The sequence below is a fragment of the Tursiops truncatus genome, chromosome 11 (assembly GCF_011762595.2).
Source record: "Tursiops truncatus isolate mTurTru1 chromosome 11, mTurTru1.mat.Y, whole genome shotgun sequence".
Lineage (NCBI taxonomy): Eukaryota > Metazoa > Chordata > Mammalia > Artiodactyla > Delphinidae > Tursiops > Tursiops truncatus.
Window position 1 is genome coordinate 58,204,414 of NC_047044.1, and position 523,610 is coordinate 58,728,023.

Below are 523,610 nucleotides of genomic sequence, written 5' to 3' on the forward strand. Positions count from 1 at the left end.
AGTTACTCCTCAGAGGAGGCAGATGGAGAGAAGTGGAGGAGATGAGGCATTCCAAGAGTTGGTAGAAGCAGCTGGGCATGGTGGACGAAATGGAGGTATCAGCCCCAGATCAGGATGCCAAAAAGTTTTGGAGTAGTTAACCCGAGGGTGTAGCCTACTTATCTCAGAAATGCTTGCCCCAGGGACTTGGGTGGGGCAGTAGCTCTGAGAAAAGTGAACACTGGGGTTTGAACTATTCTATAAATCCACATCAACCTATCTACATCCACTGGCTGGGTTTTGCGTGCATTCTGGCATGATGGATCTGTTTGGAGGCCCTGGGCCACTGAGCTCCCAACCTAAGCAAATGGTGGGTGAGCCTAGAATCTAGAAAAATTAAGTAGCTTAACTGTTCTGCCTGACACACCCGCAATGTGGCCTCCAAGCAGGTGGTACTTAAGCCCAGAAGAGCTCCCTAACGCCAAAACAGGAAACCTGATGCCTGGAGCAAATGCAGAGGTAGGGGTGGGGGACATAGGAGGAAAAGGATTTGACCCTCAGTTTTAATTTAGAGCAGCCCAAAACACTCTTCAAATGGCATCCTTCTGCTTTTATCACTAGTTCTATAGTCTTCTTTATTTTCCATTTTTGTGTGTGTCTTTTCATTTTTCTCTCATCTGTCCTTTCATCTTCAGCAAATCTAACCCTTTACATGTCCCAGAAATTGATTCCTTCCATTCAAATTTTAATTATTCACAAGATATTATTTGTTTGATCCCTATTTTCTTTTGTTGTTGGGAAAATACACTCATCTCAACAGAAGCCAGAGGAGACCCTGACCTGACGATGAATACTTGTGTTGACCTCTTCCTTTTAGGAGCCTCCTGCGTATTGCGCAAGCTTTAAACCTATACCTATAGTAAGACAGACACCCCAGTCCCGCAAAAGACCACTCTTCTACATAGCTGAGCTCTCCATTTCCTCACAAATAAAGCCTAACTTTTCTAACTAACCTTGTTAAGACTTTGGAATAATCCACTTGACTAGGTGCAGGGGGAAGAATGTTTGTAAATTCACCTCTAATCGGACTTAGATCCCAATTATCTTAAGTCAGCAGGAAATCCATTGTGCTGTGATTTGGGGCTCAATATAAGGGATCGACTCAGATAAAAGAATACTTGTACTCGCTTCCCTTTTCCTTACTTCATCACCAACTCCCCCGCCCGCTCGGGGTCACATGGACCAGCCCCGCTCTCCCCGCCCAGCTCCCCACGTAGGCGGGGTGTGGTCCAGCCCAGCCGGGTGGCGGGAAATGCAGCGGGGGCTGCTGTCTCCGCGGGGACCCTGAGGACCGGCGGGGAGCGGGTGAGTGTCTGGGCGAGAGGGCTCTAAGCGGACTGCGTCCCTTCGAAGCCGCGGGGGCTCTTCTGGGAGGCGCGGAGTTCCCTTTCCCGTCACCCGGTTTAAAGGCAGGGGGCGGGGCGCGCGCTTTAGGTGCGCACGCGTCCCCACCCCGCGTCCTGTGTGGGAGCCGCAGGGTTTCCAGCTCTCCTGGGACGTCCCCTCGTTTTCCCGACGCCATTCTGCACAGATAGGTCCTCACGCAGCGGTGCGGCTGTGATGGGAAGGGGCTTGAAACCCTTACAATAAGACAGAAGCTTCCCGGGCATTTCCACTTCGGAATTTTCCATCCAGTTCAGACCCGAAAAAAATAGGTGTCCAGCTTGGTGGTCAGCAGGAGCTGGGATTCACTGGTCGCTTGACTTAAATCTTGAGTTTTTATAAAATGGATTTCTCATTCCCTTCCCTCCTTTCCCTCGGGTAGAAGGCTTAAGGAGGATACAGCCTCTGCTTGGGTTTGTTAGCCGGACCATCAGTCGTTAATTAAGCTCCTTCCCTTGAGTCTCTCAATTCTTGGCCCTTCGTGCTGCCACTACATAATTACCGTTTTAAAAAGTCAATCTGGTCATTTCAGATTAAATTTAAAACTCCTCTTTGGCCTCCCACGGTCAAGTTTATATCCTTAGGTGGGTGTCCATGGCCTTTGGCAGTCTGACTCTGATCCTCTCAGCTGATTTTCTAAAGCTCCCTATCATTTTTTTCTATCTCATGCACTTGACTCCCAAACCTATAGAAAGGGTGTGTCTGCATTGTGCTCTTTCATGCTTTGGTACCTGTGCTCCTGCTGTTCCCTCGACTTGAAGTTCTTGCCACTTCTCTGCCAGGTGAACTTCTCTTTCAGGAGCTCAGTTGTCCCGCTGAAAACCTCTATTTCCAGCCCTCCTGGGCCAAAGTAGTCACTTGTTCCTCTGTGTCCCTGAAGTATTTTACCTCCCTCTATTATCAGTGGCACTTACACAACTGAGTAAAAGGTTACTGAGCTCCTAACATGTACTGTGCCGTGTGCTCAGTACCAGGTGGACAAGATGAATAGAACAGAGTTCCTGCCCTTAAGGAACTGGAAGGAAGAACACATGTAAATGAGTCCTCTGCAGTTACAGGGTGACAAAGAAGTCTGCCCTGGCTTCCTTACTCCTCTCACTCAGAACTCTCTTGAGTAAGTTTATCTACTTTCACAACTTGACACACCACCTTACATCCTGATGCCTCCAAATCTCCAGCCCCATCCTCTGCTCCCTCAACTTCGAAACTTGTCTACTTCAGCTTAGAAAGCATGTGTTGAACACTTATGATACCTGCCGTGGCCTGGGTTCAAGCCCTGGTTGGGGAACTGACATCCCCCAAGCTGTGTGGCAGGGCTACCAAAAGAAGAAAAAGATGCAAGCCTGAGGAGCAACATCTCTTAAGGAGGAGTACAGGAGCAGCCAATGTGAGGTCAAGGAAAAGTGTTTGTTTTGTTTTGGGGGTTTTTCCCACCCCCTAAGATGGTGGAGCTTTGAGCAACTCATAACATATGGGAATGGAGCCAGTATAAAGAGAAAATTGGAAACAAATGAAGAATGAGGAAGAAGCAACTGAGGGTCGAGAAGTAATTGATCATTCACAAATGGAGGGCTTAGATTCATTTGAAATATGTATGTTTTTAGGCTTGGGTGGGGAGAATTGAGACAGTTCGTTTCTGATGATCTCAGTTGTTCTGAGAGGAAGGGACCTGAGACACCAGCTGAGAAGTGTGGGAAGCAGTGGAATAAAGGGGCTTGAGGGTAACGGTGAAAGTTAGAAACAGCTGTTCCTTGGGAAGAAGAGGGAGAGGACCAGGAACACGAAGGATTTGCTGGGCCAGGCTGAGGACCTGTTCAGATTGGAGACCACATTTGTTGTGTATCATTTTGCAGGGTTGTTTGGTTTCCTCTAGCAAATCTGAGTCTAGATTTGAATCCAGGAGTCTAGAAAGCAAATGGTTGCATTGATCTGCGGTTGGGATCTTTTGCAGAGTGAATGCAGTAAAAGGAAAAAAGATTGAGACCTTACAGAGAGTGATACGTTTAGTGATACACCAGTAGGATATGTGCTCCTGCTTGTGCGACCCCAGTTTGATCGTTTTGTTTTTCAGCTCAGAAATCTTCAGTTAGTCCCAGGCTTATGTTCTAAATCCTTGAATTGATAGACAAAGACCAAGTTTTCCCATAAAGCCAGTTCCAACCCTCTTTTCCATTTTTTTCCTAAGACTCCTCTACTCATAGTGGCTCCCTCTCTGGTTTTACTCTGGCAAATTCTCTGCTGAAGTTCCCCTCCTCCTCTCAGCTGCCTCAATTCTATGCAGCCTTCACAGGCCCAGTTCTAATCACACTTTCTCTGACAAAACCTCCTTGGCCACTTTAACCTGAAAAGAGCCCTAGTTTTTCAGAATTTTTTTTTAAATATCACTTAGAGCTAGTACTGACTTTCTTTTACATTGTTTCTTCTATATTAGGTGGGTTTTATTTCTGCAACTAAATTCCTTAAATTTCTTTAGCACTGCAGCCACACTGCACCTGCACAGCACTATCTTTTGCCTAGGAGGATTTTCGTAAGCACTTAGTGACTGACTATAGAGTCCAGTAGATGGAGAGGAAATTAATATTTTGAGAATTCTTTGTGTTCAACACTCAGTATAAGTGTTTGATATCAGAGCTTCTCAAACTTTTGTGGTGAACGACCAGTGTTTCCTCCCCCCCCCCAGGGTGTTGCAGGCCACTACTTTTCTTTCTTTCTTTTTTTTTCTAGCTTTATTGTGATATATCACTTGAAATATAAAGTACTTTTCTAAAATAGTAGAACTAGAATCGTATTATTAGAAAAATTAAATTACTAGAGAAATAACGTGAAAAAAAGACATACAGAATATAGGCATTTTTACTATTAGATTCAACAAACATCAACTGCATCAAATTGCTATAAGATGTTCTAAATGCTTATGTTTTGTTTTTGTCCATATCTTGATGCAGACTGCTAACAGTTTGTGGACCAGCAATGGTCCGTTGGTCCACAAATGACACTGATTTCCATGATCTCATTTGAACCACCCCCTACGTATTTTTCTCTGTGTACCGATAAGGAAACTGAGGTTTAGGTTAAGCCACATGCTCAAGATCACCAACTTAGTACTGGACAGAACTGGAATTCAAATGCCAAGCGTCATTCTGTTCATACTAGTGAATCTCAGAGCTGGTTCTTAGAGCAGGGTTGGTTTGGGACAGAGTTTTTTGCTTGGTTTTATTTTGTTTTCAAGAAATGTGTTAATTTTCTATTTTGAATTGCAAGCGTATTTAATATTTTATCCTTTATTTTCCTTTGGTTCTTGCATTTTGAGGCCTGCATTTGAGATGATTATTGCTTCATCTCAACTGCTTAGTACTTAGTTGAGTGAGAAAAGTAACTAACATCCCTTTTAAATGTCCAGATCTGCTTTGTCTAAGGTATTTGACAGAGTTCTCATCTGTCTATGATAAAATGTGAAAATGCAACATAATGAGTTTTTTCATAAAATTAAATGTATTAAAGGACTGTACTTTATTCTGGGATTTTTGTCCTTCTTAGGTTTTTGTGGGGTTTTTTTGGTGTTTACTGAAAACAATGTATAGTAATTGTGTGGGTGTTTTTTATAACAGCTGTATTGAGATATAATTCACATACCATAAAATTCACCCTTTTAAAATGTACAATTCACAGAGACATGCAACTGTTACTGCCAGCTAATGTTAGAACATTTTTATCACCCCCAAAAGAAACCACATAGGTCCCTACTAGCAGTCACTCCCCATTGCCTCCTCTCCCCAGTGCCTGGCAGCCACTAATCTACTTTCTGTCTCTATGGATTTGCCTATTCTGGGCATTTCATATAAGTGGAATCTTACAACATGTGACCTTTTGTGTCTGGCTTCTTTTATGGAACGTAATGTTTTCAAATTTCATCTATATTGTAGCGTGTATCAGTACTTCATTACTTTTTATTGTCAAATAATATTCCATTGTGTAGATATACCACTTTTTGTTTATCCATTCATCAATTGATGGACATTGGGGTTTTCCACATTTTGGCTATTATAAATGCTGCTGTGAACATTGGTGTGCAGGTTTTTGTGTGGATGTACATTTCATTTCTCTCAGATATGTACCCAGGAGTGGAATTGCTAGGTCCTATGGTACCTCTGTTTTAACGTTTTGAGGAACTACCAAACCAACTTCCACGGCAGCTGCACCATTTTACAGTCCTACCAGCAATATACGAGGTTTGTGCGTCTGTATTTTTTTTTAATTGTCCTTAAGTTACAAAATTTAGAGTCTGCCACCTTAGGTTAGTCTCCCTAAATTGAAAAAAAAATTAAAGACCCATCCATGAAATCCAGAAGTTTGGAAACAACTATATTACCCCAGTCAGTATTTCAAAACAAAGCAAACAGAACAAAACAAAAAACTCAAAAAAACCCTATCTAGAAGGTCATCAATTAAAAAAATGATGAGAACTAACTGCTGATTGTTGAATAAAGTTGTAGACCACCTTTGCATCTTTTTTTTTCCCCCCACCTTTGCATCTTGATTTTCCTTCAGCATAATAGTCTTGTATATGTTAAAGCAGTTCCCAATTATAGGATCATTTGGCGAGCGTTTCCTAAATACTGTGCCTGTGCCCCTTCTCGCCAGCCCCTGGAGTTTCTGAATATTTGGACAGGGCCTAAGCAGGTATCCTAAGGTGGTTTTAAAGTACAGCCTGGCTTGAGAATGACTGTTTAGGTAGTTGGGACATTGAGGGTATAATGTTAATGCTTTTACTTGCATGTTTTGTTAATTCTAAGATAAACATTTTTTCAGGAAAAAAAAAAAGAATTTCTTTTTTCTCTTGGTTCTTTGGCAAGCCAGAATGGCTGGTTTTCCTGTTTTGCCTTTGTTCTGGGTCAAAGAAGTGGCATGGGGAGAATTATTTTCAAAGTAGAAAACTCAGGAAGGAGAGTAAAGTACTCCGATTAGAACAAAGAGAAATTAAAAGCTTGTATATATCTGTTCTGTCCCGTTGTCCTGAATAGCACTTGTGGTTTCTCCTTTTCCCTCTTTGTAAGAGGAAAGAATTTGGTGGTGGTAACTATCGTGAGCCCATGCTCACTATGACTGTAGTGAGCTCTGTGCTTAGTCATTAGCTGGGGGTCTGCCCAGGAAGAGTAGGGCTGAGGTGGGTCCTGGAGGTGCTGTCAGCTAACTGCATTCTTTGCAGCTGAATGGAAAGTTCTTTCTTGAGAAATCTGAGCAGGCACTTCCATGGCTGCCACAGTATCCTTTACCTTATTTCTCAGATAAGGAAGCTAAGACTGACTTGATGAGGAATAAATGGGCCGGTAGGCAGTGAAGCCAGGACTCTGACCCCACCTTCTGAATGTTGTACTGTTCTTTCTATTACACCAAGTTGCATTTAACAGTTTCTACTGAATGTCTATCTTATGAAAGAAATTCAGTGCATTCAGAAATGCATAAAACATTTAGTAGAGGAGAAAAGATGTACTCCAGGTTATTGTAACGTAAAGGAGTAGTTCAGGGCTTCCGTGGTGGCGCAGTGGTCGAGAGTCCGCCTGCCGATGCAGGGGACGCGAGTTCGTGCCCCGGTCCGGGAGGATCCCACATGCCGCGGAGCGGCTGGGCCCGTGGGCCATGGCCGCTGGGGCTGCGCGTCCGGAGCCTGTGCTCCGCAACGGGAGAGACCACAGCAGTGAGAGGCCTGCGTACCGCAAAAAATATATAATAATAATAAAAAATTTAAAAAAACGAAGTAGTACAGTGCCAGAGGAGGAAGTCCATTTAGAGTGATATGTGCAGTCAGATCCTGTCCTGCTGTAGGCTATCAGGGAGAGCTTCGTGGAGGAGTGGCATTTGAGCTGGATCTTGAAGGTCAGGTAGGCTTAGAACTTTTGGAATTAAGGGAGGTGGACCTTCCAGAAGGAGGAAGCAAGGTTTAGAGAGCGTGAGGGGGCTCTGTGTCTTGGAATGTGTATGTTTATGTTCCTGGGTTGGGGGACTAGATAGCCAGAGGAGGCACCTAAGGCATGGATCTAAGAAGCGGTGGGTTGGATGGGTAAGTGTGAAGTAGATATAAGACAGATAATCAGATTATAAGTGGTTTAGGAGAGGAAGATGAGGCCACACAGACTAGGTGAGTAGCTTCTAGATAACTGCATGAAAAGAGAGTGAACTGTAAGTTTTCTGTCCCTGGCTCTTTTTTTAATAGTATGTTTCCACCAGTGAGGGCTGGAACTCCTGTTTAGAGCTCTTTTATTCCAGTTCTAATGAATAGGCCCAAGACTGCCAGCTTGCCTCATGTAAACCCAGCTTGCCTGGGAGCTTTATAATAGTCATCTTACCCATTTCTTCCTCTACTTTGCTTGTTGCTCTCTGGTTCTGTCAGAACTGCAGGGGATTAGAACCTGAAGTCTTAGGTCTCTTACATAACCTCTTCCCTTCTCACATCTGCAAGGATGCTCCTTCCCTATCTTCTTTCCCCTCCAGCTTTTATTTAGGTAGCCAGGTAACAGCAGTTACCACCTCTGTTATTTTTGCCTTTCAGGTAAACCAATGTGTTGAAAGCAGAGGTTTGAGTACTCTGCCGGGGCCAGTTTTACAAATATTGAATATTAGAATTGGTCTGCTCTGTGTGTGTATGTGTGTATACACCAGTGGTCTGTCTGGAAAAGCTAGATGTATCTTTTTTTTTTTTTTAAGCTAGATCTATCTTGGAGGAGAGTCACAGATCTCACACACTGCACCTGCCTCACTGGAGCCCAGGTCTTAGGGTCTGCAAGTCCCATGAGAAAGGGCAGTGAAGGCAGGTATCCCTTCAGTTTTCCTGGTCATTCTGTGGTTTACTGGCTCACTGTTGCTGGGCTGAGCGGTCAGAAAGGAGATTAGCACTGGGTAGGGGAAGGGAAAGCAGCAGCCTAGAGAAGTAGCCCAGTTACATAAATGCATGGAGATAACATCAGGCATTAAACCTTGGTCCTTTGGACATGGCCCATTTCTTATTTCCTGTGGGGGAACAGGGGTGCAGTTGGAGGTACGTATGGAACAGGGAAAGGTGTTTTTAGAGGAAGCTGCTGCATGCTGAGAGTGTGGCTGAATGTGACAAGGGGACGCATAGTGAATGTAGAGTGTGTGTGTGTGTGTGTGTGTGTGTGTGTATGACTAGTGTCAGGTTCTGAAACATCCAGGATCTGTGCCTACTTGATTATCTGATGAGGGTTTAGGGATCTTAATAAAAGGGGGTGTGCTTCAGAAAAGGAAGATGGTTCTTCTGTGGAGAGGGACAAGGAATTTAACTAGTTCCTATTCTTTTTCTCACCCATTCTGTTAGGTACTGGCTTCTACTAAGATCACCAAAATTTAAGAGTAACTTTGGGGAGGAGAGTGAAGGAACTTTCTTTACACATCCCCAGAGCCTCAGAAGCCTCAGGGCTCCTGGGATATATCAGATCCTCAGTGGGATCACTGTACAGTCAGAGCTGGGTTTTCTCAGTTCTTGTGGTACAGAAGAGCTCTAACTGTGTGGGTGGAAGGTGGAGGGGGACCGGGTCCAGCAATTTTTTTATTTTTGGCCATGCTGCGCAGCTTGTGGAATTAGTTCCCCAACCAGGGATTGAACCTGGACCCTTAGCAGTGAAAGTGCTAAGTCCCAACCACTGGACCGCCAGGGAATTCCCCCAGCAATTTTAAGGCAGAGGGAAGCTCATTCTCCCACCTTCTCACAAGGCTGCAGAGCTTTCTCAGGGTGAAATTCTCAGAGTTGATGCCCTTTGCTAACCAGCCTTTCTTTCTACTAGGTTATCTAGACTCAGACATACTGTTTCTACAGTTTCAGACCCGATTTAGAGGATGGGATGGCTTAATTCTTAGTCTCGGAGCCTCCTGGGTAGAAGTCTTAACTTAAAGCTTTCCCCGGGACTGGGAACAGCACTTCCGGTGCTGACAGAAGTGAAACATTTGAGGACCTTGATCAGAATACTCAAAGCATCAGGGTCCTGCCTGCTCCCCCCTCCCTTTTATGGAGAGGACCCTACATTTGTTTTGTTTTGGGTTTTTTTTTTAGATTTATTTATTTGTTTATTTTTATTTTTGGTTGCATTGGGTCTTTGTTGCTGCACGTGGGCTTTCTCTAGTTGCGGCGAGTGGGGGCTACTCTTTGTCGTGGTGCACGGGCTTCTCATTGCGGTGGCTTCTCTTGTTGAGGAGCATGGGCTCTAGAGCACAGGCTCAGTAGTTGTGGTGCACAGGCTTAGTTGCTCTGCAGCATGTGGAATCTTTCCAGAACAGGGCACGAACCCATGTGCCCTGAATTGGCAGGCGGATTCTTAACCGCTGCGCCACCAGAGAAGTCCCCCACATTTGTTACCTTTCCTTGTCTCTATAGGCCTCATCATTTCTAGCTCCCTTGGCTCCACCTGCCTTTCTTCTCTAACGGCTGGTCCACTGATGTGTGGACTTGTACATGATGAATTGTGAACTTCTAGCCACATGCAGTGCTCTTGGGTACTTGGAGGGAGACACTTACCACAAGGAGCCAGATTGCTTAGGTGAGTCGCTTTTTGAGGTAACAGGTTAAAAAAAAAACAACACTTGCTTGAGTCTAGGTCTTTTGAATTTCTCAAGCCATGGGTATGAAAAGCACATGGGCCTGGGTAGAGCTTCTGCCAGGGTTCCATGTAAGTGTTTATTCTGTCCCTGAAGAGAGTGTGAAGGATTTGATCCGCTACTTGAGGCATGAGGATGAGATGCGAGATGTACGGCAGCAGCTGGGGGCAGCGCAAATCCTGCAGAGCGACCTCCTACCCATCCTTACCCAACACCGCCAGGACAAGCCCCTCTTTCATGCTGTTATCAGGTTGATTCCCCAGCTTTTTTTTTTTTAATTGAAGTATAGTTGATTTACAATGCTATGTTAATTTCTGCTATACAGCAAAGTGATTCAGTTATACATATATATATACATTCTTTTTTATATTTTTTCCATTATGATTTATCACAGGATATTGAATATAGTTCCCTGTGCTATACAGCAGGACCTTGTTGTTGATCCCCCAGCTTTTTAACATATACTGTGTGCCAGCCTTTGGTATTTGTGCCTGGTGAGGAAACTGAACAGCTGCTCCCTCCTTCATGGTCTCCCCAGGCTGATGGTGAACTTGACACAACCAGCCTTGCTCTGTTTTGGCAGCGTGCCCAAGGAGCCCAGCTTCCGGCACCACTTTCTGCAGGTGCTAGCGTACTTGCAGGCCTACAAAGAGGTGAGGTTTTCCTCCAGAATCCCGAGGCAGAGTTTGGGGGCCGTTGGAAAGGAGAGGGCGGGGACTACTTAAGGTCCATCCCCCTGTTTCGTAGGCCTTTGCCAGTGAGAAGGCTTTTGGAGTCCTCAGTGAAACTTTGTATGAGCTGCTGCAGCTGGTGAGTCTCCGCCTCACAAGATCCCAGGGGACAGTTAGCGCCCTGCTCCTCCCCCGGGCAGAACCCCAGGTGGGGCGTCACAACACGCGGGGTTTGGAGATACGGTCCCAGTCCTCGGGGGTACAAGTCCAATCTGCTGTCTCTGCTGCCTCGGGACTACTCGAACTCTTCCTTCTTTCTTTTTAATCCTGATTCTTCTCTGTGCCTCTCTCGCCCCATCAGGGTAGATGCCTCCCGCCTTCCACAGGGGGTCTTGTCCTCTAACTCTCCTTCTTCTGACCAGGGCTGGGAGGAACGGCAGGAGGAAGACAGCTTGCTGATTGAGCGGATCCTGCTGCTGGTCAGAAATGTTCTCCATGTCCCAGCCGACCTTGATCAGGAGAAGGTGATCTTGGCTGGTCCGAGTTCTTGTGCTTGATTAGGTTGGGCTGCCCCTTTTTCGCTGTTCTGTCCTCTGACGAAACTCGGGAGGGACCTTCGTCAAGGAATGAATTAGAAAACCTCAAGGCAGGGCAGTAGAACTGACTGATCTCCCCTTTCTCCCTCACCACTCACTGCTCAGAGGATCGATGATGACGCCAGTGTCCACGACCGGCTTCTCTGGGCGATTCACCTCAGTGGCCTGGACGACCTGCTCCTCTTCCTGGCCAGCTCAACTGCGGAGCATCAGTGGAGCCTCCACGTGCTGGAGATCATCTCCCTTATGTTTCGTGACCAGGTGAGACACTCACCTGTTGCCTCAATCCCTTCCCTCATGTCCGTTTCTGCTGTGCAGCCGGAATTGCTCTTGTATCATGACTGAAATACCTGGGGAAGGCAGGTGCCAGGTGGAATAGCCATTTCTTAAGTACAGGGTCCCATCAACAGTCCTATTTTGTTCACTCTTTCTGTCCCCACTAGGAGTGAACTCAGAATAGGAAATGACTGTACTTCTGACTCTTCCCTCCTTGTTCTAAATCTAGAACCCTGAGCAGCTGGCAGGAGTGGGGCAGGGACGCTTAGCTCAGGAGCAGAGGACAGCTGTGGCAGAACTGGAGGTGTTGCGCCAGCGAGAGATGGCAGAGAAGAAGACTCGAGCCCTGCAGCGAGGCAACAGGTGAGTGGTGCAGAGCCACTCTACCCATGTTCCCATTCCTGCACTACGGAATGCTAGGGCTTGGGCCAAATGCTAAGGCAGTGGTGACGAGAGCACTTTGCAGTTACAACATGCTCTGATGTGCTGCTGGAAGAGAACGGGGATGGAACCTCCAGAGAATTGAGGAATCACCCTGGACTTTTTTTTCTCTGCAGGCATTCTCGATTTGGGGGCTCCTACATTGTCCAGGGCTTGAAATCCATTGGGGAGAGGGACCTCATCTTTCACAAAGGTCTCCACAATGTGAGTCTGCTCCCGTCAGGGGTGGGAACATTGTGGAGTGGGGGACCTTTACCTCTCTGGAGGTAAAGCTTCTCTGTTCTTGGGCTTAGAAAGTTGGAGACCTAGGAGAAATAGAGCTTTTGGCATTGTCTTTACCTGCATCTTCACTTAGTACCAGAGGGAGAGCACGTTCTACCTTCTACAGGTTTCTTCTGAGAAAACTGTAGTACCAAGGATGTGTAAAGAGCTGCCGGGGAGGGAGGTGGTTAGGAGTAATTCTAATTCCCTCAACCTACATCCCCAGCTCCAAAACTACACTTCCGATTTGGGAAAGCAGCCCCGACGGGTACCTAAACGTCGCCAGGCTGCCCGGGAGCTGTCCGTGCAGCGCCGCTCTGCCCTCAACGTGAGACTCTTTCTCAGAGACTTCTGCTCTGAGTTCCTGGAGAACTGTTACAACCGGCTCATGGGCTCGGTGAAGGTGAGAGCCTAGGAAAGATGGAGTAGAGAGGTGATTGGGGTAGCGGTGGGTAAGAAGGGCAAGCTGGGGAGGAACCCATGGAAAGCTGACCATGGAGAGTGGACTAGTAGGTGAGACGGATGTAGGGTGCCCCTGAGACATGGTGACGAAGTCAGGAGGGAGTGGGTTATCGATATGACCAAAAAAGCTCTAGAGATTGCCGCAGAGGAAGGGGAAGGGAACGTGGGGAGAATGAGAAAGGGATGGAGATTTGGGTCCTATAGTATTGTTACAGTGGTGTCCAGGGTCCACCTGGTCATCATAGGACAGGAGGAAGTTGGAAGCCCTGAGGTCATGAAGTGGTCTGTTTTTCCTTGACATCAGGACCACCTGCTTCGGGAGAAGGCTCAGCAGCACGATGAGACCTACTACATGTGGGCTTTGGCTTTCTTCATGGCCTTCAACCGAGCTGCCTCCTTCCGGCCAGGCCTGGTTTCTGAGACCCTCACTGTGCGCACCTTCCACTTCATTGAGCAGAACCTCACCAACTACTATGAGATGATGCTGACCGACCGCAAGGAAGCCACCTCCTGGGCACGCCGGTGAGCGGGAGGAGAAGTGGGGTCAGAGTGGGCATCTTGGCCAGGCTGGGAATCTGAATGCCTGAATTCTGGATGGTACTTTCTGTCCCGTCTCAGGCTTCAGGTGGTCAGCTGGGGAGCAAGGACTGGCTGGGTCACTGAGTTTTTGATGGAATTGTTTTGGCAGGTGAGGGTGCAAAGGGTGATACTGTTTCCACGAACCAAGGTCCTAAGCTGTCCTCCGTTTTACCTCTTTCCCTCTCACAGGATGCACCTGGCTCTGAAGGCCTATCAGGAGCTGCTGGCCACAGTGAATGAGATGAATGCGTCCCCAGACGAGGCTGTGAGGGAGAGCAGCCGCATCATCCAGAGTGAGGCCTCGCTTGGTCTCTGATCCCCCCTTCCCTGCCTCTTGATCCGAATCTCACTCTTCCCGGACCCAGCTTCACCCGTCTCTCCTTTCCCCAAGCTTTCCAGGTCAGTCCTTCCATTCCTTTCTCTTCCCTGTTTCTAGACAACATTTTCTATGTGATGGAGTACCGAGAGCTCTTCCTGGCACTCTTTCGAAAGTTCAATGAGAGATGCCAGCCCCGCTCTTTCCTTCGTGACCTGGTGGAAACCACCCACCTCTTCCTCAAGATGTTGGAGCGGTTCTGCCGGAGCCGTGGGAACCTGATGGTGCAGGTACTGGGTAGCCCAGGGTGTGGAAAGAGCTGGGGAGAAAGGGTGGGGGACAGAAAGGACAGGGGGCTCTTTTTCCTCACATTTTCTGTAGCTTAAGCTGGTCTGTTAGAACTACTCTGAACGAAGGGCAAGAGTTTCTTTGGTGTTGCCAATGTAGTTCTGCCTTGTGAGTCTCCTCTCATTAGGTTGATCCCTGATCTACCATAAGTATCTTAATTCATTCAGGAAACATTTATTAAACACCTGCTCTGTGCTAAGCACATGAACTCTGGGGGTTCATAATTTTATTTTATTTATTTATTTATTTTTTGATGTGGACCATTTTTAAAGTCTCTTTGAATTTGTTACAATATTGCTTCTGTTTTGTGTCTGTTGTGTTTTTTTTGGCCACGTGGCATGTGGGATCTTAGCTCCCCGACTCGGGATCGAACCCACACCCCCTGCATTGGAAGGCGAAGTCTCAACCACTGGACTGCCAAGGAAGTCCCAGGGGGTTGATAATTTTAGAGTTTAGTAATTATGCTGTGCTATTTCCTGGTTATACTTCAGAAGCACTGTAATGAGATAGAAAGGACCTTACATTAAAAGTCAGAGGTCTGGGGACTTCCCTGGCAGTCCAGTGGTTAAGCCTCTGAACTTTCACTGCAGGGGTCCGGGTTCGATCCCTAGTCAGGGAACTAAGATCTCACATGCCGCATGGTGCAGCCAAAAAAAAAAAAAACTCGGAGGTCTGGGATCTCATCCTGTATTAGTTACTGTTAGAATAACTTAAGCTGCTTGTGTGAGTCCTGATCTTTAAAAGTTGGTTGTAACATCTACCCATGAGCCTGAAATGAAATAATAAATGAAAAGTCTGGGACAAGAAGAAAACCTCAAGGAATTTCTATCCTGGAGACACAAGGACTCTGCTTTGTAAAAATTTTCCTATAATTCTATTTGCTATAGGTTAAAACTCAGTCAGAACTGGGCTTGAAAGGGGCTGTAGTACCGATGAGCCTTTTCTGAAAGGTCTATTTACACTCGGAGCTGTGTTGTATTAGCAGTACTAATAGGTTCTACCATTTATCGAGCGTTTACTATGTCTCAGACGTTGTGCTAAGGTTTCCCTATAATCCTCACAATAGCACTAGGGCACATGCGCAGAGTGGTTAAGCACCTTGTCCAAGGTCTTGCTGGTATATGGCTAGCATCAATACTTAAATCCTGGTCTGCTGGAATCCAGACTCATGCTCCTGACCTTTAGTGTGTTTATAAGTTCCTTGAATAAAGGACGAACCTCATTAAGGGCCTCACAGGCCCTCCTGTTTGCCCACAGCGAAGACTGGTTCACAGCCATGACTTGGGGGAGTGGGGTCGGGGTATTGATTCTCATTCTCCTGCTTTTCAGGAGAAAAAATTGTAGTTTACATTTGCAGAGTGCTTTGCATTTAATAAAGCCTTTTCATATAGAATTTTTTATCCTCAGAGCAAATTTGCTCATTCTCTAGGCTTCTGTTTAAGGTATCACTTCCACAAGAAATGAGTCACGTGCTGTTCCTGGGTTTTGCTATGGCGTTTTATGCTCAGCCATGTTCTAGGTCTTATCCAGGCTGTAGTGTCATTTACCTGTCTACTTACCTGTCTCCCCCACTAGGCCACAAGTGCCTCAAGGGCAAGGAAATGTGCTCTTCACTGCTGCTTCCCCATTGTCATGGAGTAGCACATAGTGGTCACTCGGTGAATGTCTAATTAATTCAGACATCTAATTAATTAGTTAATAGAGGACATTGATGGGGAAAAGGCCTCCCTAGCTCTTGTGCCATCCTAACACAGTTCCTTCTCTGTAGAACAAACGAAAGAAGAGAAAGAAGAAAAAGAATGTCCTAGATCAGTCCGTAGCTTCTGGTAATGTCCCCTACAGCCCAGAGGAACTGGAGTCTGTGTGGCCCTCCCTGGCCGAGCAGCTACAGTGCTGTGCCCAGATAAGTAGTTGCAGAAACTCTCTCTTTCTTTCTTTCTTTTTTTTTTTTTTAATATTTATTTTTGACTGCGTTAGGTCTCCATGGCTGCACGCAGGCTTTCTCTAGTTGCAGCAAGTGGGGGCTACTCTTCATTGCGGTGCGTGGGCTTCTCATTGTGGTGGCTTCTCTTATTGCAGAGCACGGGCTCTAGGTACATGGGCTTCAGTAGTTGTGCCGCATGGGCTCTAGAGCGCAGGCTCAGTAGTTGTGGTGCACGGGGTTAGTTGCTCCGTGGCATGTGGGATCTTCCTGGACCAGGGCTCGAAGCCGTGTCCCCTGCATTGGCAGGTGGATTCTTAACCACTGTGCCACCAGGGAAGTCCTACTCTCTGTTTCCTGAGGGTAGTGCTCTGGGCAGGCTCTCTGGGTCTCTCCCCCCACTGCCCCACCAACTGTTACCAAAGCTTTAATAATCCCTCTCTAGGATCCTGAGCTCAGTTTGGACTCCATGGTTCCCTTTGATGCGGCCTCAGAGGTGCCCGTGGAAGAACAGCGGGCAGAAGCCATGGTGCGGATCCAAGACTGTCTCCTGGCTGGCCAGGCCCCACAGGCCCTGACCCTTCTTAGGTCTTCCCGGTAAGAGCCCCGCCTACCCGTCCTCCCACATCCAGCCCCTGGGCTTTTGGGGGCAGGGAGTGGCTTTCACTGTGGCACAGGGTTCTCAGTCTTCAAGAGAGAAGTTCCCTCAGAAGCGCTGGGGCTCTGTACAGGGTACTGAGTCCTGGGGAGTTTGGGTTGGTTTATTGGGAGGTTTATTATTTGTTTTTGTTTCATTTTTGAGAAATATCAGCACAGTTAGTTGGGGAAAAAAAATAAAGTTAATTCTATGAGCCAAAGATAGCCATCATTAACATTTTGATGAGTTATCTTCCAGAGTTTTTCCCTCTGTGTTATATATAGACATATCACATACACCTTCTTTTACAAGATTGAAATATTGCAATACTGATTTATAGTATTTTTTTTCACTTCTCAATATATTGTGAGCATCATTTCTTTTTTTTTTCAAATATTTATTTATTTATTCTGGCTGCACCAGGTCTTAGGTGAGGCACGTAGGATCTTTGCTGCGGCATGCAGGATCTTTTAGTTGCAGCGTGCAGACTTCTTAGTTGCAGCATGCAGACTCTTAGTTGTGGCATGTGAACTCTTAGTTGCAGCAGGCATGCGGGATCTGGTTCCCCAGCTAAGTTTTGAACCCAGGCCCCCTGCATTGGGAGCGCGGAGCCTTAGCCACTGGACAACCAGGGAAGTCCCGTGAGCATCACTTCTCGTCAGATATATTTCTGCAATTATTCATGGCTTTAAAACACCATTGTGAAAACAGCGGCAAATAAATAGATAAATAAATTTATAAAAACAAAAAACACCATTGTGTGAATATGTACATTTGTTCAACATTTGTTCAAATGTCACGCGTTTAGATTATTTGCCTTTTCTTCCTGTATGATTTTCTTTGCAGTGTGGCTTATGAGGGAAAATTTCCCTAGAGTCTTTGTTTCATCTTTGAAATAACAGTCTGTATTCTCTTTCCAGCTGGAAAATAAAATAAGTCTAAATTCCTTCTCCCACTTCAAATTATAACTGAGATATTATTAAAAAAAAAAAGATATTATAAAAAAAAGCCTTTTTTCTCTCTGTGCTCCAGGGAGGTGTGGCCAGAAGGAGATGTGTTTGGCTCTCAGGACATTTCCCCAGAGGAGGAGATTCAGCTGCTGAAGCAAATCGTCTGGGCCCCGCTTCCCCGTGAGTCTCCCATTTCCTTCTCATCTCTCTCCTTCCAGCTCTTCTCTAGCGCCAGCGTCACAGACACCCAGTAATCCTCAGTCTTTCTATAGGGCAGCAGGGACCAGAGGAACAAGGGGCGGAGGAAGAAGATGAAGAAGAGGTGGAGGAGGAAGAGTTGCACATGGTCGAGGTGTTGGAGAAAGAATTTAACTTTCTGGACTACCTGAAACGGTGCGGGCCGGGAGGATGGAATTGGTGTCAGGGTGGAGACCGTGGGGCTGTGAGGACGACCACACGTCCTCACACTGACATCCTCTCGCTCCCTGTCTCGGTGCAGCTTTGCAAACTCAACTGTCATCCAAGCCTATGTGCTGCTGCTGCGGAGCTACAAGCAAAATAGCGCCCACACCAACCACTGTGTCGTCAAGATGCTGCACCGTCTGGCCTATGATCTCAAAATGGAAGCCCTGCTTTTCCAGCTTTCCCTCTTCTGCCTCTTCAATCGTCTGCTTAGCGACCCTGCGGCTGGGGCCTACAAAGTAAGGAGATACCAAAGAATGGGGTTCTAGAGGTGTAGGGGAGTCCTGGGGTAAAAGGTTAGGGGATAAAGTGCCCTGAGCCGTGTCAAGGCTGAACGATGAGAGAACGGTGAGGAAGTAGACAGGCAGGTTGAGGGAGCTGCAAGGGGAAGGATAGAAGAGGCTGAGCGAGGAGGGGGCAGCTGGGAACAGGCGTAGGAAAAAATACCTAAAGGCCCATGTTTATGTACATTTAGGCCACAGGCCTCACAGCAGTCTCCCTCTCCCTCAGGAGCTAGTGACTTTTTCCAGATACATCCTGGGCAAGTTCTTTGCACTGGCCGCAGTCAACCAGAAAGCCTTTGTGGAGCTGCTGTTCTGGAAGAACACAGCTGTGGTTCGAGAGATGACTGAGGGCTATGGCTCCCTGGATGGCAGGTGAGCTTGAGGATGGGGAAGGCTTGGCGATGGGGAAGGGGGTGACACAGTCACAGAGTGTCAGAGCTGGAAGAGCTTGCAGATCAGTTGGTGTAACCTTTCTTTCCCTTTCGTAGGTGAGAAAACAAGCCCCGAAGGTGAAATGCTTTACCTGAGGTCACCTGAGAGAGGAACTGGGATTGACCCTAGGTCTCCTGTCTACTCTAGTTTCCTTCTTCACCAGCGTTCAGGGGGGCAGTCAGAGTGGGGTGGCCCCCCCAGAGAGAGTCTATATGTGCCTTATCCCAGGATGTGCTGGGAAGCCATAAGGATGCATAGAAATATTTGTCCTCTTTCCCTGAGTATCTCAGCTCCTCTCCTTTCACTCTTCTCTCCCTTTCCCATAATACTCTCAGCCCCTGCAGTGTCAGGTTCCATGGGCCCAACCTGGAAAATCTTAGTTTGACTTTTGGGTTCTTAAGTGGAAGGAGAGTAAGAGGAAGGAAGCACACCTTAGGCCTCTGCTAGCTGGCTCCTCTGTGGTACCTGCGTTGCCCTTATTCCTTTTAGAAGAGAAGACCTTTGGTCTCCTCTTTTTGAGCCAACAATCTACATGCTCCCCTTCTCCTTTCCCCATTTAGATCTTCTAGTCACAGACCCCCTGTGTGGAGCCCAGAGGAGGAGGCCCAGCTTCAGGAACTGTACCTTGCCCATAAGGATGTGGAAGGTATGAGGCCTTGAGGTCTGAAGAGCATGAGGAGGGCAGCCTGAGCTCCGGGACCCCTCTTCACTCCCTCACTCCTCCTCCACCTCAGGTCAGGATGTGGTGGACACCATCTTGGCACACCTGAAAACTGCTCCTCGGACACGCAAGCAGGTCATCCACCGTCTGGTACAGCTGGGACTGGCTGACAGCGTCAAGGACTTCCAGAGGTAGAGGCACATGCTTTGGAGGGAACTGAGATGGGGAATCCACTCTTCACTCCCTGAGCTCCCCCTTCCACTGACACCGCCCTGAACAGGAAAGGAACCCAGATTGTACTGTGGACGGAAGAGCAGGAGCTGGAGCTGCAGCGGCTTTTTGAGGAGTTCCAGGGCTCTGATGGTAAGTGAGGTGGAAGCTCAGGGAACCTCTGAAATGAGAGCCAAGCTCTCAGTTTCTTTTCCTGCTGCTTCCTGTTCCCAAGGAAGGCTTATCCTCTCCTTCCTGTCCACTTGCTCTGTTTGTGGTGTCATTTTTGTTTGTTTTTATATATATATATATTTTTATTATGTAAGTTATAGGTATACAATATAGTGATTCACTATAGTCACTAATTTTTAAAGGTTATACTCCATTTATCGTTGTTATAAAATATTGGCTGCATTCCCCATATTGTACAATGTATCCTTGTAGCTTATTTTATACCTAATAGTTTGTACCTCTTAATCCCCTACCCTTATCTTGCCCCTCCCCCTTCCCTCTCCCCACTGGTAACCACTAGTTTGTTCTCTATATCTGTGAGTCTGCTTCTTTTTTGTTATATTCATTCATTTGTCTTATTTTTTAGATTCCACATATAAGTGATATATAGTATTTCTCTTTCTCTGTCTTACTTATTTCACTTAGCATAATGCCCTCCAGCTCCATCCATATTGCTGCAAATGCCAAAAATTCATTCTTTGTATGGCTCAGTAGTATTCGTGTGTGTGTGTGTGTGTGTGTGTGTGTGTGTGTGTGTGTGTGTGTGTGTGTGTACCACATCTTCTTTATCCATTCATCTGTTGATGGACACTTAGGTTGCTTTTATACCTTGGCGATTGTAAATAATGCTGCCATGAACATTGGGGTGCATGTATCTTTTCAAGTTAGTGTTTTTGTTTATTTTTTTGGATATATCCCCAGGAGTGGAATTGCTGGGTCATATAGTAATTCTATCTTTAGTTTTTTGAGAGACCTCCATACTGTTTTTTGTGGTGTCATTTTGGAGTGAATTGAGCTATAGCCTCTTTCCAAAGACCTCTGTTTCCTTTACTAATCCCTTTCCCCTGTTGCTCTTGGGCATTCACACTTTCTTTCTCTTTAGATATCCTGGGTAATATCATGAAGAACATCACAGCCAAACGCTCACGGGCCCGAATAGTAGATAAACTGCTGGCTCTGGGGCTGGTGGCTGAGCGGCGGGAGCTGTACAAGAAACGCCAGAAGAAGTTGGCGCCCTCAAGCTTGGTAACAGTCTTACCCTGGCTCTGCCAGCTGGGCCTGCCCCCGCTGAAGTGCTCCTTAGAAGTAGCCCACCCAGATTCTTCCTGTCTCAGGCTCTTCTGAGTAGATCCCCCCAGCGCGGTGGTCAGGAACCAGAGGACTCCACTCAGTTCTTCGTCTTGTCTCCTTTTGTTCATTACCCACCCCAATTAATTTTAGCCTAATGAAGAGGAGTCCTTGAACGATTTTTGCCAGGAAGATCTAGAAGAAGAGGAAAACCTGCCAGAGGAAGAGAGTGAAGAGGATGAAGAGAAAGAGGAGGGCTCAGAAGCAGAACAAGCCCACGGTGGCTCCGTCCTTTCAACTCAAAACCTTGGGCAAAACCTGCATCAGGAAGGTGAGGGCCCAGTTGGGAGAGATGTCTCAGGTGGTGGGGTTGGTTGTATGGGCCAGTTATAAGTTTTCCACCTTCCCTTAGGCTTTTCTGCTCCCCTCCTGTGGCTCCAGAACTGCCTCATTCGAGCAGCAGATGATCGGGAAGAGTTTGGTGAGTGGATAAATGACGGTTTCAGGAGGACTGGGGTCTGGAGGCTGCTGGAGACCTGGTTGTGGGATGGAGGGCCAGTTCTTTCTTCACATCTTCACCATGTGACCATTGACCCTGTCCTAGGCTGCTCTCAGGCAGTTCCACTGGTGCCACTGACAGAAGAAAATGAGGAAGCAATGGAAAATGAACAGTTTCAGCAGCTGTTGCAAAAGCTAAGGGTTCGGCCTCCTGCCTCTGGGCAGGTAAATACACCAGTTACAGCATCAACCAAGCATGTTGGTGCTACTTTAAGATACATCTGCTCCTTCTCATTTCCTGTCACCTCTGACCGTGACTCCTGCAGCAGCTGTCTTGCTAATCTCTCCCATCTTCCCTTCTCCTAAACCCATCTTCCGCACTGCCCCCGAGTTATCTTTCTAAATTACAGTTTTGATTTTATCACTCCCCTGATCAGAGCACTTGATGGTTCCCCACTGTTAGCAGGACAAAGTCCACAGCCTCCGGGGCGGTGTCTCTGGCCTTGGCCAGCCATTGCAGCCTCACAGCCACGTCACCACACACCTGCCTGACACTACAGTCATCCGGAGCTACTTTCCATCCTCCAAACAGTAGGCTTTTTCATACCTCCAAACAGTTGATCATGCCAGTCCCCCTACTGGAAGGCTCCAGCCTCATACACAAGGTGGCAGATCACCCATCTTTCCTGATGAACACTCTACCCAACCTTGAAGAGTTAGTTCAGTTGTCACTTCCTCAGAGAAGCAGTCTCTATCCCTCCTTCAACCCCCCCACCCCGACACCAAAATTCACAGATATTCAAGTCTCGTATAAAATGGCATAGTATTTGCGTATAACCTATGCACATCGTCTCTAGATTAATTGTAATACCTAATACAATGTAAATGCTATGTAAATAGTTGCCAATGTGCAGCAAATCCAAGTTTTGCTTTTTGGAATTTTTCATTTTTTTCCCCAATGTTTTTGATCTGCAGTTGGTTGAATCCATGGATGTGAAACCCTCGGACACAGAGGGGCAACTGTAATCATTTTGGTGGCTGTGATTTGTTCATTCCCTTAATATAGCCCCAGTCCTGTGGTGTTACAGTACATTGGTTCTTTCTCCCCTTAGATTGTGAGCTCCCTGAGAGCAAGGATCATATCTGACTCACCTTTAGATCCCCAGAATCCATTCATTTACTTATGTAATTAACAACTGTATTTACTGGGAACCTCCTGGTGTATCAGGCACAGTGTTAGACATTGGGCACATACTGGATAAATAAGCAATAAGTAGAGTTCACAACCCTTAAGGAGCTTCACCAATGTAGGCTCATATTTATTCAATGAATAATATCAAAATCTGATGGACTAGAGGCTGCTCCTTTCCCACTACTCTCATTTTCAACTTCTTTGCCCCTGTAGGAAACCTTCTGGCGAATTCCAGCCAAGCTGAGTCCCACCCAGCTCCGGAGGATGGCAGCTTCTTTGAGCCAACCAGAGGAGGAGGAAAAGCTTCAGCCAGGATTAGAACCTAAGGTCCCTGGAGAGCAAGGCCCTGAGGAGGAGCACCGAGCACATGCCCCGAGGGCCCTCCTGTCAGCCCGGAAAGAGAGAGCAGGCCTGCTGTCCCCAGAGGGTAATACCAGGACCACTTATCTATTGAGTACTATTGAATACTTACCCAGCCCTGTGATCAAGAGGGCTGATAGGGTATTTGAGACTATGAGGACCTAGTTCCCTAATTTTATGCCTCTCGTGGTAGTTCCAGAGGAAGGGACTGATGGTGGGAAAGAGCAGCTGAAAGTGGCACCCAAGAAGCGACAGCTGTTGGACAGCGATGAGGAAAAGGAGGAAGATGAGGGCGGGAGCAAAGGTAGGAGGGTCTGGTCGGGATCTGCCTTTTCTTCTAACCTCTAGCACTCTTCCCTCCAGTCCTGAAGGTAAATGCTACCATCCTCCTTCCCCCTTAACAAATTTAGATATCCTGTCTTCTCACCCCTGTCACTCCCATAGCACCAGAGTTGGGAGCTCCAGGAATCCGGAAGAAGAAGCGGTTTCAGATAGAGGATGACGATGAGAGCGACTGAAGAGCCAGATGCCTAGGGGCAGAAACAGACCCATTTTTAAGTGGTGAATTTAAATCTGAGTTTGGAGGGGCATACAGGACCTGGAAACTCCTCTTACTGGACAGAAGCTGTGGAGCCCTGGGCTTCCCCATGGATCTAGGGTCCAGGAAATCCAGGCAACAGTGTTGGCCTCCTGTTCAGTCACTTCTTGCTCCTCCCACTTTTATCAGTGTGCCTCAGTAGCTCTCTGGAGACTTATTCCTCTTCTTCTTTGGTTAATAGCACACCCTGGCAAAGGAGAGGAGTGAGTGAATATAGAAGGCACCTTGGACCCCTCTTACTGGTCTGTTCCTTTTGGCTTTCTGCTGGAGGTGGGTCACAGCACTAGATGGGGGGTTTTGTGACATGATGAGTGGGGATGTTGCACCATTTTTAAAAGGCACTAGACGAGCCCATCCTCATTTTCTTTCCTGTGATCACCCGTTGAACACCAGATTGAGCCCAGTTCCTAATGTTGAAATAGGGTTGGGATGCAGTACTCTTCAGATGATGAACGTTTTTGGTTGGTGTTTGGCATTGAATTAAACATGTAAAATTAAAAGTTGCCAATGTTGATCTGACTTGCCAATCTGTCTAAATACCTCAACCCTCCACCTGCTATGTTCGTTTAAGAACTTTTAACTATTAGGGTTAAAAGAGACTATCAGCCTTCCCTTTTCTCTTGCTTTCCCTACATGAGACACAGAAAAACATACTCACCTCAAGATCCTTTGTCTAGGATAAATCTTTAGGGTAAAAAGAGTATGCATCAGAACAGGTACATGAAAAGATGCTCAATGTCGTTAATCAGAGAAGTGCAAATCAAAACCACAATGAGATATCACAGAGATATCTGACAGATACCTGTCAGAGTGGCTATCATCCAAAAGAACACAAATAACAAATGTTAGTGAGGATATGGACAAAAGGGAACCCTTGTACACTGTTGGTAGGAACATAAATTGGTGTAGCCGCTGTGGAAAACATATATATGTCAATCCCAATGTCCCAGTTCATCCCACATCCCCTTCCCCCCTTGGTATTCATGTTTGTTCTCTACGTCTGTGTCTCTATTTCTGCTTTGCAAATAAGTTCATCAGTATAATTTTTCTAGATTCCACATGTAAGCAATATTATACAATATTTGTTTTTCTCTTTCTGACTTCACTTTGTATGACAATCTCTAGGTCTATCCATGTCTCTGCAAATGGCACAATTTCGCTCCTTTTTATAGCTGATTATATACCTCAGTTATTTGTTTGTTTGGCTGTGCAGGGTCTTAGTTGTGGCACACAGGATCTTAGTTGCCACGTGCAGGATCTTTAGCTGCGGCACGCGGGATCTAGTTCCCTAACCAGGGATCGAACCTGGAGCCCCTGCCCTGGAGCCCCTGCATTGGGAGCGTGGAGTCTTAACCACTGGCACACCAGGGAAGTCCCATACCTCAATTGTTTAAAAAAGTATGCCTCAGGAAGGAGACACAAAGGGAGGAAAAGCCAGTTTGTCAGCCTGGGGCATAGGGGAAGTCTGGGCAAGAAAGAGATGGGTAAACATTGCAAATGTCATGTCCTTCCCAATTCTTGTAAACCATTAGCTTCCTGGCCCTCTTATGTTTCCAGCTGTGGTAGAGTGAAGGTGAGATTCAGAAAATAGTCATTCAGATTAGGGAGAGCCCTAGGTCAGGGATGCATTTGGACTGTCTTGTTTCTCTAATTTGTCTTTTTTGCCTCCCATAGCCTCTGAAGGTAGAGGTGAAGCTATGTCCAGGGTAATTGGAGTTTTCAAGGGCTAAGACACATTTTACCAGTTTGAGTAAAGTATAGAAACTTTGCGTTCCCTTAGGTCTCTTTACATTCCCCACTTATACTGTAATTATCTTAAATATTTCTTCTCTCTATGCTGAGAACCACATAAGGCAATGTTATAATTTTTACTTAAATCACTTAACATGATTTAGAAAACTCATGAGAATAAGATGGTATATTATTATACATATCTTTCACTCTGTTGCTCTTTTTTCATGACATTTCAAGCTTTTTTTTTTTTAATAATTTTCTTTCTGTTTAAAGAAATTCCCTTAGCCATTCTTTTAGAATAGGTCTGCTGGTGACTAATTCTCTTAGTTTTCCTTAATCTGAGAACATCTTGATTGTACCTTAATTTCTGAAGGATGTTTTTGCTGTGTTTTCTCATAGAGGGAACTTTTCACACCACCAAGCTGTTGATTCTGCCAGTCTCCTAGCCCATCCTCCAAGAATCGGCTCGAATGTGCTTTCTTTCGTGAAGCAGTCTGTGTCACTTTTTTTTTTTTTTTTTTTTATCGTGGTGTGTGGGCCTCTCACTGTCGCGGTCTCTCCCATTGGGGAGCACAGGCTCCAGACACGGACGCTCAGTAGTTGTGGCTCACGGGCATAGCCGCTCCGCGGCATGTGGGATCTTCCCAGACCGGGGCACGAACCCGTGTCCCCCGCATTGGCAGGAGGATTCTTAACCACTGCGCCACCAGGGAAGCCCTTTGTCACTCTTTGAACCCCAAACCAAAAGCAATCACTTTTACAGCTGGGATTTGTTCATTCCCCTGATAAAGCACCAGTCTTACAGGGTTTCATCTTGTTCTTTTTCCCACTAGACTGTGAACTTGAAAGCCAGGATCAGGTGTATTCACCTTTGGATCCCACAGGTACATTCATTAATATATCCAACTAACACAACAGTGTATTGATGCCTCCTACGTAGGAGTCACTGTGTTGGGCACTGGGTGTCAATTGGATGTGATTACCCAAAGACTAGGTATACAGAGGTGAATAAAGCGATGATAATAAGGGTCCCAGCGCTTACTGATCTTCACCAGTGCAGCATTAAGCACAGAGTAGCTGTTAATACTAACAATCTGGTAAATCTAGAGGCTAGTCCTTTTACTCTGCTGCCACTTTCTACTTCTTTGACCCCGTGGGAAAACTTCCTGTGGAGTCCAGACATGCTGAACCCCGAGAAAGTTAGATGCTTCTTTGTGTCATTCAGAGGAGGAGGAAAGCTTCAGCCAGTGCTGGAACCTGAAGTCTTTGGAGGGTAAGGCCTGAGGAGGAGTACTGAGCACAAGCCCTGAGGGCCCTCCTGTTAGCCAGCAAAAGGAGAGCAGGTCTGGTGTCCCAAGGGGCTAATAGGAATGCTATTGATTACTTATGTACCAGCCTTGCTGGTCTAGGGGGCTGATGAAGTTACTTCGATGCCTCCTAGCTCAGTGGGAAACCAGGCTGATGGGGACTGACAACTAAAAACAACACCCAAGATTTTTAGGGCAGTGAAAGTATTCTGTATGATACTGTAAATGTAGATATATGACGTTATACATTTGGTAAAACCCATAGAACTGTGCAATGCAAAGAGATGAACCCTAATGTAAACTGTACACCTAGGTAATAATAATACGTAACATTTAAATAATATAACAATCAAGTGTAACTAAGGTACCATACCAGTGGAAGATGTTAAAAATAGGGGAAACTGAGGGGTTGGGGGAGAGGGAATATTTGGGAACTCTGTACTTTCTGCTCAATTTTTCTATAAACCTAAAACTACTCTAAAAAATAAACTTTTTTTTTTTGGACTCTGCTTCTTGAGCCATTTTATTTTATTTATATATTTGTTTTGGCTGTGCTGCATGGCTTGTGGGATCTTGGTTCCCCAACCAGGGATCAAACCCGTGCCCCGTGCAGTGGAAGCATGGAGTCCTAACCACTGGACTGCCAGAGAATTCCCAAAAATGAACTATTAATTAAAACAAAAAACCCATCATCCAAGAAGTGACAGCTAATGGGAATTGATGAACAGATAGAAGATGAGGACAGGAGCAAAGGTAGGAAGTCTGACTGGGGGGACCTGGCTTTGTCTTCATCCCTCTGTCATTCCTCAGTCCTGGAGACAAGCTCACCACCACTTTCCATCCCCCTACATATTTGCACAATCTCTCTTCCCTGTCATTCCCAAGGCACCAGAGTTGGAAATTCAAGGAATTTCAAGGAAAAGTAATTTTCATATTGAGGATGAGGATGACGCTGATTGTAGAACTGGAGGTCCAGTTATGGATGGTGAACTCAAGTCAGAAATGGGAGACTCTGGCAGGACCCAAAAACTTCTCTAAGCTGTCCGGAAGCAGTAGAGTCTTGAGGTTTCCTGTGGACTTAGGGTCCAAGAATTTCAGGCAATAGTGTTGGATACCTCTACATCTAGTTCTCCCAGTTTTAGGAATGTGTCCCTGTAGCTTTCTGAAGACTTAACTTCTCTTATTCTAGGGACTGATGTCTTCTTGCTTATTAGGGAGCCATCCTGGGACTGAGAGGAGTGAATAAGATAGGAGGAGGGACCCAAGACCCCTTCATTGACCCGTTCCCTTTGGTTGTGTTCCAAGGTGGGTTATGGCACCAGAGAGAAACCTTTATGCCACAATGATGTGTGGACTTTTGTACCAGTTTTAGGAGGCACCATATGCCATTGTTCCTTACTGTTCAGACTACAGTTTCTCACCTAGACCCCTGTATGAGAAATGAAGCCCTATTCCTATAGTTTTGATGTAGGCTTAGAAAGGGGTACTATCAAGGTAATGGATGCATTTAATTAGGGAATTGCACTGGAATTAATGTAAACACTGAAAAGTTGCTCTTATCTGGTCTGACTTCTGGTGGATTCTATTGTCCTATTCCTCTACCTATTAAATCCATTGAGTAAGAACTATTTTGGGCAACTTCCCTGGTGGTCCAGTGGTTAAGGCTCTGTGCTCCCAATGCGGGGGACCTGGGTTTGATCCCTGGTCAGGTAACTAGATCCCTCGTGCATGCGCAACTAAAAGATCCTGCATGCCACAACTAAAGACTCCATGTGCCACAACGAAGACCTGGCGTAGCCAAATAAATAAATAAAATATTTTGGGCAGAGTTACAGTTACCAAAGGGGAAACCGGGTGGGGGGAGGGATAAATTAGGAGTTTGGGATTAACAGATACACACTGCTATAGGTAAACTAGATGAACAACAAGGACCTATATATAGCACAGGGAACTATATTCAATATCTTGTAATAACCTATAATGAAAAAGAATCTGGAAAAGAATATATATATATATATATATGAATCACTTTGCTGTACACCTGAAACTAACACAACATTGTAAATTGTAAATCAACTGTACTTCAATTAAAAAATAATAAAAATTTTTATGGGCTTCCCTGGTGGCGCAGTGGTTGAGAGTCCGCCTGCCGATGCAGGGGACACGGGTTCTTCTTCCGGTCCAGGAAGATCCCACATGCCGCTGAGCGGCTGGGCCCGTGAGCCATGGCCGCTGAGCCTGCGCGTCCGGAGCCTGTGCTCCGCAATGGGAGAGGCCACGGCAGTGAGAGGCCTGCGTACCGCAAAAAAAATAATAATAATAATAGTAATAATAAAAATTTTTAAAGAACTATTTTGGGGTCTCCTACCCAGAAATCACTGGTATCCCTGCCTTTCACCTCTCACTTCCCCAGAAGACCCAGCGGAGTTTTTTCTCATCGAAGTTTAGGTCTAGAGAAATCCTTAGGATGAGAGGGATACGGGGCAGGAAAAGGGAGAAACCTGATTTCAGCATGGGGGCAAAGGTTAGGGCAAAGCCTGAACTAAGAAGAGGCAGATAAATATTTGTGAATGTTATGTCCTTCACTGTTTTCAGAGGGGTCAACTGTTTTGTCTCGGGTAAAGAGAAGGTCAGATCTAGAAAGCAGTCATTCAGATCAGAGAAGCACAGAGGCAAAGGACATGTTCAGACCATCTCATTCCTCTGGCTTCTTTTTTTACCAGGAGCAGGTGAGTATCTCCCACAGCCTATAAGGTTTGATGTCCAGCGTGATTGAAACTTCCAGGAGCTAAGACACTTCCAAGCTCTGACCAGTCCTGGTGTCTCTTCATCCCAAACCTTTCCCCACTTCCCAATCTGAGCATTGCTTCTTTCCAGCAGGGCTGTTCTGCTGACCCAATGATCCAGGCTGTGCTGCTCCTTTGCTGTGTCTTGCTGTCCCAAGGGGCTGCCTTTCCAAGAAGGAAGGGGCCCTGAACTTCCAGCCATCTTTCACAGAAACTGGGCATCCTCTGAACGTGCTCTCCAACCAGATCCCTCTCCCAGATCCCCATACTTGCCGGGATCTCTTGCACACAGTCCCCTCCTTAGCCCCTCTCTCTGAGTACCTATCCAACTTAGCTCTGGAGGCGGCCCTGGAGGAGGTTGGTTGCACAACCAAGGCCCACATTCTGCAGCTTCAGCTTGTTAAGATGGGAGGAAAGGATACCACTGAAACCCTCATCCATGAGAGCAAAAAGCACAACAATAAGGAAGAAGAGATTGGTAATGCTAAGGTCATTCTGAAGGATCTGGGAGGATCCTCAGGGGAGCTTAGGCGGGTACAGCGCTGTTACCCTTCCTGAGGCATGTAGGCAGGAACATAAGTGGGTGCTCTACGAGACAGCGCAACTGATAGTTGAATTTGCTGAGAAGCTCCCTTCCACTGAGCTGGTAACAGAGTTAAAGATTTCTGTCATTAGTGTCACCCAGAAGTGCACGGATAAATCTTGGGAGCATTTGGAAGGAGTAGGCAAACGGCTGATGGAAAGCCCTGAGATTAAAGACTTCACAATGCCTATGGAAGATCAGATATACTTTGTCAAACATTCCACAACTATTCTGATGTGCCTTATACTGGGACTAATACAAAAACATTTCCAGACATTTTTTGGATAAGGAAGGCCTCCGAGGAATCCCATCTCCTGTCTCAAATGTCTCTGATAGGACTGTGTACAAGGACTGTGCACAACAGGTAGTTAGAAATGTTGAGACAGCTTAGGGCAGAAGTGTGCTATTCATTTGATCCCAGTGCTGAAAGACATGTGACCAGAGTCAGCTTTGCCCCCTCTCTTAATAGGTCCTAGCCCCTATTTTTTTCTCCCAATTTCTCTTTATTTCAGTTAAAAGATACTGTGGTTATATTATGTACTAGACACGAAGGATATTGTAATCTTTCCCCGTTCATCTACCTTTTACTTTCTAATTCCCCAACTGGATGCTATAGCTTGCTTGTGTTAATTTTTAAACTGAAAAGAGAAATTAAATGTTGCTTCTATATCAGAATCACTGTTACTTGATCTCTCTTAACGGCGGGTCTCCGTGGCATTTTTTGGGGGGTGGGGCACTGTGCAAAATGGGATCTTAGTTCCCTGACCAAGGATCAAACCCAGGCCCACAGCATTGAAAGTACCGAGTCTTAACCACTGGACCACCAGGAACTTCCCTCCACGGCTTCTTTTGTGAGCTGGAGATGAAATGTGGCAGGAACATGTAGGAAGTGCCAATGTATTTTCAGGCTGAGTGTGTAACAAGGGGACAAGGTTTGAGCAGTCAATACAAATGGGCAAATAATTATAGAGGTCATATCCCTTGCTGATCATTGGGGAAAGCAACCATCTTTCCTCCTTATGGGACAGAGAACTGGGCAGAGTGGGTCTAGATCTACCAGAGCAGTTTCACTTCTCACTGACTGGATTGTGTGGTAATTTGGGGCCCCATACCTGCATGGAATGGGGCCCATGTAAAGCAGAGGAAGTCCCTGGTGATCTGGATAGGGAGACCAAGAAGAGCAATTGAGTCCCATTCCCTGGCCGCAAACTTAAAAGGAAGAGAGGCTGGGAGTTGATGGGTGAGATGTCCTCTAACTGAGCTCTGGATTCCTTCAGACCACAGCCCAAAGGAAACAGCTTGTGTGTTGTCTTCCACTCTAGTATAGTCAGATCCAGCTAGACATCACCAAGACCCACCATGACCTGCTCCTTTAGTGCTTCCTGCTGTACCCCGTGGTTGTCACTTCATGTGGTGCCCAGAAAAAGACCCTGGTGCCTTTTTCCTCATCTCTGGGGATCCAGCCACCCACAGCAGGCTCTTGGTTCTGCCAGACTCTGCTCCCAAAGTCCCTGGCTGGCCTCACCCGCTTTGTACTCCACCAAGGGTGTCCCTGGAGCAGACTGATCATGAGACTGATTCCTAGACCCTGCAGCTTTGTCTTTATAGCCTGGAGGATGTGAAAGCCATGCAGGTTTTCTTCAATCAAATACATGCTGCCATGCTGCCACATGGACAGCAGCACAGGGAGGGGCCTCCCAGGGAGTGCCCTGGTCTCTGTTCCACAGCTCTTAGGCAGGGTTTAGCCTGATCCAGGGAGATAAAGATGTGCCTTCTCTACTCTACAATGTTAGTATGAGCAAAAGCAGCATATGTACAACGTGGTCCAGCTGTTGCCAGGACTGGGAATCTACTACGAAGTCAGGCATAGCTTTGTACTCTGCTGCTCAGAACTACAATAGACCCAAGGAGTGAGGCTGAGATGAGGCCACAGACCTAGGCTGCAGCCTTCGGATGATCATGCCCAGGTTATCAGGGGACCCAGTGGCTACTGGTGAGCTCTGTGCTTAAATCTGCAGCGAAATCTGGGGTTCAGCAGCTGAACCATTATTACCATGAAAAAGAGGCAAATACCCCTCTGTCAGAGACTAGGGAGGAGGGCTTGGAAGGCACCACAGATGTAAATCACCCAGGGGGACAAACAACAACCATGGCCTCGGAAGACAAGACTCCTGAAGTAAAGTCAGCTCCTACTCATTTCGGGCCTTATTCAAGGGCCATGACTTAGATACTTTTTGTAGGAATCTTCTGCTTTATATAAATAAAGAGATTATTCACAGAAGGAATTAAACTGAATTTAAAATTATCACCAACTCCCTTATCCTAAACTTCAGATATGGAGTAGAATATTCAACTATGATTATGTCAGTCTGTCATTATTCATGGTAGTGAAGAGAATCCTCTTCCCTCAAAAACAAAACAAAACAGGCTTTTTCCCTTCATCATAAAATCATACGACTCCTTAAATCATATACATGCTTGCTTTATTCTGTTAGGCTCTGGGTACTGCAATAAATTGAGATTTCCCAAAGATCAGATGGCCCCAGGAGCAAGAATGCTGCCCAGGCCAGCAGGTCTTTCACAGATGTGCTAATCCACGTACTGAAAATCAGAGGTGACAAGTCTTACCAGTCCTTGTTGAAATTCCAGGTGTTTGGAACGGGGATGATCCCTCTGATTAAGATAGGGAAGAGGGACCTGGGGGTGTATTAAAATAGAGTCAATTACAATCTTAGGGGTTTTATGACTTCTCCCACAATTTCCAGACTACTGCAATCCAACAGAAATTTGAGAGATGATGGAAATGTTCTATATCTGTGCTGTCCAATATGGTGGACACGAGCCCTATGTGTCTACTGGGTGCTTGAAATGTGGGTGGTACAACTGAGAAACTGACTTTTCTTTCCAAGTTTTAAATTATTATTCATAGTTTTTATTGTTGGTATTACATGATAATGTCTCTAGGTGTTATGGACTGAATTGTGTCCCCCCTCAGAATTCATTAGTTGAAGCCCTAACCCACAACGTGACTATATGTGGGGAGAGGGCCTTTAAGGAGGTAGTTAAGGTTAAATGATATCATAAGAGTAAGGTTCTAGGGACTTCCCTGGTGGCACAGTGGTTAAGAATCCACCTGCCAATGCAGGGGACAAGGGTTCAAGTCCTGGTCCAGGAAGATCCCACATGCCGCGGAGCAACTAAGCCCGTGCACCACAACTACTGAGCCCGCGTGCCTGGGGCCCACACTCTGCAACAAAAGAAGTCACTGCAATGAGAAGCCCGTGCACCAAAACGAAGAGTAGCCCTCCCTGCACCGCAGCTAGAGGAAGCCCGCACACAGCAACGAAGACCCAACGCAGCCAAAAATAAATAAATAAATAATAAAATTTAAACAACAACAAGAAAAAAAGAGTGGGATTCTAATCCAAGGGGACTGGTGTCATAAGAAGTGGAAAAGACACCAGAAATGCATAAACACAGAGGAAAGGCTATGTGTGGGAACAGCAAGACGGCAGCCATCTGCAAGCCAAGGAGAGATGTCTCAGGACTAACCGAACCTGCCAACACCTTGACCTTGGACTTGTAGCCTCCAGACCATGAGAAATAAATTCATTTTGTTAAAATCACCCAGTCTATGGTATTTTGTTATGGCGGCCCTGGCACACTAATACATTAAGTATGGGGTTTTTTTCACCTATTTTCTGGTATCCTGTGAGTCTACTCAATCTGAAAATTTTTTCTTCTTCATTCTTTTCTTAGTTTTTTTTTCTTTTTTGGCTGCTCTGCGCAGCTTGTGAGATCTTAGTTTCCCGACCAGGAGTCAAACCCGGGCCCACGGCAGTGAAAGCACTGAGTCCTAACCACTGGACCGCCAGGGAAGTCCCAGTTTAGCTTTTTTAAAATTGTGGTAAAAAACACATAGCATAAAATATACCTTCTTAACCATTTCTAAGTGTACAGTTCAATAGTGTTAACTACCTTCACATTGTTGTGCAACCCATCTCCAGAACTTTCTCACCTTGAAAAACTGAAAATCTACCCATTAAACGACTCCCCATTTCCCCCTCCCCTCAGCCCCCAGCAACCATCCTTCTACTTTCTGTTTCTATAACTTTGACTACTCTAGATCTCTTCCTACTCATTGCAATTTGTCATCTCCGACTGAGATTCCTGCAGCAGCCATCCTGCTAGTCCTCCTCACTCTAATCTCCCCTCCTCCTAAGTCCACCTTCCACATTGCCTCTTGAGTTATCTTTCTAAAACATAGGTTTGATTCTATCACTCCCCTGTCCAGACAACCTGATGGTTCCCCACTACTTTCAAGACAGAGTCCAGAGCCTCTGTGTCTGGTCTTTGTCCAACCTTGGCAGCCTTAGGTCCATGCCACCCACATACCTACTTTACATTGAAGTCATCTTCATCTTGGACTACTTTCCATACTCCAAAAGCAGGCTTTTTCTCTCAATGGTTGGTCATGCCCGTCCCTCTACTAGAAGGCTCCAACCACACACACACATACCTCACCTGTCCTCCGGATAAACCTCTGCCTTCAAGACTCAGCTCAATTGTCACTCCTTTTGAAAAGTTGTCCCTGTTACCCTTTGAATCTATGGAGAAACTTTGGCAGTTGAGCTCTCTTCTTTCCACTGCTATAGCACAAATCCTCTGGTGTCACAGCACATTTCCTACTTCTCCCCCTAAATTGTGAGCTCCTAGAGTGTAAGGATCCTGCCTTACTCACTTTTAGATCTTTAGGATCCATTCAGTAATTTACACAATTAACAAATATATTTGGGGCAGCTGGAGAAGTGGCTAGAAGCACTTCCCGCCCTACCCTTACCCCACACTGCCACCTGTGCTTCCTAACCTTTAATGGTACAATGGTACAATAGCTGTGGTCAAATTTGAGCATACATCAGAATCACCTGTAGAGCTTGTTAAACCAGATTTCTGGAGAATTCCCTGGTGGTCCAGTGGTTAGGACTCCGTGCTTTCACTGCCAAGGGCCTGGGTTCGATCCCTGGTCAGGGAACTAAGATCCCAAAAGCCTGCGTGGAGTGGAAAAAACAAAACAAAACAAAACAAAAAAACCCACACAGATTTCTGAGCTTATTCTGAGTACCTGATTTAGCAGGTCTGGGATGGGGCCTAAGAATTTACATTTCTAAGTTCCCAGGTGACGCTGAGGCTGGTGACGGTCTTGGGACCACACTTTGAGATCCACTACCCTATAGCCATCAGGGGGTATTGGTCTCATGTTTCTCCCCTCCTCATAATGATTTCATCTCTCCTGCCCGACTCCATGGCCTCTCTGCAGCCTCATTCTCACTCCCCAGCCTTTTGTTCAGTGGGAGTGATGGTTTAACCCAAAATCTTTTTTTTCTTTTTAAAATATTTATTTATTTATTTATTTATTTATTTGACAGTGCCATGAGGCCTGCAGGATCTTAGTTCCCCAAGCAGGGATTGAACCCGCGCCCTCGGCAGTGAAAGCCCAGAGTCCTAACCACTGGACCACCAGGGAATTCCCTAACCCACAATCTGACAGTCTGATTTCTTCCTTTTTAATCTTGTATGAGTAACGTATTTTTTTACTTTTGTTTGCAATGAACATAATGTAAAAAAGTAAAGAAAAATTACCTATAGACCCACCTCATAGGGCTAGTTTATTAATATTTGGGTGTCCAACTATCCTTATAGAATTTTTCTATAACTGTAATATGCACATACATTTAAAAAAATATTTATTTATTTATATTTTTGGCTGTGTCGGGTCTTCGTTGTGGCACGCAGGATCTGTTTTGTTGTGGCGCTCGGGCTTCTCTCTAGTTGGGCGTGCGGGCTTCCTCTCTCTAGTTGAGGCTTGCAGGCTCAGTAGCTGTGGTTCCAGGGTCTAGTTGCCCCACGGCACGTGGGATCTTAGTTCCCTGACCAGGGATCGAACCCGCATCCCTTGACTTGGAAGGCGGATTCTTTACCACTGAACCACCAGGGAAGTCCCTGCACATATATTTTTAAGCAAAAATTGGACTTTACTCTTCATACTAACTTGAAGCCTGTGACATTTGTTTTGTGACTGGAAGTTTGTACCTCTTAATCCCCTTAACCTAATTTACCCATCCCCCCATCCTGGATTCATTCTTATTTTCCGGAAATAATTTCCCAGAAGTGGAATTTGTGGGTCAAAGGATATACACATTTTTGCTGTTGGTTGATCCATTAATATCTTCTCCTTTTTTTAATATCTTCTTTAAAATGAAAGAATTGGTTTTATTTTCTGGTAGTAAATGTAATATATCCATATTGCAAAAAAGTCTGGACAATTTAAAAGAAAAAGCCCCCCAAATTTGATCACTCAGAGATCACTTCTGTTAATAATTTTTTGGCTGAGGTATAATTAACCTATAATAAAACAGGCAGATTTTAAACAGCAGTTCAATGTGCTTTGACACACAAAAAAACAGGAACTCACAGAGATAGATAGATACATAAATAGATACATAGATACATCACCAGGCCAAACAAGGTACAGAACATGTCCTACACTTTAGAAAGTTCCCAGTCAATCTCACTCCCCTGCCCTCCTCGTCTCCTATGACTCCCTCCCCATCTCCTATGACTCCCTCCACACATGCAAACATTGGTCTGATTTCTATCTGTGTAGTTGTGTTGCCTCTCTGTAACTTCACACACATGAAATCATAGAATATGTCTTTTGAGTTTGGCTTCTTCTGCTCAGCGTGTCTACGCTTTATCAATGTTCTCATGGGTATCAGTAGTTTATAGCTTTTTAATGCTAAGTAATATATCAGTTTGTGAATATACGACAGCTTTCTTAAAATTCGTGCACCTGTTAGTGGACATTTGGGTAGTTTCCAATTTGGGGCTATTATGGATAAATATGCTATGAACATTCTTGTCTTTTATGGGACATGTGTTATCATTTCTCTTTGGTAAATATTTAGAAGAAAAATTGCTAGGCAATAGGATGGGTATATATTTAACCGTATATACATATATATGTGTATGTGTGTATATATATATATATACACATATAACTGCCAGTTTTCCAAAGTGATTGTACCAATGTATGAAAGTTCTACTTGATTCTCATCAACACTTGATATTATCTGTCTTTCTAATTTTAGCTATCCTAGTGGGTATCTCCTGGTGGTATTAATTTACATTCCTTTGATGACATGATATTGTACATCTCTTGATATGTTTATTGGCCACTGTTTTTTGTGAAGTGAGTATCTGTTCAAGTCTTTTGTCCATTTATAAAATGGAATTGTTTGCTTATTTAATATTGTGTGTCTATATGCATATTGCATGTATCATACCACTGATGTAAATTATAGTGCCATACAGTCCTCCCTCGGTATCTGAGGGGGATTGCCTCCAGAACCCTCCCCCCATACCAAATCTGTGGATGCTCAGGTCCCTTATATAAAATGTCATAGTACAGTCGACCTTCCATACAGGTTCTGCATCCATGGATACTGAGGCCAACTGTTTATCACTGACATAAATTTCACACATGTATCATATGTGATAGATATTCTTTGTCAGATATATATTTGCAAGTATTTTCCCCAGACCATGGCTTGTCTCTTCATTTTCTTAACAGCAGAAGTTTTCATTTTGAAGTCCAATTTATTGATCTTTAATTTTATGATTAATGCTTTTTTATTGTGGTAAAACATACATAACATAAAATCTACCATTTTAACCAATTCTAAGTGACATTAAGTACATTCACACTGTTGTTAATATCCATTCACTTTGTTAACATATCAATCTCCAGAACTTTTTCATCATCTTCTCAAACTGAAATTCTGTACTCATTAACACTAACTCCCCATTCCTCCCTGTCCTCAGCCCCTAATAACCATTATTCTACTTTCTGTCTCTGAATTTGACTATTCTAAGTACTTCATGTAAGTGGAATCATATAATATTTGTCCTTCTGTGTCTGGTTGATTTCATTTACTATAATGTCCTTAACGTTCATTCATGTTATAGCATGTGTTCAAATTTCCTTCCTTTTTAAGGCTGAATAATGTTCCATTGTATGTGTATACCACATTTTGTTCACCTATTTGTGAGGGACATTTAGGTTGTGTGAAATGGCCTTTCATTGTGATTTTGATTAGCATTTCCCTAATGATTAATAATATTGGGCATCTTTTCATGTGCTAACTGGCCATTTGTACGTCTTCTTTGGAAAAACGTCTATTCAAGTCCCTTGCCCTTTTTTGGGGGGCAGGGGAGTGGGCTGTGCCGCGAGGCTTGTGGGATCTTAGTTCCCCGACCAGGGGTCCAACCCAGGGCCCACTGTGGTTAGCAATCACGGTGAGATTGGTGAGGGTCAAAAAGGGAAAAGGCCTATTTGTCAGTATAGGACAAAGGTGAGGAGGACAAAGTCTGGGCTGGAGAGAGATGAATAAATATTTGCAAATGCTATGTCCTTCATTGTTTTGGATACTATCAGCATTCTGGCATCCTCGTGATTCTGGCTGGGGCAAAGGAGAAAGTGGGATACAACAAAAAAAATCAGAACAGTCATTCCAGCCATGAAGATACCAAAGCAAAGGAGATTTTTGCACTTTCTTGTTCCTCTGGTTTGTTTCTTCCTCAAAACAGTGAGGATCTCCCATAGCCTTTAATAGTGGGCCTGAGGTATGCCCAGGTAACCAAAGTTTCTAAGGGCCAAGACACTTCCTAGTTCTGACCAGTCTTAGTATCTCTTCATCCCAAGCCTTTCCCCACTTCCCAATCTGAGCACTGCTTCTTTCCAGCAGGGCTGTTCTGCTGACGCACCATGATCCAGGCTGTACTGCTCCTTTGCTGCATCTTACCGTCTCCATTGGCTGTCTTTCCAAGAAATACCCAGGAAGGGGTTCTGACTTTCCAGCTGTTTTTCATAGAAACTGGGCATCCTCTGAACACGCTCTCCAACCAGATCCCTCTCCCAGATTCCAAGACCTGCCAGGTTCTCTTATGTACGGCCCCATCCTTAGCCCCTCTATTTGAGTACCTATCCAACTTAGTTCTGGAGGTGGCCCAGGAGGAGGATGTCGGCCCAGCTGAGGCCCACATTCTGTAGCTTCAGCTTGTTAAGATGGGAGGAAAGGACACCACTTAAACCCTCATCCATGAGAGAGAGCAAAAAGCACAATGAGGAAGAAGGCATTGGCAATGCTAAAGTCATTCTGAGGGATCTTGGGGGACCCACAGGGAGGCTTGGATAAATCCAAAACTCAGCTACTCACCCTGAGGAATGTATTAACGATGGCAAATATGCCCACTGGGGTGGCTGGTCTGCCAGTTAGCTTGGATGGTGATTGAGTTTGCTGAGAAGCCATCCCCCATGATGCTGGTGACACAATTCAGAGCTTTTGCTATCAACATCCCCTAGAACTGCAGGTATGAGTCTTGGGAACATGTTGGAGAATTAGGTAAAATCTGAAGACACCCCCAAGTTAAGAGCCTCTCAGTGTCTATGGATGATGACAATATAATTTATCAAATGTTCCACAGTTATTCTGAAGTGCTTTATGGGGAAATTTATTCAGGAACTTGTCCAGATTCTTTACTTCAGATATTCAGTGCCACCTAGGTGACAAGTCTGCTTTCCCAGGACTACTTTCAAGGATGGGACACAGTAAGCAGGCAGAAATGTTGGACACCACTTAGGATAGGTATATGCTCTTTATTTCATCCCAGTGCTAAAAGACACAGGTGACTGGTGTTAGCCTTGCTTTTCTCCACTTAGTAGCTCTCAGTCCTTATTTCACATTCCATTTTCCATTTTTTCTTTCAGTTATCATATACTGTACCTGTAATATGTCTAAGCATGAGAAGCATTTTAACTTTCTTTTTCTGTTTTTATAATTTTTATTGACGTATAGTTGATTTACAATGTTGTTAGTTTCAGGTGTACAGCAAACTGATTCAGTTATACTTATACTTATAGCTGTTTTTAGATTCTTTTCATTGTAGGTTATTAAAATTTCTAATCATCTTATTTCTACTCTGTGCCCACTAAGCTAATAGTCTCTTACAAGCTCTTATCAAACTCCACTCCACCCTTTCCTACTACCCTCTCTTTATAAGTTCTCATTCTTCAAAGTCATTACAAAAAAGCATCAAAGTTATGAAAAGTAAACACAGGACTCAATGGTTCCTAGCACTTTTTTTCCTGAACTTTGTCGATGCGTTGTAGAGCACAAAGTGTTACAAAGATCAAATGACTTAGAAATTATTCTTTTGAAATCTTGAATTGCTTCTAGGAGGTATATGATTTCAATCCTCCAAATGAATTCCCAGGCACCATTGAAGCTGACTTGCCCTAATGAAGTGTTAAAAACTAAATAGATAGGTTGCTTACACTTCTCTATGCCCATTTTGTTTCTTTGTTCATTTGTTTTTCTATTCTCCTCTTTTAAAAAATGATAATTTTATCTTTGGAATGCACGCAAAGAAACTTCATCATATTCTTTCTATTCTCCAGTCCCTCATATTTCCCTCCACATGTTGAAAAGTGTGCTATTGAAAACATTAGCTAGATAGAAAGACAGAGAAATAGATACATAGACAGATTGATTTTTTTATTGATAATTACATTTATAATTCAAGGAAACTTCAAATGTTCAGAACATTTACAATCTGATGAAAGCTTAAAGACACTTATTGTTAACTAATAAAAATGGCTAAGCAATGATATCACAAATCTGTGATCCATTATTATATCCATTAGAATGACTGGATTAGTAAAAGAAACAAGTGGAAGTTGGGTGGATTATACTGGAGCTCAATCTCTCTCAGCATAGAGAACAGCTGATGGATAAACAATTGTTATCCACAATGGATGAGTCCAGCAGATTCTTATGGGCTGCATAACGTTATTTCTATCTTTGGAAAGGGAAGTTAAAAATAAGGCAAAACTACAGAATAGAAACACGTAGAAGCATTTTAACTTTTTTCTCATTCATCTACCTTGTACTAAATCTCCAATGAGACACTGAATCTTGCTAGTTTAATTTTTTTTTTGCTAATTTAATTTTTAAACTGAAAAGAGAATCATAGATACCTAACCTCTTCTGATTCTGGGTTTCCCAGCTTCTATCATGAGCTGGAGTGTGAAAGTGACAGGGACCGGCAGGAAATGCCAAAGAACAGAGTTTTTAGGTATTGAGGTCCAGTGTGTGACAAGGGGACAAGGTTTGAGAAGCCAGTACAAATGGACAAATATTTGCAGAGATTACATCTCTTACTGATAATAGGGGAAAGCCAATATCTACTTTCTTCACCCGACAGAGGAGTAGGCAGAACAGGATCGAGGAGCTACCAAATCTATCAAAGCCGTATTACTTCTTAATCACCAGACTTTGTGGTAATTTGGGGCTCCCTATTAAATGGGTGGAAATCAGGCAGAGGAAGACCTGAAGATGGAGAAGGTCAAGAGGGAACAATTGGGTTGCATTTCCTGTTTCTCAGTCCTTTAGCTAAAAAGAACAGAAGTTTGGAGGTGATAGATGAGGTTCTTCTCCCTGAGTCCTGGGCTCCTTTTGGACCACAGTCCTTACGGAAACGGTTTGTATGTTTCTGGTTTCTCCCGTCTCCAGTGCACTCTGCTCCGGACATGCGTGGTCTCAGACTCATCATGGTACCAGCTGAGCTACTTCTTTGCTGCTTCCTGCTGCACGCTGTGGATGCCATTCCATATGGAAACCAGACAAACGTCTTGGTGCATCTTCACTCATCCTTGGGATCCTGGCTACCTTCCTCAGCCCCATTGTCTTGCCGGGCCCTGCTCCCCAAATCCCTGCCTGGCTTCACCCACATGGCCCTTCTCCCCAAGTTCCTGGTAGGCCTGCCCCTGATGATTGCCTTGGAGAAAGCTGGCTGTCAAGCTGATGTACGGGTCCTGCAGCTTCAGCTCTACCGCCAGGGGAGTGTAAAGGCGACACAGATCCTCATCAGACATCTTCAAGAGCTCGAGAAAAGCAGAAGCACAGGGACGGGAGTGTCAGTGGATGCCCTGGCCTCTGCTCTGCAGCTGTTGGCCAGGGAGCACCCAGACCCAGAGAGGGCCCGACGATCCCTCTCCATCAAGGACTGTGAGCAGGAGCAGGAGCAGAGTGTGCACAATGTAGTCCAGCTGTTGCCAGGAGTGGGAACCTTCTACAACCTGGGCACAGCATTGTATTATGCTGTTCAGAACTGCTCGGACAAGGCCAAGGAACGAGGCCGAGACGGGGTCATAGATCTGGGTTATGAACTTCTGATGGCCATGGCTGGATTGTCAGGGGGGCCCACGGGAGTAATGATCAGTACTTCACTTAAACCTATAGTGAAGGCTGGGGTTCAGCGGGTGATCCAGTATTATAATGAGAGAGAGGTGAACAGCCCTCCACCAGAGACCAGCAAGGAGGTCTTGGGGGGCACCTCAAATTGAGTCACCTGGAAGAAACAACTACCATGGCCCCTTTGGTATCAGTAGTAAGTTCAGTTCCTTACTGGCAGTGGACCTTACTCTATGACTATGGCTTAGATCCTAGGGATGGGAATACTACTGAGATATAAAAGAAGGTGGTATGGAATTCCTTGGCTGTCCGGTGGTTAGGACTCCACTCTTTCACTGCCCAAGGGGCCAGGTTCAATCCCTGGTCGGGGAACTAAGATCCCCGTAAGCTGCGCAGCAATCAATCAATTATAAAAGAAGTGGTGGGACTTCCCTGGCGGCCCAGTGGTTAAGAATCCACACTTCCACTGCAGGGGGTGCGGGTTTGATCCCTGGTGGGGAAACTAAGATCCTGCATGCCAGCGCAGTGCAGCCAAAAAAAAAAAAAAAAAAAGGTGGTAAACATGATGACTGGATCTAATATTCTGACAAGTTGTACGTGTGTGTTCAAAATCCAAATCTCTGATTTTTTTTATCAAGGAGGAAGGCAGTACTGTAAAATGTAGAAATTTTAAAGTTTGTGGTTTGGAATCAGAGGATTTGGCTTTGAATCCAGGCTCCACTTGTTAGAGCTTCAGCGACCATTGACTAGTACCTTCTTTCTCCAAACTCAGTTTTTTAAATTTCTAAAGAATAGTGATATGCAATGGGTTTCGTGGAAATTAAAAACGGTACGGTGTCCTAATGCTTAGCACGGTACCAACAATAAATAGGCTTTTGTGGGTTTTGTTGTTATTACTTAAGCCCTCCCCTTCCTGTCCCAATATGTCGAAATTCCGTCTCGCTTGTTAGCTCAGCGCCTCCAAGGTCCTGAGCCAGTCTCGGTTCCGCTGCGTATGTGCGGGTTCTCGGAAATCAGCTGTTTCAGTCCTGAGCTCTTCTGTTCATTGGATTCCTCCCTCCGCAGATACGGGGCAGGGCTTACTTGAGCTTTCCTACCAATCGCTGCAGTTAGAGGTGTGGTTTCAGCTCCGCTTGTCCCGCCTCGCGGAGAAGGAGGAGTTGTGGTGGCGCCAATGAACTCACAGCCTGGAGAAGAGGTTGGCTGAATGGCAGCCAGTGTCGGGGCGCCTCTATGGGAATGGCGAGTTCCGGGGTTCAGCCGCTCACTCAAGCCTGTGGCAAGGGGGTGGGTTCGAGAGGCGGGCCGAAGCCGAGGGCGGCGCGGGAGGCCCTGGTGCCAGAGCTCTCTCTGGGAACCGGAAGCCTGGACCACAGCTACTGGAGGGAGCGGGGGCTGAGACTCTAACCAGGTACCGGCCCTGAGAAGGTGCGTGGGGGTGTGGGTGGAGGCGGGGGTTTCTCTCTGAGAGGGCAGGCAGGCCCTGGGGGGTACGCCCCGCAGGGTTCAGACTCTGTCCCCAGGTTGAAACAGGAGCTGTCGCCTCCTTCATCCTCCTGTCCAACCTAGGTCCCCAACCGTAACGCACCCCGCCCTCCAGAAACGCCCCTGCAACTTCCAAGACCCGAAACCTGGCATTGTTGCATTGGTTCAGTGTCTTGGCCAACGCTTTTACCTTCCGGTCTGTTATTTTTGATTCTTACCAAAAAAAAGAAAGAAAAAACTAGAGTTCTTTTCAGAAAAGCTTATTGAGCACAAAATACGCGCCTAAAAGAGTGTTGGACAACTGGAGAAAAAAGGAGTTTACAGCCCTTAACCTCCGTGCTTGCAATCTATTTAAGAAGGCCAGGTTTTTTGGTTTTGTTTTTCGTATTTAAACCTCAGGGTTTACTTGCCGCCTTGCTTTATTAATACCAGCCAATTAGTTCCTTAGGAGCTGGGGCCTCATCGTTTGTTTTTTAGTGTAAAAAGTCAAGCACTACTAAAGGGTTAAAGTGAAAAGTAGGAGCCCCTGCCCAATTCTTTACTTCCCTTGTTCCTACTTCCCAGAGGTAGAAAGGCAGCTTATGATTATTTGTACTGGTGGAAAAGAATCTTTCCCACCCCAAGCATTTGATTTGTAATAAAATCATGTGACCTTTTTTTAGACCACAGACGTGGGTGTTAATTCTTTTTTGTTAGGTTCAGGCTGAAAGATGTTTTGATTTCCTAAACAGACAGATGGCAGTGGGCGGGGAAAGGTAGGGAGAAGGGCTCCTCCCAGCCTGCTTGGTGGCAGGCAAGAACAAGTTTTGAGTGAATTTTCTCATGAACTTAATAATCCACATGAAGAATCAGAGATTGACAGAAGTCATAAAAGTGTCACAATCTCAGGGATTCAGTGACCCCTTACACAGTATTTAAATATCTTAAACATCTTCTAGAGAATGGAGCTCCTCCTTCCAACATGGAGAGCAGTTTATCTCCAAGGAGGTTCAGCCTCTGATAAAGCTTTGGGGCCAGCCGGGATAATGCTGAAATAAATACTTAAGACTGAGACTTCCCTGGTGGTCTAGTGGTTAAGACTCCACGCTTCCACTGCAGTGGGTTCAATCCCTGGTGGGGGAACTAAAATCCTGCATGCCGTGCGGTGTGGCCAAAAATAAATAAATAATTTAAAAAACCCTTTTTTTAAATACTTAAGACTGACCTTTAAATGCTCCAGCATAAGTGAATACAAACACGAACAAATAAATTTAAAATAAATTCATTGGGGGAGATAGATGACATGAGATTGCAGAAGTGTCATACATGTTTGTTGAAGCTGGATGATGGGTACATGGATGATCCTTGTACTATTCACTCTACTTTGTTGTGTGTTTGAAAATTACCATTGAAACAAAAAGGCCTACATATTGGAGCTCTTAAATAGTACTCCCTGGAAGAATATACGCCAAACTGATAATATTGGTTACTTCTGGAGAGGAGGAAAAGGGACCAAGATTGGGAGTGGAGTCAATCTAGACTTTACTTTTTTTCTGTATTTTTTCTTACCTGTATAATTAAACATTTCTTAAAATTTGTAATAATAAACAATCACGAGACTGTGGATGGTTTAGTCCAGCAAAATTTCCAATTGGGAACATGCATCCTTTAGGCTCAGACCCCAAATGGCGCAGTGGGAGATGCTGCAGAATCTTGACAGCCCATTTCAGGATCAGCTGCACCAGCTCTATTCAAATAGCCTCCTGCCGGTGGACATTCGACAGAACTTGTCTGTCTGGATTGAAGATCAGAACTGGTGAGGCCTTCAGGAAGTTGGGGGGATGAGGAAAATGATTTCTTTCTTCTGAGCCCCCAGGATCCTGGAGACACCAAGGGCAGGAAGGGGTTGGAAGGCCTCAAGATGGTAGCAACCCTGCAGAGATACTAATCCTTGTCCTTCCTGGTCCCTAGGCAGGAAGCTGCACTGGGCAATGATGAGGCCAAGGCTAATATGCTGTTCTTCCACTTCTTGGACCAACTGAACTATGAGTGTAGCCGCTGCAGCCAGGACCCTGAGTGTTTGTTGCTACAGCACAACTTGCGAAAATTCTATCGGGACATTCAGGTACTTGGAGGAGCCAGGAATAACAAAGTAGGAATGGCAGCTGAGTGTAGAGGAGTACATTTTAGGGTATGGAACATAGAACAGGACCTGGAGGTTCAAAGGACAGGGGAAGATCTGGGGAAAATGGGACAGAGTCTGGACTCGGGAGATCACTGGCAGAGAGAAGGACATAGTCTAGATGACCTGTTTGGAAAGAGGCTAGGGTTTGGGGGACCAGTGGTGAAAAGGGGTAGGGCCTGGGACCCTGAAGAAGGGGAGAATACTGAGGTCACTGGTGGGGAGGGCCTGAGGTGGTAGTTCATTGATGGTAGTTAAGTTAAATCAGTCCTTTCTCTTTTCCTACTGCAGGCCTTTCCCCAGGGTGCTACCCAATTGGCTGAGATGATCTTTAATCTCCTTCTGGAAGAAAAAAGAATTCTGACCCAGGCTCAGAGGGCTCAATTGGTGAGAACAATTTGGTGGTGATGTTGAAAGCTCCTGGAGTAGAGAGGGATCCTGCAAAGGACTCAGCAAATTTGCCTCAGAACAAGATCCCTCCACATCCTGTGGTTTCATTTCAGGCCTGGATTTCAGGGATGAAAGGTCAGAGTTGAAATGTGCTCAGAGCCTCTTATTTCAGGAGCAAGGAGAAGAACCAGCCCTTGCAGCACCTGGGGAGAGCCAGCAGCATGAGATTGAATCCCGGATCCTGGAATTAAAGGCTATGATGGAGGTTGGTAGATGTGGCAAGAGCCAGGGTGGGCAGGACTCAGCCTGCCTCCTCTCACAGAAGCAGCCTCATCAGGGTCTCATCTCCTCTGCAGAAGCTGGTGAAATCCATCAGCCAACTGAAAGACCAGCAGGATGTCTTCTACTTCCGATATAAGATCCAGACCTCAGGTAGAAAGCACATTGAGGGGTGGGAGAAAGATGCCTACTGGGAGGCCAAGGGTAGAATAGAGCAGAAGGGGAAAGCCCCAGTAAGCAGTAATCACCTTCGGCTGCATCTTGCTGGTTACAGTCCTGCTGCCATTGCAAAGCTGGAGGTGCCAGGGTATGTTGTAGAGGTCAGGCTGGAGGTGTAGCTGAGGGACAGCTAGTGAATGTTGGAGGGGATGCTTGGGAAACTGCCTTAGCAGATTGAGTGGACTTCTGGTTCTAGCAAGACCATTCAGAATTTGCATGAGGGCCCAGAGGTGCCTGTGCTTTGGTTGGTTCCCCTTCTTCTCCCTTCAGAACTCCCCACTCCTGACTCTGGCTGAGGTCTGGGCTGGGAAGGAGAAGGGGAGGAGCCCTAGGTATATTTGTCTCACTCCTGCTCCTGCTGTCCAGCAAGGACACCCTCTTTGGACCCCCATCAGACCAGACAGCAGGACATTCTGCAGGAAACGCTCAATGAACTGGACAGAAGGAGAAAGGTGGGTGGCAGAGGACAGAGGGAGTGGGCAGCAGGGAACTGGGGAAAATGAGGCATCGGGAGCCCGGGCCTCCTAGCCTTGGCTTCTTTGTCTCTTCATCCCTGGTTGAATGGTGGAGGGTGATGGTGAGAGGCTCTCAGCACTCACTTTATGTCTTTCATAGGAGGTGCTAGATGCCTCCAAAGCACTGCTAGGCCGATTAACTACCCTAATTGAGCTACTGCTGCCCAAGTTGGAGGAGTGGAAAGTTCAGCAGCAGAAAGCCTGCATTGGAGGTCCCCCGGATGGAGGGTTGGAGCAGTTGGAGAAGTGGTGAGAGGCACCTCCCCACCCTCGTGCTCACCTGGCCCTAGTCCTACCTACCCCCTGTGCTTTGTAGGTTATAATGCCCTGTATATGACAAGAGATATTGCCCTCCTTAATCTCTGCTCCCCAGAATGATCCCAGCTCCCTTGTCTGACTGCAGCTATGCTCTGCTCTTCATTCTCACCACTCAGGGAGCCCAGAGCCCAGTCTTTGCTTTGGGGAAAGTAATGAATTGATCCACAATCCGATTTCTCCTTCCTGCTTAATCACCCGAGAAATATCGTTTTACCTTTTTTTCAGTGCAGTGAATATAATGCCAAAAAAAAAAATTACCAGTTACCTTAATATCCAGATGTAGCTACTATAATATTATTAAACAAAAATTGAATCATACTGTTCATACTATTTTGAGATCTGTGGGTTTGTTTGTTTTTTTTAACTTAGCAGTATGTCATATTTACCCATGCCCATGATACTTTTATTTTTTGCATCTTTTGGCCATGCCACACAGCATATGGGATGTGGGATCGTTCCCCAACTAGGGATCAAACCCGCACCCCCTACAGTGGAAGGGTGGAGTCTTAACCCCTGGACCATCATGGAAGTCCCTACGCATGATACTTTTTTTTTTCTTTTCTTTTTTTGGCTGTATTGGGTCTTCGTTGCTGTGCGTGGGCTTTCTCTAGTTGTGGTGAGCGGAGGCTACTCTTCATTGCGGTGCACAGGCTTCTCATTGCGGTGGCTTCTCTTGTTGCGGAGCACGGGCTCTAGGCGCGCGGGCTTCAGTAGTTGTGGCACGTGGGCTCAGTAGTTGTGGCTCTTGGGCTCTAGAACGCAGGCTCAGTAGTTGTGGCGCACAGGCTTGGTTGCTCTGTGGCATGTGGGATCTTCCCGGACCAGGGCTTGAACCTGTGTTCCCTGCATTGGCAGGCGGATTCTTAACCACTGCACCACCAGGGAAGCCCTAAACAAATTTCTTTCTTTGTTTTCCAGTAAACTCCTTATTTTATATTAATTTTATTGTGATGTAGAAAAAATAACTAATGTGTCCTTCAACATATTTGAAAAATACCTATTATTTAGATATTTTGTCATGAGAAAATTTATTATAATTTAAACTATTAAAAATATACCATGGGGGGGCACCCGTGGAATGAACTGGGAGACTGGGATTGACATATATACACTATTGGTACTATGTATAAAATAGATAACTAATGAGAACCTACTGTATAGAACAGGGAACTCTACTCAGTGCTCTGTGGTGACCTAAATGGAAAGGAAATCCAAAAAAGAGGGAATATATGTATACATGTAGCTGATTCACTTTGCTGTACAGCAGAAAGTAACACAACATTGTAAAGCAACTATTCTCCAATAAAATTTAATATAAAAAAAAATATATACCACTGTTCAGATAAATTGAAAACAGTTATATAGGGCTTAGGGTACAGGATAAGTATTTACATTACAGTTGCACCTGTATTCATCATTTTGTACAGGGGTTGGCAAATTATGGCCTGTGAGTGATTTCTTGCTATTTTAAACAGTGCTACAGTAAATAACCTCATAGCTCCATCTTTATTTACATCTCCAGTTATTTCTGTAATGTAAGTTATCAGAAGTGATATTCCTGGGTTAAAGTATATATTGGATTGGCCAAAAAGTTCGCTCGGTTAGTGAATGTATTGTTCGATAAAATTCTTGGTGAAAATGAAAAATGTGTTTTTTGTTTTTACTTAAAACTGAATGAACTTTTTGGCCAACCCAATACCTTTTCTTGGTGGTGGTGCTGTTACTGTGTTGTTCTTTTGTTTCATTGTTTTTAATACAAAGAGCTGTATTTCTTTTTCTGATTGTAAATATAAAATATACTAATTGGAAAAATTTCAGAAAACTTATAAGAGAAAAAAAGTAAAAATTACCCATGTGCATAATCTGATCATTCAGAGGTAACCACTGTTAATGCTTTTCAAAAAAAATTTTTTGATATGGACCATTTTTAAAGTCTTTATTGAATTTGTTACAATATTGCTTCTGTTTTATGTTTTGGTTTTTTGGCCGTGAGGCATGTGGGATCTTAGCTCCCCGACCAGGGATCGAACCCACACCCCCTGCATTGGAAGGTGAAGTCTTAACCATTGGACCACCAGGGAAGTCCCCTGTTAATGCTTTTGAATACATTTTTCCAGATTTTCCTGGTGCATATTCACAAATATACATCTATTTTAAACAGAACTCAGATTATATCATATATATACTGTCTTGTAATTTTTATAATTTAATGTTTTTGAAAATTTTTTCTTGTCAAAAATTTGTGTCTATATCATTATTTTTAATGGTTGCATAGTATTCCATGATGTCAATATGCCATAATTTATATACCCAATACCAATTTTTTCTAATTTTTCTATTACAGAAAACAAAGCTATGAACTATGAACATCTGTCTTTGTCCATTTGTTTGTCTGATTATTTCCTTAGGGTATATCTTAGAAATGGAATACTGCAAAATGTATATACTTTTTTTGAAGCTTTTTATTTTTTATATATTTTTTGGCCACACCACGCAGCATGTGGGATCTTAGTTCCCCGACTAGGGATTGAACCCGCGCCCCTTGCATTGGAAGTGTGGAGTCTTAACCACTGGACCACCAGGGAAGTACCCTGAAGCTTTTTAAAAAAATAGTTCCAAACTGCTATCCCAATCTGTTTGCTCTTATGTAGTGGATAATTGTTTTCCTGTTACCATATTGCCTATTATTATTATTCCTTATTATATAGACAGTAAAACACATACAACTTCATCCCTTACTAGTTTTATGACCTTGAGCAAGTCACTTTAATCTTTCTGTGCCTCAGCTTTACCATCTGTAAAATAGGGATAATAATAGTACCTACCTCATAGGGTTGTTGTAAGAATTAACCCTATGCATGAAGATGTGTGAAGCACTTAGAATAAAAAGTACATATCAGGGCTTCCCCGGTGGCGCAGTGGTTGAGCGTCCGCCTGCCGCCTGCCGATGAGGGGACACGGGTTCGTGCCCCGGTCTGGGAGGATCCCACATGCCACGGAGCGGCTGGGCCTGTGAGCCATGGCCGCTGACCCTGCGCGTCCGGAGCCTGTGCTCCGCAACGGGAGAGGCCACAACAGTGAGAGGCCCGGGTATCGCCAAAAAAAAAAAAAAAAAAAGTACATATCAAGCATCATGTGAAAGTTAGCTTTATTATGTTACTAAATCTTTTATCAATTTTATATGTGAAAGCGGCTTTGATATTCATTCCTTAGGTTATGAACAAAGTTGAAAAATCTTTCACATGTTTCCTGGATTCTTTTTTGTCCCAATCAGTTTCTGACTTTCCACATAGTTAAAGGGGAGCTCTTGGAGCCTGTTTGGGGATTCCAGGAAACTGATGGATTCTTTCTCCCTTGGATTCTGTCACCCAGGTTCACAGCTGGAGCAAAGCTGTTGTTTCATCTGCGGCAGCTGCTGAAGGAGCTGAAGGGATTGAGTCACATGGTCACCTATCAGGGGGACCCTCTGATCGAAGGGGTGGATCTGCGGAAGGCCCAGGTCACAGAGCTGCTACTTCGCCTGCTCCACAGGTCTAGAGGCCAGGGAGGGACCTCGAGGGAGGCCAGAGGGAAGGGACAAGGCGAGCCATTCTTACAGATACTGACCTCTATATATTCTCTCCACATCTCCCCAGAGCCTTTGTAGTAGAAACCCAGCCCTGCATGCCCCAAACTCCCCATCGACCCCTCATCCTCAAGACTGGGAGCAAGTTCACCGTCCGAACAAGGTTGGTTGGCATTTCAGAACTCATTCCTACTTCCTTTTACCAGCCCTGGCACTGATGCTTTCTGGTTTTACAAATCTTCCCACTCTTGGCTGTTTCTTCTCTCTTTTCCCCTCAATCTCCTTACCTCTTCTAATCTCTTCCCTTGTTTTTTTCAAACATCTGGTCTATCCAGGAGATTGAAGTTGACCACTTTCCCCCATCTCCTTCCCTCCCTTGCAGGCTGCTGGTGAGACTCCAGGAAGGCAATGAGTCACTGACTGCAGAAGTCTCCATTGACAGGTAAGTTGGGGCAGGTGAAGGGTGGGACCAAGGGGTGGCCAGGAAGTGGGGTGGTGGGGTGGAGGAGGCACCTACTCTTCACAACAGGGCCCTGGGGCTGTGTTCTTTTCCCTTCCATCCCTACCTCATAGAAATAGCTCATCTCTTTTGTTGAGTGCTTACTACGTGACATGTAGCTTGTCAAGTACCCAATTTAAAGTTGTCACAGGGGGCTTCCCTGGTGGCGCAGTGGTCGAGAGTCCGCCTGCCAATGCAGGGGACACGGGTTCGTGCCCCGGTCCGGGAAGATGCCACATGCCACGGAGCGGCTGGGACCGTGAGCCGTGGCCGCTGAGCCTGCGCGTCCGGAGCCTGTGCTCCGCAACGGGAGAGGCCACAACAGTGAGAGGCCCGCGTACTGCAAAAAAATAATAATAATAATAAAAATAAATAAATAAAAGAAAATTGTCACAGGAACCCCATGAGTTAGGTATTATCAAGGCACTATTCAAATGAGGAGACAAGTTCAGATAATTTATGTCTCTAGCCACATAGCTGGTGAGCTGCAGATTTGGGTTTGAACCCGGGTCTGTCTGATTCCACAGACCAAATTCCTAACTTCTACACTATTTTGCTTCCCAGTGATTTTTTTTTTTCTTTACAGAAATCCTCCTGAATCACAAGGGTAGGTGCCTGACAAGGACACTGCAAACTTTTGTGCACTGCCTGACCTGTACCATCACATGTGGCAGCCCTGATGGGGACACAAACAAGGAGGAGGTTGATTTGGGTGGTGTATGGACAGAGGGAGAAGGGGAGGTCTGAAATGAAGTGGAACTTTTGTTATTTTCCTGCTGAGTTTTTAGAATAACTCTGCTCCTGACCTGCATATATCTTCTCCCTCCTTGGAATAGCTTCCGGAAGTTCAACATTCTGACCTCAAACCAGAAAACTTTGACTCCTGAGAAAGGGCAGAGTCAGGGCTTAATTTGGGACTTCGGCTACCTGGTAAGAAGGGATGGTATCTTAAGGTTGTAGTCCAATCGAACAAGCTGGAGGAAGTTCCCAGGCCTTGGGAAGTCCTGAGGGCAAAGCAGGGGTTCCAGGGACGCTGGGGTCCTTGCTCTGGCCTTCTCTCTCCCTCCCCTCAATTCACAGACACTGATGGAGCAGCGTTCAGGTAGTTCAGGAAAGGGCAGCAATAAGGTGAGGCCTGGACAGGGGGTTGGGGGGCAGGAGGAACTTACCAAAAGGCACGCTGATCACTGTGTCTTCTGCTGTCCCAGGGGCTGCTAGCCGTGACAGAGGAACTGCACATTATCAGCTTCACAGTCAGATACACCTACCAGGGTCTGAAGCAGGAACTGAAAGTGAGTGAAAATGGAGTGCGTTTGGGGGAAGACCTAAGGAGGGGTTAAGCAGAAGCCTCTCAGGGTGGAATATTGTCTGCCCTTGACAGATGTCTACAGCTGGAAACATCACATCCCTCTTCTGTGATTTCTGTCTCCTCCCCAGACAGACACCCTTCCTGTGGTGATTATTTCTAACATGAACCAACTCTCAGTCGCCTGGGCCTCGGTTCTCTGGTTCAATCTGCTCAGCTCAGACCCCCAGGTAGGCGGTGGGGGCCAACAGGTGAAGGGTGGCAAGGAGGGGCGTGGAAGCTTGGTGTGAGGGCACTACTTCTGAGCCGCCCGGTCCCTTCCTACCTCTGCAGAATCAGCAGTTCTTCTCCAGCCCCGCCAAGGCCCCCTGGGACTTGCTGGGCCCTGCTCTCAGTTGGCAGTTCTCCTCCTACGTTGGCCGAGGCCTCAACTCAGACCAGCTTGGCATGCTGCGGGACAAGCTGTTTGGTACAGACCTTCTATTCTCTCAGCGTTTCCCCAGCCTTTGTCTGCCCGCACCCTCCATCCTTTCTGTCCCAGGACCCTTGGCCCTGCCTTCTGTCATCTCAACTGTCTGTCTGCCCACAGGGCAGAACTCCAAGACTGAGGGTGACTTGTTGTCCTGGGTCAATTTCATTAAGGTAACTCTCTGCATCCTGTGCAGCTAGACCTTGGCCCCCATCCAATTACTAGTCCTTCCCCACACCCAGGGCAGTTCCACATCTCTTCCTGCCTTTCCATTCCTCCTTCAGCGAGAGAGCCCCCCTGGCAAGCTACCATTCTGGACATGGCTCGACAAAATTCTGGACCTGGTACATGACCACCTGAAGGATCTCTGGAACGATGGGTAAGGCCTTGGTCAGCCTCCCTCTCTTCCCTGCCGCCTTTCTCTGCTTGAGAGTGGACTCTGTGCGCCCTCATGTGGCAAATAGGGGGAGAGAGCAGAACCTGGTGCCAGGTCATAACCCCCTCACGTTTGCAGTAATAGTCTCCTAGCCCGTATTTGTCTAGCATCCACTGTGTTCCAGAGCCTGCGGGGTGCTTTTTATGAATTCTCTCACGTAATCCTTATAACCTTGCTGGGTGATGGGTGTTGCCACCCTCAAGGGAGGAAATGAAAGCTCAGAGAGGTTAAAGGACTTACACCAGGGGCAGAGCTGAGATTCAAACCGAGGCCTGTCTGACCTCACGCCTATGCTCTTTCCACCACACTGCCTGCCCATTTGTGTAGCACTTTGCCTTTTACAAGGTGCTTTTCATCTGTGTGACCTCACCGCAGCTTCACACCTCTTCCAACCCTGGGAGGTGGATATTGTCAGTAAAGTGAAATGACTTGGCCAACATGGAACAGTTTGTAACAAGGTGGCAGAGCCAGGGCCCAGACCTGGCAGTCTGTCCCTCTACAAGGGGAGCAGGAGGCAGGAGGCCCTCACAGCTGCTCTCTGTGCTGCAGACACATCATGGGCTTTGTAAGCCGGAGCCAGGAGCGCCGGCTGCTGAAGAAGACCATCTCTGGCACCTTTCTGCTGCGCTTCAGTGAAACATTGGAAGGGGGCATTACCTGCTCCTGGGTGGAACACCAAGATGATGGTCAGCTGCCCTGCCCTCCTGTTTCCACAGCCTCTCTTGCTGCCCCTCTGCCTGCCCTTGGCTTCCCTGGCTCTGTCCTGAATCCCTCAGCAGATTTGTTGTTGGGCAGCCAGGGTGGGGAGCTCCCAGGCCCAGCCTCTTCCCTCAAGCCTGCCTGTTCCTGTATCCACTCTCCAGATAAGGTGCTCATCTACTCTGTGCAGCCCTTCACCAAGGAGGTGCTGCAGTCACTCCCGCTGGCCAAAATCATCAGCCAGTACCAGCTGCTCACTGAGGAGAACATACCTGAGAACCCACTGTGCTTCCTTTACCCACGAATCCCCCGGGATGAGGCTTTTGGGCGCTACTCCCAGGAGAAAGGTGAGAAGCATTGATATACTTCACTGGTAGAGTGCAAGGATCCACAGGCATCCACACATCCAACTCTTTCCTTTCAGCGTGGGAAAACTGATATCCAAAGAAGTTAAGGGCTTTGTCTGTGGGACACTGCTAGTTAGTAGGGAGACATGACTGTCAGGACCACCTGCACTAGGGGACCCTGGGGCTATGTGTCCAATCTCCTGACCTCCCCTGCCTCCTGTGTCTGTCCCCCATAGTTAATCTCCAGGAACGGAAGAAATACCTGAAACATAAGCTCATTGTGGTCTCTAACAGGTGAGATGTGAACTCTTTGCCCATCTTCCCTAACTCTTTTTGGCTGATATAGTGACCCAAACCTGCCCAATTCCGGTCTCTCCAGCCTTCTTTCCTACTGACCCACACTCCCCAGCCTTCTGGGTTTGTTTCCTGCTCTTTTAGTCTCTCTCCTCTCTGTTTTCCTGCTGCCATCCTTAGGTTGTCTCCACAGGGGTTCCCTGATAATAATAGTCATAATCATTGATGTTAATGGACATCTACTTAATGCCAAGCATGGTACTAGATTTTTTTAGAACATTTTCAAAATTTAATCCTTATGAGAACCCATTTGAGCCAGTAATGAATGATAACAGCCACATTTAATGAAAGTTTATTATGTTCCAGGCACTGGGCTAAATGCTTTGTGTTCATTTTCTCATTTATTGAATCTTCATAATTGTCCTATGAGGCAGAAGATACTGTTATTACTGTTTTCAGCTGAGGAACCTGAGGTTTAGCGTGGTGAAGTGGCATACCTAAGATACATGGCTAATCAATGATCCAGGTCTGTCAAATTCCAAAGCCCTGCTTTTAACATCTTACTGCCTCTCAGGTATTATGAGGTATTGTTGTTCCCTTTTTACAGATGATAAATCTGAGGTCAGAGAGGTTAGGTCACTTTGCCTAAGGTCACCCAACTCGTAAATGATAGGATTTAAACCTCTGGTTAACCTTAAGCCCTCTGCTCTATTGCCTTTTAGACTAGAGAGATAGCCTCTGCTTTCTCTACCATTCCCCACTTTACCTAAACGACTGAGCCCTGCTCCTTTGTCTGTATTGGGGTATCCAGACAGGTGGATGAGCTGCAACAACTGCCGGAGCTTAAGCTGGAGCCAGAACTGGAGTCATTCGAGCTGGATCTGGGGCTGGCACCAGGGCCAGAGCCAGGGCCGGGCCTGGACTTAGAGCCACTGCTGGAGGCAGGGCTGGATTTGGGGCCAGCACTGGAGTCCACTCTGGAGCCCACTCTGGAGCCCATGATGGCGTCTACTCTGGAGCCCGTGCTGGAGTCCACTCTGGAGCCCGTGCTGGAGCCCACACTAGGCGAGGTGTCACAGAGAGTCCCAGTGCCAGACCTGGGACCAGGACTGAAGCTGGAGCCTATTCCAGAGCCTATTTCACAGCCACTGCCAGAGCCGGATTTGCCCCATGATCTGAGGCACTTGAACACTGAGGACATGGAAAGTAAGTGATGAGATGGGGCTAGGGAAGAGGGGACACATTCCCGTTCCCAACTCCCCTCCCTCACCCACTACAGAAGAAGACAGTTCTGAGCTCCTCATTGGAGAAAGGCTTATATCCCTGTGATTCCTTTTATTAGGAAATACACACACGCCTCCCCCGCCCCACCTAAGTGACCCCCTCAGGCCCTGTCTAGGCCTCTGCTGCCATCCTCTCTCACTTTCCCTGCTGCTTTGGGAACTCCTTGCCTAAGATCAGGGCCTGACTTCTTTCTCTGGACTATCTAGTCTTCAGAAACAGCATGAAGATGGAAGAAATCATGCCAAATGGTGACCCACTGTTGGCTGGCCAGAACACCGTGGATGAAGCTTACGTCTTCCCTCGCAGCCATTTCTACACAGATGGGCCCTTGATTCCTTCTGACTACTAGAAACTACATTTTCTCTGTTCTTTCCATATATTTTGCCCCTCCTACCTCTCACATCATGATGTTGCTCTCCAAGGATGGGAAATCAGGCATGTGCTCCTTCTAAACTGGGTTAACCGTGGGATTTGGAGTGAGAGGTAGAAGCATAATACGGGTAAGGAACAGTCACCAATGAATCAGAACAGATGTTACCCATAGCTCCAGCTAGGAGCCTGGAGGCTGCCTGCTGTGCTGGGAGGTATAGGAATTTGAGAGCAGGCCAGAACAGTTAGGAGGTACTTGGAGGGCTCAGGGCAGTGGCTTCTTTCCAATATGGAAGGCTTTCAACATTTTAGTAGCTGATAAGACTAACCTAGTGCCTACTTCATCTTCCTGGAGTGCCCTTTCTGCTCAAAACAGCTCTGACTTCTGATCCTGCAGTGATTCAGAACTCCTGTCTTTGGCCAAATACACTCTTGGCCAGGAAAGCAGGGAAGGAAGCCCTGGGTCAGGGAGCAAGAGAGGGCCACACTTAGGACCCCCACTTCCTAATCACAGTCCCTTGTAATCTCATTCAGCTTGCTTAGCCATGTAGGGATTAAGGCCAAAAAGATCACGGTTACTCTATATACCAAGGGGTCATGAGGAAAGATCCCTCTCCACCATAGCCCTGCAGAGTAGAAGGATGCATTTTGTAGTCCTTTGGCTCTGTTTTTCCGTTCTGTTTCTTTTTACTAACAAGCCTAGAAATTAGACTTAGATATCCACATAAATAAGTCTTTATTGAAAAAAGTGCATAATTCAGTATAAATATAATAAATAATCCTCCTCCCCAAACTGCTGCCACGACGATAAATAATCCCAAAATTTCCCTTCCCATGTAATAAATATTCAACCTGTTCTAGGTCAGCATCATAAGTCAGTTTTGGTAATTTTTCAACAGAGCAAGTCCTGTTAAAATTAGTGGACTGATTAACTTGTTGGCTCACAGGTGTCTAGGCTGATAAATTCATCTTAGCATTGCTGAGCCGTGGAGGTCTGGGTGCCATCCTTAAGCTGCTGGCTTAGGGGCTCAGAGTTGCTGCTCCATGGGCAAAGACCCTGGCAGCTACAGCCACAAAGGCCTGGAGGCTGCGAAGGATCTTGAGGCGGAGAAGGAGGCGCTGCCACGGCTGGCTGGGACTGGGGCTTGGAGTCTGCTCAATCTCCCAGTGGTGACCCTCGGGCTGAAAGGACACAGGACACAATCAGAGAGGACTCTAGATCCTTCACTCCCCCGCCAGGCCCTGTCTCTGACACCTGCAAGCCCCACTTCTCCAGGCCCCTAGTTCATACCTGCAAGAGTTCCCTGAGGCCCAGTAGGGAGGCATGAAGCTGGCCCACAGGGCCATCGGGGAGTAGAGAAGGCTCCCCTGTGAAAATATCTGAGCCCAGCAGCTTCTCGTAAAAAACCAAGCCTTGGTGGATCCTTTGCAAGCAGGACTGGGGAGAAAAGAAAGCAGTGAAAGAAAACAGATACAGGGACTTCCCTGGTGGTCCAGTGGTTAAGACTCCGTGCTTCCACCGTAGGGGGCATGGGTTTGATCCCGGGTTGGGGAACTAAGATCCCGCATGTCACTCAGCGCAGCCAAAAAGAACACCAAAAACAAAAAAGAGAGGGAGAGGAAGAAAGAAAAAGAAAAAAGGAAGGAAGGAAAGAAAGAGAAAAAAAGGAGGGGAAAGCAAAGAGTGAGAAGAAGGAAGGAAGGAAAGAAAAGAGAAAGGAAAAGAAAAAAGATACTTTCTAATTACTTCACCAAAGACCCATCTGATATTTGCCATTCTTAGAAACGGCTGTGATATGAATGTTTGTGTCCCCAGAAAATTCATATTTTGATATCCTGATCCCCGTGTAACTGTATTAGGAAGTGGGACCCTTGGGGGGTTATTAGGTCATGAGGATGGAGCCCTCAAGAATGGGATTATTGCTCTTATAAAGGAGACCCACAGAACTCCCTAATCACTTCCACAATGTGAGGAGACAAGAAGTCTGCAACCTGAAGAGGGCCCTCACTCAACCATGCTGGCACCTTAATCTCGGACTTGCAGCCTCCAGAACTGTGAGAAATAAATGTCTGTGGTGGGCTTCCTTGGTGGCACAGTGGTTAAGAATCCGCCTGCCAATAGCAGGGGACACGGGTTCAAGCCCTGGTCCAGGAAGATGCCACGTGCCACGGAGCAGCTAAGCCCATGTGCCACGACTACTGAAGCCCACGCACCTAGAGCCCATACTCCGCAGCAAGAGAAGCCACTGCAATAGAGCCCACACACTGCAACGAAGAGTAGCCCCCGCTCACCGCAACTAGAGAAAGCCCACACGCAGCCACAAAGACCCAACGCAGCCAAAAATAAATAAAAAATTTAAAAATAAATTTATTTTTTAAAATAAAAAATAAATGTCTGTTGTTTATAAACCACTGAGTCTATGGTTTGTTGTTATAGCAGGCTGAATGGACAAGGACAGATACAACTTTTACTAATTCACCATGGTGTCCAGCTCTGTCCCCAGTCCCCTCTTCCTTGCAGCCCAGCCTCATCTTAGTACCTGACTGTTGTCCCTGAGTCCTTGTGGATCACAGCCATCCTCACACTGGATATGGGGGACATGATTTGTAGTCTCATCATCTTCTCTTGGTAGATCCTGGAATGGAGGAGGGGTGGGAAGAGTAAAGAAAGAAGTACTTTCAAACCCCACCTGGATCCTCAGGCTGTGACTCTCCCTGGAACCCCACTCCCCTGTCCTCTCTTACCCTCTGATGGCTTTCAACCCTCCAGTTTCCACCCTAGGCCACAGAGTCTTCCACTGCAGCCTTGGAGGGCTTGGATAGGCTCCTGTTTGGTCCCAGAGGCTGCCACTCACCACATGTCCCATTGGTTGATGTGCACTCCAGGCCAGCATGCAGAGCTGCTGTGAGAGCTGCTGGCCCCGAACCCAAGCAGGGCTGCTGCCCTCAGGCGCAGCCCGGCCCCGAGCAATCCAGGGCAGCAGCAGCAGCAGCACAGCTCTGCTCCCCAGCATCTCGTTGCCTGCTTCTCAGATCTGGCTGGCTCTGTGCCTTGCAGTCCCTGTGGAATCTCTGTCCACTTCCCCTTGCTCTGAGCCTGATTCTCTTTGTTCTGTGCGTCTCTGGTTTGGTTCCCTCTGTCGTCCACCAAGTTTCTGAGCTGCTTTCTGTAGATTTTCTCCCCTTGTCTCTGAGTCTCTTTTTAAGTTCCCTGCATTGTAAGACCCGCCCTTTATACTAGCAGGTGACTCACAGCAGGTGGGATTCCCCTCCCTGCATCATCTCCCTCCGTGGGGAGCCCAGGTAAGTAGCCTCAGTTCCAGGGGAAATGAGTCGTGTGGTTGCCGTGACTGGAGGCCTGTGATGGGACTTAACGTGTAATGCTCTCCAGGAATCAAAGAGGCTGTAGAAGTGGGTGGGGTGGGAGTAACGAATATTTAAATGAATCTAGTCTCAAGTTCCTTCCTGCTTAACCTTTCCCTCATCTTTTTGCCTCTCTAAGCTATATCTTCCCTCCCTTCAAACCTAATTTCCTCACCCCTGCCTGCCTGAGTAAAAATCAAAACAGAAGCATTCATTTATCTCCCAATAGGATGGCAAGCTCAGTTTGGAATGAAGTTTGGTTCCCACCTGATGTCCTCAATCTAAGAATAAGGGGGCTTCTTAGTCTCTGTTGAGAACGGTGTTATTTTCACTGGGAGACAATGGACATGAAGGCACTTTGTGAACTGGGAAACCACATAAGTTCGGTATAAGGTATTATTGCTCCCTCACTTCAGGCCTCACTCTGGAGGCTAGGAGGGCTGTTGGAAGGAAAGAGCTGTTGCTAAGAACCATCTGATTCCTCAACCTTAGTGGCCTAAGTTTCTTGGGCTCTGTGGGATTCAGGTGATTTGGGGGTGGGGGACACCAGTGTAAGCAAGGGCTAGACATCCAACTGAGATATTCCAGCACCCAGCCCTTCACCGTGGCTAGAAAGTCCAGGGTTCTGGGTAGTTGAAGGTGCACAGTGTCAATGACCCTGGCTGGTCCTTCAGCCTGTTGCATCCATGGGTAAAATCCGCTGACACTGATTTCATCACCATCCCTGATGCAACATTCAGTGAAACAGCTGAGACTGTGAAGTTGGGCGTGGGAGTGGAAGGTGGTCCAAATCTGGGACTGCCCCAACCCCACTGGAGGGTCCCAGGACAATCTGGACGTCAGAATGAGGCCATGGATGACCACACAGACGGCTCCCAAAGGCTTTCCAAGAGGTTGACCCTTTTTCTCTGAGAAACACCCTCGATAGAGGTCTCCCTTCTCATAGGACTATTCAAAACTGCCCAATGAAACCTCTGATTCGAATATGACTCTGCAGTAAATCCACCCTTTGGATAAAACATTTGCAGCATCAGAGAGGTTACCTCAGTTTGAGTGAGAAATGGTTTGCCTCTCGTTACACTGGTGAATACAAATGAAATAAGGAAATTGGGGGTGGGGGTGGGGGTAGGGGAGCTCACCTCACTTTTGTATAATGTCTCCCATGCTTTTCCTGCCTCTGGTTCCCATTCTGGGAGCCCTTTAGGATGGGAGATGGAAGGTGAAAAGCAGGAGGAGGAAGTGGAACGCTGGGGGATGGGATGAGAGGGACAAGGGTGAGTTGGAGGCATGGGGCTTTGTTTCACTTCCTGGTGCTTCGGGAGTTGGGTAGGAAGCAAGGTTGGTGGGGCGATTGTGGGACTGTTGTGTGACAGGAACTACTTCCAGGACTAGGTCTGACCTGGAGCTGCAAGGAGACCTTGACGTCAGCAGGACCTCAACCGTTAATGCAAATTATACTGACAAACAGGCCTTTCCAGTTGGATGCCCAGACGCCAAATCCAGTTGAAGTTTCCCGAGGTGGTTAGTAATGATGGCTTATATCCAACTCTCACTTTACGCCAAGTACTTAGTTTACGCACTTTTCATATATTAACCCATTTAATTCTCACAACAACACAATCAGATAGGTACTATCGTTATCACCATATTACAGATGAGGAAACTGAGGTGCAGAGATAAGTAATTTGCCTAAGATCACTATTAAGTGGCCAGAATTACAGTGCAGACTCCAGATCCTGCATTCTCAGTCATTCCATTATATTGGACACTGAGGCAACACTAAGCATATAAATAAAGTAGCTCATTTAGCCCAGGTATATCTGGCATCTCAGGCCCTTTAATTCTCACTGTTGAGCCTTTCTTAGAGACCTCAATATAGAAATTTCTCAAGGGTAGGTACTGTCCCTGTCTCTCAGCACCCATCTTTTTACAAGATTTTAAATCTAGGGACCTCTGAAGTCAGATCAGTTTGAGAGACCCTCTGAGTTAAGGTGTTTTTCTCTCCATCAATGACCTCTGACAAGTCTAGAACCCGTCTGAGTCCTGGAAAACTAAATTCTTGGGTTCTTTTATGAAGGTCTATTTACCAGTCTTTATTGAGAGAGAGAAATGCTTTAAAACTGTATCCTCTATGAGGAATTCCTTCCACCAGAGGCCCTCTATGTGGCCTTTAGAAACTGAGCTAAAATACCCCACAGACATCAAACAACCTGGATCTATTCCAAAGCAGTTCAAGCTCAGAGTTGGACCCCAAGAATCCCTAAGTGCTGACGCTAAATCTGTAAGAGTTTGGGGAAGGCAAATGTCTCAATTTGCTATGCCCTGTCCCTCTGAGGAATAATGTCCACGAGCTAGGGGAATTTGATAGCTGAGGAGTCCTGTTCCCTGGAAATATTACCGGCGCCTCTGGGGAGGGAACAATCACAGATGGGAGTTTCAGACGGTTGCCTTTAGAATCATAGAAGATACAGCTACTTGGGCCGTGTTAGGAGGCTGCCTCCCGCTTCCTTTTTTCTCTCCCATGCCTGGAAATGATAGGAAATGCCAGCGAGTTTCGGGGGTTACAGGGTCGGAGGTGGCGGAGTGCTCACAAGAGCACCACAGGAAGAGGGGGTGGACTGGGCCATACTGGGAATACCCAGCAATCGATTCCCAATGCTTTGCCTTGGGCGCCCCTTATTCTAGTTTCTAAAGCTATAGGGAGCATGAAAGTTCGATCTGCAAGCCTGGGGCTCTCTAATTTTGTTTAAAGAAGGCTTAAAAGAGAAGAGGTTACTTTCTAACGCAACAAACAGGGACAAGGTCTGACTACATTTGTCCCTACCCGCGCCCCGTAGCTCTTGCTTTTGCCCAGCTCCCGTGTCACACGTCTTCTCGCGGGGCCGGCTGTACCTGGCTCCTTCCGATTGGCTGAGGTGAGCCCCTAGCCCTTCCTGATTGGAAGCGACGACTAGGAGTGCGCCGTCTTTTCTGTCGTGGAGTTTGGTTGAACCAGAGGCGCGGGGGAGAATTGGGGAAACTGGAATTTCCCGCGGAGCTGACGGCGCTTGTTCTCCCCCGTACTCGTTTTAATTCCACGCGCTCCAAAATATCCGCCATGGAGAAATCTTGGTAATGATCCAATCCCCGTAAGCATCCCGGGAACACATCTGACCCCTTCCCTAATCCCTCCCCTCCCCGCCGCCGGGGGAGAATTATGGGTAATTGATTTTTCTGGTTCCCCCAGAGAATTCTGGGTAACTAGCTATTTCCATCACGTACCCCTACCCCCGCCCCAACTGTGGGTAACTGGCCATTCTTATTTTCCCCTAGAGAATCCTGGGTAACATTGCAGAGGATTCTGGGAAATTGACTTCTCTTGGTCTCCCCTCTCAACCACCTACCCCCACCCCTAATTCTGGGAAACAAGCACGTTAGCTCCCTCTACCTAACCCCTACCCCCGCAGTTGCTGCTCTTACTACTGATGGTTCAGAGATGAACCAGGCAAGTGAGCAGGCCTGAAGAGAGGTGAAAGGGAAGTCAGGGATTAAGTTAGTGGGGTGGTGGGGAGTACAGAGTGCCTAGAGGAGAAGAGGAAGGGACAGCACTTCTCCCACCTCTATCCCAATGCCCATTCCCTTCCTGCTTGTTCGTCCCGTGCCTAGCATTCTCACATTTTCTGCCTGCATCATCTCCTCCCTGCCGGTAAAACTTGGAACACCCTAAATACAAGTACCTGGGCCTACTCCTGACTCAGCTATCTCTTTCCCTTTGCAGGTCAGGATGTCCATTCTAGGTCCACTGGTGTCATCCTGCTGAAGGCTGGGTCAGGCATCCAAAGGGGCTGTGGCAAGGGAGGGTGTGACACGGGTCTAATCTGCTGCCATCATCATCATCATCATCATCATCATCATGAACTTCGAGGTTCTGGACCCTGGACTAGCAGAGTATGCTCCAGCCATGCATTCTACCCTGGATCCTGTCCTGGATGCCCACCTGAACCCCAGTCTGCTACAGAATGTGGAGCTGGACCCGGAGGGAGTGGCCTTAGAGGCTCTTCCTGTCCAGGAGTCAGTGCACATAATGGAAGGTGTCTACTCTGAGTTGCACAGTGTGGTGGCTGAAGTGGGTGTGCCTGTCTCCGTCTCCCACTTTGACTTGCACGAGGAGATGCTGTGGGTGGGAAGCCATGGGGTAAGAACTGTACTCCTTTGTAATGGCTGGACGGAGATGTTGGAGGTCTTTTATCTGGTTTTAACCCAAGAACAGATGCTTTGCAGGGAGCCAGAACTGAGTTGAGGTGATGAAAGTTAGCTGGGTCTCCAAGTCAAGCCAAGAGGAGGGGAGTGGAGGGAGAAAGAGGGAGTCATAGGATCCAGAGATGCTTTACATAGGTGTTCTTTTTCAGAAGGCATCCCAGTTCTACCACAATTTGCCTATTCCATGCTTTGATTAATCTTAATAACTGTACACATCAGTTAGCCTATAGCCATCTAAATATAGTCTCTAATGCTCCTCCTCTGTTTTCCATTTTTATAATTATAGAATATTTTCTTTTCTGGCCGTGCCGCGTGGCTTGTGGGATCTTAGTACCCCCAACCAGGGATCAAACCCGGGCCCTGGCAGTGAAAGCGCCAAGTCCTACCCACTGGACCACCAGGGAATTCCCTAATTGTAGAATGTTTAGTGCATGTTTCTGCATGTGTTACATGGAATCATTTTGTCTTTGGCTGATTATAATCTCTCTGAGAGCAGTTATCATTGTTAATTTCTTAAACTGTATCAATATTGCCAATATGCTAGGGAGCCCAAAGATTTTGTAAGAAATAACATGGTATCCTTGGTTTACTAATTTACCTTCCATAGGGCGGGAATTGTTTTTCCATTGGAATGAGTGGTTTTTTGGGTAATATACTCAATTCAGTAGGCAGTGTCTACTGACAGGCTAGGCCCAGGGAATAAAGCTGAATAAAATATAATCCTTGCCCTCAAGGAGTTCACAGGACAAGGAAAACAAAAAAACATATGAACAGATAATTTTATGGCACTTTAAAAGAAACTAAAATGTTTCACTTAATAATTATGAATTTAGGATATAAACTAATAAATGCCAGTGTGAAAATACGTACTGAGTGTTGGTGAGCATAGAAGAGGATTAGAGGATCTCCAGAAGGAAGTGACACCTGCGTTGAGTCTTGAAGGATGAGTAGGAGTCAGGTGAAGAAGAGGAGGAAATGCTATCTTGGCAAAAGCAACAGGGTAAACAGTGATTCCCAAGATATTATATAGCATGATGATTGCGGAGCACAGGAACTGTAAGCAAGTAGGGTTTACTGGACTAGACGATGAAGCTGAAGAGTTAGACATTTCTTCAGCCAGTGTGTTTTGAGCACCTTTAAGGTGCCAGACCTTGCTCTGGGGTCTAAGTTTGGAATAAGCATTTTAAAAGGCAACACAAATATATTTATGACATATCAGGTGTTGCTTAGAATCCTTAAGAAAAATACAGTGGAATAAGGGAGTTGAGGTATTGAAGGGTGGGAGGTGTTGCTATTTTACATAGTTGGTCAAGGGAAGGGCTCTCTGATAAAGTCACATTTGAGTAGAGACCTGGATGCAGGCCAGGATGTCCATTCTAATCTCCCTAGAAGGGAGGGAGGGAGCCATGCAGATATCGGGGGGAGAACATTCTAAAAAACCTCATATGCTATGCTAAAAGAGTTGAACTGATTCTTCAGTCCACTGAAGGTTTTTATCCAGAAAGACAAGGTCCGGTTTGCATCTTAGGTGGAGTGCTGAGGTAGCAGAATAGAGTTTGATTTAAGGGGAATGGGGCAGGACTCAGTGTGCAGTATGTTGTAGTAGTTCACATAAAATACATTGAAGGCCTGAATGAAGCCCTGTAGAGATTTATCCATGAGAACAGATTTGAGAAATATTTAGGAAGTAAAATAAATAAGATTTAAGTCAACTACCAGTGACTTACTCCACTGAGTAGATCATGGTACCATAGGGAATACAGTTAAGAGGAATTGAAATGGAGTAAAGATGGTGAATTTTTTTTTTAATTTATTTTTGGCTGCGTTGGGTCTCCGTTGCTGCGTGCGGGCTTTCTCTAGTTGTTGCCAGCGGGGGCTACTCTTCGTTGTGGTGTGCGGGCTTCTCACTGCTGTGGCTTCTCTTGTTGCGGAGCACGGGCTCTAGGCTCACAGGCTTCAGTAGTTGCAACACTCGTGGGCTCTAGACCGCAGGCTCAGTAGTTGTGTCACACGGGCTTAGTTGCCCTGCGGCATGTGCGATCTTCCCGGACCAGGGCTCGAACCGATGTCCCCTGCATTGGCAGGTGGATTCTTAACCACTGCCCCACCAGGGAAGCCCAAGATGGTGAATTTGATTTAGGATGTAACAAGTTTGAGGTTCTCATGGGATATCTAAAGAGAGACATATAGTAGGTATTTGGATGTATGAGTCTGAAGCTTGAGGCAGTGGTCTGGGCTAGAGGAGAAAAGTAGGATTCATCAACTTTAAGATGAATGGTTAAAACCTTAAGAGTAGGTGAGATTATCTAGGAAGAAAAGTAGAGTGAGAAGATAGGGGGCTGGGAATAGCCATGTTTCAAGAGTGGTCATAAGGGTTGCACGTAAGGAGAAGATAGTGAACTAAGAGTCAGGAGAGAAACCAGGAGTGGATGATGTCATAGGAGCCAAGGATGGCATGAGTTTCACATTCTCTCTATTCCAGCCTGTGACCCACAGTACACATTTCCCAGTTGGCTGGTAGAGATTATGACTTGACTGTGGGGACTTCCCTGGTGGCGCAGTGGTTAAGAATCCGCCTGCCAATGCAGGGGACACGGGTTCGAGCCCTAGTCCGGGAGGATCCCACATGCTGCGGAGCAACTAAGCCCGTGCGCCACAACTACTGAGCCTGTGCTCTAGAGCCCACGAGCCACAACTACTGAGCCTGCATGCTGCAACTACTGAAGTTCGTGAGCCTCGATCCCATGCTCCGCAACAAGAGAAGCCACCACAGTGAGAAGCCCATGCTCCACAATGAAGAGTAGCCCCCGTTCACCACAACTAGAGAAAGCCCGCGCACATCAACGAAGACCCAAAGCAGGCAAAAATTAAATAAATAAATTTATTAAACAAAAAAAAAAGACTGTGGAACATAAGAAAGCCAGCTGGCCATTGGAGGATTGGACCCACATCCCTGACCTTCTGAGCACTGTTCTAACCAACTGAGCCATTACCTATTCAGCAAGGACATTGTGAGGATAAAATGAGGTAGAGTTTATAGAACTACTTTGTAAAGCATTAAACAAACATAAGATAGTATTATCAGTGATTTTATCACTAAGATTGGTGCTCAGCCTTATTCCTTAGTCACTGCTAGCCAGAAAGGCCAGGCAAGAGTGGAGAAAAACTGAGCAATGTCCAGTCTCTGATTTGTATCTGGGATGGCCTTGCCCCTCCACTCAGGATGTCTCTCATCTTTTTGTCCACTACAGGGCCATGCCACGTCATTTTTCGGCCCAGCTTTGGAACGCTACTCATCATTTCAGGTCAATGGCAGTGATGACATTCGGCAGATCCAAAGCCTGGAGAATGGCATCCTTTTTCTTACCAAGAACAACCTGAAGTATATGGCCCGTGGAGGCCTTATTATATTTGATTACCTGTAAGTAGTTTCTCACCTCTGGACTGGGAAAGAGGGTCCCTCACAGAGTGGGAAGTCTAGAGAATGGGAAACTTTTGAGACCCCGGCACCTTAGCTTTTCCTCTCTCACAGGCTGGATGAGAGTGAAGATATGCACAGTCTGCTGCTGACTGACAGCAGCACTCTGCTCGTTGGTGGGCTGCAGAACCACATATTGGAGATTGACCTTAACACTGTCCAGGAGACTCAGAAGGTACAAGCAGGGCCTGAGGTTATTGGGGGAAGTATAAGCTGGAAATGCCTGTGATGTGTGCGACCTTTCTGTTTCTTTGGTCTGTGGGAAGAATCATGCTCACTGGTTTCTCCCGCTTCCCTCCACAGTATGCAGTTGAGACACCTGGAGTCACTATCATGAGACAGACGAATCGCTTCTTCTTCTGTGGCCACACATCTGGCAGGGTGACTGACTACGTTCCACTTTTCCTCCCACCATGGGGCCTGTTTCACCAGATATGTGATTGGGCTCTGCCTTTTCCTCATTTCTGGGACTGTAGTTGGAGGGTGGGAGGAGTGGATTGAGTTCCTACTTAGCCATGTTATACTATGAGATTATCTTTCAGCCTGATGTTTTCTATTGTAAATGGGTATCTCAGAGGCAAAGGGGTAAACAAGAGCTCTCTTTGGGGTCCCATCTGGCTCTTGGCGTCTGTTTTTGCTTTTTTTAATGCTTTAATTGCCTGTATCCTAGAGCCGTAGTTTTTTTTGTTTTGGTTTGGTTTTGTATTTTTTGTTGTTTTTTTTTGCGGTACGCGGGCCTCTCCCTGCTGTGACCTCTCCTGTTGCGGAGCACAGGCTCCGGATGCACAGGCTCAGCGGCCATGGCCCACGGGCCCAGCCGCTCCGCAGCATGTGGGATCTTCCCGGACCGGGGCACGAACCTGCGTCCCCTGCATCGGCGGGCGGACTCTCGACCACTGCGCCACCAGGGAAGCCCAGAGCCGTAGTTCTTTGGGTAGGGGCCTCACAAGGTTGGGTAGGTGGCAGGTCCTCTTCCTGATAGCAGCGTTGACAGATAACCAAGTTCTCTCTTCTTCAGGTTTCCCTGCGAGACCTCCGTACTTTTAAGGTGGAGCATGAGTTTGATGCCTTCTCAGGGAGTCTGTCGGATTTTGATGTGCACGGCAACTTGCTAGCCACTTGTGGTTTCTCCAGCCGCCTCACCGGCCTGGCCTGTGACCGTTTCCTTAAGGTGTATGATCTACGCATGATGCGTGCCATCACACCACTTCAAGTTCATGTGGATCCTGCCTTCTTACGCTTCATCCCTACATATACTTCTCGTCTTGCTATCATCTCCCAGTCAGGTATGAAGGGGATGTAGGATGGGGTAGGAGGAGTTAATGAGTGAAGGGGAACTAGGCACGAGAAGAAGTGTGCTCCCTGGAATTTCTTTGTTGGGGAAAAAGTAACCTTTCTGAGGGATCTCAGGGTCTCACTTAGGTTTGGTAAGAGATTAGAGGTTTTATTTTCTCCGAGTGTGAAGAACACATATACAAAAAATATAGGTAGAGCAGGCAAAACAACTTTAGAACTGTCCTTTGCTGGGTAGCAAACCTCCCTGTGGTTTATGGGAAGGCATCAGATGGTACTTTCTCTTATCTCTAGGAACGGATTTGGGGCCCATCGTTGCTTGATACCAGGGGAAGAGGGTAGGAAGGGCATAAAAGGATGGCTCCCTTTCATCTTCCAGGGCTCAGTGGGCTTCCTTCTCCCTCCTAGGGCAGTGCCAGTTTTGTGAGCCCACAGGGCTGGCCAATCCAGCAGACATCTTTCACGTGAATCCTGTGGGGCCTCTGCTAATGACGTTTGACGTGTCAGCCAGCAAGCAGGCCCTCGCCTTTGGGGATTCTGAGGGCTGTGTGCATCTCTGGACTGATTCCCCTGAGCCTTCCTTCAACCCCTACTCCCGTGAGACCGAGTTTGCTTTGCCTTGTCTCGTGGACTCACTGCCTCCTCTGGACTGGAGCCAGGACCTGCTGCCTCTTTCCCTCATCCCTGTCCCGCTCACCACTGACACGCTTCTCTCTGATTGGCCTGCTGCCAACTCCGCTCCAGCTCCCAGGTTGTACCTCACCTCTGGGCCAAAAGGAGGGAGGGGGAAAGGGCCAAGATACCAGGATTCTCTGCAAGCCATGTTATTATTCTACTACTTTCCTGATTTTTGTCTACTCTCAGTATTTTCTTTTTTTTCTGGTCCCTTGGGGATTGGGGCTGAATGGGCAGACACCACAACCTTCAAGCCCTAGAACTATGCTGCATTATAGGCGAGCACCCCCTGTGGATGCAGAGATTCTGCGCACCATGAAGAAGGTGGGCTTCATTGGCTATGCACCCAACCCCCGCACCAGGCTGCGCAATCAGGTATGTTCAGAGAGGAGAGGGTCAGCCCCCACCCCAGGCCATTGGTGTTTCTCCTGTCTTTTTCCTTTGGTAGTTCTCATTAATTTTTTTAAAATAAATTTTCTTTCTTTCTTTATTTTTGGCTGCGTTGGGTCTTCGTTGCTGTGTGCAGGCTTCCTCTAGTTGCAGCGAGCAGGGGCTACTCTTTGTTGCGGTGCGTGGGCGTCTCATTGCGGTGGCTTCTTGTTGCGGAGTGCAGGCTTCAGTAGTTGTGGCACGTGGGCTCAATAGTTGTGGCTCACGGGCTCTAGAGCGCAGGCTCAGTAGTTGTGGCACACGGGCTTAGTTGCTCCGCGGCATGTGGGATCTTTCCGGACCAGGGCTCGAACCCGTGTCCCCTGCATTGGCAGGCGGATTCTTAACCACTGTGCCACCAGTGAAGTCCCTTCTCATTACTATTTGCTTTTAGTCAGTCAGTAAAGGTTTTTTGAAGCCTGCTGAATTGAAGGTACTATACTAGGTGTTAGGGTTCAGAGACATAAAAGATAGGGTCCCTTGCTCTTAAGAAGTTTAGTGTTCGGTTGGTGAAGGTAAGACCTGTGCATAGCAGAAATTATTTATGTTCTATCATTAAATGCTAAAGGAATGTTAGAAGCATTCAGTGTGAGAGCTGTTTAGAGGGAAAACTGTACTCTGGGCTAGAGTGGTCAGGGAGGGCAGTACTAAAAGAGGTGGATGTTGAGCTGGAAAGGTGAAAGACGGGCAAGTAGATGGTAACAGGGGAGGCTTTCAAGATGAGAAAACAGTGTTTCTGAAGTCTCAGAAGGCCTGACAGGGATTATGCTGGAGTGGCTGTTAGTATTGGGAAACAGTGAGAGATGAAGTTTGGAAAGGGGCCAGTTGTGAAGCCTTGCATACCAGTGTATAGCAGAAGTGATGCACCGAAAGGGCCATTCTGGGTGGGGTAGTCTGGTGGCGGCATGCTGGACAGAGTGCACGTGGGGGAGCCCAGTGTGGAAGCCATCGGCATTGTCCAGCTGTGATGAGGTAGGGTGGTGGCAGTGGGAATGAAAAGGAAGCAGTGGATGCTGAAAATCCCATGAAATTAGAAGGTTCAGGACTTGGTGATGATAGCTTCAGTGTTGGAATAAAGGTAGGGGGAAACCAAAGACGATTATACACATCCAACGAGGCTACCTCTTTTTAAAAACCCTAGATTCCTTACCGACTCAAGGAGTCTGACAGTGAATTTGACAGCTTCAGCCAGGTCACTGAGTCACCAATAGGGCGGGAAGAGGAGCCACATCGCCACATGGTCTCTAAGAAATACCGCAAGGTGCTGGGGGATACCAAGGAATGGGCCTTCTGGGATGTGGGGAAAGGTTCCCGGGGAAGGGGGTCACATGAGAAAGAATTGAAGGGCTCATTCAGGAAGCCTTCACCTATCACTCTGGACTCAGGAGGGAGGTTTGGGGGAAGGTTATGGCTACTGCAAAGATTTAGGGGATTCTGAGGGTGTCTTCCTCTTGCTCAGACTGTTTCTGCTTCAGGTGACCATCAAATACTCCAAGCTAGGGCTGGAGGACTTTGACTTCAAACACTACAATAAGACGCTGTTTGCTGGATTAGAGCCCCACATCCCCAATGCCTACTGTAACTGCATGATCCAGGTAAGGCTGGGTGTTCCTGCGATTTGAACATGGCTACTGCTTTTGTTTTTCTCTGTGGGCCCCCCAACCCCTCGTCTTTTTCCAGGTCTCCCCAGCCAAGTCCACTTAGACCTCCTCTACCATTCTTTCCTGGCCCTCAGCCTTCAGGTCTCCTCTGTGAGCTCTGCTTCTTCAGTGGACTCCAGCTCTGTATTCTCCACCATCTCTTAACCTTCCGATTTCTCTTCCTCCCTGTACCAGTTGTCTGCATCATATCTCCTGCTCTTCCCTCCAGGTGCTCTATTTCCTGGAGCCTGTTCGCTGTCTAATCCAGAACCACCTTTGCCAGAAGGAGTTCTGCCTAGCGTGTGAGCTGGGCTTCCTCTTCCACATGTTGGACCTCTCCCGAGGTGACCCTTGTCAGGTCAGTGCCTGGAGACCTGGGACAATAAAAGGGGAAGGGAGGTGGACAGTAGGCAGGGTCATCACTCTGCAGATGGCCACAAAAATGAAAATAACCCTTTTCCACCAACACACTTCCTGGATTCCAGGGCAGTAATTTTCTTCGGGCGTTCCGCACCATTCCTGAGGCCTCGGCCCTTGGTCTGATTTTGGCTGACTCGGATGAGGCTTCAGGCAAGGGCAATCTGGCCAGGCTCATTCAGAGGTGGAATCGCTTCATTCTCACTCAACTGCATCAAGATTTGCAGGAGCTGGAAGTACCCCAGGCTTATCGAGGTGCTGGAGGCAGGTATGGAATTGGGACAGGAATAGTTAAAGCCCCCATGATAAGCCCCACTGTGACTTAAAGGGTCTCCTAACTCCCTCAGTGTGCATATATTGCCCTCCCCATTCTTAGCAGCTTTTGCTCGTCGGGAGACTCTGTCATTGGGCAGCTGTTCAGCTGTGAGATGGAAAACTGCAGCCTCTGCCGCTGTGGCAGTGAGACCGTGCGAGCCTCATCCACCCTGCTCTTCACGCTCTCCTACCCTGAGGGTAGCAACACTGGTATACCCTGCAGCTGGGTTGGGGAGGCTCCCCCAGATGTCCTGTAACATCAAGGAGAGGGTGTTGGGGGGCTAACAGTGGGTACAGGGAGGACCTGGAATGAAGCATCCAGTTTCCCCTCAGATAAAACCGGGAAGAACTGTGACTTTGCTCAGGTGCTGAAGCGAAGCATCTGCCTGGAGCAGAATACACAGGCCTGGTGTGACAACTGTGAAAAGTACCAGCCCACGGTGAGTGGGCTGTTGCACTGGACTAGAGTCCTGCCATGTTGGGGACTCGGCCATGGTCTCATCTGGGACTGGCTGGGTCAGCACCACCATCCAGCGATCTATAGGGAGTGGGAAGAACTCCAACTGGAGGATGCAGATCCAGGCTTAACTGTTCATGTCCAGGTTTCTCTCTCTGTAGGCCGCCTGCCATTCCTTGTTTGTTTTATCCTCTCAGATTCAGACCCGCAACATCTGCCATCTCCCAGATATTCTTGTCATCAATTGTGAGGTGAACAGCTTGAAAGAAGCTGATTTCTGGAGAATGCAGGCTGAGGTAAGGACTGAGTCTGGAAACAGGACTTTAGGAGTACTTTTTAGTTCTTCCCTCTTTTGACTTCCATATATGATTAATGTTCCTGAGGAATTGGATATTTTCTCCTTTGTGTTCAGGTTGCCTTCAAGATAGCAATAAAGAAGCATGGTGGGGAAATCTCCAAGAATAAGGAGTTTGCTTTGGCTGATTGGTAGGTATTGTCTATAGAGTGGTCAAAGGATTGAACTACTCAGGGGCTTCTCTTGTCACTGGTCAGATCTCCTCAGAACAAATTTCCAATTCTCCTGTCCTGATAGGAAGGAACTAGGGAGTCCAGAGGGCATGCTGATGTGTCCCTCCATTGAGGAGTTGAAGAATGTCTGGCTTCCTTTCTCCATTCGAATGAAGATGACCAAGAACAAAGGGCTGGATGTTTGCAATTGGACTGATGGGGATGAGATGCAGGTTGTTGAAAAACTGGGAAGAGGAGGGGGAATAAGGGAGAGAAGGTCCGGGAATTCCCTGGCGGTCCAGTCGTTAGGACTCGGCGCTTTCACTGCTGGGGCCCCGAGTTCGATCCCTGGTCCGGAACTAGAATCCCATAAGCCGCGTGGCGCGGCCCAAAAAAAAAAAAAAAGAGAGAGAAGGTCGGGGCAGAAGCAAGGCAAGGGGAAGGTGGAATTTAGCATAGGGGAAAAAAGGGAATAAGGCCTAGTATTCACCAGTTGTGGGCTTTTCCAGAGTGACTCAGTTCAGTGTTGGGAGTCATAGATGGGCTAGGATGGAAAGAACCCACCCTCGTCCCCCATCCGTATACCCCAGACTCCCTGTCCTCTATCCCCATTCCCCTTCCTTCCTCATCCTTAAACTTAGCTTAGCAGCCTGGGTACCCCCCTCACAGTGGGGCCCAGCCAGGGCAGAGGAGGAGCATGGTGTCTATGTGTATGACCTGATGGCTACTGTGGTACACATCCTGGACTCACGCACAGGGGGCAGCCTGGTGGCTCACATCAAAGTTGGAGAGACCTACCACCAGCGCAAGGAGGTGAGTGAGGTAATACAGGGCAGGGACACTCCTGGTGGTGGCCACAGTGGAGTCCCAGGTCTGTCCTTATCTGAAGTCTGAGCCAGAATGCTCCAGCCATCACTTTGGCATCACTGTGTCTCTGTATCTCCACAGGGTGTTACCCACCAGCAGTGGTATCTCTTCAACGACTTTCTCATTGAACCTATTGATAAGGTTAGTTGTAATACATTCCGTTCCCCCTTTCATCTCCCTTTTTTTAGCATCCTCATCCTCAGTGCCTGAGAGAGTGCCAGGCAGATTCAGAGGGAGGGATGGGGCCTCAATAATAAAAAGCAGAGCTTAAAATAGCACCTGAGTCCTGTCTTCTCTCTGACTTGGGATAAAGGGAAAAGGGGCATATATGTAGGCCATTAAGTGCTTTTTCTTTTATAGCATGAAGCTGTGCAGTTTGACATGAATTGGAAAGTGCCTGCTATCCTTTATTACATCAAAAGGAATCTTAATTCCAAATACAACCTGAACAGTAAGTGATACAGTGTAGATCCAAGGGTGTGGGCAATTAGATTGGTCTCAGGAAGAGATCTGGGAAATAGCTTGTTAAGATTAGGACTGGCGACCAGTGTTAATATTTCCAGGGACAGTAGAGCAATTCCTGCTCATCAGGCCTTAAATTTAGAATCTGGAGATACTGAGGGTGTCGAGGGAAGAGGTGATGGGGGGGAAGTGTGATCAAAATGGCTAAGGTTATGATTTTGAGACTAACCATTCTTATCCCCAAGTGAAGATCTCTTTTTTTGGTGATGAACTCCTTATTAAGTCCCTTTTTGATGCCTTTAAACCATAGTTTCTCTGTAACTTTATTTTTCTGGATTTACTAAGGTAAAGTCTAAAGTGAGAATCTTACTCCTTCCTGTCTGTTAACTTTTTTGGCTTTTTTTAGCATATTTCCCGATAATTTTCTGATTTGACCTGTTCTGTCTACCTCCTCTGTCCATCAGACATGATCTTTTTACTCACATGCTTTGATTATTGGGATAACAGTGTAGACCTGGTCTCTGGTAGCCACTCCAGCTTCCCTCCCCTGGTTACTTCCCTCTCCCGAGCCATCTTGTCTTCTGGATTCTCCCTTCCAGTTAAGAACCCCATCGAGGCAAGTGTTCTGCTGGCTGAAGCCTCATTAGCACGGAAGCAGCGGAAGACACATACGACCTTTATTCCCCTGATGCTGAATGAGATGCCACAGGTTGGGGACTTGGTGGGCCTGGACGCTGAGTTTGTCACCCTTAATGAGGTAACCAAGACCAAAAAGGGTGGGGTGTTAGAACAGAACTCTGGGGATATTAGGAGTCATAAGCATTTCTCTGATTTCCTTATGAACTCTTCTCATATAGGAAGAAGCAGAGCTGCGCAGCGATGGCACCAAGTCTACCATCAAGCCAAGCCAGATGTCAGTAGCGAGGATTACCTGCGTTAGGGGCCAGGGACCCAATGAGGGTATCCCCTTCATTGATGACTACATCTCTACCCAGGAGCAGGTAATAGGATGTGGAGATGCAAGTGAGAGAGACCCTGTGCTTATATAGAGTGCCCTAGAACCCAGGGAAGAGTGGCAGGGGGAACTGTGCACCTCGTTTCCTGGGTCGCTTGACCTTTTCTCTATCCCTAGGTGGTGGATTACTTGACTCAGTACTCAGGGATAAAGCCAGGAGACCTTGATGCCAAGATTTCCTCTAAGCACCTTACAACTCTAAAGTCTACCTACTTAAAGCTTCGTTTTCTCATAGACATTGGAGTCAAGTTTGTGGGTCACGGTCTGCAGAAGGACTTCCGGGTCATCAACCTCATGGTTCGGGCAGGGCTCTTTTAAGAGTCTTTCTTTGTGTGTGGGCCCCCCAGGGTATACATTGTGCTTTTGGAAAATGGGAAATTATGGATCCCCTACCTTCAGTCTCCCACTCTTTTATCCCTGGCAGGTGCCCAAGGACCAAGTCCTTGACACTGTTTATCTATTTCACATGCCCCGAAAACGAATGATTTCCCTGCGATTCCTTGCTTGGTACTTTCTGGGTGAGTTGCTCTGCCTTGTAGCTCTTGCTGTGGTCAGCAAGAGCATGAAAATGTGTGAGAGGCCAAGGGGAGTAGCTACGACCCTGGGTTAGTGGTGAGAGTTACTGATGGATTTAATTAGCTTCAGTATCCCTTCTGTGCACTAGGGTTGATGTTTGGCTCTTTCCCTTAAGGGTAGTCAGGGTTTTTTTGTTGTTGTTTATTGGGAGTTGGGAGTGTGAGTAGAGGACATGTCCTTACCTCCCTTTGCTAGGCCCCAAACTATTCCACCTCTACTTTCCCCAGACTTGAAGATTCAAGGGGAGACCCATGACAGTATTGAGGATGCCCGCACAGCCCTTCAGCTTTACCGAAAGTATCTGGAACTAAGCAAAAATGGCACTGAGCCTGAGTCCTTCCACAAAGTGCTCAAGGGCCTTTACGAGAAAGGCCGAAAGATGGACTGGAAGGTGCCTGAGCCCGAGGGCCAGACAAGTCCCAAGAGTAAGGCCTGGGATGGGACAGGGGAAGCTGGACTGGGTGGGTTTTGGTTGTATATGTGAAGATTATACCCACCGTAATAAGAATGATGATGATGTTAACAACAGTACCGCCCCAACAGGTTGTAGTATAAAGCACTTAACAGTTTACAAAGCACTTAATCCTCAAAACATTCAGTGAAATTGATTTTATTATTGAAACTCTCTATTGGTCCTAACCTCTTCTTGCCAAGTTCTAAAATGTTTGGGGCAGGTCCACGCCCTCTTTCCTCTTGCATTTTTCCTTCATAAGAAGTGCCCCAGGTGCTTTTTCTCCACTCATCTTAGGAGTCAATGCTCTTTGTTTTGTCTCTGACAGATGCAGCTGTCTTCTCTTCAGTGCTGGCGCTCTGACCTCACCCTCTCCCAACGAACAATTCCCTCTCCCTTCAGTTTTCTGTGGCCCTAGAAGTGGGAGATGGCTTCCCAAGTTGGCTATACCCTGTCTACTTCCAGAATTGGACTTGCTCAGGGTCTACAGATGGTGCTATTAATAGAACTGGAATGCAGCAGAACTGTTGCAAAGGGTCTAGGAGCCAGATTCCTTTTTCATCCTTTGCAAAATAGTGGGCCAGAAACAGAGTCTAGAATTGACCCAGATGGAAAGTAATTCATATTCTTAATAGATATCCTGGGTAATTAATGCCCAGGCAAAGAAGCTCCTGGAACCAAAACTCTCAGTTTCTAGTTGGCTAAGTACTGAAGTCCAGGACAATGACAGGATACAACAATAGCTCAAGACCTAGCTTAAGTCTGACTGCTTGAGGGTTGCCTGGAGGGGCCAGCATTTAGAGTCTGGTGGTCCCAAGCAAACCAGTGTTGCCAACATTATTATTGCCGAAAGGGCCTTTGGGTCCTAGACAAAGCTTCACTGCTGGCTTCACTCCTGTTGACAGCTGAGAAGCATCTGTCTTCCATCCACTCTCCTGTTCCAGGTTTTGTTTTCTTGTTATTTTTTAAAAATTTTTGTCTTAAACTGCATGTTTTATAAAATAAAAACAAAAATATTATTGAGTGTCATCTATCTCATTAGAAATGTGTGCGTGTGGGGTTCTCTTGACTTCAGCTCTCCTCTCTGTGTTTCTGTTACAACTGGAAAAAACTAAGGCTTTCAAATTTACACCCAGAAATGAAGGTAAAACTCTGGAGTCCAAAATTTAGGATATTGGAGGAGAATGCCTTTCCTGGGCAGTGTTAGGTCTTTGCTGTGGCTGCCTAGAACCCTAAGGTCGGGTTCTTTTAAGACGTACAGTATGGTTTCCCTGTTACGTGTAAAAGGGGAGCTGGAGAAACTGACAAACTACAGGTCCCAGGACATCTTAAAATCTGTAGCTACTAATAAAGAATCTGTGTGGTGCCGCAGTGCTTCCTGGGGGATGTAGTTTTCTGGGTATTGAAACCAGGGCTTCTCACTGGCTAGCGGCACACCTTTCTTTTTGAAGGTCCGAGCCCACCTAGATTGGCACGCGCGAGCCTGACTGCCTCCGTGCACCACGTCAGGTTCTGACTCTGCTTCAAGCCACTCCTATTCTTCGGCTGACCGCCCCCGGTGGTCACGTGGAGCTGCTCGCCACGCAAGTCTGGGTCCTGCGATCCACCGGGGTCCTTGCCGCCTGGGAGCCGCTCCTACGCTGCCTGTTCGCGCGAGAGTTTGGAGGGGCGGGTTTGGGGTCGGTCTCTAGTGTGGGACTCGTACCGTAGCGCATCTGAGACCTGCTTAGGCGTCCACTTAGGGCTCGAGGTGCTGGCTCAGGCAGTCGCCGGGGCACCCCGTGTCTGGAAAGCGCAGGAGCGCTCTGGAGAAGCCTGGACAGCCCCGCTTTCCCGCAGCCAGGTGCTAGGGTCGGGAGCTAAAGTGAGAGTCCGGCTGTCTTCCAGCGCCTGGGCCACGGCGGCGGCCCTGGGAGCAGAGGTGGGACGGATGCGAGTGGCACTGAGGCTCGGGGTTGCACTGGATAGAAGGCAGTGGTGGGGTTATTAGAAAGGGGGCTGGCCCGCACGGGGAATAGCTTATAGGCTGGAGGTGGGGATGCAGCAGTCTCGGTGCTGGGTCCAAATAGGCCCTAGTTATCGGGTGCTCCTCTCGTCAGCCAGCCACCTCGCCACCTCCTGGCCAGAATCAGCTACTCTCCTTGCCAGCAGCTCCTCTGTGCCTGTCGTCCTTGCTTAATCCTAGCCACCAACCCATGGCTGCCACATAGCCCTGTGAATCCTAGGCAGCGGACGCTTAAGTACCAACATCCAAGGCCTCACCTGTCGACGTAGTGTCTGGGGCTAAGCCCCACGTTCCGAGCTCAGCGCTCTCACCCACCGCCCCGGAGCGTCCGGAGCCTCGAGCGCCGGAACAGAGGAGCCCCTTTGTGTCCGGGCCATTTCCTGGAAAGTAGAGCCAGATCACACTGAGGCCTTTGTAGGCCTTGGGATGAAGGATTGGGCGGGGGTGGGGGTGGGGGGCGAGGTACAGGGGAGAATGGAGCTGGCTCCTCACACCTATGCTTTATTCCAATCCAAACCCAGGTGGAGCAACCCCATTGCGCTAAAGATGAAGGGCTGGGGTTTGCTGGCCCTGCTTCTGGGGGCCCTGCTGGGAGCTGTCTGGGCCCGGAGGAGCCAGGATCTACACTGTGGAGGTAAAGGCACAAAAGAAACGGGAGGAAGAGTGGGTGGGGAAGATAGAGCCTTGGAGGGCATGGGATCCAAGGCCTGGGAGAAGGATGAGTGGAAGTCCCTGGGTTGATTCCTTTCTCTCCCCACCCCCTGCCCCCCCTTGCACCAGCTTGCAGGGCTCTGGTGGATGAACTAGAGTGGGAAATTGCCCAGGTGGATCCCAAGAAGACCATTCAGATGGGCTCTTTCCGAATCAATCCAGATGGCAGCCAGTCAGTGGTGGAGGTAACTGACTGTTCCCCCAAATAAAATAGCTCACTCTAACTAATTAAGAAGGACCTTAGTTTAATAGGAATGTAGAAAACATTGACCCACATAGGTATCTAAAAGATTGGGCTGTCTTATTTGGAAGAGGCTGGAGGCTTATACCCTATGCATTTGCTTCCTTGGCTCCAAACCCTAATACTTTCTGTTGTAGAACTCGTTAGCAGACAGGGAACCTTGATCAGCCCCCTTCTCCACATCCTTAATCCACGTGACTTGTGTTTTCACTATGGCAGTATGGTATACAAACAAACATTCATTCGAAAAAAATAGGTCTTATCCGTACATTTAGGAAATTTATTTCAGGTGGAAACATAACACAGACAGAAAGCTGTACCCTGTGGGCATTTGGGAGATGTTAAGGTTATGATGCTTGTGAAATGCTTTAATAGTTGTTATCTTCAAAGCCCATACTGCCTCTCTAATGCTCTCCTCCTATTAAGGGCAGGTATTAGCCTCATTTTAATACAAAAAAGAAAATCATTACCTTACAGCCATAAGAATTAAAAGAATTCAAAGGAAGAGAACACATAGTTGACTAAGGTTAATCAAAGAGGTTGTTTATTTATAATTTGGAGCTAATGACACCTATTTTATTTTTTAGGTTTGTATAATGAGGTAAATAAGATCACATATTTGAAAGGACTTTGGAACTACACAAATCATACTGTTTTTAAATTAGGGAAGGCTTTTTAGAATAGGTTGGTTGAGCTAGATTTGGAAGGAAAAGTAAGGATATAAATTACTAATGTACAGAGGTAGAAAAATGTGACCCAAGGCTGAGGACATTTCTAGGTGCCTTATGCTCGCTCAGAGGCCCACCTCACAGAGCTGCTAGAGGAGGTATGCGACCGGATGAAGGAGTATGGGGAACAGATTGACCCTTCCACCCACCGCAAGAACTATGTACGTGTAGTGGGCCGGAATGGAGAATCCAATGAACTGGACCAACAGGGGATCCGAATTGATTCAGACATCAGTGGCACCCTCAAGTTCGCGGTGAGCTATGGGAGTGGGTAGCCAGTTCTTGGAAACTAGGGGAATTATTGGAGAGCCCAAGTGGAAAGTTGGATGAATGTCCTTGTCCTCCTCTCTGGAGGTGGAGACCAGAGGCTTCCCTTGCTGTCTTCTCTCACTCCTTTCTCCCTTGGGTTGACAGTGTGAGAGCATTGTGGAGGAATACGAGGATGAACTCATTGAATTCTTTTCCCGAGAGGCTGACAATGTTAAAGACAAACTCTGTAGTAAGCGAACAGGTAAGCTATTCCCACTTTACCTCCTGTCCTCACATCCCTGTGGAACCCACATTCTCTAGTGTGTGTCCCACCCCTGCTCCTCCAACACCCCCCTAGTACCCCCTCCTCCAACCTCTGATGTTAGCTCAAGAGTTGGCTTCCATTACTTAGGCTTAGGGACTTGGGTTGTTCCTCTCCATTCTTTTCCCGTTGGCTTTCAGAATTTGTGGCTCCCTCACCTGAGTGAGACACTGGTGAGAGGACGGTGGGAATGTTTTGTCATTTAAAAGCATATGCTCTGGGGACTTCCCTGGCGGTCCAGTGGTTAAGACTTCATCTTCCAGTGCAGGGGGTGCGGGTTCGATCCCTGGTCAGGGAGCGAAGATTCCCACATGCCTCAGGGCCAAAGAACCAAAACATGAAACAGAAACAATATTGTAACAAATTCAATAAAGACTTTAAAAAAATGGTCCACATCAAAAAATCTTGGAAAGAAAAAGCATATGCTCTGAAAAGTGGTGGTCAGTGTGTGTGTCAGTTTGTTTTGGGATATTTTCTTGATAGTGGCATATATCAGTATGAGAGTGGCATTTTCTTTGAAACTGTCATGTGCTATTTGCAGATCTATGTGACCATGCCCTGCACATATCGCATGATGAGCTATGAACCACTGGAGCGGCCCAGACTGACAAGCTTGATGGATCACCCCCAGGAGGGGAGAGGGTGGCAATGCCTTTTATATTATGTTTTTACTGAAATGAACTGAAAAAATATGAAACCAAAAGTATGAACCGTGTTGTCTTTTCATGCCCAGAATTGGCCCTTAAATTAGGCTTGAAAATAGGAGATTCCAGACAGGAAAGAAAAGGGAAGGGAAGGAAGAGCTTTGGGAATGGTACAGCGCTAAAGTAGGAGGAGCCTGAAGCTTTCATTCTTTTGTTATCTGAGATTCCTGCTGGACTCACAAACTAGATAAGCATTTATTCCGTGGTTATTCAATATGATGTGTTTAGAGTCTAATTATAGTGAGAAGAGGAACCTCTATGAATAAGCTAGGGAACATGAATAAGTGTATGGTAATATAGGATTCTAGAAATTACTTGTATTCATACTGATGAAACATAAAGTAAGATAGAGCTCAGTCCTGAAGGAAATGGATTTTTCTACCCTCCCTACCCTTCCAGATGGAGGGATCGGCAAGAGCATACAGGAAAGGGCAAATGGATGTGATCAGCTCAGCTGAAAAGTAAGGGCTTTATCAGATAGGGAGAAGTGAGGTAAGGAATGTTATTAAAGGAAAGGCCTTGCTTGCTGGTCTAAGCTTTCAGATTTGATGCCAAAGCAACAGTAAAGTATACCTTTATCATCTCTATCACTAGCCATTGTCAATGTGGACCATAAGTGTGTCCCCATTTTCTGTGTGTAGAGATTCTGTACTGGGGCATAGGGGTAAAAATATAAAGGATACCTTCTTTGAGGAGATTCTTAAACACCCTAATCCTGAGGTGTGGCTGTCTTAGGGTTTGGAATGGAACATTTGTCCCAGGAATGCCTCAGGGAGAGAACACCCGTTATTCAGGTTTATTACATTTCAAAGACTTTCAGCACTTTAGAATCTAAAGGCCCTTGGAAGTCATCTAGTTCACCTTTGTAGATGAAGTAACTGATTTTACAGATAAAGAAACCAAGGCCCAGAGAAACCACAGGTTCTCAAGTTCTGTATGTAGTGGCAAAACTGGATCTATAAGCTAATGTTCCCAAGTGTCAATCTGATCTAATATAGCTGTGAAGTAGCTTCTGTTTTACGTCTTCTTTTTCTCTTAATACCTTACACTAAGCCTGGCACATGGAATGAATGTGTTCAACAAAGCTTTCTTGTACCACAAATCCCTATGAAATCTAACAATTAACTAGCTCAGAGCAAGCACCCTGATATTAGTTGACAACTAAATTCAGGGTCTAGTGCTAATTCCTTCTTCTCTTGTCAGTCATAAGAAATGCTGTATCCTGTCAAATCAGTTTTCCAGACCAGCTGTTACTAAGCTTTATTTCTTCTGTGATGCACGTGAATGATGTTCACTTGCTTCATTCCCCTATGAGTATACCCAGGATTCTGTCTATTGCTGCTTGGTGTCTGTAAGTTCTTACTCTTCCACCAGAAAGCTTATCAGAAATGTAAGTGAGAGTACTCTTATAGGGAACTTGAAGCTGTTGTAATTTACAAAAAAGCAAGTTATTTGCAAGTTTTAATAAATAAAACAAATTTAATGTTAATCAGTAACAAGTTACTTGTGATGTTCCTCACTAGTTTGTCATCGGCTGGAGAACAGCCGTTAATTCTCCAGCCCAAGAGTCTTTGCCATTGGGACACAGGCATGTGTCTTACATAGGGAAGAGTGGACATTATCATCCTTGACTTGATCCTCAGGAGGATATACTTTGCATATCTCTTAATTCATGTCATAGGTTAGCACAAGGAATCCATGAATTTATCTGAACCTTTCTGGAGGCTACTAAAATTATTCTAGCCTAGTATTCGGTAGAGCATATACTCAACCCTGCATATCTGTTTACACCTTAAATTTTAGATACCTCGTAAATGAGTTTATCAGAAAAATGTTAGCTTTTAAAGAAATATTCCCGAAGACAGTGTGACAGTGTTTTTTTTTGTTTGTTTGTTTGTTTGCCACACCACAAGGCTTATGGGATCTTAGTTCCCCAACCAACGCCGGGCCCTTGGCAGTGAAAGTGCAGAGTCCTAACCACTGGACCGCCAGGGAATTCCCAAAGACAGTGTTAAATGAGATCCAGGTGTGACTAGGAAAATGTATTATGTGAAAATCTAGTCCTTAAAGATAAGTTTTAGAGGATGTGTTTTTGCTGTGGAAAGGACTCCGAGCAAGAACAAGATTCCTTTAAATATAAGACAGAGATGAATAGCAAGGGAAAAAGAACTAGTATATGTTAAATACTCATATAACAAGCGCATACACACACTTATTTAATCTTTACAGCTCTAACAAATACTAGATGTTACTCCCATTTGCAGAGGAAGAAACCAAGCTCAAAGAGGGGTGGGAGAGCCAAAGCTTCAGCCCTAGCAATCATCTTATCCCTAGGCCGATGGAGTCTCCATGTGGTCCCCAGTGGCTCTGTAAAGTACTACTTCTTTTATTTGTTTGAAAACTACCTTCAAGTTTGAACACATGCCCTCTGAGTCTAATAATCTACAGTGAAAAAGCACTATATCCTCTTTTCAGCCATTTTCCCAGCCTGATTATTCCTTGTAAGAAGCCCATTCTATCCCCCTGGTCTTTTTAGGTGCTAAATGTTTGTCTCTCCTTACCTGTATTCTGGGAAGGTCGTCATTTATCATGTATTTCAGGTATCTTTTTTTTTTTTTTTGGCTGCACCCCACGGCTTGCAGGATCTTAGTTCCCAGATCAAGGATTGAACACATGCCCCCTGCATTGGAAGCGAGGAGTCCTAACCACTGGACCACCAGGGAATTCCCTATAGTTCCTTATCTTTGAAAATATCTTTAAATATAGCAACACACTGAGCTAATGTGCCCAAGAGACTGTTAACAATGACTCAAAGTCTCCTTCCTGAGTTGCAGCTGATAATTTACAGTCAGCACCACATAAACAATACAGCTTAGTAGTTAAAATACAGCTTCTGGAGTGAGGCCAACCTAGGTCTGAATTCTAGCAACGCCAATTACAAGCTATGGTCCTGAGTAGGATACTTTATCTAAACCTTGGTTTCCTCCTCTGTAAAGCTACTACCATTACCTACATCCCTTAGAGTTGTGAGGATTAATTAAGGTAATGCATGTACCACATTTAGATAGTTTCTGGAAATAGGAAGTACTTAATAAATTTTAGCTGCTACCCATTAAAAAAAGGAGTTTGGTTTACTGATAAAAGTTTAAGTTCCATCTGCATTCTCCCACTTATCCTTGGCCACCAGGGGGCACCATTGCCTCTGTCCATTTTAAAGAGGTCATTCCAAACGTCAAGATGACCTCGATGCTCACCCTTCTCTCCCTTGTCCCCTCCAGTTCTCAGGCACTTAGTTGTATTTGGACCTAGAGTTCGCTTGGCTCCTTTATTCATGCTAATCCTTCTCCCTTAACTTTCTTCCCATCTCCCCAGGTCCCAACCATGTTCAGAGAAAGGCTCTAAGCCAGCTCCTGGGAGATACCATTTAGTCCCTTTGAGTCCTGGGCTTTCCCATTGGCCTTATAGCAGTGGATGTCAGGACTGAACAACTTCAAAATAAGTCCATAAAGTCCTCAGGACACTAGGCTCCAGGACACTGTGAGCATTATTGTTCCCCACCCTTCCTCCAATCACTAGAGCTCCAAAATAGGTTACCCTTATGGCCACTCCGTAATTATCCCTTTGGTAGCCTCACCCTGAGAATGCCTCCTGCCACTTGGGGCACTGGAGCTCAGTCCTCTGGCCTGCGGGCTAGTCTCTGTGGATAATTAACCAGAGAGAAGAAACCAGGTCAGACTATTCTAGGGTTAGGAGGAAATCCTCTGTGAGATGCTAAATTGGGAGCAAATATTGATCAGTGGAGCTTTGAAGTCACCGAGGAGATAGCTGAGGTCAGTGCTCCCCTGGGGCACTGCTTGGCTTCTCTTTATGAAGTTTCTAAGATCTACCCATCTGATCCCCAAGCCAGAGAAGCATTGGTTGGTAGGTGTAAAGCTGAGTATAAGGAAACCCCGGAAGAGAAAACGGCATGTTTCTTTCTCTTTTTCCAAGTCCAAGCTATAAACTAGGTTCTTTATAAACAGGATCTGTCTAAACCCGGCTTAGATGGTACTGAGACCTCTGAACTTTGTTACTTCTATGTGAGGAGATAAAAGGGCTGTCCACTTGGGCCTTGGGTCATTCCTCTCTGCCCTTGGGTCAATGACAATGATATCTTAGCAAGGTAGAAAGGTCCTAAGTTCTTGTCTACCCAAAAGAATGAGTCAAGAATGATGTAGATCACTTCAGTGCCATGGTTCATTTAATGGTCTCTGGGGAGCAGAGGATAAGAGTGTATTGAATATAGCCAAGCAGGTATAAAGGTCCAGAGGCCCTATGGGAGTGACGGGAGTGATGTGACAAAAAGGGAGGTGATTTTGGATGAGGGGTTGGTCTGCAGCTCCTGATATTTTGGCTAGATGTGGGGTGGACCGTTTGTGTGGGGCTATGTGACTGGAGTGGCAGTGAGACTAATACCCAGGACCCAGAGGCTCTGGACTGCACTGGAAAGCTTCATATTAAGGGGGCGTTTGTGAGACGGGTTTCCTGGCATTAGTCACAGAACTGACAGCTGGCAAAGACCACTGGATATTCAGGCTCCTGCCTTTGCTTTCCTTCTCCACATTCTGGGTCTGTTGGTATCTATAATACCATGGCTTACCTCAAATGATTTCCACCAAGTAGCTAACTCGGGCATCATAGCCTGTGTCCACATGATGTCACCTCTATGGCCATTAAGTCATTGACCAAAGACGTTCAAGAAAGCACACCAAGGGATTAGGATCAGTTGTCGTGATAGTGTATTAAGGGGTTGGCTTCCGAGGACCTTCAAAGGTCGAAGTCCTTGGGGCTTTTTCTCTGATAGCCACCTCACAATTAACCTCAAAGGTGTTAAGGATAAGGGGAAAAGCCGAAGTAAGTTAACTGAGTTCTCAGGCACATACTTAACCACCTACACGCTTCCCCCGCCCATCCACCGTTAATTAGCTTACCCCGGACGGTCCAATCCTCCCAGCCACAACTGCTGTCAACGTCTTAGGGCCCGCCCCCCCATGCACACTGGACCAATGGCTGAGCCCGGGGCGAATCCCTTGAGAGGGGGCGGGAGCGGGTTCCGGGCGGTAGGCGGAGCCTCACTGAGGACCCCGGGCTGGGCGCCGCCGCCGGCTCGTTTACCCTTTCCCTCAGCCGCCTCCTTTCAACCTTGTTCCCCTCGTCGGCGCGGCCTCTGGTGCGGCGGCGGCGGCGGCTCCCGTTCCTACCGCAGTTCTCTTCCCTCCTTCCCTCCCCGTCAGATCCCCGAGTTCGCCCACCATGGCTTTACTCACTGCGGCCGCCCGGCTCTTCGGAGCTAAGGTGAGCAACTAGGAGAGAGCGCGCCGTCCCAGGGTGGGGCTGAGGCGACTGCAGGCCCACTAGCGCCGGGGTCTCCCTCCCCTACCCAGGCGCACCCCAGCGCATCTTAAAGGGGCCTTGCGCTTGGCTGGCCGCCAGCCCTGCGTGGCGCTCACAGGGTCACGTGCTTCACTGCCTACCGGCCCCTGGGGGTGTTGAGCTCTGCACGCCCCGGCCTGCGTTCTTGGGCCGGTGGGAAGGCCGGACCCAGCTGTCACCCTGCCTGTCTGGGGTGGAAGAGGCGGGGATGCTTGGCCTTGGAAAAAGGAGTGGAGAACACAGGTGTGTTCCGTTGGAGTTAGGGAAAGAGCCTGTTTGGAGGAAGGGGCGGGGTAAGAGAAGTGGCAGGGGTGAGCAGGTGTGCTCACTCTACCCCTGGGCCAGAGCTGGAGCCTTGGCTAATTTCGGCTTCTGCTTTGTAGAGGGCCTTGTCAGTTTTTTAACTTCCTGCTTCCATTTCCATTTCTCCAACCCAGTTATTTAAGCCTTTAGTGACCAAGCATAGCAGTTCCTGCTAGAGGAATGCTACTCGGGTCCTCTTTGTCCTTGGGACTGTTGCACTTACTCTTTATATAGGAGGAGCTTGGGTTGGGTGGAGCGCTTGTGTGAAAGCTTCTGCATGATTATCACATATGATTGGAGAAAAAAACAGAAAGGTTTTTCCCCCAAACTGCAGGCTGGCAAGTGAAGATATTAGGCAGGAAATAGTAATTCCAAGGTTACATGACCGGTCCTACTACTTGCTCACTCAGGTTTTGCTGTTGCTCTTAAGTCTGCTCTACCCAGGAAAGATTCCTCTTATTCTTTGGGGCCCCTTACTTGACTTTTGTTGCCGTTGGAATCAGGAATATTGTTGCAGGTAATGGTGCTTTCAATTTCATATTGCCAAAATTACTTTTGTCTCTGGGCAACTTGGCTCTTTAAACAGAGAAACTGGTGTGCTGAGGGAGTCCCAGCCTTCTAATCCAAGCAGGGACAGTCCCACAAGTGACCTTGACTCCTGCAAAGAACTTATACTTTCTCTTCTGCAGACAGATTAAAGTTGCCAGCACCTGAGGGGAGGAAGGGAAACCTTAGAATTGTTTTGGCTTACTGTGTTATCTTGCATGGTTGGTGATAAGGTGAAGCATGTAGGATTTACAGGTTCTTCCAGGTACTCAGCAGCAAGGTGGAGGCTGATCATTTGGGAGATACTTGTCTTACCTGACGGTAGTTTCTTCCGCTGCCAGAGACCAGGGTAAGGAAGCCTCTTGGGAAATGAAGCAAGTTCTAGATAGTGTTTTGGCAGAATAGGGGACACTATAATTAGCTCATTCCAGAGCTGCTAACCCAGACCAGATAATCTAACCCTACAGTTTGAAAAAGCCTTTAGAATTTACGTTCGAATTTATTTTGCCTCTTAAACCTCTGAGGAAACTCAGAAAGCTTTTGGGTTGGGCTTCCCTGGTGGCGCAGTGGTTGAGAGTCCGCCTGCCGATGTAGGGGACACGGGTTCGTGCCCCGGTCTGGGAAGATCCCACATGCTGCGGAGCGGCTGCGCCCGTGAGCCATGGCCACAGAGCCTGCAGGCCCCGCAACGGGAGAGGCCACAACAGTGAGAGGCCCGCGTACCGCAAAAAAAAAAAAGAAAAGAAAAGAAAGCTTTTGGGTTGACAGGGCTACCTAACTGTAGTGATCATTACTGTTTTGTTTACTTTCCTGTTAGAGACGGACCTGAGGATCCCAAAAACCTGTATATTGGAAGCCATTAGAAGGCTTTCGACCCTTAAAACTAATAAAGCCTATCAGATTGAGGAGTAGAAACTTTCTGAGATCTAAGCAGTTAACAGCTAGGATACCAAGAAGCCTTTCAGTTTGTCAGCATTGCTAGCACCTGCCTGAGCTTTCCAGATTAGTCTGCAGTACTCAATTTTACTTTTGCTAGTAAGGTAGGCTTTAGAAGGCAAAAATAGTCTTCTAGCCTGCTACTGTGATTCTCAAGGTCAGGTGTAGTTCGCTTTTCTGAGAAATTTTTTTGACCTTGCCAAGAGACACAAATACTAGTCATTGTTCTGTTGTTCCACTGTTGTTCCTTCCCACTGTCAGGTAATTTTTTAATGATTTTTTTTTTTAATGTTGAGCCTTCTTTTTAATTTATTTATTTTTATTTTTGGCTGTGTTGGCTTTCTCTGGTTGTGGCAAGCGGGGGCCGCTCTTCATCACGGTGCGCGGGCCTCTCACTGTCGTGGCCTCTCTTGTTGCGGAGCACAGGCTCCAGACGCACAGGCTCAGTAGTTGTGGCTCACAGGCCTAGTCGCTCCGCGGCATGTGGGATCTTCCCAGACCAGGGCTCGAACCCGTGTCCCCTGCATTAGCAGGCAGATTCTCAACCTCTGCGCCACCAGGGAAGCCCCACTGTCAGGTAATTTAATGAACACCTGAGTTGGAGAGACCACCTGTTTCAGAGCCTTGAGATTATTTTGACTTCTTGTTTACCTGAATGAATTTCTACTAAGCAATGGTATTAGCTGTGGGTGCCTTAGCTTTGTGCTGTAAATACTGTCTTTTCATAGGTGATCTGGGTTGGGAATTAGAGTAGGGCCACCAGTTAACTTTTGGATTCATGCCAAAGTGACTTAACCAACCCTAGTTGCTTCTTGTGTCATTGAGAATTGCTCCTCCAAGCTAGGATGTTTGATAACTTTGCGTAAATCAATCCAGAAATGTTTCTAGATTATTCCTAGACTTTCTCAAGACTCTTAATACCCGTGATTCCTCTACAGCAGACGTACACCACTGCACATCTCTTGTATAAATCCTAGTCTGAAATTGGGTTCTACAAAACTGAGTCAGTTTTGTCCTGTGAAATGTTAGTTAGGCTTAAAGCCCCAAACTTCTAAGGGCAAGCACTCAAATCTCTTTGCCTTCATTTTGATTATCAGCCTACCCAAAGTAATGGCAATTCCTTGACGCTTACTAGATGGACCAAAGATGAAAAATGGAGAATAAATCCTCATCATGTGCTAATGGTGGTATGATTGCATTTGTTCTTCCTAGTGGTCTTTAGATTGGTAGCAGGTGAATGCATGGGTGTGGGGAGGCATTGAGGTGAGCCGTGGTGAAGTGGATAATCAGAGAAGGGAAGGCTGGCATTCCTAGTTCTTAGAGTGCAAGTGGGCAGAAGGCAGGAAACCAGACTTGGTGGATCTCCCTAAAGCCACAGAGTAATTCCTTCTGCCCTCTTTTCAGTGCCCTATGTGATAGAGTTGAATAGGATTTGAGTGAAATTAGAAACAGTAGTGAGGCAGCTTTAGCAATGGCTCTTAGGATCTGACTGTCTTTCAGTTCTCGCTCAACTTGCCTAAGTTCCTATATTTCTTTTAACATGTTATCATTTTTTTAAATTAATTTTATTTATTTATTTTTGGCTGCATTGCATCTTCGTTGCTGCACGTGGGCTTTCTCTAGTTGCAGCAGGAGGGGGCTACTCTTTGTTGTGGTGTGTGGGCTTCTCTTGTTGCAGAGCATGGCCTCTAGGTATGCGGGCTTCAGTAGTTGCAGCACATGGGCTCAGTAGTTGTGGCACACGGGCTGAGTTGCTCTACAACATGTGGGATCTTCCTGGACCAGGGCTCGAACCTGTGTCTCCTGCATTGGCAGGCAGATTCTTAACCACTGCGCCCCAGGGAAGTCCTTAACATGTTATCATTTAAAAAGCTACGGGCTTCCCTGGTGGCACAGTGGTTGAGAGTCTGCCTGCCGATGCAGGGGACACAGGTTCGTGCCCTGGTCCGGGAAGAGCCCACATGCCGCGGAGCGTCTGGGCCCGTGACATGGCCACTGAGGCTGTGCGTCCGGAGCCTGTGCTCCGCAACAGGAGAGGCCGCAGCAGTGAGAGGCCCACGTACCGCAAAAAAAAAAAAAAAAGCTCCGTAAGTAAGTTCACAGTGGGCGGTCATCACCTGAGGTGCTTCTTCACATTGCACATTCATGAATCCTACCTTCAGATTCGGATTCAGCAAAGGTGGGATGGATCTGGAAACTTGTATTTTTTCAAGTGTCTCATTTGACTGCTTGGTGATCCCCTCCAGTTGGGCCAACTGTGTTTAATGTATATATGAAGCTTTGAGTGTTTTGACTTTTTTTTTTTTTTTAGTGATTATTTTAAATGACTTCAGAAATAACTATTCTAAGAAATAGTCTGATTTAGACTATTTCTCTGGGTTTGTCTTCCTAGGCCTTTTTTTCAAATGCCTGAGGAAAAGTTTCTTGTAAATCCCTGAAACAAAGCATTGTAAGAACTAGTAGAAGTGAGGGAACAGTTTCTAGTTCCTGAAAAAGTAGTACAGTGACAGATCCTATATACTTTATTCAGTAGTGTATGCTTAGTGTGCACATAATAAGTAGATGTTCAGCAACTATTTGTTAAAGAACAGTAAGAATTTCTCTGAAAGGAAAATTAGGACTCGATTCTTTTCTGAGTCTGAATTGGTGTCCTTTCCCGTCTTCTTCACTGAATAATCAGCGAACCTTTAGCAAAGGGTCTGTTAGACAATGAGAGTTCGGCAGAATTATTAAGGAAACTCTTGTGAGTATGAAGGGCATCACAGTATGAAATCTGAAGATTGCTCAGGCTATTAAGTGGCCTGACCAAGTAGTGCAGGCAGACTTCCAATATCACCATTGTGAAACACAGATGTTAAATGGCTTTAGTTCTCTGACCTGGTTCTGGGGAGAGAGGAGCCTTTGTCCTATGTGTGTTCTTTTTCACTTAATGCAAGTTGTTTCTTCTGCATTGGAAGCCTTTGTAGCACAAGATTTTTCCTACAGTTATTAGTGAATTATATTTGCTTCATCAACTAAGCCAGTTCTGGCTTGGCAAGCTCTGATCTTTTATTGATGAAGGACAAGGCTCTAATAAAATCAGGAGCATCTCTCACACGTTTTTTTGGTTTTTTTTTGGTTTTTTTTGTTTTGGCAGTACGCGGGCCTCTCACTGTTGTGGCCTCTCCCGTTGCGGAGCACAGGCTCCGGACGCCCGGGCTCAGCAGCCATGGCTCACGGGCCCAGCCGCTCCGCGGCATGTGGGATCTTCCCGGACCGGGGCACAAACCCGCGTCCCCTGCATTGGCAGGCGGACTCTCAACCACTGCGCCACCAGGGAAGCCCTCACAAGTTTTTTTTTTTAATTTTTAAATTGAGGTATAGTTGATTTACAATATTATATTAGTTTCAGGTATACAACGTAGTGATTCAACATTTTTTAGATTATACTCCATTTATAGCTATTATAATGTATTGGCTATATTCCCTGTGCTGTACAATATATCCTTGTAGCCTATTAATTTTATACACAGTAGTTTGTAATCTCACAAGTTTGTTGGAGCTCCTGGATATGTGGCAGGATATGTTCTGAATGTGCCTAGGATAGGGAATCAAAGGAAATTTGGCTTTTCCCATGTAGAGTAAGGGTCCTAGATGTGGATCGATGATGATAATAGGCTAGGAGGAATAAGAGAAATAACCACATTATTGAGTAAGTGCTTATCCAAATGGTATTCTACTGTTCCCAGAATTTGGGGGAGAAGGGAGTAGTTTGTTTTTGTTTTTTTGGGCTGCGCTGGGTCTTCCTTGCAGCGCTTGGGCTTCTCTATGGGCTCCACAGTGCGTAGGCTCAGTAGTTGCGGTGCGTGGGCTTCTCTCTAGTTTGGCTCTCTAGTTGGGGTGCGCAGGCTCCAGAGCACACGGGCTCAGTAGTTGCAGCACAAGGGTTTAGTTGCCCTGTGGCATGTGGGATCTTAGTTCCCCGACCAGGGATTGAACCCGCGTCCCCTGCTTTGGAAGGCAGATTCTTAACTACTGGACCACCAGGGAAGTCCCGAGAAGGGAGTAGTTTTAATTGATTTTTGTTAAGTGATTTCGCCAATACCCTATTCCAGAAATACCCTAAGTATTATAAGCAAGTCTTTGGCAGAATTTCCTGCATGTATTATTTGTCCTTTTCCTCCCTTGGCCCTTTAAGATAGAGGTTCCTTTAATTATATTTTTCCATCCTAGCATAGCACATTTGAGAGCTACAGCCCATTTCTATCAATAATAGCCAGCTCACTAAAAGAGTTATTGCAAGGGGTGGCAGCATATGAGGTTTGAAAATCCTTTTAGTGATTGCGATACCCCCATCCTGTAGAGAATCCTGGCTGTCAGACATTGTGAGCCAGGCCCTTATCTTCGGAAGTAGCGCTCTCCATTTCTCCCCATGAAGGAGCTGACCTATTGAGTGAGGTGACTCCCTGATTCACCTGACAGGTGCTGTTCCAGTAGAATGACTTTACACGTGGCATGCAACCAGAAGCCAAAAGCCCCGCTGCCACACCTCCAGAACTGGGGGAGGAGCTGGGAGGTGAAAGTTCAGGGATGACTCAGAGATTTGTAATCTGCCTGTTGCATCTGTGAGTATAGCTTGGATGTACTATACAAAGCCATTTAGCAGCTTTCCTTGGCAGCCAGGAGTAGATGAAATGAGGTATGTAGCCTAGGGTATGACAGTCCTCTAACATCTCCTGTCTAGATTTGCTTGCTGGTGGGGATTATGGTTAGTTAAATTTGTTTCCTCTCCTTGAGACTCTTCTCTTGGTCAGGAGGCCCTTAGGAAATTGGGGCTTTATTTCCTGTTCTACAGCTAGAGGGAATTATCCATTCACCCCTTCCTCAGGCTTGACTGCCTCTTTCCTGGAATCCAACTCCACGAGAAAATTGTGACATGAGTTGGTAGGTAATAGGCCGACACATTTCTAAGAAACAGATATTTATTGATCTCAGCTATACAGAAGGCACTGTTCCAGATGCCTTCATGCAAATGATTTCATATAGTCTACTTGTCTACCCTGCAGTTGGCTTTGTTGTTACCAGTTTAGAGGTGTGAAAATTGAAACTAGAAGTTAGGTCATACAGCCATGGTAGCACAGCAGGATAGTGGCAGAACCTGGATTTAGGACTTGACCCTTGATAACACCATATCCCAGGCTCTTTATATTCTACCCTTCTGCTTCCTTGCTTAATGCTTTAAACCATGGATGTTTCTTAAACTTTATTGTTCATAGGAATCACTTAGTGAGTTTGTTAAACTGGAGATTTGGATTCAGTAGGTCTGAGGTGAGGCCCAAGATTCTGCATGTCTGACAAGCTCCAAGTAATGCTTGTATTGCAGGCTAGGCATTCATATTTTAAATAGCAAGGCTTTTGAGTACCTTTACATATATGTCCTTGTTGGAGCCTTAGAATCAGACTTTGAGCTAAGTAGCTTGAGTGTTATCCTAAATGTGGAGAGGAAAAGGGAAACAGTAGTTAGTTGTTTGCTTTGGATGTCTCAGTTATTTAGTAATGGAGCTGGGACTAGAACCCAAATTTCCTTTCCTAATTCCAAGGCATGTGCTTTGTGCTCTGTCTTCTACATCATTAGATAAAGTTGTCCTAACTTGAATTTTTCCTATTGTAGCCTTTTGGGTGGTCATATCAATGAATTGCTGCTTTTAAAATCCTTCATATTTCTTTAGTTTTTTCCCTAGGTTGCAGGGTGAGCTAAAATATGACTAAATTTGACATTGAAGAATGCTAGAAAGTGGCCATACTATTTAATTTTCTACATTTATTATATAATAAATACAGAGCACTTGCTGTGTGTCAGGCATGGTTTTAAGTAAATATTGACCTAATTAATTCTCATAGCAGGTACTCATAGCAGGTACTATTACTGTTCCCATTTTACAAATATTTTCTCAGGTCCTTTCTCTCCCCCTCTCCCCCTCTCCCCCTCTCCCCTTCTCTCCTTCTCTCCTTCTCTCCTTCTCTCCCTCTCTCCCTCTCTCCCTCTCTCCCTCTCTCCCTCTCTCCCTCTCTCCTTCTCCTTATCCTTCTCCTTCTGGGACCCATATAATGCGAATGTTGGTGCGTTTAATGTTGTCCCAGAGGTCTCTGAGACTGTCCTCATTTCTTTTCATTCTTTTTTCTTTATTCTGTTCTGCGGCAGTGATTTCCACCATTTTGTCTTCCAGCTTGCTTATCCGTTCTTCTGTCTCACTTATTCTGCTACTGATTCCTTCTAGTGCATTTTTTATTTCAGTTATTGTATTGTTTATTTGTTCTTTAGTTTTTCTAGGTCTTTGTTAAACATTTCTTGTATCTTCTTGATCTGTGCCTCTATTCTTTTTCCAAGATCTTGGATCATCTTTACTATCATTACTCTGAATTCTTTTTGGGTAGATTGTTCTCATTTTACAGATAAGGAAATTGAAGCACAGAAAGATTAAATGACTTGGCTAGGGTCACACAGCCAGAAATGTAGTAGGAACACAATATACTAGCTTTATTCTATAGCTACATAGCCACGCTCTCCACAAACTAGCATTGCTTTGCAAATTGGAGATCTGGCTAAGAAGTGTTGCTGATGGAGGTTAGGGACAGTTGAGATCAGCTCTCCTTAAATTACTTTTGAGGTGCCTCATTAAATGGCAAAGACACTCTACAAAGGAAATTAAGACTTTGCTGGTGGTGGAAGTGGGGTGATAGTTTAGTTGCAAGTTCCTCTTCCCCAACCATTCCTTTAAAGTAGCATTCATATAAAAAGATCTGAGAATTGACTATAACTAAGCAGCAGTCATGACCTATCTGACACCTTTAAATGATGTTTCATTCTTACAGCCTTGTTAGGTGACCTTCCACCCTTTTCTTTCTGATTTCTTTTTTTCTTTTTTTTTTTTTACCTTAAATGAAGTAAAAGGAGAAGGAAGCTCGTTGATTCTAGTAGTTCTCTCTCACAAGGGGAAAAAACTGTTTTTGTCTGGCTCTCATTCTGTCTGCTGAGCTTGGATAGATTTTTTTTCTTTTGCCTAAGATTTAACTTTAAACTATTCTTCTTATAATCCTTCCTCTTGCCAATGAAGCAGCCAGCCATTACAGAAACTTCAGCATGGTTTAGAAGTGGAAAAATGATCATTATGGAGAGATTTCAACTTCTTTTTTCTCTATGATGGTATGTTTCCCTATAGCCTCTTTAAAAACAAAACAGAACCACAACAACAAACTACCCACAATTAAAAGGTCTGTTGAGTGCTGATGTGGTCTCTGGGAGATAGGGCCTCTATTATAGGGAATCTGTGGGACCATGGAGCATGGAATAGCTTGAACATGGTTAGCACTGTAGAACAATAGTTTGAACTTATTCACAGGTTTTCCCTTGTTCACTTTTTGGTGACTAGTAAGAAAAAGCAAAGTTCTTTTTTTTTTTTAATTAATTTATTTGGCTGCCTTGGATCTTCGTTGCAGCACGCAGGATCTTCGTTGAGGCATGCGGGATCTTTAGTTGTGGCATGCAGACTCTTTTAGTTGCGGCATATGGGATCTAGTTCCCTGACCAGGGATTGAACCCAAGCCCCCTACATTGGGAGCGCGGAGTCTTAGCCACTGGACCACCAGGGAAGTCCCCAGGAACATTATTTCTTGAGTGCTGCGTCTGGCTCCCACGCGCCCTGTGTAAGATGAACAGGCTAAAGGGCTGTTTGTGCTGCGTGCTTTCTGCCCAAATGGTCCTCAGTGAGCTAGAGGAGATGGTTTAGGAAGTTAATGAAAGGAGTTGCAGGCAGCCCTGGTAAACAAGTTGAGGTGATCCCCCTTTGTTTTAGGGCCATATTCGCTTGTTTTCTGCTCTCTGAATTTAGGTTTGGATTGATTCTTTTTAAAATAACATTTTCTGAAGGGTCTCTTCCCTTTTCATTTCTCCCTCCTGCCCCAACAGAAAGAGGGGTACTAACTTCTAAAAAGCCTCAGGCCCTACTAACTCTCACCTTAGGCATGTAGTGTTTTGGAATTTATACAGTAACACTAGTTCAAATGATTTTCAGCATGACCAGACAGCAATGCAATACAGTCGGCTCTCTGTGGGTTCTGCATCTGTGGGTTCTGCATCCACAGGTTCTGCGTCTGTGGGTACAACCAACTGTAGATCAAAAATATTAAAAAAAAATATTCCAGAGAGGTTTCCCTGGTGGCGCAGTGGTTAAGAATCCACCTGCCAATGCAGGTGACACGGGTTTGAGCCCTGGTCCGGGAAGATCCCACATGCCATGGAGCAACTAAGCCCATGCACCACAGCTACTGAGCCTGCGCTCTAGAGCCCACGTGTCACAACTACTGAAGCCCACATTCCTAGAGCCCATGCTCCACAACAAGAGAAGCCACTGCAATGAGAAGCCCGCGCACTGCAACAAAGAGTAGCCCCTGCTCGCCACAACTAGGGAAAGCCTGCGTGCAGCAACAAAGACCCAATGAAGTCAAAACTAAATAAATTAAATAAATTAAAAATTCCAGAAAGTTCCAAAAAGTAAAACTTGAATTTGCCACGTGCGTGCTGACAACGATTTGCATAACATTTACTTTGTATTTACAACTATATAGCATTTATAGTGCATTAGGTATTGTAAGTAATTTAGAGGTGATTTTAAAGTATATGGAAGAGGGGCTTCCCTGGTGGCTCACTGGTTAAGAATCCGCCTGCCAATTCAGGGGACACGGGTTCAAGCCCTGGTCTGGGAAGATCCCACATGCTGCGGAGCAAAGAAGCCCGTGTGCCACAACTACTGAGCTTGCCCTCTAGAGCCCGTGAGCCACAGCTACTGAAGCCCGCGTGCCTAGAGCCCGTGCTCTACAACAAGAGAAGCCACTGCAATGAGAAGCCCATGCACCGCAACAACAAGTAGTCCCTGCTTGCTGCAAATAGAGAAAGCACGCACGCAGCAAGGAAGACCCAACACAGCCAAAAATTAAATAAATAAATAAATTTAAAAAAAAAAAGTATATGGAAGGGGACTTCCCTGGTGGTACAGTGGTTGAGAATCTGCCTGTCAATGCAGTGGACACGGGTTTGAGCCCTGGTCTGGGAAGATCCCACATGCTGCCCAGAGCAACTGGGCCCGTGAGCCACAATTACTGAGCCTGCGCGTCTGGAGCCTGTGCGCCGCAACAAGAGAGGCCGCGATAGTGAGAGGCCCACACACCGTGATGAAGAGTGGCCCCCGCTTGCCACAACTAGAGAAAGCCCTCGCACAGAAACGAAGACCCAACACAGCCATAAATTAATTAATTAATTTTAAAATAATAATAAAATAAATAAATTTTTTAAAAAAGAAAAAGTATATGGAAGGCGACTTCCCTGGTGGTGCAGTGGTTCAGAATCCGCCTGCCACAAGAATATACCATGGAGAAAAGACAGCCTCTTCAATAAGTGGTGCTGGGAAAACTGGATAGCTACATGTAAAAGAATGAAATTAGAACACTCCCTAACACCGTACACACACAAAAAAAACTCAAAATGGATTAAAGACCTAAATGTAAGGCCAGACACTATAAAACTCTTAGAGGAAAACAGGCAGAACACTCTGACATAAATCACAGCAAGATCCTTTTTGACCCACCTTCTAGAGAAATGGAAATAAAAACAAAAATAAACAAATGGGACCTGATGAAACTTAAAAGCTTTTGCGCAGCAAAGGAAACCATAAACAAGATGAAAAGACAAACCTCAGAATGGGAGAAAATATTTGCAAATGAAGCAACTGACCAAGGATTAATCTCCAAAATTTACAAGCAGCTCATGCAGTTCAATATCAAAACAACAGACAACCCAATCCAAAAATGGGCAGAAGACCTAAATAGTCATTTCTCCAAAGAAGATATACAGATTGCCAACAAACACACGAAAGGATGCTCAACATCACTAATCATTAGAGAAATGCAAATCAAAACTACAATGAGGTATCACCTCACACCAGTCAGAATGGTCATCATCAAAAAATCTACAAACAACAAATGGTGGAGAGGGTGTGGAAAAAAGGGAACCCTCTTGCACTGTTAGTGGGAATGTAAATTGATACAGCCACTATGGAGAACAGTATGGAGGTTCCTTAAAAAATTAAAAATGGAACTACCATATGACCCAGCAATCCCACTACTGGGCATATACCCTGAGAAAACCATAATTCAAAAAGAGTCATGTACTACAAGGTTCATTGCAGCTCCATTTACAATAGCCAGGACATGGGAGCAACCTAAGTGTCCATCGACAGATAAATGGATAAAGAAGATGAGGCATATGTATACAATGGAATATTACTCGGCCATAAAAAGAAACGAAATTGAGTTATTTGTAGTGAGGTGGATGGACCTAGAGTCTGTCATACAGAGTGGGGTAAGTCAGAAGGAGAAAAACAAATCCTGTATGCTAACACATATATATGGAATCTTAAAAAAAAAAAATGGTTCTGAAGAACCTAGGGGCAGGACAGGAATAAAGACGCAGATGTAGAGAATGGACTTGAGGACACGGGGAGGGGGAGGGGTAAGCTGGGACGAAGTGAGAGAGTGGCATGGACTTATATATACTGCCAAATGTAAAATAGCTAGTGGGAAGCAGCCACAGGGTGATCAGCTCAGTGCTTTGTGACCACCTAGAGGGGTGGGATAAGGAGGGTGGGAGGGAGATGCAAGAGGGAAGAGATATGGGGATATATGTATATGTATAGCTGACTCACTTTGTTATAAAGCAGAAACTAACATGCCATTGTAAAGCAATTATACTCCAATAAAGATGTTTAAAAAAAAAAAAAAGAATCCGCCTGCCAGTGTGGGGGACACAGGTTCAAGCCCTGCTCCGGAAGGATCCCACATGCTGCGGAGCAACTAAGCCCATGTGCCACAACTACTGAGCCTGCGCTCTAGAGCCCACGTGCCACAACTACTGAGCCTGCGTGCCACAACTACTGAAGACCATGCGCCTAGAGCCCTGCTGTGCAACAAGAGAAGCCATCACAATTAGAAACCTGCGCACCGCAACGAAGAGTAGCCCCCACTCACCCGCCACTAGAGAAAGCCCGTGCGCAGCAACGAAGTATATGGAAGGATGTGCTTATTAGGTTATATGCAAATACTACAACATTTTATATAAAGAACTTGAGCTTCCTCGGATTTTGGCTATCTGTTGGGGGTAGGGGGTCCTGGAACCAATCCCCCCTTGAATACTGAGGGATGACTGTAGTTACTAGAAAAGGTGTCTCTGACCTTTTGGTGAAAGGAGGAGAAATGTAGACTTTCTCCACAGTTTGTGTGTGTGTGTGTGTGTAATCTTTAGTTTGCATGGTGCTTCCACATCCATTGTAATTTAATCGTCACAAGGCAACCCTGTGAGATGTGTGGTAGGTATCAGCACCATTTTATAGATGAGGACACTGGGGCTTATTTTGACAATATCATTTTATCTTCAAAATAATCTTGTGGGGACTTCCCTGGTGGTCCAGTGCTTAAGACTCCATGCTCTAATGCAGGGGGCACAGGTTCGATCCCTGGTCCAGGAACTAAGATCCCACGTGCTGCGCACAGCCAAAAAATAAAAAAGAGAGAAAAAAATCTTGTGAAGAAAAGTCAACCTCCTTGCCTCAGTCCTTACAACTTGGTAGTAGTATAACTGGTTGTCTTTCTTTTTTTTTAAACACTACAAGTTAGGTATTATTTTTATTTTTGTTTATTTATTTGGCAGTGCTCGGTCTTCATTACCGTGTGCAGGCTTCTCTAGTTGCGGTACATGGGCTCAGTAGTTGTGGTGCGCAGGCTCTCTAGTTGTGGCCTGAGGTCTTAGTTGCCCTGCAGCATGTGGGATCTTAGTTCCCCAACCAGGGATCGAACCTGTGTCCCCTGCATTGGAAGGTGGATTCTGGACCACCAGGGAAGTCCCTGGTTGTCTTTTTCAAAGGCAGTGTTGAACTTTCTGTTGCAACTCAGCAATCTTCATAGAAAGTTGTTTTTCTTGGGGGGAGAAATCTATCTCTAAACATAGCCTAGCTACACTATTTATATTTACAATTGCCAAGATATGGAAGCCACCTAAGTGTCCATCAAGAGATGAATGGATAAAGAAGCAGTGTTGTATATATACAATAGAATACTACTCAACCATAAAAAAGAGTGAAATTTTGCCATTTGCAGCAATATGGATGGAGTTGGAGTATATTATGTGAGTGAAATAAGTCAGAGAAAGACAGATACTGATCACTTATATGTGGAATCTAAAAAAGAAAACTAGTGACTATAACAAAAAAGAAAAAGACACTGATATAGAGAATAAACTATAGTGGTACAGTGTGGGGAGGGGAAAGATGGGGTAGGGGGTTAAGAGATCTAAACTAAGTATAAAATAAACTATAAGGATATATTGTACAGCACAGGGAATATAGCCAGTATTGTATAATAACTATAAATGGAATATAACCTTTAAAAATTAATCAAAAAAAAAATTGTGAATCAGGGCACTTCCCTGGTGGTCAGTGGTAAAGAATCCACCTCCAATGCAGGGGACGTGGGTTCGATCCCTGGTCAGGGAACTAAGATCCCACATGCTGTGGGGCAACTATGCCCGCGTGCCACAACTACTGAGCTCCTGTGCCACAACTACTGAGCTCGCACGCCTCAACTAGAGCCCATGTGCCTCAAACTACAGAGCCCACGCGCCTCAAACTGCAGAGCCCACGCACCCTGGAGCCTATGTGCCACAACTAGAGAAGAGAAAACCCGCAGGCCACAGCTAGAGAGAAGCCCGCGCACCACAACGAAGAGCTCTCACGCTACAACGGAAGATCCTGGGTGCCGCCTCTAAGACCCAGTGCAGCCAAAAATAAATAATAAATCTTTTTTAAAAAAACTGTGAATCACTATGTTGTATACCTGAAACTTATATAATACAGTACGTCAACTATACCTCAATTTAAAAGAAAAAATTCCTTTGGTACAGGTGTGTAGGTGATAAACTCTCAGCTTTTGTTTACCTGAAATGTCTTTATTTCACCCCCTTTAAGATTTCTTCCTCACCTGGGTACACAACTCTAGCTTAGTAATTATTTTCTCTCAATATTTTAAAGATAATTTACCAGTTTTCTAGTTTCCATTGCAGTTGAGCAGTCTGTTGGTTGTTGCTTTGTAGATATTCTGTTTTCTCTGTGCTTTTTCCAGGAGCATATCAGGTAGTGTTGTAAAAGGCTGCTTCCACCTGTGGGCTCTCCTAGACTGGAGAGGTTGAAGTGTTGCCAAAAGGCTAGGTGCTGAAGAAACCTTACCAGCTGGGTTAAGTAATTGATCAGTTTTCTCATTTGCTTTTCTCAGAGCTACTGTCGACTAGAGTGGGATGGACTGGGTACTTTAACAACTGCCTCTCTGACATTTCTTCTGTGCCTAACAAACCCAGCCGTAGAACCCAGGTGATGCGAGAGTCTCTTCAGGGAATGCTAATGAAGCTGTTGCTTCCAGACTGGTAACTCTTTCCAGGTTGCTCGAGGCCTTTTATAGCTTTCTTATGTCAGACTGTCCTTAGAGGCTAAAATGAAGAGAGGTTGAGTCACTGTAACTCCTTTTTAATACATAGGAGGGAGGACAATTGCATAAGGTTTTGTGTTTTCTTTGCAGAATGCATCCTGTCTTGTTCTTGCTGCCCGGCATGCCAGTGCTTCTTCCACGGTAAGGTTTGGAAAAGAGGACTGAGAATCATTGAGGCAGCTTGACCCTGGGATGGGGAGGGGTGGTGGGCTACTACTCAGCCTCTCATCATTATCCTGAGTATCTCCTGGAGGTTTCCAGTTGTTATTGTTACAAGTATTATCACTACTACTACTTTAAGATAGCTGAAGCACTGTGGACATGATATGGACTGTGGGGTTTTGGCTGGGAAAATTAGCTCTGTGATGTACTTCAACAAAAGTACCATTCTCTTCAGTGACTATCTGTCCCATACAAGGAAATGTTGGAGCTTATGGTATTGGTTAGAAATTAGACTATTCTTAAGTTTATAATTTAATGGCAGTAAGTAATTCACATTATTGGGCAACCATCATCACTATTCATGGCCAAAACTTTTTCATCTTCCCGAATTGAAACTGTACCCATTAAACAACTCCCCATTCCCTTCTTGCTGTGCCTAATTTTACCCTCATCTGTATAGAGAAGTTGACCAGACTTCCCTGGCAGGTAGAGAAAGTCAAATTCTAAAAAGCAGTCTTAACATACCTACTTTGCAGAAATCTAATCAATATTTTGATCATCACTTAGCCTCTCTACTTCTCGTTTTAGAATTTGAAAGACATATTGGCTGATCTGATACCTAAGGAGCAGGCCAGAATTAAGACCTTCAAGCAGCAACATGGCAAGACGGTGGTGGGCCAAATTACTGTGGACATGGTAAGGGTTGTAGCGTTTTGCCTGCAAAAAGTAGCTCTGTAATATGCTTCAACAAAAGTACCATCCTCTTCACTGATTGTTCAAAGCAGTCTGTCCCACATAAGGAAATGTTGAAGCTTATGGCGTTTGTTAGAAATTAGCCTATTCTTTTCTATAAATTTAATAGTTGAGGCTAACCTAATTCATGTATGGGAGGGATAAATGAAGTTTTTATTCCTCTTCCCAACCCCTTAGCTTTTGGGCCCAAGGCTCTCTGTCTTTGAGTTGATGCTGTGCTGATCATCCAGTTAAACCACAGCTCTAGCAGGCCTTCTAGAACAGCTTTAGGATCGTTTCTTCTTCAGTCCTAAGAGTCTAAGCAGCTCAGATGATAATTTCACAACAGTGTTTAGCCATTGGTCTCCATCTCCTTTCCCTACAGTCAATCCCATTCTTTTTACTTCGGTTGGTGGGAATGAGGGGATAAAAGTGGGCAGGAGAAAAAACAATAAGAAAAGGGAGCAGAGGCAAAAATACTAACTAAAGGTAGTGATTTCTCAACTTAAAAAAATCATTTCCAGCGTTAGCAGTCTTCCTTTTAAAGTTCCATTCTATAGTAAGTTAACTCCTCAGAAATCTTCCCCCAAATGAAGTCTTGCAAGTCAGAGAATAAATTTCCTCTCCCAGGTCCCATGAAGCACTAACAAGCTCTAGCCTGAATTATTCAGACAACTGGTTACATCCTCTTCTTTTCTTTAGATGTATGGTGGCATGAGAGGCATGAAGGGATTGGTATATGAAACATCAGTTCTTGATCCTGATGAGGTAAGAGATCCTCATATCAATCACTAATAATCACTGATTTTACTGACCATTGTGCACACCATGGATTAGACCAGCAGTCCCCAACCTTTTTTTGCACCAGGGACCAGTTTTTTGGGAGACAGTTTTTCTGTGGATGGGTCAGGGGTGAAGGTTTCTGGATGATTCAAGGGCATTACATTTATTGTGCACTTTAATTCTATTATTATTACATTGTAATATATAATGAAATAATTATTCAACTCACCATAATGCTGACAGCAGGCGGAGCTCAGGCAGTAATGCCAGTGATGGGGAGTGGCTGTAAATACAGGTGAAGCTTCACTCACTCGCCTGCCGCTCACCCCCTGCTGTGCAGCCTGGTTCCTAACAGGCCATGGACCAGCACCAGGGTTCTGGGGACCTCTGGCTTAGACCACTAAGGGTGCGGAGAACAAAATAAAGCACCTACCTGTATATTTTGGAAGGTGAAAATAGGTATATATGGAATAACTGAAGAGCGAGTTTACCTTTCTAATATATCAACTAGTAAAACTAAAAGTACAAAGCAGGAGTAAGTTACCTAAAGATTTGCTCTTTAAAAGTTCTAACTTGGGCTTCCCTGATGGCGCAGTAGTTGAGAGTCCGCCTGCCGATGCAGGGGACACGGGTTCGTGCCCCGGTCCAGGGGGACCCCACATGCTGCGGAGCGGCTGGGCCTGTGAGCCATGGCCGCTGAGCCTGCGCGTCCAGAGCCTGTGCTTCGCAACGGGAGAGGCCACAACAGTGAGAGGCCCACGTACCGCAAAAAAAAAAAAAGGTTCTAACTTGTTGACAGGTCTGATGAAAGTGGGATCAGTCAATTATGTGACTTTGAAGCTAACAAACTTAAGAGTTGTAATCCTTACTCTTCTCCCTCAAGGGCATCCGTTTTCGAGGCTACAGTATCCCTGAATGTCAGAAAGTGCTGCCCAAGGCTAAGGGTGGGGAAGAACCCCTGCCAGAGGGATTATTTTGGCTGCTGGTAACTGGACAAATCCCAACAGAGGAACAGGTAAGCAGAAGGACACTAGCGCTTCTCATTCACCTCCTTCTTTGCCTTTTTCTAATCTCAGACACTGAATGCTGATCTGGTTATGGGTGGTAGTTTATAGAGGGGAAGGAATCAGAGTAGAGTTCTGCTGTATAAGTGGACTGTATTGAATTCTCTTGGATTTTCTTTACTTAGAGGCCACTGTCTTTTTATTTTATTTTTTTATTTTTAATTTTGGCTGCACAGCACAGCTTGCAAGATCTTATTTCCCCGGAATTGAACCTGGGCCCCCAGCAGTGAGAGTGCCGAGTCGTAACCACTAGACTGCCAGGGAATTCCCATTGTTTTTTAATTTCTCTTCTTTTTCTTTTTTCCTTGCCTAGTGTTTTGAACAATGTCTCCCTTTCACAGGTATCTTGGCTCTCAGAAGAGTGGGCAAAGAGGGCAGCTCTGCCTTCCCATGTGGTCACCATGCTGGACAACTTTCCCACTAATCTACACCCCATGTCTCAGCTCAGTGCAGCCATTACAGCTCTCAACAGTGAAAGCAACTTTGCCCGAGCATATGCAGAGGGTATCAACCGAACCAAGTACTGGGAGGTAGGAAACTTTGCTGTGATGATTGATGTTTGATGGAGATCCAAAGGACTTGAGTGTGAAGGAAGAAAAAGGAATGTAGAATCCTTTGGAAAATTACTACCCTGAGTTATGCCAGAAACTCATTTAAAAGAATTTTACTGTAGGCTTGCTTTTTATCCGTCTTTGGAATTACAAAGATAAATGAAGCATGCTTTCTATCACCAAGGTTATTGATTTAATTAGGGTGATATACACATAAAAAAGAAACTATGGGCTTCCCTGGTGGCACAGCGGTTGAGAATCCGCCTGCCAATGCAAGGGACATGGGTTCGAGCCCTGGTCCAGGAGGATCTCACATGCCACGGAGCAACTGGGCCTGTGTGCCACAACTACTGAGTTGCGCACCACAGCTGCTGAGCCTGCATGTCACAACTACCGAGGCCCATGTGCCTAGAGCCCGTGCTCCACAACGAGAGAGGCTGCCGCAGAGAAGCCCGCACACCACAATGAAGAGTAGCCCCCGCTCGCCGCAGCTAGAGAGAGCCCGCGCACAGCAGTGAAGACCCAGTGCAGCCAAAAATAAATATAAATAAAATAAATCAATTTATTTAAAAAAAAAAAGAAACTACAATTCAGTAATCTTGCTGGAATAGAGGTGTGTACACTGTGCTGTTGGAACATTGAAAAAGATGTGACTTAACTGCAGAGCCCCCGAGGAAGGTTTTGCAGAGTAGTCTCACTCTGGCCCCAAAGGGTCCCTTCTCCTTCTCTTCAAATAAGGAGAACCATTCATTCATTCATTCATTCATTTATTTCTGCGTTGGGTCTTTGTTGCTGTGCATGGGGTTTCTCTAGTTGCAGTGAGCAGGGGCTACTCTTTGTTGTGGTGCACAGGCTTCTCATTGTGGTGGCTTCTTGTTGCGGAGCATGGGCTCTAGGCGCTCGGGCTTCAGTACTTGTGGCACGCAGGCTCAGTAGTTGTGGCACGTGGGCTTAGTTGCTCCACAGCATGTGGGATCTTCCCAGACCAGGGCTCACACCCGTGTCCCCTGCATTGGCAGGTGGATTCTTAACCACTGCGCCACCAGGGAAGTCCCCAGATAAGGAGAACCCTGAGAATTTGGAAGAATGGCAGCTAAGGCAACTCTGGAGGCTAGGAGGACTAATGCCAGTCAGCCACAGTTTGGACTAACCCACTCAAGATACCTGTCAGGAGTGGAAGGGTGGTTAGTATCCTGGAAGTAGGATCCAAAAAGCAAATGAGCTTTATTCTCTGAAAATGAAATGTGATCTTAATAGTTCGAACTCTGTGGTTAGAGTATGAGAAGATTGTTGGGCCTTGTCCTAGCGCGTAGGACATAATTCCTTCCATCCTTTTTCCAATACCCCACATACTCACAAACACTGGGTAAAGTACAATTTATCTGGCTAAGTTTACAGAAGGACATCTCATTTTCTTTTGTTTCTTATTTAGAGACAGGTAGTATAGGAAGAGAAAAGTTCCTTTCTGCAAAGCAGATACACTAAAGGATTTTTAACCAGGAGAAGGTCCCCAAAGAGTTCACTATGAGGCAAGGCACAGAGTAGCATGGCCCACTGGTCTGATGAAATCTCCTTGGGGTTTTGGCAAATCCCACTTCATTGGATTGATCAATATTTATTCAGTGCCAACTGTGTATAGAGAATTGTGTTTGCTGTTGGGGGAAAGAGGGAAAGTTTGCAATTGATACTAGTCTGGTTGGCTTTGAGGAGGAAGGTATAGGAATGATGCAAACTAAACCTATTCACAAGCATTTATAAAGTCACACATCAGCAGGTTCAGAAGGTTGTATAAACTGAATATGTTGCTTTTCATTTTCTTTTTAAAATACTGTTCAAGTAATTGTTATCTGTGTGGGTCACCATAACAGAAAAGGTTAAATCAAGGCCAACAGTTCTTCTATTTTAAAACTTGTCTTTTAGAAATTGACCACTGAGAAGTGCCTGTTACTTCTTACAGTGCTGTTGTGTTGCCTGTTGTAGAGTTCTTCATACTTTGCAATAAATACCTATAAGATATTTCCCAGGTATCCAAACATGCTGCATTGCTTCACACTGTCCTTTATTGAGTCAGGAAAATGAATCTTGTTCTTCTCTGCTTGCTATTGCCTCCATTTCAGTGTACAGCCATTGATTGGTTGTCCTGCCACCTCTTTGTGAGATATCATCTGAGGGTGGCTGTCTTGAGGTGAACATTGTATTTCAGGACTTTGCCAACCTGGAGAGTGTTTCTAAGCAATACTGATATATCTCTCAGCCTCAGGATGTGCATCTAATAAGTTCACACTGAACAAAAATTAGCACCATGAACTGCTTTAGTGGAGCTTGGTGCTCTTTTGCGGCCATATCCTATCTCTCTCAAAGATCAGACATGCTATTTGAGTTTAGTTCTCTGTCTTGGTTAATTTAACCATGCTACTTTAGTAGAATTACATGACAGCATTCAGCTGGTTATTTCTGTTTAAAAATTTATGTTAAGGAGTATATGTGATCTAATTCTCTACTAGAATCATCAGCTCATGCTGTTTTTCACATACACCTCAAGAGGATGATCTTTCTACAACTTTCCTTCCATAACAGTTTACATGACTTTAGATAAATAGTGTAATCTATTGAGGTGAAAAAGTTACATCTATTACTAATTTACTAATTGACTTAACTTCACTCGTGACTAGGAGATTACTCTGATGCACCAGCTGTTTAATTATGAAGTAGCCTTAAGATATTGTTGAATTGGGTAAAATCTGCAAAGTAGCTGACAGATGAGGTTTTTCTAGTAAGGCATATGAACAGTATATGTAGGTTTTGAAGCTGTTTAGTCTATAATAAAATCATCATCCCAACACCTAACAACTCTTGAAAGCATGCCAAATATTAGCTTAAATGTTTTATATTCATTATCTGATTTAATCATCGGAACAGCCCCATGAGGTAGATGTCACTGATGTCATTTTACTGAATGGGAAAGCTGAAGATTAGAGAAAATAAGTAGCTTGCCTAGGGTCATGCAGCTAGTAACTGGTAGACAGCAGATTGAGACTTGAGTTTGCTTCACTCTAGGGTCTCTTCACCATTAATACTGGATCTCCTCTTTTTCTGTGTCTTCTTTATAATGACTGATAGCTAACACAACATTGTAAGTCAACTATACTCCAATAAAGATTTTTTTTTAAATGACTGATAGCTAAATATTTGGTCAGAATTTCTCTAGCACTGGAGATGCTGGCTCACAATGATGATTATGGTCAGTTTTGTTACCTTTATTCCAGGCAGTTGTGATGGTGGCGTGATTTGTCTTTTTTTCTGAGGGTTTAAAGATGAAGAATGAGTTAGTACCAGTAGCTAAATAGCACCTCAGTCTTAGTTTATTAAAGAAGAAATAAGGGGGCTTCCCTGGTGGCGCAGTGGTTGAGAGTCCGCCTGCCGATGCAGGGGACACGGGTTCATGCCCTGATCCGGGAAGATCCCACGTGCCGCGGAGCGGCTGGGCCCGTGAGCCGTGGCCACTGAGCCTGTGCGTCCGGAGCCTGTGCTCCGCAACGGGAGAGGCCACAACAGTGAGAGGCCCACGTACCACAAAAAAAAAAAAAAAGAAGAAGAAGAAGAAATAAGGAGGCGTTCTCTGTCAGTGTGTTTGTTTCTTTATTTAACCACTTGACTGTACAGCTTTACCACTACAAAAAGCAGGGTAAAGATTCCACACTGTCATACCTGGTCTGATACTTGCTGCTTTATAAACTTCATCCTCAGTGGTAGAAGTTGAAACAGTCCTCTTTTTGTAGTTTCTTTATGTTGTGGTCATTCATACTTTACAAATGATTTTAAAAGTTAGTACATACTCCACAGATAACAGTTTGCCTAGCCCAGGATCTTGTTCTTGGCATTCTGCTAATGAATCCAGGTCCCTTAGAACTGCATATCCTTGATGCAGGCTTCTGGAAATAACCTACTTCCTTGGGGGATGTGAATCTGCAAGAAGGTATGGTTAATAGTATGATTATCATGTAAATAATCTCCTGAGAACTTGCAAGTGTTAGCTAAGTACTTCTTGCTTCAAGTAGCTTTTTAATTTTGGCAGTATTCTCATTGAATCTTGGTGGCATTGACAAAATTCACTGAGTGCTTGAGTAATAGATGACTTCACAGAGATTATCTCATTTAGGCTAGTTATTATAGATTTTGTTCTTTGTTCCAACAAAACTACCAAAACCTGATGACTTCTTACAGGAACATTTAGCCAGTTAGCTTGATAGGACAGCACAATGTAATGTCATTCAGCAAGTATTTTCTCCACGCTTTCAATGTACTGTGACTGAAAGTAGAAATTTTTATTGTTTCGTTTTGTGTTTTGTTTTTTGGCCGCATCTCATGGCTTGCAGGATCTTTCCCAACCAGGAATTGAACCCAGGCCCTGGCAGTGAAAGCACCGAGTCCTAACCACTGGACCGCCAGGGAATTCCTGAATTTTTTTGTTATTAAAAGAGAAAACTTGGGGGCTTCCCTGGTGGCGCAGTGGTTGAGAGTCCACCTGCCGATGCAGGGGACACAGGTTCGTGCTCTGGTCCGGGAAGATCACACATGCCGCGGAGCGGCTAGGCCCGTGAGCCATGGCCGCTGAGCCTGTGCATCCGGAACTTGTGCTCCACAGCGGGAGAGGCCACAACAGTGAGAGGCCCAGGTACCGCAAAAAAAAAGAAGAAAAAGAAAAAACTTGGGAATTCCATGGCGGTCCACTGGTTAGCACTCCATGCTTCCCTTCCACTGCAGGGGGCACGAGTTCGATCCCTGGTCTGGGAACTAAGATCGCACAAGCCTCACAGCGTGGCCAAGAAAACCCAAAAACTACTCAAACCCTGTCGCCCTCTCTAAAAGAAAATCCCTATGAGAAGATAAAATTGAGACGTAAAAGTTGAGCACGCTATTAACATCACAAAAAGACAACCAGATATTATATGTTTTTCTTAATAAATGAACACAGCACTATTCATCAAAAAGTCTTGCTGGGCTTCCCTGGTTGGCGCAGTGGTTGAGAGTCCGCCTGCCGATGCAGGGGACACGGGTTCGTGCCCCAGTCCGGGAAGATCCCACATGCCGCGGAGCGGCTAGGCCCGTGAGCCATGGCCGCTGAGCCTGCGCGTCCAGAGTCTGTGCTCCGCAGCGGGAGAGGCCACAACAGTGAGAGGCCCGCGTACCGCAAAAAAAAAAAAAAAAAGTCTTGCTAAAGAAATTGAACATGAATCTGCTCAAACCTCTAGCTCTATCAGTCTGTCGGAAATACAGTGGATAGAGGGACATGTTAAATGACATCACAGGTATATAACTAGCAAAATCTAAACTGTGGGAAATTCTACAGGACAAATGATCTGATTTTCCACAAATAAACTGCAGAGTAAAAAAAGGACAGCATAAGAGGGAACTTAAATTAATTAAAAAGACTTCAGAGACATGTCATACAATTGCAATGTGGGCTATTTTCAGTGAAACAGACAAATGAGGGGGAGCTTTATAATAAATGAATGAGGTGGGGGGGACTTGAATACTGAGTAGATAGTTAATGATATTGAAGAATTGTTAAATTCTTTTCAGTAGGATAATGGTTTTGTGATTTCGATTATGAAGGACCTTTATCTTTTAGAGATACATGCTTAAATACTTACATGTTATATATGATATCTGGGGTTCACTCAAAATAATTTGGGAGATGAGAGGGGAAAGTAAGGGTATGGATGAAACAAGCATGGCCATGAGTTAATAATTATTTAAGCTAGATGATGGTTATTAGCCGAGTGGGTAACCTTGTGCCCCAGTTTTTACAAATGAAGGCTATGTTACCTTACAGGACTATTGTAAGAAAAGAAAAAAATGAAAATAATATATCTAGCACAGTACCTGTTATATAGTAAGTGCTTAAAAAATGGAAGCCTTTGTTCATAACTAACAATTGAATGCCACTGTTTGACCCTTGGCATATATGGTGAATTTTCCTTGAAAGATGGAACATAGAATTATTAAAAACCTAGTGTCGTAGCACATTCTTTGAATGCAATGTCATGTAGTGGAAAAGATCATGGTTAAACATATAAGGGTTCAAAATCTGACTTTGGCATTTAACTGAATGCTCTGAGCCTCAGTTCTCCTTTTAAAATGGAGGTCATTATATACTTTGTAGAATGGGAAAAAATTGGGAATAATGTTTTAATATACATGAGATAGTTTGTATAAATCCCTTAATGCGGTGCCTGGGTCATAACAGTTATTCAGTTAAATGGCCATTGTTGTTATACTCCATTTATAATCACCCAGCATAGAATCATCAATCCAAATAGCCCAGTCCATAGAGAACAAACACCATCCCTGCCTAATTCTTCCTTGTTGATAATTCCTCTTCTTTTTTTCTCCATTTTCCTCTTCTCCCCATCAGTTGATTTATGAAGACTGTATGGATCTGATTGCAAAGCTACCTTGTGTTGCAGCAAAGATCTACCGGAATCTCTATCGAGAGGGCAGCAGTATTGGGGCCATTGATTCTAAGCTGGACTGGTCCCACAATTTCACCAACATGTTAGGCTATACTGACGCTCAGTTCACGGAGCTCATGCGCTTGTACCTCACCATCCACAGGTGAGGGAGACCCAGCAACCATAGCCACCAGGTGCCTGGATTGGTGGTGAATATTAAGGAAAACTCCTTGGGACTTCCCTGGCAGTAGTAGCTAAGTAGTTAAGACTCTGCGCTTCCACTGCAGGGGGGCGTTGGTTCCATCCCTGGTCGGGGAATTAAGATCCTGTATGTCATGCAGCATGCCAAAAAAACCCAAACTCCTTAACAGGTGGTAGGCAGCAAGGAGATGGAAACACAGCGTATCGGATGGTACAAGGCAAGATCGGGGTCTGGTAAAGAAGGTCAGGAGGTCTAGAAAAATTACCATAACCACGCTAAGGGTAAGATAGTGCTTCTGGCTAGGAAAAGGTACTAGCTGCTCACATTAGACAGGTCCTTTGGCTTTCCAGGAGCTCCCTCTTCTGGCCATTGCTGTTAAAGCTGCAGTGAGAGTCAGGGAGCTTGGCACGCAGGCCAGGCATCATCAAGCAGTAACCTCTCCAGCCCTGTGGATTAGTGAACAAAGGCTGATGATAAGATTGGGACATCTCTTACAAGAGCTTATGTATAAGTGACTAGCTATAGGCTGGTGTGAATCCATAGCTAGGCTAGTATGTGACAATAAGAGAACAGCAAGGACTGTGTTTCAATAATCTGCCCCTTTTTTCTCCTTTCTCTTGGCCTTGATTCTCCTTTCTTACTTCCCCACAGTGACCATGAAGGTGGCAATGTAAGTGCCCATACCAGCCACTTGGTGGGCAGTGCCCTTTCAGACCCCTACTTGTCCTTCGCAGCAGCCATGAATGGGCTGGCAGGGCCCCTGCATGGACTGGCAAATCAGGTAAGACTGTTCTTTTTCTTCTCCTGCTCCGTGTTTTTCTTACTCCCATGCTTTGTTTCTGATCCTGGCGTTCTCTCCTGGCATATGCATTGACACTCTTTTATTCTCCAAACCTTACCCACAGGAAGTACTTGTCTGGCTGACACAACTACAGAAGGAAGTTGGCAAAGATGTGTCAGATGAGAAGTTACGAGACTATATCTGGAACACACTCAACTCAGGACGGGTAAGCAGAGATGCTTAGCAACTAGGAAAGAAGCCAAGACTCAAGTTCTATAATTTGGAAGAATGAAGGAGAAAAGAATGAGATAACTCCCTAAATTAGAGGAGATTTTTTTTCCATTTGTCTACCCTAAAGAATGCAGAAAAGACAAAAATTTCTACCTGAGAATACAACTGGTTTTCCCCCGCTATCCTTTGCAGGTTGTCCCAGGCTATGGCCATGCAGTACTAAGGAAGACTGATCCACGATATACCTGTCAACGAGAGTTTGCTCTGAAACACCTGCCTCAGGACCCCATGTTTAAGCTGGTTGCTCAGCTGTACAAGATTGTGCCCAATGTCCTCCTAGAGCAGGGCAAGGCCAAGAATCCTTGGCCCAATGTAGATGCTCATAGTGGGGTACTGCTCCAGGTGAGTCCTCCTTTCCCTGCTTTCGTCTAATTTATACCAAACCTTACTATTCTCTGCCATGCACAAAATCAACTCCCTAGTCAGAGCAAGGACTCTCACACCTCTTTCCTTACGCTTTTGTTAAAGTTGCCTATGGTGGGGGAGGTGTGGGCTGGAGGAAAGGGGTGCTTTCCTTTCAGAATCCAGTTGCTATACTTTTCCCAGTCATTTCTATTTAAGGCTAACTGGGTTAAGGCTTTTAATCAATCTGGACTTGTACATGCCACTACCTGTGGGCCTTTAACAAAACTTTTTTCTCTTTTACCTTACAGTACTATGGCATGACGGAGATGAATTACTACACAGTCCTGTTTGGGGTATCACGGGCACTGGGTGTATTAGCACAGCTCATCTGGAGCCGAGCCCTAGGCTTCCCTCTAGAGAGGCCCAAGTCCATGAGCACAGACGGTCTGATGAAGTTTGTGGACTCTTAAGTCAGGGTGAAACTGAAGACTGGGAGGAAACTAGCTACCAGAAAGTGAGGGATATTAAAGAAAAAAAAAAGTATAATTTTGTTTCAGGGGGCTTCTAAAGACTTAAGATTAAATTGTATCTGAGGCACTGATGATAAGTTTGAGGTTAAGATATTAACTAAGATTTTAAAAGATGAAAAGTAACCCCTTTTTCCCTAACCAGCTCCTTTCCCCGGCCTGGTATGAGTTGCCCATCAACTATAGGATGACCAGGACTAATGCATGTGGTACGGGTTAGGTTTACCCGTGCCCCCACCCAATCTCCAGAGTAAGATCTTTCCCTAGGTCAAAGCTGGTTGCAGAGAATCTGCAGTCACTTCAGCAGAGCTTTTGGTTCTACTCTGCCCACCCCTTAATAGGCCAGCAAACCAGGACCCTGCCCCTTCTGTTTCCATAGGAATCATGTTGGATTGTCACCTGTACCAAGCCCCATTAACCTCTCCCATGCACACAGACACTTCCTAGCAAGACCGATTGGTTATGCTTTGGCTTTTTTTGTTTGTTTGTTTTTAATGATACCAGGTGATCATAAAGGCCATGGTATTTGTTGTGACTGGCACCCAGTGTTTGATTTTTATTTCTCTTTTTTAAATTATCCCATTGAAATTAAGATCTGGGAGTGTTCTATTCCCTGTTACTTGAATACTCACCTCTTTCCAGATTTTCTATACCTGCTGCACCTCAAGCCAAGGTTGCTGTGGACCTTCCCCTCTTGGTCCCTACTAGAGACCTCTTTCAGCAGGTTGTACACAGCACTGTATGATATTGTGGTCTTTCCCATTATTTGGCTTTATCAGTGCTTAATATGAACTAAGCTTTTTACTTCCCTGGAACACAAGCCACTACCCTCTGACCTTTTTTCTTTCCCCTTTAATATGCTGTGGGCTGTAGAACAGGGACTTGGGAATTACCAGCATGATATCTTCATGGCCTGATCCCAGGGGTACTAGCACCTCTTTCTGAACAGGGAAATGAGATTGGACATGGTCTCCTTTGAATATGAGGTACTGGGGCTGAGGGCATTAAAAATAGTAAACCTCCCTCCTCATCCCCTGCCACAAGCAAATATCCTTTTATTTATCAGGGTTCTTATCCTGCCCCTTCCCCAAGAGCTCACAGTACAGTGTTTGTTTTAGAAGCCCCATATGCACAGGTTTCCAGTGACTCAGAATGCTCTACTGCCTTTTCTTTTCAAGAAAGGATTAAAAATACACTCCTGCTGTGCCCCCTTCCTCCCTCGCAACTCCTGCCTGTGTTTGTGTGGATCCCAAATCCCCAGAACCACGCTGTTGAGATGGATAATACTGTCTGTAAACCCTGGGTAACTGTCAAGTCATGATGCAGACTTCAGGTTGTTCTGTATAAAATGCAAAATAAATGTTTTTATTAACAATGCTTGAGCCTAGTAAATAAGGCCTGGGACAATCTCTATTATGAGGTAAGGATTCTGGCTAGCAAGATCCTGGACTTGGTGGGTTATGTTATCCTGTGCATCTTTTTTATCTTGAGGTAGGTTTGGCATTCATTTACGCTAATCAGAAGACAGGTTCCCTATGAGATTTCCAAAGGAGATTGCTGTCTGTCTTCATGGTTAGAAGTCCTTGATCTTTAGCCCCTATCCTTCCTAAATTTGTCGTAAGGTAGAACACTCAAGGACTGTAGCTGAGACGTCACAACTGCTTATGTGACTAATCCAAGGAAGCTGGTCCAGCCCATTGGGTGAAAGGAACAAACTATACCAAGGGCAGTTAAGGTAGAACTACTGACTCAGGATCTGAGCCTCTAGAGGGCTCTGGTACTTCGTGAAATGCCAGTTCTTTGCAGCTTCCCTTAAGGATCCCCCAGAATAAGAGGTGGTCTGGAGGGCATCAGTTATATGGGAGGTCTGAGACCAGATTACTCTGTCCTGAGACTCCTGCTGCAACTGACCTTCTGAAAAAGTCTATAAATAGGCAAGGGAGTGGGTACTAGGTCCTGGCTTGTAGAATGTGCTACTATAGTTAGCAGGGACACTGTGTCCAAGAGGACTTCTTGCACCTTCACTCCCCTAGGGAAGGAAGCCATGACTTTCTACTACTCTACTATAGCTACATTATTCCCCTGAGAAGCAATATATAAAAGTCAAATTCATACTGTCACAATTAATTTATTGAAATTTTATAAAAACTCAGGAGTGGAAGAATAAGGTACAACCCAAGAGTATAACTGTTCAGTGCTCTTTTGCTCCTTTCCCCCTGTGGAAATGATGGGGAGAAAGCCCCTTGCTCTCCACTAGCCAGGCAGCATGGAACTATTCTTAAAGTGAGGTCATACAGATTTCAAGCTGGGGCCAGATCTCAGGCATCTCCTGAGGGGCTGAGGGCATTAAAAATAGTAAACCTCCCTCCTCATCCCCTGCCACAAGCAAATATCCCTTTATTTATCAGGGTTCTTATCCTGCCCCTTCACCAAGAGCAGGCAAAGTTACTGACTACCCAGTAGCTCTGTGTCAGAGAAAGGAATTCAGTTTATTCAGTCCTAAGAAAAGTTGTTGTCTTCCCCTGGTCAGACACTAAGGCACCTTGACAAGAGCTCAGAGACAACCATACAGTCCTGATTATAATTCACTGTGAGAAGGTTGCAGGCATCAGGCATATGGGCTCTCAAGATGAGCCTGACCCTTTCCTAAGCATACTTTCCTTTCCATACTTCCATACTACTTTCCATACTAAGCATTCCTTTCCATACTTCCCTGCCTTTTCTTTCCCCCAGCATTTCCAGCCAGCTTAGAGCCCAGTTTGAGTGGAAGAACAGTATTATGAACATAGACTCTTCTCTCAGATTGGAGCAGGAGCTAAATGAAATAAATAAGAGAATTGGGTGAGGAGGGAGAGGAGAGGTGAGGCTAGGGAACAATCCTTTGCCTCAAGTTTGGTGCACCTCATGGAACATCAGTTCACGGGGGATGGCTGTTTCTGGACCAAACTTGGTTGCTGCCCGGCGCTCGAAGGCAGTGACATTCCGTTTGACAACCTCATCAAAAAACATGGTGGCCAGCTGGGAGTGCAGCAGAGAACGAAATTCAAAGGAAATCTGGGAATGGGTAAGAAACAGAAACTCTTCAAGACCATGTTGGATAGTCCCTGGCCAAATGCAAGGATACTATTCAGTGCCTTTTCCTCCCGCTCCAGTTCATTAGATCCCCTCAAAGGCCCTGGGACTGAGTATAAAGTACAAGTTTGATACAAGCTCAGACCTGTGAAGAGTGTCATTGACTTGTGAAATAACTGTCAGAGTACCTCAGCTCAGCCCCCCACAACCCAATTGTAGCCCTGTGCTATACAGCCTCCTGACTCACCCAGAAGTCCACAGTGCAAGTTCGGGGATAGGCAGGAATACCAGGACTGAACCGCCAAATGGTCTCTAAGTGGTTGAAGAGCTTGCCGTCGGTGCAAACAGCCTAGAATAGGACAATCAGGTAGTTAAACAATATTATGATGGAATTAAACCTGTATCAGGTATAGGAGGCTATAAGAAGGAATTGAAAGCCATTTTCCTCTCCTAATATTTTATTAGGGAAATATTTGGCACGTGGAGATAAAAATTCATTACAAGGAAAGCCACAATAGCCTTTAAACGTAAAAATGCCAGAGAACACAAAAAACTTCCTGATCAATCCCTCCCAGACAGGCCTCACCTTGACCATGTGAGGTTTGACCATGGAAACAGCAGAAGTATAACGTTCCATAACAGGTGGAAAGCCAACCTCCAACTGGGCCTTCAGGTGACCTTTGCGGCTGGATACCACCAAAGACTTCTTACACCAGGGCACAAACTCACGATACTCCTGGACATTGGCTACCACCTCGTACATCTCCTGCATTGAGTACCTAGGGGAAGGAATCAGAGAGAGGCCAAGGAACTGCCAGATGGGTGACGTTCCTCCTTGCTCTAGGCACCCTCCCCCCCATGCCCACTAATCATGCACCTTCAGGAACTAGAGATGCCAAATAAGCCTGGATAAATGACTTTGCAAAAGCAAATGTGCAAATCTCCATGACGTTAGTGTTACCTTAAGTTTTGCAGTTTACAGAGTGCTTTTGCATTTACTATTTTGATGCTAAGACCATCTAGGGAGAACAGAGGTCGATTTTACTGATGATTCACAAAAGGACTCAAATCCCAGCTCTATGACAGTGTGGCCCTAGGTAAATTATTACTGTCTCCGTACCTCCTCTGTGAATCATAGGTAATAGTAATTGATTCGTAAGTTTGTTGAAAGGATCAAATGAGAAAATCTATGGTAAAACACCTAAGCAGCCTGCTAGCAGTAGTAAGTGCTCAGTAAAGTGTTAACTCATATTGTGCTCAGAGTACCTAAAGTCAGGTCAGCAGAGAAATAATATCCTGTTGTCTTATGTTATTGTCCAATTGTAGTCATGTTTCACAATGCACAGGCACAGCAACCAGGAAGGGGGGAATTAAGGTTGGAAGGCTGGCAGAGGAGGATAAAGGATCAGTAATATAGCTGGGAAGCATGGGACGGCCAGGGATCTTGCCCACTATGGCTACCCTTACGTTCCAGCCTGTACATGCTTTTTGTTTGGCGAGAAAGTGAATGTGGAGGGCTGCTGGACAGGAGGGGATGCTCACCCCATGATCCTACGCTCGGAGTAAGTCTTTCGCTTGTTGGTGAAGGGGGCAGCAAAGCCCATGAAGGAACGGCTGGGAGGTAAGCCAGCCTCAGCCGCCAAGACCTGGGCAGCCCGGGGCAAGAAGAGGCTGCAGGAGATCAGAAATCTAAGGCCAAAAGGAAAGGAGAGACACGTTACGATTCTTTCCTTGTGTTCCTCAACCATTCCCAGGTGAAGGGGAAGAGGGGCGCATCCCAGAGGAAGGTCGTCCAAACAAGCTTTTCGCCTAGCACCTGCTGCAGCCCGCCAGGCTCCCTTGGCCAAGCAGTCACGAGTGCGAAAGGTCGAGGGCGGCGGAGGACAGTGCCGGGGGAGGAGTTGGGGAAAAGCGGGATGCATGTGATGTGCCAGGTGCCTTTGACTGGAGGCTACCCTACTGCTGAAAGCGAGGACTCTCAGGAAGCATCACAGTCCCCGGGACTTCGCCAAGCCCGCTGTTGCCAGGGCACCCGCGAGGAGCAAGAAGTGGTTGGGCACCCACCTCGAAGACTTTGCCTCGCGAATAACTTGCAAAAGCATTCCCTAAAGCTCTACATTAGACCCCAAGGTATGACCGTAGCCGCCCTCCCGCCATGCCTGCACCCAGAGCTGCAACTTCGGGGTCCTGGGCGACCCCTTTAGCTCCAGCCCCGACGTCCGCATCTCCCTCTCACCTCATTGGGACCGGCGGTCGCGGAGGGACCGGGGGCGGGGCCGGGCGCAGGGAGAGGCCGCTGCAGCCCCTGGCCGCCGCGCGCGTCCCGGCCGGGAGTCGCCGCGCGCCTGCCGAGGCCATGCGCGCTGCCCTCCCTTGCCCTCTCGGCTCTGATACCAGCTGCGCACTCCTCAGTCCAGAGGAAGAGCGGAGGTTAGCGGCAGCCGGGCGGGTTCAGGGCCCCCGAGCGCAGGGGCGGCGTTGGGCGGTGGCTCCTCTCCCTCTGTTCCTGCCCGGGCGGCCGGGTAGCCTAGAACTGAAGCCGCTACCGCTGCTCCCGCAGCTCCCAGTAACCCCACGTCACGCCGTTGCCATGGCTCGGAACCTGGAGAAGGGGGAAGGAAGGGGACCACGCGGCCTGTCGGGAGATGTAGTTTCACCCCTCTGGCGAGAAAGGGCGCTGGAGGGGGTGTTTGAGAAGCTGCAGAGATGGCTCCGTGGAGCGAGCTCACCAGGCAAGCTACTTGCCGAGTCTGTGGTCACGGACCTGGTACATAAGCACAGAAGCGACTTCTTGGTCATGTCAACAGCATATGCCGTTGGTCTTCTGAACGTCTGTCTTAGAGACTTTACTATATTCTGCCTTGTTTATAGTTAGAAGTTCCATTCATCTTTGTAGCACATAGTACCTAGTGCTGTGCTTTGCATCTTTGAGAAAGGAAATTAATGTTCCAAGATCTGGGCTAAGACTTTGCATAGTTTTCTCTTTTAATATTTATAGAAAGAAGTCGGGGTGAGAAGAACCAGACTTACTTTTATGGTAGAGAACCGTCTTTGCCTGGAAAAGTGTGCACTTGATAGAGGTGAGACCTCATGGGCAGGAACCTGAACCCAGGCAAGGAAATGTCACTACACTGCTTTCAATCATGATACAAGGAGAAAAAAAGGGCCCTTGATAAAAGTGGGGAGAACAGAAGAGAGAGAGAGAAGAGAGAGAAATCAGCAATCAGAGACTGGATCTAGGTGGGTACAAGAGCTCTTGAAATTCTGCCACAGTGGAGTAAAGGAAGGACATTTTAAGAATGGTGGTGTCTGCTGTTGCATTTAAAGATGTTTTTGTCATTACAGTGCAAGCCCCTCCTCTGCTTTAGTCTTTAGAGCATAAGTCTTCAGTCATGCTCTCCACATTCAGGAAAGTTTTATCTGAGTAGTGTTGTGGGGGTTAGGGTGGGAGGATGAAATAATTAGACTGTTGCCTTTAGGGTCTAATTGGTAGGGAAGAGAGAGATCTTGTCCAGAAGCAGGGGCCTGAAAACAGATGTAAACCTTCCAACTCTTCCCACTCCTTGAGACTGGCATTCATTTGCAGAATTCCACTGGATATGGATTGATTTTTAAAGCTTGAGCCCATTTTGGGACTTCCCTGGTGGTCCAGTGGGTAAGACTCAGCTGTGCTTCTAATGCAGGGGGCCCGGGTTCAATCCCTGGTCGGGGAACTAGGTCCCGCGTGCATGCTGCTGCTAAGGGTCCACATGTTGCAACTAAGAAGTCTGCATGCTGCAGCTAAGACCCGGCGCAGCCAAAATAAACAAATTAATAAATAAAGTGTGAGCCCATTTTATCTGGATTTCAAGGAGCAAAACCCTCCCTTGAACTCTTGTTTACATTTGACATTTTGTAAGGAAGGCATTTCAATCCTTATGTTAAATTATTTATACATGAAGTCCCAAATTGGGGAATGATCTCACTTCTTTTTCTCTTTTAACATTTCTTCTTTTTCCCTCAGAACCCTCCCCCCAACAAGATACAGTATCTCCTTCCAGTTCGAAGATGATAATTGGGAGCCACTCTCAGAAGGGCATATGATCTTGAGGGACAGATTTACTCTTTCCAACCCCACTCTCTTGTCCAGCCTCTCTGACCAAGTGCTTACATATGTGAGACAGCTGCTTAGAGTGAGGAGTAAGGATCTGACCGGATAAAAGACAGAAATTAACTGGGATACATAACTAAACTGTGACCTCATTAACACTATGCCTTAACCGAGTTAACTGCTGCAGAATCTCCAAGGTACAATAGGCCTGCCAAGCCAGTTTGCTTGTTGTCCCCCCCTACTAATTAGATTAGGTAATTATTGCCATTTAAGCTTTTCCTAGTTCATTCCCTGTACTTGAAACAACCAATTTCCTGCCATTTCCATATCATTCTACATCGATAACTTCCTTCAAGTACTGACTCAAAACACACCTCCTCCAGGAAGACCCTCTTGACTGAACCCATCTCTAGACATTATTCTGAACACATAATGCCACATAAAGTAGCATGAATCCTATATTCTCTAGTTGTTTCATGTGCATGTGTATGTTCTTCTAGGTTAGAAACTCCACAAAAATAGACACTATTACTTTTTTTTTTTTTGCGGTACGCGGGCCTCTGACTGTTGTGGCCTCTCCCGTTGCGGAGCACAGACTCCGGATGCGCAGGCTCAGCGGCCATGGCTCACGGGCCCAGCCGCTCTGCGGCATGTGGGATCTTCCCGGACCGGGGCACGAACCCGTGTCCCCTGCATCGGCAGGCGGACTCTCAACCACTGCACCACCAGGGAAGCCCCTATTACTTTTTCTTAACCTACCATTATATATGTATGTATATATATATATTTTTTCTTTTTCTGTTTTTGGCTGCACCTCGTGGCTTGTGGGCTCTTAGTTCCCGCCCTTGGCAGTGAAAGCACAGAGTCCCAACCACTGGACCACCAGGGAATTCCCGACACCATTACTTCTAAGTTTCTACCTCCAAACCAGTTAGTATAGGGCTGAATACAATGGTGAATTCTCAGTAGACATTTGTTAGAAGAATGAAAACTGAGGCTTAAAGACAGGCAGGCATCTGCCTAGAGTTATCCAAATATTAATTCAGTAGTGGAATACAGAAGGACTATTTGCATAAGAGGGCTTTGCCACCACTTCCGGCCTCCTCCTCCCCCACACTGTGCATCTCCCTGAGCCCTGGAAGTAACTGTGTTACCTATATCATATTCCTTTTTTCCCTCCTGGGAAATCCTCTTTCTGTGCTCTGAATAATATTAAAAATAACTCTTCTAGCCCTTCTTCCTCCTTCCAGCTGCCCAGAGAACCCGGCTGGCAAACTTCCTTGTTCACCTCCACTCAGGAGCCAGAATCAGGCACGTGACCCCAGCTCAACCCCTGACTCCAATTCCGCAGGTTACCAAAAGCTATTTTGGGCATTGGAGGCCATGTAGTCCCCTTTTCCCCATCCTCTGGACCATATACTAGCTTAGCCCTTCCTGGAAGGTCCATCATACCCACTAGCCAAGTCAGCATATCCCAACACCCATATCCATCAGATCCCCAGCTACCTTCAGTTTCTACTTCTTCAGCCTCATCTTCATCATCATCATCGAATATTGTGTCTGTTCCCATGTGCTGCTCTGCTTGAGTATCCTTTTTTTTTCCCATAGAAAACAAAACCAATAGGGGGCTTCCCTGGTGTTGCAGTGGTTAAGAATCTGCCTGCCAATGCAGGGGACACGGACAGGTTCGAGCCCTGGTACTGGAAGATCCTACATGCCGCGGAGCAACTAAGCCCGTGGGCCACAACTACTGAGCCTGCACTCTAGAGCCTGCGAGCCACAACTACTGAAGCCTGCACACCTAGAGCCCGTGCTCCGCAACAAGAGAAGCCACCAAGATGAGAAGCCTGCGCACCGCAACGAAGAGTAGACCCCGCTCTCCACAACTGGAGAAAAGCCCACACTCAGCAATGAAGACCCAATGCAGCCAAAAATAAATAAATAAATTTATAAAAAACACAAAAATCAAAAAACCAATATACAGTCCTGTGTTGGAGGACTCTGGCTAACAAGGAGTTTAAAATCCCTTCTGGAACACTGGACTCCTGTATGTCAAAGATGTAAGGTGAAATGAACAACAAAGATGAGCAATTTAAACCTGATTGTGACTACAACACAAAGAATATAGCCAGTATTTTATAATAACTATAAATGAAGTATAACCTTTAAAAATGTGAATCACTGTTGTACATCTGTAACATATAATGTTGTACATCAACTATATCTCAATTTAAAAAAAGTTAAAAAACAAAACCCAAAAAGAGCAACCTGACTGTGATAGTGTAAACTAAGTATGGAAGTGATAAGGAGACCTAACAAAAGGGAAAGAACTGTTAACCAGGGAAGACTTCCTGGAAGAGGTAAGTTTTCAGTAAAACTGTGAATTTTATTTTCAAAATGGTAAAAATTCAAAAAATTTACAGGTTTATAGTGATAGGTAATTTTTCGTCTCATTCCTTATTCCCAGTTCCCCAGTTTCTCTCTCCAGGAAAAACCACTGACACTTGTCTTGTGTATCTTTCCAGGGATCAAGATCCTGAAGGTAATGAGGGGCATAGATTGTTGAGAGCAAAGAAGGGGGCTTTTATACCTCTGCCTTGACAGGGGGCCGTCCTGCTATGCTCTTTCCTAAATGTGTTCCTTTCTTAGAACGCATATATTGAGTTGCTGAGCTCTGAACAGGACCCTGAATCACCCTGTATAAACTGTACCAATTTTTCAATATCCACTTTTCTTCTCTCTTTTTCCCTTTTCGGGATGGGATGAACTCCATCCAGATCTTACCTGACTGGCCGCTCTCTGGCCTCTCCAATGGAGGAGGGGAAGCACCCCGACCATTTTCGGGAGAGAAACCCGATTGAGCCTTTTGAAGTGTAGCCACCCTACCACCTTAACCTGGCAGTGCAGTAATTAGGGAATCGAAAAGCCCGCTTCTGTTGGCCTTGGAGCCCTCCTTCAACTGCCAGCTAGCCTGTCCTCTCTGTGGGGTTTTTCTGCAGCTAAGAGTCCTTGTTTTTTTGTTTTGTTTTTTTTCTCCGCAGCTTGGCACTTTTGCTCTTTCCTTTCTACCCAACTCTTGTCACTGCCAGTGGAGATACGCGCCTTCCCTCCCCTGGGGCTATTGCCATATATAACCCCCAGATCTCCACGCCCTGCTTCCCCAAGTCTTTGGGGATTCTGAGGTGTGTAATCGTGGACGGGAGGCGTTAGCTCGGAGGAGGCATTTTGGGCTGGGTGAGATCGGGCCAGCCATTTGGTCCTCAGGTTGCAAGGCACCGCAGCAGGGCCGCGGCCTGAGTTGCCGCTAGGGTTTTGTGGAGAATCCCCCGGGTCGCCAGACTGGAGCGGAGAGCACGGCGCCGCTGGCCTGGGGAGCCGGGTAACCAGCGGCCGAGGTTGGGGTCACCCGAGCCTATGGGACCGCCAGGGCGGGGCGGAGGGCGCCGCGGCCTGGGGCAGCCTGCGCGGCAAGCGCCCTGCGGCCGGGCCCAGAAGGGCCGCCAGGGAGCGCTGCGGGCTCCCGCTCCCGCCCCCTGGTAGGCGGGGCTGCGCTCTCCCCGCAGCCGCCGCCGCAGCCGCCGCCTGGGCCGCCCCGTGTCCCCGGTGGAGCCGCTGCCGCCGCCGCCGGGAGCTCGATGCGGACGGAGCCCGGGCCGGGCCATGGGGATCCTCAGCATCACGGACCAGGTCAGCCCTCCTGCCCTTGCTCGCTTCCTCCTTCCAGGGCCCGACGCCGCCGCCACGCGAGCCCAGGGATGTGCGGCCTAGGCTGGGCCCGAGCCCGGGGCTCCCGCCCCGCCCCACGCCGCGCTCCCCTCAACCAAGCCGGTGTCCTTGGGGGCCTGGTGACCGGCGGGGACACCGCGGAAGCCTCCTGCGGCCAGGACCCCAGAGCAGAGTCCCTCCAGCGTCGCCCCCCGCCCAAACCCGGTGTCCCCCACCCCACTCCCCGGTTCCGCTCCGGCCCGCTCCCTGAAAACCGGTTCTCCCTGCAGCCGCCCCTGGTCCAGGCCATCTTTAGCCGAGATGTGGAGGAAGTGCGTTCCCTCCTCTCGCAGAAGGAGAACATCAATGTGCTGGTGAGTTGAGATCAGGGAGGATGGCGAGCCGGTAATCTGGGCCCTGGTGTGCAGGACCCCTCCCCACCAATGGGGCGGCTCCGTGTTTCCTCGGCTCGGGTGAGGCCGCAGCTCTTTCCACCCTGGGATGGGCAACTGCTCTACATTTGGGGATGGAGAGCAGGTCAGGCTTAGAGCAGAGGCCAGTAGGGCTGAGGATGCCCAGAAACGGTGTTCTCTTCTGAACCATCCGTGTCTGCAGCGCCTCCACCCCTCCTGGCAGAAGGAGACTGCTTCGCGGGCCGTGGCGCCCACCCCCTGACTCCACCCTCCCTCGGTGCTTGCTTTGACCTAGGACTGGGGTTTAGGAGGCTGCAGAACCTGTGGGAAGAGGTTGTGGGGAAAGGCCTGGAGCACGAAGACTTGGGCTTGGGTCCTGGATCATTCACCCCTACAGCTGCTCCTCTTCTCTGCCTTCCTAGGACCAAGAGAGGCGAACCCCACTTCATGCTGCTGCCTACGTAGGCGATGTCCCCATCCTCCAGTTGCTACTGATGTCAGGTGAAAGTAGGGAGCTAGAAGGTGTGGCAGCTAGGGAGGGGACCTGAGGGAGGAGCCTTTTTGTCGTATCCAAGGATTGTCCTCTGGTGCTTGGTCCAGGCAAGCTTCCGTCTCCATCCAGATTCTCTGGCCTGATTACTGGCTTTCTTCCCCACCTGCTCTCCACCTCCCACCAAAAGAGCATATTATATCCCCACAGGTGCTAACGTCAATGCTAAGGACACACTGTGGCTGACCCCTCTTCATCGTGCTGCTGCCTCCCGAAATGAGGTACTGGCCTCCCACCTCTTTTCTCCCTTCCAAAGAGGATGACTTGGTTAAAGGTTGGAAGATAAGGGTTGGAGAGCCTTAGTCCTCTGCCCTACAAGTTGGTCTATCCCCAGGTCCAGAGGAGACCAGACCTTGGCCCCTCCCTCCTACCCCTAGAACTGGCTGGTAAGGGGGGGCTGAGTGTTGCTAGCTGATGTGACGTCAGGGGAGAGCTTAACACTGGGCTGGCAGACTGCAGGGGGCCCTGCTGCCAGGCCTTAGTGACTCATCCCTCCCTGGGGGGCCACCATGGAGTCTGATCCCCCTCTGGGCACTGAGATTTCTTTCCTTGTGATGGAGGGATGGGGGTGGTGATTTGTTGCATCCCTGCCCCTCAAGCAGCATGAAAGTTGACACCACGAGGCTCAAACATGCCCCATCAGTTGGGTCCCTCAACCCTGAAAAGTGGGAAGAGATGACCTTCTTCTTGGCTTGGTAGTCACTTCCCTGGCTCCAGCCACCAGGGGGAGGGACTGAGGCCAATGGGAATGGGGTGGGTGGTGAATAGGAGGGGTATTTTAGCCTGGGTTTTGGAGAGGAGCTAGTATCTGTTTGCTTACCTAGGTAATGGAAATGATTCTGATGCATATGGAAGGGCTGAAGGGGGGTATCTGGGGATTAATGTAGCGGGAACATTTATCTTTCCTAAAAGTGGTAGGGGATTGGGATCCTCTACATGTGTGGATTTGCTTGGTAGTGGCTGTATATATGGGTGAAGATGTTCAGGGTTTGGGTTATGAACAATATCAGGTGGCTTGAGGAGGAGCTCCACGTTTTCCTCAGCAAGGGAGGGAAGATTTTAAGCTCTAAGAAGTTCCAGAAGATGGAAAGTAGGTATTGAAAGGCTAGGTATGTTGGAAAAAATGAGGAGAGACTCTCTGCCAGGGGAGTGGGGAGATGGGGTCACATGTGCTGTGCTGACCTGTTCGCCCCTCCATTTCCTGTTGGTTCACCTCCTGCTCCCCCTCTATCTTCTCTCCTATCGCCTGCTCCTCAACAGAAGGTGCTGGGATTGCTGCTGGCACATTCAGCAGATGTGAACGCCCGGGACAAGCTGTGGCAGACACCATTGCATGTGGCCGCTGCCAACCGGGCCACCAAGTGTGCTGAGGCTCTGGCACCATTATTGAGCAGCCTCAACGTGGCTGACAGGAGCGGGCGCAGTGCCCTGCACCACGCAGTGCATAGTGGGCATCTGGAGGTGAGGACCGCTCCCGTCCACGCCCAGCCTCGTGCCTTCTTCCTTCCCTTCCGGCTCACCTTCCCCTGCCTCCGGGCCATTAGGCCTGGGGAGCAGCCGCCCAGATGATTATATAAACACTTGGGCTCAAGCACCAAATGAATGGTTGGGTTGGATGGAAATTCTTGACTTGGACCTCAGGAGGGTGGTAAAGCCTCTGAAGTTGCATGGAAAATGTTTGCATACGTGGTTTTTTCTGAAGCGAGAGTCCGTGTCTTTCAGCACACTTAGAAGACTTCAAAAGAGTTTAAAAACCACCGAATTACCTGAAGAGACTCCCTTAAGTTTATCTCAGACTTCCAAATCTACCTGGGATCTCCTTAGTGCCTGCTTTCTCTGTTCCCTCTAGTTCTCCAGATTGTTCTGCCCAAAAACAGAGACGTTAGGCTGCCTCAGCCTTTTCAGGTGCTAAGGGCTCTACCCCTAATTAGGTATGTTGAAGGCATGAACCTGGCTCTAAACAGGTGTCTTTCATGTCCTGAAACAGACGGTGAACCTGCTCCTCAGTAAGGGAGCCAGCCTGAATGTCTGTGACAAAAAGGAGCGGCAGCCTCTGCACTGGGCGGCTTTTCTAGGTGAGAAGAGAATCACGGGGAGAACAGGATTTGGGATTCCTAGGGCAGGGACGGAGTGCTCAGGGCCCTAGAGTTCACCTTCCACCTCCTTGAGAGCGTACTGTCTTTTCCCAGGGCATTTGGAGGTCCTGAAACTGCTGGTGGCACGGGGAGCAGACCTTGGCTGCAAGGACCGCAAGGGCTATGGGCTGCTCCATACAGCTGCTGCCAGTGGCCAGATTGAAGTGGTGAAGTACTTGCTACGGATGGGGGCTGAGGTCAGGGTGCTGAGCACGGGGTGGGGCTGGGGGTAAGGGCAGGGAGCTGGAGGTCGGAGTCTGTTAGGGAGATAGGAAGGCACTGGGATTGCTGGTGTGGTTTGGGGAGGTCGGGAAGATGTGGTGAGAGGATCTGAGCAATGCTTGTCTTAAGCAGTAGTGCCCCCAGTCTTAGGGTCTGGAACCTGAGGGGTCTGAGGCAGTCGTTGGATTTCTGGGATTCTCTAGGCTATCTGTGCTGGCTTCCACTTTGTTTAAACTGATATCTCCCTTATCCTCTTACCCTCACCCCTGGAAATCCAGATTGATGAGCCCAACGCTTTTGGAAACACAGCTTTGCACATCGCCTGCTACCTGGGCCAGGATGCTGTGGCTATCGAGCTGGTGAACGCAGGAGCCAATGTCAACCAGCCAAATGACAAGGGCTTTACACCACTGCATGTGGCTGCGGTCTCCACCAATGGCGCGCTCTGCTTGGAGCTGTTGGTCAATAACGGGGCTGATGTCAACTACCAGGTGCCTGAAGGGATGAGTCTGAGACCAGTGGGGAGAGGGGCCTGGCTCTGGGGGTGCTGACCATATCTTTTGTTCTGGATAACTCTATGGGGAATGGTCCGCTTGCGTCCTGGGTTGATCAGTCCTTCCCAGGGGCCCAGGAAAATGTGGGCTGAGAAGATGTCCATATGATCACCCCGTCCTCAGAGACGTGTCCTTTGGAAGGGGGAACAGGGCACTCTCCATGCTTTGCACTAGGAAAAAAAAAAATGCCATGTTTCCACAGAGCAAAGAAGGGAAAAGTCCTCTGCACATGGCAGCCATCCATGGCCGTTTCACCCGCTCCCAGATCCTCATCCAGAATGGTATGGACCTGGAAGACTTTGTGATCTCTTTTCCTCCCTCAGAGAACTCAACCCTAGAAACACCTTTTCTTCCTCATTCCACCCCCCACCCCATCTTCCAGTCAGGATGGGCACCTGAAGCTCTGAGCAAGACACCTGTGGAAATGGCCCTGCTCTGCCTGCCTAGCCCCCTCAGGCTGACAAACGAGATAACACGTGTAGAAGGCTTAGCCTGGCCCCTGGCACGTAACAAGCACTCAGACAGTAGCTAACTAGTGTGAGTGGTCTGAAGCCAAAGGTCTGAGTGTGTGGGTGTGCGTCCCCCCTTTCAGGCAGTGAGATTGATTGTGCCGACAAATTTGGGAACACGCCACTGCACGTGGCCGCTCGCTATGGACACGAGCTGCTCATCAGCACCCTCATGACCAACGGCGCGGATACCGCCCGGTGAGTCCGGACCACTGACCCCACTTCCAGGCTGCCTCAGATCTAGGCTGGTGGGAGGCCACAGAAAAGAGGTCTGCATCTGGTCCCTCCTTGACCCAAGGACTGAGTCCCTCCCCTTCTCCCCAGGCGTGGCATCCACGACATGTTCCCCTTGCACTTAGCTGTTCTCTTTGGATTCTCTGACTGTTGTCGTAAGCTTCTTTCCTCAGGTATGAGCTAACTGGTTCGGGGGTTGGGCAGGTGGGCAGGAGAGCAGAGGCCCTTCCCGGCTCTGCTCAGAGCCCTCAGATGGGATCTGTGGGCTGTTCTGCCCCTTCAGGTCAGCTGTACAGCATTGTATCCTCACTCAGCAATGAGCACGTTCTTTCAGCTGGGTTTGACATCAATACACCTGACAACCTTGGCCGTACCTGTCTTCATGCTGCTGCTTCTGGAGGGTGAGTTTTCTTCCCTCTGTCTCAGGCCTTGAGAAGGAGGCTGGGCAGGGGTCTGGGCCCCTTCTTCTTTCCTGCCCAGAGCTCCCCCCCTCACAGTGAGAGCAGTGGCAGCAGAAAGGGCTGTCCAGTTCCATCCTCCTTCAGCCCCTCCCTGGGGAGAATCCTGTGGCTTCTCCTTGAGCCCTCTTTCTCCCCTTAACCTGCATCCTCCTTCCTTTTAGGAATGTTGAATGTCTTAATTTGCTGTTGAGCAGTGGAGCTGACTTGAGGAGGAGAGACAAATTTGGAAGGTGTGTTAATGTGCAGGAGTATATATACATAAGGAACATCCGATCAGAGAGACAAGTGATGGAGGGCAGGGTGGGGAGTTGGAGACTAAGTGAGGAGAATATTACGAAGCAGCTTTGGGCTGCACATCTGGTTGCATTTGGATCTGCCCCCGATTCTTTTACCCACCCTCCTTCACTTCTCCCCAGGACCCCACTGCACTATGCAGCCGCCAATGGCAGCTACCAGTGCGCCGTCACACTGGTGACCGCCGGGGCAGGCGTCAATGAGGCTGACTGTAAAGGTTGCTCTCCGCTCCATTACGCTGCCGCCTCCGACACCTACAGGAGGTGAGGCGCCCGCTTTGCTCTTCTCAGCCCCACTCTCCTCCCTGAGCGCCCCCCAGACTTCTTCACTCTCCTCCCCCAGGGCGGAGCCCCACTCATCTTCCAGCCACGATGCTGAAGAGGACGAGCCACTGAAGGAGTCCCGCAGGAAGGAGGCCTTCTTGTGAGTAGCCGAGGAGACCCCCGGGGTGTGCTTTCCCAGCAGTGTCAACTCTGGCCCTGTTATTCTCCCACCACCACCCTGCTGCTGCTTTGCACCCTGAGTTTAGTCCTGGACCAAGCACTGTGGGTACAGACAGAAGTAGGAGACATAGTTCCTTCCTTCAAGGAATGGATGGTCTTCTTGAGGGAATCAGAAAAGCTAAACACAAATTCATTTGCTTATTCCACGAGCATTACTTGAGTATTTACTTAATAGGTACCAAGTAATGTGCTGGGTGGTAAGGATAGAAGATGAATTACCCCAAATTTCTGTACTGTATACATTCTAGTGTAAGATGTTAATAATAGGGGAAACTGGGTGAGGAATTTATGGAAACTGTATTATCCTCACAATTTTTCTGTAAGTCTAAGACTGTTATAAATAAAGGGTTTATTTATTTTTTTAATTTATTATTTATTTTTTTGTGGTACGCGGGCCTCTCACTGCTGTGGCCTCTCCCCTTGCGGAGCACAGGCTCCGGACGCGCAGGCTCAGCAGCCATGGCTCACGGGCCCAGCCGCTCCGCGGCATGTGGGATCTTCCCGGACCGGGGCACGAACCCGTGTCCCCTGCATCGGCAGGCGGGCTCTCAACCACTGCGCCACCAGGGAAGCCCAAGGGTTTATTTATTTTTTTTAAAAGATATTTAAAATCCAAGAGGCTCAACTATGTGATCTTTGGCAAGTAAGTTAACCTCTCTGTGCCTCAGTTTCCTCAACCATAGTAGAGATAAGAATGATAGCTATCTCAAAGGATCAGTATGAAGATTAAGTGATTTAATACACGTGAAGTGCTTAGAACAGTGTTTGACACATTGTAAGTGTTAAATGCTGTATCAATATTTCTACTAGTACAACTACTACTGAGCTATAAGAGTGGTGCCGGGGAATAGAGGGGAGGAGGCACCTAACTGGGAAGTTTGGGGAAGGCCTCCCAGAGAAGAGGATTCTGGGAGCGAGTATGAGATGAGTAGGCCTTTTCAGGCGGGCTGGGAGGAGAAGGCAGGGGTCAGTATGCCTGGAGGTGGGGGGAGAGTGTGTCGATCACAGGTTGGTAACTGATAACTGTGCTCCAGGTTCTCTAGGAGGGCATTCAAAGGATAGAGGAGGGCGTTGAAGCAAGAGTGGTTCAGGGCAGACCTGGAGGTGGTAGGTCTGGGTCTGGGCTTGAATGGGCAGGAGTTAGCCTACCAAGAGTGGGGGATGGGTGTTGGCCAGCTAGGCCTGGAGGGGCTCCCTTGCCCTCTCCTCTGCTCCTCTCAAACTGTGCCCTCCCTGGCTGGGCCTGTCCCCTCCTCACAGTCTACTCCTGTCCCCCAGCTGTTTGGAATTCTTACTGGATAACGGTGCAGACCCCTCCCTGCGGGACAGGCAGGGCTACACAGCCGTGCACTATGCAGCCGCCTATGGCAATAGACAGAACCTCGAACTGGTACGTGTGGGACCTGGCCTGGGGGAGAGGAGCAGGGCAGGGCACAGCACACAGTCTACTTTGGTATCTGTGGATTCTCAAACCAAGGGGTGGTTGAATCAAATGTGGTCTCTAGATCCAGGGGCTTTGGGGGTTGCTGTGGGTGGGGTCAAGGGGTAATATCTTGGGAATACCAGAACCTCAGCACCTACTATTCTGTCCATTGCAGCTCTTAGAAATGTCCTTTAACTGCCTGGAGGATGTAGAGAGCACCATTCCAGTCAGCCCTTTGCACTTAGCTGTGAGTCCCAGGTCTTTTCCTCTTGCCTTCCTTGTCCCTACCTGCCCCAGGCTGGCACACAGGTATAAGCACGTGTGAATCTGTCCTTGCTTCTGCCTTCTTGTGGGGATGTCGCAAGCAGGCAGTGGTCTGGAGAGGGGCCCAGGGAGCTCACGGGGAGGCCTGTTGCCTGGAGTCTCCCTGTGGGCCCCAAGAGCAGAGTGGGGACAGTGTCCCGAGCTGTATCCATTGGTTGCCTGCACCCCTCCAGGCCTACAACGGTCACTGTGAAGCCCTGAAGACACTGGCCGAGACGCTGGTGAATCTGGATGTAAGGGACCACAAGGGCCGGACCGCGCTCTTCCTGGCCACTGAGCGAGGCTCCACTGAGTGTGTGGAGGTGCTAACGGCCCATGGCGCCTCTGCCCTCATCAAGGAGCGCAAGCGCAAGTGGACACCCCTGCACGCTGCTGGTGAGTGCGCCCTTTGGGCTGCTCCCTCCCCTCGTCACGCCGGGCCTCCTCCAAGACTGGTCCCCAGATCCCTCCTGAACCCTGAGGGGACTGGGGTTGGGATGGAGTAGGGCGAGGAAGATGGAAACTGCAAGTTCTGATTTGTAGCCTCCTATCCCCCAAGATTTCTCCTTGCCCCAGGTCTTCCCATAACCTCCACCCTTCACCTGGCCTTCTTGCCTCGACCATGCCCTGACACAGACCCCCTCTTCTCCTAGCTGCCTCTGGCCACACTGATTCCCTGCACTTGCTGATCGACAGTGGGGAAAGAGCTGACATCACAGATGTCATGGATGCCTATGGACAGTGAGTGTCGGCCAGGGGTGGGGTGCAGGGTTCCCATCCCTGCCAGGCCCTCACCCTTTTCTTGCCCCCTCTGTAGAACCCCACTGATGCTGGCCATCATGAATGGCCACGTGGACTGTGTACATCTGCTGCTAGAGAAAGGATCCACAGCTGATGCTGCTGACCTCCGGGGCCGCACTGCCCTCCACCGTGGGGTGAGTGAGCTCCCGGGTAGGGTCACTCACAGAAGGGCCTGGACGCGGGAGCACGACAGTAGGACATTAGATTGTCTAGCACGTGGGCCAGGATCTTGTGCCCGGGCTCTCAGTGGGCCTTACTGTATTTGCTCCAGGATGAGTAGCTGACATCGGCAGCTGATCTCCCTGATTACCTTGCTCTGTAATCACATACAGCCACCTGCTCACCACCCAGACTCTGCCCCAGGGTACCCAGCTGGCCCTGTCCTGTTGGATAATGATGCCACGGCCTGGTCCTTCTCCACCATCGCCTGTCCTAAAGCTGCCTCCTCCTCATCCCACGGGATTCTCTGACTCAGTCTCCCACTACAGAAGGCCAGGATTAACTCTCACCACCCTGATTGTCAGTTGGCATAGAGTCAGGGAAGGAGATGCTCATCCCTAACACTTAGAATCATTGCTGTAAAGACGAGGATTGGAGCCCTGGAGTTGGTTCCTGCTCCTGGGCCAGCCCCAGTGACTGGCCGTTGGAAAGGGAGTTCCAGCCACACCCCCATGTCCCCCACAGGCAGTGACTGGCTGTGAGGACTGCCTGGCCGCCCTGCTGGACCACGATGCATTCGTGCTGTGCCGAGACTTCAAGGGCCGCACGCCCATTCATCTGGCCTCAGCCTGTGGCCACACTGCAGTACTGCGGACCCTGCTGCAGGCTGCCCTTTCCACAGACCCCCTGGATACCGGGGTGGATTACAGCGGATACTCGCCCATGCACTGGGCCTCCTACACTGGTGTGGCTCTGGGGCCTTTGTAGGCACAGCTGTGTGTGTGGGGTGTAGGGGAGGGCAGACAGGGACTAGTGGGTTGAGGGAGGGACCTGGGTTGCTCTGGATCTGGAGGTAGAATGGAGTGTTGAGAGATGGCACAGGACAGATGGAGGGGACCTCGTTGTCATTTCTCTCCATCACCACTCTTCCTTCCTCATACCCAGGACATGAAGATTGTCTGGAGTTGTTACTTGAACACAGCCCGTTTTCATACCTGGAAGGAAACCCCTTCACTCCTTTGCACTGTGCAGTGTAAGTCCCTTCCTATACCGCAGCCCCACTCAGGGGTCTGTGACCTGGGCTTAGGACAGGCGGTCCATTTCCCCTGCCCCTCTTGCTGACCCTTCCTCTTCCCCCAGAATTAATAACCAGGACAGCACCACAGAGATGCTGCTGGGAGCTCTGGGTGCCAAGATTGTGAACAGCCGAGATGCCAAAGGACGGTGAGTGGTGGGAGGCTTGGGGAGAAACCTCCGTTGCCTCTGGCTTCCTCTTGCTGCTCAGGAGAGAGGGCCTTCCCTGTTTCACTCTGCCCTGACCCCCTCCCCACAGGACCCCTCTTCACGCCGCTGCCTTCGCGGACAACGTCTCTGGGCTCCGGATGCTGCTGCAGCATCAAGCCGAGGTGAACGCCACTGACCACACTGGCCGCACCGCGCTCATGACGGCGGCTGAGAATGGGCAGACCGCTGCTGTGGGTGTGTAGGGGCCGCGTGTGGAAGGGAGGTGCGCCCCTGGGTTTTCGCCAGACGGGTCAGCCCTGCCTGTGGGGTTTAGGAGGCAGGAGGCATGTCTTTGGATGTTTCACCCTCTGCAGATGGGGTGCAAAGGGTATGCAGACAGGAGGGTGCAGAGCCAGGCCGGCACGGCTCTGGAAGGGAGCGTCAGCCCCCTCTGCCTCCTTTCTCTTGTAGAATTTCTGCTGTATCGAGGGAAGGCAGACCTTACTGTGCTGGATGAGAACAAGAACACTGCCCTCCACTTGGCCTGTAGCAAGGTACCACCGGCAGTGCAGGTGGGGCTGTGTAAGGGGCTGGGCCTGGTGACTGGAGAGAGGGCCCGGCGGAAGTCAGGATTGTCCAGACTGTCTGACTGGTGGGATAGCTTTCTGTCCTCTTGCTGCCCCCTCAGCTCCTATTGTCATCCTTCCACTTCACAAGTCTTCGCTCTCTGTCCCTCTCCCTCAGGGCCACGAGAAATGTGCCCTCATGATCCTGGCAGAAACCCAAGACCTTGGCCTTATCAATGCTACCAACAGTGCGCTGCAGATGTGAGTGCCCTGGGGAGGGGGCTCTTGGCTAGGGGGCGGGGGGCAGGAGAGGTGGGTGAGGAAGTTGCAGCCCATGTTCCAGGGGCCCTCTGGAACTCACAATGTTCGCTCAGCAGCGTTGCGACTCTGGCTGAGGGCGGAAGGGCAGCTTGCCATTGCCCCGACTTCATGCTCCTTCTTCCTTTCTTCCAAGGCCCCTACACATTGCCGCCCGGAATGGTCTAGCTTCTGTGGTGCAGGCCCTGCTGAGTCGTGGGGCCACAGTGCTGGCTGTGGATGAAGAAGGTGGGTGGGGTCTGGAGCTCCCTGCCCCTCCGGGCTTTGGGGTCAGGGACATTCATTCTTCAGGAGGTGACTTCTTAAGCTTGCTGGTTAATAAACTGGATTTTCTTCCCAAGGGAACTCTTCAGAGCAGGGACCAACACCGATACACTAGAGTCTCTGAGGGGAGTCTGACGGCACTAGGTGGAGCCAGCAGGTTCCTCAGGAAGACCTCCTGCACACCTCAGCCTCCCAGCCTCCTGTCCCCCAGGCTGGCTCTGTTCTTTACCCCAGTCTGGGACAGTCTGCCTGTCAGCCTCCCTGGGCCCTTATAGCCCTTGAGTTCTGACCATGCTGGGTGCTTGCCTGCCTTGGCTCCCCTCCACAGATAAGAGAGCTCAGGGCCCAGGGGCGGGTGGATGGGGAGCCAGGGGTACAGGACCCTGGGGCTCAGTTCTCCCCTTTGCTCTGCAGGTCACACCCCGGCATTGGCCTGCGCCCCCAACAAAGATGTGGCAGACTGCCTGGCCTTGATCCTTTCCACCATGAAGCCTTTCCCACCCAAGGACGCCGTCAGTCCTTTCAGCTTCAGCCTGCTCAAGAACTGTGGCATCGCAGCAGCCAAGACGGTGGGTGGCTGCGGTGCCCTGCCCCACGGGGCCTCCTGCCCCTACAGCCAGGAGCGGCATGGCGCCATTGGGTTAGATGGCTGCTACTCCGAGTAGCCCCCTCCCGTGTCCCTCCCCCTGCCGGTGGCTTGATATCTTATTCTATTTATTTAGAAAAAGTCTATACATTTAGGGCACTTTAAAGGAGAACACGACTGGGTTGGGGGGCGGAGGGGGGAAAAAGCACTGGGGAGCAGCTGCTCACCCCTTTGCCACACTATCCTGGCCTGGCAGGGGTCTGGGACCAACAGGGAGCACCCCAGGCCCTTGGTACCCCCAGGGCAACCCCTTCTGCCAAGTGTCCCAAAATGATCGCTCGATGCCTGGCTCCCCCTCTCTTTTATCCCCTCTCTCCGGTCTCCCTTTCTGCTGCCAGCTGCCCCCACTCTTCCTGTTGACTCTCCTCTCTGTCCCCTTCTCCATGCTCCTGCCAGGCAGATCCCCACCTCTTCTTCCATACCCATCACTGCCTCCCTGCTTGGCCGGCCCCTCCATCCCCCCTCCATCCCCGCAGCAGTGAGAAGCCTTAATTTCTGGTACTGTGTGAGCACTCTGGGGGTGTCCCCCTCCCCCTTCAGGGGCAGCTAGCGGACGAGGGGGGAGGGTATTTAGCACTGGGGCCTGGAGCTTTTCCCCCACTTCTGTATCCCATCACCCCCAAAGTTCAAATGCAAAACACTTGAAGCAGCAACTACTGTACCTGGGCCCCAGTCCTGCACGCTCCCTGGCTCCTCATATGCAAATCAAGGGCTGGTCCTGCCCCCACAGCCTGCCCCGCCCTGCTTCCCTCCCCCTCCTGGCCTGGCCCCCTGACCACGCACTTTAACCTTGCTTCTTTCTTTGAACTTCTTTCCGGAGGGCAGAGCCTGTGGCCATTCCCTCTCTGGCTCTCCTCTCCCTTAACTTTGAGGCTTGTCATGAATTTTTAAGTAAGCATTTTATCCTTTAGGGGAAGAAACAAATTAATTTCCTGCCCATTTCAAAACCACAGCCCTAGTATGTCTTCTGTGTTTCAGGCATGTGTTTGCATGTGTGTGGAGGGAGGGACTGTGTTCTTCCTCCTGTGCCCCCCAATCCCACAGTTCCTCTGTGCCCCCCGTCTGCTGCCACCTTCTGTTATGTCCAAGAGTACCCACTGCCCCCAGTCACTCCTGATCTGAAGCCAAAGAGGGAGGGGCAGGGCGACTAGGGACCGTGGCTACTCGGGGACCCAGGCTTCCCCTCCGGTGTGAGGATGAAGTTCTGATCTAGGGAGCGACAAGTAGATACTGAGGCTTGGTTCCTGCCTTCCCAGCAGCAGGGAGAGAAGGGATTGAGCTAAGGGCTGCACTGAGAAGATTCCCGGAAGTCGTACCCCAAAAGCCAAACTGGGCTGGAGTGAGGAGGGGGCAGTTTTCTCTCTAAATGTAGCATTGAATTTGGCCCTGGTCCCTTCAGACGCCCTGTCCATCCATCTCCTAGCTAAGCCTCCTGGACAGTTGGACCCGCTCCCTCAGCCCAGTGTTCCCTTCCTCACACTCAATACCTCAGCCAGGGGCCAAGACACAGAACTTGAATAGAGGTCATGCTCCCTCTACCCCCCCACCCCCAGTGCATCCTCGCCCAGTTTGGCTGCCATCAGTATTGTCCCCTGAGAACTGGACAGGCTTCGTTTACACAGTACAGGGCCTCCCCCTTGGGGGTCCCTCGGTCTCCTTCCCCCACCCGTGCTTGCTTTATTCATGATCTTACCCCCTTTTCAGTTGTGTCCGCTGCACGTCTTGCCACCCTTGCCAAGGGTGGGCTGAGGGGAGAGGGGCATCCCAGGGACTCCTCCCTCCCTAACAGATACCCTTAACCATACCTCATGCTGGTTTCATGAAGCCTGGGGTGTTTGTCCAAGTCCTCATTCTTTTTGTCATGGTCCCTTTTTTATCCCCTCTCTCTCTGTGTCTTGCTCCTCCCAACGCTCAGTTCCTAAACCATTTCAAAGCTTCCAGATGACCATTATTGATGAGAAGGATTGTGCAGCTTTTAGTTTTTATTTTTGTTTTCAAAGCCAAAGGGCCTTGCAACGCCCCTCTCGCCCACCTCCCTTCGCACCCTGCCCTCCCCTGTACGACAATCAATGTGACCTCTCTTAAGGGCTGCAGCCCCCCACCTCCAGTCCTGCTGGTTCTGCAAAGCTTGCCCTTAACTTCAGTTCTCTCTCATAAAATCTTCCTGTTCCACCCCCTCCCTCTCATTTTGGTGCTGGGAATTAGGTGGCGGGGGGCAGGGGGAGCAGAGAGACGTGTCCTCCAGAGAAAACTCCTGGGGTTTCAGTCGTGTTCTCCTTTATCAATGTTCGGTGATGACAGGAAGAATCTGAGTTATTTGTCAGGAGCCCCATCGTTTTGCTAGATGAGATTTCTGGTGGCTGCCCATTCCCTGCTGCGCCTTCAGCACACGTCAGCAGTGCTGGGGCAGGTCGCGGGGAGTCCTCTGTCCCTCCTCATGTGGCTGTGAGGAGGCCAGCAGGACAAGCAGCCTCCTCTCCTTATGCCAAAGGAAATCCCACACCCCACCCTGGGCTCCCCAGCCCCTAGTGTTTTTTTTGAAGCATTTTGACCATTCTCATGGCCACTGCATATTTATTTTAATGTTAAGTTGTTGTTGTTGTTGTTTTTAAAAAGACCTCTTTGACTTAAACGGGTGTGGAGAAGTAAAGCAGGCAGAATGCCCCCCAATCTTAAGGGGGTAGGGTGGGGAGGAATCATCTCCTTCCCTTCGCCCTCCCTCTCCCCCTCCCCCTCTCCCCACTGCAGCTCTAAAGCACTTGCTTCAAGTAATAAGCACTTTTGAGAAAAGGCCTATTTTAAGTGAGGACCCTGGGAGCAGCCCCAGGTCCCAGCAAAGGAGACAGAGCGAGGGCTACATAGGAGACAGGGAAACAGATGTGTGAATCAGAGGGTGAGATGAAAAAGAGCCAGTTTTTAGTTTCTGATTTGGGGGGAGATGTTTCTGGTTGGCCGGTGGCTTTGGTAGGGTTGTGTACTATCCTTCAGAAAGACAAATGGCACAAACTGTGGGTCCCAGCACGGACCAACAGGCCCGGGTCACTGCCACTGTCCAGCGGAGACTGACGGGCCACCTCCCCACCCCGCGGCCCCCTGAGCCATAGGACTGCTGAGAACCACTGAATGTACAGCCCAGGTTGGGGTAGGGAGCAGCCCCTGGGGGAGGGGGCTTCTCCTTTTGTTTGGTGCTGTGGGGGTGGGAGAGGTGAGACTGAGGGACTGCCACCCACCTAGACATGTGTTCCTTGGGGTGGAGGGGCTGAGGAGGGCCTACCTCCCTCTCCATTCCCAGCCGTGGCCCCTCTTCCTTCCTCATCCCTATCTGTTTTGACTGTAAGTCCAGCTCACCTTTGCCTTCAATATGTAACCAAAGGAAAACTCAATACTGTTTCCACCTGTCTGCCCACCCGAGCACCTTCCGACTCCCTGGACCTAGAAGGGGAGAGGAGGCGGGGCTGGGCCGGGGGTCGTGGGGCCAGAGCGAATGGTTCTGCAGCTGTGTGCCCCCAAAACCTCCTCTGGGGTCTTGGAGGGCGTCCTGGGAGGGGGCGTGGGGGCCAGGCAGGAGGGGCTGGGAGCAGGCGTGCTCGGGACCTTGTGCACGTGAGTGTGACTTCGTCCGAGTGACGCCCTGACTGCCCCAGGGGGAGGCCCCTTCCTCCTTCCCTCCGCCATTTCTCACCTCTCCCCACACCAAGCGTTCATCCCCCACCTCCCCTTCCTGCCGCAAAGGAAAATAGCCTTACAGACCCTAGCCCAGAACCCCTCCTCCTGGGGCACTCCAGTATGGGGCCCCAGCCCACCTAGTCTGAACCCCACCTTTTAAGAGGGAGGGATGAGGAGCAAAGCAGCCCCTTCCCCTCTGACCGTGGCGGCTCCAGCCCTCCTCGGCCTTGACCCAGATTGGGCCGAGGTGCGGAATCTTTGAGGACCAAGCCCAGTGGTCTGGGAAGAGGGAGGTAGAGAGGGAAGGGTCTGACTTGGGGACCCCCTCCTCCCGACCCAACCCCTAGAGAAGCGACCAAATCCCAGAGATGGGAGGAAGCTGGGGTGGGGAGGGTCTGCTCCATGAATTACTTGAAGGTACTGACTCCGAGGCTGCTGTTGCCCACTTAGGTGTGAGGGGGACACTGTCACTGCGTTTGGGAGGGCAGAGGGTGGCGGTGACGAGAGGGTCCACCTTTGGCCCTCGCTCACTCCTGCTAGGCCCTTTCCCTGGGGAGCCTAGCCTGGCCCTCCTGCCTCCATCCCTCACTCTGGGCACCCTCTCCAATTGCACTAAAGTAGCTGTGTGCCAGTCTTACCCCACGCCAGGGTGGGGTCTCTGCTTCCAGTCCTTTCTCCCCACTGCCTCTGCTCCCATCCCGGACAATCTCCTTGTTCCGCTGTATTCCTGGATAGCTCAGCTTTGTGTGTGTGTGTTTGGGGGGTGGGGGTGGGTTCTGGCTGGAGTGGGTTTGGTAGGGGTTTGGGAAGGGCTGGGGGAAAGATGGCGGATGAAAGTCTCCTACCCCCTTCCTCCACTCCAAGCCACAGAAGCCTGGGAGGGAGGGTGCCTACTCTCGCTGCCGTGTGTCTTGCAGATGTGCCAAAACGGGGGTGGGTGGGAGGGGAGGGTGCCTGGCAGAGCAACCCCCAGGGTGGCTCTCTCAAAGCAATACAGTTCCTCCTGCCTGGGGGACGGCAAGACAGGGGAGAGGGTTGGGTTGGGGACCTGGGGGTTCCCTGTGTACAGCTGTGTATATTCAGGGGTGTTCTCTGTCTGGTACCCGCTGTGGGCGTCTACGTGTGTGTGAACCTCCCCTTCCCCGTGCCCTGCATGACCTGTGATGCTGCAGACACCACCATTCCTGTGTGCAAGGGTGCGTTGGGGGCACTGAGGGGCATGTCCCCTGTCCTGTTGCTCCCTCCATCCTGTGACCCATGTACTCGGTTGTAGGAAGTAAAGAGAACTGAGCACAATTCACTGGATTCTAGTTGAATCTTTCTCTAAGCAATGTTCCCCTTCCTGCCCTTCTCCCTGCCCTGGACTCACCTGTGGTGCTAGCGTTGGGGTCGGGGTGTGTTTCATGCTGGTGGGCAGCAATAAAGGGCAGACCTGCCCAGATGCCTGTATCCCCAGGGTGCTGAGGGCAGCAGGAAAAAGTGGGGACCTTGGTGCATTTGCCTCACCCCTCCCCTTCCTCTCTGGGCTAAAGCACAATGCTCTCCCCGCAGATGGATGCATCCTGCACCCTCCAGGCCCCTCCTCCCCATACCTGCTTTGAGCCCTCCTCCTGCCACATCCTGGTTTTCTATGCTGTTTTGGTGCAAGTACAACTGTCGTAGTCATGGCTTTGGGATGGGTTCTGTTTATTAAAATCCTGTTGCTCCTACTGGCCCTGTGTCCCGCCTCCATTCCTGTGGTTGGGGGGAAGGAAGGGCAACCTGGACGCCTTTCCACTGGCCCCCATCAGCCATCAGAGACCAGAGGCCACAGCTGCTCCTCCAGCAGGGCTATGGTGAGCATGAGGCCACCCCCCAGCAGCAGCCCCAGCCCCTGCAGTAGCACATGGAGCGTAGGGAGGGGCCCAGGTGGACGAAGCAGGGCTGGTAGCTGAAAGAAAATAACAACATCAGGATCCTGGCCTTGTCTCTGCTCCTAAAACAGGAGAGGGAGATGTCAGCAGCTCTCCCCCACCCAAGCTCTTCCACACCCCTGTTTCTCATGTAGTCCAGCCACCCTTCTGGGGGGCCAAGGGGGAAGCAGTGGGACTGACACTTCCCTCTCCTCTACACCCACCCCGCTTCCCTTGGTTTCTCCGCACTACCCCACACCTCACCATGTCCACAAGGGCCACGTAGAGGAAGACCCCGGCAGTGACCCCAAACACCCAGGGCGTGAGGGGGACAGGGCCCAAACTGAGCCCCACCCCCAGGGCTGCACCCCCCAGTCCCAGGACTCCGGACACCAGGCTCAGCAACAGCAGCCGCCGGAAGGGCAGCCCTGCCTGGAGCAGCATCGCGAAGTCACCTGTGGGGAGAGAGGACGGGGTAGGAGGGAGTACGCCAGGGCTGCCCCTCACCCACGTCACCGCCAGCCTCCAAGTTCCACCCCTTGGAAGTCTCTCCTTTCTGGAGTCGACCCCACCCCGCTCCTGCCATTCCTACCCAGTTCATGGGGCAGCTCGTGGCAGAAGACTGCTACGGTGGTGCTGAGGCCACTGGAGAAGCCATCAGAGAAGGCAGCGCCTGGGTGGGCAGGATGGGAGGTGGTCAGTCTGGAAGGAAGCTCTCCCCGGAGGAGGCTGGGGCCTGCATTCCCTCTGTGGTCCTCCCATTCCCCGCCCGCCCCCCACATGGTAGCTCTCTCCCTGCCCCATCCAGTAACTAGGAGGCCTACCCTCTCCCTCCCTCCCCCATCCTTCCCCTCCCTCCCTCCCCCGCCTCACACCTATGGCCAGCCCATCAGTGAAGTTGTGCAGACCATCCCCCAGGAGGACCATCCACGTGATATTGGTGCCACCGCTACCCTGACATCCATGACTGTGGCCTTGGCGCCCAGGAGGGGCCAGGACTGCTGGGGGCTGGCTGTCCTGCTCCCTCTGGCCCTGAGCCCCTGGCTCTGTGGGAAGGAGGAAAAGAGCCGTGTTGGTGGCTGCGAGTGAGAGCTGGGAGCCAGGGCCCGCTCTTCATGTCCTCCGCCGGTCACCTGGAACTGCCTGCAGGGGCCGAAGCACCATCCCACTGCCATCCTCTGGGTCCAGGTTTGGAGTTCTGAGATCCTTTCTTTTTCGCTGGCAGCACCTCTGAAATGGGAGGGTGTCCCTCCTGAGGGAGGAGGCAGCAGAGCTGGGGGCTAAGGAGCGGTCAGGCTGCCAGCAGGGAAGGTGAACACCTGGTCCCACCTCTGCCACTTGGGGATGTTCTCTGGCCTCTGCTCTCTTCCCAGGCTGGCACCTCTCTGTTTCTTGTTGACTTGAACTCAGGAGAGGAGGCCGTTTGGCCGGAAGTCCTGGGTCTATGCTGAGGAGCCCCAACCCACTCCCTGTTAGCTGTCAGGTCCTGCACAGTCAGGCAAACGTCAGAGCCAGGAGCGCACTTGGCCCCTCACCTCCTGGCTTGAGTGGCCAGTTCTTGGCTAGGACTCTGGTCTCGGCAGGAAGAAGACAAAAGGGTGTCACTCACTGGCTTGAGCCCTCGTCGCCGCAAAAGCCCTAGCATGTTCTCCAGGACGAAGAGAAGAAAGAGACCACCAAGCACCGACAGTCCTGGCCCCAGGTCCTCCTCTGGCTGCCCGCCAGGTCCAGCATGCTGCCCTCCTTGCGCCTGACAGAGAGGTGGTCAGGGCAGACTCTGGAAGCACCTGCACCCGACAGCATCCCCCTCCTGAGATGGTGGAGAGAGGTGGTGAGCCTTCACTCATACGCTCTACTAGAAGGCAGCTGTGGGCTGAAGCTGGGGTGGGAGAGAGGATGTCCTATGACTGGGAACACACTGGCTCCATGGAGGCTGTCCACCCCTAGGGCAGGGGGACAGGAAAGGGGCTTCACGTACATGTGGCAGCAGGTGTAGCAGGGCGTCCCCACAAAGAGTGCCCACGGCCAGGGCCCCCAGGAAGCCCAGCAGGGGCTGCAACAGATGAGGTCCCAGGAGCCGCAGCAGCAGCAAGGAGAGGGGAGCAGGCAGGCTGAGCAGCAGGACCGCCAGGGCACTATGAACCAGGGCTGGGGAGAATCAGGGGCTGAAGTTAGGCATGGCTGAAAGGGAGGCCTTAAAGGGAATGCTGCAAGGGGAGGCGGGACCCCAACGAACCCCCTTCCTTGGCTTGAGCCCCACTCCCTACAGGATTCAGGTGCCCCACCACTTGCTCTCCCCTACTGACCAGATAGCAGATCCCCTGGGGGTGTTGGAGCTGGGGCCCGGATGCAGACACGGCTGTCAATCTGATAAAGCAGGGCTGGACACAGCAGAGCAAACTGACGAGGGGTCAGAGGAGCAGCAGGGCTCAAGCCAAAATTGACCAGCAGCTGGGAGCCATTCAGACACTAGGGAAGTGGAGTTGGAGGTCACACATTGGGGAATTGCTGAGAACTGTGACTCAGATCTTTAATGTCTGCCCTTCCATTGCATGGGCTCCTGGGTCTCTCCCAGGGTCCCCTTTGCTCACACTGGCAGGTGCATCAGGGACTCGGAACAGTTAGGTATAATCAGTGTGTGTTAATTATTAGTGAATATTCAAACCAATGCAAACATTCAGTTCGGTACAGATTGGGTGCTAGTGAACAGCGCCATCATCTCCCTCCCTCCCAAGCCCCTGATGTCTCATGAATTTGGTGATGGAATTGGTTGGACAACTAGAGTCCTCCATTGCAGAATCTTAGAAGGAAAAGAACCTAAAATGCCATGCTGCCGTCCTCTCAGCAGCCCTGTCACTCGTTCAACCAGCCTTGGCTGGAATGCTTCCTGGGATGGGGTGCTCACCTCACCAGGCCTGTTTCAGGTTGGCTTTGGCTGCCCTCTGGTGTACATGGAACAAGTTCACCGACTTTCTGGATGAAGACAGCCATCTGCCGCCTGCAGGCCGCGTTCTCCAGATAACAAGCCCCAGAGGCTACCCTGGGCTGCTTCTCTGAATTCTCTCCTTTGCCAAGTGTGGCCCCTAAACCAAGTCTTGGAGCTTGGGGTATGGGTTTATCTACTCTGAGCCCAGAGGAGACATATTTCACTACTGGAATAACATACCCTAAGATCACACCTGGATTTTTTTTTAAGTAACCATTTAAAATGACTTTTTTTGGTGTGGTACGCGGGCCTCTCACTGTCGTGGCCTCTCCCATTGTGGAGCACAGGCTCCGGACGCGCAGGCCCAGCGGCCATGGCTCATGGGCCCAGCCGCTCCGCGGCATGTGGGATCTTCCCGGAACAGGTCACGAACCCGCATCCCCTGCATCAGCAGGCGGACTCTCAACCACTGTGCCACCAGGGAATCCCCAAATGACTGACTTTTTAAACATTTCAGGCCATCTAAATGCCATGGCTCCTTTTCCCTCGCTACAGATCATCAGACTCACATCCTCATTCAGATGGTCAGCCAGTGAATGGTCCAGCAGCAGAAGCCTGTGAAAGAGGCCCAGGCCCGATGGGGCTGGCCCATGGGGTGGTGCTGGGGCCTCGGTCTCCTCCAGGTCACCCCACCCAGGGGGATGCAGGGGCAGCCCTGCCCAGATGTCCATACTCAGCTCGGGGTCCTGGGGCCTGGAGTGGATGGATAACAAAGTCAGACTTACTCATGTTCTCTCAGAAAGGGGCTGTGAAAGGATGTAACGAATCAGGTTCTGAAAAATCTGTAATTCCAGGAATCTGATTTTAGGAAGCCAGAGCTAGGCAACCGGAGGAGACTGATCCAAGTACTGAGAAGAGCTGGGGTGTGACATTTTGGGGTGGGGAGAGGGGTTAGTACCTGTGCGTGGAATTGTCTCCAGCTGGGGGTGTAGCCTGACCAGCTGGAGGCCCGTGGTGTCCCAGGTGGAGGGCCTGAACTCGGCCTAGCCCCAGGCTGTGGAGAAGCCTCGCTAGGCCCCCTGCAGTCAGTGTCCCATTCTCCCCATACAGGCCAAACAGCTGGGCCAGGTAATGGTTCTGCTCCTGCTCAGCAGGGCCCAGGTAGGGGGCTGAGCCCCCTACCCAGCCCAAGGCCACCCACACACACAGGCCAGCCAGCAGATGACTCACTGGGGGCCCCATTATCGGGGGGACAGGGTTAGAGGCTCTGGTTCCGGCTTCTACTCCTCCAGGAACATTCTGAGGACCGTGCCCTGGAAGAACAAGGAGGAGGGGCTGGGGCTCCTGCCCTGCTGTCCAGCCCAGGGCCCGGGGAGCCTGCACTCCTCACACCGCCCCCTCCTCGAACGCTGCAGCGGCAGCCTCCTTCCTTCCTCCCCCTTGCCTCCTTCTGAGCAGCCTCTTGCTTCCCAGTTCCTAGAACACCTTCCCTGAACCAGAACACTCCCCTCACCTGATCCAGAGCTGACCTGTCCCTGTCCCTCCCCTATCCCCCAGACCCCACCCCTCAACCTCACCCCACCTCTCTATCCCCCCTCAATCCCCAGGGCCTCACCCCCAACTGGCAGTGTGAGAGCCGTCACCTCAGGTCCCCATGAGGCCTCGCTGTGGACACTTAGAGGTTCCTGGGTTGTGGAGGGGAGCCAGGCTCAGCCTCCAGCTGCCCAGGTAGATCGGAGGCCATGTCAGATAGAGGGCTGGGATGGACAAGCCCCCACTCCTAGCCCACCTGCCTGGGGGCGGGGCCAGAGAGGTGCCAGTGTGGGAAGGCTTACATCAGAGAAGAGTTAATGGTTCACTGGTCTCTGGGGTGGGGGTCAAAGGTCAGTCTTGGCTGGGCCCCTGAGTAGGGAGGGGCCACCCTCTGCCCCTGAAAAAGCCACATGGCCAAGGAGAACCAGGGCCTGGGCTTTTCTTCTAAATAATTTACACCCCAACCCAGGTGGTACCGTCTTAGCCTCTCCCTGCCTACACTCCCACCTCACCTACCTTACATATGGCATCGGGTTTCATTCATCTCCAACCCCCATCCCCACATTCCCTGGGAAGGTTGGACCCAGGTGTCCCTAAGCTGGAGAGGAGGGTAAAGAGGCAGATAAGTGGCAACCCCAGATGCGTGGGGAAGAAATTGTTTTTAGCACTTCCTCATCCCAGAAGAGTAAGAGCCAGACCTCTGGGAATCTATGACCACGAGAGGGGGGACGCTCTGGTGGGAAGAGGAAAGGAGTATCTGGGCCTCCTCAGATGTCTGACCTGGCTTAAGGTTTGGGAGCACAGTCTGACTGGGGTGACCGGCCCAGGGGGTCGAGGTCGGCATTACCTGACAGCAGGAAACAGGAAGGACGCCCAGAGGAAGGGGGACACAGTCTTCTTGGTTCCAGCTGTGGGGGGTAGGCAGGCAGGCGGACAAGGGTCACCAGCAGGGAGGGGGCAGGGGAGGGGCACTACCTTAAAGGGGCAGGCCTCCTTTGCCCGGGCCTTGCCTGTAACCTATCTCCCCTCCACCTCCTAGGGACACCCCACTCTCCCAAATGCCCAGCTGCCGACCTCTTCATTTTCCCACAAAGAGCAAAGGAGTCCAGTACAGAGTGGTAACATTTATTAGGAAGGAGGGATTCAATTAAACTTCCACATCACAGACCCAAGGATCAGACTGTAACCGTCATTTCTAAAGAGCAAGGCGGGGAGGCAGAGGGCCCGGACTCCCAGGGGACAGGCCGCTTCAGCTGACAAGGAGGGGACTATGGGCTGAGGGCGGATAAGGCCACTGCTCACCACCCCTCCAGTGAAGTTTAGTGGCTAAAATACTTCTACACACCCCCTGCCCCCAAAAGCCAGCAGCCCAGTAGAAAGCTGTGTTCTCTAGCAGACACCTGGGTTGTGGCTGGTGGCAGGGAGGAAGAATGTCTTGCTATCTCTTGCTGCTCCTCCGGGTTTCTTTGCCATTACTGACAGGGCTGCTGGAGGGGCCAGGAGGGCCGGCAGGCGTGTGGTTGGGCTGGCTTCGGGTAATTCGGGGGGTGGGGGGGTGGGGGGGAGTGTGAGGGGGGTGTGGGCCACCACCAGGACCTGGTGGGGTACTCAGTCCATTCCCGTTCTGGCTCTCAGAGGCTAGTTGTGGGAGAAGGGGAAGAAAAACTGGAATTAGAGAACTAAGGTAGGCAGGCATCCATCCCCAAGGCCTGCCTCCAGCCCCAGCAGGCAGCACAGTCTCCACCGAGCACAGCTGCACACTGATGCCGTGGGACCAAGTGCAAAGGATGTGAGTTGTAGGAATGGGGCCCCAAAAAGATGCAATCATCATTTTGGCAGTTGCTGCATGAACTGTCGTATGATATTTTTTCTTCCTTTTTTATTTTTAATTGTGTTTTTTTTTTTTGGCTGCACCACGCAGCTTGTGGAATCTTAGTTCCCCAAACCAGAGATTGAACCTGGGCCCTCAGCCGTGAAAGCGCGGAGTCCTGACCACTGGACTGTGGGGAATTCCCGATCTATTTTTTTTCTCTTTTATCCATCTCTGTATCATTAGGAGTCAGATCTAGAAATAGCTGTTTAGTTCTAGGCTCAAGGACCACCGACAAAAGAACCCTTGACCAAAAGTGACTGTAAGACTGGAGAAGCATTGGGAAAGGAAGGGCCTGAAGTTTCTATCTTAAAATGTAAGAAGGATCTTAAAAAAAAGAAAGAAAGAAAAAAGTGTGGTGGTGTGTACCACAATGATACATGTTCACTTGGGAAAACAGAAATAAGAATAAGTACAAAAACTATTATACATACTCTCACACCCCCAAAATAACAGACAACATTTTTGTGTATTTTCAGTGTTCGATGGTTTCCTTGAACTACCTTAGCTGTGCAAATCATTATCACCACACTTACCACAGTGTGTTACAACTGTTGTCTGTGGGACTATTCCTTTCATGGACTGCAAGCTCCTCAAGGCAAGTGCTATGTTTTTTCCTTGGCATTCCTCATCTATAAATGCTTGTTAAATGAACCTCTCACATACATAGGGAGTCATGAACCCTACCCATATCCCTGCTGAATCCTTCTGCTCCATCAGACTAAGATATCTGCAGCCAAAAATGGAAGAATAAAGCCCCTTCCTTAATTCACAGAAAAAATGAGGAGTATGTAGGAAGTCATCATTTTTATGCCACACATGTTTTTTTTAAAACCTTCTGTACCTGTTAGCAGATGACAAAGTGAATAAACATCTGGCAAATGAATATTAGGGACAAACAAGCTTAAGTGTACCTTATTTAAAATAATTTTATAAATTATGGAGTTATGGAGACCTGAGAATACGTAATAGTCATATTTTCAGTTGAAAACATGGATGCTACTCTTTTTTTTTTTTTTTGGATGCTACTCTTTTGTGGTGGAATTAAATGTTGTTATTTCACGGTGTTCCTAAAAAACACCGTGACCCTGAGTGGTTCTGACACAGACAGTTTTGGAAACCATGGTAACTGGGGATGCAGACACAGACTGAGGAAGGGTAGAGGAAGCCTGAAGCCTAGTGTCACAGGGAGAAACATAAGGCATGGATCAGAGGCAAGAGAGAGACAAACACCCAGGAGTGGTAGGGTCAGCTGCGAGATGACCCAGAAGGAGAAAAGAGCAATAAAAACCAGGTTCCTAAGGAGAAGCCAGGAGACGAAGGAAATGATGTTGGTGAGTGATTCTAATCAAAAGCTGATGATCTGCAGTAAGCCAAATTCCTCAAGAGACCAAAAGCAGGGGCTTCTGAGTTGGAAGAACCATAATCCTGAGGGCCAAGGCCTAGAAGCAGGGCCTTTAGTTTTCAAGAAAGTGGCAACCCTAAAGGGGAACTATTTAGTGCTTAAAGTTGTGCAGTGTGGACTCCATGCTGAGTCCTGTAAGTAACAGTGTATCAGAACTGATAATGAATCAAAATAGGCAAGGGGAACAAAGGCAAGGTTCTGCCAGAGAAGAAGCAGAGAGGAACAAGCTAGAATGAAAGAGGGCAGTCTTTGTGGAGAAACTGCTCTCATTTTTGCCTTTGAGTGGCAGTGGCAAAAGGGAGCTCTATCAGTGATAGAAACATGGCCCCAAATCTTTTCAACCCAGGGACTTGCAAAAGAACTGGGAGAATTGGGTGCAAGAGGATATTGAGAGAAGAGAGATCTGGAAAAGGGATGAGGGCAATGCATCTTTCCAGGCTGGGGAGATTAGAACTAGGAGGGCCAGTGGATGGAAGGAACAGGTTTACCTGGAGAAGTGGCAGGGGGTCCGGTGGTAGGCTGGGGAGCCGTAGGGCTGCTATCGTTCTGCACCTGAAGGCACAAATGACACATTCAGACCTTACTCCCTACCATGCTTCTTGGCCTGACCTGCCCTCCTTCCACACATCACAGCCATGGGACTCACCGTTTTGTTGGGTGCCTGCTGGGCACTGTATTCTGGATTTGGCTCACTGAAGTTAGGAACCTCAGAATAAACCATACAGAATCTGCAAGGGGAGAAAGTGGCAAAGCCTCAGGCCCAACCTCTGGGCTACTCTGGAAACCTCAGAAAGCTCCAGGTACAGGACAGGGAATGCACACCCTTATGCTGTCTCCTTGCAAACCTCAAACTTCTCTCCTTGGCCTGGTGCTTCTACATCCCCAGCTCCAAGACAGCACTTACTCTCCAATCTTTTGAAGATCACCCCCACGGCCAGTGTACAATGTCAGACAACCTTTGAACACTGAAGCGTACCTGTGGGGTCACAAAAAGCAGGATTCGAGTTACAGGGACTGTTAATCCCCCCACCCCCCCACCCCGTTACTGCCCTTGAATAGCCAGAAGTCACCTGATGGCTTACCCTTTGGTGAGCCGGATAATATCCCCAGGCTGGATCAGGTTGCCCACGTCGTCCCAGACGGAGATATTGATGCTGCCAGTTTTGTCCGCCACTTTGCAGGTCCGAACCTCGTGCCCGTCCTTTGTCTTGGTCACTCGGCCTGGAGGGAACAGAACAATGGGGTTAGGGGGTGGATGGTCAAATAAATGGGGGTGGTGGTGATCAGAGGGATGAGGTCTAGATATTGGTGGAGTGAGGAAAAAGGTGTACAAACAGGGCAAAGTCAAATCCCTGGGGCAGGTGAGGGAGGGGCCAGCACCATGGAGAGGGCCCACACGTGTGGGAAGAGGCCCAAGAGGCACTGGAGGCTTGGATCTGACAAGCGTTCCATCCACCTACCCTACACTGCAACTCTCCGGGTGGGGGCGAGGAGACTGGGCGTGAGCAGTCCTGTGGTGCGCCCTGCTGTGCCGGGTGCAAGTTAAGAACAGAGGTGATGTTCCCCCCCTCCTGGCCCCCAACCCCGAGAATGCGCGCAGGGGGCCCACCGCGCCAGCAGAACCACCTGTCTCCAGCACAATGAAGATGAGGTTCAGGTTCTTGAGCCCGGGCTTGATATCCTTCACGAAGGTCTCCGTCGTCATGCTGCCCGAGCCTCAGCACCCCACTAGAAGGGGGAAAAGGGGACGAAGGTTCAACGCTTGGAGCCTTCGCCCCCATGTCCACTTCGCAAGGCCTACCTATCACACTAGGCTGGGGTCAGGCAGCCTCAAACCCTCTAACTCTTCTAAAAGGGTAGAAACGAACTTCCCCAGGGGCTTCCAACTTCAAGATCAGAATTCGGGGGTGTCTCTGGATAGACTGCTTCTGGGCTGGAAGCCCCCTCCCGGGATGCTCTTTCAGTATCAAGCCCCGAAGTAGAGAAGCCGACGCACACGGGGGCAGGAAACCTGGTGCGGAGCCAAGGAATGGAATCTCACTCGCCAAACCCTCCCGAACCCTCATCTGGACAACCGGGGACTCGGTGCATCCTCTCCCCGACCCGCAGCCCACTACCCACCCAGCCTGCCCGCCGTACACTGCACCCCACTGAGCCGCCCGCAGGGGGAGCCAAAGGCCCCGCCGCCGCCGGAGCGGACCAATGGAACGCTGGAGTGCGAACATTCCCGGAAGTTTCCCCCGGCGGGCCTCCTCCAGCCAATCAGCACCGCCCCCCCCGCGTCCCGCCTCCAGTCCCCACCCGGCCAATCGCGATCCGAGATTCACGCGCCGCGAAGCGGGTGGGATTTTAGGTATTAAAGGAGCCCGGGAGAGGGTTGGCTGCGCAAGAAAACACGTGGACCACCAGGGGGCGTCTCAGGTACCAATTTTCCTCCACTTGACTAGGAGAATGCACTAAGATTTGTTTCTCCTAGACGTGACCCAGTGGAAAAAGAACCAAAGGTTTTTGGAATCCGGCGGACAAAAGTATGAAACCCGGCTCATCACTTCTTTTCTCGACAGTTCTTCAATATGTGATTTCATTTTGCAGACGAGAAAAAGAAGTTATATAAGAAGCTGTGTCTAGCACACAGCAGGAAGTTTCCTCCTCTTCTCCAACTGCTTTAACTCTCATCTTTATTCCTGATTTGGGGTCCTCAACTTTAATGCACTATCCAGCTTGGTCAAGATCTCTGGAAAAAGCAGCATTCACAGCAGAGACAGACAACAGGCAGACTCACCCCCTCCCCCTTTGGAAGTAATGGAATCTGGGGCACCGAAAGCAACATTTGCATTAGACTCTCACAGTTTGAAAGGCACCTGTTCCTAATGCACTTATCTCACTAGATCTCAGGGTCCCCTCAGAGACTGAAAAGAGGCCCGAAACTTTAGTTCCCTTTGAGACTTGTTACATAGTCAACAAAAGGCAGCTAGCTCTGTAATGTTGTCTATAGACCAATTATATATAAACAATATACGTACATGTGCATTACCATTTGCTTGGCGAATATCCATATCAAATACTGCTTACTATCAGATTAGCCTAAGAGGCCATGTAACTGTAATGCCTTGGTTTGCTTAATCAATCCCTTACCTTCTCCTAGAGGGCTTTAGGGTCCACCTTGACTTTCCTCGGAGCTCAAGTTCTCTCCCGCCCACACCCCCAGCCATGGTGCTGTACCCTAAGGAAATCAAACCACAACCCGGGAAGAGGGACATTTTATCTCCCTCCTCTCCCGTTAGGTGTTTCAGGGAACTGTACAAGTGTTTGGATGGCCGACGTAAAGACGTCAGGAGTGCGACTGGGAGAGAGGCGGGCAACCCTAGATCAAAGTTGTCCGGTCAGACACTCCCCCATTCCCCACCCCGTGGTCGCCTTGTTGACTACATATCCACTCCCATGACCATGAGTCATAAGATCGGGAGGCTCCGGGATGCTGACCACAGCTCTGGAAACGGGAGAGGGACCGAGGAGACGGCAGGTCACTGCAGGCCAGCCTCCTAGAGACGATCTCGCAGCAAGCCGCATCAGCTTTAGGGCACGAACACGTGCACCCCTCCAAAGCGAAGTCTCGCGCTCCGGGAGAGTCGGCCTCCAGCTCTGCCGCTGACGCTCACGCTGGGAAGAACATAGAGCTCTCCCTCCCAAATGGCTATCTAGTTCTCGCTGGGACCATAAAGACTTCCGTTCTAGAGCGGAGGCCTGGCTAGCCTTCCACTCACCTCGTTGGCCGCTTGTGGCTTCTAGTTCGGGGCTGAGTTAAACAAAAAGGCGGAGTTTGGTGACGAGCTTCCGCTAGGTTGCGTAGCAGCGGTGGGCGGGGCAAGGGATCTGTCCCACACCGCGAAGAGTGGTCGGAACCATCTCTCGTTTTCTTCCCCTTCCCCTTCCCCTCCCAGGAAAAGCTGGGACCCGGCACCCTGGCTATCCCTTGGCCGCTGCGGCCTCAGCTCCAGCCAGGCCTGGGTACGGAGAGTCCAGACCGCTTCCAGGGCGGTGCGTACGGCGCCTGCGCGAGCTCCCACCTAAAAGAGGGTGTGGGAGGGGAGGGGGCAAGGTCCCAGGGGGGTTGGGACGGGGGTTCGAGCTATTGGAGGTCAGGAGGAGGGATGGGAGTAAAGATGAAAAATGGAGGAAGGGAGCAGTAATAGGGAGGAGTCTAGAGGTGATAAAGGGGCGCTGATGGGTGGGTTGTTGGGGAGGTCCATTGGAGTGGGGGAGCCTTAGGAAGTGCGGGAGGGGGCCTGGGCTGGCTGGAGGACAGGGAGGGGGGCGAATTGGGGGAACCACGTGGTGTTTAAATGGGCAATGATTGACGGGCCGGAAGGGGAGGCAGGGAACATACTGGGGGTCAGTGTGGGCAGGGGCGTCGGAACCTGAACCCCCGCCCTCGAAGCGCCATAGCTTGGCTCCTCTCCCATGCCTTGTCTTTGACAGCCTTGTCTTCCTCCTCCATTCCTTCCCCCCTCTCCCTCCCACCCCTCCATGAAGGAATCTCACATTCCTTACATCCCTGCCCTGGATTGCCAGTCCCTCTTCACACACTTCACACACCGGAAAGCCTTCTCCAAACCAGAACGCAGAGGAAATTGAGGATTGGGAAGGAGGGGGCCGGAGAAGGAGCAGAAAGCTGAGAGGGGTGAGGGTGTTTTGCCTGAGGGACTGACAAACATCTCCATTCAGAAACTGACTTCATTCTACCTAGTAGCAAATGTGGCTGTTAGAGACCACTGAATCACTGTTCTTGGGGACTGGGCTGTGGTAGTGATAGTCTAATCCCTTCCTGTACAGGTGGTTTTAGTCTGACAATAGAGCAAGAAGCTGATAATGTTGCAGGCTGATAGTTGTCCCCAGATAGGAATGGTAGGGAATCTGAGTGATGCAATAATGTTACTGCCCTGTGTGTCCAGCCAGCTTTGTGGCTGTGTCTGGTTCCCAGTAATGGGAAAGAAAGAACAGGCTTCTTTCAAGCATTTCCTCATGGGCCCTCAGTACTCTAAATTTATTTTGCAGTCTGTTACTACAAATACCTTACCTATGAATAGCGGTATTCAGTATGCTTTCACATTTATTATGTCATTTGCTTTTCCTGGACAATATGTAAGGTCGATAAGGCAGTTATCATTTTCCCTACTTGACAGGTGAAGAAATTGAAAATTACAGAAGGGATACATGGCTTGTTAAAAGCCATACAGTGGGTAGAGCTGGGACCAGAACCCAAGTCTCCTGACTCCTGGTCCTCCTCTCAGTTGAAAAATCCTGTTTTGTTCTGGTCAAGGGAGCAGTGAAGGACGATTGGTTTTCCCAGGCTAGATAACTGTTTGCTTTCTGAGTCTGAAACTTGTCACTGGAAGACTGAACATAGCCAACAGCACTGGCTCCTGGAAGCATTTCTTGACGTGCAGGTGCTTGTGCCAGGCTGTTGCTGTGGTCAAAATGGAAGAAGCATTATACCCTCCTCTGTATTATGGATGGGAGAGACAGATCAACTTCCCCCCACCTCCAACTACAGGGAAGAGAAAGTGGATCTGGCCTTGCACTTTTATCCTCTGATTAGTTTTAAAATACCACACTAATGTGTTATGGCTGATGAACATAGTAAACTAATGAGCACGTATACCAGACTCAGGATGAAATGGTCTCTGTTTTATGACTAAAAATCGTGATCCTTTCTAAGATAGCCGTTAACATGGATAGATGTGAAGGTAAGGAAAGGAATTTGAATAGTTCCTATTCTGCGTCTGAAGCCTTGTCTCCTTCTACTTAGTTTCATCCTTTTAGTAATGAGAGTCTGGTCAGCTTAATCATACTGCTACCTGTAGTCTTTCCAGTTTCCTACCCTAGAATAATTTCCTGATTCACTGCCTCTTCATTTTTTTTTTTTAAAGCCTGATCCCCTCAGGAATATTTCTGGACTTGGAAGTAGAATTGCACCTGTACCAACATTCTTGAGCATCTTCTTATGAAACAGTATTTTTCAAGTGGAGAGTAGGACAGAATTCTTTTTATATGAAATAATTTATGTGAAAGCACTCTGGAAACATTAAAGCATCATACTGTGCATGTAAGCTTTCATTGCTCTCTGCATTGTATAGCCACAGATTTAGACTCATTGACATTACTTTTAGTTGTATGCACTGAATAAAAGAACCTTTTTCTATCTCAAACAGCTCCTCTTCCCTACCTTTCTTCTTGTCCCTTTCTCTCCCCCTCTCAGCTATGTTTGAATCACCTGGTCTGTGCGTGTGATTCCTTAGCTGATGATCTCACTCCTTAGAGGGTAGCCTGGATGCCTAGCCTTGAAACCTATAGTTCTTAGTGGAGTTGTCTCGTCCTCCTCAACCAACCACCAGATCCCAGTCTGTCTAGTTTCACTGCCAAGTGCAGGTAGTTCTCCTGACTCACCTTTTTCTTCCTTGTTCCTATTAATAGAGTGCTCCTGATTGTGACATCACATCCATCCCCTTGGCAATGGAGCTTGTCCCTAGGAAGGAAGACTCAGTCGGAGAATAGCCAACAAGATGGGTTACTGGGAACGTCTCCTGAGTGGCACTGAGTGGAAGCATCAGGGGGTTGGAGCCTTGTGAACAGGGAACCTGCCCCCAACACTTGGAAGGTAAAGAGCCTTGATTCAGAATCCCATTCCTGGCTAGAACCCTCTTCTCTGCCAATCCGGGTTCCTTCTGCTCTTGAAAACCTGATTCTCAAAACTCTTTTTTGCATAAAACTTTCTGTGATTAACCCACATCAATCTGTTCTTCTTTGCATACTTATGTCTTACGTGAACTATTAACTTTTATTTGTTGGTAAATTGCTTAGTAAATTTTACTCTTTTTATGTGTTTTATATCCTGTGTACTCAGCCATTGGGCTGAAGCCTGCACTTAGTTTGAGGACAAGGATTGTGTTTTCCATTTCTTTTACATGTCTATACTGGCAAGGGGGCTGTGTATATAGGATGAAGATGAGGTTTGGGGTAACCACACAAATAGTGCTTGGTGCTGGTGATCCAGTGGGAGGTCCTTGCTGGTCTTTGAGCCTGGTAAGCCTCACTTTAGGTGTTAGAGTTGTTAGTTGGGAGTTCTGGAAGAATTGTGTGCCCTCTGGATTCTTTTTTAAATTGAACCAATTAAAACATGCTGAAGAAGCCTAACTTTAAAAATCTCCTGTGCTAAATCTAGTCTGGATCACAGCATTCTGGAATTAAATGGGACTTTAGAGGCAATGAGGAACCTGAGTTCCTAAGAGCTCAGTTCTCTAAGAGGGGGAGTAACTTCACTCTAAGGATTCTACTGCTTAAATGAAAAAGACCACTTTTTTCACTTAGAAAGTGAAGAGAGTTGCCAAAAGAGAGCAAGGCCAGACTTTGCTCTCATAAAGCCAGGGCACCTTTTATCATATAATTATCCCCTAATTTAGCCTATTCTTGTACTTACGTAGAATTTATGTAGTTTCAGATGTTTCATTTCATGTGGAGTAAAGGGAACTGAGGCCCAGAGAGGTTAAGTAACTTGCCCAGGCTACACATTGGTCGGTAATATAGCTAGAACTAGGACTCGGGTTTCTAGATTCTCAACTCAGTTTTCTTTTTTTCCAGATCTATTTCTTTATTGGGAGACAGAGAGATAAGATGAAATGTTTTAGGGACACCTGTGAGACACTCTCCACCACCTACTTTCTTCACTAGGGTGAAATTCCTAGGAGTCACCTGTTTCATTACACTGGGGCAGGTTATGGGGCCCTTTTCCTATGTGTCTGGTGATTTGTAGTAATTGGGCTGAATCCTCAGCCCTCTGCACCTTTGCTGTATTTAGGGCATGGAGGAGAGAGAATTAGAAGGAGACTACAGCACATATACTTGGCTTTTACCTGTATGCTTTTGCCACGAATTGGTGACAGCATGCCCAGTTACTCTAAATGGGTTGGAGTGGTTGCTGTAACGTTTCGTGTGTGTGCGCCTATGTATGTGTGTGTGTGTGTGTGAATGTGCATGGTTTGTACACCTGTACGTGGGTTCAAGAAACCCTGAATAAGGGAGGATAAATGTTCAGGCTCTGTAGAAACAATCTGTTTTTTTAAATTTATTTATTTTTCGCTGCATTGGGTCTTTGTTGCTGCACGTGGGCTTTCTCTAGCTGCAGCGAGTGGGGGCTACTCTTCTTTGCAGTGCACGGGCTTCTCATTGCAGTGGCTTCTCTTGTTGCAGAGCGCGGGCTCTAGGCACACGGGCTTCAGTAGTTGTGCCATGTGGGCTCAATAGTTGTGGCTTGTGGGCTTTAGAGCGCAGGCTTAGTAGTTGTGGCTCACGGGCTTAGTTGCTCTGTGGCATGTGGGATCTTCCCGGACTAGGGCTGGAACCTGTGTCCCCTGCATTGGCAGGTGTATTCTTAACCACTGTACCACCAGGGAAGCCCAGAAACAATCTGTTTTGAATTCCTAGCTCTCTCTAGGGGTAGAACAGTGAAAACAACTGCAACAGTAAGTTAAAAGGGTATAGGAAGGGGTCTAATAAAGTTCTCACATTTTTATAATAATGCTGACCAGGAATATAGAGAGACATCCCAGTGTAACAGTGAGGAAGTATAGCAACATAATTACCTGGTTTGGTTCTGGCCTGTTGGGAATGCAGTTTTGGGTTTGGGTTCAGGATGTTCAAATCAGGGAATTTGGCAGAACTCCTGTAAGTCTAAAGAGACACCTCAGTGCTACTTTAGTTCAGCTCCCCAACTTGAGTAAAACCTTCCAAGGCCTTTTCCTATTCCGTAACTCAAGGAGGAGATCTAGGAAACTGTGCTTCCAGTGGATGTGGTCACTGGCTGTGACTCTTGAGGTCCCCGTGGTTTCGGTTTTATTAAGGCTTCTGTCCCTAGGGCAGTGAGTGGTTGAGTTCTTGTACTGCATCCCCCTTGAAATGATAACCCACCCCAGTGACAGCCCTACAGCAGTGTTGAGAGTCCCCGAGGGTAGAAGGAATAGTCAAGGAGCCTAGCCTGTCAGCTTGACTGTCTACTTAGGGGCAGGGCAAGACGAGGCAAGGAGCTAGATTCCAAGATTGTGTATAACCACTTCAACATTTGTTTCCCATAGATGACAAATAGGAAATGCCCTAATCAGAATCGAAATCTAAATTTCCCCTTAATTCTCGAGGCCACACCTCTGAAAGGATATAGTTATAGGAGGGTAGATAAAACAGGAGCATCTCCAAGCAGATAAAGTGGAGGTTTCTATTTAGAAAGAACAATGCCCAGCATCTTTGCAGAGTTTTGTAAACCTTGACTTTATAGTAGGAACTTTGCAACTCCTAAGCCTGGCTGGTGGCTTCCCACACCCTCTGGCCATCTCTGCACCAACTGAGGCTGTTTCTTTGGGGAAGTTCTCTGCTGTTTCTTTTGGCGATGTAGGATCCCCTGAGACCCCATTATGATAACTTTTCAGAATTTGTATTCCCCCTTAAGATAACATTGTTATTAGCACTGTTTTAAAATGAAAGCACAGTGAAGCTATACAATACAGGCTCTCAGCCTGCTTTCTGCATTGCCCCATAGCAACAAGGGAGAAAAGGGTACTGTTTTCATTTTTGCCCCTTGCTGATTTTTAAAAATAATTAAATCTTGCAGAAATATATAACATAGATCAAAAGTATAATCTCAGCATCTAGATTTTTAAAATGTATACGCTACACATACCACTTTAAAAAAACAGTTTTTATAAAAATGGGACCATACTGTACAAAATGGGACCATACTATTTTTGCAACTTGCATTTTTCAGTTTGAGAGGCAGTTTAGCACTGCAGTTAAAGGCTTGAGCTCTGGGGCCAGTCTGCCTGGGTTGGAATCTGTCTCCACCACCTGTTAGCTATATGATTTTGAAGAAGCTTTCTAACCTTTCTGCATCTGTTTTTCATCTGTAAAATGTGGATCATGGTAATGCCGACCTCACACAGAGTAACTCATAGAGTTATTTTAATAATTAGTTGAGTTAATACACGAGAAATGCTTAGAATTGTGGCTAGCATATAGAAATAATAAATATTGATTTAATTATTATTTAATTATATAAGTAAAACATGATCACTGTTTAAAAAAAAACAAAAGAGGAGGAAAAACTAAGAGCAAAACTGTGAGGGATTTCTCTGGTGGCAAAGTGGTTAAAAACCTGCCTGCCAGTGCAGGGGACACGGGTTCAAGCCCCGGTGTGGGAAGATCCCACGTGCAGCAGAGCAGCTAAGCCCATGCGCCACAGCTACTGAAGCCTGAGTGCCTAGAGCCCGTGCCGGTGCTCTGCAACAAAGAATAGCCCCCGCTCGCCACACCTAGAGAAAGCCTGCGCACAGCAATGAAGACCCAACGCAGTCAAAAATAAATAAATAAAATTAAAAAGAACAAAAAACAAACTGTGAGTGAAATTAAAAGTACTGATAGGGCTTCCCTGGTGGCGCAGTGGTTGAGAGTCCGCCTGCCGTTGCAGGGGACGTGGGTTTGTGCCCTGGTCCGGGAAGATCCCACATGCCGCGGAGCGGCTAGGCCCGTGAGCCTTGGCCGCTGAACCTGCGCGTCCAGAGCCTGTGCTCCGCAACGGGAGAGGCCACAACAGTGAGAAGCCCGCGTACCGCAAAAAATAAATAAAATAAAAGTACTAAAATTCTACACTTAGAGACAGCTTCTCTAATATATATCCTTCTAGATGCTCTCCAATATAAGTGTGTACACACATAAAATTTTTTAACAAACATGGCACTATAGTATATATAATATGTATGTGTTATTTTACTTATATATAAGTAATGAATAAATTGAAAAAATCTAAATAAATAAATATTAATAAAAACAAATATATCTAAGTTATATTAATGCTACATTGTATCCCATTTTATGGATGTAAGGAATTATACTGGATATTTGTGTCATTTCTGATTTTTTTTTTGCTATTATAAACAATGTTTAGATAAACAACTTAGTATATTGTTTTGTACACTTGTGTAATTATTTCCTTAGGCTAAGTTACTGGAATTAGGATTGCTAGGTAAAAGGTAAAAAAATATACTTTTTTAGGGGCTTCCCTGGTGGTGCAGTGGTTGAGAGTCCGCCTGCCGATGCAGGGGACACGGGTTCGTGCCCCAGTCCGGAAAGATCCCACATGCCACGGAGCGGCTGGGCCCGATAGATATATATATATATATATATATATATATATATATGCTTTTTTAGGACATTGGTTTTTTGTTATGATTCACCTTGATTAACTTTTTCTTGCAAGAGTACATTTTTTCCAGACCTTGCTATAGTATATTACATGTTATATGTATATGTTGTATATGTTATATGACATAAATGACATACATAGTATATGTGACATTGAGTATTTTGGACATATTTTTTGATTTAATCTTAATATTGATACTTTCACAATTTAGGATAATTATAAATTTATTTCTTTATTTGAATATTGAGTGAACACACAGAGAAAATCTTTTTCAAAGGTACAAAGGGATAACTGAGGAAATTAAAATTTTCCCCCTGTTCCTGTCCCTTAATGACCCTTCCTCAGCAGCAACCACTGTTGGCAGTTTCTTATGTATCCTTGTGGAGAGTTCCATGCATATGAAAGCATAGTCACATACATATTATTTTTGGCACATTTATGTGGCACATCATGGTGGCACATTTACATGTACTATTATATACTGTAGTTTTTTTCTCTTAGCGTATCTTGGAAGACTTCATACCTGGTTCATTTTAAGGCAGCAATAATTTTTTTCCTCTGATTGATTTAATAGCTATTGTAGAGAAACCAGATTACAATTTGTTTATTTGAGGTAGATGTTATAAAGTTAGCAGTTCAACAGGTGAATTATGGATATTTGGTGATATTTTTGCTATCATGTAGAGGCTGTCTCAGGTAGCACCTATTCTTGACTCTTTCTCTTGTGCCTTCCTTTCATCCCAACTCTGTGTGTTTGTCTTGACTACGAGAATGGCGGTAGCTATCATCCAGAACAGCACTAACCAGTGTCAGTTTGCATTAATTGAAGTAGAGAGGAAAGGTGCTAATAGTCCCATTGTGTTCATATTGGTCAGTCCACGGGTGAAGCTCCGGGTACCCTGTTTTAGAGGGACATAGGCATTCTAGAATGCTATGGGAGATTTGAGTTTAGGCTAGATATTTCTCATCTGTGCTCCTGCTGCACCCTATCTTGGCCTTTCCCTGGACTGTCAAAGCACAGGGTGAGTGACTGTTGGGTACTGTGGAGAGGATTCCAGCCCTGGGATGTTAAACTAGATGGTCTCTTATGGTCCATTCTAACTCTCAATGCAAAAATAAGACTGTCTGAATTAAGTCAATAGGGAAAACTTCTGGGTGAGATCAAATTCTGTCACCTTTTATTCCTGAACTTCAAAAGTAAAAACATTCCTATACTTTTTACTCTTAAGTAATTTCTAAATTGAAAAAAATTTTTTTCCATATTTGTGGAAGACTGTTTAAAGCTGAATTATGACAAAAAAAATGTATGCTCAATAAAATGTTTGATAGTTAAAAATAGAAGAAAAACATTATTCTTAGTCCTACACCTAAATAAAACAATTGTTATTTTGATAATTCTTTCTGGTCTCTTTGTACATGGATTATTTATAAATACATACGTTTTTGTTTTGTTTTGTTTTTGCGGTACATGGGCCTCTCACTGCTGCGGCCTCTCCCGCTGCGGAGCACAGGCTCCAGACGCGCAGGCTCAGCGGCCATGGCTCACGCGCCCAGCCGCTCCACGGCATGTGGGATCTTCCCGGACCGGGGCACGAACCCGTGTCCCCTCATCGGCAGGCGGACTCTCAACCACTGCGCCACCAGGGAAGCCCAATATATACGTTTTTAAACAGATCTGTATTCAAATTTGTGTACTACTTTTTTCATCTATTATTGTATCATGTTACTGTATATTCCTCATAAGCATCATTTAAAAATAGATATGCTGGGCTTCTCTGGTGGCGCAGTGGTTGAGAGTCCGCCTGCCGATGCAGGGGACACGGGTTCGTGCCCCGGTCCGCGAAGATCCCACATGCCGCGGAGCGGCTGGACCCATGAGCCATGGCCGCTGACCCTGCGCGTCCGGAGCCTGTGCTCTGCAACGGGAGAGGCCGCAGCAGTGAGAGGCCCGCTTACCGCAAAAATAAATAAATAAATAAATAAATAAAAATAGATATGCTATTCCATCAGATGGGCTTACATCACCATAATTAAGCATAACTATACCTTCACTGTTCACTTAAATGAATAAGTGATTATCTGAATTTTAAAAGTTTACGGGTGTGATTTTTGAAAAACTATCTGGGCCTCTTTTGGTACCATCTTTTCTTTTATCCTGCTTTAAGTGTGTCCCTCTTCCTGTTTAACATAATTCCAGAACTCCTTCCTACCTTTTCCCCAGTGACCAGATTCTCTCCCATCTTTACTTTTCCTTCTTCACTAGTGCTTTCCTCTCAGTTCATAAACATCCTCAAGCCTTTCTCATCATAAGGAAAAACACCCCTACACAACCCACTTCCTCAGCCTCCAGTGCTCCTCTAGCTGGTTCTCTCTCTTTTCCTTCCTTGGAAATCAAGCTTTCGACAGGGTTGTCTTCAGTCCCCATCTCTCTGTCTCACCTGTTCACTGTGAGCCACTGCAGTCTGTCTTCCACTCCCAGTGCCTCACTGAAACTGCTCGCCACAGTGCCACCCAACTCCATGGAACCGCCTTCTGCTGTGGTGTCCACAGTCCCACATCCTGGCAGTTTTTGCTTTTTTTAATTTGACTTGTGTTTGCAGTTTTTGACACTTCTTTTCCCTCTAAGCATTCTACTTCCTTAGCTTTTGTGTGTGTGTGTGGGGGGGAAACACATAACATAAAATTTACCACCTTAACCATTTTTGAGAGTATATAGTTCAGTAATGTTAAGTATATTCACATTGTTGTGAAACAGATCTCTGGAACTTTTTCATCTTGCAAAGCTGAAACTCTACTCATGAAACAAGCATTCCCCCTTCCCTCCCCGCTCCCTACACCCCCAACTCCCTTAACTTTTGTGACCATCTTCTCTCCAGGATTTTCTCTTATCTCTGGCCAATCTTTCTCAGTCTTCTTTTGCAGGCTCCTTTTTGTCCCCCTTTTAAAATGTCACTGATAAAGTATTTTCATGCACTGTTGTTGGTGGTGTAAATTGAAAAGGCCTTTCCAGAGTATCGTATGGAAGTGTCTAGGAAAGCAAATAGCAGGCACACCATTCAGTGCCGCAGTTCCACCTCTCAGTGGAATCTGTCCTAGGAGAGAGATTTGTTCTTGTGCTCCAAAAAATCTTGTTACAAGGGGTGTTAACTGCAACGTGCTTTGTTTCAGGGGAACACTTGGCAGTCAGGCAAACTTCAGTCATGAGAGGATAATGGCAGAATACGTTGTAATCAAGGCTTAGACTGGTGGATTGGAAATTCTTACCACTAGAATATAAACTACATGAGAGAAAGAACCTTATCTGTCTTACTCATACGTGAATCTGTGCAACTTCCCTGGAGGTCCAGTGGTTAAGACTCCGTGCTTCCACTGCAGGGGGCGCGGGTTCGATCCCTGGGGAACTAAGATCCCCCATGTAGTGCAGCACAGCCGAAAGAAGAATCTGTATAGCAAAGAAGGGCAGTTGAAAGAATGAATGTTCACCAGTCAATGGATGGGGAGAGGAAGGTGGGAAGAGAGGCTATATTCTTTTTTTTTTTTAATATAGATTTATTTATTTATTTTTGGCTGCCTTGGGTCTTCGTTGCTGCTCGTGGGCTTTCTCTAGTTGTGGTGAGCGGGGGCTACTCTTGGTTGTGGTGTGCGGGCTTCTCATTGCGGTGGCTTCTCTTGTTGCAGAGCACGGGCTCTAGGTGTGCGGGCTTCAGCAGTTGTGACTCGCGGGCTCTAGAGCCCAGGCTTAGTAGTTGTGGCGCACGGGCTTAGTTGCTCCGCAGCATGTGGTATCTTCCTAGACCAGGGCTCGAACGCGTGTTCCCTGCATTGGCAGGCGGATTCTTAACCACTGCGCCACCAGGGAAGTCCCGAGAGGCTGTATTTTTTTAAAATGAAAATATAGTCATATATACTTGTGAAAAAAGAAAAACTAAAAAAATAAGCAAAGAGTCAGTGCTCCCCAGGGTTCTATAGTCTTCAGACCAACCCTTATTTTCTGTTTTCATTCTGTATACTTTCCCTGTGTGGCCTCTGAAAACCCATCAGCTACTACCTTCATGATTTCTACTTGGAATCTCAAACTGTACATGTCTAAAACTAGGATCATTGTTTTTTTACCCCATCCAGATCTTTTTTTTTTTTAATTCTTATATTGGTAAATAAGAATTCACCACTACTTAGCCAAGGCAGAAACAAAAGAGTCATCTTTTTATTACTTCCTGAACTAATATAGATTCAGATTCCTTCTTTTTAAATTTTTATTTGTTTATGTTATTTTTTTTTTGGCCACGCTACCCAGCTTGTGGGATCCTAGTTCCCCAACCAGGGATCGAACCCGGGCCCCCCCGCAGTAGAAGCGCAGAGTCCCAACCACTGGACTGCTTGATTCCTGATTCCTTCTCTGAAATGTCTTGGTTTGAGCCTTTATACTTTTTCTTAATCTGAATTTTAAATAAACTCCTACAAAGGTCTCACTTTCTCTAATCTTCCCTACCCCCTATATTTTCTGTACAGTTACCAGAATCTGCCAGCCTAAAACAGAAAGCTGATCATGTCAATTTCTTAAAAATCCTTCAGGTGTACACACACTTAAAGAATCTCCCCTACAACATTTATACTAATTACAAAGGAAAAAATAATAACTCTTAGAGTAGAGAAACCTGACAGACAGCACTTAACCAAAGGGTCAGAGTTAGTATCACCAGGAACAGTACAAATCAACATTATGTGCTCCTGATATGATGCATTGAGAACACGATGCCACTTCCTTGCTATTTTTGCCCAAAATGAAACCTGAATTTAATCATGAGGAAACATCAGACAAATCCAAATTGAGAGACATTCTCATATACCTGGTGTGTATTCTTAAAAATGTCAAATTTATGAAAGACAAAAAAGATTTAGTAACTTTTTCAGTTAAACGATTAAAGAAGCTTGACAATTCAGTGCATAACATAATTCAGCATAATCTTGAATGTTCTTTTGCTAAAGGAGATTATTGGGACAGTTGGAAAAATTGGAAAAAAAGTTTGTAAATATAGTATTACATCAATGTTAATTTCCTGATTTTCATAATCTTACTATCAATATATAAAATAATGTTCTTTTTAGGAAATACAGTACACAGTAAAGTTATTTAGGGTTAAAAGCATCAAGTCTACAGTTTACTCTTAAGCAGTTCAGAAAATTTTTATCCATCTATCAGTGTATATATATAGCAATGATAAAATAAATGTGGTTAAATGTTAACATTTAGGGAGTCTGTATGAAGGATATATGGGATCTTTGTAAGTCTGAAATTGTCAAGATAAAAAATTAAACCCTGTAAATTTATGTCAACAAAAATCCTTCAGGTGCTCCTGTAGCTTTCAGATTAATTCTAATCCTAGTGTCCTAGCGCCTTCATTAGTCCTAATTTAAACTATCCCTCTCCAAACTTCTAATGCTGTATGCTGTCTCTTTGTTGTTGTTTGAGCCAGGATTCTTTTGGCTGTAAGATACAGAAGTGCAGGGACTTCCCCCCTGGTCCAGTGGTTAAGGCTCCGTGCTCCCAATACAGGGGGCCTGGGTTCGATCCCCGGTCAAGGAACTAGATCCCGCATGCCGCAACTAAGAGTCCACACGCTGCAACTAAAAGATCCTGCATGCTGCAACTAAAGATACTGCACACGGCAACGAAGATCCCGCTTGCCACAACTAAGACCCGGTGCAGCCAAATAAATAAATAAATAAATTTTTAAAAGGTACAGAAGCCCAACTCAAAGCTTAAGCAAAAAGAGGATACACAGGGCTTCCCTGGTGGCGCAGTGGATGAGAGTCCGCCTGCCAATGCAGGGGACACAGGTTCGTGCCCCAGTCCGCGAAGATCCCACATGCCGCGGTGCGGCTGGCCCCGTGAGCCATGGCCACTGAGCCTGCGCGTCCGGAGCCTGCTCCGCAATGGGAGAGGCCACAACAGTGAGAGGCCCGCGTACCGAGAAAAAACAAACAAAAAAAAGAGGTGTCTTGCAGAAGCCAAAGATAGGAAGGCAACTGGGTCTTGGGAACAAAGCAGTCACTCTGAAGCCTCAGGACTTTCCAGCTCTTATCCAGGCCTTTCTCACTGTGTCTGTTTCAGTCTTTTCTTTCCTTCTGTAGATTTGTCTTCCTCAGTCCACATGACAGGCAAAGAAAGACCAACTCATCTTTCTTGGTATCAAGCTCAAATTCTCAGAGATAGGATCCATTGGCCCTGCTTGGGTTGCATGCTCACCCTTGTCCCAGTCAGCTGCTGCCTAGGTTAAAGTCTCACAGTACTAGTGAGGCAGCTTCTCCTGGAGCCATGTGGATGAAAGAGAAAGGGAGTGGAATTCCTAAAGTGAACAATGCCATGGTCTGCACTACAGCTCTCAATAGTGGAGGTCCACAGGACAGTGACACTGGACTGCTCTTGGCTGTCTTACCACTGTCCTCATTGTTCAGTTCAGTGAGTTGCAACAAGGAGAATCACAAGGGGCCTTAGTTCTGGGTTTCACATTTCACTTTATGATGTCTTTAATATTACCCTTCATGTACTCACTCTAATCCATTACTGTTGATGGATTATTCAAGGGAATGTTGGCATAGGAACAGAAGGTCAAAGGTCTGAGGAGAGACAAATAGATGGATATCCCTATTTTAGAGGAAGATAGCCAGACCAAGGTGGTTTAGAGTGACAATTTCAGGGGGATTGTTAGTAAGCCCAAGGCCCTGAACTTAGGCCCTAGAGATGGAGGAACAAGAATACAGAGAAGTGGTGGTGATGGAGGTCAGTGTAATTGTAGCAGTGTCATTGGGTATCGTTGTTCCTATACAAAATGGGTAAAGAAAAATAAGTGGTTCCAAAGTGAGCCTTGTGATTTCTTGTCTCCATTAGCCTACATTAATCAGGATTTTTGTCAGTTTAAAGAGATAAAAACCCAGCTCAAACCAGCCTAAACATAATAGGGAATTTACTGACTCATGTAACTTATGTTCAGAAAATGATTGTGGCGTCAGGCATGGCTGAATCCAGGCCCTCAAATGATTTCACCTGAATTTGATTTCTCAGCTCTGCTTTCTTCATTATGGCATCATTTTTTTTTTTTTTGGCCATGCTGTGTGACATGTGGGATTTTAGTTCCCCGACCAGAGATTGAACCCATGCCCCCTGCAGTGGAAGCGCAGAGCCCTAACCACTGGACCACCAGGGAATTCCCAATTATGGCGTCATTCTGTAAGTAGGCTGTCCTCATTAATGGCAGAGATGGCCACTGACCACTCTGAATTGTACATCCTACCGCTATGCAAACACCATGAGAGTTCCAGTAGAAGTCCCAGGCATCTCTCTCACTGTCCTAGGTTGGGTCACATGTCCACTAGGAAACAGGTTCTGATTCCTGAAGGAAAATTGTGATGCTGTTTACAGAAAATGGGATGTTAGGTAGGCAAAATACATGTCCACTGTACTCTGCTGGGAAGCTTCCAGTTAAAGCAACATTTAATCACACCAAACATTTTACTGTTTTGTAAAGAACTGTGCTTGGTGCTAAATTGGATGTAGCACTTGAGTTCCTACTCTTAAGGAATTTTTAATCAAGTAGTAGAAATTAGATATGTACATAAATAGGGAATTCCCTGGCAGTCCAGTGGTTAGGACTCCGCACTTCCACTGCAGGCGACACGGGTTGGATTCCTGGCTGGGGAACAAAGATGCCGTGTGGCTTGGACAAAAAAAAAAAAAAAAAAATGTATACCTAAATAATGGTTACTCTTGTGTATTGAGTGCCTAGTATGTGCCAGCAGGCATTGTGCTAAATGTTTTATATGTATTGTTTCTTTGAGGGCAACTCTGTGAGAGTCACTTCTGTTGTTACTTATACCAATGTTATCTGTTTAAAAAGCCGTGCAGGGCTTCCCTGGTGGCGCAGTGGTTGAGAGTCCGCCTGCCAGTGCAGGGGACATGGGTTCATGCCCCAGTCCGGGAGGATCCCACATGCTGCGGAGCGGCTGGGCCCGTGAGCCATGGCCGCTGAGCCTGCACGTCTGGAGCCTGTGCTCCACAACAGGAGAGGCCACAACAGTGAGAGGCCCACGTACTGCAAAAAAAAAAAAAAAGCCATGCAGGCTTAGGAAGTATACGTAAGCCTGCCCAAGGTCACACAGCTAATGAGTAGTAGAACCGGGCATCTAAATCCAGTCAGTCTTGACTCAGTCCAGTGCTGTACTTTAGCTTGCACTTGACCTATCAAGGCCTCTCTGCATCCATCCCATTCCCCACCCTTTTATTTATTTATTTATTTTTAAATTTTATTTATTTATTTTTAATTTTTGGCATGCCACGAAGCTTGTGGGATCTTGGTTCCCTGACCAAGGATCAAACCTGAGCCGTGGCACTGGACCGCCAGGGAAATCCCTCACTCCCCACCCTTTTAAATTGAACAGCCTGATTCTGAATTCCTGAGAACTACATGATTGACTCAGCTCATTTTTTTCAGGACATCACAGCTGATGGCTGGTCTGCAGATTGTCTGCCCTTATATCAGGTACCCATCCTTGCTCCAATTAGCCCACTGGCTGGATGTCCACAGGGGAATTTCACTTACTGTTCAGTGATGTCTTGTTTGGGTTTGACCCTTAGGAGCCCAAAGAAGGGGCATGGCAGCCTCGCTGCTCTTTGAGTCTTTGTTCTCCTGAACTTCCCTCCCATCACCACCACCTAAATTCAGACTCTCACTACTTCTCTCCTGCCTAGATGTTCTTCCTGTCTCTAATCTCACCCCTGTTTACAGAGTGATTCTAAAAAAGAACTTTTATCACATCATTCCTTTTAAGTGTTTCAGTGGCTCCCCATAGCCTTCAGGGTAAAGTCCAAACTCCTTACATAAGACTTCTCATGGCCTGGCCCTTACTTGCCTTTCCAGCCTTGTATTTTGACACTCCCTCTCTTGCACCCCTCAGATCGAACATTTTCTGAACCACTTACAGTTGCCTGAACTCATCATATCCCCTCTTACCTTTTTTTTAAAAATATTTATTTTAATTAATTAATTTATTTTTGGCTACGTCGAGTCTTAGTTGCAGCACATGGACTCTTTAGTTGTGGCACGCAGGCCCCTCCTTGCGGCATGCAGGCTTCTCTCTAGTTGTGGTGCGTGGGCTCAGTAGTTGCGGTACGGGGTTAGTTGCCCCAGGGCACATGGGATCTTAGTTCCCGGACCAGGGATCGAACCTGCGTTCCCTGCATTGAAAGGCGGATTCCTAAGCACTGGACCGTCAGGGAAGTTCCCTTCTGGGCTCTTAATATGCTCTTTCATGTGCCTAAAACCCTAATGCCCCACCCTGCCCTGGCTCCCCCCGCCCCCCACACACAACCTAGCTAACTTCTTGCTCGTCCCACTGGTGTCCTGGAAAACTTCTCAGCCTCCCTCTCCTTTCGGCCTGGGTCAGGTATCCACATCTCTTGGCCTCATAGTGCCCTGTGCTCTCCGCGGCATGTGGGATCCTCCCGGACCGGGGCACGAACCCGCGTCACCTGCATCGGCAGGCGGACTCTCAACCACTGCGCCACCAGGGAAGCCTATCACTTCATATTTTAAGTGTATATTTATATAAAATCTTTTCCCATTAGAATTAAATTTCTTGAGTCAGCTCCCCCCCCACCCAAATGACTGTCACATAGTAAGCTCTCAGCAAATATTTATCGGACAAATGAACGAATCTTGGCAATGAGATCAAGTTGGCACATATCTGTAATCTTCTGAACTGGCCTCTTTTTTCCTCTGTTGTTCATTCCAGGACCTGGGTTTCAGTGATGAGACATGGGGTATGATGTAACCCGTTTCCAGGGGGATGTTGACGAAGACCTTATCTGTCCTATTTGCAGTGGAGTCTTGGAGGAGCCAGTCCAGGTGAGTCGGTCTGATGGCAGGTTTGGTGGGGCAGTAGATGGCAGTGGAGCTAGTACAAAATATTCAGGGACTTCCCTGGTGGTGCAGTGGTTAAGAATCCGCCTGGCAATGCAGGGGACACGGGTTTGATCCCTGGTCTGGCAAGATCCCACATGCTGCAGAGCATCTAAGCCTGTGTGCCACAACTACTGAGCCTGCATTCTACAGCCCGCGAGCCACAACTACTGAGCCCACATGCTGCAACTACTGAAGTCCACGCGCCTAGAGCCTGTGCTCCACAACAAGAGAAGCCACCGCAATGAGAAGCCCATGCACACAACCAAGAGTAGCCCCTGCTCTCTGCAACTAGAGAAAGCCTGTGCACATCAACGAAGACCCAACGCAGCCAAAAATAGATAAATAAATGAATTTATATATATGAAAAGAAAAACATAATTGGAACATTTGGAAATTTAAAAAATATATATTCATAGGAAATGGGGCCACTGTGTTCAGGTCCCCCTTCCCCCACTCCCCGCACTCCTGACACACACAGAATAGAGGTTTGGTGCAAAGGAGCAGTGGCCGCTACAAGAGGAATAGGGCCTTCCAGAGTCTGTCGAGAGGTGGACACCACAGAAGTACAGTGGTTCAGATTTTCTTCAGAGGTCACTGTGAGACTTGTGTGCTGTAAAATGGTCAACTGTTTCTGTCCTCTTGACAGTAGTTTGGTAGCTTCTTTTTCTCTTCAGGGGCTCTGACTAGGTTCCATCTTCCTACCCATGACTGAACTCCTGGACTCTTCTAATAAGTTCTCTCTCCATTTTCATGATACAGTGTTTCAGGTAATCAGCCGGTCTTCCTGCGGGCCTGTGTACTGTTTAACAAATCGCAGGTGGGGAACTGTGTGAACTGACCTAGTTTCTTCCTGGGATTTACTGAAAAAAAAAAAGTTTTTGATGCAGCCATGTACTCTGCATTTTGATATGAAAGCTGCCACCTTCACTAGGTCATTTCTCTACCGGCTTTGCCAGACCAGAGATAATTGTATCTTCCTGGGGCAGGTATGAGGAGAAGCTCATGATTACCAGGCAAGTATAATGAGTGAGATGAATTCTTAACTGTTGTATTCATGGGACACCATTCTGCACGGTCCTTATTGCCTATACTCTGTAAATACCAATTAATCCTCTGCCGCTCCTGGCTAGCTGGAGATAATCCCATTTTCCAAACCAGGACACCAGTTAGTGAGGTCGCATGACCCTTCCCCCACTCACTGCTAATACCACTCCCTGGGGCTCCCCTTGATTCTTGGAGTTTATTCTTACTCTCCAGTTTTCAACTACCCAAAGGAGAACAGATGCCTGAGCTGAATGAAAATCAGACTGCATTCCAGTGGCAGCTAGCCCTGGACCATTAGAAGCAGATTGGCTGGGTGTGGAGCAAGCTCTCCTGGTGGTGTCAAGAGGTCATGGGGTATGTCAGTTCCCTCCCCACCCTGGCAGGGCCTTGTCTGTTTTCTAGCACTATCATTTGAGGTGAGTCACATGTGGAGAAGTCAGTGGCAGTTGGTGACTAAGGCAGAACCTCCCCCCCTCCCGCCCGGACTCAGGCTTTACCTTCTGAGGAGCAGGCCAGGTTCCAGACACATTTCCAAGGGTAGAAAGCCTCTGCTAGGGATGCTGATTTCCCTACATCATATTTATTTATTTTTTGAATAGATAATAAATTCATATGGTTCAGAAGTCAAAACAGTATAAAAAGATATATGGTGGAAAAAAAAAAAAAGAGATATGGTGAACAGTCTTGCATCCATCTTTGTCCCAGTCCACCTAATCCCCCCATAGATAACCATTTTTACTAGTTTATTTGGTATCCTTCCAGTGTGTGTGTGGGCAGATAGAAGCAAGTATGAATGTATATGTATATTTGCCTACCTTTCTTACACAAAAGGTACCGCATTCTATATACTTCTGCAGAGGTGGCAGGTTTAGATAGGAAGGTCACCAAAGAGGTTCAGTTGAGCTGAGATCTGAATGATAAGGGGCCATTCTGGCAAAGGGGAGCAGCAAAAGCAAGAGACAGGAATGAGCAGGGTGTGGACAGGGAACAGAGAGAAAGCCAGAATGGCTGAAGTCAGTGCTGGGAGCATGATGTGAGGTGAGGAGAGGCCAGAGGCACAGGGCCAGATCAAACAATTTTATAAGTCCTGAGCAGGAGTTTGGATTTATTTTAAGTGTAATCGGAAACCATTGTAAAATTTTAAGCATGATCTATTTTGCCTTTTTAAACAATCACAGCTGCTGAGTGTAGGATGGATTATAAAGAGGCAAGGTAGAAGTAGGAAAACGAGTTAGAAGACATAATAATATAGATGAGAGATGATCGTTTGAACTGGATTAGCGGCAGTACAGACGGGGAAAAGTAGACAAACAGGATTTTTTTTTGGAGAGAGGGCCTATAAGATTTTGAAAAGAATCAAATATGTCTTTAAGTGAAAAATAAAAATGTACTGACAGTTGGATTAATGATATTGAGAATGACTTCTTTCCTTATGAAGCCTTTCTGTGTTACAGTCTTTGGTGTCTGTGAGCATCTTGAAGGCAGAAACTGTCTGTTTTTTTTTATCTTAAGCACGTAGCAAAATGTTTGGGACATAATAAGTGCTCGAGTCATTCATCCATGCATCAACATCTAGTGAGTGCCTACTGTGTTTGTCCCATGCTGGAGGCCAGATTGTATCTCCACAGAGGCCAGAGAGTCCTCTCTCTTTGCATTATCAAGGAAGTAGGCTGAAATATGATCTTTGTGAAACTGAAAAGAATGTGATTCTACAAAAATCTAGTCCTGTTTTGGAGGGTAGCCCTGGTCATTGGGACTCAGGGCAACGCCTCAGGTTGGGCCTCATAAAATAAGAACTTGGGGGAGTTCCCTGGTGGTCTAGTGGTTAAGGAATCAGCACTTTCACTGCTGTGGCTCACGTTCAATCCCTGGTCGGGGAACTGATATCCCGCAAGCCACTTGGTGTGGCCAAAAAAAAATTTTTTTTGAACTTTTGCCAGTAAATCTCTGCCCCCGCCTCCTCTCTACTTATCCCTCAAGACCCATATCAGATTCTGTCCTGTCCATAAATACCTGCCCTGATTGACCTAGACTGGAAAGATCTCACCCTACTCTGGATTTCTTTGGCAATTATTGAGTATGTAATCCAGTTGGCAATTAATGTTGACTACTGGGCCTCCCTGGTGGCGCACTGGTTGAGAGTCCGCCTGCCAATGCAGGGGACACGGGTTCGTGCCCTGGTCTGGGAAGATCCCACATGTCGCGGAGCGGCTGGGCCCGTGAGCCATGGCCGCTGAGCCTGTGTGTCCGGAGCCTGTGCTCCGCAACGCGAGAGGCCACGGCAGTGAGAGGCCCGCGTACCGCAAAAAAAAAAAAAAAAAAAAAATTGACTACCTTATGTCCTCTCTCTCATTGTCCTGGAATATTATTTATATCTCTTACTGTTATATAACTTTTTACTTGTTTGTCTTATGTCACAATCCATTTGGACTATTGGGCACAGGAAACATATCTGAAGCCTGTCCGCCACAATGCCTTGCCCATAGTAGATCTATATTTTGCTGTGACCCCAGGGACCTCTGGTCCTAGAAGCTGCGCAGAGGCTTGATTGGCTTTGCGGAGTTAATCGTACCCAGGCTCTTAGCTCCTGCTAATTCTCTTGTGCCCCTTTTGCGCTGCTCTCCCGTCTAGGCGCCTCACTGCGAGCATGCTTTCTGCAACGCCTGCATCACCCAGTGGTTCTCTCAGCAGCAGACGTGTCCGGTGGACCGGAGTGTTGTGACGGTCGCCCACCTGCGCCCAGTACCTCGGATCATGCGGAACATGTTGTCAAAGCTGCAGATCGCCTGCGACAACGCTGTGTTTGGCTGCAGTGCTATTGTCCGGCTTGACAACCTCATGTCTCACCTCAGTGACTGTGAGCACAACCCAAAACGGCCTGTGACCTGTGAACAGGGCTGTGGGTAAGATTCCTGCCCTTCTTCCGCCCACACAGATAAGGGCCTTCCCGTTTATACCCCTGTCTCTGGATCCCCTGCTCGCTAGCTGAAGAGGTCTCCTGCAGGCAAGGAGTGTTCCTGGCCCCCCGGCTCCCTGCTCCAAGATCTCACCCGTGCTGCTTTCCGAGCTACGATCTTTTTGCTCTTGCTTTAATGAAAGAAGGGAGACAGCAATTCAGCAATCTCTGTGATACCACTAAAGACTGATATACTTTATTCCTCCCTTTCATCCAGTACTACTTTTCTCTTTGTCAGATTGACTGCTCTAATATCCAGGCTTCTCATATTCCCTGTTGTCCTATTTTTTCTTTCTTTGGGGTGTGAAATATTTGATTAAATACTGATAGCTAGGGCTGTGAATCTAGGGCTTCTCAGAAGGAATGAGTGCACAGGCAGAATCTGTAGGAGGAAAGGAGAGCCACGTGGGAGATGAAACACTGTCTTAGACAGGGAAAGAGGCCCAGAGGAAGTAGACAGCAAAGGGACGAGGGAGAGCTGGGGAGAAGGAAATGAAGGCAATAAGCAAGAGGGCGCCTGAATGTTGGAAATGAATGAATGTTAGTCATTTCAGGTAGGAAAAAGCCCTCTCAGCAGTTATCTGCCTTTGCTCACATGTCCCATTAATGCTCCTATCCTGTTTTTTTCCCACCCTGGGTGGCAGCCTGGAGATGCCCAAAGATGAGCTGCCAAACCACAACTGCATTAAGCACCTGCGCTCAGTGGTACAGCAGCAGCAGACACGAATTGCAGAGCTGGAAAAGACCTCAGCAGAACACAAACACCAGCTGGCAGAGCAGGTAGGGCGCAGAGAACACAGGGCAGCACACGTCTTTCACATGCAGATAACCTCGCGCCCGTGGCCTGTGGGTGGCAGGCGTGGATGTGAGCGGCAGATCTGTGCGTGCGCTTGAGAGCCTGGTCAGTGGATACTCTGCCTGTGCATAGCAGTGAATCAGGCTGGAGCTCTTCTTGCTTCCCTTCATCCCATCAGTGGCATTCATTTACTTAACATTTATCAAATGCCTTCCCTTGAAGGCACTATGCTAAGCACTGGGGATACAGCTGGGAATGATACAGTTGTATCCCTGTCTTCATGAAGCTTCCACTCTGGTTGTTCCTCAGATCTCTCCATTTCCCTCATTCTCAGACAAACTTTTGTCTCTCATCTACTGTCTGTCTTAGCCATTATCCCTTGTTCTCCTCCCCACCCCCCACAGAAACGAGACATCCAGCTTCTCAAGGCGTACATGCGTGCAATTCGCAGTGTCAACCCCAACCTTCAGAGCCTGGAGGAGACGATTGAGTACAACGAGATCCTAGAGTGAGTGTCACTCAGGACGTGGAGTCATTCATCCCACGTCCTGGCACTGAGCCCTGGGGGGAGGGTAAGAAGAGGCCTGGGCTGGGGCCACTGCTTCTCAGGTGTTGGGATGAAGAACAGGGCCAGAGGAGGAGGCGATAACCTTCAACCCTAGCAGAGGATCTCATATTCTTTTGGGTGGTTGGAAGGGAAAGCTTACCCAAGAGTTAGATGGGTACCCACATGTACAAAGCCCTGTATTAAAGGCTGTGGGAGTGCTAGGAAGACCAACAAGAGAAGATATTGTCCCTGACTTCAGGGAGCTTACAGTTCAGAGAAGAAGAGAGTACAAATCCAGGAAAGTGATCTAAAATACAGCAAAAACAAGTGAAGTAAACAAGCGAAGTCTAAGATCCCTTTCAGTTCTGGAGTTCTGCATAGTTCATAGACTAAACTGTGAGTCAGTCTGTATAGTGCAAATAGTGCTGCGAGGGACACAGTATAGAGGAATAATTGCTTCATTCATTCAGTACACATTTGTTGAGCACTTACTACATGCCAGGCACCATGTGCTAAGTATTGGGATTTTTAAGAAAAATAACAGGAACCCTACTCTCGTGGAGTTTAATCTGGTGAGTAACATGTGGTGACACTCGGATGGGACCAACTAGGGAAAGATCTGGAGTTTCTGAACTAATGATGGAAGGAAAGAAGGAGGAATCGAGTTAGGTTGAGTGCAGAGCAGGCAGTCGTTCCTATTAGGAGAAAAGCCAATGCAGAGAAAGGGGACGAGCTGGACTGACCACCTCCAAATCCCTCCACACAGGTGGGTGAACTCCCTGCAGCCGGCACGAGTGACCCGCTGGGGAGGGATGATCTCCACCCCAGATGCTGTACTCCAGGCTGTAATCAAGCGCTCCCTGGTGGAGAGTGGCTGTCCTGCGTCTATTGTCAACGAGCTGATCGAAAATGCCCATGAGCGTAGCTGGCCCCAGGGTCTGGCCACACTAGAGACAAGACAGATGAACCGGCGTTACTATGAGAACTACGTGGCCAAGCGCATCCCTGGCAAGCAGGCTGTTGTCGTGATGGCCTGTGAGAACCAGCACATGGGTGATGACATGGTGCAGGAGCCAGGGCTTGTCATGATATTTGCGCATGGCGTGGAAGAGATATAGGAGATCTCGACGGGCTATCTGGAAGAGATGAAAATCAGAAAATCCTGTCACTCCAGCAGCGGGGCCCTGAGTCCTCCCCACTTTCCTTAATTCCGTGGCTAACGCTAGAGCCACACATCTCCCTGCTCTTCTGCCACTGAAGAGGGCCCCAGGGCACTCTGCTCAGGCTTTCAGGTGGGAAACCCAGATTCCCTCCATTTGCCTAATTTCTTCCCCTAAAATGTCTGTATATTTTCCATCTGGTTGGGAAAGTCCCCACCTCTATTTCTGTTTTCCTGCCTAGGGTCCTGGTTCCAGATGTTTTCAGAAAGCACAAAGATACTCATTTTCTCTAGAGGATCAGGATGGAGTAAGGCATCTCTAACTGTTCCCCTCCTCCAAAACCAGGGAATCCAGAGCAGGCAGGCCTTTGACTCTCTAAACAGCATTTAGGGGGTGGCTCTGGGGAGCAGACATCCTAAAGAAATGGTAAGGATGGAACAAAACCCTAGAAATAATGAGGCCAGTAGGCCATCGCTGGTGGCCCTTAGGGGAAGACTGGACCTCTGTGCCAAGCAATACCCTGTTCAGCCCACCTTAAAGGTGTGGGCTCCCGCCGGGTCTGCAGGTGTGCAGGTGGGGATGCTGAAAATTTCCAGATGAGCTCTTCTTTCCTACACTTTCTCACAATTAGGGAATGACAGGGTTGGGGTGAGGGGTTAGTCCATTGGGGTGAATATGCTCAGCAGGAAGCAGCTCTCTGGCTTTTGCTGAAATTGGGTAGGCACTGCCTCTGGCACAGGCCATAATAGTTCCATAGACTCCTCTCTCTCAGCCCTGTGATTGTAACTAGTTATTTTGATAATTTTCTTTGGCCATTGTTTGTTTATATTTCACTCCCTCCCTCACAGTTTTTCTTTTTTAAGAATGGCCTGATTATGGCTACCCCACTTTTCCAGCCCAGCCACATTGTTGGCAATTTAATTTATTTACTTTTTTTTTTTTAAGAAAGGAAAAAGAAAAAAAAATTTACAAAACTTAAAACTTTTCTTTTGCTGTTCCTATTGTGGGGATCTTTGGATAGGGTGGGACGGGGATGGGGTCTGTCTTATGTTTTTCCTTTTCAGCACAACCTTTGGCTTTAATATAGGAAAGGCTAAGGGAGTCCTTGGCTGAACTGAAGTCTGCCCCAGTCCTCCATAACCCATCTGAGATGAGGAGCTTCCTCTATTCCAGTGATGGATGTGACAGTCCCGCATCAATGGCTGTGCCCTCTGGAGAACTTTGCTCCCAGCCCATCTAGGGTCTCACTGTAAAACTCTGGACTTCGAGTATTAATTTTGAAGAAATCCTGCCCGCCACTCCCCCCAACACCCGGTTTCCTTGGAGATATATATATAGCTGGGTTCTAAGCTTCATCAGGCAAGATGGGATAGAAATTATGTCTCTGAGTACAGGCTGTGCTGTCTCACCCGTACCCCGTTAGGACTTCAGCTGCATTTCGGGATGCCCAGGGCATTCCTTAATCCCTGGGGTGACTAGCAGAGTAAGAGAAGGGGAGGAATAGTGGGTATGATTATCTTGATATGCAGGTGGAAGTGGGGCTGGAGAGAGATGCCATAAAGCTTCTCTTTTTGGAGCTTTTTCCAGGCCAGCTTGCGGTAGGTCTGGGTAGCTGGGTCATGGCTCCACTGGAACTGTGGGGAGGAGGGAATACAGCTTGAAGGGGGTGAGGAACAGTCATATGTTCCAGCTCCAGGACATTGTGCTCAGGAATTTGAAAACGCTGCTATACTTAGTCTGGTTACGACATTTCTTCCACTCCCCTCTGCCCCTGCCTGCCTTACCCAGGCCCATACCCTCCTGTTGTCACCCTAAGATGGAGCCAGGAAGCTCAGTTAAGGCTTCCCTACCCTTTGCACTAGTGTCTCTGCAGGTTGCTAGTTGTGTTATATATGTGCTGTTCCATGGTGTTGACTGCACTAATAATAAATCTTTTACTCAACTCTCTCAATTCTTAATTCACATCACTCCCCTCATGAAGGTTCTCCTCTGCTTTGGCCTTTCTCTCACCTTAATTCCCCTGACTTCTTCCTTGCTTTGTAACCTACTCTTGTCTTAGAACTAACCTCTGTTTTAGGAGGAGTTCTATCTGGGAGGAGTGTGCACCTCATATCTTCTTTGCCTTGTGTACCCTCCTACATCCTTCCCTCCTGACTCCTGTTCTGCACAGCTGAAGCACTCTCACCTGTCATCTGAATTGTGCTCTTTTCAGGGTTTACCTTTGCTCCAAATCCATGTCTTCCCTATGTGTTCTGGGATTTGGGGACATTTTCTATAGACGATATGCAAGTACCTTTCCCCCTTGTCCCACAAACACCTTTGCTTTGGAATCTGGGATTCCATTGAAGTCAGGGAACCCTCCACCCCCAGTGTCTCCTAACCAAGAAAGTATACAGGAGGAAAGGAACCTGGAATGACTGCACCTGCTGTGGTTGTCAAATCTTGATAAACCCTTTTGTAGGCATTTGCTGCCACCTCCCTATCATGAGAAAAAAACTCTTTTACCACAGTGTACCATATTATAAATTTGTTGAGCATTTATCGTGCACCTAACGCAAATCTAATAGCACTCTAGATACTTTAGTGGCGCCAAAAAAAAAAAGCATAAGGACATTCCTGTGCCCACTGAATTTACTACACTACACTTTCATACATACGAGGTCTGATTAGAAGATACTGATGAACGTATCACAGTATAGAGCACAAGTGGCAATATATGTACTCTAATGAGACCGGTAGTGCTTTTTTTTTTTTTTAAGCTTCAAAATTACTTTTAGAACCTGCTGCTCATTCTTTTGAATGTCATGAATGATGCCAAATCTTCCTTTTAAGGTAGATTTGGTTTTTTGGAAACAGTATTCATTGAATATCTATTCGCCAAGAACTCACTAGGGTGGGGCTGGGGGGGGGGTGGTTCATGTAGCCAAATGGCACCTACCTTCAAAGAACTTACTCCCTAATTGAGATGAGTGTATAAGAAGACATCATAAATGTGGGAAGTGGATCTTACCACAAGCAATATGTGAGCAGAGGGAAGATAAAGCCACTGATTCTGATAGGTTCCAGGAAAGACTTCTCCAAGAGGTGTATTTGTTTTAGATCAGAGGTTGGCAAACTACAAGTTGCATGCTGCTGCCTGATTTTGTGGGAAGAGTTTTACTGGAACACAGCCATGCCCATTTGTGTTATGTGTATTGTCTATGGCTGCTTTTAGATTACAGCAGTAGAGCTGAGTAGTTGCCATAGAACTACGGACCACAAAGCCTAAAATGTGCTATTTGGTCCTTTACACAAAATGTGCCAACCTGTTCTAGACTTTTAAGGTCAGGACAGTGGGCAGGGAAGTAGAGAGGGTTTGTTGTTTTTTTACTTTAGTATATACATTTTAAAATTCAGAACATTTTTTTTTCTACGTTGCCAAAATAACAAATGCTTAAAGTTAACAACGTATCCTTAATCTAATACAAATCTATGTTCACCCTTCCCCAGTTGGTCTAAGAAAAGTAGTTTTAGAGCTGATTTTTGTCCAACCCTGGATCCAATCCAGGAACCATGCCATTACAAAAGGTTATGTGTTTTAACTCTCTCAGTCTGGATTCCTGGAACAAACTTTTTTTGGTAACACTTAATTTGTTGAAGAGAATTGGGCCAGTTGTTTAGAGAGTGGTCTTGGATTTGACTGATTGCTTCTTCACAGCGTCCTTTAACTTATTCCTCTAACCCCTATTTTTCCTAAACAGGATTAGATCTAGAGTCAGAGAGATTATTATTATTATTATTATTATTATTTTTTGGCCACACTGCGTGGCTTGTGGGATCTTAGTTCCTGGACCAGGGATTGAATCTGGGCCCTCAGCAGTGAAAGCGCAGAGTCCGAAACACTGGACCACCAGGGAATCCCCTAGAGTCAGAGAGATTCAAATTAACCAGTTCTGGGGATAAAAGACATCACAGGAGAGATGTTCTTTATGTTGTGTAACATCAGGACATAGGCCCAGTTGTCCCACCATTAGCCTAATCTCTTCACTGTACGCTTGTATTTGTTGAGAGAGATTTTTGAAACTGGCTAGGCGACAAATATGTGCCCTGAGCGAATGGGCAGCTGGCAGTGCAGCTCTGATTGGTCACTGCTATACAAGAACAGGGGCCCAACATTGCCCCTATTATTTTTTCAAGAACTTTTGGACATCCTAATGTTTATGCTAAATGTCACAACTTTTAAATGTTGGCTCAATATATATTTTTTTAATGTGGGCCAAAAAAAGAATAAAACAAAACAAAAACATAGGATCCACCAGATTTTTTTTTTTTTTTTTTTTTTAGTTACTCATCAGTTTATTCAACCCATACTTATGGAGCTCCAGGCACTGTCCTGTGTGCTGGAGATACATACAGCTGTGACAAAACCACCAAAGCCCCTGCCCTCCTGGCTGTAAAACTCTGGTTGAGGAGACAGACAAGAAACAAGATAATAAGAAAAACATGTTATGTTTGGTAGCATGAGTCCTAGGAGAAAAATAAATTGGGAAAAGGGGAGATGTAATTACAAACTGTAATTAATGTAATTACAAACTGGGGTAAGGGTCAGGACAGACACAAAGCAGGGTTTCTGCCCTAGATCTGGTGGTCAGGGAAGATCCATTTCTAGAGCAGAGGTCATTAATTCTATACTTCATCAGAATCACCTGGGAGTGGGGCTTAGTGGGCCCCATACTCAGAGACTGGCATTTTTCACATGATGCTTCTGGTCCCTGTGGGCCATATTTGGAGATGTTTTGGTCTGGAGATGTGAAGGCAAGATAGTGGAGTGGCTAGGAGCCCAGACTTCAAGGACAACAGCTCTGTGATGTGTAACCTTGGGTAAGGTACTGATCTCTCTGGGAGTCGACCAGAGTTTGCAATCTCTATTTTAAGCTGAGATAATACCATGAATAAAAACAAGTGAAGGTGAAGGACATGTTGAAGAGGGAACAGACTAGTGTAATCTGAAGCATAGAGTTTGTTGAAGGAAGTAATGGAAGATAAAACTAAAGATAATTTAGGGACAATTCTTGGTAGGCCTTGAATACATGGCAGGGAATTTGGACTTTAGTTTTACAGGTAGGTTTTTGAGAAGAGGAATGACTTCCAATTCATGATTCTGATGACGATGGGAAAACAATGAAAATTTGGTGACAATATTAGTAAGCTTTGCAGTAATTCATGTGAGAGGATTAGAACTTGAAATAGACCAGGAAAGAGGACAGAGACATGAGGGGAGAAAAATCAACAGGCCTTAGTAACTGACCAGATTCACTCAGCCAACATTTACAGCATGCCAGTCAAGTGCCAGACGTGGTTCTAGGCATTTGAGATACACAAATAATTGTATATTCCTTGAAAGGAATTTAAAGCTTAGGTGACGTACACTTGAACAAATAACAGGAAATACAGAATAGCATATTGCTAATAGGTAGGAATTAAGTACAATGGGACAACAGGAGGAAAGGGGTCAACTGTCTACCTGGTGGGATGCAGGAGGGAAGTTTTCTCAGGAATCATTGGAGCTGAGTTCCAAATAGGATCAGATATTGGCAATGAGGAAAGGGGCTAACAGCCAGGTTGAGCACGTACCGTGAGTCACGAACTAAATATTAAACATCTAGTCATCCCAGCAGCTTTATAAAAAAAGACTATTATCATGTCCATTTTCTATGTGGGGAAACCGAGACAAAGGACAAAATTCACGTAGCTAATAGTAAGAACTGGGATTTGAACTCAGAAAGTCATTCCAGAGCCTGGGCTCCCAACCAGTGCACATAACAAGGGGCATGTAACTAAAGATGAGTCACAGATAAAGACAGAGGTTTCTAATCTGTGAATAAGAGGACAGTGTCGTTAACCTGAATAGGGAGGAGAAGAGGATGAGCAGGTTTCAGGGGTGAAGTAATGAGCTCATTTGGGGAACAATCGGTTGGAAGTGCTTCCCCATAAGAGGGGGTTAGCCAGAAAAAGGAAATGTGGGTCTACAGCTTAAGAGAAAGAAGTTAGGGTTAAAGACGTGGATTTGGAAGTTATCTTCCCAAAGGTGATCAAGAAATTCCAGGAATGAATACAGCCACTAGAGTGAACGCGAAGAAAGCGAAGAATGTGACCTTAGGGACTTCCAGAAGTAATCTGGAACAGAATCTGGAAAACAGATGCATGATAAAGGTGGCTAGTGCTCAGCTTTTTTTTTTAAAGTAATTTTGAAGTAATGAATCATTTAAATGTGGCTCATAAACTAGCTGTGAAGGAGTTCCAGAAATGTTTTGTGCGATGAGAGCATTCCTGAAATAAGTGTAGGTTGAGATCATTTCAGCTCAAGTCCTCTAATGATTTGCTTTACTGGATAAACTTCAGAGATCCAAGCCTCTTAACATTTGGAACAAGTCAACAACTTGCAAGGGGATAATAAGTTCCTGTGTGTTAGATTTCCCCACATTAGCTTTTTAGTCACATAAAAGCAATTTGGATTAAGATCTAAGAATTTGTAGCTGAAAAAATCAGTATAGGGTGGCATTAGCTAGTCATTGGTTTTAAGGTGAAGAGACAGAAGGAAGGAATTAGGCTGTGATGTGGAGACACCCAGCCTGATTAGATTAGGGTATCTTACTGGAAAGAATTAAGGATTTAAAAAATGGGTGATTTAGGCAAGGCATATTGATAATAGGAGCATGTGTTTGAACAGATAGGGCACTGAAATTCCTAGACGGGATTAATACGATGAAAGCAGTGTTTTAGAGATTTAAGTGTGGTGAAACTGGGGCACCTGAAAGGCCATTGTAACACAAGCATGAAATAGATGATGTGATGGAGGAAGCAATGATTGATGAATGGTGGGCATGGCAGAATAGAAAATGTCTGATAATTCTTAAGGTTGGAAATAGATGGAATTGAGAGAATAGTACTAACAAATGGAAAAAGTTGAGAATGTGATTCTGGGAAAGAAAAAGTTTTGTTTGTGTTTTAGGTCGGAGTCCCCAACCCCCAGGCCTCGGACCGGTCAGGGTCTGCACAGCAGGAGGGGAGCGGCGGGGCGAGCCAGCGAAGCTTCATCTGCCGCCCCCCATGGCTCACACTGCCGCCTGAACCATCCCCCTCAACCCCTGTCCGTGGAAGAATCATCTTCCATCTTCCGCGAAACCGGTCCCTGGTGCCAAGAAGGTTGGGGACTGCTGTTTTAGGTGACATTAGGTCAGCTGTGCAGACATATAGGCAGCTGGAGATATAGGACGATGGTGTGGCTGAGAGGCCATGCCTGGAATGGTAGCTTGGGGTTTCTCTTTCTCGAGGAGGGAAAAGAATGAAGCTTTAGTAAAACTCCTCAGAAGAAGGGAGAAAATGAGATGGAGAAACAGTGTTCTAAGAGAAAAGCAAGGAAGTACAATGTCTCTCAAGCCCAGTAAGAAATCAGTGGTTTCAAACATAGCAAAGTTTTCTACCACAGGCTATTAAAGATAGCATGGAGCTGGAGGCAGAGGGTATACATTTTATTTTATTTTATTTACTTTTTAATTTATTTGGCTGCACCGGGTCTTAGTTGCATGCAGCATGCGGAATCTAGTTCCCTGACCAGGGATCGAACCCAGGCCCCCTGCATTGGGAGCTCAGAGTCTTAACCACTGGACCACCAGGGAAGTCCCAGAGGATACACATTTTATTTAAAAAAAAAAAAAAAAGAGTAGAAAACAACATGGTGATTTGAAAGTGTCAAGTGAAGGTATAGTATTGTTTGTCCTAAATTAATGAAGGATTGAATGAGTAGAGTAGGAGAATTTTAACTTGTTATGGAAGGATATTCATGGAAGCTTCCTTAGGAGGTTGAAATGAGTGGGACTGCAAGCCAAGGTGCAGAAGGTAACTTCGGCTCAGAAGAGCAAGGCCAAATACTGAACCAGAAAATGAAGAATGCCAGTGGGTAGAATGTAGTAAATACGTAAGAATAGTGAGAAAGGGGGGCTGGTTATGCAACACAAAGAAAAATATAAGGATAGAGAGATAGGATTTGTTGGGATGGAAGGGTGAAGGAATTGTGTGGGTGGTGGGCTATGGGGATGGTTACAATTTGAAATTATCTATTGTACAGGAAGGTTCAAAGTCTTGGCCTCTCACCCCCAGAGTTACAAGTCAAGCATCTGAGAGTGAAAAGTAGTATCTCAAGTACCAAACAACCTCAGCCAGTTTATTCTGGATCCAGATCCTCCATTTTGTAAACCATGGGGGCCTTCTTCTCTTCACAACATAGTTGTCGGTTGCCCTCTGCTGGTCAATTTTGGTCTTGGCTCTTCAGATATTTAAATTTGAGAGTGTGTGCAAAATGGGATTTGGTAGGAAGTCCAGTACAGAACCTATTAGATTCTATTCATTCAGTACATTTTTTTTTAATCACATCTATGTCTAAGGCCTAGTAGAGGAGGTATAAACAAATAAAATACACAGTCCTTACTCTCAAGAAGCTTACAGTCCAGTCTGAGTGAAGATTAAAGCATGTACACATGACTATGTTAAAAAACACCCATGTACGCAAAAAGGTTTTTTTGGAGTGGCTTATATGTGCCAAGAGTGTATATTCTATGGGGGAAGAAGGATTTCACATAGAAAGATTAGAGAATAGGATATGGTGGGAGACAGGTGGTTAGAGAAGACTTCCCAGGAGAACCAACATTTAAGTGGAGACTGAGAAGAAGGTAAGGATGAGAAAGATTATTTCAGGCAGAGAGCAGCATGAACACAGAAAAATACTATATGCCACCAGGAACTAACAGAATACCAGTGGATGAAATGTAGTGAATATGAAAAAGTGGGGAGAAAAAAAGGGACCAGGTCATGAAATACAAAAAGCAACCATGGAAGGGTTTAAGGTCCCCGGCTACCTTAAACCGGGGTAGTGTGGATGCTTTAGTGAAGCTTTATATATACATCAACTCATGTGGTCCTCAAAAGTACCCCTACCTTCAGCAAGTGGTGGGTCCAGCCTGCACTCACCTCTGAGAAAAGTGGACACAGTTGAGACTATTTAGGAGGTAGAATAATGTAACTTGTTTTATTTTATTTTAATTAATGTTTGCAGAAGCGTGTCAAAGGAGATGCCTTGCATTCAACCTAGTGGATGGTGGTGGTAAGTTCTAGCTGTTGTAATCAAGAACCTCAAAGAGGAGGGGTAAAAAGACGGGGAGGATGGAAAATAATAATGGTGTGGGGGCCAGGGGGAAGGAAGTGGTGAGGGAAAAACAGCATGAATGGAAAAAACAGCATAAGCAATGATAGGAAGGTGGGAAACTCCAAAGTGTAAATGTGTAAAAAGCTCTGTGAATTACCTTTGAACCCCCCTGCCCCCTGGGGAACCTTCTTGGAGATGTGGCTGTGCAAGAAATAAAATACAAAGAGAACATCTTCAACAGGTATCCTAGATATTCCCCACAGTGAGCAATTGGGAATAGGAAGAACGAGCTGAGGTGAGTACAGGAGGGTTAGAGGCTAGAGAAGGATTAATACCCTAGCTAGGAACTTGGAACATGGAGAATTCAGAACACATAATGAACACTCAAGAAAAAGTGAGTTATCTTCGCACACTCTGGCTCCAGCTAGATTGGCAGCGTTCATGATTCAATAGGTTACTCCCCACTAGCCCTGTGATACCTGAGGTGCAGCTCTTCACAGCAATCCCAGTGAGAGAATGCCTTGTTTCCCGGGTCTTCATTGTAATCAGGCCTACAAGATGTGACGTCTGGTCATGAAATCCAGAGGTGCCCTCTTTACCTGGAAACTCCAGTTTTGACTATTATAGCACAACAGTTATTCACATTCCCGAACAAAACTTAACCTTTCTTCAACCCAATCCTTTGCTATGCCCTCCCAAAAGAAGGAAACAAGGTATGCCAAAACTCTGCTTGCAAAGCTGAAGTTACAGAACTCTGAAAGTGCCTTGTATCCTAGCAGCCAATACAGTGGTGCATAATTACGCTTCTCATGGTCACCCTCATTCCCGCCCCCTCCCCCCAAATCCAGAGGTGAGACCTTCTGGCTTCTGTTTCTGAGACAAAGGGAAGTGCACGAAAGACACGTGGAAGACAAGGGGCTCCCTTCACACACTCTTGAGGAGAAAAAAAAAAAAGCGGCCGTCACGAACAGGATTCGAACCTGTGCGGGGAAACCCCATTGGATTTCGAGTCCAACGCCTTAACCACTCGGCCACCGTGACTTCCAAAACCACTCTCCGCCGCGCATTTACAGAAGGGGTCCGCATAGCGAACCGGAGGGAGTGCGACACGGGGAAGCCGGGCCAGGCCCAAACACACACACCCTGTGACCTCCTCCCGCCCCGCTCCTTACCTCTTCCTCCACGCCGCTCAGAGGAATAGAGTCTGGTGGACCGGGTGACCCAAGGAAGGAGGGTCTCCCGCCCCACGAAGATGAGGGTCTCAAGGAGCGTAAAGCTATTCAGGAGGCGACGGTGAGGCCTGCAGACGAAGCAGTTGGAGAGGAGGGGCTGGGCCCCCAGGGTAGCGGCTAGGGGACTCCTCGGGTTACGGAGTGAGAGGCGGACCTGGGACATGGCCTTAGGGGCGAAGGAGGCTCAGAAAGAGCGTAAACGGGGAACTCCTGGGGATGGATGAAAGGAAAGAACTTCTTGCGGAAAGGGGTCCGGAGTTCCTTGGGATTAGGGGTTCCGTGGGGTTAGAAATGGGCAAGGTGAGGACTACCCGGAGCTATGGGCTGGGGGCTTCTCATGCCACGGGCATCCCCTTGGGGTAGGATAGAGAGGTACCCCACTTCCCGGGCTGAAAGACAAGAAGAGAAAAGGCTTCAGGTCGGTAAAGGGCGATCTCAGGGGAGTGTGCGCCCCCTCCAGGAAACAGCCTCCTCCCCGAAGCTCCGGCAGCTCCCACCGCCGCCGCCGCCGCCGCCGGGGAGGCCGCCAGGGTCCGCCCAGCGCCCCGCGCTCCGCCGCCGCCGCGTGCGACTAGCCGGCAGGGGGCGCTGCGCGGGCCGGGGCCAGCCTAGGCGGCGGGAGGCGGCGGCCGCGGCGGCGGCGGGAGGCGGCGGGAGGCGGGCGGAGGAGGAGGCGGGAGCTGAGCGGGGCGGGCGGCGGCGGGGCCCGAGCCCGAGAAGATGGCGGTGCGGAAGAAGGACGGCGGCCCCAACGTGAAGTACTACGAGGCCGCGGACACCGTGACCCAGTTCGACAACGTGCGGCTCTGGCTCGGCAAGAACTACAAAAAGGTACGCGGGCAGGGCCGCGCGGGGCCCGGGGGCGGGACAAAGGGACCGAGGGCCCGCGGTCCCCCCGGATCCTGCCCACCCTCCCGCGGCCCGCGGCCCGCGGCCCCTCCCCCGCGGCGTCCTGAGCGGCCCCAGCGCGCCCTCCGCCGCCCCGCGCCCCTCCTCCAGCCTCTTTTACCGCCCCCCCCAGCCTCTGATTCCAGCCCCCGCCCCCACTGCTGCGCCCTCTGCCCCTTGTTTTTCTCCGCTGGCCCGGCGGGTCCCGGTGCCAGCTGCCCACCCTCCATAAGCCATCGCTTTGCGGGCTTTTCCGGGAGAGACGGCCGGGGGTGGACGGGGTGCCGAATGCACACCCCCCACACACACACACAGCGTGCCCGGCACGGTGCCCGCCAGAGCTCCCCACGGGGCCAGGTACCAGCAAGGCTGAGGCCTCCCCGGTGCTTTGTGTGTGTTCAGAGAGATGATGAAAGCGGGAGGGTAAACAGCTACAGAGCAGGCCCTCGACTGCTCATCAGCATGAAAAAGGCCCCCACCCCGGGATCACCTGTCTATCGCTCGTCCCCCATCTCCGTACAAGGGGCAACAGAACCTCTTTGGGAGTCAGGGTATATGAGTTCCTGGGCAGCTACCCCTTATAAAACCATTCCTCAGCTTCACATTGAAGTCACCTCACCACCTGGCCTTGCATTGCCTTGGGTTTGGGGTTCAGAGTCTAGGACACACTTTATGTCCGTAGTCCCCCATCCCATAACAGGAGATATAATGTAGTGAACAAAGGGTTCAAGCCTTACCTGTCTTTTCTACCAGACCTCTTCCTGGTGGTGTCTTTGTCTATAGGCCTGGTTGAAAGGAGCATCTCTACATAGGGCTTTTCTCTGGAGATGGTCTGCCCTTCTTCCTTCTCACTACCCCCAGTTAGGGGTTCTCTTTCTGACTTTCCTTCAGCTCCCCAGTTCTTCCTGCCCAGCTTTGCAGCCTGTCGGAAGTGTGATGGGTGGTTTAGGAGAACGCCCCCCTGATCCTGGTCATGAGCCTGGGAGGTCTCTCTGGGTGTCAGGATCTTGACAAACAGGTGCTGGGTCTGTGGCTTGTCTGTACCCCAGCGTGAGGCTCTGGTTCCCAGGCATCTACCTTTGACCTTTTGGAAGGGAGATCAGTCTAGGGGCTTAGTCTGTGGCCCTGGGGGGATTGACAGCCTGTGACCTGGTTCAGCTTTCAAGCTCTTAGCTCTCTGTCATTTGCCTTTTCTTTCAGGGATCTCTTTACACCTCCCACTGAAAGGTGCACTTTTCTCTGTGATCAGGGTTGAGGAAAAAGGGGTCAAAAGGTAAAGAGAAAGTTAGCCTCTTGGCACAGTTTTTAAATGAGAACAGTAGGCTAGGATGCTAGGTAGCATAATATGGAAATATTTAAGGCGGCCCAGGGTTGCTTGTCTCCGATACAGTTTCCTCAGAAAGGACAGATGTCTTGCTATTTCCCACCAGGCTGGGTAGTAGCTGGTCTTTTTTTTCCATCTAGCAAGGCCTCTGAAGACATTTGTGCCCAGTCCTAGCAGAAGCAGAATGTACAAACTATTCTCTCAGTCCATTTGCCCTACCTTACTTCCTTGCATCTTTTTTATTAGGCTGTATTATCGAGGGAATCTTGACCTTCCACAAAGTTACCCCAAGGAGTAGACTGTTGTCTCGCTTAGAGCCTTGAAGATGTTGCTTCTGTGGCCTGAACTCCGTGAATCTTCAGAATTTTACAACTCTCAGTGCTGTTGTCTAGAGATCAGGGTCCTGCAACTCCATTTTTAGGGTGTTGCTGAGGGAGAGTAGGAGACTGCCTTTACCTCCAACACCAAAGACTGGTAACCTAGGCTGGAGGCAGCAGAATTTCAACTTCTTGGTGAGGGGCATCTAGGGCCTTCCTTCTGCCATTTTCTTTTTAGAGACTAGACACGTGGGGGAAGAAGACACTATTTCTTTCTGCCCCAGATGCTTCCAGAGCTCCTGGGGAAGAAATAAGGGAGATGGTGGATAATTGATCTGGGGTCTATTTTTCTTTCCTTTTCCCTGTTTCCCCAGTATATACAAGCTGAACCACCTACCAACAAGTCCCTGTCTAGCCTGGTTGTACAGTTGCTACAATTTCAGGAAGAAGTTTTTGGCAAACATGTCAGCAACGCACCGCTCACTAAACTGCCGGTGAGTGCAAAAAGCACGGGGGCAAAGCCTCCAAACCCGAGAGGGAGTTGTTTTTTTTGTGTTTTTGTAAATTTCGTAATTTTTGAGATTTGGGTTATTTCCTACCATCCCTTTCCCTGGTTGGGGTGTTACTGGCTTAGCAGAGTCCCCAGTTTACCATTCCCTTTGTCCTAGGAATATTCTGTGCAACAGGTTATCTCACGGTGTCTAAGCTCAGTCATGAAACTCATGGCATGGTTAAAACATATGAGATTTGGATTTGCACAAGCTTGTGTTCAAATCCTGGCTCTGCCACTTGGTGTCTCTGTGATCTTGGACAAGCCATTTATACCTTTTGAGTCTTGGTTTCTTCATCTCTCCATGGGATTAATACACCTACCTTGTAGGGTTTCTGTAATGGTTAACGAGGTAACCCAGTAAAGCACATGGCGGGGCTTTGTGAATATTGGTTTCTTTCTCTCCTCTCTTCCAGGCCTCATGATAGAATGGCACAGGTGTTAAAGAATTCCAGCTTCAAGAGGGAGATCAATTCAGCATAGGATTTTGTGAAAGGATTGTTAAAGTCATAAGAAAATTTAGGATGTAACTCTCACATACTTCTTCCCTTCTCAATTTTGTAGATCAAATGTTTCCTAGATTTCAAAGCAGGAGGCTCCCTGTGCCACATACTTGCAGCTGCCTACAAATTCAAGAGTGACCAGGGATGGTGAGATGCCTTCTCTTCTCTCTGTGCTTCTTACATGTAGTTTAGAGGGAATCCCCCTTTATGATTCCCTGGGGTCTTTGTGGGGTGGGAGAGCCTAGTCATTCTTGCAAGTCTCTTACTTTGCTAGGTCAGTAGGCCTGACCTGCTAGGTTGGCTGGGAGTCAGAGCCAAAATAGTCTCCAAGAATGAGTGAGTATGTGTATGTGCATCAGTGTGTGTATTGTAGAGGAAAAGGGATTCTTAGGTTGGCATCTCAAGCTTTTCTTTGTCCTTTCGCACTAAGTACAAAGTGATTCACGGAGTTATGATCAGTGAACCCCAGATCCCAGGTGATTTTGGCAAAGCTGAGGGCACGATTGCCTCCTAATTTCCCATGTTAAAAAAGTCACATACTCTGACCTCATCCCCAGACTTGAGCTATACCACTCACTAGATTATTGCCTCTTTACAAGGCGGCGTTACGATTTCCAGAATCCATCACGCATGGACCGCAACGTGGAAATGTTCATGACCATTGAGAAATCCTTGGTGCAGGTAATAGGAACCTCCTCCATCCATCTCCCTTCCCTTGGTGAGAATCCAAAACCTCTTCCCTGTAATCTCATCCCATTTATTTCTTCTCCCTACAGAATAATTGCCTGTCTCGACCTAACATTTTTCTGTGCCCAGAAATTGAACCCAAACTGCTAGGGAAATTAAAAGACATTATCAAGAGACATCAGGTGAGTGGGTGGGTCAGGAGAGGTTTTAGAAACCCCATGACTCTCTTTCTGAAGTTTTCCGTACAAGCAGCAGCCCTGAGGTAGCCCTACCTACTTGGAAAGGTATTAGAATGAAAGCCTTGAGCCTCTCTTTCGCTGTTCCTCCCATTTCCCAGTCTTGGCAGATTTGGATCACTGTTCCTAGAGACCGCATGCGCCTGGGGGAAGAGCATCTACTTCCACTGAGCTAGAGGTTGCCTGGTTTCAGATCAATGAAATCTTTGCTCTTTGGAACTCTATAATAACAAGCAGATGTTGTTGGGACATACAGGGACATAAAATCGACTGTACGTTTCCCATGTGTGACAGATTATCTACTCAGAGGATTATCTGCAATTTAAAATTCTTTGATTTGTCTCCATTATTTGCACAATCCCAGCTGTTTCTCTCTGCCACTTAGCTGATGTGTGCTTAGAGAATGCAAACCAACTTCGATACCATTCTGAGCAAAATATGATGAGGAAGGCAGATCTGTGGTTAAACCTTACTTTGGTTTATTTACATCCATGAGTAATTCGGAGGGGACCATACTTACCTGCTTCTCCTTGTGCCATCCAGGGAACGGTCACTGAGGATAAGAACAATGCCTCCCATGTTGTGTATCCTGTCCCAGGGAACCTGGAGGAAGGTGAGACCAGGGTTTTCTTGGTCACTGCAGTGGACAGCTTGGACTAGGAGGTGGAGGACTGCTTAGCAGCTATGCAGTGCCTGGGCTCCTCTCTCCTTTCAGCCCTGAATCCTCTTACCACCTTTGTTCCTATTTCCAGATCCCCTGCTGCAACAGGAGTTGTGTACAGAGTTATTTTGTGTGTATCTCCCTTTAGCTTATGTTTCTCTCTGCTCTGTCTCTATCCCCAGAGGAATGGGTACGGCCAGTCATGAAGAGGGATAAGCAGGTTCTTCTGCACTGGGGCTACTATCCTGACAGGTGAGGATGGGTTCCTGGGGCAGGTTTAAGTACAAGAGCCAGACTGAGAAGCCCTAGAACATCTAGTAAAGCGAGAAGGCACTCTTCGAGGGTTATTTTTAGGTCTAACGTTAATTTGTTCTCCTCCCACCTATTACGCGAATCCTCTGTCTTGGGGGAAGTTTGGACTTATTGGACAAGGCTTAGTCTAAAAGGATTGGGGCTTTCTGTGTGAAATGGTTAGCGTAGTATAATTTTTGGTAAGTAAACATTAGAAATAATCTCAATATCTAACAGTGGGAAAATGTTTCAGCAAATTTATATATCTAGTCAGTGGGCTATTTTGCAATCTTTAAACTGATAGAGATAACACGTGATTTGTAGATAAATATTGCAAAAAGTAGGACGTACGATAACATCTAGTATCAATGCAATTATATAAAAACAAAATTGTACAGAAAAAGTTACTGGGTCACAAGAACTTGTGTTAGAGTGATTCTTTTCTATTTTTGAAATATTTTATAGTCATTTTTATTACTTTATAGTGAAAAGAATCCCAATATTAATTGGAAAAATAATCATACCAACAAATAACCCAACAACCCATACTTTTTGTAAATGAGAAAGATAAAAGGTTTGCACTTTATTTTTCCACAACTCTATCCCATTGCTTGTGCTTTATGCTCAATTTCCCGTGGCAGTTACGACACGTGGATCCCAGCCAGTGAAATTGAAGCATCTGTGGAAGATGCTCCGACTCCTGAGAAACCTAGGAAGGTGAGCTTTTCTTGTCTGTGCCCCCTCCCCCAAGAAGAATGCCAGGGCCAGACCACTTTTTGGAGGTGAAGCAGAGGCTCCTGTGCCCTTGGGCTCCTCTGTTAAGGATCCGCAGACAGAACTGGGGCTTCCAGGCCTCTCTCCAGGACAGTCTGCCTTTGTACTTCAGGTTCATGCAAAGTGGATCCTGGACACAGACACCTTCAACGAATGGATGAATGAGGAAGACTATGAAGTAAATGATGACAAAAACCCTGTCTCCCGCCGAAAGAAGATTTCAGCCAAGACACTGACGGATGAGGTGAAAGCTCTTCTTTTCTCCTTGATCCCTTAGCACAAGTCCCAGAACAGGTCTTTGCTGGAGATTGTTAGCTGACATTTGCCCCAATTCTCCAACCTGCAGGTGAACAGCCCAGATTCGGATCGACGGGACAAGAAGGGGGGGAACTATAAGAAGAGGAAGCGCTCCCCATCCCCTTCACCGACCCCAGAAGCTAAGAAGAAGAATGCTAAGAAAGGGTAGGCCAGCCCCTAACCCGCCCCCACCTTTACTGCTCTGTCCACACCATGGTGAAGGAAGGAAGGACAAATTGCCGCCCGTAACCACTGGGCCCTGACCTGGCTGAGCCTGAGCGGGAGGATGAGGAGGTCTTCAGCTGTCCAGTGGATACTTCTGATCCCGGCCGCTAGTAAACTCACAGAGAGCTTAATCTCCAAATGAAAGGCCTTTGCCTCTTCCCATTACTCTGTAGTGATGGGTTTCTCTTTGCTCAGCTCTGCCCTCAGGATTCTCTCTCCCTTTTTTATTTCCTTCCAGTTTTATTGAGGTGTAGTTGACATACAGCCCTGTATAAGTTTAAGGAATACAGTATCATGATCTGGTTTACATACATCATGAAGTGATTATCATGATACATTTGGTGAACATCTATCGTCTCATGTAGATAATAAATTAAAGAAACAGAAAAATAAATAAGTAAAAACATTTTTTTTTCTTGTGCTGAGAACTCCCAGGATTTCCTGTCTTAACAACTTTCATGTGTACCGTACGGCAGTGTTAATTATATTTATCATGTTGTACCTCACCGTCTCTTTGGGAGTCTTTCTTGCTTCCCTTCCATTGGACCTCACCTTCCAGGGATTCCTTGTCCAGGGGTGACTAGATTCTCTTTCACTCTCTTTCCTTCCCAGTCCCTCAACACCTTACACCAAGTCAAAGCGTGGCCACAGAGAAGAGGAGCAAGAAGACCTGACAAAGGACATGGATGAGCCCTCACCGGTCCCCAATGTGGAAGAGGTGACATTGCCCAAGACAGGTATGGGCCAGACCAAGCTCCTGGGCCCCCGCTCCCTGTCCGGCTCTTCCTGTGTCAAACCCCCTGGGTGGGCTGACTTCCCAGGCCCAGCTCCAGGTGTAGAGGATCTTTCCCTTCAGCTTAGCTGGTTACTGAAACCATTTTCATCAGACAAGCCTTGAACTTCATATCCGTATCTGAGTTGTGGACTGTGCTCTGTCTCCAAACTCTTTTTTATTACACACCGTCAGTAAAATATATTTGAGCACAAATTATACACGTGTACTATTTACCACTACTTTAGGAGCGTTATAAAACGCATACATTGTCTAAAAATGGGCAAATGTAGAGGATACGATTAAAAAATATAAAGAGAGGTTCTGCTATTCTTTGCCTGTATTTCAGTGGACCCTCTTTTGCGTCCCCATTTTGGAGACCATTGCTCTGCAGTACTGGTTTACAGTCTATATTCCATAGACATCCAGGAGTGGGTTTCCGGAGTAGGATAGGGGAGGCCACTGAGAGAGAGGAGTTCCGGCTTCCACCCCCTCATCAATCAGAGCAGCTCTCCTCTCTATTTATGTTTTCTCCTGAGCTGCTGTGTATGAATTCAGTGGAGGAAAATGTCCTCTGCTTTCAAAAATGTTTAAGATCCAACTACTCCTCTACAGAGTGATTTGGTCAGACTCTGTCTCAGTCCATGAAGAACTTACAGACACATGAATGGAGATAAGGGCCAATCAAAGACAAGAATGATTGATGAGTGTTCATAGAGTAGAAGATGCTTCTTTATAAGAAAAAAGTTGAGTTAAATGAATTTTTGGTTGGGGAAGGGGAGAAAGTGGCAGGAAGGGGAGAAAGTTTCAAGCCACAGAATGATTGTGACTGGAGGAAGTTGCTACGTTTTGTGATCAGATGGGGCAAGCTTTTGGAGAAAGTGAGCTCTCTGGAACTGTTAGCAGTGGAGAGGCGAGGGCTTGATTTAGGCAGAACCTGTCTGTGAAAATGACTCTCTCCCCTGGCAGTCAATACTAAGAAGGACTCGGAGTCAGCCCCAGTCAAAGGAGGCACCATGACTGACCTGGGTAAGATGGGGAGCTTGGGGCAGGTGGTCAACGCCTAAAGGAGGGGAGGGGAGGCTGCCACCTGCCCCTAGCCTGCCGGGGCCTTTCCGAAAGCACACTAGTTCTGCGGCCCCTGAGGAGGCTCCAGCCTGCTATCTTGCTGTCTCTCTCTTTCAGATGAACAAGAGGATGAAAGCATGGAGACCACGGGCAAGGTGGAGCCAGTTTAGAGAGGCCCTACCTCTCTATGTGATTCTGACTTGTGATTATAAAGTTCCTTCTACCCAGAACTTTCCACTGCCCAGACTTCTCCCACCCGATTTCTAGCTGTTGCTCAAAACTCTGACGCTTTGAGTCCCGGGGCCCAGAACTGTTCATTCCCATCCCGTCTTTAGTGCCCACATTCCTGGGGTATAGGAGAAGCAGGGGGTTGCTAGGGGCAAGATGGGAATGCTGAGAGTCCAGCAGCCTCCATACTCGCAGGATGAGGATGAGAACAGCACGGGGAACAAGGGGGAGCAGACCAAGAATCCGGACCTGCATGAGGACAACGTGACCGAACAGACCCATCACATCATCATCCCAAGCTATGCTGCCTGGTTTGACTATAATAGGTATCGGTGCTCCACCTTCTCACTAAATCCTCATTTTCCTGCTCCACAGATCAACATGTTGTTCCTCCTCCTGCCTCCAAATGAGTTACCTCTTCCTCAGCCAGGTAGACCGGGGTACAGTTCAGTTTTAGGGAAGCTCCTGGTCTCAGAGTCTTCCAGCCCTGGCGGAGAGTTCTCCCCAAGCGTCTCATTCCTTCCTGCTGCCCCATCTTCCAGGCTTTTCCTCCCTTTGGGGTCTCATCTCTCCTCTAGAGCCTCCGAATGCACCCTTTCTTGTCTTGCAGTGTTCATGCCATAGAGCGGCGGGCTCTCCCTGAGTTCTTCAACGGCAAGAACAAGTCCAAGACTCCAGAAATGTAAGGAAATCTCAGCTCATGATGCTCTGCCTCATTTGTTCCTCCCCAGTCCAGTGTGGCAAACATTTCTTGAGCTCCTTCCATGAGCCAGGCACTGTGCTAGGCTTACAGAGACATGGTCTCTGCCCACAGGCAGCCTCAGCCCAGCACTGTGACCACTGCTCTCTAGGATTTGCCTGGGGGCCATGTTAAGCATATGCCTCTTCTGCTCAAAACAGGTATCTGCTCCGGTGCCTACAGAGCCTCTCCATCCATAATTACTCATGCTGTCTAAAATGCACATGTCTCTAGCATAAGTAGTAGCTTTGACTAAAATATAACTGACTGCTATTGGTCCCTTAGAGTAGGTTTTGATAGGAAAAAATGGGAGGAGGAACTATTAAGACCCAAGTCTGTGAATTTAAGGGATGGAGAGATGTGTTTTGTAAAGTCTGGGCTTGGGGCTCAGAAGTCTTCATCCCTTCAAGGCTCCTCCTGCCGGGCCAAATCTGCCTGGCTTCAGTTTGGTGTTTTCCATGGTTAGGGATGCTCCAGGATATATATGGTGAGGCAGGTGGGACTTAGTGCTGAGCCCAGGCCCCCTGAGGACTGAACCAGCTGGCTTCCCAGCTGCTCCTCAGCTTCCCCACTCCCTGCTCCGGGGCCACCTTCCCTTCCACCATGTTTCTTTCCCTGAAGCCTGGTATGGTTCTCTCCTCCTCCTCTTCCTGGGGAGAACAGTGTGTGAAAAAGCCTTACTCTCTCCAGAGGAAGTAGTGACAGATGACAGGAGTGCAACTTGATCTGCAGGCAGAGTTGGAACTAGAACTGTTCTACACTTTGCACTCTTGGTGTAAAATAGTAAATGATAATTGCCTACATGTATTGAGAGCTTACTATCTCCCAGGCGTTATCCTAAGTGTCCTACATACCTTGAATAATTTAATATTCATGTCAGCTTTAGAAGTAGGTCCTGTTATCTTCAGTTTAGTGATAAGGAAACTGAGGTGTAGAGGTGTTAAGTCACTTGCTTAAGGTCACACAGCTCTTGAGTAGTAAAGCTGGGATCTGAGTCCTTTAGTCTGGCTCATGTTCTCAAATTTTACACTATACCACACAATAGCTACCATTTTGGGGGCTAGTACAGTGTGCCCGGCACTGTTCTAAACCTCTACAGACCTTTCTAATTCTCAATAGACACTTCATTTTACAGATGAGGAAACTGAGGTTCAAAAAGTTGAAGGCCATCACAATAGAACTAGGATTTGAACTTAGACCTTTCCACCTTTGACACACGTTTTCTCAAGACCACGCCATGCTGAGGAGGTGGAGGCACCGATCAGGACTTCCCTTTAACAGCTGCCTTTGGAATTAAGGGCACTTTCTCTTACCTTTTGATTCCTTTTCAAAAGTTGGATTGAGGGAGTTCCCTGGTGGCCTAGTGGTTAGGATTCCAGGCTTTCATTGCGGTGGCCTGGGTTCAATCCCTGGTCAGAGAACTGAGATCCTGCAAGCCGAGTGGCACAGCCAAAAAACGTTGGATGAAACATCCCCAGGTACAGCTAAGGAGATAACTCATTTAACTAAAAACCCCATCAAAGGTTTGAACCCCTCGTGTCTAGCACACAGTGACCCGCAGTGTGTATTGAGTCAGCTGCGGTGTTCTTCTCTGTCTGTCACACAGGAGGAGTCCTTAGCTCTCTTATCGTTTTACCTACCCTTCAGCCCTCTCATCGTTCATCTCTCTCTTTTCTAAGCTACCTGGCCTATCGAAACTTCATGATCGACACTTACCGGCTGAACCCCCAAGAGTATCTCACGTCCACTGCCTGCCGCAGGAACCTGGCGGGTGATGTCTGTGCCATCATGAGGTGGGTGCAGCTGAGGGGCAGCGGGTGCCTGAGGATGAATGCCCACAGATGTCTCTTGGCTGATGTAGAGAGGCCGGCAAGGAGCATAGGGGACGAGCAGGAAAGAACATCTCAGAGAAAGTCGAAGTTCAGGTTCGGGTACGGGTGACTTAGGGAATGGCAGGGGCGCTCTCGGAAGTGCGGAGGAATGGAGGAGGGGCGCGTCCGTAGTGAAGGAGCCTACCCAGCGAGATAATGCAAGGGGAGATGTTTAGTAGCTGGGTGGGTATGGAGAGAGGCTCCCGCTGTGGATGTGGACGTGGGTGTCACTGGCATATAGGTGCTGGGAGGAGGCGGTATTTCCCAGGGAGTGGGAGGAGTGGAGAAGAGGGTGCCCCAGCTCCACCCCAGCCCTCCTCCCCGTGTGTGACCGTGTCTCTGCCTCTCTCCTCACAGAGTCCATGCCTTCCTAGAACAGTGGGGTCTTATTAACTACCAGGTGGATGCCGAGAGTCGACCAACACCAATGGGGCCTCCGCCCACCTCGCACTTCCACGTCTTGGCTGACACACCGTCTGGGCTGGTGCCTCTGCAGCCCAAGACCCCGCAGGTAGGGCGAGGGGCTGTGGGGACAGGGTGGGATTGGGCAAAACGGGGCTTCTTCGCACTTTTCTTTTTCTGGTTTTTTAGGGTAATGGTTCAGGAGTGTTTTGAGGCTTCTTCCTTTCCCAGGGGATGCCAAGGGCCACAGGAATCAGCCCCATGTATTTAGCACCCTCTCTCAGCCTTTGTGCCCAAGACTGTGAGGACTTGCTGAGGCAGAAGAGATGCTTCTTGTCCTTGGGGAGCAGACAGGCTAATTAGGGGACGGAGCGGATAGAGAAAAATGGCTTAAAATTAAGTTGCATGAAATTTTTTAACTTTGTCACGTTTCCAACATTTTTTCATTTTTGCTTCATAATTTTTGTCACTTCCATTTTTTTTCCACTTCCATTTCATACATCACAAAAATTAAGAAGAGAAAAGTTACGTGGCTTGCCCAAGGTCACACGTGTAGGGTTAGAGCCTACTTGTTCAGCTCCTAAATCCTAAGAGAACCTGTAAAGGTCCATGTGAATACAAGTGGATATCATGCCAACTACAGATCTAAACAATCATTAAGGGAGTACGGAACAGTGGCATGAGTGCCCCCCAAGCTTGCGAGCTGCCCGGCATTTGCTCTTGAGGCCTCCAGGGCCTCGGCCTGGTCTTTTCCTGCCCAGCCTCCATGACGCCAAGCTCTGTCCCCCAGGGCCGCCAGGTTGATGCTGATACCAAGGCTGGGCGAAAGGGCAAAGAGCTGGATGACTTGGTGCCAGAGACGGCTAAGGGCAAGCCAGAGCTGGTAGGTGGGGTGTAGACCCCGCTGGGCTTCTTATTTGCCCCTTTATTGGGGGGCCCCTGCCCGGGAAGAAGAGCCATGAGAGCAGAGGAGCTACAGCAGTGAGGGAGGAAGTCCCGCCCAGGGGTGTCCCTGGCTGTGGGAAGGAAGCTCCTTCTGTCTGTCCTGTCTCTCTGTCTGCCCCTGGCTCCTGGCAGTCACTCGGACTCACCTCTTTCTTTCCCCTCCACAAATAGCAGACCTCTGCTTCCCAGCAAATGCTCAACTTCCCTGATAAAGGCAAGGAGAAACCGACAGACATGCAGAACTTTGGGCTGCGCACGGACATGTACACAAAGAAGAACGTCCCCTCCAAGGTACGGAGGTGCGGGCTGCCTGGGCGTGGTGCACCTTTGCTCCTTGAGGCTGCGGGCTCCTCCCTCTGACCCACCTGTGTTTCCCCTGCAGAGCAAAGCTGCGGCCAGTGCCACTCGAGAGTGGACAGAACAGGAGACCCTGCTACTCCTGGAGGTAAGTAGGGCAAGGGAAGGGGAGCCCTATGAAAACGGAAGTGGCCAGGGGGCCGGCTGCACTCGTGAGTGGGGAGAGCATGATCTTGCCCCAGCCTCTCTCCTTCCTGGCGCCCACTGCACCTGCCCCAAGGACCAGCTCCAGGCCAGGGACTGGGACCATTTCGTTAACCCCTTGTCCTTTCTTAGTGCTACTTGCAGATCCCCCTTGGATCCAGCAGAGTACACAAATACCACAACCCAGAGAGCTTTGAAGCAGCTCCGTTTAGTGGGATGGGGGTGTTGACCTTCAAGGAAAGTGGCTAAGTGAGGTTGTGTCTCCACCACCACCAGGCACTGGAAATGTACAAAGATGACTGGAACAAAGTATCGGAGCACGTGGGAAGCCGCACACAGGACGAATGCATCTTGCATTTTCTTCGGCTTCCCATTGAAGACCCGTACCTGGAGGACTCAGAGGCCTCCCTGGGCCCCCTGGCCTACCAGCCCATCCCCTTCAGCCAGTCCGGCAACCCTGTGATGAGCACCGTGGCCTTCCTGGCCTCTGTCGTCGACCCTCGCGTGGCCTCCGCTGCTGCGAAGTCAGCCCTAGGTAATGCGGAGGGGTCCTGGCCCTCTCGGTTTGCGTTTGAAGGGCTGGGTACTCAGGCCGTGAAACCCCCTCAAGTTTGGCTGCCTTCCTGGCCTTGTCTGCTGCTGGCATCAGCCCAGGCACCTGTCCAGCTCCATGAAGGTGTAGATGAAGAGCTGGGCTTGTGAGGAAGCTCTCACAGGGAGAGCCAGAACTGCCTACCGCCCGCTCCCAGCCTCACCCTCTCTGGGTCTTACAGAAGAGTTCTCCAAAATGAAGGAAGAGGTACCCACAGCCTTGGTGGAGGCCCACGTTCGGAAAGTGGAAGAAGCAGCCAAAGTGACAGGCAAAGCAGACCCAGCCTTTGGTCTGGAAAGCAGTGGCATTGCAGGAACCACCTCTGATGAGCCTGAGCGGATTGGTAAGACCTGGCACGTTCCCGGACTCCTCCCTTTTTACCAAGAGCCTGAGCCACCTGGCCTCCCCACACCATCCCTGCGTCCACTTGGCCTCAGAGCACAAGACGAATGGGGAGAATTGGTGGGGCTTTTGTTTTTCCCAGGGCTTTACCTTAGGTACCGTGGCTCCCCACTGGTCCTCCCAGTAAGATCTTGGCTAGGAGAAGGGGCTGTTGGAAGAGCGTTGTAGACAGACTGTGTCAGACATTTCCCGTTTCCTCTCCCCCGGGCCCAGAGGAGAGCGGGACTGACGAGGCGCGGGCGGAGGGCCAGGCCACAGAGGAGAAGAAGGAGCCCAAGGTATAGCGGGACCCACACAGGCTGGGAGGGCAGAGGGGACAGGCGTGGACCGCGGTGGGGGGAGCCGGCTCCGTTCAGCTCAGGCAGGCTGGGCTGGACCTCCCAAGTAAGAGGCGTAAACTCAGTTCCTGGTCTGGGCCCTCTGTGTGCGAACCAGCGCCCTGATGCTCCCCCCTTTCCTGGGACTCCAGGAACCACGAGAAGGAGTTGGGGCTATAGAGGAAGAAGCAAAGGAGAAGACCAGCGAGGCGCCCAAGAAGGATGATGAGAAAGGCAAAGACGGCGACAGCGAGAAGGAGTCAGAGAAGAGTGACGGGGACCCGATAGGTGAGCCTCGAGCATGGTGGTTGGGGTCCAGGAAGGAAGCGAGGCTGTAGGGCTCAAGACCCTTTTCCTGGCCCAGTTGATCCTGAGAAGGAGAAGGAGCCCAAGGAAGGGCAGGAGGAAGTGCTGAAGGAAGTGGTGGAGTCGGAGGGGGAAAGGAAGACGAAGGTGGAGCGTGACATCGGCGAGGGCAACCTCTCCACCGCTGCGGCCGCTGCCCTGGCTGCCGCTGCCGTGAAGGCCAAGGTGAGGACCAGAGACCCAGGGGAGGAGGTTCCCCTTCCCTCATCTCACGTCACCTGGAAGAAATCCTTTCTTGTCATCCTTAAACGACGCTGGCCTGTTTCCTTTCCCTTTTGATCGTGAGAGGGAGACTCGGTCATCTCTTCTCTAAGCTTTTTTAAGCCTTTACCACTGGGCCTGTTTTCACCCTCTAATTATTTGACCTTGTCTTATCCTTTGCCACTCTCTCTCTCTCTTCATGTTCTTTTAAAAATATCGGTCAAGCCTGTGCTGCTTTCTGGGTTGTGACCACAGCAAGTTCTTTCTTGAAACCTGGCAGCCTCCATGCTACCCTTCTCGGTCCCGGAACGTCTTCAGCTGGGTCCTCCCACTGACGGGCCGCCCCACCCCTCCTTCCTTAGCACTTGGCTGCCGTTGAGGAGAGGAAGATCAAATCTCTGGTGGCCCTGCTGGTGGAGACCCAGATGAAAAAGTTGGAAATCAAACTCCGGCACTTTGAGGAGCTAGAGACGATCATGGACCGGGAGCGAGAAGCAGTGAGTTGTGTCCCCTGGGTGTTGGTGGGGTCCCACCTTGACACTGGGCTGGGCCCCAGTTTAGGATGGAGGGAGCAGCAGTGCAGAGAGCCTGAGGCCAACAGGGCAACACAGCAGAGCGGGCTAGCCCAGGCCGGAGCCGGAGTCAGCCCAGGCAGCTGGGGATAAGCAATCCACAGGTGCAGCCTGGAGACCGAGGTCCCACAGAAGGTCAGCTCCAGGGTCACGTTCTAGTCGGTTCTTTGACTACTGCATCTCCAGGTCCTTGAAAGGTGCTTGGCCCATAGTAGACTCTCAATAGAGATTTGTTGAGTGATTGAACAGGTTTAAGGCGTGATGAGAGGGTAAGGGCTTCAGATCCAGGAGGTGAACTTGGAAAGGGAATGGGATGGACAAGGTGTTGAATCATTTTGATTTTGAGAAGATATAAAAGAACTAGAAGACAGGGACTCTGACCCTGATCTCCCCAATTGAAGATATCAAACATACAATATGGAGACATCAAAACCAGTTAATGCTTCAGGTATCTGACAAATGCAAATTAAGAGGTCTCCAATTAAGTATAAAAGTCCTGAGAGAGAACGAAATAGAGGCTGAAGCTCAGAGGCTAGGGATTTGATCTGGGATGGCTTCCTAAGAGTGGTGAGTTTTTCTCCAGTTTTGAAGGAAGAAAAGAACATGATTTGACAAGAGGAACTGGAGGGGTTTTCCAGATTAAAGTAACGACAGATTCAAAGCTTTGGAGCTGAAATGAGCAAGGGCTGCCACCAGATTAAGTCCACTGCAGTGAGAAGCCAGCGGGCAGCCAGAAGACCTGGTGGGGGGAATTGGAGAGGGGAGGGCGGGGGAGCACGGAGGAAGCCAAGCACAAGGGTGAGATTTGGCGTGGGGAACTGGCAGAACGAGAGTCTGGGTTTGTCAGAAGACAAAGCAGGGGACAAGGCGTTCGCCTCTGGGGTCTCCTGAACCCAAGTAACCGTTCTTTGTTGGCTCTGGCAGCTGGAGTATCAGAGGCAGCAGCTCCTGGCCGACAGACAAGCCTTCCACATGGAGCAGCTGAAGTACGCGGAGATGAGGGCCCGGCAGCAGCACTTCCAGCAAATGCACCAACAGCAGCAGCCGCCCCCGCAAGCCCTGCCCCCGGGCTCCCAGCCTGTCCCACCTGCGGGCGCTGCTGGGCCACCCGCTGTCCACGGCCTGGCTCTGGCTCCAGCCTCCATGGCCCCTGCCTCTGCGGGCAGTGGGGCCCCTCCCGGAAGCTTGGGCCCCTCTGAACAGATTGGGCAGGCAGGGTCAACTGCAGTGCCACAGCAGCAGCAAACAGCTGGAGCCCCCCAGCCTGGGGCAGTCCCACCAGGGGTACCCCCCCCTGGACCCCACGGTGAGTGATGGGTTCTGAAGCTCTCGCTGACTGGAGGGATCCGGGTGACCGTGCCAGTTCTCCTCAGAGGGGATATGGGATAGGACTGGAGATGAGGCTCAGCCTCGATTTCTATAGATTGACCTTGGTTATATCCCTAAGCCAGCAGGGATCCCTCCCCAGTCCCAGACTTTGGGAATTTTGTTCCAAGGCTTTACCACTTATTCTAGTATCAGGAAAAAGGAAGGTGGCACCTAGGAGTGACGAGGTTATCCTCGCTGTGAAAGTGAGTTGGCAAGTGAGATTGTATGCTTCTAATCTTCTCGATCTCTCCTTTTCATTCCCAGGCCCCTCACCGTTCCCCAACCAACAAACTCCTCCCTCAATGATGCCAGGGGCAGTGCCAGGCAGCGGGCACCCAGGCGTGGCGGGTAATGCTCCTTTGGGTTTGCCTTTTGGCATGCCGCCTCCCCCCCCTGCTCCATCCATCATCCCATTTGGTAGCCTAGCCGACTCCATCAGTATTAACCTCCCCCCTCCTCCTAACCTGCATGGGCATCACCACCATCTCCCGTTCGCCCCGGCCACTCTCCCCCCCCCTAACCTGCCTGTGTCCATGGCGAACCCTCTACATCCTAACCTGCCGGCGACCACCACCATGCCATCTTCTTTGCCTCTTGGGCCGGGGCTCGGATCCGCCGCAGCCCAGAGCCCTGCCATTGTGGCAGCTGTTCAGGGCAACCTCCTGCCCAGTGCCAGCCCACTGCCAGGTGAGAAGGGTCCTGGAGGGGAGAAGGGTGAGGGAGAGGGGTCCACGTGGAGGGCTGGAGGGCAGGGGGGGGTGGGCTCAGGTACTAGAGCTTCCACAATCCCTTTTTGAACGCTCTGGTAAAATTAGAACACAGGAGGGAAGGGCCTCTCTGGCTGTCCTCCACCATTCCCCAGCCTGGCAGCTGCCACCCCTGGGATGACGCTGGGGCCTTTCACTGGTGGGTCATGGAGGAGTCCTGTGCCACAGAGCATCTCCGTTGTAAACTGGAAAAACGGCTACTTGTCTGCATGATGATTGGCGTTCCCTTTGCTTGTTCCCGTCACGTTCAAGTGCCCCATGTAGAGAGTTCCCTTGGGGGCAGAAGGATGATTTGGGGTATCCCAGTTTTCCCAGCGTATGGTGGGAAAGGGTGTCGGGGAAAGGAAGTTGTACACCGTGGGTACTCTTTCACCTCCTGTCCATTGCATGCCATGCCCGGTTGTTTGTCTGGTGGCCTGGGTCTGGAGCCCTCTCTCCTGCTCACCCCAGCTGATGCAGCTCCCTTCTCTCCACAGACCCAGGCACCCCCCTGCCTCCAGACCCCACGGCCCCGAGTCCAGGCACAGTCACCCCTGTGCCACCCACACAGTGAGGAGCCAGCCAGACATCTCTCTCCCTCACCCCCCATGGATATCAAGGTTCCAGGAACAGCCCTCTCCCCACCACTGGGACCCTTCCCCAGCCTGGAGAGTTCATCACTACGTAAGGAAAGCTCCTCCTGCCCCTCCAAAGCCCCCACCATGCCTGTCAGAGGCATGCACTTTTATATTGGATTATTCAAGGACTTCTGTTGAAAAGATGTTTCTAATGTCTGGGAGAGAAGATAGGATGGGGATGCTGCCCTCAAAGGAAGGGCTGGGGGAAGTGTTTATACAAGGCTCTAATTAACCACTTCTAAGGGTACATCCCCTCAAAACTATTGCATTTTTTATGGATTGAAAAAAAGTGAAGCTCTTTAAAAGGAAGTAGAGATTTTAAAAAAGCCACATTGGAGCTCCCTCCACCCAGTGGAAAAAATCCAACTTTTACATATTTTGAGGAGGGAGGTGAGTTTTAGGAAAGGGGAATTTAGGTTCTGGGGAGAGCTCTGGGGATAGAACAGGGTGCAGATACCTGTCTCCTCCGGCCTCTCGTTAGTGACTGAGGCAGCTCCCGAACCCCCTTGGCCACCCCACCCCCAGTTTATTCCCACTAATCTCTCCTGCTGCTTCCTCGGTGTTGCTGTTTTAGGCCACCCCAGCTCAGCCAATGGCCCCTTTCCCTCTGAATGTCAGCTTTGTGTTTTAAAGTCTCCTGCGTAGTTGATGTCAGCGTATGTGTATTTGGTGGGGACACATTTTGGGGGTTCCTGTGGCAGGCAGTAGAGGAAGAAAGGGCGCTCGGGGCTATGCTGCCTCCTGCCTGGGCTCTGTCAGCGAGCGGGCTCCCAGAAGATGCGGAGAGGGGCTCTAAGAGGATGGGAAGTCCTAAAAACGTGAAATTGTCAAAAGCACTTAAGCACCTCCTTCTTAGGGCTGGGTGGGGCACCCCGCTCACCTCTTCCCTCTCCCACCAAGACCATCAGAGCCGTGGCTGGCAGTAGCTAGGGATTCCTTGGGATTTGGGGCAGCAGCCGGGGAGGGGGTGCCCGACCTAGGGTAGGGCCGACCCCCTGCTCGCAGCTCATGGCTCAGCTCTGCTCCCCGGATCCCAGTGCCCCCAGTACCAGCTCCCCGCTCTTCGTCCTTGGTGTGAAGGCGAAAGTAACTCCAGGCTCTCCACCAGTTCTTCCTGGTTCCTCCCACCAGGCCTTGTGTTCCTCGTGTCCCCATATTTCTCTTCCTCTGCGTCTTGGCACCTTTCTTCTGTTCAAAAGTTTTCTGTAAATTTTCTCTTTTTTCTTTCTTCTTCTTTTTCTTTTTTTCTTCTTTTTTTTTTTTTATAAATTAATTTGCTTTCAGTTCCATCTGTGGATGCCTTCTGTGTTCTCTTACCTGTGGCTGTTAGGCGGGGCGGGGGGGGTGGGGAATCAGGCTGTGGGCAGCACTCCTGGAGTCTTTCGCAGTGGCGATCGGTGGGGCTGCAGAGGCACTGGGCCTCTCTCCCAAACAGGCCAAGGGCAGCACAGCTGTCCAGACTGTACGACTGGTGCAGGGACTGGGCAGAGGCTCTCTCTCACCTGCCCTCAAAATAGCCATTTAAGACTTGGAAGGACATCCTCACATCCCAGAGATTTTGTCTATTTATCCTTTCAGAAGTGGTGGCTTCATATCTTCCCTTATTAGGCGGGGAGAAGGCAGGCATCTCAGCTACTTGTTACTGTTGGCCCCTAGCCCTGCTGAAGTGAGACAGGCTCAGGCAGTGCTAATATGGCCTGGCTTTCGTGCCAATAAACACTCCCCGGGCTCCCCGACAAAAGGCCTTCAGTGCTGGGGAGGGCTAGGAGAGGACTCAGCACCATATGGGATGGCACAAGGGTGGCCAGCGTTGGTGCTACAGGGATTTATGGCTTTCCTAATCCCCAAGGGGTAGCCTTTGTAGCATCAATAACTAAGGCCAGCATTTCTTAAATCAGGCAAAGATGGTTCCTAGAGGCCCTTTGCCAGCCGGCTTTCCCCAGCCTCTGGTCCATTGACCCCAGACTGTCCTCCCCTTCACCCTGCTCAGGAAGGAAAGCAGAACCGCATGTAGGGCAGAGAGCAAGTTTATTTGGTGAATGCTGAAGGCAAACATCATCCAAGAGAGACAATCTGGGAAAACTACTGTGACAAGAGCACCTAGGAGGCCTCCGGGGCTACATACACAGTCTCCCACAGGGAAGGCGTGGTTTCCGTGCACACTGGGAACGTCCTCAGCCATTCAGCACCATGCGGACGAGCTCTGTGGAAAGGAGAGGGGGTGATCCAGGGAGCAGGGCCAAGGGGAGGGGTCCACCAGGGGCCAGGAGACCACAAGACCACAAAGGTAGCCTAAGAAGGAATGTGCCCACAGCAACCAACCTTGGGGTCAGTTTGCAGAGGGGCCACCTTGAGTCTGACCAGTCCTCTCAGCCCCCAGTTCCCCTCCCACCAGCTGTTATTTCCCCACCCCACCCTGAGCAGCAAGAACACAGCAGAGGCAGAAGAGTTCTCAACTACACCTACAGCTACTGTCAGCCATTGGCGGGAGGAGAAGACAGAGTTTTGGGTTAGGGTACCTCCGAGCTGCCCAGCAGAAGGACGGGAAAGAGACTTCAGCTACAGTAGCACAGTGGGACAGGCAACCCACCCCCCGCTGCCAGCTGCCCGTGCTCCCGGGCTAAAGGATGACCATGAAGCAAGACTGGGATAGGCTGGTGTGAGTTCCCAGACACCAGCGCCCTAAGAAGCAAAACCTCAGCCCATTCTAGGAGAGAAGGAGGTACCACACCCCCAGGCTGTCTTCCTCTTTGAGGAACCCCTCCCCTCCCCAGTCAGCTCCATGCAGACACATGCCAGGAGGAAGTCAGATGGTAGTAGGGGAAGGGCAGGGGCTAGAGAGCAAAGGCTGGGAAGAAAAACACTGGGGAGGTCAACTAGAGAAGAGGGGCTGGGAGGAGCCGTACCCGCCCCATGGGCCCGTCACCCCGACAGGATATGCCTCACAAACGCTGCAGGAAGGAAGAGACATTAATGGTGAAGACAAGACACAGACACGGGGTGAAGGGGTCAGGCGGCGAGGGATTAGACATCCATTTATTTTACTTCCCATCCCTTTCCCACCCTTCATGCCACATAAGCCCTTCCTTTCCTGTCATACCCCCCTGGCCTCCCACTCCTGGGCTGGGCTGGGCTGGGCCCTGCCCCTTGCCTGTTGGCACTTTTTGGAGCCTGAATCCAGGGACAGGGAAAGCCCCAAATGCTGCACTTGACCTGCCCTGTATGGCTGCTTCCTCCGTGAGACCCCAGTTAGTCCCTCACCTTCATAGTTGATACAACCATTGCTGTCCTCATGCCCCGCCACCAGCATCTCTACTTCTTCCTCTGTCATCTTCTCACCTGCAGAGGGGAAGAAAGAGTGAGCGTTCTGGAATTGGGTGACACGTGAGGTCTGTCAGGTGGCACCTCAGCTCAAGAAGGAAGGGCAGAGCCTTACCCAGTGTGACGAGAACATGCCGGATCTCAGCACCCATGACCGTGCCGTTCCCTTCCTTGTCAAACACCCGAAGGCCTTCAACGTAGTCCTCGTAGGTGCCCTGGTCCTTGTTCTTGGCCACAGTCTGCAGCATGGGCAGGAAGTGCTCGAAGTCCAGCACCTTCACGTTCATCTCTGCCATAAAGGAGGTGGAAGCAAAGTCACATGCATCCTCAGGACTGGGGATTATGTGGTTCCCACTCAAGGCAGGAGAAATCTTATCTGGGATTTGCTAGACAAGAGCTGCTTGAGTTCAGGGCCTAAGAAGACAAAGCGAAGCCATCAGCTAAGGACTGCAGACCCACTACCACACTGCAGAGTTATTCTTAAGGACCCTCACCATCACTCTTGGGGTTCCCCAGGACCTTGAGCACCTCGGCGTTGGTGGGGTTCTGGCCCAGGGCCCTCATCACGTCCCCACACTGGCTGTACAGGATCTTGCCATCCCCTGTTCGGTCAAACAGCTGGAAGGCCTCCTTGAACTCTGAGGATTCAGATAAACATCAGCACTGGGCACGTGGGGGTTGACCCAAACCCTCCCTTACAGCCCCTGCGGCCCATTCCACTTTGATCATGCTGAGGAAACCAGATATTTATACCGCTGTGCACCCAAACCCTCTAAGTGATCCAGCGTCCCTTCCTCCGACTCAGGTGTCCCACATAAATACCCGGCCTTCCTCCCCTTGGCAGAGGTACCAGCCATTTACATACCCTCCGCCTGCAGCAGCCTGCCCAGCCTCCTCACCTCACTACTCAGGGCAGGGATTTGCCACCGCCCTGTCTGGGCCCTGTCCTTATAAGGAAGTGGGAGCAGCAGCCTGGGACTGGGGTCATCCCAGCCTGCCACTTCCCACCCCTCCAGTACAGAGACCTTTCAGAGAGTACAGCTACAAAGAAGTATCCTCAGCAAACTCCCCTGTTCCATTTTCACAAAGTAACAGGTCACTACTGTCTACAGCCTTCACGATTCCAAGCTGGGGGAGGGGGAAAGTTATCACAGGAGGAGAAAAGAGGCAGAAGTAGCTAACTAAGGAACAGGGGAGCACAGGCAGCTTAATACACAGCCCCCAAGCCCCACACACAACAGGCATTAGTGACCAAGTTGTTTCACATGCCCACACCACCTAAAACTCACCCAGTGCTTGGGGCTCAGATCTAGAGTACAAGGGAAGGGAGGAAGAAAGAGTGAGAAAAGAAAATGGAAGATCCAGAAGGAGGGAGAAGGGAATCCACGAAGTACTCCCCTGGGGGTGCTGAAGAGAAGACAGGTGGCTGGAGGGTGCTAGAGGGAGTGTCCTTCTCCCTAAGCATGACCTCAATAGGGGTCAGATTACCTACCTGCGGTCTGGTCCTCGGTGAAGTCACACTGCTCAGAGAAGAGGGGAGCGGTCAGCATCTTAACTCCAATCCCCCAAGCTTCTATCCCCGTCCCAAGAACTCTGAACCACAAACTCCCGTTCCATGCTGGGGACCCGCTTCCCAGCAGGACAGGATCCCCGACACTCCAACCCCACCTCCAACCTTTAAGGCCCTCAGGTTCCTTTACCCCCTACCTTTTGCCTTCTCCCCGCCCCCTATCCCCGGCTTCCCGCCTCTCGCCCCAAATCCCGCTCATCTTCCCAGCGCTGGGCCCCACCATCTTGACTGCTCAGCTCTGCGGGACCTTTTCCTGCAGTAATGGCTCCGGTTCCGGGCCCAACCCTAGTCTTAGTACGTCCCAATTACGTCACCCCCAGCCGACCCAGCCAATAGGAATCCTGGCCCGGGTTTATGCAGATGACGCTGCTATATTAGTAATGAGGTGGGCGGGACCCACTGCTGTTCGTTTCTCCTGAGCAGCCCTAACTGGGGCACAGAAACTGCAGAGGAGGGTGGAGTGGGGCGCGAGGAATCTGCTCCTCCGAGAAGCAAGAAAGTCAGAGGTTGTCGGATTGGGGAGGGGTGGGGGGAGAAGAGAGCCCTCCCTTTCCTTCCTTCCCTCCCCCACCTATAAAGAAAGCAAGAGTCGGAGACCAAGGGAGGAACCGTCTCTTTATTTTGAAACAATAGCCTCCTGGTGGCAGGAACTTGCTTTCGCCTGCGGGGGCGGGAGGGGGGAAGTATCCGACCCCACTGCACCTGTGGAAAAAGATGAAAGTTGCCAAATCCTGGCGCTCTCGCGCAGCAGGACATGCAGACGTACTTCCCTGCTTTTGCACCCTGGCTGAGGGAAGGGAAGGAGGCTTGCCTCTCAAGGCGAAGTGGGAGGGCCCTACCTGTGGAGCTCAGACGCTTAGGATGTGCTTCAGGAAGGCTGCAGAGAGAGGAGGCAAGAGGGGCTGCAGAAGCTGGCCTGATGATAATCCACCTGACTTTAGATAATATGGGTCCCAGGATGCCTCACCCACATACCTCGAACTTCCTGCCTCCCCGCTTCCCCTGTCCCTTCTGCTCCTCTGGCCCCTCACCTTCATAGTTGATGCAGCCGTTGCTGTCCTCATGTCCTGCCAGAACTGCCTCCACCTCCTCTTCAGTCATCTTCTCTCCTGAGCCCCAGACACGGCGTTTTAGCCCCTGCCTTCCCTCCCTCATCAACCTAGGCCTCTTTCTTCTGAGTGGTACCTCCTCTTCTTCCACCCTGGAGACTTGCCCACAGCAACAGTCCCCCAAGAGAATCCTCTCCCTGTAATGAGCATGCCTTGAACGTGTCCCTGAATCTTGCTTTCCGTTTCACCTCAGTTACACCCGGTGAAAGTTTTGACAGATAAGGAAACTGAATTCCAGAGGATTAAGAGACATACCATATCATAGAGTACGACCATCTCTTCCAAAACCGAAACTCAAATCTCCCACCTCATCCCCTTTCCTCTGCCCTTTGGGAGGCATCTGCAGCCCACACACTTTAGCCTCCACAGGAGTAAGACCTTCAGACTGTCCCCAAGGCTCTGACCTTCTCAGTCTCCTGCCCATGATCTGCAGGAAAGTAATCCCTCCCTGGCTCTGCCTACTTAGCCAAGCTTCTCCTTAGTTCACCCCCTTCTCTCAGCCCCACAGGAGTTCTGGTGCCTGCCTCACCCAGGGTGGTGAGGACATGTCTGAGCTCTGCTCCCATGACTTTGCCATTCGCCTCTTTGTCAAACACCCGAAGCCCCTCCAGGTAGTCCTGGTATGTGCCTTGGTCCCGGCTCTTGGCCACTGCCTGGAGCATGGGCAGGAAAGTCTCAAAGTCCACACGCCGGGACTTCAGCTCTGGAGATCAGAGAAGTGAAGGAGAGGTCACTGTAGTGTCACCCAGGACCCAGCTCCCATACCCACCATGAAGGGTTTTATCCCTTCAACATTCACGGTGCTTTTCTGCCCCTGCGTCTGACAGTTTCTAAAGTCCTGGGACCCACCTCAGCATTTTTTGTCACCTTACCAACATTCCTCGGTTCCACCACCAAACTGAAAACCCGCATCGTCCCAGAGGTCCCCTCACCATCACTCTTGGGGTTCCCCAGGACCTTGAGCACCTCGGCGTTGGTAGGGTTCTGGCCCAGGGCCCTCATCACATCCCCACACTGGCTGTACTGGATCTTTCCATCCCCTACTCGGTCAAACAGCTCGAAGGCCTCCTTGAACTCTGAAGTATAAGGAGGGGTCAGTGTTGACAAGGGGTCCCATCACCACCAGGAGAAAGGAGATTCAGAAACTATGTGCTTGAGCTGAGCAGAACGGGGAACACAAAGAGTACTAGTGTGGGAGTTTTCAAGGTCAGGAATGGAGTTAGGGGAATAGAAGGAGGATCTGAAGAGGGACTTGGGATGGACAGTGGGCTCAGGGGCTTCGCCTCACCCTCCAGCTGGTCCTTGTTAAACTCGATCTGTGGAAGAAAAGAGCAGGTGAGGAGAGATGACAGGGCTCATTCAATTCCTCTCCAACACTCCTCCCGACCAACTGGCAGCCACTTCTGGGGAGGGGCCCAAAGGGACCAGGCTGGGAGCCCAGCCACCTCAGTCCCATTCCCAGCTCCAGACCTTGGGAGAATCCCAAGAGGAGGAATTATTGGGGGGAGGGTTTCCAGGGAACGGGGTTAATCCCATGCCACCTGTTCCCCTCCCTCTACTGCCCTGAGCCCTGCATCCCTCACATAACTGGGGGCTGAACAAAAGCTAAATTTACCCCTGGCCCCCAGCTGTGATTGTCTAACAAGTCTGTCCTCTTCAGCCTTTCCTCCTGGGGTTCAGAGCTGTGGCCTTTAGTGTTGAATAGTCAGCCAGGCACAGGCAGCAGCTCCCTCCCTTCACCTTGAAACTGTCCTCAGAACCCAGATGTTCCCCATCTTACAGACCCTGCCTCCAGCAGGAGGGTCGGTGAGAAGGTGGGGGGGTGTGGGTGTGTACATACACACACGTGACAACAAAGACAACAGCAGAGTCATAAGCCTGGATGCTTCCAAATGGGGTACTAAGAGAAAGCGCCACTGTTATCCAGTGCTTACCGATTCCCTACCTTCTAGATACCCCTAGTCCCCTAGGCTGTATCCCACCCTTGTACCACCCCCTCCAAACTCTTTTCTCATTTTCCAGGGACTCACCACCACTTTGGAGAGATCGATGGGGGGCTCCTGGGTTTTCCCAGGGGTTGGAAGGACAGCTGGCACTGGTGCTGGCACTGGCTCAGCCTTGGTCTTGGCTGGAGGGGCCCCTGCTGCTGGCTTGGCAGCAGGCTTGGGGATAGAGGGTCCTGCTGGTTTCTTCACGGGAACATCCTTCTTGGGAGGCATGATGTCCGGTGGCCAAAGGACAGTGTGCTGATGGGGGCACCCATCTCTGTTTAAATAGCCAGGGAGTCTGGGATGTCAAGGGGCGGGGGCAGGGGCAGGGAGCCAGTTGGCTGTGGGGAGGGTGAGATAGAGGAGAGATATGACGGCCTGCCCTCACTCCCCTGGCCTCCTACAGTTCAGGACTCCTGCCCCAAGGTCTTCTCCCTTCTGTCCACCCCGCCCCAAATGCTGACCAGAACAATGGCCGCTTTGGGGGGGAGGGGGAGGAGGAGGAGGCCATAGACTGCCCCGAATGGGGGAGTTAACCTCCAGGGTGAGGATAGGATGCTTGCCAGTGACAAACACTGAAATAGGGGTGAGGCAAAGAAGGGCATCCAGGCATTTCAGGCCCCCAACCGCCTGACTCAGAATAGCCCTTTTTCCTAGCAGCTTTAGACTCCTGAAGGCTGAGGCAGGGATGGGGGCCTTGTGAACTGGGATTGTTCAAGTGGAATCTGGGAGTAGTGAAAGGAGAAGGAAACAACCAGCCCTTCCATTTCCCTCTTACCATGGATGAGGAGCAGGGTAGTTGGCCCCACAGCCTAATAATCCTTAATACCTCAAGTCCCTAACCCCCTCCCTCCCAGCCCAGAACTGGAACTTTGCACAATATAGAGAAAGAATAGCAACAGAAGAGTGTGACCCCCACCCCCCGCATTGTACCCTGTGTCCAGTGTTGTTTTAGAGGTGGGGATGAAGGCAAGGATCAAGGAACGAACCTTGTCCACAAGCTTATGGTCATTCAAGTCAGACAAAGGTAGGGTGCCTGCTGAACCTGCAGGGACTCCGTGGTGGCACCTGGGGGGAAGGGCAGGCTCTGAGAGGCAAAGGGCCTAATTTCTAAAATCTCTAATCCAAAAGGATGCGAGAGGTCCCCTGGGCTCCATGAGTACTCACACCCAACCGGAGGGATAATAAAACCCTGACTCAGTAGCCAAGTTACAAACCTTGCTGGGGGCGCTGGGGAAGGGTGAAAGTCGATGGGGGGAGTACGGAAGAGGGGATGGGTTGCTGGTTACTTTTGTTCTGGGGGTAAAGAAGGAGACGATTTAGATAGCATTCTGAGGAAGATAGTAGTGATACCTCTTAGGCCCTGGGATTCAGAGAGTTGATGCTGGGTCTCCCACTCGCAAATAAAGAATTTGAATGTCATTACTGCAAATTGTCTCATTTTAGGAAAGTCAGAATCATTCCTCCAGCCGGGAGTACATCACACACACCCCTAAGCCTTAAATAAAGGAAAGAGTCCCTCCCCAGCGCCCCAAAACTCACCCTGCGGGGTCCAGGTAAGGGGCGGAGGCGGGGCGCAGGGCATCCGCGGGCCCTGAAGGGTTAATTCCCGTGGCCTCTGAGCATGCCGGGAGTCGTAGTCCTCGCGCGCCCGCGGGCTCACGGGAAACGCCGCCCTACATAGCAGGGCGGACGCCGGCTCAGTGACTTCCGGCCCGCGGCGGCGGTTGGTGACTCACGGTCGTTGGGAAGTGATTCTTGTCCCGGAACCGAAAGGCAGTGAGCGCTTTACAATCCTCTTCCCTGACCCTAAAACCGCGCGCGGTCCCTCAGGATATCTCCCTTGCTCAGGCCTGCGTTACACGTTTAGTGTGGGCGGGGATATTTTCCTGAATCCACTGGTGAGAACGCAGAACGTGTGGAAAGGCTGCAGTGGCAGCCGGCCGGATGGAGGTCAAATAGTAGGAAGCGTTTACTGCCCGGGGCAGAGTGGTGCGGTCTCTAGCTTCCTCTTGCGGTTTGGTAGAAAGAGAACAGAAGCTGTTGAGTAGCCGTGTGACTTGGAACAGTGACTTGGAACAGTGACTTGGAACAGTTTTTGATATGAACTGGTAGTTGAAGTAAGTGTTAAATTTTGGAATTGAGCCGGGTCACCTGCCCAGTCTCTAAGTTGAGATTTCTCCATTCTGCGCCGCGTATGCGCCAGCCACTTTGTCGGTTCCTCACAGGTCTCCTTGGAGTGGAGGACTGGGTTCTCCAGCCCGTGACTAAGACATCTCTTCCCAGCATTGGACATCTCTTTTCCGGAGATTGTTTGTTTTTTAGATCTGTTTTTTTTTTTAATTGAGGTATAGTTGTACAATATTACAGAAGTTTCAGGTGTACAACAGTGATAAACAATTTTTAAAGGTTATACTCCATTTATAGTTATTATAAATATTGGTGATATTCCCTCTGTTGTACATCCCCCAGATGTTCATCAAAGGTCTCATCTGTGTCGGGAGGGAACCAGCCCAGGCAGGCCCAACTTCACTTGCTGAATCAGTAAATGCCCTGGCGGCATACCTTGCTGGACATTGGGGCTTGCATGGGCCTGCAGGCAGTGGGTCAGAGTAGAAAACCCTCGGGAGGTCAGAAAGGTGAGGCATAAGTTAACTTTATGGGCAGTGCAGAAGTGATGTATGCTGGTTGGGGAAAGCTTGGAAGAACAGAAATGGGTTGTATAATATGGTTGGTTACAAGACTGGGTGAGGGCATAACAGATGCCTTTTAGTGTCTTTCATCACTTACACAGAAGTTGATTTCGAAGATGTGTTTTATCTGATCTTTTTACTCCTCCTTTCCTTTATGGCTGCCTTTTGGCAGTTTGCCAAGTAGAAGTAGTTATGGCATCATGACTTCTAGCTTTGTAAAAAATATATTTATTTATTTTGGCTGCACCACCTCTTAGTTGTGGCATCGTTGTTTGTTTTTGTTTTTTTTGGCTGCGTTGGGTCTTTGTTACTGCATGCGGCCTTTCTCTAGTTGCAGCGAGCAGGGGTTACTCTTCCTGGCGGTGTGCAGGCTTCTAATTGTGGTGGCTTCTCCTTGTGGAGCATGGGCTCTAGGCTCGTGGGCTTCAGTAGTTGTGGCACGCAGGTTCAGTAGTTGTGGCGCACAGGCTTAGTTGCTCTGCGGCATGTGGGATCTTCCCGGACCAGGGCTCCAAACCATGTCCCCTGCATTGGCAGGCGGATTCTTAACCACTGCACCACCAGGGAAGTCCTGTCTTTTTGATAATAGTCATTCTAACAGGTATGAGGTGATAACCTCATTGTGGTTTTGATTTGCATTTTCCCGATGATTAGTGATGTTGAGCACCTTTTCATGTACCTATTGGCCATCTGTATGTCTTCTTTGGAAAAATGTCTATTCAGATCTTATGTCCATTTTTTTAAACAGGTTATTTGTGCTTTTTTGCTTTTGAGTTGTTTGAGTTCTTTATATATTTTGGATATCAGTCTCTTATCAGATAAGTGATTTGCAAATATTTTCTCCCATTCAGTAGGTTGTTTCTTTTGCTATACAGAAATTTTTTAGTTTGATGTAGTCCCACTTGTTTATTTTTGCTTTTGTTGCCTTTGTGTTGTGTGTCAGATTGGTTTTTAGTTCTTTAGGGCAGTCTTACCTTTACATTTCAGTAGTACCTTTCTAGTGCAATGCTCCACAAATGTTTTCTGAATTCCTGCCGAAGATTAGAAAATTGACAGGTAGGGGGACTGCTACTGGAGAGAAAGCTTACTAATTTCACCCAGAAATGACAATTGGTAATCTGATAGTGAGGGAAGAGACAGGAAAAATCTGTAAAAGTAGGCAAAATTTTGCCCATCATTTGGCAAAGATTTTTAAAATTGTAATATCCAAAAGAGAATATAGGAAAACATTTTTGTGTAATGCTGGTGGGAGTAGAGAATTCATATAATTTCCTTAGAATGTAGTTTGGAAGACTGTACTAAAAATCGTTAGGGGACTTCTGTGTGCCACAACTACTGAGCCTGCGGTCTAGAGCCCACGAGCCACAACTGCTGAGCCCGCATGCCACAACTGCTGAAGCCCACACACCTAGAGCCTGTGCTCCGCAACAAGGGAAGCCACTGCAATGAGAAGCCTGCCCAGTGCAACTAAGAGTAGCCCCTGCTTGACGCAACTAGAGAAAGCCCGCGCGCAGCAACAAAGACCCAATGCAGCCAAAAATAAAAAAAAATAAAAATTAAAAAAAATAAAAGTCATTAGGGAATTCCCTGGTGGTCCAGTGGTTAGGACTCTGCACTTTCAGTGCTGAGGGCCTGGGTTCAGTCCCTGGTTGGGGAACTAAGATCCCACAAGCCACGTGGCATGGCCAAAAAAAAAAAAAAGTCATTAAAGTACATAAGTTGACCCACCAATTATACTTATCCTAAGGAAATCATTTGAGATGTGTATACTTTTGTGTACCCACAGTGAATAGCAAAGCAGAACTACCTTCATTTCTGACAATAGAGAATCAGTTAAACTATGGGGCAATCATTCTAAGGAACTGTACACATTGTGACCATTATAAATTATATTTTCAAGGAATATTTAATGAAGTGTAAAAATGCTTATGTGTTAAGTGAAAAAAGCAGGTTATAATATAACTCTAATTTATAAAATATGTATCTCTGTTATCATGTTAGCTTTTCTTCCTTGTGTTAGCGACCTCAGGCCTTAAAGAAAGCTTTGCAGCTCCAGGCGCCACATCTTCCCACTAATGACCCAAGCAGAAAGGAAGGGAGCAGTGAGGGCTCTCTTCTGTTGGCGCTCCATCCCCAGGTGTATTCCTCTTACATCTTATTGACCAGAGCTGGATCATAGAGCCACTCGGAGTTGCAGTGGAGGCTGGGAAAGTGAGTATCCAGCAAAGAGGATTGTGATTAATCCCTTGGGGCTGGCACACTGCCATGCCAGTAAGAATGCTCTGGGGTTCTGTAGGTAGGGAAGAGGGGCAAATGGCGGGTAGACAAATGTGTTGCCACACCCAGTTAACTACAGCATGTTGTTTGGGCCAATAAAGCCACATTCCAAGAGGGCAGTATTTGTAAACATCAGTGACAGTGTACCCATATGCCATCATCTCTGCCTTTCTCTGGAAGAGGTGCCAGTGTCAAAGACCAGCTGTTTGAGAAATAACAAATTAGCATTTGTTTAATTCCTGTGATTAATGACCCTTAGTTTACTTCATCTTTGTGTAAGAGCAACAGTGTACTGAATTGTGTCTCATCTTGTATTTAATACGTAGATCAGTACTTCTTCTCTTATGTATCCTGAACTTGAAAAGGTTGGGAAAGAGTAGGGACCCTTCTGGGATGGAAGAATTTGTGCCATGTCCTTTAGTTTTCTGGAATTGTAATTACTTGGAAGTGATGAACTAGGTAAAGAGTGCTTCTTAAAATCACACATTGCAAGATCTCTGAAGCCAGCTAGAACAGCAGGCCTTGGGCTACATGCCCAGTATTGAATAATAAAACGAGAGACCTTAGAAATATAAGTTCCTCTGCCCTGTGTTTTGGGGGTTTTCACACCTTCAGTTTTTGGGTCTGGGGAAGGGCAACGGAGACTTCTTGCTCACAGCCAAGGCTCTTAAGTTTATGGGGAGGAAGTAGAGATGGCAGAAGAACCAGCAGTGAGTACCAAGGAGTTATTGGGAAAAAAAATTAGCAGCTGAGTTAGTTGATGGCATAGAGTTTATTTTTATTTTTTTAATAAAGTTTCTTTTATTTATTTATATATATATATTTGGCTGTGTTGGGTCTTCGTTGCTGCGCATGGGCTTTCTATAGGTGCGGCGAGCTGGGGCTACTCTTTGTTGTGGTGCGGGGGCTTCTCATTGTAGTGGCTTCTCTTGTCATGGAGCACGGGCTCTGGGCACATGGGCTTCAGTGGTTGTGGCTCACGGGCTCTAGAGCGCAGGCTCAGTAGTTGTGGCGCACTGGCTTACTTGCTCTGCAGCATGTGGGATCTACCTGGACCAGGGATTGAGCCCGTGTCCCCTGCATTGGCAGGTGGATTCTTAACCACTGTGCCAACAGGGAAGTCCCAATGGCATAGAATTTAAATTCAGCTTTTGCTAATAAGGTGGATTTTGACAACTCCTTGGAAGCTGAGTTTAGTTCTTTCCCTTGAGCCTTTCCTCTCCTCCCAGTGGACAGCATCTTAAATTCCAGAGAAGATGATAAAGCTCCCCTGAGGCAGTTATGGAATCTCCAAGTTCCTATTCCAGTGACTCAGTTTTCAGTAGTTCACTCTTCCTCCATCTCACTCTCCCTTCACGTGGTAATTAGAAGGGATAGGGCACAGTCTCTCTAGCTTGCATTCCAGGAAGGGTCCCGAAAGGAGCTGAGCTCAGGGTGAGCAGCTCTGAATGGGTATAAAATATTTCTCATGTAGCTGCCCATTGGGTGGGGCCTTAAGCCCTTTTGGATGTGGCTGAACATGCCACTGATACTCTGTGACCCTGTGCTGTGGCACAGAGCTTCCAAGTTCACCAGGTTTAGGAATCCTTTCCCTGGAAAGCCCAGAGGATAATAATCGGTAACAGACTTCATCACTGTGACTGGGAATGAATCGCACCAGAAACTCAATAGCAGCTAATTCACACAGGTCCCTTGACCACCCTGAACGCTACCAACAATCTTGGTGATTGCATCCACAGTAGGTTCTGACCACTAATGAACTTGACTCAATCTCTAAGAAGCAGTCTCAGCTGCAGGGAGCTCCAGTCCACCTGCGCCTACCTCACCACTGTTTGCTCTCACGGAGGAACAAGTTGGTCAGGAAGCTGCACCACGGCCTGGCTCTTAAAGAGAGACTCTGAGAACCAGAGGTGGAGATTCACTGACTTAGAATTACTCTAAGCAGCTACAGCGTAATGTCTTCGGAGAAGGTATGTGCTGACTTGATCAGAGGCGCAAAGGAAAAGACTCTCAAGGGGAAAGGACGGATGCCCACCAAGACTGTGAGAATAACTACAAGGAAAATTCCTGTGGTGAAGGCTCTAGGACTTGGGATCATTTTTCAGGTGAGGATCCACAGCGACTCAGTGACACGCACAGTCCTTCTGCGATTGTTAATAAGATTACTTCCATCAGTACTGAGCCAGGAGTCGAGGTTGAAGTCACCATGGCAGATGTTTTAAATCAACTTTTTTAATAAACTGATAATCAGTTGTTAAAAATATAAACAGACATCATTTGTGAACTGAATAAAGGCTTTTGACACTTGGAATAAACACCTGATGGGTAGGCTGGATTCTCTGCCCTTAAGGAAAAGAGCCACAGATGATTTGAGTATGACGTTTAATGTAAGATACAGTGGATTGGCAGAGTTGGTACAAAGCTAAGAGATTCATTTCTAGTCAGTGAGTTAACAGCCTAGGCACCTGGACAAAAAATTGGCTCTGCTGTCCTGGGTCCTCCAAAGCCCCCTGTACAGCACCAGCTAGAGGCCCCACACCAAGACTGGTATTGGCTACCTGAAGGCGTTGATGGAATCTACTGTTCCCAGAGTGATTCAAGAGACTGGCTGGCCCTAGTCAACACAGCAGGTGTAATTTTCAGGACAGGCTTGAGGAAAGTGGGTATAGAACTGGACATGGGGTTTGGGTGGCTGTACATTTGCTGCATGCAGTAGTCCAAGAGGCTCTCAGCTGGAGAGGTTAGCCTTTCCACCCTCCCTGACTGCTGTTTGGGAAGAAGGAGAAAAAAGGTCTTTCAAAAAGCTGTATTTGGCATGAGCTAATGCCACTGCCAGTGGCCAGGCACAGACACAGAAGGCCCTGAGGAGCTGGGCGGAAAGGAGAATGTGCAGGCAGAGCAGGAGATAGCCAGCTCACGTCCCTGCCCCAGGAGCCCAGAAGGATGAAGGCCGTGCAGTAAAGGGTAACATACGGTCCTCCTCTTTGGTCACGCAAAGGCCCTAGCATGGGCCTGGGAGGTGAGAGGGCTGAGGGGTGCAGGCTCTGACCCCGGGCCCCAACCTTTAGGCTCATCACATTGAGGCGGTGATGCAGCGAGAGGCGAGGCAAGGAGACAGAGCAGTCAGGCTGGTAATCTCCGGCTCCTAGGAGCTGCCCTTGTCCTTGTCATCCATGAGGTCATACCTGTGGGAACAAGCAGAGAGGGCTCAGGTAGAAAGATGACTTCTGTGTCCTCTTACAAATGAGACAAGATCTGAGGGCTCTTATACTTCCGAGGATCAGTGGTTCTCAGCTTGGGTTACATCCTTTTTCCCTCCTATGATTGGGATTTTTCCTACTTAAGCATCCAAGCCCATCCCCAGCTCATCAGACACTCACCACTGGGCTGCACCCTGGGAAAGGTCTATCTCAGTGAGGTCCAACTGCACCTGTGTTGGGGGATAGTAGGGGTGAGATGTTACTTTTGATGTTTCCAAAGACCACATCCTACCTTGACACACTTCTGGTCCCAAACCAGTGCAGAGGTAATTGGGTAGTAAAGTACTATAAAGTACATCTGTAAAGTAATGTCACCAGGGTGCTTACTCCCTAATAGGGACTACAAGCCTTTCCACCAGCAACTTCTAACTCTCACCTTTGCCTGGTCCACCTTTGCCCTCTTCTTACCTTCCCCAGCAGCTCACGCTCTCTTGACATGAAGGAGGAACTAGACTTCACAGAGACATCCAGCTTTCGCCGAAGGGCCTCATCCAGGGGCAATTCCCACTCAAACCTGAGGAGGGACTGGGGTTAGGGGAAGGGGCCCTTCCCGAGCCTGCCATCTCTTCACTTGAATGCTCACTGACTGACCGTTCATCGAATTCAGGATTTAGGGTCCTCTTCTTCTGTGAGCTCTTCCTCTTGGTACCCCGGTTCTTGTCTGGCAGTAGCAACAGTGACACGTAGGGGTCGGGGGGATCCCGTCCATTTTGTCGAAGGGCCCTGTGACAGGAGGAAGGAGGTGATGAGGCAACCTGAGGGGAGGGACGGGGAGAACCTGGAGGATGTGAGGGATGGAGTCTCACCGGCAGCTGTGAACGATGCTGATCAGCTTTCGTTCTTCACTGTAGTACCAAACAGTGAGTTTCACCTGGCCTAGAGGCCCGGCTGGAGCCTCAAGGGGACTGTGGAGAGATGGAGATAGCGTTGGGAGGAGGTAGTGCCTCGGGAGTCTGTAGCTTATCCTTTGTATCCTTGACTGAGTCCCATCTTTCCGACCCAGCGCTTTACCTGTCACTGTGTGTTAGGCGCTGCCGGAGCTCTGGGGCTGAGGAAGTGATGTGAGGGAGTCCTCCCCAGAGCTCCGGTTCTTCGCTTAGAGATGAGGAGCTGTGGCTGTAAGCTTCCACCCCTGAGTGCTGGGACACCAGGATCTAGGTAAACAAGAAAGCAGCACGCAGAGTCCTTCCGCTCCCGGGCTAGAAGGACACGACCCTCTGCTCCCGCCCTCCCTCCCCTTGCCCACTGTCTCCTGGCACTCACCCTGAGCTGTGCTCTCAGTAGCACCTGCCCTGGACCATTGCTGAGCGTAAACCAGTGGTCCAAGCAGAGCCGGTCAGCCACGAGGAGCTCAGAGAGGGGCAGGGATAACGAGCCCAATGCGCCAGTCCCCTCACCCTGAACCTGTGGAGCAACAGGACTGCCGTCAAGAGAGAAGTGATTTGGGTAGGTCCCTGGCGATCCAGTGGTTAGGACTTGGCGCTTTCACCGCCAGGGCCCGGGTTTGATCCCTCGTAGGGGAACCCGCAAGCCGCAGAGCGAGGCCAGAGGCAAAAAAGAGAGAGAGAGAAGTGATTTAATCCTGGCATTCCAGGTCCAAATGCTTGGACACTTGAGTGGTTTTGGAGAGACTCCCCTTCGTGAAGGGCAGGGGAGCTGTGGTAATAGTTGCTGCTGGTCCCACTTCCCTGCTTCCCTTTCTTTTTTAACCAGAGTAGACTGTACTATCTTTACTTCCTAAGCTTTCACAAATTATCCCAGTAATACCTGCATAGGGTAGAAAAAAGAATAGTAAAAATAGAATAAAATTGTTTCCTGCCCATCCTGTCCTCATGTCCATACTCCAAATGTAATGAGCCCTTCCTATTTTCTTTGTTCTGGCGTAATTCTAACTAATATGTTTATACCTCTATTTCAGAATTTGCCAACTTTAATATCTACTGATTCCCTGCTATTCAAGATGACAAATTGAGCTTATTTACATCTCTTCTCTACCTCTGCCAGTGTTGTTAATAGTCGCATTATTTGACATTCTGTTGGTTTCTATTCATGTAATTCTCTACTTACTGTTCTATCAACTTTGGAAGGTATTTGACTTACTCCATATAGAGAAAGTCAGCACTCCTATATTACCTTCCCCCATCCTCTCCCCACCTCCCATACCTCTTCACTTTTTGGTCACCCTTCGACCCACTGAAATCTAGCTTCTACTCCATTCCAGCCACTGAAGTTGCTCCAGTCATCAGTGACCTCCTAGTTTTAAAAGTCAGTGAATAGTTTTCAGTCACCTAATTTTACCTCTCAGTAACATTTGACCACTTCCTGTCTTTTGAAACACTCTTCTTTTGGCTTCTGGAACCCACTCTCTCCTGGGGAGCGTCCCACCACCCTGGCCACACCTCAGTGCTCTTCTTCCTCCATCTGCCCTTCTGTTGCAGCGCCCAGCATGTCCAACCTTTGTCTTCTTTTCACTCTACACACGCCCTGCGAGATCTCACTCACACTTGTGACTGCAGCTGCTACCTGTTGCTTGCTCATGATGCTCAAACAAGAGGGAGAGGGAGGAACACCACAGTGGGCCACAGATCTACCTTCCAGATGGCTGTCTCCCCTTGGACAGCCCTCAGACATCTCAATTTCAAAAACTCCTGCTCGGTGCATTCCCCGTGTTGGCAATGGCACCTTTATCTGTCCATCCACACTAAAACCCCAGGAGTTAACACCTAGGTGTTCTTTGTTCCTCTTCCCCCTCCATGTCAAAATAACCACCAAACACTATCTGGCCTTTGTCAGTTCTCGCTTCAATTACTCTAACAGTCTCTTAAGTGACCTACCTGCCTCCAGTGCTTCCTTCCTTCAGTTCATTTTTTTACCCTGATGTCGACACCATCTTCCTAAGATGCAAATCTGAATGCTACCTCTCATTCCTTCAAATGTTTCCCTATGCCTTTAGGATAAAATCCAAATTCTTAGCATAATTTTTTTGTGATCTTGCTCTTTCCTGCCTCTATAATGTATAATTTGCCTTCTTTCTCCTCCATTCCCTTCTCAGCCTTAAGAGTTTTCCTGTCCTTCTTTTCTTGGTCAGGGCCTATTTACCCTTAAGCTAAGGACGCCTTTCTTACTATCTTTCTTACCTCACCTTTTCCCTTGTCTGAGTTAGAACCCCTCCTTTTTTCCCTACACTGCCTTTACCTCAGCAGTTATCAGTCAGGAAGTATTCTCTGGTTATTTTTCTCCTAAAAGAAGAGTGTGAGCTCCAAAAAGATAAGAACATCTTTTATCTCTGAATGCCCTGTGCCTGGTTCAGTGCCTGGCCTGTGACAGCAATCTGCAAAATGTTTGTAGAATGAATTTACGGTACCTGCAACTCCAGGCTCTCAGAGTTTGGTTTCCTGATGAGAAAGGAGGCACTCTCATCCCAGACAGGGGCTGACGTTTGGGAAACAGTCTGGTGGAGATGAGGGGTATGATCAGTGTTGACATTTTCTCCTCTACGCCTCTCATCCCTCCCATTCTTAGTCCTGCAGCATTTCCTAATACCTTAGTTTTATGAGAAGTATCTCCCACGGCAATAGTAGCATAAGGGCTGGGAGGCTTGGTACCTTTTCGGAGCTGGAAAGAGAATGTTATTCTTAAATTTGGACCAGTTAGGCAGATTCCCCCCTCCCCTCACAAATTACATCCACAGCCAGTGGCCCATGTCCCCATGTCTCCACTTGACAGCCCTCACCCTCCTGGCCTCGAACAGAAAATTCTTCCCACCCCAGCACCACCCTGGGAGAGAGGAATTTGGAATTTACTATTCCAAATACACTAGGAGCATCCAAACCTGAGGGATGTAGAAGAAGGGCCAGGGAGCTATGGGGCGTGGGGAGCATATCTCACCGGCAGGTCCTCAGCCCGCTCCAGGTAGACGGAGAGCAGGGCCGCCGCCAGTTCTGCACTCTTCTGAGTCTGGATCAAACTGTTCACCTGCAGCACCTGGGGAAGGACACATGGGAGCTGGGGAGTGGTAACTGACACTCTGGGGCCTGGCATATGCCTTAAAAGCTCATAGAAGAGTTTACCTTGACCCATCTTGGGTCCCTCTTGGGTCCCTTCCTTCCTCCAGCATCTTTCCTTACCTCCTCTAACTCAGCAGCAGTGGGACGGGGGGTCAGACGCTCCAGACACAAGTGTAGGCGGCCAGATGGGACATCCTCCAGGGTCAGCCACTGTGGAAGTGGGCAGGGTTAAGACTTGGGGGCGTGGGGACAGGAACTATGAGAATGAACCATGCGTCAAGATCAGGACAGACTGCTGATTCTAATTCCATGCTCACCTCATCGAGGAAGCCATTGTTTAGGACTGTGGTGAGACTCACTTTACACCTGTAGAGGAGAAAGATTAAGGTCTATGGTCAAGAGCCAAGTCTTTTGTCTCCAAGGTCTACAGAGGCCCAGCCCATCTTCCCCGCTGGACGCCCCCCGACCGCCTCACCTGCCCAGAAAGTCATCCTTGTCCAGGTCCTTGTCAAAAACTTCAACCTCTAGCTCTTGGCCTGGAATTGATGTGACGATCACCTAGTGGGAGAAAATAGTGGGATCCTTTCGTTTTCTTCTCAGAATAACTGGACACCTCCCCCAGTCAACTGAACCCCAGAAGTTTTTTAGACCACTCTCAGAGCTGGGGGAGGAATGGGGCAAGACTGGGAAGAGTCTTAGCCCTCAATTCTGACCTCAAAGACCTCGTTCCAACGGGGATTGAGATCTTCCCGAACAACACGGCTCCGGAAGCTTCGTCCTCCCAGCTTTAGTTTGACATAGGGGTCTGACTTCCCCTTCACTAATCCCCCCAAGAAACGGTCTTTAGCAATCAGGTCCTGGGCCTCTAATACATGAATCCGAAGCACATTCTGTAAAAGGGACAGATGGGGCACCAGGTGGCAGTCAAAGAGAGAATACTGTCAGACCCAACCCTGAAACAGGCTTTGCGCACGTAGGGTGGGCAAACAGACTCCAGTACTTTCCAGATATAGACTTACCTCCGTCCCAAAGTTACTGTCAGGAGTAGTGTGACTGGGTCGAGGTGGGGCATCCACACTGCTGCCTGTCTGGGGGCTCTCGTCGTCCAGGTCCCAAGCTCCAGGAGTACTAGGCACAGCAGGGAAGCGCACTTCTGATGAATCCAAGTACAAGAGCTGGGAAGGGTAGTGTGATTGTCAAATCAAAGCAGTGCATTTAGCCACCAGCAGGCAAGGTATGTGGGGGCTGGGGGGGGCGGGGCAGAGTAGGGGCTCTGACAGGGAAACTAGGTCCCTGCCTTGGCTGTGCTTATCTCTGGGGGGTTCACTCCACACTCACCCAACTCAGACACCATGTCTTCCCCCAGTTAGATCAACAAACATTTTTTGTGCGTCTGCTAGATGCTTTCAGATACACTAGCTCATTTCATCGTAGAGGATCCCCTTTCCTTACTCTTAATACCACCAGGAATCCACGAGGCCCTTCCCCTCTACCTCCATACCCTCATAACCAATTTCATGTACAGCCGGGAGTTTGGGCCAGAGCTGCTGAGCTGGAACCACTGGTCCAGGGTGAGTTCAGGGGCAGTCAGCAGGCGAGCCAGAGGCAGGGTCAACGCCCCTAAAGTCAGGGACCTGGAGTCATCCTTCACCTATAGGCACAGGAGGAGGGGATGGAGTGAGGGATTAGGGAAAAGGGAGGTAGACTGCGGAAATGATGACACAGCTGCAGCTCATTCTCTCTGTGCCAATCAAACCTTTTGCTCCACTCCAGGCCATCCTTTTACAGTCCTCTGCCTACTCTACAGTCCCTTCCTCCTTTGCTCTTTCTGGTCTCATTACCTGGAAAGTTCTCATTCTGCTCTTCTCTGCCTATTTAAATCCTACTGATACTTTAAGACCCTCTGAAAATCTTACTTCCTTCACAAAGACTCTCTAGTTACTCCAGCCTCTGTACCTTTCTCTGGCCATCCTAAGCACTATACTATGGGTATTTTACTCCCAATGATTAATGTTGAATCATTCTTAGATGGTTATATATGTTTGTCTCCTCTCTGAAACTAGCCAGTAAGCTTCGTGAGGGCAGATACTGTATTTTGTGATTTTTCTATGACCTTAAAAGTGCTAGATGTCTGGGAGGCTGGGACTGGCATATGCACACTACTCTATGTAAAACAGATAATCAATAAGGACCTACTATATAGCACAGGGAACTTATATGTTATATATGTTTGTCTCCTCTCTGAAACTAGCCAGTAAGCTTCGTGAGGGCAGATACTGTATTTTGTGATTTTTCTATGACCTTAAAAGTGCTAGATGTCTGGGAGGCTGGGACTGGCATATGCACACTACTCTATGTAAAACAGATAATCAATAAGGACCTACTATATAGCACAGGGAACTCTACTCAGTACTCTGTAATGACCTATATAGGAATAGAATCTGAAAAAAATAGGTATATGAATACGTATAACTAAATCACTTTGATGTACATCTGAAACACAATGTTGTGCTAACCCATGCTAACTCCAATGTCAAATTAAAAATTAAAAACAAAAGTTAAAATCAAATAAAAATAAACCAGAAAAAAAAAAGTGCTAGGTGTCTAGCTGGTGCTCAATATGTTCCTCTCTTCTTTTAACAGGGTTTTTGTTTAGTTTTTGGCTGTGCCGCATAGCATATGGGATCTTAGTTCCCCAACCAGGGATTGAACCTGTGCCCCCTGCAGTGGGAGCGCAGTCTCAACCACTGGACCACCAGGGAAGTCCCCTTCTCTTCTTTTAAAAAATAATTTTTTTGAGGCATAATTTACATACCACAAAAATCACTCATTTTAAGTGCACAATTCTCAGTTATAAAAATGATTCTAGAGAGACAGGTGGGGAACCGTGGAGAGTAGAAGAGGTGGAGAGTCTAGGTAGGTGGACTGAAAATAGAGATCATGGAATTCCCTGGTGGCCTAGTGGTTAGGACTCCGTGATCTCACTGCCAAGGGCCTGGGTTCCATCCCTGATCAGGGAACTAATATCCCGAAAGCCACACGGCACAGCCGAAAAAAAAAACAAGAAGAGAAAATAGAGATCAAAGGAGAAGATGGAGAGAAGAAATGGTGCAGATCTGAGAAGACAGAATAGGGTATCGAGGAGGGACTGATAGGTGATTCTCTCACCTGCACATCGAGCTCCTGGCTTCGAGGGTCTTGCAGGAAGAACCGGAAGGCCGCCTCCCACACCGGGCAGTTGGTGTTATAGACAGCCTGGAGATGTGCAGGATGTAATCAAGGTACATGCCACAGTCCCAGTCCTGTTTCTCCAGAAAACCCTTCCTCTTACAGGCATCCTAAAGGGAACACTTCATCCCAAGAACAGTCCTCCCTCCTCCTGTCCCCACACACACACGACACCTGGCACAATGATATCCTTGTCCTGGCCCTCACCTTGCTCTCCTGGGTCACATCCTGAATTGACAGCTGTACCATGGGGTTGGGCTCCTTGTTCCCCTTCTTCAGCTGTGGGGGGGTAGAATTCAGAAGTCACTATCTTGGTTGTTTTTGTTTTTGTTTCAGTGAAGGAAGGACAGCTGTCATCAGAATCCTTCCCCTGGTGCTTCCCTGGTGGCACAGTGGTTAAGAATCCACCTGCCAATGCAGGGCACACGGGTTCGAGCCCTGTTGCGGGAAGATCCCACATGCTGCAGAGCAACTAAGCCCATGCACTGCAACTACTGAGCTTGCGCTCTAGAGCCCGCGAGCCACAACTACTGAGCCTGTGCACCTAGAGCCTGTGCTCCGCAACAAGAGAAGCCACGACAATGAGAAGCCCGCACACTGCAATGAAGAGTAGCCCCTGCTCGCTGCAACTAGACAAAGCTTGCACACAGCAACAAAGACCCAATGCAGCCAAAAATAAATAAATAAAATAAATAAAGATTATAAGAGAATATTATGAACAACTTTATACAAATAGTTAGAAAACATCGATTAAATAGATAATTTAAAAATATAACTCACGGGACTTCCCTGGTGGCGCAGTGGTTAAGAATCCACTTGCCAATGCAGGGGACACGGGTTCAAGCCCTGGTCCAGGAAGATCCCACATGCCGCAGAGCAACTAAGCCCATGCGCCACAACTACTGAGCCTGCACTCTAGAGCCCACGTGCCACAACTACTGAAGCCCGTGCGCCTAAAGCCCATGCTCCACAACAAGAGAAGCCACGACAATGAGAAGCCCGCACACTGCAATGAAGAGTAGCCCCCGCTCGCTGTAACTAGAGAAAGGCCGCACACAGCAACGAGACCCAACGCAGGCCAAAAAAAAAAAAAAAAATCGTACTCCTGGACCCCCTCTTTGGAACCCTTGTGTTACATGTTGTTGCTACTGAAGCAGAGCAGGCCAGGGGAAGGGAGAGTGTGGGAATGCTGCACCCATGGCTTCCTGTTCATCTGCCCTCAGAAGCCACACTCACAGGAAGATCCTGGGCCCGATCCAGATAGACAACTAAGATGGCAGCTGATGGGGGCTCCGGGTGGGAGGAGACTCCTCGGTTCCACTGTAGAACCTGGTGTGGGGTGGTAGTAGTCAGACCTTCATCCCTCCAGCCCCCCATACTTCTAGCTATGTATTTCTCCCCTGCTAGCTTCCTGTTTTCAGTGTTAGTTACCTGCTCCAGTTTTTCTGCATCCGGCAAAAGTGAAAGCCATTCTAGCCTTAAGTGAACTTGGCCTTGCCCACTTTGTAGAGGGAACCACTGGAGGGAGAGGTAGAAGTGAGGTATAGTAGAGATCATATACACCCAATCTCTTCCCCACCAATGTAGCAACCACCGTCTACACAATGGGGGACAGCACCCTCCACCTTCCTCTTCTCTCAACTTACTTCATCCATTACTCCAGCCTGCAATACTTTCCCTACATCCAGCTTCATTCTGGGGGCAGTGAAAGGGAAAAGAGGGGAGTGTTACAATTAGCAACATGTCATTCACTGGCCCCCTTCTCATCCACACAGAAATAACTGGCACATCTCAGACTCCCTTCTTACCCTCCGGAAATATATATGCATGTGTGTGTGGTGGGGATGAGGGGTGGGAAGGCTGGGAAGGAAAATGAAAATATGATTCCCAGGCCTGGAAAAGGATTATAATTACCTCTGAGACCTTGGTGGCCCTGGGGATTTAGAATCCTAACACAGGCAGAGTCTCACCTGCCCAGAAAGTCATCTTTGTCTGGATCCTTGTCAAACACTTCCACCTCAATTTCCTGTCCTGGGACCTCGTGTACCATAACCTGAAGAACACAGAGGGATGAGGGTCCGCAGGTGTGAAGATCATCCAATCAGCATATTCTCTCAAATCTCCTGGAGCCTCCCCATCTGACATAGCCCCACTTGTTGGCTCTCCCACCTCATAAGTCTCTCCCCACTGGGGGTTGAGTTCCTCATCAATGACACGACTGCAGAATGTCTGGGTGCCCACTCGCACCAGTGCGTAGGGGTCTGACTTGCCCTCAATCAGGCCCTTTATGTATTTGTCCTTGGAGCTCAGCCCTCGAGCGGCTAGCAGGTGAATCCGAATAATGCCCTGAGGGTAGGAATCATATTGTGAGAAATTAAAGACCCACCACAGGGTTCCCGAGAGAATGATCTATCTAATAGGGGAGAGACCATACCCTGGGAAGAGGGGAACGCAACTGGGCCACATCTTGAAGGTCAGGCACAAGGGGCACCAATAATCGGTTGGGCAACACAAGAAAGGCAGCGATGGAATCCATGATCATGGTGTCAGAGAGGGAGCTGAATGGGGGATTGGAAAAGGAGGTGAGTGTGTCAATATTTCCCCACCGCCAACTATGTTTCCCACAACCAAGAGAGACCTAAAGCTAGAGGGAAGTCCTTTCTTGAAAATACCTTTTTGCTTCTCTTCTACCCTGATTTCCCACCTACTGCTCTGTCCCCTCCTCACTGCCATCGCAGCTCTTCTTTTGCCCTTTGCCCTGGCTGAGGAGTCTGTAGCCCACTTCATTCTCTACCAAAATGCACAGTCCCCCCACAGAAGAAAAATCACAGTATGAAACTTTTCAGGGGTATTTGTCTGATCTCCCCAACTACGGTCAAGGCTCTTAGAGGGCATCAGCTGCATCTTTTACTGCTCTGTATCCCTTAAACCCCCAAACCAGGGCTGGAACACTTAGCAGGTGCTCGATAAATCCTTCATACCTGAGTCCTGGGATATCCAGCAGGTTGGTCATCCCTGTCCAGTTGATATCTAGGGTCTGGAAGCAAAGAGCAGGGGGATCGGGACAGAGCATATGGTGGCATGGTCACACCCATCCAACAGTTGCCAGACCCTCAGCCTACTTGTCAGTTCCCTCCCCCATTCCCCATAGCTTCCAGTCCTCTCTGCTTCCCCCGCTTCCCTACCCCTCCTCAACGTTTTCCCTTACCGGGCGTCGGATAAAGAACATCGACACAGCCCCCACGATAGGAAGGTTCCCAATGAGTGGTTCAAGAATCACCCGTAGGACACCCTGCAGCTGGGGCAGGAAGAGACGAACAAAGCCTTTCCTCAGAAACGGCCTTCTTTCCCTCCCAGACCTCCCCAGCCTTGGTTTTCCCAACCTCCCACTTCCCCATATCTAATGAAACTTAGGGCAAAGGCTTCTTATGGAGGCCCCTGACAACTGCCCCACCTGCATGCCCTTGACTCCTGCTTTGCAGAAATATTTCTTCACTTCCACATCGATCTGTACATCACCTACGTAGCTGGGAGTTGGTGAGGAAGAGAACAGAGGGTTAGTACTAGGCTGAAGTGGGTAAGGGGAGTGAAGTAGTCAGAGTGACCAGGAAAGGGAATCGGGAAGAGTGGTGAGTGGCATTACCTGATGTTCAAGTCCAGCAGGATCTGTTCTTTCCTCTGAGCAGGGTGAACCCTGACTCCTACGATGCGCAGTGGCTGCAGAGATGAATGCTTGAGAGGGGAGGGAAAGGCCCCTTTGGGCCACCCATCTCCCCTGCTCCATCTCTTCCCTGTCGTTACTTTCCCTCCTACACACGTACCTTTTCACCCAATTCCACTCGTGTAAATGTAAATGTTTGCAGGTGGGGGTTAGATCCTCGAACAGCTGGGGCCACAGTTTCGGCCAAAAGCTTCTCCATATACTGGCCCAGGAAGGGCCAGACCTGGGCCACAATCTGGGAGGAAAGGGAGCTTGTCATAGGAGAGCACTGCCTTCCCTCTAAAGGCAAGTTCCTTCAGACTCCTCCCCATGGGGAGGCTAGATTTGAAGCGTGGCAGGGTCTGACAAGAGAGCGAACCCCATTCCCCCTCAGGAAAAACAAAACCCAAGACAAGCAACCCTCACCTTATTTAGCCACTCAGCTTTTTCCACATCTGGGAAGCTGACCTGGAGGTGGAGAACGTGGAGATAGTGAGGAGCACTGTCCTCTGCCCGTAGTTTCCTAAGATGCCAGGTGGATGCTCACTAAGGAAAGCTAAGTGTGACAGGGCCTCCTCACACCCAGGGGTTGGGGGAGGGGCCGGGATGTCCTGAGGATTCATTCCTCCAGGGGGTTTGGGGCCCTGGGAGCTGACGGTGTCAGCCACACAAAGTTGCTTTGCAGATAGCTCAGGGGTGTGAAACGATGACAGCTGCTGGGGCAGAGAGGAGGAGGAGGGAAGAGAAGGGCACATTCTTTCCGGAGGGGGAGGTCCTGACAAATCAGAGTTTGAGGAGGAAATCCTGGGATTGGAGAAGTCCTGGTTCCTTTTACCAGCCTTCCCTCTGCCCCTCGAACTGGGGCTTCTACACCAAGAGGTGAAGCAGGATGCGGCTCCTGTGTTAGGGAGGGGCCAGAAGAGCTATACAGGCCCAGGCTGGTGTTTTCTTTCTTTTTAATCGGTGTTACTCTTGATGGGAAGGAAGGACACCTGTGCTTTGTACTGGGGGAGGAGGAGGGGTAGTTGCTTTAGGAGGAAAATTAGTTTCCATGATGAGAAGTAGGAAGAACAGAGACTCTTGCTGCCTGGGCTACAAGTCCCATGGGACCATTTCTGCCCCTTTCTCCTCCCCAGTCCAGGGTCTGGGAAGCATAGCTGTGTTTGCCTAGTGTCAACTTTTTCGGTACGCGGGCCTCTCACCACCGCGGCCCCTCCCGTTGCGGAACACAGGCTCCGGACGCGCAGGCTCAGCGGCCATGGCTCACGAGCCCAGCCGCCCCGCGGCATGCGGGATCCTCCCGGACCGGGGCACGAACCCGTGTCCCTTGCATCGTTAGGCGGACCCCTAACCATTGTGCCACCAGGGAAGCCCTGCCTAGTGTCAACTTTGATTCCCCCAGGCAGGCACCTCTGCTGGGAGGAGCAGGAAGGGAGGGGCCGGGAAGGGCCGGGTAACGGGCTCGGCATCTGCAAGGCCTGAGAAGCCATCGAGGGCCCTTACCACAGGAGAGGGGACGTAGAAATAGGGTCCTGGCCCCAACCCAGCAGGCGCAGCCCGCAGCCCGGAAAAGGGTGGGGCCGGCCAGGGGCGGTGGAGTGCGGCAGCGGGCACTGCAGCAGTCACACTACCCTCCCCGCAGTACCCCCGCCCTTTGTCCAGCAGCCGCCTCCGCTGCGCTGCGGCCAGGCCGCCTAAGGCTGGAAGGCTAGGGCCGGAGGGTCCATCCGGGTGCGGGAGCTCGACTGGGCAATGCTCCCGGGGAGGGTCTCGGGATATGAGCGGGAAGAGGGAGAAGAACCTTATGGCCTTAAATAGGTTTTAAAAAAAAAAAAGTCTTGGGGAGGACAGGAAAGAGGAGGGAACCCACTGAGCGGCAACGGGAACAGGGACGCCCAGGAGCAGTGTGAGTGGCACCAGAAACGAGGAGGGGCGTTCGAGCGGTTTGGTTGGAGGAAGAGCCACGGCTGAGACGGGCTCCCCAAATGTTATTGCTCTTGCCCAAGCGTAGAGGAAGAAGTCCTGATTCTGTGGAAGAATCGGGATCCGGGCGTGTGGAAGAGGGGGCGGGTAGTGGATAGTCGGTCCAAAGAGTGGCGCGTCCCTGCAGGTAAGAGGCTAGCGGGCCAAAGGGGAAAGTCTGGGGCCCATCGTCCCAAGATGCGGAGCTGACTTTAAGGATAGGGAGGGAGAGCCCGAGAACTAAGGGGCAAGAAGGGGACTATGCTGCACTGAGGATTGAGGGTGGTCGCTCACCCAGGCAGGTAGTTCTCGATGGCTCATGTAAAGAGTTTTCGTCGTGAGCCTCTCCTCATCATCCAGCAGCTGTCGCGCTACTCGAAGGCTCCGTTCTTTCTCCTCGCGGACCCGGCGCCAGCCCAGGTAGAGGGCGAGGCCGAAGAGCACAAAACCCACGCTGAGTCCTATTGCCCCGGCCAGGTACACCGGCACCAGCACCAGCAACCGCCGCCCGAACGAAGTCAGCACCGCCAAGGCCTCACCCGCGGCGCCTGGGCCGGCAGGTTGGTTCCCAGAACTCTGGTCCAGCTTTGCGTGAGCAGTGGGAGGCTGGTCATGGGGGTCGGAGGGAACGTAGGGCTGGTCCACTGGGCTGGGGCGGTCTCCAGGAGAGCGGTCCATGCTGCCACCTCTGGGAGGACGCGCCCGACCCAGAGACCAGCTAGAGGTTGCCTAGTTCTGAGACCAGATTCCCCGCCTACAAACCATAAACCCCAGAATGGGGGAGGGGACTTAGAGCCACGCCCATTCGTTCTGACGGTTCGGGTTGGTCCGTGCCGCATAGATGAAGGTGGAGTCAAAAGACCGAAACCCCGCCCCCTGCCTCGGGGAGAGGAAAGGGCTCGGGAGAGGCAGTACCTTCCTGATTGGACTGGAGTGCCAAGATGGGCGGTCTGAGATGGCGGGAAAAGGAGAAAAAAGGCTAAAGAGCAGCATGAGATTAGCCAGAAAGAGGGGGAGGAGCGGCGTACAATTTCAAGAGGAGAGGCGGGACCAGGAGCTCCCCCACGTGGGGTTGGAGTGCCTATGGTATGACGTCATGCAGAGCCGCACCGGCAATTACTCTGTTTTAGAGAGAGCTGGAGTTGCGAAGTTGAGGGGTTGTGGAGCGTCGGGATTTCCTTCCCCTCCCTTCAGACGGTTTGGCAGAACTTGGTCTGCGATTCCTACATGTTCATTTGTCTCCTTTCCCACGTTTTCATACTTTAAGCACATTCCTTATCCTTCCACTTTTTTTTTTGCTGGTTGTCCTTATAAAAGGAAAGTAAATTACCCTATTTGGAATGAAAGTGTTCGATGATCGACCCTGTTTATCTTGTTCCCAGTCCTCTATTTTGTCTATGCAGTGTAACGACAGACTCTAGAGAAAACTGGAGAACCCGAAAATTACAGAATTGAGATAATCTAGCCTTCAGGCAAGAGGGAGGGGGGAAAAAAGCGGAGTGAATAGGAAGTGAGGCTTTATTTCTCTTTAGAAATCTCCAAGTTAGTTCATTCTATGTCCAAGAATTAGTCATCTCTATTTTAAAGAGCAAATTAAAACTAAATTGGCTCCAAGGGGGGTGGGGTCTCAGCTGCCGCAGAAATGATTACATTTTCCAAGAATTCCTGACCCTGAGGAACTGCTAGGACACTAAAATGGGAAATCAAGAGTAATGAGACAATCCTGTTTCTCATTTGCCTGGGTTATAAGGAAGGTTTAGAATACAGTCAGATGTAGAACTAAGTTCTACATCGCACTGTGTAGGTTTAGGAAGGAAAAAATGCAGGGTATATTGATGATGACTCTTGTTACTAGTTAACTGGACTTAGAGGTGTACTGTTGTCCAGGGACTTAGAAACTGGACTGATTGGAAGCCCAGGAGGGACAGATTGGTCATGATTACCTTCTAATGCGATGTATGTGGGGCTTGTGTTATTCTGTTTGGTTTACAGCTGTTAAATTTTATCTGGCTCTGCAGGACATAGATTTCATCAGGCTATGTTTCATCAAAGCTGTTTAAAACTTATCCCTCCCTCCCTTAATCTTAAATTTTCTCACTTCCCTTTCTCTACTTCTCTGAAACAGTATCTAAACTGCTTCTTTCAGTTTGCAGAACTGTGTAAGGAACAGTTTTCCATCTGCCTCCTATGTTCTCTGTATTCTCAGAGATGAGCAGGTAAAAAAGGAGCTCAAGGAGTTTGGAGGAGGTGAGTGCCCACCAACTTGACGAACCAGAACTATAGCAGGAAAATGGATGAACATCCTCAGAAGGAAACCTCCCTATAAACTGAAATTTGCCAAACACTGGAGTAGGGGAAGGGATCCCTTAGGCTGGGGGATGAAGAGGGTGACCTATGGAAGTTCCTTTTCAAACTTTTCCCCTTTCTCATCCTATCTAGATCATCAGATCCTCCTACTGAAGACAGTGTATGGAGGACAAAAGCTCATCCCCAGGAAGGTCTCTTCCCAGCTGGGGCCCAGGAGCCACAGAATCAGCAGCTGCAAGGCACCGGAACAAGTAAACAAGATGGGTCCCCGCCCATTGACAATTCTGCTGCCCAGGTGCCACCTGGTGGTGATAAGCAGTAAGTGGGTAACACGAAAAAGGATGGCCATTTGTTAGAGGAAGTGTCTAAGCGAGGAGAGCACTTAGACTTCCTGGTTTTGCAATCTGCATTTATATGTAAACTACAGCTGCCTCCCAGGGTTGGATGTGGTAATCTGGTCCCAGCCTACTCTCCAAGATGGAAGGGGCAACGGGATTTGAGGAAACTTCCTCTGTATTATTCCTTGTAAGTTACTGGAAAGTAGTGGTCTCATTGCTGGATGGCTATCATTAGAACTTTCTTATGCCAAGTCTGGAGTCAGACTGCCTGAAGAGATTCCTAGTTCCATTCCTTACTAGTTGTGGAGACTTGGGTTGATTACCCTCTTTAAGTCTTTCTCCTCTGCAAAACAAGTATAATAATGATGCCCATTGTGTCAGTGAAATATTGCATGTAAAGTGCCTAACACAGTACCTTGGTTTATATTAAGTACTCACATGTTAGCAATTTTTCTAGAACTCTCTGCTTATTTCCTATGCAGCAACACAGGACCTTTTTCTCCATAAGGTAGCCCTTCATATATCTGAAGACATCTATTTGGTCAACCCTCAGTCTTCTCTTGCCAGTTTTTTTCAGATACCCCACTGGTTTGCCAACGGCCCTCTGCAAAAACTATTTAGAAGAACACACAATACTTTAGAACTGGTTCCACTCAGATAGACGTGGTAGAACTACTATATTTACAATGCAGCACTATGGTTCTTTTACCCTTATGGAGTTTCTAGAAAGGTACCTAGAACATAGCAGCCTCTTGGTATTTATTAACTGACATATTATGAAGAATAAGATTTTAATTTTTTGCAGCCAATTGGAAGTCCCATGTTGTTCTCACATGAATTATTGCTAATATAGATCTCTGCATTTGTTTCTCAGATAGGCTCAAGCAATTTTTAGAGGGAAGGTCGGTCAGTCCAAATTGACCCTTTGTATTAATTTAGTCAATACAAGTTACAGACACTTTCCATATTACTTAGTGTTTCCTTGTGTTACTGTTGGTAACTGGGCTTTTCATATTTTTATACAATTAAAAAAAAAACCATAGCCCTTGGGTATATCACTAGAGACTAGGGATTTCTCTAACATGAATGTGCTAGTCAACATTTACTAGGCACAAATGTTCAGTTTTGATTCCATCAAACTCTACTGTTAACTGACCCATAATTATTCTCTTATCTGCAATGACTTAGCACGTGAGAAAGAGGAAAGCAGTTCCTGACATCTGGGAGCTGGCCTGACACAGCTAGGCTTTGGAATTATTAGGATCTGACCTGGGCTCACAGGTACTGTTGGACACAATCTCACAAAACACCAATATCAGACAAGACTACTCAGTGACTGTGATGAAGTGAGGCAAAAAACAAGATCACTTCACAATTTTGTTTAAGCACTAGACAAGGTCAGTGTGCAAACCACAAAACACCAAACATCCCCCTCTCCCAGCTAATGCAGCTTCAGCTTCACTTTAGTCTGCCCTTTTTCTAGAGAAGATAAAGATATGCAATTATAAAATTTTCCCTGCTTCCCTGACAGCACTCAATTTAGAGTGAAGCTCCACTTCCTTGAACCTTCCCCCGACTCACTTAATGAAGTTCAAGTCCTGTAGGGTCCTTCCTAACACCCTCTTGCAAGACACACCGTGGTTCCAAATGGCATCCTCTCTCCATCACTGCAATGAGCATTAAACCCAACTTGTTCAATTGCAGGTGTATTCCTGGTGGTCTTTAGCTGGAGCACGTTAATAAAGTATATACGACATCTACAGTTTCCCAAATCTACCTCTTTAGAGATACTTGGCAAAAAAATAATAAAGTTAGCTTGTCAGGGTTTGGCTAGGATGAATTCATGTTGATATCTATGATCACATTTGTCTAAATGCTCATAAACCATCTCTTTTAATAAACCAGAATTGTGCCAGAAAATCAACATCAGGCTTATCAATATGTGGTTTTTAGAATCCACAAACAATATTTCAGTATTTGCCCATTTTTAGTCTTTCGTGCTGCAGCGCCGCCCCCCCCCCCCCTTTTCTTTAAATGACTGGCCTTAACCTAGCCCACCATCTCCAACCCCAGGTGTAACCTGAGTGATCAACCAGACAAGAGAGCAAGAGGTAGCAGCAGATATCATGGGGAAAGAACAAACCAGGATCACTCTCTCTACCCCCAAATCCACTGTCCCATAGACTAGACACTTGAGTTGTTTCCCCTCCATCAGCCATGAGCTGAGGAGGAACTGAGGTTTGGCTACTGAGACCTTGGCCTTACTGACTCTTAATTGGATTTAAAACCTCTGTGGTTCTATGTGGAGGCAGAGGGAAGAAAGGGACGAACCCTGAGGCTTGTGTCCCCAGAAGAACTCTCCTTTCCCCAGCACCTCTTAAGCCTTGAAGGCACTGGTGACTGAGGAAGGGATCGGGTAGGAGTTACATCAACTGCTGTCAACTCAGAGAGCAACTGCCACCTGCCCTGCTCTGTTTGAATAAGGGAAGGATCTGTCGATACATATCCCATTCCCATGTCCTAGCACATCCACCCTTCTTAGTACCTGCCCCCTAAATGACCCTAGGAGCCCTGGTTACTAAGGCAACCTGTGAATAGTTCCTGCAGATAGAAACCAAAACAGATGGGACTATTTTTAAACAAGACTAGGTGGCTCCAATGTTTTTACCTCACAACATACCTTCCCCAAAGCCCCATCTGATCTTGTTCTGGGTCCCTACCCTTCTTCACTGGCCTCCATCCATCCTTACCACTATGTGAGAGTGGGGTCTTTATTTCATTTTGGCAGGAGATCAATTTACTGCTCCCATCTTCCACACAGAATATCTAAGCAAGTTTTCACTGCCTCCATTTGTTAAAAATATATTTTTTTATTTCTTTGGAACGTGGTGGGCCCTGCCCTATGGATGTCCAGGCCAAGCCAAGGTAATGAATGCTCCCCTAGTCTTTGGGCTGGAGTACTATGGTCCCCGCCTTCCCATGGGCCCAGGAGCAGTTCCTGTATTGTCCAACTCAGCTAGGCCCCAAATTGTCTGAAGGCTCCTATCAGGCCTTCTCTCCTGGCCACCCACTTCCCAATCTTTCCTGGCTTCCCCTCTGGGCAGGGTATTTTTTTCTTCCAAAGCCAGTGCTGGAACCTGTGCTGTGCAGAAGAGAGGACAAGACCAACGATGTCCCCCAAATTCCCATCAGAGAACACACAACCCCTCAGTCAGTCCTTCCTCTGCTGGCTTCAGTCTGCATTCCTATGCAAGCCCCCTCTGTGAGGCTGGAAGATGGACAAGAGGACCCTCATAAAAGGGAGGTGAGAGAAAACACACCAATCCAACCCCTGCTCAGAAGCAAACTCCTGTAGTCTCTTGTCCTAGTTCATGAGTGAGCCCTTTGGACAGGGCCTGGGAGGGCTAGGCGAGTGGGTAGGTAAGGGCCCCTCGACCCCAGCCCTGGGAGGCTATACCAGGGGAATGTCCATTAGCCCCATCAGTGTGGCATGGCTGTGATACGCATGCTCTGGGAGGCGATGGGGTAAGTCACCATGGGAGTGGTGGTGTGGCTCATTGTGATTCCTGCCAAGGGTTGGGCCATCGATACAGCCACAGGAGCCACAGATACAGCCACAGGAGCCATGGAGACAGGTGGGGGTGCCATTCCCTGGGCAATTGTTTGAGCCAGAGCAGCCGACAGTGGCGTGATCTCTGGGTTCAAGTGTGGGGGTGGGGGTGGTGGAGCAGCAGGCGGTGCAGCATTAGCTGGGGGAGCGGCTGGAGCTCCCGCAGGGGCCACCAGTTCTTGCTGGGACACGGGGCGAGGCTGTAGAGCCTGGCTGCTGAGAGTAGTGTGAGTCTGGGCGATGCCATGGTTAAAAGTGGCGACAGTGCCCACGGTGGGGGCCAGAGTCTGCTCAGTTGCTGGTGCAGTGGAGCTCAGGGTCATGACCTTAGCCTGATTGCGGAACTGGGCATTTTGTTCCAGCAGTACCTCGTTGGTGGCCAGAAGGTTGCTGACCTGCTTCTTTAGCTCCTCTACCCGCTTCCTGAGCATGGCATTCTCTTCCTCTAGTAGCCTGCACTCCACCCCTCGGGGTGGAGCCAGGCTGTATTCATATGATTCAAAATGGGGGCCATCTGGGGGGCAGCATCCACCTCGCCGGCGCTTGGGGCCTGGCTCATGGTCCTCAAAGCCCCTGTCAGGGAGGTCGTAGATATCATAGAGGTCATGACGTCGTCCTGGGGGAACTGGGCCTGTTGAGCCCCCACCACCAGCACCTCCTCCACCTCGGGCATCAAACTCAAAATCCCGCTGCAGGTGACGGAACTTGCACTTGGCGCCTCTCTGGCAATCACCCTTGAGAAAGTCACGGCAGATAGGGACCTCCTCCTTCCCATTTGGTAGGTCAGCTGGTGAAAGGCCCAGGCCGGCTGCCACTTTCTGCCTCAGCCGAGGGGGCAGTTCTCCTGTCTTCTTATAGCCATCCTCATCCTCCTTGGAGCCATGGATGAATCGGCAGTTTGGGCGGCTACACTCCTTGTTCTGGAAGTCATGGCAGAAGATGAACTCGTTTTTGCTCACCCCCAAGTTGGACACCTCACTCATGTCCGGATGGCGATAGCGGCAACGCTTGCCTCGCTTGCACACATTCCTCAGGAAGTCTCTACAGATAGCATCTGAGCTGGCCCCGCCACTGCCTGCCCCTGTCCCACTGGCCTCCTCGCTGCCACCGCCTCCAGGGCCTCCACCGCTGCTCCCAGTGCCGTTGGCATAGCTGTCCCGGTCAGGCATCCTGGTCCCCCCCAACTCAGGGCTTTCTTCCTTTTCTTGCCACCCTTGGTGACTGCTAGGAAAGAGGAGAGCTGTGTCAAACAGGAGTCCTCCAGTGAGGCCAAACTCTTGCTGACTGTACGGCAGGCAGTCCAGCAAGAGGCAGGCCAGAGGCATAATGGCTCTGGAGATGGAGAATCTAACAGATGAGAATTCTGCCTGGACTGGCTGGCTTGTCAGAAGTCTTGCCCAGGCCCTGTGCACCTGGTCTAGGTCAGAATGATTCACACTTGCCTGGCTGTCGGAGGGAGGGAGCTGGGGTGAAGCTACCTCATCTCACTAATGGTGATATGCCAAGGAGGGAGCAGGGAGAGAACAGTGTTGGATTTTATTTCCCCTTCTGAACTGACCTTATTAAAGTTGTGGAATCAAAATTAAAACTGCTGTTGGTGTCTCATTAGGCTAAGAGGAGACTGAGAACAGTGGCTAAGATAAGCTGCTGAGCTACTAAGGGCCGTGGATAATGGAGTACTGGTGACATTACTTCCCTGACTCCCTCTTCCATGGGATCTCAGGTGAGGACTCTGTGAAGTTATCAGATCTCTAGACCCCACGAAATCCTGAGTAAAAAGACTGGTATCACCAGCTTTAGGGCAATACCTAAACCTGTCATTTTTTGGTATTCTCTCCCATATTACCATTATTCTCAACTCTAGGGGGGTCAGCCCCCTCCCCCTCCATTTCAGGGGAAGAGTTCTACAGCTGGAATCTCTACTTACAGACCTCAAAAGGACAAAACCATTTGTGGCAAGATCAAGGCAATAGGAAGGAGTTACTTTCACAGGAACAAGTGACCTTTCTTTCCCCATTCTATACCCCTCCTATCCCTCCATCGGAAGATCCCACTGACATCAAACCACACCATTCCTTGCCCTATAAAGATGCTCTTTACTTACAGACTCTATAAAAGCTTTTAAAGTCTCCTCTTTCCCAAAAGAGCTCAAGAACGTCAGTCCACTGCCCTGGTTCTAGCGCTGTCCTCTCCCCACAGCCAACAAGACTAGGAGTCCCTGCTACCACGTGTCTGACCTCCTAAGCCTTTCCTAGCCTTTTCAGGCTCCCCCTGCTGTTCAAATAGGAAACCTTTATATTGTTTCCCCTTGAGTATAAGGGAATCTTTCCAATTTCTTTGGCCTTGACCGCCCCCAACCACCCGGTCCATTGCCTTGACTTTGCCTTCAAGACAAAATGAACCCTAAAATGAACCGACTAGGTCACAGGCCAGAGTTGCAAGAAAATCTGTAAAAGAGGGGTCATCTTCCTCCAAAGGGAGGTAGTCTCAGAAAGACAGAAACAATCAAGCCAAAAAGAGTGGGAAAAGAGAAGACACAAATTTTCACTAAAAGGGAAATGACCTGGTGAAAAATAAATGGCATCTATCCAAGCCTGATCCGTGTTACAAGTCCCACCAGAAGCTGATAATCATATCTGATATTCCTCCCCACCCAACTTTCCCAGGATTGTTTGATACCTGAGGTAGCTCAGGTGAAGTCCGGGGCTCCTGTGGGTCTCCACCTCCACATCACTGCTGGGTTCTGAACAGGAGAAAAACAGAGACTTGGGTGTGAGAAGGGGTAAGAATGGAGAACTACGGGGTGGTTGTTATAAGAATGAAGTCTGACAAAACGGCAAGAGCTCTGGGCACGTCAAGATTTCCTTAGGATTCAAATTGAACTTCCCCTGTCAAAGGGAGAAGCTGCCAGTAAGAAGAGAGTAGTAAGGAACAGAACTAATTTGGAGAGCCTAGGAGGACGGGTTGGAAAACCAGCCCTAAGTGAACAAAGTGTGAGGGGCACCCCGTCTCAAGGTGAAGGAGGATGTGGGGATCAAAGCCCGGCCTAGGGCTGGGGTTAGGAACTCCGAACAGGGAGCCGTGCAAGGGCAGCGACTGACAGTGCAATGGGATGGCGGATTAGACTTGAGGGCGGTGACTGTGACGCTTCTCAACACCCCAGAGTTTGCGAAAAAAGTCCTAGGAGTTTACCGCAGCATGTCTCTAGCCTGGCAGGTTCTGTGCAGTGCCGCCGGAGCTCAGCCGGGGACCAGGTGAATAGGACACTAAACGGAGCACTTAGTGAAGCGGGGAAGGGGACTCCAGGTGACATCAAGCAGAGGGGATGGGCAGGGCTGTGACGTCACAGAGCTGGCGTTTGCTCGCGAAGCGGGGTCAGTCAGAAAAGGGATTCGGCCCTGATACGTGAGGAAGAGCCAAGTCGGTCCTGGGGGGCCTTGTGTAGCCCGGCCGAGCCCAGCCGCTGGGCCGGCCCCGACTCCTCCCCTCCGGGCGCGGCCTCCACCTAAGTCTCCCGCCTCCCTCACCTGCCGCCGCCGCCGTAGTTGCTGCTGCCGCCTGCCGGTCCTCTAGCTTCGACAAAGAGCCGCCTACCCTATCGCCCTTCCGCTTCCTGCGGAAGAAATGACACTCTAGCCACCAGACCCGGAACCACACTCTATGGTGTGCGAAGTACTTGCGCGACAAGCCGCAGGAAGTTCCCAGCAAGCTTTGCGTGTCACCATGGCAACCTGACCCAACAGCCAAGAGCCCCCAAAACGACTTTGTAATGCAGGCCTAGACAAGGGAGGAGGGGAACCACATTTTGCCCCTGTGCCCGCGAGATCAGCTTGAACACTCTCCCTGACGTGTGTAACACCCTTTCCAGGAAGTAAAGGGCACCCAATGCTCCAGCAGCTCCGAGGGCCAGAACCCCCACACCCGACTTGCAGCCTAAGGAGCTTGCTTGACTTCCTCTACATCACGGGGTAGAGAGGTCGACTGTACTGGTACAGAATCCCCAGCCAATGGAACCATAAAAATCACATAACACACAAGACGAATTTTTTTCTTCAGCTAAGACAGCAAAAGATATGATTTATTGTTACATGTTACATTCAGCCACAACTGAGAATAGAACTAGTCCAGTATGTCAAAAGGTCCAGGGCAAAGGGCCAAAAGGGGCCGTTTTGATACGAGCAAAGTGGGTCTCTCAAAGGCGGTCGAAGCGATTAGAATGGCCATCGATGTTCCAGATCCACTGAGACAAATTCTAGACAGTAGGCAAGCAGTCCAACAATTTGTACCAGCGTCCCTGGCCTCTGGCTTCCCGTGTTTCTGCTCCTGTGGCTTCCATGGGTGTACAAGTTTACTTGGACCTCTGCCTCATCTTTCTTCTTTTGCGCTTCAGCCTGAAAACCAGACATAAGTATACACCTCCTGCCCACAAACCCGAGCTCAGTCTTTCCCTCCCATTTTACATCTAGACAATACAAGGGAGGGGTAAAATCAACAATACGATGCTACCGTCTTGTGTCCCAACTCCTGGCTTTGGCCAGTCAATGCTCATAACGTTTTTCACCTAAAGTTGTTTTAGATTTCTAAACCAAATGTTCCTCCCAAGTTTTATCCAAGGCGCGCTCCACTTCCCCCCTCCTGTACTGGAAATGTCTCAGCATACCTGCGCATTCGCTTCTTCCTCCACTGGCAACCGATCATAACCAGAGGCAGACAATAAAACAAGGTATCATTAGTTTTAGTAACAAGTTTAGGCAGGGATATGAAGAGCATTATATGAGTAACCACATCAACAATTTGGACTCCCACCCGGAACCCAGACGTAAAACCCCGAATCCCGCATGCGCTCTTCTACTCCCGCCCTCTCTCGCACTCCCAGCCTCTCTCACCACAGTACTTACCCACCACTTCCTTTGCTTCTCCCCAAACTATCCTTCCTCTCCCAACATATCTTGGGCACCCTTGAGAACCCAGCGATCCCGGAACGATGGCGGACTTCCCTTGCCAAGGTCTACCCCCACAATCGCCAATTCTTAACAGCCTCAGATCACTGCCAGGGACTGCTTACCTTCGCTCTCATGGCGCGGAGGTTTCTACGGGGAAAGAAAAAAAGTCTGCAGTTAGTTTGCTATAACGATGGTAACTGCAGAGATCAGATGTTAGTGGATTGTACTCGGAAACCGAACACAGCAGCACAGACACCCACCTCCGAAGATGGCGCTAAGGCCGAGAGAGGGCTACAGGCCCGCCTACGGATATTTAATGAAACGCTCATTGTCGTCATTTCCGCTGTCTCGCCCTGCCCCTAGGGGCGGGGCTGCCCGAGGGGAGTAACAATGGGTTTCGGCCTTAGGTATCTGAGAAGTGATTGAATTAGGAAAGTTCTGTTGGAAAACAGTATTTTGAGTTTGAGTTACAAAATTCCCCTTTCCCCAGTTTTATTATGAGGATACTGTATTATTCAAATATGAGCACATATTTCCAATAAGAGACCTAGAGGTGCAAACGAGCAAAGGGCAGCTACTTCCGCCTTCCCTCTCATTGCTTCATGGGAGTTGCAGTTTGTTGGCGATATCCTCCATTTTACTATGGATAGGTGCAGATTGAACAAAAACTCCTGATTTGTTTTACTGGTTTACCTTATTTTCTAAATTGCTGCAGGGAGATTCGATCTTGGAACTTACAAAGGTCCTAAGATTTCAGAACATTGAAAGGATGTAAAGTGAGGAGTCGAGAAAGCTGTCATACTACAGAGAACTTTGTAACTATCGAAGATAAACTCTTTTCCTAGCCAAGTCCGGTCTTTCTCTACAATGCCTGAGGCAGATTATCACTATATTCCTGGCCACGATGCATCTTGTTCAGAAAATACTTAAGTGATTCTCCTTCTGCATAGGGTGAAGATCAAATCAATGGACAGAGGGGAAGCAAGATGAGCTACACGTTTCTTTAGGGCAAGAATGGTATTTGGTGGCAAGACAACTTCCCAGTCTCACGGTATGGTTAGGTCAGAAGTACCCGGAAAAGACACCCAAAGATTTGGCTACAGTTATGGATGAAAGAGAACTCTTCATCATACAGACTTCACCTTATTCACTGTAAGATACGGTACGGCTTGTTATAATCCCTTTTTTAGTGGTTTCCCTTTATAAAATTTCACTTTTTAGCTCTGGAAAAACAAGGTTTCTAAATTTAGGGCCCTTGTTCCAAGTGCCTAAGCGGTTCTAGTATTGTCACCAGCAGAAGGTAATGTGTTTGAAAACAAAAAACCCCAGGATTGTTTTTATATCAAATCCACTGGGATCTCACCTGTTGATTGCCCACTCTCTGTAAGTTCTCATGAAGGGATGTGTTCAGTTTCACTCAGCATAGTATCTTCAGGTCAGCAATGCCTCATGCGGAAGCAGCTCTAATACAAATTACCCATCCAATCTCAGGCTGGCCCTGAAAAATTGCATAACACTAAATGCATTCTTCCTGGCTTCCTAAATCAAGATAATCACTTGCATACAGTGTTCTTACTTTTTGCAGTAAACATTAATGTCCCGAACAGTGTCGGCAGCAAGGTTTATGTTTTTACGTCAGAAAACTAAATCACAAACTCCCATAGAAAACGTACTCTTTTCAGAGAACCCAGGATTTATGTCCCCCCAACTCAAGGTATTCCTTGTTTTAGAAAGGTAAAATATGGCTATAGAAAACTGGTTCCAGGGACTTCCCTGGCAGTCCAGTGGTTAAGATTCCGTATGGGTTCAATCCCTGGTTGGGGAACTAAGATTCTGCATGCCAAACAAAACAAAACAAAACAAAACAGGTTCCAAATGATCACCACTTCAACTCACACTCTCCCACCGCCATCAAATAAGAGCAGCAAACAAAGACACATGATTATGAGCAAATCCAAATTTATTTTAACGCCATGTCATTTTCAATGTGTTTAAAAACCTTGTAAGTTAGCGGGAGCCCTAGTTCCCTGGGACAGCATGCCAGAGGTACTGAAATTCGTCAACTTTCTCTCCAAACCCCTAGCAATTCATCCAAGTCCACAGCTTCAGAAAGCCAGGAGTTTTGTCTCTTCAATCAGTCTGCTCCTCTGGTTCCAGGTCTTTCTTTCAAGAAAGGGAGGTCAAAATATTTCATACAGGGAACAAAACCACAGTGGAGCTTCCGACTCAGGTTTCTAAGATAGAGCAAGGGAGGAATCCCACTGACTCCAAAGAAATGGACATGGTTGAGATGGATTACTTCTTTACAGCCTTGTGGAGGGGGAAAAAAATGTCCTGCAGAACAAAATTGACTACAAAGATTTACAAATGAGGATCCATTTGATAGATGAGAATCCCTTGGTAAACGCAGGCTCCAGCTCCTAAAAATGGGAGGGGCCTGACTAGACAGCCTGGATCATAAAAGGAATCTGCCACATGTGAAGAAAAACAGTCTGAAGAATAGCTCCTCTATTTTGAGCCCTGATAAAATACTTGGGGAGAGTGGGACAAGAGAGAGGAACAAGCCCCAACAGATGGGAAAATGCTGACACTGGAGTGGTATAAAAACATTTCAGCTGAGTTTTTAGTGGTGGCGGCTACTTTAGCCTCTTCCCCGTTCTGTTGTAGGGTCATAAACCTCGACCAAGCAGAGAATAGTAGAAAAAGGCTAGAAAGAGGGGCTTGAAGACGATGGATTTTGACTCCTGATTTTATTATTCAATTTCTCTTTTCTATTTAAAGTAGTCTTCGATGGCTGGGAAGCCTGGCCTCCCAAGACCAGAGTCAGTTGGAGCTGGTTGTTGTTGGAAGGGGGCTAGGTTGGGGGACTGGGACGAGGACAGGGAGACCCCGCTCTGCTGGTGGTCCTGGGTGGAGAAGACGAACTGCATTTCACAGAGCCTGGGGTGTGGTGGGAAGGGGATGAGGCAGGAGTGGCAAGCTGGGGAGATGGGACCCACCTCAGTCCCCAGCTTCATTTTCTTCTAAAGTTTCCCCACTGGTGGCATTCTCTGCAGTCTTAGAGGCCTACATTCATGGAAAGGAGAGGGAGAAGACATGTCAGTTTCCAACAACTTAGGGTAGTGTCTGGGGGACCAAGGACAAAAATATCCTAATTCTCTAGGTCAGGGCTGAGACGGGGAGAAATAAGGACATACAGAAATCTATACACCCACCATGACCCAGGAAGGTGGAATAAAGAGGGATCAGGTTCACCCTGCCAGAGAGGGATGACTGTAACGAACCTTCTTTTTTTTCTTTTTCTGGGTTTTCCGACTTGCCGAACTCTGGAGGAGGGCCTGGAACATATAGAAGAAGGAAAACAAATTTTGAGGAATGTGGAGCAAACACCAAGTGCTACTCTCAGCACTGTAGCTCTCTTCAGGACCTTCCCATCACTTATTCCTCACTCCCAAGACAAGTGCCACGTGCCCGCCCCTTTCCATCCCACACTAACCTTGAGCTCTGCATCCTGGACCTCCATCTCAGACTTATAAAGGTCAGGCTCAAAGGGACCACTGGTTATCCGCATGGGGCCATTGGGCATAAGCAAAACTGTAAATTTAAACTGGGCAACAAATTCACCTATGAGAGAAACAAAGTATTTTGATAAAATGTTCCCTTGTCATCCATCCTCTTTTCTGTGAGCTATATAGGGAGGAGGGGACCATAATCAGGGGCTCCAAAGTACAACTCTCTTCTTAGAACTCACCCTCCTTCTCATAGAGAACATTAAATGGTTGTAGCAGTTCGTGTTTGGCGCACTCCACCACACCCATGCGGGCCTTCTTCTCATCTTCAAATGCTCTAGGGAGGGAGAGACAAATTCAGGTATCCTTATCTCCTTATCATGTCTTACCATTTTGCTCATGTTTTTAAATAACTCCTACCCTCAGGCAGAAATCATGCGTAGGATTGCTTTTTTACACTACCTTCTGTGAGAGGGAGATGGCAGAGGAGAGAAGGCATGCACACAGGCTGGAGCTACAAGTCTAGGCAGGAAAGGAGAGAGAGGGAGGGAAAGGTGGGGGAAGGAAGAGTGCTCCTGGGGGCTTCCCTGGTGGCACAGAGGTTAAGAATCCGCCAGCCAATGCAGGGGACAAGGGTTTGAGCTCTGGGCCGGGAAGTTCCCACATGCCACGGAGCAACTAAGTCCTGGCACCACAACTACTGAGCCTGCGCTCTAGAGCTCTCGAGCCACAACTACTGAAGCCCACGTGACTACAGCCCGTGCTCCGCAACAAGAGAAGCCACCGCAATGAGAGGCCCGCGCAGCGCAACGAAGAGTAGCCCCCGCTCGCCGCAACTAGAGAAAGCACGCGTGCAAGGAAGACCCAACGCAGCCAAAAATAAATAAATAAAATAAATTAAAAATAAATAAATAAATAAAAGAGTGCTCCTGGGTGTGTGGTCTATGGGTCAGACTGGTTCCAAGCCCTGAGCTTGTAAGTGCAGTAGTACCTTAAAGTAAAAGGCATGGCATCAAAACGCCTTTCAACCTCACTGAAGAAGGCACGAGAAGTTTTCATTTTCAGGCCATACTGCTTAGAAGGGTCTCTTTTGTAAATGGTGGTTCTCTGTCCTGCATCCTTGGCCTAAAAAAGATCACATTTTGGTCTGGTGCTCTTGGAACACACCCTCAGCACCACCCCCCGACCCCGCTAGCTCTGGTAAACATTCCTCACCTTGCCCTCTCCTGAGCTGACGAGAACATCCACAGCATATACTTCATGTACCTCAAATTCAACTTTCTCATGGTCCTTCCTAAAAGGAACAGAAAGGGAACCATAAAGAGCAATAAATAATTCCTGGAGTTTAGAGTAGAAAGTAGATAAGATTAGCCTGAAAAAAAAAAAAAAAAGATTAGCCTGGAGTATGGAAGGATAAATTCATGACTAGTCTGGTATGACAGAAGGTACAGGGTGGCATACAGGGCACCTACTTCTGCTGGTCTGTGGGATTCTGGATAATGGTTTTCTCTCCATCGATGACATGCTGCTTCAATTGGTGTGACAGCATACCTGCAGATTGGACAAAGTCTATGGTACCACTCACCTAGAATCCCAAAAGGTTTCCAACCCACCCACCCAAGTAATGAGAGCAAAGTGCCTGGCTATGGAAACACAGGGCACTGAGGTTTTTGGCTTGGATTATGTCAGAGCCAAGATGGATCCTCAAGGGAGCAAAAGTCTTAATTCTGCAAAACCACTCATACTTAGACCCCCAACCCTACTATCTGAGGTCTCACCTTCTATTGGTGTGCAATTAAATGAGTGGGCAACTTTGTTCCAGGCTTCTGTCACTTGTGTGTTCTAGAAGTACAAGATCAAATAAAAGATAAGATACACGGGCTAGTAAGTTGTCTACCATGAGAACAAGAAGCATAAAAGAACTGAGAGGGCTTCCCTTGTGGCGCACTGGTTGAGAGTCCGCCTGCCAATGCAGGGGACACGGGTTCGTGCCCCGGTCCAGGAAGATCCCACATGCCGTGCAGCGGCTAGGCCCGTGAGCCATGGCCGTTGAGCCTGCACGTCCGGAGCCTGTGCTCCGCAGTGGGAGAGGCCACAACAGTGAGAGGCCCGCGTACCACAAAAAAAAAAAAAAAAAAAGAACTGAGAGATCTAATATCCTCAAGCAAGTGCAATGATTCGCATTGGTTTTTCATTTCATAGGCCCTATCATCCCTACAACCTAGAAATAACATTTGCATACCATTTTACAAAGCACTTTCACGAAGATGGTCTACTTAGATAATGATTCTCTAAGGTGAATAGTGCAGATCTACAACCCAATCTAGAGGAGGAAACTGAGGCTCAGAAAGGTTACATGATTTGCCCAGGGTTAAACCAGTTAACCAAAAGAACCTGGTATAAACCCAGGTTTTCTGACCATAGTGTTTAGTCCATTATACCTGGAATTCTAACCTGTTGAAAGGGTATAGAAACTCTTTTTTACATGGATGATCTCAATCTTCACAGCCATGTGATAATAAGGCACAATTTAATTTTCCCCACTTTACAGATGAGGAAATTTGAACTTGAAGTTATTTAAAATCAGTATGGGGTGGCAACAGGGTGAGAATTCAGAAAGTCTAATGTCACAGCTAGACAACAGCCACTATATTAACAGTACCTTTCAGTGAAAAGACACAATATAAATAATGAAAAGACACAGTATATAAATAATAAAAATAATTAACGTGCAAAATAATAATAGCTGACACAAGGGCTTACTATGTGCCAAGTACTGTTCAAAGTGCTTTATGGTAGCTCTACGAAGTAGGTATCACCGTAAGAAACCTACAACAGAGGTTTAAGTAAAAATGATGCAATTAAGTTACAATGGGGACAAACTGATGAAAAGTGTAAAGAAGAGAGCACAGAAAAAAAGAGGATGCTTTAAGTATTGAACAGGTCTCTGAAATCAAAGCGTTAGAGAAAAATCTCCATTAATAGTCTAACACACTAAATTGTATGAATTCATGAGCAGTTTATGATCCCTGGGCTTCCTAATTTTGTCTTGCAAGGGGCTTTGGCCTCTTTGCCACCAATTTACTGGTACTATTATGATTTTTGTTTTATAAGCTTCTAAAATTGAGTTTTAAAACTGTGGTATCTGTGTTTTATTGTAAGCTCTCTATCTCAAATTATTTTGGGGAAAGATGCACATCCAAAATATGAAAAAGGATCTCTACAGGCTCCATGAGAAAGGGACCACATATCCCCTTACACCTAGCACGATACCATCTAAGGTAGGCACTCAGATTTAACTGCTCTTTGGTATTACTCTTTAATTCCTGCCTCTTCTCTTTCAGTATAGAATAGCTGTAGATGCCTAATGCATCTTTGGCTCTAACAAGCTTTGGAGTTGGACTCAACAGCTTACCTGGTTTCCAGGTTTGACCAGGCGTAGGGCAGCTTCAGCACAAAGGTGAGCTGCCTTAATGACATCTGCTTTCCGCCCTGTTACTTGGGTCCCCTGTAGATAAGGAAATGCAGTGAGTGCCTTCCTGGAAAGCTCTTTAACACAGCTGGTCTTTCAGTTAATATCTGTTTGTGTCCATTACGCAGCCAGTGGTCAGGAGAGAAAACACCCTTTCCTCTTTCATTTCTCTAGATACTCTCTCAAAACTTGCGTGGTGGTGGGGCTGGGGATAAGAAGCAAGCAGCAGTGCGCCCTCCCCCACTCCCCACTGGCTGAACAGCGTTCAAAGTGGTCCACCTACCAGAGCTACATCAACCACAAAAGTGTGAGCCACATTAGCGATGAAGCCATCCACATGGACCCCAAGGTCGCTGAAAGGCAAGAGCAGAGTACAGCATTAGCAACTGGCACTACTGTGAATGCTTAGGAAGAAGACAAGTGCTCTAAAATAGTTTAAGCTTACATTTTTACCAAGTCACCTTCCTTGAGAATATAGTCCTGGTCGCTCTTCAAAGGGGAGAAGTGACATACACAGTTATTTACTGAAATGCTGGTGGGAAAGGCAATACCTGTAAAGAGACAATCAGCCTTACTGCCTTGCTCACTCTCTTGGAGCCCTGTTGCCCCTCAGAAAGATGAGTGGATTTTCTTCAGGGTCTTGCTTAAGTTTGATCAATTTGGATTGGGTGGGAAACTGCTTGAATCCCCCCTGCCATTCCAAATTTCCAAATATCTCAACGAGTGCTGGGGTAGGGGTTGCATCATTACAATAAAACAAACAGGACTGAATAAGGGTCAAACTTAGGAAATTCGTGAGGGATTATTTTTACCTTTCTTCATTTCTTTTTCTTTTTTGAAAATCTTCCCTGTCTCTTCCATTATCATGGCATCACCTTTCTCACACAGGCTCAGTACCGACACACCTGAACAGGATGCTTCCACCAAAGACCGAAGTACCCCTGGGAACAGAACCCCGTATCAGTCCTGCATGTGTTGTCTAAGTTACCATCCAAGAAACACCTAGAAGTTGGACTTAGAGTTTCTAATATTCCCTAGTGCCATTGCTCAAAGGATGAAAGAGGGAATAAGTTTTGTCTCTTGCAATGTACCTCCCTATAATCTCGAAATCTCTACCTTCCTTTCCTGAAATAAAAAAGCCAACACTCCCTTTCCTCCCTTATATAGTGTGACAACTGGGTATGCACCATCTGTCTCCTTAGGCAAGGGAGACTTTCAAAGATGGTATCTGTGGTGTGGTAGGACAGGATTATGAACTTTAAGGGGGTTCTCACCAAGGTATCCAACATACATGCAAAGCAGCCTGGAGGAAATTTATAGGCGTCAGGGACAACAGGAAGATAGACATGCAATTGCTGACTCCAAGCTGATGCACCGTTAAATGCTACCTTCTTCCCTTCCCAGACACCCCAATTAGATGTTAGTAATCCCAATTTATGTAAACTTATTTCTTCAAATAACAAGTCAAGGAGACTTAAACTAAGGTCCCTGAGCTTCAGCAAGCTCTGCTTTTAGCAGGTTTCAAAGAGGTATGTGACCCAAAAGAGTTTCAAACTGGTATCTGGAATCACAAGTGCCTCAGAAGTTATAGACTGCAAGAGGGAAAAAATTTTTTTTCTGATTCAAACCACTCCATGTCCATTATGTTATAAAGCATTGTTTTGTTCACCGGATACCCTCTCCGCGGCCCATCCTGGACTTCAGATTTGATTTCTGTGATCCAAGTTTTGGTGATTCTTTGGAAGTCTGAAAACCTCAGGTTTTCAGCCATAGGATCAAAGGCATCCTAAATGCCTATCTTTACTGTCAAAACCATTTAAAAGCCCAAAGACAAGCACTTTCTGTCCCCCTAACTGGGTTTTAAATTGGAAAAAGAGAAGTCAGAAAGTGAGACATCTGTCCAGAGTGGCAGGGGCAGCTACTGAGTAAGTCAGAGCACAGTCCTAATATTCTGAGATTCTAACATCAGTCCCCCCTTTAACAGTACTATTCACAGGTTTGCCTAGTTGGGGGGAGGACCTCAAAACACTCCTAAAGTTGTGAAACCCTTGAGAACAATCAAATTTGACGACTAACTAAAGCCATCTGCGCAGATTGGAGGTAGTGATGAATAACTTCGAGAACAGTGAGATACATCTCCAAGAGTTATGGGGTGCCCTCCAACGGTCCCTGAGCTGGCCCAAGAGTAGAAGGCGGCCCCCATCAAGGAAGGAGCTGAAGTAAAGAACGAAAAACTACAACAAAGCACGTGGTAGGGAAGCTGGTGTCAGGGACCACAGCGGAGAGAGCCGGCGATCCGCAGGGGACCTGGCAACACGTGCCGGCTAGGCTCCTGACGGCGGAGAGCCGCTACAAAATAGAGGGGCTCTTCCTTTTCGAGATGGCTTCGTTGCTGCCAAAATCAGAGACAGAGATCCGGACTGAAGGGTGAGGGACAAGAGATACGCCTCGCCTCCTTACCAACCACCTAGGGCTGGAGCCGGCCGGAGGCCCAGCTCTCCGCCCCTCCCGGCCGCCCGCTCGCCCGCCCGCATCTCCAGAGACTCCAGCCCAGGCCTAGCCTCTCAGGTCCCAGGCGTGACACGGAGCCTCCCCACCACGCCACCTCCAGCAAACCTGCGCGGGGCCCTCACTAGCCCACACTGCATGACCCCACCGCTCCAGCCCCTCAGGGGCCAGCTCAACACCGTCCCCCTTGCCCCTCCCTCCCAGCCTCGATCTCCGGACCCCTGAGGCCGCACTCACGGTTGGCAATGTCGCCCCCCATCTTATACTTGGTCACGACCAGGTCCTCGGCGATAGTTTGCTCCTGCTGCTCGTCCTCGCCCGACATCTTCCCACCACCACCACCCCTGCAGCTTCGTTTCTCCTGAACCGCCGCCTCTGTCGCCCTTCCCAGCCACAGGCTGTAGCCACAGTCCCTTCGATCCGCGAGGAGAGCGCGAGCAAAACCGCGAGCAAGCTAGGGAGCGGAGGGCGGGCGAGAGCGAGAAACTGCGAGCGCGCGGGCTGAGGCGCAGGGCACGCTGGGACAACGAGTCCCTCCTACCGCCAGCCTCTAGCCCCCCTCGCGGGCTATCAAACTACAATTCCCAGTCTGCCTTTCGCGTCCCTAAGCCAGGCCCTGGGGCCTTGCCCTCCGAGGGCCTCGCACGCCGGAATCGCTGAGCACGCTGGGAAGGGTCAGGCTCCGGCGGGAAGGCGGAGCCGTTGGAGAGCGTGAGTAGAAGCGTGGTCTCTCCCGGAAAAACCACAATCACCAGGAGCGCTGAGCGAGAACCCGTAATAGAGAGGGACGGGCTAAGGGAGAAAGGGCGGAGCTACGGCGGGGAAGTGTGTTTGGAGGCTGCGGGGCAGGGTGGAGCCGAACAGAGGCGAGTCGGGGAGATTGCGTTAAGGGCGCGTACGCCCTTCCCCGGATCCCTGGAGTGGCAGGAGGGACCGGCCCGGCCAGTCCGCTCGTCCTCAGGTGCTGCGAGAACGGGGAGGGGCAGAGCGGGTGTGGAAGGAGATCAGGAGTCTGTGCAGCAGGGGCTAACTGAGCAGCCAGACTTCTGAAGGATTATCCGTTTACAGCCTCCCAATCTAGAGACGGGACTCCCACTGAAGATGGCACTATTGTTTAACAACAGGCTTTGATGGCACCTAGGGGAAGTGTTCACGGAGATTTAAGAGAATGGGAGTTCTGAAACATTTGCGTTTTCAGTATTCCACCTCTTAGGGCTTTTTCTAACTTCCTAAACGTGTTGTTTTTGCTTGTTTTGTTATTCCCAGTTGGTTGCCCTGTAGATTCCTAGTAAAACCCTTAAGTGAGAAGGACTGTGCCCTATGCTGGTCTTAAGGGAATAAGGAAAAGTAGGGCTGGAGAAAGCTACATGGGGCCGAGTAGGCCTATCAGGAGACAGAGAAAGAAGCATATAGTGGTAGCTATCCACTGCTGAGGGACAGAGAAAAGGGGCGGTCTACCTCACACACTAAAGGTTTTTATTTGACAGACAAGAAGCTGCAAAACGTTGGCATTTTTATTCAGACGTATAAAAACAAAACAAAAAAACTTCAGGGCTAACAACAGATACCCCCAGTTTCCCATCCATGGGGACAGAAGTCTGAAGCTGGGTCCTCTTTCTATGCCACCTGGAAGCTTCCCACTACTGGATGAGAATAGCTCCTAAAAGTGGCTCTTGGGACCACTGTGAATCCGTCCCTTGGGTGGAGATCATATACAGCACATGTAGGTTATGGTTTACACAGAGATGCCCAGTTATTTTTCCTTCTGACCACCCCCTACTCCCACCTTCTGAGATAAGAAGTCTGGGTGTCGGAGCAGGCTGTAGTTGCTGGAGTTAGACTTGATTCAGTGCAAAAACAAGAAGACAATGCCCCTTCAAGGGCTCTGACTTATATATCAGTTTTCCTTGATACTTTACAGTAAGAGCACATGCATTGGAAAATCTTGAATCCGGACCTGCTATTTGATTTACTTAATCTCTTTAAGGCTCAGTTTCCTTATTTGTAAAATGGGATAATACCTAGCATACAGAATTGGTGTCAAGGATTAAGTTAGATAATGTTGGTAAAGTTTAGCATGATGCTCGACACATAGTAAATGCTCAGTTAATAGTAATCATTAATATCTACTCCCAACCTCTTCACAAGATTTTAAGCTTCTCATTTTTTCTAGGGGGTTAAGGGTCATAAGCCAAAATTTTGCTTTCCCCTGCCAGGTTTCCCCCTTTCCTCTTCCTTCGAAGTCTGATGGGCAACAAAGGCACACTTTAAAGCCTAGTCTCAACAAGTCAGAGTCTAAGAGAAAGGGACATGGGGAGTAATCCTTCATATCGCCAGGGAGTTCCCCCAAGGAAGTTGAGGAATGGGACTGGGAAAGCACATAAAATAGGGAAAACCATCTCCTTTCCTGGGTTTGGGAAAGAGAAAAAGTGCAAAGCTGGCTAATACCACAAGAATTTTGTGTCCGAGTGTTTAAGGCCTCCAAAGGTTGATTGGAATTGTCTAGGACTAGGGAAATGGGGCTGAGATCTGTGAGGGAGACAGACTAAGGAGAAGAGGGGTACCCGCCAGAGGCACTAGCTGCCATCAGATGCTCCCTGAGTACCTCAGTGAGCAGGGGTTATGTTCTCTGGGCATTAGCCTTGGGGAAAAGCCGGCTATGCCAGTAATCGGGGTTATCAAAGGCAGAGTCAGTGGCTTCTAAACTACGTAGAGTTTTGAGGCGGGCATAATGGACCTGGGGGCCATGGTGTACAGGCCCCTGGAAAGCTCTCATTTCTTCATACCCTTGCTCAGCTGCTGGGCAGGCCTCCATGGCTGCATAATCCCCCCCAGGACCTCCTCCACCACGTCGCCGATTCATATATTCATAATCTTCATCCGGAGTTGTGCTGGCGTTGGGCATGGTGGGCACGGGGTTGAGCGGGCAACTCTGTGTGCTGCCCAGGGAAGCACTGAGGTCTGATCCCACATCCATGTACTCGTAACCCAGCTCCTCAAGGGAACTTGGCCTAGGGGGACGAGATGAACTGCACTTTCTCCTCCGGTTCATGTATTCATACTCGTCGTCGTCATCTTCTTCTTCAGTACCCAGGACAGAACTGAGACCCACTGAAGAAAGGGTGCCTTCCCGGGAGGAGGTACCTGAGGGTTGAGAAGAGAGGCTAGGTATGTGGTATTACTTCATTGTAATAGGCAGTGAGGAGTGGGGGAGTCTTAGGAAAAAATGAATAGGGAGGGATATGATCAGAGAAGACAGAAGGATCAAGAGGAGCCTGTGGAAGGAGGATTAGAGAAAGATTTGAGGAAAGCGCTACAGAAAGTCAGGCACCTTTGAGGTGTGCATCTGGCATGACATAACCATTGACATCCTCTTCCTCTAACCCTGGTGGGGACTGTGGGGTGACAGGAGTAAGCAGGCTGTGGCGCTGGGAATGGTAGGCACTGTCTCCTCGTGGCCGTGGGCTCCGGCTCCGGCTTCTACACATGGATACCTTCTCCTGGAGCTCGGCCTCAGAGCCTGTCACATGGCCCTCCGATGACTCTGATGCCAGGCGTCCCCGTGGCACTGGGTGCAGAGAGGCTGGACGGTGGCACCGTTCACTACACCCACGAACTGCAGACTTCTAAGGAGGAAAATAATACATGGAGATTTACACAGAAATGAGGGAAGAAGAGAGATTTGTTTAGAAGGAGCTTGGGTCGTTCAGTGCCTTCTGTTTTGTAGGACACTGATTAAACCTCAGAGGTTTTTAAAGTCTCCCACACTACCCCTATCAATCCTAAGACACTGCCACCCAGCCTCTTGGCATCCTCGTAAAGAGACAGACCTTACCTGGGCAGCCTCCCCAAGATTCCCCTGGTTCATAGGCATATATCCCGATGATGGACTTACAAGGCTCTGGCTCTAGGATGAAACAAGTGAGGAAGAAGTTTAGATTAAGAGAGAAATCTACTCACCACAGCGGCCTTTGAATAGTTAATGTGGACATCTGTGGGATTCGTGAGGGCGCAGGTGTACAGAGGGCTTAGGGTGCAGAAAGTCTTGGGAAACTGGAAAATCTTACCCCACGTGGCCGAGTAAGTGTTCCAAGTGGCAGGCTAAGGGCAGAGCCTAGTGTGGTTGCCAAGTTCTCCTCCTCTGCCTCCAACTCCAGGTCTAGGTCTAGTTCTGGCTCCAGCTCTACTTCCTCCAGTTCCTTGTTTGTTAGAGCAGGGGGCTCTGCCCCAGGCGGAATTCCAGGCCCACTCTCTCTCTGTGAGGGCAGGTGGTTGATTGTTAAGGTACATCCTGGTTCCAGCCAAGTTCCCTTTTCTCTAGATCTCCTTGGCACCTCCTAATCTCCACTCACCTTTATGACCAGGTACCGTGGTGGGTCTCGGGCCATCCTGGTGAACTCATTGGCTAGTTCTTTAAAGGTTGGGCGAATGTTCTCATCAATCATCCAACCTGGGGGTAAGATGTAGGAAGGAGAGCGATAAGAGGGGAGTGGAGTAGGGAGGGAAGCTACTTAGAAAATGGCTGACGCTTTGTTCCCTCATCTTTGTGTGGGGAGCCTGACATCCACGTAGGTGCCATTGGCATCAATAATGTGGAGAGTGCTTAGTGTTTATTGGGCGGAGACCGTTTGGGGCATGCACCGCTGTCCTGGGTATTCACTTTTCATCACTGAGCATTGTTTATCTATGCTTTTTAGGTTTTCAGTCCAATGAAGCAATAATGGAGTAAAAAAAAAAAAGGCTGAAATCAGCAGGTAACTCACACTTGACCATGACCATGTAGACGTCAATGGTACAGATCTGGGGCTGTGCCAACCGCTCCCCCTTCTCCAGCAGATCTGGTACTTCAGCCAGTCGCAGCCCTGCATAGGGCTCTGCCCCAAAGGTCATCAGCTCCCAAACTGTCACTCCTGGTATAGGAAGACATGACTAGTTGATGGCAAAATAGTAGACATGGGCATGCAGATGAAGAGAAGGCAGAACTTGATCTGACCCAGGATCTGAAGGGCTTAGAGATTCTAAGAAAGGGTCTCAAAAGGCATCTTTGGAATTTGGACCAGTGATGGTATGGTGGGCATCCAGATGGACTGACCATAGCTCCAGACGTCACTCTGGTGTGTGTATTTCCCAAAGTGGATACTCTCGAGGGCCATCCACTTAATTGGAGTCTGGGGGATTAAAGACAAAGGTGTCACCAGCTGATTTCCACACATTTTCTTAGCATTTCTAAACCCATGTTCTCCGTCGTTCTTTGCTGCTCTCTAAACTTTTATTTCTGGCATCTCCAGGTTCTTCTCCTTGGACTAACCCTGCAGCATCTGCTAGCCTCTCAAAGAGACCACAGAGTACTTCCCGTCCCCATGCTTCACTCCACCCCTGCCTCCTTACCCAGCCTTTGTGTCACCTTACCTTGGTCTCACTGTGCAGTAGCTGCTTATCATCAGGGGGCAGCAAGTCAGCAACCCCAAAATCTGCCACCTGAACCTGACTAGGTGATTTCAGTAGCACATTTCGGGCAGCCAGGTTCCTGTGCACCATACCATGTTCCTCAAGGTAGTACATTCCCTATAGGGAAGGAAGTATTCTCAAGGTTGGGGAAATTGGTCCTTGAGCTTCAGAATCACCTCAAACCCTAAGGCACCTCTCAACACTTGAACCTCCTGGTCCCCTCCCTGTGGGCCCACAGGCAGTTTCATCTTAGAACTCCTCCAGTCTCCTCTCACCTTGGCAATTTGTACTCCCCAGTTGAGCAGCAGCTGTGGCCCCAGTGCCCCACGGTGTTGTCTCACATGATCCAGCAGGGAGCCCAGAGGCAGGTACTGAGTGATGAGCTGCAGAGATGACCCTGGGCACAGTCCCAGCAGCCGTACAATGTGGGCATGGTCGAGGCTGCCAATGGCCAGCATATGCTAAGAGACACAAGAAGGGTCATCCTGGGAACAAACAGGGTCACATAAAACCAGACCAGGGCTCCCCCAACATTCGAAGACATCAACATGGCTAACACAGTATCTGCTAACACGAGACCGTGCTTCTACATAATCGTATCTAATATCAACCCTCTCCTAGTGGCACACAGAACACCCTGCCTTCACTTACGTCCGTCACAGCTTGAAAACTTTGCCGTCCACTCTTGTCCTCAATGACTTTAATGCAGACTGGAATCTTGATCGATTCACCCTCAGGAATCCACACTCCCTGGGAAATTTTGGGCAGGAGTCAGCCTAAGGTCATTCTCCCCAGGCTAGTCCTGTCTCTGAATCTTTCCCTCCTTTGCCCTAGATCCTTTTCCCACCTCCCCAAACTTCCTGTGGGCCACTCACTTTGTGCACAGTTCCGAAGACGCCCGAGCCCAGCACTTTAAGCTTCTTCAGCTCTGTTTCCTTGAAGATTCTGGCCGAGACTTTGTTAGCCTTCTCACTGGGATCCAGAGGCTCTACGCTCTGGAACAGATGGAAAGGAGGTACTCAGGAAAGCCCACTCCCGTGTCCCTCTCCAACCCCCTCCCCAGAGGTGGATGCCAAGAGCAGCAAAGCCCAAAGTGGTGGGAGCAGGAAGAGGAATGTCTCTAGTCTTGGAAAGCATTGCAGGCATATGGGGGAATAAAAGACCTGAGGATTGAGGAAGTCGTTTGTGTTCATGAGACCAGAAATCAAGAGGGTCAGGTTTTCCCTTTGTTGGGAGAGAGTTGGTAATACTATCACCTTGAGTACTTTTATACAATTCTCTCTGTTTTTCAAAGCACTTTCACATACATCATCCCCTTTTACCCTTACAGCCACCTTGTAAGGATGAATGTTATTATTTCCTCTGTATACATGCATAAACTGAGGCACAGAGAAGGAAGCTAACTTCTTCAAAGTCATACAGCATATTAATGGCAAAATCAGGACTAGAATTCATGTCTCCCATTTCTCTGGCCAGAGTCCTTTCTAATGGACCATACTACCTCCTTGAAGAAAGGGATCAAAGCTCTGGGGAAGGAAGAGGATCTTAAAGGGTGATGGTATAGGGTATGTTTCAAGGGTAAGCTAGGCACTCACCTCACCCCGTTCCAAGTAGCGCCTCATAGCCCTCTTATTCTGAATCCGGCGCCCACGCCAATAGAGAAAAGTGCTGCCCAGGATCAGGAAAATCACTGCCAATCCTACTACCACTGTTAAAGCCATTGCCAGATGGGTTTTGCTGTGGGACAGAGAAGCCCAGAATTATCCTGGGTCTACACTTCCCTTACAAATGTCATTTACACCTGTACTAAAGGTATAGCGCAGATCTGGGGCAAGAAGTTAACATTCACATCTACATATATCCTTGAGCAATATGAAGGGGTTAACCTCATTCTCCACCCCAAGACTACTGCAAGTTAATCTTAGGAAGGGAAGACCAGAAGCCTGGATTCTTGTGTCCCCAGGTCCAGTGATAGTAGCCTGTATATAGAGGGCCAGAATGAATAGAGACTTAATCTTCCCAGGAGGTAACGGCCCTTCCCCAAATATTCCCAGCTCCCTAAATCTCCAAGCCCACCATACCTGATCAGTGCCAGTGTTTGGCCTAAACAGTCTTGTAGCTCTGGTCCCTTACACCTGGAGAAGAAAGTCACCTCCTTAAATGGGAGCTTGGTAAACTTCCACAGGAAGCTCAATTCCAACACTCTCAACGTACATTGTTTCAGACCCTACCATGGCATCCCATCCTGAAGCCCAAAGCATATCCCAAGACATGGCTCCCATCTCTGGCTCACCAATCCTCCCTGAGTCCCTCTCTTGAATGAAACTCCCCTGAGCTGAGGTTATTCCAGGTTCCCCAAATTGTAGCGTCATTTTGTGCTGTTACTGAGTTTCCCTTTCTCCAGTCCTTCACTACACAGCTGGGAGTGGTTCTAAAGTCATAGTTCCTTCTTTCTTTCTGCTCTCCTCACCATCTTCTTTCCCTCTAGTTCTGTACTCTTACCCCTCTGCCAACACCCTTTTATCATCCCATCACTGACCCCTGGGTGCAGTTCTCATGACAGGGCCGACATTCATTCTGAGCATCTGGGTACTTGTAGATGGGGCCCTTGGCACCGAGGACTCCAAAGGGGCAGCTGCTCACACAGTGGGGCCCATCTCGAAAATGGGCACACTGGGCACAAGCATCAGAGCCCTGGGTGGAAGAGAGAAGGTCAGGAAGTATGGTATTCCAAGATCAATTCCACACTTCCCAACAAGAACTAGCCCAGCCATTTAGGATCCTCCATTCACAGACCCTAGCATTATCTGACCTCCCTGTGCCTCTCTATGGCCTTGAAATTTGGCCATATCATTCCCTAGACCCTCCAGTGTTGCCCCGCCCTCTCTCCCTTAGAGATCCTGGTGCTGCTACTGTACCGAGCCATTGCACGTGGTAGTGCCCTCCATGGGTTGGCATTCCGGGTGGCAGGAAAAGCATTCAGCTTCATGGGCAAACTCACGAGGCTCCCTGCAGTGGGGGGCCGGGGGTAAAGGGAGGTGGGTCACTTCCAAGGCCTGACCTTTATGCTCTGATCTCCCAACCACAGGGCCTCCTACCTAATTCCCACCAAGGCATACACAGAAAGTTGTCTAAAGGCTTTCAGGTGCCACGTGAACAGCTCCATCCCTTGGGTCCATCCCCCAACCCCTTCTTGACTCTCCCCCCTCACTGTACCCATTCAGAAAGTTGCAGTGGGTCACACAGACACCTCCTCGGCTGTAGTTTCGGCAAGATAGGCACTGACTGGGGCCTGGGCCCCAGCATCCCCCAGAGGAGCACAGTGGGTCACACACTTTGCCTTCTGCCACTGGAAAGGAAGGGGTGGGTTAGGAGGAGTCTGAGGTCTCCTAACAAGCCTGTTCCTGAACTCTTGCTCATTACTGCTTCCAGCCTAATGTCCCCCTCTCCTTGGCTCTGTCCCCCATCCCTACTCCCACTTGCAGGGCAGAGCAGCCCTTATACCCCTCTCCTGCCTGATTCCACCGCCCCGTCCGTGGGCCCTTTCCCTCACCGCAGTCTCTGCGGGGCCGATTATGCTTGATGTCCAGTCTCTCTTCCGAAGGCCCCCGAAGCAGCCTGGTCCAGTTCAAAGAATGGTGGTAGCAGAGCTGTCGATTGGCACTTATGTAGATACGCCCAGCACTAATTTCTTTCAAGGATCGGAGGCCCAGAGATGTTACATTCAAGTTCTTCATGATCAACAGTGAGAAGCCCCGGCTGAGAACAAGGAGACTGGATGAGAGGGGAGACTACAGAGGAAAACCTGAGCACGCAGTGGATTCATTTCCATTCAACAAATTTGCTCTGGGCTAATCAACCCACTGAGAGGGACTCCCCCCTCCTTTAGCCTTTGCCCCATCAAACTCCCACTGTATGAGACCATGCCTTGTATTTCACTCAAGGATGCCTGAGAAACTGGGTTCTTTGCCTGGAGATGCGACGACCTCCACACCCCTTACTCACTTGTAGAGGCTTCGGCCCCCAATGGTCGTCAGGTTGGAAAAGACACTGAAGTTGTGCATGTGGGGAGGCCAGGACTGGATGTTCAGGTAACCTGAGGGGTTGGAGAGGGGCACATGAGTGGGGAGCCTCTCCCCTTCCTTCCTCAGGTTTGCCCGGTCCCTCCCCTGACGCCTGGCACATGATTTTCTCAAGTGGTATACTCAGTAAGGGCAGGCTCTCCTCCCATTCACCTGTGATCTCCCGCACTGTCCGGAAGACATTGAGCTTCTCAGGGTCCAGAGCAGGAATCTTGTGCCAGGGGTCTCTGAGGAGAACAGTAAAAACCAGTCAACAAGGTAGAGGCATAACCAAGTAGCAGTGAGCACGCCTAGCCTCAGAACTTAGTTTCCAAACAGCGTTCTCCACTAAAAGGAAACAGGACTCTTGGGAGAAATGGCTGAGGCAGGAGAAATATAACATGAGCCTACAGCATCCTGTGCAAAAAAGTAAGGAAATGCTCAAAGAATGAGGGGTATAAGCCCAAAGAACACAGGAGCCATCATGAAGGGGCCCCACAATGAACAGACCAAGGACAACTGGAATGATGATTGTAAGAGACTCTGAAATGTTGACTAAAACAAGTATCCACACAGATTAAACACACAAACAAGTAAGTAAATAAACAGGAAGGGAAGGCTCTCCCTCACACGAGAATGCCTACAAATAAATACAGGAGGAATAATGGAGTTAGAAAATCATCATTTGGCAATTCTCATAAAAACTGCTTCAGGCAAATATCTCCCCACAAGATACTTATTAATTGCAAAGGGAAAATAGTAACTTTACAGTAGAAAAGCTGGCAGACGCCCCCTTAACCAAGTGACCAGAGGTATCATCACCAATGATGGAACAAATCAACATCATGTGCCTCCTTGATACTTTGCACTGAGAATACAACTGTAGTATTCCTATCAAAATGCATAACTTGAAGCTAAGTGTGAGGCAACATTAGATAAACCCCAACTGAGGAACACACTACCAATCACCTGACCTGTACTCTATCAGCAATGTCAAGGTCATGACCTGTGACAGATTAAAGGAGACTGAAGAGACACCAAATGTCAATGTGTGATCCAGGACGTGAGCAAGACTATTAGCGAAATGTGATTACGGTCTGTAGATTAGATAACATTTTGTATCAATGCTAATTTCCCGATTTAAACAATTGTACTATGGTTTTGTAAGAAAATGTTCTTGTTTTCAAGGAATACACACTGAAATGTGTATTTCAGTGGGGTGAGGGGACACCATGTCTGGAAATTTACCTTCAAGTGGTTCAGAAAAACAAGAGCATGTATATATAGTGTGTGTGGTGTGTAGAGACAGAAATGATAAACATGTGGTACATTGGTAACATTTGGGGGATCTGAATAAAGAGTGTATGGGAAATCTTTATACCATTTTTTGCAACTTTAGATCTAAAATTTTGTCCAAAGTAGACAGGTGGCCCTAACGTTTCACACACACACTCACTCACTCACTCACTCACTGTAAATGCTGTCCTATGGATTAGAATGTCCCTTTGCTCTTTGTGGCTCCAAACCAAGAAGCAGAACTAGGGGAAACAGCTGGAAGTCATGAGACAGATTTTTATCCAATTTAAGTAAGAACATTTAGAAACCTTTAAGAAGGAGGACACAACGTCCCTGTCCCTTGCCACTCAGCTGGCTGGATTGCTTAGGGGTATCTGAGGGGATTCAAGCCCTGGCTGGGGAGTTAAGCACTGTCAGGTCCTTTGTGGCCTCTAAGATTTTATGATCTAGATTCCTGATCAGCTCCACATACGAAGGCTTGAACCAATGCAATGAACCGTGAGCAGGTGGATGGGGTGGGGGATCAGGGGATGAAAGCAGAATCTCTAACCCATTGAGGCCGGTGATAAGAAAGTCCAGGTTGCCCAGGATCTTGGTGCAGTTCACAAATCCATCAATGTTGCTCGAGTCCACAGTCTGGAAGCGGCTCCCAGAGCCCGTCCCCTCACAAGCTGTAAACACAGAAGAGGCTCACTGGGGAGGGGGTGTGGGGGGTGGAGTCTGAGTAGGCTCAGGGGAAAGGGTATCTCTTCACCAACTCCTTACCATCTCTTACTCACCTTTGGGGCACAGACCCCCACAAGGTTCACATATCTTGAGTCCATTTTTATCTACTTCCATTTTGTCAGGAGGACAAGCCCTGACACAAGATGTTTGATCCACCACAAAGTTATCTAGGAGGGAGGAGGGCACCATTAGAGATGAGGGAGGAACACTGCCAACTACCAACTAACTGAACCTCCTTCCTCCTGCTCGGCACTGCATTTGCTCCAATCGACCACCCGAGGTTCCTTAAGTGCTGTCTCATGGATTAGAAAGGCCCTTTGCTCTTTGGATCCAAAGAGCAGAGCTAGGAGCAATTGCTGGAAGTCATGGGGAGATAGATGCGGGAACGGGACATAGGGGTCATTCATTAGGGGTGACTAGATGATCACAACCAATTGCCCTCTATATCCTCTATTAACCACCCAACTTGATCCATTTTGCCTCCTAAAATTTCATCTAAAATCCTCGTTCCACTACCATTGTTCCTTCCCTTCAGACACTTACGGGGACAGCTGGCTACACAAACTCCTCCATACTGATACTTGGTGTGGGGATTGGGTTCCAGCTGGAAAGTTAGCTTGTTGTAGACAAGAGGCTGTGGACACTGGCGTACACAGGCTCCACTGTCATTGAAGAGCCGGCAGGCCTAGGAACACAGAAGGCTCATAAGACTCATGTTACATATGGACCCCTACTTCCTCCCCAAAGCCCACATCCCATTTCAGAACAGGCAAGCGGTGGTAACAGTACGTACAAAGCAGTCTGTGTCCTGAGGGCCCGAGCAGCCCCCTGCACACTCGTCGTGGCAGCACTGGTTGGGGTTCGGCCCAAAGCAGTGACCATTACACTGAGGGGCACATATGGTCTTGGTCACTACGGATGGAGAGAAAGCACAGCTGTCAGGGCTCACAGGACTGAATTCTGAGGCTATCTCTCACCCTCTTGCCTTAGAGGCTCATCGCTACCCCCTGTCGACACAGGCTGGGGTGGGCAAGGATATGAAAGTGTATATGAGTTTGAAGTCTTTAAAATGAAGTAAACCCACGTGTCTGGCAGTCTTCTGGTCCAGGACCCCAGCATCGCCCCTTGCAGACCTCATGACAGGGGGGACCTGGTTGGGAGGGAAAGTAGCACAAGCGGCTGTCAGAAAGGCTTGCTCAGATCAACAGGGTATGATGTCAGCACACAGGCACCCAGTCCCGGGAAGCGAAGAGCCAGGGCAGCATCCCTCCTTACCCCAGCGGAGCTGGGCTGGGCTCAAGTGAACCTGTCAGCAAGGGGTGGAGCCGCGCCTCCACACCACCCACAGGGCAGCTGAGGGGAGGGCCCGGGGCACATGCCTCACTCAGCCCAGTCCCAACCCAGGAATTTGGTTCTTCTTGGCAAACTGAACCCAGTAGGAATATGTGTGAGTGAGTGGACAGGGAGTGGCAGACTGCGGTCAGGGTTAGGTAGGTTCTAAGAAGCAACGATGTAGGAGTGGAAAGAGAAATGGATGTGCAGTCCAGAGACCTGGCTTCCCACTCAGAGCACAGAGTTCTTTAGCCCCTTTCCTTCACACGCTGCTTCTGCGGTTCGGGTTCTAGGGGACTGACCTGCTCCCTCCTGGCAGGCTCCTTGGGTTAGAGCCCAAGGTTTGTTCAGTGGCAGCTGGGTTCACATTAGGGACATACTGATGAGGGGAAAGGAGTCACTCTGGTTGGGTGGGGGCAAGGGGGCAGTCTTGATCATGGCCACTCACAGGTCCTGCCATTGTCCTTCACCACTATCTCGGCTTCTCGGTCCCGCACGATGTCCCTCCAGTCAACTGTGTCCATGTGACAAAGTTTATCATTCTTCTCAATGTAAACGCCCCCTGACAGAATCTCTGAGGTAGGGAAGAGAAGTGCCGGGGTCAAGGGCTAGTCAGGGAAGTCCTCCTTCTCCCTGCCTCCCCACCAGTCTGAGCAGAGGACATGGGCAGGCGGATATGTCCAATTAAATCCAAACTGCAGAGGAGGCACGCCTTGTAAGAGGAGCAGGCCAAAAGAAAGTCCTTCCCCCTCAGACACCTGTCCAGATCCGGTTTAGCGAGTTGGGGAGGGGAAGGGAAAGAAGGAGAGTAGATCCCTGACTCAAATCCACACCTCCCCACCCCCACGTGCCCTACCTGTGTGTTTTTCAACTGACTGGGACAGGCAGAATCAGAAGGTGGCCAGGTGGTATTTAACCCCTCTAGTCCTCCAGCTTGGGGCGACTTGTGAGGGCGGGAGGGAGGATTCCCATTCCCAGGGAAGGAGGGACATCAAGGGACACTGTACTCGGAAGTTAGAAGAATGTGTAACAGCCTCAGCTCCAACTCCAGCCCCACCAGGACATAAGGACCCTCCCTGGGGATAGATGCCTCAGCTCCCTGTTAGGGCCCTCTATCATTTAAGGAGGAGTGGACCTTTAGACCGTGGTGGTCAAGGTGGTGGGCACGTTGAACGGGGGTACTTAGAGGGAGCAGTCTTGGGTCATCATCAAAGAGGCACCTGTCAGCAGGTTGGCTGAGGGGCAGGCCTGGAAGGAATCATCAGGAACTGACCAGTGAGCTGAGTAAAGCGGAGCTGGCGCAGAGCATGGCTGGAGTTGGTGTTGTAGTTCAACATGACAAAGATGGCAAACTTCCCATCGTAGACCTGGGTCCCCCGCACCACTCGGAGGTTGGGCAGTGGCAGCGTAGAGAACTCATTCATGGCCACAAGGACGTAGCCGGTCACTTCTCGGATCCACTGTGATGGAGCAGATCGTGTGGGTGAGAGGGAGAGTGGGGCAAGAAGTGTCAATCCGCTTTCCCTCCCTAAGGCACTGAGGAAGCTCTAGCTCCTCTAATTTTTTCCAAGTCCTGTTTTGGAGTAGGGAGTAGCAGGCGCCACACGACTTCTGCAAGTGAAGACAAGCTGTAGAAATAACCGAGGAATTCTAGGCTCCTAGCCTTTCCTTCTCAGGGCTCCTCAGGCCAGGAGGGTCCTTGCTTATCCCTTCCTCACCTCCTCAAGTGCCTCTTGGTCCCTGGTGCAGAACCCCACGTGCCCCTGCCCCCTTCTCAGGGCCAGCCCCTGTGCATCCCCGGCTACAGCGACCAGTCCACAGGCCCCAGATTCCAATCATTGCCCCATAAACACACTGGCTTGGATCTTAGGAACCATGGAGTCTTAGGAATGCTCAACTCCAGCCCTGAGGACAGGAAAGAGGCTTCTGTAGGGAGGACAAGGGGGAAGAGGTCGAGGAAGGAGGTCGGCACTCTAACCTGCAGGAAGGAGAGGTCAGCATTGTGTCCTGTGAGCACGATCTCCAGGTTCCCCATCACCACCTCACACCTCTCGTAGAGCTTGTACAGTGTCTGGTACTGGTTCTCGGCATCGCCGGTCACACTCAGCCCATTCAGAGTCCCAGGGCACACTGTTCCAAGTGGAGGTAAGAATGGCAGAGGCCTGGACACAAGTTTTCGGCCCTGTCCCCCAGGACCACCCCTTGGTTGCCCTCTTCCAGTAACATTTAGCACGATCAGAGGCAGCTGCCTCCAAGCCTCCGCCCTAGAGGCAGATGGCAAGGCCAGACTGAGAGCCTCAACTTCCTCTTTTCCCAGAATCCCTTCACTGGCCCCCTGAACAGGAAGGTGAAAGATTGCCTTTTCCCACCTGGGCCTCCTCTGTGCCTCTACTGGGTACTACTTTAGATGCTAAGGAGTTAATCAAGGAGGATGTGGGGTTGTTTTCCCCTCCCTAGAAAGAAGTTAGAAAAGGACCACAGCTTGGTTACCCTCCTCTTCCCTCCCCCGCTCCAACCAGGGCACTTCTCTACCCCCATCCTGCCTCTCTAGGTCCTGGAATAAATATCTCTTTGGGGCAGCACACAGCCCCTATTGTGTCTACTGAGGGTGGGATGGGGGCAGAGGGCGGGGGCAGTGCCTGGGGCCACGGTACGGCCCACAATGAGGCGATTCTATTTAGGAGGAGGGGGCTGCCCCACCCTGTCCCCAGACACCCTGTCCTCAGCCGCTGGCCCCCTCTCTCCCCTCAAGCCTTGGGCTCAGACGAGTGACCTCACTGGCAGGGGGCCTCTGGTGGTAGTGTGGGGGGCTCAGTGTGAGCTCTGTCTATAAAGCTGGAAGATAGGGAGCTGACTGCCCACCTCGCACCCCCTTCATCAACTCTGGCTTTCCTCTCACTCTGCTCCCCGTCCCAGCCCACTCCAGCTCCCTCAGCATCACACTTTCCAGCCCTAGAGTATTTTTCAGCAAATACAGAGAAGCCGGATGGAAACAGCAGCCGACTGCCTCCATTCTAAGCCTTCTACCCAATTTCATCGTCAGAGGAGATTCATTAAGAAGCCTTCCAGGGCTTCCCTGGTGGCGCAGTGGTTGAGAATCTGCCTGCCAATGCAGGGGACACGGGTTCGAGCCCCGGTCTGGGAAGATCCCACATGCCGTGGAGCAACTGGGCCCGTGAGCCATGGCCGCTGAGCCTGCGCATCCGGAGCCTGTGCTCCGCAACAAGAGAGGCCGCGATAGTGAGAGGCCCGCGCACCGCGATGAAGAGTGGCCCCCATTTGCCACAACTAGAGAAAGCCCTTGCCCAGAAAATGAAGACCCAACACAGCCAAAAATAAATAAATTAATTAATAATAATTTAAAAAAAGAATGTTTCCAACATGGCACTCTCACTCACATTAAGGACAGCCTAGACTCGAAGTACATGAGGCATGTCAGTCTTGGGGGTTCACTTTACTTTGTAAGTATGGAGGACATAGGGGCTATGGGAAATGTTGGACCCTGAAGCCCTCCCTACAACTTGTCTCTCCTCTGGCTCAGTGAAAGACCGTGGGGAGGGGGGTAGATACCACCTGTCCCAGCCACCCTTCCCTGAGGCAGTGGCAGCCTAGTGGGAGGCAGGAGTGAATGGAGGGAGGGAGATTGGTGAGGCCCCAACACCTCCTCCCTGATGCACCCCTAGTCTGACCACCTGACCTTTGAAGGGCTCCCATTCCCTATCACACCCCATGAAGGGAAAGGGGTGAGCTAGACCCAGCAGAGGGGTAAACAGGCTGGGAGCTCCCAGAGGAGCCTGGGAACTCTAGGGTCCTTGGGTTGAAAACGAAACGACTAGGAGGTTAGTCGTTTCTGGAACAGCGCCACCCCAACCCCCTTCCTGGCAGGACACCCCCTCTTCCAAGTCAAGGCGCCAACCCTTCTCCCCAGATAAGGGAGCCACGATTTCTGCACAGGGAAGTGGGGTGTGGGCGTGTACACACACACACACACACACACACACACACACACACACTTGTACACGTACACAGCTCCCCTACTGGCCCAGAAATCTACACTGGTTCTGTCCTTGGGTTTCCTTATTTGGAAGGATTTCAGGTGGCCCCATCCATTCCACCTGCCCATATGTGTTTGTGCAAACTTTGTGTCTGTGCTTGGGAGGCTACGGTGTTGGAGATCCCAGTTCCCTGCCACCCTGAGGGTAAAGTCCATATTACACAAATAGGAGCAAAGGGCTGGGTGGGAAGAGAGTATGAACAGCACCTCTGAGGAGGAACCAGGCAGCTTGGGGAGGAGAGGGGGGGTAGGGGAATTAGAAAGTCCCTGCTATACGCAGGGATTAGGGGCACAGGGAGGGCCAGTGGCACAGACCCCCCCTTTGGTAAAGAGCACTGGGGTGGGTCACAGCAAGAATCTCCAGCCCCTCCTTAACCAGAGGCCTCCTCTCCAAAGTCCCCCACCCCCCATCACAGCCAGGACAAAGGGGCTATAGAAGGACTGAGACAGGGCCGGATGCCCAGAGGCTGCAGGATCCAGATAAAGGGTAAAGAGACCCAACCATGCCTGCCTCCTGTCTCCCTCAGGGCAGGTGGCCAGGATCTGGGACTCCTGGGTTCCCAGCTGAAGATTCCAGGGGTCTGGATGGGACAGTGATACACAGTCACTTTACTCAGTCTCTCCCACTCCAATCCCCAGACCCCCGCCCTCCACCAGCTGGGAGTGTTCACATCTCAAGATCCCAGGGTCTAAATTTAGGCCCAGCAACTGTGAGGGAAGCACAGGTGTTTCTCCCACTCCCACCCTGGGGAAGGGGCCCTGACTGTGCCAAACCCCAAGCCGAGATCTGGGGGGAGGGGAGGAAATCAACAGGGTTCCTCCAGTGCCAGCAACCCCAGCACCCCTCAGGTGTCCATGGTCCCAGAGACACCCCAAAGAGGTGGGCTCAGCTGGCATGGGAGTGGGAGGAGGAACAGAGGAGCAATCTGACTCTTGTCTAGACTGCTAGAGACAGCCAGACAATAAACAGAATGGGGGTGGGGGTGACTCTGGGCCTAAGAAGGATGCCCCACCCCAAGGACAGGGAGCTCAGAAGACAGGACAGGTGCCCTGTTGGCCCTCAGGTTGGCGAGAGAAAAGACAGAGAGAAATAGCGTCTGGAAGTCCTTGACCCTATAGCTCCTGGCTCAGTGCTTTGTACATAGTAGATGCTCAATAAGTATTAGTTGAATTGATCTGGGTCTTGACAAAAAAGTTTGGTCAAGTCGGGGACCAGCTAACTTTATTATTTTGAGAGAAAGAGGCCAGTCAGCCTCTGCGGGGCCTCTCACCCTGCTGTCACCTGGACTTGGCCCTTGGGTTAATCTCAGCTCTCCACAGGGCAGGCCCACTCACGGAAGAGGAGGTGCCTCTCTTGTTTTCCAACAGTAGACAACAACAACCTCCCCCCTTCCACAGCTCCGCCCTGCCGGCAAAACAACAAAACTGGAGGTTTTTGAGCCCCTGGGGGCAGGAGGTTGGGAACAAACCGAGAACCCCCCCTTCCCTGCCCCGCTCTTTCCAAGATCTCCACCTCCAATCATCCCCTCACGTTTACAGAATGGAGGTCCCAGCTCCCCTCCCTGCAGGGCCCCTCAGAAGTGTGAACTGTTTCGGCATCAGCCCTATCCGGAGAGACAAATCAGAGGGTCCGCGACACGGCAGGGAGGAGGTGGCCGGGGCAAGGTAGTGGTTCGGGAATCCCGTCCCCGCCCGGACCACGCCGAGAACCTGATCCTGACGGTCTCCGCCCAGGGGGCCCCAGCGCGCCGGGGCTCCGCACCCCCAGCCTCGCACAGCCCGAGCTCCTGCCCCTGGCCTCCGGCACCCCGCGAATTTGTCTCGGAATCCCAGGTTCCGAGCCTGCCGGTGCTCCCGCACCGCTTACCTGCCTGCGAGTTGCCCACCTCGGAGCCCCGGGCCAGGCTGAGGAGGAAGCCCAGCACCTGCAGAGCCCCGTTCGCTCTCATGACTCCAGCGGAGAGTGAGGGGAGCCCAGCCCAATCCGGCCGGGGGGCGGCCCTGGACTAGGACATCTAAGCGGAGCCACCTGAGCCGCCGGAGACTTGGTAGCGCGGCAGAGGAGGTTGCAAACTGCAACCGGAGCCGGAGCCGGAGTTTGGGGCGGGATGGCAGGGGAGGGGTGTAGTCTGCAAGGGAGCGCAGGGGGAGGGGGTGAATCTCGGCCGCGCCCCCTCGGGCGCGAGGCTGGAGTAGCGATTGCTGGAGCCTCTGCGGCCCGCCCCGAGCGCGCCCCACGCCCCAGTGCCCGGCAACTTGGCCGCGCAGATCCAGGACGGGTCTCGCCCTAATTTTTCTCCGGGAGTTGAAGTAAGGGGAGGCCAAGATTCCAAACGCCCCCAAATGCTTCCAAAGGAGAAAGGTAATGGGGGTGGGGAGAGCGCTCCAAAGCCCGACCCCCTGCAAGTTGGCCTCGCCTACTAACCAAATCACTCAACTCCCCTAGCCGGTTGGGTCACTTGGGGGATTTTCCGTCTGAATGTGAATGCTTCTCTCCGAGTGTGTTTTTGAGGGGGAGGGTGTTTTTGCCGCCCGCTCAGGCCACCTCAGTTTCCCCGGAACCGCCTCGAAACCCCATAACTCATGCACCCTGCCGAGGAACCCGAGCCCCAGAGGCCGCGTGAAATTGCAGTGTCTCCGGCCGCTTCCTCCTCCAGACCCGGCGCCGGCCCGGCCTCTCCCGGGGATTTGGTTGGGGGGCGGGGGTGGCTTCCAGCCTGGGAACAGACCCCGAAGCCCGCCTTTTCACTGCCACTCCGGGAGGGGCTCCCGCACCTGTCGCCGTCCCCTCTGCTGCCCCCCAAGGCCGCCTGGGAGAACAGCTGCCTCCCCTTGCACACTGGGGTCGGACCGCGCCGTCGGGGCGGCCAGCGTTCCCGCCACAGGCGCTCACTTTCCCAGGCCTTCCGGGCCCGGGCTGTCGCTGGAGAGGAGAAGGAGGGGGACGCGGAGAGGGCACTAGAGACTGCGTCCCCCAAAGGCATGAACCCTGGGCACCTCCAGCACTAGCTCCAGGATTCTGGCCAGAGGCGGTGGGGCGCACCTCGAGGTGCTGCCCCAAACCTAGCCAGACTCCAAGTGGATCCGACGGGCACCCCCTGGTGCCCAACCGGCGGCAGTGAGGCCCCACACGGCGTTGCATTCCGGATCTTGCCCAGAGAGCCTAATTATCTTCCCCGGAGTTTCAAGCCTGAAGACTTCGAGAACATTTTAACTTTGATTAAGAAAAATTCCACCTCTCACTCCGAGCAAAGATTACTGGCTAAAATTCTTTAAACTTGCTTTGTATCGATCTTCATCCTAGAGGGCCCATTCTCTGGGGAGGCTACCTCTCTGGAGGCTACCTTTGCCCTCTGGGCGTTGATCTTGCCCTGACCACTTACATAACAGTCATAATAGTAATAGCAACATTAACACATACATACATATACCACGTGGTTTTCAAGTGCTTCCTCAACTTAGAGAATGTTTCACTTAACATAAAAATTATGTGACCTAGGGGACTTCACTCTAGTTTACAGAACTGGAAATGTAGGACTACTCCAAGGTCATCCACCCGGTGACAATGCTGAGATGATCAGGTGATCAGAAGAAGGGACTCCGGTTTTTTGCTAGGATTTCGTCTGTCACTCCGAGACTGGAGCTTCCCCTGCTCAGAATCAAACTGCCGTGATAACTGAGCTAACAGCACTTAAGGGGACTTTCATTTTATCACTCATCCACCTTGACTTAGTTAGTCTTCAGGCTCTGGTTCTGAAGGAGGAAACCCTCCTTAGTTTCTTTGTTTGTAGAGCAGTCATATTTACTTAAAGGTTGTCGTTTGTATTTACTGAGAAAAGACAGGGAGGTCTTCATTACTGAAAGCTAGCTGTATTTCTTCCTGTTATCACCAACCCTAACCCTCCCCTCCCCGACTAGATAGCCAGGTGTGCTTGCTGGTATCCATTCTTCAATACATTATGCTAAACATCAGGGATGTAAACATTGGATAAAGCTGACAAGTAAGGGGCCATCTCTGTTGGGTGCTGCTCTGACTCAATAAATGAAGGAAGGGAGGCTTTATTTACGAACGCTCTCTGCAGTTATCCAGCATCCCTTTATTTTTCCTTTGGTTCTTGTTTTATTGTGAAAAGTAATCAAAAGAAGACATCCTTATCTATCTCACACCAATCTGGCCAAATTACCTCCATCCTCACTTATGTATTCTGACTTCCATCTTGTTACAGTGAATTGTCATTGCTGCTATTTAAGCTAACTGTCACTCTCCCATTCCCATCCCTCACCCCACCCTCACCCCCACCCTCCAGTTCTACACCTCAGTCCATTTCTTTAATTAATTAATTAATTTATTTATTTATTTTTGGCTGCATTGGGTCTTCGTTGCTGCACCCACCTTCTTTAGTTGTGGTGAGCGGGGACTATACTTTGATGCAGTGCGCGGGCTTCTCATCGCTGTGGCTTCTCTTGTTCCGGAGCTTGGGCTGTAGGCACGTGGGCTTCAGTAGTTGTGGCACGCGGACTCAGTAGTTATGTCACGCGGGCTCTAGAGTGCAGGATCAGTAGTGGTGGCGCACGGACTTAGTTGCTCCGCGGCATATGGGATCTTCTGGGACCAGAGCTCGAACCCATGTCCCCTGCACCGGCAGGCGGATTCTTAACCACTGAGCCACCAGGGAAGCCCCGTCAGTCCATTTCTTCTTGTCTTTTTCCTGTATTATCCCCTTTCTCCTGTATTATCAATTTTTCTCTCTACTAGATCATTCCTATTAGCATACAAGTGTGCTGTAATATCTACCATCTTAAAAAAATAAAACAAAACAAACTTTCTCTGACCACGCCCCTCGTGGCCTTCTAGTCCTTTGCTCCTAACTGCTGCAAGATACTCTATTGTGGGAATCCCTATCCTTTATTTGTTCACTACTCCAATGATTGCCTCCAGCTTCCTGCTACCACAAGCGATGCTGCAATAAATATCCTTGTACGCACATGTCTGCTTTGGTTCTGTGATAATTTCTTCTGCATATTGAGCTCCACAGTCTCTGGAATGTCACACCATTAATAGTGGGATTTCTATATCCCAACCTTCTTGCCAATACTTGACGTTATTTTTATTTATTTATTTTTGGCTGCGTTGGGTCTTCGTTGCTGCCCGCGGGGCTTTCTCTAGTTGTGGCTCTCAGGGGCTGCTCTTCCTTGCTGAGTGCAGGCTTCTCATTGCAGTGGCTTCTCTGGAGCACGGGCTTTAGGCACACAGGCTTCAATAGTTGTGGTATGTGGGTTCAGTAGTTGTGGCACACGGACTTAGTTTCTCCATGGCATGTGGGATCTTCCCGAGCCAGGACTCGAACTCGTGTCCCCTACATTGGCAGGCAGATTCTTAACCACTGCACCACCAGGGAAGTCCTTGACATTACTCAAATTTCCAAGTTGCCATGAATTAAAAATACCTCATTGCCACACACACACACACACACACACACACACACACACACACAAAGGGCTTCCCTAGTGGCGCAGTGGTTGAGAGTCCACCTGCCGATGCAGGGGACACAGGTTCGTGCCCCGGTCCGGGAAGATCCCACATGCCGCGGAGCAGCTGGGCCCGTGAGCCATGGCCGCTGAGCCTGCGCCTCCGGAGCCTGTGCTCCGCAACAGGGGAGGCCACAACAGTGGGAGGCCCACGTACAACAAAAAAGAAAAGAAAAAAAAAATCTCATTGCATTTCTTTAATGTGTTTGAACATCTCAAATTTTTTCTTACTTTTGGTTTTCCTTTTATGAATTGCCTATTCATTTTCCTTTGCCTATTTTTCTTTTTCTTTTCTTTTTTTTTTTTTTTTTTGCGGTACGCGGGCCTCTCACTGTTGTGGCCTCTCACGTTGCGGAGCACAGGCTCCGGACGCGCAGGCTCAGCACGGGCCTAGCCGCTCCGCGGCATGTGGGATCTTCCCAGACCGGGGCATGAACCTGTGTCCCCTGCATCGGCAGGCAGACTCTCAACCACTGCGCCACCAGGGAAGCCCTCCTTTGCCTATTTTTCTATTGAGATTTCCATTTAAAAAAATTGATTTGTAGCAGTTTATTTTATTCATTTATTTATTTTGGCTGCACCACTTGGCTTGCAGGCTCTTATTTCCCCTACCAGCGACTGAACCCAGGCCCCGGCAGTGAAAGTGCCGACTCCTAACCACTGGACTGCCAGGGAATTCCCTGTAGCAGTTTAGTGTATATGTATTTACCATATTAGTCCTTCATTGATTTTAGACATTGCAAATATCTCTTCCTAACTTTTATCATTAGCTGTCAATAATGAAATCCTTAATTTTGGTATAATCTAATTAGTCACTATTATTCTTATGGTTTCTGATCTTGATATGTTTAAAGACTTCCCCACCCTGGCAACGATTTATTGAGGTATAATTGAGATATAATTAATATACAATAAACTGCACATATATCAAGTCTACAATGTGATGTTTTGACATACATAACCACAATCAAAATAATGAACATATCCATCACCCAGGAGAATTTCCTTGTGCCTTTTGGCAATTCCTCCTTCCCCATTATCTCCCCCTGCCCCACACCAGCATGTGTATGCCCAGTTGTTCCAGCATCATTTGTTGACAGTAGTAAAATTTTTTTTAAATTTATTTATTTTTGGCTGCAGTTGGGTCTTTGTTGCTGCGTGCAGGCTTTCTCTACTTGCGGCGAGAGGGGCTACTCCTCGTTGCAGTGCGCGTGCTTCTCATTGCAGTGGCTTCTCTTGTTGTGGAGCATGGGCTCTAGGCGAACGGGCTTCAGTAGTTGTCGTTCACGAGTTCAGTGATTGTGGCTCGCGGGCTCTAGAGCGCAGGCTCAGTAGTTGTGGCACACGGGCTTAGCTGCTCCACGGCATGTGGGATCTTCCCCGACTAGGGCTTGAGCCCGTGTCCCTTGCTTGAACCTGTGTCCCCTGCATTGGTAGGTGGATTCTTAACCACTGCGCCACTAGGGAAGTCCCGATAGTAGTAAATTTTTAATACTAAAAAATTCTAGTACTACATAGTTAGAAAAACTGGGCATTTTTTTAAAAAGTTATTTTTTAGGGGAGAAAACTTCAGGGGAGGTATTTTACATACAGAATCCTTTGAAATGGACCTTGTTAAATAAACACTTAGAAGAGGTAAAACATATATGCCAAGTAAGTTTCATTTAACATAAAGCCCCTGCAGGGACTTCCTTGGCGGTCCAGTGGTTAAGACTCCAGGCTTCCACTACAGGGGGTGCTGGTTCGATCCCTGGTGGGGAACTAAGATCCTGAATGCACGCCCGGTGCGGCCCCCGCACCAAAAAACAAAAACAAAAGAGCCCCTGCAAGAGTGATTAATGCAAAAACAAACAAACAAAACCCCACATACACAATTACAACTAATAAGAACATTAAAAAGATTTCTGGGGACTTCCCTGGCAGTCCAGTGGTTAAGACTCCGTCTTTCCAATGTAGGGGGTGCGGATTTGATCCCTGGTCAGGGAAATAAGATCCCACATGCCTTGGGGCAAAAAATAAAAATAAAAAATAATTTCTGGGACTTCCCTGGTGGTGCAGTGGTTAAGAATCTGCCTGCCAATTCAGGGGACACGGGTTCGAGCCCTGGTCCAGGAAGATCCCACATGCCGCTGAGCAACTAAGCCCATGTGCCACAACTACTGAGCCTGTGCTCTAGAGCCCGGGAGCCACAACTACTGAACCCAAGTGCCACAACTACTGAAGCCCGCGTGCTTAGAGCCCATGCTCTGCAACAAGAGAAGCCACTGTGATGAGAAGCCTGCACACCACAACGAAGAGTAGCCCCTGCTTGCCACAACTAGAGAAAGCAAGCGCGCAGCAACGAAGACCCAATGCAGCCACAAATAAATTAATTAAAATTTATTTAAAAAAAAATTTCTGAGTACAGCATGAATATTACCCAACCAATAGTCGTTATCTTGATCCTAAAACTGGATAATGAAAACGCATGAAATGAATGTTACTGGTCCATCTTACGTATACGTATATATATACATCTTATACTTATGTGTGTATATACAAGTGTCCTAAGTAAAATACTAGTTAACTTAGTATATTAAAAAATAATTGTCTGGGGCTTCCCTGGTGGCGCAGTGGTTGAGAGTCTGCCTGCCGATGCAGGGTACATGGGTTCGTGCCCCGGTCCGGGAAGATCCCACATGCCGCGGAGCGGCTGGGCCTGTGAGCCATGGCCGCTGAGCCTGCGCGTCCGGAGCCTGTGCTCCGCAACGGGAGAGGCCACAACAGTGAGAGGCCCGCGTACTGCAAAAAACAAATAAAATAAAATAAAATAAATAATAATAATAATTGTCTGCACACTCCTTTTCTAGTTTCTGAAAAACTTGCATGAAGTAGTAAGAAACTGTTCTTGAAAATCAGTAGAACATATCTGTAAAATCATCTGGGTCAAAACTTTTGGCAGGAAAGTCTTTGATTAACATTTTATTTATTTATTTTTCAAACCTTTATTTATTTGTTTGTTTGTTTGTTTATGGCTGCTCCGGGCCCATGGCAGTGAAAGCATGGAGTCCTAACCACTGGACTGCCAGGGAAGTCCCTTTGATTAACATTACATTTCTTTAATGCTTGCTGGTTTTAAATTCCTTCTCGATCCATTTTGCTATTTATATTTTCCCAGAAATTTATCCATTTCACCTAGACTTATAAATTCATTAGTGTATGGTTATTAATAATATCGTTTTGTTGGTTTTGTTCTGTTTTGTTTTTTGGCCAAACATCATGTGGAATATTACCCAGACCAGGGATCGAACCTGTGCCCCCTGCAGTGCAAGCGAGAAGTCTTAACCACTGGACCTCCAGGGAAGTCCAATATTGTTATTATTTTTTAAAAAATCTGTTGTGGGAGCTTCTGAGTTGGTGAACATGTGGACATGTGGGGAGAGTGGCACCTGGAGAGGGCATGGAAACTCCCACATACTTTGCCTTATACATCTCTTCCATCAGGCTGCTCCCTGAGTTGTATCCTTTTACAATAAACCAGTAATCTAGTAAGTAAAATTTAAAAAAACTGTTGTGTCAAAATAAACTCAAAATGGCTTAAAGACTTAAATATGACATGACACCATAAAACTCCTAGAAAAGAACGTAGGCAAAACATTCTCTGATATAAATCATACCATTGTTGCTTTTTTTTTTTTGGCTGCGTTGGGTCTTTGTTGCTGCACACGGGTTTTCTCTAGTTGTGGTGAGCGGGGGCTACTCTTTGTGCTTGGGCTTCTCATTGCGGTGGCTTCTCTGTTGCGGAGCAGGGGCTCTAGGTGTGTGGGCTTCAGTAGTTGCGGCACACAGGCTTAGTAGTTGTGGCTGAAGGGCTCCAGAGCACAGGCTCAGTAGTTGTGGCACACAGGCTTAGTTGCTCCTTGGCATGTGGGATCTTCCTGGACCAGGGCTCGAACCCGTGTCCCCTGCATTGGCAGGCAGATTCTTAACAACTGTGCCACCAGGGAAGTCCCCATACCAATGTTTTGTTAGGTCAGTCTCCAAGGGCAATAGAAATAAAAGTAAAATTAAACAAATGGGACCTAATCAAACTTATAAGCTTTTGCACAGCAAAGGAAAACATAAACAAAACGAAAACACAACCTACGGACTGGGAGAAAATATTTGCAAACGATGCTACCAACAAGGGCTTAATTTCCAAAATATACAAGCAACTCCTACAGTTCAATTACAACAACAACAAACAAAACAAACAAAACCCAATCAAAAAATGCGCAGAAGACCTAAATTTTTTTTTCTTTTTTGGCTGCGCCATGCGGCATATGGGATCTTACTTAGTTCCCTGACCAGGGATCAAACCTAGACCTTGGCAATGAAAGCTCGGACTCCTAACCACTGGACCGCCAGGGGATTCCCCCAGAAGACCTAAATAGACATTTCTCCAAAGAAGACATACAGGTGGCCAACAGGCACACGAAAAAATGCTAATTATTAGAGAAATGCAAATAAAAACAACGAGGTACCACCTCACAGCAGTAAGAATGCCCATCATTAAAAAGTCTACAATAGAGCTTCCCTGGTGGCGCAGTGGTTGAGAGTCCACCTGCCGATGCAGGGGACACAGGTTCGTGCCCCAGTCCGGGAAGATCCCACATGCCGCGGAGCGGCTAGGCCCGTGAGCCATGGCCACTGAGCCTGCGCGTCCGGAGCCTGTGCTCCGCAACGGGAGAGGCCACAATAGTGAGAGGCCCGCGTACCGCAAAAAAAAAAAAAAAAAAAAAAAAAAAAAAAAAAAGTCTACAATAATAAATGCTTGGAGAGGGTGTGGAGAAAAGGGAACCCTCTTACACTATTGGTGGGAATGTAATTGGTACAGCCATTATGGAAAACAGTATGGAGGTTCCTCAAAGAACTAAAAATAATGCAGCCACTATGGAGAACAGTATGGAGGTTCCTTAAAAAACGAAAATAGAACTACCATATGACCCAGCGATCCCACTACTGGGCATATACCCTGAGAAAACCATAGTTCAAAAAGACACATGCACCCCAATGTCATTGCAGCACGATTTACAATAGCCAGGACATGGAGGCAACCTAAATGTCCATCAGCAGAGGAATGGATAAAGATGTGGTACATATATACAATGGAATATTACTCGGCCATAAAAAGGAATAAAATTGGGTCATTTGTAGAGATGTGGATGGACCTAGAGACTGTCATACTGAGTGAAGTAATTCAGGAAGAGAAAAACAAATATCATATATTAACGCATATATGTGGAATCTAGAAAAATGGCATAGATCATCTTATTTGCAAAGCAGAAATAGAGACACAGATGTAGAGAACAAGCATATGGACACCAATGGAGGAAAGTGGGAAGGGATGAATTGGGAGATTGGGATTGACATATATATATACTATTGATACTATGTATAAAACAGATAACTAGTAAGAACCTAATGTATAGCTCAGGGAACTCTACTCAGTGCTCTGTGGTGACCTAAATGGGAAGGAAATCCAAAAACGTGGGGATATATGTATAAGTATAGCTGTACAGTAGAAACTAACACAGCACTGTAAAGCAACTATACTCCAATAAAAATTAATTTAAAAAAACCCTAAAATTAGAATTGCCATATGATCCAGCAATCCCACTCCTGGGCACATACCCAGATAAAACTGTAGTTCAAAAAGATACATGCACCCCTATGCTCATAGCAGCACTATTTACAATAGCCAAAACATGGAAATAACCTAAATGTCCATTGACAGATGAATGGATAAAGAAGAGGTGGTATATACATACACTGGAATATTACTCAGCCATTAAAAAGAATGAAATAATGCCATTTGCAGCAACATGGATAGACCTAGAGATTATCATACTAAGCGAAGGAAATCAGAAAGAGAAAGACAAATACCATATGATATCACTTATATGTGGAATCTAAAATATGACACAAATGAACATATCTATGAAACAAAAACAGGCTCACAAATATAGAGAACAGACTTGTGGTTGCCAAGGAGGGGGGGTGGGGGAGGGAAGGATTGGGAGTGTGGGATTAGCAAATGCAAACTATTATATATAGGCTGGATAAACTACAAGGTCCTACTGTATAGCATAGGGAACTATACTCAATATCCTGTGATAAGCCATAATGGAAAACTACATTTAAATTAACATTAAAAAAAAAACCTATTGTGTTTGTGTTGTATCTGTGCAGTCTATGTTCCATTTTCATTCTGTAATTTGCTTATCTGCATTTTTTTTTTTTTTGGTCCTGTTTATCATTTTAGCTAGAGTTCTCTTTTTGTTTCCTCTCTTGTTCATTGATTATATGATCCTCTTTATTCTTTTTTAAAAATATTTATTTATTTATTTGGTTGCACCGGGTCTTAGTTGCCATGTGCTGGATCTTCATTGCCGCGTGCAGGATCTGTAGTTGCGGCATGCGGGATCTGGTTCCCCGACCAGGGATCGAACCCAGGCCCCATGCATTGGGAGCATGGAATCTTAAAAGCTGGACCAAGGAAGTCGCCTCTTTATTCTTATTTCATCTTCATATATCTCACAGATTTACCTTTTTAACGATATCCTTCAGATTTTCTGTATTTCACCTTATTGTTTGTCTGAGAGGGTATGTTAAAAACTCCAGTTCTAATAGTTGATTCATTCTTGAGTTGAATGCTTTGTTCATTAGTTTCCAAAATTTTTGCTTTCTTTCAAGTATATTTAACATTCTACAGCTCTAATTAAAGCTTTCGTTGTATCCTAGATTATTTGATAAACTTTTATTTAAAGTATTTCATAATTTCTCTTTTTTAACCCAAAGTTTACTACTAATAGTATGTTTTTAGTTTCCAGACATTTGTCAACTTTAAAAAGTTATCCTTTGCTTAGTAATTTCTCATGTTATTGCATTAAAGTCATAGACCATAGGCTGTGTAATACTGATTTTTTTTTTTTTTTTTTTTTTTTTGCGGTATGCGGGCCCCTCACTGCTGTGGCCTCTCCCGCCGCGGAGCACAGGCTCCAGACGCGCAGGCTCAAGGGCCATGGCTCACGGGCCCAGCCGCTCCGCGGCATGTGGGATCTTCCCAGACCGGGGCACGAACCCATGTCCCCTGCATCGGCAGGCGGACTCTCAACCACTGCGCCACCAGGGAAGCCCGATACTGATTTTTTTTAATGTAATATTAAGCCTTCCTTTGTAATTTTGTAGTCATTTTTTGTAAATGTTTCACATGTGCTAGAAAAAGTGTATTATCTATTTGTTATATGTAGAATTCTTCATATATAATATATTGAGCTTATTAATTGTATTATTCAGATCTTTTATTTATATCTTTGCTTATTGTTTGTCTTTTTTTAATTAACTAATTAATTTTTTGGCTGCATTGGGTCTTCGTTGCTGCATGCAGGCTTTCTCTAGTTGCGGCAAGCAGGGCTACTCTTCGCTGCGGTGCGTGGGCTTCTCACTGAGGTGCCTTTTTTTGTTGCAGAGCACGGGCTCTAGCCGCGCAGGCTTCAGTAGTTGTGGCACCCGGGATCAGTAGTTGTGGCTCCCAGGCTCTAGAGCACAGGCTCAGTAGTTGTGGTGCATGGGCTTAGTTGCTCCACGGCATGTAGGATCTTCCCCGAGCAGGGCTCGAACCCGTGTCCCCTGCATTGGCAGGTGGATTCTTAACCACTGTGCCACCAGGGAAGCCCAAAATTAACTATTAAAATTTATATATTTTGAGGCTACATTGGCAAACACATTTATGATGGCTATATTTTCTTGTTCTCTTTATTTTATTGTTATGTAATACTCTCTCCTTTGTTCCATAATTATTTGCCTTGAATTTTATCACATTAAAATCCCAATTTGCTTATGGTTTATTTTTGCCTGGTAAAGCTTTTCCCTTGATCATGGGTTGAGTTTCCAGAGAAGCCAATTCTAAAGTGGAGATTAGACGGCAGGCAGTTTATTAGTGAGTGCTCTTGGGATCAACACTTGCAGGAAAGGAAGGAAACAGGATTGGAAAGGAGAAGTTGGACAGCTGAGCAGTCACAATGCTGCAAATAATCTGGAGGGAACTCTGAAAAAAGTTAGCATCTCACCCTCTGGAGAGCAAGTGTCTTACCAAAAGGCATCTGACATACTTGCCACTTCCTGCTCAACCAGTCCAATTTACATGATGTTATCAATATAGCAGATCAGTATAATGATGTTCTGAGAGATGTACAGCTGGTCAGGTCTCTTTAGACTATTTTCTGACAGAGGGCAGGAGATTTAACATAACCTTGGGGCAAGACCGTAAATGCATATTGTTGCCTTTTCCAAGTGAATGTGAACTATTTTTGTTCTCCTTTCTGATAGGAATGGAAAAGAATGTGTTTGCCAGAGCAATGGTTGCATACCATGTAGTTGAGGCCTAGCTATTTTTCTGTTCTAGCAATGATACCACATGTGGCAAAGCAGCTGCAATTAGAGCAAGTAGTTGGTTGAGTTTGCAATAGTTCACTGTAATCCTCCAGGATCTATTGTTTTTTTTGCAGGGACCAGATTGGTGAATTAAATTAAGATACAATGGGGACCATTACCTTTGCATCCTTTAGATCTTTGTTGTCCAGTATGGTGGCCCTAGCCATAGGCATCCATTTCGAGAAGTCAGAAAAAGAGAAAAAAACCCAAAGAAAGTAGAGGAAAGTAAATAATAAAGATAAGAGCTGAAACTGGGACTTCCCTGGTGCTCCAGTGGTAAAGTGTCTGCCTTCCGATGCTAGGGACGCGGGTTCGATCCCTGGCCAGGGAACTAAGATCCCATATGCCATTGGGCAACGAAGCCCAGGTGCCGAAACTAGGGAGAGAAAACCCTCACGCCACAACTAGAGAGAAGCCCACGTGCCACAATGAAAGATCCCACATGCCACAACGAAGATCCCATGTGCTGCAACTAAGACCCAACCACAGTCAAGAATAAACTAAATTAATTAAAAAAAAAAAGAGCTGAAACTAACGAAATACAAAATAAATATGCAGTGTTGAAGATCAACAAAGCTAAGTTTGTTCCAATATCAGAAATAAAAAAGGAGACTTCCTATAGATTCTACAGATAACAAGAGGATATTATAAGTAACTTTATTAAATTTTAAAAATTGGTTGAAATAGAAACATTCTTAGGAAAACAAAACTTACCTAAACTGATCAAAGAAGTAACAAAAAATTCTGAATGGTTCTGTATCTATTAAAGAAATTGAATACATAATATAAAAACTTTCCCACAAGAAAATTCTAGACCCCAATAGATGTACTAGTGAATTATTCCATTTAGGGACGATCTTACAAAAACTTTCCTAGATAATAGAAAAAAGGAAACAATTTCCCATTCATTTTATGAGACAATATAACATGAACAAATTTATTAAGAAATAGGAAAATTACAGGCCCATCTCTCATTAACTTTGATGCAAAATATTAGCTACTCAAAATATTAGCAAACAGAACCCATTGATAGGCTAAAATTATAAAACATTGTAGTCAGGTTGGGTTTATTTCAGTAATTCCAGTGTGGTTTAACACTGGAAAACCAAATAATATAATTTACTACATTAACAGTATAAAGGAGAAAAATCATGTAATCCTCTCTATGAATGCAGAAAAACTATTTGATAAAATGCAACACCCATTGATGATTTTTGAAAAAACATGGGAATTCCCTGGCAGTCCAGTGATTAGGACTTGGTGCTTTCACTGCTGAGGCCCGGGTTCGATCCCTGGTCGGGGAACTAAGACCCTGCAGGCTGCGCGGCCAAAATATAAAAAATAAATTTTAAAATTAGAAATTAAAAAAATTAACAAACTAGGAATAGATAAGAACTTTAAAAAATTTGATAGAGGGTGCTTGCCAAAAATCTACAGCAAATATCATACCTAATGATACAAACCTTGAAAACATTGGGGGCTTTCCTGGTGGTCCAGTGGTTCAGACTCCATGCTCCCACTGCAGGGGGCACGGGTTCCGTTTCTTTCTTTCTTTCTTTTTTTTTTTTTTTTTGTGGTACGCGGGCCTCTCACTGTCGTGGCCTCTCCCGTCGCGGAGCACAGGCTCCGGACGCACAGGCTCAGCGGCCATGGCTCACGGGCCCAGCGGCTCCGCGGCATGTGGGATCTTCCCAGACCGGGGCACGAACCCATGTGCCCTGCATCGGCAGACGGACTCTCAACCACTGCGCCACCAGGGAAGCCGTCTTTTTTTTAAGAGAGAACAACGTTTTATTGATTGATTGATTGATTGATTGATTGATTTTAGGCTGCATTGGGTCTTTGTTGCTGCACTCAGGCTTTTTCTAGTTGTGGCGAGGAGGGGCTACTCTTCGTTGCGGTGCGCAGGCTTCTCATTGCCGTGGCTTCTGTTGTTGCGGAGCACGGGCTCTAGGCGCGCGGGCTTCAGTAGTTGTGGCTTGCAGGCTGTAGAGCACAGGCTCAGTAGTTGTGGTGCACGGGCTTAGTTGCTCCGCAGCATGTGGGATCTTTCCCGACCAGGGCTCGAACCTGTGTACCCTGCATTGGCCACTGTGCCATCAGGGAAGTCCCGGCTTCGGTTTGATCCCTGGTTGGGGGAACTAAGATTCCTGCATGCCGTATGGTGCCGCCAAAAACAAACAAACAAGCAAACAAAAACAACCTTGCAAACATTATGCTAAGTGAAAGAAAGCCTGCTTAAAAGATCGTATTGTTTGATCCCTTTTATATAAATTATCCAGAATAGATAAATCCATAAAAACAGAAAGATTGGGGTTGCCAGGGCTAGGGATAGAGTGGTACAGGGAGTAACTGCTTACAGATATGGGGTTTTATTTGGGGGTGATGAAAACGTTTTAGAACTACATAGAGGTGGTGGTTTGAATGAACGGAATGACCCTGATTGTAATTTTCTTTTCTTGTGATGTCTTTTTCTGGCTTTGGTACTGGGGTAATGTTGGCCTCACAGAATGAGTTAGGGATTTTCTTCTTCTCTCACCTTCTCCTTTTTCTTCTTCCTTCTCTTCTTAAGAGTTTGAGAAGCATTGATGTCAGTTTTTAAAATGTTTGGTAGATTTTACCAGTGAAGCCTAGTCCTGGACATTTTTTCAGTTGGGAGGGTTTTGGTTACTGATTCAATATCTCTACTTGTTATGGGTAGGTTCAGACTTTTTATTTCTTCTTGGGTCAGTTTTGGTAATTCCTGTGTTCCATGGATTTGCTCATTTCATCTAGGTAATCTAATTTGTTGGTGTACAATTGTTCACAGTATTCTCTTACAGTCCTTTTATTTCTGTAAGGTTGGTAGTAATGGCTCCACTTTTATTTCTGATTTTAGTTATTTGTGTCTCTCTCTTTTTCTTAGACTAGTTAAAGGTTTGTCAATTTTGTTCTTTTCAAATAATTAACTTTGGGATTCACTTATTCTCTCCATTATTTTTCTTTTTTTAAAAAAAGAAGTATTTATTGGGCTTCCCTGGTGGCGCAGTGGTTGAGAGTTCGCCTGCCGATGCAGGGGCACGGGAAGATCCCACATGCCACGCAGCGGCTAGGCCCGTGAACCATGGCCGCTGAGCCTGCGTGTCCGGAGCCTGTGCTCCGCAACGGGAGAGGCCACAACAATGAGAGGCCCGCATACCGCAGAAAAATAAATAAATAAAATAAAAAGAAGTATTTATTTATTTATCTATTTGGCTGCATTGGGTCTTGCAGCACGTGGGATCTTCATTGCGGCATGCGAGCTTCTCTCTAGTTGTGGCACAGGGGCTCCAGAGCTCGCAGGCTCTCTAGCTGTGGCCCACAGGCTCTAGAGCGCGTGCCCTTAGTTGCCCCACAGCCTGTGGAATCTTACCTACATCCCCTGCATTGGAAGGCGGATTCTTAACCACTGGACCACCAGGGAAGTCCCTCTCTATTATTTTTCTATTCTCTATTTCATTTACCTCTGCTCTAATCTTTACTATTTCCTTCTTTGTGCTAGCTTTAGGTTTAGTTTGCTCTTCCTTTGCTATATCTTCCTCTTCTTTTTGATCTCTAAATGGTGAAGGGTCTTAGGGCTCAGTCCTTGAACTGTTTCACTGTCTACTCTCACTCCCTAGGTTAGGAAGTGGGGAAGATCCCTCAAAGAAGACAGAGAGCAAATGTGTCCATGAAGTAGGAGGAAAACCAAGAGAGAAGAGTGTCTCAGAAGAAAAGCAAAGAAAGACTTTTAATAAGCAGGGACAAATACTGCTGGGAGGGCAAGAAGGGTGAGGATTGAGAACTGGCCAGAGATTTGATCACATATGGAGGTTTTTGAAGACTTTAACAAATTTCTCTCAAATGGTGTGGATTAAACTTGATTTATAATGGATTGAAGAGACAATGGGAGAAGCTATCAAAGACTACTAACATTATATCAGAAGAACTCAAGAGCCAACCTGAAGAGAATCCCAATGTAACCATCTCAGTGTAACTAGGATAATAACCACAATGGGTTAGAGCACATTAAATAGAAATAAATCCATGAATTCATAATGTTCTTTTAAGAAATATGAAGTAGTCATCATTGGAAGATAAGAGGGAACCAACCCATTATTTTAAAAACTTTTGATCAAGTACCAAACATTTATCTTGCCTTTCCTATATGAACTATACATCAGAGTAGCCTACTACTACTCTGAGGGGAAGTTTCTCATTAACACAATACGCCAGCCAATAAATGAAGAAGGGATATTATAATATCACCATTTTGCAACTCCTAATGAATGTATGGATTTAAGCCTTGAGCAACAACAGTTGCTAACATCACAAAAAGAGGTAACCAGATATTATATGCCTCCTGATGGAAGAACTCACTATCATCTATGAAGGAGTCTTACCAAAATAATCAAATCTGAATCTGATCAGCCTCTCAATCCAATACCAATTTACAACAAATTCATAGGCCAAAGGAAAGATACCACACAGTCAGCAAAATTCAGAATGCAGGAAATTTTATAGGACAACAATCCAAGTTTCTCCAACAAATAAACTGCAAGAGAAGGCTACCCCAGAAGATTAAAGGATGATTGTTTGCCAATTTTCCCCAAATAGCCCCAGGGTAGGGAATGCCTTAGACAGTCATTACAGGGTTGGGCCACTATGAGAGTTAGAAATGTTTTTACTCTCTCTAAAAGCACAAAATTTGGGCTTCCCTGGTGGCGCAGTGGTTGAGAGTCCGCCTGCCAATGCAGGGGCACGGGAAGATCCCACATGCCACGGAGCGGCTGGGCCCGTGAGCCATGGCCGCTGAGCCTGCGCGTCCGCAGCCTGTGCTCCGCAACGGGAGAGGCCACAACAGTGAGAGGCCCGCGTACCGCAAAAAAAAAAATAATAATAAAAAAATAATAATAAAACCACAAAATTTCTTTCTCTTTTTTTTTTAGCCACACCACACCGGCTTTCAGGATCTTCGTTCCCCAACCAGGGATGGAACCTGGGCCCCAGCAGTGAAAGCGCTGAGTCCTAACCACTGGACCACCAGGTAATTCCCCAAAATTTCTTTTTAAAAAGTAAAAAATCTGGACTTCCCTGGCGGTCCAGTGGTTAAGGCTCCATGCTCCCAATGTAGGGGGCATGGGGAAGATCCCTGGTCAGGGAAGATCCTGCATGCCGTGTGGCACAGCCAAAAAAAAAAAAAAAAAAAAAAATATATATATATATATATATATATATATATGTAAAAAATCTGTTTACATATGTTTAAAGTATATCTTGAAGGATATGCAAGAAACTGCCTATAAGAAGGGGAACTGAATGCAAGACATCACTTGTATATCCTTTTGTACTTTCTGTTTTGTTCATGTTTTATATAGTCAAAAAATAAAATAATTGGAAAGGAAAGAAGGAAAGAAGAAAGGAAGGAAGGAAAATCATCAGACCAATTATATTTCTCTGTAACTTCTATCAAGTAGGCCTCATTCTATCCTCTGGTTAATCCCTCTTCTATGTCACAACTCTTCAGATATTTGACGATGTCTCTCTTTTCCCCTTTTGTTTTCTTTTCTCCAGCCAAATGTCTCCAGGTCTTCCCACTGTTCTTCAAGTGACTCGCTTAACAATCTCTTCTTTATTGCCCCTGTCTCTCTTGGTTGTACGTGGTCCAGTTTGTTAAAGTGTGTAGCCCAAGACTGAATATCAGATGACAGATGGGGTTATCACTTAGCACATCCTGAACACTATGTCTATTAATGGAGCCAAAGCCTAAATTAAATGACCCAGCAATTCCATTTCTGGTTATATACCCAAGAGAAATGAAAACATATGTTCCCACCAAAACTTGTACACGAATATTTATTACAGCATTATTTATACTAGCCAAAAGATGGTGAAGGAAATCAGAATATATCATCTCAAAATATGCCTCTTTGACAAAAAAAATTATTTTGAGCTGAAGGCAATTAAAAAAAGCAAACACAGAAACTTCCCTGGTGGTCGAGTGGCTAAGACTCCGTGCTCCCAATGCAGGGGGCCTGGGTTTGATCCCTGGTCAGGGAACTATATCCCACATGCCGCAACTAAGACCCGGCACAGCCAAATAAATAAATAAATATTAAAAAAAAAAAAAAAAGAATAAAGCAAACACAGAAAAAGCTTTCTCTCTCTACACTCCTCCTTTTCTGCCTGAAGGCAGGATATAAATTCTCCTTTACTAGAGACACTCTAGACGCTTATCAGCCCAGAGAGAGCACCAGAGAAATCTGCAAACAAACCTCACTCCATTAGTTTCCTCGCATATATTTATCTTCCCACAGTTGGCCACCCTTAGAAGCCTAAAACCCTTTTCCTTTATTTATTTATATATTTTTAATTGGGGGTAGAGTTGCTTTACAATGTTGTGTTAGTCAGCTATAATGTTTACAATGTTAAGTGAATCAGCTATATGTATACATACATCCCCTCGTTTTTGGATTTCCTTCCCATTTAGGTCACCACAGAGCATTAAGGAGCGTTTCCTGTGCTATACAGCAGGTTCTCATTATAAAACCCTTTTCCTTTGTCCTATCATTTCTCCACAAATTTATTGTTTTTTTCTTGAAGATGCCATATTAGCCAGAGTTCTAAGTCATTGCTTCGAGTTACTCTTCGTTGAAGTTTCTCATGTGTGATATGCACTGCATGTGTTAATAAACTTGTTTGTTTTTCTCTCGTTAATCCATCTTTTTGTTAAAGAGCCCTAGCTGAGGACCTAAGATGGATAGAGGTAAATTTCTGCCTACCCTACAATGGAAACAACCCAAATGTCTATCAACAGAAAATGGATAAACCAAATGTGGTGTATCCACACAATTGAATATTATTTGCCCATAAAAAGAATGGAGTATTTATAAATGCTACAACTTCAATGAACCTTGAAAACATTATGCTAAATGAAAGAAGCCAGTCAGAAAAGGCCACATATTATATAATTATATTTTTATGAAAGTCCTGAAAAGGGTAATCTATAGAGACAGAAAGTAGATTAGTGGTTGCTTAGGGCTAGGAAAGGGATGACTGGGGGTAGGAGGATGATAGCGAATAGGTATGAGGTTTCTTTTTGAGGTGATGGAAATGTTCTAAAATTGACTGTAGTGATGGTTGCACATATCTGTGAATATACTAAAAACCACTGAATTGTACACTTTTAATGAGTTAATTATATCATACGTGAATTATATCTCAATGTGAATTTTAAAAACAAAATACTTTTGTTTTTTAAAAAAGTAAACTAACATTTTTGGTTAGTTTCATCATAGTGTCACTTCATATAGTGTTGCTGTTACACAAGCTATTATTTTTTCTTAATTGGACTATAGTTGATTTATAATACTGTGTTAATTTCATGTGTACAGCAAAATGTTTTAGTTATACATATATATATTCTTTTTCAGATTCTTTTCCATTATAGGTTATTATAAGATATTGAATATAGTTCCGTGTGCTATAAAATAAATCCTTATTGTTTATTTTGTATATAGCGCTATGTATCTGTTAATCCCATACTCCTCATTTATCCCTCTCCCACTTTCCCCTTTGGAATAAGTTTGTTTTCTATGTCAGTGAGTGTTTCTGTTTTGTAAATAAGTTCATTTGTATTAGTTTTTAGATTCCACGTATGTGATATCACATAATATTTATCTTCGACAAGCTGTTATTAAATCAGCCTATCCTTGTTCATCAGTTATGAATTGGGGGCCTGAACGAATGAGCTTTCATTTATCTTGGCTAATTATCATCTCTGTGAGATTCATCCTTCTTCTGGCCATTCTATTGCCTTTTGGATTCTGATTATGTTTTCCACTGGGCAAGCTATCTGAAAATCAGATCACTATATTCAGTTTTTTATTCATCATTTATATTCAAATGCTGGACTAGTCCCATGGATTCTAATCTTGTCTCCAGTTTTGTCTCCCACAATCCATTCTCCTTACTGAAGTTTGTGATGTTAAAAAAAAAAACAACAAAAAGAACCAGAAATTTGGGACTTCCCTGGTGGCGCAGTGGTTAAGAACCCGCCTGCCAATGCAGGGGACAGTTTCAATCCCTGGTCCAGGAAGATCGCACATGCTGAGGAGCAACTAAGCCCATGTGCCACTACTACTGAGCCCGCGTGCCACAACTACTGAAGCTCACGCACCTAGAGCCCATGCTCCACAACAAGAGAAGCCACTGCAATGAGAAGCCCGCGCACCACAACGAAGAGTAACCCCTGCTCGCCGCAACTAGAGAAAGCCCGTGCACAGCAACGAAGACCCAAGGCAGCCAAAAATAAATAAATATATAAATGTATTAAAATGTAAAAATCTGTATTAAAAAACCCAGAAATTTCATCAGACCACTCCCTTGCTTAAAATCTTTTAAAGGATTTTCATTGCCTTCAGGATAAAGGGCAAACTCCTTAATTGGCTTACAAGGCCCTATACTGATGTGGTCCAATCCTCCAGCCTTATCTCTTACCACTTCTCTATCCCGCTTTGTGTATCTGCCATAAACTGACCCTTTTCTCTCAACCTCAAAATAAGCTGCTTTTTGTGGAACATTTTTCTTTCACCAAATATTTACTGAGCCCCAACTATATTGCCAGGGGCTGTTCCTGAGCTCTCATGGAACTTACATTCTTCTTTTTTAATATATAAACTTATTTATTTGTATTTTTATTTATTTTTGGCTGCGTTTGGTGTTTGTTGCTGCGTGCAGTCTTTCTCTAGTTGCCACGAGCGGGGGCTACTCTTCCTTGCGGTGCGCGGGCTTCTCATTGCGGATCACGGGCTCTAGGCGTGAGGGCTTCAACAGTTGTGGCTCCCGGGCTCTAGAGCGCAGGCTCAGTAGTTGTGGCACATGAGCTTAGCTGCTCCGCAGCATATGGGATCTTCCCCCACCAGGGCTCGAACCTGTGTCCCCTGCATTGGCAGGCGGATTCTTAACCACTGCACCACCAGGGAAGTCCCATGGGCAACATTTATAAAAAAATTAGATGACAAGGTATCCCCACAAACCCAAAAATACAAGCAATGAGAATGAACACCGAAAGTCACAGGACCTGCTTGTTATGGGTGTCTATGCAGGATAGGGCTGAGGAAGCAACCGGGGTGTCAGAGAATATGAGAACAGGAGAAGCTCCAAACAGAAAGCCTGGCAGGCCAATCTGACAATGGCAGCTGAAACAGAGAGAGGTTTTGCACCCCCCCAGTGGCGGGCGAAGACAAGGGCCTGTGCATGTCAGTAAGGACTGAAGAGTTTGGAGTAACTTCACCCCCTTTGAACTCTCCAAACTGACTATCCAGGGCTTCCTTTCAGGATAGGCCCCATACTGAAGAAAGACTGATGAGAGAGGAATCAAAGTTGAGCAGGACAGGGACAACAGAGACAAAGGAAGAGAAGGTCCGGAGAAAAGTAGGGTGCGGTACGAAGCTGGAAATCTCAGACAGCAAGCCACTATATTTCTGAACACTACTCAAAGCAGCAGAAGAGGGAGCTCTGTCTAGATAGGAAAGCTATCTGAACAAATCCTTCAAAATATTAAATTCAGGTAAAAATGAGCAACAGAAAATAACAAGTTAAATCCTATACAAAATTTCTATTAGAAAAAAGAGAATCAGAAACAGAAGAGCATCCCTACAGACAAAGAAAGCATGCCAGAGAAATAGGCACACAAAATGGATGAAATTAACAACATCAAAAATGCTTAAAGTGGTAGAACTCGAGGAAAAATTAGAGTAAAAGAAAAAACATTTTAGAAATGAAGACTAGGGAATTCCCTGGCGGTCCAGGGGTTAGGATTCTGCACTTTCACTGCTGAGGGCCTGGGTTCAATCCCTGGTCGGGGAACTAAGATCTTGCAAGCCACACAGAGAGACCAAAAAAAAAAAAAAAAGACTAAACTATGAGGAACATGATGAGAAAATAAACACAATAAATAATGCCTTAAAAAAAGATGAAAAAGAGGTAAATTTTTAAAGTAAAAAGAAATGAAGTTAAGAGGATTTAAGAGAAAATGATAATATTAAAGACGGAAAAGGAAGATATTATACAACCCTTGGCTCATATTGTCTTTTATTTATTTATTTTTTTGGCTTAAATGACAACCATTTATTTCTCATCGTTCTAGAGGGTGAGTCTAAGATCAAGGCTTTGTAGATCCAGTGTTTGAGGAGGACCCACTTCCTGGCTTATAGACAGCCACCTTCTCCCTGTATCCTCACATGGCTGAGAGAGAGGAAGCAAATTCTCTCCTGTCTCTTCTTATAAGGGCACTAATCTCATCATGAGGGCTCCACCCTAATGACCCAATCACCTGCCAAAGGCCTCATCTCCAATTATCCTTAGGTAACTTTCTTTGAGTGTCTTCATGGACCCCACTAACAGGTTAATAGAAATCTCTGAAAAAGAAAAACAAAGCAAGGGGACAGAAAAAAAACACCAAATACTACTCAAGAAAACTTTTCCTAAAATTAAAAATTTCAAAACTACATATTAAAAGAATATAGAAGATACTTAAAAACATTGACCTAGAATGACCAACACCAAGACATATTCTAATAAAATTACTAGACTTATAGGAAAAAAAAAATCCATGACCAGACAAAAAGAGTATGATTCATAAGTGACAAGTTAGATAATTATGAGACTTTCTGACAGCAGTGCTTTATGTAAGAAAAAAATGAAGTTGACATATTTTAAATATTCAAGAAAAGTACATGTGAGCCAAAGCAAACTAACCTTCAACTATAATGGCCACAGACAAATTGTTACCAATATGGAGGAACTGGGGGAGTATTGTTCCCATGAGTCTTTCCTAAGAAATCCACTAGCAAATGCACTTCAGACAACCAAACTTCCTAGAGAGACATCAACATAAGGGTTGTGTGTGAACATTGTAATATTATTTATTTGCAGAACTGAGACTGAATAAAGGTTAAAAGAGAGAGTATAGTAGTATGTAATGACCATATGATCTGACAATGTAGATATTATAACCATAAAAAATGGGAGGAGAATGGGGATGGCATTATAAAAAATTTTTTTAATCTGTTTTCAGTAATCATAATTGGTGGAGGTGGTATTACTGGTGTATTCTGAGACTGTGTAATGTGGGGTAAAGCAAATAAGAAATTATGAAATATTCTATTTCTCTATTTCTGTGCCCTTAAGAACCATGATTATTATTATTTGGTTTATAGAGATTTATTAAAATTGAAAGTTGTTTGATCTTCTGTCCCATGAGCATCCATCCAGCTGCCTGTCAACTAGTAAGCTGCAAGATTACTGCTGTCATTAATGCCTTTGAAATCTTCAGGGTAAGAGCAGGTCTGCCTTTGCTTGAAACTCCTTGTTCCATGCCTTGTAGCCAACCCAACTCTTCATACCTTTATATAAAAGGTCTCCAAAACCTGCACTCCAAGCAAGTCATCCACAGATGAAAACATATACCCACTAGCAAAACAAAAAAATTCATCCAGACACATCAAAGACTCAAGTCTTCAACTTCCAGCTAATTCTGACTAATGCCTGTTTAGTGCCTGTTTGCCTGTGGCTAGAGTGTGAAGCATGTGATTTAGAACCTGGGAAGAAACAGCATCATGTAAACTTAGGGGCAATCTCTAAGAAGGAGCACTTTTTTTTTTTTTTTCTGTGCTGCACAGCTTGCAGGGATCTCAGTTTCCCAGCGAGGGATTGAACCCAGGCCCCAGCCGTGAAAGCACCGAATCCTAACCATTAGACCACCAAGGAACTCCCAAAGAACCACAATTTTTAATGGAAGAAAGAAAATATAGATTTTTTTGGTAGTTTTATAGTTCCAAATTTGAACTAGAAAAGTCAGTATGAACACTATACATACATAGCTTTGTCCACTGAGAAGACCTAGAGTGACCAACGTGATAGTAATGAGTTTTCCTAGTTCATGGTGCTCTCTAACGGCCACTTTTTAAAATATTTATTTATTTATTTTTGTCTGCATTGGGTCTTCATTGCTGCGCGTGGGCTTCCTCTAGTTGCAGGGAGCAGGGGCTACTCTTCGTTGCGGTGCGAGGGCTTCTCATTGCAGTGGCTTCCCTTGTTGCGGAGCATGGGCTCTCGGCACGTGGGCTTCAGTTAGCTGTGGCACGTGGGCTCAGTAGTTGTGGCTCATGGGCTCTAGAGTGCAGGCTCAGTAGTTGTGGTGCACGGGCTTAGTTGCTCTGCGGCATGTGAGATCTTCCCGGACCAGGGCTCGAACCCGTGTCTCCTGCATTGGCAGGCAAATTCTTAACCACTGCGCCACCAGGGAAGCCCCCATTTCATACTTTTGACATCTAGAACTGTAAGATAATAAATCTGTGTTGTTTCAAGCTTTGTGGTAATTTGTTACAGCACCCGTGGGAACTGACAAAACAGTCCACGACCTGAAACCTTCCTATGTGACCTCAGACATCATTCATTGATTCAGTGCCATGCACTGTTCTAAACACTGAGTAAACAGTAGTAAAACGAGATAAGGCCTCTGCCCTCAAGGAGCTTACATTCTAGGGAGGGTAGACAGTCAACAGACAACTCAAGAAATAACTGCAGTAGTAAGTGGCATGACATAAACAAAACAAGGCACTGGGGAAGTGACCACTGGTGTGCCTGGGGAGGGGCTTCTTTAGACAGAATCCTCAGAGGGGGATTCTGTCGGGTGACATGTGCACCAAGCCTTGAGTGACAAGAAGGACCAGTTGTGGTTGATCTGAAGGAAGAGCATTCCCGGCAGAGCAACCCGCAAGAGCACAGGCCCTGAGGTAGGAATGAGCTTGGAGTGTCTGAGGAACAGAAAGAAGGAGGTCCATGTGGCTGGAGCAGAGAGGGTCCTGGGCAGGCGGTCAGAGAAGAAGCGAGGAGCCACATCATGCAGAGGCTCACATTCACAGCACGGAGCTGGGATTTTACTTTAATTGCAGAACGAAGCTTATTAGAAGGATTTGAGTTGGGGAGTGACAGGATTGGGTTTATTTGTCTAAATAATCAAGTCTTGTTGCTGTGTAGTGAATCAACTATAAGGGGTGAGAGTAGGGGCAAGAGGACCAGTTATGAGGTCACTGCTGTAATCTAGGTGAGAGGCGATGATGGCTTGGACCAGTGTCCACAGCCTGGAGGCAACCACTGCTACCGTTTCTTGAGAATCCTCCAGAACTGTTCCATGTACAAACACAGCAAATGCTTTTTTTTTGCAAATTCATTTTTGTTTTTTTAAATGACAATTTAGAAAGGTTAGTAGGAAGGTATCCTGCTTATAGAGTAATAGAGGGTGTGCTGTGTTTATACAGAAACGATTTTTCCTAGATAAAATTGTCCCTAGAGTAGAGAGGGGCAAATTACTACTTCAGCCCTAATCCTGTTTTGATTAAACAACCCTCAGTTTTATACTTTGGTCTCCTGAGTTAACTTAGGAGGGACTGTCCCACAGAAGTAACTGATGTTGATTCTTTTGCTGGGGATAGGTGCTGCTCAAAATACATACACAGAATTTCCCTGGTGGTGCAGTGGTTAAGAATCTGCCTGCCAATGCAGGAGATGCAGGTTTCAGCCCTAGTCCGGGAAGATCCCACATGCTGCGGAGCAACTAAGCCTGTGCACCACAACTACTGAGTCTGCGCTCTAGAGCCCGCGAGCCACAACTACTGAAGCCCGCGTACCTAAAGCCCATGCTCCGCAACAGAGACCCAAACGCAGACAAAAATAAATAAATAAATGTTTTAAAAAAAGAAATACATAGATTGGCACTTTCGCTTTAGGAGACAGCTCAGCGAAGGATAAAGAAGGCAGAATTTGGAATTGGATAGGTCCAAATCTGGGCTTCGCAATTTATTGTGTTTAAATATTAGAACCTAGGGGCAGGACAGGAATAAAGACGCAGATGTAGAGAGTGGACTTGAGGACACAGGGAGGGGAAAGGGTAAGCTGGGACGAAGTGAGAGGGTGGCATTGACATATATACACTACCAAATGTAAAACAGGTAGTAGGAAGCAGCCGCATAGCACAGGGAGATCAACTCAGGTGCTTTGTGACCACCTAGAGGAGTGGGATAGGGAGGGTGGGAGGGAGATGCAAGAGGGAGGGGATATATGCATACATATAGCTGATTGACTTTGTAATACAGCAGCAACTAACATAACAATGTAAAGCAATTATATCTTATATATAAAGATATATAATTATATCTTTATACCTCTATAAAGATGTTAAAAAAAAAAAGATTAGAAATGGGAGAGCAGGAGTAACCAGAAAATCATGACCTTCATACAGAAGGCAAGGTACATTTGAACTATGCCAGAGTTGGGAGGTAAAAGCACCTAGGGGCTTCTCTGGTGGCGCAGTGGTTGAGAGTCCGCCTGCCGATGCAGGGGACACAGGTTCGTGCCCCGGTCTGGGAAGATCCCACATGCCGCGGAGCGGCTGGGCCCGTGAGCCATGGCCGCTGAGCCTGCGCATCTGGAGCCTGTGCTCCGCAACGGAAGAGGCTACAACAGTGAGAGGCCCGCGTACCCGCTCCAGTGGAACAGAGGGGCTGGAAGGGAAAGTCCTCAGAGGATCTGGGCAGCAGATTCTAAGCCTCTGTCCCCACTGGCCATTCTAGGTGGTTAAAATAAGGGTCCTCAACTTTTCTATGCTCGGTTTTCAATACCAGCATTTTTGCACCTTATGTATTTGCACTCTCAGTCTCCTTCTGAACATCAGCAGAGGAATTATTCCCATTACATGGTTACATGATGATACTTCCTAATAGCCAACGGTTTGGTTTCTTCAGTGTCACATTCTTTGCTTTTCGAGCTATTCTGCAATTATAGCATTTGTGTGTGGGGTTTCGTTTTGTTTTGTTTCCAATATTTTTCAAACAGTGCTTCTGGGACCCCTGGAGGTGGTGTCCTCAAAGAGCTTACGATCTATATGGAAAGGGAGACAAACCATCAGTAACCATAAAGGGAGACCAATGCTGGGATAGGTGCAATGGGAGAGCAGAAAGGAGCAGCCACTCTTGTTTGGAGGTGTCAGAGAGGGCTTCTAAGAGTAATGTGGTCTTGGCTGAGGGCCAAAGATGAGAAGGAATTAGCCAGGAGTACAACCTGAGGGAGCACTTATTATAAAGCCTCAGTGATCAAGATAATATGGTACTGGCATAAAGATAGACAAATAGATCAATGGAAGAGAAAAGAGTCCAGAAATAGTCCTACAAATATATAGTGAATTGATTTTTGACAAAAGTGCAAAGAAATGCAATAAAGAAGGGATAGTCTTTTCAACAAATAGTGCTGCAACAATTGGATATCAATAAGCAAAAAAAGGGCTTCCTGGACTTCCCTGGTGGCGCAGTGGTTGAGAGTCCGCCTGCCGATGCAGGGGACACGGGTTCATGCCTTGGTCCGGGAAGATCCCACATGCCTCAGAGCAACTAAGCCTGTGCACCACAACTACTGAGCCTTAGCTCTAGAGCCCGCGAGCCACAACTACTGAGCCCGCATGCCACGACTACTGAAGCCTGCGCACCTAGAGCCCGTACTCCTCAACGAGAGAAGCCACCGCAGTGAGAAGCCTGTGCACCGCAACGAAGAGTAGCCTCCGCTCACCGCAACTAGAGAAAGCCCACGCGCAGCAACGAAGACCCAACGCAGCAAAAAATAAATAAAATTTTTTCTTTAAAAAAGCTCTGAGACCAGGAACTTGATCACTGCTTATGTCTTTAGCACTTAGAAATGTCTGGCACATAGTAGGTACTTAATAAATATTTTATATTACTTAAACTACATCAAAATACTATGATATAGGAATGACTGTCCTAAAGATTAGAAAATTGAAGACAGAGAGGTTAGGTAACTCAGCGAAGGTCACACAGATCAATGTGTCAGAGGCGCGACTCAGCTCTCTTAGGTTCTTAACCGGATGCCTCTGTTTTGTTTTTTCTTTGGCCTCGCCATTCCCTGACCAAGGATGGTACCCGTGCTCCCCCAGAGGAAACGTGGAGTCTTAACCACTGGACCACCAGGGAAGTCCCTGGACGCCTCTGTTTTAATAGGCAACCTGGACTCAGAAGCAAAGTGCCAAGCACATGGGCAATTAGTATTTACTGAACAAATAAATGAAAGTAGACTTTAGCCCATGCTTTCATCTATTGCTCAGTCTCTGTTGAGAGGCCTATTAGCTTGTTAGTGCATATGAAATGCACACCCCTCTACACCTAACAGTTACTGAAAGAATAAATAAGCCAAATGTGTAAACTAAAAAACACATTAACCTAAATAGTGTGATAGGCAGTGAATAATTTTTTCCTCATACATGCTAAGCTATGGAGAGGTAGGCAAAGAAAAGTGAAAATCCAGGAATTGAGGTTGAAGGAAAGGGTGTTTCAGGACCTCAATGAATTTTTTTTAATGTCTTTATTGGAGTATAATTGCTTTACTATGTTGTGTTAGTATCTGTTGTACAACAAAGTGAATCAACTGTAAGTATTCATATATCCCCATATCCCCTCCCTCTTGAGCCTCTCTCCCATCCTCTCTATGACCTAGAGGGGTCTCTAAGACCCCTCTATGTCTTCACAAAGCATCCAGCTGATCTCCCTGTGTTATGCAGCAGCTTCCCACTAGCCATCTCTTACTTCATCCCAGCTTCCCCTTCCCCCACTGCGTTGAGTCCGTTCTCTACGTCTTTATTCCTGCCTTGCCACTAGGTTCACCAGTACTGTTTCATTAGATTCCATATACGTGCGTCAGCATACGGTACTTGTTTTTCTCTTTCTGACATACTTCACTCCGTATGACAGACTCTAGGTCCATCCACCTCACTACAAATAACTCAATTTCGTTTCCTTTTATGGCAGAGTAATATTCCATTGTATACTATGTGCCACATCTTCTTTATCCATTCATCTGTCGATGGACACTTAGGCTGCTTCCATGTCCTGGCTATTGTAAATAGTGCTGCAATGAACATTGTGGTGCATGTCTCTTTTTGAATTATGGTTTTCTCAGGGTATATGCCCAGTAGTGGGATTGCTGGGTCACATGGTAGTTCTACTTTTAGTTTTTTAAGGAACCTCCATACTGTTCTCCATAGTGGCTGTAACAATTTACATTCCCACCAACAGTGCAAGAGGGTTCCCTTTTCTCCACACCCTCTCCAGCATTTACTGTTTGTAGATTTTTTGATGGCTATTCTGACCAGTGTGAGGTGATAACTCATTGTGGTTTTGATTTGCATTTGTCTAACCATTAGTGATAGAGTTATCTTTTCAAGTTTGTTGGCAATCTGTATGTCTTCTTTGGAGAAATGTTTACTTAGGTCTTCCGACCATTTTTGGATTGGGTTGTTTTTTTGATATTGAGCTGCATGAGCTACTTGTATATTTTGGAGATTAATCCTTTGTCAGTTGCTTCGTTTGCAAATATTTTCTCCCATTCCAAGGGTTGTCTTTTCGTCGTTTATGGTTTCCTTTGCTGTGCAAAAGCTTTTAAGTTTCATTAGGTCCCATTTGTTTTTTGATTTCCATTACTCTCGGAGGTGGGTCGAAAAAGATCTTGCTGTGATTTATGTCAAAGAGTGTTCTGCCTGTTTTCCTCTAAGAGGTTTACAGTGTCTAGCCTTACATTTAGGTCTTTAATCCATTTTGAGTTTATTTCTGTGTATGGTGTCAGGAAGTGTTTTAAGGAAGTGTTCTAATTTCATTCTTCTACATGTAGCTATCCAGTTTTCCCAGCTCCACTTATTGAAGAGGCTGTCTTTTCTCCACTGTATATTCTTGCCTCCTTTGTCAAAGATAAGGTGACCATATGTACATAGGTTTATCTCTGGGCTTTCTATCCTGTTCCATTGATCTGTATTTGTTTTTGTGCCAGTACCATACTGTCTTGATTACTATAGCTTTGTAGTATAGTCTGAAGTCAGGGAGCCTGATTCCTCCAGCTCCATTTTTCTTTCCTAAGATTGCTTTGGTTCTCAATGAATCTTGACCACAGGGAATTGACCTGAAATCCAATACCTCACAGGTGCACATTGGGCCAATGCCTGGAAGAGCCCAGAGGGGTCTACCTGGCTTTACACATCGAGACTGGAGAACACATCTGAAATGTTAGGGAGGTGCTGAGACTGCAATTAACTTTCCCCCTCGTAACAGTTCAATAAATTAAGTTGGAGGTGAAGGGTGGGGGGTGGAGGCAGGGGCTCAAAGGTTTATATCATCTTTTCTGTGATCAACTACTAGAACATCAGTCCACGATAGCTTAAGCAGAGAAGGCTCCTGATCTTGCAGTCCAAATACCTTGAGAAACTCAAACTGACCTGTGGGCTACTTCTGACAACTTAAGTGGCTTTCTTTTCTGGGATAGATGGATGTCTATACAGGAGGTAACTTTCCCATACGTAGAAATTGGATATCCTGGTTGCCCATCAGACACCATTTGAGTTCTTTGTAACTGGTGGATTGGGAGGTAGGATGGGGCTATTTTAGAACCTGAAGCACATGGAAAGCCCTTTTGTGAGTTACTTCTAGTACTCCAAAATCAGTTAGTTTGGGATTATCCTCAAGTACCAATAGATAAACAGCTAAAACAATTCTTAGCTCTTAGGCTCTTAGTTTAAATCAGTTTTTAAACTCATGGGAGAGCCAATTAAGACCTACCCTGAGAAAAGGATAAGCTGTGCCTATAAACATCGCAAGAGAAATCTCTGCACGCAAATGATCCTGATTTACTACATGAATCTGGCTTTATTGAGCAAGCTGGGATTTAGGACCACCAGGTTCAGCATTCATTTTCACCTTGAACCCTATTTTTTTCTATCCAGTGTTTTATCCCTGGTGTAACAGGGTCATTACAGTGTAGAGGAATGAAGCAGCACAGATATTGTGGGTCTCCCCAACGGATGGAGACTCTTGCCTACATTCAGTGTTTTAACAAACCGTTTCCCACAATGTTTATTTTTTTTATTTTTTATTGGCTGCACAGTGCAGCATGTGGGATTTTAGTTCCTGGACCAGGGATTGAATGCAGGCCCTCAGTGAGGGTATCAAGTTCTAACCACTGGACTGCCAGGGAATTCCCAAACAATGTGTATTTTAATCAAAACTTCCAAGCTCCTAGTTTAGCTTAATTCAGGGGGGAAAAAAATCACATAACCTAACCAGCAAAATCCTTAGCAATCCATTCCCAAACGAATTTTTCAAATAAACATACATTTGACCCCTGAACAATACATAGGTTAGGGGTACCACCCAGTCAAAAATCCTTATATAACTTTAGAGTTACCCCTTCTTATTTGCCTGTGCTTTCACCATCTGAGGACTCAAACAACTGTGGACTGTGTAGTATGTGTTTATTGTAAACAAAACAGAACAACCCACAGAGTTAAACCCATGTTGTTCAAGGTTCAACTGTATATCCCTAGCCGGTAACTTTCTAATTTCTGAATTCTGGAAGAAATGAACCATTGTCACACAGATAAAATTAGGTACAGCCTTTTCCCATACTTTGCATGGAAACGTCCTCTCTTGGAACTTCCACAAATTTCTAGGAACGCCTCGTGTCCTGTACATTTTCACCCCATAGAGCAATGTACCATAGAAAGATGCAGGCTGGGTGAGAACTGGCTTACCAGCAGACCACAGTAGACAGGTGAATTTTATGAAGGATCTGAATACAGACCCTTTAAGCTACATAAATCTGAATACAGACCCCTTAAGCTATCCAAGTCACCCACTCCTAGTAAATAAAGTCTTCTGTCCTCCACCAGGGGTATGCACACCTCAGTCTAAATCACTTCCTGATTCAATAACACTCCTTACCCTGCTAGTTCCTCCCTGTTTTAAAGACCCCAGCTTAAACTACTTGCGAGGTTGAATTAATCTAACATTCACAGATGCCTTAACTCCTCTCCCCAGCCTTCAGCTATGCAAATTGGGGAGGCCAAAGGCAGAAATACAAAAGGTTTAACTCACCTGGATAAGCTTTCTCACCCCATGAAAACATCATGTGGCACTCCACAACTGAATACTTGGTAAAAGTAATTAATTCTATGACATACACCCCCCCTCCACCTGACAATACATACTCAACATGCCATATAAAGTATAATTTCCACTTTATTGTCTTTCCAGGGAACAGTATTTCTTTAGTCTTTAAGAACTTAGCTCCTTACATGGGCTTTGGTGGAGGTCGTGGGGCAGCACCCTGGAAGATAAAGAAATGAAGAATTTTAAGAAACCATGCACGGAAGAGTCCCCCCTCAAAGAACCTGACCACTACCCTCCCATCACTAACAATGTATTTGGGCCATAAAAGCATGAATAAATGTGGAAAAAGATTACACTACTCAATCTGTAACAAATTCTTACAGCTATTCTTCAAGTGTCTCTAAACAAATGTTTAGGTGTAGGTCTTTACAGACTTAGTTGATCCCACCCACAGGCAGAGATCTTAATTTGATATTCCTTGGGTCCTTATCTTTTGTCCATTACCCCTCTGGCTTCCACATCTCCTTTAAGATACTCACAGCAGGTCTAAATCGGGGTGGAGGTGTTCGGTCCTTCCGGGCTTCCCGAGAACGATTCCTGACTACCTTGCTGTGAATGGCACAACTCACGCAGTAATGCAGTTTCACATACAGCTTGGGAAGCACATAGGCTAAGAAACAAAAAATTAGAGATGTGATATTAGGTATGGTACCACATTGCACTGTTCTTTCTTGTTCATTCTATCAGTCAAAAGTAAACTTACTCATGGGCTTCCTTGGTGGCGCAGTGGTTAAGAATCCGCCTGCCAATGCAGGGGACACGGGTTCGAGCCCTGGTCCAGAAGATCCTGCATGCCGCAGAGGAACTAGGCCCGTGCGCCACAACTGTTGAGCCTGCGCTCTAGAGCCTGAGCTCCGCAACAAGAGGAGCCACCGCTATGAGAGGCCGGCTCGCCGCCACTAGAGAAGGCGGCGCACAGCAACGAAGACCCAATGCAGCCAAAAATGAATAATAAATAAATTTTTTAAAAAAGTAAACTCACTTAAGTGTCTGTCAGACATATCTACAAGATTTCATCCCCAAAGCCAAGTGTTCAGTTTCTGGTATCTAAATACATATATATGTAACACAGTTCCACAAATGAATATACCCTTACTGAGCGACCCTGTCACCGTAGGGACTAAATCCACACCACAGATGTAATATCACCAAAAACCCAGTTCCTTCAGCAATTGCATCAGCCCTAATGCCTACTCCTGTTGCCTAAAAAAGTTAATTCGTCTTAAGAAAACGAAACGATCAAAACATCATATTGCTCCAAATATCACCCTTGTCGACCAAACTGGACTGCTTTGACTCTTAAAAGTCTTCAAAAGACTGCTTTCTACAACTACTCAAATGTTTGTCAACAATTCAAGAGTTGTTACATTTACGTTTTCAGCTAGTACTCCCGAATTTTTGATACAGGATAAACACTATAAGTGCTTTTGGAATCTCATCCCCTACACAGTCACAAAATAAGGCTCAAAGATTGTGCAGTACGACCAAAAGTCCCCTCTGTCCAGAGAAGACTCAAAACGGCAAACAACATAGCAAAAATATCATTCTCTTCTACCGACAACAATCCTAAAGGTGCAAGAAAATTGTTGGACACGCTCCAATGAACAGAGCCTGCGGATGGGGGGGGTGGGGGGTGGGAGAGGAGGCAGGAAGTGGTTTTAGGTATTAAGATACTTGCACAGTTTGCGCTCCAGGAGCTCACTCACCATCGAAAACACTCGCTTCAGAAATGTCCCTGACGGCTGCGGCCTCTACGATGTTCCGAATGACGAACTTCTTAATGGCCTTATCCTTGGGCACGCAACGGGCACAGTTGGTACAGCGAATAGGCTGCACGTGGCCGCGGCCCTTTTTGGCACGACCATTGTTCCTTCTTTTCTTGGTCTGCGTGAAAATGAAAACCCCATTAGGAAGAAGGCGCAACTTACCCAGCCTATCTCCTTTCCAGCCACATTCCGCGCCGGCAACCCCCAGAAAAGTGCCACTCAGATATCCAGTCCCTCCACAAATTCCTCCAAACCTGGAACAAACATACGCTCTTTCCACTCCTCCACCGTGGCCCACGTTTTCAAACCCCCACAGTCCCCAAATCTGCTCCTCTCAAGCCTCCACCCGACCCCGCACATTCCCCACGAGATAGGACTCACCATCTTGGAAGCGAGGAGGCGAAAGAGGGCCCGGCCCTCGGGCCGACTCTCCTATATAGCGCGAGATACCTACGCTCACGCCGGGAGATTCCTCCTAGACGTCTACTGGAAGCACGCCAAGAACGGAAATCCACTTTACTCAAATTTTCTTTATTATTCAGCGTTTCCGCTGAAATTTAGGGCAGGAAGGTGTTTCTCGAGTTTCTTTTTCCGTGGCACACGGTGACGGTGGGACTATTTAACCAGTTGGCGGAAGAAAATTAGAGTTATATGTTTCCCAGCAACCCTTGCGACGCCCTACCCCGGAAGTAATTCTGGGCGGCTATAGTTATCCTTTTTTGCGATGCTGGGCGAGGAAGTTCCCCAGCGCAGGGCCGCAAGTCGCCTTCCCAGTTAGAGGCCGGAGGGCAAGAGATGCATGATGGGAGTTGTAGTGCGAGATTGGCAGGCCCCGGGCCCCAAGCACTGAGACCGAAGGCGACACTATGCCACCGGGGGACGCTCTTGGCTCGTTTCTCTGACAGTCCTGTTACTTGGTGCTAGATTGAGAAATGGAAGAAGGCGGGGGTGGCGTGCGGTGGGGCTGGAATAAAGCATTTTGTTAATTCCTCCTTTCAATATGGAGAAAACCTCACAACGAGGAGACATGGACAAGTGCGTTGGTGCTAGGGTTGTTCCTCGTTCGCTTTTTTATTCCTGGATCCCGATAGCTCAATGCTAGGCGCTGTAGTAAGCATTGTATAAATATTAACTCATTTAACCCTCAACAAGCCTTTAAGGTAGGTTCTATTATTGTCCTTACTTTACAGATTGAAAAACTGAGGTGTAGAGCGGTTAAAATTGAGGTTGTCTGAAGTCACGTCGTGCTAGTATGAGGTGTTCTGGCTCCACTATACTATGTTGTCTCTTACCTAACAAATGGGTGGAGGTATATATAGCCTGGACTAGTGACTTAAGAGATTTGACTCAGACTCCTAGTAGAAATATATTTTACGTTGGTACTCAGTACATACACAAATGTACTCAGTACATACACACAAAACTGAAACATAAACTTCATGAAACAATGCCCTTATGACATAAAGGTGCACTGTTATGTTCTATTTTCTTTTAATAAGTGTCGATCAATCCCCACCAAGGTGATTTCACCACTCATTGATGAATCTGGCCCCCTACTGAAACATACTTTGTTCTGAGTTCCATTTACCTCTGGAGAGCCTTCAGAGAGTCTTTAGCCTTGAGCAGGACTGGCTATTCATGGGTAGCCAACCACCTACTTGTCTCCAAAATTGAAGAAACTTGGGTGTCAAGGTGACCTCCCAGCATTCAGACCCAAGATGGTACAGATGGAGACTGACCCTTCATTCATGAGTCATTCTAGAGTCCGAATACACCAGATTCACTCTCCCTCCCACAATCCATTATGGTTTCCGTTAATTTGTAACCCACTTTATTGGGGTTAAAATTTATTTTCTGACTTTAGTTTTGGCTTCAAAACAACTATGTTCATGGTCTTGAGTTTCAATTTGCTAGTTTCAATGGGTCATGGAAAATGACAGACTCTAGATGGAAGCATCTCCAGTTTTCACTTCAATATAGTCTCATGGAAAACACAAAGCAGACAATATTGTATAGAATGGCAATGGGGTAGATAGAACAGAAAACGTTCAGTGAGGGGGACAGAAAATAGTTAATATTTAAGACAGAACCAAGTCAATGTTCCTATGTTGGCTTTTCTTTGGATTTTTATAGCCTGGGGGTTTCACTGGCTGGATTTCTGGGCTTTAAGGGATAAACACAGACTTTGGGTGAACACACCATATCCTTGGGTTCAAATCCAGGTTCTATCACTTACTGGCTTATAAGTCTTAGACAAGTTATTTATTCTCTCTTGGGCTTTTATTCTTCACTAGTAATGGTGACCGTTCTTTCATAGGTTGTCTCTACAATTAAATGAATACTTGGTACAGTGCTTGGCATTTATGAAATGCTCAAAAAGTGGTAGACCCTATTATCATCATTATTCATGCTATTGTATCTTGTATCTCCCTGGGAATATAGTGTGTTTTACACATAGTAGGTACTCAGCAAATGTTTGATGAATCTCTGCTTTGGACAGATAGACAGGTTGGGTTTTCTCTCCTTTCCTGAAGGCACTCCTGGTGGGCAACTCTCCTCCACTTCCCATACTAGGTTGAAAATTCTTCTGTTCTTCTGTAGAAACAACTTGAGCACTCTTGTTTGGTTTCCTTTCAGTCTTATACTTGTTCACCTTCAAAATGTTTAGTAGTTGGTACAGTATGCTGCAAGGAGGTCCCCCTCCCTCCCAGCAGAAAAGCAAGGCAAAGGAAGTCTGCAAAAACAACCAAGGGTGTTAAATTACTCATGTTTATTTATAACAGACCTTCAGCCAGTACAGTACAAAACTTACAGTAGTATATCTCCGTTACACAAATATTTACTTACAATATATTACATATACAAAATGCTTTGCAATAAGTCTCAAAAGCTAGTTTAACTCCCCTTGAGAAAGGAGAAAAACTCTAAAAAAAAGGGGGCGGGGGAAGGGGGAACCAGAGGAAAAGGAGGAGGTGAAGGGCTAAGGTCCAAGGAGACACCAAGCATAGGCTACAAATGAAACCCTGGGAGAGAGAGAAGAGAGGTGGTATTGCACTTGCTTCTGTGTTTTATTTTTTTTTTCTTTTTGTTCTTCATAACTTCTGATTAAAAATATATATTATATATATATTATGTACACAAGGAAAGAAGCTGCCGGAAGTATTACAAAATCCCATCTGCAGCTTGGACACTGACACGAAAAAACAAAGGTCTGGAAAAGTGTCTATTTAGAAATTTTTTTGTGTGGTGTTGATTTTAAATATCAATATAAAAGGAAAACACCTCTTTTCTCCATGTGGGTTTCAATGTATTTTTTTTTCTTTTTCTTTTTTTTTTTTTTTTTTTTTTATGCAAAAGGCTGCTGGGAGAGAACATGAGGATGTTTGAGGTTCCAGAGCTGGAAGGCTCTGGAAAGTAGGATTTTGTACCTAAGACCCTGGTTAAAGTGCAGTGATGGTCTGGAGAGAGACAGAGTGCCCTTCTCTCCCCTCCTTAGCACCTGGTCTTGCCCTTCCAGTCTCTGCTCTCATGGGCTCAGAGTATGGCCTCAGAGCATAGTCTTTCATGTTCCAGGAGGTTACAGGTGCCAAAACTGACTGGGGGAGGGGATAGGGCACCCTAAGGCTCTGATACCCCAGAAGGGACTAGTCCTTATGAGGTGTCACCAAATACACAGCAGCAGAAGAGGTGGTGAGGGCAGGTCTAACAGGATGGGGCTCAATAACCAGGACAGTTGAGGGGAACCCCAGATATTAATCGCAGCTCTGCTGCCATTCTGAAACAAGAAGCCAGTTCCCTGGGTGTTCTCAAGAAGACTCTCCCCTTCTCCAGAGACCACTCTCCTCCCAGATGACTCCCCGATCCTCTGCCCTTGGCAGCATCTGTTTATTGCTACATTGTCAAGGAGGAACAGTCAACCCACGGTGCCCCTCCTTGACAATCTGGTTCTCTTGGGGAGACCACATAGTGGGGGAGAAAAGGAGGAAGAAGAGAAGTTTTTTAGGGTCTCCCTTCCCATAATAGGGTAAGGTAGACAGACTCTCTTAGAGCCCTTAAGAGCCCCAATCCCAGGGTCTGTTCCTTAGCCAACCTTTTACCATCCCCCTAAATTATCCCTGATAGGGAGTGAGAAAAGTAGGAGGCAAAAGAGCCAATAAGGAAAGGACATGTGGAAAGAAAGATGGAAGGGAAGAGAAAAGGGGAGGGGGAGGGGGAGAGAGAGAGAGAGAGAGAGAGAGAGAGAGAGAGAGAGAGAGAGAGAAGGACCAAGTGTTACAACTTGTGAGGTGTTGTGTTTGGTTTTTACTTTTTTTATCTTTAAATATAGAAAAACAGGCTTTGGTTTGAATCTCAAGGAAGCAGAGAATGGGATGGCTGTGGCCTTGGGCAGGGAACTCTTGTAGAAAGAGACCTCCATTTGCAGTGGAGCTGTATCTCCTCCTGCCCCCTTCTCACTAACTAGGTTACCCAAATAGCCAGGGGTCTCTGCAGTAGCCAGGAGAGTGCCCCCTCCTGCCCTACATCTGGGAGCTGAGTGTAGAGGGGGCAGTAAAGGATGACCCCCCAGTTCCGTTGTGCCCATCCCATTCTTGCTGGGACAAGAGTGGAATGGGGAGAGGGGCACATGCCCTTGCTCATCCTGGGATAATTTTTGGTTATACAGAAAATTAGGAGAGAGAAAAGAGACAGCCTTTTCTCCCTGCCACTGATCCTAAGAACAGGGCCCAGGAGCCCGGGAATGAGAGGGTGAATCCTGCTAGGGGGAGAAGAAGAAGGCAGCGTGACGCGGGGGGCTGAGGGTACCCCCTTGTTATCAGGCAGCAACTCACCAGTTTCTCATAGGACAGGGACCACAGAAGTCCCTGAGAGCCCAGGAAGGTCACTAGAGTGAAGAAGTTTGAGAGGTGGGAGAGAAAGAGAAGAATTTTGACCCATTCCCTTCCCTGGTTCCCATTTAGGCACCTGTGGCTCCAAACGTGTCAGAGACAGAGGACTGCTGACCTAGCCTTGGCCCCTGAGAATATAAAATTGGGGCACTCCAAGGAGAGCAAAACCACCACGGAGTAGACGGGCAGTTCGAGGAGAGAAGAGAGAGATATCACATCCTAGAGGCAGATCCTGAATGTGGGCTTTGGGGAACTCGTATTCCTAGGGGGATGTCAAGAGGACCCTCAGTCCCATGGTGCCTGGGGAGAATGTCTTCGGCCTCTCCTACTTCCAAATGAGGGATTTCTTCATTCGATCAGGAGTAGTGCAAGCTGCCTAAAGTGAGAGGGCACAAGAGGTATGGAGTACCAGGTTGAAGGGTCCCAGAGAGGAGATATAATGTCACAGAGCTAAGGCAGGGCCAGAGGGAGCTATCACCGTCGAAACTGAAGAATCAGATGATGTAAAAGATGAGGACTTAAGTCAAGAAGCTCAGGGTCTCTTAGCACTAAGAGGAGCTTCCTACCCCTGGGGCTGTTGGAGAAAGCTGGAGCAAAGAGAAAAATGAGGCCTAAAGCAGAAGGGGACTGTGGGCAGGAAGGTGGGGTGTGGTAAGTGACCGATATAAGTTAAAAAAAAAAAAGCAAAAGAAAACAAATTATATTAATAAATAACTCAGTGAGTATGGTGGGATGAGAGGAGAAGAGAAAAAGGAGAAACATAAGCAAAAGACCTGTTTCATCACAATGCTTAGATCAGTCGGGGAAGAGGAGGCGCACAGGTGAGGAGGGGTCAGGGTCAGGTGTGAAGTCAGGTAGCCAGTAGCGGGGCTACACAACCCAACTCCTTGGGACGTGTTGGGGACAGGGCTAGACTCCTGTAGGTAGGGCAGTGGAGTGGTGGACCGAGGGGGGACGCTTGGTCGCTAGCCCACCTTGTGCTCCCCCCGGACAATGTGGGAAGAGAATTCGTACCGGTCCTGGCTGTGGTAACCACAGATGTTGCACTCGAAAGGGTCTCTGAAGCCATGGCAGCCCATGTGGATAGTGAACATGACATGGTCCAGGAAGAGAATGCGGCAGTGCTCACACTTGAAGGCCTTCACCGGCTCACCGCTCTCGCCCACCACCCGAAGCACTTCCTTGGAGGGGCCTGGGGTGCCCTGCAGTAACCCCTCCTGTGGCTTGGGGTCCTCTTTGGCGTAGGCAGGACTGGGCCGGCCCACCACAATGGTGGGAGGAGGCTGGGGTGGGGGACCCTGAGGGAGGGATACCACTGCCCCAACCCGATCTTCGTGGTTGCTCTCTGTATCTGTGGAGTCCTGGCAGCCATTGCTGGGGGACGCCCCGGGGTCAGTCAGGGGGCCTCGGGCCCGGTAGAGGAGGGGACCTCCATCAGCCAGATCCTCGGGTCCCTCACCTGCTTCTCGGGACCCTGGAAGCTCCAGTCGACCAGGGAGGGGCTGCATCTGAGTGTAGACAGAGCTGATGACGGGCGTGAGTTCTGAGATGCAGTTGGTAGGTGGAAGGCGGAGGGGACGCAGATGTTCTGCCCCCACAAAGGCCAGAGAACCTCCAAAGCCAGGCTCCAGGCCGTGGTGTGCCACCAACTCCACATCCTTCTCATAGCCACCCGAGTTCACATCATAGGGGAGGTCCGAGAGGCTGAAGCGCATCTGCTTTTCGCCTGTGGAGAGAAGGGTCTCAGCAGGGCTGGCTTTGGACAATTCCTAAGCTCCCCCAGGATTACTTCTTCATTTTCTTTCTCCTGGGGATGGCTGTAACATTATTCACCACCCCTCATTTACTTCCCTCAAGGTCAGGTCCTCTGTGGGGCTACTCCCTGACTCTGGGCTATAATCTTAGGGAAGGACTCAGTCCCAGCCCACTGGTCTTGAATACTTCCTTCGTTGCTCTCTATAAAGCTCCAGGTCCTTAGAGAGCTAATGACCAGGGCCAGGTTGGGGGACTCCATACACACCTCCTCTCTCTGACTCTAAGGGTCCTTCACTCAGCCCCCGTAGACTGAAGTCCTTAATATTTTCAAAAATTGGAAGAGCCTGAGCCCCTGACCCCCTCCTCTTACAACCAACCACCTGGAGAGACCTCAACTCTGACCCTTCTTCCACCCCCACGATGCGCTCCCTCTTCACTCCCCTCCTGTTCTGGGGATAGATTCTGAGCACCAAAGACCATCAGACCGCTTTCTTTCCCCCAAGCAAATCTCCAGACCCAGCTGACCTAAGGGCTACCAGTGCTCAGATTTAGATGAGCTGTGGCTTAAAGCTGATGTCTCCTCTCCAACTGGACTCTTACCTACAAACTTCTGGGGAGTGGAACGCTTGCGTTTGGTGAGGCTGTTGGCCAGACGATCAATGAAAGTTGGCCTCTCAGAGGATGAGTGCAGCATGGAGTCCGGCACCATCTCCAGGTCCCGTATCTCATCACCTAGTGGGAGGGAGGTGGGAACAGGTAGGAGCAGCTGAGTAGGGGTAGCAGGGGCCCAGCTGCCTTTGCCTGGAGAAAACCAGCAGGTCAGTAGCTAAGTAAGGTCAAATCCCATGCCTGGGAAATGGGGCCCTGCTTACTTCACCCCATCTAGACCTCACCACAGCACATTTCTGATAATTTGGGGACAATTAAATACATGTGGCCCTTGATTGTATACTTCCTTGTACTCTCTCTCTCTCCCATTAGACTGAGGACATAGATCAAATCCTCCCCCTCCTCTGGATCTCCCTGCAGTACCCACCACAGGGTTCTGCACCAACTGGGATGCTCGGCACATTTACTGGGGTAACTGTCCCTGTTCCATAGACCCCATCCCTTTGTGGGGGTAGGTGCTGGGATTACCCTTGTCCTGCACTCCCTCCGGCCTTGCCCTCAGCTCCCCGATGGTCCTACCTGCAGGCTCACCTGACTGGCCAGCCAGAGCTTGGGCTTCAGTGCTGAGACTCTGTAGGTAGTTGTGGCACCGCTCCTTGTGCTCCTCCAGGGTGCTCTGCTGTTTATAGCTCCGGCCGCAGTAGTTACACTTGTAGGGCTTGCCCACCGTGGGAGAGGAGACTGTGTAGGAGAGAGAAGAGGAAGCACTGGAGTTACTTCTCCCTGTGCCCTGGCTCTGCAAAACCGCCCAGGAGCAAACGTGCACGGGTGTTGCTCAGTCGAGTTCTTCTGCTTGTCTTCCTTTCCCCAACTTCAGCTGCAAACACGGACAGACGACCAAACCTTGGAGAGGAGGGACAACGGGCAGCTATGGGAGGAGAGAGGGGACCCAGGGCACATAGCTTTGGACTGTTGGTGGGCCTCAAGATGGCCAAATTGTTGTTCAAAGGAAGGGAGGACCCAGGGACTTTGTAGGGGGTCATCCCTGGCAGGCAGGCTGGCCCCACCCCAAGATCTCAGAGTCTGGGGCCCAGACTGTGGTTTAACCTTTCCATGTGGCAGGCGGGTATAAGTGCTGTTTATCAGACAAGGGGATTTTTTACTTACGAACTATCTGTTTCAGTTTGGGGGAAATTGGTGGGCTGGAGTGACAGAAACAAGAGCCCTTAGATCTGCCAATGTGGGGAGGGGCAGTTTTCACTGACCTTTACTTGTACTCTTACCTCCATCCCTGGCCTGGTTTTACTACTCATTTTTCTTTCTCTCTACACTGAGATACCAAAAGAGCCCTAGAAAAACCATCACTGATAGAGAAATTCTGAGAAGAGAAAAAAAAAAAAGAACAGAACAAGCGGAAAGTAAAGGTGAAGAATAAAAGGAAGAGAACACCAACTTTGGGGGTCTTTTTTTAAAAAATAAAGAACAGGTTATGAAGATTTTGTTTCCACTGAAGAGAAAAAGGTTGGAAAAACTGAGATCGACAGTTCCTTTAAAAACAACTTGAGGGCTTCCCTGGTGGCGCAGTGGTTGAGAGTCCGCCTGCCGATGCAGGGAACACGGGTTCATGCCCTGGTCCGGGAAGATCCCACATGCCGCGGAGCGGCTGAGCCCGTGAGCCATGGCCGCTGAGCCTGCGCGTCCAGAGCCTGTGCTCCGCAGTGGGAGAGGCCACAGCGGTGAGAGGCCCGCGTACCGCAAAAAAAAAAAAAAAAAAAAAAAACTTGAGAGATGATATTTGTGAAAGTATCTTTCTACTATTGAGCAGGGACTCAGGAGAAGGTTGTGCAGGGACTCAGGAGAAGGTATCTCCAGGAGGCTGGTAATTACTACCCACCCCCCAACGCCTAAACTGGGCCTAGTCTCAATCGATCTACTGCCGTTTTGCTCTGGCACTGTAAATCCGAGTGGTTGGGGGATGAGAAGAATGCCGTGGTCCTCATCCACCCAAGACTCTTGGGGAAATGATCTAACATCTAGGGGAGAAACTCCTTTTTTCCTATAGTGTGGGCTGTGATAGAAAACATCTCACAGAGATGGGATCCAACAGTATATGTGTCCGCTTCCGTCCCTAATAATCTCCTACAGAGCAGCATCCAATATCCACCCAGCTGGCCCTGCTGTTTTGGTAGGAATTCTAGGGGGCCAAGCCATCCTTGTCCCAAACCAGCAGGGGGAGCCACCCTTTTCCTCAGAAAAGGAGCACAACTCCCTGGCACCTGCCGTTAACGGGATTCCAGCGAGGCTGCAGAAGAGCTCTGTGATGATAACATCTACCTCGGAATTGTTACGAGGATCACATGAGTGAGGAGACACATGTGAAATGCTTTGGAGATTATAAAGCATGAATCAATAATGATCCTTCTCCCTGGTTCTCCACATACATAGAGATAAAGAGGTCCCAGCTCCAAAGTGAGAGAATCTAGAACAAGGTAGGTGGCTGGGAGAAGTAGAGGGTGGTGAGGTGATTGCTCTGTCCCTTTAAATCCTGGCCTAGGAGAGCTTAAGAAAAGAGAAAAACAGCAAGGAAGGTTTCCAAGGACAGACCCTACTAATTATTTCCCCTCTGCCCTTCTTCCTTCCTTTTCCCAGTCTTGAGCTCCCTCCTTCCTGCCAGCTCAGCTCCTGGCCTCTTCCCAAGTCCAAGCCAAAGCTTAAAAGTTAGCAAAATGCTTCAAAAGTGCTATCTGTCCAGCTGATTCAGAAAGACGTCGACTCAACCCGCCTTGGCTGGAGCTAGGAAACCTGGTTAGTCCAGTTCCCTGGCACTGTTCCAAACACTGACCTCCAGGCACCCTCTGGATTTGCTGTTGCCTCTGGGAAGGTGACAACCTCTTGGGATGGGAAACAGAAATGGGATACTCTTTTCCTAGGCTTCCTTTCTTCCAGTTTGGGAGGCCCATGAAAATTTTCAGGAACCAGCAGGAAGCCAAGGGGAGGACAGACAGAGGGGGGAGATGCAGATGGTGACAGGTGTGGGGCCTGGGGCACACGGGAGTAGAAGCAGGGGTTTCCCTGGTGCTCAGCAGTGGGGGGTGACGGGGCCCAGAGGGTTCTGGCATCAGCGTGAACTTTAAAAACCAAGTCGGGGGACTTCCCTGGTGGTCCAGCGGTTAAGACTCTGCGCTCCCAACACAGGGGGCCTGGGTTCAATCCCTGGTCAGGGAACTTGATCCCGCATGCCGCAACTAAGAGTCTGCATGCCACAACTAAAGATCCTGCATGCAGCAGTGAAGATCTCGAGTGCTGCAACTAAGACCTGGTGCAGCCAAATAAATAAATAAATAAATAAAAACCAAGTCAGGGAGGGTGACTGTTGAGAGCCAACAACGTCACCCAGGCTCCTTCTTGCTCCCTATTACAGAGAATGGCAGATGTAAAATACCCCATCAAAAAGCCCCAAATCCCCCATGGGGCCTGCTGCCCTGCTCTGTGAGTGCTCTGCCCTCCTCAGTGGCAGACACTGTAACTCCCCCAATATAAGAAAAGTGGCTGAGCTCTATTTGCTGGGTGTCCCGGTCAGGCCACCTACCCGAGTGTGTGCGGAGGTGGCCAGTGAGTGCATCACGCCGGCGGCAGGCGTAGTTGCAGAAGGGACACTTGAAGGGCTTCTCCCCAGAGTGCAGCTTGATGTGGCGCAGCAGGTTGCCCTTCTGGGTGAAGGAGGCACCGCACTGGTTGCAGTGGAAGGGCCTTTCTCCTGCGAGTGGAAGACACAGCCCAGACGACCGGGCATGAGGAACTGTGAAGGTTAAACCTAGTCCCTCACCCTCTGCTTCACCCCGCCCGGGGGAAGGAAGGTGCTCAGAACACATTTCTGAGAGGCAGGGCTGTGCCACACACACAAATTCTGCTTTATAAGGACCCCTTGGGAACAGTCTCACCCTGAGATGTGGACAAGAGGTGTGTGGCAGGGGGAAGGGCACCAGCCCTGGAACTCTGGGCCAAAGACTGTTGTTAAGAACTGAGCCCCGCAGGACCCACTCTGCCCCAGAAGTCTGAAGCCCAAAGCCCAAGAAAGCTGGGAAGAGGCTTCTGTGTTCCTTTTTTTAAAAAAATCATGAGACAGGGGCTTCCCTGGTGGCGCAGTGGTTGAGAGTCCGCCTGCCGATGCAGGGGACATGGGTTTGTGCCCCAGTCCAGGAAGATTCCACATGCCGCGGAGCGGCTAGGCCCGTGAGCCATGGCCGCTGAGCCTGCGCGTCCAGAGTCTGTGCTCCGCAACGGGAGAGGCCACAATAGTGAGAGGCCCGCGTACCGCAAAAAAAAAAAAAAAATCATGAGACAGGGACTTCCCCGGTGGTCCAGTTGTTAAGACTCAGCACTTCAACTGCAGGGAGCAAAGGTTCGATCCCTGGTTGGGGAACTAAGATCCCACATGCCTCGCAGCACGGCAAAAAAAAAAAAAAAAAATCATGAGACAGAAGGGCCCAAACAATACCCTGTTGGACTATAGGACCCTTCTTGAGGCTACCACACCTTCCCCTCCATCACCTCCTGAGACAAATACCAGCTTTTCTTTGTAACAACAGCTGAGGAAAGTGCCAGGAAGTACAGGTGTTGAGGGAGTCCAAATTTCATCACCAGACCTTTTTTCATCAGCTGGAAATGGTGCTGGGAGAGACCCTTCCCTTCCTGAGGCTACCCCACTGCGGCATGACCTCGCAGCACAGCCTCTGCCTCGGGGCACCTGCTGTACTCACCTGTGTGGCTACGCTTGTGCACCATGAGCACGTTGGGTCCGATGCAGACCATGCCACAGACGTCACATTTGAGCTTGCCATTGGGCAGCCGGATGCCACCGGGGGAGTGAGGCTCTGGCCCGCTTCCATCACAGTAGCCCAGGGGCTCCGACAACGAGTCTTCCACGATCACACTGTCGTCCTTTTCCAGGAGCCGCTCATCCGGCCCGAGCAGTCTGCTCGACTCCTCATCGCTGTACATCTCCACCTTGATGGAGTTGGCTGGAGGGTGGGAGGGTGTTTAGGATAGAGACAGGCAAAGGGGGGAACCTGCTCGTGGGCCAGAAAGGCCCTCCTAAAGTCGGAAAGGCTGTGTCCAAGCCCTGAGACATTAAGGCTTTAAAAGAAGCCAATCCGGAACTTCCCCGGTGGCGCAGTGGTTAAGAATCCACCTGCCAGTGCAGGGGACACGGATTCGAGCCCTGGTCCGGGAATATCCCACATGCCGCGGAGCAACTAAGCCCGTGCGCCACAACTACTGAGCCTGTGCTCTAGAGCCCAGGAGCCACAACTACTGAGCCCGCGTGCCTAGAGCCAATGCTCTGCAACAAGAGAAGCCACCACTATGAGAAGCCCCCGCATCGCAATGAAGAGTCGCCCCCGCTCGCCGCAAATAGAGAAAGCCCGAGTGCAGCAATGAAGACCCAACACAGCCAAAAATAAATAAATAAAATAAAATAAAATAAAATTAGCCAATTCGGGACTTCCCTGGTGGTGCAGTGGTTAAGAATCCGCCTGCCAGTGCAGGGGACACGGATTCGAGCCCTAGTCTGGGAAGATCCCACATGCCGCAGAGCAACTAAGCCTGTGCACCACAACTACTGAGCCTGCGCTCTGGAGGCTGTGAGCCACAACCACTGAAGCCCTTGTGCCTAGAGCCCATGCTCCGCAACAAGAGAAGCCACCGCAGTGAGAAGCCTGCACACTGCAGTGAAGAGTGGCCCCTGCTTACCACAACTAGAGAAAGCTTGCGTGCAGCAACAAAGACCTAATGCAGCCAAAAATAAATAAATAAATTAATTAATTAAAAAAAGAAAGAAAGAAAGAAGCCAATCCCCTAAGTATCCTGGGTGGTGATATGGGGTCCTGCTGGGACCTGAAACAACCTTTCCTCCTATTCCAACCACCAGGAAAATAGTTTTCAAGAGAAAAAAAGTTGGGGTACATGGGGTGTCTTCAGTTACTGGGGAGAGGAGGAGGCTAAGGGGAGCTTTCTTCTCCACTCTCTTGTCATTAGGAAAGATGTCTGGCTTGGCCCTGGGCAGGAAGCCAGCAAGTAACAGTGGCGGGAAAATGGTCCTAGGAAGACCAAGACGGTGGGCTAAAGAGCGAGCAAAGCTGGAAGACAGAAATGGTTCACACTATCCTCCCACCCCATAGGACCAAACACCTCTACTCTCCTCCGTAAAAATCTGGAGAGGGGGATGGAGAAGGGAGGAGCCATTGAGGAGAGAGCTTTGGCTCTAGCTCTGACCTACATTCCTGGCTATTCCAACCATTTAGAGAATGTCACAGATCCAGGGCCAGCTGAGGAGGGGCAGTCATGGGGACCCTGTCTGGCAGGAGACTGCGGGGTGGTGATGGGGGGATCCTTCTCATCTCTTATTTCCTAACTCCAGCTCACGACCATTTCTATCTACTCATTTCTCCAGCTCCAGAATTCCTCTTTGGAGCCTTTACCTTAATCCCACCCGTGCCTCTTTTAATTCCACCCTAGTCACTAGGCAGTGACCATTCACTCTCCTCTCAGAAGTCAGGGAAACCCCGGACTGAGCTCCTGAGTCCTGTTAGAGACTCTGAGCCGGAAACCAGAGGAGGGCAGCGATGGGGAAATGGCTGCCATGGAAGGCGAACTGAGGGCACGTAACGCCAGGGAGGGCAGGAGGCTGCACTTACCACTGAGTGAGCGGCTGGGAGAAGAGTGCTGGCTGTTGGGGCTGCTCACTGAGGGCCCCACTGGGGCCCCGAGGAATTCCTTCTCCAGAGATGAGTCCCCGCTACCTTGGAGGAGAGAACAAGAGGGGAGGTGAAGTTGCAGCGCGAGCCATTTACCGTCCATTGCCTGATCTCTTCAAAGTTCAGTTAAGTTTCACAAACATTGATCTCGTAGCCATGTACAAGGCAGTGTTGTATGCCTGGCACCATACCTTGTGCCCTCGCCAGCCTGGGTGCCCGGTGCTGACTTCCACGAGCTCAGTGGCTGCGCCTTGCCCACCCTACCTTCATCTAGGCCTGAGGGGAAGAGCATCATTGCCTGACGTCCACAGGAAGCAGGGCTGGGGCTGGGCGGGCCGGGATGGAGAGGAAAATGGGGCCTCAGGAGGGAGGTGGTTCAGGACAGACGTTCTTCCCTACTGTTCCTCTCCGGAGCCCCTGACACCAGGTTCGGGATCTGCAGGAAGGGCAGCTGAAATTGTCCCTGAATCTAATGATAATGATAGGAATCATAATAATAGTAGCTAACATTTTAATTAAAATATTTTTCTTTTATTTTATGGCCACACCGCACGGCATGTGGGATCTTGATTCCCTGACCAGGGAGTGAACCCACGCCCCCTGCATTGGAAGCGCGGAGTCTTAACCACAGAACCGCCAGGGAATTCACAATAGCAGCTAACATTAACTGAGTGCTTACTACATGCCAGAAATTGTTCTATGCACTTTAAATGAATCATCTCATTTAATCTTCACAACAACTCTGTGAAGTAGGTGCCAATATTTTCTTAATTTTACAGATGAGGAAACTGAAGCACAAAAAAGGCTATGTTACTTGTCTAAGGTCAAGTAGTGGTGGAACCCCAATCTGATCACAAACAGTAAGTGCCCATGCCTTAACCAACACCTGTACAGCTAATTGGGAGTCACTGTTTCAGTAGGGAAGAGCTGGGCCCATTCGACTTTCTAAAATCAGCAAAAATGTGGCTACTCTAGAAAGCCTCCCTCTGCTATGATTCCAATCACATATTTACTACTTGATGTTCCCTTGACAGTGAAATAATCAGTTTATTCTCAATATATTCATTTTAACTTGTGCACAAATTGCTTTGTAGAAATGCTTTTTAAGAGTGTCATATATGTTTTTAAAAATCAGATAACACACCTGAAGATACGAATCATATCTTTAAAAAAAATCCCTCCTCCCCACAATCTTCTGCACAAATATACAGGTGAAATAAAACACATGTAGCATGTAGATAAACACACACAGACACGGACACATACCATATATGTAGATACACATAAAGAGAACATACCTATTGGGAGAAACATAGTCATAGCCTTCAACATTAGCTGCTAACATGAACATGCATAGATGTGTGCACACAGGCCTAAATATGGAAGACAGACAGAGAGAGAGAGAGAGAGAGACAAACCCTAAAATTCATCCCTAAAGTCCACCTATTAGTATTTTACCCAATTTCCCAGCTATGCACATACTTACTTTCACAAAATAAAGATTCCATTATAAAATGGTTGGAGTCTTGGGCCTGAGGCAAGAAATCCGGAACACACCCTCCTGAGGGATCCCTCTCCAGCTTTGGTCAGTGGGAAGAAAACAACCACTCAGGACTTTGGGACCATTTCCCATTCATATCCTCTACTAAAAGTCCCATTTCCCCCACTCTATCCCATCAAAGCCTGAGGAAATTTGTTCACTACCTATCGAAGAAGCCTTATGGCTTGAAACTGAGGTTCCCCAGCTGGGGCTCTTTGGATGAGCCATGGTTATCTAAAAAAAGTTGCCCCGTATCAGGACCACACACATATCATGAAGTGAGCATCTCAGAGTTGTGGGTTGAGACTTGTAGACTCAGACCCAGTTTTAAAATATGTCCTTTCAACTAAGAGTAGTGTTTGCTAAGGTTAGAAGGGCTGAAAGGTTATCTTCTCATTCCTTTTCAAATGTTAGTGCTGACTTGTCCTAAATCACTGGATGTTAGTAATGGGGGAAGAACAGGGCTCTGGGCCCTGGCGCTGAGTCCTTGACCCTAAAAGGATGAGTGAGCTTGCTGGAAATCCATTGCTGGTCCCAGCCTACCAGGCTGAGGCTGCCTCTTGGGGCCTGGGGCTTGATATATGGGGAAAATATCCTTAAAGGGAGATCTAGGGACACTAAGGGAAAAACACCCTTTGTGGCTCTCCTTCTTAAGGCCTGGGAACAGGAGGAAGAGCAGTTACCTCCAGAGTCACACCAGTAGTTCAACGGGCTCTTTGATGCCGTTGCCTTCCCTAGGATAAAGGTAAGAGGCAAAACAGGCTCAAGTCTACTTTTATGGGGCTAATACATAAAATAAATCCATTTCAGGGGTCAGGAAGCCTTTTGGGGCTCCAGGGATTTTGAGTTTTAGCTGGAAGGTGAAGAGAACTAGAGTCAGATTTAGGAAGTTCAGCAGTTCCTCTCTCAGCCCCAGAAACCCCAGTGAGGGAATTTCAAATGCCTGGGACTCCCAAGAAATCCCAGACTGTCAAAGCCAAGAATTAGGGCTGCTCTCAGGTCTCAGAGAAATTTTCTTGGTCAAAGTCATCACAGATTGGCTGAACCCCCCGAGGGCAAAGCCAAATCATGAGGTTCACATCAGAGGAACCAGGAGGTGGGCAAAGGGCATAAAAGCAGGAGGAAGAGAAAGGAACCAGAGCAACATCCCACCAGCTAAATGTGTTTCCCATGTTGAGGGGGTGCAGCCCTTCGCTCCTGCTGCCCTTCCTCCATCCCTTCAAAGAGTGGCCACCTAGGGAAGAGCCGTGAGGTCCGAGAGCCTCCACACTTCTCTGCAAGGGACCTCATCCTAACTGCCTTCCTCTTCTTGACCATGGGTTCCAGGGGGCAGGATGCTAGACTGCTAGCAGGGAAGAGTGGGGTCAGGAGCAATGAAAGACGCCCATCCCCAGCTCTATTGTGGGGAGGAGGCTGAAGCCCCTCGGATCTCAGTTCCAGGCTGAGGCATCTGCTGCCAGGGCTTCTCTTTCCCTCGATTCTTTCTATTGCCCATTCCCACCCCAGCCTGTCTCGGCATTGGCATTTCACCCCAGGCAGCTCTACATCTGTCCCCAAGGCCTAATCAAGATGTCACCACAAGCTCCCACTGTCCAAGTCGCAGCCTTCGCTTAGCAACACCAAACACCATTTCCCATCCTCCGCAAGTGTAAGGAGGAACGCCCCCTCCCCTGCTACACACACAGCCCCCGTCCTCTCCCTCTCCTCAGGCTTGGGAGCTGTTACTGAATTGGCTCCCTAGCCCCAGCGCCCCCCTTCCCCCCTCCACTAGCCACCTTCTGCCTGAACTTACATTATCCTTCCCTTGCCGGTGAGACCCTGGGGTGCGAACGCGGCCGCCGCCTTGGAAACGGCGAGGGAGTGCGGGTGGTGTGTGCATGTCTGCGTCTCGGTGGCAGGCAGGGGTGAGCCCAGCCACTCACCTTCCAGGAAGCGTGGATTCCTGGAAGTGAGGGGAACCGCCGTCATTTCGCAGGCAGCGGCAGCGGCACGGTGAGCAGGGGCCCACGGCTGCAGCCAGCAAGAGCTCAGCCCAGGGTGTGTGTGTGAGCGTGTGTGTGTGTGTGTGTGTGTGTGTGTGTGTGTGTGTGAGAGAGAGAGAGAGAGAGAGAGAGAGAGAGAGAGAGAGAGAGAGAGAAGGAGGGAGAGAGAGAGAGGGAGGGAGAGAGAGGGAGAGAGAGAGAGAGGGAGGGAGAGAGAGAGAGAGGGAGGGAGAGAGAGGGAGAGAGAGGGAGAGAGAGGGAGAGAGAGGGAGAGAGAGGGAGAGAGAGGGAGAGAGAGGGAGAGAGAGGGAGAGAGAGAAGCAGCACAGCTTGGATGTGCCTGGGGAGGGGGCTGGAGAGAATGTGTATGTGGTGACGGGGGCTAGGCTACAGCATCCCTTTCTCAAGCCAGTGAAGGGCTGGGGTTGGGGAGTCCACAGGGAGGGAGGCAGATGCCGTTGCCCTCGTGCCCAGCAGACAAAGAGGAACTGCACAACAAATGCCTGAGAGAGACAAGAGTGTGTGCAAGAGACAGAGAGATGGATGGGCCCACAGGGTTGGGGGAGAAAGGGGGGGCCCCCAGGGAAGGCCCAATCCTCTGCCAGCTGGGGAAGCCAAGGCCTCAGAGGTCATGGGGCCCAGGACAGCGGGCAGCTTCAAGGCTCTCAGATCGGCAGAGAGCCCCTCCCCCACAGAACTCAGGCTCTCGTATCCCTCCTTTCCTTCCTCCTCCAGGAGGGAGGTCGCTCTCCAGATCTGGGGACTGACAGCCTCCCCCTTCCCAGCAGCCAGAGGGCCCTGCACAGTCTGATCTCAGGCTCGTGTTGCTCTGTGGCCCTGAGCCCTTTCAGATTCCAGGCAAAGTACTGGTATAGTCTCCCCACCTCCCCTCCCCTCCTGTGCCCCTGGGGCCCCAGCAGCCGACAGCCCTGGCTGAATCCGCCCTCTATCAAGACAAGGCCTCTGCTCCCTTCCCTTCCAGAGGAGCTGCTCACTGACGTGCTGACCTACTTTGGAAGACTAGATTTTCTGATTCCAAGAATTTGGGGGTGGGAGGGGCCGTGAAACTTTGGGCTGTCTACCCCTGGATCCCTTTCTGCCAAGGTTCCCTTAAACATTTCAGTCCCAGAAAACTTGGGACAAGCACTGCTCAGTCAGTTAATTGCACGAGCTGAGCTGCGTTTGAGCAACTCAGTTTCCTTTGAAAGATAGGGAATGGGGGTGGGGAGAGCACCTGTGTAGTAAATTAATGGATTCCTCCTTTCTTCCCTCTCTTCCCCAGGAGGGAATGATCTGCACCTTTACAAAGAGATAGGGGAAGAAAAGGTGGATTTTCTGAAATAGGTTCTGTGCGGTGGGAAAACTTCTTCGAAGAACAGGAGAGATACCCCCTTCATCAACTGGCCAGGCAAGTGAAGGCCCCCAGGTGTGGAGGCGGAAGAGCTGTGATGACCGTGAGGGGGCCGCCGCATACTTTAGGAGGGGTGTGCACTGCAGCCTTTCCCACTGCTTCCACATCAGTCCGGGAGAGAAGGGTCAGCGACGGGCACTCAGGCGCCCCTCCCGTGAACTGTCTCAGCCACGCCCAGTCCTGCAGGGGCTGCTTTTCAGTGCTAATGTTAACCCTGCCTTGATTTTCCCCTGTCCCTCTCTAAGGTACAATAGCTGCTGACATCTAGAATTCTCAAAACACAGATGAGGGGTTTCTGGCCTCCACTTTCATTCAAAAACCATCCTGTGCAGAGGACTCTTCTTATCTAGGAAGGGCCACCCTGCTGAAAGCAGGCAAAAGCTTGGTTTCACAGCACAGTGAAGCCAACACCCTCAGAAGTTTTCCTCTAATATCCAACATTCTCCAGAGATAGGGCTGAAAAGAGCTCCATGGGATTTCCCCAGCCGGCTTCCTAGCTTCTCATTTGCCTGCCTTAGGGCAAGAACTTCTCCATCTGAGTGTTCTCCAGCACCAGTGCAGGGTCCTGAGAACAGGTGTTCCTCAATAGTGGTTTTCTGAATAGGCTTAACTGAGCAGGAGGTAGGAGGACTGGCTGGCTCCTCAGAAAGGCCATGACTTTAGTTCCAATAAAGTCTCTTTCAACTAAATCAGTCCACTTGATCCCTGTTACTCTGTCCAGCATGTAACAGGTATCAAATGCCTGTACCCATTCCAACGCCTTCCCTCCTTAAATGAGAAAGGGGTCAGAGTCAACTTCTTACCTTGACATTATGCAGGTGTTGTCAATGACTCTCATATGTGTGTCTGACCCATCTTGCTATCTCCCTTAGCGCATGCCCATAATTCCTCCATTGGTCCCACTTTAAGGTAAAAAAATAAACTATAGGTCATTTCTACAATGGTGCCTGGATTACTGACGGGGATACGCATCACCTCAAAACCCAATTCTGGCTCCCTTACCTCTTACAATCATTTCCTGCCCTAACATTCTAATGGTCCAAAAAATGATTCCTTCCATCGTAGAGACAAACTCTGTCTTAGGCCCTTTCCTACACCCTCAGAGAGAGAGCCAGATGAAGTTCCTCATTTCTTTTCATCTTGTGAACCTCTAAGAGGATCCTGATTACTTTCATATCCCTAAAAGCCACCCATACTACAAGCAGTGATCTCTTCTGCCTCAGTAAGAGTATTTGGCAGGTATAAAAAGCTACGACGTTATGATCACGGAAAGGATTGGGGGAGAACTGGGCTCTCTACCTCTCCTTCAAAGGTGTAAGCTCTTGGCCCACTGGCTGAATTCAGACCATAGATAAATTTGGCTTCTTGCCCCATGGAACATTTTTTAAAATATGGAGTTATTATTTTTAAATGGAGACATTTCATATAAAATCCTGATTTCTGATTTCTTTTGAAAAGCTAGAAGTTTTGGCCATACTGGATACACATTCCCACATGGCAATGCCTGTTGGACCCTGCAGAGCTGCTGCTCCTTGAGGTAGGACATGTGCTCTCCAGTCCATGACAGTCCCCATCATTCTCTTCTGCTCATTATCCAAAGCCAGTTCACTCTTTTACATACACACCTGGCCCCTGCAGGCCTTTGAGGTTTGAAACCTGGCTCTGCTCTCTACCTGGCTAGGACAGGATGTTGTGTTGTGTTTAGCTGGTGACCTCAGAGCATAGAAGAAGGAATCTTATCTTCCTTCTGTCTCTTTGTTTCAAATCAGTCCTCTCTCTAATAGTCTCTACTCATATTCCTCTCCTATTTCCTTCTCCTACTCCTATCCTCTAAGATGTCTGGAAAGAGAATCACTTTATAGGGAATGTAAAATGACCAAAATAAATGCACACTACCAAGAGTGAGTGACAGCTCTGTGACCAGGGCACTCAGAGGTCCTGTGCTAGGCTGAAGGCTCTCCACTCTCCTCCACAGGAGAGCATCTGCTCCCAGCCCCTTACAAACAGAATGCACAAGAGGGCATACCAGACATATAGGAGCGGCCATTGCTGTCTTCTATGTCCATCTTAGAGAGATTCTGCTGGAAAAGAAAACAGCTACTATTAGAAGCCAGATCTGGAAAGGGAGTAGGTTTCTCTCTAACATTCTGGAGTTAGCAAGAACCCTAAAGGAACACTTAAGTGTGCTCTGACCCTATCCTAAAGAAGCAAAACCTCATACTTTGTCCTGGAGAGAAAGACGATGTACCCTGACTTACAAACCCCAGGGTCTCCTCCAACCTCCAACTTCTGCAGGCTTCCCCAGTCTCTCAGGTGGAAACACTGTCTTATTCTACACCAGTCCCTGATCGTGTTGTTTGGAGAGTAGACCCTCTCCCTGTAAGTGGAGCTGATGGTGTAGGAAAGGAGACAGTTTACAGCTCAGCTCTCATGAGGCAAAGAAACAACCCCACAGAGGCTCTAAACGTTGTTAAGGATGGGGTAGCAATAGGAGGAAGAAGCTAGATTCAGTCATTCAAGGGATACTTTTTTGGGTGGAAGGAGGGAGGGGGACAGGAAAGTAGAAGATAGAGGAGAGCAGCCCACCTCAAGTTCAGAGAGGAATCCTCTACTGAAGGTGTAATAGTCAAATTAAACCTTTAAGTGTTTTCCCCCTTCTTGTCAATTACTTTGCTATGTTTATTTTTTTAAAAGGGGAGTTGGGGTGGGAACCTGAATTTAAAATGCAGGTTAGTCTATTTGAGGGAAGGCAAACAGTAATTGGCAGTAGAGTATTAAACAATCAAGAACTGAGGATAATTAAAAGTGATAATTTGTTGCAATGAATTATCTCAGGAGCCTGTGGGAGGAGAAGAAAAATTCTATTTGGTAGAAATTTACATACATCCAAAATTGCTTTCACCAGTCATCTTATGAAAAATAAATACCCCAGGGGGAGATTTGGGGGAGCTAGAGTGGGGCGAGGGAACAGCCTGAGCTGCCACCCGGATTCTTGGTCTCTTTGAAGGATCTCAGTGAGGCAGATGGATGGAAATCTGGTTTGCTGGTAATACTATATTGATAGAGCTGGGGATGGGGGCTCTGGAGGGCACACAGGGGAAAAGTGTCTATCACCCTGTCTCCCTCTCACCACACTCCAAGTCATTCTTGTCTAGTGCTGAGAGACATCATACTCTAAAAAGTCTCATGAGAAAGCCTGACACACAGGCTCTCCTTCACTTCGCAAAGCAGCTCTCCCTAGATTTCATTAGAGAGATTTCTAGTCTCACCTAGGACGCCTGGGTGTGGAAGAGATAATTCTCCAAGTTTATTTTCAACTCCTCTTTTCTTGACATCCTCCCCGGGATGGACTGAGCTTTGGGACCAGACTGCTAGACCAAGCCACAGTAAGAAGCAGTTCCTTGAAGGTTCCCTTAGGGGCAATGATGAGAAGAGCCCAAGTCCACAGTGGTTAGTGAACTCATACCCTCTGGAACTAGCCATAGAACTTGCGGTGGTCAGAGATGGAAATATGAGGGAACGCGGTCTGGTACTCATGGGGCCCCTTTCATTTCTTAATCATTAGCTCCATAATTGCCCTTTGGGATTTTGCAGAGCTCAAGATGCCACACGTGACTTCCCCCACCCCCACCCCAATGCAGGAGAAGCAAGAGTGAGTAGGTTTTTCCCCATTTTCTGGAGAAACTGAGGTTCAGAGCAGCTAAGTGACTTGTCTCAGGGCTCATAGTGAGCCTGGAACAAGGAAAAGAACCCAAGTCTCCTGTCTCTCTGAGGTGTGCTTCCTTTCAAAAGCCAGGGTACTCAAGGCCTTCATGGATCTTCTTGCTTTTCCCTGGTTCTAACATCTTTTCCTTTGGTGTGATCCCCGTGGGAGTGGGGTCTGTTACTTAAAAAGTAAGAGCAGGGACTTCCCTGGTGGCACAGTGGTTAAGAATCCACCTGCCAATGCAGGGGACACGGGTTTGATCCCTGGTCTGGGAAGATCCCACATGCCGCGGAGCGACAAAGCCTGTGTGCCACAACTACTGAGCCTGTGCTCTAGAACCCGCGAGCCACAACTACTGAGCCCGTGTGCCCCAACTACTGAAGCCCGTGTGCCTAGAGCCCGTGCTCCACAACAAGAGAAGCCACCACGATGAGAAGCCCACACACCGCAACAAAGAGTAGCCCCCGGTCACTGCAACTAGAGAAAGCCTGCGCGCAGCAACGAAGACCCAACGCAGCCAAAAATAAATAAATAAGTAAATTTATTTATTAAAAAAAAAAAAAGTAAGAACAAATTGAGCAGGCTCTGTGGGGAGAAATATCCTAATGCGATTTTGTGTGTGTGTGTGTGTGTGTGTGTGTGTGTGCATGAACGGGGAGCTAGACAAGCACTAGGTGAGCAGAAGAGTTGAAGCACAGCATTCAGCTATGCTGAATACTGGCTCAGGAAGTGCATCTCATTCTTGGACACCTGCCCAAATGGCCCCAAAACAATTTCCAGAAGGGTCTGAAGGAGTTGTTTTCTGAGTTGGACTTTGTTCCTAGAAGTAAACTGAGCTCTTCTGTTTCTTAATTTTTCTTAACAGGTGCTCCATGACACATCTTAGGCAAAATCAGTCTTTAGCTGTCTCCAACTGGTCTAAATGCCAAGTTGGTAGCTCTGGGAGTGAGACTGGACTGAGATTCTGCTGTTCCCGATCCTGGTATTCTGAGAGCCAGGAGCACATCAGGAGATGGACTTCACTGTTTCCTCAAGTCTTCAGGCAGCATATCCCTCTGCACCTTCCCACTCACTGCCCCTCAAAGAACTTTCTCCCCTGCCTGGCCTGCCAGGAAGATCTTAGTGTCTCCTTAGAGGAACTGGGTCAAATTAGGCAGTGCCAACTGGAGACACATCACAGCGAGAGGAGGCATAGAGAGGGAGAAGTTAGTGACACAAGACAGGTTTGGTTCAAAGATCTCAAACGGAAACTGGCTTTAGAGCAACACAGACACCATTCAGTGATGGACGCAGGCACATATGTACTGTAAATTCAGTTCAGTGAGCTGAATACAAAGCAACTAGAAACAGCCAGCCTCCCAATTCAAAAGGAAGTATTTTTATGAGGAGGGAGGAAAGGCTGGTCATTGTAACCTGAGACAAAGACTTTCTTCCCTGTTCTTTGAATGCACCTGGCACCATAATAAGAATCCTCCATGGCCCTGGCTTTCTTCCATCAACATGATATCGCATTTAAACAGGAATGGGCAGGAATGGGTATCCCTTCCAGACAGAAGATTTCCCACCACACTTCCTGAGAAGCAGCAGGTGAGACCAATCCAAGGTCTGACTTCCAAGGTCAGGCATCAGCTACCACCCTCATCTCCCCCTCTCCACAAAAATGTTCCCACAGCTCTGACTATTGGTGAAAAAAATATCAGAAAGTCAAGTTTTCTCTATGTAGTGGTTCTGAAAGCCTGAAAGAATATGGACATCACAAGTAATTAAAGCTCTTCAAATCCTCTAAAGAATCCTGTTTGATCCAGTGAAACTCCAAAATTGGAATTTAAAACACACTCCATGTGGCTTAGTGGGTAGAAAGGTAGTGAGAAGGATGTTGTTGGGAAAGAGGGTGAAAGTGGAGAGAGGGGCAAGGATCCATGCCATCCTTTTGGTTGCAATAGGGAGGAGGGGAAATTTTTTTCTCTGGTCTCTCTTAGGATCTGGGATCTGAGGTGGAGCCCAGTGATTTAAAAAAAAATTTTTACTGGGATATAGTTGATTTACAATGTTGTGTTAGTTTCAGGTGTACAGCAAAGTGAATCTGTTATACATATATCCACTCTTTTTTAGATTTTTTTCCCATATAGGCCATTACAGAGTATTGAGTAGAGTTCCCTGTGCTATACAGTAGGTCCTTATTAGTTATTTATTTTATATATAGTAGTGTGTATGTGTCAATCCCAATCTTCCAATTTATCCCTCCCCTCCCTTACCCCCCTCCCCCAGTAACGATAAGTTTATTTTCTACATCTGTAACTCTATTTCTGTTTTGTAGATAAGTCCATTTGTAGCTTTTTTTAGATTCCACATATAAGCAATATCATATGATATTTGCCCAGTGATTATGAACAAGACAGATCTTCCGACCTGCCTGGGATTGAGCAGTGCAGGTACTAGAAGTGGACCAAACCCAAGCATCATCCTCTCCTGTCTGTGCCTTCCTGAACTGAATGAAATCTCAGCCAAAAAAATGTTGGAATCACAAAGCTGGCTCTGCTCTCTATCAGGACTTTGAATAACTGGGGAGGGGGAAAGGGTAAAGGGTTGAGAGAAGAGGTGGAATTAGGTATTGTCTGCAACCTGACTACACGCCCCTTTCCAGGAACCAGACCTAGACATTGAGCGATTTGCAGCTCTGAAGTGATCTTTAGGGTCAACCTAGTGCCCTCTGAAGGAAACCCACCAACCTTTTCTCAGCTTATGTGTCTGTATTTACAGCAGAAGGATCTGATTCATTTTTACCAGGTTGTAGATAGTGACCTGTTTACTTATAACACAGATGAGGACAGCTCAGCTTTGTTATCCAAGTGCTTGGGGAGCAGTGTGGAGGGATGAATTCCCAGGTCACCCTAGGAATGGCCAGTCTCTAAAATAAGAAGGGGTAAGAGCTGGAAACACAACACCTGGGCAGTGGGAAAATATCACCTCATTGTCTCCTTTTAGCTCTCAGTTGGATGCATCTTTTCTCTTGTTCTTTGTGCTTCCCTGGCCTCCCCACGTAGACTGCGGAAGAGAGAGAAGGCTAAGGTTTATGGGTGGGAGGAGAAACAATCTCACCCCTCCCATGTCTCATTTCAGGACTAAGGAAAGGGCCAAACTAAACAGTTTAAATCACCAGGTGTGATGCACATGAGATGATACTTTCTGGGGTTTTGGGGTATACCCTTGAGTACATAAGCCCTGTGTTTACAGAAAGGCTCCACAAGGTCACTGCTGTTCAGCTGTACCTTTTGGCAGGGGTGGGTAAAGTAGAGCAGGGCAGTTCAATCTGAGTTTTATAATAATAGGTTTTGAAGCCAAAGATGCCCAAAACAGGGTTTACTATCTCAAGTGAAGTTTGAAATGACATGGAAGTCTCAATTAACTATTCTGATTGGGGTAGGGTGGCAAAAAGGTGGAAGAGACAGAAACAATTGCCTTTGGTGGCAGTCCTGGCCAGAAGTCCCTAATGCATGGTGACCAAAAGAGCTCACTGTTGTTTGGGCCAGGAAGATGTTTTCAGGCTCCTCTGCTAACAACGAATCTTGCTCTGACAATCCAATTTAGTAAGCCTCTGTTCATTTGGAGGGCCTGGGGCAGGGGTGCTCCAGGACCTAGAGAATCTTGGAGCTAGAATGGAGTTGAGAGATGATCTCCAATCTTTTGGTTTTAACAGAAGAGTTAAACTAAGCCCAGAGTCACCTATCTGGTTAGCGATAGAAGTAGGACAAATAGAACCCAGGTTACCAGTCTGGGCTTCTTTCTACTACAGCACAAAATCAAATCTTGCCATAGCAAGGTCTGGGGCTCCTCTGCTTGCCTACTTTCTTGGGTGATGAAATGGACAGTTTTGGGGTCTCCATCTTAGTGACTTAAGTCCTTGAACTACAAACACAGGTCTATGGATGGGAAAATAAATAATCCTCTCCCTCCCATGTCTGTTTTCAGAGATTATGGGCCTGAGGAAAAAGCCAACCTAGACTCTCACTAAATCTCTTTAATGTAGGAACAGGGCTCCTTGGCTCAAGGATTAGACCAGCATACGTATTCTAGCAGAGTCTGCAAGGTCAATGACCCTTGGGAGGGACCAGGCCATTCATATCAGCACTACCCTTTCTTAGATGCTTTCCTCTGAAAGACCTTGAACCTGTCTCTCTGTTTCCAATAGAGTCCCCAACTCTTCTGAGAAAAGGAGGCAAATGAAAGAGCCTGGAATTCAGAGCTTTCTCCAGCAGGGTCAAGAGACCAACAAAGGGAGTCCCTCTGCCTGTGGCATTGTCTATACCCACAGGGTTCCACACTCCTATTTGTTCCTACGGAGTGAAATGAGGCTAGAAATACCTGCCCTATAATAACTTTTTATTTTTCCTTGACTATTTTGTGTGTGTGTGTGTGTGTTGAGGGAAGAGAGATGGCCAGTCAGGGAGGAAATAATTTCTTTGTGGATGTTGGGTGGGGAAGGTAGGATAAAAGATGGGATAATGTTCCTCCCATGCTGGGAAGTACTAAGCATGTACTAAGAGGAAATAAGAAATAAACTTTCAGTTGCATTTTCCACTGGAAAAAAGTCAGAACTTATTTCTGAGCCAAGTCCTCCAAACCTACTGAGAGTAAGGGGATTGCCCAGAAGCTACAATTGAACTAACTAACTGCACTCAGTGGGCAAAAAAACATTATGTTTTGTGCTTGAGACATCAGCATCTATTGACTAGGACAAGATATAATTCTGAAGCTGCCAAATTGAGGGCAGCTCCCACCATCCTCGGGCCCATCCCAGAAGCTCCACTGAGACCTCTTCTGCTTCCCAATGGTAAGGCTATTTTCTTCTTTAAAGACTTTATTTTTATCTCAGGAGCCACTCTTTTGACAGTTCTCATGACCCAGGGAGCAGTCTGGATTCTCTGAATTAGGCTGTAAGTGGGGAAGGCTGAAGTCCCCCGCACACCACAGAGCAAGATTCACTGACCTACTCTGGCAGACCCATGAGGAGATGAGGAATTCCTAGCTGGGCATTTCACATACCCCTACCAAATAAGATGCTACACCCAAAGGGTGTCTGATTTGGCCTTTTATCTGGTCTTGTCCTCAGAATCTGAGTTATCTAAAGTGGAAATATTCTAGGTAGTCAGACATCTGCTTTTATTGCTTCCTAAGGACATGGACATGTACCTTCACCCAGACAAAGTGAACAAGTAGCATTAAGGGGAAACAGCCAGGCCTCAATAGTCTGCTGCTTGGCCATGATGTCGGAAGGCCTAGAGCTGGCCTATGAGCAAGTCACAACCATACCATGCTCACCACTGATGCTTTGAGGGCTCGGACCGGGGAGACTGGAGTATACCTGGAGCTATAAGACATGTAAGTGGGGGTGGATAAATCACAACAGTAGACAGTTTTGCTTATAGAAGGGACTGAGGTGAAAGGTGTGCAAACTTTGACACAATGTGGTTCGTAATACATCAAATCTTCCTAGAAGCAGAGTCAGTAAATTCATGACCTTGGAGGGGGAAACGGGGTACTATATTTCCTAAACATCTCATATCTAAAGGTCCATGTTCCCACTAAACATTGTCACCAGACAGGACCAGTCATAATTTAAAAAAAAAAAAAAAAGGATAGAAATCAAACAGTGAGAATCTACAACTACAAGGGGGAAGACAATAACTGTGGATGGGGCTGTGTGAGGAGGTACAGGGAAGGCTGTTTTAGTTTAGACCTGCTTCCCAAGTCTGCTGTACCCTCTGGTGGTCTGCCCCAGGGCTTCCTCTGTGTTTCTTCCTTAGGGCTCCTACACAATGAATTTCTTCTTTCCCAACCTTGCTTCTCAGGTTCCCTGGACTTTTCACCCTACATAGTACCCCAGACAGCACTTTTCGCTCCACCCTGTTTCTTCTCTACCACATGTTTCTCCCACTCTGCTCACTGCCTCCCAGTCTTCCCACTTAGGCCTATGTCTTTCTCTCTGACCTTCTTGACGGACACCTTGCCCCCACCCAACCCCGCGCCGCCTCTCGCTTCTTTGCCCAGGTACCCAGTCTAATTCTCCTTTCTCCGTCCTGTCCTTCTGTTCTACCCCAGCTGTCCTGTCCTTCTGTTCTACCCCAGCTGTACCCCACGAAGGAGCCTCGCGCACACCAGCTCCCGCCTGTCCTCGGTCCTCTGCCGTGACCCATCTCCCGCCCTTTTAGGACGCCTAGGTCCCTGCTACATCTCCCTCAATCCTGTGGCCTCGCGCCAAACCCTCCATGCCAGCTTCCTCCCTTGGGCCGCAACCCACCCAGCGACCCTCTTCCCGCCTGGCCCCCACCCACGTGTCCCCCTCCCTTCACACCCAAGCCCCTCAGGCCCCGCCCCCGGCGGCCGAGGCCCCGCCCCTCGCGCTTCGCCCCAAACCCCGCCCCTCACTCACCTGAGGGAGCTCCGCGCGCGCGCAGGCTGGGTGGGAGAGGGAGAGGGTAAGGTATTGGGGGAGAAGGGGGCGGGGCGGCGGGGGTCCCCCACTCTGGCCCGGGCGGCCCAGTGCGGGGGGAGTGGGGTCACTGAGCCGGCCGCAACCGGGCCGGAGGCGGGACCCGGGCGCTCAGGGGCGGCGGCGGCTCCATCTCCATCAGCTGCTTCACCTGAGGAGGGACGGGCCCCCCCCATAAACCCCCCCAGCACGGCTGTCCCCCCTCCCCCGAACAACTTCCGGCCCCACTACCAGGCGACAGGCGGCGTGGCTGAACACCGAGCGCCCACAAGCCGGGGAGACAAGGGAGGAAGAGCTAGGGGAGAGTAGCCGAGCGCCGAAAGATTCAAGTCCTAAAGGCGCGGTCGCAGGCAAAGGGTAACTAAATGACTGCCCCTTCATCTGCATCTACGTTGCAAACAAGGCCACGGTTGGACGCCCTAGTTGCCTTGGCACATCTGCCCCTAGTGCCAAGTTTTGCCTTTGCCGCCCCTAAGACAATATTGATTTTGACCTCTTAGCATTCTTTGCCTTTCCTGCCAAATGCGTAGGAATTGTGTGGGGGAGGGGCTTAAGGATGCCGAATCAAAAAAAATTTCCTCTCTTGGGGGGTATCCTGAGGTCATTCACCTAAGTAGCCCCGCACATACTGAGACTTCAGAGAAGGAAACCCCAATCTTGACTTCCCTGCCCCTGCTTCCTTTTTCCCTTCCCCCCACCTTGTTTGTTTTGGGTTGTCTCACTAGATATCCCAGTACCAATCAGTGCACCGCCCTCCTGCAACTTGCTCGCTCCGCAGCCTCAACAAGTCCCAAAGGTCATAATCTTTTTTTGCTTTTTCAGAGTGGTAGTCTGAAACAGATATTTTATTGATGTATTTAGAAAAGTGGAACAATAAAGGGAGAGAGTTGCGCCCTTCACGACCCCTGGCAACCTAGAGACGTAGTAAAAAGTTGCATATACACTTTTCTTACACATATCCTCACACATTCTCTGAAGAATCCAAGAAGAAAAGCAAAATAAGGCCTCAGTGGTGACAGTCATTAGAAATGGAGATAGGGTAGGTAGAGAAAATAGCACTTACTTCCAGAATTACTTTTCCTACTTCTAGCCCTTTGCTCCAGCAGCTCTTACCTCCTCTAAGGCACTGGGTCAGCGGCCAGGAGGGGTATGTAACACCTCCAGTCAAAGGGGAGCAGGTGCCTGGGTGGAAGTGTGCAATGCATGTACCTGTGTGTGGCTTCAGAAGGCATAGTCAGGGTTGTGATCCAAGACATGGAGAGGTGGAGGGAAGGATTTTTTGTGGTAATGAGGCCAAGGGATGGGTGTGGAAAGGGGTTTAGAAGGTGGTTCTGGAGAGTAGATGGTTCCATTTCACTTTCTCATGGAGCAACATGGACATGGACACGGTGCCAGGCATTGCTGAGCACGCCTCGCAGGTTCCAGATTGGGGCCACTGTGTCTGGCTGAACATTGTAGCTGTCATCTACAGCCTTACAAACGATGTTCAATTCTTTTTTCCCAGCTGGCACAGGGGCTTGCAGCTGCCATAGCCGCCAGGCCCAGGCCTTTCGGGCACGCTGTTCCTCTCCATCCAGCTCAGCCACCTGCCAGGTTAGGCCCCCATCCAGAGACACATCCACCCTGACCACAGCTCTTCCTCCACCACTCCATGCATAGCCTTTGACAGTCACCTCCCCTGACTCTATTGTCTCCCCATCTTTGGGCTGTGTGATGGCTGACTGGACAGGAAGTTCCTGAATAGATGGAGCCGAGTCAAAATCTACAGTGTCCCAGTCCACAGATGGAGAGAAGCCTTTGTAGTCCCGCCGCTGCCAGTGGCTGTAACTTTCCTCTGGTTCCACGCTCACTTTGCCCAGCCATTTGACATGGCGGGCACCCACCACACCAGGAACCACCACCCGCACAGGGAAGCCATGGTCACGAGGCAGAGGCTGCCCATTCATCTCATATGCCAACAGGACCTCAGCTTCAGGGTCCATGGCCCGAGCCAGGGGGATGGATGCTCCATAGGCAGTCCCTGTGGGGTCTGAGTCCAGTCCCTCAAAGCAGACATGGGCCTCAGTTTCAGAGAGCTGGTGACCAGCCTGGGCTAACACATCACAGAGCCGTGCCCCAGCCCAGCGTGCAGTGCTAATGGCCCCTGCACTCCACTCCAGACCTCTTACTTCTTTGAACCGAGTCATCTCAGACCGCCGGTTGCCAGCACACTGCAGAGTGACAGTGATCTCGTGCTTGGGGAACTGGTACAAGTCATCCAGGGATAGGCACAGTGACTGACCCCCAGGTGGCCCTACTACATGTAGGCGATAGGTGTCTGGGTCAAGGTTAGGTACAGGCAAATGATTCCGGGTGAAGAAGATAGGGTTGGGTGTGATGTAGTTTTCTGTCAGCAGCTCAGGGGGGGGCTCCGCATTAAAGGGGCGCTGGCTGTTGACCTTCAGGGCTGGGTGACGTATAGGATCATCAGCATAAGGGTCAGAGGTCTTCAAGATGGAGGCTGCCTTGTCATCGGGGCTCAGCTCCCCAATCTTGTACTGAGCCAGTATCTCTCGCACGTGGGACTGGTTGTGAACAGCATAGAGGGCCCAGAAGGGCTCTAGAGGACCCCCGGCTGCTAGCATCAGCTTTGATGGACCCCCTGGGTGTAGGTCCACAAATTCTGTGACATCAAAGACCTCAGAGCCCAAAGTCACCCAGATCCCAGTCTCAGGGCTGCTGTGGGATCTCACTTCCTCCCTCGTGTATAGGCGTGGTGATTCCTCAGCAGCCTGCAGGCAGGGCAGGGGTGAGGCAAAAGGGAACAAAATTTTAAGAAGAAATCACTCACTTCACCCTGACCCGACCCACAAAGTTGTGGCCACTGGGAAATGGAGGTAACAAATTCCATCTCTACTGTGCATGAAGCAGTGTCACTGTGGGCTCTGTGGTAAAGCCTGGGTTGCCTGGGCAGCTCACTATGGCCCCTTTGTTCTGACAGTGAAGTCCCTTCCTTCCCTACTTACCCTGCACCGGTGGTCATGATAGGCCAACACTGCACCAAGCCCTAGAAGAGTCCCCATTACTCTCCATCCCCTGGTGCTGGAGTTATCACCAGAGATGGCATGGCTGGAGCACTGTGGCTGAAATGAATCATTCGTAGAGCAGGCCCGAATGCAGAGCCTTGAAGGGGCTGACTTGAGTCTGGAAGAGAGAGAAGTCTTCTTAGTAGCACACTTCTGATCATAAGAAAGGGCTAGGGAAGGCCTGGGGTGTACCTCTCCCAGGTTAGCCATTGGTTTCTTCAGTTGGGACTTAGTTTCTCAGGGATGGGTGGGACAAGTGGGACATGGCTTTCCCTTTCCTCCCTGGCCACTACCTCAACCATCTTAATCTGGCAGATAAGATAAGAGTCATAAAGGTACAGGGAGTAGGAGATATGGGCTAGGAACTGGATGGCCTACCTGTAGGCCTGTCGGAGCCCTGGGACCACAGTTCTGTGCAGCAGCAGCATTACGGCAGACCTAGGATAGGAGGAAGATTCCAGGATCAAGACAGGGAGTCCTGCATCAGGGATGAGATTAGGGTAGCTTGAGGGAATGGGTGGGAGGACACAGAGATCAGCTAGGAGCTCTCTGGACAAATGGGTAAACTTTTTCTGTGGTAATGAGGCCAAAGATTGGAAGTGGGGGTCCAAATGGGCCCTTAGAGAAAACTTGGAGAACTTCGGAGACAGAATATGCTGACAGGATGGAAAGGAATGGGGGGTGGGAGAGTCTCCTAGAATCACCTGTCTCCCATCCTCCACTCTCTACTTTGTCCACTACAGAGAACAATGGGGGCCAGGGCCTAAAGGGCAGAAGCCAAAAGTCTACTGTCCAGTTTGCCAGTTTATTATTATTATTAATTTATTTATTGTTTATTTTATTTTATTTTTGGCTGTGTTGGGTCTTCATTTCTGTGCGTGGGCTTTCTCTAGTTGCAGCGAGCGGGGGCCACTCTTCACCGCAGTGCGCAGGCCTCTCACTGTCGCGGCCTCTCTTGTTACGGAGCACAAGCTCCAGACGTGCGCAGGCTCAGTAGTTGTGGCTCATGGGCCTAGCTGCTCTGCGGCATGTGGGATCTTCCCAGACCAGGGCTCGAACCCGTGTCCCCTGCATTGACAGGCAGATTCTCAACCACTGCGCCACTGGGGGAGCCCTTGCCAGTTATTTCTGAAGTCAGCAGAGGACAACCGCAGGGTGTACTCACTTAAAGAGAGACAAAAAGGTGAAAAAAGAGTGGGAGGTGAAGGAGCTCGGATGCTGGAGTCAAACTGCTTTGCTTTTATAAAACCAGTCCTGCCCTTAACCAGCCCTGCTCCTGGGCAGGATACCAAGCCCCTCTGAACTTGTGTCCTCATCTATGAAATGAGATCTACCTAGCAGAGCTGCTGTGATGAGCAAACAAGTAATAGCATTATCATTGAAGGCTTTTCCCTCCACCCACCATAAAAAAATAAAAATTGAACCCGGCTGGGAACTGGACCCCAATCTGGACCAACCCCAACCCCTACCTTGTCTATGCCATTCCAGTGAGCTCAGCAAATTGAGGAGTTAATGGCCAGGATGTCAGGGGATGGGCTAGAGAAGGAAGAGGGTAATTTTTCTGCTCTGGCCTGCAGCAGTTTCTTTCTTACAGCACTGAGCAGATCACTGACCCCAGGAGGGCCAAAGCAGGGAGGGGTGAGAAGAGTCAGAACTGCTGATGAGATGCTAAAGAGGGGTGCCGGCACAGAAACTGCGAGGAAGCTAGGAATAGGAGCAGAGTCTGCATTTTACTCCTGGGCCTTGGGACCCTCACTCTCCCTCCCACTTTCCCTCAATCCCAGCAGCCCACTATAACCAGACTGGCAGTGCAGGTAGAGCTGACTTGTAGGTGAACTCGGTCAGCCCAGTGTCCCAGGTTTGGGAGAGGCAGTCTTCTGCTGGAAAACGGAGGCCACACCCTTGTGCGGGTGGTGGCCAGTCACTTTGGGTAGAACATGGATATGTCCAGCACCGGGGCCCACGCACCCGGTTCCATGTCACTGCCCAACAGCTGGCCCAGGAGTGTCTTGTAGCAACGCCCCGCCGCGGCCCAGGAGCACAAAGCTAGCGGGAGTGGAGGCAGGTACTGGCAGTTTTGCTGTCCTTAGAATTCGGAGCACCCCTGGGTGCCAAGACCGCCGCCGCCGCCCAGGTTACTAACCCTGCTTCCTCCTCTTCCCTCTCCCGGCCCCAGCCTCCTTACCCAGCTCGGCGTCCGCAGTGTCTCTTTTACCCGCTCAGCGCCCAGCGGCTGCCGGCGAAGGGGCGGGGCCTGCGCCGTGACGTTGTGCCGGAGTGAAGGACCACTCTCTCCCCTCGGCTCGTCCCCCAGCCATTGGCGCGCGGCGGGCCGCCTCCCAGCTGCTGTGCCCGCCTCCTGGAAGCCGAGGCAGGCGACGCGCCACCTGGGCTCGGAGCTAGGACGGGCTGTTTTTGCCTCCACCCCCGCCAGACGAGGAGTGGGACCTCATGTCGTCCGGAACCCGGGCAGTGGAAGGTGATGAGGACTCCAAAGGTTGGGCTGAGAGATGTCCCCGACCCGCCCCACCAGCTGAGACACAAGGTGCTTTCACTAGAGGCCTCGGGATCCAGCCGGCTTTCTCCCGGTGGTGAGCTCCGTCTCTAACCTATTTTTTGACAAACGCCTGTGTTGCAACTACAACAGCCCTGTTTGCCTTTTAGAGAAAACAAGATCAAGCGCTCAATTCTTTTATGTCCAGGAATGAGATCAGAAATGGGGCCTAAAATGGTGGTTCAAAGCCTTCGAGATCCCTTGGACCAGCTGCATTTCTCCTCAAATTATAGAACCAACACTAAACAGACATCTTTTTAATTTTGCTTAGTTGTCAATTTATTTTAAAAAGTCGTCACTTGATGACATTTTAACGCCCCAAAGTAGGAAGACTGTAACTGCTTATGTCAGAATAAAGGATACTAACAGAAATTGTTTGCTATTACCCTTTTATCATTTGGTGTGGGAGTGAAAACTTGTCATTGGCTAGCTGTGGACCCGGGGCAAACGTATCCACACTGCCCTCTAGAGACTAAAAGGTTGAGTTACAACCTTACTTTAAGTGAAGATCATTTCCCCTGCCTTTCTGCTTTCCTAAACTGGAACTAGAAGAGCTTTTTACTAGGAATGAAGAAGCCGTGGGGGAGTCCTAAGAGATATACAGTAAGGGGAATTGACAGTGAAAAGGTGATTTTGGCTCTAAGGTTTTTGGAAAAAGAAAGATTCCCAACTCAACTGTGTACAGTTAAATCATCGGAGAGGCCTGACGCCCAACCTATCCTACCCAGGATACAGAAGTCAGTTAAGGACTGTCTGAAGCCATGGGATGAGACTTCTGCCCAATAACAGTGTCACCCTACATAAAGCCACACACATGCTTTATATAATTGACGTTTAAATCTCAAATTTTCTTCATTTTACAGAAGAATCTGAGGCAGAAAGCAACTAAGTAACTTGATCAAGACCACAGCTGGTAAATTGTCAGAGATGGGACTGAATTCCAGGCTCTGTCTTTCCTGTCCTGCAGATTCTTTGGAATTCAAAACTCCTCCTGCAACCATACCTAATCTTTTCTCTGTATCATGCCCCCCCACCCACTTCCACTTAGACTTTGAGGGACTGAAGGCTTCAAGTACAGCAAGAAACGAGCAGAATTTCCTGCTGAAATTTTCCTGTTGGGGTAGAAGCCACATGATCAATCAATAATGTTAACTCAGTGGTGTTTAAAAAACTTTCTTAGGTCATGGACCCCTTTGAGATACTAATTAAGGCAGTGGGCCCTCTCCCTAGAAAGCTGCACATAGATATTTGCATAATACTTCAAAGTATTCACAAATACCACCTCTCCCTCCAATCTCATCAATTGTGTGCCCAGAGGTCCACAGACCACCACCCCCTTCCATGTTAGGATGGCCTAAAAAAATTAGCTAGGAACAGATTTGGTGAGCTCTCTAGTGGCCTGGGAACAGGAGTGATTAAACAGCAATAAAGGGCCTATTTTCCAAATTGGGTTATCTCACTATTCAAGAAAATATTAATGAGAATAAGGAGGTACCAGGATGCAAGGGAGGGTGTGTTTCTGATTCAATAAAACATTACTGGGTTGCCTTCCAAATTTCTAGTAACAGACAGAGAAGTAGCAAAAAAAAAAAAAAAAGCAACACTCCAATACACTTTTTTTTTCTCCTTTTTTACTTACATTAAATACATTGGTAAATCAGCAGTCGCATTCTGTTACCACGATTGTTATGTTGGGAGAGGAAGAAAGGGGAAAAAAGGCAAATGCTTTCTTAGAAGCAAAAAAAAAAAAAATCGGAAGAAAAAAATGAAGAGCTGGGAAATAAAAACTAAGATTCCCTAAGCCCAACAGAGCTCAAAGGAAAGCAGAAGAGCTAATAGGAAGTAGAAGGAAGGCAGCAGATAGGCCCAGAAGCTAAGGCCAATCCTGTTCCTAAGGGGAGGGGAGACGAAGCCTGGAGAAATGGTTTCCCAGCCCCAAGGCAACGAAACATCTTCACTACTGCTCCATGGGGAAAACTACACAGAGAAAGAACTTCATTTCTAAGAAACTTAAGAGAGCCATCGTAGTTCTTCCACTTGTAAGGATGCACTGGCTGCTCTAGGGGGCTAGTGGGTGCTGGCGAAAGGAGGGGAAAATGTGTATGTGTTTCAGGGCCATGGGAACTAAGGCTGCCCCTGGTAAAGGAAGGGAATTTAGGTGTAAGTGGAAGAACCTAAGCTGGGTCCTTCAGAATCTCAGCTTCATGGATTTCTCAGCTTCTCTGGGACAGAAGGCAGTCTGCAAGCCAAAAGGGCAGAAAGGTTCCAATCTTAGGTCACTATGGCCTCTCCTCTCTTATTCCCCCCAATCTCCTCAAAACCCTGGGCTAGAACAAGAAGGATTTAGAGTTCTCTCTTGCCTTGATGGCTTCCCAAACACATCTTAAAATACCTGATGAGGGATGTGAAGAGAGACTAGAGATTTAGAAAGGACCAACAAACTCTGGTGATGTGAGACAGCTGTGAGGGACCTTCAGTGCCAGTCGTTCCCTGTCCACAGGAACAGGTATTATATTAGGGGGCCACAAGTAGGCCTCTGTGGTACTACCCCCCCTAGTGGTACGTGGATTAAACCACTGGTTGCATGGGGGATGGGTTTGGGGGGTAAGCATGGAGGGACCAAACTGAAGATACTAACAAAGGAGAAAAGAAATAGGGCCTGATGGGAGGTGGGGAACAGAACAGACTGTACAGTGGGAATAAAGATCATACCTATTTACAGGGAAGTAGAAAAGACATGGTAATGGGTGGATCAAATTGAATGGGAACCCTGGGAAAGGACAGAAAACTCCTCCCTCTTGCTGACTCCTCTTCACTCCCCTACAACGGCCTATGCTATCCTGAGACTGCTCTCCAGTTGCTCAGTTAATTCCTCAGGAAAGGTAAACCTATACCCAAGAGTTAGGCTGGCAAGAATACAGGTGAAGTAAGAATCAGAGTTGGAGGAAGCTAGCAGTGGAGACTGGGCTTGAGTAGCTGCCACCGGTACTGTTCTCTACAGCCCCTCCCCTAACCTCATATACACCTCGGATTCCACTTAATTAAAAAGTTAAGAGGGCAGGTAAATCAATCAAAACCCCCATAAAACAAGTATCACAACTGAACTACCATCAATTAAAGTGCAAACTGCAGGGGGATATCGTGGCTGGGGCTGAGGCCATCTGAAGGCCAGAGAGAAAAAAATGCATATGTGTAAGTCAGAGGATGGGTGTCAGAAACTGGTCCCTCCTCCATTTGATCACAGCAGAGCCAAAGATGCAGGCAACCAGTGAAGATTCTTTGGAGGACTCTGGGGTCCAGAATCTCCCCCACTATGGGGAAGAAGCTACCTAAGAGGCTGGGTGAGGGGAAAGTAAGCCTTAGAAGAGTTCCTGAGCCACAGATGACACTGCATCTCCACCTCTTCCACCTCTGCCCAGTTAGCTAACAAGACTCCAACCTGGTGCCTGAGAGCTTGCCTTCACATTCTCACCTCTACCTAGAAACACCCTCCACAAGGCCAACTCAGTGTTTTCAAATATGAGAAACTCCAACCAAATAAAAACAAAAAGGAAATGTTTCCTTACTCCCCCTTGCTCTGAGCCTTACTTTCCCCCAGGGTCCTTAATGTGACTGAACTGGAAACCTCCTTCCTCACTTCCTGGGTTCACTACCTTCTCCATCCTGGGGAGAGGAAGAAAAGGGAATCAAGAAGAGAGACTGACCAAAAGCAGAAGGGGAAGGGGCAGGAGACAAAAAAAGAGTTTTCTGAAAAAATGGGGAGGAGGAGGAAAGATAATTAGGTCACTGTCTTGCACCTATAATACAAAGTGAAGAAAGTTTGTTTTGGAAGGTAAGTCCTGGGGGATCTGACCCCCAAGCCCCAGAGCAGGGGTAGGAGGCCAGTGGCAACAGCTGCCTGGTGTTGTTGCTGAAGCGTTAAAAAGTGCCATGACGGAGCTGTCAAGAGGCAGCCCTTGGGAGCCAGGGCCCAGTGTGCTGTTACCGTAGGGGCTGTGTGCTGAGCGGTGGGGATGGAGGTTATTTCTGAGCTCTCGTGCTAGCTCCATACTTGTTTGCCGCTAGCCACCCCATCAGTTGCTACAACACTGGCTCTTGTTCTGCTGGGACTGCTCATGGAGATCCACACCCCGGCTTCGGCCTGCTGCACCCCCCAGATTCTGGGGTTCACTCTTTGGCAACTTCTTAGCTAGAGATAAAAACAGAAGGGAACAAAGTATGGTAGATTTTACTCATCCCCCCAGAAAAAGACTATTGGGGGAAAGTGGAAATGCGAGAAACTAAAAGAATGCTCCGAAGAGGGGAGGGTTCATTGTATACTACATTGAAGATGAGGGGGCTCAAACTGCAGCCAAAGGATGGAGGTCACAATGGAAAGTTAAGGTATTTCCACACCTGAAGTTTTCATAAGAGGAGACGCTCCCATTTATCCTTATGACTTGGGTTAGTCATCTTGCCTAGAGGCAAGGGAAAACACACAGGAAGACCTTAGGCTGCTCTGACCTTACCTATTGCCAGGAAGAGATCGTTCACGTTCATAGCTGTCTTGGCTGAAGTCTCCATAAACAATAAGCTGTTGTCATCTGCATACGCCTGGGCCTCCTGCAAGGGGTGGGGTGTACTGGTACTCAGACTGTAGGGCAGGAACAAGTACTGCCTTTCCACTCCCACGTAGCACCAGAGCTAGACAATATCCTAGGTTCCCTCCCCTTAACTGCCCCTCTGAGCCAGCTGGCCCTGGACCCATATTTTGGAGATGACTCCCTCAAGGGATAACCCATGGTCTAAAGCACTTAATCCAACAAATAGATGTCAGGAATATTAATTACTGGGGAGGAGGTAAGTTGGTTGGGGGCTTTTGGGTTCTGACACTTGAGTATCCCTTACCTCAAATTCAACTGCTCCCTCCTTCCTCTTTTCATACTGGTACCCCCACAGCTGGTACTGGTACTTCCCTACCCCTCTGCTCTGGAATTTTCTTCTGACTCCTCTAAAATCTCCTGGCTGGCATTAGGGTCACAGTGTTGCTGTATTTAACTTGGTGCAGAACTGGGGAATGAGATGATGAATGTCCTGAGATGAGATTTTCAGAAAGGGCAGGTTTGGTAAAAAGAGGTCCCAAGCACAGAGGGAGTGTGTCAGAGAGGGACTCTGTGGCCACCTTACTTCGTACTCCACCATGCGCTTGTTGGCCAGGTCAGCTTTGTTCCCCGCCAGGGCAATAACGATGCTAGGACTGGCCTGTCGCTGTAGTTCCTTTACCCATGTCTTTGCTCGGGCGAAGGTTTCCTAGGAAAACACAAGGATGAGAATGAGTAGGCTGGCTCATTCAGCCTACTGACTGCCAATCCAGGCCCATCAACTTCAAAGCCCAGTCTCAAAACTCACCTCTTCTAAGCAGCCTTCACTCATTGAAACCACCTGTCTCTGGTAATTCATTACCTGTCTTCTCAGCACTTGGAAGCATAATCTGTATTCTTATTTTGCTATTTCAAGAACAAGTTTTCTCTCCCCCACCTATTTTAATTCCTATAAATAAAAGCAAGGACAATCTTCTCGGCCCACTTACCTGATTAGTAATGTCATAAACGACAATTGCAGCTTGGGCACCTCTGTAGTACATGGGGGCCAAGCTATGGTATCGCTCCTGCCCAGCTGTGTCCCAGATCTCAAACTTGACTGTTGTGTCATCTAAACAAACCGACTGGGTGAGGAAGGCCGCTACGAATAAGAGAACAGAGAAGTTGTTGTAAGTGGGAGGATGCATGGGAACATCCCACCCTCCTTCAAAATATCTCTACTTTGGGTCTAAGACAAGTCACCACCCAGGCCATTCAGCTACAGGAAAGGTTTAGCATTCTCCTCCTTACACACAAGAAAGGTTTAGCATTTTCCTTCAGATCTTGGAACCAGAATTAAGCCTGCTCTTGGCTAAGTCCTCCCTGCCAGAAGTTTCTCTAGCTAAGGAATGGGGGAACATCATAAACTCTGAGGGACAGAAAGAACTGGCACTTATACCAGAGTCATCCCTCTTCTAACCAAAATAGAGGAGTAAGAGATAATGACGGAGATAATAAGCTTCAGATAAAAGTCACATCAAGAACTGATTAGAGGGCTTCCCTGGTGGCGCAGTGGTTGAGGGTCCGCCTGCCGATGCAGGGGACACGGGTTCGTGCCCCAGTCTGGGAAGATCCCATATGCCGCGGAGCGGCTGGGCCCGTGAGCCATGGCCGCTGAGCCTGCGCGTCCAGAGCCTGTGCTCTGCAACGGAAGAGGCCACAACAGTGAGAGGCCCGCGTACCGAAGAAAAAAAAAAAAGAACTGATTAGACAGGGACTTCCCTGGTGGCACAGTGGTGAAGAATCCGCCTGCCAATGCAGGGGACACGGGTTCAAGCCCTGGTCCGGGAAGATCTCACATGCCGCGGAGCAACTAAGCCCATGTGCCACAACTACTGAGCCCACACTTTAGAGCCTGTGAGCCACAACTGAGCCTGCCTGCCACAACTACTGAAGCTCACGCGCCTAGAGCCCGTGCTCTGCAACAAGCAAAGCCACTGCAATGAGAAGCCCGCGCACCACAACAAAGAGTAGCCCCCACTCGCCGCAACTAGAGAAAGCCTGCACGCAGGAACGAAGACCCAACACAGCCAAAAATAAATAAATAAAATAATTAAAAAAAAAACTGATTAGACGATTTTAAAGCCTGTTGTGAGGTCCCACCATTATCAGTATTATTTGGCTGTTACTTTTTCATATTACCTCTGCTGGTCAAAGAACACATTTCCAAGGTGACTTGGAAATAAGTCACCCCCCTAATAAAAGTGGGGAAGGAGTTAACATGGGAGTTCTCATAAAAGACCCTTTATTGAATTACCACCCTATTTTGGGGTAGTGGCAAAGAGAAGGTAGCAAAGGTGGGAAAAGCAGATTCCTTTACGTTTTGTATTTAGTTCTAACCTCTATTTTACCAGATATGTGCATCAGGATCAGCTAAGGAGCTTTTCCAAACATACATGTCTACACTGCCACCAACCTCACTCTACCTCCAATACTAATCAGTAGATCTAGGGTAGGGCCCAAGCATGCATAGGATGAAAATGCTCCCTAGGTGATTCTGATGTACATCTCTGATTATGAGCCACTGCCCCAAACCAACCCTGCTCAAGATGACACTCAACTGAACTTCACTGGCATTAAGATGAGAGTGGGAGGAGGAAACCAGATAAAAAAATTAGTGGTTTTCTTGGTGCTCAAAGGCCAACCTTTCTAACTTTTTTCTAGGAAGTAAGAGGATGAACATGGACTTGCTTTTGGGCATTATGGTAATTTTTTTTGTTTCTTAAAGGATTTCCATTCCAGGGAGCTAAGAGGGCCAGCTCCACAAACAGATCCCTAGATCTCCCTTCAAAAGCCCTTCTAAGCATTGAAACTCTTCTCTCCCTGAAGTACTCACCTCCAATGGTGCTCTCCTGGTACTCGTGGAACTGCCCTTTGACAAAACGTAATACCAGGCTAGACTTCCCCACTGCAGATTCACCCAGCAGGACCAATTTGAATTGGCATATTTTGCTGGCCTGGGGCTGCCCATTGGGCCTGGCTGTGCTTCTGCTAGTCATGGCTAGATTATCAGAATGGGAAAGGGTAGAGGGAGGGGGATGCCACAGAGCGGCAGAGGGGGGAGGGGGGAGGGGAGGGGACTTCCAGGCTTCAACAGTCCTGCAAGAAAAAAAGGAGGTAAAATTAAACACAGGGCCATTACAGCTGCAATCACTTTTTAGAAAAAGGACAGAATCTCTTCATTTCTTTGCTCCTATGAGGACTTAACTCTTACAATCACCCACCATTAAAAGGTTACACCACTGAGAGGGTCCCAGGCACCTGACACTCACTGGTAAGACTGGGGAATAGTAAAATAAGAATTGCATCTAAAGTAGAGTGTGCTGAAATGGAGAGACTGAAAACCATGTGAGAGTAGTTTTTAATCTCCCAATCATTCCCCACCAGGTCTTCAAAGAACAGCATATTGATCAACTTTTAGTTGGCTTGAAGAGCACCAGATCCACCCAAAAGTATCCTAGATCCCTCCTATCTCCTTGGTGTCCTGGTGCTGTCCTTTTTTTATCCCCTCTTTTTTCTAGCTTTCAAAATGAGAAATTCACTCTAGGGGTATGGGATAAGAGTCACCCATCCTAAGAGTAGAGGGATAGCTTCTGGTTCTATATCCTTCTTACACGACCATTTCTGAAAATTGACATTTCTGAAAATATAACCAGGGTCCAATGATCAGAAAATCCATCCTTTCTCATTTCTGATCAAAGGTAATAGAGAGGGCTTCCCTGGTGGCGCAGTGGTTGAGAGTCTGCCTGCTGATGCAGGGGATGCGGGTTCGTGCCCCGGTCCAGGAAGATCCCACATGCCGCGGAGCGGCTAGGCCCGTAAGCCATGGCCGCTGAGCCTGTGCGTCCGGAGCCTGTGCTCCGCAACGGGAGTGGCCACAAGAGTGAGAGGCCCGCGTACCACAAAAAAAAAAAAAAAAAAAAGGTAATAGAGAAACAGACCACATTGAGTATTAATTCTTTCACTTTTCTTCTGCCACCTCTCCAAGTCTGAAAATCTATCAAGTCTGAGTCAGTAGGCCTGACTTACTCTCAACTTGCAGCTGTCTTCCTGGTGCCTAGGGATTAGATTACCCTCCACACTGAAAGGGCCTAACAGCTGTAGCCCTCCAAGTTAGAGGCAGAGAAAGAAGGTGTACCTTCTAAACACATGCGGGAATCTCCAGTAGATGGTATAGGGGATAAGTCTTCAAGCAATAAATACTTGATGAAAGAATAAAACTGAACCACCTTCTCTACCTTCCAAGCGGCTAGGAAAGCTGGTGGTGGAGGAGGAGACAGAGAGAGAGAGAAAGTTGGGACTTTGAGTGTCCAATCATCCAAACCTGAATATATTTCATCATCCTGACTCTGGCGGGAAAGGAACTGTGAGATTCAAAGAAGTGTTAGCATGATCACAGCATGTAAACCTATCCCCAAAACCTAAGCGTTGCTTGGATTATACTTTGCTTGTTCAAATTAATCTTTCCCTTCTCCAAGGTTGATTCTAGTGACTCCATAAACATCATACTCTGTGACATATATGGGGAAACATTATTTTTTCACTATAGCAAATTGCTTTGGGATCAAATCAGGGCTAAAAATATCTGCAATCCTAGTGAAGACAGAAAAACCATACAGGAGGAGGTGTAGAGGAACAAAGGCTGTGGAGTCCAATTCACTGGATTTATTTTATAGTTCTGATTACTAGCTTTAAATCTTTGGACAATTTACTAAATCTACCTGTGCATTTGTTTCCTCATCTGTAAAATGGGATAATAGCCTATGAGTACCTAATTCATAAGGTTGTTGTGAGGATTAAATGAGATAATACAGACAAAGAACTCAAATATTTGACAAAAAGTGCTATATCAATGAATATAAAGGTACTAATCATTACTAATATGATATCAAGAAAATTTCTCTGATGAGCCTTACCTTCCACCTTTTTTTAAAAAATTTATTTATTTAATTTATGTATTATTCTTGGCTGTGTTGGACCCTCGGTGCTGTGTGCGGGCCTTCTCTAGTTGCAGCAAGCGGGGCTTCTCTTGTTGTGGAGCACGGGGTCCAGGTGTGCAGGCTTCAGTAGTTGTGGCACGCATGCTCAGCAGTTGTGGTGCACAGGCTTAGCTGCTGCGAGGCATGTGGGATCTTCCCGGACCAGGGCTCGAACCCGTGTCCCCTGCATTGGCAGGCAGATTCCAAACCACTGTGCCACCAGGGAAGCCCTCACCTTTATAAAATGGAAAAAATACCTACCTCATAGAGTAGCCCTGAGGATTAAGTGACACATTTGTGTAACATAGTATTAACGAATAGTAAGACAGGTATTGTTGGGCTTCCCTGGTGGCGCAGTGGTTGAGAATCTGCCTGCCAATGCAGTGGACACAGGTTCGAGCCCCGGTCTGGGAAGATCCCACATGCCATGGAGCAGCTAGGCCCGTGAGCCACAACTACTGAGCCTGTGCGTCTGGAGCCTGTGCTCCCAACAAGAGAGGCCGCAATAGTGAGAGGCCCACGCACCGCGATGAAGAGTGGCCCCCGCTTGCCGCAACTAGAGAAAGCCCTTGCACAGAAACGAAGACCCAACACAGCCAAAAATAAATAAATAAATAAATTTTAAAAAAGAAAATAAAAAATGAAAAAAAGAAACTGCCAAAGTGTTTAAAAAACAAAAAGACAGCTATTGTTATTTAATGACCCTGATTCACAGAAAAGATCAATTTAATATATTAAAGGATATCTCAATATTAGTTGTTATCAATATATGCCTAAAGAGCAGCCATGATATGAAAGAGGTAGAGAAAAAAACAGGAAAAAAAAAGTGTAAAGAGGAAGTTAACGGAGAAATGAGATTGAAATGAGAACACAGACAAATCCCAAAGTAGACCAGATTAACACAGAGGACTGTAAGAAATTACTCTGACCCTACTGGGTATTTTGTAGTCCCCTAGGCCAAGGAGTCCCAAGAATCCAGATATACATGTGCCACTTTGTGATGAAGTTTTCACTGGTCTGTGATGAAATGATTAAATAAAAATGATATATTGGGGACCTCCCTGGTGGTCCAGTGGCTAAGACTCCGAGCTCCCAATGCAGGGGGCCCGGGTTTGATCCCCGACCAGGGAACTAGATCCCGTGTGCCACAACTAAGACCTGATGCAGCCAAATAAATAAATAAATAAATAAATAAGTTGGGCTTCCCTGGTGGCGCAGTGGTTGAGAGTCCACCTGCCGATGCAGGGGACATGGGTTCGTGCCCCGGTTCGGGAGGATCCCACATGCCGCAGAGCGGCTGGTCCCGTGGGCCATGGCTGCTGAGCCCGTGCATCTGGAGCCTGTGCTCCGCAACGGGAGAGGCCACAACAGTGAGAAGCCCGCGTACCGCAAAAAAAAAAAAAAAAAAAAAAAGATATAGCAAGTTCTTCAGAAAGCTAAATTTATTCATTTTAGGAGTTTCCTTTATAACAAGATTTCTAACTTACATTTTTTGTATTAGTTTTCCCTCAAAGGTAAATATGTATTTACCTCTAAGACCTATTGTTAAAAGTTAAAAAAAAAAGTTGGAGAACAAAACATGTGGTTGATCCTGTTTCTATAAAACAAAGCAACATTCTGCAGAGAAAAAGGTACGGAAAGATACACACTGATCTGTTAACACCGGTTATCTCCCTCTAAGGGGAGTGGGATTGAGGAAAACGGTATGTGAAGGACTCAGGTGTTTTCATTCCACATAATTCTTTCTTTTTTTAACAGGAAATATATATTTTTAAAGTTTCCTACATAACTTTTAAAAAAATTGTTTTAAAAAAAAATTACAAATAATGGTGTTGATAGGCAGTAGTAAGCTTTCTAAATATACTTATGTGGAAAAATAGAAACCCCCAAATTTAAATTAATTGGTCCATTAAATCCAAAATTCTGGGAACCAGTACTGCAAAAATCAGTATTAATTAGCTTCTTAACCACTAGTCACAGTTCTTTAGCTCTTTTCATCCTCAAACCTTTAGAGCAGTGTTTCTCAAACTGTGGGCTGTAAGCCAATAGTGACCTTGAAATCACTTGCTGGATCATGATCAGTATATTGAAAAAAAGAAAAAGTAAATAGAAAAAAATCAAGTGGATTGCAAATAATAAGCATGAGAATAATTTTATGAAAATGTTTCACTTGTGGGTATATGTACATACACTGAATTATGATGTAAAAAAAAATTTTTTTTTTTAATGAGCCACAATCAAAAAAAGTTTAAAAAACACTGCTTTGGAGAGGCCTGAAACTGAAAGATGGGTTAGTAGGAAGTCTAGTCTCTGGCCAGCCTAAAAAAGCACTTCCAGGTGAAATTAAGATGAGGGTTTAATATAGCTCTCCAGGGGTCAGAGGTTCTCCAACCTGCTACTAAAGTTATAGAGCAATTATGAAAATGGAAAGTTAAAGTCGACAGAGGCAGTCCTGCACAGTGGTAAGGGCTCTGGAATCAGGCAAGCCTGAGTTTTATTCTCTGCTTTGCCAATTAACCCACTGTGATTTAGGCCACTCACTCCCTTTGCCTTTCTAAGCTTCAGTTTCCTTACCTATGAGGATCCGGGGATGGGGTAGGGAGTATAATAGGTGAAAGTAGTAAAAGGCAGAATTTGAATTCAATTCCAAAGTTCTGGGTACATTTAAGAAATGTGTTTCTCTTAGGGTTTCTCAGCATCTGCAAGAATTATTTTTAAAAACACATTTATGGGGCTTCCCTGATGGCGCAGTGGTTGAGCGTCCGCCTGCTGATGCAGGGGACACGGGTTCGTGCCCCGGTCCGGGAAGATCCCACATGCCGCGGAGCGGCTGGGCCCATGAGCCATGGCCGCTGAGCCTGCGCGTCCGGAGCCTGTGCTCCGCAACGGGAGAGGCCGCAACAGTGAGAGGCCCGCGTACTGCAAAAAACAAACAAACAAAAAAGACAAAAAAACACATTTACGTAGTACTTCATATACATTGTTTCATAGGAAAAGAGGATAGGCCATCATAACTCTACACTTTACAACAGAAAACAGATTACACAATAAGAAAAAAACCTCTACAGATCATAAGCTGATCAAGTTTCCTTTAGGTTGACACACATACACTATACTCTTAAAAAACAACAGAAAAAAAGTTACTAGATTCTTCAACTTACTCCCTCACATTTCAAAGCATGTGATCCAAAGAGCAGAACACTAAGTTAGAGTGGACTGAATTCTCATCAGCAGACACGTCTCTCTAGGCCTGGGAAAACAGTAGGGAGTTGGAGAAGTGTGAAGATAGGAAACAGTTGGGAATTCCCTGACGGTCCAGTGGTTAGGACTCTGTGCTTCCACTGCCGCAGCCCGGGTTCAACCTGCAAGCTGTGCAGCACGGCCAGAAAAAAAAAAAAAAAAAAAGAGGAAACAGTCACAGACACACGGATTGGTCACTAACCCCCACAGATAAGTCAACCCAGAGCCAATCGGCAAACTCTATTGAACTGTCAGAGATTAGTAACTATGGGGTTAGAAAAAACTATCTCCCATTCCAATGTTTCAGCTCAAGAATATGTCCTACCCTCTCTGTTCACAGTAATTGATGGGCTGCCCATCTCTGTGCCTTGATCTTTAATCCCAACATGTTAATAAGGGTATCATGTTTCTTACGCAATAGCTAGACTCTCAAAAGATCAGGGGTACAGAAATGGAATAATACATATAAGATTCAATTGATTTCTCCCCTATTCTAGCAGTGATTTTTTTGCTAACAGTTGACAGTGGGCAAATGATCCATCCAAAGGCAAAAAATAAATCACGGCCAACCAGTCAAGTGGTGCGATGATTATTACCTTCAAACCTGAGGCAAAAAAAGAGAGGTTTTTCTTCCCTTCAACACTTTCAGTTCAGATGAGAAGAAATGACAACTTCCCTCAGAAGTGCAGCCCCACAAGAATGGCTTATCAAATGACCATTAACTGGGCTTCCCTGGTGGTGCAGTGGTTAAGAATCCGCCTGCCAATGCAGGGGACACGGGTTCAAGCCCTGGCCGGGGAAGATCCCACATGCCGCGGAGCAACTAAGCCCGTGAGCCACAACTACTGAGCCTGCGCTCTGAGCCCACGTGCTGCAACTACCAAAGCCCATGAGCCTAGAGCCCGTGCTCCGCAACAAGAGAAGCCACTGCAATGAGAAGCCCACGAGCCACAACGAAGAGGAGCCCCCGCTCACCGCAACTACAGAAAGCCGGCGTGCAGCAACGAAGACTCAACGCAGCCAAAAATAAATAAATAAATTTATATTAAAAAAATGACCATTAAGGAGGATTAAGGCATGACGTCATCAGTCTATTGGGGAAGGGAGAGGTGGAGGATGAGGGGCAAGTTCTTTAGTGTGAGCAGCTCTCCCAGCAGCACAGGGAAATATGAATAGGAAAGGTTTCTTAGGGAGTTCCCTGGCAGCCCAGTGGTTAAGACTCTGAGCTTCCACTGCAGGGGGCACGGGTTCAATCACTGGTTGGGGAACTAAGATCCCGCAAGCTGTGACCAAGAAAAAGGAAAGGTTTCTTAGCCTGCCAAAACCTGAGGAATGGAGTCTGCCTAGGGCAAGACTCCATTCCTCAGATTCCTTCCCACTTGGTAGCTTTGGGTTCCTATGCCAACTACATATGAAGCCTCCAGAAGTCTGTCATCTACCAATAGAGACTGAGTTCAAGGCACAGAGCCACTGGAGTCTAGCCCCCTCCCAAATGTTAGCCCTGAAGTTCAGTTTGCCAGATAAGAGGCAGTTTAGAGGTCATCTAGTCCAGTCTATATTTTACAGAGAGGAAACTGAGGCAAATAAAATGAACCAGCTTGCCAGGTGTTATCACACAGCCAGTTTTCACACAACTGCTTAGTAGCAAGTCTCCTTCTAAAACATACTCTCAGCCAGGTACTCCTGCTCCTGTTATACCACTATACCTCTTCAGGAAGCAGGAGATGCTGAACTCTGAACTGAAATCCAAAGAAGGCACCAGGACAGGAACACGAGCTTAGATTGGATAGTTTCTGCTTCTATTCATTTTAGATAAGTACTTCCTTTGGGACTGAAAACAAGTTAGGAAGGCCCAGGCCTTTGCTGGGAACTGGAATCTACTCCCATATCCTTCTGACAGAAGGACTCACTCATTACTGTGCTTCTCTAAAAGGTCTTGACCAACTCCTGCCAGGACAGTTGAAACAGAAGCAATTCAATGGAAGGTGCTAGGAAAGCAATGGTAATTTCTGCAGAATTCAATGGGCTGTGGGATTAATGTGAGATTTACTGAGCTGGGAAGATAGAGCAGAAGCCAGTAAACACCTTCAACTCTCCAACTTTGTTTAGACCCCAAATTACCAAAACCTTAAACTGAATTCCACTACTTGGCTCATTGTGTTGATCCAATGTTAACCAATGAGTCACAGGCTTAAATGAGAGTCCTTCCACTTCACCCTCTCCCTTATATTTCCCCAACAGGCAAAAAAAGCATACTTATCTCTTATCAGCATGGTACTGCAAACTCCCTATTATTGACCTATGAAAGACTGGAATGCCTTTCCCCACTTTGTCTGCCTAGCAAACACCTAATGTGTCTTTTAAAGCCAAGCTCAAATGTCACCTTCTCTGTGAAACTGCATAATTACTCTCTCACCCCAGCAGAATTCATCACTGCTTCCTCTAGGATCCCACAGTATTAAAACTGTATTCTTGGGAATTCCCTGGCTGTCCAGTGGTTAGGACTCAGTGCTTTCACTGCCAGGGCCCGGGTTCAATCCCTGGTTGGGGAACTAAGATCCCACAAGCCGTGTGGCATGGGCAAAAAACAAAAACAATCAAACAAAAACCCTGTATTCTTATCACAGCATTTATTACATTATTTGACTTAATTGTTTGTGTCTGTCTGCTCTGCTAAACTATGAACTTCTCAAAAAGTGTGACTATTTTTTATGTCACCTTGAATCTCCAGAGCAGAGCACAATGCCTGGTCCCTAGTAGCTGTTCATTAATTAAGGCCAAAGTAATCCTGCTTCCTTCCTCCATCTACTCCTCCCCTTCTGTGCCATCTAAATAGATTCTTACTCAGTTCCATTTGGGAATGTTTTTAACAGGCCAGTTCTCCCTCTTGCCTCTTTGTGATCTCCCCTGGATGGAGGGGCCTCTTGGGACCCAGCCCACAAGGTACTGTTGCAACTCACATGGGCTAACTGCTTTTCCTGTCACCGGTTACTATACCTCAGATGGCCTAATCACACCAAATATGCAGCCCTCCCACCGTAACACTGAGGCAACTGTGGCTAAAAACAAAGTTCTCTGAATCTTCAGTTGATGTTAAATGTTCAAAAAACTTCGGATCATTATCTCTATTAATTCCTGAACTTCAGAAACACAAGTTTAAAAAAAAAAAAATCATACTACCACTCTGACAAGGTACCCACTGCCCCTCAACAGAAACTACAACCTGGCCCAGAAATCTGCACACACTTTGCTCACCTGGGTGGCTCCTTATTCAGCTCAGTTACCATTGAGTCAGTGACTAAATCTTTCCTAAAACATTCTTGGGAAGTGGGAGTGTATTGTGTAGGGTTTCAAGGTATCCCTCCTCCAAGACGGCTGTTGTGTTTCCTTATTTTAAATTCAATGTCTCACACTTTGGTTACTTTCCAACCTGAAATGCCTTAGGATTAGGGAGCAGGCTATACACTTGCTTCTCCTACCCCATGTCTCCTCATAAGTCAAATTCGTATCAATGCGCACAAACAAGTAAACTATAAAAGAGCAATCCTTGCTCCTGGGCAAAGTAAGAGTTAGAAGGGATGAGGTATGACTTCAAGGGCAATGGGAAAGTCCTCTTCTCCAAATATATTTTTGTAACTCCAGATCTATGTTTGAAATTCTATATTGATGATTTCCACTCCTTAGCTCCCTCTTTAAGAAGCAAAAACTCTTGGAAGGATTAATACTTTAAGTGACTATTTGTTATTTACACCTTAATATGGAGCAATTCCAGATCAGTTTTTGAAAGAAGGCTTTGATTACGGGGAAGGTGGAAAAGACAAGGAGGGATGTATAGAAGAAAGGGACAGGATATCATCAGGATGTAGGAAATGGCAAAGCTTAGTGAGGATTTAAAAAACAAACACACACACACACATCTACACAACTTTCTCTAGGACTGGCTTTGCAGGAGAGAAAATAAAAGTTCCTGGGGGTACAATAATCAAGGTTTCTGAGGGCACTGTATAAAGGCTGGACACATCACAGGGCTTCTAAAGCCAGTAAGGACAAATTCAATTAATAAGGTGGTGAATAAAATGTCCCAGCTGTGTTGAGGTTTAGAGGAAAACCAGTTTCAAAGCCAGAGAAATCTGGAAGCTTCTCATATCATTATAGAAAGACAGACACAGGGGCCCCTTAGGAGAACCATCATCTTCTTCTGGGATAATGAAGGGACAGTCGTATAACCTGAACATGCAGAGACCATGAACCAGAAGATAGAAGTCCCAAATTCCTCACATTAGCAGAGATGCCAATAATTCTCCCAAACAAAATCATTCACTTTAATGTTTCCTTCCTGCCCATAAAAGAGAAAGACGTTTTGGCCATCTATTTGGGCATTTCCTGGGATACCCAGTGCACAAGTGGGGTGTGTGCGTGTGTGTGCGCATGTGTGCGTAAGGATGTGAGTGATAACCCAGACTATAGCTCTCTGCTTGTCTGAATTTGATAAAAGCAAGACAAAATGAACTGGGAAAGGAGCATAATAAATAACAGAGTATGGTCCCAGAAGGGAAAACTGGAAAGAATGAGAAACCAGAGTTTGGTGGGAACATGAAAACAGAATTGCCTTTGGTGGCACATCCCCCAAAGTGAAGTAAGATTAGTCTCATCTACTGTCTCTTATCTCTGACCTTTCTGGATGAAATGAGTGAGGTATATGTGGGAGGATCTACACTTTTTACACTTCTAGAAAACTTGAATATTTTAAAATACGTGCTTATTACTTTTCTAATTAAGAAGAAATGTATTTATAAAATACAGTGGTATAAAAGGGAAAAAGGAGGAAGTATAATAAGGGAAAATCCAATAAGCTCCAATCTATGGGGGGGAACTAAGGAGGTCAGTAGACCGTTAAAAATATCTGGGAGGAGGGGATCCCTATGTCTTAGAAATCCATCTTCCTTTTCTCTACTCACCTCCTTCCCCAAGTGCCTCTCTGTTTGACCTAACTTTTTAATAGCTCAGAAACCCGGGCTCCTGAAGAAGTAGACAAAGAACAGGGGTGATGCCAACCTTCCGGAATGGAATTTCTCACTCTTCCCCAAATCCCTTCCTCAGTGATATCACCTCATATTTCCAGGCTTGGTTCCACATAACCATTACCTGCCTGTGAAATACCCAAGCCTAAGTGCCACAAAAGTTTCACCAACTATGGTCAGGAGATCTCTGGATGGCTGGGGATCCCTAAGCCCAGTTCCGATGCAGAAAATGAGTCACTGATTGCCCACGTCTAGGTGAGAGATATGGTCTCCAGTATAGACCACATTATTAAGTAGGAAAGAAACGAACAAACATCCCCCAAATCTAACTTCTTAGCTTTTTCACAGGACATGAGAAACAGGAGGTTAGAAGAAATCCAGAGGCTGCAGCCTAAACCAGCTCGAGGCGAGGCCAAGGGAAAGTGCAGGGGCTGAGTCTGGAATAGCCAAGAGTCACAGAAAAAAAAGTTACTTTTGTCTTCATTGGCTACCCTGGGAGTACCAAAAAACTTCAAGTTGCCACATCTCCACACTAATGGGAACAAAAGCGTGATTACTCGCGAGCCCCAGAGCCTCCAGCCCACCCTTCAGCATTCCCAGAAGCTCCCATTACTGATGGGAGGCCCTGCTTCCACTGCCCCGGCTACCTGAGTCTTCTAGATTAGAAAAGCTTTCTTCGCTTGTCTCAGTTCTCCCGCACTGAACCCAAATCCCTCTCAGCTCAACTTTGGGGCACCCTAGTTATTTTTATAAGTCACTTTCCCTGAAAACAATGCCTCTTACCCAGCTAAAAGCCCTTCCCTGGCCCTTGCAATGAGACCTCTCGAGAGAGCCCCAGCCCCGGTTCCCCTCCGGGCCCGGGCGCCGAGTCTGACCCCTCCTTACCTCCGGGAGAATGGACTTACCTCACCCGCCGCCCAGTCCCTTTCCCCCAGTTCCTCCCTCTTCGGCGCCGCTCAATGAGGCCTGCCCCTGCCCGCACACGAGCCCCGGCCTCCCGCGCCGGCCCCCATCCCGGCCGCCAACACCACCCGGCCGCCTCCCCGACTCACCAACTTCGGGCTCCCAGCCCGCCCGGCCCCCTCCTCAGCGCCCCCATTAGGCCTGCCGGGGCCCGGCCCCCTTCTCCTTTCTCTGGTGGGCCACTCTAACCCCTCGCAGAGGCCCAGACCCGCCTCTGCCCTCAGGCCGCACTCCTCTCCGGGGCGCCTCCGCCCCTGCCCTTGCGGGCTCCATCAGCCCGGTACCTGGGGCTCCGTCTCCCCCGTCGGGCCCAAGCCTGTGTCGAACAGACAAACAGCTGCAGCTCAACCAAACCCTCCTGCCCCTCCTCCTCCTCCTCCTCGCCCTGTGGCGGGGGCCCCAGCCAATTGCACGATTACCCGCCTACCATCAAGGGTGGGCTCTGTGCGTGCTAATCCGCCAATCCTCTGGAGAAGGGCAGTGCTGTCACCGAGGCGTAAGAGCAGAGGACTGGACAGGCGGTGCCCCAGACCAATATAGAGAGGGAAACTTTGAAGATGGACGAGGTGAGGAGCCACTAAAGAGCGAGCTCCCCGAGATAGGGGGCGGTACCCTGTTGACAGGCGTATACTCTAACCAGTAGACTCGCGACACCCTCATGACCCCGCCTTTTAACTCATAAACATCTAATCAGGTGAGCGATGGGGGCGGGTCAAAGTGAAACTTTAACCAGTACTGAGAAAATTCGGGACTTGAATGGCAGGCAAGGCGGGGTTGAAAGAGGCCTTAGGAAGGCCGCTACTGACCTTCGCCCCTCCCCTGGGATTTGGCGGGGCCTGCCTCTGGCGCCCCGCCTTCTATCACAAATTCGCGGGCGTGAAGGGAAATACCTCTCCTAGGGACCCGGAGCCTAGGAATTTAAGCGGCCCTCACGTCGGTGCTTCCTCCTTTTAGTGGGGCCCCAGAGCACAGGAATTTTAGGGATGGCCCGCGGCAGTCTGAGATGTTTTTTGGTGAGCTGAGACAATGGCACCTCCAAGAAGTGCTAGCTTGGGGAGGCTTTAGCCCCTTTATAATAATTTTTCATACAGACGATTGATGTATTCTAAATCGCATGTAAATGTGAATAAGTATTTTTAGAAAACTTTTCTGTTTGTGATATGGAACAAAAAGAAAACAAGACGAGGGCTTCCCTGGTGGCGCAGTGGTTGAGAGTCCGCCTGCCGATGCAGGGGACGCGGGTTCGTGCCCCGGCCCGGGAGGGTCCCGCGTGCCGCGGAGCGGCTGTGCCCGTGGGCCATGTCCGCTGGGCCTGCGCGTCCGGAGCCAGTGCTCCGCGACGGGAGAGGCCACAGCAGTGAGAGGCCCGCGTGCCGCAAAAAAAAAAAAATAAAATAAAAACGGTAAAAAGAAAACAAGACGAGCTTACTGGGAAATGCAGCGTCAATGCGAATTAACCTTGGAGCCCACTTCCAACCATACTGCTGTTCCTGAGCCCTAACATTGAAAATCTGGAACTGGAGCCTTGTGTGTATGTGATATGTGTGTCTGGGGGTGGGGTGGGGTGGGGGAGATGCTGGTTTAGGGGAAGGTAAAGTAGGAAATACATAAGCTTCACTTTCCTCAGCTGTAAAATGGGGGCAATAATTCCCACTTCACCCACCCGTGGCACTATCCCAATTGCATCGCAGAGGTTGAAATGGAGTGGGGTGGGTAGCCCTGCATAGAGTGATTAAGAAAAGGGGTCTGAAACCTATTATCACATGCACACATTCATATTCTCTCACACCATTCTTTCAGTAAATATGCAAAAGTAAAGGAGGAGAGACATGAACTATAAAACCAGGAACTTTTTTTTTAATCAATTACAAACTAAATTACAAATAATGTTAATAGCAAGAACACTCAAGGACAAAAGGTGGGAGAAGAGAGACAAAATCATAAAAAAGAAAAAAAGCTTTTTTTTTTGAACATTCGCGTTACAAACCCCAAGGTGCACATGGCAACAAATCCCCACCGATTCCCACTTAAAAAACTGCTATAACCTGAAATATAAATATAATTGTTCATCCTTCTTTTAAAGAAATATTTTTTTCCCAATGTCCCCACACAGGCACAGCCCTAAAAAAGTGTCAGCATTCTCAAAATGAGGTCTTAACCTTAACTTTCACTCCTATGGGCTGGCCTTCAGAGGGAGATGGAACCTAGCACCTGAAGAACTAAGAATCTTAAAAAGAAGAGAAAAATTCAAACATCTTTCACTTGCCTCATAAGGCCTCGGTGAAGCACAGTCCCTGACCCAGAGCCTCCCAGAGACCCCTTGCCTGTAGGAGGGACAGGCAAGAAGACTAGGAGCAATCATTTCTACTGCAGTCCCACCAGGACTGCAGAGACTGGGAGTCTGAGACAGGGAGTCTTGAGTCTCCCAGACTGTTAGGTGAGATGAAGCACTAAAACTAGGGTATAAACTGGTTGGATCTATTTTTTTAACCTAATTCTTTAAAACAGACCCCTCGCCATGTTTTTGTTTTGCTTGGTTTTCAAAAGTTCCAACTTAGTGCCCCTGCTATCAGTTGGCCTTACACAGGGCTGTGGGAGGTTTGGGGTCTCTGTCACCTGAAACACAGAAAATAATAATTGCGGGGCTTTCAGAGACTGGGATGGCAAACCCTATGTGGAGGAAGGAGAAACAGTCTTTTAACTTTTTTTTTTTAAATACCAGCCCTCCTAAGCAATGACTAAGAGGAAGGGGAGAGCATGGTGCAGATTAAGTGCATGTAATATTGACGCTTCCTTTCCATTTCACCTATTTCTCCCCTCCACCCCCTCTCCCCAGAGTTGGCTGGCTAAGAGGGGCAGGTGAGTGCTAAGGCAGCCAGACAAGATCAGTGAGCTAAGAGCCCTGGGCCAAGCCAGATCATGCCCCCACTGGAGGAGAGGGTGAGACTGGGAGTAGGGGCTTGAGAAAGCCATCAGAGTCGAAGGTGAGGTACTGGCTTGGTCACATCCTGGAAGAAAGGGTGAGCCAAAGCTGCCTTTGCTGAAATCCGCTTGTTGGGGTCGTAGTGCAGCATTTGCTGGAGGGAGAGATGTATGCTGACGTCAGTAATGTGATAATGGAGTAAATGGGCAGCAGGTGTTTTGAGAAATCGGGAAACAATTCCTTTCACCCAAGGCAGAGTTCCCATTTCCCTCCTTCCTGTATCTAATGGGTGCACAACAGCGAGAGGGAAGCAGGGGCTAGGGAAATGCTAAGACCAGGAGTCCAGGGCCTCATTCTTCCTTCATCCTGGAAAAACCCTGCCCTGGGGGAGTGAATGAGAGGAAATGGGTGCCCACTCCCCACTCTCACCGATAACAAGCTCCGTCCATCTTCATCCAGGGGGGGCACAACTTTGCTAAAATCTTGCCTGGCCCACTTGGGGAAACTTGGCTTATAATCAGGCATAGAAGTAACTCCTGGCCAAACCACCTCATCTGGGGTCCCCAGAGTCCGAAAGATCCGGAAGAGTTGGTCGATCTCAGAATCTCCTGGGAATAGGGCCCGCCGGGTCACCTGAAAATGGGGAAAGAGGAAAAGCCAAGACCCACATTGACGTCAGTCAAAACTGCCCACTGGATAATGGAGGTTCCCACAGGCAGTGGAAGGTCAGCAGGGCCCCATGACTCCCTCCCCAGGGCCTTTCATGGGGTCAGTCAAACAGAGCCTGAGACAATGAAGTCCCTTCATCTGTCTCCTCGCCCCCTCCTTCCTTCCCCCAACCATGGCTTTGCAGATCCCCAAGGCTGGGTGGGGCTGGGAGGGGGTGAATGTCTGGGGTGCCACTGACATGTAGCAAAGGGATCCCAAGCCACTCACGGGGTGTGGGGTAGACACTGCGGTCATCCCCCCTCCTTGTGGTGCAGACACTTCTAGATAGGAGCACAGCGGGCAGAGACTGTGTCTTCCATTTCTTCTGTGTTCCCCACAGCACCTAGCGTGGTGCTGGGTACACACTAGGTGCTTAACAAATATTTTTTGATGAATTGAGAGATGAATATGGGCAATTGTAAAGTAATGCACTGGGGGATAAATGCACATTATATATATGGGCTAATGGTCTCCATGCCCCCAGTTACAACCCAGATAAGGGACCATAAAACATACTGCTGCTTTGATTTGGAGACTTAGCTCACTCCACTGTTGTATTAAAGGGGATGAGAGCTCCCTTATAAGACTGGGCCTCAGGGATCCTTCAATCTGAAAAGCCAGAGGTTGAGGGGGGATGTGATGTAAGTCTGCAGTTTAAATAAAAGGTGTGGGTAAGGTGAACACAGTTGACCTCACCACATTCCTGGTGCCCTACAATAAGGTCTACAGGCCAAATGAAGGGGACACTAAATGGAACTCATTTTCCCAAGTATATGCAGGCTAAAGCTAAAACAGTTGCAGAAATGATTTAGCTCAATTCAGAGATAAGATATGTATACTGCATGCTAAAGCTGTTTGAGGATATCCTAACATTGTGGTTGACATCAGGGATGACAGTCCTATCCTTTCCCCACCACCCACTTTGTGCTACTCTAGAGGAAGGACCCTGTGATAAGAGAAGGGCCATGGGTCTAGGCCAAGAAACAGTTCTGTTGTTCTTGAATGTGGGGAGGAGGGGGCTGGGTAGAACTCGGGCATGCCTCCGTACCATCTCAGCAAAGATGCAGCCCAGGCTCCAGATGTCCACAGCTGTGGAGTAGTATTTGCAGCCCAGAAGGATTTCAGGTGCTCGGTACCACAGAGTCACCACCTGAGGACAAGCGTAGGAAGGGGAGGGGTGGTGTATGGGGCATGGAGATTCCCACATCTCACTTCCTCAGGACTACTCTGCTAACTCAGCTTCTTAACAAGCAACTTCTTTCCCTCCATCCTTCCCTTCCCTCTGATTTCCCCTAAGTAAAATAACTGGGTACAACTTCTTAGCCCAGAGTTAGCCTAGTCCATGGTTCTGGGGACCATATTTTCTGAACCCCCAATTTGCAACCTTCTTGGAAAACTTGAGGCAATCGGTCATAATTTTAATGGTGTGCCATCCAGCTCTCCTGGCTTGTTATCTATCAAAATGTGAACTCCGTGTATACTCTAAGACCTCTTAGGGTGTCAGAGATACTTTCCATCTAGTGAGAGAGAAACTGCTGGCCAGATAGTTACTAAAAACGTTGTGAATGTCCCTGTTAACACCTCCCAGGAAGTTCAGAGAAGACATGCAGAGAGGGACTCACCTCGTGGGTGTAAGTACGAACAGGGACTCCAAAGGCTCTGGCTAGTCCAAAGTCTGCTAGCTTGATGGCCCCCTCTGCGTTGATAAGCAGATTCTGAGGTTTGAGGTCTCGGTGCAGGACCCGATGAGAATGGCAGAAAGCTAGGCCCTGGAGCAGCTGGAACAGGTAGCTCTGACAAGGGGAGAGAAAAGAATGTGTTTTTCCATCAACGTGAGAACATTAGGGTCTCCTCTGTGCCTCCATAGTTCTACTAAAGCCTTCACTAGTTAGATAATAATTCCATGTTTACAAGCCATTTCCCTGATTGGACTGTAATCCCAGTGAGGATAAGGATCAGGTTTTATTCAGTTTTGCTTTTCTTTTCCATATCCTGTGTTCAGCACATTGAAGGTGTTCAATAAATGTGTGTTGGATAAACGTTTGTTGATAGATGGAAAGTAGCTCTGGGAGTAAAGAACCCAGAAAAACAGACAATAGAGACTCACTGGCTATTTCTCCCACCAAGCAGGTGGAAAGGCTTTTTGGAGGGGTCTACCAAGTGCCCTCCAGTCCCATTTATCTGAGTTTCATCTCACCTTCCACCTGAGCTGCTAAGCTGACTCACTAGAGTTTCAACTTCTTTGATTCTCCTGCCCAGCCTTAGGGTTAATAAGTATAATGAGCAGTGAAGGAGCCACAAAAAAGGTATGTGTGATTGTGTGTGTGTGATTGTGTGTGTGTGTGTGTGTGTGTGTGTGTGTGTGTAGGGGGATGAGGGCTGGGAAGGAAGCTAAGATCACAAATCAACACTCAGTCTGGATTGCCTGCCTTCAGTCCCCCCAAGACATGCCCATGTTGGGAGGAGTTGATGTGAAGGATTACCTTTATGAGGGGAAGAGGAATGCCAGTGAGAGCAGAGGCGTCCATGAATTTCTTGAGATCCTGGTGCAGAAACTCAAAAACCAGGTACAGTTTGTTTTCTGTATGAATGACATCCAGCAGCCTAGGGAAGGGAGGTCCAGGGATAGAGGTGAGGGAGAGAAATGCCCAGACAACACAAATAGAAGGCATCCTCCTTTACTGTCAGAGCACCTCCCAGATACATACTTACTTGACAATATTAGGGTGGTTAAGCTCCTTTAGCAGAGAGATCTCTCGTATGGCAGTACTGGGTACACCCTCCGTCTCACTTGGAGAAGTTGGGAGAGCAGAGATGGGAATGTGGTTACAAATATTCCTTTTCTCCCAGCCCAGTGATTCTACCCCACCCCCTGCCTCCCCACAGAGACACCACCCCAGCATCCCCTAGGAAAGTGAGAGAAGAGAAGGGGTGCTTCAGGGGTTAATTCATGGATGGACAGGACTGGCTTTTGGACACATTAAGGTCATTATTTCTTCTTTGCCCAGGGTTAGGTTAGCAAAGCCTCCTGGTGAAGGTGAAGAAGGTAACAGGTAAAAAAAAAAGGGGGGGGGGCGGGAGTAGCAGCACCCAGCCTCTCTAGAGGGGCCAGTGAGGTTCAACTGCCATTCTTTTGAAAGGGGGAGAGAATTCTAAGATGGGGGTGGGGTTGGGGCAGCGAGGAGGGCTCGTCATTCAAAAAGGTGCTCTTTACAGCTTACTGCAAAACCCAGCTCCACAGGGAGTCCTGGAACCCCCATCTCAGAGGCCTCCTTCCTCTTCCTGAGTCTTTCTGACTGTACATTTAGGGGCATCACCCGCCTTTAGGGAGGAAATTTCCCATGGATTCTACACTACCCTATAGTCTCCCCCGGGAAACCCTCTACTCGTCCTTCAACCCACCTCTCCACTTCAAAAGAAGTCCCTCCCTGCTACCTTCCGGTCCCTGGATGGCCACCGCCGGTTGGGGTGGGGGTAGGGGGCACTCAAGGAGCTCCCGAGTAAGGAGTCCCGGGTACAGAGGCCACTCACGTGTCCAGGCGGATTTTTTTAAGCGCCACCACTTCTCCCGTCACCTTGTTTTTGGCTTTGTACACAACTCCGTACGTGCCCTCTCCGATCTTTTCCACTTTTTGGAAGTTCTCCATGAAGCGCTAGCGAGTCGGGTCAGCCCGGCCCTGGAGCGGGGGCCTGGGAACCCTGCAGAAAGCGGCACCCAGCTCTCGGGGGCCGAGGAGGGGAAACAGGGCCCAGTACCGTGGCCCCAGGTCGGGATGGAACGCAGTGTATCTCTCGCTCTTGTCAATTTGTCCAACTTGAAACAATGTTACCGCCTTCCCCCAGTTCCCTACCGCCACCAGAAGCCCCGCCCCTCCTTCCCGCGTTTCCCTGGCTCCGCCCTCAGATCTTCCTATTGGTCAACGTCAGAGCGGGAGGGGCCAGCCCTGCGTCCCTCTCTGCAAACGACCCCGACCCGCGCAAGTTTGGTTCCGAGGGGCATTAAGACAAGTTTCAACGTAGGTGGGGAGGCTGAACACCTTTTTCCAAGTATCTGATTTGGGATCGAGTTTCCTACCTGTGTCCTGAGTCTATAGGGATTTCCTGATCTCTAATTCGCCGTTTTCACCACGCCTAGGAAAATGTGTATTGACCTAAGATTGAATGCCACCTGGTCCAGGGAGCCTCCTCTGAAAGCAGGAAGCTGGGAATCTCATTGTAAGGGTCTCCCGGGCCTCGGAGGAGTCGTTGCCTCCGTCTCTCAGCCTACCCCGATACTGTCTCTCTTTGATTTTGGATACAGGGTCACTACTTCTACAGTCTTTTTGAGAGGTTCCTGGTTTGACTCACAATAAATTGATCCACTCTCCCATGATGAATCGTGTGTGTCCGGTACGTGTTTTGTTTTGTAGCTGCCCTTCAGTCAGTTCTTTCCACGGGGGGATGGAGTGCTTTAAGATGAGCGTGACCCTGTGAAACCAGAAACTGTCACTGAGTAGCGGGATGTCCAGGGACCAGGATCCCTCCTCAGTTCTGCCTTTCTCAGGTCCTCCTGCTCCTACCAGGCCTCCCCTGCAGGGAGAGGAGGAAGGGCTATGCAAATGAGCATCCGTTTCTTATATAGGGGCTTGTCCTACGCCCTAGCGCCTTTGGTTGCTGGAAAGAACAGGATGGATCTGGTGCTGAGAAAATGCCTTCTCCATGTGGCTGTGATGGGTGCTCTTCTGGCTGTGGGGGCCACAGAAGGTGAGTGTGGGGTGTGTGGACATGAGCAAGTGTGAATTTGGGATTGCACACTTGCTCTGGTTTTCCCTTCCCTAATGGGAGATAACCAGCAATGCTTCTGGCATCTTCCACCCATTTGATTTAGTGAGGACATGGGCAACTGAGCTCCCTCCCCACATGAAGATTTGGGACTCAGCCTGAAAATAACTCCATTTGCTTGGAAGGGCAAGAGAATAGTGGGTCTTGGTGGCCCTAATTCTGAGACCCCCTGGGCAGTGAGCTGGAGCGGGGGCTCCAAGGGAGTAAAATGAGTGGGAGACTCTTTTAGGCAATGTCTCAGGCACTTGGGATAGGGTATTTAAAGTGAGGAGCAAGAGAATGTATTGGATAGAGGGTAAAGAGGCACCACATCCCCTCTTTGGGATGGGCATAGACGATCACAGCCCAGGCTTTTGTTCTGGGGCTGGGAGAGACAGGCAGAGGGGTCTCAGCTGAGCATCACATGAAAGAGCTCTGGGGGATTGGGGCCTCGTGACAGGAGCAAGGGGGGGTGGTGGTGGTGAGAGGGTCTGGAATGTCCCGTGCTGCTCTGAGGAGGGAGGGTTGGGAGTGGAGAAAGAATGGGGCATCTTATAATTCTCTCGCTCTCGTGGTGGGATGCTCAGTGGGATGATTCCAGATCCTCCCCCAGCAGAATCAACCAGGTTTCTGGTACATATTAGAAATGGAGTGAGGATAGTCTCTGCTGTGCTGAAATATCTGCATCATATTCCAGTGCCCCCCTTTCTCTAGATCCCTGGTCTCACAGACTTCTAGGAAGTTCTCCTTGATCTGACTTCCCTCATTCATGGTGCAGTTTCAAGTCTTTTTCTTTTACTGTGCTCCTTATTGTACTCTGGAAACATTCTGTTCATACGTGTCCACCTGAGGCTCTTAAAATATTGTGCTTACTTTTTGGATCCTGATTTTTAAAATCATAAGAAGACATTTTTAGATATTCATGAAATTTTGTACGGACTGGTTTCAATAATTTTGTCTAGTGTGAACTAGCATTGTGTTTATTCAAGAAAATATTTCTTCTTTACAGATACATACTGAATTTGTACGGTTTTAAATAACTTTATGTCTGGGATTTGCTTGTGAATGCTTTAGCCAGGGACTTTCCTGGTGGTCCAGTGGTAAAGAATCCACCTTCCAATGCAGGGGTCACAGGTTAGATCCCTGGTCGGGGAATTAAGATCCCACATGCCGCGGGGGAACTAAACCTGCACACCACAACTACTGAGCTCGCGCGCCTCAAGGAGAGAGTCCGCGTGCCACAAACTACAGAGCCCATGCGCTCTGGAGCCCCCACATCCTGGAGCCCATGCACCACAACTAGAGAGAGAAAACCCACACGCCACAACTAGAGAGAAGCCCGCACGCTGCAACAAAAGATTCCACATGCTGCAACTAAGACCTGACACAGCCAAAAAAAATAAAGGAGGAAGGAAGGAAGGAAGGAAGGAAGAAAGGAAGGAAAGAAAGGAAGGAAAGGAAGAAAGGAAAGAAGGAAGGAAAGAAAGAAAGAAAGAAAGAAAGAAAGAAAGAAAGAAAGAAAGAAAGGAAGAAAGGAAGAAAGGAAGAAAGAAAGAGGGCTTCCCTGGTGGCGCAGTGGTTGAGAGTCCGCCTGCCGATGCAGGGGACACGGGTTCGTGCCCCGGTCTGGAAAGATCCCACATGCCGCGGTGCGGCTGGGCCTGTGAGCCATGGCTGCTGAGCCTGCGCGTCTGGAGCCTGTGCTCCGCAACAGGAGAGGCCACAAGGGTGAGAGGCCTGCGTACCGCAAAAAAAAAAAAAAAAAAAAGAAAGAAAGAAAGAAAGAAAAGTACAGCATTAAAAATGAATACTGTAAAAGAGAAAATTAAATGCTTTAACCAAAAAACAAACCAACAACAAAGGATCGATAAAGCAAATGTGGCAACATGTTGATAGTTGTTGGATCTGGGTGAGGCATGTGGAGAGCCATCATATCCTTTTCTTTCAGACCTCTCTCTTGGTCAGTTATAATAATTTTGTTTGTCCCCACTCCCAATTTCTACCTGCCTCTGGTCCATCCTCCTCACTGCTTGCTGAAGTGATCCTTCTAAAACACAAATCTGATCATATTCCAAAAGTTCTGAAGGGTAAATTTTATGGTATGTGAATTATATCTCAATACAACAAACAAAAATCATCTGAGGTGGTCTTGCCTACAAGATAAAGGCCAAACTCCTTCGCCTGGCACTCAAAGCCCCCACCCCATCTTCTTGGCCTCATCTCTCACGGTGTACCTCAACCACATTGCTGGTGGTCCCCTATCATGCCATGTGCTTCCATGCCTCCATGCATCTGCTCATGCTGGGCCTTCTGCCTAGAATGCTTTATGCCACAGGCCAACTCCTCATTGGATCCTTCCCAGTCTACCAGAGTGGAATTAATCTGTTTATTCTGTCATTTTGTTGTACATCGTGCATGTTTATTATGGCTCATATTAAGCAGTGCCTTGAATTATAGTAATTTATGCATATGTCTGTTTCATCTACTTTAACCTGAATCTCTTTAGGACCATTTCTTTTTCATTTCTTAAGTTCTTTGCACCTAGCACAGTGCCTGGTACATGGTGGGTATTGGGTAAATTAAAATGCACTTCGAATGTGAGAATGAGTGATGTGACATGGGACACTGTGGTCCCCTGAGAAGGGAGTGATGACCTGAGGGTCCTCATTATACCTTCCTTTTAGGACCCAGAGACCGGGACTGGCTTGGTGTCTCAAGGCAGCTCAGAACTAAAGCATGGAATAGGCAGCTATATCCAGAGTGGACAGAAAGCCAGGGGCCTCACTGCTGGAGAGGTAGGAACTTGGCAATTTCTGGGAGGGTATGGTGGGAATGGGGTGGGGAGAGGAGAGGAGCAAGGACTGGGTTGAATGTCGGTTGAGAAGACAGAAAGGGAAAAGGCATATGGGGAGGGGAAGCCAAGGAGTCCCAGCTAACGCAGCTGCCCTTTCCAGGTGGCCAGGTATCTCTGAAGGTCAGCAATGATGGGCCTACACTGCGTGGGGCAAACGCCTCCTTCTCTATTGCCCTGCACTTCCCTGAAAGCCAAAAGGTGCTGTCAGATGGGCAGGTCATCTGGGCCAACAACACCATCATTAACGGTGGGTACCACTCCACTCCAGGCCTCATTCCCAGGGCTCAGCTCATGCCCTTTCTCCTTCTTCTTCTTTTTTTTAAACAAATTATATATGTACTTAGATTAGAAAACACAGATAAAGCACAAAGAAAAAAAAATTGTAGTCCCCAAAATGGGGGACAAAAGACCCAGTGGATTTAGAAGTTGGACAGACTTGGATTTAAACCTGTTACCAGTATGTGACCCTGGGCAAGTCACTTAATTGTTTTGTGCTTCCATTCCCTTAATCTGTAGAATAGGGATGATACTACTTTAAAAGGTTGTTGTAGGGCTTCCCTGGTGGCGCAGTGGTTGAGAGTCCGCCTGCCGATGCAGGAGACACGGGTTCGTGCCCCGGTCTGGGAAGATCCCACATGCCGTGGAGCGGCTGGGCCCGTGAGCCATGGCCGCTGAGCCTGCGTGTCCGGGGCCTGTGCTCCGCAGCGGGAGAGGCCACAAGAGTGAGAGGCCCACGTACCGCAAAAAAAAAAAAAAAAAAAAAAAGTTAAAAGGTTGTTGTAAGGATTAAAATGTGATAATATATAAAGAATTTAGCATAATGCCTGCCCTAGCCTACAGTAAAGGCTCAATAGATGTTAGCTGGTGCTGTTATTTTTACTTTTATCCCACTAGCCAGAGCAAATCTTTCTAAACATTTTGATACATTTCCAATCTCTTTCTCTCCAATCTCTATGTATTATACTTACATAGGTATCTTTTTTTTTTTTTTTTTTTTTGGCCGCTCAACATGGAGGATCTTAGTTCCCTGACCAGGGATTGAACCCATGCCCCCTGCATTGGAAAAGTGGAGTCTTTTAACCACTGGACCACCAGAGAAGTCCCTACAAAGGAATCTTTAATTATAGTTTCCATTCTCCCCACTACCACCCACAGTGGGTTATATCAAGGAGAATATATTTTGTAGCTAGGGAGTATTCCCAGAGCCCTGCTCTGGGAGCCATGTTAAAGGTTTTGGTGTATAATAAGGAAAGCCAGGGTTTGCGGGTGACTTTGTATCTTCCTTTCAGGGAGCCAGGTGTGGGGAGGACAGCCAGTGTATCCCCAAGAACCTGATGATACCTGCATCTTCCCCGATGGGAGGGCCTGTCCGCCTGGCCCTTCACCTCAGAGAAGAAGCTTTGTTTATGTCTGGAAGACCTGGGGTGAGAGACTCCCTTCTCTGGCCTGTCACCCACACTTGGATTCATCTCTTCCTACCTGATCCCTTTTCTTTTGGTCCCACCCCTAAACTCTGTGAGTTTCCCTAATCTTCACCTCCCCATGATTCCGTCTTCTTCCACAGCACCTGGCTAACTCTATTATACTTCTTTCTGGGAACCCTTCTCCAATTACAGTCCCATCCCATGGAACCCCTCGTTAGGACTCCTTTCCTGCCCTCATATACAAACTTCCAAACACCCTCTGAAATAACCATCCTCTCAATATATCTCCTGACCTTCCTTCTCTGGTGCCCTGTCTCTAACCCTTCCCCAGTCCCCTTTGACCAGTAACCCCCTTCTCTACTCTTCTTTCTGAAAACCTCAGGCCAATACTGGCAAGTTCTCGGGGGCCCAGTGTCTGGACTGAGCATTGGGACAGGCAAGGCAGTGCTGGGCACACACATCATGGAAGTGACTGTCTACCACCGCCGGGGGTCCCAGAGCTACGTATCCCTCGCTCACTCCCGCTCAGCCTTCACCATTACTGGTAAGGACTTAGGAAGGGACAAGACGAGTCTCAGGGCAGGAGGAGGTGGGGAAGCTTGGCTGGGCAGGAAAGGGGAAAGAGGAAATGGTGTGTAGGGGCACCTTATAGGGGCAGAGCCAGGAAGACATGGGCAGAGGAATGTGGGGCTTGGAGCCAGTGAAGGGCCAGGCAGCTTGGGGTTAGAGGATGTGGCTGTGAAAGAAGAAGCTGTGGCCCAGACCTGGTTCTCACCTTTTCTGGCTCCAATCTCAGACCAGGTGCCCTTCTCTGTGAGCGTCTCTCAGCTGCAGGCCTTGGATGGAATGAACAATCACTTCCTGAGAAAGCAACCTCTGACCTTTGCCCTCCGGCTCCACGACCCCAGTGGCTATTTGGCTGGGGCTGACCTCTCTTACACCTGGGACTTTGGAGACAGTACTGGGACCCTGATCTCTCGGGCACTTGTGGTCACTCACACTTACCTAGAGTCTGGCCCAGTCACTGCACAGGTGGTGCTACAGGCTGCCATTCCTCTCACCTCCTGTGGCTCCTCCCCAGTTCCAGGCACCACAGCTGGGCATGTGCCAACTGCAGAAATCGTGGGCACTACACCTGCTCAGGTGCCAACTGCAGAGCCCTCTGGAACCACAGCTGTGCAAATACCAACTGCAGAGGGCACAGGTACCACAGCTGAGCAGGTACTAGCCTCAGAAGTCATAAGTACCACACCTGCAGAGATGCCAACTGCAGAGGCCATAGGTACGACACCTGAAGTGTCAACTGCAGAACCCTCTGGAACCACAGTTGCACAGGTAACAACTACAGAGCTGGTGGAGACCACAGCTGGAGAGGTACCCACCCCTGAGCCTGACAGTCCAGATGCCAGCCCATTCTTGTCTACAGAAGGTATTACAGGTAAGAGGGCCAGAATGAATGAGGTTCATTGAGGTGGGGGCATTTGTCACAGCTCTAAAGACCTGAAAGACTTATTCTGGATCCAGATGTTACCCAATCCTTAGCTTACCAGTGGAGTCCCTTCAGAGTCTGCACTGGTTTTAAAGCCCCCCAAGTTCCCCTTAATGGTATGGAAGAGATCCAGAGTTCAGGAAACCAGGGTCTTCTCCTAGGCCATGGGGAGAGAGCTTGTTGCTCCTATGTCTCTGAAAAGACCTGTTCCCTAAAGTGAAGGTCAGGGAGCAGTCTGTGATCATTTACATAATACTTATATCTCATTTTCTGATTAAGTGTAAATGCATAGAAATCTTTCCCAGTTTCTAACACCATTTCCCACCTCTGGATTCCCATCCCAAAGTAGGTTTACCTGGAATTGTGGTAGAAACACTGAAAAGGGAGGAATAAGATAGTGACACTATAATGAGTTAACATACATCAAGTGTCTAACCCAGGACCTGGCACAGTGTGGGGTGTGATAAACATTTGGGATTTTTAAAACTCCAGCTCTACCCCTAAGTGTGACTCTGGGGCAGTCATTTCTCCTTCTGGGCCTCAGTTTCCTTATCTATAAAATGAGATTTCCCAGCTCTTGCCTGATTCCAAGCCTGGATCCAGTAGCTCTGGCTCTACCTGGAAAAATGCCTGCTTGGCCTGTTTCCAGGTGTCATTTGTCTCATGACTTTGCCTTTTCAATCCTCTCCTGCCAGGCTCCCAGAGCCCCCTGCTGGATGACACAGCCACCTTAATCCTGGTGAAGCGACAAGTCCCCCTGGATTGTGTTCTGTATCGATATGGCTCCTTTTCCCTCACCCTGGACATTGTCCGTGAGTCTTGCCTACTTTGGGAGCTGGTGGAGGGAAGGCGTGTGCGGCTTAGGGCTGCCCAGTGGAAGCACACCCTGGAAGGAGTTACCCACCTGAACAAGAATACCCAAATCCCAGGGTTTTCATTTGAAGGCATGAGGATGGGATCGGGGAGGTAGCCCGAGGACCTTCCTGTCCGTGGGCCTTTAGGGAGGACTGGTAGAGGAGTCCCAGGCTTAAAACCTTGCACCTTTGCAGAGGGTATTGAGAGTGCTGAGATCCTGCAGGCTGTGCCATCCAGTGAAGGAGATGCATTTGAGCTGACTGTGTCTTGCCAAGGCGGGTGAGTGTCCCACTGATTGCCCCGAGAACTCTCGGGTTGACTGCTGCCCTGCTCTCTGGTGTCTACTGTTCCTTCCCAGACTCCCTGACATAAGCTGACATCTCTCCCAGGCTACCCAAGGAGGCCTGCATAGACATCTCATCGCCAGGGTGCCAGCCCCCTGCCCAGCGGCTGTGTCAGCCTGTGCCACCCAGCCCAGACTGCCAGCTGGTTCTGCACCAGGTACTGAAGGGCGGCTCGGGGACCTACTGCCTCAATGTGTCTTTGGCTGATGCCGACAGCCTGGCAATGGTCAGCACCCAGCTTGTCATGCCTGGTAGGTACTTGGACAAGAGGTAGGATGAAGAAGGGGAGTGGTAGAGGATATGTGACAGGAAGCAGATGCTGACTATAGCTATGTCTGGGATTCTGCCTGTAGGTCAAGAAGCAGGCTTCGGGCAGGCTCCCCTGTTCTTGGGCATCTTGCTGGTATTGATGGCTTTGCTGCTCGCATCTCTGGTATATAGGTGAGAGCCACACCATGCCGCTCACACCCCCTTATCCCTTAGCACCACCGCTCATGATGGAACCACCACCCCCTTCAAGAAAGCATAGTGTCCAGGAAAGAGCCCAGATTTGGAAGTTAAACAGGTCTAGGCTGCATGCAGTCTTGCTGGTGGGATCTTGGGGAAGTAGCTTAACCTTTCTGAGCCTCTGAAAGGTAGGAAAACTGATACCTGCCTTGTAAGGCTGTTGTCAGGATTCTGGACAATGGGTAAAGCACCTGGTTCTGAAGCAAGAGTGCAATAAATGATGATCTTGATGATTTTTGTTATGAATAATATCAAGAGTGGAGAAGGCTGGGTGAAGTGAGTTCTCCACCTGCATGAAGGGCAAATCCCTAGGTCTGGGATGCCAAGGGCCTCAAAGCAGGGAAGCTTGTAGGGTGAGAGGGGAATGGACAGAGGTTACCACAGAAATAAGAGAGGATGAACTCTGTTGGTGAGAAGGAGGGGAAGGAGCCAGGATCAAGGCCAAGGAAACCTGGGATATGATTCATCCTCTTGGCTGGAGAAGCACAAACAGGTTGCCATTGACTACCACTAACCAGTATCCCTGCTTTTCTCCCAATATCAGGAGAAGACGTACAAAGCAGGGCCGAGCTCTCCCCCTTCCCCAGCTGCCACCCGGCAGAACCCAGTGGCTACGTCTGCCCTGGGTCTTCCGTTCTTGCCCCATTGGTGAGAGCAGCCCCCTCCTCAGTGGGCAGCAGGTCTGAGTACTCTCACGTGATGTCATGATTTACCCAGCGTGGACAGCAATGCCTATCTTTTCTCCAGTCTTCCCTTGGAAACTACCATTGCCTGAAATAAAGACTCAGAACCTGGAGCTGTTATTTCCTTACTTCTGGGAGAATCTATGTCAATAAAGGAGTGGAGGTATAAAGGAAGGAGGTGTACCACTTACTTAACAGATATCCCAGTGGGAAAAAAAGTCATTTTATTCAGATGAGGCACTTTCAATGTATTGTTTGTGATGTGTGTGTGTATGTGTGTGTGTGCACATGTGCATGGGGAATAGTGGAGATGGTGCAGGATAATAAATACTGTGAGGGTGAAGGAACACTCCCCTGAGCTGGCAGGAGTGTTTGGCAGCAATGTACAGAGCCTAGGGAGTAGAGTCCAGGCACAAGGAGGTGGGCTCAAGGCTGGCTTGGAGGCTGAGATGTCCCCCCTCAGCATAAGAAGCCAAAGAAATTGGAGGAGCGGGGGGGTGGGCCCACGAGCATGGGCATCTGGTTCCTGTGGGTAATCTTGATCTGGAAAGGAAGGAGGCGCATTCAGAGATAAGACCTAGTGCCTTGGGGCTGGAGCAGCAGAGATTTAGGGGAAAATCTGTAGGGTTCAGGGTGGGTTGCCAGGGTCCTAGAGAGGCCATGGTAGGAAGGCCAGGGGCTGAGAAATCAGGATTTGGGAGGAAGGGTGCACAGGGGAACTTGAGGCCTCAGCAGGAAGTAAAGAAGCTGTGGAATGGAAATTTAGGATCCACGGAGCCTGGGGGTTCAGTTTTTGGCAGGCATAGGCAATACTCACTGTACAGGGTGTCTGCATCCAGGGTTCTCCATCAATTTGCATGGGGAGGGTTTTTGTGGTGCTGTGTGAGGTCAAGGCAGATTGGTGGCAATTTCTTTATCAACCGAGTACCAAAACTCTGTTCTTAGGTTGGCCTTGAGACCCTTTGTTACTGAGGAAGGTCTGGTACAGTCCCTCCCCACCATTCCCATACCCTTCTGCTTTCCTGGTCCCACTCCTTCCCTCAGAGCCCCCAGCTTGAGTTTTCCTTACTGGAAGGTGATCTCAGAGCACTTGGCTAGCCGATGTCCAGCATTCTTGAGCTTGGTATAGATCTGGCCCATCTCAATTGCACCCTCCAGCCCTACTACTTCCAGCCGCTTGTCGCTTAGGTCTGGGGGGGTGGGAGGTAGGGAGACAGGTTTTGTAGAAGCAGGGTTCCTCTGAAGAGAGTCACACCTTCTCCTTAGTTCCCCCCCCCCTCAGCTCCCAAGGCTGCTCCTCTTACCTGGTACACAGGTTTTCAGGATATCAGGGTCGGTGATCACTTTGGCTGTAGCACCTAAGGCCTGGTTGATCCCATGGATATCGCTGTGCGGTCTCTTGGTGTCACCCCAGAGATTGGAGCCCCCATGCGTGCTCGGGATGTTTAGCACTGCAATGCCTTCTAGGGACAGGTTGCTCAGATCCAGTGGTTTCCCACAGATCTGAGGGGAGGAGAGCACAGATCCTTGCCTCACGGCATCATGATGGACGTGACCGCTCCCTCCACCAGATAACACACTGGGATGACTAGGATTTGGAGGTTTGCAAGAGGTGGAGGGAAGTAGGGACTGGTGTATCTTACAAACTTGGGAAATCGGGATTAGAGAGCAGGGAGGTCAAAGTATAGGTTCAAGAATATGAGAAGTTCCTGAGGGCTCCTGTGGAGGGAGAAAGTAAGATATAAGGGGCTAAAAAGGATGTGGGGTTGGCTCTCATCACACGCACCTCAACTGTCAAAGATTCCTCCAGCTTTTTGCACGTTGAGAAGATGGATTCAGAAGTGGCAAATTCGAAGTACCATAGCTTGTTCTTCATTCTGTGTCGGCCCCAACACCAGGCCCAGGAGGGAGGGGACAAATTACAGAGTGCTGGCACAGGTGGGCTAAGTGACAGGAAAGGGCATCAACCTCCCAACTGCAGTCCCGTGGGGAACAGGGAAGCTTGGTTGAGGGGCTTCCTAGAGGTGTCACTGCCCGTCTAAGCACCGAGTCAGACTTGGCCACCACGTGGTCCCTGCTACTGTGTATGCCCACACCCGCCCCCTCTCCCTCACCTGCTGTTGAACTTCTCAGGATATTTCTCCCGCATGATGTGAAATCGGTGAGCAATAGAGGCATCCTGGGGAGTCCAGGGCACATGAGATCAGAGGCTGCCTCATTCCTCAGCACAGAACCCTCTCTCTCTTTAACTCTCCAGTTTGGGAGTGATACGTCCCACATTCTGATTTTTTTTTTTCGTCCCACATTCTTTTCTTGCAACTCACACCACTGTGCCCACTTCTGATTTCCCTGTGTCACAGCTCCTTTACCCTCTACCTTCCTTTTCTGCCCTCCTCCAGCCTCTGCCTGCTTAACTCCCACTTCCTCCCGTCCCCCCCATGCCCCACTCCACTGACCACACCAATGGAGAAGTAGTTATTGATGATTTGAAAGGGGACTGGGTCACTCTTTTCTTCAGTTTGTTGGGGTATCACCTCCACAGACCATCGATCCATGTGTACCACCTTACTCGTCTCTAAATCCTTGAGGATCTTCCCCAGATTCTGTCCCTCATACCCTAAGGATGGTATGAAGACAGGTTAGCACTGAACCCTGGGTCCCAAATGGACCTCCTCTCAGCTCCCAGATCCACAGATTCCCAGGGATCCTCTGCCCTGGTTCTGCAGATCCTCCAAGCCCTAAGCAGTGAAAGGGCAGGGTGTTCAGTCATGGCTCCCATGGACCAATCTTAAGGTCAGACTCTTACTGACCCTTTTCTCCACACTGTCACTATCATGGAGGGTGAAAGTTCCCAATGTGTGTGCGCATCTAACAATAATGCCAAAGTTCATTTGGAAGAGTAAAGAAAATAGTCAGGAAAACGAAAAGTGCTGAAAAAGATAAGTGATGAATGGGAATAATCTCTCTCTTTCTCTGACGCTTCCTCTCCCCATTCTACCAGATAGAACACAGTATAGAGCAAGGGTATCAAAACAGGGTAATAACTGGCACAGTGACTGGAATAAAAAGTTCAATAGTAAAGAACAGAGTGCCCAGAAATAGACTCAAGTATATATGGGAATTTAGTATATCATGACATTTTAAATAAATGGCGAAAGATAGATTATTCAGTAAATGGTACTGGATGTAGAAGTCACCCCTTACACTAAAATAAACTCAAGATGGGTCAAAGAATTTAAATGTAAGCAGAATTTGTACTAGCAGAAAACATGAGTGGATGTTTCATAATCTTTGAGCGGAAAAAGCCTCTCTAAAGCATAGTACAAAACTCAGAGCCAAGCAAGAAAAAGACTGAGAAATACAATTATATGAAAATTAAAAACTTCTGAAATCAAACAGAAGTAAAGCAAATATATTTGGAATTTTCAAAATTGCCACAAAATAAACTGAAATAGTTCTGACAAATAAATAAATAAAAAGACCTAACCAAGCAAACAAACAACTTCTGTACAGTTAAATAAACACACACCTAAATAAAAGACAAACTGGGAAAAAATATCTGCAGCACACATAACAGACTAACTTCTCCAACATTCAAAAAGTGCTTACAAATCACTATATTTAAAAAGTCAGGGGGACTTCCCTGGTGGCGCAGTGGTTAAGAATTTGCCTGCCAATGCAGGGGACACGGGTTCGAGCCCTGGTCCGGGAAGATCTCACATGCCGCAGAGCAACTAAGCCCGTGCACCACAACTACTGAGCCTGCACTCTAGAGCCCGTGAGCCACAACTACTGAGCCCACGTGCCACAACTACTGAAGCCCATGCGCCTAGAGCCTGTGCTCTGCAACAAGAGAAGCCACCGCAATGAGAAGCCCGCGCACCGCAATGAAGAGTGGCCCCTGCTTGCCACAACTAGAGAAAGCCCGCGTGCAGCAACAAAGACCCAATGCAGCCAAAAATAAATAAATTTAATAAAAAAATAATAATACCATTAAAAAAAAATTAGGGACTTCCCTCGTGGTCCAGTGGTAAAGAATCTGCCTTCCAATGCAGGGGACACGGGTTCAACCTCTGGTCTGGGAACTAAGATCCCACATGCCACGGGGCAACTAAGCCCGCGCACAGCTACTGAGCTCGTGCGCCTCAACTCCAGAGTCCACGTGGTCTGGAACCCATGCACCACAGCAAGAGAGAGAAAACCCGCAGGCTACAACTCGAGAGAAGCCCGAACGCTGCAACGAGCGCTGAGAGGAAAGATCCCACGTGCCGCAATGAAGACCGGAGGCAGCCAAATAAATAAATAAATATTTTTTTAAAAGTCAGTAGAAAAATGGCAAATAACTCAAGCCAATCACAGAAGAAATACAAATGGCCAATATTCATATTAAAGATGCTCAATATTACTAATAGTTAAAAGAATTGTAAATTAAAATTGTAAATTAGTTAACTTTTTGTGCCTATCAGATTGACAGACTATGAAGGCACTGAGAAAACCAAACGCTAATGGGATTATTAGTAAACTGGCACTCTCATTTGCTGTTAGTTGGAGCATAAATTGGTATTTCATTTTTGGAAGACAATTTGGCAACTTTTACCAAAACGTTATCAAATTTTATCAAAACATATTCTCCGACACAGCAATTCCACTTTTAGGAATTTCTCCTACAGAAACAAAAATCCACAGAGATGGATGTATAAGGATTTTTGCTGAGGTACTCTGTAAAACAGGAAAAAACTGGAAACAATCTAAATGTCCACCAGGAGGGGAAGGTTATATAAATTATGCCAAATCCATGCTATGAAATAATGTGCAGCTATTGAAATCAGAATGAAATCTCTATGTAGTATCATGGAGAGTTCTCCAAGACATATTCAATGAAAAAAGAAGTCCCAGGACAATGTGTGTAGTATGATCCCATTTATGTTTGTTTAAAAGTTATGTGTGTGTGTGAAAACAGGAAAATGCGTGCAAATAGGAAACAGTTATCTCTGGGGAGGAACGTGGAATTTGGCGAGGGGGTAGGGAAGAGGAAACCTTATGTGAAGACTCACACGTTTTACTTTTTAAAACCTTCCACAGTGAAAATGTACTGATGCATTACTTGTGTAATTTTTAAAAAATAAAATAACTAGTAAAATATTTATACTTTGAGCCAGCAATTCCACTCCTAGAAATCTCTTCTAGAGAAATTCTCACATCTGTGTGCAGAGATAGACTGCAGTATGGTGTGTAATAAAAAACTGAATGCTACCCAAATGTCTATCAATACGGGACTAGTTAGGGAATTCCCTGGAGGTCCAGTGGTTAAGACTCCACGCTTCCACTGCAGGGGGCACGGATTCAATTCCTGGCTGGGGAACTAAAATCCCACATTCCGCGTGGTGCAGTAAAAAAAAAGAAAAGAAAAGAAAAGAAAAAAGTCTTCACTTCCTCACATTCCATCAATGGTTCAACCCACTATAATTTGCCTTTCTCCATACCACCCTGCCGAAACTCTTTTGGCAAAGATTGCCAGTGATTCCTGCCAAAACCAATAGTATATCTTTAGCTCTCATTTTAACACATGAAACTCCTCACTCAGCCTCTAAAATACCACTAAAGTTACAGAGGACCTGTTCTGTTTTTTCTTAGTCTCTGTGGTAAGCAAAACAATGGCCTTTCAGAGGTGTGCACAACCAAATCTCCAGAATCTGTGCATATGTTGCCTTAAATGGCGAAAGAGACTTTGCAGATGTGATTAAGGATTTTAAGATGAGATTATCCTGGATTATCTGGCTGGGCCCTATGTAATCACAGGGCTCTTAATAAGTGAAAGAAGGCTACAAGAAAGAAGAGTCATGGAAGGAGATTTGACAACGGCAGCAGAGCTTGGAAGGATAACATTGCTGGTTGGAAGCGGGGGATGTAAGCCAAGGAATACAGGCAGCCTGCAGTAACTGGAAAAAAGGCAAGGGATTCTCCCCTAGAGCCTCTAGAAAAAATACAGCCCTGCCAACATCTTGATTTTAGCACAGTGGAAATGATTTTGGATTTGTGCCCTCAAGAACTGTTAAGATAATACATTCGTGTTGTTTTAAGGCACCATGGTGATTTGTTACAGCAGCAAGAGGACACTAATACAGACTCCTTTAATAATTCATCTGCTTCTGTTCAACCCTTAAATAGGGTGTTTACCAGGATCTGGCTGTCCTTGTCCACTTTCTCTTCTTACCTCTTTCCCTGGGTAACTCATCTACTCTGAGGATGTCAATTACCTCCTAGAAGTTGACTCTCAAACACATATCTTCATCCCTGACTTCTCTCCTAAATTCCTAACATCAATTTCTGACTACCCACCACACATCTCCACCTAGGTGCTCCACTAATACCTTAACTCAGTACATCCAAAACCAAATCTATCTTTCTTCCTTAAACTGGTCCTCCTCCTATATTCCCTATTTTTAAAAAAAATTTATTTATTTAATTTATTTTTGGCTGAGTTGGGTCTTCTTTGCTGCGCGCCGGCTTTCTCTAGTTGTGGCAAGCGAGAGCTACTCTTCGTTGCAGTGCGTCGGCTTCTCATTGCGGTGGCTTCTCTTGTTGCGGAGCATGGGCTCTAGGCCCGCAGGCTTCAGTAGTTGTGACATGTGGGCTCAGTAGTTGTGTCTCATGGGCTCTAGAGTACAGGCTCTGTAGTTGTGGTGAACGGGCTTAGTTGCTCTGCAGCATGTGGGATCTTCCCGGACCAGGGCTCGAACCCGTGTCCCCTGCATTGGCAGGCAGATTCTGAACCACTGCGCCACCAGGGAAGCCCTATGTTCCCTATTTTAATAAATGGTATCCCCATCTGCTCAGTCCACAAACCTAGAAAATGTCTTAGACTTGTCTTTACCTCTTCCTCCACAATCCATTAGTTACCAAGTATTGTGGCTTCTACCCCATGACTCCACTGGTGCTGCCTTTGCTTTTGTGCTCATCATCTCTTGACTAGACAATTGCAATTGAGGTCCTGCCTTCTTCCTCCAATCCATCCTCCACAGAGCTCCCATAGCAGTATTCCTTCCATCAATCCCCCTTTGAATCTTAGGATTTTTTTCAATATCAACACAAGTTTTCATTAGTGCTGTATTTATATCATTATTTTCATGATTCAGATGGAATTAGCAGAAACTGCTATGAGAGTCTCATTTGCAAAACACAAAGTGAAGAGTCAGGGCTTCCCTGGTGGCGCAGTGGTTGGAGGTCCGCCTTCCGATGCAGGAGACGTGGGTTCGTGACCCGGTCTGGGAGGATCCCACATGCTGCGGAGCGGCTGGGCCCGTGAGCCATGGCTGCTGAGCCTGCGCGACCGGAGCCTGTGCTCCGCAATGGGAGAGGCCACAACAGTGAGAGGCCCACAAAAAAAAAAAAAAAAAAATGTGAAGACTCAAAGTTCATGATTTCAAAGTGTCTAATACTGTTAATGAAAAAAAAAGATGTTGAGGATTTAAGCATGCCTCCCCCACAAATGGTCATATGTTTACATACAAGAATTAAATTATATTATGCAGAGATATTTCTCCTTTCTGGAATAATATTTTATATAAAAAGTAATTTTTATTATATACAAACTATAATTTATATATATAAAGTATTATATATGCATACATACACACACACACACACACACACACACACACACCTATTTTTTCTTTTAGTTACATCTTTCATGAGTTCCAGAGCTCCCCATGGTTCAGGGATTGCACATTCAAATGCCTCAGAGGCTAGAAACGTAAAGTGAGTGACTGGAAGGGAGGTAAGAGGATTGTGGTGAATTGAAGGATACATGACCCACTTCTTAGAAATAACCAAGGTCAAAAAAATTCAAAACACTGCAAGACAAACAATACAAAACACTACACATCATTTCTGTCAGTTTTCAAACTCTGGCAGGATGAAGTTAAAAACTCCTCACTACAGCATTCATGACCCTGCATTTTCTGGACCCTGCACAATTCAGTCCTCCCTCTTCTCATTGCCCACTGTGCACCCTATGTCCCAGTCACAATGAACAACTCGCTTTCCAAAATGCACCACCATGTTGTTTGGTGACTCCTCTGGCCTTACACAACTTCTTCCACCTAGAATACTTTCTGCTCTCCTTAGCAGCCTCCTATTCCATAATCTCCTGTAAGATCTCAGAGCTGGACTCTGAATCCAAGAGCCTCAATTCCAAGACAACTTCCTCAATTCCAGGACGATTTCAATCTGCCCCACACTGACCTCTTTATCTACCAATTACATCTCTCAAACTTTCTCTTTGAAGGGAAAAAGAGACTAGAAATGGGAGAGCAGCTAGGAGACTGTTGCAAAAGACATGGGAAAAATTATGAATGAATGAATGACCCCTGATTACAGCTGACCCTTGAATAACATGGGGGTTAATCTGTGTATAACTTATAGTTGGCCCTCTGTATCCACTGTTTCTCCACATCTGTGGATTCAACCAACCATGGACTGTGTAGTCCTATAGTATTTACTACTGAAAAATATCCTCAATAAGTGGACCGGCGCAGTTCAAGACCATGCTGTTCAAGGGTCAACTGTAATTGGTTGGATAAATGAATGAATCATGGCCAAGCTCCCTGCTAGCTCCATCACTCAGCATCTGGCTTAGCTCTTATACAACCTTCCTTATTCCCACATTGTCCTCTCTACCCCCATATTCTTTGATTCTGAGCCCGAAGACTTGGGAGAAACAGAAGGATATTTTTAGGTTTATAGGGAAGAGGACTGTCACCCTTGACCCTTCTAGGTTCAGACTGTCATCCTTGACCCTTCAGGTCTTTGCTTCTTCCAGAGCTCTCTTCCTTTGGGACAATCCACTTTGGGACCCCCCCCCCCCCCAATCTGTGCCTCTCTTTTCCACCAAGGCTTTTTCTTCACCAGATGCCTAAATGCCTTCTCTGTGTGCCTTTCCCTACCTACCCAACTCCCCCATTCCCCAGGAAAACAATTTCTAACCACTTACCTCCTCCCCATCTTAGGCAACGAGCCAGATCATTTCCAGTGCCCAGGGGCAACACAGCAACAGGAGGCACAAAAGGCAAGTTGGCTTTGTCTGTGGAGGCAGGTAAGGAGACAGATGAAGGGAGTTAGCTCTGGAAGGCCACTGCCCCTGGGCCCAGCCCAGAGCCGCTCCCTGCACTGACCAATGGTCTCTAGAATCCAGCCTACTGTGCCATCTCCTCCACACACCAAAACCCGGTAATCAGGAACATCTCTGAAGAATCTGAGCCTGAGACAAAAGGTGAGAGAGAAGATGAGGAAGGATAACTGGACTGAGGCTACCCAACTCTTGGACAGGCAGAGTAAGTACTTCTTGTCTCTCGTTCCTTATAACACCCTTCCCCTTTGTCAAACGACTTGTTTCTATTAAGGGTAGAGAAAAAGTACAATGGGGAAATCTTATAGCCACTTCTTAGTGGTGAGGGAGAGATTGGTATCTCCATTCTTTGAGAGCAGAACAGAGATGAGCTGGAGAATTCAGAGGTAGGGATACCCAGCAAAAGCAGCATTCTGAAGTCTGGTTTCTTGGGCTTCCCCTGGACCTCCCCTCCCAACAGGCACTCTTTCCTGCTCTTTTCCAACATACACAGATAGGCAGACACACACAAACCCTGCGATACAGCCCCTAACCTATACTCACCCTGGCTCGGGACCATCCTTTAGGAGGTTGAACACCTGTCGAGGGTTTAGTAGATACTGGAATTTCCAAAGCACCCTGTGTGGGGAAAAAGGAAAGCTCATGGCAGGGCACAGCATGGATATTCTGTACTCCACTCTCTCTCTCTCTTTTTTTTTTTTGGCCGTGCCGTGCAGCATGCAGGATCTTAGTTTCCCCACCAGGGATGGAACCCCCGCCCCCTGCAGTGGAAGCATGGAGTCCTAACCATTGGACCGCCAGGGAGGTCCCTGTACTCCACTCTCTTGATGTCCTCAAGGTATGTCCCCTGCATACACACAGATACCCAACCTCTGTCCATCTTCCCTCTCTATTTTACAAGACCTAGTAGAGCTCTTCTCACCTCTCCCCTTGCTTCCCACCACTCTTGGGGTTGACAAAGACCAGAAGTGGGTGGGTGTTAGAAACAGGGTCAATCTGCATTGAGGGAAGAAAACAAGGATAAGGAAAGCAGGATTTTGTCAGAGTTAAGATGGGTCCTGGAGACAGGAGCAGAGGGCTGGCATTCCCCCCAGGTGGCTTTCCCCTCCCCCAGGGAGCAGGAACCAGTCCCCAGGTTCCCCACTTCATTCCCTCCCATGAGGTCCCCACCACGAAGCCCAAGCCTCTCAGCCCTGTACCCGCAGTGCCTCAGAGGTGCTCAAATTTAAATCATCCACGGTCTTCTGGTTTGTTTTGCTAATTTTACGCTCCTGTCCAGAGGCCTAGGAAGGGAAGGAGGCAGAAGGAAGGAAAACTGGATTGTGTGAATCCATAAACAGATGAGAGTCTGACTTGAATCCTAAAAATATAGGCTCTCTGCTCTAAATGGCATTGTGTGCGTGTGTGAATGGGGGAAGCATTCCTGTCCCCTCCCAGCCGCTGTCCAGGGATCTCACAAGGACTCTGGGATAGATGGAAGATGGACGCAGGATGTGATCGCGGAGCAGCCCACAGTCACACTCATGGCCCATGGCTGGCAGGCAGTCGTCATGGATCTGAAAGACAAGGCAGGCACGGAGAGATTGTGGAGGGAACCTCGTCACCTCTCAGCTTGGGGTCTGCTACCGAAAGAGAGCCCTTGGGAGTAGGGCAACCAAGGCTGTAAGGGAGATGTGCCCGAGGGGGCCACCGGAGAGGGCAGCTTAGGGAGGGGCCCAAAGCAAGGCTGGAGGGATAGCTCCCGGACTGACCTCTAGGTGGCACCACACACAATGCAGCCCAACCAGACTGTGGTAGATCCGGATCTTTTTCTGACAGCGGTCGCAGCGTCCAGACTCACAGCCTCCTCGCACCCACACATGTGATTGGACCTTGGGGAGAAAGGCAAACTCTTGTCTGAGAGGGTCTGAGCAGGGACTAGGGGAAGGCCTGAGGGCAGCAATGGGCCAAGAGCCAGGACCAGGGCCAGGACGGGGGTGGTGATCTGGTGGGCGTGGGGTCACTCACACCAATGTCCTTCCGAGACTTGGCATAGGTGCTGACTTCGCAGGGCTGGGCCTTCATGGCACAGTGGTCGTGAACGACGTATTTACAGACTGGGCAAGAGTGAAGAAGGTCAGAGGCTTAGCTGCAGCCCCTCCCCCTATTTCTTCCTTACCTGGGGGTGAGACAGCATCACTCACTGAAACATGGCATATAACCCCTTGCTGTGAGGGTGTAGTACAGAACTCAAGTTTGGGCTGGGGGCTCACCTCCAAGACCTGTGCTTTTTGCTCACTCTTCCCCCTAAAAGAGCAATTGCTACTATATGCCCAACCCCACTCCATTCATGTGTCAGGAACTGAGCTGGATGATGTAAAGGAGGCCCAGATACAACAGCAACAATAACAACAACAATAATAATAGCTAATTTTTATTGCAGACTTAATAGTATGTACATGCACTACATGAAACACTTTTCTTGCATCAACTTATTTAAAGCTCACAATTACCTCATTCTCAGTTGAAGAAACTAAGACTTAAAGAAGTTATGTGGCTTTCCCAAGGTCACATAACCAGTCACTGGCAGAGCCCAGGATTCAAAGTCAGGTCTCTCTAAGTTCAGTGCTGTGTTCCCACAGATAGCTGGGCTGCCCCCCTCTTCCCACACTCCCAGGTTACACTCACGGTTACAGCTCAGCCCCTGTTTGCCAAGACCAATGCTCGACTCGCACAGGTTGCAGTAGACTGGTCGGGGGAACCTCTTGGGTCTCCACATGTGCTGCCCATTGTCCTTCAGGGTCTGGGAGGGCACAGCAGATGATCGGGAATGTCTAAGCCCTTAGAGTGCCAACCTCTGGCAAGTACAACCCAAGGCAACTGTTTTGCCCATCCTCACAAGTCTCTCCTACTCACCATCTCCAGACCCAGTAGCACTAGCAGTGGCACGGTGGTGGCACCAGCCCGGAGCCACTCAGCTAGGGAGACAGAGCCACTGCCATCATAGTCAATCTCTTTCATCATCTCCTGAAGAATCTGAGCAGAGAATGTGGGGAGGTGGACTTCTGGTGTGAGTAACCCCTCAGAGCTGACACTTCTCCACTGTCCCCTAGGACAGCCAGCCTAGCCATCCTAGCCAAGGGCACCAGGCTGCCTGTCAGAGGTGGGGGGAGGTAGATAAAGGTCTCACTAGGGAGCAGGTACAACAAGGGACATGCAGGAAGAATTGCCTTACCGGCCTCAGCTCAGACACCTCCCAATCCAGGTATTCAGCCACTCGCATCATCTGTATGATGATTTTGTCCACTTCCTGAGGGCCGAGAGGGTAAGAGCCACAGCCATACCCTGCCTCACTACCACCATCCAAACCCTCCTCTAGAAATCAGGGTTCCTGAGTTCCACCCACAGACCCCCTCTCTTTCTCAGGTGTCTCTGCCAAGTAAATGAATGTCTATGTGTCTGTGTTTGCAACGGAGCCCCCAAGTCGTGTCTCCAGCATCCTCTTTTAGGGGTCAAGAGCTTGGGACCTACTCCCAGATTTAGTCCTAGAGGACTCAGCTTCTCCCTCTAGCTTCCTCTGCTTCTTAAGATCCTGAAAGAGTTGGGACGGGGGGCACAGACAAATGGACACATATTCCCTTGCACAGCATACAGGTCCCCCAACTCACTGAGCTGTCCAGGATCCCATTTCTGTCCGTGTCGTACAGCTTGAAGGTGACTGTGGGGTGTTTTAGGGGGCCAGGGTCAGTTTGTGAGGGATACCCAAAGAATTCATAACAGAATACAGGGGAAACAAAGAGATAAGGAGAGACTTTTTGGATGAAGAGCCCAGGACTTGGGGCTGGGACTGAGATGGGAGACAAAAAGGGAGGGGAAACAGGTCTGGATTCCACCCTTGGTGAACCTGATAGGCGAGACAGTACACACCTCCCACATCCCATCCCGGGTCCTCCACACGAAAATATACAAGACGTGGGAACTAGGGTGACTATGGTGGATGGCGTTAGGTATAAGGAGTCTGGGGAAACAGAGGAAATGGGTCCATTCTCTGGCCCCACCTTTGTCTGGCCTGTCAGCCTTTAGGAATCCTGAAAAAATGAGGGAAGGAAGGCTGGGGAATACCCTCTCTCCCTTCACCTTTCCTTCCCTCTCCCAGTCCAGAATGGTAACTCACACTCTAGCTTGTCTTCTGGCCGGCCACCCTCCAGAAGGGAAAAGTAGCAGGAGACATCACTGAGACACACCACATCTGGTTACAGAAAGTACAGCAGATCTGAGGTTGGGGCTCCCTCCAGTCTGGCTCTTCTCTTTTCCTTTGTTCCAACTCTTCCCTTTAACTTTCCTCCCTCTGGCTCCTAGGCAAGCCTGGCTACCCTCTACCTCTCCCTCCCACCACCCTGCCCCCAACATGTGACTCAATTCCACTCTCACCCCAAAACCCACACTTAATTTCACTTTTCCTCAGGAGGCCCAGCGCAGTCCCATCTACGTGACCATACCTTCTTTTACAGTCTCTTCTAAGCAGTAACTAGTCTGGAAGGATTGAAACAGTGCCAGGCTTAGGGGACTGGGAACATTATCCACTTCCAGATAGATTTTCAGGAATTGCTGGAATCCTTCGTACCCAATGGCCTACGATGAGAGCAAGCATTACCCTGGGGAGATCTGCAGGATGGGAGTTGGGGACTGAATTGGGAGTGGTGGGGACAGTGACAATAAGTGCAGAGTTGAGAAGCACCCAAGGCAGGAGTATGGTTTATTGGGCTAAGTCCTGAGTTACTAGAATCTCTTGTTTTGTCCTAAAGCAATAGTTGCAGTAACAATGGATGCTGGGGAGAGAGGATAGCAAGGGTTGGGCCCAGAATAATCCCTGGAAGTTGGGCATCCCGATGGAGTAGCAAAAACAAAGGTGGGAGGAGTTGGTGAAGGAGAGGATTTCCCAGCTGCCACTCACATCTCCTTGGAGATATTCAGCCATTTCACCATCCTCAAAGAGCTTTAGGACATCACTGACCTTTCTGGTGGAGTCTAGGATGTGAAGGGAGTGAAGAGAGCATGAGTTTGGTTCAGCTCTCCCTGCCCTCTGCCACAGTCCCACCCAGACATCCAACGGGAAAGAAGATTCCAGTGAGATGAAAAAGAAACTCCAAGAAGAAACACAGAAGTACAGAGAGAAAAACATTTCATGTCCTCCAAGGTGGTTGCCCTCTTTATCTCTCTTCTCTGAGATGTGGTGCAGGCAGTCAAGATTCAGAGAAGGTGGGTAGAGAGCTAAGACCACGGGCATCTTCCTATTTCCCTCGCCTCTTGCTCCCAGCCAGGCATATCTCAGGAGCATCCCGTCTCAAGGCCACTGGGGAAAAGAGGGGGAACTTGGGGGAATGAAGAGGAGGAGGTATTGTCTAAGGGTAAGGTCCCCAGGACTGAATGACTGAGAGGAAGACTCACATTCCATGTATTTTTGCAGCTGGGCAAAATCACTGGGGCTTATTAGGCCCCTCTCCTTGGCCATCTTTCTTTTTTTCTTAAGGATGGACACGAAGACAGCTTGGTAGTAGTACTTCTGGCTCCTGGAACTCTGCTTCCAAGGGTAGCTCTGGAGGAAGATGACAAGAGCATGTGGCAGGACTGGCCAGCTGTCTGGGTCTCTTTGCTTCTGTATACTCTGTTCATTTTCCACTCCTACTACTATTTCTGTTCTTTTCTTGTCTCTGAGTCCCTCCCTAAGTCTCTTCCTTTTCCTGTGTTCCTCTCCTCTGTGTCTCTGTCTCTCCCTGACAGTGTCTGTCCGCTGTCTCTGTTTCTCTGACTCATCCCTGACTTTCTCTCCAACGTTTCTGTATCCTTCTCCAGCTCTCTGATTTCTTCCCCAACCTGTCTTGATTCATCTCTGACCCTCCCTCACATCCCTGCCCCCCACCCCTCTTTCCCAGGCTATACACGTCTCTGGGAGTGTGTCCCTCGCCTGCTCCTACCTTTTCTCCCTCCAACCCCAATCTCTGTAGTCTCTGCCGGGCCTAAGCTCTGTCCCATCTCCCTTCGCATCCCGCATCCCGCAGACCCGGCCCTCCGGCGGTTCTCACTGAGATGGCGGCACGCCTCCCGGGCCACTACCCCATCTTGCTCCGCCTCCAGCCCCGGTCCCCAGCCCTGCTCAGTTACCACTCCCAGAGCCACCCACGCCCCGCAGCAACGACCTCTAGCGCTCCTGGCGCGCGCGACAAAGAACCAGCTCTAGCCGGGTCCCCAGCCCCGGCCCCGCCTCGTCTGCGTCCCGCAGCGCTCCACTGGGGAAGGGCGGGACCCAGGCACGAGAGACTGGGGAGAAGGTAGGGGAAGAAAGCTCTGAGCATCTGCCGGGCGTCTCAGCTCCAGGAGGGTTGTGCTGAGTGCCGGAGCCTTCCTTCCACCCTGCTAGGTTAGCAGTGTTTAGGGAGCCCCAACTTTCAGCTATGGGACCCAGGGACCAAGGAGGAGCCATCACGTGGATCATGCTGACCACTGACCCAGGGGCCAAGCTGCAGAGGGCAACTTGCCTTGCGGATTCAGTAACAGCAATAACAATATCTTACATTAGCATAGTACAACACCACTTTGGAGTCAAACAAAACTGGGGTTAGTCATATCTGGGTTCCATTCTTAGCTGTGTTACCACTGTGTGACTTGGGCAAAGTACAGCTATAAAATGGCAGAATGCTACCTATCTTTCACAGTTGTGAGGATTAAGTCAAATAATGTATGGAAAGTACCTAGTATAACACCTGGCATATAGAGGGCCTACAAGGAATGGTAGTTATTGTATTAACAAGTAAAATCAAATTCTATGAGATAGGGAATTATTGGTATAGCCATTCTACAGATGAAGAAACGGGAGCTCAGAGAGGTTGGGACTTCCCAAGGCAGGTGACAAGGGGAGGAGCCAAGGCTCCAACCCAAGAACTTCGTGGTGCAACCCCCTCCCCCACCACCTCTCTGTCCTCCTCTTGTTCCACTCTCCCCTTCACACACTGCCTTCTAGTCTCACTGCCCTCCTCTCTGTTCCTCAAGCATGCCAAGTTTTTCCCTGCTCAGGGTCATGAGACTTACTGCTCTGTCGGCCTGGACCATCCTTCCCCACTCTTGACAGAGCTGACTTCTTGCTTAAGCTGAAACGTCAGCTCCTCCAAGAGACCTTCCCTGATCGTTCTGTCCTAAGGTAGCCCCCCTCCTTTGCGTAGCACCCTCCTTTGTTTCCTTCATAGAATTTATCACAACTGGAGATTATCTTGCCCATTTATTTGCTTCTTTGTTTACTGTTTGTCTTTTCCTACCAAAATGTAAGTTCCACAGGGCAGGAACTTATCAGTCTTATTCACCACTGTATCCCCAATACCTAATGCCCATCATGTTATAAGTGCTCCATATTGGTTGTACAAATAGTTGTATGAAGCTAGGGAGTCATATATGGGGACTCTTAATCCAAGCGCGGTTAAATGGGATGCCAGAGTATCCATCTGGACAGTGAGGGGAACATGAGACAATGTGGGGCACGTATAGTAGGTGCTAAATTAATATTTGTTAAATGAATGAATGATGCTAAAAAGCACTTATTGTGGTACTCCATCCAAGGCCCTGACCTTCTGTCTCCCCTCCGCCCACTTATTTAGGGTGGTTGGGGCAGGCTTAAGGAGGCAGTTAGGGTCTACTAGAATTTTTTTTCTGATGGTGCAAGAAACTTCTCTGTAACCTCTGCCCTTGGGACATCTCTGCCACTCACCTCCATGTATAGCATTCCTGTTCTGGAGGCTCTCTGGGAACACTTAGAAGGGGGTTCTGAGACACTAATATTGTGGAGAAAGGACTCCACCCACCTGGTCCTTTCAATGACTATAATCTAACTTCTCCTGCCAACAGATCTAATGAATATATAATAGTCTTATGGCTAATGGGGTCTGTAAGGCTTAATTAGCCTCTCTGATTACCCCTGGGGATTCTTAGATGGCTCCAAGGTTCTAGGAAATGGAATCTGAGAGAGAAAGTGACAGGGAGAGAGCAAACAAGAGACAAACGGGAGAGAAGACAGAATACTTCTCTCTTGCCTGTCTTTTCACAAGCCCCCCCGGTCTTACATGTAGTATATAGGAGAAGTTAAAAGAAAGGACTTTTGAATTAGATAGGCTTGGATTAGAATTCTAGCTCTTGGGACTTCCCTGGCGGTCCAGTGGTTAAGACTCTGCGCTTCCAATGCAAGGGGTGTGGGTTCGATCACTGGTCAGGGAACTAAGATTCCACATGCCACGCAGCGTGGCCAAAAAAAAAAAAAAAAAGAATTCTAGCTCTTGGGTGAGTTATTTCATCTCCCTGAACCTGTTTTCTTATCAGTAAAATGGTTACCTGGAGAAATCAGTCACCATGGGGGGGTTAAATAAGGTAATACATGCAATATACTTAGCAAACTGCATGGCACAGAGAAAGAACTCAGGAAACATTAGCTATTATTATTATTATTATTATTATACAAGGGTGGTACCTAGAGAAACATATCTGGAGATTAGGAAAAATGATGCCTTGGACCCAGGATGGCATAAATTCTAGGGACTCCCAGCAGCAGTGAACCCCAAGTTGTATACCTTCCCACTTGTGTCATGTCTCAGGCACAGGCATGTAATATCAGGATCCTGCATTTTGCCTCTGGGAGGGTGAGGAGGTGGCTATAGAAACTAGACTATCAGGGTCCAAGGACACTCCTGGGCTGGGACCTTGGACATAAAGGCTCCTGCGATTTTTTCAGTTGTGCAGGGCCTTAAAAATCTGGAACAAGTCCAATTTTGTCCTGCTCCATCCCAGCCCTGAGGCTGTAACCTGGGCTAGTCCAGACCAAGGCTAGGGCTAGGAGGGTGGGGTCTGCTGCCCAACCGCCAGCTATTTGTGACTCACCCTTCCCCTCCCTCCTCTGGTTTCCCTGCCTGCCCCTACCAACTTGGGGTGAGAAAGTAAGAAGTTGACTTGGAGGCAGAGAATCCTAGAGCGTCCTCAGAGCTGGGAGGCACAAACTGTCTTATTTTACAGAGGAAGAAACTGAGGCCCAGATAGAGAGCCACTCTCTCAGGGTCACACCCAGACTCTAGACATAGTGTCCTTAGTCCATTCCATTAAATCTTAGCGTCTCTGGTCTTCTAGATCTTATTTTAAACATTAAATAAAAAAAATTGCTGGTAACTGAGAGATAACTATGATTTCCAAAGCCAGTGCTAACATTTAAAGTTTCCTTTTTCACATCAACACTCATTGCTCACATTCCAAATCATGTAGGTTTACCATTACCCAAGAATCAGCTATGCCCCCAGAACACTCAGGCTGACCCAGCAAGGATCCCCAAGGGGCAGGCACTCCCTTTTGAGGGCCCAGACCTGATTACCTGGACTTCTGAATCCCTTAACCACACCAGGGCTTACATCCTCCTCCTGTTTCTGAAGACTGAGGGAGGGTCTCTTCCTTCCTGCCCATCCCTGCTACCAGTCAGTGGCCCCTGAGAGGGAATCATTTGGCTTGAAGCCTTAATATTTGTTAAGCCTCCACAAACATGGCAGATGGTAGTGTTGCCTGATTAAGGGGGTGGTGTTTGTGTGTGTGGGGGTGGGTGTCATTGTGCAGTACAGGAGGAAGTTACGATGTTGGCATGCTTGGGGGATGTGGGCTCATATGGTTAAGAGGTTGAGGAGATGCCCAGCAATACTTGCATTTCTTCCTCAGTAAAGCTCATTTCCCCCACTGAAAGGTGAAAAGTAGGATTCAGACCCAGGTAGTTTCAGAAACTTCCCGGTGACAGTTGTGGAAAGGAGAGGGGTAGGAAGTTGGGGACCAGGAGGCCAAACAAGAACCCTTCTCCACCCGTGCAGCGCTGTGCAGGTTCCAAAATGGACTTTCCTCCGACTCGGGTCCCCAGGAGCCAGCTTCAGCATCTGTCCGAATCATCGGGACAGATGGAGGGCAAGGTCTGCGGGAAACACTACTTACGGGGTTCTGGGCCAGTCCTCCCGCTGCCCCCCGCTCCTGGCGCAAACCCTTCTAGCTACCCGCTCCAGCTGTCACGCTTCCTCCTTCTCGGCCCAGCAGCCCTACCCTAGCCCGTGGGGCGTCCCCTCCCGCGGCCCCCGCCCCGGCCTGCTCCGGTGCGGGAGGGCGGGAGGCGGCAGGGGGCTCGCGGGGGTCTCTACCTTGCCTGCGGAGGGCGCGCTGTCGGAGCTGGAGCGCCGGCGCGGGAGCTGGAGCCCGAGCTGGGCTGGAGGGGACGGGCCAGGCAGACGCGGCTGCCGCGGGGCCGCGCCGCTCCTGACGACACAGCTGCCCGCCCCCCACCCCAGAAGGCCCGCCCGCCGGCGCCCGCGCCCGGCGCCGGGCGCCCCTAACTCTGGAAACTTCTAGTTCACCAGACCCGATTCCTCCCTCCCCCGTTTATCTCCAGGGCTCTGGTCTGTGCCACTTTCTCCACATTCCTGCGCAGCTCATCTTCCCGCCCCGTAACAGCTCTGTATCTGTCTTTCCAATCACTCACAGCCTCTCCCCGCATCCCAACCCTGGGAGGCCAAGGTAGGGGGCGGGGCCGCTGATGAGACAGCTTGGCTGTTGCCCACCCAACCAACTTCTCACCCTCTCCTAATTGCTGCCACCAGGGGCCTTCCCAGCTCCTTTCCATCCATCCACCATGGATTGAATTCACACTCAGGAGGCTCCGCAGGAGCAAGGCCAGAGTTTCAGACTGCACATCCTAAGACCAGACACCTCCGTGCCACCATGGGCTCCACACTGCTTGACACTACTTGAGAGAATCTGCCCATCTTTGCCTCCAGGTTCCTCACCTCCGTTAAACCCAAACGCCAGGTGCCTCAGATTTGTTTTCCCCAGGCTAAGGACACCTCCTTCTCTCAAGACTCAGATTCTTCCCTTAAGTCTGGGGTTGTGATTCAGGTGCAAAGAGCATTCTGGTCTGGGGGCTTCCCTGGTGGCGCAGTGTTTGAGGGTCCGCCTGCCGATGCAGGGGACGCGGGTTCGTGCCCCGGTCCGGGAGGATCCCGCATGCCGCGGAGCAGCTGGGCCCGTGAGCCATGGCCGCTGAGCCTGCGCGTCCTGAGCCTGTGCTCCACAACGGGAGAGGCCACAGCAGTGAGAGGCCCACGTACCGCAAAAAAAAAAAAAAAAAAAAGAGCATTCTGGTCTGAATCCACCCTTTCTCCATGCCCTAACCCTCCCACTTTACCTGCTGGCCTTGGCAGGTGCTGTGGAAGGCCCTGGCCAACAGTCGGGGTGAAAGGAGATCCTTTCAGCTTCTCCTGTCTGGAATCTGTTTGTAGTTAAGGCTCTTGGGGCAGCATGGATGGTGGTGAGGCTGGTAGAGCAAGGGAGAGAGGCTGAGGCCTAGGGACTTACTGGTAGGAACTGAAGACCCAGGCATCCTGCTCCCTGGCCCCGCCCCAACTCTGTCTAACCGCCTCCTAGCCTTCATTGAAGTAGGGCACAGTAACAAAGGCTTGAGTTCCTGGAATCTTCCCTCATACACCTGGTGGTGGAGAGGGGGAGGGAGAGCTCTGATTGGAAGGGTGTATGTGGGTGTTGTGTGTATGTTGTACGTGTACACACATACAAACACAAATGTAATATATACATACTTTTGGTGGAGGTTGGAGAGGAGAAGGAATGAATACACGAGGCCCTCTAGTGGAAACAGAGGGGTCTAAGCAGTTCTTGACTGTTCTGAGACTTGTTGGAAGAGAATCCTCCATTTTTATCAGAAATATAGCTGCTGAGTAATAGGGTTTGGAGTATCGTTGTTGCATCTGAACTGGAGATATGAGGCAGCGGTTGGAGAGGACCTGTCTCTCTGCTCCTGTCTCCCCTCTAATCTTAAAAAGACAAAGACACTCCCCATCCTTCATCTCCCCTTCCTACATGACCTCCTCAGTCAGTAAATCATAAGCACTTTTTTTTTAATTAAAAAAAAATTTATTTATTTATTTTTGGCTGCATTGGGTCTTGGTTGCTGTGTGTGGGTTTTCTCTAGTTGTGGCGAGCCGGGGCTTCTCTTGTTGCGGAGCCAGGCTCTAAGCATGGGGGCTTCAGTAGTTGTGGCATGCGGGCTCAGTAGTTGTGGCACGTGGGATCAGTTGTAGCACGTGGGCTCAGTAGTTGTGGCTCTCGGGCTTAGTTGCTCTGCGGCATGTGGGATCTTCCCGGACCAGGGCTTGAACCCGTGTCCCCTGCATTGGCAGGCGGATTTTTAACCACTGTGCCACCAGGGAAGCCCCAAGCACTTTTGAAGGTTTATTACGCACCAAGTCCTGTACTTTGTTCTGCAGGACAGCCAAAGACATAGATAGCCCAGCTTAAGGACTGCACCAAACAGTGGCTTGGTTGTGTGGGTATGTGTATAAGCCATCCTAAACAAACATACAATATAAGTAAGAACAGGTCCCCTAGTTCCTCTTCCAATCAGTTTTCTGCCCCTGAGCCCCTCATCTAGAAATCCTGGAATGATACTAATCCTTAAGGCACTCAGCTTTCCTTGCAAATAACACTTGCAGTGCTACCACCCTATGTACGACCTGTGTTTTTTCACTCTGTCATCCTCAGCTATGTTCCTACATGAAGTTAAAGATGCTCCTTTTAAGACATTTTTTGAGACTTCAAAGTGGGGCATGAGGTGATCTCTCTAATAAGCAATAAGTTGGAATCGGTCATACTCTAGGCTTGCATCTTCTTTTGGATCTGTGCTCCATCATACCGCAGTCAGTTATTGGTGGGGGTGGGAGGAAGAAAGGCCAAGAAACATCTAAGGAGGAGGCGTCTAATGCCTACAGTTCCAGGTGCTCATTTCTTTAATCAACCACATCATAAAAATCAGAAAGAAAGAAACCGCAATGAACAAAGGGAAAGGAAAAAACAACAGCTTTGTTCTCCCCAGCCTCTTCGTTCCCCTCTTCCTCTTCAGGGTGGTGGGGGACACATCCGGGGTTCAGGGCTGGGTCCCAGGCAGGTCTGCTAGGCAGACAATTGAGTTTCACTTCCCGTCAACCCCAGAGCTGAGGCAGGATGTCTGAAGGCATAGTGGGAGGCCTAGGGTAGGGTGGTCAACAGGGGCCACTTTAGGATTGCTTCTTGCAGAAAGGTCCTTTGATTAGCCCACTAGTACTCCTCAGGTAGTACAGTCAGTACCAACACATCCCTCTAGTTTTTAGATGCTTCAGCTCACTCTTACCTTTAGTAACAAGGCTATGGACAGGATACTAGACCAGCAGGGCTGAAGCACAATTGGTGAAAGAAGAGCAGGGATGAAGGATGGCAGGGTTAGAACATTTGCAATGACAGTGTATTGAATGCAAATCAGTTTTTAAATGAGTCTTTTTGAGATCTTCTGAGCTGGGCCTCTGGTGGAACTCAGGAAGGTGGAGTATGGAAGAGAAGCCAAGCTGTGACCCCATAAAACTTCTGAAGCTTCATTTCAAAGCTTTACTAAGTTCCTAGTCAGCCATTGCTTTGTTTTTTGTTTGTTTGTTTTTTAAGTGGGACATGCAGCCTAGTGTTGGAGGTGGTCACTAACTGGTTCTGTTGGACATTAACCTAAGCCAAAGTGGGGGATTTGGAGGAAGGTAAATGGGTTGATGAGGAAAAAGCAACATGGGGGGGGAAGGAAGAGGGCAGGGCAGACACCTGAGGAGAGGAACTTGCAGCCGGCCCCTCCCAAGCTGTGAGGGAAACGAGTTTAGCAGGACTTAGCCCAGAAGGAACAAGAGCTGCTGAAAGAGCGGGGGAGGGAAAACGTTTGGGTTCCTCTAAAGAATAGGGAGGCACGGGGCAGGGTAGGGCTGCAAAGGGAGTGACTGTACGGCTCAGATTGTTGGCGCGTTGCCCCGATATCGATCCCCATCGCCCAGAGACTTGGATGAGGTTAATTAGAATACTGACTGGGTCCGCCCAGAAGCCTTCGCCTTGCCCTCTGACCCTGGGGCGAAGCCCGAGGAGGCTCCCGGGTCGAAGGCCAGAGCAGACTTGGGCCGTCGTCACTTCGCCGCCCGAGTCCCTGGGGCCGCCCCAGGGGCAGGGCCAGGCCCGGGCTGCCCGCCCAGCCCGGCCCGCCGCGCCTCCTCAGCCGTAGAAGCCGCCGGCAACCCTGAGGCTGCGGGGACAGGTGACCGACCGGCAGCGCCTTCGGCCTTGCACTCCCCTTTCTCGGGTCTCCGTCCAGAGGGTTGAGCTGAGCGGCCAAGAGCAATCGGCACGCGATTTCGACCTCCCCACCTTCTAAGAGAGGGTTAGTTGGGGTCTTGCGTTCGCCCCCAACATTGGTGCGCCCCAGTGCGTTCCCGGAGTTTGCCTGTCCCGTCCTATGTCCCCAAGCTGCTCTGGGACCTGGATGAAGGCCAGGGCCTGACTATTCTTCTTTTCCTCATTTATTAGCCGCCCCCCGCCCTTTCTGGATGCAGGTGGGCCTTGCCCCCTTTTCTCCCGCAGGTCCTAGACAGTCGAAGAGTGCCTTGAGGAGAGGGGCTGTGCCTCGGAACTTCTCTCGGCGCCCAGAGAACTGCTGTATACGCAGCAGGCGCTCACTAATGCTATCAGTGGCAGTAAAAGAGCCCACGGCTCTTATTTTTTAGAGTCTTCAGCTTCTACCCCATTCCTCCTCCTTCACTGCTGCCCATGAAATGGTGCACTCTTCCTTTAAGACTAAAATGGTGGCTTGCTACGATCAGGACTCCACTTCCGGTGGGGAGGGGGGCGGGACCCCAGCCCGCTCACGCCGGAAGTGGTTTGCGTTTTCAAGATGGCGACTCCCTATGTAACTGATGAGACCGGCGGTGAGTGCGGGAGATGTGGAGCCGCTTCTCCCCGGGCTCTCGGGGTAGGGGTTCGGACTTGGAAAGGGGTCTGTGCCCCGCCCATCCCGGGGCCCCTCCTTTGCCCCGCCCTCCGGACCGCCTTCCCCATTCATTCTCTCCTACGGGGTGTCACCTGCGCCCCCTTCTGGTCTCGTGTTTGGGGGGTCTCCGCTTCCGGTCACCCAAACCGTGGGGTCCTTCAATGCTGGACCTTGCTCCAGGACCCTCACGGGCCCTTAGCTTTCGTCCAGAAGTTGGAGCTGCCATATTTCTTTTGGGTTTTTCAGGCTTGGGGGCTCCTACACTCTCAGTTCCCTCCAATTCCTGCTCTCCCCCTCTTCCCCTCCCCCATCTCTCAGTGTACCTGCTTTCTGCCCTACCCTACTCCCGTTTAAATTCTTTTTCTTGAAGCTGTATTTGTTGGAGACCTCCTCATTGCTACATAGTTCTTTTTTCCACTCTCCCTTATTTTCATTGTTGGGTCACTGAGGTACAGAGGTGTGAAGGGAAGAGGGACCTAATACAACTTTCAGCTAGAGTTTTCTCCTTGATGGCATCACCCTTCTGTACCTTCTCTGGCGATGGTGATGGGAGTTGAGGGATCTAAGGTGGTAGAAGGTGAACAAGAAGGTGTCTAGTGGCCTCTCAAGCCGTGTGACAAGTTTACAGAGCCCACTGTGCCTTCTGATCAGAGAAGATTTTCCAACCTGGCTGATTGAGATGCTGAAATATCTGTTGTGTATGTGAGGTTTATGTGTTGAAAACTGAAAATCAAGATTTTCATTTTGGCTATAGCCCATCCTAATTTCCCCACCTTCAGAAAAATGTGCATATCTACCCAGTGACAGTCAAATAAGATAGTATATGTGAAAGCAATTTATAAAACGCTGTGCAAGGCAAAGTATTACTGTTTTTTGTAGCCCTCATTGTGTATGTGTATTCTGTAGAAGTGACAGTGTGTGTGTGCTTTGGTACATGCGGTCTGTTTTAAAATGTACCTTTTATGCCTCTTGCTTTGCTTGTTCTCCATGTTACTTACATCTCAACCCACCCCTCCTATGGTATCTAATGACAACCCAAGTCTCTGCTACTTCTCTGCAGCCTCACCTTTCAAAGTGGTACAACCTCTTCTCTTGCTCTCTACATAGTAGGTACTTCTTCAGTTTGCTTCTTTTAATGTGTGCTTTGGATACTCGTTGTCCAGTACACTTCTCTTTATTCTTAATCGTTTTCTTTAAACTGATTTAACGGACATCCAGATATCACATCTCACCCTACCCTCCCACCAAGAGGTATCTTCTGTTCTCTGTGACTGTGTGGAAGAGAAGGAATCACACTGCTTTTTTGCTTTCTCTTACTATTTCCAGATCATTGATCTACCACTGTCACTGTAAGTCTCATGGAAGGTACTGCCATGCAATTATAGCATTTTCTCTAAAACCTGCCCATTCACTGCCCACAAGGACCCTGATGTAGCATATCTTTTTCTTTTTTCTTTTCTTTTATTCTGTTTCTCAGTGTCTTCACTCATTCTCAGTATCTTCAGCATCTTTGGAATACTCTTATTGTATAGTTCCTCAGCATGAGACCATTAACTTTCCTTTGAATTTTCAAACCAGCCACACATTAGAATCACTACAACCTGGACCTACTACATATCCTACCACATAGGACATCACCTATGACACTGCTTCCCCCTTCAGGTGTTCCCCATCACTTATTTTAGCTTCCTTACCCAGTCACCTTTTTTACTTCCACATGCCCATAGAATCAGCTTTTTGCCCTCCTTAGGTTCTCTGGTCCTTGACCTTTCCCATTTCATTGAGTCTACCAGTATCTTCATGACTACTTTTTTGTTTGGTTTTTTTTGCGGTTCGCGGGCCTCTCACTGTTGTGGTCTCTCCCGTTGCGGAGCACAGGCTTCGGACGCGCAGGCTCAGCGGCCATGGCTCACGGGGCCAGCCACTCCACGGCATGTGAGATCTTCCCGGACCGGGGCATGAACCCGTGTCCCCTGCATCGGCAGGTGGACTCTCAACCACTGCGCCACCAGGGAAGCCCTTCATGACTACTTTTGATGCTACCCTGCTAGACCTCTGTGAACAGTCACTATCCTCATTGCTTTCCTCATTCATTTTGATCTTCAATACTAAGCAAGCACTTCTGTTATCTTGAATCATACCCATCAACTGTTTTCTTGGCTTCAGCTTCTAGGCCACAGCACATGGCTAGAGAAAAGGCACAGACAGTAGCACATTCAGTATAATATAACTTAATGTTAACTTCTGCCAAGATCACAGCTTTTTTCCAATTCTTCTTTGTTGGTTTGCTTACATTCTACCATGGCTATTTCCCTTACCTTTCTCAGCTCTCGGTGACTTTCCCTTTTAATTCCCCTTCTTGTGGCAGATGGCCTCATTTTCTGTTTCATTGAGAAATCAAGGTCTGTTATTTCTGTTTCTTTCCTCTTCATAGCCTGATTTCTTGAATATCAGGTCCACACATACTATTTCCATTTCCTCACTGCTTACTTGTTCCTTAACTTTTTTTTTCTGGCCTTGCGGCTTTCAGGATCTTAGTTCCCTGACCAGGGATTGAACCTGGGCCACAGCAGTGAAAGCACCGAATCCTAAGGACTGGACTGCCGGGAATTCCCTGTTCCTTAACTCTTCAAAATGGTTTCTTTCTAGCACTAGCCTCTCTCCTGAGTTGTCAGTTCTAATTGTTTGGTGAGTAGCTTTCATTCTTGGATATACTGTCACACCTTAAATCCAGTCTGACCATAATCGATATCAGTTTTTCCTTCCTTATTTCTGTTAAAGGCACCATTGTTCTAGCCAACCCAAGATCAGCTTATTGCATCATTTCTCTCTTTCTTTATTTTAAATAGACTTTACTTTTTAGAACAGTTTTAGATTTATAGAAAAATTGAGAAAATGATACAGTTCCCATATACCTTAAACTCAGTTTCCCGTTATTAACATCTTACATTAGTATGGTATCGTTATTGCAATTAATGAACCGATATTCATACATTGTTATTAACTAAGGTCCATACATTATTAAGATTTCCTTAGTTTTTACCTAATTTTTTTTCTGTTCCAGGATCCCATATTACGTTTAGTTCTCATGTCTCCTTAAAGTCCTATTGGCTGTGACAATTTCTCAGACTTTCCTTGTTTTGGATGACTTTAACAGTTTTGAGGAGTATTGGTCAGTTATTTTTGTAGGATGCCCCTCTATTGGAATTTGATGTTTGTCTCATGATTAGACTGGGGTTATGTGTTTTTTAGGGGAGGACCATAGAAGTAAAGTGAGGTTTTCATCAGATCGTATTGAGGATACATAGTATCACAAAGATTGTTTTACTCTTGATATTTACCATGATCTCCTGCCTGAGGTAGTGTTTGTAAAGTTTCTCCACTGTAAAGTTACTTTTTTCCCCTTCTCCTTTCCATTTTGTACTCTTAAGAAAGTCACTATTCACAGCCCACACTTAAAGAGTGGGGAGTTATGCTACCTTCCTTAAGGATGGAGTATTTATACACATCATTTGAAATTCTTTTGCACAGATTTGTCTCTTCTCTGCCATTTATTTATTTTTTCTGCCATTTATTTATTCAGTCAGTTATGTGTATCAACATGAACTTCGGGTTATTTATTTTATTGCTCAGATGTTTCAGCTTTGAACATTGGGAGCTCTTTTAGTTGGCCCTGTGTCCCTTTGACATATCCCCATCAGTGTAGGTTTTTTTTGTTTGTTTGTTTTGTTTTGTTAGCTCTTTCTTACTTTCTGGCACTAGAAGCTGCTCCAGGCTCATCTTGCATATTTCCTGGCCCAGTCCTAGAATCAGCTATTTCTCTAAGGAGCCCTTGTTCCTTTTACTTAAGAATGGTGTGGGAAACCAAGATCAGAGCACTAGGTGTTTTTGTTGTTATTAACAAAATGAACTGGGGTGTTGTTTTTGCATTGTCTTTTACTCCCTCTTCTACCCCCCACCCTCCAATTGTCAAAGTATCATTTTCTGTTTCTGCTGTTGTTACCCTTATCCCATCTTCAATGCTTGTTAGCTACATGGCCTGGGAATTTTAAGCCTAGGGAATCCAAGTTTTAGTTTTCTCATCAATGAAATAGGAATAATAACTCCTACAACATAGGATTATTGTGAGAATTAAAATTTAAATGAAATAATGTACATGTCTAGCACATAGAAAGTACCCAAGAAATGGTTCTGTAATTATTACTGTTATAAAGATTATGGATTAGAATAGATTACATGTGTAAGGTATCAAGCAGAGTACTTGAGTCAATCTAAGTGCCTGATAAAATTCTAGTTTCCTTTATCCTGCAAATATTGCTGTGACCTGCTAAACAGTTGTCCTACCTCTGTCTCTCTCTGTTTCAGTTCATTTGACACACTGTTACCAGATTACTGCTCCTTAAGTACAAATTTAATTATTTAATTTTTGTTCAATATAATTTGTCCACTGTTCAATTTGGCATATACCCTTTTGATCTCTATTTTTCTGTGCATTTTTAAAACATTTTTTAATCAGACGGTATTTACATTTTTATGTGTTGCCTTTTCGTTTAACCTCACGACATAAGTATTCTTCTTTGCTATTAAAAACTCTTTGAAAACATCTTTTAAAATACTGGCAGAGTGTTTTATTATTTGGGCATACACCCTCTCTTACCTTTCTTCTGTTATTAGACTTCTAGATTGTTTCCAGAATTTTTGTTATAAGAACTCTATGAATATTTTTGTACATAAATTTTTGTCTGCATTTAGGGTTATTTTCTCTTTTTTAAAAATTAATTAATTAATTTATTTTTGGCTGCATTGGGTCTTCGTTGCTGTGCGCGGGCTTTCCCTAGTTGCAGCAAGTGGGGGCTACTCTTTGTTGTGGTGCGTGAGCCTCTCACTGTAGTGGCTTCTGTTGTTGTGGAGCACAGGCTCCAGGGATGCGGGCTTCAGTAGTTGCGGCACATGGGCTCAGTAGTTGTGGCTTGCGGGCTTCAGAGCGCAGGCTCAGTAGTTGTGGCTCACGGGCTTAGTTGCTCCGCGGCATGTGGGAGCTTCCCAGACCAGGGCTCGAACCCGTGTACCCTGCATTGTCAGGCGGACTCTCAACCGCTGCGCCACCAGGGAAGCCCTAGGGTTATTTTGTTAGGACAGATTTCTCAAAAGTCGAATTACTGGATTGGAGGATACAAACTTTTATTTATTTTTAAGTAATTATAAAATTAATTTATATTGATTGTAGAAAACTTGGAAAATATTTTCATAACTAGTATAAAATATAAGTCCCATGCATATTTGGTAATTGCAGAGCCCAAAGATAACTACAATTACATTTCCTTTTAGTTTTTCTTTCTCTGCATATATATAGCATATCTATTTAACATAATTTGGATCATACCGAATGGCTGTACTTCCCCAAGTATGATTCTCAGAACACTTAGTAGTCCTGTGAGATGTGCTGTAAAATAAAAAACTAAAATAAAAATAAGCTTCCTGTGGTCAAATAAATTTGGGAAACACTGTAAACCACATTTCCATTGGAATATTCACATGAACGAGAACATAACTCATTTAAGTCTTGCTGATAAGAACAAAAAAATTTTTTTCCTATGTTTAACCCAGAATTTCTCAAACTTATTTAACAATTTTTGGGGGTAACCTTACAGAAGTAGTGTTACAATATCTACAACACTACAGAAGTAGTGTTTTATTACATAACAATATTTAGGAAATGCTGCTCTATGTTAGGACTACCTTATACTCTCTCTCTTAGTTAGCCAGGTTGCTTTCTTTCTTTCTTTCTTTCTTTTTTTTTTTTTTTTTTTTTGTGGTACACGGGCCTCTCCCGTTGCGGAGCACAGGCTTCAGACGCGCAGGCCCAGCGGCCATGGCTCACGGGCCCAGCCGTTCTGCGGCATGTGGGATCTTCCCGGACCGGGGCACGAACCCGTGTCCCCTGCATCGGCAGGCGGACTCACAACCACTGCGCCACCAGGGAAGCCCCCACATTGTTTTCTGAAGGGTTTTACCATTGACAGGATATGAATATACTGGTTTCATCACTTCTTGGACTACACTGGTATTCTGATCTTTAAAAATTCTACTGCTTTGATAGGTAAAAATGATATTTTATTGTTTTAATTTGTATTTCCTTTGATTACTAGTGAGGTTGAACTTTCTGGTATTCTTCTTCACTTATAACACAATACACAATAGTGGTGTAAAAAGCACAGCCTTTGGAACCCACAGCCTGGATTCGAATTCTACTGCAGTTTACTGACATTGTAACTTTGGGCAAATTATTAAATTTCTCATCATCTGTGAAACGAATAATCCTTCATGGAGTTGTGAAAATGAAATAATATATATAAGGGACTTCCCTGGCAGTCCAGTGGTTAAGACTTTGTCTTCCAATGCAGGGGATGCGGGTTCAATCCCTGGTCAGGGAGCTAAGATCCTACATGGCTCGCAGCCAAAAAACCAAAACATAAAATGGAAGCAATATTGTAACAAATTCAATGAAGACTTTAAAAATGGTCCATGTCAAAAAAATCTTAAAAAAGAAAAATTATATATATATATATATATACACACACACACACACACACGCACACACACACACACAAACACTGAGTACTATCCTTGTCATGAAGCAAGCACTCAATAAGGGGTAGCTGCTGTTATCTTTTTGGAATTGACTCTCAAATTTACATATGGACCATTCACTTTTACATTTAAGATACTCCTCTCTAATATGAGCACAAACCACTTTTCAATACAGTATCATCACATACTATATCTCTGCCTAAAACCTCTAGTGAAACTGGGCAGTATAGTATAAAACAGGTGGAATAGGAATGTTCTGGTATGTAAGCTTTGGCGTCAGGACTGAGTTCAGACTGCAGCTACATGCTGCCTTTGTGATCTTGGACATATCTTCAACCTCTTGAAGGCTGTTTCCTCAGCTGTAGATCATAATAATCTACCTATTGTCTAGATTCAGTCAGGTAGTGTATGTAAAGTTCCTGGTGTAAAGTACCCACTCATTAATAAACATTCTTTCCTAATTGTTCTTAACATACTGTGAGTTTTACACTGCCATCATTTTGCTTGTTGTTATTCCTCTTAGAATGCCCTTTCCCTTCCTTTCTCTGCCTGCAAAAATATCAGCCACTGATTTACTGTTGTTATTATTACTACTGCTTCCTACTCTTTGAGGTCAAGTCCCTGAGATTTTCCTAATTTCCTGTCACCTTCCCCCATCAAATGGGGTGTGGTTATTTATTCTCTTGAAATCTCCTATTAGTTATGTGTCAGTGTCTCTTAGGGATACCTAAGACATTTATACTTTTGTCTTATTCTTTGTTTGCCTAACTTGCCCACCTTTTTCCTTACTTAAACTGTAAATTTCTTGAAAGTAGGGGCCATTTTACTGATCTTGATAATCCCTGTAGCACTTCATATAGTATTTTTCTCATAGGAGGCTTTCAATAAACATTCATTGCACTTAATTACAGTCTGGCTTCTGACCACTCTACTTGTCTGAGGCTGTATTCTTGAACATAATTAGGGATTTCCACATTTCCAAAATCAATAACCTTTTCCTACTCAGTTCTGCTTTTCCTTAATCTCTCTGTAATATTTAATACTGTTAATCACCTGCCGTTACTTCAAACTCTTTTGGTCTCCATGGAGTAGTACTGTCCTGGTCCTTTTTTTCTAAGAATTATTTCCTAGTGTTGCTGACACCTTTTCTTCTTTGAGGAAAATAATCATGACCGTTTTTCCAGGGTCATTCCTCCAGATTGGATCTTCTTTTTAATATTTTCTCTATGTTAGAAACCATGTCTGGATGACTAATAAAAAAAAAAAGAAAAAAAAAGAAACCACATCTAAGTCTTATAATTGTTGGCCCTCAGGTCATCCTCAGGCTCAGATCTGTGACCCAGATCTCCTTTCTTAACTTTGAAACAGGCTCCAGGGATTCAGCACACCTTTAAGAGTCACTTCCACCTAACCCCTTGGAGTTCTTTCAAGCCTTGCTGTGTTGTCTCTTCACTGTCTTCCTGCCACCCCTGAAAACAAAGCCCTTTTCAGTTTAAGGAAATAGATTGAGGATTACAAAATAGCAGATGTGGGGAAATAACAAAGCTTACAAAGTTCTTATAGTAGCAGTCTCTAACCTCTAGTTTCTGGTTCTCTCAAAGATGCTACTGAAAATCATGGTATTCTGCCCATGGTTTTTATTTCTAGGGTTAGGAATCAGCAAACCTCTCCCCTCTTTTTGACTGTACCTTTGGATACCATCAAGGCCAGAGACTGAAACCAAGATAACATAAAATAGGTATTCCTTTGTGATAATGGGCTATTTGTATCTCTGAGGGCTTCCAGTTAGGATGGCCATTCAAGAAGCTTCTGCCCTATCTTTTCTCACACTCCATCTTTTTCTTTTTCTTTTTTTTGCTGTGTTTTATTATTTAATTTTTTTATTGGAGTGTATTTGCTTTGCATTGCTGTGTCAGTTTCTGCTGTACAGCTAAGTTAATCAGCCATATGTATACATATATCCCCTCTTTTTTGGATTTCCTTCCCATTTAGGTCACCACAGAGCACCGAGTAGAGTTCCCTGTGCTATACAGTAGATTCTCATTAGTCATCTATTTTATACATAGTATTGTATATATGTCAATCCCAATCTCCCAGTTCATCCCACCCACCCTGCCCTTTCTCCCTTGTTTTCCATACGTTTGTTCTCTCCGTCTCTGTCTCTATTTCTGCTTTACAGATAAGATCATCTATACCGTTTTTCTAGATTCCACATACATGCGTTAATATATGGTACTTGTTTTTCTCTTTGTGACTTACTTTACTCTGTATGAAAGGATCTAGGTCCATCCACGCCTTTGCCATCTTTACTAGTCTTAAGGCTTCAACTATAATCTCTGCAGTGTACTTAAATGTATGTTTCTAGCATTGTCCCTTTCTCCTTAATTCCCTGTAAAAACACTGCCTGTCTAGAATTGAATTAGTTACTTTCACAAAATTGTCTTCTCCTATGGACTCTTTTTTTTTTTTTTTTAAATAAATTTATTTATTTTTGGCTGCGTTGGGTCTTCCTTGCTGTGCATGGACTTTCTCTAGTTGCGGCGAGCGGGGGTTACTCTTCGTTGTGGTCCGTAGGCTTCTCATTGCGGTGGCTTCTCTTGTTACAGAGCACAGGCTCTAGGCACAGGCTTCAGTAGTTGTTTCACGTGGGCCTCAGTAGTTGTGGCTCGCAGGCTCCATAGCTGTGGCTCGCAGGCTCTAGAGCACAGGCTCAGTAGTTGTGGCGCACGGGCTTAGTTGCTCTGCGGCACGTGGGATCTTCCCGGACCAGGGCTCGAACCTGTGTCCCCTGAATTGGCAGGCAGATTCTTAACCACTGCGCCACCAAGGAAGCCCTGCCTTTCTTTCTTTTTTTTTTTTTTTTTTGGTCTACCTTTCTTTTTAATTAGAATGCATGCTCCAAGAAGGCAAGACCCTTGCTTGCTTTATTCATTCATTTTTGTATCCCTAGCTCCTGTTACATTGCCTGCCACAGCAGCAAGTACTCAATAAACATTTAAAATCCATGTGTGAATAATGTTATTACTATACGCACTACATGCCCACAGGGATGTTGTGAAAAATAAGAGAAAACGTGAAAAGCACCAGATTAAATCCACTGTAGCACAATGATTTCCTCTCTCTCATTCAAATCTTGGCAGTCTTCAGATCCTGACTACTTATTCTTCATAATGAATTTGTCTTTCATTTTCTTTTCAACACTTATAGAGACCATTTAAATCAAGTCTTCTCACATTGCAGCTATTGCTTTCATTTTTTTCTACCTTTAGTTTATGTTACACATTTTTCAGGTTAATCTTCTTAAAGCAATGCTTTGTGCAGATCATATGCACTCTCTTAATGGCCTTCAGTGTTCTCCCACCTTCTGAAGCTTGAGTCCAAACTCAAGAGGAGATTGGATACCTTTCATATTCTGACTAATTTACCTCTAGTCTCTTTTTCCATTACATATGCTTTTTGCCAAAACATACTGGATTCTTGCTATTCCCTAATATGATGCTTAACTTTATTTATTCATTAATTTGAATTAATTACAGTCTTTCATGGACCAGGCCCTTTGCTTCAAAGATCAAAGGCAAATTTTCTGCTCTTAAGCAAGCAAACAATTATTTTAAACATTAGATCATGGTAAAAGGCCACACCAGGTGCTGTGGGTGCACAAAGGTCAACTTCTAAACTGGTTTGGGTTGGTGAGGTCAGGAAGGACTTCACTGAGGAGTTCATACTTGAACTTGACCTTTAAAGACCAATAGGCATTAACTAAGATAAGAATCAAGAAAAGTCTATTCCAAGCCAAAGGAAGATTGTTTTAAAAGCAAAAAGGCGTAGAGAATAAAGACACAGGTGAGATTTGTGACTATTTCAGTGTCTGGAGCAGAGAGTGTGAATGACTGGGTGTGAAGAGGCTGGAGACTAGCAAGAGCTGGGTCAAGAAGGCCTTTGTGTGTGGTTCCATCTTCCATGTAAATACCCTGAGGGCAACAGGAATCCAGGAAGAATTTTAAGTAGGGGAATGACTAGTCTGATTTGTCCCTTTGTTTATGTTGTCCTATAAGCCTGAAATACTTCCCTTTCTCGTCTTTCCTCATAACCACACCCCGATGTCCACCTGTCTAAATCCTGCTCATCTTCCAAAGATCACAAAGATGCTTTGTCCTCCATAAAATTTTTACTTTACCTGGTCAAAAGTAATTTCACTCTCCTTTGTGTCTCCAAAGCCGCTTGGATTTGAAACCCAAAATGAGATTTTTAAAAACCTACAATATAGCAACAACATTAATTGGAATTTTTAAAAGGAAAAGTTATTTATAACCCAATCACCAACATAACTTTTCGTATTGCATCTTCTTTTCTAAACTTATGAATATGCATAACATTTAATAATAAATCATAGTGTATATAACTTTATGTTTTTGTTTTTTTGGCGGTACGTGGGCCTCTCACCATTGTGGCCCCTCCCTTTGCGGAGCACAGGCTCTGGACACACAGGCCCAGCGGCCATGGCTCACGGGCCCAGTCGCTCCGCGGCATGTGGGATCCTCCCGGACCGGGGCACGAACCCGTGTCCCCTGCATCGGCAGGCAGACCCTCAACCACTGCACCACCAGGGAAGACCTAACTTTATGTTTTATATTCCGTTATATCATATTAATGATTAAAATTTTTTGGTCATTTTTAATGGCTATATTATAAACCACTCCTGTATAACTGGATGTGAAGTTTGTTTTTAATTTTTAGCTATTTATAAATAATGCCATAGTTTTCACATGATTACTGTCCCATTCTTCTTTTTTCTGTTTTCGTTTTTTCCTGTTCGAATTATTTCCTTATGCTAAATTTTCAAGATTGGCATTGCTAAAACGAAGTGTGTTGAAGTGTCTTTGGCTTTAACCTCTTTACGCTTCCCCCAGTCAGTGAATTACCAAGAGAGGTTGATCCTTTGGTAACGTGGCTGGCATCATTCTCTTCCTTTTCATTCTCAGTCAGTTCTGTCTCTCATGCCAGGATTATTGCAGTCGTTTTTTTGAAAGATGACTTTTAAAAAAATTTACTTATTTTATTTATTTCTTTTTGGCTGCATTGGGTCTTTGTTGCTGTGCGCGGGCTTTCTCTAGTTGCGGTGAGCGGGAGCTACTCTTCATTGCAGCGCACGGGCTTCGCATTGCGGTGGCTTCTCTTGTTGCAGAGCACGGGCCCTAGGTGGACGGGCTTCAGTAGTTGTGGTGCACGGGCTTAGTTGCTCCACGGCATGTGGGATCATCCTGGACCAGGGCTCAAACCCGTGTCCCCTGCATTGGCAGGTGGATTTTTAACCACTGGGCCACCAGGGAAGTCCCTGTTTTTTCATTCTTGAATTTTTACTCTTGTCTCTAAACTGTTGCAGCTCAGCAAACAATATTCTCAGTGGCCCTCTTTTATTCACCAGATAAATTCCAAATTCCTTGACCTTGTTTTTAAGGCATTCTACGGTCTGGCCCCATTTTTAATTTTCAACCTAGCTTCATGTTATTCCTCATCATGAACTGTCTGGTTCTCCTGGGCTCCTCTGTTTTCTGTTCTTTACATACTCAGGCCATCCCCACATCCAAGCCTTTCTTGGCGCATGTTTGTTCTCTCTCCCATCCCCTCTACCTGTCAAATCTTACCCATTTTCTTTAACATTTTTTGTTTTAGTTTTAATTTATTAATGATATTTGCCTTTTGAACAAAAACCCAATTCATGTAACAATGTATAATCCCCGTGGGAGGCTCTGGACTGGACTTTTTATTTTGTTAATCTTTTTTATTTTCTTCTTTCTCCTTTTTTTTTTAACAAATTATACTAAAAAGAGTTATACTAAAAAAAAGAAAAACAAGACTAACACAAGATATAAATATATATATGTGTTTTTTTTAGGAATATGTTATTAAAGCTTAATGGTTTCTACCACCTCTTCTTCCAGGTTATCCCTCTTAAGGTAATCAGCATTAAAGTCTTGGTATCTTGGTATGTGTCCTTCCACACCTTTCTCTTTGCCCCTATACACAAACTGTCTGGACCTCTAAGTGCTGCTCCTTGCCCCAAAAGGAATGGGAGCACCCTCTACACCAGCAGTTCTCAAAATGTTGTCCAGGACCCTTGGGGATTCCCTAAGACCCTATCAGGAGGTCTGCAAGCATAACTATTTTGATAATATACTGATATGTTATTTGCCCTTTTACTGGGTAGACATTTGCACTGAGGGTACAAAAGCAATGGTGGGTAAAACTGCTGGCCTCTTAGCGTTAATCAAGGTGGTGGCGCCAAACCGTACTGGTCATTGTGTTCTTCACTGCCACATGCTTGCAGTAAATAATGCCAGTTTCACTTAAGAGTATCCTTGATGATGCAATAAAAATTATTAATTTTATTAAACCCTGGCTCTTTAATACACATCTTTTTATCTATTTTTCCAGGTTTATTGAGATATGACTGACATTTAACATTGTGTACAATGTTATAGGTGTACAAGGTGATGATTTGATACACATATATATTGCGAAAGGTTTACCACAATAAGGTTAGTTAACACATCCTTTACCTCACATAATTACCTTTTCATTGATTTATGGTGAGAACACTGAAACTCTACTCTCATAGCAACTTTCAAGTGTACAGTTCAGTTTTGCTGACGATAGTCACCATGCTGTACCTTATACCCCCAGAACTTACTCATCTTATAACTGAAAATTAAACATCTTTTTAGAGTTCTCTGTGAATTAAATGGGAAGTAAGCATGAAACACTGCTGCACACTGAAGTGGTGTCTCAAGGAAAAGCACTGGCGCAGTTGTTGGAGTTGTAAGCTAAACAAGCTTCCTTTTCATGGAACTCTATTTTTCCTTGAAGGAACCACTGACAAACTATAGTAATTCAGACCTGAGTACCTGATAGGCATTTTCCTGAAAAATGAAAGAAGTGAGCCTGTCATTTCAAGGAAAACAACTCTCAGTGTTTGTTGCCAGGGATAAGATTCAAGCCTTCAAGTGGAAATTAGAATTTTGGAAAACTTGTAACTGCCACTGGAAGCGTGACAGCTTTTCAGTAAAGGGTTTTCTGATGAGATTAACGGATGTGATTTTTTTAAAAAAGATTGCACAGTGAAATGCATAATATTACAAAATAAGAGCGTATGGGGGATTCTGAAAAAAGTTTAAGGATCTTTACACATTATTCTGCAACTTGCTTTTTCACTTAGTCTATCATGAATACCATTCAAGGTCAGTACATCTGTATCTAACATTCTTTTTCATAACGGCACGGTGTTCCATCATGTGGATGACCCACGTCTATTTAGTCACTCATCTATTGATGGTCATTCAAGTTGCTTTCAGCTTTTTGCCAATTTAAATAATGCAGCAACATTATTATAATGCAAACGTCTTTACATATAGCCTGTGTACTGGTGCTTTTATATCTACAGTATGGATTCCTGAAAGTTGACCTATTTTTCACCATCCACCTTAATAAAACTTCCCCTTTTCTACATCCCTGGTCATTTCTCCTTCCTATGATTCTTGTTTTTGCCCTTTTTAGCCTCTTATTCATGTACTGTCCTTTGATGTCCTCATGCTGTTTTGTTTTTTTTAAACTTCCTCTATGCCTGCCCTGTCTTGCCAACTAGATTATAAAAGTAGAAACTCCCTGAGGGCAGGGATGGTGTATTATACAGTGTATAGGCACTCAGTAAATAATGAGAGTGGGATTGACGGTTGATACGAGAAAAGAATGCCTTAATGGATGCATTTAGTGGAAGGTGCTGGGGGATGCTGTGTGCATTCATGCATTCTTTCACCTTGGGGGCTATTTGAAAATTAGAAAGAGTAACTCTCCAATTTAATTCTCCCATTTCAGGCAAGTACATCGCTTCAACACAGCGACCTGACGGGACCTGGCGAAAGCAGCGGAGGGTGAAAGAAGGCTATGTGCCCCAGGAGGAGGTCCCAGTGTGCGTGGTTAGGCGTGAGGAGGGAGTATTTAGTGGGGTCCCTACAGCAAGAAAGAACATGTGTGCCTATGAGATCAGGGAAGAATTTCCTGATCCCAGGATCCTAGGAAAGGGAAGGAGGGGGCTGGGATTCAGGGATGAGTGAGGGATGAGTAACCAAGTGACTGACAAGTCCTGTTGCTATGGCCTCTGTTCAGCAGAACCTGTAAATAGCATTCAGAGATCCAGAGGGTTAGGACCTAGGGATCCTACAACCTGCAGAGCAGAGGAAAGTTGGGGAGGGACCAGAGGCAGAGGAAGGAAGCAGGAAAGTGAAAAGGGTGAAATAAATTACAAGGTTAGGAAAAGGGCTCGAAAAGTCAGTGATTCTTTGACACTGTTCCCCGCAGGTATGAGAACAAGTATGTGAAGTTTTTCAAGAGTAAACCAGAACTGCCTCCCGGCCTGAGCCCGGAGGCCACTGCTCCGGTCACCCCATCCAGGCCGGAAGGTGGTGAACCAGGCCTCTCCAAGACAGCCAAACGCAACCTGAAGCGGAAGGAGAAGAGGCGGCAGCAGCAAGAGAAAGGGGAGGCGGAGGCCTTGAGCCGGACTCTTGAGAAGGTGTCCCTGGGAGAGACAGCCCAGGTCCCCAGTGCCCCACAGGCCTCCCGGGCAGCGCCTGCAGCTGCCTCCGACCAGCCTGACTCAGCTGCCACCGCTGAGAAGGCCAAGAAGATAAAGAACCTAAAGAAGAAGCTTCGGCAGGTGGAAGAGCTGCAGCAGCGGATCCAGGCTGGGGAAATCAGCCAGCCCAGCAAAGAGCAGCTGGAGAAGCTAGCGAGGAGGAGGGCGTTGGAGGAGGAGCTAGAGGACTTGGAGCTGGGCCTGTGAGGCCTTTGGGGAATAGAGGATGGACAGCAGAACAAACCATGGGGCTCTCTGGGGTCCTGGGGAATGTGGGCAGCAGCAGTCAGGAGGGGTACCCCCGTACTGGCTCACTTTCACCTCTCATGGCCCAATTCCGTCCTCCAGAGCCTAGCCTCTCCCTCATTCCTTCCCTTTTTTTCCCAACTCCTATTTTTTTGGACTTTTCTCCCTCCCATTCCCAGTGTTCAAAATCTCAGTGACTATCCCAGGTACCTTTGCTGCTGATCTGGGTGTCTTGTTTAAAAAAAAATTGGGTGGGTGGGAGTCTCTTGGAGAACTGAGGTTGAGGGTAGGGGGAGTACGCCCAAGTCTTGGAGTCTTGGTTCCTGTTCACAGTGTTTATGGGTTATTTCCCCCTCCATCCCTAACCTCTTTTTTTTTTTTTTTTTAAAGAACAGAATAAACTCAAGTAGACAACATGTTTTGCCTCTCTTCTTTTCAGCTTCTAGTAGGTGTTTTATCCCCTTCAGTTTGGCACAGGAAGATAAGTATTGAGAGTAATATTCTTTTTAATTTTTAAAAATAATGTGTATCACCAAATTAGCAACACTGACTTCTGTACACGTTTGCTCAGACTTCAGTGAATAGAAATTAGTGTTATAATAAAATGAAACTTAAAACAAATTTAATTTGATATTAATTTACATGTATCATCATTATTGTGCTGCATAGCAGTGGGGCCCTAGTATCTCCCTTACTGTTTACTTCTGAAGATCGTTGACCTAATTTTTTTTTTTTTTTTTTTTTGGCTGCATCACAGGGCTTGCAGGATCTTAGTTCTCCCACCAGGAATTGAACCGGGCCACTGCAGTGAAAGAGCCGAGTCCTAACCACTGGACCACCAGGGAATTCCTGGGACAGCTCTTTTGAAATTTTATCTTCTCAGATGCCATCCCAAGATGGCATTGTGGGGCAAACTAATGACACAGGACGAGGAATTTACAGCCAAAAAGAGCTGTCACTTAATTTTCGCATACCCTCTGATTTCCACACCTTCACTTGTCATCATCTTTCTTTCTAGCCAGCTGCCAGAATAGAAACCCACGGAGGAGAAGTCAGCCTTAGTTCTTAGCCTGACTCTTAAGGTTCTACCCAATCTGGCCTCATTTTTTGCCATTCTTTTAACTCTAGTCAAACTGCTTCAACTCTACTGAACTTTCATTTCATCGAATGAGCCATATTCTCTGAGCCTTAGTCCTTTGCCCCTGCTGGTCCCTCTGCCTAGAATACTCTTCCTGTCCCCTTCTCCCTAATCAACTCTTTCTTAGCCTTTGGATCTCTGCTTAAATGTTATCTTCTCTGGGAAGACTTTTGTTACCCTCAAATATTAATTAAGGTGTCTTTCTTAACCTGCTTCCTTAACACTCCACGCTTACATTTGTGGTGGCATTTATTATATTGTCACTTGTTTTCTTGTTAGCCCTTCTCCTCCTCATTAGATCATGTGCTCCTCGAGCATTGGGATTGTGTTTTTTATCATTGCATCCCGGTGCCCAATATAGTAAATTCTCAAATGTTTGGCTGAATGAATGAAGACACAAGCTATGTGGGGAAACAGAAGACGAGGGAAAATGTATGCTTTCCACACCTGAGCAGTTACTGAGAACTTGATTGGGCACATCAGTGTGAGACCAAAAGTTCAACTTCCCTTGTGTAAGAAAGACCCCTATGCAATTATAAAGATTTTAAATAAGATTTTTCAATACAAATTTATTTATTTATTTTTGGCTGGGTTGGGTCTTCGTTGCTGCGCGTGGGCTTTCTCTAGTTGCGGCGGGCAGGGGCTACTCTTTGTTGCAGTGTGTGGGCTTCTCATTGCGGTGGCTTCTCTTGTTGCAGAGCATGGCTCTAGGCGCGCGGGCTTCAGTAGCTGTGGCTCTCGGGCTTAGTTGCTCCACGGCATGTGGGATCTTCCCGGACCAGGACTCCAACACGTGTCCCCTGCATTGGCAGGCGGATTCTTAACCATTGCGCCACCAGGGAAGTCCCTTAAATAAGATTTAATTGGCTTATAAGTAGGTATTTGATGCTTTGTAAGTTCAGATGTTATAGAGGAATCTATACTTTAAAAGTCATTATTAGGGAGAGATTACTTGCTTTGCAAAAGCACAGTATTTACCACAGTAAACCTTTAAATTTCCTGGATCTTTAGTAGCTTGGTTAAAGTTTATTTTGATATTTTTTGGGTCCCATCAATCATTGCACTAGTCTGGAGGGATGAAATTAGGAACACATTTTACACAATTCAACACATTGTAGAACCTTCATTTAAGGAAGCTCTTAAGTCATGTAAATCACTAAGCACTGGTCAGATTTAATTAAGTGCTGTGGTAGAGGTATCAGCAATGAGTTGAGGGAGAGCTAAGAAAGAAACTGTTTATTCTAAGTGCGGGGATGGTGAGCCTTAATGGTGAAGTTGGATCTTAAAGAAGACTATGACTGGCATCTCAAGAAAGACAAGTAGTGGGGAGCAAGTATGTACAAAGGCTTGGCAGCATGAAAGGTATGTGGTAAATTTGCTTTCAATTTTGATTTTTTTTTTTTTTTTTTTTGGCCGTGTGGCATGCAGGATCTTAGTTCCCAGAGCAGGGATCGAACCCATACTCCCTGCAGTGGAAGCGAGGAGTCTTAACCACTGGACTGCCAGTGAAGTCCCAATTTGCTTTCAATTTTGTAGGGGCACATTTTCTTACATAAAATCAACGTTAATTACTTGATTAATATTACACTATAACTAAGTTAGTGTTTTTCTATATGTGGGTAATGAAATCAATTTAGAAACTTGTGACCAGTACTGCTTCTTAAGTAGAATATAATAGAGCAGAGACTGATGCTTTATAAGAGTAAATATGTCTCACGATAATTTTGTTTCAGATATATACTATATGAGTATTGGGTTAGAATGTAAGATGTTTTCCTTACCTTTGTTTGCAGGAAAATAAATTTCAAAGCCACTAATGAAATCAATACTGAGGGGCTGAAGCACCACACACACTTTCCTTCTGGTCTTTATATTTGGGATGGGTGGAATAGAAGGATATTAGTTTAATTATTTCCTCAAGGACCCTTATTGCTTATGGTGAAGGACATTAGCCCCTGGCTTTCTTTTTAATCCTGAGACTATATTACTATTTACTTACCATTTCTTTCCTCCTTGCAGATGAATCCTCTCTCCTATTGTGTAAATAGCAAAGATTCTAGGGATCCAGAAGTGAATTATTTTAGGATTGGCCTTTTACCCTCACAGGCTCAGAATCCACGTGTTAGTTTCTTATTGTCCACTAGGTGGTACTGTGAGGGGTCAATGTTTGCGACTTATCTTGTCCCTAGACTCCAGCTTGTTTTGAAATTAGCAGATAGGTTTACTCAGCTAGAAAATCTTTTCTCTTCAGGCTCCCAGGCACTCCAGGATGGGATACATAGATCTCCCTTGCCTACCCAACTATAACCTAGAGCTACAAATTGAGGAGGATAGAGAATCTGGGATCGAGAGGGTACCTTTTTTTGTCAGTAATGCCATCTCTCAAAAGAAACAGTAATGCTTTCCATTCTCTCCTGGAAATCAAAGATGCTGAACTGCAGTGGGAGGGAAGGAGATTATAACCCCAAATAGATAACTGACTGAGTGGGGGTAATAGAATTGGCTGAGAGGTGGGGAGAGAAATGTTAAAGGATCTCTTTTTTTGGGAAAGCAACAAGACATAGATTTTGATTAAATTCAGCAAACATTTTTCAAGAGTCTTCTACAGTCCAGGAGAACCCAAAGTTGGATAAATTTTGGTACCTCCCTTCTAGAACCTCAAGAAAAACAAAGAAGAAAACACTCAACAATAATAAAGTGTAAAAGATACTCTATTAGGGGCAAGCCGAGAGGGGACTCCTAAGTCCCCCATCTGCGGGGGTGGGGACAGGCAGGTGGTGATCACGGAAGGCTCCCCAGAGGACATGACTAGTCTGAGTCTGGAAGGATGAGTCCAACATTCTAGAAATCTACAAGGTTCTGCTGTACTCAAGTCTCCCCTGGTGACTTCATTTACTCTTGTGATTTCAATAATTACCTCTGTGCTAATAACTCCCAAACTTTCTCTAACCCGACCACCTCTAAAACCTGCCTATCCAATATCTCCTATTCGGATGTTGGTGCTTCAGATTCAATTTGTCTAAAACCCAGAACTGAAAGAAGCTTGAGGCTATTGGTTTTTACAGTAGTCATATAATTCTTATCCTTATTCATTATCTAGGTGGATATCCTAGTCACTATTTGTCTGAACTACTGCAAAAGCACACTAACTGGTCTCCAACTTAGATCTCTCTCCACCACCCACTTCCCCCAGTCAGTCCCACACACTTTGATCTTCAACAAGATTTGCTTCCTTTAAGCCCAATGTTGATGGTGTCATTTCATCAAACAACAACCTTTAATGCGTTCCGTTTGGTCTACCCAATGGAGATCAAGCTTATTCATCAGATAATCAAGGCAGTTACTATGGTCTGAATGTTCATGTCCCCCCCAAATTCATATGTTGAAATCCTAGTCCCCAAAGGGTATTAGGAGGTGGGACTTTTGGGAGGTGATTAGGTCATGAGGGTGGAGCCCTTGTGAATGAGATTAATGCTCTTATAAAAGAGACCCCACAAAACTTCCTACCCCCTTCCACTATGTGAGGATACAAGAAGTCTGAGACCTGGAAAAGGGCCCTCACCTGACCATGTTGGCACCCTGATCTCAGACTTTCAGCCTCCAGAATTGTGAGCAATAACATTTTTTTCTTTTTATCAAGGTATATTTGATTTACAATATTATGTAAGTTTCAGGTGTTCAACATAGTGATTCACAACTTTAAAACATTATGCTCCATTTATAGTTATTATAAAATATTGGCTATATTCCCTGTGCTGTACAATATATTCTTGTATTTTATTTATTTCATACATAGTAGTTTCTACCTCTTAATTCCCTACTTCTGCCTTGGACTTTCCCACTGTGAGCAAAAACTTTCTGTTGTTTATAAGCTACCTAGTCTGTGGTATTTTGTTATAGCAGCCTGAATAGACTAAGATAGCACTCAATGTTTTGGTTCTGAATTACTCTTTCTACCTTATGTTCTGATTCCCTTAAGTGCCTTTTATAGCTAAACTAACCTATACAATATTGATTTTCTAAATACAGCTCTTTATTTCTCAGTGTTTAAGCTTTTTTTCATTTATTTTTTAATTGAAGTATAGTTGATTTACAATGTTGTGTTAATTTCTGCTGTACAACAAAGTGACTCAGTTATATACATATATACATTCTTTTTTATATTCTGTTCCATTATGGTTTATCCTAGGATATTGAATATAGTCCCCTGTGCTATACAGTAGGACCTTGTTATTTATCCATTCTATATGTAATAGTTTCATCTACTAACCCCAAACTCCCAGTCCATTCCTCCCTCCCCCTCCCTACCCCCTTGGTAACCACAAGTCTGTTCTCTATGTCTGTGAGTCTGTTTCTGTTTCATAGATAGGTTCATTTGCACCACATTTTAGATTCCACATATAAGTGATACCATATGGTATTTGTCTTTCTGTCTTCACTTAGTATGATAATCTCTAGTTGCATCCATGTTGCTGCAAATGGCATTATTTCCTTCTTTTTTATGGCTGAGTAGTATTTCATTGTATATAAGTGCCACATCTTCTTTATCCATTCCTCTGTTGATGGACATTTATGTCGTTTCCATGGCTTGGCTATTGTGAACAGTGCATGTATCTTTTTGAATTATATGCCTAGGAGTGGGATTGCTGGATCATATGATAATTCTATTTTCAGTTTTCTGCGTCAGTGTTTAAGTTTATACTAATCTCATCTCCTTGTCAAAGTGCTATCTATTTTGGTCAGGGAAAGGTTTCCTGAGCATAACATTAAAGGCAGAAAACATATATAACAAAGCATTTATATTTTATTATATAAAGAGCTCTTGCAAATCAACATGAAAAGACAACCTCTCCAATAGAAAGATAGGCAAAATCCATAAAGAGACAATTCCAATTGATATGGTCAGGTTTAAGTTCCAACCACCATGCTATTTGTTTTCTACTTGTCCTATCCATTTTTACTTCTTTATTCCTGCTCACCTTGGACTATTTTTAATATTTCATTTTATCTCCTATTATTAATTATATTTCTTTAATTTTTTCAGTAGTTGCTCTAGGGTTTACGATATGTATCTTTTTTTTTTTTTTTTTTTTTTTTTTTTTTTTGCGGTACGCGTGCCTCTCACTGTTGTGGCCTCTCCCGTTGCGGAGCACAGGCTCCGGACGTGCAGGCTCAGCGGCCATGGCTCACGGGCCCAGCCGCTCTGCGGCATGTGGGATCTTCCCAGACCGGGGCACAAACCCGTGTCCGGGACGGGAAGTCGGCAGGCAGACTCTCAACTACTACGCCACCAGGGAAGCCCAGCTTGCGGGATCTTAGTTCCCTGGCCAGGGATTGAACCTGGGCCACAGAAGTAAAAGCACTGAGTCCTAACCACTGGACCACCAAGGAACTCCCTAAATTTTTAAAATGTCTTTTATATTTACCCACATGCTTACTATTTCCATGCCCTTAATTCTTTTGTGTAGATCTGTTTCCACTTGGTATCATCTTTCTTCAATCTGAAGAACCTCCTTTAATGGTTCTGGTAATGCAAGTGATATATATATATATATATATATATATATATATATATATAAAATTTATTTTATTATTTATTTATTTTGGCTGCATTGGGTCTTTTGTTGCTGCACATGGGCTTTCTCTAGTTGCAGTAAGTGGGGGTTGCTCTTCTTTGCGGTGCACGGGCTTTTCATTGCGGTGGCTTCTCTTGTTGTGGAGCATGGGCTCTAGGCACGTGGGCTTCAGTAGTTGTGGCACATGGGCTCAGTAGCTGTGGCTCACGGGCTCTAGAGCACAGGCCCTGTAGTTGTGGCTCACGGGCTTAGTTGCTTCGTGGCATGTGGGATCTTCCCGGACCAGGGCACGAACCTGTGTCCCCTGCATTGGCAGGCGGATTCTTAATCACTGCACCACCAGGGAAGCCCGCAAGTGATATATATTTTTTCAGCTTTCGTTTGTTTTAAAATTTCTTCTTTGCTTTCATTTTTAATGGGTATTTCCACTGGGTATAGAATTCTAGATTGATACCTTTTTCATTTAGTACATTTTAAAGGTATAATTCCATTGTTTTCTGTCTTGAATTGTTTCTGAAGAGAGTTAATGGTTATTCTTATATTTGCTTCCATATACATAATGATCTTTTTCTCTGGCTTCTTTTCAGATGTCCTTTTTCTCATTGGTTTTCAGCAATTTTATTAATGCTGTGTCTTGATATAGTTTTCTTTGTGTTTATACTGCTTGTGGTTCATCAAACATTTTGATCTGGGTGTGTTGATATTTTCTTCATTAAATATGGTGAATTTTTTGCCATTATTTCTTCAAATATCCTTTTCTGTTCCTACTGTTTTCCAGTACTCCAAGTCACATGTATGGTAGTGTACTTGATATTGCCCAACAAGTCACTGAGGCTCTGTTCATTTTTCCCCCTTTCTTTTCTTTCTATGCTTCACTTTAGATAGTTCTTATTTCTATGTCTTCAAGTTCACTGATCTTTCAACTGTGTTGTGTAATTTGTTGTTAGGGCCATACAGTGGTATTTTTCATTTCTTTTATGTAGTCTCTATTTCTTTCCTCATTTTATTTATTGTTTTCTTTTCTCTTGAACTAATAATAGGTGTTGAAAAATTCTTATCCACTAATTCCATAACTTCTGTCATTTCTGGTTCTATTTTTTTTAAATTTCAGCATTATTGTGGTTTTTTAAATTTATTATTTTTATACAGCAGGTTCTTATTAGTTATCAATTTTATACATATTAGTGTATATATGTCAATCCCAATCTCCCAATTCATCACACCACCACCACCACCCCCGCCCCTGCCACTTTCCCGACTTGGTGTTCATACATTTGTTCTCTACATCTGTGTCTCTGTTTCTGCCCTGCAAACTGGTTCATCTGTACCATTTTTCTAGGTTCCACATATATGCATTAATATACGATATTTGTTATTCTCTGACTTACTTCACTCTGTATGACAGTCTTGATCCATCCACCTCTCTACAAATGACCCAATTTCGTTCCTTTTCATGGCTGAGTAATATTCCATTGTATATATGTACCACATCTTCTTTATCCATTCATCTGTTGATGGGCATTTAGGTTGCTTCCATGACCTGGCTATTGTAAATAGCACTGCAATGAACATTGGGGTGCATGTGTCTTTTTGAATTATGGTTTTCTCTGGGTATAGGCCTAGTAGTGGGGATTGCTGGGTCATATGGTAATTCTATTTTTAGTTTTTTAAGGAACGTCCATAATGTTCTCCATAGTGGCTGTATCAATTTACATTCCCACCAACAGTGTAAGGGGGTTCCCTTCACACCCTCTCCAGCATTTGTTTTTTGTAGATTTTCTGATGATGCCCATTCTAACCGATGTGAGGTGATACCTCATTGTAGTTTTGATTTGCATTTCTCTAATAATTAGTGATGTTGAGCAGCTTTTCATATGCTTCTTGGCCATCTGTATGTCTTCTTTGGAGAAAAGTCTGTTTAGGTCTTCTGCCCATTTTTGGATTGGGTTGTTTGTTTTTTTTAATATTGAGCTGCATGAGCTGTTTATATATTTTGGAGATTAAACCTTTGTCCGTTGATTTGTTTGCAAATATTTTCTCCCATTCTGAGGGTTGTCTTTTCGTCTTGTTTATAGTTTCCTTTGCTGTGTAAAAGCTTTTAAGTTTCATTACGTCCCATTGGTTTATTTTTGTTTTTATTTCCATTACTCTAGGAGTTGGATCAAAAACGATCTTGCTGTGATTTATGTCAAAGAGTGTTCTTCCTATGTTTTCCTCTAAGAGTTTTATAGTGTCCAGTCTTACATTTAGGTCTCCAGTCCATTTTGAGTTTATTTTTGTGTATGGTGTTAGTGAGTGTTCTAATTTCATTCTTTTACATGTAGCTGTCCAGTTTTCCCAGCACCACTTATTGAAGAACTGTCTTTTCTCCATTGTGTATCTTTGCCTCCTTTGTCATAGATTAGTTGACCATAGGTGCATGGGTTTATCTTTGGGCTTTCTATCCTGTTCCATTGATCTATATTTCTGTTTTGTGCCAGTACCATGTTGTCTTGATTACTGTAGCTTTGTAGTATAGTCTGAAGTCAGGGAGCCTGATTCCTCCGGCTCCATTTTTTCCCTCAAAATGGCTTTGGCTATTCAGGGTCTTTTAGGTCTCCATACAAATTTTAAGATTTTTTGTTCTAGTTCTGTAAAAAATGCTATTGGTAATTTGATAGGGATTGCACTGAATCTGTAGATTGCTTTGGGTAGTGTAGTCATTTCACAATATTGATTCTTCCAATCCAAGAACATCTCTCCATCTGTTGGTAGCATCTTTAATTTTTTTCATCAGTGTCTTATAGTTTTCTGCATACAGGTCTTTTGTCTCCCTAGGTAGGCTTATTCCTAGGTATTTTATTCATTTTGTTGGAATGGTAAATGGGAGTGTTTCCTTAACTTCTCTTTCAGATTTTTCATCATTAGTGTATAGGAATGCAAGAGATTTCTGTGCATTAATTTTGTATCCTGCAACTTTACTAAATTCACTGATTAGATCTAGTAGTTTTCTGGTGGCATCTTTAGGATTCTCTATGTATAGTATCATGTCATCTGCAAACAGTGACAGTTTTACTTCTTCTTTTCCAATTTGTATTCCTTGTATTTCTTTTTCTTCTCTGATTGCCGTGGCTAGGACTTCCAAAACTATGTTAAATAATAGTGGTGAGAGTAGACATCTTTGTCTTGTTCCTGATCTTAGAGGAAATGCTTTCAGCTTTTCACTATTGAGAATGATGTTTGCTGTGGGTTTGTTGTATATGGCCTTTATTATGTTGAGGTAGGTTCCCTCTATGCCCACCTTCTTGAGAGTTTTTATCATAAATAGGTGTTGCATTTTGTCAAAAGCTCTTTCCGCATCTATTGAGATGATCATATGTTTTTTATCCTTCAATTTGTTAATATGGTGTGTCACATTGATTGATTTGCATATATTGAAGAATCCTTGCATCCCTGGGATAAATCCCACTTGATCATGGTATATGATCCTTTTAATGTGTTGTTGGATTCTGTTTGCTAATATTTTGTTGAGGATTTTTGCATCTATATTGATGAGTGGTATTGGTCTGTGATTTTCTTTTTTTATAGTATCTTTGTCTGATTTTGGTATCAGGGTGATGGTGGCCTCATAGAATGAGTTCAGGAGTGTTCCTTCCTCTGCAATTTTTTGGAAGAGTTTGAGAAGCATGGGTGTTAGCTCTTCTCTAAATGTTTGATAGAATTCACCGTGAAGCCATCTGGTCCTGGACTTTTGTTTGTTGGAAAATTTTTAATACAGTTTCAATTTCATTACTTGTGATTTGTTTGTTCATATTTTCTATTTCTTCCTGTTTCAGTCTTGGAAGGTTATACCTTTCTAAGAATTTGTCCATTTCTTCCAGGTTGTACATTTTATTGGCATAGAGTTGCTTGTAGTAGTCTCTTAGGATGCTTTGTATTTCTGTGGTGTCTGTTGTAACTTCTCCTTTTTCATTTCTAATTTTATTGATTTGGGTCCTCTCCCTCTTTTTCTTTATGAGTCTGGCTAATGGTTTATCAACTTTGTTTATCTTCTTAAAGAACCAGCTTTTAGTTTTATTGATCTTTGCTATTGTTTTCTTTGTTTCTATTTCATTTATTTATGCTCTGATCTTTATGATTTCTTTCCTTCTACTAACTTTGGGGTTTTTTTTTGGTTCTTCTTCCTCTAATTGCTTTAGATGTAAGGTTAGGTTCTTCATTTGAGATTTTTCTTGTTTCTTGAGGTAGGCTTGTATTGCCATAAACTTCCCTCTTAGAACTTGCTGCATCCCATAGGGTTTGGATCGTCGTGTTTTCATTGTAATTTGTCTCTAAGTGTTTTTTGATTTCCTCTTTGATTTCTTCAGTGATCTCTTGGTTATTTAGTAACGTATTGTTTAGCCTCCATGTGTTTGTGTTTTTTATGTTTTTTCCCTGTAATTGATTTCTAATCTCATAGCATTGTGGTCAGAAAAGATGCTTGATATGATTTCAATTTTCTTAAACTTACTGAGGCTTGATTTGTGACCCAAGATGTGATCTATCCTGGAGAATGTTCCGTGTGCACTTGAGAAGAAAGTGTAATCTTCTGTTTTTGGATGAAATGTTCTATAAATATCAATTAAATCTATCTAGTCTATTGTGTCATTTAAAGCTTGTGTTTCCTTATTAATTTTCTGTTTGGATGATCTGTCCATTGGTGTAAGTGAGGTGTTAAAGTCCCCCACTATTACTGTGCTACTGTCGATTTCCTCTTTTATAGCTGTTAGCCGTTGCCTTATGTATTGTGGTCTCCTATGTTGGGTGCATATATGTTTTTTTTTTTGTTTTTTTTTTTTTTTTTGGTTCATGGGCCTCTCACTGCTGTGGCCTCTCCCGCTGCGGAGCACAGGCTCCAGATGCGCAGGCCCAGCGGCCATGGCTCACGGGCCCAGCCGCTCCGCAGCACGTGGGATTCTCCCGGACCGGGGCACGAACCCGCGTCCCCTGCATCGGCAGGCGGACCCTCAACCACTGCGCCACCAGGGAAGCCCCATATATGTTTTTAATTGTTATATATTCTTCTTGGATTGATCCCTTGATCATTATGTAGTGTCCTTCCTTGTCTCTTATAACATTCTTTATTTTAAAATCTATTTTATCTGATATGAGTATTGCTACTCCAGCTTTCTTTTGATTTCCATTTGCATGGAATATCTTTTTCCATCCCCTCACTTTCAGTCTGTATGTGTCCCTAGGTCTGAAGTGGGTCTCTTGTAGACAGCATATATATGGGTCTTGTTTTTGTGTCCATTCAGCAAGTCTCTGGTTTTTGGTTGGAGCATTTAATTCATTCACATTTAAGGTAATTATCGATGTTTATGTTACTATGACCATTTTCTTAATTGTTTTGGGTTTTTTTTTGTAGGTCCTTTTCTTCCCTTGTGTTTCCCACTTAGAGAAGTTCCTTTAGCATTTGTTGTAGAGCTGGTTTGGTGGTGCTTAATTCTCTTAGCTTTTGCTTGTCTGTAAAGCATTTGATTTCTCCATTGAATCTGAATGAGATCCTTGCCGGGTAGAGTAATCTTGGTTGTAGGTTCTTCCCTTTCATCACTTTAAGTATATCATGCCACTCCCTTCTGGCTTGTAGAGTTTCTGCTGAGAAATCAGCTGTTGACCTTATGGGAGTTCCTTTGTATGTTATTTGTCATTTTTCCCTTGTTGCTTTCAATAATTTTTCTTTGTCTTTAATTTTTTGCCAATTTGATTACTATGTGTCTCCACGTGTTTCTCCTTGGGTTTATCCTGCCTGGGACTCTCTGCACTTCCTGGACTTGGGTGGCTATTTCCTTTCCCATGTTAGGGAAGTTTTCAACTATAATCTCTTCAAATATTTTCTCGGGTCCTTTCTCTCTCTTTTCTCCTTCTGGGACCCCTATAATGTGAATGTTGTTGTGTTTAATGTCCCAGAGGTCTCTTAGGCTGTCTTCATTTCTTTTCATTCTTTTTTCTTTAGTCTGTTCCACAGCAGTGAATTCCACCATTCTGTCTTCCAGGGCACTTATCCATTATTCTGCCTCAGTTATTCTGCTATTGATTCCTTCTAGTGTATTTTTCATTTCAGTTATTGTATTGTTCACTCCTGTTTGTTTGTTCTTTAATTCTTCTAGGTCTTTGTTAAACATTTCTTGCATCTTCTTGATCTTTGCCTCCATTCTTTTTCCAGGGTCCTGGATCATCTTCTCTATCATTATTCTGAATTCTTTCTCTGGAATGTTGCCTATCTCCACTTCATTTAGTTGTTTTTCTGGGGTTTTATCTTGTTCCTTCATCTGGTACATAGCCCTCTGCCTTTTCATCTTGTCTATCTTTCTGTGAATGTCTCTGGGTCTATTTTTATTGTCTGATTTTTCTGCTGGCTATAGATTCCATTTTCCCTTTTTATGTTATTTATTTACTTATTTATTTATTTGATGGTTGCAAGGAGTATGTCTAGTAATTTTTTTTTTTTTTTTTGCGGTACGCGGGCCTCTCACTGTTGTGGCCTCTCCCGTTGTGGAGCACAGGCTCCGGATGCGCAGGCTAAGAGGCCATGGATCACAGGCCCAGTCGCTCTGCGGCATGTGGGATCTTCCCAGACCAGGGCACGAACCCGCGTCCCCTGCATCGGCAGGTGGACTCCCAACCACTGCACCACCAGAGAAGCCCTATCTAGTAATTTTTTATTAGATGCTGGACACTGTGAATGTTACATTGTTGAGTTTCTGGATTTTATTTCCTTCCTTTAAAGAGTGTTGGGCTTTGTTCTGGCAGGCAGCTAATTTACTTGAATATCAGCTTGATACTTTCGAGGCATGTTTTTAAACTTTGTTAGGGTAGGTCTAGGGTAGCTTTACTCTCAGGCTTGTAGGTGCCCTACTCCTAAGGCATAGCTTTTGTGAAGTCTCTACTGAATACTCTGAGTATTCAACAACATCTCTTCAGTCTGACTGGTTGGAAGTCTAATTTTCCCATCCCTGTGTAAGTGCCAGTAATTATACACTTTGTAATTCTTCAGCAGTTGTTTTTTTTACCTGATAGTTGATTTTTGGCCAGTTTCATGGAGTCTCCCCTCTCATTCCCATTCATGAGCAGTCTATTGTTCAGTCAAAGACTCACAGGGCCACTATGAAAATTTGTGGAGCTCTTTCTTCACATAGCTCTCTTCTTTCTAGTACTCTCTTCCACAGAATCACACCTCTTCAGCCTTCCCAAAATCTAATCTCTGTCCCTTTATTTCAGCAAAACCACTGTACTCTGCTTGGATTTCCCATTCCTGTGATATTGTCTGGAATGTATCTCTGGTCAGATAGATAGTTGGGAGAATTGAAAGGCTCACATAATTTGTTTTCTTTCCTTTTCTCTCATGGATTGTAATCCTGTGTTGCTTTTGCCCAATATCTGAAAACAGTTCATCTATTTTGTACAGTTTTCTAGTTTTTTTTTAAATTAAATGGTGGGATGGCTAATTTTTCGGATTACTTTGCCATGTAGAAATAAACAGACAATTCAATTTTCACTGGATATAGAATTATAGGTTGGCATTTTTTTTTTTCAGTACTTCAAAGATGTCATTCCATTGTCTTCTGACTTGCACTGCTATCTTTGTTTTTCCAACTATAGTGTGTCTTTATCAGGAATGAAAAGTAAAACAACAATAGGATATACTTGATTATTATGTTGTTAAAAAAAAAAAAGAGTATAGTGTTCATAAGTACCAGAGAAATGGGCACAGTCATACTTCCGCTGGTGCAAATTGTTAAAGTCTTCTTGTAGGGACAATTTGTCAAAAATATTAAAGGCCTATAGCCAAAAGTCAGGAAAAGCCCAAGTTTCTGTCAGCAGATAAATGAATAAAGAAAATGTGATATATACATATAATGGAATGTTATTCAGCCATAAAATGAATAAAATTCTGACATATGCCAAAAATGGATGAATCTCGGTAACATCATGCAAGTGAAAGAAGCCAGACACAAAAAAGGACAAATATTATATTATTCCACTTAAATGAGGTACCTATAATAGGAAAATTCATAGAGATAATAGGTAGAGTAGAGATTAACAGGGGCTGGGAGAAGTGGAATGAGGAGTTACTGTTTTATGGGTAGAGAGTTTTTGCTTGAGTTGATGAAAAAGTTCTGGAAATAGATAGTGGTGATAGTTACACAATGTTGTAAATGTACTTAATGCCACTGCATTTTTACTTATAAAATGATTAAAATGTGTATATTTTACAACAATTTTTAAAAATGTTAATGAGAGGCCTAAAAAAGATTTTTTTTGGACAAAGAAATTATTCTTGCAAGAAATTGTCCTAAGGAAAATACAAGGAGGTATGTAGAGATTTAGTCACAAGGATGTTTTGTTAAGAGTATTTTTACAAAAACAAAATGAGAAAAAATAACACAAAAATAAAGAATACAATTTTTTTTTGGCCATACCACATGGCTTGTGGGATCTTAATTCTCCAACCAGGGCTTGAACCTGGGCCCTCAGCAGTGAAAGTGTGGAGTCCTAACCACTGGACCACCAGAGAATTCCAAAGAGTACAATTTTAATGTCCCCAAACAAGCCATTGATGAAATATACTATGATGTATAACAGACTGCCATAGAGAAATTTAAAAAAACAACTATGTTCTTTTTAAGAAGAACACTTAATTACATGGAAAGACTAAGAGGAGATACTGCAAAATGTTAGTGGTGGTTATTTCTAGGTAGTGGGATTATAGATGATTTTTCTTTTCTTTTATGTAATTTTTATGTTCTAAATTTATTACAGTAAATATGCATTTTTAATAAACTAAAAATTGAAGTTTGTTTTATTTTTTATTTATTTATTTATTTATTTATAGCTGTGTCGGGTCTTAGATGCGGCACAGGGGATCTTCATGAGGCATGTGGGATCTTTCGTTGTGGAGCAGGCTCTTCACTGTGGTGCACAGGCTTCTTTCTAGTTGTGGCTCGTGGGCTTCTCTCTATTTGTGGTGTGCGGGTTTTCTCGCTCTAGCTGTGGCTGGGCGGGCTCCAGCGCATGTGGGTTCTGTAGTTGTGGTGCGTGGGGTCCAGAGCGTGAGGGCTCTGTAGTTCGCAGCAAGCGGGCTCTCTCTTTGAGGTGCACGAGCCCAGTAGTTGTGGCGCACTGGCTTAGTTGCCCCTTGGCATGTAGGATCTCAGTTTCCCCACCAGGGATCAAACCCGTGTCCCCTGCATTGGATGGCTGATTCTTTACCCCTGGAGCACCAGGGAAGTCCCTGAAGTTTATTTTAAAATGTTTTATCCATCCTTCAGAGATCAGCTGCGAAGTTACTCATCTGTTAACTGTTCTCAGAATCTTCCAACTGAAAATGGTTGTTTCTGTCTCCAAATTCTATGGCCTCTTATATGTCTCTCATGGTACTTATCACATAGGCCCATGTATTAAAGTAATTTAAGAGTCTGGTTTACCTCTCCTGCTCAGCACACATGAGACTATCTCACCAGGCACTACCTAAATCAGGAATATTGGTCCCCAGCCTTTTTGGCACCAGGGACCGGTTTTGTGGAAGACAGTTTTTCCACGGATGGCAGGGGTTGGAGGATGGTTCAGGCGGTAATGCGAACGATGGGAGCGGCAGATGAAGCTTCGCTCACGAGCTCACCGCTCACCTCCAGCTGTGCGGCCTGGTTCCTAACAAAACTACAATGAGGTATCATCTCACACCGGTTAGAATGGGCATCATCAGAAAATCTACAAACAACAAATGCTGGAGAGGGTGTGGAGAAAAGGGAACCTTCTTACACTGTTGGTGGGAATGTAAATTGATACAGCCACTATGGAGAACTGATCTAGAGAAAGGGTCGGGTCTTCCTGAGTTCAGGTATTTCTAAGGTTAATGATATTTGAATGGATTATTTAACCTAATTTAGAAACATGAAATTATTGGGAAGAACAACACTTTATAAACTACTTATATATTCAGCAAGCAGTTAACGTAGACAGACATAGAATTAGTTCCAAGTGTGTTTTTGTTTAATGTAAATCCCTCTGCTTAGAGTTCCTCTTCTTGGGTGGCAAGCTTGTTTTAATTGGATTGTACAAACAATATTTTATCTAGCAATAATGTCCCAGATAATAATGTGCAGGCTGTAACAATGCTAAAACACTCAAATACAAACACAGATTCAGTGAATTATAGTTTCTAATGTGCAACGTAAGGTACAGTGATTTCTGGTCCACTTGTTTCTGCCCTTGGTATAAACATTTTTGCATTTTTTACATACTTATTCCTACTAGATTGGAAGCCCCTCATGGCAGTAGAAACAAGACTAGTTTTATTCGTATCTGAATTCCTGGTTCTTGGTACCTAGTGCATAATGAAACACAATATAGATGTTTGTTTGTTGAATGACTCTAGTCACTAGGGTTCAGACCTAGAAGACCTGGGTTCAAATCTCAGTTCCACTTGCCATGGGCAAAACTTAGTTGATCTGAATGTTACTTTGCTCCACTATAAAAATAAGAATAATGATAGGGCTTCCCTGGTGGCGCAGTGGTTGGGAGTCCGCCTGCTGATGCAGGGGGCGCGGGTTCGTGCCCCGGTCCGGGAGGATCGCATGCCGCAGAGCGGCTGGGCCCATGGGCCGTGGGCGCTGGGCCTGCGCGTCCAGAGCCTGCGCTCCGCGGCGGGAGAGGCCACGGCAGTGAGAGGCCTGCGTACCGCAAAAAAAAAAAAATAATAATAATGATAAAACCTAGTCTGCAACATTGTTATTATGAGAATTAAATGAGATAAGGAATATGAAGGCTTTTTAAACTGTCAGTCCCATGATAAAGTTATTATTAATGAAGTTTTGAAGTAGAGAACTGATGGTAAGATCATGGAATAACCGGGAGAGACCAGATATATGCCTCTCAAAAGACCTCAACAAGATGGTGTTAATTTTCTTGGTGTGTTTACCATGGCCAGGATCTTGCAAATAACCCCACAGGGTCAGACATCTGGTTTTGTCAGCACAGAGAGGAGATCTTGGGGTCAGACTCATATTAGTCAAGCTCACAAGACTTGCATAAACCAGAATATATAAACTATAGTGTCAATTTACCAATTTACACATACTACATCTGCCATGAGAAACAGAATACTTGGGTCAGCACAACCAGCCCTCTACCTTCCCACAAACATTGCTCCTGATTTGGTTCACCAAATTATATTCAGAAGGTCTCTTGGTGAACATGCATGTTTCCCATGACTGCCGTAACAAATTGCCACAAACATGGTGACTTAAAACAGCCAAAACTTATGCTCTCACAGTTCTGGATCCCAGAAGTTCAAAATCAGTGTCACTGGATCAAAATCAAGGTGCAGCAAAGGAGCACTCCCCTCAGAGGCTGTAAGGGAGATTCTATTCCTGGCCTTTTCCAGCTTCTGGTGGTTGCCAGCATTCCTTGGCTTGTGACAGCATCCCTCCAGCCTCTGCCTCTGTCGTCGCACTGTCTTCTCTTATTTGTATGTGAAATCTCCCTTTCTCTCTGTTTTGTAAGGATACATCTGATTGCATTTAGTGCCCACTCAGATAATCCAAAATAATCTCCGCTTCTCAAAATGCTTAATTTAATCACATCTGCAAAGTCCTCTCCCACTTTTTTTTTTTTTTTTTTGCCGTATAAGGTAATAAGTTCCAGGGATTCAGAGATGGATGTCTTTTTCGGGAGGCACATTTTTCAACCTACTGCAGGATTGAAATTGGGATTTGAAAAGTAAATTATACTACTAGAAGGACTGAAGGCATCAGACTACACTATGTGGTGTATTTACTTTCACAGTAGGAATGGCCTTGTCAAATGGCCTGAATACTCAAGTCTATTGCCAAGATTCATTTTCTCAATACAGTTCTTGGATGGCCATTGCCAGTGTCTGCTTCTGTGACTGCTATTTTTTTAAATAATTTTTAAAAAATTAAAAAAAACTTTGGCTGCGTTGGCCTTTCGTTGTGGCATGCAGACTTTCTCTAGCTGCGGCGAGCAGGGGCTACTCTTTGTTGCAGCGCGCGGGCTTCTTGTTGTGGTGGTTTCTCTTGTTGCAGAGCACGGGCTCTAGGCTCGCGGGCTTCAGTAGTTGTGGCACATGGGCTCAGTAGTTGTGGCTCGTGGGCTGTAGAGCACCGGCTCAGTAGTTGTGGGGCACGGACTTAGTTGCTCTGCGGCATGTGGAATCTACCCAGACCAGGGCTTGAACCCGTGTCTCCTGAATTGGCAGGCGGATTCTTAACCAATGCGCCACCAGGGAAGCCCCTGTGACCGCTTTTTAATGCCTCCATGACTAACAAAACTCCTTTCAATGGGCCTACTTTTTCTTTCCTCTTTTTCCTTTCTTTCTTTCTTCCTTTCTTTCCTTCTTCTTTTTCTTTCTTTCTTTTTTCTTTTTTTTGTCTTGCCTGGGAACTATTCTGTTTCTTTAATTGGTGGCCTTGCCTACCTCTGTTACGATCCACTATCTGTCAATGTTTATAGTTTAATTCTTTTTTTTTTTTCTTCACTGTGCAGCTTGCAGGATCTTAGTTCCCCCACCAGGGATTGAACCTGGGCCACGGCAGTGAAAGCGTGGAATTCTAACCACTAAGCCACCAGGGAACTCCCCTAATTCATTTCTCTTTAAATTGAAGTATAACTGAACTACAGCACTATGTTAGTTCCAGGTGCACAAAATAGTTTCCATAGTTCTGTATGTTAGAAAATGATCACCACTATAGCATAATTTTTAAAAATTAATTAATTAATTAATTAATCTATTTGGCTGCTCCAGGTCTTAGTTGCGGTATGTGGGATCTTTGTTACTGAGTGCGGGATCTTCGTTGCAGCATGTGGGATCTTTCAGTTGCGGCCTGCGGGATCTAGTTCCCTGACCAGGGATCGAACCCAGGCCCCCTGCATTGGGAGCAAGAAGTCTTAACCACTGGACCTCCAGGGAAGTCCCATTAGCATGTTGAACTTTTCTTGTTTAAATTGCTATGTGGTTTCTCTTTCCTGGTTGGACCTGGACTGATACAATAACTCATCAGAACTATCAGGCAAGGACTTTAAAGGAGCTATTATAACGATTCTGAATGAAGTAAAGAAAAATATGCTCATAATAAGTGGAAAAATAGAAAATAGCAGAAGACGAGAAACTATAAAAAAGTGCCAAATGAAAATTCTAGAACTGAAAAATACAGTATTTGAAATTTAAAAATCACTGAATGGACTTAATAGCAGTTTGGAGATAGGAAAAATTCAGTGAACTTGAAGATAGTTCAAGAGAAATGATCCAGTGTGAAGAATATAGAGAAAAAGAAAAGACTGAAAAATGTGAACAGAACTTCAGAAACCTATAATGTCAGAAATCTAATATACATTTATTTCATTGGAGTCACAGGAGAGGAAAGGGAGAATGGGGTAGAAAACTCTGTGAAGAAATAATGGCTGAACACTTCCCGAATTTGGTGAAAGACATAAATTTTCAGATCAAAGAAGCTCAGCAACGGTTAGTGGAAATGTAACTTGGTCAGACACAGCGGAAAACATTATGGAGATTCCTCAAAAAACTAAAAATAGAACTACCATGCTACCCAGCAATTCCATGCTTAGGTATATATATATGCACCCCAATGTTCATAGCAGCACTATTTGCCATAGCCAAGATGTGGAAGCACGGCTTCCCTGGTGGCGCAGTGGTTGAGAGTCCGCCTGCCGAGGCAGGGGATGCAGGTTCGTGCCCCGGTCCGGGAAGATCCCACATGCCGCGGAGCGGCTGCGCCCGTGAGCCATGGCCGCTGAGCCTGCGCGTCCGGAGCCTGTGCTCCGCAACGGGAGAGGCCACAGCAGTGAGAGGCCCGCGTAACGCAAAAAAAAAAAAAAAAAAAAAAAAAAAAGATGTGGAAGCAACCTAAGGGTCCATCAACAGATGAATGGATAAAGAAGATGTGCATATATATGTATACACACACACACACACACACACACACACACACACAATGGAATACTACTCAGCCATAAAAAGAAATTTTGCCATTTGCAACAACATAGATGGACTTGGAGGGTATTATGCTAAGTGAAATAAATCAGACCAAGAAAGACAAATATATCACTTACATGTGGAATCTAAAAAAATAAAACTAGTGAATATAGCAAAAAAGAAACAGATTCACAGATATAGAGAACTAACTAGTGGTTACAAGTGGGGAGAGGAAAGAAGGGAGGGGCAAGATATGGATAGGGGATTAAGAGGTACATATTACTTTGCATAAAATAAATAAGTGGGACTTCCCTGGTGGTCCAGTAGGTAAGACTCCGTGCTCCCAATGCAGGGGGCCCGGGTTTGATCCGTGGTTGGGGAACTAGATCCTGCATGCATGCCGCAACTAAGAGTTCTCATGCTGCAACTAAAAGATCTCGCATGCTGCAAGTAAAAGCTGGTGCAGCCAAAATAAATAAATATTTTAAAAAATAAATAGGACGTCCCTGGTGCCGCAGTGGTTGAGAACCCGCCTGCCAATGCAGGGGACATGGGTTCGAGCCCTTGTCCCGGAAGATCCCACATGCCGCGGAGCAACTAAGCCCGTGTGCCACAGCTACTGAGCCTGTGCTCTGGAGCCCGCAAGCCACAACTACTGAAGCAAGCCTGCACACCTAGAGCCCATGCTCAGCAACAAGAGAAGCCACTGCAATGAGAAGCCTGCGCACCGCAATGAAAAGTAGCCCCCTCTCGTTGCAACTAGAGAAAGCCCGCAGCAACAAAGACCCAACAAAACCAAAAATAAATAAATTTTAAAAATAAATAAAATAAAAAAAGAAGCTCAGGGACTTCCCTGGCGGCACAGTGGTTAAGAATCCTCCTGCCAATGCACGGGACACGGGCTTGAGCCCTGCTCCCGGAAGATCCCACATGCCGCAGAGCAACTAAGGCATTGCGCCACAACTACTGAGCCTGCGCTCTAGAGCCAGCGAGCCACAATTACTGAGCCCATGTGCCACGACTACTGAAGCCCGCGTGCCCAGAGCCCATGCTCTGCAAGAAGAGAAGCCACTAGGTTGAGAAGCCCGCGCACTGCAGCGAACCACATTTAAGCACGTCACAGTCAAACTGTTGAAAACCAAAAATTAGAGGCAATCTTGAAAGCAGTTTGAGAAAAATGACACGTTACTATATAGAGGACCAATGATTTTTTTTTTTTTTTCTTTTTGGCTGCGTTGGGTCTTTGCTGCTGAGCGTGGGCTTTTTCCAGATGCGGTGAGCGGGGGCTACTCTTTGTTACGGTGCACGTGTTTCTCATTGCGGTACCTTCTCGTGTTGCGGAGCACGGGGCTCTAGGTGCGTGGGCTTCAGTAGTTGTGTCTTGCGGTCTCTTCAGCACAGGCTCAGTAGTTGTGGCGCACAGGCTTAGTTGCTCCGCGGCAGGTGGGATCTTCCCGGACCAGGGCTTGAACCCGTGTCACCTGCATTGGTAGGCAGATTCTTAACCACTGCACCACCAGGGAAGTCCAGGACCAATGATTTGAATTACCATGGGTTTCTCAACAGAAACTGTGGAGATCAGCAGACAGTTTAAAGTACTCAAAGGAAAAAAAAGAAACCTATTGACACAGAATTCTATATTTAGTTTTACATGGCATAAACATGGCTGCTGGAAGTCACCCATTTGACCCTGTGGAAGGGGGACAGAGAAGGGGTAATCATTGTGAGATGGACAAATACCCTGAGGAAGTAACCACCACAGTTATGTACATAAACCTCTACCCTCTACATATTCATTTTCATGATCTATCTGGGAATTTTGGCAGAAAAGGTTTTTTTCCCCGGGGTTTATGATATACTTTATTAAAAAAATTTTTTTTTTTTTGGCTGCATTGGGTCTTCGTTGATGCTCGTGGGCTTTCTCTAGTTGTGACGAGCGGGGGCTACTCTTCGCTGCAGTGTGCAGGCTTCTCATTGCCATGGCTTTTCTTGTTGTGGAGCACAGGCTCTAGGCACTCTGGCTTCAGTAGTTGCGGCACGTGGGCTCAGTAGTTGTTGCTCGCAGGCTCTAGAGCGCAGGCTCAGTGGTTGTGGCGCATGGGCTTAGTTGCTCTGCGGCATGTGGGATCTTCCTGGACCAGGGCTCGAACCCGTGTGCCCTGCACTGGCAGGTGGATTCTTAGCCACTGCACCACCAGGGAAAGCCCCTATTTTTAAAATTTTTATTGGGGTACAGTTGATTTACAATGTTGTGTTAGTTTCAGGTTTACAACAAAGTGAACCTGTTATACATACATATATCCACTCTTTTTTAGATTCTTTTCCCATATAGGCCATTACAGAGTATTGAGTAGAGTTCCCTGTGCTATACAGTAGATCCTTATTAGTTCTTTATTTTATATATAGTAGTGTGTATGTGTCAATTGGCAGGAAAGTTTAAAAAGCGCTGACAGAGTCAATAAGTAAAGCAATGAACGCCAGCTGAATACTCATTCCTTGTATTTGTCTAGTCAGAAAAGCAACTTTCAATTTGCCTTCAATACATGACCTTAATCTAAGCTGGGTTTGGTTTCCTGTGCTTCTTCAGCTCCCCAACCTGACTGCCCTTTTCTCTTGCTTCTCTTTTACACTCTTTTTGCCACTGGCCACCACCATTGGCCTCACATTGGCCTCTTGCCAACCAGTTCTTTCTGATCTTATTGATCACCATGGCTACTCTGGTCAGTGGCCAGCCTTACTTTGTGGCCAATGATCAACTGGATAGTTTTCCACCTGTTCCAGCTTTTGGTTTTCAAAGATCTCTCTGATTTCTCCTCCCAGTGTGCTTCCTTCCCATCAAAATCTGGCTTCCTTTTTGAAAGTAGGCAGATAGTTATGTATCATCCCAATTTTTTATAACATAGAAGCATCACTCCTGTGATAACACACATGTGCACACACACACACACTAGGGGTCTTACAAAACTGGGTAACAGGCAAGCGTACATTTGTAGGAATAGCTTCTGTATAAAAAAAAAATCTGAGAATACAGTCTTCCTTAGGATCAATGGTCTTCTTTCTCAGCTATCTTTTCCCATTTCCCTTTTCAGAAACTTCCTTCACAGCTGAGGAGTGGTGCTCCCTATGCCAAAGCAGCTCCAACTCAGGCTGGAATATGGTGTCTCTGTCACTTTTAAGTCCTTGAGCTCTTTCGTCCTCACTCTGTGCAGGATATACTTGTAATGTGTCAATGCTTCCCCCATTGTCAAACTAATGAGTTCACTACAGAGCAAAAACAAAACTACACTGGTGAACACCCACTATTTTTCTGAAGTAAGTTAGGGGCAAAACAGGGGATGCAGAAGAGAACTGTCCCCCTACATACCCCCTCCGCCCAGGTCAAGGGCAGCCTTCTCACCCCAACATCCCTCTCCTCCGCAGTTGCTGCCCTGACAGAAAACAGAGAAACTTGTGTCTTTCCCAAGGTCTCCGTCCCACATCTAGTTACTACCTTCTTCAAAAGGGGAAGTCAGTGTTGAACTCCTTCCCTGGCTAACCCCCTATCAAACACTTTTGCCAACACCAAAGGGAGCCAAATGTGGCTTTTCCAGGCCCATGACAGTCCCCAAACATTGTGGCAGACCTGGGGTCACAGAGTGAGGACAGAAGGCCAAATTGCTCCCCAACATCCCACTTCACTTGGGAAAATCAATAAAGATCAGTTTGGGTTTTGTTAAGGAAAAGGCTGCCATTCCCAGAAGGAGGAAAAATCCTTTGTGTTACCATCATTTCCTTATCATCCCAGATGCTGAAAGAACACTTACACTCATTCCTCTACTCCCTTCCTTATTTCAGATGCTAGAATTTATCCTCTCATGCAGCCCTTTGTCACTGTGCTGGGTAATGGGACCACCAGCAGAAGCCTCCAGCATCTCCAGGGGAGTCCTGTGGGATAACACCTTTGTATGTGGATTGGAGAAGGGGAGCAGACCTTGGTCTCCCCAACACTTGACAGGAACCGAAGAGCTCAGGGATTTGGGTCTGATGTCCTCTCAACCGAGCCAGTTTAGGCTAGTGCCTGTGCGGGTGGGAGGGAATGCCAGAAAGTGTTTGTAATGTGGGTTGAGGAAGTTTGGGGTATCCTGGGAACAGAATATGCTGGCCCAGGCCTGAGCCATCCCCAAGCCCCTCCCACTTCCCGGTTAGTAACCAGATCCAGTTGTGCACAGTCCTGGGCATCGCTTCCCATCTGGCTTCTAGGAACTCATAACTAATTAAAGGAGTGTGTGTGTTTGTTGGGGGAGGGGTCCTCTTAAAAACAGAGGTTTCCAAGATAACAGCTTGGCGAGAACTCAATCCCATTCAGCCAGGCAAACTGCCCTCTCTCCTGACCCCCTCAGGGCCCTGAGCGGAAAACAGGCCAGAGGCTGACACTATATTTCTCCCACGTTTCTCTAGATCAAGAGCAGTATCTAGGCCAGCCCTAACTTGGTTACACCCTACGTTTTTCTCACCTCCAGTTTCCAGTTTCAGACCCCAGACTTGCTCTTTATATACCAGAATGTCCAGCCCTCCAGGTCACCCCATTAGGGTGAGGATGCTGTCAGAGGGGGGTGGGTGATGATTCGGAGATTGGCTTCTCCTGGGCTTAGAGACCTCTGCCAACCTTTGCCCTTCACCCACAGCCCCATAGCTCCTGAACATGAGAAAATACTCTCAGAATCTTACCTACTTCCTGCTGCTACAGTTTAAAATATTTTAATTAAAAATATTTCTATACAAACTCTTCTCCCACAATCTGTGGGCAGAGAGGGAAAGCAGTTTGCAGGATGGGAGCAAGCCCGCCAAAGAACCCAGGAGTTCTTTCTCTCAGACTCAAGTTCTCTGGGGCAGGCAGACCGCATGTCCTAACCCTTCGCACACATTCACACATGTCCCCCAGTGAGAGATGACAAATTCAGAGGGAAAAAGAGCTGGGTCAGCTCGGCTCAGGGGGTGGGGACTGGCGGAAATGGAGGTCATTATGCCGTTATGGGAACAGTTAGTCACGCAGTCTTGCACACATGCCCAGCTTGCAGTTCCTGGCTCTAAGGGGTTTGTTTGGGGGCCTGTGGAAACTCTTGGGAGACTGCGAAGATCATAGCTTGGGCCTGAGGCTCTGCTGCTTCTTCCTAGCTGTGTGACCCAAAGTAACCTGTTAGAGACTCAGTCTCCTTTTCCATAGAAGGTGATAATACCAGCCCACAGGGCTGTTGTTGAGATTTAAATGAGATAAACTATTTGGCAAATTTTACTGTTTCACTCTGTTCTTTCCCTGGCTCCTTAGTGTCTAGAATGTGGCTCCGAGGCCAGCGTGAGCGCCCACCCTTTACCTTTTATAATAACCGTTATCTCTCTCACTAACGTACTAACATACACTCCTAAGCATTATTCCCCCACCCCCGCTTTTTTTTGTTGTTGTTGTTGCTATATGAGGTGCCCAAGGGGAGGGAGTAATCTGCTATCACATTCATCTTACTTTACTCCTTTCCCTTTCCCCACACCCTTCTCAGCTCCTGTCCCTCCCCCACTATGCTCACTACTTCCTTTCACTTTCTGTCTCATCCCACCCACAGTCTCCATCCAGGGGCTGAGGCTGGGCTGGCGGAGCTGGAGCTGAACTCTGAGCCACTGACAATTCCAAGTAAATGCATCAAAATATTACTAGTGGTTTTCTTCTGGGTAGAATTTACTGGTGGTTTTCATTCTCTTCCTTGCTTATTTTGGTATTTTCCAAATTTACTATAATGAGCAATGGATATCTTATTCAGAAAAAAAAGAAATAGAAGGCTTCCCTGGTGGTGCAGTGGATAAGAATCCGCCTGCCAATGCAGGGGACACAGGTTTGATCCCTGGTCCAGGAAGATCCCACATGCTGCGGAGCAACTAAGCCCGTGCGCCACAACTACTGAGCCTGTGCTCTAGAGCCTGCAAGCCACAACTACTGAAGCCCATGCTCCTAGAGCCCGTGCTCCACAACAAGAGAAGCCACCACAATGAGAAGCCCGTGCATCGCAACAAAGAGTAGCCCCTGCTCGCCACAACTAGAGAAAGCCCATGTGCAGCAACGAAGACCCAACACAGCCATAAATAAATTAATTAATTAATTAAAAAAAAAGAATAATTCCTCCCTCATAGGAGGATAGTGAGAATTAAATGAGATAATATATGAATCACCTAACACAAAGTAGTTCTTTAACTGTAAGGTTTTCTTTTCTTTCTTACATAGTATTCAAGACCGTCTCTAAACTCTGGCTCCCAGCCACTCTCCCAGCCTGGTCATTCATTTGACAGACATATTAAGCAGCACCCGAAGCACTGACCTAGCCTGGGGTAGGAATGAAGCACAGCCTCAGAACCTCTTACTGGGTACAGCTGGCTTTTTTCCCTCTGCACTTTTGCTCAAGACCTGCACTGTCCCTGTTCCTCAGGACTCTTTTACTCCATCCAACTCATAGCCAGCCTTCACAGCCCAGCTCAAAGCCTGCCTCCTCTGCGAGCCTTCCCACAGCCCCATGGCCCTCAGGCTGGGGCACCCCCTGCCTGGCACCCTGGTTCCCCTCATTTCAGGTGCTTGTGTTGGTCTCACCCTATCTGTAATGTCCCTGCAGGCAGGCTCTGGCCCTTTATTTCCTTGTATCCTTGTTATCCCTCCCTGCAACCCACACATTCCAGGTACATTAAATGCTTGAAATGATGACTTTTTTTTTTTTTTTTTTTTTTTTTTGCGGTACGCAGGCCTCTCACTGCTGTGGCCTCTCCTGTTGCGGAGCACAGACTCCGGACGCACAGGCTCAGTGGCCATGGCTCACGGGCCCAGCCGCTCTGCGGCACGTGGGATCTTCCCGGACCGGGGCACGAACCTGTGTCCCCTGCATCAGCAGGCGGACTCTCAACCACTGCGCCACCAGGGAAGCCCGAAATGATGACTTTTTATTAAAGCAGACACAAGCAGGTTTCAAGAGCATCTGAATTCCCAACTTGGTTTTGGATGCAAAGAAACTGAGATCTCATCCTTCATTCCTTCACCTGAAACCCAAGCACCTAAGCAACTTGCTTCCTACCTCTTAGTTTTATTATTATTTTTCCTATCCTAGAGCAGACAGGGAGACATGAAGGTTGCAGACGAGGGGTTTGCTACCCAAGGGTCACTGGGGCACAGGAATGTCCAGCTTCAGAGGATGGCCATGGTCCCTCTCCCTAGTCTTTGCAGATATTCTGCCTCTGATCCTGCCAGGATACCCACCCACAGGACAATATGGAAAGTCTTTCGGTCTCCAGCAGAGGACCCTGGGGGATAGGGTTGGAGGCTCTTCTTGACTTCTGCTCTCTGGCAGGGCAGAGGTTAATGGTGAATTGCAACACATCTCTGGGCTGAGTCACCTCCTACTGACGCTCCCCCCAATTGCCCTCCTCTGAAGTTTTATGAAGAGGACCAGAGACTAGAGAGTGAAAAGAACTGAAGGGAAGAGACCCCCACCTAGCCCTGCTCCCCCAGGCTCCCAGAAATCTCAGGGCAGAGGGCACAAACAGCCTCTGGAGCTCTTGCCTGGTGGGACCATGAACTGGCAGCGGCTGTGGCTGGGCTTCCTACTCCCCATGACAGTCTCGTGCTGGGCCCTGGGGCCTGGAGAGAGGGAGGCAGCAGTGGTGAGTGCCCTGGGAAGGTCAGACCCAGGCTGGGGGAGGGATGGAGGAACTGCTCCATGGTCCCATCCAAGCCTCCCTTCTGACCTACAACTGCCTTCCTTTCCCTTCCTTCCTCTATTCCATGATCCACCCCTACCCATCTCCACTCCTTCCGCTTTTTCCTCCCCTAACGTGCCTCTCCTTTAGTCCTTCCACGTCTGTCCCCTCCTGTCCTTATGGGCTGTTAGGTCACTTAGAGCTTCACCCAGAGACTGACCTCCTTTTATTCTGCTGACCCCTACCCTCCTCATAGGATTACTTGTTGCAATACGGGTACCTACAGAAGCCTCTAGAAGAACCTGATGACTTCAGGCCAGAAGATATCATAGAAGCTCTGAGGTGAGAGGTCATAAGGTGCATGCCTTCAGGGTCAAGGTCACAAGGTCTCCTTTCTCTCTTCTAAACCCTTTCAGTCCCCAGGCCCACCTCTGCTTAACCCATGTCCACGCTGGGGATCTAGGGAATGGGTGGTGGGGCCTGGGGTGAGATGGGGATTCAAAGATGAGGGCACAGTCATTGGATCTTCCTAGGCCCTAAGCACTTCTTTGGAGGCTCCATGCCATGTTATATCCAAAATACTATTATTTGGTCACATTCCACATGAAGTATAATTTATATGTAAAACTGTGAGTTGAGTTGGAGCTGAGTTGTTGACATGATGTTGCCTTTCGTAAACATTTAATATGGGATTTATTTATTTCTATTTTGAAGTTTTCATATTTTGGATCTAATGGGTCATTTTTCTTTCTGCTCTCAGATATGTTCCCAGGCCCTTGAAAAGTCACAGTACCTGCGGCGCCTGATGGATGAAATTGCCCCAGAGCAGGCTGGGCTGGGAGGGACGGGTCCAGCCAGGAGGGGAGAAAGCAAAGGGAGGACAGGCCCTCAGGTGGCAGCAGTGGTGGGAGAGTCTCCAGAGCAGGAGGCAGGACACTTACCTAGATCAGAAGGAGGTTAGAAATTGCAGTAGAGGAAGAAGGCAACCCCAGATGGCACTTTACCCAAATAAGAGCATGAACACAGGAGGTGAAGCTGGAGTATTGCCTTTATGCAGAACAGGAAGTCCCAATTATGAGGACTGGATCCTGGAGTGATCCCATCAGCTTCAGAGCTTTTGGGCCATTCTCAGCCACCACCTTGGGCAGCAGGGGGCCAAAGAGCTATCCCCAGTTCTCAGTCATTCCAGATGCCCCTTCCCTGCTGGATCCATCCCTCTCCCTCTTTCTAGAGCTTTTCAGGAAGCATCTGAGCTGCCAGTCTCAGGTCAGCTAGATGACGCCACGAGGGCCCGTATGAGGCAGCCCCGTTGTGGTCTGGAGGACCCCTTCAACCAGAAGACCTTTAAATACCTGCTGCTGGGTGAGGGCTGAGCCTGGGAAAGGGAGGGAGAGGAGGGGTTGGCATGGCTGTGGAGCACAGGTGGCACTGAGACAGCCTGGATGAGCTCAGTGTTGAATGGATGGTCACCTGGTTATTAACTGATCATCACTTGCCTGGAGGGGTTGTTTCACAGCTTTGCTAAGGGAGTGCCCAGACTCAGGGGAACTCTTCGGAGCTGGCAAAAGTATCTGTGCTTCTAATCTATTTTCTGGTCCAATTAACCAGGCCGCTGGAGAAAGAAGCACCTGACCTTCCGCATCTTGAACCTGCCCTCCACCCTCCCATCCTACACAGCCCGGGCAGCCCTGCTTCAAGCCTTCCAGTACTGGAGCAATGTGGCTCCCTTGACCTTCCGGGAGGTGAAGGCTGGCTGGGCTGACATCCGCCTCTCCTTCCATGGCCGCCAAAGCCCATACTGCTCCAGTACCTTTGATGGGCCTGGTAGGCACCAGCTCTCAACTCTCACTTCACAGACCTCTGTCCCCTTGAGTCAGTGACTCTGGAACCTTAATGTCAGGTCACCCCCATGCTCAACTGTACCCTACACTCTCTAACCACCTTCTAATATTCCCTTGGGGAGCAGCATGTCACCTCCCTGGGGCCTTACCAAGCCTCTTCTTTGAAGCTTATGCCTTCTTTGTTGGTTTAAGTTCCTCTGCTCAAGGCATACCTCAAAGAGGACAGGGCCAGAGATGACAGAGTGGCTGGGAGGTAAAGGGACAGAGTGATGGGCATCCCTGAGAGAACGGAGTGATGACAGCGGAATCTGAACGGAGTGAGAGGTATCCAAGAGACAGTGAATATACATGGGGGAATTTTAAGGGAATGGAGTAATTGGAGTTTATAACAGGCAGGGGATGCTCCACCCTAGGAGACTCTGACCTCCTTCCTGTCTACCCTTGCCTTTGTCCAGGGCGGGTCCTGGCCCATGCCGACATCCCAGAGCTGGGCAGTGTGCACTTTGATGAAGATGAGCTCTGGACTGAGGAGACCTACCGGGGGGTGAACCTGCGCATCATTGCAGCCCACGAACTGGGCCACGCCCTGGGGCTTGGGCACTCCCGATACACCCAGGCCCTCATGGCCCCTGTCTATGCTGGCTACCGGCCCCACTTCAAGCTGCACCCGGATGATGTGGCTGGGATCCAGGCTCTCTATGGTCAGTCCTTTCCCCTAGTGATCGTGAAGGTCAGTCTGACCAGTATCTCTTCAGGCATGAAGAGACAGGTCTAATCTTCATGGAGGGAAATGGCTTGGCTTCTTTCTCTTCCTCCTGCCCAGTTACTTGGCCTTCTTCATTTTCAGGAGCTGTTTTTCTTTCCTTTTTTTTTTGGCCTTGCCGCATGGCTTGTGGGATCTCAGTTCCCCAACCAGGGATTGAACCCAGGCCACGAGGCCGCTGCAGTGGAAGCCCGGAATCCTAACCACTAGGCCACTAGGGAACTCCCAAGAGCTGTTTTTCTGACACTTCCAGGTCTAATCTTTCTGCCAGAGCTCTCTCCCCTCATACCTGTTCTAGGGGATGAAGAATGAACATTCCAGCAAACCCCCTTCTCCCTTTCTAGTGCCTCTCAAAACTAAAAATATGTCTCCTGCTGATATCAATATGATCTTTCCTCCCACCAAGGAAAGCTCTCTAGGTTTCCCTTTTCCTCTCTATGGGACCTCTGAGCTGAACTTACAGTAGAAGAGTGGGGAGGCCAGTGCCTTCTCTCCCTGAGCAGGATTATGTTACCTTGCAGGCAAGAAAAGCCCAGAGACAGAGGATGAGGAAGAAGAGACGGAGCTCCCCACTGTACCCCAAGTGCCCACAGAACCCAGTCCCATGCCAGACCCCTGCAGTGGTGAACTGGACGCCATGATGCTGGGTAAGACCCTTCTCCTCTAGGCTGTAGGCAGGCAGTGGGGTGGCCTGCTGACCTTGAGATGGGAGTGAAATTGGACCTCGGCGTGAGCAATGGCAGTTTACCACCAGACAGGGGTTGGTGGCCATGGAAGGAGGCATGTGGTATGGGGAGGGAGGATTCAGAACCAAATTAAAGGTGGGCCAGGCTGGAATTTACCTCTGCTGCCACCCTATGAGGGCCACTAAAAATATCTGGAAATACAGCAGGATGGAGAAAACAGTCTTAACTGGAATGTCTATTAGAGAGGGTGTTATACCCACATGGAAGTACAACTTGGAAGCCACCTGGGGTAGGAGGGGAGGTCCCCAAGGGGGAGCAGCTACCTGCAGGGCTTTTGTTTTGTTTTGTTGGGCCAGGGCTGATTTGCTGTGAACAATAAAGGAGAGGCTGAACACTGGGTCCTCCTTCTCTGCCCTTAATCTTCTCTCTGAATTAAAGTTGAATGAATTTTTGAGAAATCAGCCTGTGAGAGGACAGCAAATGATTAGTCTGCCTGAGATACCCACAAGTCTTTATTTGACCTCTGCCTTTTTTTTTTTTTTTTTTTTGCTTTACGCGGGCCTCTCACTGCTGTGGCCTCTCCCGCTGCGGAGCACAGGCTCCAGATGCGCAGGCTCAGAGGCCATGGCTCACGGGCCCAGCCACTCCGCGGCATGTGGGATCCTCCCGGACCGGGGCACGAACCCGCGTACCCTGCATCGGCAGGTGGACTCTCAACCACTGCGCCACCAGGGAAGCCCGACCCCTGTCTTTTTGACTTGTTGACACGCTTATGCTCTCAGGGCCCCGAGGGAAGACCTACGCTTTCAAGGGAAACTACGTGTGGACCGTGACAGATTCAGGGCTGGGTCCCTTGTTCCAAGTGTCTGCCCTTTGGGAGGGGCTCCCAGGAAACCTGGATGCTGCTGTCTACTCTCCTCGGACGCAATGGATTCACTTCTTTAAGGGTGAGGGGACTAGTTTACAGTGTGTTACCTGAGGAGGGCCTATAATCAGAGGGTCCATAAAAGGAGGGAGGGATGAGAAGTTTCTGAGACGGTGGAATGGAGGAACTGAAAGCTATCACCTGGCGACAGAGGTGTCTTGTTCTTTCCTTACATGCTCTCAGGAGACAAGGTGTGGCGCTACGTTAATTTCAAGATGTCTCCTGGCTTCCCTAAGAAGCTGAATAGGGTAGAACCCAACCTGGATTCTGCTCTCTATTGGCCTCTCAACAAAAAGGTGTTCCTCTTTAAGGTATGAAGTTCAAAGCAAGGGCAAATCCCTTCTTAGGAGGGGCGGGCTACCTCACAAGGAGAAGCAGACTTGCTCTTGAAGGGAGTTCTTCTGCAGCTGCTGTGGGCTGAGGGTAGACCTCTGGGGGGTCCCTAAGCTCTCTTCTCATCCTCCTTTTCTCCCTGTCTGCCCCACACCTAGGGTTCCGGTTACTGGCAGTGGGACGAGCTGGCCCAAACTGATTTCAGCCGCTACCCCAAACCAACCAAGCGGTTGTTTACAGGAGTGCCAGACCAGCCCTCAGGTGCCATGAGTTGGCGGGATGGCCGCGTCTACTTCTTTAAGGGAAAACAGTACTGGAGCCTCAATCGACAGCTTCGAGTAGAGAAAGGCTATCCCAGAGATATCGCCCACAACTGGATGCACTGTCGTCCCCAGACCCCAGACACCACCCCATCAGATGGGGACACCACTTCCTCAGCCACAGGAACAACCTTGGATACCACTTCCTTGGCCATAGATATCACATCACTTTGAACACTGACCACTCAGCCAGAGATACGATCTTGGACATTACCCCCTCAGTCACAGCCTCCACCACCCTTTTATTCCGTGGCAACGTCACCCTCCCAGAGATCTAAGACCTCAATCAAACGTCTGCTGCAGCACGAGCATGAACCATGGACCTCACGCCTCTAAATGTCCCAGCCCCAGCCACCACTCCCCTGTATTCTTTCCCTCCTGGGCAGTGACTCTCTAACTCAGCCCCCAAATCCATCCATTTCTTCCCTGTCTACTCCCTGGAGGACATTGGTAGAGGAAAGGCAGCCATTAGGCCTTTAGCTGACAGGAGGCCACAACTGGGAAAGCCTGGGTCCTGTTCTTCCTAGATAAAGTGCAAGAAAACAGCATAGCCAGTAAAATGAGCAACGGCTTTGTAATCCTTGAGAATCACATTTACTTGCTTATGACTTTGGGCAAGTTAATTAACATCGTTAAGCCTTGGATTTCCCGTCTGCAAAATAAGGTTAATACCAATCCTGCAGGGTTGTTGCATTAAATGAAATACTATATGTGAAGTGCCTGGAGCATTTGTGCTTAATAAAGGTTAACTTCATGAGAGAGCAGTGAACAACTCTTCCTCTGGCTGTGCGTGTGCAGCTCCTACGGTAGTCCAGTCTGATAAAGGTACCCTCATCAGATCTTTAAGGGACAGAGGACTTGTCAGTATGGCTAACCCTTTGTTCTGGGGTGCAAAGAAAGAAAAGAGCAGCAACAGTAGAGGCTGGACTCCCTGATTCAATGTTCAATGCCATTTTATTCACATGCTCCCGTGTTCTTCCTCCCTCCCATCATAACCCTGCTTCCCCGGGGCAGGGACATATCTTCCTTCATACTGTCTGGGGAACCAGGGTACAGACTTTGGGCAGGAGAATCAGGGGTAGTGGAGAGTTAGAATGGGTTAGTGGCTGGGACAATGTTCTGGTTAAGGAGATTAGTGTCACCTATGATGAGAGGCAGAGAAGGCACTTGTCTTCCACGCAGCCCTGAAGACCAGGCTCCTTTGGGCAAAAGGGCAAGACTCTGGCATGTGGGCCAATGCTCTCTCCTTGGAGCAAGAAGCCAGCTTTGGGAGAAGGGGGGTGCTGAGCCAGGCACTGCCCTGTGGTCTTCCCCACATTAAGAAGAAGGGAAAGGGAAGCACCATGGAGGACAGTACCCCCAACTGAGGTAGGAGAAGGGGGCTTGAGCCTACGGGGTCCAGAGGGAAAGGCTAACCAGGAACCCAAATGCCCCCTAATGAGGGACCTGGGGATTAGGGACCCTTGAGCTCCTCTGTTGCCCTTCTCCCCATCAAAAAGCTATCAAGTGCTTTAGGAGGCTTCCTGATTTTCTTTAGGTCCTACAAAAACGAAACCCCTTATTTTACCATTGTGAGGCAAACTGAGGCGGGTATATAGAAGGCTATCTGGGTAACGGTCCTCCTTGGTTTGGTTTGGAGGGAATTAGGGAGTCAGTTACTTTAGGGACCAGGGCACCTCTATTATTGGACAGAGGTATGTACTCATATTTCCATTCGTCTCCCTTCCCTACAAGATTCTTCTCTATCTGTACCTAAAACATATCCCTACAGGGCTGCTCTGGGTTGGAGCACAGATTCCATCCCCAAGAGGTGGGGAAGTTTGTGTTGGATCCTGTGGGCCCAGGCCCTGCCCACCTAGTGTTCCCAGGCCCTTGCTAGGGGTGAGGGCATCAGTGGAGGTTTAGGCTCAGGTCCGGGTGGAACCAGAAGGTGTGGTGAGGGGTACAGTGGAACCACAGTCAGAATCCAGGTCCAGGACAGTGTGGGGAGCTGTGGCCTGGGTGCCTGGTCCCAGCTGGCGCTCTCGAAGGCTCTGGAGATAGCTCTGGAGGGGCACAGGGCAGAGAGGGCAGAAGAAAGGGCCTGGGTCAGAGCCCCCCTCCACCCTGAGCATCCCCATGTGCCCTCTCTCCCATGCCCCTGAGCACCCCCTACCCCTCCACTCACTGGAGCCAGACTGTCAGCAGGGCTCCGGGCGCTGGGGTGGAGCGGGCGCCGGTAGCTGCCCTCACAGAGCCCCACCCCAGGGGAGGTCCGGTGCCACTTAGCCTCTTGCTGACGGATCCGAAGGAGTTGGAGATGCCTTCGCTGGTGGCTCAAGACCACTGCTTGGGAGGGGGCAATACAGACTCAGGGAGGCCTCTTTAGACTCTGAAACCCACCCCCAAATACACTCATACTCTAGAGAAACCCATTCAGTGTCCCTGTTACGTCTCTCTCAAATCTCATTCCCCCTCCAGTTATTCTAAAGAAAGTTTTCTTTGTAATCCTCCTACCCTTTCCTTCTGGACTTCCCTGACACCTTCCTTTTCTTCCATATCAGTCCCCAGTAACTCTTCCCTGCACCCCCCTCCCCCGACAATGACTCTTCTCATTCTTACCCAGAACTTTGGCTCCTCCAACTCTGTCTTCAAAGCCCTGCCCCATTCACCTTAGACACCTCTGCCTTTTGCCTCAAGTGGATTTTCCCCCTTCCCCTCCTCAAGTCTGGGAACCAGGGACAAGAGAAGGCACAGGTTGGCTGCTTTCTGTACCATGGCAGTAACTCACCATTGGTGTGGCCTCCACGTTCCTCATCCATGAGCTTCCACTGGGCCAGGGCCCCAAGGGCCCCCAGGGCTGGCCAGGTCCCCAGCAAGACCCAGCTATACCAGCAGAGAGGAGGCAAGGCTGGAAGTGCCTGCAAGCGCTGGCCCAGCCGACTGCCCAGTGCCAGCCCCTCCAGGAAGTAGTCAGCACAGGCCACCAGCACCGCAGCACCCAGCAGGGCTGTGCCCAGAACTGTGAATGGACGTGGCCACCGAAGTGTGAGCAGGGCTCCCAGCAGTGCCAGCCCCACCAGCCCCCCGGCCGGCACCCAGGCTGAAGGTGGTTGGTAGATGGGCTCAGTGCCCAGCAGGACCCCGGCGCCCAGGGTTAGGCCTAGCAGGAGACCAGTCAGGAAGAGACCGACACTGCGAACCAGCATGGTGACTAGGCCGCAGAGGAGTCCGATGCCTAGCGCAATGCCCGCGCTCACCTCCAGGCTCAGCTGTGTCTCTAGCACACGCTCCTTGTGGCACAGCAGGAAGATCACCAGGGCTCCTGATAGCAGGCCGGAGAGAAACATCACTGCCTTGAAGCAGCGGTAGCCTGGGAAGGGAGGCAGGAGGCACTGAGAGGCAGAAAGAGGTCTCCAGGGATGGCTCTGATGAATCAGGAGGGAGAGGAATGGCTGACCAGAGGAGCAGAAGGCAGGAGCAGCACACACAGGGACCTCAAGGCAAAGGGCAGAAAGGGATCATCTAGGGAGGGTAGGGACTTTTCAGGAACTGAGAGGGGATGGGAGAGCAAATCAGCAGGTAAGACGGTAAGACGGATGCATTGAGGGGAATAAGTACAGAAACAAGGTTTCGTCCTTCCAGGGATGGTAGACGGGAAGAAATCGGCACAGGCTGGTTCAGATTATTGGGGAAGGGTGAAGAAGCCTTAAGCATAGAGGGTAATTTGGGAATGGAATCCTGAGGTAGGAGGCAAGGCTCAGAGCTGGAGGGTGTGGGCATGGGGGATGAAAAAGAGCTGGCAAGAGCAGATCAGCCACACTGAAGGTAGCATCCCCCGACAGAGGAGGAGAGGTGGCTCAGGAGCAAAGGAGAAAGTTGGCATCATCCTTGAGGGTGACGGTCTTGGGCAGCTGCCCCCCAGAACCCTGGCCCTGCCCTCACCGAAGCAGCAGTAGATGATTCCAAAGCAGCAGCAAAGAGCACACACCAGGGCGGGTGCCAATTCAGGATTGTCCTGGGGTTCCAAGACACATCTTGGGTCTGGAGGCTCTGGGAGTTGTTGATTAAAGGGCCTGGGGTCAGAGGTCATGGCCAGGGGCAGCAAGGCTTCCTCCATGGCCGAAGAGAAGGTGGTCACAGAGAGGGAGGTCAGTGTCAGCTCCTCTCATCCATCCATGAATGTCTTGAGGGGGCTGGGAAACCTGCAAGGGGGTAGGGGGCAGGAACTCAGGTGCCCATGAATCTTGAGGACTCTGTACCTCTATTTCTTTTAAAGAAAGGCCAATTTCAGGACGGAGCTTAGCCCTGCTGGGGTAACTGAAGAAACCTACAGGACCGGGTTAAGGGGAGCCAGCTGTCTCTTTATCACCCTCTGAAACAAGGACATTAAGTAGGACTTCAAATCTTATAAAGGTAATGAGTCTTTGTCCCCTGGCTTTTCAGGGTGGGGTGGGAGCAGTAGGAAGTCCTCGGTCTGTGGAGGGAGGGGCCCAGGGGTACTAGTGAGACTGGAGGCTAAAGACTCAGCAGCTTGTTCCAGCCGAAAAGAAAGCTTGCCCCATCTGCAGCTGGGACTCAAAATTATCACACTGGACTGGGAAGAATGGACTTAATAGAGGGGGGAGAAGGAGAAGGAAGGGGAGAGAATGAATCATGGTGGGGGTCTCCCGACAATTGCTCCAACCCAAGAGAAGGAAGAGGGGGAAAAATCAGACACCAAGAGTTTGAGACAAGAAATCAAGTAGAGACAGAAAGCCACACTTTATCAGGGTTTTGAAGCCTTGGCTTCAGGTGGAGGAGTTATTGGGGGAAGGGGCGTTCAGCCACAGTTCAACTCCCACGATCCCCCACGGACTAAGCAGGCACCTTGCCCACAGACAACATCTCACATCCTGGTAGTATTTTGCTCCTCCCCTCAGGACACTGGTGGGATTTTTCCTACCTCCCCCTTTCCCCTGGGGTGCCAGGCCTGCCAGTGGGATATGATCTCAGTTCCTGAAAGGAGAACACCAAGGAGGAGGGGCTGGCAGTGGGGGCACTATGGGAGTGGGGTAGGGTGGGTGCAGGCACTTCCCTTCAGCTGTCTTCTTTTGGACATCAAGGTCTTAACAAGCAGGAGAGTTGGCTTGGGCAATCCCTGGGGTTTCTCTCCCCAATCCGCTTGGAAGTCTGGGGACTCTAAACAAGGAGAGGTTTGGGAGGGGGTGTTAACTACTCACCACCCTGTCAGGGCTGAGGAGAGGAGGGGGTAGATGTGCTTCCCTAGACCCCCAGCTGCATCCCTGCCTGGAGTCCTAGGCGTTCAGGCGGCTGTCGGGCGTGGGTACCCGTAGGGCCACTCTGTTCGTTGCCCCCTAAACTCTTGTAAGTCGTAGCCCAAGCCCCGTGAGCTAAAAGCAACCAGCTTGGGGGCGGGGTGGGGGTGGGGGTGGAGGAAGGGGACAGGGTGGGGGGGTGACATCACGGGGCGGGACCCTCCAACTCTTTTCCCTGTGTGTGGGGGGACCCAGTTTGCCTACGGCTCTAGGCTGGGATCAGAGACCCCCTTCCATAGCAGGGAACGGTGTTGGGGGAGCCACAAGAGGTTTGGGGAAAGGTCTCTGAATACTTAGGCGCTGACTCAACAACGAGAAGCTTTCAAAACCCCTACTGGTGTCCCAGCGCCCCCCTACTCCGGCTTGGTTTCTTCCACTTCCCAGAGAATTGGAGTATTGTCTTCTGGAGAACTTGGTGGTCGGGATCGGGGACCCCGGGAAGGTGCTCTTACTGGTCTGGGGGCGCCGACGAGGGGTTCATGGGTAGAAAAACTTGCGGAGCAAAGACGGGGTCTGGAAGGGGGACTAACGGAGAGGCGTGTGCAGAGGAGGGGACCGACAGAGAGGGTACCCAAGCCGGGTCTGAGTGGGGGCGGGGGCGCTTGTCAACGTCGACTGAACAGCTTGGTATGCAAACGAGATGCAAAGCAGCATGCAGATGAGTGCAGTGTTTTTTGGCACTCCGCTCGGGTCCTAAGCCCAGTGGAGCCACGCTCTCAGTCCTCCGGTCCAGCTTCGTGACGGGGACTGAGAGCTGCACCCAGAGGCGCGGATCCGGGCCGTGGGAGCTGCAGTTATACGGGGCAGTTCGCCAGCTGGGTCAGGCGCGGTGGCGGGGGGTGGGGAGCGAGGGTTGGTGGGAAGAAAGGGGCAGCGTAGGAGGGCCAGGGCGGGGCCAGGCCCGGGGCGTCCTCCCCTCCGCTCCACCCCCGCATGATACAAAAGGGCCTCTGTCCTCATTACAGCAAGGGATCAGTGCGGTGGCTCCCCTACGCTCCCTGGTTTTGACTGCAAGGGAAAAAGACTGGCTCGGTGGCTTTCCTCTATCTCCCGGTCTCGGCACAAGCCCAAGAATACAGCCAGAGGAACTTGAGACTCTGCCCCGAGTCCGCAGGCACTGCTGCAGCGCCCACTTGCTTCGCTTCCTGTGGCGCAACCTTCGGGGATCCCACTTCAGCACGCGGAGGGCGGCAGCAGAGAGCCCTTTAAGGGGCGGGGCCAGTGCTTCCTCAGGACCGCCCCCACTGGTTCGACTCCGCGCTTGCAGCACTGGCTCGCGCCTCCGCCAACCGCTTTTACTTTTCCTTCCCGTGTCTTCCCCGGTGACCCCGGAGGTGGAAGTAGCCCCAGGTCGGCGGCCGTGGCGGGGACGGAAGGCGGAAGCAGAGAGTGAACGGGAGGCGGAGCCGGGGGAGCTGCTCTCGTAGCTCCCCCTGGCCCTCGGCCCAGCTGCTCGAGGGGGAGGAGTTACCGCCGCTCTTCTGTACGTTACCTTGGTCCCCTCTACCCAGCCCGAGGGTTCACGGTTTTCTCTGTCAGGGGCAACCACAAGCTCCGCCCCCAGATTTTCCTTAAAGACCGCACGGTCCCCACCCTTTTCTGGCAGTCTGCGGCCCCCTTTCCGGTCGTCTTTCCTTTTTTCCCAAGAGTGACCCCAGGACCACACCCTTTGTGGTACCTCTTTTTTCCCCTGATTCAGCATTATAGCTTTCTGGGGAAAGAAAAAAATAAGGGGATTTGGAGGAGGGGGGAGGGAGCAGGGTTGTCGTTAATGTAGTATTGGCTTTATTGCTGGGGTAGTGAATGCCCAAAAGAACTCGGGAAAACAAGGGAGGTGGGTCCGTTAAATATATCTCCCCAATTTAAGATTATGTAACCTCTCTCTTGATCCTATCCTTGATCATCCCCACCTTGATACCTTTGTTACAGGCATCAGAACTTACCATGATGGCTGTGACCTAAAATCCTCAGGAAGCCCTGGGGTCATGGCCCAGAAGCACCCCGGAGAAGGAGGGTTGTGTGGAGCCCACCACAGTGGTGGTGCCTCCCTCAGGACTTTAGGACCCTCTGTGGACCCTGAAATACTTTCATTCTCAGGACTCAGGGACTCAGCTGGGCCTGCTCCTAATGGTACCCGCTGCCTCACAGAGCACTCTAGTCCTAAGTACACACAGCCCCCAAATCCAGCCCACTGGTCAGATCCAAGCCATGGCCCTCCAAGGGGTCCAGGACCCCCTAGGGATGGAGAGGACCCTGATCAGAGTGAGGCATCTTCAGAAGAGTCAGGAGTGGACCAGGAACTCTCAAGAGAGAATGAGGCTGGCTACCAGGAAGATGGGAACCCTTCTTTCCTTTCCATTCCACCTGCTTGTAACTGCCAGGGAACCCCTGGAATCCCTGAAGGGCCTTACTCTGAGGGAGGAGACAGCTCTTCTAGCAACTTTTGCCACCATTGTACCTCTCCAGCTTTGGGGGAAGATGAAGAGTTGGAAGAGGAATATGATGAGGAGGAACCTCTTAAGTTTCCCAGTGATTTTTCACGTGTGCCCAGTGGAAAGAAACCTGCACCCCGGAGACAACGGCACCGCGTTCCAGCCAAGGAGGATACTCGGGAGGGTGGACGCAGAGATCCCAGATCCCCTGGTCGACATCGGCTGGGTCGGAAACGGAGTCAGGCAGATAAGCGCAGAGGACTGGGATTGTGGGGAGCAGAGGAACTGTGTCAGCTTGGACAGGCAGGCTTCTGGTGGCTGATCGAACTGCTGGTATTAGTGGGGGAGTACGTGGAAACTTGTGGCCATCTCATCTATGCATGCAGGCAGCTGAAAGGCAGTGATCTGGACCTTTTTTGGGTCTGGGTTGGAGTCTGGGCAGGGCGGCTGGGGGGCAGGGCCCAGGTGATGTTCCAGTTTCTGAGCCAAGGGTTTTGCTATGGGGCAGGGCTGTTCACCCGTTTTCTTAGGCTACTGGGTGCTTTGCTGCTTCTGGCTCTGGCCCTTTTGTTGGGCTGTCTACAGTTGGGCTGGCGGTTTCTGGTAGGACTGAGTGACCGGTTAGGTTGGAGGGGTAAAGCCACCTGGCTCTTCTCTTGGCTAGCTTCTCCCACCTGGCAGCGGTGCCTGATTCTGCTGAGAGAGAGCAGGCCGTGGCAGCAGCTGGTAAGAATAGTTCAGTGGGGTTGGCTGGAGTTGCCTTGGGTCAAGCAGAGGACCAGTAGGCAGGGGAATGCACCTGTAGCTAGTGGTCGCTACTGCCAGCCTGAAGAGGAAGTGGCTCGACTGTTGACCATGGCTGGGGTTCCTGAGGATGAGCTAAACCCTTTTCATGTGCTGGGGGTTGAAGCCACGGCATCAGATGTTGAACTGAAGAAGGCCTATAGGCAGCTGGCAGTGATGGTGAGTACCCTTCCCCTCTGTTTCCAGTTCTTTGTTCCCATATTTTATTTTCTATTACAATTTTTGGGAGAGTGGAATAAAGGGAAGGCAGAGTAGAAAGTCAACTTGAAGACGAAGAGCATCTTTAATTCTTAGGAAAGAGTCATAAAGACTTTCCCCCCCTTTACTATGGGATCTGACTTTCCCTTAAAGTTTTTTGTCATGAGATTCTTTTTCTTAATGAAAATCAACGAACCTGGTGTATTAGACAGTGTTGGACTCACTCATCTGGAATAACCAGGTGAAATCCTGAGTAGGGTGGAGAAGAGACCTAGTCAGAAAGCCTGGCAGTTCTTCTCTCCTAAACAAATGAGGGTTTTTTGAATACAGGGAAATCCAACTGTCTGTCGCAGTGAGGCAAGTGTGGACTAGTGTGGGAACGTTCAGGGAGTACATGTGAGTGATTATTCCAGGACCAGGTGAGAGAAGACAGCTGTTTCAAGACCAACAACCCAGAGTGGGAAAGGAAAGGAGAATGGGACATAAATCTTGGAGAGGCATGTACATACATTTTCAGGTCATACATGAAAATATGGTTGCTTTTACTGGTAAGCGGGTATAGGTGGGAGTTGTGACGTATCATGCTCAAGGGAAATGGTTTGATACAAGCATGCAATCAAATTGCTTTTAGAAGTAGCTATTCAGGGACTTCCCTGGTGGCGCAGTGGTTGGGAATCTGCCTGCCGGTACAGTGGTTGGGAATCTGCCTGCCTGTCGAACCCTCGACAAGGGTTCGAGCCCTGGTCTGGGAGGATCCCACATGCCATGGAGCGACTGGGCCCGTAAGCCACAGCTACTGAGCCTGCGCGTCTGGAGCCTGTGCTCCGCAACAGGAGAGGCCACGATAGTGAGAGGCCCGCGCACCGCGATGAAGAGTGGCCCCCGCTTGCCACAACTAGGGAAAGCCCTTGCATAGAAATGAAGACCCAACACAGCAAAAATAAATAAATTAATTAATAAACTCCTACCCCCAACATCTTAAAAAAACAAAAAAAAAAAAAAAAGAAAAGAAGTAGCTATTCAGATGCTATTTTTAGATATGCCATTTCTATACAAGTAAAGCTATTATGAATGTAAGTAGTGTGTGTAAATTGCATTGGAGGCCTATTTGAGTGTATGGAACTTGACTGGTAAAATATCACAGTGTGTAAATTATCTCAATGGTTGCATGACACTAAAGGGGAATGGGCAACCAAAGTTTCCATTAACCATTCAAGGCACAATAAAGTACCAGGCCTGTAACTTACCAGAGGACTAAATTATCAATAGTTTGGTGGGAAATGTATGCCCCTTAGTGGATGGCCTGGGATATTCTGAGAGTGGGGAACAGTGTTCACACTCAAATTGTTACTAATGGTAGAGTTCTTTTCTCACCTTTATGTCTTTTAGCAGACATCCTCTCTTGGGGAGTATCATTCAAAAATTCTCATTTTCAACTTACTTTTTTGAAATAGAGCTGTAGTAAAGTTCCCTGATCCTCAGTAGACCTGCTCTACTATCCAAAGTTCTCCCTCTTGTTCTGGGCCACAGTATCCGTGGGCTTCTTTTTTTGGCCGTGCCACATGGCATGTGGCATCTTAGTTCCCCGACCAGCGATTGAACCCGTGCCCCTTGCATTGAAAACGCAGAGTCTTAACCACTGGACCACCAGGCGAGTCCCTGTGGGCTTCTTTTATACAACCTCTCACTGCCTTTAATAGGCCCTAAATTGACCATTACCCACATTCTATAAGTTTGGGAATGTGAGAGATTTAATAGCATTCTGTTTATTTGGCCTCAGTCAAGAGACTAGCTTTATCTCTGTTTTTGGTGTATGTGGATGGGAACAATCAGGAAGCTGTAGAAAGTGAGGATATTATCTGCTTTGGAGAAAAGGCTGAAAAGTGGATAAAAAGCCTGTGAGGATCGTGGTATGTTATCAATATTTCACTCCTGGGACAGAAAGGCAAACTACTGTAGGAAGTTTTGAGTATATATGAGAATTTCCTAGTTAGAAAATAGAGTTTGAGTATGTTGGAACTCTTAACTTTATGACTGACAGTAAAGTTAAAAGATGAGGGTTTAGTACGTGTGTGCCAGGTAGTCACACACATACTAAACCAACCATCCCTGCTTGCCTGGGATTGAAAGGTTTCCTGAGACATGAAATTTCAGTGCTAAAACTGGGACAATCCCAGGCACACTGGGACGGCAGATCGCCATAGTGCCAGATTCTGTGCCATATGCTTCATGTGTTTTCTCATTTAATACTCCCAACAATCCATGATAGATAAAATATTCTACGTCATACAGCTAATAAGTGACAGAGGTGGGACTTAAACCCAGATCTGTCTGCAGAGCCACAGCAATTAACCATTAAGCTATACTGACTCTTCAAAAAGATGGTGAAGGAGAACGCTTTTTTTTTTTTTTTTTTTTTTTTGCGTTACGCGGGCCTCTCACTGTTGTGGCCTCTCCCGTTGCGGAGCACAGGCTCCAGATGCACAGGCTCAGTGGCCATGGCGCATGGGACTAGCCACTCCGTGGCATGTGGGATCTTCCCGGACCGGGTCATGAACCCATGTCCCCTGCATTGGCAGGCGGACTCTCAACCACTGCGCCACCAGGGAAGACCCCGAAGGAGAACCCTTTGATATGAGGTTATTTTGACCCAAAATGGGGAGAGGGTTGGAATGGATATGTGATGAAATCTGTGTTTTGGTAGGTTCATCCTGACAAAAATAATCATCCTCGGGCTGAGGAGGCCTTCAAGGTTTTGCGGGCAGCTTGGGACATTGTCAGCAACCCTGAAAGACGGAAGGAATATGAGATGTAAGTTGGAGCTAGGAAATTGTCAGGTGGGGTAAATGAATAATCTTCAATAGCAGAGATCATTGGACTTGTGGATGGAGGCTCTCTGAGGCAGAGAGAACTGAGGTGGCTTGTCTAGCTGGCCAGGGGCCTCAAGAAGCCAATAGATCTGTCTCCCTTTGTCCCTCACTCAATACTCTCTGACTTACAAAGCCTTTTTTCTCTCAGGAAGCGAATGGCAGAGAATGAGCTGAGCCGGTCAGTGAATGAGTTTCTGTCCAAGCTGCAGGACGACCTCAAAGAAGCAATGAATACTATGATGTGCAGCCGATGCCAGGGAAAGCATAGGTATGACTTAAATAGGACAGGAGTGGGACAGCCACAGTTTAGGGATTGGGTAGCTAAAAACCTTCCTTGTATTGTCAGTAGTTGTGGGATCCAGATGGTAAGTAACAAGACCCTGAGGTTTCTACTTTTGCTATATTGTTAAGAGACTGAGGATTTGAATTAGCAAGAAGAAAAGATAATAGTTCTAGCTTTAAGATAGAAGGTTGAGGGCAGGGTGTACATAGGCATTTGTAACAACTGAGTCAGTAACCATATTTGTCAGTAATGATGAAATGTCAGTAATGGAGACTACAGCAATGCTCTAGGTAAGCTTGATAGATTATTAAGGAACTGCCCTTTTGTTGGATTGCAGGAGGTTTGAAATGGATCGGGAACCTAAGAGTGCCAGATACTGTGCTGAGTGTAATAGACTGCATCCTGCTGAGGAAGGAGACTTTTGGGCAGAGTCAAGCATGTTGGGCCTCAAGATCACCTACTTTGCGCTGATGGATGGAAAGGTGTATGACATCACAGGTATACTTCTGTCCTCTGGAAGTATGGGCTCATATATCCAGCCCATCTGTGATATCACAGCCAAAACTGTGATATTTTGGCTAATTATCTCTCATGCTTGCAGAGTGGGCTGGATGCCAGCGTGTGGGAATCTCCCCAGATACCCACAGAGTCCCCTATCACATCTCATTTGGTTCACGGATGCCAGGCACCAGTGGGCGGCAGAGGTCGGTGGTATTCCTCTCAATAATCTATCCACTATTCTAGTTCTGAACATGGTTTCATGACATGCTGTTTAGGACATGTAGGTGTCTCACCCTATAAGGAGTTTGGGAACTGACTCGGTATATCTTTAAAATAGGTATAAATAGGTAACATAGGTAACCATTTGACTCCAGTATCTCTTGCTTCATCATGTCTTCTGTTTTCCTGTCAGAGCTACCCCAGATGCCCCTCCTGCTGACCTTCAGGATTTCTTGAGCCGGATCTTTCAAGTACCCCCAGGCCAGATGTCCAACGGGAACTTCTTTGCAGCTCCTCAGCCGGGCCCTGGGGCCACTGCAGCCTCCAAGCCCAACAGCACAGTACCCAAGGGAGAAGCCAAACCGAAGCGGCGGAAGAAAGTGAGGAGGCCTTTCCAACGTTGACACCCCCCCTCTTTCCTCAAATCAATGTCAGGGAGTCAAAAGGGCTGTGTACAGCACAGGATGGAGTTTGATTTGTTTATTTTTAAATATTTAAAAAAGGGAAAATTTTAAGCTCAAATTGTTCACTCAGTACTTATAGGAAGCCCTGGAACCACTCTCCCTCCTCCACCAGCACCCAGGAACTGAATCTTGTCTTCTGACAATACCAAAGAAATAGGGGGTGGCTAGAACAAAGAACCTAGGGCCTGGACCTGGGCTGGACGATATCTCCCATAGTAGTGTGGGAACTGGGTAATTCCCTGGGATCTGTATGCCTTTGTCTTGTCTTTTGCTTCTACAGCAGATGACACTTTCCCCCCTTTTTAAACGTGTCTGTATTATTTCTTGACCCATTTCAGGAGGGAGCCCCCTCCTTTGCCTCAATATACTAGTAAAATGACAGAACGAGAAAGCATGTAACCCTAATTATAGGAGATACATAGAGTTCAGAGAGTGGGAACTCTCACCTTGTGGGTAATCACCCAACTTCGTGCTTATTGCTGCAGGGATGGCCAAAACTAATAATTTTTAAAAAATAGAATCACGCTCTCTGCCCTTGGGTGAGGGGGAAGGATAGAGGGGCTCCCGGCAGCCCCCTTATGATCCAAGGGTTTGTATTTTTTTAAGTTTGTTCATATTTGTATGTATATATCTATTTAAAGCCAGGGGATTATCTTTCTATAAATACATAACTGGCAACCTGTATCTTCCCTCTCTTCTTTGCCCATATAGCTGGAGCCCTTTTTTTTTCATTTGAGAATCTTTTCCCTCCTAAGTGTTAGCTGAGAGTGAAGGGCACCTCCTACTGGACCAAGGGAGAGGGGACAAAAAAACCTTAGAGAAATTTTGTAGTTCTGTAAGTCATTATTGCATCTTTCTTCCCCAGCCTTATGAATACATCTCCCTACCCTTCCTGCTGACCACACTGTAGCCATATCTGAAAATACTTATCTTTATTATAAGGAAAATACACAGTAAAACAGAGCTGGATGGAAGGTGGTGGGAGTGGATGATATGGAAAAACTTAATCAACCAAAAAGCTGCCCCAACATGGCTTCCTGCTGTGGAGAGTGATTTGCCCCTTACCTCACTTGTCTTTCCTCAGTCAAAGAAACCTGCTCCTAGCAGGGCTGGGCCCAGGGAACCCCATTTTCCAATGAAAATTTGGGAAAGTTGAGTTTCCACTGGGAGTTTGGGAAACATAGTTCTCAGGCTTTCAAGATATAGAAGACAGTATAGAAAAAGGAGGGATGTTACAGCCCTTTGTTCCAACGTCCCCAGCCCCATCCCTCAGTATTTATTGATGCCAAAGAGACGGACCCCATGGAATTGGGGCAGCTTGGGCAGCAGTACGCTCAGCAGTGAGGCTGTGTTGATGAGGAAATGAGCAGCATCATACTTGGTGTAGAAGCTGGCCAGGAGGTAGCTGGGGAGAGAAGAAATAGGTTGAATGAAGTTGGCCTTCCCTATCCATATTCAGGCCTTTCCAGCAACTTTCTCTTCAATTTTAAATGACCAGTTTTACTGCATGCAGTCCTAGAATATCTGAAAATATTCCAGCTATATTAACAGCATTTACTTTGGGGTTGGGGAGATAATTGGATAGCACCTTTAACTGGAGATTTATAAATTAGTTTTTTTTTTTATTGTTAATGACAGGTGGCAAATGACAGCTGAAGCAGTTTCAGCCTGCATGACTGTTAGAATCCTTTCTGCTTCCACTTCTCAGTTAGTTCTTACAGATTCACATCAGTTCTGCCTTTATTTATTCACTTCTTTTGGAAGTGTAAAATAATTTCTTTTACTTGGTGTTTTGTCTTTTCTCAGTCCCATCTCCATTCCCCTACCACCAAGGAGGCAGCAAGTAATGCTTGATTACTGTCTTCTACTTTTTACTGTTCTCTCTAGATTTAGACCTAGTATATCATATCTTCACAGGGTCTAAGTGAGTAGAAGTCTGCTTTTTTAAAGATTCCCTGTGGACCTTTGTACCTGGCTTTTGAAGGATCTCCCGTATCTCCCCCTGGACTCACAGTACAATGGGAGAGATGCTGAGGAATTTTCGGGAAGAGGTAAATTGGAGCCCATAGTCCATCTGTTCCCAGTGTGTCAGTAGCCGAGCCTTTCCTTGGTCAGGGGTCTCAAAGGGTGTCCCTTTCACCGTATGTAGGAAGACATACATAGCCTGGGAGGAGGGAAGTGGGTAGTGTGAGGGGGGCAGAAAGCAGTCCTTCAGCCCAAGAAGTATGCTAAGATCCCAAAAGGAAGACAAACCCCCAAATAATTGGTGATTTTATTTTGTTTTTGGTTGGGAAAAGCCTGGGGTGGGTAAAAGGTCATGGTTTAGTGCTCACCAAGTTATGGATGACGTTGGTCAGCGTCCAGACAACAGGAATGCTGAAGAAGGGGATGCTGAGTAGGACCACATGCAGCAGTCCTACCAAGATGATGTAGGCCAGCCAGATGCCCCGGCTATTCATCACTCGAGTGTTGGGGTTCACTTCGCTGTGTGCCACCCCGACATTCATCCTACCACAGCGGGGGATCAGGCAGGAGTCCAGCTTAATTTCTTCTCAACCCCTCTTTGAGTTTGTTCTTCGAAGTTGTACCCTGAATAGCCCAAATCCCCCGGACTCTATTGGGAATGAGAGAACTTCCCCATCATGCACAAAGGAAAAACTGAAGCCTTGGGGGAAAAAAACTTAGAAGGCAAGAAGAGTCCTCTCTACATCTTAGAGACATATTACAGTAATCTTTCTTCTGATCCTTACACTTCAACTGTAACTTGAAGGAGTAAGCATAGGCTTGGCGCGCTTCAAGGAGCAAGGGAAACAGATGTATGTCATTTTACCTTCCTGAAGAAGTTAATAAGGAACCATGAAGACATTAGGTACACCCAAAATTCCAGAAGAGGGTCATGGGAAACAATCAAGGAACCACTAAGGAAGGTTGAGGGGATAAAGCTACCTTTTCTAATCTATTCTAACCCCACCTTTTCCTCTGGGGCTTGCCCCTCCTGTGTCATCTCCTTGGCATGTAAGCAGGCAGCATCCTAATTCTTCCTCTCAAGCGTGGGGTGCTCCAAGAATGTGAACTAGGAAGGGACGTGAGCTGAGCGTCTCGAGAGATGGAGCCCTAGTCCCGACTCCGGGGCGGCTCTGATCGTCGGAACTTGGCCGTTTTAAAATCGTGCTCGCCCTAAAGTTGATGACGCCTGGTTAGGAAGCAGCTCTGGCCCGCCCTCTACCTAAAATTCCCTAAACCCTAGTGCTGAATCCGCCCCTTGCTCCCCCAGGCTCCCTCTCTCCTTCGTCGGCTCCCCTCAGGGCTGTCGTCTTCGCCCCTCTCTCGGTCTGTCGTTCGCCGCCGCTCCACCCCGCACCCCAGTTTCACGTCCCACCATTTTTCCTTAGTACCGCTTCCCAGTCTCCCGTAACCCTACCTGCCAGCTTCGGAAGCCCGTTCAGCTTGGGGCGCGGCGCGACGCTTGCTTCTACACCTGCGGTCTCCAGGAAGCAGCAGCCCCGGCCCATCTGCGCTCTCCCTATTGGTGAAGCGGAGTTAGCGTCGCCACCACCCATTGGCTGGCGGTCTGCCACCGGGACTCACAATTGGTCACCATTTGCGTCCTTCGGAAGGTGCCGAACCCGCCCTTCTCCAGGTCCCAGCTTTTGAGAGAGGTGGGGAAAGCCGCCTGAAGGAGTGAGGGCGACTCCAGCTATTGACTAATAGAAAGAGTTGATGGTAGGAGGCGGGAGTAAAAGCCACAGCGATTGGCCGGCCGTGGCTGTCGGCGCCGAGGCGGGAGCTCCCGGAGGCGGAGGCGGAGGCGGAGGCGGAGGCAGCGGGTGGGGGCCTGGCGGAGTGAAGGGGTAACAAGATGGCGACTGAAATGGTGGAGCTCCATAAACTGAAGGTACCGTGAAGGTGGGGAGGGCCGGGTCGGACTTTTACGGAGACTGAATTCTGCCGGCTGGTTTGCGCCTTTTCCTTGCAGGCTCTTCCACTTCGTTTTCCGGCTCCCGCCGTAGTTCTGTTCTTTTGTGCCTCCCTTCTTCCCCACTACGCCTTCCCTGATTTCCCATTTCTCCTCACGGTTTTACTGTATCTTTACTTGTTATTCGGCTCCTTCCTCCACTGTGGTGTCCGCCACTTCCCCATCGGGTTGTGTAAGTGCCTTCAACCTGTTCTGCTCTCTTTTCCTTTCTCGTCAGACAGCATTACGTCAGTGGTCCCCTCCTCTTGGACCCGTGCCGGGCCCAGGACCCCTTTTTCTTCCCTGGGTTAATGCTTTCCAGTCTCTTGTCCAAAGCTGAGATTCACGGTAGCAGATGATGGCAGCTTCGTGTATTTCTGTCTGTCTAGGTCTCAAACTTGATCCAGAAAATGCTTCCCCTCCCTTTTTTTAGGTGGGGTGACGCCCCCGGGACAAACTTGGAAACCTGAGGAGAGCCCTCCGAAGATGGGCCTCCCCTTAGAGGCCTGAGGTTTAGGAGACCTTAAGAGGTAGTGAAGGCACAGATACCCCAGATTGAAAAGTTTTTCGAGTTCTCTCAACGCTCCGCCAGCCTTCCCCCAACCCTGCCCTCCACCACCCAAGAGACAAGTCACTCAGGGCTGTAATATTTTGGGAAAACGTTTCCAAGGTTAGGGTTACCTCTGTCCCATTTCCTATCGCGGACGGACCCTGCATCTCTTGGTCTCACCACTGGGTGACACTCAATCACAGAAGCCGGTTTAAGTTGTGTCTTGGGAATCTTAATAAATGTTTCGTGTTTAGGTTATTATCTTCCTGGAAGAAAAGGGTAGTTTCTTTTAGGATGAATTAAGAGGGTATCTCGATTAGTTGTACATTTGTGGTTTCACAAGTAGTTTTCCCATCACATGTTTCGGTCATGTTTTGGTCACATCCCGGGAACCTTTGACAAACCAGGCTGAAAACTGATCCTTTAAAGTTTGATGAGCTTAAAAAAAAAAAAAAAAGTATAAGGAGAGTAAGGGCAGAGAGAGATACTTGTAATCACTTATTAGTTGACACGAATTAGACTTTCTGTGAAAGTTGCTAGGTTTCTTGCTATTGGATTCTAAGCTGTACTAGTGGGGTTTTGTGTTATCCTGGAGTTACTGTTAACTTGGTGGTGCTGAAATGTGTAGATTGTATCAGTGGTCTACTAATAAAATGACAGGTAGAAAAAGTTGAGCAACTACCTCCATTGTGTGTATGCTTACTTGTATAAATTATGTACTATTATAGTGTTATGTATGTTATAAAATATACACAGAAAAGGAATTTTTGAATGAATGGGATAAAAAGGAAATATGAATAGAAGGTCTAATACTTTCTTCCTATTAGTTCCAAAATTTTATTTATTTATTTATTGCTGCATTGGGCCTTCGTTGCTTCGTGGGGGCTTTCTCTAGTTGTGGCGAGCGGGAGCTACTCTTCGTTGTAGTGCGCGGGCTTCTCATTGCGATGGCTTTTCTTGTTGTGTAGCATGGGCTCTAGGCGCGCAAGCTTCAGTAGTTGCAGCACATGGGTTCAGTAGTTGTGGCACACGTGGGCTCAGTAGTTGTGGCGCACAGGCTTAGTTGCTCTGTGGCATGTGGGATCTTCCCGGACCAGGGATCAAACCCGTGTCCCCTGCACTGGCAGGCGGACTCTCAACTGCTGTGTCACCAAGGAGGTCCCCTTATTAGTTCCATTTTTGAAACCCCTAGAGTAAGTCACCAGCCTTATGAGTTGCCTTTATGGATTTTATGTTGGTTTATGGAGTTCCACCTTACGTAAAACTCTGTATTTGTCAGTTCTATATTAAATTTGATTTTGGGGCTTCCCTGGTGGCGCAGTGGTTAAGAATCCGCCTGCCAATGCAGGGGACACGGGTTCGAACCCTGGCCTGGGGAGATCCCACATGCCGCGGAGCAACTAAGCCCGTTCGTCATAACTGCTGAGCCTGCGCTCTAGAGCCTGCGTGCCACAACTGCTGAAGCCCTCACGCCTAGAGCCCATGCTCCGCAATAAGAGAAGCCACTGCAATGAGAAGCCTGCACACCGCAGTGAAGAGTAGCCCCCGCTCACCGCAACCAGAGAAAGCCCGCGCACAGCAACGAAGACCCAACGCAGCCAAAAATAAAAATAAATAAAATAAAAATGTATTTAAAAAAGAAAATCTGCCTGCCAGTGCAGGGGACATGGGTTCGATCCCTGGTCCGGGAAGATCCCACATGCTGCGGAGCCACTAAGCCCATGTGCCACAACTACTGAGCCTGCGCTCTAGAGCCCGCAAGCCAGAACTACTGAGCCTGTGTGCTACAACTACTGAGGCCCGCGTGCCTAGAGCCCGTGCTCCGCAACAAGAGAAGCCACCACAATGAGAAGCCTGGTCACCGCAACAAAGAGTAGCCCCCGCCCGCTGCAACCAGTGAAAGCCCTTACGCAGCAACGAAGACCCAACGCAGCCAAAAATAAAAACTAATTAATTAATCTTAAAAAAGGAAAGAAAAGAAAAGGTGTATTTAAAAAAAAGAAAAAATTTTGATTTTGATTGGATAATGTTCTCTGACCTGATTTCAGGTAGTCTTAGAGAACATGAGGCAGTCCTGACAGCCTAAAAAGGGTTCATCCTTTTAATCATATTTGCTTGTCTTTGCTTTTTCTCTAGAGCACTTCTTAACCTTTTGGAGGTCCCAGATATCTTTGAAACTCTGATGAAAGATATGGACCCTTTCCCAGAAAAAGGCATGTACACATACTTTGCATGCGATTTGAGGGGCTTTATCAAATTACCTTGTAGCCCTGAGGAGTCCCTGGACCTCTGGTTAAGAACCCATGCCTTTGATTCTGACTTCCAGGACGGTTAATGTTTGGTTCCACTGTTGCTCTTGATGGTGTGATCCTGACTTTTGGGTTGACCTAGGGTTTATCTCTTTTTAAAAAAAAAAAAACCTTTCCATTTTTATAAAGGGAATTTGGGGCTTTAGCATGGGGTCTCAGAGAAAAGGAACAGGCTTTGAAGTAGGAAGGAAAAATATTATCTATCTGAATTGATATGTAAATCCACATCAACTGCAAATTTCTGAAGATTTTGTAGAAATGAAATCATTCCAACACAGTTGGAAAGAGAGACTGAATTGTGGGTGAAAATGCTCTGAACTGTAATAGTACCAGATTTCCAGTCTGTGTGAGAAAAGGGACTACAGAGGAGAGAACAAGAAGGGTGTACTAGTTTCAGAGTGCTGCGAACAGTGAAACATTGTAATATTGAAGCATATAGTGCATATATGTTGGTGTTTGAAGATAGTTTGGAAAGGAAAGTAGGTGAACTGTGCGACTGGAGGTATATTGGAGTGATACTGAAAAGGACTTCTAAGTTGTGTAAGGTGTTCGGTTTTTGTCATGTAGGCAGAAAGTGGGGAACCTTTGGAGATTGGAAAGGAGAGCTGATGTGATCAGTTTGTGTTTTTTGTTTTGTTTTGTTTTGTTTTTTTCTTTGCTGCATGGCTTGTGGGATCCTAGTTCCTCCACCAGGGATCAAACCCCGGGCCCTCGGCAGTGAAAGTGTGGAGTCCTAACCACTGGACTTATAGGGAATTCCCAGTTTGTGTTCTTTTGGCAGTAAGAAGGATGGGGTTTGGAGAGGAAGAAATGTCACCGGCTAGATTTTTATTACAGTAGTCACTCCCCTGCTTAAAACCCTTTAGTTATATGCCTACCAATCTCTCCAGCTTAGTTTCTCACATTCCAGCTACAGTGGCTTTATTTCATTTCTCAGAATGGCTATTCATTAATTGCTAACATTTACGTAGCATTTACTATGTGGTAAACACTGGTCAAATCTGTTTGTATACATTAATTGATTTAATTCTCATGATAATCCTAAGGCAGTAAGGTAAATGCCTGTGTTGTCCCCATTTAAAACTGAGGAAAAACGGAAGCTCAGAGAGGTTGGATAACTTGCCCTAGGTTGCGCAGGTAATAAGTGGTGGCTCAAATCCAGGCAGTCTGTCTCCAGAATTCCTGTCCTTAATCACTGTGCACAACTGCCTTACTTTACCTTAGTGCTCAGAACATTTACACATGCTTTTGGCTGCAGTGCCCTTGCCACCCCCATCCCCCATACCTTTGTCTAATTAACTGTTAGTTGCCCTTCAGATATCAGTCAAACATCATTTAACCAAGGAACCCTTAGGTAGGATGGGTTCCATCTATCCACACACAAGGTCAGACCACTTTTTAAACGCTTTTATAGGACATTGTACTTCTTTTTTTTAAAATCAGTTGAACATTATGTATATGATCATTGATTGCCTTGTTTCCCTACTAGATTGTAAGCTCCATGTGAGAAGAACTCTTTCCGTTTTGCTTATGATTATTTTCCTGTATCTAAGATAATGCTTGACACACAGTGGATACTCAGTAACTATTTGTCAAGTGAATAAACTTACTAAGACCTGAAATAAGTTAGTGGCTTTTAGAGTAGGAATGAATTTGAAAGAAATTTGGAATATAGAATTACAAGCATTTATAGATCAGTTAGATGTGGGAGGAATGAAAGATGACGCCAAGTAGTGATACCTTTAGTCTAAGTTGGGAGGAGGAGGAGAAGCCAGTTTTTTGTAGGAGAGAAGATAAGTTCAGTTTTGGGTGTAAATGTCTTTGAGATATTCACTTGGAGATATCTAGTAGTCATTTGGAAATGTGGGTCTCCTGCTTAAGAGCTGAGAGTTGTCTCCAAAGAAGACATACAGATGGCCAAGAGGCACGTGAAAAGCTGCTCAACATCACTAATTATTAGAGAAATGCAAATCAAAACTACAATGAGGTATCACCTCACATCAGTTAGAATGGGCATCATCAGAAAATCTACAAACAACAAATGCTGGAGAGGGTGTGAAGGGAACCCCCTTACACTGTTGGTGGGAATGTAAATTGATACAGCCACTATGGAGAACAGTATGGACGTTCCTTAAAAAACTAAAAATAGAATTACCATATGACCCAGCAATCCCACTACTGGGCCTATACCCAGAGAAAACCATAATTCAAAAAGACACATGCACCCCAATGTTCATTGCAGCGCTATTTACAATAGCCAGGTCATGGAAGCAGCCTAAATGCCTATCAACAGATGAATGGATAAAAAAGATGTGGTACATATATACAGTGGAATGTTACTCAGCCATCAAAAGGAACGAAATTGGGTCATTTGTAGAGATGTGGATGGACCTAGAGACTGTCATACAGAGTGAAGTAAGTCAGAAAGAGAAAAAGAAATATATATTAATGCATATATGTGGAATCTAGAAAAATGGTACAGATGAACCAGTTTGCAAGGCAGAAATAGAGACACAGATGTAGAGAACAAACGTTTGAACACCAAAGGGGGAAGCGGAGGTGGGCGTGATAGTGGTGGGATGAATTGGGAGATTGGGATTGACATATATACACTAATATGTATAAAATAGATAACTAATAAGAACCTGCTGTATAAAAAATAATAAATAAAATTATTTTTTTAAAAAGAGCTGAGTGCTGATAATAAAAATTTGGGACTTATTCAGAAATATTTATGAATTGCCTACCATGTGCCAGCTACCATAGGCACTGGATATACAGCAGTGAACAAAGCAAAAAAAGAAAGACAAAATTCTTACTTTCATGGAGCCTATATATATATATATATATATATATATATGTATATAAATATATATGTGTATATATATAAATACATGTGTGTGTATATATATTTGGAGCTTATATTAGGGGAAAGTACAATAAATAAGTAAAATTTATAGTATGTCTAATAGTGATTTGTAGAGAAAAATAGGAAGAGGGAGTACAGTGGGAAGAGAAGGGTACTATAATTTTAAATAGGATGACTAGGGGGAAGGCCTCATTGAAAAGGTGGTGTTTAAGCAAAGACTTGAAGGATGTGAAAGAGTGAGCCTTGTGCAAAGTATTATAAGAGGACCTTAGAGGTGATCATTAGGACTCTGGCTTTTACCTTTAATGAGATAGGAAACCAATGGAGGATTTTTGAATAGAGGAATGACATGTTCTGACTTCAGCTGTCAAAGATCACTCTACCTTGTTGAGAATAAACTATAGTGAGGTTCAAGGGCTGAAGAGTTTTTACAATGATCTGTACGAAAGAAAGACAAGAGGGATTAGATTCTGGATATATATATATATATATTTTTTTTTTTTTTTTGATTCTGGATATATTTTGAAGGTAGAGCTGACAGGATTTGCCAATAATTGGATTCTGGGAAGTGAAAAAGCCTTTGGTACAAGTGAAAGGATGAGAAGGCCAAAGTCTCCTTAGTGAATGTCTTAATGAATATCTGTATTTACAGGGTTGGGTGGAAGAAGAGCTAGCAAAGAGGCTGAGGAGGTGAGGTAAGAGGAAAATGGTAAGAGAGATAGAGTGTGCACATGAAAGCAGTCCTTCATCTTGGTATTTAAAATTGGGCTTGGGACTTCCCTGGTGGCACAGTGGATAAGGCTCTGCGCTTCCAATGCAGGGAGCCTGGGTTCGATCCCTGGTCAGGGAACTGGGTCCCACTTGTATGCTGCAACTAAGAGTTCGCCTGCCGCAACTAAGGAGCCCGCCTGCTGCAACTAAGACCTGGTGCAACCAAAATAAGTAAATAATAAATAGTTTTTAAAAAAACCATAAAATTGGGCTTAAATCAGAGAGATCTGAGCTGGCATATTGGCTCCACTATTTTCTAGCTGGGTGATTTTTTTAGCAAATTATTGAGTCTCTTTGAGCTTCAATTTCTTAATTTATGAAATGCAGTCATAATACCAACCACATAGATGTTTTGAGAATTAAATGAGGAAATGATGTCCAAAGAACTTAGCCTTTTGCCTGGCATGTATTAATACTTGAAACTTGAGTTCCTATCATATGAAACGTTTAAATGGTGTAAAATACCTCTGTCTTCAAAGGTTTACAAACTAGATTGAGAGTTAACAGATGAAAATGATTTGAATCAAAATTCAAGATTAGTAAATTAGAAATCACAGGGTGATGAATGATTGATGTCAAATGTATTACGTAGTCAGTTGATCAGTCCTTTCTCTGCTGTTTGGATAGGTAGCATGAAAAATGCCTTATTAATACTGAGAAATGGGATTTTTAGATTGATATTGAAAATTTAATTTTTGAATAGGTAATTCATGCTCAACCTCATAATATTAAAGGTATAAAAGGGTGCGTGGTAAAAAGTTTCCCTCCTACATGTGTCCTCAACAAACTTCTTCGCAGATTCAACTAGTGTTAACTTACCTGTTTCTTGTCCAGGCATCTTGTGTATACACATTTGAGTGGTGTGTGTGCGCATGTTATTTTTTACATTAATGTTAGTATCATATATACAATGTTCTGTAACTTGGCGTTTTTAAGTAGCCTTATTGAGATACAATTCACATACCATACAATTCACTCAGTATACCTTGCTTTTTAAATATTGAGTTGGCCAAAATGTTCCTTCGGTTTTTAAGTAAAAATAAAAGACATATTTTTCATTTTCACCAAGAACTTTATTAAACAATGTATTCACCGTTTTGTTCCACTACCTTCTGCCATTTTTCAGTCAAGTTCATAATTCCATCTTCCCAAAACTTTTTTTTTTTTTTTTTTTGCGGTACGCGGGCCTCTCACTGTTGTGGCTTCTCCTGTTGTGGAGCACAGGCTCTGGTCGCGCAGGCTCAGAGGCCAAGGCTCACGGGCCTAGCTGCTCCGTGGCATGTGGGATCTTCCCGGACCAGGGCACAAACCTGTGTCCCCTGCATCGGCAGGCGGACTCTCAACCACTGTGCCACCAGGGGAGCCCTTCCCAAAACTTTTTATCTTTTTGAGCAAAGAACTGTTCCAGGTGCCTTTTACAGTCTTCCAGGGAATTGAAATTTTTTCCATTAAGAGATTTTGTAAAGACCAAAATAAATAAAAATCTGAAGGTGCAATGTCTGCTGAATATAGTGGATGAATCAGAACTTCCCAGCCAAGCTGTAACAGTTTTTGCGTGGTCATCAAAGAAACATGTGGTCTTGCATTATCCTGATGGAAGATTATGCGATTTCTATTGACTAATTCTGGACGCTTTTCGTCGAGTGCTGCTTTCAGTTCAGAAGCAGTACTTGTTGGAATTAATCGTTTGGTTTTCCAGAAGGAGCTCATAATAGAGGACACCCTTCCAATCTCACCATATACACACCATCACCTTCTTTGGATGAAGACCAGCCTTTGGTGTGGTTTGGTAGTGGTTCATTTCGCTTGCCCCACAATCTCTTCCGTTCTACATTATTGTACAGTATCCACTTTTCATTGCGCGTCACAATTTGTTTAAAAACGAAACATTTACGTTTAATTAGAAAATCAGAAATAAGGTCAAGAGGTTTTTTCCTGCTTAAGTTATGTGGAACCCAAACATCGAAGCGATTAACATAACCAAGCTGGTGCAAATGTTTTTCAGCTCTTGATTTTGATATTTTGAGTATGCCGGCTATCTCCTGCATGGTATAATGTTGATTGTTCTCAATTAATGTCTTGATTTGATCACTATCAACTTCATCTGGTCTGCCCGACCGAGGAGCATCGTCCAGCAAGAAATCTCCAGCACGGAACTTTGCAAACCACTTTTGACACGTTCGATCAGTCACAGCACCTTTTCCATACACGGCATAAATCTTTCTTTGCGTTTCAGTTGCGCTTTTACCTTTCTTAAAATAATAAAGCATAATATGCCGAAAATGTTCCTTTTTTTCTTCCATCTTCAATATTAAAATGGCTACACAAAAATTCACCAGTTTTGATGTTTCCTTTTAAATGTACACTGATATGACAGCTGTCACAATACAGTCTAACCAAATTGTTTCTAATGAAGTTAAAGACAACTAAGCACTACTAGAGTCATCTTATGGAAGAAAACTGAACGAACTTTTTGGCCAACCCAGTATGTTGTTTTAAAACATTTTGAAGTCAAATGCATATAAAAATGGGTAAGATTTGGGCTTCCCTGGTGGTACAGTGGTTGGGAGATTGCCTGCCAATGCAGGGGACACAGGTTCAAGCCCTGGTCTGGGAAGATCCCACATGCTATGGAACAACTAAGTCAGTGTGCCACAATTACTGAGCCTGTGCTCTAGAGCCTACGAGTCACAACTACTGAGCCCACATGCCACAACTACTGAAGCCTGTGCACCTAGAGACCATACTCTGCAGGAAGAGAAGCCACCGCAATGAGAAGCCAGTGCACCGAAACGAAGAGCAGCTCCCACTCGCCACGACTAGAGAAAGCCCGTGCGTGCAGCAGTGAGACCCAGTGCAGGCAAAAATAAATAAAATGAATAAATTTATTTTAAAAAGTGGGTAAGATTTGATATTATAAGTTATTTATTTATTTATTTGATTGTGCCGGGTCTAGTTGCGGCTCAAGGGCTTCTCAGGCATAGTGGCATGCGACCTGTTAGTTGCAGGATGCATGTGGGATCTAGTTCCCTGACCAGGGATCAAACCTGGGCCCCCTGCCTTACGAGCACGGAGTCTTAACCACTGTGCCACCAGGGAAGTCCCTATAAATTCTTATTTGAGGCTTTAAAAGTGTTTTGTTCTACTAATGTAATTGTGCCCAAATGAAATGTGTGAAATGACTTCATTTTCAGCTATTTTGTTTTTACTCATCTATTTCCCTTTTGAAATAATGTCCCAGTATAGGAGCAGAACCCATAATATAATAATAAAGTAATACAACAGTGTGTAAAAACTACATGTAACATTCTCATTTGACCAGAGAAGGGGACGTGGAGGTGCTGAGAAGACTGCTGAATGAGCCAGGGACCTGAGGTTAGGGACTGGGAGCCAGTGGGGGACTGAGATTTCAGTTACCAACAGCAATAGCAAGGTCAGTGGTCAACAGTGGTGGATGCTATCCAAGCTAAACAACCAGTTGTACCAGTCTGTCAGCTTCAAGTCTACTAGATCAGCATCCTCTGCAGAATCCATCACCGACTGTCTGTTTCCCTGTCATCTGGAGGTTTTTGTAAACTTTTGTCCATATCTACACAGTTTAGGGAAGGAAGGAGAAGGGAGGAACAACTCTATTAGAAAGTTGAATTTTGAATTGCCTGAGTATTTACATTCCTTTTCCCTAGGTGGTCTTAGTGTTACTTAAACGAGGAAAAGAAAGAAGGAATGGAGTCTTCTGAGGAAGATTAGGAGTTATAGGAAGTAAAGAAATTGTATTGCTTTGTAAACAAACACCCTCTAAACACACACACACACACACACACACACACACACACACACACACAGAGTAAATGATATATTTAAAATGTTAGGTGATCTCTAAGTGCCAGGGTTACATAAGACTTTTTTTTCCTCTATACTTTTCAGAATTCTCTAACTATTCTACAGTGAACATGATACTTTTATAACCAACAAAATTCTTAAAAGTGTAACTAAAATCAAAAGACTTGTTCTCCAGGAAACTGAGAAAAAATAAAGTACCAACATGGGAAAGATCAAGATTCTTACTTAAGGTCCATTACTTAAGAAATGGACCTTAGAGATCACTTAGAATCTAGATTCTAGATTAATACTATTCACTGTATCATCTGTAGGCCAGTGCTCATCCATGAACTGTTACTGGTTAATGATGAGATAAGGTTAAAAAAGAAATTAAGCTTTTAGAAACTTTTATAGCAGTTTGACATCACTGCTACATCCAAGTGTATGATCATTTTTCTAGTAATTGATTTTATTGTTTCTTTACAAAAGTATTGGTCCACAACCTGGTTGGAATGCTATAAAAACTTGGCAGCCCTATCAGTCTACCCATTTAAAAATATATTGATCTATGAAATGCAGAAATCTGAGAAGCAGTCATTCTGTCTGATCTTGTCTAACCCTTCACCGGTGTCTGTCTAACACAAAGTGTTAGTAGCTGCCAAGCACTATTGTAAATGCTTTATGAGTATTTGCTGGTTCAGTCTTCATAACAACCCTATGCTGTAGGTACTGTTGCATTATCCCCATTTCATAGGAAACTGAGGCACAGAGAGGTTATGTTACTCACCCAAGGTTACACAGCTGTAAGTGGTAAAACTGGAATTTGAACCCAAGGTAGTCTGACTTCAGAGGCCATGTTATGCTTTGCAGCCACTCCACACTTAATGGGTGATTACCTACCATGTTTCTCAATAGGGGGTGCTGTTGGCTTGTTGAGTAGAACAAGTGTTCCACATAGTATCCCTCCCTGCCTGCCTGTCCTACTCACTGAATGCCCAATGAGGAAAAAAAAAAAAAAGCTCCCGTCTCCATTTCCAAATGTTTCCTTGGTTGAAAACCTTCTAGAGCTGACCAGCATATTCCCTTAGTTGTAAAGTTCTATAGGAATCTGCTTTCTAACTTCTGGTTGGTCTTAGATCTGTACTTTGAAACTAGTAAAGTCTTTTTTCAGGACAAATATCTATCTGTGCACTGATCTGCATATAGGATTTTTGGAGCCTTCCTTTTCTTGGTTGTTCTCCTTGGATCAGCATGTCATTACACTCCTTAAAATGAGAATATAGAGCCCAGTAAGGCTATTAATCACTTAATATAGATTCTGGGGCTTCCCTCGTGGCACAGTGGTTAAGAATCCACCTGCCAATGCAGGGGACATGGGTTCGATCCCTGGTCCGGGAAGATCCCACGTGCCGCGGAGCAACTAAGCCCGTGCGCCACAGCTACTGAGCCCGTGTGCCGCAACTACTGAAGCCCACGTGCCTAGAGCCCATGCTCTGCAACAAGAGCCTCAACAAGAGAAGCCACCACAATGAGAAGCCTGCGTACCACAACGAAGAATAGCCCCCGCTCGCCGCAAGTGGAGAAAAGCCCGCGCGAAGCAACAAAGACCCAACGCAGCCAAAAACAATAAACAAATAAAATAAATAAATTAAAAAATATATATAGATTCTGTTTTTTTAGTTACCCTTAACCTAGAATTACTTTGGTAGCAAATCATACTGTTAGCCCTCTTTGCACTTGTAATCATCTAAAACCCTGACTGAGGTCTTTATCCTTTGAGTTACTGTTGAGCCAGATCTTGTTCATCTGTTTTTTTTAACAATTTAAGTTTTGAATATAAGTGTAGTACTTATAGGTATACCTTATTTCTTCTAAATTGAGTCTTCATTTTGGCTTTTTGTTTTCCCTGAAGAGCCAGCAACACCCCCTGACATCCCCACCCACCCACCTTTAGTTCTGTCAGTAATCCATTAATTCTTCCTCCTTCTGTTGTCTGCAAAGTTGATAAGTATACCTGTTGTATCTTTAGTCAAGTTACTGATTTAAAAATCTTCAACTCATGCCATGTCATGGCATGCCATTACATATTTTTTTCCATTTTGGCAAAGATCCTTTATGTGATTCATTATTGACATTAATCTAGCTAACACATCTACCTAATTCTGTGGTGGACAAACTTGTATGCATGTATATGGTAGATTGCAGTAAAGGATCTGGGATAATAGATAGTAAGGAAAATCTGCTTTTAGGTAAGTAGATATTCTACTTAAAGATTGATTCTTTCCTTATATGAGCTGGTACAGTAATTGTTCAGGAAAAAAAGACCACCCCCCCTTAGAAGTAGCTAAAGACTTATGTAATAAATGTATGAATAGATCAGAATTTGATTAAAGTAGGTTTATTCTTCACCATCTGTTAGAAAAGTCCTCTTGCATATTGAATATTGTTAGGGGGAAGCAGATCATCTTTGTGGACCTAGAAGCTTGGTGGGATTAAGACAGTAGTTTTGGGTGGATCTTTCATTTCTTTTTCTTTCTTGTGAGAACTACCTCTTTTTTTTTCTCCCCCACCAGGTTCATTCTGTAAATTAAGGAAAAGCTTTATTCTTTTTTCTCAGCTTGCTGAACTAAAGCAGGAGTGTCTTGCTCGTGGTTTGGAGACCAAGGGAATAAAACAAGATCTCATCAACAGGCTCCAGGCATATCTTGAAGAGCATGGTGAGTTCTTTGCGGAGGCAAAGAGTGATGTGAGTGAGGGGATTAATTTTTTTTTTAATAAATTTATTTATTTATTTTTGGTTGCGTTGCGTCTTCATTGCTGCCTGCAGGCTTTCTCTAGTTGCGGTGTGTGGGGGCTACTCTTCCTTGCGGTGCGCGGGCTTCTCATTGCGGTGGCTTCTCGTTGCAGAGCACGGGCTCTAGGCGCACAGGCTTCATTCAGTAGTTGGGCTCGCGGGCTCTAGAGCGCAGGCTCAGTAGTTGTGGTGTACAGGCTTAGTTGCTCCGCGGCATGTGAGATCTTCCCGGACCAGGGCTTGAACCCGTGTTCCCTGCATTGGCAGGCAGATTCTTAACCACTGTGCCACCAGGGAAGCCCGAGAGGATTAATTTTTAGGCTCTGCCATACAGAAGATTTCTTCTTTTCCTTTAGGTTGTTGATGATGTAAGATTTTAATTAACTCTATCAAGAAAACTCTTATCATCTAAAATAGTGGTTATAATGAGAAGAAATACCCCCCTTTTAAAAAGACATTGTAATTTTATTTCAACAAATTATTTTCAAGGAAGTATGGGAAAGCAAGCATCATTAGACTGAGAATCGGAAGATTTGGAGTCTAATTCCTCTTGAGCCAGAAATTTACTAGGTAACTTTGGACAGCCGCTGTTTTCAGGCTAAGTGTCTTTTGTAGTCTGTGAAGTGAGACAAGTGTCTCCACCCTTGAAATCCATAAACCTAAGTAATCTCTGGTCCCTTCTAGCTCTGACATTCTCCAATTCCACTTTAAAAAACAAACATACACTTCATTTAAGGCATAGTATCATCCCTCTCTAATTTTAATTTATTCCCTTTTATTCCCATTCCTTTTATCCCAACTCTCTTAGGCAACTATTCTAATGTGTTTGATATATATTTTTTGTCTTTGTCCTTATAAACCGTGTAGTGTTGTTTGGTCTACAGTAATTTTATGTAATTGGCAGTGAGGCCATAGCCTTACTTTATTGCATTCTTTTTTCTCCAAGTACTGTGTGTTTTTTTGTTTGTTTTTGTTTTTTTCTTTTGTGGTACGCGGGCCTCTCACTGTTGTGGCCTCTCCCGTTGCGGAGCACAGGCTCCGGACGCGCAGGCTCTGGACGCGCAGGCTCAGCGGCCATGGCTCACGGGTCCAGCCGCTCCGCGGCATGTGGGATCTTCCCGGACCGGGGCACGAACCCGCGTCCCCTGCATCGGCAGGCGGACTCTCTACCACTGCGCCACCAGGGAATCCCCAGTACTGTGTTTTTTTAAGATGTAGCAGTCATCTAGTCTATTGATTCTAATTCCTGCATGGTATTCTATAATGTAAAGAATTCACCATGGGCTTCCCTGGTGGCGCAGTGGTAGAGAGTCCGCCTGCCGATGCAGGGGACGCGGGTTCGTGCCCCGGTCCGGGAAGATCCCACATGCCGCGGAGCGGCTGGACCCGTGAGCCATGGCCGCTGAGCCTGCGCGTCCAGAGCCTGCGCGTCCGGAGCCTGTGCTCCGCAACGGGAGAGGCCACAACAGTGAGAGGCCCGCGTACAGAAAAAAAAACAAAAGAATTCACCATGTTTTATTTAGTTCACCCAGTGACTGACTCCTGAACTACTTCTTTCATATTCCCTTATATTCCTGTGTGAGAGTCTTGGGGGTATATACCCAGGAATGGGGTTGCTAATAAATATCTGTTCATAAATGTATACTTAATATGACTAAACACCACTAAATTGTTTTTCTGAATTGCTGTATAAATTTCATCATCAGCACATGAGGATTCACTGTCCTAACAAGTGGCCTAATTTTTGGTAATCTGTTAGTGGTTTCAGTTTACATTGCTCTACTTACTAAAAAGTTTAAACATGTCCTTTGTTCGTGGTTCTTTGGCTTTCTCCTTTGCCCATTTTTCTTTTGGGGTTCTCATCGTTTGCTTGTTAGTTCGCAGGCATATCATATATTCTAGTGACTGTTCCCATGTTGGTTTTAGATACAAATATCTTCTTTGACAGTCGTTTCTTTTTCTGTGGTATCCTTTCCTATTTTGGGGTGTTTTTTTTTGTACTTAAAAAAATATCATCTTAATCTTTTTTTTAATTAATTATTTTTTGGCTGTGTTGGGTCTTCATTGCTGGCCGTGGGCTTTCTCTAGTTGCGGCAAGCAGGGGCTACACTTTCGTGGCATTGGGCAGGCTTCTCATTGCAGTGGCTTCTCTTGTTGCGGAACACGGGCTATAGGCGCACAGGCTTCAGTAGTTGTGGCACACGGGCTTAGTTGCTCCGCGGCATGTGGGATCTTCCTGGACCAGGGCTCGAACCCATGTCCCCTGCGTTGGCAGGCGGATTCTTAACCAGTGCGCCACCAGGGAAGCCCCCTTTCCTAGTTCTGAAAAATAAGTTTTTTGCATAGTACTTTTGCTTCTGGGTTTTTTGTTTTGTTTTTGTTGTTTTAGAAATTCTTCCCCACCACTAAATTCTGCCACAGTACTTTTTAATTAATGTTATAGTTTGACCTCATCATGTTTAGTTCTTCAGTGCAGCTGGAGTTCAACCTCTTAATTGATGTTAGTTAGGTAGAGAATATAGTTTTTATCTCCTCCACGTGGAGCAAATTTTATGAACATTTCTGCCTTCATTATTGAATTTTATTTTGGGAAAGCAAAATGATTATAATTTTAGCCTAAGTACAGTGATCAAGATGGTTTTGTAGCAGGGCTTGACCTGATTATTTTAATATTCTTTAGCTGAAGAGGAGGCAAATGAAGAAGATGTACTGGGAGATGAAACAGAGGTGAGTTGGAGAGAGTAAGGTTAGTCACTGGCCTGGCAGTGTGCCACTGCCTTGGTCACGTTGCTAAACATCAATCATTAGAGGGCTTCAATGCTAACTCGTTAGGGGAGCATAAAGGGGGAATGAAGGTTCTGAAAGATTGGTTCGTTTTGGAGTTCTCATATTCTTTTGATAGGTATTTACTCTTGATTTATTTTAACCATCTTGTTTCATTTGGTTTTAGGAAGAAGAACCGAAGCCCATAGAACTGCCTGTCAAAGAGGAAGAACCTCCTGAAAAAACTGTTGATGTGTAACTATCCGTTTTTTATAATGAGGACAGAGCAGACGGTTCTGGATTTTTTAGTGTTACACTGTTGACCTCTTATACATTCCCATTGGAATGTATACATTCTCTTTTTTTTTTTTAAATTTGGTTGCATCGGGTTTAGTTGTGGCTTGCTTGCTCCTTAGTTGTGGCATGCGAACTCTTAGTTGCGGCGTGCATGTGGGATCTAGTTCCCTGACCAGGGATTGAACTCAGGCCCCCTGCACTGGAAGGCGGATTCTTTACCACTGTGCCACCAGGGAAGTCCCCCATTGGCTTTTTCATTTCTCATTAGATCATACATTTTCAGAAAGGTCTTGTTCATTTCAAGTACATGGTCCCAGTGAAGCAAAGTAACTTTGTCTCTAGGTTATGTAATAGATACTTAGGACCAAGAGACTTCAAGCCCAGATAAAGTTTAGTTCTCTTAGCCTTTGTTGTATCACCGTAATAGATGATTCTTTTTCTGTATAGAGAATCATGCACATTTTCTGCATATAAGGAATTTTGTAAGGGAAGAGGGTGCTGAGCAAGGTTATGTCTCAACACTGTATTCTCTTTTCCTTTTTGATTTACAGGGGAGGAGGGGAGGACAAAGTACTAGAGTGAATAGTGGATCTTGATTTATTTAAATTATTACACAAGGTTGATCATAAACATTTTTTTTTTTTTTTTTTGCGGTACGTGGGCCTCACTGTTGTGGCCTCTCCCCGTTGCAGAGCACAGGCTCCGGACGCGCAGGCTCAGCGGCCATGGCTCACGGGCCCAGCCGCTCCGCGGCATGTGGGATCTTCTCGGAACGGGGCACGAACCCGTGTCCCCTGCATCGGCAGGCGGACTCTCAACCACTGCGCCACCAGGGAAGCCCGATCATAAACATTTTTTATTTGGGGTTTCCCCGCAAATGTCCGGCCGTCTTATACTCCAGCATGTCAAGAGCAGTTGAGTCCTTTTTAACATTTTTGTTCCTCATAGCTGTATTAATCCATTTAATTATAAAAGACAATTAAAAAAAAAGACAATAGATGTAAAAAGTCAAAGTCAAACATTACATAGAGGAATATATAAATTGAAAATTAAGTACCCTTGTCTGCACCCCCACCTGACTTCCCAGAGGTTTTCAATATATTCTTTTGGAATATTTTATATGTGCATATACAGATACATATGTACATGCATATTGTTAGTTTCTTGATTTTTTTTTCACATATGGAGATCTTTCTATATCATCATATAATGTCTTTATTTAAATATTAGTTATAGGGACTTCCCTGGCGGTCCAGTGGTTAAGACTCCATGCTTCCACTGAAAGGGGCACAGGTTTGATCCCTGGTTGGGGAACTAAGATTGTGCATGCCTCATGGCACGGCCAAAAAAAATTAGTTATATATAGGCAAGGTTCTAAGTGTTTTACATGTATTCTCATTTAATCGTCACGTCAACGCTATGAAATGAGGATAATTATCCTAGTAAGTGGTAGGTCTCTCTTTTTTTTTTTAGCTTGTTGTTATGGGATATTACAAGTATATACAAAACTTAGGAGAATAGTAAATAGACCCCCATGAACCCATCACCTAGATTTAGTTGTTATCAACTTAGAATCTCATTCTTTCTGGCAGCTAACAGTATACTCCATTCTGTGGATGAACAGTAATTTCACCAGTCTCCTGTTGATGGACATTTAGATTATTCATAATTGCAAAAAATACAGTGCATGTTCACATACAACTAATTGTAAATTTATGCAGGTATATCCAAAGGATAAGTTTCTAGCAATGGATTTTCTGCATTAGAGAAGATGTGCATTTAATGTTTTATTAGATTTTGTCAAATATTACTGCTTTCTAAAGCCATTTAGTTATCATCCATCATAGGAGGTTTATGTTTAGATATAATGCCTTGAGGAAATGGCCGATGGGATAGCTTTAAAATAGAGATGTTTTGGGGAGTTATGGGGCAAGAAGGAAGATGAAATAAATACAATGATAATTGGCCTGTGTGGGTTAAAAATTATGAAGTTTGAAAATCTGTAGTTTATTTTTATACTATGTAAAATGTGTAATTCCCTTGTTTAGAGGGCTTTAATTTTATCAGTGAATTTCTAAACAAAGAAATTGAAAATGTGTGTGGGAGGGGTTGTGTTTTTGCTTGTTAGAGGGATAGTAGTGGTTAAACTAAAGTATGTACAGAAAGATTCTGGGTCCCCGTAGTATGGAGAATGTTTTGTATGTGACTATGGGTAGGGGCGAAACTTCTGAGTGAAGAGAAGAAATTTCACATGAGCCCCAGAATATGACGTTATTTATTGCTTGAGCTTAATTGTGCCTGAGGGAGTTGGAACAGAGCTGAAGGAAGCTTCTTCTTTCTGGTTCCCTTTCTGCCATGAAGTGTACTGATGGGAATGTGGAGGAAGTCATTAGCCTGGTGGTTTGGTGAAGAGGGCTGCTATTTTAATGGCATTGGACTTCAAGTAGAACATTAAACTTCAGTGTCCCTTTCTGTCTGCACAAAACAGAGAGGATTGGGGAAGGAAAGATGGCTGGGAAATGGAAAGAAATCGGAAATTTCTTTAAAGTCAGAATGTACAGGGCTAATTTAGGTCCTTAGAACATTCAAAAGGAGATCCCCTTGCTTTGTCTTTTGCTTGAGTTTCTCCAAAAAGATACCTCTGTTTCTAGTTTGATTTTTTTTCCCCCCTCCTCAAGCCACAGCAGTTAAATATTGCAGGACTTAGTTATGGTCAGCAGGGGGCTCCCACTGCTTATCTGTCAGTCCAGGGACCTCCAACAAAAGGATGGAGGAGAGAATAAGTTCCTGTTCCAGAATTGCTTCCTCTGAAAATGCCATTAAACCATTACTACCTTTCAGGGCATCAAATGGGAAAAGTGTCTGGGATATTGGAACAAAAGCCTCCCATGTCTCTAAATGAGGGACCTTAATGAGACTGGTTATGACCCACAGTTTTATGGGAGTTGTTTGGTGGAGGGTTAATGCCCTTCCATTTATCCTGAGTACTTCCGAACTTTGTCTCCCGCCCCCCTGGTCCCCCCTCTTTTGTTTTCTCTTAAACCTTTTGACTGGTAACTTACCATGTTTTCCTAATTCAAACTCCCCTTAGCCTTTTTTCTTCCCATTCCCTTTGGCATTTTTATTTATCCCACTTTGACTGTTCCAGCTGGAGCTACGGTCCCATGGGAGATATAAGGGATTTGTAAAAGAAGGAAACCAGACCTTGTAGAGCACTCATTAATTGTGATGAAAATTGAGAGCTGGTATTTAAATGAGGGTTAGAGGAATAGTCATTAGTCCAAAAGTACATTTAAAGTTCCCAAAAGTAAATGAAATGATTTCCGGTGTACTTTGAGCATTTCCCTCAGTTCAGTATATTTAACCAGACTTCTTTCCTTGTTACTTTCTTATACTCTAGCAAAGTAGCTTAGTCTGTTATTTAAACTCTTTTATCAGTAGACGACACTTCAAGGAACTAAAGGTCTAATGGGCTTCATGTTTTTTTGGTCTGAAGGGTGGTAGAGAGATATGGGACAGAGGACATGATTCAGGTGAATTCTTATACACTTCAAAGGTTTTGGTTTAGAATATCAGTCTTCTGATTTTAAAAATCCCTTTTCCAGGGCAGCAGAGAAAAAAGTGGTAAAAATTACATCTGAAATACCACAGACTGAGGTAGGTATTCTTTCAGAAGAGCAGTCTATATATATATATCTTTCTGTTTCTTACCCTTTATTTTGTCTGTATCATCACTTTAAAATATTTACTCATAGGCAGAAAATGAGTATTGACAGATTTTGGTATTGATACATTTTTCTACCGGCCACACTTGGGAATATATTTGGGCTGGCATAGTCACCTTTGAGGCCGTAGTCTTTTTGTATAGTATTCTGGTCTTAGTGGTAACTCTTTTTAAGATGTTTACAAACTAAGATTAGAGTTTGAGAGGATTGTACCTTGGAAGAGATGAAAAGTTACAAGGGAAGATGTCACTCTTAAGTTACTACTAGCTAGCTGGTGAGATTGAAATTTCTCTGGATCCTATCTCAAGATCTCTGAAAGTAGGTTTCAGTGAAGATCTGTGGGGTTTTTTTGTACTATTAAAGTAGAGATGGCATAGGACAACGCTGCCTCATTTCTAACTGAAAGAGTACAACTAGTGTTGGAACCAAGCTGTTCCTTTGATCCATTTTCAAAGGTCAGTCAAACGCAGCTTTTGTCTTCTTGGCTTGATACAGAATGCGGGTTTTATTTTATTCCTTCCCTTTTGTTTTTGAGGACATGAATGTAATAATAGTCTTTTTGTGTTTGCTTTCTGGAAAGGACTGTTGAGTTAAGCCCTGGGATGGATACAACCTGATATCCTCTGTGATTGTCAGTATAACTCAGTTTGGACCTTAAGAAATTAATCCCGATGTTCTAGAGATACACACCTCTAAATGACTTTTCTCTTAAAAGAAGGAAACCAGAAATTGAATTTTTCTCTTTCCCTTCTTTTGTCTGTTATCACTTAGAGGATGCAGAAGAGAGCTGAACGATTCAATGTACCTGTGAGCTTGGAGAGTAAGAAAGCTGCCAGGGCAGCTAGGTGAGTGTTCCCAGCCTTTTAGACCTGAGATCGTGGTAATATGAAGGTGAGGGAATGTGTTCCTAGGTTTTAAATATAGTTGTTGATTTTAAGTAGAATAGAGGCCTTGCTGGAAAGAAATACTCTCTTGGCTCTATTCAGAACGTATCTGCTGATTGGTTGTAGTAGCTATAGATTGGGTTTTATTACCAAGCAGGGTTTTTGTAATAGGTAAAAGTCAGGAACTGACTGCTACTCCCAGTTCTGATAAGGCTACCTTTTAACTTATTCTCTGGACTCTTGGTGAGAAAAAGAGTCAACTGAACCTCTTTCATGGGGTTGTTAGAATTAGCTAATGATTGCAAGGCTTGAGATCACAAGCAAGAAGTGCCATATGTATACTTGACACGGAGACAGACAACCAGGAGTGTGAACAGCTTCCTAAAATTTAGCTTGTTTTTCTTTCTACAGATTTGGGATTTCTTCAGTTCCATCAAAAGGTAAGAGTACAGAGACTTCTGAGAAAGTTATCTTTATGTTTTTACTTTTTTGGCACAACAGATTCCATTTCTCCAAATTAAGGTAAACTTGTTAGCTCTAGAAGCCTGTAAGAGGTTATTATATCCACCTCTTTGCTCTAGGTAAAACCATACTTAAGCCTTCCTGGGCAATTTAGAGAAGGTGCTAAAGTTATGAGAGAATAGGAGGAAGTGCCAACATTTGTTTTCCTTTTCTTGGATCTCTTCAGAGAAGTTTCTAATACCTTCTTTATTCTGATGTCTCAAGTTAGCGTGTAATTATTGTGTACTGTCCAGTGTTATATTGCCTAGTGTGAGTGGCAAAAGGAAGAAAAGAGTCCTTTTTATTTTTTTTTTCTCTTTTACCTTCTAGGAATTTACAAGGGAATAATCTTGGATAAAAGACTTAGCCACAAGGATTATCACAGCGTTATTTATAGTGATCAATAACTGGAAACAATGTGATATACAATAGAGAATTGGTTGAGTAAATGTGTACCATAGTACAGTTAGAAGACCATGAAGATGTTTAAAATTATACTGAAGAATATTTGTCAGACAGATAAATGGAAAAAGCAAGTTATAAGATATTTGTAGTATGTTCCTATTTCCCAATAAAAGTGCAAGTATCGTTAGGAAAAAAGGTTAGAGGGATATATACTAAATTGATAACATTCATTGTCTCTGGTGGAATTTTGAGTGACTTCTTTTTGCTTGTCTGTGTTATTAAAATTTCTACATTGAATATGTATTTGTAATAAATTAGGGGGAAAAGTTACTCTTTTTATTTTATTTTTATTATTATTTTTACTTTATTTATTTATTTTTGGCTGCATTTGGGTCCGTTACTGCTCACGGGCTTTCTCTAGTTGTGGTGAGCGGGGGCTACTGCAGTGTGCGGGCTTCTCATTGCAGTGGCTTGTCTTTGTTGTGGAGCATGGGCTCTAGGTGCCTGGGCTTCAGTAGTTGTGGCACGCGGGCTCAGTAGTTGTGGCTTACGGGCTCTAGAGCGCAGGCTCAGTAGTTGTGGTGCGTGGGCTTAGTTGCTCTGCGGCATGTGGGATCTTCCCAGACCAGGGATCAAACCTGTGTCCTCTGCATTGGCAGGCGGACTCTTATCCACAGTGCCACCAGGGAAGTCCCTCAGAGACTTTAAATGTAGTCTTCTGATCCAATGCAGTCTTCCTAGTGACCTGTTAGTAGTGTCAAGTCTGTTAAGAAAATGTCCTCCAAAGATCTTGTAGAGTTTTGCTGTGCCTTTTAAAAGACCAGCAAGGGACTTCCCTGGTGGTTCAGTGGTTAAGACTCCACCTTCCAATGCAGGGGACGCGGGTTTGATCCCTGGTCGGGGAACTAAGATCCCACATTCTGCGGGGCAGCTAAGCCCATACACCACAACTAGAGAGCCCGCTTGCCCCTTAACTACTGAACTTGTGTGCTCTGGAGCCTGTGTGCCACAACTAGAGAAGCCTACGTACCACAACGAAAGATCCCACCTGCCACAAATCAGACCCGATGCAGTCAAAAAAATAAATAAGTAAAAATAAAAGACCAGCAAAATTCTGGTCACTGTCACTACATGCTTTAGAAACAGAATATTCTCTGACATTTAGTTATATCAAGAGAGAGATAATAGGATTGGTGATGGTACAACAAAAATTTTTAATATTTATTTATTTATTTGGCTGCACCAAGTCTCAGTTGCAGCACACAGGATCTTCGTTGCCATGTGCAGGATCTTTTTAGTTGTGGCATGCAGGATCTTTAGTCGAGGCATGTGGGATCTAGTTCCCTGACCAGGGATTGAACCCGGGCCCCCTGCATTTGGAGTGTGGAGTTCTAGCCACTAGACCACTAGGGAAGTCCCAGAAGTTTTTAAAGATATTATTAAATGGTGCTATTTGAAGAAAGGCAAAAGTTAAAATTAATACTTAGCCTGAAGAGGAAAACTGACCAATAAAATAATGTGTAGGTTACATTCAGTGTTACTCATATAATCCTAGAACTACAGAGTAGCTCTTAAAAGAGTAGAATTTGGCAACATGTAAAAGGAAATACTGTTTTATGAGTGAGGACATAAAAATATGTAACAGTTCCTAGTACATAGGTTATGGTAAAAGTTGAGTCCATACCTGAAAGTTTATAGTGGAAAGTTAGGGAACCAATTACAATATTGAGATTGCTTAAAATAAAATTCTGAGAAGTTCTAAGTAAATAATTATTGACTAGATTGGGGTTGGGCCTACAGGCTAATATGCTATTTGCTTCTTAGTGATAATTTCAGGACAGAACATTCGCTTTAAGAAGCCATAATTTTAACTCATTATAATAGTAACTCTGGTCTTTTGTCCAGATAAGATGTTTTTCTCTTTTTTTTAACAGCTTTATTGAGATATAATTCATATATCATACAACTCATCCATTTAAGGTATATAATTCAGTGTTTTTTATATATTCACAGGGTTGTACAGCTATCATCATAGTCTAATATTAGGACATACTCATCATCCCCAAAATAAACCCCATACCCATTAGCAGTTTTTCTCATCCGCTCCCTCTGCCCCACCCCACTAATCAACCACTAAGTTTTTTCTATATATGTAAGTTTGCCTTCATATAAATGGTATCATACAATTCATGGTCTTTTGTGACTGGCTTCTTTCACTTAACATAATGTATTCCAGGTTTATCCCTGTTTTAGGATGTATCATTACTTCATTTCTTTTTATTGTTAGATAATTTTAGGTTGTATTGATATATCACATTTTATCTACCCCTCAGTTGATGCACATTTGGGTTTTCATTTTGTGGCTACTATGGCTAATGTTGCTGTGAACATTCATATACAAGTTTTCGTGTGGATATATGTTTTCATTTCTCCTGGGTATATACCTAGGAGTAGAATTGCTAGGTCATATAGTAAACTCCATGTTTAACTTTGAGGAACTACCAAACTGTTTTCCAAAGTGGCTGTACTATTTTATGTTCCCAACAGCAATGGGTGCAGACATGGTCTCTAGATGTAATCTGTGCCTTTTCTTTAACTTCATAAGATAAAGGACATTTGTCCTATATATGATTTCTATGCTATCTAACTTGATTCAAAGACATCAGCTTCCTTTATGAGTTTTAAGAATATTAAATAAAACTTTTAAATTTATTTCCTTAGGCCTGTCATCTGATGCCAAGCCTATGGTAAGAAATCTTTTTTTTTTTTCCTTAACCTTGAGAGCCAAATCTTAACTCTGTATAGTTAGTTAAGTTACAGATTTCCTTCTCCCCAGATCAGAGGAACCTGAGATAATATGAGTTTGGTGACTGTTTTCAGTACAGTGTCTTATGTCCTAAAGAGAAAGAATTGTTTGAGGCACTGAGAGGTCAGGAAAATTGCTGCATCTTCAAAGTCATTATAAACATCTTCCTTCCTACCACTCCTCTTGAAAGGGTAGATTTTGTTAGCTAGAGGACAATCCATATAACTCTTTGTTTTATGGTACTGGAGTTTTAGGGCCTCATGCAGTGGCTTTGGATAATGTCAGACTCTTAATTACCACAAGAGAATCTGTGGAAGCAACTTATGAGTTCTATTTTGTAGGTACTGATAATTTTCAACACTACCTGTCAAATACCAGAGAATAAAGACTAGGATAGTACGCCTTCTGGACCATTATGACTTGTCAGCATGTTTAGAAAATGCAAGCAAATGCTGTGAAATATGTTTAGCTTTATGAAATCCTGCTCTTGGAATTACAGTTTAATAATATAAGTGAAGGTGAAATGTTTTAGTAGTAGTAGTAGTAGTAGAAGTTAGTAGCAGTAGTAGTAGTAATGATAATGTCCCAAATATCCTTATGATAAGTCTTCTATATCAAGTCTTCCAAGAAAAAGGAAGGAAGAAAATTGAATTGGGTACTGGTAGTAGATTTGTGTTCTGAAGAACGGAGAGCTGCAGTGATAGTTTCTCTTTGCTAGGGCATAGGGTTAAGAACTACTTGCAAAGGCTATGTATAGGAATTAACAATTTTGGACTGTGAATGATGGACTTGTTTGGAGGTGATGATTTAGACATTTGTTTGCTTTTTCAAGCAGTGTTTGGCCTACTTTGATCTTAAACCCTCCCTAGGCTTTTGCCACCTTTGATGAATGAAAGAGGCAGGGCTGAATCTTTCACTGCATTCCAGGAGAGAACTTTTAATAATTAGTGGCATGGATGAGTGCTGCTTAGTTTCCTAATTTGGCACATAGGGTATCTTTGATGTTGTATAGGCTTATTTGAACTCTTAGCTTTGGACCATAGTTTGTGCCTTCTGTGTTTTCTGTTTTGATTTTTTTCTTTTTTAAAATTTATTTATTTTTGGCTGCATTAGGTCTTCATTGCTGCCTGCGGGCTTTCTCTAGTTGCGGTGAGCAGGGTCTACTCTTCGTTGCGGCACCTGGGCTTTTCATTGCGGTGGCTTCTCTTGTGGAGCACGGGCTCTAGGCGCGCAGGCTTCAGTAGTTGTGGCACGTGGGCTCAGTAGTTGTGGCTCGCAGGCTTTAGGGCGTAGGCTCAGTAGTTGTGGGGCACAGGCTTAGTTGCTCCGCATGTGGGATCTTCCCGGACCAGGGCTCAAACCTGTGTCCCCTGCATTGGCAGGCAGATTCTTAGCTACTGCACCACCAGGGAAGTCCCTGATTTTTTTTTTAATATTTTTTTTCCTATGTTTTTTGTAGGTTAACCTGGATAAGTTAAAGGAAAGAGCGCAAAGATTTGGTTTGAATGTCTCTTCAATCTCCAGAAAGGTAAGGTACTATTTTTGCAACATTAGAGCAGCTTGGGGCTACATAGTTTGGAAATGACTGTCCTAAGAATAGAACTGGCTACTCAGCACTTCATTTAATGCAGTCCTTTGACTATCACCTCCTCTCACTGACTATTGATTACATTATGGCTATTGTTTAACAAAATTAATTGTTTTTTTCTACGGATTGTTTGCATAGCTGCCATGCTGGCTATTAGAACAAGGTTTATATTTCTCTTTGTTGAGTTCAGTGACGTTACATCTGCTTTAACTTCTGATATAGGCATAATGGAAATTAAATAATCAGGGGAAGACAGTCTTGTCTTTAGGTCAAAGGTACCTAAAAGTAAAATTTGGAGGTTCTTCGGAACAAAACTGAGAAAATTGTTTCATTCTTTCTGCCCCTCTGCTAACTGATACTGTTTAGTGTAAGCAAGATGACTTTGTTGATACCATGCAGTGGGGAGTGATCAATTCTACAGGGATTGTTATGTTTGGAGTTTTGCTATGCACATTGGAGAAAATGCTAAGGACTTTCCTGTTTGCCTAGAGCCGGTAGTCTCTTAATCTTTGTTCTGTGAGAATGAGAGCATGTTTCTTGGTTGTTCAAGTGGTGGCAGGATTAAAGGAAGACTATTTCAAACCAGAAAAACCATCATTAGGAAAAAAAAAATTATTTCCCACTAAATATGGAAGCATTTAGCTCTCTAGAAATCCATTAGAAAAAACTTACCTGACGGTAGTTATATTTTTGCTCAGAAAAGAAAAATTGAGTATATAAAAATAAACATTAGTTGTGTCCCTGTGAGACTCATAACCTTGTACACAACTGTGCTTCATCTTCCTTCCCTTTGGGTTACATTTTTTGTGTTTACCAGAAATATAACATCATGTCTTTTTGCCCAACTTGATGCTGAGACCATCGGTATTCAGTAGGAGTATTTGGTGGTTTATGTGGAATAAAGTAAAGGAGTTGAGAGGTAGGCAGAATATATGATTCTTAAACCACAAGCAGCTTAATAGGGAAGAATTATTATAAACCAGAAGTCATTTGTGTTTTGCAAGATGGTCAGGGGAAAAGGTGCCTTGGATCCGTGGCCCTTCTTATCATCTATCTCCTTGTTTTGTATATGAGGCCTAGGTATCTGAGAATCTCATCAATAACTTCACTCCTTTAGGGAATTGTATGAGTTTGTGTGTTGGAGGACGGAGGGAACAAAAGGTACCCACTGAACTGAGAAGGTATCTTGATACTGAAAAATGAGGCAGGCAGCTCCATATATATAATCAATGGAGTAGTTTATTACAGGGTAACTTACTTACAGGGTAGGATGAGGTAGACGACAATCTGGAAGCATTCACAGCTGCACTCCACACTGCTGAGGGGCCATTGGGCCAATTTTATACTTATAGTTAACCCAGGGTTTGGGGGTACATGCTTGGAAACAGGAAGTGCATTCCCAAGTCAAGATTTATGAATGGGTAACTAGTCTTGTGGGCACCATGAATATATCAGTGAAGGTTGTCATTGTTGTTTAGAGACTAACAGAGTATAGAGACCACCCAGACCTAATGATCATTAAACAATATCTATTAACTACAGAGCCCTTGATGACAGAGAAGAGTTGTACTACACAGTACAGCCCTAGGTAGAGTCAGTGGAAGGACAGGAAGAACTGAATGGACACAAGATGGCATCAGTTATGCCAACAGCCATACACTGTGTGTTCTATCAAAATTAACAAAATTGAACACGATATCTCCTACTACTTAGCTCATAGGGACACATTCCTAAGAGGAATTTGTCTGTCACTCTGTGCTGCCCACCTGAGTTATACAAGGATATCAATCTTTTCCCTTCCCTTCCCTGGAATCTTTCTCTATATTTGACCTGTTTTCAGCCTCCACAGGAGGCTGAGTAAATCATGAAGGGATACATTTATTGATTTTGAGCAAATTACTAAACTTCTTTGATCCTCATCTATAAAACTGGGAGTAACACCTAACATCATGTTTGTGTAGAATAAATGTATATTTGTAGTTCCCTAACGTAGTGACACTTTGACCCTCTATAAATTTTATTTTTGTTTTTATGTATTTTTAATGTATTTTTTAATGCTTTAAAATTTTTATTTATTTACTTTTTTTTTTTTTGGCTGCGTTGGGTCTTTGTTGCTGCGCGCAGGCTTTCTCTAGTTGTAGCGAGCAGGGACTACTTTTTGTTGCGGTGCGTGGGCTTCTCATTGTGGTGCCTTCTCTTGTTGCGGAGCTCGGGCTCTAGGTACACGGGCTTCAGCAGTTGTGGCACCAGGGCTCAGTAGTTGTGGCTCTCAGGCTCTAGAGTTCAGGCTCAGTAGTTGTGGCGCATGGGCTTAGTTGCTCCGCAGCATGTGGGATCTTCCCGGACCAGGGATCAAACCTGTGTCCCCTGCATTGGCAGGAGGATTCTTAACCACTGTGCCACCAGGGACGTCCAGACCTTCAATAAATTTTAGTTTCCTTCCTTGGTTTTCAGTTCTGGTTTTATCACTTTGAGTCAATTAACTTCTGTGTTTCAGTTGATCATTGATAGGATTACAGTTCCCATTTTAAATTCTAAAGGGTTAAAATGAGATAATGGTAATTGGCAGAACTCTAACTATGAGCTCTGTTCTCTAATAACATTCATTGTCACACACACATGTTCTAGAGTAGTGCTTTGCGAATTCTGTGACGAAAGACTAGTTTTTGTTTGTTTTTTTTTGTTTGTTTGTTTTTTTTGCGGTATGTGGGCCTCTCACTATTGCAGCCTCTCCCGTCGCGGAACACAGGCTCCGGACGCGCAGGCTCAGTGGCCATGGCTCACGGGCCCAGCCGCTCCACAGCACGTGGGATCCTCCCGGAATGGGGCACGAACCCGTGTCCCCTGCATCGGCAGGCGGACTCTCAACCACTGCGCCACCAGGGAAGCCCGAAAGACTAGTTTTTAAAAATTTCCAATTCATTGTTGAGAGGTACTTTTGCGAAATAAAATAAAAATGTCAAAGAAATGTTAAATTACTTGGAAGTTTCTAAACTCTCAATTTCTGGACTTATTTCTAGACTGATAAACGGTTTAGGGATCAGGCACTAGGAGGCAGACCACATTTTGAGTAGCACTGTACTAGAGTATACACGATTTCTTCCAAGGACCACTTTGCTTGGAGGCTTGTGACTTTCTGAGATGTCCTTTTTGAGTATAGGTTCCATTTACATTGATCATAAATCCTGATTTTCAGAATTATCCTAATTTCAATGGTTTGTTCTAAGTTGCCTCACAAACCATTAAAATGTCCCTGCTATTTTGCTATCTAGACCACCACTGTTCAGTAGAACCTTCTGTGATGATAGAAATATTCTACAAAATATTGTTCTTTTAAATAATCTGTTATCTAATATAGGCATATCTCAGAAATATTGTGGATTCAGTTGCAGACCACCACAATACAGTGAATATTGCAGTAAAGTGAGTCACAAATAAGCAGTGTACATACCTAAATTGAAAACTACTTTATTGCTAAAATAAAAGTGCTAACCATCATCTGAGCCTTCAGCAAGTTGTGATCATTTTGCCAGTGGAGGGTCTTGCCTCTATGTTGACGGCTGCTGACTGATCAGGATGGTGGTTGCTGAAGGTTGGGGTGGCTGTGACAGCTTCTTTTCTTTTCTTCCTTTTTTTTTGCCAAAAATGCATTTTTTATTTAAAAAATTCTTGCTTTTAATGTCCTCAAACAACCAATGCAACCAAGTGGCATTCTGAACCTCAGACTGCCAAGGAGTGACTAAGATGCAGCTGAAATAATTGTGTTGTAAGATAATTTATGCTTATTATTTATTTTTAAAAATTCAGCTTTATATACGAAAAAAGATGTTTCAGCTCCTTCCTAAATTTAGTACAAAATGCAGTGTATAGAAATATTATATCTATTCCTTGTTCCTGAATGTTACTTTCACATAATTAATAGATTCTCCAAATTACTTTGCATTACAAAATCACTTGAAGTAGAATTAAGGATGGGACAGATATATAAATTACATTATAAAATTAATTTAGAACTATATAAAATAAATCATCTTTGTCCAGGAGTTGTACAAAATGAAGGAAATATTATATGTAGTTTAATATATATGTAGTAAATATAAATCATATGCTGTGTGGAGTTCTAGACAAATGTGTTTCCTAGGCAACTTCTTAAAATAAAACAACAATGGGGCTTCCCTGGTGGTGCAGTGGCTGAGAGTCCGCCTGCCGATGCAGGGGACACGGGTTCGTGCCCTGGTCCAGGAAGATCCCACGTGCCACAGAGCGGCTAGGCCCGTGAGCCATGGCCGCTGAGCCTGTGCGTCTGGAGCCTGTGCTCCGCAATGGGAGAGGCCACAACAGTGAGAGGCCCGTGTACCGCAAAAAAAACCCAAAAAACAATGAAGTTTGCCATGTTGATTGACTGACTCTTCCTTTCACAAATTATTTCTCTGTAACATGCAATGCTGTTTGATACCATCTTACCTACAGTAAATTCTTTCAGAATTGGAGTCAATCCTTTCAAACCTGGCTGCTGCTTTATCAATTAAGTTTATGTAACATTCTAAATTCTTTGTTGTCATTTCAGCAATATTCACAGCATCTTCTCCAGGAGTATATTCCATCTCAGGAAATCACTGTCTTTGCTCATCTGTAAGCAACTCCTCATCCGTTCAAGTTTTACCATGAATCGTAGCAATTCAGTCCCATCTTCAGGCTCCACTTCTAATTCTAGTTCTTTAGCTGTTTGCACCACATCTGCAGTTACTTCCTCTACTGAAGTCTTGAACCCCTCAAAGTCATCCATGAGGGTTGGAATCAACTCTTTCCAAACTCCTGTTAATGTTGATTTTTTTTTTACCTCTCTCCATGAATCACAGATGTTCTTAATGGCATCCAGAATGGTGAATCCTTTCCAGAAGGTTTTCAATTTGCTTTGCCCAGATCCATCAAAGGAATAACTACGTGTGGCCTTATGAAAAGTATTTCTTAAATAATAAGATTTGAAGGTTGAAATTACTCCTAGATCCGTAGGTTGCAGAAGGGATGTTGTGTTAGAAGGAGTGGAAACAACATTAATCTCACTGTACATCTCCGTCAGAGCTCTTGGGTGGTGACCAGGTGCATTGTCAGTGAGTAGTAATACTTTGAAAGGAATCTTTTTTTCTGAGCAATATGTCTCAACAGTAGGCTTAAAATATTCAGTAAACCATGTTGTAAGCAGACGCGCTGTCATCCAGGCTTTGTTGTTCCATTTATAGAACACAGGCAGAGCCCTAGGATTTTCGGAATGGTAAATGAGCATTAGCTCCAACTTAAAGTCACCAGCTGCATTAGCCCCTAACAAGGGAGTCAGCCTGTCCTTTGAAGCTTTGAAGCCAGGCATTAACCTCTCCTCTCTAGCTGTGAAAGTCCTAGATGGCACCTTCTTCCAATGTAAGGCTGTTTCATCTATATTGAAAATCTGTTGTTTGGTGTAGCCACCTTCATTAATTATCTTAACTAGATCTGGACAACTTGCTGCAGCTTCTACATCAGCACTTGCTGCTTCACCTTACACCTCTATGTTATGGAAGTGGCTTCTTTCCTTAAACCTCAGGAACCAAGCTCTGCTAGCTTCAGACTTTTGCAGCTTTCTCACCTCTGTCAGCAGCCTTCATAGAATTGAAGAGAGTTAGCACTTTCCTCTGGATTAGGCTTTGATTTAAGGGAATGTTATGGCTGGTTTGATCTTCTATCCAGACCACTTAAACTTTTTTTCACATTAGCAATAAGGCTGTTTCTCTTCTCTTTCTAAAGTTCCTTGCAGTAGCACTTTTAATTTCCTTCAAGGACTTTTTCTTTGCATTCACATCTTGGCTAACTGTTTGGTACAAGAGGCCTAGCTTTTGGCCTCTCTCAGCTTTTGACATGCCTTTCTAGCTTTTGATTTAAAGTGAGAGATGTACAACTCTTCCTTTCACTTGAACAGTTAAACACCATTGTAGGGTTATTAATTGGCCTCATTTCCGTATTGTTGTGTCTCAGGAAATAGGGAGGCCTGAGAAGAGGGAGAGAGATGGGAACGGCCGGTTGGTGGAGAAGTCAGAGCACACATATTTATTGATTAAGTTCTCTGTCTTTTATGGGCATGGTTTGTGGTGCCCCCAAACAATTACAGTAGTAACATCAAAGATCACTGATCACAGATCGTCATAACACATATAATAACGATGAAAAAGTTTGAAATGTTGCAAGAATTACGAAAATGTGACACAGACATGAAGTGAGCAAATGCTGTTGGAAAAATGGCTCCAGTAGACTTGCTCAACATAGGGTTGCTGCAGACCTTCAGTTTGTGAAAAGTACAATATCTGTGAAGTACAAGTCGAAGCACAATGAAACAAGGTATACCTATACACTAGTCATTAGCCACATGTGGTTATTGATCACCTGAAATGTGATCAGTAGTCACATGTGGCTAATGATCAGTATAGTCACACAATAGCTAGTGTGACTAGGAACTGAATTTTTAATTATTTTAAATTTAAGTAGCCACATGTGTATTGGACAACTCAAGTCCAGCTTATATCTCCCACACAGCTCATACTTGGAAGTAGAATAGAAATCTTATCAGACCACCTGTTTGGATCACTGTTTCCATAGCCCAGAGTTTTTTAGTACTTGTAGAATATAAGCAGTTTCAGAGTGAATTTGTAGGAGGAGAGAAATTGGAGGAAAGGGAATAAGAGATAAGCAGAGGAACTGTTCTTTTTTTCAAGTAACTTTTTTTCTAGAACTTAGTGTTCTAGACCCAAATCATGAAATTGCAACTGGCTGCGTTCTCAGTAAGAGTTGCTTTGTTCGGAGTCCTGTGTTTAACAGTTCTCTATCACCAGAGATGATTTGCAACCTAGTATTGGCTTGGCCAGAGGTTAGTGATATGATTAAATTTGTATTTATGGAACAGCCAGAGCAGCACAATTATGTCCACCTCATCCTGGGGTCCTGGGTTCCAGTATAGCCTCCTCATATGTAATTTGGTCATCTGTCTTTAAGTCTTACAGTTGTCCAGGCACAGATTTTATTCGGTTAGATATGGTGCAAATAGTGGAGGTTAACAGGTGATGTGAAGAAACCTCTTCTTCATCCTAGTATCCTAAAAGGGGCAATGAGAGAGACCCACTCTCTGTCACCTCATTGCATGGAGTTTGTGTTTGCTTGATCCAGCTTAAGGCCCTCATTGCATCATGGTTTCTCCTCAGTAGAATCCGCTGCATACCAGTGGATATGATAAAGAGAGAGAATGGTGCGAGAGGAGTGAGCCGTAGTGTTTGTGACAGATTTTTTTTTTTAATTTTTTATTTATTTATTTATTTATTTTTGGCTGTGTTGGGCCTTCGTTTCTGTGCGAGGGCATTCTCTAGTTGCGGCGAGAGGGGGCCACTCTTCATCTCTGTGCACAGGCCTCTCATTATCGTGGCCTCTCTTGTTGCGGAGCACAGGCTCCAGACGCGCAGGCTCAGTAGTTGTGGCTCACGGGGCTAGTTGCTCCGCGGCATGTGGTATCTTCCCAGACCAGAGCTCGAACCCGTGTCCCCTGCATTAGCAGGCAGATTCTCAACCACTGCGCCACCAGGGAAGCCCCCAGATTTTTTTTTTTAACTGTCACAATCTGACCATTTCCTCTTCATATTTTAGATATATGGCTTCAGCATATTATAAATTTGAGGGTATCGAATTTCTGCTATTCTTCCTTGGCTAACTTTTGCATGACTGCTTATATATTTCACTTTTCAGCTCCACTAGTATACTGTACACATTAGGCAGTACACAGAAACTTCAAGAAATGTGCCCCCCCCAACCATCTTCCCTCTCTCCCCCTGCCCAAGAAAAAGACCTGTCTGTTCATGTTTCCAGCTCAAGTCTCAGTAAATAGAATCCAGTTGGTTTAGGATAATGGGAAGTGACAGGGCAAAGAATGGCACTGGCATTTATGGACATTTTTTACACAAGAGGCTGTAAATTGTCCCCTCCAACTCTTTCGACTATTTGAGGATAGAATGGCATGCCTTTTCTCCTATAAGCTTCATAGTGACAGTGGGCTGAGAAACCTCCCAGCCCCTCAAACAAAACAAAACCCAGATAAATAACCTCTGCCTGGTTGGTTCTGATTGATCACCAGCTAAGTTTTCAGTCTTGTGCTTAACTGGTTGTTTTTTTTTTTCTCTGTCAGTTTTCCCTGCCTCCCAAGAGAAGTAGTGTTTGGGTCAGTCCTCTTGGTGGAGGACTTGGCCTGGCACATAAGAAATTCATCTCTAAAAGGAATGGGTAAGGGAAATAGATGGGAAGCCAGCTCAGTTAATATATGATGGTCATAGGACATTAGTTTTGGTAGAAACTAGGTCTGGGCTTAGAGATGTATTGTTAACTGATGTAGCTAATTTGCATGGATTGTTTTTTTCATTTGTTTATTTTCAAACATTGACACATTTGGGAAAGTGAAACTTGATACTTGAGGAAGTTACAGGAAATCCAGCTAGGTAAGTACTACAAAGAAACACAAACAAAAACACCAGGCCCAGGCACTAAGCAGAAAACTGGAGTGTGGTTTATACTTTTCTCCCTTCCCGAGAATGTGAGGGGCATGTGTTACTGCTTCTTGATTCTTGATTAGTAGTAGTAAATGTTGACATTAGTACATCTTCCTTACTTCTCTACTAGGATATTACTGAGTTTTCCCTACTTGTAGTTCTTCATATAGGTAACTGTCCTAATGAGTTATCTTAAGGGGCCTGTAAACCCTAAAGGCTACTTTTTCCATGTTCGTGCTTTTTGCCAGTTTTCTTCCCTGATGAATGTTCTGTGATACACAGTGTTAGAATATATTGATAAAAAGGTTGAAAACGAATTAAATATTCCTCCACTGACTATCTTCTTATTGCTGAGGCTGGTAACTAAAAGAGTATTGGGTGGCTGCAGTGATTAGTTTCATGAACCTTTCATATAATTGTATATTTTTGCTCACCATTTGTTGGGGATGGACCACTTCAGAGTGAGAGAGACATTGGACCTATTGTTTTTGAGGAGCTTGTCGCTGAAATGTGTTGAGATATCAAAGAGGAAGCTGGGACAAAGAGTCAGTTCCAAGCACAGGAGGGCACAAGTGTCTTCTGTCATAGCGGGTCCCCAACCTTTTTGGCACCAGGGACCGGTTTCGTGGAAGACAATTTTTCCACGGCCGAGGGGGGTGTGGGTGGGGGTGGTTCAGGGGGTGATGGGAGCGATGGGGAGCAGCAGATAAAGCTTTGCTCGCTAGCCCGCCGCTCACCTCCTGCTGTGCGGCCCAGTTCCTGACAGGCCGTGGACCGGTACTGGTCCGTGGTCCAGGGATTGGGGACCCCTGTTCTAGCACACAAATTTCATTATGGCTTGTCTCCATTCACTCTCTTCTGGAAGGCCTATTTGTTTCTATCGAGATTCCCTTCCACCATCTGAAATAAATGAAGAATGTTTCTTCCCTTCAGCAGTGGGTTTTGGTACAGAGGTTAGTCAGTGGGATATGGAAAGAAGGAAGTTCACACTATAGATTTACTTTCTGTTTTTAAAATTATTTAATTCGTTTTTGGCTGTGTTGGGTCTTTGTTGCTGCGTGCGGGCTTTGAGCGGGGGCTACTCTGTTGCATTGCGCGGGCTTCTCATTGCGGTGGCTTCTGTTGTTGCGGAGCATGGGCTCTAGGCGTGCGGGCTTCAGTAGTTGCAGCGCGCAGGCTCAGTAGTTGTGGCTCGCGTGCTCTAGAGCGCAGGCTCAGTAGTTGTGGCGCACGGGCCTAGTTGCTCCATGGCATGTGGGATCTTCCCGGACCAGGGCTCGAACCTGTGTCCCCTGCACTGGCAGGCGGATTCTTAACCACTGCGCCTCCAGTGAAGCCCCCACAGTATAGATTTAGAAGTTGAGGGAATTCCCTACTGGCCTAGGCATTAGGACTCTGAGCTTCCACTGCCAGGGGCCCGGGTTCAGTCTCTGATCGAGGAACTAAGATCCTGCAAGCTGCGTGGCATGGCCACAAAAAAAAATTTGGTCACCAGCCTTCTCAGAGGGTCTATAATTGGGATTTGTTAACTAGTTTAGGCATGTATATACGAACCTGTTCCAAAGGAAGAACTGTGGGACTGTGCATAGGACATTGTCAACGTGGAACTGTAAGGACCTGAGGAACCATAAGCTATGGTGAGGAGTTTGGTAGAATATTTTTTAAAGAGGTAGGAGATTTAGATCCCAGGAAAAGTAGCATGCTGAGTAGGTTTGGGTTCTTTCCAACCACATATATTCAAGCAGCGGTACTTAGGCCAAGGGCAACACTTAATTCTCTATTTCCTTTTCTCATGGTGCCCCATGAGACCAAGAAAAATGCAGGTAGTAGGATTGCAGATAGAAAAAACTTCAGTGTAGATCCTCTCAGTCATCGTATTTCATTGATAAAGGGCTTTGGGGGAAAATTTCCCTCCCCTCCTCCTTCATCCTAGATTGTCATTTTCCCCAAAAATGCTTCTTCCACTTGAAAAATTGTATTATTTTAACTTACATTAACCAACAAGAAAAGACGATAAGAACAGGTTATATAGTACATAGAGATGGCAGTTGAGAGTGGCTATTAGAGAAGATGAATTTCAGAGAAGCCAAGACCCAACCCCACATAGTCCTCAGCATTTCTGAGAGCATTTTAGGGCCCAACTAAAGTCTAACCAGTCCTTTAAATCCCCTTCTTAATTCATAATAATTTGAAAATAAATATTTGGCTTTTTTTTCTTCTACCTCCTCCTCTAAGATAAAAACACATACGCTGCTGTTTCTATACCCATCCATTGGAACAAACCTTGAGGGAGTGGTGAAGGAGCTGTTTAAAGAGGAAACAATAGGGAAAACTCTCTGACCTCAGTTTATCCCTTCATCTGGTTCTTCATTTGTCCCTGTTGAGGAACAGAACTTGTCTTTTGTCTGTAACACAAATACATCTTTACCTCCCTCCCTTCCCACTTCCCCCCCACACCCGCTCTTCTCACTCCCTTCTATTATGATTCCAATCAATGATGTCATTATGTGTGCCATTCAAATGCTGTTGAACCACTTGGCTATAGGAATTTGGAAGAGCAAAGAGGCAGAATGGAATTTTTCTCTCCTGCCCAGGGCTGTTGAAAATGGATTCTAATTTTAACTAGAGAAATAGGAATCAGGTTTTTCTTTGCTCAACTTCTACCCTCCCTCTATACCCTAAACCTCAAACACATACTTTTTACCTGGCCATGGTTGAGAAAAAAGTTGGACAAGAAATGTTAAGAATATAAATTGACCACTTCAGAGGAAAAACTTTAAAAATTGGGGGAAGCAAGATAAAATTTTGGGTGCTATATCAGCATTTGTGGCTGGTGTTTTGCCCTGTTCACTGTAAATTGGATCTTTGAGAAGTTTGTGATGGAGGGTTTATACTTCCCTAAGGTACGTGGTTGAGACCACTAGGATCTTGTACCATTTCATTTTATTTTTCTCTCTCTGATTTCATTCATTGAGTTTGAACCTAAAGAACTAGAGGCACAAAAGTTTGTAGTAAGAAAAAAAACTTACTCTCTTTTCTGTTTCCTCTGCTTGATACCCCGCCCCCACTAATGTCTTTGCATTCCTTCTTCTAACGTGTCAGAATTGATGACTTCGATAAAAAACAAGTTTTATGCCTGTCTGTGGTCCCCCTTAGTCTTTGCCCCAAGAGTAAACATACCCTGGAAAAGGAGGGGAATACTGCATTCTGCTAAGTCTGTTTTACTTTTAAATACCTTCAGCTGTTTTTGCCAACCAAGTTCTTCGGGTGGGGTCATTCTCTGAGTGCCAGTTTTTATTTTTTTTTTTTAAATTTTTGGCTGTGCTGCACGGCATGTGGGATCTTAGTTCCCCAACCGGGGATTGAACCTATGCCCCCTGCATTGGAAGCATGGAGTCTTAACCACTGGACTGCCAGGATAGTCCCTGAGTGCCAGTTTTTTAAAAAGTGCCACTCTTAGACTCTTAGCATGTAAGGTTTTAAAAACCCACCTGTAAATCATATCTGATTGTATATCTAGTTGTATGTCTAATTTTGAGGTGACAGGTAGCTAGCTGGCTCTCTAAACAGAGCAATATCTGTCTGATCACTCCAGATACTCTCCCTAGCTATGGTAAAATGTGAGCTAACCCTCTGAATCCAAGTCTGTCCATCCTTCAAAATCTGTGTGGGAGGAAAAAGTGTGGGGTGTTCTTTTGTTGTTTTTTTGGTTTGTGTTTGTGTTATTAATTTTTGGAGGGGTATGAAATTTTGGTGTTCAAACGCTCCTCACGATGTGAGCAGTAGCAGTATAGGAATGTTTAAGCTGTATTTTAATACTTGAGAGACTAATACTTGAGTAATACTGTTTGTTAGGCTGATACTGATAAGGAGAGGTAACATTTTAAAGAATACATATGGGTTTGGTTCAAGTAAGGTTTAATAATAACATGATAGTTCATCCTCTTATGTACTCACTAAAATAGTAAAGTTGCTTTTTATGCCTGAAAGCTGAAACAGGTCAAATAAAATCCTATAGATTTTGAAGTTGCAAATGGGAATGAGACAGGGCATCAGATCGTGAGATGTTTTATAGGAAGATACTTGGTAGTGATTTTTGCAAACTAGCAAAGTCCCTGTTTTTAATAAAATCTGAGGCCCCTTGTTAAGATCTAGAAAATGTTAACTCCTTTCCTCCCTTCCTTTTCCTTTGCTATTCTTTTCTCATATTTTTAAAGATAGTATTTTAATCCATTTTTACCTTCTCATCCCCAGAGCAGATTGTTAGGACAGATATAGAAATGTATTTTCAGAGGGTTCCACATTTGGATTTTATATCACATATTGAATCTTTAAATCCCTAGCAATGAAGATATCTTATTGAGAAGGAGATTATATTTGAAATGCTTGGTGTCTGGATGTCAGAAAGTATTTATTGGGTGAAGAGTTTATTTAGGTAGAGTAGAGGGGGGCAGTTTCAGAATTTTCACTGTCATGCTCATCTTGGGTATGAAATGTTTCAGGAGGAAGAGCAACTGGAAATGAACGAACAGACTCACAAGATGAGAGGTTTTATATGATGGACCTGTTTAGTGCTCTATATGTACAAGTAAAACACATGAGCCTTAAGACAAAAGCCGTCTGTTCCCCTGTCTGTTCTCCACTTTATTGATACTCTCCCTCTTTCTCTGTATCAGTTCTACAGAGAAAAAAAATACCTTTGTGTGCTTGAACCTGGTTGCCTCTCTCTTTTCCCCACGTATCTGAGGTGTTCCCGGATCTTGCTTGGGCATGTTCTTCCTGTATTGAACTCCCCTGGTAAAAGAGTTTCTGTTCCTCTATTTGAATTCTAGGAAGGCAGCAAGACAGGTGTGCCTTAGAGCCAGCTGTGATTCCTTAATAGCTTTCTTTTCCCCTTCACATTCCTGCAGCTGAGATAACCTGTTTGTAGGAAGCATAAGCTTTTTTGGAAGGCCCCTAGTGCTTTGGGGGGAAAGTTGGAGTGGAGTAGCAGCCTATTGGGTTTTTGTGAGGGTTTTTTTGTTGTGGGGGTGGGGTGGGGGTTTGTTTGTTTGTTTTGGTTTTTTGGTCTAAACTGTCTCGAAGCTATTTGCAATTATTCTCAACTGTTGCTGCACACAAGGGTCACCAGGGGTCCCTTACAGTTCTCTAGGCTCTTCCTTTTGAGATTCAGATTTATTAGGTTGGGGCGAAGCCAGAAATCTGCGTTTTAAAATGTCAGGTGAAAAGAATCTGCTTTCCTAGCGCTCATTGTAAATTTCTGAATGCTCAGGTAACTGTTGTCCTTCATTCTCTGTATATTTTGGCTAAGACAGAATTCACCTCCCCTCAGAAGGTTTTAGCTTCCCTCTATTGACTTGACATTTCTGCCAAGCTCTGCATCGCTTATCCTTAAAAGCAGCAGCTTCCTGACGTTTAAGGGAGGGAGGTGGGGACTTTTAATAGAAACTTGGTTTCCAGGGGTCTCAAGTGTGAAACCTTCATTTCCTCCACCTTCCTTGCTTTGTCCTACAGTCAGCTAGAGCAAGACCGAGACGACCTCCTCCGGGGTTGGACAAGAGTGGGGGTTGGGGAAGAAGCTTGATTTGGACAAGAGAGAAGAAGTGATGGGAGCTAGTGACTCAGAAGAGTGTTTGGTTTTGAGCTGACTGTGTACTGGGGCTTCAAATACTGTAAAGATAGGCGGAGATACAGTTCCTGGTAGTCTCTAATTCTGGTGTTGCTTTACAGTTCCTGGCATCCTTCTGGCTCTAGAAGGTTGAATCCGATCTCAACAGTTAAAAGATTGTTGAGAGTAGGTAAGATTGTTGTACTGGGAGGTGTGTTATGTGTATATGTGTGGCAGTATTAGAGTATCTCTTTACTCTGTGTGTGCTAAGGTGATGGACTAGACCCTCTCTTCACCTTTAGTCCTGCTTAGGCTCTGTGCATTGGCCTTTAGGACCACCTCGTGTTCTGTGGTCTGGCTGGCATAAATGCTGAGGAATAAACATGTTCAAATGAATTTCAGAAACTGGGGCAGGGAGGTGACAGCTGTGTGTTTAAGCTTTAAAGTGTTTCTGAGAGAAAAACCATCAGTTGCTGTCATTCACCCTGAGAGTATGAAATTAGAAGCCCACTCACCCTGGAGTGTTTCATAACCTTTACCTCTGGGAAGTCAAGGCCATGTCATTATTAATCTACCATTGCCTGAAAGCCCCCAGGCACTGCTTTTCATCCTGCCATCAGTCACGTGGCAGTGAAAGTCAGGAAAGTCACCAGAAGGCTCCCTGTCTTCCTTTTTGCCTCACTCTTACCTTACATTCCCTTGGAAAATCAAATTGGCCTGAGAACTATTAACATCTTAGTATGGTAATTCAATTACAAAAGGAGGCAATTATTTGGGTTTTTTTTTTTTTTTTTTTTTTTTGCAAACTGATCATCCGTAGCTCACTATCAGCCTCTCTTCCATTACTCCAGGGAAAAGACTTCTGAGAAAATAACTGTTAAAGTAGGATAAATAAAGTGGCGTGGTTTAGGTCCTGTTGGGAATATATATGAGACTCTTACACATTGAACAGTGTTGGATGTGGGCAGTAGCTCAGTCATTAAAACAGCTATAGGAGAAGGGCCAACTCCAACTCAGCAGTACCTAAGCTTCCCTGAAATGTCCGTTTCTACTTGTAAGGATATCTCTGACTGAATTGTTTAGATTGGAATTTCTGCTTCTCATACATAGTGTAAGGAGGAATGGTGTGGGTGAGCTCGTTGTACTGACCAGAAAAAATACCTGGCTTGGTTAATTCTTTTGGTCTCCTATAAGAACAGTGAGGATATCTTTTATTTGAATTCAGTAAATACTCTTGCTTTGTGTTTTGGGATTTACTGAGTTCAAATTCCCTACATAAGCCTGGTTACATTTGGGTCACTGTTTTGTTTCTCCTAGTTTATCTCTGTGATCCAGAGTGGCACTGGTAATAAGATTGAAAAAGGTGAATGCTTGGGCTTCCCTGGTGGCACAGTAGTTAAGAATCTGCCTGCTAATGCAAGGGACACGGGTTGGAGCCCTGGCCCAGTAAGATCCCACATGCCCCGGAGCAACCAGGCCCGTGCACCACAACTACTGAGCCTGCGCTCAAGAGCCTGCAAGCCACAACTACTGAGCCCACGCACCACAACTACTGAAGCCTGCAAGCCTACAGCCTATGCTCTGCAACAAGAGAAGCCACCGCAATGAGAAGCCCGCGCACCACAACTGGAGAAAGCCCGCGCACAGCAACAACGACCCAACACAGCCAAAAATAAAAACAAATAAATAGGACTTCCCTGGTGGCGCAGTGGTTAAGAATCTGCCTGCCAATGCAGGGGACACAGGTTCGAGCCCTGGTCTGGGAAGACCCCACATACTGCGGAGCAACTAAGCTCGTGTGCCACAACTACTGAGCCTGTGCTCTAAGAGTGCCCATGAGCCACAACTACTGAAGCCCGCGCGCCTAGAGCCCGTGCTCCGCAACAAGAGAAGCCATCACATGAGAAGCCCGCACACCACAATGAAGAGTAGCCCCCGCTCGCGGCAACTAGAGAAAGCCCGCACACAGCAACAAAGACCCAACGCAGCCGAAAATAAATAAATTTATTTATTAAAAAAAAAAAGTGAATGCTTTAGCACAGCCCATGGGGTGCTAATTAAATCAAAGTAGACTCCTTTTGGCAGAGCAAATAACCCTAGCACACTAAGCTTGAAGCAGTATTCTTTATTGTATTCAGGATAAAATTAGTAAGTTTTGAAAAATGTTCACCTGAATTTGAATCTTGAAGACACAAGTTGGGTTTGGAAGGTAAAGCTGGAACTCCATTTTGGGTAGAGATTTTATTTCATTTATTTTATAAAATTATTTATTTGTTTAGGCTGCACCGGGTCTTAGTTGCGGCACACGGGATCCTTAGTTGTGGCATGCGGGATCTAGTTCCCTGACCAGGGATCGAACCCGGGCCCCCTGCATTGGGAGTATGGAGTCTTACCCACTGGACCACCAAGGAAGTCCCTGGGTAGAGATTTTATCTATGGTACTCTTTGCTATAAAAAGAGGCAATCACTTTGGAAAGCATCTGTGTGATATTCACACTGCCACTTGTTGCAGCTGATCTTCCACTTGGGACTTAATTCCTGGCTACAGTGTATATGCCATGGAAACCACTGACAAGAGCCCTTCCTTAATTTAAAATTTTGAGCTATAACTTTGTACTTCCATTCCCTCTCCTTTTCCTTCTTGGGGCACTGAGGTTGTTTTGGGTTTTTTTGTTTTTTTAAAAAAAATTAATTCCATTGTATTTGGAGAGGAATAAGTTCTTAAAGGACCAGCACCAACCTTGTGACTAACTTTATGTCATCTTGTCTTCTAAGTTTCTACCACTGGATCTGGGTGTTTGATCTCCCCCTCTCCCCCTCTCCCCCTCTCCCCCTCTCCCTCTCTCCCCCTCTCCCCCTCTCCCCTGCTCTTTTTTTTTTTTGCCGTGCCACACCACACAGTTTGCCGGACCTTAGTTCCCCGAACAGGGATTGAACCACAGGCCTTGGCAGTGAAAGTCCCAAGTCCTAACCACTGGACCACCAGGAAATTCCCTGATCTCCATCTCTTGATCTCATGTTTCTCTCTCACCTCAATACTTCTGGCCTCTCCTTTCTAATAGAAATACTTTCAAAACCACTTGCCAGGGACAGACCACACATTTTGCTCCAAACTTTATAGCAGTCAGTAGAAACAGGAAAACACAATTGTACTGTTTACAGTGATTTTCAAAAGGTAAAACTAACAAGTTGTTCAGCAAAAGCATAATTATTTGGGGTCTGGGAATCAGAAAGAAAATTTCCCCATGAGTCCTCAATATGCAGTAATGTAATGAACAATGGCACACATCTTTATAGTCATTCAGTTGTGAATTCATAAGCCCTGTGAGGTTAAAGATTTTTGTCTTATTCATCTCTCTATTCCCAATGCCAGAAAACAGTTCCTGACCCAAAGTAGGCTCTCAGTGGTTATTTGAATGACTAGTGGATGAATGGTTTAATTTTATGGTTTCAGTGTTATTGACAGTGTTGATAGAAGCTGATGTTGTGTAATTCAGTGAAGCCAATTCCTCAGGGGCCTTTAGAGTACCTGGAATTTGATCTACAGAGTTAGAGGTCGGATCCTTGCTCAGTTCCCTTGGACATTACCTTATATAGATATCTGTTTTTGTAGTCATTAATTGTTAGGGATGTTGATATCAGTTAAAGCCTGACAGCATAGTTTTTTTTTTTTTAGGGTCCCAGAAAGAGAAGGTGGTTAATAGTACCTGATGGAGAAGACTGTGGTTTTGCTGAGTTACTGTTGTGCTACACTTTAACCTTAAATCTGATCCTCTTTCCAAATATCATTTGCCTTGCAACTGAAGGGAATTTCCTTGTTGCCTTGGTAATGTCTGTTTCTTGACAACTTTTGATGACTTCACTTGTAGTGTAGAAGAAGAATGAATGGCATTGTTAGTTTCAAAATTCTGTTGGTGGTCTCAGACTTTGTTTCAAGGACCAGAAGGAAGCAATAGAAATAATGGCTAACATTTATTGAATACTTATATGATAGTTCCTATGTACTAAGCACTTTCACACATGTAATTTGTATCTTGGGGCAACCTGGAATGTCTCCGTCTTTTCTTTCAGCAGGTATCATTTTCTTTATATTGTCCAAGGATGTGCCAAATGTGAAAGGGAAACAAGAAGAAAAGTGAATTTTGAAAAGTTGAAGATGTCTTCTGAAAGGTTCAGTTAGGAACTATCTTATTCCATGATGGAAAATACAGTGATAGTGATTCATGGGGGCATTTGGCTTTATTAAATATATATCATGCTTTCTGCCCTGTGCTTCTTTAGTAGTTTTTTGTGGGGTTTTTTTGCGGTACGCCGGCCTCTCACTGTTGTGGCCTCTCCCGTTGCGGAGCACAGGCTTCCGACGCGCAGGCTCAGCAGCCATGGCTCACGGGCCCGGCTGCTCCGCGGCATGTGGGATCTTCCTGGACCGGGGCACGAACCCATGTCCCCTGCATGGGCAGGCGGACTCTCAACCACTGCGCCACCAGGGAAGCCCTGCCCTGTGCTTCTTATATGACCTCTCTCCTCTTTTACACAGTTCTCTTTCTTGTTTTTATCACCAAACTTCTGAAAAGAAAAACAAGGCAGTTATTGGGAGATAGGAGTGAGGATCATGTATGCTGAAGTTATTGGCGTCGGTCAGTTAGTTGGCTTGCTCTTTAAGTCTTGAGTGGGAGAATGAGGGAAGTGAAGTACATGGATCAATCTGAATATCCAGTGCCTGTGTTTAGACAGTGAGGACAGGTTTCTCGTCTGATTTTGGATGCAAGTGGTGTGTTTTGAAGAGTTTTCACTTGATAGCAAATAAGGGCGTTTCAGATTCCAGCACTATTCTTCCCACACGGGAGCAACCCTGGGAAGAAAAAAGATTTGTTAGTGGTTGAGGGTTTGTGGGAGGGAAGTGGGGGAGGGATGAAGAAGGGAAAGGTTTGCAAATGCATATGACACTGAGCTAGAGGGGTCGGTGCTGCCTGCAGATGCACAACCCCATTTGTGCACTTGAGCATGGCCTGGGGGAGCATTGGCCTGATGAATGCAGAGGGAGATGCATTTTGATCGAGGTAATTTCCTTCAGATGGGTCTCACCATCCCATGAATCAAAACCTGTCAGCAAGGAGCTAAAGATGGAGTGAAGTTTATTGTACGTTTGTTTCCATGCGACACCGTCACGCTAGAAGGGTCAAGTGAGAGAGATCATTAGAACTGTGTTGATTTACTGGGCCTGTTGTGCACTTCCCCTGCAGGGCAAGGAGGAAAGAGGCTTTAGGAGGGGAGCTGAGGGGCACTGGGTAGGAGAGAAGGGCAGGCATGCACAAAATAAATAAAACCCTCGCTGGTCTCTGCGGGTGAGGGGTGGGCAGGCTCTTCATAGGGGGTGGGAGGTGGGGGCATCTGTATTGTTTTTTTCCCCCTAGAGCCCCTGGTATATGTGGAGCAGATGCTCTGCCTAGATCTCCAGGAGAAGGCACCAGAGGATTAAAAAAGGAATCTCAAGGGGAAATCTCTGACACTAGCCTTAGTGGCTAGAGAAATATATCCATCTGACCCCCCCCCCCTTCTTTTCCTCCCTCGTTCTTTCCTCACCTTTGAGCTCAAAAAGAAACACAGGAAATTTAATTTAGAAGTCAAACTCCCCATTTTGGGATACAGTGAAGTAGAGAACCAGAGGAAAGGCTGTCCTACATGTTCCAAATGGATGTAGGCTTTGTGATGAGATTTGTGAAGGGAATGGCCCCAAGATTTGTGCAGAGAGAGTAGATAGGTTTCAGCAGTAACATCTCCCTCTGTGATGTGAATGTGCTGAAGTATCCCTAGCGCTGAATTGAATGAAAAAAGTAAATAGTGGTAGTTCAGCAAGATACGATCTAGTCCTGCCTATCCCCAAGAAGGGTAGGTATGGTATGCTCCTTTTATTTCCCTTAAAGCTGTTTCCTCCTTGGCCTGGAGGCTTAATGAAATGGAGAATTTTTCATCTAGAATGTTCTATAGAGGTTCTTATTTTGAAATCTCCATTTATATCCCTTATTCACTTTTTATCTTAGTGGTGGTAGACAAAATCAAGAAAAGCTTCATAGTGACTTTGGTAAGGAAAAATATAGTGAGGCCTGTGTTCATTGGAAACCCTAATTCTTTTCATACAGTTCAACAGATGGAATAGCCAATTAGCCAAAGTTAGAAACAAATTGAGTTGAGAAAATCTTTAGTATGAGACTACTAATTGGAGCCCTAGTTAGTTATGAAGTAGAGGCATATGGTATGGTAGAAAGGGGGTAGGATCCTTGCATTGACCCAGTCATTTGAGTGATGTAGAAGTTGTTGAAGTAGTTTACAACTACTTTTTTTAAAAATTTAATTAATTAATTTCTTTTTGGCTGCGTTGGGTTTTCATTGCTGCGTGCGGGCTTTCTCTAGTTGCGGCGAGTGGTGGCTTCTCTTGCTGCGGAGCATGGGCTCTAGGCATGCGGGCTTCAGTAGTTGTGGTTCTCAGGCTCTAGAGCGCAGGCTCAGTAGTTGTGGCACGCGGGCTTAGTTGCCCCGCGGCATGTGGGATCTTCCTGGACCAGGGCTCGAACCTGTGTCCCCTGCATTGGCAGGTGGATTCTTAACCACTGCGCCACCAGGGAGCCCTACAACTACTTTTAGCTAAGGATCCTAGTGATCCTTCTTCCCTTGGAAATTAAGCACTACTTCCATTCTGCTACTCTTCTTCCAAAGAAGTGCTTAGGTAAGATACCTGAGGTTTTGGTGAAGTTAAGAAAGTGGGTTCTCAAGTAAAATGTCTTGGGTTCCATTTCTGGCTCTGCCACTTAACTATTTGTGAGACTTGGGCAAGTTACTTACTCTCTCAAAGCCTCAGTTTTCTTATCTATAAAATGACCTGCTACGTATGTCATGGTACCTGATATGTTTAAGATGGTTAAAACAACTAAATGAGATACTGAATGTAATGAACTTCGTATAGTACCTGGCACATAGTAAGCACCCAAATGTTAGTGGCTATAATGTAATCATTATTATTTTAATTTATGATTATTAAAGACAGGAAGACTTTTTTCCTTTGGAACCTGCCTCAGTGTTTTACAGTAGTTTAGATTACATTAATTATGCACCTACTGTGGATTTGCTGATGGTTATAAGGAAAAAGGCAGAAAAAGTATGTAGGCAGTATTCTATTCTAGTAATACACTGTGATTAAGGGATAACTTGTGTGTAGGATTCTTCAGTCCTTCAATAGCCACCAGCCTTTCTTAGCTTCTTTCTTACTTGCTAGAAGGCAGGTGGCGCAAAAGCGAGAAAATGAATGTTTCTCAAGCTGAAAGAGCCGAAGTAAGACTGAGAAAGTACTCCTGACTACTGTGTTCAGAGAGCTGCGCTAGCTAGACAGATTGAACACAGAAGGCTGTATAGCTGCCCTGCTTTTGACCAAGAGGTGGTTCCTGTGGTCGTAGGGACAAAGGCAGCTCCATGGTTGGCGTTGAGAGTAAAGGTATTTTAAAAGTTCTTGTGTCTCTGTAGGCCTCTTGGTTGCCTTTCCTTTTGACTCTGGTTTTTGGGACACTCAGAGACACAACCTGCCTACGTAAGTCAGGAATATGAACTTCTTGGGTTTTTAAAAAACAAAATCCAGCTCAGGAGCACCACATGTAAGCTTGCTCAAAAGTTTGTTTAAGCAACTATACCCCAGTTAAAAAAAAAAAAAAGTTTGTTTCAGCACGTTTGACCTGACCTTACGTTGGTTAACTTTTGTAAATAAAGTCAAAGAAACTGTCCTGGCTCATGATTAGGGTGTTACGTGTGTATGGAGTAGAGGGTCCCCTGGGATATCTGAGAAGATAGGATCTTTGTCTAGATGTGTCAAGTTCTAGGAAATGCTTTTGGGGGAGAAAAAACACCCAGGAAGCCCACATACTTTTAGATGTTTCTAATCCTAGGGCTGGGCTTTTGATTGCTGGTGACAGGGTATTAGGGGAAGGTGGAAAAGGAGAAAATAAATAACTGTTAAAGTGGGATAAATAAAGTGGCAGGGTTTAGGTCCTGGTGAGAATATAATATATATGAGACTCTGACATTGAACAGTGCTGGATGTGAACAGTAGTAGCTCAGTCTTTAAAATGCTATAGGAGAATGGCCAGCTCCAATTCATAGTATGCTGGAACATTCTCTCCAATTACAGGGCAGACACCATGAGTCTCTTGGATGCTTGGAAAAGGTCCAGAGCATCTCTCTCAGAGAGATGACTACAGCTGTTTCCTTATTTCAAAATCATTTCAAACTCTTCAGAGCCTTCTATGACTTTGCTGGGTATTCATAACACTTAGCTTTCTTTGTAAGTTCTTCAGAAACACCACTCTGGCCCCCTTCCCCTTCCCTTTTTTAGCAAGAAAATGGAACTTGAAAGCAGTGTTCGACAAATAGTTTGGGTGCCTTCTACCAACCTGCTCTCTGCAGGTATTATTAGTAAAGCCTCAGTTTTCCATATCTCTGAACTACAAAAATTTCTTTAGCACAGAAATTTGTTTTATGGGTGTTTCCTACTGTTTTCTTGACTCTCCTTGTCTTATGAGTATTGAAGCCCTACTTAACATTAAGTTTTTAGTCATTCTAGGGACAATATGCTAGCTTATTCAGTTTCCTATCTGTTTTTTTCTGTGGGTGTGATCCTTAGTTCTTGACACAAGGTTGGCTAGCATATTGTAGCGAATAAGTTGTAATTTCATTCCCATTTACCTTGTGAATGGAGGGATAGCTTGTTTCAGCCCTTTTCTTTGTCCCTGAACAGTCTGAGGATGACGAGAAGCTGAAAAAGAGGAAGGAGCGATTTGGGATTGTCACAAGTTCAGCTGGAACAGGAACCACAGAGGATACAGAGGTAAAATATACCTGGAATGCTTCACAGGGCCCTTGAAGGGAAAATGAAGACAAACAAACAGAATGGAGAAACATTGTTATTTCCCTGGCCTACTTCTTAAGTGCCTAAATGACAAGATTTTTGGTCCTTTGCTTGATATCTGTTTTCTGGATAAAGTGGCCCCACTGAATTCCATCAGTATACTTAAGTAATTCACTATTAAGAGCCAGTTAACCTAGTAGGAAAGAGCACAAGATTTGGAATCAATTAAGCTTGGATAAGTGACTGTGCCACTTAGTATTACTATATTTCTTACAAGTTATAGTAATTTTCTGAGCCTCAGTTTCATCATCTGGAAAGTGGAGATAATAAAACCTACCTCGAAGTGGTATTTTAAGCATGAAATGATTCTGTGTAAAATGTCAAGTATTCAGTAAGTAGCAGTGTTTCTGATTATCTACCAAGCAAATTTCTTACATCATTTAATGAAGGCCATATCCAACCCAGACACAAATATAGTTGTGCGGCATGTGGGATCTTTTAGTTGTGGCATGTGGGCTCTAGTTCCCTGACCAGGGATCGAACCTGGGCCCCCTGCATTGGGAGCATAGAGTCTTACCCACTGGACCACCAGGGAAGTCCCTGGAAGTGCAGAGTCTTAACCACTGGACCGCCAGGGAAGTCCTCAAATGTGACTTGTTCTTATCACTTTATTTACAGATAGTTTCTCAAAATGAAAGAATGGCTTTTTGTTTGTTTGTTTGTTTCTTTAAGACTTGTGTGCATCTATATCCCAGCATTTTCTGGAGTAACATTCATTGAGACTCTGAGCATTGGCAGACTTCTCAGAGCATTGACAGACAATATTGATTTGCTGGTTTGAGAGTATCTATAATGGAGACCAAGCATTAGCAGAGGTGTACATGAACAGTTGAAACAATGAATATGTTTAGGGACTTCCCTGGTCGTCCAGTGGTTAAGACTGGAAGCTCCCAAGGCAGGGGGCCGGGGTTCAATCCCTGGTCAGAGAACTAGATCCCACATGCCGCAACAAAGATCCCGCACATGACAGCGAAGATCCCGCCTGCCGCAACCTAGACCCTGTGCAGCCTATGTTTAGAATTATAGAAATTTCTTAGGTGGTGAGGAATTTGAAATGTTACTTCTTCCATTTAATCCAAATTTACTTCTTTCCATCTACTTCTAGAGATGGCCTCTGAAACTCTATTACCTGACACACTCAAAATCTTTTTTTTATTATTTATTTATTTATTTATTTTTGGCTGCGTTGTGTCTTTGTTGCTGCACGTGGGCTTTCTCTAGTTGCGGCGACCGGGAGCTACTCTTCTTTGCGGTGCGTGAGCTTCTCATTGCGGTGGCTTCTCTTGTTGTGGAGCATGGGCTCTAGGCACGCGGGCTCAGTAGTTGTGGCACACAGGCTTAGTTGCCTCGCGGCATGTGGGGTCTTACCGGGCCAGGGCTCGAACCTGTGTCCCCTGAATTGGCAGGGGGATTCTTAACCACTGCACCACCAGGGAAGCCCTCAAAATCTTATAGTCTCTTTATGAATAAATATCAGAGTCAATCTTGTAATAAACCCTGAAAATTTCAGAATCTGATCAGTTTACATTCTCTACTATGAAAAAACTAAAGCGTTTTATATTCTTCTTTGTGCTACTAATTCAGAATAAAGCATTACCTGTTGTAAGTAAATGTCTGCTTACTTGCTGACTTGCCAGGATGAGCTAGAAGTAAACTTAGGCTTGTTTTAATTCTAGTTAAAATTACTCCCTCTTTGCCAAGGAAACTGTCATTAGACCAGGCATGCTTACTGAGTTGGTACATTTGACCTCCAAGATAAGGCAGATGAGGATTTTGTTGAGTAGAAAGGAATAGTGGCTTTTATTGGGAGAGGTAGTATATGTAAGGGAGTAGTAACTTTTGAGGCTGATGGAGTTTATATGAACCAGATGACTTTCATTTGATTCCAAAGAATTGTGTCAGTAATCCAGGTGGAAGTGAGCTTGGCTTGTATGCACTCAGCTTTTCTTTTCTTTTCTTTTTTTTTTGGCCGTGCACAATGCGGCATGTGGGATCTTAGTTTCCCCGACCAGGGATCAAACCCGCACCCACTGCATTGGAAACGCAGAGTCTTAACCACTGGACCGCCAGCGAAGTCCCACTCAGCTTTTCTTTTTAATATAACTTTAACCTCCTCTGTGAATGGAATAAAAAAAAAGCCCCCTCTTTTCTGGGGGCAGTGGTTAGAGTGAGGACTCAGTAGTGTTTTATGAGTCACTCCCAGAACAAAAATATCTTTCTCTTTCTCTCCCCCACCCATTTTGTGCCCTCTCTCCCACACTGCCTCCCTTAAGAGATCCATGTTGGGGCCTCCCCACCCCCCATTTATTCTGTTGGCATTGAAGATTTATATGCCTCTTTGTGGATTTGGAGGCCGAAGGAATAGTTGCTGATTGGGCCTAACTGCCCAGAAGGGCATCCCCTTCACCTTCTCCATGAAATAGCATTGGTCAACCTTTTGTCCTTTGAAATTTCCCATCTCCCCACTGACTGGAAGACTTTTCCCAGCCTGTTTAAGGATCCATTGTTTCCAGGCTAACTTGCTGTAAGGCTGAGTGGCCCTTTCTCCTTCAGGAATCTTTCCATTTTCTACCACTATTCTCTTCCTCCTCTCCCTCCCCCACCCCCTACTCCCCACAGTCTTCTCCCCTCCTTATTCTCCTTTCCCATCAAACCAGCTCTAACTGGATAACTAGAGAGATTCAGACATTAAATCTCTGGCTGCCAAGCATAAGCCTGGCTTTCCCTCCTTCTTGGACCTTGTGACAGTCCATGTGAGTTTGGATTAAAGCAGCCAGGAACCCAGGCCACTGTTGTCTTGCAATCTAATTTTTTTCTTCTTGCTTCTTCCTTATAGGCAAAGAAGAGGAAAAGAGCAGAGCGCTTTGGGATTGCCTGATGAAAAGCTTTTGATGCTTTCTGTTCTCCAGTGGTTTCCATCTCTTCAACTCTTCCTGGTCACATATATACCTAAATGCACAGTCGTGTGCCTAGGTCCTGCCTTGCAGTGAGGGAGCATGTACCCCAGGTACATCTGTGAACTCCAGCAGCAGTTTGACTTACTGCAGTTCCAACTTCAAGGTTTTTGTTGTTGTGTTGTTGTTTTTTAATTATTATTTTGCTTGTTAATAAAAAAAATAGAAAAAAGAACAGTGTGTTTTATCAGGTGCTCTTTTGAGTTCTTAGTGCCAGATTAGACCAGATAAGGAGAGCTTCAGGGGCAAATATTATAGCGAATTAGCCATAATGCCTTTATCCTTTAGAAAAGAGAACAAGGAAAAGGATTGAGTATGTCCCTTTAAGCCTATTTATTTCCTTCTCTCAGACTCACAGGCATCCTTTTACTTCTTTATCCTGCATGAAGAGGCCAAGTTTCACCCTGAATCTTTGCTTTAGCAGGTTGACATGACCCACTGGAATAAGATAGGGAAAACACTGTGGGTTTTAGGAGGTGCAAAGGATATAAACACAAGGACTAGTGATTGGTAGTCTATAATGGAATGGAGTCCAGAGTCCCTCCCTATTCTGGAGTCCGGAAGGGCCCTATTTTCAAGAGTGACTTGTCTGGTTTCAGTCGAAGCCAATATGTGGGATCCTGTTGGTTATGCAGTTCAGGAAAGGAGATTGGCTGGGTACCCCTCAGAGCTAGAAGTATGGGGATGCAGAGTATGACAGGATGTGAGAGGTATTAAGCATTATTACCTACATCATTGGGAACGTAAGCTGTGGACTGGAGGCTTCTCTTTTCTAGTCAAGCCTTATGCTAGTTTACTTTGTCTTCTATTGCAGAAATATACTTTAGCAGTTTTGGTGGCAGTGTTTCTTAGATACTACTAAAATCCGTTTTCCTTGCTGAGCCTCCTATTTAGAAAGATTTGGCTCTCCCTAAGCAGAGTTGCTTGTTTGCATTTGAAGTTTCATGTAGATGTGAGACCTGCTACTTAATCTTTTTGGACATGTTGGTATAGGGTTTCTCCTCTTAATCTTTACTTCTGTACATCTATATAAGGTTGGGTTTTGTTTGGTTTTCTGATAATAAAACTTAAGAGCTTGGCACCGTACCTGAAGACTTTGGTCTCATGATCAGATCCCACGTTGATGTGGTGTAATTCCTCGTTCCCATTTCTACTAACACCTCTGTCTGGTTTTGTAATTAATAGAAAAGTAATGGTTTGATCACCTTCCTAACAAGAATCTCTTTCCACAAAGTCTCTTTGGTTGCTGGAGGACAAGGACCTAAGTTTAGAATGAGGAGATCCAAAGATTGCCCATTTGTTGTGAATTTTGCCCCATTCTGAAACTTTGGAGGAATGAACAAAAAGGAATGCCGGTTAAAGTTCTTCCTCCTATCATCTCTGGCCTATACTGTCTGCCTCCCTTTTCTTCAGGCCCCGATTCTGAGGCTAGCTTTTCCTTTCTCTTACTGTCTCTCTAAAAACGGAACCAGAGAGAATTAGTTCAGTTTTGTAGCTTTACAGAGATCATAGATTCAGGAAGGGTTTTCTACCCAAAATAAAAAAGAGGTAAAGGAATAGAGCAGATGCTGATAATGGAGTGGAACACTAGGTCCTTCAGAAGTTTTCTTCACTTTGTCTCCTTATCCTCTATAATGTTCCAGAAAGGGATTCAGCCTCCCCACCCCCAACCCCTGCCCCCAGGATTCTCTTCCTGAAGCCTAAATCAGTCTTCCACACTTAAACTGGCCTTCCCCATATCTCTGACAGTGTTTCTCAATTTGTGTGGATTTTTTGCTAGCCCTTTTCATCCCATCCCAGCAGCTGTTCTTAAGTTGGTCAGAAGTCTCTCACCTCCAACTCCTCTTCCTGTCTCATTGTAATCATTCCACACATACTTTTTGAGTGTGAATAGTTCAGGATGCCTATGTCTTTTTTACTAATTCAGTCTTAAAATAGTTAAGTCCCTTGAACGGCAGAACAGGCATCCAAGCTTGCAGTTCTTTATCTGGGATCCAAGTACCCTTCCTTCCTATCCCCTAGTCTCTTTAGTGTAGCTAATCTGAGATCCAGATGTAGTT

General features: G+C 46.9%; 32 protein-coding genes, 5 long non-coding RNA genes, 2 other non-coding genes and 1 pseudogene across 127 annotated transcripts; 19 read left to right on the top strand and 21 right to left on the bottom strand.

Moving 5' to 3' along the window:
- The first annotated feature begins 1,232 nt into the window (after nt 1-1,232).
- TIMELESS (timeless circadian regulator) lies at nt 1,233-27,025 on the top strand. Of its 5 annotated transcripts, XM_073788490.1 has the most exons (30): nt 1,328-1,344; nt 5,530-5,651; nt 9,806-9,968; nt 10,123-10,276; nt 10,565-10,679; nt 10,774-10,836; nt 11,120-11,221; nt 11,399-11,554; nt 11,799-11,932; nt 12,127-12,214; nt 12,498-12,674; nt 13,038-13,255; nt 13,502-13,605; nt 13,749-13,918; nt 15,745-15,877; nt 16,341-16,494; nt 17,567-17,664; nt 17,757-17,877; nt 17,984-18,185; nt 18,457-18,602; nt 19,223-19,308; nt 19,397-19,514; nt 19,604-19,686; nt 20,648-20,790; nt 20,986-21,163; nt 21,245-21,313; nt 21,437-21,555; nt 22,736-22,949; nt 23,076-23,186; nt 23,293-23,999. In XM_073788490.1, the coding sequence occupies exons 3-30, from the start codon at nt 9,884-9,886 to the stop codon at nt 23,382-23,384; spliced, it is 3,633 nt and encodes a 1,210-aa protein (XP_073644591.1). In that variant the 5' UTR covers nt 1,328-1,344; nt 5,530-5,651; nt 9,806-9,883; the 3' UTR covers nt 23,385-23,999. The 5 variants fall into 5 exon arrangements, with proteins under 5 accessions (XP_073644593.1, XP_073644590.1, XP_073644592.1 ...); XM_073788492.1 differs by lacking the exons at nt 5,530-5,651; nt 23,293-23,999 and adding an exon at nt 25,614-27,025 and having other exon boundaries at nt 1,233-1,344; XM_073788489.1 differs by lacking the exon at nt 5,530-5,651 and having other exon boundaries at nt 1,233-1,344.
- Nucleotides 27,026-27,163: 138 nt separating this feature from the next.
- LOC109552911 (apolipoprotein F-like) lies at nt 27,164-31,498 on the top strand (annotated as a pseudogene).
- Nucleotides 31,499-41,333: 9,835 nt separating this feature from the next.
- APOF (apolipoprotein F) lies at nt 41,334-43,075 on the top strand. The gene is given in 2 exon segments (XM_004332095.4): nt 41,334-42,345; nt 42,348-43,075. Coding segments are annotated over 2 exon segments (942 nt in total). The 5' UTR covers nt 41,334-41,537; the 3' UTR covers nt 42,482-43,075.
- Nucleotides 43,076-43,396: 321 nt separating this feature from the next.
- On the top strand, nt 43,397-57,701 carry STAT2 (signal transducer and activator of transcription 2). 5 transcript variants are annotated; one of them, XM_019952370.3, is made up of 24 exons: nt 43,397-43,629; nt 45,338-45,481; nt 45,637-45,790; nt 46,139-46,234; nt 46,410-46,502; nt 46,594-46,669; nt 47,102-47,187; nt 47,351-47,499; nt 50,941-51,099; nt 51,204-51,296; nt 51,516-51,575; nt 52,219-52,239; nt 52,469-52,562; nt 52,713-52,760; nt 52,841-52,924; nt 53,070-53,168; nt 53,272-53,407; nt 53,528-53,580; nt 53,692-53,786; nt 54,393-54,529; nt 54,707-54,889; nt 55,126-55,183; nt 55,995-56,389; nt 56,674-57,701. In XM_019952370.3, exons 2-24 carry the CDS (start codon nt 45,351-45,353, stop codon nt 56,814-56,816), a joined length of 2,643 nt encoding a protein of 880 aa, XP_019807929.2. In that variant the 5' UTR covers nt 43,397-43,629; nt 45,338-45,350; the 3' UTR covers nt 56,817-57,701. The 5 variants fall into 5 exon arrangements, with proteins under 5 accessions (XP_019807929.2, XP_019807930.2, XP_073644613.1 ...); XM_019952371.3 differs by having other exon boundaries at nt 43,397-43,612; XM_073788512.1 differs by lacking the exon at nt 45,338-45,481.
- A 155-nt stretch (nt 57,702-57,856) lies between these two features.
- IL23A (interleukin 23 subunit alpha) lies at nt 57,857-63,230 on the bottom strand. 3 transcript variants are annotated; one of them, XM_019952374.3, is made up of 4 exons: nt 59,692-63,015; nt 59,377-59,472; nt 58,128-58,274; nt 57,857-58,018 (listed from the first exon to the last, which is right to left on the bottom strand). In XM_019952374.3, the coding sequence occupies exons 1-4, from the start codon at nt 59,848-59,850 to the stop codon at nt 57,857-57,859; spliced, it is 564 nt and encodes a 187-aa protein (XP_019807933.1). In that variant the 5' UTR covers nt 59,851-63,015. The 3 variants fall into 3 exon arrangements, 1 of the variants encoding a protein (XP_019807933.1); XR_004528929.2 differs by lacking the exons at nt 57,857-58,018; nt 58,128-58,274; nt 59,692-63,015 and adding an exon at nt 63,092-63,230; XR_012324351.1 differs by lacking the exons at nt 57,857-58,018; nt 58,128-58,274; nt 59,692-63,015 and adding an exon at nt 63,024-63,138.
- Nucleotides 63,231-64,091: 861 nt separating this feature from the next.
- Nucleotides 64,092-78,039, top strand: PAN2 (poly(A) specific ribonuclease subunit PAN2). Of its 11 annotated transcripts, none has more exons than XM_019952358.3 (26): nt 64,092-64,373; nt 67,690-67,859; nt 67,971-68,091; nt 68,220-68,297; nt 68,935-69,202; nt 69,618-69,960; nt 70,163-70,259; nt 70,411-70,452; nt 71,455-71,574; nt 71,789-71,908; nt 72,183-72,311; nt 72,439-72,638; nt 72,747-72,895; nt 73,019-73,125; nt 73,340-73,438; nt 73,555-73,628; nt 73,735-73,882; nt 74,319-74,462; nt 74,598-74,657; nt 74,877-74,967; nt 75,578-75,735; nt 75,836-75,979; nt 76,111-76,290; nt 76,418-76,511; nt 76,797-76,994; nt 77,349-78,039. In XM_019952358.3, the coding sequence occupies exons 1-26, from the start codon at nt 64,092-64,094 to the stop codon at nt 77,381-77,383; spliced, it is 3,651 nt and encodes a 1,216-aa protein (XP_019807917.1). In that variant the 3' UTR covers nt 77,384-78,039. The 11 variants fall into 11 exon arrangements, with proteins under 11 accessions (XP_019807917.1, XP_019807921.1, XP_019807920.1 ...); XM_019952362.3 differs by having other exon boundaries at nt 72,747-72,883; XM_019952361.3 differs by having other exon boundaries at nt 72,750-72,895.
- Nucleotides 78,040-78,712: 673 nt separating this feature from the next.
- On the top strand, nt 78,713-81,982 carry CNPY2 (canopy FGF signaling regulator 2). Its single transcript, XM_004312010.3, has 6 exons — nt 78,713-78,941; nt 79,547-79,659; nt 79,806-79,921; nt 80,756-80,959; nt 81,120-81,216; nt 81,818-81,982. The coding sequence occupies exons 2-6, from the start codon at nt 79,572-79,574 to the stop codon at nt 81,859-81,861; spliced, it is 549 nt and encodes a 182-aa protein (XP_004312058.1). The 5' UTR covers nt 78,713-78,941; nt 79,547-79,571; the 3' UTR covers nt 81,862-81,982.
- A 5,135-nt stretch (nt 81,983-87,117) lies between these two features.
- CS (citrate synthase) lies at nt 87,118-116,010 on the top strand. 2 transcript variants are annotated; one of them, XM_019918319.3, is made up of 11 exons: nt 87,118-87,314; nt 102,831-102,881; nt 103,491-103,598; nt 104,337-104,402; nt 105,301-105,432; nt 105,823-106,011; nt 112,451-112,650; nt 113,341-113,470; nt 113,595-113,696; nt 113,894-114,103; nt 114,415-116,010. In XM_019918319.3, the coding sequence occupies exons 1-11, from the start codon at nt 87,273-87,275 to the stop codon at nt 114,574-114,576; spliced, it is 1,392 nt and encodes a 463-aa protein (XP_019773878.2). In that variant the 5' UTR covers nt 87,118-87,272; the 3' UTR covers nt 114,577-116,010. The 2 variants fall into 2 exon arrangements, with proteins under 2 accessions (XP_019773878.2, XP_073644616.1); XM_073788515.1 differs by lacking the exon at nt 87,118-87,314 and adding an exon at nt 90,344-90,364.
- Nucleotides 115,182-120,301, bottom strand: COQ10A (coenzyme Q10A). Of its 2 annotated transcripts, XM_019918320.3 has the most exons (5): nt 119,942-120,300; nt 119,248-119,394; nt 118,292-118,484; nt 117,953-118,054; nt 115,182-117,687 (listed from the first exon to the last, which is right to left on the bottom strand). In XM_019918320.3, the coding sequence occupies exons 1-5, from the start codon at nt 120,061-120,063 to the stop codon at nt 117,520-117,522; spliced, it is 732 nt and encodes a 243-aa protein (XP_019773879.1). In that variant the 5' UTR covers nt 120,064-120,300; the 3' UTR covers nt 115,182-117,519. The 2 variants fall into 2 exon arrangements, with proteins under 2 accessions (XP_019773879.1, XP_073644622.1); XM_073788521.1 differs by lacking the exon at nt 119,248-119,394 and having other exon boundaries at nt 119,942-120,301.
- A 4,705-nt stretch (nt 120,302-125,006) lies between these two features.
- ANKRD52 (ankyrin repeat domain 52) lies at nt 125,007-150,576 on the top strand. Of its 9 annotated transcripts, none has more exons than XM_073788505.1 (30): nt 125,009-125,482; nt 125,791-125,874; nt 126,336-126,414; nt 126,614-126,684; nt 127,724-127,924; nt 128,451-128,538; nt 128,653-128,795; nt 129,099-129,311; nt 129,577-129,655; nt 129,967-130,081; nt 130,208-130,290; nt 130,401-130,518; nt 130,740-130,808; nt 130,995-131,135; nt 131,215-131,295; nt 131,809-132,018; nt 132,654-132,765; nt 132,974-133,045; nt 133,296-133,497; nt 133,755-133,842; nt 133,919-134,036; nt 134,587-134,806; nt 135,007-135,094; nt 135,202-135,285; nt 135,395-135,540; nt 135,757-135,857; nt 136,030-136,112; nt 136,306-136,397; nt 136,848-137,002; nt 149,446-150,575. In XM_073788505.1, exons 1-30 carry the CDS (start codon nt 125,456-125,458, stop codon nt 149,602-149,604), a joined length of 3,522 nt encoding a protein of 1,173 aa, XP_073644606.1. In that variant the 5' UTR covers nt 125,009-125,455; the 3' UTR covers nt 149,605-150,575. The 9 variants fall into 9 exon arrangements, 7 of the variants coding, with proteins under 7 accessions (XP_073644609.1, XP_073644606.1, XP_073644608.1 ...); XM_073788507.1 differs by lacking the exon at nt 149,446-150,575 and adding an exon at nt 142,297-142,457 and having other exon boundaries at nt 125,011-125,482; XM_073788506.1 differs by having other exon boundaries at nt 125,012-125,482; nt 135,757-135,839; nt 149,446-150,573.
- Nucleotides 142,532-148,022, bottom strand: SLC39A5 (solute carrier family 39 member 5). The gene is made up of 11 exons (XM_033866476.2): nt 147,944-148,022; nt 146,522-146,876; nt 146,133-146,316; nt 144,944-145,106; nt 144,616-144,785; nt 144,247-144,387; nt 143,771-143,867; nt 143,513-143,683; nt 143,230-143,310; nt 142,902-143,092; nt 142,532-142,675 (listed from the first exon to the last, which is right to left on the bottom strand). Exons 2-11 carry the CDS (start codon nt 146,803-146,805, stop codon nt 142,532-142,534), a joined length of 1,626 nt encoding a protein of 541 aa, XP_033722367.1. The 5' UTR covers nt 146,806-146,876; nt 147,944-148,022.
- Nucleotides 148,208-154,014, bottom strand: NABP2 (nucleic acid binding protein 2). 7 transcript variants are annotated; one of them, XM_033866484.2, is made up of 7 exons: nt 153,855-154,014; nt 151,998-152,099; nt 151,454-151,592; nt 151,276-151,347; nt 151,018-151,099; nt 150,860-150,923; nt 148,208-148,734 (listed from the first exon to the last, which is right to left on the bottom strand). In XM_033866484.2, the coding sequence occupies exons 2-7, from the start codon at nt 152,074-152,076 to the stop codon at nt 148,535-148,537; spliced, it is 636 nt and encodes a 211-aa protein (XP_033722375.1). In that variant the 5' UTR covers nt 152,077-152,099; nt 153,855-154,014; the 3' UTR covers nt 148,208-148,534. The 7 variants fall into 7 exon arrangements, with proteins under 7 accessions (XP_033722375.1, XP_019773973.2, XP_033722376.1 ...); XM_019918414.3 differs by lacking the exon at nt 153,855-154,014 and adding an exon at nt 153,507-153,763; XM_033866485.2 differs by lacking the exon at nt 153,855-154,014 and adding an exon at nt 152,493-152,574.
- A 10,455-nt stretch (nt 154,015-164,469) lies between these two features.
- Nucleotides 164,470-188,425, bottom strand: LOC141275864 (uncharacterized). Of its 2 annotated transcripts, none has more exons than XR_012324358.1 (3): nt 187,739-188,425; nt 173,117-178,054; nt 164,470-165,487 (listed from the first exon to the last, which is right to left on the bottom strand). It is a non-coding gene; the product is annotated as an uncharacterized lncRNA (long non-coding RNA). The 2 variants fall into 2 exon arrangements; XR_012324357.1 differs by lacking the exon at nt 164,470-165,487 and adding an exon at nt 171,514-172,435.
- Nucleotides 171,406-180,020, top strand: RNF41 (ring finger protein 41). Its single transcript, XM_004312005.4, has 5 exons — nt 171,406-171,518; nt 175,251-175,522; nt 176,220-176,355; nt 176,776-176,879; nt 177,685-180,020. The coding sequence occupies exons 1-5, from the start codon at nt 171,429-171,431 to the stop codon at nt 178,034-178,036; spliced, it is 954 nt and encodes a 317-aa protein (XP_004312053.1). The 5' UTR covers nt 171,406-171,428; the 3' UTR covers nt 178,037-180,020.
- TRNAS-CGA (transfer RNA serine (anticodon CGA)) lies at nt 188,219-188,300 on the bottom strand. The gene has a single exon. It is a non-coding gene; the product is annotated as a tRNA-Ser (tRNA).
- A 726-nt stretch (nt 188,426-189,151) lies between the features above and the next one.
- On the top strand, nt 189,152-208,261 carry SMARCC2 (SWI/SNF related BAF chromatin remodeling complex subunit C2). 7 transcript variants are annotated; one of them, XM_033866469.2, is made up of 29 exons: nt 189,153-189,322; nt 191,395-191,514; nt 192,135-192,220; nt 192,673-192,754; nt 192,850-192,942; nt 193,540-193,609; nt 193,840-193,909; nt 194,590-194,665; nt 194,835-194,966; nt 195,069-195,184; nt 195,857-195,981; nt 196,986-197,045; nt 197,202-197,239; nt 197,508-197,638; nt 197,923-197,994; nt 199,731-199,844; nt 200,280-200,433; nt 201,115-201,207; nt 201,444-201,560; nt 201,652-201,714; nt 202,047-202,305; nt 202,544-202,705; nt 202,978-203,042; nt 203,234-203,369; nt 203,446-203,612; nt 204,011-204,145; nt 205,145-205,526; nt 205,853-206,275; nt 206,832-208,261. In XM_033866469.2, the coding sequence occupies exons 1-29, from the start codon at nt 189,212-189,214 to the stop codon at nt 206,906-206,908; spliced, it is 3,729 nt and encodes a 1,242-aa protein (XP_033722360.1). In that variant the 5' UTR covers nt 189,153-189,211; the 3' UTR covers nt 206,909-208,261. The 7 variants fall into 7 exon arrangements, with proteins under 7 accessions (XP_073644602.1, XP_033722360.1, XP_033722359.1 ...); XM_033866468.2 differs by having other exon boundaries at nt 189,154-189,322; nt 201,441-201,560; XM_033866467.2 differs by having other exon boundaries at nt 189,159-189,322; nt 201,441-201,560; nt 205,853-205,936.
- A 722-nt stretch (nt 208,262-208,983) lies between these two features.
- Nucleotides 208,984-212,210, bottom strand: MYL6 (myosin light chain 6). 2 transcript variants are annotated; one of them, XM_033866491.2, is made up of 7 exons: nt 212,084-212,210; nt 211,786-211,813; nt 210,788-210,931; nt 210,409-210,582; nt 210,234-210,311; nt 209,879-209,923; nt 208,984-209,175 (listed from the first exon to the last, which is right to left on the bottom strand). In XM_033866491.2, exons 1-6 carry the CDS (start codon nt 212,084-212,086, stop codon nt 209,895-209,897), a joined length of 456 nt encoding a protein of 151 aa, XP_033722382.1. In that variant the 5' UTR covers nt 212,087-212,210; the 3' UTR covers nt 208,984-209,175; nt 209,879-209,894. The 2 variants fall into 2 exon arrangements, with proteins under 2 accessions (XP_033722382.1, XP_033722381.1); XM_033866490.2 differs by lacking the exon at nt 209,879-209,923.
- A 251-nt stretch (nt 212,211-212,461) lies between these two features.
- On the bottom strand, nt 212,462-216,763 carry MYL6B (myosin light chain 6B). 7 transcript variants are annotated; one of them, XM_073788516.1, is made up of 8 exons: nt 216,503-216,763; nt 215,950-216,028; nt 215,003-215,237; nt 214,261-214,288; nt 213,905-214,048; nt 213,502-213,675; nt 212,895-212,972; nt 212,462-212,565 (listed from the first exon to the last, which is right to left on the bottom strand). In XM_073788516.1, exons 2-8 carry the CDS (start codon nt 215,970-215,972, stop codon nt 212,480-212,482), a joined length of 768 nt encoding a protein of 255 aa, XP_073644617.1. In that variant the 5' UTR covers nt 215,973-216,028; nt 216,503-216,763; the 3' UTR covers nt 212,462-212,479. The 7 variants fall into 7 exon arrangements, with proteins under 7 accessions (XP_073644617.1, XP_033722370.1, XP_073644620.1 ...); XM_033866479.2 differs by lacking the exon at nt 216,503-216,763 and adding an exon at nt 212,703-212,740 and having other exon boundaries at nt 215,950-216,409; XM_073788519.1 differs by lacking the exon at nt 215,950-216,028 and having other exon boundaries at nt 215,003-215,218.
- On the top strand, nt 216,747-241,436 carry LOC117314217 (uncharacterized). Of its 4 annotated transcripts, none has more exons than XR_012324353.1 (6): nt 216,767-217,080; nt 219,655-224,636; nt 229,841-230,478; nt 230,762-236,647; nt 238,234-238,334; nt 238,527-241,436. It is a non-coding gene; the product is annotated as an uncharacterized lncRNA (long non-coding RNA). The 4 variants fall into 4 exon arrangements; XR_012324354.1 differs by having other exon boundaries at nt 219,674-224,636; XR_004528934.2 differs by having other exon boundaries at nt 216,769-219,864; nt 221,618-224,636.
- ESYT1 (extended synaptotagmin 1) lies at nt 222,145-236,972 on the bottom strand. Of its 3 annotated transcripts, none has more exons than XM_019952153.3 (31): nt 236,382-236,962; nt 234,552-234,593; nt 234,247-234,381; nt 234,069-234,157; nt 233,880-233,952; nt 233,634-233,723; nt 233,407-233,462; nt 232,860-232,983; nt 232,595-232,771; nt 232,396-232,478; nt 232,072-232,120; nt 231,857-231,943; nt 231,662-231,754; nt 230,633-230,704; nt 230,366-230,452; nt 228,699-228,848; nt 228,217-228,372; nt 227,911-228,087; nt 227,673-227,755; nt 227,515-227,563; nt 227,318-227,407; nt 227,079-227,174; nt 226,734-226,805; nt 226,555-226,641; nt 224,454-224,594; nt 224,202-224,344; nt 223,997-224,095; nt 223,782-223,913; nt 223,599-223,704; nt 223,311-223,360; nt 222,145-223,115 (listed from the first exon to the last, which is right to left on the bottom strand). In XM_019952153.3, exons 1-31 carry the CDS (start codon nt 236,763-236,765, stop codon nt 223,076-223,078), a joined length of 3,312 nt encoding a protein of 1,103 aa, XP_019807712.2. In that variant the 5' UTR covers nt 236,766-236,962; the 3' UTR covers nt 222,145-223,075. The 3 variants fall into 3 exon arrangements, with proteins under 3 accessions (XP_019807712.2, XP_019807714.2, XP_033722361.1); XM_019952155.3 differs by having other exon boundaries at nt 234,069-234,142; nt 236,382-236,956; XM_033866470.2 differs by lacking the exon at nt 228,699-228,848 and having other exon boundaries at nt 236,382-236,972.
- A 146-nt stretch (nt 241,437-241,582) lies between the features above and the next one.
- Nucleotides 241,583-245,839, bottom strand: ZC3H10 (zinc finger CCCH-type containing 10). Of its 2 annotated transcripts, none has more exons than XM_019952157.3 (3): nt 245,535-245,839; nt 245,022-245,085; nt 241,583-243,563 (listed from the first exon to the last, which is right to left on the bottom strand). In XM_019952157.3, exons 1-3 carry the CDS (start codon nt 245,653-245,655, stop codon nt 242,213-242,215), a joined length of 1,536 nt encoding a protein of 511 aa, XP_019807716.1. In that variant the 5' UTR covers nt 245,656-245,839; the 3' UTR covers nt 241,583-242,212. The 2 variants fall into 2 exon arrangements, with proteins under 2 accessions (XP_019807716.1, XP_019807715.1); XM_019952156.3 differs by having other exon boundaries at nt 241,583-243,566.
- Nucleotides 245,840-246,383: 544 nt separating this feature from the next.
- On the bottom strand, nt 246,384-257,306 carry PA2G4 (proliferation-associated 2G4). Of its 3 annotated transcripts, XR_012324350.1 has the most exons (16): nt 257,012-257,306; nt 255,079-255,207; nt 254,712-254,817; nt 254,550-254,619; nt 254,210-254,302; nt 252,573-252,636; nt 252,267-252,345; nt 252,010-252,088; nt 251,786-251,919; nt 251,037-251,131; nt 250,782-250,909; nt 250,570-250,623; nt 250,285-250,351; nt 247,408-248,783; nt 247,003-247,025; nt 246,384-246,733 (listed from the first exon to the last, which is right to left on the bottom strand). XR_012324350.1 is itself a non-coding variant. In XM_019952161.3 (14 exons), exons 1-13 carry the CDS (start codon nt 257,097-257,099, stop codon nt 250,286-250,288), a joined length of 1,185 nt encoding a protein of 394 aa, XP_019807720.1. In that variant the 5' UTR covers nt 257,100-257,306; the 3' UTR covers nt 249,228-249,444; nt 250,285. The 3 variants fall into 3 exon arrangements, 2 of the variants coding, with proteins under 2 accessions (XP_019807720.1, XP_019807719.1); XM_019952161.3 differs by lacking the exons at nt 246,384-246,733; nt 247,003-247,025; nt 247,408-248,783 and adding an exon at nt 249,228-249,444; XM_019952160.3 differs by lacking the exons at nt 246,384-246,733; nt 247,003-247,025; nt 247,408-248,783 and adding an exon at nt 249,228-249,448.
- A 964-nt stretch (nt 257,307-258,270) lies between these two features.
- ERBB3 (erb-b2 receptor tyrosine kinase 3) lies at nt 258,271-275,777 on the bottom strand. Of its 3 annotated transcripts, XM_019952150.3 has the most exons (28): nt 275,559-275,777; nt 271,616-271,767; nt 270,911-271,097; nt 270,086-270,211; nt 269,390-269,455; nt 269,099-269,217; nt 268,849-268,990; nt 268,359-268,472; nt 268,130-268,250; nt 266,458-266,531; nt 266,228-266,318; nt 265,776-265,981; nt 265,439-265,571; nt 265,141-265,231; nt 264,762-264,916; nt 264,304-264,357; nt 263,818-263,959; nt 263,098-263,217; nt 262,874-262,972; nt 262,498-262,683; nt 262,184-262,339; nt 261,867-261,942; nt 261,538-261,684; nt 261,127-261,224; nt 260,842-261,030; nt 260,610-260,681; nt 260,106-260,400; nt 258,271-259,918 (listed from the first exon to the last, which is right to left on the bottom strand). In XM_019952150.3, exons 1-28 carry the CDS (start codon nt 275,638-275,640, stop codon nt 259,395-259,397), a joined length of 4,017 nt encoding a protein of 1,338 aa, XP_019807709.1. In that variant the 5' UTR covers nt 275,641-275,777; the 3' UTR covers nt 258,271-259,394. The 3 variants fall into 3 exon arrangements, with proteins under 3 accessions (XP_019807709.1, XP_019807710.1, XP_073644601.1); XM_019952151.3 differs by lacking the exon at nt 271,616-271,767 and having other exon boundaries at nt 275,559-275,697; XM_073788500.1 differs by lacking the exons at nt 271,616-271,767; nt 275,559-275,777 and having other exon boundaries at nt 270,858-270,980.
- Nucleotides 275,778-275,913: 136 nt separating this feature from the next.
- Nucleotides 275,914-308,024, top strand: LOC141275863 (uncharacterized). 2 transcript variants are annotated; one of them, XR_012324355.1, is made up of 3 exons: nt 275,914-276,053; nt 292,621-292,718; nt 294,162-308,024. It is a non-coding gene; the product is annotated as an uncharacterized lncRNA (long non-coding RNA). The 2 variants fall into 2 exon arrangements; XR_012324356.1 differs by having other exon boundaries at nt 295,313-308,024.
- RPS26 (ribosomal protein S26) lies at nt 307,783-310,013 on the bottom strand. The gene is made up of 4 exons (XM_004316025.4): nt 309,879-310,013; nt 309,438-309,615; nt 308,211-308,341; nt 307,783-307,888 (listed from the first exon to the last, which is right to left on the bottom strand). Exons 1-4 carry the CDS (start codon nt 309,879-309,881, stop codon nt 307,853-307,855), a joined length of 348 nt encoding a protein of 115 aa, XP_004316073.1. The 5' UTR covers nt 309,882-310,013; the 3' UTR covers nt 307,783-307,852.
- A 2,235-nt stretch (nt 310,014-312,248) lies between these two features.
- IKZF4 (IKAROS family zinc finger 4) lies at nt 312,249-338,787 on the bottom strand. Of its 10 annotated transcripts, none has more exons than XM_073788526.1 (9): nt 338,572-338,787; nt 335,109-335,186; nt 330,462-330,513; nt 323,443-323,547; nt 321,508-321,768; nt 320,337-320,504; nt 317,327-317,488; nt 316,739-316,870; nt 312,249-316,109 (listed from the first exon to the last, which is right to left on the bottom strand). In XM_073788526.1, the coding sequence occupies exons 3-9, from the start codon at nt 330,499-330,501 to the stop codon at nt 315,349-315,351; spliced, it is 1,629 nt and encodes a 542-aa protein (XP_073644627.1). In that variant the 5' UTR covers nt 330,502-330,513; nt 335,109-335,186; nt 338,572-338,787; the 3' UTR covers nt 312,249-315,348. The 10 variants fall into 10 exon arrangements, with proteins under 10 accessions (XP_073644627.1, XP_033722385.1, XP_033722387.1 ...); XM_033866494.2 differs by having other exon boundaries at nt 330,462-330,516; XM_033866496.2 differs by having other exon boundaries at nt 317,339-317,488; nt 338,572-338,786.
- Nucleotides 336,667-345,973, top strand: LOC141275865 (uncharacterized). The gene is made up of 2 exons (XR_012324359.1): nt 336,667-336,972; nt 343,873-345,973. It is a non-coding gene; the product is annotated as an uncharacterized lncRNA (long non-coding RNA).
- On the bottom strand, nt 339,456-343,809 carry SUOX (sulfite oxidase). 2 transcript variants are annotated; one of them, XM_033866501.2, is made up of 4 exons: nt 343,166-343,809; nt 342,075-342,134; nt 341,637-341,814; nt 339,456-341,402 (listed from the first exon to the last, which is right to left on the bottom strand). In XM_033866501.2, exons 2-4 carry the CDS (start codon nt 342,122-342,124, stop codon nt 339,993-339,995), a joined length of 1,638 nt encoding a protein of 545 aa, XP_033722392.1. In that variant the 5' UTR covers nt 342,125-342,134; nt 343,166-343,809; the 3' UTR covers nt 339,456-339,992. The 2 variants fall into 2 exon arrangements, with proteins under 2 accessions (XP_033722392.1, XP_073644632.1); XM_073788531.1 differs by lacking the exon at nt 343,166-343,809 and adding an exon at nt 342,617-343,110.
- RAB5B (RAB5B, member RAS oncogene family) lies at nt 345,860-363,487 on the bottom strand. 2 transcript variants are annotated; one of them, XM_019918302.3, is made up of 6 exons: nt 363,357-363,487; nt 351,706-351,968; nt 349,820-349,971; nt 349,417-349,539; nt 348,759-348,852; nt 345,860-348,439 (listed from the first exon to the last, which is right to left on the bottom strand). In XM_019918302.3, exons 2-6 carry the CDS (start codon nt 351,866-351,868, stop codon nt 348,324-348,326), a joined length of 648 nt encoding a protein of 215 aa, XP_019773861.1. In that variant the 5' UTR covers nt 351,869-351,968; nt 363,357-363,487; the 3' UTR covers nt 345,860-348,323. The 2 variants fall into 2 exon arrangements, with proteins under 2 accessions (XP_019773861.1, XP_019773860.1); XM_019918301.3 differs by lacking the exon at nt 363,357-363,487 and adding an exon at nt 363,162-363,343.
- Nucleotides 363,488-364,911: 1,424 nt separating this feature from the next.
- On the bottom strand, nt 364,912-370,377 carry CDK2 (cyclin dependent kinase 2). 2 transcript variants are annotated; one of them, XM_033866507.2, is made up of 8 exons: nt 370,235-370,377; nt 369,416-369,493; nt 369,187-369,307; nt 368,326-368,496; nt 367,752-367,853; nt 366,932-367,075; nt 366,425-366,628; nt 364,912-366,149 (listed from the first exon to the last, which is right to left on the bottom strand). In XM_033866507.2, the coding sequence occupies exons 1-8, from the start codon at nt 370,348-370,350 to the stop codon at nt 366,045-366,047; spliced, it is 1,041 nt and encodes a 346-aa protein (XP_033722398.1). In that variant the 5' UTR covers nt 370,351-370,377; the 3' UTR covers nt 364,912-366,044. The 2 variants fall into 2 exon arrangements, with proteins under 2 accessions (XP_033722398.1, XP_033722399.1); XM_033866508.2 differs by lacking the exon at nt 366,932-367,075.
- Nucleotides 370,378-371,093: 716 nt separating this feature from the next.
- Nucleotides 371,094-400,161, bottom strand: DGKA (diacylglycerol kinase alpha). 6 transcript variants are annotated; one of them, XM_073788534.1, is made up of 25 exons: nt 400,002-400,161; nt 394,214-394,361; nt 393,720-393,793; nt 393,265-393,397; nt 392,940-393,014; nt 392,434-392,483; nt 392,001-392,075; nt 391,682-391,801; nt 391,454-391,568; nt 390,794-390,882; nt 390,538-390,657; nt 390,244-390,342; nt 389,986-390,069; nt 389,709-389,782; nt 389,330-389,404; nt 388,833-388,918; nt 388,652-388,741; nt 382,116-382,276; nt 381,774-381,838; nt 381,446-381,536; nt 380,964-381,162; nt 380,729-380,849; nt 380,477-380,537; nt 376,557-376,617; nt 371,094-371,170 (listed from the first exon to the last, which is right to left on the bottom strand). In XM_073788534.1, exons 2-24 carry the CDS (start codon nt 394,275-394,277, stop codon nt 376,606-376,608), a joined length of 2,133 nt encoding a protein of 710 aa, XP_073644635.1. In that variant the 5' UTR covers nt 394,278-394,361; nt 400,002-400,161; the 3' UTR covers nt 371,094-371,170; nt 376,557-376,605. The 6 variants fall into 6 exon arrangements, with proteins under 6 accessions (XP_073644635.1, XP_073644636.1, XP_019808039.1 ...); XM_073788535.1 differs by lacking the exon at nt 371,094-371,170 and adding an exon at nt 371,349-373,240; XM_019952480.3 differs by lacking the exons at nt 371,094-371,170; nt 376,557-376,617 and adding an exon at nt 379,851-380,202 and having other exon boundaries at nt 400,002-400,160.
- On the top strand, nt 371,335-379,772 carry PMEL (premelanosome protein). Its single transcript, XM_033866505.2, has 11 exons — nt 371,335-371,446; nt 374,188-374,298; nt 374,458-374,604; nt 375,647-375,781; nt 376,164-376,325; nt 376,578-377,219; nt 377,966-378,082; nt 378,320-378,404; nt 378,515-378,720; nt 378,823-378,910; nt 379,521-379,772. Exons 1-11 carry the CDS (start codon nt 371,371-371,373, stop codon nt 379,660-379,662), a joined length of 1,911 nt encoding a protein of 636 aa, XP_033722396.1. The 5' UTR covers nt 371,335-371,370; the 3' UTR covers nt 379,663-379,772.
- Nucleotides 400,162-401,838: 1,677 nt separating the features above from the next.
- On the top strand, nt 401,839-419,538 carry PYM1 (PYM homolog 1, exon junction complex associated factor). Of its 2 annotated transcripts, XM_004326647.4 has the most exons (3): nt 403,517-403,593; nt 418,119-418,212; nt 418,602-419,538. In XM_004326647.4, exons 1-3 carry the CDS (start codon nt 403,560-403,562, stop codon nt 419,083-419,085), a joined length of 612 nt encoding a protein of 203 aa, XP_004326695.1. In that variant the 5' UTR covers nt 403,517-403,559; the 3' UTR covers nt 419,086-419,538. The 2 variants fall into 2 exon arrangements, 1 of the variants encoding a protein (XP_004326695.1); XR_002172889.3 differs by lacking the exons at nt 403,517-403,593; nt 418,602-419,538 and adding an exon at nt 401,839-403,049.
- A 1,313-nt stretch (nt 419,539-420,851) lies between these two features.
- LOC117314221 (transmembrane protein 198-like) lies at nt 420,852-457,791 on the bottom strand. 5 transcript variants are annotated; one of them, XM_033866511.2, is made up of 5 exons: nt 457,584-457,788; nt 456,307-456,566; nt 455,153-455,734; nt 454,550-454,710; nt 453,318-454,427 (listed from the first exon to the last, which is right to left on the bottom strand). In XM_033866511.2, exons 2-5 carry the CDS (start codon nt 456,479-456,481, stop codon nt 454,290-454,292), a joined length of 1,056 nt encoding a protein of 351 aa, XP_033722402.1. In that variant the 5' UTR covers nt 456,482-456,566; nt 457,584-457,788; the 3' UTR covers nt 453,318-454,289. The 5 variants fall into 5 exon arrangements, with proteins under 5 accessions (XP_073644639.1, XP_033722402.1, XP_033722403.1 ...); XM_033866512.2 differs by having other exon boundaries at nt 454,550-454,707; nt 457,584-457,787; XM_073788538.1 differs by lacking the exons at nt 453,318-454,427; nt 454,550-454,710 and adding an exon at nt 420,852-421,109 and having other exon boundaries at nt 457,584-457,791.
- On the bottom strand, nt 425,582-425,653 carry TRNAK-UUU (transfer RNA lysine (anticodon UUU)). The gene has a single exon. It is a non-coding gene; the product is annotated as a tRNA-Lys (tRNA).
- On the top strand, nt 447,243-453,141 carry MMP19 (matrix metallopeptidase 19). The gene is made up of 9 exons (XM_033866510.2): nt 447,243-447,478; nt 447,771-447,856; nt 448,746-448,876; nt 449,123-449,338; nt 449,811-450,056; nt 450,640-450,765; nt 451,587-451,751; nt 451,913-452,040; nt 452,221-453,141. Exons 1-9 carry the CDS (start codon nt 447,389-447,391, stop codon nt 452,554-452,556), a joined length of 1,524 nt encoding a protein of 507 aa, XP_033722401.1. The 5' UTR covers nt 447,243-447,388; the 3' UTR covers nt 452,557-453,141.
- A 734-nt stretch (nt 457,792-458,525) lies between the features above and the next one.
- On the top strand, nt 458,526-466,134 carry DNAJC14 (DnaJ heat shock protein family (Hsp40) member C14). 2 transcript variants are annotated; one of them, XM_033866517.2, is made up of 7 exons: nt 458,526-459,162; nt 459,609-461,074; nt 463,818-463,924; nt 464,132-464,251; nt 464,604-464,764; nt 464,868-464,970; nt 465,180-466,134. In XM_033866517.2, the coding sequence occupies exons 2-7, from the start codon at nt 459,665-459,667 to the stop codon at nt 465,388-465,390; spliced, it is 2,112 nt and encodes a 703-aa protein (XP_033722408.1). In that variant the 5' UTR covers nt 458,526-459,162; nt 459,609-459,664; the 3' UTR covers nt 465,391-466,134. The 2 variants fall into 2 exon arrangements, with proteins under 2 accessions (XP_033722408.1, XP_033722409.1); XM_033866518.2 differs by lacking the exon at nt 464,868-464,970 and having other exon boundaries at nt 465,180-465,371.
- Nucleotides 466,135-466,367: 233 nt separating this feature from the next.
- On the bottom strand, nt 466,368-469,016 carry ORMDL2 (ORMDL sphingolipid biosynthesis regulator 2). Of its 4 annotated transcripts, none has more exons than XM_004311658.4 (4): nt 468,872-469,016; nt 467,784-467,958; nt 467,463-467,614; nt 466,368-466,855 (listed from the first exon to the last, which is right to left on the bottom strand). In XM_004311658.4, the coding sequence occupies exons 2-4, from the start codon at nt 467,955-467,957 to the stop codon at nt 466,720-466,722; spliced, it is 462 nt and encodes a 153-aa protein (XP_004311706.1). In that variant the 5' UTR covers nt 467,958; nt 468,872-469,016; the 3' UTR covers nt 466,368-466,719. The 4 variants fall into 4 exon arrangements, with proteins under 4 accessions (XP_004311706.1, XP_019808001.1, XP_019808002.1 ...); XM_019952442.3 differs by having other exon boundaries at nt 467,784-468,627; nt 468,872-469,011; XM_019952443.3 differs by lacking the exon at nt 468,872-469,016 and adding an exon at nt 468,422-468,863.
- Nucleotides 469,017-469,218: 202 nt separating this feature from the next.
- On the top strand, nt 469,219-521,725 carry SARNP (SAP domain containing ribonucleoprotein). Of its 2 annotated transcripts, XM_019952441.3 has the most exons (11): nt 469,220-469,345; nt 482,341-482,440; nt 485,198-485,244; nt 485,468-485,535; nt 489,183-489,234; nt 490,074-490,147; nt 490,598-490,626; nt 493,814-493,839; nt 495,358-495,426; nt 518,426-518,515; nt 521,433-521,725. In XM_019952441.3, exons 1-11 carry the CDS (start codon nt 469,310-469,312, stop codon nt 521,472-521,474), a joined length of 633 nt encoding a protein of 210 aa, XP_019808000.1. In that variant the 5' UTR covers nt 469,220-469,309; the 3' UTR covers nt 521,475-521,725. The 2 variants fall into 2 exon arrangements, with proteins under 2 accessions (XP_073644640.1, XP_019808000.1); XM_073788539.1 differs by lacking the exon at nt 518,426-518,515 and having other exon boundaries at nt 469,219-469,345.
- On the top strand, nt 495,433-517,171 carry LOC141275866 (uncharacterized). Its single transcript, XR_012324360.1, has 2 exons — nt 495,433-506,941; nt 508,541-517,171. It is a non-coding gene; the product is annotated as an uncharacterized lncRNA (long non-coding RNA).
- Nucleotides 521,726-523,610: the final 1,885 nt, after the last annotated feature.

Coding starts and splice junctions, on each gene's coding strand:
- STAT2 (XM_019952370.3), top strand. CDS start 45,351: ATGGCGCAGTGGGAGATGCTGCAGAATCTTGACAGCCCATTTCAGGAT. Junction 45,482..45,636: donor TGGATTGAAGATCAGAACTG/GTGAGGCCTTCA, acceptor CCTGGTCCCTAG/GCAGGAAGCTGCACTGGGCA. Junction 51,100..51,203: donor CTACTTCGCCTGCTCCACAG/GTCTAGAGGCCA, acceptor ACATCTCCCCAG/AGCCTTTGTAGTAGAAACCC.
- COQ10A (XM_019918320.3), bottom strand. CDS start 120,063: ATGGCCTCGGCAGGCGCGCGGCGACTCCCGGCCGGGACGCGCGCGGCG. Junction 119,395..119,941: donor CGACCGCCGGTCCCAATGAG/GTGAGAGGGAGA, acceptor TTTTGGCCTTAG/ATTTCTGATCTCCTGCAGCC. Junction 118,055..118,291: donor TCAAACCTCACATGGTCAAG/GTGAGGCCTGTC, acceptor GTCCTATTCTAG/GCTGTTTGCACCGACGGCAA.
- ORMDL2 (XM_004311658.4), bottom strand. CDS start 467,957: ATGAATGTCGGGGTGGCACACAGCGAAGTGAACCCCAACACTCGAGTG. Junction 467,615..467,783: donor CCAACGTCATCCATAACTTG/GTGAGCACTAAA, acceptor CCCTCCTCCCAG/GCTATGTATGTCTTCCTACA. Junction 466,856..467,462: donor AGCATCTCTCCCATTGTACT/GTGAGTCCAGGG, acceptor TTCTCTCCCCAG/CTACCTCCTGGCCAGCTTCT.
- SUOX (XM_033866501.2), bottom strand. CDS start 342,124: ATGCTGCTGCTGCACAGAACTGTGGTCCCAGGGCTCCGACAGGCCTAC. Junction 341,815..342,074: donor GGGCTCCGACAGGCCTACAG/GTAGGCCATCCA, acceptor TCTCTCTTCCAG/ACTCAAGTCAGCCCCTTCAA. Junction 341,403..341,636: donor ATCATGACCACCGGTGCAGG/GTAAGTAGGGAA, acceptor CCCTGCCTGCAG/GCTGCTGAGGAATCACCACG.
- TIMELESS (XM_073788489.1), top strand. CDS start 9,884: ATGATGAATTGTGAACTTCTAGCCACATGCAGTGCTCTTGGGTACTTG. Junction 10,277..10,564: donor CTCTTTCATGCTGTTATCAG/GTTGATTCCCCA, acceptor TGGTCTCCCCAG/GCTGATGGTGAACTTGACAC. Junction 21,164..21,244: donor GCAAAACCTGCATCAGGAAG/GTGAGGGCCCAG, acceptor ACCTTCCCTTAG/GCTTTTCTGCTCCCCTCCTG.
- MYL6B (XM_073788516.1), bottom strand. CDS start 215,972: ATGACCATAAGCTTGTGGACAAG. Junction 214,049..214,260: donor TAACAAGGACCAGCTGGAGG/GTGAGGCGAAGC, acceptor CTTATACTTCAG/AGTTCAAGGAGGCCTTCGAG. Junction 212,973..213,501: donor ACATGTCCTCACCACCCTGG/GTGAGGCAGGCA, acceptor TCTGGGGCTCAG/GAGAGAAGATGACTGAAGAG.
- IKZF4 (XM_033866498.2), bottom strand. CDS start 326,921: ATGCACACACCACCCGCACTCCCTCGCCGTTTCCAAGGCGGCGGCCGC. Junction 316,871..317,338: donor AGCTCTGGCTGGCCAGTCAG/GTGAGCCTGCAG, acceptor CCCTCCCACTAG/GTGATGAGATACGGGACCTG. Junction 316,110..316,738: donor CACTCCCCAGAAGTTTGTAG/GTAAGAGTCCAG, acceptor TTCTCTCCACAG/GCGAAAAGCAGATGCGCTTC.
- MYL6 (XM_033866490.2), bottom strand. Junction 210,583..210,787: donor GGGGAACCCCAAGAGTGATG/GTGAGGGTCCTT, acceptor CCTTTATGGCAG/AGATGAACGTGAAGGTGCTG. Junction 209,176..210,233: donor TGGTTGTATCAACTATGAAG/GTGAGGGACTAA, acceptor TCCTTTCCACAG/AGCTCGTCCGCATGGTGCTG.
- DNAJC14 (XM_033866517.2), top strand. CDS start 459,665: ATGGCCCAGAAGCACCCCGGAGAAGGAGGGTTGTGTGGAGCCCACCAC. Junction 463,925..464,131: donor AGACGGAAGGAATATGAGAT/GTAAGTTGGAGC, acceptor TTTTTCTCTCAG/GAAGCGAATGGCAGAGAATG. Junction 464,971..465,179: donor GGCACCAGTGGGCGGCAGAG/GTCGGTGGTATT, acceptor TTTTCCTGTCAG/AGCTACCCCAGATGCCCCTC.
- SARNP (XM_019952441.3), top strand. CDS start 469,310: ATGGCGACTGAAATGGTGGAGCTCCATAAACTGAAG. Junction 493,840..495,357: donor CATCTGATGCCAAGCCTATG/GTAAGAAATCTT, acceptor TGTTTTTTGTAG/GTTAACCTGGATAAGTTAAA. Junction 495,427..518,425: donor TCTCTTCAATCTCCAGAAAG/GTAAGGTACTAT, acceptor GTCCCTGAACAG/TCTGAGGATGACGAGAAGCT.
- NABP2 (XM_033866484.2), bottom strand. CDS start 152,076: ATGACGACGGAGACCTTCGTGAAGGATATCAAGCCCGGGCTCAAGAAC. Junction 151,348..151,453: donor ATTATCCGGCTCACCAAAGG/GTAAGCCATCAG, acceptor GTGACCCCACAG/GTACGCTTCAGTGTTCAAAG. Junction 148,735..150,859: donor ACCCCCTGCCACTTCTCCAG/GTAAACCTGTTC, acceptor TCCCACAACTAG/CCTCTGAGAGCCAGAACGGG.
- DGKA (XM_019952480.3), bottom strand. CDS start 394,277: ATGGCCAAGGAGAGGGGCCTAATAAGCCCCAGTGATTTTGCCCAGCTG. Junction 393,398..393,719: donor CTGAATATCTCCAAGGAGAT/GTGAGTGGCAGC, acceptor CTCTCATCGTAG/GCCATTGGGTACGAAGGATT. Junction 388,919..389,329: donor AAGGATGGTCCCGAGCCAGG/GTGAGTATAGGT, acceptor CTTTTGTCTCAG/GCTCAGATTCTTCAGAGATG.
- MMP19 (XM_033866510.2), top strand. CDS start 447,389: ATGAACTGGCAGCGGCTGTGGCTGGGCTTCCTACTCCCCATGACAGTC. Junction 447,479..447,770: donor GAGAGAGGGAGGCAGCAGTG/GTGAGTGCCCTG, acceptor CCCTCCTCATAG/GATTACTTGTTGCAATACGG. Junction 449,339..449,810: donor CAGTACCTTTGATGGGCCTG/GTAGGCACCAGC, acceptor GCCTTTGTCCAG/GGCGGGTCCTGGCCCATGCC.
- PA2G4 (XM_019952161.3), bottom strand. CDS start 257,099: ATGTCGGGCGAGGACGAGCAGCAGGAGCAAACTATCGCCGAGGACCTG. Junction 251,920..252,009: donor TCAGCTCAGGAGAGGGCAAG/GTGAGGAATGTT, acceptor GATCTTTTTTAG/GCCAAGGATGCAGGACAGAG. Junction 250,352..250,569: donor AGAAAAAGAAAAAAAAGAAG/GTTCGTTACAGT, acceptor CCATGAATGTAG/GCCTCTAAGACTGCAGAGAA.
- LOC117314221 (XM_033866511.2), bottom strand. CDS start 456,481: ATGGAGGAAGCCTTGCTGCCCCTGGCCATGACCTCTGACCCCAGGCCC. Junction 455,735..456,306: donor AATCATCTACTGCTGCTTCG/GTGAGGGCAGGG, acceptor CTCCCTTCCCAG/GCTACCGCTGCTTCAAGGCA. Junction 454,711..455,152: donor ACGTGGAGGCCACACCAATG/GTGAGTTACTGC, acceptor CCCCCTCCCAAG/CAGTGGTCTTGAGCCACCAG.
- ESYT1 (XM_019952153.3), bottom strand. CDS start 236,765: ATGGACCGCTCTCCTGGAGACCGCCCCAGCCCAGTGGACCAGCCCTAC. Junction 233,953..234,068: donor CTGCTGGACTTGAACATCAG/GTAATGCCACTC, acceptor ACCAACTCCCAG/CTACGTAGGTGATGTACAGA. Junction 226,642..226,733: donor ATACTTCTCATAAAACTAAG/GTATTAGGAAAT, acceptor CATCTCCACCAG/ACTGTTTCCCAAACGTCAGC.
- PAN2 (XM_019952358.3), top strand. CDS start 64,092: ATGAACTTCGAGGTTCTGGACCCTGGACTAGCAGAGTATGCTCCAGCC. Junction 70,260..70,410: donor GCACCAGGCTGCGCAATCAG/GTATGTTCAGAG, acceptor TGCTGTGTGCAG/GCTTCCTCTAGTTGCAGCGA. Junction 73,439..73,554: donor TCTGGAGAATGCAGGCTGAG/GTAAGGACTGAG, acceptor CTTTGTGTTCAG/GTTGCCTTCAAGATAGCAAT.
- ANKRD52 (XM_073788505.1), top strand. CDS start 125,456: ATGGGGATCCTCAGCATCACGGACCAG. Junction 126,415..126,613: donor CCAGTTGCTACTGATGTCAG/GTGAAAGTAGGG, acceptor ATATCCCCACAG/GTGCTAACGTCAATGCTAAG. Junction 132,019..132,653: donor AACTATGTGATCTTTGGCAA/GTAAGTTAACCT, acceptor CCTGTCCCCCAG/CTGTTTGGAATTCTTACTGG.
- SMARCC2 (XM_033866468.2), top strand. CDS start 189,212: ATGGCGGTGCGGAAGAAGGACGGCGGCCCCAACGTGAAGTACTACGAG. Junction 192,221..192,672: donor TTCAAGAGTGACCAGGGATG/GTGAGATGCCTT, acceptor CCTCTTTACAAG/GCGGCGTTACGATTTCCAGA. Junction 202,706..202,977: donor TGATGAGCCTGAGCGGATTG/GTAAGACCTGGC, acceptor CCCCGGGCCCAG/AGGAGAGCGGGACTGACGAG.
- ZC3H10 (XM_019952156.3), bottom strand. CDS start 245,655: ATGTCACCTGGAGTCCCCTTCCCCGCTTCACTAAGTGCTCCGTTTAGT. Junction 245,086..245,534: donor CAGGCTAGAGACATGCTGCG/GTAAACTCCTAG, acceptor TCTCCTGTTCAG/AACCCAGCAGTGATGTGGAG. Junction 243,567..245,021: donor CTTCACCTGAGCTACCTCAG/GTATCAAACAAT, acceptor CCTCTTTCCTAG/CAGTCACCAAGGGTGGCAAG.
- SLC39A5 (XM_033866476.2), bottom strand. CDS start 146,805: ATGGGGCCCCCAGTGAGTCATCTGCTGGCTGGCCTGTGTGTGTGGGTG. Junction 144,786..144,943: donor CCCAGGGGATCTGCTATCTG/GTCAGTAGGGGA, acceptor GATTCTCCCCAG/CCCTGGTTCATAGTGCCCTG. Junction 143,684..143,770: donor GCCCCTGCAGGCAGTTCCAG/GTGACCGGCGGA, acceptor TCCTTCCCACAG/AGCCAGGGGCTCAGGGCCAG.
- PMEL (XM_033866505.2), top strand. CDS start 371,371: ATGGATCTGGTGCTGAGAAAATGCCTTCTCCATGTGGCTGTGATGGGT. Junction 375,782..376,163: donor TTATGTCTGGAAGACCTGGG/GTGAGAGACTCC, acceptor TGAAAACCTCAG/GCCAATACTGGCAAGTTCTC. Junction 378,083..378,319: donor CCTCACCCTGGACATTGTCC/GTGAGTCTTGCC, acceptor GCACCTTTGCAG/AGGGTATTGAGAGTGCTGAG.
- RPS26 (XM_004316025.4), bottom strand. Junction 308,342..309,437: donor TGAAGCGAGTGTTTTCGATG/GTGAGTGAGCTC, acceptor TTTGTTTCTTAG/CCTATGTGCTTCCCAAGCTG. Junction 307,889..308,210: donor CACCCCGATTTAGACCTGCT/GTGAGTATCTTA, acceptor TTTATCTTCCAG/GGTGCTGCCCCACGACCTCC.
- CDK2 (XM_033866507.2), bottom strand. CDS start 370,350: ATGGAGAACTTCCAAAAAGTGGAAAAGATCGGAGAGGGCACGTACGGA. Junction 367,854..368,325: donor TTCGTACTTACACCCACGAG/GTGAGTCCCTCT, acceptor GCTTGTCCTCAG/GTGGTGACTCTGTGGTACCG. Junction 366,150..366,424: donor ATGGACGGAGCTTGTTATCG/GTGAGAGTGGGG, acceptor CTCTCCCTCCAG/CAAATGCTGCACTACGACCC.
- PYM1 (XM_004326647.4), top strand. CDS start 403,560: ATGGCGACTCCCTATGTAACTGATGAGACCGGCG. Junction 403,594..418,118: donor TGTAACTGATGAGACCGGCG/GTGAGTGCGGGA, acceptor CTCCCATTTCAG/GCAAGTACATCGCTTCAACA. Junction 418,213..418,601: donor CCCCAGGAGGAGGTCCCAGT/GTGCGTGGTTAG, acceptor TGTTCCCCGCAG/GTATGAGAACAAGTATGTGA.
- RAB5B (XM_019918301.3), bottom strand. CDS start 363,208: ATGGGGGCGCTGAGGAGGGGGCCGGGCGGGCTGGGAGCCCGAAGTTG. Junction 351,969..363,161: donor GGGCTGGGAGCCCGAAGTTG/GTGAGTCGGGGA, acceptor TTTTTCTTGCAG/GACTGTTGAAGCCTGGAAGT. Junction 348,853..349,416: donor AGCGCATGGTGGAGTACGAA/GTAAGGTGGCCA, acceptor CACCCCTTGCAG/GAGGCCCAGGCGTATGCAGA.
- CNPY2 (XM_004312010.3), top strand. CDS start 79,572: ATGAAGGGCTGGGGTTTGCTGGCCCTGCTTCTGGGGGCCCTGCTGGGA. Junction 79,660..79,805: donor CCAGGATCTACACTGTGGAG/GTAAAGGCACAA, acceptor CCCTTGCACCAG/CTTGCAGGGCTCTGGTGGAT. Junction 81,217..81,817: donor ACTCTGTAGTAAGCGAACAG/GTAAGCTATTCC, acceptor TGCTATTTGCAG/ATCTATGTGACCATGCCCTG.
- ERBB3 (XM_019952150.3), bottom strand. CDS start 275,640: ATGAGAGCGAACGGGGCTCTGCAGGTGCTGGGCTTCCTCCTCAGCCTG. Junction 270,212..270,910: donor CCGCTTTACTCAGCTCACTG/GTCAGTTCCTGA, acceptor TCCCTACCTCAG/AGATTCTGTCAGGGGGCGTT. Junction 265,232..265,438: donor CACTGCAACTTTCTGAATGG/GTACAGTGAGGG, acceptor CCCCCACTGCAG/GGAGCCTCGTGAGTTTGCCC.
- IL23A (XM_019952374.3), bottom strand. CDS start 59,850: ATGCTGGGGAGCAGAGCTGTGCTGCTGCTGCTGCTGCCCTGGATTGCT. Junction 59,473..59,691: donor ATCAACCAATGGGACATGTG/GTGAGTGGCAGC, acceptor CCTCCATTCCAG/GATCTACCAAGAGAAGATGA. Junction 58,275..59,376: donor GACTCAGGGACAACAGTCAG/GTACTAAGATGA, acceptor TTTTCTCCCCAG/TCCTGCTTGCAAAGGATCCA.
- RNF41 (XM_004312005.4), top strand. CDS start 171,429: ATGGGGTATGATGTAACCCGTTTCCAGGGGGATGTTGACGAAGACCTT. Junction 175,523..176,219: donor ACCTGTGAACAGGGCTGTGG/GTAAGATTCCTG, acceptor CCTGGGTGGCAG/CCTGGAGATGCCCAAAGATG. Junction 176,880..177,684: donor GAGTACAACGAGATCCTAGA/GTGAGTGTCACT, acceptor CCCTCCACACAG/GTGGGTGAACTCCCTGCAGC.
- CS (XM_019918319.3), top strand. CDS start 87,273: ATGGCTTTACTCACTGCGGCCGCCCGGCTCTTCGGAGCTAAG. Junction 105,433..105,822: donor AAATCCCAACAGAGGAACAG/GTAAGCAGAAGG, acceptor TCCCTTTCACAG/GTATCTTGGCTCTCAGAAGA. Junction 112,651..113,340: donor TTGTACCTCACCATCCACAG/GTGAGGGAGACC, acceptor ACTTCCCCACAG/TGACCATGAAGGTGGCAATG.